General features: G+C 42.8%; 2 protein-coding genes and 1 long non-coding RNA gene across 3 annotated transcripts; 1 reads left to right on the top strand and 2 right to left on the bottom strand.

Annotated features, from left to right (window-relative positions):
• Positions 1–155571: 155571 nt before the first annotated feature.
• Positions 155572–177188, bottom strand: LOC308596187. The gene is made up of 4 exons (XR_014012395.1): positions 177086–177188; positions 162683–162778; positions 161965–162090; positions 155572–155682 (listed from the first exon to the last, which is right to left on the bottom strand). It is a non-coding gene; the product is annotated as an uncharacterized lncRNA (long non-coding RNA).
• Positions 170039–515989, top strand: LARGE1 (LARGE xylosyl- and glucuronyltransferase 1). The gene is made up of 15 exons (XM_081210986.1): positions 170039–170360; positions 267297–267480; positions 332361–332662; positions 342849–342931; positions 357618–357741; positions 372338–372509; positions 434021–434125; positions 453441–453553; positions 456299–456424; positions 468693–468848; positions 484888–485051; positions 492333–492611; positions 501929–502075; positions 506661–506856; positions 514295–515989. Exons 2-15 carry the CDS (start codon positions 267375–267377, stop codon positions 514490–514492), a joined length of 2271 nt encoding a protein of 756 aa, XP_081067112.1. The 5' UTR covers positions 170039–170360; positions 267297–267374; the 3' UTR covers positions 514493–515989.
• Positions 515990–549235: 33246 nt separating this feature from the next.
• LOC308596175 (protein HP-25 homolog 2-like) lies at positions 549236–553941 on the bottom strand. Its single transcript, XM_081211037.1, has 3 exons — positions 553773–553941; positions 552607–552828; positions 549236–549743 (listed from the first exon to the last, which is right to left on the bottom strand). Exons 1-3 carry the CDS (start codon positions 553813–553815, stop codon positions 549292–549294), a joined length of 717 nt encoding a protein of 238 aa, XP_081067163.1. The 5' UTR covers positions 553816–553941; the 3' UTR covers positions 549236–549291.
• Between the last annotated feature and the right edge of the window lie 22775 nt (positions 553942–576716).

Here is a 576716-nt window from a genome sequence, read left to right as displayed (position 1 = left end):
TACTAGAGATAAATGCAACTTACATTGTCCTCACCTGCTGACCAGCGGGAGCAAAGGCAACCCTATGTTTCTTGCATAGACTTTATTTCCTTGAGCCCTCCTCCCAAGTAAGAATCTTTGTGAATTACTATATAAAATGGAATTGTGTGTGGATCAGAACTTAGTTACCCCACTGGATTCACAACTCAGTTTTCAACAGTTAAAATATATCAAAACACACAGATTGTCCTTTTTAAAATAATAGTGCAACAAAAATCAGAAATAGTTTTTCAAAAAGACAATTTCGACTCTCTGAACTCATCTTCCCTTTAATAATTGAGGCCTAGTTTTGATGGCTACAGCAAAAAAACACATCACTATCTTTTCCAGGGTGGTAGAGTGGTTAAGAGTGGTAGACTCGTAATCTGGTGAACTGGGTTCACGTCTCCGCTCCTCCACATGCAGCTGCTGGGTGACTTGGGCTAGTCACACTTCTTTGAAGTCTCTCAGCCTCACTCACCTCACAGATACAGGTAGGTAGCCGTGTTGGTCTGCCATAGTCAAAATAAAAAAATTCCTTCCAGTAGCACCTTAAAGACCAACTAAGTTAGTTCTTGGTATGAGCTTTTGTGTGCATGCACACTTCTTCAGATACACTGAAACAGAAGTTGCCAGATCCTTCTATATAGTGAGAAGGTGGGGAGGGGTATTACTCAGAAGGGTGGTGGGAATGGGAGATTGGCAGATAGCTGAGATGAGCCTGTTGACGACTCTTAACGACTGCAATAGGTCTTCCAGGAAAAGCCTCAGCTATCTGCCAATCTCCCATTCCCACCACCCTTCTGAGTAATACCCCTCCCCACCTTCTCACTATATAGAAGGATCTGGCAACTTCTGTTTCAGTGTATCTGAAGAAGTGTGCATGCACACGAAAGCTCATACCAAGAACTAACTTAGTTGGTCTTTAAGGTGCTACTGGAAGGATTTTTTTTTTATTTTCACCTCACAGAGTGTTTGTTGTGGGGGGAGGAAGGGAAAGGAGAATGTTAGCCGCTTTGAGACTCCTTCGGGTAGTGATATCAAATCCAAACTCCTCCTCCTCCTCTTCTTCCTCCTCCTCTTCTTCTTCATTCTGTAATCTTAGGGCTGGAGTCTACCATTAAAACTGAAATATAATTTACCGGGTTCCCCAAATGCAGAAGAAGTACTTGGGAAATAAACTGGGATCTTATCTATCATTATTATTATTATTATTATTATTATTATTATTATTATTATTAAAGAAACCCTACATTATAGAAGAACATGGGCTGCTTAACATTCAAGTAGGTGAGGTATTTTGAAATGGATGCAGTGGAGACCAGTCAATTTTGGTGACAGGGGCACTGCCCCACCTGCCTCAATCTGCCCCCCAGTCAGCCTCCACCTGCCTGTCTTCCTGCTTACAATCAGTCCAATGTGACAGATTAGAGAACTGGGCCAAAACAAACAAGATGAACTTTAACAGGGAGAAATGTAAAGTATTGCACTTGGGCAAAAAAAAAAATGAGAGGCACAAATACAAGATGGGTAACACCTGGCTTGAGAGCAGTACATGTGAAAAGGATCTAGGAGTCTTGGTTGACCACAAACTTGACATGAGCGTGTGATGCGGCAGCTAAAAAAGCCAATGCAATTCTGGGCTGCATCAATAGGAGTATAGCATCTAGATCAAGGGAAGTAATAGTGCCACTGTATTCTGCTCTGGTCAGACCTCACCTGGAGTACTGTGTCCAGTTCTGGGCACCACAGTTCAAGAAGGACACTGACAAACTGGAACGTGTCCAGAGGAGGGCAACCAAAATGGTCAAAGGCCTGGAAACGATGCCTTATGAGGAATGGTTAAGGGAGCTGGGCATGTTTAGCCTGGAGAAGAGGAGGTTAAGGGGTGATATGATAGCCATGTTCAAATATATAAAAGGATGTCATATAGAGGAGGGAGAAAGGTTGTTTTCTGCTGCTCCAGAGAAGCGGACACGGAGCAATGGATCCAAACTACAAGAAAGAAGATTCCACCTAAACATTAGGAAGAACTTCCTGACAGTAAGAGCTGTTCGACAGTGGAATTTGCTGCCAAGGAGTGTGGTGGAGTCTCCTTCTTTGGAGGTCTTTAAGCAGAGGCTTGACAACCATATGTCAGGAGTGCTCTGATGGTGTTTCCTGCTTGGTGGGGGGTTGGACTCGATGGCCCTTGTGGTCTATTACAACTCTATGATTCTATGATTCACTGCTTCTCTGCTCCCTCCTCAGCACTGAGGCTTTCAGAACTCAGCAGGGAAGAGAATGGAGTCAGAAAATGAATGACTTGCCTTTGCCCGCCATTGACTCTGGGTCCGCCTGCTGTCGGTCTCCCTGCCTTCTGACCTCCCACTCTCAATGAGCTACCAGCCCAAAGAATGAATGAAATGTTGATTTTAACAAGTTGGGTTGTGCTATATATTTCCGGTGTTACTTAACTGTGTGTCTTGGATTACGCTGTAAAGCCTACAGCCCACCCTGTGAATTTGTGATGAAGGGTGGGCGTCAGTGCTAAAATAAAAAAATAAAAACACATCTCCTGATCAGGCCCATTTTTTCCTGAAGCATGCAAAACAATTTAGCATTTGAATAAGCAGCCACTTACTGAAGGAGAGGAGGGGACAGGAGGGCGGGGCGGGGGGGGGGAGCAGGCTAACCGTGGCATTTCAGTTCTCTCTCCGGCTCATTTGTTGTAACATTATTGGCCTTTTAATGTTTTGAATATTGATCTGAAATGTGATACAATGCAGTTATGGGTAATGATGACTCATGCGTTGTTTCCATTGTATGGATACAGCAGGCTGACAGCAACAACAAATCCTTTGCTAAATGTCAATTTGCCTCATTAGCATTGCCCTGGCTGGTGTCCCACTTAGCTGCGGCAGACTTGGCAGCACTTTAAAAGGAAAGTAAACTTCAAAAAGGTTTCTGGACACTACAAGGAGAAAACACAGCGGGCATTGTGCGCTCAAAAGCAGTTTCTATACAACCTGGGGGCTTGGAATCTACTTACTTAACAGTGGTCAGCACTATGAAGAAAACACCATAACCCATCGAAAAAGTGCTTACTGACTGAATCGTAGTACAGATATTGCTTAAAAGTGAAAAAAGGCCATTAGATGGCTTGCCACAGAGTTACACAGCTGTGATTGCACAGAAAAAGTGTAGGGATTTAGCTTCCACCAGAGGCTCGGGTTTCTCCATCAGATACTCAAGAATCCCAGCTTTCTTTTTTTAAAGGTTCCAGTTTCTTATAGCTCTCGCCATTGTAAAAGATGGGCTTTTAATTTTAAAAGGCTTTAGATGACAAAATATTGGAGCTCCAGTGTGCATGGTGCACATATGGAGCTATGGAATTGTAGGAGCAAGCTGGTTATCTTTTGTGGTTAGGTGTGCATTGACACCTCCACTGCAGCTCGGTCTGCTGTCCTGAAAATTAAGAGCCACCAGTGAATGCACAAAGCATTCCCCAACTCAGTTGGCCTGTGGGGCTTATGACCCCACTGGAGTCCCCATGGAGCTTAGAGTCATGCGCAATGACTGCTTATATGTTTGAGGTCAGAAGAGCCTCAGGGGGCACCAAATGGCCTTTGAGGAGGAGTCTTTGTACCTTGCCTTCCAGATGCACCATAGTCCCTACAAAGCTGATCCTCTCTTCACCTTGAGTCCTCTTTATCCTTCAAAAGCTCTTCTGTATTGAACAGAATGCTCCTTTAGCAGAGGAAGGACTGCTTCAGATAAACTACTTCTTTTGGATGGGATCGCATCAAATAACATGGAGAACTTTTGCAGTTGTATTTGGAATCGAGCATAATTATACAGCTAGACATTTCCAGAGACACAGGTGGCCCAACGCTCAGCACCAACACCTTGGTCATCCTCAGCACAGGTGTAGAAAAATCCCTGAATCTCTGGATTACTTCAAACATTGTTTTTCTGTCTACAAAATTATGATAAATAATAAGCTTAACAATGAAGCCATACAGAAGTCAACTCTGCACTATGTGATTTCTATGTAGGCAAGAGTTTGTGTGTATAACAGGAAGTAGTTAGTCATTAATTTAGCAAGTGTAGGTCACAGCCTGTTCACCTGCTAGAATCCAGTTGAAGGCTGTCACAATGGGAAGGCAAGGGCAGTCAGCAAGGTACCCTCCAGGCACAGTGCCATTTTTCTAGAAAAAAGAGGTTTCGGAACTCACCATGAATGCCTCCCTTATTCTCTTAGAATGGCAATGGTGCCCACCTGAGAGGTGCTGGAGCTTAGTTCTTGTGAGTTCCCCCTGAAAAAAGGCCCGTAAACATTGGATTACAGCTCAGATCATATCATTGGGCACACTAGCTGGTGGGAGCTGTAGTCCAATACCATCTGTAAGCCCACACATTCCCGCCCCTACCCTAGACCTTCCAATGGTCTTTCAGGTGTTGTTGAACTACCATGATCCATGCTTGCTGGGGCTGATAGTCCAACACCCTTTGTTCTGTGGTGGCTCTTCCACTACAAAGCCAATCATCTCCAGACAGCACGGCTAATGGTCAGGAATGATGGAAGTTGTAATAATAATAATAATAATAAATTTTATTTATATCCCGCCCTCCCCAGCCGAAGCCGGGCTCAGGGCGGCTAACAACAATAAAAAATAAATAAAATAGTACAACATTCTAAAATCATTCATTATAAAATTAATTCAGATCAAATTGATGGCAACCATTGGGCTAGAGATTCTGTGTAGATTGCCAAAGGAGGGAGTCAGGCTGTGCCCTGACCAAAGGCCTAGTGGAACAGCTCTGTCTTGCAGGCCCTGCGGAAAGATGTCAAGCCCTGCAGGGCCCTAGTCTCTTGTGACAGAGCGTTCCACCAGATCGGAGCCACAGCCGAAAAAGCCCTGACTCTAGTTGAGGAGTTGAGGCCAGCCTAACCTCTCTGTGGCCTGGGACCTTCAAGATGTTTTTATTTGAAGACCGTAAGTTCCTCTGTGGGACATACCAGGAGAGGTGGTCCCGTAGGTAGTTGTAGTCCAGCAAAAGCATTTGGAGGACCACACATTGACAGTCCCATACTCTAGAGGTAAATGATCATGAAAACAGGCCTGAATAGGCTACATCATTGGTTAACAGTAATAATTTCTACTATTTCCCCCCTCCAACATCACCATTTACCTCTTCACTGGCTTGCCACCTAGTCATTTAGATCAATGTTCTGCTTTATCTATTTCTGCTTCTTCCCATTCAGCTAGCTGGCACTTGCACCTGGTTCTGCATGTCCCAAACACATAGTTATACCAGTTGAAAAGAAAGAACAAATTTGCCTTTAACATCATTCTAAAAGTTGAAACCTCAGACTGCTTAGTTATCCCTGTCAGCCTCCCTCGGAGTTACAAATTACACCTTCTGCCAAGCCCGTCAATCCAGAGCCGTCCAACACACGGAATGGGGCTTCCACAGGCAGACAAGCATTTTCAAGGTTGGGGAAAGGGAGGAACCTGACCAGCCTTATAATCAATCTCAGACAGTTCCACCTGACAAGAAAATCACCAATGCAAGACGCTGTGCTGCCAAAGGCAGTGGGTTACTAGACGACAGCCCAGATACAGCGCTGGCAGATAAATTCTACTCTGAGCAATTTTCAATGCACCATTTGTGTTATTCAGATAATCCAGCATCAGAATAAAGCAAGATAAATGCTGAGTTTTGCTTGCTGGAAACTGTTTTATGTTGTTAGCAAGGCCTAGGTAACTGATCTATGTGCATTCCGAATGGAACCCATATTGCTCAAGCCAGAAAAGGGGGACTTGGTGCCAAAGGAACATGAAACTAAAAAAAGGAGAGGTGAAACCTCAAAAAATTGCTGGATTTGAGCACTAGGAAAGCTTAAAGGAAATTGCAGCCGCATTTGAGAGAGGGGAGTAAGCTTTTGTTTGGAGTCCATAAAAGTGTGAGTTAGTAGGAGAAATGTGCAAAAATGTGTTTAACAGGCAAATGTAAACAAACAGAGATGCATCTATGTAGTTGTGTAATGGGGAGTTCATTGACTATGAACTTCATTGACTATGCTTCATTGACTATGCAAAAGCCTTTGACTGTGTCGACCACACAAGCTATGGCAAGTTCTTAAAGAAATGGGAGTGCCTGATCACCTCATCTGTCTCCTGAGAAATCTCTATGTGGGACAGGAAGCTACAGTTAGAATTGGATATGGAACAACTGATTGGTTCAAATTGGGAAAGGAGTATGACAAGGCTGTATATTGTCTCCCTGCTTATTTAACTTATATGCAGAATTCATCATGCGAAAGGCTGGGCTGGATGAAGCCCTAGCCGGAATTAAGACTGCTGGAAGAAATATCAACAACCTCAGATATGCAGATGACACAACCTTGATGGCAGAAAGTGAGGAGGAATTAAAGAACCTTTTATTGAGGGTGAAAGAGGAGAGCGCAAAATATGGTCTGAAACTCAACATCAAAAAAGCGAAGATCATGGCCACTGGTCTCATCACCTCCTGGGAAATAGAAGGGGAAGAAATGGAGGCAGTGAGAGATTTTACTTTCTTGGGCTCCATGATCACTGCAGATGGTGACAGCAGCCACGAAATTAAAAGACGCCTGCTTCTTGGGAGAAAAGCAATGACAAACCTAGACAGCATCTTAAAAAGTAGAGACATCACCTTGCCAACAAAGGTCCGTATAGTAAAAGCTATGGTTTTCCCAGTAGCGATGTATGAAAGTGAAAGCTGGACCATAAAGAAGGCTGATCGCTGAAGAATTGATGCTTTTGAATTATGGTGCTGGAGGAGACTCTTGAGAGTCCCATGGACTGCAAGAAGATCAAACCTATCCATTCTGAAGGAAATCAGCCCTGAGTGCTCACTGGAAGGACAGATCATGAAGCTGAGGCTCCAATACTTTGGCCACCTCATGAGAAGAGAAGACTCCTTGGAAAAGACCCTGGTGCTGGGAAAGATGGAGGGCACAAGAAGAAGGGAATGACAGAGGACGAGATGGTTGGATAGTGTTCTTGAAGCTACCAGCATGAGTTTGACCAAACTGCGGGAGGCAGTGGAAGACAGAAGTGCTTGGCGTGCTTTGGTCCATGGGGTCACGAAGAGTCGGACACGACTAAACGACAACAATGGGGACTTCTGAAATACTGATGATGTTATATTTAGCCATATCTCCCAGGCTTTTGGGTAGACTGATGGGAGATATTTTGTTGACTGTACCTGCTGTTGTAATGTTGCTGAAGAAGGTTTTGGTATTTGGTGCTGCTGTATTTTGCTGGAATAGGCTTTTATAACTGTTGTTGGCCACTGTTTCATATTACGCCTTATTATTGCTCTAATTTTGCACTAAATATTCACCACTTTTGATTTTCAGTTATGTTACTACAGTGGTGCCTCGCAAGACGAAATTAATTCGTTCCGCAAATCTCTTCGTCTTGCGGTTTTTTCGTCTTGCGATGCACGGTTTCCCATAGGAATGCATTGAAAATCAATTAATGCGTTCCTAGGGAAACCGCCTTCAGACCAGGTCCGGGGACAGTCTGTCCCCGGACCTCTTCTGAAGGCTGGGGGGGGGACAAGGGCTTTTCTTCCCACCCCCAGCATTTTAAAAAACCGCGGGACAGCGGAGGACTTCTCCGCTGTCCGGGCGATCTTAAAATGCTGGAGGGCGGCATTTTAAAATCGCCCCGGACAGCGGAGGACTTCTCCGCTGTCCGGGGCGATTTAAAAGCCCCTGGGAAGGCAGGCAGGGGGGACAAAGACTTTTGCCCCCCGCCAGCCTTCAGAAGAGGTCCTGGACCTCTTCTGAAGGCGGGCGGGGGGCGAAAGTCTTTGCTCCCCCCCGCCTGCCTTCAAAAGGTGTGCCCGCGGCGGCGGGAGGTGTCCCCTGCCCCCCGCCCGGCTTCGGAGCACCGGGAGAAGCGATCTCCCCGCAGCCCCTTGCTGCAAAAGACGTCCGGGGGAAGCGGGGAAGAAGCGCTTCGCTTCCCGCTGCCCCCGGACGTCTTTTGCAGCAAGGGGCTGCAGGGAGATCGCTATCTCCCCCCAGCCCCTTGCTTCAGAAGAGGTTCGGGGGCAGCGGGAAGCGAAGCGCTTCGCTTCCCCGCTTCCCCCGGACGTCTTTTGCAGCAAGGGGCTGCAGGGAGATCGCTATCTCCCCCCAGCCCTTGCTTCAGAAGAGGTTCGGGGGCAGCGGGAAGCGAAGCGCTTCGCTTCCCGCTTCCCCCGGACGTCTTTTGCAGCAAGGGGCTGCAGGGAGATCGCTATCTCCCCCCAGCCCCTTGCTTCAAAAGAGAAGACCCGCTGTCCCCGGGGCAAGCTTCGTTTTGCGAAGCAAGCCCATAGGGAAATTCGTCTTGCGAGGCAACTCGAAAACGAAAAAACCTTTCGTTTTGCGAGTTTTTCGTCTCGCGAGGCGTTCGTCTTGCGGGGTACCACTGTACTTCTCCTGGGGGCACATGGAATGCTTAATTATATTCAGTCCTAAGTGGTGCCACATTTCCTAGTGCTACGGCTAATGCTGTTTCTGTGCTATTCCCCACATAAACACCTATGCCTCCTGCCTCTTCTTTCTGAACTCATAATGTGAAATCAGACTTTGTGCAGTGAGAAAAATGGCCGATGTACAGCCAATGGGATCTGGCTTCATCATTTTCTCAGTGAGGGTCAGTGGGTCTTTTTTAATTTTTTTCATACATAACAGAATCAACAACTATGTCCAAAGTTTTAAAAGTAATAATATAGTGTTGGAAACTAACAACATCCAGATGCTCACAGATTCCCCATCCCCCAATGGGACTTGTCTATGAGCCATGAATTAGAGCCAACTACATATTCAAGGGTTAAACCACAGAGCCTAGGACTTGCCGATCAGAAGGTTGGTGGTTCAAATCCCCGCGACGGGGTGAGCTCCCGTTGCTTGGTTCCTGCTCCTGCCAACCTAGCAGTTCAAAAGCACGTCAAAGTGCAAGTAGATAAATAGTATCGTTCTGGCAGGAAGGTAAACGGCGTTTCCGTGCGCTGCTCTGGTTTGCCAGAAGCGGCTTAGTCATGCTGGCCACATGACCCAGAAGCTGTACGCCGGTTCCCTCGGCCAATAAAGTGAGATGAGCACCGCAACCCCAGAGTCGGTCACGACTGGACCTAATGGTCAGGGGTCCCTTTACCTTTACCTTACATATTCAAGAGAGATTATATTTTTTGCCACATGTTTTAGAACACTATATTGGGGGAGGAGCAGTCAAAAGAAGCTATAGTTATATCTATCTATATGTATATCTATATCTATAAATTTTTATTGTTTTTTTGCATGAAAAACTTAATAACATCATAACAAATATTTGGCTATCACAGCCTAAGACTTCCCTCAATCCCCTTCTAATGGTTTTCTAAATTCCTCTCTATTTTTGCATTTTATTACTATACTTATTGCTTTAAATCCACTTTTACATCATCTAGTTTTAATCCTTTCCACAATAATTTATAAAGTCCTCCTTACAAAACTTCTTGTAACCCTACAAGCAATGTTAAATAATTACAATTGTCTTTTAAATACCGTACAACATAAATTTCTTCCAGTCCTTTAGGAAAATCTGGTCCTGCTGGTTTCAGATTTTCTCTGTTAGTCTCACCAGCTCAGCATAGTCCATCAGTTTTGTTTGCCACTCTTCTTTTGTTGATATTTCATCTTGTTTCCAACGTTGGGCTAATAATATTCTTGCTGCAGTGGTCACATATAAAAACATGTTTTTATCATTGTTATGGATTTCTGAACATACCATACCAAGTAAAAGAGCTTCTGGTTTTTTTTGAAAAGTATATTTCAACATTTTTTAAATTTCATTCTAAATCATTTCCAGGAAGTCTTTTACTTTCTTACATTCCCACCACATATGGTAAAACGTGCCTTCTTTTTATTTACATTTCCAACATTTATTATTTGTTTTATACATTTTGGCTAGTTTTACTGGTGTTATATACCATCTATACATCATTTTCATTATATTTTCTTTTAGTGCACTGCAGGCAGTAAAGTTTATTCCCTCTTTCCATAATCTCCCCCAGTCGTCTATTGGTATATTGTGGCCTATGTCTGTAGCCCAATGTATCATAACTGATTTAACTTCATCTTTTAAATGTCATTCCAATAGTAATCTATACATTTTGGATAGTATTTTAAATTTATTATTTAGCAATTCCAATTCAAATCTCGAATTGCTATGTACAAATCCATTTTTATTTTTGTTTTCTTTAAACATTTCATTGACATGACGATAATGCAAGCTATATGTCAGGGAACTGACATCAGAGCGAAAGGAGAAGGAGAGGCTCCCCGATTCTGCAGGAGAAGGTACCAGCACCAGGGGGAGACACAGCTTGGTAGAGGGGGAAGGAAATCGGCGTAACACCAAGGATCCAGGAGGGGATATGGGGGGAGCGGGGGGAGAGCTCTGGGATTCTTCCCTGGACATCAGTGAGGAGAGCACTGGTCCTCCACTACCCACGCCCTCCCTGCGCAGAAGACTCCCGCGCAGTGAGAGGCGGAGACGACTGGGAGTCAAACAGCTTTTATGCTGGAAAAGGTTTAAGAAACGCCCACAGACAGATTCTGCTAGCGACTGAGGCAGCCACGCTGAGATGGGCTGTGCAGTCAGGACGGTTTAACCCAGGCAATTAAGCTCCCTAACGGGGACAGTTTACGCACGAGTAACTCAAACCCACTACACTATAGTTATATCTTGCTGGATGGGAGCCTTGTTTCAAGCCCTTGTCCCCCGAAAAAGGAACAAGGCCTTTCCTATCTCACAACAAGCCATAGAGCTTGAGATGGTGTAGCTGTTTCCCATCATGTATCTGTGTAAGACACATGCAAAAGGCAAAACAAATTTCCAACAAGATATTCTGTGCATTAATTATTTCTTAACCCACTGCAAATATGTATGGAAGAGGGAGTACTGGTTCAGTTCATATTAGGAATTTTGCATTCGTTAGAACTCAGACGTTTCTTTGCATTTCCTTCGGTGCCTTTTCTGAAATTAATATATGCAAGCAGAGATGGGTTCTGCCAGTGGAGCTCCTATAGAGCATAACTGTCATTCATCAGCGGACGGGTGGCCCTGAGAGTAAACCATCATTACGGTTTCATAACATGCAGTTTCTTACCTCTGACTTTAAGATCCTTTGTGTGATTCTGCACCAGTTACTGTGCCTTAAGAGTTATATTTTTTTCTTTTTAGAAAAGAATATATGAAAATAATTAATTTCATAGGGCTGCTCTGAAGCTAAATTTATTAATATTTCTTTTAAAAAAATATTTCACTGATGATGTGATGGACGGTGGTAAAAAAGTGTATAGTAACGTAATGGGTTTTTGGATTATGCTGAAGGCACTGCTTTTCCCCTCTCATTTTCTCTCTCTTGGACTGGTGGGGTAGATCAGGTTGATTAAATAGCTATCAAGAGAAAACAAACAGAAATGTTTGATAACCTGATCTGGAAAAACAGACAACATGCATTTGCTGGAAAACATCTGAATGCAGGGACGCGGACTTAGAAAAAATATTGGGGGGGCCCGGGAAAGCTCATGAATAATAAATAAGCTCATGAATATGCAAATAAAGTGGCTCCGGCCCTAAATAGGGCAAGCCACGCCCCCCCAGCCAGCCGATTGGCTGGCTGGGAGGTGTGGCCAGTCGGGATTCCCCTGTTCTCGCGGGATTTCCGGCAGTGCCTCCGATTAGGGCGCGCGGCTGGCTGGCTGGCGAAGGAGCAGGTGAGGAGGAGGCGGGGGACGGCGGCGGCGCTCTGCTGAAAGGGCGCCCGCCCGAGATTATTGGGGGGGCTGAGCCCCCCCCAAAAATTTTTTGAGGGGGCTCGAGCCCCCTCAAGCCCCATGGAGTCGGCGCCTATGTCTGAATGGCTAGTGGAAAGCATTTTTACTTGGCTCTTGCAGGGTTTGTGTGAGCCCATGCAACAAAGAAAGCAGCAAAGACCTCTGCCTATATTTACACAGTGGTACCTCGGGTTACATACGCTTCAGGTTACATACGCTTCAGGTTACAGACTCCGCTAACCCAGAAATAGTACCTCGGCTTAAGAACTTTGCTTCAGGATGAGAATAGAAATCGTGCTCCGGCGGCGCAGCAGCAGCAGGAGGCCCCATTAGCTAAAGTGGTGCTTCAGGTTAAGAACAGTTTCAGGCTAAGAATGGACCTCCAGAATGAATTAAGTACTTAACCTGAGGTACCACTGTATTCCATGTGGACCATCGATTATTTGCAATGAAACTTGGAGTGGGGAGTGTAAATTGGTTGATTTGTTTATGTGCAGTTATGGATCTGGTTGAAAACAGAACAGGTTGAGTACCAAAGAAAGCAGATCAGGACCTGATGGCAAGAGGCAGGTGGCCTCAGAATAATCTCCATACATAAACTCATTCTTACTCTCTAAAAAAAACGAGGCATAAGCAATATAAGCTGCTTATTTTGCTCTGGCTAAACCTAGGGCTTGACCTGCTGTGGCTTTAGAACTAGTATTTTCCCTGCTTCAAACTATAGACTCAGATGTTTAGAACTGGAAAAGTTTATTTGGAGGTTATTTAATCCAATTTCCTGCTAAGTGCATGATCTACGATGAAGGGTACAGGTTAGTCAGATGGCTGTCAAGTCTCTGTGTAAATACCTTCAGCAGGTGAGCCCATCATTATCCAAGGCAAGGTATTACCGTATCAAACAGCAAGTTTCTCCTAATTGTTACCTGAAATATGCTTCCCTTTGATTTCCACCCATTAGTTTAAGCTCTGTCTTCTGCCTTCTCTTGTAGCTACAGTTCTTTCATATTTATTTTTTATTTTTTGCCTAGGCTGATAAAGTAAATAAGCAGGGTTGTGTGTCTCTGCGTGTGTTGTTATGAAGACACATTATATCTTCACAGTGCTCTCCCCCACAGAAAATGGACCCTGTAAATACTGCCTTGAACTTTTCACCACTCAGTGTAGAATGAGTGAAGCAGGTTTATTCTTCAGCTCCATTAGGAGTTTAAGAAGACTGGAGTCTGTTGCTGGCACAGCAATCTAAGATTGCTTCACAGATCTTAAAGTTGCTCAGGTTGGTATGACTGACTTGAAAAATCCAGCTTTGATTTTATTAAAAGCAGAAGCCCAGGTTTTTAAGCCACAGGGACATGGGAATATGATTGCAGATTACAAAAAAGGCTCAGAAATTGACATTTCCTAGATGAGCACTTGTAGGGTTGCCAAATGCCAAGTATTTCACCTGCCCAATCAGCAATTTGTACTGCCTTGGGCAGTATCAGGTATTTTCTTGAAGAAACTAGATACTTTGAAGCAGAACCTGGTACAGTGTTACCTCAGGTTACATACACTTCAGGTTACAGACACTTCAGGTTACAGACTCCGCTAACCCAGAAATATTATCTCGTGTTAAGAACTTTGCTTCAGGATGAGAACAGAAATCGTGCTCCGGCGGCACAGCGGCAGCAGGAGGCCCCATTAGCTAAAGTGGTGCTTCAGGTTAAGAACAGTTTCAGGTTAAGAACGGACCTCTAGAACAAATTAAGTACTTAACCCGAGGTACCACTGTAATAGATTTGGAGTGGAGAATGTGGGGCCCTCCAGTGTTGGACTACAACTCCCAAAATCCCTGATGACAGGCCAGGGGTGAAGAACAGGATCTTGCCAACAGGCCAGACTGTTATCTCTGCTCCTCTACCTGCTGCAGTCCAAGTTTGACAGATGGGCAGGGATGCCCAGTTGTCCATCACAGATGACATCACAATGACATGAGATGATGCTTTTTTACTGTCATGCTTTGATATCAAACTATGCAGGCGAAAGAACAGCCTGCAAAGCACCAACCATCAGCTAAGGATTGGGTCTTGCAGAATCCCTTACAAAGTGCTCCATAAAAACCAATAATTAGCTGATGGTCGGGTCTTGTGAAACCCCTTGCAAAGTACTTCGGAAGAGTTTTGCAGAGCACTTTGCAAGGGTGATAATCAGGTGATTGTCGGATCTTGCAAAGCTCTGTGCACGGTTCATTTTGCAGGGCATTCCAGGCATCGCTGAACAGCTGATAGGTGGTGTCTTCACACACCTCTTTGACTGAACCTTTATAGGCAGGTGGATTTGGCTTGGACAAAATGGTTATATGGACCAAACTAGGAGGTCTTACGGGCCTAATTCTGCCCATGGGCTGCAAGTTCCCCACCCCTCCATTGAGCCATTGTGACTGGGACTGATGGAAATTGGAGTTCACAAACATCTGGAGGGCCATAGGTTCCCCACCGCTGGAGTAAAAGTTAATTTCTTTTCTATTGATTCTGCATCTCTGCTCCCAACATAGCAAAATCCACCAGGACATTCCAGCTTCCAACGCCTTGCCCACCAAACTCACCAAACATTCCAGGCTCCAACGCCTTGCCCCCCAAACTCCATCCAGTGATCAGAACAGTGACTAAAATTTTGAAAACCACTTCTTTGGAAACCTAGTATTTTCCCATTTGTTTATTCAGTACATTGTGCTGATGGTAGCCTTGAAATCATGGGTTCTGTTCCTGGGCACTTATGAATGTGTCCACTAGTACAACAATGTAGCAGGAAACCAACTTACCTTGTTACCCACTTCATTTTAAATTTTAAAATAAACTTTAATCCTTAAAATGTAAATGAAAGCCATTGCCGAAGAAATCCCAGGAAAAGGAAACGCTAAAGAATATTTATCTTGGATTCTTTCAGTTTCTTCCTTTTAAAAGCATACTGGAATCCATTTGAGGGGAACGATATTTTCTTCCTCTTTCTTCCTTGTTGATGGCAAAATATAAGTTACATATTATGGAGTGCCATCTACTGGCAGTTTCTCTAACTAGTGACTCTATGCCTATGCTACTAACCTCTTTTATCCAAGTTGCCTTGAGGGCATCGAAGGCAATCAGACACTGGGGAAAAATGAGAGATTCTGACACACAGAATTTCCTCTAACATGAAGGACAAGGAAAGGAGCAACCATAAATTTCGGATAATTGTTTGACAGTTGTGTAATGAGGATTCATCTCTGAATACGTACTGCTTATACCTTTAAACCCAGTTCCATGCACAGCATAAATAAATCCAGAGTAGCCATTGAATCCTTTCTCCAGAAAGAAATACACAAGTTTGAAGCAGGCGGTTCATAACGCATTAGGATTTAAGATAGGATAGCAATGAATGGCTAGAATCAGAGTCACTCTGTTCCTGTAACACAGGCATAGGCAACCTTCAGCCCTCCAGATGTTTTGGCCTACAACTCCCATGATCCCTAGCTAACAGGACCAGTTGTCAGGGATGATGGGAATTGTAGTCCAAAACATCTGGAGGGCTAAAGATTGCCTATGCCTGCTGTAATACTTTGAGAACATGGGAGCCTTGATACATATATGGAATTCCTACGCAATCAAGCACTTCCTCATTCATTTCAATGGAAGGGACACGTGACTCTTTTGCACATGTACAACCTCCCCCAATATTGAAGTGAATGGGGTAGCCTACTCACACGACAGCTCCATGCATGATGTGGCACACCTCTGGAGTCCTGATCTAGAGGCCCTGGGTTGCCCTGTCTTTTCAAGCAAGGATTCGAGCATGTGGTTGTGCTTATAGTAACCAAATTCTCTACTAGTAATGGGGGAGAAATGAGATTCTGTTTGCGTTTAAAGGGAAACCTACCCAATTCACACTTTCTGGAACCATACCAAAACATGGCCATTCTCTGAAATGTTCACTTCTCTGAATTTTGCTGTGCACTTCTCAAGGCAAATATGTAATGTGTGCAAAAATGCATATACAATGGTAGAGTGTGCATAAAAATAGTGAAAATAAACATTCTTTGGAAATTGAGTATATTGCTTTGGAAATTGTGTACATTAAGCAAGATTGCATTTAAAAGTATGCACATTTTTTACGCAATCTTGCTTAATATACACAAAAACGCTGATGGGTTTTTTATGGTGACTTTTTTATTTTAGAAAAGCAAACGGATAGGGATCTGTGGAGAACTGAATTTAAGATTGGAAAAATGAGAAAGCAAAATTGATAGATTTGCCTTTCCTTACTCTTCACCGAAACCCAAAAAGCTGAATGCTGTAATATTTTCATACGTAATGCAGATACAGTCCAAATGTTCAGTTTGGTTTAGTTTGGTTTGCTTTAGTAATACAAGATGATTTTTAAAATAAAAGGCACACATACAGCTTTTAAGCAGACAAGACTCAATCCTCGCTATAGAATCCTTAGGGCAGATGTCACATGAGGACAACACCCCAACACCATGTGACATGCAAGTCAAAACTCTGAATTGGTATCGCTCCAACCACCGAACCATGCTAGAGTGGTTGCAGATGAGATTGGTTCCCTACCTCTGTTCATTTCTTCTCTCCTGCTCTTCTCTCTCATTTGTACTGAATCCTGCACTGAGACAGTAGGAATCTTTAATCTTCTCTTTGAATTCATTTGAGATGTGATAGATCTCGTTTGCATTTAAGAAAGTGTCAGTGGGACCATGATAATACATCTCAAATGGTGAAAGTTTGCATCTTAATTGATTACCCGTGATGCTCTCTGGCCAAGTCCTCAGCTACTAATAAAGCATCAAGGGGTGTAAATGCAAAGGGAAGGGGGAAGGGAAGGCACTGAAGAGTTTAAAAGGGATTTGTGATAATTCCTCCAAGACGTCCCTGTGTGATGCTTCCCGGTCAATAGGAGATTAGATCGAAGAGTGGATTTAAACAAAGTGTTGGCTCATCACAGACATTTTTAATCCCCTTCTATCCATTCCCACAATAGGTATTAATGGAGAAACAACACACACACACACACAGCCCTGCAGAGGTCTTTTCATTTTCCTCTTCTCTTCCTCTTTCTTTTTTAATTCACCAGCATATCTAGTTGAGCAGCAAAGAACTGAGCTCTCATGATCCCTTTGTTCCCAAGAAGGTAGCTATCAAGATGAAATCTGAAATGTTGATACACGATTTCAGAACTGACAAGTTCCCCACTGTAATCTGAAACCTTCTGGATTTTAGTCTGACTTTGTAAAGAAAGAAGACAACTTCCACGCTCTGGAGAAAAGGTGGGATGGAACTGTTGGCTCTAGAGCACATATTTTTCATGAATAAGGTCTAGAATCATAGACCTCCAGTCTAGAAGCCTGAAACTGTATAGTTGGAAGGGATCATGAGGGTCATCTAATCCAACCCCCTGCAATGCAGAATTCTGTTTTGCCCAACATGGGGCTTGAACCTGCAACCCTGTGATTAAGTGTCTCTTGCCCTACAGACACAGCTACCTGCTGGGTAGCAACTGCTTGGTAACACTTGGTGGGAAAGATCTCTGCTTGGTTTCCTGGAGAGCTACTCTAGTCAATGTATACCAGGGCTAGCCGTCGTGGTGACCTCCAGGTGTTAGACTACATCTCCCACCATTCCTGAGACTAATGGGAGTTGAAGTCCAACAACCTCTGGAGGCCACTATGTTGGCTACCTTTGCCATTTAGAATGACCTGGCCATACTTTGGGAGGGTACCTCCAGGTATGTCCAACATAAAGATATGTCTAATATATAATGTAGGGATAGCCTGCTTCCAAAAGCTAAAGTCTACATACAAAGAGGTCTACCAGTAGACTCCCCATATTATGGAGATAGGGCACACCTACTCCTCTCTCAGAGCTGCAATTCCCAGAGTTCCCTGTGAAGCAGAATTGACTGTTAAACCACTCAGGGGGTTTAGAGAGGAACAAAAGCTCCTAACAACCATCAGCTTCCTTCAGAAACTGCAGCTTCCAGAATTCTTTGGGGGAAGTCATGGCTGTTTAAAGTGATAACAGTGCTTCAAATATATGGTGTGAATGTGGCTCAACACTTTGCTGTTTACAACCATAAATTTTAAACATTGCAGATCTGATGAGAAAAGTTAATGGCATTATAAGTAACATTCTCTACGCTAGAATTCAGTCTTTCCTGATTGCAAATATTCTTCTCCCTGATAGAATTGAGGCTTGCTTCACTGTACTAATTTTCAGGAGACTCAAATTAATTTCATGTCCAGATGGTACATTGTGCCAGCTAAAATATACAGAATTATGAAACATGTTCCTCTAAAGCATAACACTGGGAAAAGCTGTGTTCAAGTACAGGAATTTTGGGAAAGAACAAAATTTTTGTGAAGGAACAAAAGATCTTGTCGCACTGTATATAAAGAAAGCCGATAACACTTTCTCTCATTATAGGATTTGTCCCTCATCTCTCCAGCCTTGATGCGAAATTATATGGGCACCTAAGTGAAAAAGCATAGAGCTTCCATCCTAAAGAGTATTCCTGGCCTATAGACTGCCTGGAAGCTCTGCCCCTTAATACCTGATGGGGGAAAACACTCTGCAAGCATGTGCTCAAAAGACTGTTTATTAAGGGTCAGAGCAGGCCCCAAGATTATCATTGTGGCCATTAAAAAAATAAATCCAATATCACTCTGAGTTGCTCTGTGCTATCTTCACAGCAGTCTGTGTTTTGAGTTCTGAGCTGCTCTGTTCAAAACCCTCTGCACTGCCAATCACTATAGACAATACTAAACTAGATGGATCTCTAGTCTGAACCAGCATAAGGCAATTTCCTGTGCTTCCGTGTTTCCCCATTTGCTATATTGGGTAATCAAAAAATGGTTATAATTCCCCCTCCTTTAGCCAAAGTGGATGAAATTTGCAGGCACCGGAGCCCTTCTACAGCAGATTAAAGGGTAAAGGGACCCCTGACAATTAAGTCCAGTCGCGAATGACTCTGGGGTTGCGGCGCTCATCTTGCTTTACAGGCCGAGGGAGCCGGCGTTTGTCTGCTTCCACAGACAGTTTTCCTCAGTCATGTGGCCAACATGACTTAAGTCGCTTCTGGCGAAGATTAGGCCTGCCAAATTGCAGACAATATGTCCAGGTGCTTTTTGTGGGGGAGGAGGAGAAGAAGGAGAGTATAAGTGGTTCTATATTTCCCCTTTATTTGTTTATATCTACAAGAAACGTATAACAGAAACAAACCAAGCCAAATAAGCATTATGTCACTGATCCACAACTGTGCTCTTATTAATGTCTGCAGCCATCAACTCACAAGCCTGCATGTTATTGCATATGTATGTTGGTTAGAATGTGAGATTAGGAAACTGGACATCCATATTCAAATCACTACACAGCCATGAAACTCACTCTGTTCTCTCAACCCAACCTGTGAGGTATCACAGGGTTGTGAGAATACAATGGGGAATGGGTGAGCAATACCCATTGAGTTCCTGGAAGAAAAGGTGAGATAAATGTACCACAGAAAATTAATTGGGGTTTATATAATGTGCCATTGTCACTCCATCTCCATCAGGAGGTAGGACTGTCATTCTTTTCACAAAATGAAGCTTTTGAGAAGTCCTCAAGGGTGATCCTTGCTAGAGTTTCCTTCCACAGTCTTGCCAGGAGGCATGAATGGTAACTGTACTGTGAAAAAAAGGGTATAGAAATCCCAAAAGAAGCAGTATTGGATAAAAGTAAGGGCATGGCTGAACAAAATTCCATGAGCTGATCAAATATATATATAACCTCAGAATCCCTTCAATGTTGAGAAATCCAAGTACAATATGAGGTAAAGGTAAAAGCTAAAGAATCCCTGGATAACTCCAGTCAAAGGCAACTATGGGATTGCAGTGCTCAAATTGCTTTTAGGTTGAGGGAGCCGCAGTTTGTCCACAGACAGCTTTCCGGGTCACGTGGCCAGCATGACTAAACCACTTCTGGTGCAATGGAGCACCGTGACAAAAACCAGAGCGCACGGAAATGCTGTTTACCTTCCTGCCACAGCAGTACCTATTTATCTACTCTCACTGGCATGGTTTAGTAAACCAAGTACAATATGAGCCTCCAAATGTCTCTAGGCTTTGTTTTGTGGCAGTGACTACTGAAAAATGCTTTTACCGACCTTTGTGAGTGCAGAGATTAGGTACATACATGCTGTGGTAAAACAAACAAAAAAAGTGTTATCTTTTTAGTAGCTAAGGCCCCTATTGTTTCAATTCCAGCTAAGTAGCCTTCACCTGGTGGCACCTAGCTCAAAGCTATGACTTCCAGGGTCAAAAGCAGCTGGAATCAGAATGAAAGGCAGACACATTTATAGGCTGAGCAATGAAACTGCATGATGTGCTTGGCTCTGTGTATCTATATACTCTGTGTCTGGATGCACTGAGCAGGTCTTAACTCTTCCTTTCATGCATTCACTAAGATCTGCAAACTACCACTTTTGTGGGTAGCAAGTGATTGCCACAGTTAAGATGCATTTCGGTTTTAGCTGCAAAGAATCCACTAAAACTCAAGGGTCATATCTATTGCTAATTATACTCAGATTAGACCCACTGAAATTAATGTACAAGAACAAATCCACACCATGCATTTAAAGCATTCAATGCACATTTAAAGTATATGACTTCCCACAGAGAACCCTCAGAATTCTAGCTCCCACTCTCAGAAGTACACTTCCAAGTACTCTTAACAAACTACAGTTCCCAGGATTCTTGGGGGGAAGTTATGTCCATTAAATGTGCATTGAATGTGCTTTGTTGTGTGGTTCTGCCCCTAGGTTCCTTAATTTCAATGCTTCTTTGTTGAGTATGACCCCAAGTCATGCTTTTCTGTCCATTCATACAAACATATTGTCTCTTCACCAGAAGTGCTCATTAGAGCAATGCAATCCCATGCACATCCACTAATGCCTTGAGTTCATTACTCCCTGTGTAGGTGTGTATTGCAGTCTTAATCAGCTTTCTTGTATCCAGACAGGTAAGGAATGACCGAATCTAGTGATCTCCTTTTCTCCCCCGTGCCTCCATTTCTCTCAGCAGTGATTCACCACAGATCCCAAGAGACCGGTTTACATGGCAGTTTAATTTCAAGGAAAGCGAACACATATGTTTTTCTGACAGTGGAGCAATTAGCATAGTTTTTCAGCAGTCAAGCCACAGTACACAGCACCTATGGAGAGAAATAACCTCAGAAAGAGCAGATAGTTCTTTAACAAGCAGATGACAGCTTTCTCTACATCGTCACCCTATGGCAATCTTTCTCAAGAGCTGCTTCAATGAGCTTCAAGCAGCTTAAGAACATCGGAAGACCTCTGCTGCATCTGACCCAGCTTTCATCTACTGCAGGGTCTAGCTTCCAGCAGTGGATAGCCAGATGCTTCTTAGAAGAGCAAATGGAGGGTATGTGAAGTTTCCCAACAAACAACATAGGTTTACTATCATGGCACTTACAGGACCCTGGACAGCTCCTTTGGTTAGAGCTTTATGCTGACAATGCCAAGGTTGTGGGAGGCTGGACCAGATTATCCTCAGTATCCCTTCCAACTCTACAATTCTATGATTCTATGACCGCCTGACAGCTGAGTAGCTGCTGCTTACTGCGAGGGAGGCAGATGAGCTGGCAGAGAGGTTGGTGTGGGGCAAATGCACTGAAGGAGCCAATCCAGCACTTTTGCCAGTGTGTTTGCCCTATGCCAACTTCCACTAACTCACCATCCCAGTAAGCAGCAAAGACTTAGCTGCTGGGAGATCAGGTACATGCTGCCGCCCCACAATGCTATCTGCTATAGCTTTAGAATACTTAAACCCAACACAATCTCAATTATGTCTGCTCAGAGGTACATGTCCTATTGTGTTCCATGGAGCTTACTCCCATGTAAGTGGAAATAAGTTTGCAGTCCAAGTTTCTTAGGCAACTCTTTGAAAAAGAGTGCAGGCCAGGAAAATAAATGAATCTCGACTTGGGAGCTTTGAATCCTGAAATTATTTTTGTGTGTGTGAGATAAGTAAATATTGCTACTTTGTGTTTTCCATCTTGAAAAGCGAGCTCTATTTCGACTGAGTTCACATGCAAATCTTTTCTACAAAGCCCTCAAATGCTTCATCAAACAGCTACAGCTTAAACATTCTGGATAAGGTTTAAATAGTTTTCAATTCTGCAAACTAAACAAGAGAATTAAAAACGGAAGAAAGGAAGGGCCTTGCAGTTCTGCACTCTGTCTAATCCACTTTCTGGTACTTGGTGTATATTACAAGGAAAGATAGCTCCATTCATCCCCCAGGGGAGGTGCAGCATGTAAAACAATACACAGAACTTGATTGTGAAGTGCTCATTTAACAAGACTCCAATCTAAATGTCAGTTTTTATTTCCCCACAGGCATCCATCCCTTTCAGGCCAATGTTGCTGGGCCTGATGCTCCAGTCATCAAAGGGATTCATGGCCATCATTTTTTTGCTGTCATTTTACTGGAATTACAGAACAGTGTTTAAATTTTGGTATCATAAATATTATTATCAGCATCAGCATCATTACATTTATTAGTTGCCTCACATAAAAGAGTCTCAAAGTAATTTAACAAGATAAAATAGAGATAGAATAAAATCAGTTATGAAAACTAGAGCATATAAAACCATGTACAATACACAATCCTTAAAATGTCAGTCCCTACCCCACTAAAAGATGAACACCATAGAAGAGGCCAGCTCAGCTACCAAAGGCCGGAATAAATTTCTCCCAAGTCTAATACTTTTGTTTCTTACACTATGATAACTACAAGGAGAAGACACAACCTACAAGGATAACAGCCCCTATGTTGGATGCATTTACTGTTTACACATTTCTTTTCTTTCTTTTTGCATCGCAGTAAATAAAGAATCTGTGTGAAAGTAAATTATCTGAAGAAGTCTAAGGGTGAAATGAGCATCGGTGAAAGTGCAAGAGAATTCAATATGTAGGGAAGAAATATAGTGTTTATTTTTCTTACCCTTGACGCTGGCCCATTCAAAACAACTCAAGTGCGGAAAAACAAAGGATGTTACTAGCTTTATTAACCTACAGTTTTGCCTATCCTTTTCCAAGATCTAATAACTATATTTCTGCGACAAAGCTAGATCCCAAAGAGTCTTAAATCTATTCTTCAGCTTTAATATATGGATATAGAGAAATGCACATTGTTCCAATTAGTTGTGATCTGCAACTATTGAAATCAGTGGGAGATTTCTCTTTAACTTCAATGAGATAAGGCTGTGCACATGCAATACATTTAAATCACATCCCACCCCCCAAGCATCCTGGGAAATGTAGTCATTGGCAGAGCTGCATGCTCCAGCACCAGGGGGGTGGGGCGGAGAGCAGGTGGGGGAGGGGCACGCATTCTGGGGGCAGGGCGGCCAGTGTGGGTGGGGGGCAGCCACGATAGCACACTGGGGATCGCGCTGCTGGGAGTGGTGCGCTCCTCCCACACTCCTCTTCCTCCGCCAGTGAATGTAGTTGACCTCTCACAGAGCTAAAGCTCTCAGCACTCTTAACAAACTACAATTCCCAGGATTCCTTGTGGGGTTTTTTAATGTATAGTGTGTACACAGCTGTGAGCTGCAGTCAACGGGTTGGATCCAGACTCAGTTGCAGCACAATCCTATATGTGTCTACTCACAAATAAGGCCCACTGAATTCTGCCATACTTACTCCCAGGTAAATATGGATAGAATTGCTGTGTATTTGCACTTCATTCACATTGATTTCAAAGGGAGTTAAACTTAACTAATTTACAGAGCAGCTGTATGGACATTACTCAGGAGCAAGCCCCACTGAGTTCAATGGCACTTACTCCTGGGTAAGCATGCATAGGACTGCAGCCTCAGTTTGGCTCTAAAGGTATGCTTTTACATTCAGAAGTACGCACATTTTCAGCATAGGTCAAGAGTTGAGGATATCTTGATGTTAAATTTGATGCCAGGGATGTGAACTCTAAATCAGAGTAAAGAGGTTTACTCTTTAGGGTTGTTAAATGATCCCAAGTATGGTATGTGGAGGTGATCAAACGGCTCTATTACTTACAGTGACAGGCTAATAATGCCACACCACCTGAGGTTTTGCCTGATGAAGCACTGGGTTTGTCCTTTAAGGGGCTCAGGGAAATAAAGCGGAAATTTCAGTTAACTGGAGAAGGCACTAAGCATGGTTTGCTGTTGCTGCCTGTGCCCTGCTTAGGCACCTCTCATGTAAGGGTTGGCCGTGGCAGTGAAAGCGATATTACATTGTTCAGCTGCCCAAATAAATGTGTTGCCAGGCAGTCTTTACTCAAAGGTGGTCATTCTAGTGCTCTAATTTCGACAGATCTTTCACCTATGAGCTGCTGTCACACAAGGGCTAATAGACTGAGTTACGAAGCAGGAAGTCTCTAATTCAGATCTTGCCTCTACTATGAACTCACGACATGGCCACTCATTCTTTGTCTCAGGCACCCCCAATTGACAATATAATGCTACAATTCCAGACCCTCCAAGTGTTCCTATTTCCCAGGGACAGTCCCAGATTTGCAGAAGCTGTCCAGATTTCTGATTTGATTCTGGAATGTCCCACTTTTCTTTAGGACATCCATATTATCATTGGAGAAGTGTTGGAGGGTATGAAGTTATGCAGCCCCCCCCCCAAAAACCAAGGAGATAAGTAACTATACAACCTTTAGAAGACATCTGAAGGCAGCCCTGTATAGGGAAGTTTATTAATGTTTAATGTTTTATTATGTTTTTATATATGTTGGAAGCTGCTCAGAGTGGCTGGGGCAACCCAGTCAGATGGGCGGGGTATAAATATTATCACTACTACTACTACTACTACTACTACTACTATTGAATTGGGTGTCCCTATTTTCATCAGATAAATGTTAGAGGCAGTGGCGTAGCGTGGGGGGTGCAGGGGGGGCCGGCCGCAACATCTGGGGGTTAGGGTTAGGGGGCGCAAATCCATGGGTTAGGGGGCGCAAATTACTTGCCTTGCCCTGGGTGCTGACAACCCACGCTACGCCACTGGTTAGAGGGTATGCAATTCCCTGAGTGGTTTAACAATGGTAATTACCAGGGAATGGTAACTCTTTAGAGGAAATAGGGGCCTCCTATCAACACTCAGCACCCTTAAAAAACTGCAGTTCCCAGAATGCTTTGGCATTGACTGTTTTGCTATGACTGTTTAAAGTGACATCATGGGCCTTTAAATGTATCGTATGAGTGCAGCCTTGGAGAATGCTGTTCCATGAGTACTAAAATAATATTCAGTTGCCCATCGGATTAGCTTCCATGCATGGAATGGCAGAGGGGACAGGATCGTCTTGTCCTTCACCTCAGACAGCAAAGTAACTTGGGCCACACCTGGGGTATCTGTCCCTCCACCCTGTTTCAACTCATAAAACAATTCACTTGGGGGTGCAACATCTGCCAATGGCACGTGACCCACAACTGTGTACTGGGAGAGGGGAGGAGCATTCCTGGATCTCTGCATCCTGGAGGAAGCATCCTGAGGCCAAAAGCAAGCAGCTTTCGCTTTGACGCCAAATGAGAGCCTTTCGCCCTGCTCCCCTGCTGTCTCCCCCGCACCATGTTCCTTCCGCCGAGCTCTTTTTTACGGCAGTTTGCACAGCGCAAAGAAGTTGCCAGCTGCTGGGCTCATTTCCATTTCAAACCAGGCACCCTGTTTTGTTTCAAACAAGAGAAACACCTCATCCTCTCTTCAAACCTTTCCATTAAAATGCCGCAGATTGGCAAAAACAGGGAAGCTGTGCGAGACGCATTCTGTGCAGGAACGCCTAGATTGATGGCTACACAGCCATAGGAGTGCATCATAGATAATGCTGAATGAACACACACAGGCATGCATAAGGAGCTACTAACATTTCTATTTAGCTTTTCCCTCTTTTGTGGATGTGCCTCTTAGCTTGTCACCTGCCACATTTTGATGAAAGCAGATGTGCATGTTGGCGCCGAACTGAAGCTTGTTTGCAATATGCTAAAGGCATCCTTCTGGTTTAAAATATATAGCTATGGATAGATCATTCCTCTCCAGTATGACGGATTTCTCTTCTTTTACATTTGACTTGCTACTAGTTAATTAAAGGACTGGTCCTGGAAAACTGTTCTAGAAAACACTAGACAGAAAAGAGGGTTTTCCCACCTCTTTCCGTTAAGCATAGCAATTGCTTTGTCTTTAAAGCTGGGAGCCATGCCAGCTACATGCATACAAGATTTATGTGTTGTGGCAAATTGATCAGTAAATCAACCTTGAGAGACGTTGTCCATTTTGAATTGTATAGAAAATGCATATATTACGAGAGATGTACACTGAAATGCTTAAAACCCTGCAAACTGATGCAAAAATGGGGTAAACTGAATTTAAGTTTGGAGAAATGAGAAACTCAGAGAAACCAAAACTGAGTGATTTGTCCATCCCTGCTCTACCAATGTCATGTGCTCCAGACAGGTGATTAGTTTATCTACAGTAGCCATATGTGATGTGGTCAGCTGACCTGTATTGTGTGAATTGGCAATGACACACCACTGGAAGAGCCCACTTGGTTTCACTAATGCATCTGCACAGCGCTGACATTGCCACTATTCTGACGCACCCAGCTAAGCTGCAATGGTGATGCCGTCAGGAGTGTAGCTCTGTTCCACCACCGATGTTCAAATACTCTGCAATTTCACAAAAAGAAGTGATTTTCCAAGGGGGAAAAAATTCTATTTGCCCATAATCCTTCAATCACCATCCAAAAATAAAAATAAAAATGGGGGGATAGCTTACAAAATGTGTGTCTCAGCAACTTGTCAGTACCACTTGCCCTGATCCATGTCTTCTTTGTGGTATCAGCGCTGAGCCATCTTGAAAGGAGGGCCCTACAAGAAGAAAGCTTATAAATCTACTTTCCTGTATGCTGCTGTTGAAACGAATGCCACTTCTAGGAATGCTGTGTACAAGGCAAATGCTCAGAGAGCAATTTTATTAAGTACCACTCAAAAATATCTCATCTGGTAGGAAAATACTGCCTTGAAAGCAATGGGGAAAACCAGAAAGACAGATTTTGTGTTCCAGAAGTGCATGGAAATTACGCAAACACAGGTGTAAAATATAAATAACTGTGCTGTATTCTAAGGTAGGGGAGGGCAGACTTCAAGTTTGTGGGTTCTACATGGGTTTTTAAAAACAATTAAGTGCACAAGTTGGAGTCTGGTGCAAAGGCATCCATTTAGAATTAAAGAATTCCAAACATGAGAATTTTCCCTGAGTACCAAAACTATACTGAGCTCACAGTCCTTCCACACACAAATCCCCAGTTACCTCCCCCAAGACGTCTTTATTTCAACAATATAATGGGGAGGTCATGTTCTTGTTACCATTGTTATACAACTTCAGGGTCCACAGAAATCTAGGAGACAGAGCTCCCTAAACAGTTATCAGCAGTGGACGGTGAAGGCTGCAGCAGCAGACATTCCAAAGATCCAAAATTACTGCACTCTTCTTTTTTAAGAGGTTAACTCATAATGCAGTGACAGTAAAGAAAAGATGATACAGAAAGATGTGGACAGTCTGAGAAAGAGCATCATACCGTGATGTGACAGCCAATTGGCGGAGTCACTGGATGTGTGCTATTCATCTGTGCAAAAGTCAATCAAGTTCATCCACAAAACGTGTCGATGAGATTTTGCCAACAAGAGGAGAATGACATCTCGATATGTGCAGGGAGGTTGCTATGCAAGTTAAAACAAACCACTAAAAAGATTTAGCTCTGCACTTGACTGAAAGCAGCCTTTCCTTTTCTGTGCCAATATTGAACTTGATGCTTTCTAGTCCATTAGAGCTGTGCGCTTCCCTATCCAGTTCTAGGTCCAGTTCAGTGTGTCAGCTGGAGGCCTTGCATGGCCCTAATTGTTTAATTGTGGGTTTAGTCCCTAATTAAACATGTAGTCATGAGGGGAGTCATGAAGGAGACACAGACATATGGATATTCATGCAGCAGGTCAGTGCAGTTTTTAAAAAATGGATTAAATTTGAGGTATTCATGTGTTTGCCAAGATATCACTTGGTTTCCCTCAAATCCGTCTGTCTAAGCTTTTTGGCTTGTGAAATGGGAACTCCTTGGGTCCTCCCTGCATCATCCACCCAGGCCACATAGACTTGGCAGGTGGTGACTCTGACAGACCTTCTTCAGTACATCTTGAACATGGAGGCTATGGGGAACCAGGAGCAGAATTCGCTCATGAGGTCACCTGATAAGGAAGGTGGTGTTGGTTTCACGGCCTCACATTCAATAAGGTGGAGTTGGGGAACCTGTGGACCTTCAGATGTCATTGAACTCATCAGCCCAAGCCAGCATAGGCTGTAGCTATGGAAGCTCAGCAAGATCTGGAGAGCAAGAGTTCCCCAGCCCTCCTGTTAGGATTAGATATGTGCATTCAAAGGTTGGGGTTGGGTGTGGTTTTTTGTTTTGTTTTGTAAAAATAAGAGTGCTTCCTGGTGAACTGTTTTTGTATCATTCATCCTGATTTGATTGAGGGGAGGCTAGATGTCACTGTATATGTAATCCCACACTTCCCTTACCACTTTCCTTATGGAAGAAAGCCTGCTCTTTTGGAGAAGTGGGTTTGTTGTGCAAGACCTCCCAATCCACTATATAAGATCTACATTGGCCAGCATGTGTTTCATTCCCACTCAAAAATAGTGGCGGCTTGCTGCTGATCACTATACTAATGAATAAGTGTGTAGCCCTTCATATATGACACTTTCTGGAAACTTAGTTCTCTTTCTCTTTCTTTCTCCATGCACAATTGCATGCTATCTCAAGGGTCTGATACATGACCCATCTGATCTGTCCACACAGGGTGTTAGCTATGATGAAGAAGAACTAGAACCTGCAATATAATTGTATATGAAGATGCATAATATTAATATATCTACAAAAATCCTTCATATCTACCACAGTCTGAGTGCACTGCTGTTCTGGCTTCTTATTCTCACAGCAGAAAGAAATGGAAGCACTGCCAATGACCTCAAATATGAATTTACATATGAACCAGCTGCTCTGTTTAAAGACTCTTACATGTGAAACTCGATGAGGTGAATTTGGTCACTGAATTACAAAGTGATTAATTACGTGGACTTCCAGCAGTGTGTGAAATCTGTCTTATATGAAGCTTGACTTCACCAGGGTTGCTGGTTAGCAGCATATTTCCACATGCTGTACCCAAAACATCACCATTGTGTTTGTTAGATATTGCAAAGAGACGTCTGTTGAAGATCACAAGCACCAGTGAAGATCCTGCAAGCTCATGTGAGCTGATGTGAAGTTAACTGAAGCAAAATATCAATGGGGTGTCCGTGCCGTGCAGACATCTGCCTGTGCCATAAGCACAGCTTAGAATTTTTAAGTGATTTTATGAAAGCATTTGAAATAAAGTATTATTGATGAAGTTGAAAAGATATTCTGGATGTTTCTGAAATGAAGAACATCTAGCCACCTTAGAGTTTGGGCTCCGATTAAAGGTAAAGGTGAAGGGACCCCTGACCATTAGGTCCGGTTGTGACCGACTCTGGGGTTGCGGCGCTCATCTCACTTTATTGGCCGAGGGAGCCGGCGTACAGCTTCTGGGTCATGTGGCCAGCATGACTAAGCTGCTTCTGGTGAACCAGAGCAGCACACGGAAACGCCGTTTTCCTTTCCCGCCAGAGCGGTACCTATTTATCTACTTGCACTTTGACATGCTTTCGAACTGCTAGGTTGGCAGGAGCAGGGACCGAGCAAGGGGAGCTCACCCCATCGCGGGGATTCGAACTGCCGACCTTCTGATCGGCAAGTCCTAGGCTCTGTGGTTTAACCCACAGCGCCGCCCACTGGGCTCTGATTACTCACCAGCAAACATGCTCAAAACAGGCATACAAGTATATATCTTATTGAACTTAACTGATGTTAAAGTTTTGCAGAACTTGGATGCACATAGATATAACCAATTATGCATTTACCTAAAGAATCCAACCCAGTGATTTAAAAATGATTCGGATGGTCATTTGAGCCACTCTAAGGCAAATAATCAATCTTTTCTCACACCATTATAAACTCAGTGTGGCTTATATGGCATGCAGCAATGGTGATGGATGGCACCTGATGCGTTCTGGTAGCTTTTACTAATGGTTACCATGTGCTGAAAAGGTCATGGGGGGAAATAGGCCTTTTGGCTAAAATTCTAAGCACAACTGTTAGGGGAAATGTCCCATCGAACTTGATATGACTTCTAGTAAACATACTGATGATTGGAGTTCAATTCTGGAACTTTCAGTCATTGTCAAGTCTAAGATTGACACTTCACTTACGGTGGGGGAGAGGTATTGCTCATTTACATACCTGTAATAATTTCATTATATGCACATCTAAAAGCCATTTAAAATTGCCTTTCAATGAAGCCTGAGACTGCTACCTTTCTCTGAGGGCATGGAGGGAGGGGGCCCTGCCACTGTATATGTCACTGCATTTCAGTGTATGCAAATTTCAAATTGCCTATTCATCAGCTTTAAAGCCAAAGTAAGAAAGGGGATACAAAAAGTGAGGAAAAGATTCAGCTGAAAGCAGTCTTGCTAAAGAGTCAGTCCAATAGCCAAACGGTATGACCCTCATGGAAATTTAGCAGGGCATCATTATCATGCATATCCATCAGCTTAGAACAATACTATCAGGTTTATGTTCTCAGTGGTAAATCATGGGCAGGATATTTCTTGAAGAAGATCCTGGGACTTGGCGTTTGCTAAGAGTGACAGACAATCACCCTGGCATTGTTTAACAATGAGTGGCAAGGATGTATTTCCATTTCACAATATGAAAACTAATATTGGGTTTGCAAAAACTGCTTTTTAATGATCTTTTGCAGCCCTCCAGAAAAATCTCATTAGCACTAGCAGAATCACTGGAGGCTTTGTAGAACAAGCCCTGCATGCACTGAAGCCAGGGACCATTAGCTACTGCTTCCCTCTCTAATTAAAGAGGCCTGTGTGTCACCTGGGGGACAGCAGAGGTTTGGGGGGAAAGGGCACCTAAAGGGAGAGCAGAGATCTGCACAAAGGCATCTCTGGGGCTGCCAGACATTGAAAACAAAAGGCAAATGTCACATGAGGCTCCTTTCAACTTTTCCAGCTGAGCCTTCAGCTTCAGCCCAATGTGGGAGAAAAGATCCATGTGGGTTATTATGGAAGATGATGGTCTCTGCTAAGTGATATATGAGCACTGAGAATAATCTGTGGGACAGTTCCCTGACAAAATAATTATGACTCCATTGAAAGAGCAGCGCCAAAATGTCCCCAAATGAAATACCGTATACTAAATAATTAGATCGTCAACAGTTTAGTCCAGGTAATCAGAGGTTAGTCAAGCCTAGAACTGGTCAGTGTTGAGGTGTGGACCCAGAAGATGGGACATAGTAACAAAAAGGGTGTCTCTTATCACGATCAGATAATTATGGAAGCTACCTTCTTAAACCCATTTACTAGGGAGAAAGTTCTGTAGAGGATGCATGGGACTTTGCTGCTGGAATCAACAAGAGGAGAACTTCTGTGGTGGGGAGCATTCTCTAAGTTTTGGCCCATGGAAATTTTTGAATCCTGTGGGTACCACTACTATGGTCATTTTTCTCAGCCCTCCACCCCATGAGAGAGACAAATGGATAACAATGTTATCTAAGTATGGATATGCTTAAAACTTCAATCTTAAGCATAGGAGTAGGTAAACTCACAGAGAAACACTTCCAAGATTGTGCTGTGTGAGCATATTATGATCCCATATGTTGCTCTCGATAGTGCACGTTTTCATTGGAGTTAAAGTGAATTTATGTGCCTAACTCAAGTTTGGGTCTAGACTGAACAAGTTTTTATAAGTCAGAACTGAACACCTGACCTCCAGACTGCAAAAAAAATCAAAGCAATATTGTTTCAGCCAACTTTTCTAAGGCTCCATGCTGTGACTTGAAACTATGTCAGTGTAAGGTCAAATACACATAACGTCTAAGCTTTTCATTATAAAAGCTATTTTGATGGGTCATGATAAGTTCTTAAAACCTGGAAGCACATCAAGAACCTAGAAGTTTGGAAGCCTTATAACTGATCAATAAAAGCAACATCAGACTTTCAGTCACTGGAGAACTAGACACATATTGGCCAACCAACTGTTTCTGGAAGTTGGAGAAAAAAACAAAACTCAAATGTTGAGTTTCATCAACAGGAGACTTCTTTACAAGTGAACATAGGCGCCGACTCCATGGGGCCTGAGGGGGCTCGAGCCCCCTCAAAAAATTTTTTGGGGGGGCTCAGCCCCCCCAATAATCTCGGGCGCCCTTCCAGCAGAGCGCCGCCGCCGTCCCCCGCCTCCTCCCCACCTGCTCCTTCGCCAGCCAGCCAGCCGCGCGCCCTAATCGGAGAGCCCCGGCCGTCCCCCGCGAGATTAGGGAATCCCCGGGGGCGGGGGCTCCTGCCTCGCTGCTTCGCAGCACCACCGCCACTGCCAAGGCACTGCCGGAAATCCCACGAGAACAGGGGAATCCCAACTGGCCACACCTCCCAGCCAGCCAATCGGCTGGCTGGGGGGGCGTGGCTTGCCCTATTTAGGGCCAGAGCCACTTTATTTGCATATTCATGAGCTTATTTATTATTCATGAGCTTTCCCGGGCCCCCCCAATATTTTTTATAAGTCCGCGTCCCTGCAAGTGAAACAAGGTAGTGGTTAGGTCACTGTTGGGATCTTGTAGAATCTTGCATCTGCATGGATCACTGCTTCTTAAGTTGTACTTATGTCAACTGAACACAGAGTTACAAAAATAACACAGGATTTGACATGCATGAAGAACGTCTGAAGAAACTTGCTACAGAAGCTAAAGATGGAAGGAACTCTCCCTTTTTTATCCCAATAAATTAAGCTGCTCTGATGGTGTTTCCTGCTTGGCAGGGGCTTGGACTCGATGGCCCTTGCGGTCTCTTCCAACTCTATGATTCTATGATTCTATGGTGCTTAATTATGTACTAGTGGCATCTTCCAAGGCATGTCTACTTAGAACTAAGGTCCATTGAGTTCAATAGAACTTATTCCCAGATAAGTGTATATAGGATTGCAACTTTATCTTATCCGATACTTGCATAGTGTGCATTTTCAGCAGCTTGTCCTCCCCTCCCCTGTTGATTTCAGTATGTCCTGTGGATCAAAAAGGAGAACGATGGTTTGCTTATGTGCCCCTCACCTTCAGCCCAAGAAGCCACCCAGTTCTACCCAGCTTGCCAGAGGCCAGGGAGTCCCAAGAAGAGAAAACCAGTGCATTAATACTCCCCTGTCCAAGGTCACAGTGTACATAACAAACATCCCGTGTCGGCCGGCCTTCATGGCAAGGCTTCACACACCAAAGACAATTGAGTGCAGAAGGCCAGCTCTCCTGGGTTTGGGGAATCCTGCCACTGGATATATTTTATTAGGTCAACCTGGTACCCTCCAGATACTTCAGACTCCAGATCTCACCAGCACCAAAACATCTAGAGTTGTAGTCCAAAAAATCTGGAGGGCATCAAGATGCCAAAGGCTGGACAATATTGAATGCCTGTACCAGCATTTTCTAGAAGATGGTCTCCTGTCCTTTTCCAGTTCTTTATGCACATAAGAGGATAAATTCAGAAGAGAAAGGCCACAGCTCAACAGCAAAGCACACATTTTGCATGCCAAGGGCCTTGGATTCAATAGCTTGAATGTTGAAGTAAAGACTGGGAAAGGATCCTATCTGAAACCCTGGAGAGTCACTGCCAATCACTAGCAATGCTGACGGAGCTAGGTGTATCAGTGGTCTGAGTTGGTCTAAGGCAGCTTCAGTTCTTCCCAGAATCCATTTACCTATAAATATTTATTAGTGGGCTTTGCAATCTCTTTCCTATGCTTTTTTTTGGAGGGGGGGGGATGCATCTGAAGCAAAGTTTGGGCTGCATTGTTATGGCAAACTATCTAAGGAATTTTTAGGAAAGCAAAAATAAGTTTTGCAAAGGCTCACTAAAATAAATAAATACATAAATTGGAGCATCAAGGTTTCTTTGCACATGGCACCAAATTTCTCCAATGAATTACAAGGCAAATGTCTGGATGGAACTTCTGAGGAATTTTGAGGGGAGTAAAAATAATAACAATAATAATATTTTTAATAAAAAGAAAGAAATTTCTCATGGGCGTTTTTCACATTCCCAAAGAATGAGTGACAGCTTGTAGTTCTGGAATTGACAGACCTTTGATGTATTCCCAAGTGATGCCACACATAGCTGGTAGCTCTGAGCTGTCACTATCAGTGTTCCTGCATAGCTGCCTGGATAAGGTGCTGCCTTAAGCTGCAAAAACAATTTTTTTTCTTCCCTCTTTCTTAGTTGTCTTAAATGAGGAACAGCCTTCCAGGCCATGTTGTAAAAGGCATATTAGTTAACAGCTTTTCGGGATTGACTGGTAAACTGGACAGAACAGATCTCAAAGCATATATATTGCTAAGGCATTTCTAATCATACCAGCAGCCTGATTAGTGGCACCTGATGATGCCCAGAATAGTGTTCATTTATAATATCAGCATCTTTCATGGATTCACCTGCTAAGAGTGTATTTTAATGCAGGATAGTTATCCTTTGGTGCACTGCTTCTCTCATTTGGGATGTGATTCACACTTATCCTGCTGATAGAATTGCATGGGTGGAGAGCAATCTTGGCTCTGTAAGGTCGTCAGTTAATTCCAATAAAAAAAACCCCAAGTCTGATGTGGCTGTCTCATAATGAGCATATGACGCTGTGTAGTCTGTTCCAAATGAAAGCCTCTAGTGTGGGAATTCTGGCCCAAGTTTCTGTGGTGGGGGTGTGTCTTGCCCAAGGCATGGTGGTTCTTTTAAAATGAGATTCAGAAGTAATGCAAAATACACGAGTGAGAAGATTAAAGATTCTGTTCCAAGACAGCAAGCAACGTATACAAAGCAAGCAAGCACTTCAATCTGCCACTTGGAAGCCCTAAAGAAGAGGCAAAGAGACTCCCCCAGGTAGCCTCAGTTTGCACGGCCCTGCAGCCAATCAGTCCATGCACAAGCTTCAAAGAAACTCTGCCCAAACCGTCCAATTTTATAGATAGCCTGTGTGGCTTCCAAGACTGGTTACGTCCATTAGCCACCGCCTTCCAAGACCTCACTTTCTCAAAACATGCCCAGCATCAAAGAAGGTACCCAACATTATCCTCCACAACTGATTAAGGTTCACCTCCTCCCGAAGTTCTCAGGACATTAAAGACTATTCTCACACCATCAAAAAACTTAAGAAGAGAGAGGGAGGGGGAAGGAACAGAAGCAGGAAGGGTAACAGTGTCAGACCACTAACTTCTCAATACATTTTTGTCTTCCAGATGCATTTCCCATACAGGGTGGGGGTCCACTAAGGGAACATGAAGGACCAACAGCATAACAAGCTCTCCACAGAGATCCCCCGCTCCCTGTCTGGTGACTCTGAATGCCCAGCCCTAAATACTTGCAAGAACAGCAGAAGGTGGAATCAGGTTTTTCTAGCTGGCGGAAGGATGAATGGCACAGGGACAAGCATTTGCACAGCCCCGTGTGGAACTCAGGCTGGTTACTTCCTAAGGGTAGAGCTTTATTTATCGATTTACATTTTTTGGGGGGGGAGGGAATGTCAGTCCTGCCCTTCTAGTTCCCATGCATCAGACAGAGCAGATCTGAAAGGTTTGCAATCACACTACAGTGCAAATATACTAAAATGCAAAATGCAGTAAAGTAACAATAAAAATACATAAAAGGCAAATAAAGTGCACAACATTTTAAAACAATGACAAATAAACACGTCCTGAGCAAGCAAAGGCTTGCCGAAGTAAAAAAAAACAACAATAAAAAATGTTGCTGCCAACCGATAAAAGACAGCCAGAGTGTGCCCCACCCATGCTTCATGTGGCAAGTTATTCTACAATATTGGTGCAACCACAGAAAAGGCCCTATCTCTTGTTGTTATCAACTGTGCCTCCATCTTGGGTAGAACATAGAATGGGACTTCTGATTTTAGGGAGTGAATAGAATGAGAATGAGGTATTCCCTGGGCCAAGCCTTTCAGGATTTTAAAGGTGATCACCAACACTCAGAATTGTGCCCAGAAGCAAATCAGCCACTAGTTCAGACACCGCAGTATACTTGTAACATAATCCCACACCCACTAACATCTTTCCTGTTCCATTCTGGACCAACAGAAGCTTCTAAATACTCCTCAAAAGTAACCAAATGTAGAGGACACTGCAGTAAAGAAGTCTTGATCTCACTAAGCTATGTGTTACCATAGCCAGGTTTCATTTCCCCAGGAACAGCTGCAGCTGGCACATCAACCTAAGGCAATCCTGGCCACTTCTGCCACCACACCCTTCAGACATAAAACTGTATCTTGGAGCACAGTTTTTGGAACCTGATTTTTCAAGGAGAGTACAACCCCAACCAAAGCAGGTTAAATCCTATTCCAGAGTAGGGATGGGTGTGGAATCTATGGAACCTGAATCTGATGTGGACTCACCTGGTGGGTCATAATGCAGATCAGATCATGGATCCAGCTCAGAATCTGCAGGATCCCTTTAGGAGGCAGTCAGAGGATGGCAACATTGTTCTAGTGAGTGGCATGCAGTCAGTGGACATGGGGGACTAGGCTGGTCCCATAAATGTTCTCAGTAAAGTAGAGTATTAAAGTATTAAATCCTGGTGCCTCCTCCCCAAAGAGTGGGAAGCTTTTGCCTGGCTTAAGGAGGGAGGCGGGATTCTCTGACAGTGTTCAAGAGCCCTCCAGGATTCAAAGCTCTTCAAGGATTTGGGAAGGAGAAAAAGGACTGGGGCTTCCTTCCCAAAGCCTGGGAAGCTTCTGCCCAGCTGAGGGAGGGAGGGAGGCACAACGCTCACACATACAACATCGGGCTGTTGCGACATCATGCGCATAACATTGTCCGCCCCGCCCCCCATCACCCTTAGAAGCTGGTGCCTCTGGCCCTAACTGTTCTCCTATGAAAAATTTCACTGCACGCCACTGGTTCTAGTAAATGCGTCTTCTTGCTGTGTAAATCCAAAAACAGGTCACCCAGCCACATATCCAGTTCATTGCTGCAACATTTTGAATTCAGTACTGCAAAATTCCTAGGAGCAGCAAGGTTTTCTTGACATTCTGTTGCTCTCAGGGGATCTGTACACACACAAAAAAAGGCAACCCATGGTTGCCCCCAGTTTTTACATAGGGGACAATTCTCCCTGGGAGTGAAGGAACACATTTTTCAAGTCCTGTTGCTCCCAGGAGACTCCTAGCGTTCAAAGCAAGTGGTGCCCTGCCTGCCCCACACCAGTTTCTCCAGCCTGTGGGCAGCTGGATAACCTGACTATGAACTTTTTAAAAGGCAAAAAAGAGCTTTTTCTGAAACAGAAGCAGCACTGCAAACCACCTTGTAAGTGCTTTCCTATTTTTACTTAAAACTATTGTGTATCCAGGTGGATTTTTAAGGATTTTCCCTTTAAAAGCAGCACAAAAACAGGACAAGCACAATGAATCTATCCACTCTTTTTCTTCCTCCTGATCAGGAGCACATCTGTATGGTCTGGACTGATATTCGGATTATTGGCCCTCATTGGCAGCTCATTGCCACCAACCATCCCAACAACTTCACTGGCATTTGATGAAAAATAGAAATAGGCTGTGTCATCCCCATATTAATGACAGCACATTCCAAAACCTTGGATGACCTCTTCTAGTGGCTTCATGAATAACTCGGGGGACAGAGTCAATCCCCGAAGGACCCCGTCACCAAGAAGAGTCCCCCATCATCTTCTTGGATCATTTCCCACTGCAAAGGAAGTGTTCCTCAGTCCTATTCTTGCCGGCTTGAACATTTATGAATCCTTTTTCTTTCTTTCTACAGAAGAAATCCAAAGAAAGAAGCTATTGAGGTGTAGTTCTTCTTCAAGACAGAAGAAACATCCTCTCTCTCTCTCTCTCTTTTCTCCATGTGGTGGTTTGAACCTGGTCAAGATCAGGAGCACTGGCATTATTAATTTTAGTCCAGCCACATGCTTATAGGAAAGTCTTAGGAATCACTTTTGGCCATTGCCTCTTCAGTGTGCATCCTGGACTGTGTACAAACCTCATTTTCCATAGTCCACACTCTACGGATTAAGCACCCAGCCTTGGAAAATTTGCCTCCAGTGCAGAAGAAGACACACATTGGTCATCCTTTCTTTTTTCTATTGTGAAGATCCCCCCCCCAACACACACACCAGTTACTCTGGGTCAGTAATGCCTGTGTGCTGCTGACAGCAGCTGAGGATATAGCTCACTCCTTGGCACATTCTTTGTGGAGCTATATTCTTAACCTGGGGAGAAAAAGAAGCTTTTCATTTTTATTCTAATACAGTGTGGATTGCATGTGTGGCAGCCTCAAGTCCCTGACGGCTCAGCCAGCTGTGCAATGCAATTTTACTCTTTTCAATGGAGGGTATAAAATAAATTAGGCTTTTTGCTGCCACCAAATTACCCCTGATTTTAAGGGCTTGGGTTTGCTACAGCTAGAGGTCGTCTCCTTATCCCTCTCCTATAATATTCTGTGGTGTGCACTGATGGTAGGCATTTTATGTTTCCAAGTTTTGAAACACATATGTGTGTGTGATTTATATCCACCCTAGCTATTAGCAGAACCAATGCACAATACATACCAGCTACAGAGTTGACCCAGAAGGCAGAAATCTGCTGTGTGTCCCCCACACCTTTTTGTATTATTATTATCTGGAAGAATAGAAGAGAAGGGAACAGGAGGACATGTTAGGAGCAGTGGAATGGCAATTTGAACAAGAGAGTCAAGGTGTTACAAAAGGTCTTGCATTGCCGAAAATTATACCATGATGCCTAGTGTGAAAGCTACCTGGAAAATAAGTACGAAGAGATCAGCAGAAGGTGCAGGGTGAATGGACGCATAAAAAAATGCCAAGGTTGGGTCTACTTGCATTTGTAGAAATCAGGCAGGAAAGTGAACAGCTCTGTATTGGCAGATTTCCTAATATGTGTGTTTTGTGTAGTCTACACCATTGTGTGATATTGCATGGACCTCTTCTCTGCCAGAGAAATAGAAAATCCAAGGCAGTCTTTGAAGGGTCCATTTTTACAGGCGAGGGCTAGAGGCTTATGGATCCTTTCTGATATTCTGTGTTTGCCAATGTGTGTTTTGACTGGGCAACGTGTAGACACAGAAAGAAACTGAGGGTCTGGTGGACTCCCGCTCCCACATGTTTTTCAGGAAACAATCAGCTGTTTCCTGAACAGTTTCACTGACTTGCAATAGGGGAAGACAGGGATCCACATGCAAAACAAGCAAATCACTCTGTTTGGAGAGCCCTGGAAAGATAATCCACCATGAATAAATGGTAGACCTGCACCTCTGAATGAAAGTGAAATATGCTGTACCTCTGTCCCCTCCTGTCTTGAGCTCTGGGCATTTCCCCACTCATCTTGGTTTCATTTCTCAGGGATTAAAAATGGTCACGCACTTTTTGGGCACCTGAAGACACAGAGCAACTCAAAAACATAAGGAGGCCCTGGTACACCTCAAGATGTCTTGTTAACAATGCAAACCAACTCAGAAATGTGAGGAGAACCTTCCCCCAATCACCACTATTTGCCTTGTGGTTTGGGGTACAGACAGAGCCGATGCAAACCCCTTATATGCATACATGCAAGGATATCAGCAGGGAAATGTGCAAGGCTCTTCCTGAAAACATGCAAAGTTGATTGAAAGATTTGAAAACTGCAGTTAAAAACTACATAGAAGGAAGTTGTATTTGAAGTGACAAAACAGCTTAACTCCTTTAACTCCATTCCCATTTTCTCGTGTTCCTCTCCTGAGTGGAAACAGCAGGTTGTTTCCTGATGAATTTCCTTTTAGTATTGTTAACACAATGTAGAATGTTACAGAGCCTCCACAGAGAGACACTTATGATTATTCCTCTTTTTTGTATGTGCTTTAAATGGTTCTGGAAAAAGAAGGAAAGAGAATGCAGAAAGAACCCCAGAAGTGGTAAGCCTGTGGAAAACATCCTGATTTTTCTAAGCCATGATTTCCTGAAGAGAAGCAAACCTTTAAAACAAGAGAAGCAAATCTTTCAAGTTTTCTCCAAGCCCTTGTCAATTAACCAACTAATGCTTCAGTTGATGGCAGAAGCAGCTCACCTGTTGGAGTGGAGACACAGCACTGGGATCTCTGCAGCAGCATCGCTGCTACTTATTGGGAGGGAGAGAAGCGAGGTGATGGGGAATTTGGCAAGGTGCAGGAGCATGGATGAGTGCTGAATTGACTCCAGTGGTGTGCCCACACTGCACTGACCTCCCTGCTACCTTATGCCTCCCGCTGCCCCCTGCCACTCTCCCTCTTGGTACGTGGGAGCATGCCACCGCTGTGAGGTTAGTGCTGCAGCGGTGCCCCACCTGAAGAGTCACTTCTGGTTGGTGGGTGATCTGCTGATGAAAGTTTTCAGCTTTAATGAAAATGCAACAAGGATGAGAATTACAGATATCTATTCTGTACAAACTTAGCTACTGGGTGAGAGGCAGTAAATTGACCGGTACTGTCCTCTAGCCATATTCTCTGCCATTTACTGCTATTGCAGGTGGCATTTTGCAATATTAAATATAGCTCCAAGAGGCTGGGAAAAGAAATGAAGAGGTGGTTTTGAATTTGTTCTGTACAGGTGTAAATGACTGAGAGGACAGGGAGCCTCCTGGGGCAGGAAACTGTTTTTCCAAGAGGGAGCAAAAGCTAAAAATGGAAATGGCTGTGATCATTTCATTTTTGCAACTGCGCACAACCAAAGAGTGGGGGCATCACTTTATAAAAACTTGTAGGGGAGAAAAAAGCCATATTTAAAGTACCTAAAATAACTACTGATAGGAGTTAGCTAGTTGCATGTAACCTACTGAGCTTTGCCATTGTCATGACAAATATGAGCAGGAACTATATCCCAGGAACAAAAAGCAAGATAAGCAGCTAAAGACACAAGAAATTGCAGAGAGAGACAAAAAGAACAGCAGGTGGCTTTTATAGAAGTGCTCTGGTAAATACTACATATTTCTCCAAGGCTTAGTTCTCTTTTAACTGTGCTGTTACATTCGGGAGAAATGGTAATACTTGTTATTTACCATTAATACATGCAGTGAACTTCCCATACATTATACCAAAAATCCTTACAACAGGCAACATCTGGGGGCAGCAGTGGGTATGATCAGGTAGCAACATTCCCCACATCCATAGCTGTGGGCTAAAAAATTGGTTTGGCCGCATGGCTATTGTTTCGCCGCACAGCCAGATTATACTTGCATTCTACACACCAGTAAGACTTTCGGTCTTGTGAATTAGCTCAAAGTGACTAAAAATATGTCCCGTGAAGGCAGTCCTTCCATCTTCCAGAGCTTTCCCCAAACATTTATTGGCCCTCTAATGGAAAGGTCTATTTTCTATATATCAGGGTTGGGGGACCTGTGGCCTTCCAAATGTTGCTGGACTACATCATTGGCCAAATTCTGGCTGGTGCTGATGACAGTTGGAGTCAAGAAGATCCAGAAAGCCCCACTCCCAGCTGTATAATAATAGCAAACTCATTATCCAAGTGTTCATCATTATGTAGACAAATTGGAACCATCTATGCCCAAGGGGGAGATGTTGACAAGCCTGGGGATACCCCAAGTTTTGCCAAAGGACAAAAAAAGTCTTTTGAGAAAAAGCCATAAGGGGATGGGTACCCATCACAGTGCAATGAGCACAGTGGGTATGGAAGCCTGCCTAACTGTTGAGGGTGGAAGAGGAATTTGGAGGAAGGGGAATGGAATAGAATAAGGTACCTTGGGAGAGGACATGGCTGGCTGCTGGCTAGAACCCTGAAGTGGAGCTTGCTCCATTTTTCAATGATTGTTGAACAGATCTGATGCTTGGGGTGAACAGTGTGAGAGGGTTATTCCTTTCCCATCCTGCCCATTGGAAAGACAATGCTAGACTAGATGGAGCTTTGGTCGTCGCATCTAGTTTGCTTCCAGATCTATTATTGCAAGATTTTCCACTTTGGTTTTGAAGTTATGACAGGGACACTTAGAGAACTGCATGTGCTGGGCAGACACCTCTTTCCTGCTTGTATGTTCAGTGCTGATGGTAACTTTCCTTGCTGGAGCAGTAAATGAGAGTTCATGATCCCCAAATCTTTTCCGGGGTTGCTGTTCTGCAAACAACAGTCCCCTACCTTGTAATTGTGACCTAAACCCTTTATTCTTACCTATATGACCTTGACTGATTTGACATCCTATTATAAAGGCACTTCAAAGAAATAACTACTCATAATTTAGTTGCAATTTTCCTTAGAACAATCCATTAGAAACTATTTTATCATATTTATTATATTTTGTGGTTTTCCTTGAAGGACTATCGAAATCTTTTCAAACATAGCTGCACATTAGATTATACACAGTAAGACGCTTCACACAGGAAGAGAGAGAAATAAATTTTAAAAGACTCCAGCTGATTAACGTAATCTGCCTGAGTTTAAACTCAGTAGAACTCGCTTGCACACGACTGAAGGCAATGCAACAATTTGATCACAGGCCTAAACTATTAGAAAGACTGTGGTGGTCCTAAACATGCTCAAATGAATCAGTGGCATAATAATAAATTTTCATATTATTATTGTGCACACCCCAATCTTCAAGCAGTGAGAGACTCCAGGGGTTGGTTTCCATGGAATGAAGGTCAATGGTGACTGTGGTGTTCTTAGGATATGTACCTTACACACATACAGAACCTGAGCATAGGCTGGAAGGGCTCACAGTATTAACACTCCAAAGTCCATGTAGACACAAAGTCAGAAAAGCTAAAGCACAGAATGAACTCAGGCTTGCTAGAGAGGTTAAAAGCAACAAAAAAGGCTTTTATGGGTATGTCCGTAGCAAAAGGAAGAACAAAGAAACAGTGGGGTCACTCAGAGGAGAAGATGGTGAAATGCAAACAGGGGACACAGAAAGGGCTGAACTCCTCAATGCCTTCTTTGCCTCATTCTTCTCCGATAAAGAAAACAATGCCCGACCTGAAGAATTTGGAGCAAATGATTCAGCAGAGGAAACACAGCCCAGAATAACTAAGGAGATAGTACAAGAATACTTGGCTAGTTTAGATGTATTCAAGTCTCCAGGGCCAGATGAACTGCATCCAAGAGTATTAAAAGAACTGGCAGATGTGATCTCAGAACCACTGGCAGTCATGTTTGAGAATTCCTGGAGAACAGGTGAAGTCCTGGCAGACTGGAGGAGGGCAAATGTTGTCCCTATTTTCAAAAAGGGGAAAAGAGAGGACCCAAATAATTACCGCCCAGTCAGTCTGACATCAATACCAGGGAAGATTCTGGAGCAGATCATTAAGCAAACAGTCTGTGAGCACCTAGAAAGGAATGCTGTGATCACCAATAGTCAGCATGGATTTCTGAAAAATAAGTCATGTCAGACTAACCTGATCTCGTTTTTTGACAGAATTACAAGCCTGGTAGATGAAGGGAACACAGTGGATGTAGCCTACCTTGATTTCAGCAAGGCATTTGACAAGGTGCCCCATGATATTCTTGTAAAGAATCTGGTAAAATGCGGTCTTGACTATGCTACCACTCAGTGGATTTGTAACTGGCTGACTGACTGAACCCAAAGGGTGCTCATCAATGGTTCCTCTTCATCCTGGAGAAGAGTGACTAGTGGGGTGCCACAGGGTTCTGTCTTGGGCCCGGTCTTATTCAACATCTTTATCAACGACTTGGATGATGGACTCAAGAGCATCCTGATCAAATTTGCAGATGACACCAAACTGGGATGGGTGGCTAACACCCCAGAGGACAGGATCACACTTCAAAACGACCTTGACAGATTAGAGATCTGGGCAAAAATAAACAAGGTGAACTTTAACAGGGAGAAATGTAAAGTATTGCACTTGGGCAAAAAAAATGAGAGGCACAAATACAAGATGGGTGACACCTGGCTTGAGAGCAGTACATGTGAAAAGGATCTAAGAGTCTTGGTTGACCACAAACTTGACATGAGCCAACAGTGTGACGCGGCAGCTAAAAAAGCCAATGCAATTCTGGGCTGCATCAATAGGAGTATAGCATCTAGATCAAGGGAAGTAATAGTGCCACTGTATTCTGCTCTGGTCAGACCTCACCTGGAGTACTGTGTCCAGTTCTGGGCACCACAGTTCAAGAAGGACACTGACAAACTGGAACGTGTCCAGAGGAGGGCAACCAAAATGGTCAAAGGCCTGGAAACGATGCCTTATGAGGAACGGCTAAGGGAGCTGGGCATGTTTAGCCTGGAGAAGAGGAGGTTAAGGGGTGATATGATAGCCATGTTCAAATATATAAAAGGATGTCATACAGAGGAGGGAGAAAGGTTGTTTTCTGCTGCTCCAGAGCAGCGGACATGGAGCAATGGATCCAAACTACAAGAAAGAAGATTCCACCTAAACATTAGGAAGAACTTCCTGACAGTAAGAGCTGTTCGACAGTGGAATTTGCTGCCAAGGAGTGTGGTGGAGTCTCCTTCTTTGGAGGTCTTTAAGCAGAGGCTTGACAACCATATGTCAGGAGTGCTCTGATGGTGTTTCCTGCTTGGCAGGGGGTTGGACTCGATGGCCCTTGTGGTCCGTTCCAACTCTATGATTCTATAATTTCCAGGGAAGCCTCCCCACCACAAGACATAGCTTTGGATTCTGCCTGCAGAGGCAAGCCTCTCTGTGTCTCCTTTCAGCTCTCAGCATCAACTAAAATGCAAGCAAAGACTAGAACCCACTGGCCTACTGTTCTCCTTCCTAGCATATCATGCCATCCATCCAGGTGAAGTGGGAAAACACCCATCCTTGTCCTCCTGGAAGCATCTCCAGTTGTCACTATAGCAACATGGCCAGCCCTTTAGTTATGGAGATGGGGGTACTTAACTGGCCATCAACTTGACAAAGAAACGGTTCTGACCAGTTCAGCAGTTCCTTCTATTATTCTTATTCTTATTCTTATTTCTATACCACCTTTCGTCCAAATTTCACAGGTTTACAACATAAAAAGAAAAAAATACATGTCACGGTATCTCAGACTTCAGGTTTAAGACCTCCAACAACCCCATCTAGATAACTGGCTCCGTTGTCAAACTGCTCTTACTATCAAGAAGTTTCTGCTACTCTTCGACTATAATATACTTTCCTCCAACTAGTTCTAAGACCTTGCCTGCTTCCCTGTCTGGAGGTGATGCCATCAAGGTGTGGGTCTCCAAGTAGAAAAGAATAGTCAGACTGGTAACTTGGATCTGGGAAGACAGAGGAGCCTGATTCTGTGAGAATCAAGTGTTATTTGGAAGTCCTCTAGAAACCTAATGTTGGACTGATATCTGTGAGTCTTTCCATCTTCTGCTCAGCCTGTGTATAGGTAAAAAAACTGGGAGGGTGGGACACATGCATCACATAGAGACCACAGTTTCCAGTGACCTTCCTTCTAAGGAAGCCCAACCTCAGGTATACTCTGACAACCCTGAAATACCTCACCCCTTTGCAACTGGGGTGTGTGTAGCAGTATCAAATACAAGGGAAGTGCCAGTCCTTTGCAGGCTAACCTTCATATCAGCTAAGATTTCCTTTAAGAGGCCACAGATGGTCTCTTGAAATGTATCTTTCAGCCTTGACATTCTAAAGGCTGCTATTCCATGAGGACAAGACAGGCGTAAGGCTTGCTAGGATCTCTAGAAGACCCAACCAAATGAGATAATTAGGCAATGTGATAGCAGATTAAATTTCACTGTGAACAAGCGCAAGGTAATACACATTGGAAGGAACAATTTAAACTCCTTGTACGCACTGATGGATTTTGAATTAGCTGTAACTTCTCAGGGAAAAGAAAACATCTTGGCAGCATTACCTTGAATTGAATGAAGACACCTGTTCTATGAGCAATAAGCAGGGGCTAAAGCAGAAAGAATAGTGGAGGCACCAGGTAGATGCCACTAATAGCATGAACAAGGTTTATATAGGACTATGGACCTTATAGGGACACAGATGGCGCTGTGGGTTAAACCACAGAGCCTAGGACTTGCCAATCAGAAGGTCGGCGGTTCGAATCCCCACAACGGGGTGAGCTCCCATTGCTCGGTCCCGTCGCTCGAAAGCACATCACAGTGCAAGTAGATAAATAGTTACCGCTCCGGCGGGAAGGTAAACAGCGTTTCCGTGCGCTGCTCTGGTTCGCCAGAAGCAGCTTAGTCATGCTGGCCACATGACCCGGAAGCTGTACGCCGGCTCCCTTGGCCAATAAAGCGAGATGAGCGCCGCAACCCCAGAGTCGGTCACGACTGGACCTAATGGTCAGGGGTCCCTTTACCCATTACCTTGTGGATCTTATAGCTTCACAGCCTCTCTCTCTCTCTCTCTCTCTCTCTCTCTCTCTCAACAAATAAATAAAATGCTGCATGACACTCAGCAACTCTTTCGGCTTACAGAGCTAAGCACCACTCAGATGCCATTGCCTGAAATACTGTTTCCATATGTGCTGCCCTTCCTCAACCTGAATAGCTTGTTGTGAGAGTTAGCAAAGGGAGGATGAGAGTGGTTTATAAAATCATGAACAGACAGTTTCCTCCCTCTCGCGTAATACTCAAACCTGGGGTCTGAACCCTGTGATCTGAACTGTAGATGAATCCAAGAAGAAGCAAGTTTCCTATAGGCATCTGGTGGGCCTGATCCATCAGGACTCTTCTTCTTTTGTTATGGACTTCTTCACGCAGCCAGAGTGCATTCTTAAACTATGGAATTTGATACCACCAGAAGTAGTGATGGCCCCCAGCTTGGATGGCTTTAAAAGGGGATTAGAAAAATTACAGTGGTACCTCGGGTTACATACGCTTCAGGTTACATACGCTTCAGGTTACAGACTCTGTTAACCCAGAAATAGTACCTTGGGTTAAGAACTTTGCTTCAGGATGAGAACAGAAATCATGCTCCGGTGGCATTGCGGCAGCAGGAGGCCCCATTAGCTAAAGTGGTGCTTCAGGTTAAGAACAGTTTCAGGTTAAGAACAGACCTCTGGAACAAATTAAGTACTTAACCTGAGGTACCACTGTATTGAGGGAAAGGCTATCAATGGCTACAAGTCATGATGACTGATTGCTATTTTCAGGATCAGGGACACCATGCCTCTGAACACCAGGAACTATTGCATCCAGACACTGATTGTGAGCTTCCCAGAGGCTCAATACACACTGCCCAGGCTTGCACCCTAGGGAGGTCACTTCAGTGCTGCTAATGCAATGGTTTGGCTTCACCCCCAGAGGCGCACTCCATTGTCTCTCGAGACACACAGATGCCAACCGCAAAAGTCATATAATGGGAAACGGAATATAACTTGCAGCTTCCCTACATGTCTATCATTAAAAGATGCATTAGGTTACACATCTTAATAAGGAGCGGAAGAAATAACTATGCTAGGAGTCTTAAAGAGAGGATTAAAAGAATATACAGAAACTGTTTTCAAATCCTTTTGTCTCCAAAGCGAGTTGTCTTGGCAACACACATCCAAGTTTTTTGCCAACAGAAACGAGGAAACCACAACCAGTAAGTTCTTAAAAGATGTAAATTATCTAATACGGCATTTAGCGTTGGTTTTAAGAGGAGATCATCTTGATGCCTGCAAAGCGTAGACACAATGTGCTGTGATCTCATTAAATTCTGGGGGTTTTCGGATCTACTTTAATAGACTGAGATATCTTGCACTCTTTCAATTAGTTAGTAATGTCCATTAATTTCAGTGGGTCTACTCTGAGGAGAATTAATGTTAGATACTACACCATGTCTCCACCAGACCAGCTTGTTCAGCAACCAATATCAAAAGGGCCATGCAATAGCCATGAATGAAGCTGCAGTTCTCTACAATGTAAAGAATATCTGAAAAAAAACTGTGGAGCAAAATATTCTGAAGCAAATTCTCTGTTCACAAAAAGAGAATAAACTCAGTACAGTGGTACCTCGGGTTACATACGCTTCAGGTTACAGACTCCGCTAACCCAGAAATAGTGCTTCAGGTTAAGAATTTTGCTTCAGGATAAGAACAGAAATTGTGCTCCGGTGGCGCGGCAGCAGCAGGAGGCCCCATTAGCTAAAGTGGTGCTTCAGGTTAAGAACAGTTTCAGGTTAAGTACGGACCTCCGGAATGAATTAAGTACTTAACCCGAGGTACCACTGTATTTAAAACAGCTGAAACAAATTAAAGTCACAGGACATCTTGGGCAGTGGCGGAGGAAGGGCGGTGCGGGGGGTGCGGCCCACCCCAGGTGTCATCACTGAGGGGGGTGACAAAATGAGGTTTTTTTAAAAAAACAAAATGGACTCACAAAACTTTTTAGGAGTGACGTGGCTTAGGTGCCTGCAGGTTCCGTGCTGCCTGAAACAGCAGTGTGGGACTTGTGTCTGCCTACTGCCTCTCCCTCAGCCACCCTACAGCTGAGGGGGAGGCGGCAGAGAGGCGCCAAGCTTCGGAGAGGCTTGCCCCGCCCCCATGGGTGGTTCACCCCGCCCCCACCTGAGGACACACCCCTGCACCATGCACCCAAGCGGCTAGCTACTCTGCTGATCTCGGGTGCCAAAGGCCAGCATAAAGAAATGCATCTTCAAAATTCACAGAAAGCTGTACAGTGAAGGTGCCAGCTGTATCTCTGTGAGGAGGAAACTGACGAAGCTAATACAACGCATGAGCTCTTTCCAGGAAATATCTCAAGCAGGGAAGTGGGGGAAGTAGCTAGTCCTCATTATTACCACTATTATGCTTGCAATGTGCTAAAGGCTCAAAATATTATAATTTATAAAGTAGGGAAATGTGATTTCTAACATCTTTTAATGGTGCTAACAGTGTAGCAGTAGTAGACTTCTTCCAGTGTTCCAGTTCTGGCCGAGTGGAAAGGATAATGTTACTCTGATTTAAATACTTATTATATTTTATTTTTCTCTGTGTTAGGCTTTGGGGGAAATGAATATTATAAATAGGGTCTAATTAGCAACTAGCTTTGAGCCTTTCTCTCTCTTGCAGGTTTGGTCACTGTCACTGTCTTAATCTCGGGAGATTACTCTTCAGTTGTCTGGAGAGACTTCAGTCGTTTTTGCAATCTTTTTGATTCCAGCTCATTTAAATACCATGGCTAATTTCCAGGCTTAAAATGTCGAATAAGTTTAAGATTATGGCTTTTTAATAAGGGTTAAGAGGATCTTTCATTTCTACCAGATTACAAAATTCCTCAATGATTTCCATCTTTACAGACGGTTTACCCTCATTCAAGTTTACAACTCTGAAAGAGGGGAAGTTATTTATACATATGATGATGGGGCGGGTGGGGGGGACACTTCCTAGAATTAGAAAAAGAAGATGGCTCAGTTGTGTGCATCCAAGACAAATTTTGCTTTTGAAGTTTCTGATTAATGATACTGTTTAGCATTTATAAAGCACTTCATAATATTCAGAGAGTTTCACAGTACATTATCTCTGTAATTCTTACAACAATCCTATAAGGTAGTTCAGTGTTATCCCAACACTGCAGGGTTGAGACTAAGAGACAGCAACTCACTTAAAGATGCCTGAGGTTTTAATATAGAATTTCCTTGTTTACAGCTCAGTCCATTAACCACTAACTCCGTAATAGAATTTATGAATCGAAATCAGGATATTTGCTGCTGTCTTAATCTTGTCAGTGATGGCTTTGGTTTTCACTCAACCTGGTAATAATCTGCAGAGTGTGTCATTTTTCTGATTCAGTTCTGAAAACGTACATTTGAAAAGGAAAACATATTAACTTGGTTGTAAGCCTATCATAATTTTGCATGGTGGCTGAGATCTGAAGTTCATTTTGGCATTACTTCTGGGATTTGATATTCAAGATTTATCACTGGACATGGCACTGGAGTATTTACTTGGCATCAAGGTAGTGTTTTCCAAATCTACAGTTCTATGATTCTATGATGTTATGAATACTATTCCTGGCAAAAATAAATAAATGATATGAGTAAGCTAAACTCAAGTCCTGGTTGCTATTCTTTCTTTTTTTTAGTTAGTTGGTTAGTGTCAGGGACCATGATGAAGAGGGCTGCACTGAGGAAGAATGGTGGGAGCCAACCCCTCTCCCTGATCCTGAATCTTCCCAGGAGCAGGTAGGCGGTTTAGATTTGGAACAGTGGTTTGTAGAGGGACATAGTTCAGAAGGCAAAAGCTGGGAAATACTGGATGGGGAACAGTTAGGAGAAGAAGCACTGGAACAGCGAGGGTTAGCAGATTCACAGTCTCTGCACATCATTCCTCCGCTCTCCCCAAGGCTACGAAGAGCTCTGAAAGTCTCAGAACAGAAAGCACCGAGGGTACAAACTCAGATTACAAGACATAGGTAGGAGTGGCGTAGATTAATAGGGATGGAAGGGGGTGTGATCCTTAATTGGGAGCACCGCCATTTCTAGGAGATGTGTTCTTTGTGCTCTCACTGTGATTATTAAAGTTTCTAACTGGTAAGACATTCCTTTCTTTCGTCTTCTTATCCACTGCCACGGGAGAGAGAAGCCAATTCCCTGAAGCCTGACTGTTAGTTTGTCTGGTGGTGACCTGTATTGTGGGCTGAGTGGTTGTGACATCCAGTGAAGGGGTAGCTCAGGAACGGTTCTGCTGCACTATTGAGCATCCAGGAGTTAATTCCTGGTAGGATCACACCATTAAGCGCTCAATGCCCCCCCCCAAAAAAATGATACCTAGAAAGCAAGCAAGTAATCGTTATATGTTCCAATTCAAGCTAATCCATCAAGCCTGTGAATGGGAATTGCTATTGAGGTCTTCCACTGGCTGGTGCCCACATAGCCTCTGACATGGCACCCCCATTTCCCCCTTTGGTTATGAGATGGTGAGGGGGGGTTACCCTTATCCATAGAGACAAAGCAGGCAGTTGAAAGGCGGTTCTTTCCCACTTCCTTTTTCTCAGCTCTTTGTGCTTTACAAGGCTCAGATGAAGTCTCCTGGGTCCAAGTATTATACAGATCCTTTGGGAAAGAGAAGTGTGCAGGAGTGCACAAACTTTCTCTATTTCTGGTTCTTGGAGGAGCAGGGAAACTGATCTGGGAGAGAGAAGTGACCATGGGGATAATCTTCTTGGTACTTGTTCAAAAATCCAAATGTATCCATGGATGCATTCCTGTGGAATGCCCTCCCACCAGATGTCAAGGAAATAAAGAATTGCACAACTTTTAGGAGACATCTGAAGGCAGCCCTGTATCAGGAAGTTTTTAATGTTTGATATTTTACTATGTTTTTATATGTACTGTAAGCAGACCAGAGTGGCTGGGGGAACCCAGCCAGATGGGCAGTGTGAAAATAATAAAATTATTATTATTATTATTATTATTATTATTATTATTATTATTATTATTATTATTAGTTTGAGGACCCCTGGCATGAACCGTATACATGCATTCCTCTTGTACTGAATTAGCCCTGGGAGCAACTGGCCTGATCAGTTGATAAAGCCTGAGAGGGACTGATCTACTAATCAGTTTTCAATATAGGTAACATTCATTTTCTTCTTTTGAGATGTTTACTTATAGACCTCTTATCTGAGTAACGACACTTTCACAGAAGCTTGCTTAATGAAGATTAAAAACAAATACAAAGTACAATAGCAGAATGAAAACTAGTATAATCCCCTCACAATTAATATGCCAGCAGTAAAAAAAAAAATGAAAATGAAAAACACAGAGCCCATAATATAAGACGTAATTTCCACAGGACCAAATTTCAAGGGGGGGAGGGGAATCCAAGCAAGAAAGATACTGCTCATGAGACAAATGTGCAGAACTTTAAAGAACTTCATCAGCCTCCATATGAAACGTTCAAAGTGGATTCTCATTCACTTTTTCCTAACTGTAACAGTTTCTCTGCTGCTTGGAACCATCCGTCGTGATCATCAGATTATGATTCTCTGTCAAAACGATTGCCTCTTAAGTGACCGTCAGCCTCACATAAACACGTTTCTCTGTTGTTAAAACCAGGAACAAATATAGGTATCCACGATCAGTGAAGAGGTTTCAGATAAACAGTGTCTGGCTTTTTTATGTTGCTTATGTCACAGAATGGATGGTGGCTACTGGGTTTGTCTTTTAGAGGAAAGCACCCAGACTAAACTCAGATAATTACTTACAACAACAGAAGCAAAATGGAACTTTGTGAGATTATAGCTGTACATAGATGTGGGAGTCTGGATTGCGCCCTTCCCTGTGATAACTTCAGTGACAGCCAGAGATAATATATTCAGGATTGTATCCCCCCCCCCCCAATTTCCTATTTTGCATTAATTTGTAAGATCCTGCTCAGGCAAAACATCTGCAGGAATTTCAAAGGGAGTTAAAAGGACTTCAATAGGATTAGTAAAGAAAATTCCCAGAGGAAGGGCTCCACACATCTCTACAGTGAAATATATAACTATATATCAAACACTAAACGCCAGAACATCTTAAACATCAGGTCCTTTTAAAAGTACACCTGAAGAGCAAATGCATTCAGCACTTGCAAAGTATTGCTAAGGTCAGTTTAAGGTGACTTTTGGTAGAGAGCCGATTCCGGAGGGCCCTTGTTTTCCAATTTACAAACAGAAGAGGCCGGTTCATGTATTTTCAGGCATTATTGCTTCATGAAGGGGTTTTCTCCTCTTTCAGATCACACAATCTGCTGACCCAAAATCCAGCTTTATTTGGATTTTGGCTTGCATGCAAAAGCACACACCAAGATTTTTTACTGCAATTCACAATCACTACATACACACCATACATTTAAAACACATGGCTTTCTCAAAGAATCCTGGGAACTGTAGTTTATCCCTTACAGAGTTCCTTCTTTTAGTAACTATTTGCTGGTAAAGTAGATCACTTCCTTTCAAGCTTTGCTTCCTTCCTGCTTCCTTCCTTCTAAGTCCAGTCAATATCAGTATGATGTAAGATGTGCTAACAGCTCCATTTGGGTGACATATAAAGCCTGCAATCAGAATGGTTTTGTTAACACTTATATTCTCATTATCCTTTCAACCAGCCATCTTACCAGACTTCTTTCTGCACACATTTGCAATATATGAATTTTATATACACATATATGTGTGTGTATCTGTATGGGAAATATTTTAAACTGGTTCTTATATATAGAAATGTTTTTAATTGTTTTTATCCTTTTAGAACTGTAACTTTTTTATTTGGTTTTATAATTGTATATTTAATTGTTGTAACCAGTCCTGGGCCCTTCTGATAAAAGGTGTGTAGATATGTGTGTGAGTGTGTATTCATTTAGTCACTCCTAAAAATAAATTTCCTCCACCAAGGTGAAGTCCTGACCTACCTTACACTTTGGCCACACTGGGGATCTGACTCTGCCACTGTGAGATTTGCAAGGCCACCCACCCTGGTGTATTGAGCAAAGGCCGCCAGCAAACAGTCATCAGTTTGAGATCAAGTGCATTATTAGCCCAGTAGGACTGGGCAAGGTTGGGTTTTCAACATCGAGGTGTATCACCAGCCAGACGTCGCGGTTTGGCGATATACCGTGATGTTGGAAAAAACTGCATTGGCCCCAGCTGGCGAGATCCCAGGTGAAACTACCACAGTTCTCATTGTGGGAGCTGAGGCACATTCACCCAAGAGCCTTGCGGGCTATGGCCATTGCAGCTGGCCCCAGCCTGCTGCTCAGCCGCAGGGTGGAAAAACTCCTGCCCCCAGCTGAGCGAGGCCCCAGGCCCATTGGCCAGGCTCCTCTGGGGGCGGGAGAGCTCCTGCCCCCAGCGAAGACAGGCCCAAGTACCCTGCTGCGTGTGCTGGAGCCGCAAGGAACTTGGGGCTCCTTGGCCAAATTCCTTCTGCCTTCGCTGGCATAGGGGGCAGGCGAGCTTCCTCGCCTGCTTGCCCCCCCACTCCCCAAAGACAGACCAAGTGGCAGTAGCCAAGCACACAAAACCTGTTAGACTCTGTGTTTGATTGCCTTAGCCCGTGCGGGTGTGCTATCTCTTTCCTCTGGTGGGGGGTCATTCACCCCAGAAGGAATGACACAGCATAACCCTCCCAGGTGAAGTCCACAAGGTGTGGGGTGCAAAGCCACCCTATCTGCGCCTTGTGGAGAGGGGCTGCTGGTGAGCACTGGGCCCGCCAGCAGCATCAAAGTGTCCCTACACTTCCTGGCTGGCTTCTACCTGGAGGGTGGGTTCTGTCTTTCTGGGAGGAAAGGTGCAGCCCGGCAGGGTTGGGGCTCTCTCAGCTGGGAAGGGCAAGCTTCACATTCCCCAGCTGAGCAGCCCTGATCTCGCTCCTACGTGCATGCAAGCTGCTTTGACAGATGTGTTTCCTCAAGCAAATGCAATCCAGAGATTGTCAAGAAGCTGTGCACTTGGTTAGTTGACTGATGATGAGGCAAGAACAGTTTTAGAAAAGCAAAGGCGACAGGACAGTGCTACTGGTCAGCACATCAGGAGACAACTGACACCCGGCAGTGCAGGTCTGGTGGATTTAGTTACTACTGCCCCAAGCTCTGTCTTCCTCTTCCTGACATCCTGACTCCACTACTCTTCTAAATCTGCTTTCCAGAAGCTCAGGGCTACCATTTCCCCTTTTCTGTTGGTGGTCGGTTTTCTTGCCACTTGGAAGCCCCAGCAGGCATTGCACTCGAACCATGCCAGGATGATTGACAGGCACTCGCATATGGCTGGTTGGAGCATAGAAGCAGTGTCATCTCAAGTGGGGAGATGGGGTTTGCAGGAATGTGTTATTGAAAAAGGTGAGTAATTCTAGCCGGATGAGCAGCAGGCAGAGACAAACTTGCAAAGCAGATAAGGCATGTGCGTATCTCGTTTCAGGGTATTAGGCAACAAATGAGAACAGCAGCAAAGATTTTGAGACAATGAATCAGCTGCAAAAATGAGCCAAAAATGGAAAGGGGTGAGCAAAAATATCCAAGAATATGCACATTTATTTGCCTGCAAGCATCTCCTTTTTCTACTGTGGCACAAGGTACCTAATGACTATTAGGGTGGAAATAGAGCAGAATTTCTTATCTCACTCCATATGTTTATTGTGTAATGTCATCAGCATATAAACTACACTTCATTGAGCCTCTTCAGTCCTCTCCTGTGGAATGGTCTTCCTATAGCCTTCTGCACTATCTTTCAAATGTTTGCTGAAAGCATTTCTTTGCTACCAGGCTTATGCACACAATGAAGAAAATAACATTTTCTGCAAGAGCTGGAGAGCTTGTAATTTTTGTGTGTTTTTTATTGTATTGTATTCATTTTCTTTATGAAATTGTGGCATACAGTTTTTTAAAATAAATAAATAGGCTAGAATTCAAATCCTGATTTATAGCAAGAGCATTTGTATGAGGTACTGTAGTAAAATAGAGAAGAAACCATGGTTCAGTTGCTTTCCAGTTGGTACGAAATCTAGTGGGTTCAAGAGCGCTCAATGGGAGGTAATCCACCAGACCATTGACAGCTGGAACTAAATGAGAAGTGCATCTGAATTTCAACCCTGTAGACTTCTGAATTACTTGGGGCACTTGCAGGATGTTGATATATGCAATGCAAGTTTATTTGCAACAATGTTTATCTGCAACAAACCCACTTCCACCCAAATGTGAGGCTGTTTGAGATATGGAAAGTAAAAGGAAAATGCATTAGAACGTGTGGGATAACACAAACTTGATGCAACCTTGTCTAACTCCCTACAAACAAATCAGGGTGAATGCAAAAAACAACAACAACTGGTCATCAGGTATTTATTTTTGTGCTTTTATATTGTAAACTGCCTTGTGATATTTGAATGAAGGTCATTATAGACATTTAATAAATAATCATAATCATAATCTGGAAACAACTCAGAATGCAGCTGCCCAGTAGGTCCCTCTGTTTTTCAGTTTCACCTTCTTCCTCCCCATACCTGCCTCTCCTTCTTGATTGATGTCCTGTCCCCCAACAGCACGGGACTGCTCTGAGCTACCCAGTTCAATCTGTGGTGATCCAGGGATATCTCATCCTGACTCAACCAATACCTGGATCCCTCCAAATAGACCCAATTTGGCTCAGGCCTCCCTCGACTGAATCTGGTGCACAACCCTACTCTTGGCCATACTGATTGGAGCTGAACTCCAAAAACATCCCAAGGACACCATGTTGACAACCTCTGTTCTATTTTTTTTAAATAATATTTATTACTTTTCCAACCATTTAAACACTACAAAAAGAAAAAGAACAATACAATACAATACAATACAATACAATACAATACAATACAATACAGAAACACTACAAACACTAACACATTAAACTAACAAAACAGAACAAAAACAAACAAAAACAGTTTAAAACACCTCAAACATTTTCAATATCTTATCTTTCATTCACTTATTTCCACGACCTCCTCACACCTCCCTTTTTGTATTCCACTTCTGTTAATTGTTTCAGCAATTCCTTTCAATCTTCCTCTGTTTTCTATCCTAAAATTATCTTAACACATTCTAGCCTTATTTTTCCTTTAGTATTCTATTGATCTATTTATACTTAATTCCTTATAACATTTCTACTAGAGCCATATAACTTCATTCCAACATTCTTCTAACATTCATTAATTTTACAGTATTTCTGTAAATAATCTTTAAACTTTTTCCAGTCTTCTTCCACCGACTCTTCTCCCTGGTCTCGGATTCTGCCAGTCATTTCCGCCAATTCCATATAGTCCATCACCTTCATCTGCCATTATCCAACACTTCAGTGTTTTCAAGAGGCAGCCATTCTCTCAGTCAGCAAAAAGCAGCTGATTCACAACAAAGTTTATGGTCTGGCAGGGCAAATCCACCTCCTTCTTTGGCATCAGTCAATATCTTAAATTTTACTCGAGGCTTCTTGCCCCGCCAAACAAATCTGGAACAAATCCCTCTGCCACCTCCTGAAACAATCCATCCCATCCAAAACTTGCAATGTTTGAAACAAAAACAACATCCCCGGCAACACAGCAACACTCAACCCCACCACAGCAACTTGGCCCAACAATGACAACTTCAAATTTGTCCATATTTCCAAATCCCCCTTCACTTCAATCCAACGTCCTTCACAATTATCCTTAAATAGATTCACATTTTTGGCAGTCACGCTAACCCCCAGATACCTCAATTTCTCAACCAATGTTAGTCCTGTCTCCTCCTGAAACTCTGTCAAGCTTTCCTTCTCCAATTCAGGTAGGGCTCTGATCCTCAGATTCGTCTGTTTTTCTTTAAATTCTATCATAGCAAGCGTCAACTTATGTTCATCAAGTTGCCTCTGTAGGGCTGGGACTCTCTCCCTCTCCAGTTGTATTACATTACATTCAGCAGCAACGGCTTTCTCCCTGGCTTCATCCGCAGTTTGCCGTATCAAAGTAGATTCCTGTATCAATTTCTGGATGGTTTCTGTATTAATATTCACCTTTTGTCCCGGATTATTTGTACTTTCTGTATTTGAGTCGACCTTAATAGTTGCAGCATCCATTTTCACATTTATGACATCTATTTTCTTGTGAAGCTGTTCCAGTGAATCATTTATCTTAATTAATGCAACCGCTAAGGCCTCTTCTGTCGACATTCCTCTTGGTTTTGAGTATGCTGGTACAGAAACAGCACTGAAAAGGATATATCAAGAACTCTGGCCAAAAGTTTCAATATAAGGAATAATTCCTACTCAAGAGTTGAAATGAAAAACATGTATATTCTGCTAAGAATAACAGTTTGAAGCTAGTAGTGAATTTAAACACAACGTGTAAGAACAATAGTTTTAAAGTAATGGTAAGTTTGGATACAACGTTTAAGTACAGAAATAATGTAGTTTCAAATATACAGTGATATAGTACAAAGGTATATGAAATACCAGTGCACGACAATTATTTTATACAAGTCTCAATAGCGATCAAAAAGAGTCCACATTATATAAAATCAGAATAAAGAATAAAGAATAAAGGATCAATTGGGGCCAAAAAGGAGTATCCGGAGTGTGAATCAGATGTACGACTCAGTAGTGGTGACCAGGACAGGGCCCTGTTTCGGAGTACACGCTTTCTTCAGCTGGTGATATCAAAAAATATGTCAAGATAGATCAAGGTGCTTCAAACCATAGATCATAAATATAATAAATTATATACATTCTAAAGTATGTTAACACATATCATGATATTTGGTTCCATACCTCGGTTTTTTGACGACTATAAATCTGTTGGAAGTCTGTATCATTTGATTCTTTTATGTTTCTTTTTCGACATGCGTCTAGAGATAAGGATTTCCAAGAGTTATTATTTCCAGTCAAATTATTTGTGAAAAACGGACATCAGTTCAGTGTTTTCTTACCTTAGATAATAGCATCTAAGTTTTCTTGCGTTTCTCAACAGAAACAGCAGCAGAAGAGGCAGGGAGGCCTGATGTTGAACCTCTTCTGGGTTGTTGCCAAGTCCTCCCAGACCTTAATGTTTTTTCAACAGTTGACTGGTCTGTTTTTTCCTTTCCATTTGCCATAACATTTAAAAGATTCAAGGTCAATCCCAGAGTCTCACAGTTTTTTATCTTGCAGCTGGAAATTCCCCTAGCCCAGCTCTTGTAAAGCAACCAGTTTCAAAGGCATCCACTAGGGGGAAACAGTTTCTATTTGTATTAGTCAGTAATGTCCTCTTTTAAACACAGTTCAGATAATCCAAAGTTGGTTTCAGTTTTTAGTTACTTTTACTCCTTTTTAAAAGCAGCCGGAGACAGTAGAAACAGTGTAGTCTCTTATTTGGCTAGCTGTCAATGAATGTTCTAAACGCTGTCAATGAACATTCCAAAAGACATCAATCCTGCTAGCAGCCCGTTTCCAGGGTCAGAGCGGCGGTATTTTAGCTCTCTTCACTCTCTCCTACAGGCATACTCAGTCCACCACTTCCCCCCCCCCTTCTCCTGTCTCCAAGGGGGGGTTTAATGTTCTTTGCCGATGGAAATTTAGTCTTTTACAAAAGGCTTTCCAAGACTTCAGCTTGCAACCTCATTGCTTCAGTCTATTTACAAAAGGGGGAGGCGGACTTCCTGTATTAAACCTCCCCGTTTCGATGCCAAATTAAACGTTTAAAATCCAATTCTCCCACTTCAGCTCTACTCACGGGTAATTACTTTGAAGTCAAATTGTCCACAGGAAAAAGTCAGTGCTCTCCGGCAACAGCTATGCAGCTTCGCTCCGTGGAAGAAGCAGACGATTCGAAGCACCGCGCCGCTCACCCCACGTCGCTCCGGACCCCTGAAACCGGGTTTCCCCGAGAGTAGGGGAGGCGCAAAGGGTGCCCGCCGAATCCCACGCTCACAGGCTTCTCCCGCCTGTGATTTTTAACGGGTCTCCACCTTCGCCGTGGCAGCCAGACCCAGATTCCCACAGGGCAAATTCCTCCCGATCAGAGGAATTCCGCCATTACCAGAGGCACCAACCTGGAAGTCCCTCGACAACCTCTGTTCTAGGCTCTAAAGGTAAAAACCAGAATTTTGAAATGAACCCAGAAATGGATCACCAGCTAGTGCAGCTAGAAACACAGGGGGGTTACATGACCCAGTGGACTGGTTCCAGTTAAGACATAAGTTTCTGCAAGTCTAACCCCATACGAAGCGTGTTCTAGTAGTCCCAAAGAGAGGTAACTAAGACACCCATCTCCCTGACCAGACCTGTTTTTTTTCTATGAATGGGTGCAGATAGTGCACTAGCCTAAGCAAAAGAGTCATTGCTGTAAGACATTTCCTACCTCACAGCTTCAAGAGTTCCACCTGCAGCAGTAAAAGACTCTGAACTGTTCCATTAGGAGCATAGGGCCTTATGCTATGTCATCTCATTGGTCCATCTAGCTCAGCATTTTCTACACCCAGAGGCAGTAGCTCTGCAGAGTTTCAGGCAATGAGTCTTACGCAAGCCCTACCTGGAGGGCTCTGAAAAAATTGTCTCTGGAAATTTTTACACATCACTTGGGAAGACAGGTGAACTAATGCTGTGTACTGGAAGAAGCAAAGACCACCAGTGTGGAAGCAGTGATTCTTCAGTATCAACTTCCTTGGACTGCTCATGTTGTGTGGATGCCTGATTATCGTCTTCCAAAGCTGCTGCTCTATTCCGAACTTAAAAATTGAAAGCATAAGGCTGGTGGTCAACAAAGGAGGTTTAAAGACTCTCTCAAGGCAAATATAAAAAAATGTAGTATAAACACCGACAACTAAGAAACAGTGGCCTGTGAGCGCTCCAATTGGAGAACAGCCTTTACCAAAGGTGTCATGGGCTTTGAAGATGCTTGAGCTCAGGACGAAAGGGAGAAACGTGCTAAGAGGAGGGCACACTTGGCAAACCCTCACCATGATCAACTCCCACAGGGAAACCTTTGTCCCCACTGTGGAAGGGTGTGTGGATCCAGAATTGGCCTCCACAGTCACTTACAGACTCACTGTTAAAACCATGTTCATGGAAGACAAACTTACTCAGCTACAAGTGATCACCAAAGAAGAAGAAGACCTGGAGATGCTGGGGATTGAACCTGGGAGATTCTGTATGCAGAGCCCATGCTCTCCCACTGGACCAGCCTGATAACTGATAGCAGCAATGCCATATTTCAGGCTTTGCAACCTCCACTGCCCATCTTTTCCGCTTATCACCATGCATATCAGACTTCCTCTTCTACATCTCCTCTCCCAGCTGATAGATGCAGGAGCAATGGATCTCAGTTCACTACGAGCATCTAGCGCCTCCTTCGGTCTTTTAACAGGCCACGCAAATGTGACAGCTGCCCCTGAATTAGGTAAAGTGGATTTTAATGATAGTTTTCTCTCTGGCCTGGAATGTCCCTAGGAGGGCAGGCACACTCTTTTACAACGTGCCTGTAAAAATGTCTCACTGATTATAATGTTAAGCTAATGCATATGTTTATTGTTATTAGTCCCAATCAGCTATTATTTATAATAGTGGTTGTATTATTAGCATTACAGCTGCCATCAGTTCATTGGGTAAATATTCAAAGCAGACTAGTCAGAAAGAACCAAAACTATAAACATCACAGGCTTAGTGCAAAGGAGGCTGTGATTATAGTTTCCAATAAAATCAAGTTTATTTATTCTTAACTTAAAAGGCTGCTGCTATTTGGATTCCTGTTTCCTTACAGCATCTTTTCAAATTCTTTACAATCCATTTACCCACATTTCTTCTTAGAAAAAATAATAACCACTGAAGGGTGGCCATGTCTCCTAGTGCAGTGGTTGCCAGTTAGTGAATGGCCCGTGGCCAACAAAAACTACCATCAAGATACCAAAATTTTAAAAAGTAGGAGGTTCATGGCTTGGCTTTTGAAAAACAAGGGGTCCACAGTACTTAGCTAATTGGGAGCCACTGTCCTAGTACATTTGAAAGCCTGTCCAGTCCATGTCTGGTTTAAAGATACAGAGCAGGGGCCATGAAGATGTCCATCAAATTGAGCATAGGTCACTTGGTTGCAGTCTTCCCCACTATGGTGATATGTAATTTATTCCTATTTCATTTATAGTAAAAATATAAATAAAAAATTGCACCAGTGAATGTAAGTTAGCATATTAATTTTTAATGCACATCTGTGTCCTCTTTTTGGCATAAGCGCCCCCTCCCCACCTTTGATATTTTGTCAGTTTCATTTACCGACTCTGCTTTAGGTCAGAAGCTTCTTTCCTCCAAAGCACACTTGTTTGTTCCCAAAAGACTCACAATTTGATTGGTGGTACAGCTAGGCTTAGTTTAGACCCTGGGCTTAATGATCTTAAAGGTGGGCAGGGAGGGCTTTAGACAACCATGTGAAATACTTCACTTGTGAAACACATATTTCTCTTCTCACGCTCGCCCACCACCACCATTCCATGCTTCTATAACTTCTGTGCTCCCTACTTTACCACTGACATGTTATAGCAAAATCCAACAGCCCTGGTTGTTATTTAAAAAATAATAATGAAAGATTTTAAGTGTGTGCAGATTTGTATTAAAACTCACTTAAATCATAGTGCCATCACAATTAAATTAATAAAATGGAGTTTGCTTTTGCTAGTCTGCACTAGATACATTTATTTGGGAATAAAACCCATCTTCTTGTAGAAAATGATAATAAATATTATGAGGATCTGCAACCAAGTGTGTGCCTGGTCAGCCAGCCCCAAGCAATGCATAAAAGGAAATAATGGTACTGTGATGAGCCCCAGCAACAATGGGCTCTGGCATGTCCATGCGGGCTTTCATATTGATACAGAGCTGGTTTGCAGCTGTTCCTATCATTGACTACTGGGTGTCATTTGGGTAGTGAGCAGGTTGCAGAATCCTGGAGTTCAACCCTGAGGTCCAGCCTTAACTACACTGAATTTTAACTAGTTATACGACTTGGGAGTACAGAGTACACCAGCAAGTTCCTTTAGCAACTAAAGATGTGACCTCATTGAAGGTAGGTAGGTGTTTCTTCATCAACTCCTTATGAGTCTTGAGTTGCAATCCTGACCCCCTCACCAGTTGGTAGTGGTAGGGTACCAACCCTGTTTCTGTGGGGTTGTACGCAGTTCCCCCTTTTGGAAAAGATAGAGGCAAAGTAGGAGCCATGCTGTGAAACAAATAACCTTAGCACTTAACTGGCATTTCAGTCTGAAACACATTTATTTTAAGTCCCATTGAAATCAACAAGGGAGGGTGAGAAATTCTGCTTAGCGTGCATTTTAGTGCAAACCTACCTAATTCTCACTTCTCAAAAACAACATGCAGACATATATCCTTTGAAGTTCACACTTCTCTGAATTTTGTAATACAGGAGTTTAAAAGAAAACAACCGCCGAATTAATGCAGAAGTGTGGAGAGCTGAATTTAACATTGGAAAAACATGAGACAGAGAGGAAAATGTAATTGACCAATTTGGCCATCTCTACTGAATTCCAGTAACTATCCATTTCCAAGCTCCATCTATTTCAGCCCCGCCTGCCCCCACTGAATTATCCCCTTCTTTCTGTGTCTCTTCTCTCCTTCTGGGCTCTCCTCACCTGCACAACCCTGGGGAAGGGCCATCGCTCAGTGATAGAACATCTACTTTGCAAGCAGAAGGTCTTTAATCTCTAGTAGGATTTGGAGAGACTCCCAATCTGAGACCCTGGAGAGCTGCGGCCAGTCAGCATGGACACTGGCTAGACCATTGATCTGCCTCAGTATACGGCAGCTTCCTACATTTCACATGTAGGATGCATTCACCCCATCCTCCACTGTGCCATATTGGTCTTAGGGACATTCACACAATAAGAAAGTAGCACTCTCTTAAAAGACTTTTTACTCCTAATGTTGGTTTACCATTTTTTAAATACTAACCTCACATCCTGTTGTCTCCCTCCCCCTCTGCACTCTCCCCAATATCTGTGTCCTATTTTGTTGGCCCAGTGCTAGGGAGACGCTTGTCTTCTTCCTCCCTCGTTTTGTTTAAAATTGGGTCAGTAGATCTTTTTATCCTGGTGTGACACCATTGGAATAATGTGATAGATTAAACTCAGGCTGTCAATTAATTCCTAAACAGGCTTAATTTAATTTTCCTTCTCAAATAAACCCAATTTACCTCCATGGAGGTGTGACACGTCTGATTAGACACAGAGAGGCTGGGAGGAAGAAAACCAGGGGGGGAGGGGAGGTGTACCTGTAACACTATGTGATAAGAGATCAAAGCGAACAGATCTCCTCAATACTTCTATTAGTCATTCAAAAGGGACCTTATTTCAAAGTTCCCTCTCTAACTCTTTAATTAGAAAGATAATTACTCCGGATTCTGATGGAAAAGAATGTTTAAAGGTCAGCCCTTATTTTAAAAAGTAGATTTAGGGAAATTAGAAAAATCAGATAAAGATAAATAAGTCTTGTGTTGGCTGCATTCCTCAGCAAGGAAATGCTTAGCACGCAGGTCTACAGGCAGAAGAGCAAGGATGGGGTAATTGTCACCTTTTGGTTTCCCTCAGTTCAAATCATAAGTTCAGTTCTCCACAAGTCAACATCAGTTTGAATTTTTTTCAAAGGCGCCTTGAAAATTCACCAGCATTTTTTTGCAAATTTCTCCTAATGTACACATTTTTGTGTGCAACTTGCGTAATAGACAATTTTTTGCAAAACCATGTTCTCTAATAAAATGCATCTATATGTGTGTTATTTTGCCTTATGTATGTGTTTTTATGTTCACTTTACCTTAGTACATGCATTTCTACACACATTACTTGGCTGGAGAACTGCCCTGCAAAATTTGGAGACATGCAAATTTCAAAGGATGACTTCGTTTTGGTTCATGTATTGATTTGGTACATCTCGTTTTGGGTGTGAACTGTGCACAGAGTGACTTTGCCTGGCAACAGAAGGCCCAGAAAGGGATACAGGAGTCAGAGTTGTGTCACCCCTGGCAGCTTCTTGTGTGATATCATGGAATACTATCATCATGATTTTGGTACTGCTTTATTGCTTTTGTTCATTTGTTTTTTACTATTAATGTTGTGAGACTGACTGGTCAGGGGTGGCCAGTTCTCAAGGGGACAGGGCTCCTGCAAGTTTAACTATTGGGGAGAAGATTGGGATTGATGGGAGTTGTAATCCAACAACATCTGGAGGACCATAAATTCCCTCTCCCCGTTTTAGCTTTACTTGGAAGGAAGTGCCATTATACTTAATGGGATTTACTTCCCATGTGAGTTTTAATGAAATGCCAGCCTGAATCTACTGTTACTTCAACTAAACCCTTTCCTTTTCAACCAAAATGAATTGTAGAATAGTAGAACTGTAGAGTTTGAAGGGACCCTGAGGGTGCTCTCAATTCAACCCCCTACAATGCAGGACTATGCAGTTGCCCCATACAATTGGGGCAGTTGCCCCATACAATTGGGGCACAATCTGCAATCATGCAGATTGAACCTGCAACCTTGGCATTAGCAGTACAACGTTCTAACCAAATGAGCTATCCAGGCTTAAGCTTGTAAGTATCTTTGTACACCTGCTCACTCCCATTCTTGTTGCCCTTGCCTTGCCTATTCCTCTTCTCTCTGTGTTGCTTGTTATCCTTGCCTCTCCTTTCCCTTATCTCCCATTTTTGTCTCCCTTGTATTATCTGTTTGACTAATGAGTTCAGACTACGTACAGGTGCTAGTAACTAAAGTGATTTATTCACAAGGTTATATACCACGTCCTGGACAGTCTGATGCCATCCTGCATCTGGCCAAGGGAACAGATGGAATGGGTAGTCTGGATTATTTATGCTTTAAGGTCCAGTGCATAGTTAATCCACTATGTCTAAATGCAACAAAGCCCACACCGTTGAACTTTAGATGGTAAGGTTCTCAAGGCAGAGACCTGGATTTTTGCACTTTGCTTAAAAAAAGTTTTTTAGTAATATTTTTGCACCAAGTACAAACTTACTTAGTCTGCAAAGAGTACTCTACATCATCTCATCATCTTGCTTACAAAGTGCAGTATTAATCATATGTTCTCTAAAATCCTACCGCAGGCATGTCCAAAGTCCGTTTTGGGGGCCTAATCCGGTCCACAGGTCGATTTAATCTAGTCCCCATTGCAGTATATGCCGTGGGGTGAAATCCTTTAAAAAGCTCAACAATTTTGGGAGGAAATTGTTTAAAAAGCTCAACAATTTCAATGTATGTTATTTTCCCTTTCCTAAGATCCTAAAAAAAAAAAAAGCTGAAAATTTTGGGGGTAAACATCAATCCTAAAAAAACTTATGCCCTCATGTATGTTCACTTCATCAAATCTTGCCCTCTTTGAAAAAAGTTTGGGCACCCCTGAGGTCCTACACACACATTTTGTTGTTAATCTTGAGCCTAGGAAAAGTTCTGTGAATAGGCATGTTGCTCTCCATCTACCCTATTAATAAAGGTTTTATGATACTGTTCAATGGAAATATCCCCAAAAGACACTTTACTTTCCATGGAAGTCACAGGCAAAATCCCTATAACACACTTGGCTCTTTTTGGGGTGCACTGCAGGTGCCACATACTACCTGTTTTGCATTTGTAAGAATTTGATCGCTTCTTGTTGTAGTGCCCACACTTTGGAATTCCCTGCCTATTGAGACCAAGCAGGTGGCTTCACAATACACTTTTTGGCACCAGCTAGGCAAGCCTACCCAGATGCTTAGAAATGGGATAATTTGAATCTGTTTTAGTATTTTAACTTTTGTATTCTTTAAAGTATTGCTGTGTTTTTTCTTGATTTTACTGGCTTATCTTTGGTAAACCACTCTGAGGTTTTTTTTACAATCAAGCAGTGTAGAAATCTGATGAAATAGATAAATAAAATAAGAATAAAGAACAGAAGCAGCTACATGTTTGGGTGTAGGTCTGTCTACTTCTCAGTGATCATTAGGAGGCCTGGAATTGAAAAGCTGAAGAATGGCAAAAATGAACAGAACTTTTCAGGGGGGGGGGCAAAATGCTATCTAGAGTGGTGGCTTGAAAGTTGTACAGGGCTTTCATGATTAGCGGGACTGCAAGATCAACGTGGCTGTTCCTGCTGCTTGAAATTTTCCTTTGTGCATTTGTAGTATGTTGAAATGTATGCCCATTTTCTCCAGGGCACCCCTTGTTAAATCTTTTCAGTATGCTTGAGCCAAATATTTTGTACAATCTGTAAATGTAAAAATGATAGTTGAGGTCAGAAAGCTTTTGTACAAGTGAAGTCAACATCTATCATTCTGATGACATGGTAGGCATATGAAGCAGAATTGTAAGAAAGCAAAAAGGTACGGCATTTTATCCAACAAAGTTCTTCTCAGAGTAGCTGGTCTACTCAGAGTATGGCTAAGATTAGATACAGCCCTTGGCATGACCCAAAATGCCAAGTGACTCTTCAATACCACAGAGGATATTTTGAAAACCTGAAACTGAAGGCATTTATCACTCCAGTTGCCCCAAAGTGCTACAGTCATTCTGAACTGGTTTTTTTTCTGAAAGGTGAGACCTCATAGTTTTTGGAAAGCAGTATTTTTCACTAGAAATAAGAAGTTGGGCAGACATTCAATAGGGTTGACATATTTCAAGATATGAGCTTTGGGGGGGGGAGCTCCCAACAGAATATTAAAAACATGATAAAACATCAAACATTAAAAACTTCCCTAAACAGGGCTGCCTTCAGATGTCTTCTAAAAGTTAGATAGTTGTTTATTTCCTTGACATCTGATGGGAGGGCATTCCACAGGGTGGGTGCTACTACCGAAAAGGCCCTCTGCCTGATTCCCTGTAACCTCACTTTTCACAGTGAGGGAACCACCAGAAGGCCTTCGGCGCTGGACCTCAGCATCTGGGCTGAACGATGGGGGTGGAGATGCTCCTTTAGGTATACTGGGCTGAGGCTGTTTAAAGGTCATCACCAACACTTTGAATTGTGCTCGGAAACATACTGGGAGTCAGTGTAGGTCTTTCAAGACCGGTGTTGTGTGGTCTCGGCAGCCGCTCCCAGTCACCAGTCTAGGTGCCGCATTCTGGATTAGTTGTAGTTTCCGGGTCACCTTCAAAGGTAGTCTCATGTAGAGCGCATTGCAGTAGTCCCAGCCACAAAAATGCAACATAATGCAGGAAAATGAGGGCAACACCACATTCCTGAATTGTCTCCACCTTAAGTGGATTGTGGGGTCCCCATAGGCATCTGGTGGGCCACAGCAGGAACAGGGGGCTGGGCTAGATGGGCCTTTGGCTTGATCCAGCAGTAATCTTCCTACGTTCATACTCTCCTCCCAGATTATCACTCACATGAATTGACCAAGTGATACCATTGGATTAACTCAACCATTTGCCCCTTGAAATCAAAGGGTCTTAAAAACAACTTTTGCTGGATCAGGGCACAGGGTAAAGTCTTGCACTTTTCCTTCTCTATGGCAGCCTCTACAGCATAAAGTTCCTTTGGAGGAGCGAGAGCACTAGAGACATATGGTGTGCTTTTCTAATTGTGTTTGTCTCTAAATATATGCACTGAAGAGTTATTTTGTTTGTTTGTTTGTTTGTTTGCACATATTTATAGCCTGTTCTTTTGTCCTAAATACTTTCAGAGTTGCTTACTCAAGGGAGACATCCATCAGCAAAAGCCTCCTACAGATACTTGGAATAGCCAACAGCTTATTAGTAACCATAACTTATTCCCCACATCAATAGCCTGTCCATTTTCAAACCAAAAGAAAGCCGAATAGGATGTCCCTATTTTCATCAGTGAAATGTTGGAGGGTATGCCTTTGCAGTGTACAAAGAACAGTATATATTCTTTTCTCCATTTCAAATATCATTCTTCATAGTCTGTGGGGTGGGGGTAGGATGGATACATGGGCATATGAAGATCCATGCATATAATAATAATAATAACAATAACAATAATAATAATATAGCATATGCTATTTTTCTAATAAATAAGGTTATAAATATAGATATAGATGATATAGATATAGATATAGATATAGATATAGATATAGATATAGATATAGATATAGATATAGATATAGATATAGATATAGATATAGATATAGATATAGATATAGATATAGATATAGATTAGATATATAGATATATAGATATATAGATATATAGATATAGATATATAGATATATAGATATATAGATATATATCTTCCCCCGCCCCCAGCCTTTGTGATGCTTGAAGCTGATGTGAGTTCACAGACTCACAGATCACTGCTTGGAATCACTGAGCTACAGGAATGTCCCCAAGTACAGCTGTTTCCCCTGCTTCTAATGCAGTTTCTATGTGCAAGAGTCAGCATCCAGAGCCTAAATCAAGGCAGCAGAGTGAGACTAACTCTTACTTCAGGAGCAAGAGTGGATTCTTTTCTGTTTTCTTTACAGTTTTTCAATCAATTATCTTTAAATTTTAGAGATAGCTATATCGATTCTCAGATCTCTCCATGCTCCTAGCCATCAATGGGAGTTCAAGGTTGTCGGAGTTAGCGTTTATCTTATTGATTTTACTCCTTCTCCCCTTGCAATGGACATGGCTGAGACCAATTTTATTAATAATACAGCCAGGCTTCCCTCCAATACTTTTGAGGAAAGCTGCAGAGGTTAAACTAGCATATGCTATAGTGTGCTTTTCATGAAAACCACACATTTCCATCCTCTGAGGATAGGAACCTTGGTGGCTGAATGATGCCGGAGTTGTGTCGTACATGCCCCAAAGTGTAAAATAGGGATGATGAGCATTTAGCAGTCATCTTGGGAGTCCCTCTGCTTCTCTACTCAGCACCAGATCTCTTAAGTGTACTGGCCAATTTTTGTAGTGCTCAACAGAGGTGATGTGTCTTTTTAAATGGGGGGGGGGGGCTGGCTTTGTGTGACTTTTGAAGGCAGGCAGTCTGGCCTTGCTTGAGTTCCTCAAGACCAGGATAGAAAATGCATGACAGAAGCTTAACACAGGAAGCTGCCTTACACAGAGTCGGACCACGGGTCTATCTATCGCAGTATTGTCTATACTGACAGCAGCTCTCTGGGATTTCAGACTAGGGCCTCTCCCAGGCTGACCGGGAGATCCCAGGGACAGAACCTATGTCCTTCTGCACGCAAAGCAGATGCTCTGTCAATGAACTAGACTGCTTGCATCTCAGAATAACTAGGTTTAAGCCCCAGTGCCCAGAGGGAGTCAGACAGAAGCTTGCCCCTATTGGCTTTGAGAGCAATGAGGCTCACTTGGACCCAGAGTGCCAGGAACTTGCCTCACAATATCTGTAGCCCCAGCATAGATGACAGAAGCACAACCCAAATCAGTTCTGGGTTGGAGACATGAGAGTGGCACGTATTTCCCTGTGAGGCACAATCAGGTAAATGTCAGGGCGCACACTGCTAGGGAGTACACCACATTTTTGTGACAGAGAGCATGGGTTTTTATTTTACCCATAATGCACCAGAACTTTCAGTGGGTTGCATCCTGGGGCAATAGATATGGTAGGTGCTGCAACATGGTTGCCACCTAACGCCCAAGTAAGATGGAGCCCAGGATGGCACCCTGCCAAGGGCTCCCAAACCTTGAAGCCAGCCCTGTTCCCCTGAGGGGCAGCACCTCAGAAATTACACCACTGTAGATCAGTCACGGAAATCCACACACACAAAAGGCAACTAGTCTCTGGTATGACGGTTCTCTCAAATCTGCGCCCTGCCATGCATTCCGGCATGTATACTACTTTCATTGAATCTGCTAATACTTCCATGAAATAATACTAGGCATTTTCATGATAGTAGCAGTCATATGATTTCTGAAGAAGGCCCTCAAGCATTTTTAAAGAAAGCCATCGCAAATGTTTTTAAACAGGTTAACGGGATTGAAGAAACACAACAGCGTCTCATTTCTGTGGTTCTCAAAGCAGTGTTTTGTGCTCCCCCTGCTGGCTGTGGAGCAACAGTTTCATTCAAGATGAGTATCCAGTAGCCCCAATATTTGCACAAATTGTTTAGGGCTAATCTCCAAAGAGGCTAGAGATTGTAGCTCAGTGGACAGCGCCTGCTAGCTGTGGGTGCTGCATAATGTATAGAACGGATCAAACCTTTCTGATAGCAGGTTCCATTGTATGGTTTGTTTCCTATCCTTCCTCAAGTTGATCAGGGCAGCATATTTGCCCCTCCCATTCTGTCTACACACAACAGGTTGGGCTGGCAGACTAGATCATAGATCAGACCAGGGTGACAGATAGTGAGTAGTCCAGCCTCATCCAATGGGTGCAGTGGCTGAGCAATGATGTGAACCCAAACCTCCCCCTTTCAAATCCAGCACTCCAACCACTACTTGGTACCTCGGCTCGTTGCTATGAAAAGCGTTTCAAGCATAAACATAGCCACATTTGCCTAATTGGGATTGCTGTCATCTTCCAAAGTAACAGACCACATGGGGTGCAAAGTATTCAATTAGGCATTTTAGATACCGTTGTGCACCGTGCTGTTGGATTACCTTGAATGGGTCTGTTGCTATGATTTGCTGAAAGTGTCTCTGGATGGGAGCCTGAGATTTGAAAGAAAGGAATCTTTATGCTCTTTAAGGGTTCTAGATGTCCCCTCAAATGGCCAATTCACCTGCAGGCGTAGCGGGTGTGAGATGAATGCTTGGCAGGCTGTGTGTGAGGAACAGCAGTGTGCAGTTCTGAAGCTGGAACAAGAAGAGATGAGAGCATTCCGGCCAGAGTTAGCCCAAAGTGGGCGTGTAGCCAGGGCCAGCCCTCCCATTAGGCAAAGTGAGGTGGTTGCCTCAGGTGGCAGTTGTATTTATTTTAATAGGCTTTTAGATTGCTTTTTTTAGGCAAAATTGTTTCCCAAAGTGAATTGAAGCCATGTACAAATACATAGCCACAAAAGACAGAGAAAAACATTTAAAATAAGGAAATATATTTTTTCATTTGTAAACAAGGGATGGAGGTTCTTGTGTATCATTTTGTGCTTGTTAAGATTGTGAGGATTTTAGCATATACACACTGACAAAGCTCTTTGCAGTATTCGGAGACAGGACTCTGATTGCATATAGTTGTTAAATATTTTTTTATGAAATATTTAACACACCATACAGAGAAATGACCCACCTAACTCTTGAGAACAGCATTCTATATCCTAGATGTTGCTAAGCACAGAGTGGACAGTGCTGTATTTGCCTCATGACCTGCCTTACTGCCTCTTGGGGGAAGTAAAGGAGGAAGTCCCATCACCAGTGTTGAATTCATCTGCCAGGCTGATCAGCTTCTGTACATGAAATGAAGGGAATCATAGAATCATAGAATAGAATCATAGCATGGAGTTGGAAGAGACCACAAGGGCCATCGAGTCCAACCCCCTGCCAAGCAGGAAACCCCATCAGAGCACTCCTGACATATGGTTGTCAAGCCTCTGCTTAAAGACCTCCAAAGAAGGAGACTCCACCACACTCCTTGGCAGCAAATTCCACTCTCGAACAGCTCTTACTGGGAGGTCACCATCTTGTTCTTTGCCTTGAGCAGCAAAACATCTTGGGCCAGTCATGGACGTATCCATGTGCTACTGTTCACGTTGCCCTCTGGTGGTCTTCTGTCTGCAGTTGGAGTGTCTGGAGTGTGTGCTTACATCAGAGGAGCCCTGCTGGATGAGACCAGGGGCCCATCTAGTCCAGCATCCTGTTCTCACAGTGGCCAAGCAGATGCTTCTGGGAAAGACTCGTACAGGACCTGAGCATAGAGCCCTCTCTCCCCACCCTGCGGTCCCCAGCAGCTGGTTTTCAGAAGCATTGCTGCCTCCGACTATGAAGGCAGAGCATAGCCATCAAGGCTAGTGAACATTGACTGCCTTATCCTCCATGAATTTGTTAGTTCTCTTTTAAAGCCATCTAAGTTGGTGGCCATTACTGCTTCCTGTGAGAACAAACTCCATCATTTAACCATGAGCTGCAAAAAGGAGCACATTCTTATATCTGTCCTGAATATTCCAGCTTCATTGCATGTCCACAAGTTCCACAGCTATGAGGGAGGGAAAACAGTTTTTCTCTTTCCATTTTCTGCATACAATATATAATAATAATAATAATAATAATAATAATAATAATAATAATAATAATAATAATAATAATAATAATTTATTTATACCCCACCCATCTGGCTGGGCTTCCCCAGCCACTCTGGGCTGCTTCCAACAAAATATTAAAATACAGTAATGCATCAAACATTAAAAGCTTCCCTAAACAGGGCTGCCTTCAGATGTCTTCTAAAAGTCTGGTAGTTGTTTATCTCTTTGACATCTGGTGGGAGGGCGTTCCACAGGGCAGGCGCCACTACTGAGAAGGCCCTCTGCCTGGTTCCCTGTAACTTGGCTTCTCACAGTGAAGGAACTGCCAGAAGGCCCTCGGCACTGGACCTCAGTGTCCGGGTAGAACGATGGGGGTGGAGATGCTCCTTCAGGTATGCTGGACCAAGGCCGTTTAGGGCTTTAAAGGTCAGCACCAACACTTTGAATTTGATAGTTTTATAAACTTCTATATCTCACCTCCGACTTGCCTTTTCTCTGAATTAAAATGTGTCAAGCACTGCAACCTTTCCTCATAGCAGAGTTCCTTCACCCCCTTGACCATTTTGGCTGCGCTTTTCTGAACTTTTTTTCCAACTCTAGAATTTTCATTTTGAGGTGTGGTGACCAGAACCGTACACAGTATTACAAATGTGATTATACATAATGGCATCCTTTTCCGTTTTTTCTGGTATATATTTAAAACAATTGTATGTTGCCACAATGCCTCAGCCTTTCATGTTCTTTCATCCAAAGGTAACTAAATTCAGTAATGCTGCCCATTGAAGCTTTCACATTCATCTAGCTGTTCTTCTGTATAGCCAAAGTCATGGTCAGTCAGCCAGGATGGTGGATTTATCCAAAGCAGATTCTCTGGCAAAACAGCAACCTTCATGTCAGGTTGTGTGCCAGTGCAAAGAAGGCCCATTGGCTGCAGGGGGCACAAGGCCTGCCAATCCTTTTCCACATGCAGTCATATGGCCAAATCTGAAGAACAAGAACTCAGTATGTCTATTACAGTATGTCAGGGCCAGATGAAACTGCACTTGGTGGCTTGGCTTCTCTTTGCTGAAGGAGAAGAGTCAGTTAGTCAAGATAGCAAGTTGCACAGACCACAGAGAGTGCTGCACTGGAGTCCTGACACTAACTCCAAGTTCAGCCACCCTGCAAGAAACCCCTGAAACAGATGCCCCCATGCTGGAACTCTGTTAATCCCCAAACTAGATATCACAGAGGACATTCCCCAAGGACTTCACACCCCATCAAGCGCATTTGCAATTGCAAGCAGTGCACCTGGCGAGAGAGAGCAGAGAAATGTGGCAGGACCAGACACGAAGCCATAGGGCTGCCCTTTCAAGGCTCTTGATTCCTCAGAAATGGTATGAAGCGTGGGAGGTGTAGAATATCTCAGTTAATACCAGGCTTTCATGGGGGGGGGGGGAATCTGGTCACGGTTCTGAAGGAGCTGCCTTTTACCACCCTGACAGGTCCAATATTTTGGTGCAAGATAGCCTAGTTGCACTATCAACTTTAATCTGCCTTCCTGATCACCCTTGCTTCCTGATTCTAAACTCTCGACTTTTTAGTAGATGTGCAGTGCCATCTTTAGTAGATATACGGAGTGGCCTAAGAGATAAACTTGGTCCTGGGTGATCTGCTGGTGACAAGCTAGCACTGAACCAGAACTTTCAACAAGACTTACTTCTCACTGCAGCTTGCTTTTTGCCTGTCCTCCATCTACAGCAAGAATCTGTGGACCTCCAGCTGTTGGTGGACTACAACTCCCATCATCCCTGACCCACAGATCTTGTTGGCTGAGGCTGATGGGAGTTGGAGTCCACCATCATCAGGTTCTCCCTTCCTGTTTATGGGTTGCTCCAGTGGGTGCCAACCTTTTTTAGATATGTAAAATATTCAGGATTGGTCACTATTCATATTGACCCACAACCCTTTGCTGTATCAACAACTTCATGTAGCTCTTCTTCATTCAGATAAGCTTCCAGGAGCAAATGAATCTGCTTCCCTACTTTTGCCTCTTACATTCTGTAGGGCCAACAAATCAACCAGACTCTAATATTGGCACCCCACGTTGCAGCAGCTGCCGACATCATCATCATTAAATCAAAAGGACCCACTTGAATCTCTAAGAAAATGGAGCCATGAAAAATTAACTACATAGATTTATGAGGAACAAATCATATGCCATTAACCTGATCACTCCAGAATCAAATTGCAAGGTTGATGAGATAAGGGTGGCATGGCCTTTTATTCATATTGGCAAAGACACAAGTATTGCCATTTGAACTTTCAGTAAACAAATAATAATAAAGGTCAATGTATTGGGGGAGAGGTGTCCAATGGAGCATCCTAGAGATCCATGTTCAGCTCTGTTTTATTGAACACTTATATTAATGATCTGGAACAAGAGTTAAAGATCAAGCTAATGAAATTCACAGATGATGCTACATCAGGAAATATTGCAAATCCCAGTAAGGACAGATTAATGATGCAAATTCTGTTCTGTTCCGTGCACAGCCTTATGTCAAATCCTTTAATGAGATATCTTTGCACTTCAGAGGTGCAAAACCACAATTATATAAACTGGATATAGAATATGAATTGAAAAACATATATTTGTAAAGGGGGGGGGGCTCACATATAAACAATTAAAATAAAATGCAGGTTATAAATGGCTATATTAGGCATTAGCCTGCTGTGAAATGCAGTGGGAGATGTTGAGAGAGTGAGGGATGTCTTAAGCTTAGAGCTGATCAACATATTATTCTTATTTATTTATTTATTTCATACATGTCTAAGCCAGTGTTTCCCAACTTTTTTGGGCAAAGGCACACTTGTTTGATGAAAAAAATATCGAGGCACACCACCATTACAGCCCCGTGACGTCAGCGCGCAGCGTCACGCCGGGAGGGACGCACGAAAGTGTAAGTTTCAATTTTTTTCCCTCCCCCTTGCCGGGGAACCTCCAAGCTTTGGGGTGGGGGGGAGGAGGCAGCAAAGCGAGGCAGGAAGGAGAGCGCGGCTTGGCTGGGTGAGCTTTGGCAGGGGCAGGGAGTGAGAGCCGCGAGGCGGGCGCTGCGGACGGAGGCGCTGCCCGCCGAGCTCGCAGGCAGCCAGGCAGGCAGACGGCGAGAGCCCCGCGCTGGGCGGCCTCTCCTCGCCGTCGCTGCCCCGCCTCTCGCCGCCCGACTCGCCCGCCTCCCTCCAGGCAACATCTCGCGGCACACCAGGCAACATCTCGCGGCACACTAGTGTGCCGCGGAACAGTGGTTGGGAAACACTGGTCTAAGCTACCTTTCATTAACAACAGATGGAACAAATATACAATTTGATCAGCAAATATTAATACACACACATCAATTTACAGTAAAATCATTCAAAATAAACCCAGTACAATGGTACCTCGGTTTTCAAACGTAATCCATTCTGGAAGACTGTTTGGATTCCAAAATGTTTGAAAACTGAGGTGCAAAGGGTGGTCTGCAATTTCAATAGAAAAAATTGAGGGGAGAAACCTCAGTGGAAGCCATTCAACTTCCGAAGCAAGTTCAAAAAAGGAAGCAATTACTTCTGGGTTTTCGTCATTCGAAAACCAAAACGTTCAGTTTCCAAGACACTCAAAAACCAAGGTACTACCACTGTACAAAAATCAGCCCCCTTCCATTATCAACCAGGCCCACATAATACAAAGACCCATTCAGACGTTATGGAAGAGAAACCCCAGCCCAAACTGGGGATAGTGAACACACAAAACAGAACTGAATGTCTCAAAGTTAACTGAAGTTACATAGGTTCATAGCCTCCCGAGTCCTCATATGTTCCCACTGCCACACCTGTGTTCATGGAGGGGCTTATGTGCCCCTGGGGAAGAATTGTGCTCTTTTATACAAGGGCCCGAGCCCAGTCTCCTCTTTCATTCTTTTGAATTGGTAGGAGAACCAATTAGAGCAGTTGTGCTTTTCTCTAATTTGTGGAAGGCTAAAACTGTTGGGCTTAAGGGGAGATGATCACATTCCAGTTTCTGCACTAAGGCAGACACCTCAGTACTCTAATGCTCCAAACAGATTATCCATATTATGTAGATTATCCTGTCTGTGCCACAAGCAAGATGGAGCAAGGTACGCCTTGCCAGAAATGCCTGCTGGGCATGGAATGGATTTAGTCAAAAAGAATCCAGATGGCTCAGACAAGTAATAACTGCTGGTTGTTGCAGAGATCAAAATGACACCCCTCACATTAGGTTTTTTATTTTCAAGTTATGCCCACATTTAAGCATGCAGGTCCCTTTTAAGTACAGCACATTAGAATTCATTGCAAAGGCATTGCATTTGCTGTTTTCTGCCAGCATCCCCTTATGGCTGATGAGAGAAATCATAGGACACATTTTCATCCAACCTCAGAATTCTATCCTATTCACAGCCATACCAGAGGGGCTGCTGAGACAGGACATTTTGGGGCATCCCTCAGCTGACTACCTTTTTTGAGTTTGCCCCCGGGAAACACCCCTCCAGTCACCAAAATTATTTTGATTTCTTTTGCAGTTGCAATATACGTTTGTTGAGAGTGGGTCCCTCTAGATTTGCCTGAGATTCTGATTGAGATTATGGTAGAGTGCATGGAACAATACTAGAAAACAGAGTTCATCATTGTACAAAGGGACTTCTGCCTTCCAGACACAGTATGGGAAGAAGAACCTATTGTTGTTTGTGTTTTTGACAGGATGGCTCTAGGCCACGGTTGTGCTGTAAAATAAAACACTAAGTTTCATCAGCACAGGCATAGCCAGCATGATGCGCTCCTGATGTTGCAGGACACCAACTCCCATCAGCCCCAATCAGGAAGGTCAATGGTCAGTGATTGCCATCATATTGACAACTCCTACATTAAGTAAGTAGCAATGTCTGTTCTTACTGACAGCCTGAGGGAACATTTTACAATTACGTCAGATATGAAATTCATTAGCATATCTCACCTGAGATAGCAACCTTTCCTAGCCCTTTTTTCAGAAATTCAGATTTCACACGGAAACAGCAGGTCTCCCAGTTGCTTGGAGTTTATGTGCCTGAAAGGGTATGTATATAGGCTCTGTTCTTGCAAAGACAGGAGACAGGAAGCTGCCATATACAGTAGCACCTCAGCTTACATTACCCTCACTTAATGTAGAGTTTGGGTTGTGGAGGTGGCAAACCGGAAAGTGTTTCGCCATGCACGCATGCACAGAAGCAGTCTGCCGTCACACGTGCATGCACAAAAGCAGTCCCTCTGGTTGCAAAAAACTCAGAATCCAACTGGAGCTCCGGAACAGAACTTGTCTGCAACCGGCGGTACCACTGTACTGAATCAGACAACTGGCTCCATCTAGCTCAGTATTGTCTGCATTGACTGGCAGTAGTTTCAGTCAGAGGTCTCTCCCAGCCCTACCTGCAGTGGCAAACTTACATTTTTTGAACCCTGAAGCTTGAACTGTTATAGGGGCCCCTTCGCAACCAGCAACAAGGTCTGGGTAACTACTGTTATCTTCTTCAGTGGGGTTGTTTACAACAACCTTTACAATGTCTGTGTTACTGACCCTCAAACTTTGGGATTGTTGTAATATATGAAGTGAGAAAGTTGAGTTGTGTGACTCAAACTGGGACTACAAGACCCATTTTTAATGCACTGTGGACTAAAGTCACTTATGGGGCCCCTCTGGGATTAGGGGCCCTGGAGTTTAAGGCTAAGCTTCCTTAGTTTCATAGTAGATCCACCCCTGCCTACCTGGAGATGCCAGGGATTGAACCATGGACCTCCTACATCCAAAGCAGGTGGTATGCCATCAAACTAAGATCAGCACATGAAGGTCTGAAGCAGAGGCAAGAGATACAAACCTGCTGTTCACCACAACCATCACCCCCAAAATGCATTGATTCCATTCAGAATGTAAAGGTTTGAAACTCTTCTCCTCTCCATAAGTGGAAAATCAGTAGATAAGAAAAGAAATGGAGGGGAGGGGGTTATACAGCTCATCCATCTATGTACCCATTTCTCTCCTGGGTGAAATCCTAGAGATGTGACTGTGACATAGTTATAACAATATTTGCCCACTACACAAAGGTATGATGTCGCAACTATTTGTAAAAGGCTATGAGAAAACCCTTGATGTCAGCATGAATTATTACCGTGCATTAGCTGAACAGATGAGCGTGGCCTCCAAGTCTCCCTCAGATGTTCCATGCCAAAGTAGAACAGCACAGAATTATATCCTAATTATTCCTCTTGCTAAAACCCATGATAGCTTTCTCAATTCTCAGTCAATACTTGAACATCCTTCTGTTATAGAGAACAGTTTCATCAATATTTTATTTTATTTTTTAAATAATTTATGTTTTATTACAGAAGCAGATGGAGACCTACAGCACACTTCTCCCCCCAGAGACCAGAGCAGTGAATGGAAGACAAGTGAGTTGAAGAGGCTAATAATTTCCATTTCCCCATCTATCTGCATAGCTGGATTCCTGAACAAGCCTGGAACAGTGCTGCTAGGAATCCAAAAGGGATGTAGTAGCTTGGTTACCTTAGGCAAGCAACAGATGGGAGGAGAAATCACAAACAAAGCAGATGGAGCCCTGACACCTGGCAGTTGTGCCCGATGAGCTCCTACATTCTGTTAGTACACTTGGCTGCCAGTCAGTGCTGGGTTATAGGTAGCAGTGTGATCTAGGAATGGGGGGTAATTATGACTCGGTTTGTCAATCTACCCAATTTGCACATTGCAACTCCACTGCGACAACCCTGCATGTACCTCCTTAAAGACACACACATACACACACATTGCAATGTTTTTGATGGAAAGAGTGATTGAGAACTATGAGAAGTGTAGTTGTGTGAGGGAACAGGGGTCTCCTAAAAACTCTCAATGCCATTATGGTTCCCGTGATTCTTTAGGGGAAGCCAAACCAAATCAAGAAGACCAAAGGACAAACTGGGATGGAAGGTTGAGAAGTAAACTAGGACCAAAGAAGACAAGCCAGGAGGCAGGACCACCATTTGGGGAAGATCATGGAGGAAGGCTGTTAATGGTTACTAGCTGGATAGATGTGTTCTTTCTACATGTTTGGGGCAGCAATTCCAGTTGCTGAAAACCACAGGAGGGGAGAGTACTCGTGTGCTTAGGGTTTACCATGGTGGTTGGCCACTGTGAGAACAGCAGGGCTCTTCTTATGACCAAAGAACAAGCCAAGACCAAAGAACAACCAAGGATACAGGAGCACCCCAGAGCTCAGGAACCCCATGCTGCTCAAGCTAGATTTACCTAAACCTGGAAGATCTTTATATTTCTTTCTGCTGAGAAGGATCCAATAAGCAGAGTCAGTCCAGGGCTAGAAGGTTATCCACTGAGAAGGCTGAAACCTACAGTTCAGTGGTCCACCACATAGGGCAGCTGCACACAGATTCAGCTACTCATATCACCCCTATCTTTGATACCAACAGCCTTAACACATCTGGGATTCATTACAAAGTACAATACGTACTTTTTTTAGGGCAAACTGATATGGAAATAAACTTATGATTGGGAAAATGAGAAAATGAGAAAATGAAATTGTGAGATGCATCCATCTTTAGAAGCATGTTTCAGACATTTATTTGATTGCGCATAATGTCAGGAACAGAGCCTGATGCCTACCCACTTTGCCTTTCTCCTTAAATGTGCAGAGAATGAGAACTGTTCCCTGAATGGGGCTTAAAATGAAGGGCATGGGCACAGAGATTTCACAGAAGTTCACTCACGGGGATTGGCTGTGGTTCCCAGTTGAGTATAGACTGACTTCCAAACACTTCGAAATAAAGAAGCATCTTAATCTTTCTCTGTTTCAAAAAGTTGAGGAGGTGCTCAAGCTAGAATGAGATTCCCCTACCATTTACTGAAGAGTTTATTAACACTCAGTAATTGAAGTCAGTGTTCAATTCAGACTTAATAATACAGCCATTCCTCAATTCTCATGAGATCCGCCATACTCCAGGCTGACAATAGCAATGGTTTTTCAGAGAACTGAAGGAGACTTCCTAGCAAATCCCCACACCACTCATATTTATCCATTGTTTACTATCAGCAAAATCAATTTTTCAGTTTCAGATGGGGAGAAATGTTGCTGCAACAACTGTGTTTTGGTTCACTGCCATGGGATAGACCTTAGGGGAGGGATGGGGAATCTGTGGCTCTCGATATGATGTTGGACCTCCATCATCCCAAACCAGGAAAGCCAATAGTCATGTCCTACAACATCTGGAGAACTACAGGTTCCCCAATGTGAACATTAGGGTTAACATTGCCTAGTGGAATGCTAGTGGAATTCCTAGGCTGATGTCTCACACTTGATTAGATCATTTAGCTCCCTCTGATTTCAGTTCAAGAGAAGGGCAGTAGCTCCATGGAAGGGCACATGCTTTGGGTACAAAATTGTGCTTCTAAGCTCAGTCCTTGGCATCTCCAGAGATACCCCTGCTTGAAACTCTGGAGAGCTGCTGCCAATCAGTGTCAAACAGTGGTTCCCAGTTGGGGATCTGCAGAACCCACCCAGGGGGGGATCTATGACACATTCTTGTCAACTGTCTGAGACATCCCATTTTGGGGGGTGTCCCATGGGAGAGCACAGTGCCCCAAAACATGTGGGGTCATGGCACCCAAAAATGCATGTTTTGGGGTGCCATGTTCTTGCACAGGTCATGTCACTCATGCAGGAGCATGGCCCAGAAAACACAAATGCTGATTTTGTTCTGGGATGTGTTGGAGGGTATGGTGGCACCATTCACATAACAAAAACTACTGCAGAGATTTTCAAAAGTAGGGGGTCCATGGCTTGGCTTTTGAAAAGCAGGGGGTTCACAGTACTTAGCTAATTGGGGGCCAGTGGTGTAGACAATTCCAAACAAGTTGAACTAAAGGTTGGATTCAGTATAATACTCCTTTCTATGTTTCTGTAGGCTTTATGCAAATGATCTGAGCACAGGATTGCAGTCCTAGTCAATAAACACCATCTATTTATATTGGTGTGGTTTATGACCATGTAAGTTTTCCAAATACTAAAGCATTCTCTGCCCCAAGGAGCATGCAATCTAATACAAGCTTAACCTTCTGCATTAAGCTGGAAGGGGGGGCAGAATTTCCAAGGCAACAGAAATCCTAAGCTTAAAGAACACAGTGATTGAGTGTTGCTGGAATCTATTTATAGAGATGTGTATAGGAAAAACAATTAAGGAGACAGACAGTAGATTAATAGGGAACAGCTTAGTTGTGCAGTTTCTGAAATCCAGCAGCGGAGAACATGGCATGATGAGGAAAGAGAGGTGCATGGTACCCAAGTCTGTGCCACAAATGGAAATCCATTTGACTTTTCCATTCTCTCAATCAGAAACATTCCCCCTGAAATGTTATAATTTCCATTCAAATTTCTGTTGATTTCATGTATGCACCTGTACCAAGGAGACAATGTTCACCCAGCCCTCTCTACATAACTGAGAGAAGGTGCTGAAGAAGTGCAAAAGTCTTCTCCATTTCAACTGCCTAACCTCAGAGATGAACACCAGGAAAATCACATACATGTAGTATCATTTCATATTGTCCTATACTTTCTCATATAATTCAAAGAGGGCTTTGAAAGGACCTGGAGAGCAATGTGGTTTTGAAAACACCAGAAGAAAATTTACATAGAATTGTATCTAATGGGGTCCCCTCTACAAATGAAAGGTTCATTAATCCAACAGAGGCTTCTATCAGCAGAATAACATGGTAGATACTGTTTACTGATTTTCCTTACCTCCCTGGAGCTCCCAACATCCTCCTCCAAGCTGCCCAAAAACATTGAGAAGGCCACAGGGTCCCCAGCCCCTGTAAGAGCTCACCAACACGTGGAATAACTTCTAGGTCTGGAGTGTGCTTTGGGAAGATCTGAGCCGACACATTGCTCCTTTTTCAGACATTAAGCACTGGGAAAGGGCATGTTTGAAATAAGATGGCTCCACTTGTGACTGACCACACCAAATGCAGTCCGTTGGTGGCCCTACAAGAGATGGCATTGGCTTCTTATGTTAAGAACCTGCCTGGAGCTGCAAAACTAGAGAAGTTGTTAAGCACATGGATGACAGACTACATGGCTAATGGGCTTTGTTTGGCTTGGTGGGTCACAAGTTCCATTCTGGAAAGTAATAACATGCTTAGCTGTTTGAAAAAATAAATCAGCAGGAGACATTATCTACTGGATGCCAAGGCAGGGGTGCTTCTGCGAAAATGTCAAGGGCAGAATTTTAAATGTGCCATCCCCCCACCCCACCCCCCACTCCCTGTTTCCTAATTTATAACCCATTTTCATCTCAGTGCTATCTGTAGAGGCTCTGGCACTCATCTCCCTGAGACTTCCCTCCATACTATCCCGTCTGACAGTGTAATTTACTGTACTTGCCTCACAGATATCTACAGAGCCTGAGAAAAGGCAGATAAGTGAGCCTGAATGGGTATGAAACAACTTGGGGAAGGTGGCAGCGATGCGGGTAACTCTAGTCCTTTTTTTTTGGGGGGGGGATGTTCCTGAGGTAAAAGTTAAAGCAAGCTATCTTGCTTCTAACCTACGCGTTACTCCAGATTTATTATATGAACCAACACTCTTTTTAGTGATCCTGTGGATTTAAAAGCAGGCAGCTGAGAGTGAAATGGATTAGAGATATTCTCGAATTGGAGAGGATCATGTGCAGAAAAGCCAGTTTTCTCCCTTGAATGTACATCTTGGCTGTGAATCCTGGAAGACCTGCTCCCTGCCCTACAGAGCTTTTTCCCACTTGGCCTGGGAGGGCAGGGCCCTGACTGACTCCAGCTACAAATGCTGAGGTTGCTGCACAGACTCTTGGGCTGAGGTATTGTTTAGAGGGGGTTGTTGTTAATGATATTATTATTTTTTGTATTTTTTAAGATCATATTATAATTTGTGTGGAAATTGTTTAATTGGGTTGTGAACTTTTGATGTTTTATTTATTGTTTAGGACTACTTTTATTAGGTTTGCAATTATGTAATTTTCTTTCAAGTTGTAAGCCACCGGGAGCATGTTTTGATCGATGGAAAAGCAGCATGCAAATAAAATTATGTGCATAGAGCTGAAGGAGGAAGAGTGACACTCTTTCCTACTTCCTCTTTCATCTCCATGACGATTTCAATTCTGTTAGATTTGACATTTGCCCACATCCCTTGTGCATGCTTACCTTCTGATTCACTGTGAGGGAGCCAACCTGGGGCATGGGGAGAAAACTGACCAGAGGAGTTGGAGCCAACAGCACTTACTCAGAAATCGAAATGTGGCCACAGAACTCAAAAAGTTCAGTGGCTCCTACACCAAAAGGTACTGGCAAATTGCTGCTCTGCTTTATTCTGTAGAACCAAATGGCTGGCATGTGAGGAGCTTTGTGTTCTGTGGCACCATTATTTGCAGTCACCAAATCAGGAGTATAATGGACACAGATCCTCCAGTGGCAATGGACTAACAAATGTGGCTTTAGTAAAATTCCCAGATCCCTATGGAGAAAATGCTATATACAGTGCTTACAGTAGTACCTCAGGTTAAGAACTTAATTCGTTCTGGAGGTCCATTCTTAACCTGAAACTGAGGTACCACTTTAGCTAATGGGGCCTCCCGTGCCACTGCCATGCGATTTCTGTTCTCATCCTGAAGCAAAATTCTTAACCCGAGGTACCATTTCTGGGTTAGCGGAGTCTGTAACCTGAAGTGTCTGTAACCTGAAGTGTCTGTAACCCGAGGTACCACTGTACCAGCTGTCATACTGTTTATTCTCTTTCCCGCCATATCTGGGACTGCATTGGAGGAAGCAGGCAGTGGGGTGCCAGAGTGCTCACACCAGGAAAAGCCCAAACTGTATTTGGACTTAAGAGATAGGAAACACATTCTACCATACATGCCTATGCTCATCCAAATCTCAGCATTAGAGATGGAATATATTTATTGTCCTCTGGTCTTTCTTCCAGCACATTGCTGTCAGATTATATAAAATGATACCATCTTAATGAGCTGGAATAGAAAATATAGATTTATTTGGAAGTAATCACTCCATGCAGATTTTATGGGCTTTCCTTTTTTTACAGATGTCATCTGCAATGGTCAGGTGAGGGGTGTGTCATTTAGCTGATAAGAGATGACAGCAGGTATTAATTGGAAGCTGTCTGGGAATATACGAAGACCATAAGGACCCTATTCCTTGGCTTGGCTAAATTCACCGATACTTCAGGGTGGATTATTGCTTTTGTACAGAACTTTTTTCCCCCTGTCAACAGAGAAGCATATTGCATTATTGAGGAGAATATCCACCTTTTGCATAGTTCATGTGGCTGTTGATGATAGGCCTTCAAAGGGGCAGCAGTTTTAGTTACCAGCAGAATTGATTATCAGTATTAATTGTCTACAAAAAAATTAATCACCAACTTCTGATCAATTGGGGGAGAAATCAGCATAGCTGAAGATAAAGTGGGAGATTCTTATTAGAACACCTGAACATGGCTCCAGTTGCAAGGAAAAGTTGTGGAATCTCCCTCATTAAAGGTTATAAAGGGCTATTTCTGACATTATGTGGCAGTTAACCTTTGCTGCAGAACAGAAATTCAACAGGGAGCTGTGGGCAATCCTATCTCTCCAATTATTGTACCTGCATGATACGTATGTTTGCAAATATTGCTGCATTTGCACATTGCATTTTTAGGTGTGCTTTTTTTAAAAAAAAATAGTGCATACTCAAAAATATGTTTCAAGAAGAAACTCCAAAATGCATTGTTGTGTAAATAAAGCATATCATTTCTTGCCCCGGATTAGATATAGTCTCCTTGATCCTTCCAAGTGCACTACTATTATTTTAGGATTTAGCATGCTAGGGAGATGTAGCAGCTGAGTTCCAGTGTAATGGATACACAAAGAAAACCATATGAAACAAATTGGAAGAAAGTGTCTCTTTATTAGTAATCCTATCACAGCAAAGATCTTTGATCTTAATACTAATACCAAGAAGGACTTAACATTTCACTGTGCTTTTTTACTTCAGCTGAGTGCCTCAAGCATTGTTTCTCTGCTATCTTGCTGTGTCCATTTGCCTCATCATGTAAATTTGGGGTTTTTCTTCTTCTTGTGTACTCAACATTGTATATTCAGTATCTTTATTATCCATGCATCAAATGAAGTCGGTGATTGTGGCAATGTGAGACTTCTCCCTCAAAGGCACACTCCTCCATTGTCTGAGACAGACACAGTTAGGAGTCTTAAGGTTCCATGCAACCCTTTGTACTATTTCTGGCTACATAGTGATTCTATTAGAATCTGCTACCATTGCTGTAATATGAGGGTATTTTTGTCTCCATTGGTACTGGCATTCTGTTCTTGAAGACACACCTGTTTATTAATAAGTAATTATAAGCACTCCTAACAGTCAACCTTGCTGGTGTGTGCCAACAATATTAGAGCCAAAACAGGATCGCCGAGAAGGAAAGGAAAGGTATTAGCATGACTGGGAGAACTGGCAGAAGTTCAAAAATGCTTTTTTTAAGTTGGGGAGAACAACCCCCAAATCACCCTGTCAGAACTGAGAATGCTCAATAGCCTTGGAATATTGTTTAACAGCTGGAAAAGAAAAATGGAAGACCTGGGGTTGGAATGGAGTTTCCTGGAGGAGGCACAGCTGGCTGGCACCCTAAACAGGAACATTCCTTCTAGGAGATGAAAATACATGGCAGCATTTTGTTATAGGTCCTGCCTGTATAATTCAGAAGCCCAAAGTCTACCATTGGCCTTTTGATTTACCTGGAGATGAAGAAAGCAACAATGAGCACCCACTAAATTGACAAATAAACAGACCAGCTTCTCAAGTTCAGGTGTAAAGTTCTGGTCAGTCTAGCCTAAGAAGAGGATGGTAGCAGGTCTGCTTAAACAAACCTAATAAACTAATTCACAGACCTACATGCTGGTGTCAACATGGTGTTTTGAACCAATATTTTCAGCACTTGTCCACTTTGTGACTACACAAAAGGCCTCTTCAGACATTATTCACAGATGGGGAGAGTAAGGAGGATGAACATGCTAAGACCTGATTCCCACCTTGGTCACTCTCTTAGAGAATAAGCTACTTCTGGTCCAGGTAGTGCTTCCTGCAGGATTTAGTACTCCATTTTATGACAGTAGAGTTTAGAGGACTCATCCCTGTTCTCACTGCTCACACGAGCAGAATGTGTGAAGGGGGCTTAGAAGTCAGCTCATGCTGATATACAAAAATGACTGCATAAATTGCCCATCAGTGTTGTTACAGTGCTCGTTTATGCTAAGATTTCTTCGCAGACCTTAAAAGAACTGGCAGTGCAAAGGAACTTCAAAACATGGGCAAATCATTGCTGCCCTCATTTTAAGATTGCTTTATGTAGCTAGTGCAATGTAAAGGAGGCCTTATTATGAAGATATATGAGCATATTCCATACAGCATAAAAGGAGAAATGAAACATATTTGGGTGCATCCTTCACAAGACCCTCCTCTGCAGATTTTGTGGCTTAGATCATCTATATGTTCCAGTCCTACCTAGACAGTGAGGCTGTTGCCTGAAGCAGTAGATGATGATCCATGCCATTAAAGAATAACAACTTGCCCAGTCTTCTAAAATGTATAGGGAATCTTCTCAAGTACAAGAGACTCCAGAAAGTTGTTCTCCAACTTGGAGAGTGAGATAAGAACAAGTGGGGCAGAGCTAGCACTCTTGTCCCTGAAGGGCCCATGTCTGTTTACTTAACACTGAATGTGAACACCCGATTATTTTAATTGTTTAATAGGGATATTCCATAGCAGTAACTTTTAAGTCTATATTTGATGTTAATATTTAAAATAAACACTGGATTTAAATATTGGTGCTAAGATTCCCATTAATTCTTTGTAATGTCTAGAGGATGCTTACTTTTGCCAGAGTCTGACTGGAATTATTTATTGAGATTGTAAACTCACTTCAGGCTCTAACTAGTTGAAGGTCAACAATGGATCTTTTAAACAACTATTCTTGACTACAAACTTTATCCAAGGAAGTTGTTTGTGATGAGAACAGGAGGAAGGGGTGGGGTGGGGAATGGAAATGAGAGAATTCTGTCCTGCTAGCACCAGCACAACAGGACTTCCTTTAAAGCTGCTGTTCTATTCTCTCTGGTTGCCCCATGGAGCTAGCATGCTGAATATATTTTTTCCACTTAAAATGTATAGTTCACTGGGGAAAGAATTGCAACCTGTTTTAAAAGCATGCATTTAGAATTCTTCACAAACCTATTTTATCATAGAATTGTATAGTTGGAAGGGACACCAAAGAATATCTAGTCCAAACACCTGCAATGCAGAAATCACAGCTAAAGAATCCCTGGCAGATGGCCTTCCAACATTTGCATAGAAACCTCAAATGAAGGATAGTCCACCATCTTCCAAGGTAGTCCATTCTACTTTTGAAAAGCTTACTGTCAGAAAGCTCTTCCTAATGTTTAGCCCGAAGCTCCTTGTCATTTGAATCCATTGATTCAGGTCCTACCCTCTGAAACAGCAGAAAACAAGCTTGCTCCATCTTCTGTGTGACAGCCCTTTAGATATGTGAAACATAAATTAATAGCAAAATGTGCAAAACTTAGTACATATGATCACAAAGGATAGATGGAAGCCAAACTGGAGTTTGAAACCAGAACATATAAATCTCATTCCAGAAATTAGCAAATGAAATAAGGTCAAGGTCAAGGACCCTGGATGGTTAAGTCCGGTCAAAGGCAACTGTGGGGTGCAGCACTCATCTCGCTTTCAGGCCGAGGGGGCCAGTGTTTGTCCACAGACAGCTTTCCAGGTCATGTGGCCAGCATGACTAAACTGTTTCTGGCGCAACGGGACACCATGATGGAAACCAGAGTGCATGGAAATGCCGTTTACCTTCCCACCGCAACAGCACCTATTTATCTACTTGCACTGGTGTGCTTTTGAACTGCTAGGCTGATAGAAGCTGGGACAGAGAAGTGGGAGCTCACCCTGTTGTGCAGATTTGAACCGCAGACCATCCGATCAGCAAGCCCAAAAGGCTAAGTGGTTTAGACCACCACACCACCCACTCCCTGCTTAGCAAATGAAATGCTCAACTCTGTGATGGGGAAAGATTTCAGAGGAGTTATTTTCTGGTTGAATGAATATACTGGATATGGAGTACTGTGAGAACGTTACTTTTAATATTTTGAAGGTCATGCCCTTCCCAATAATCACAATGGTAAATAGAGACAGTACTGTTTTGCCTTTCGTTATGTAGTTCTGTCAGTGTTACACAGCCCTCTGTCACCAGAGCAGAACTCACCGCATTAAACAATGGGCACCAATCCCTGCAAAATCCCCAGAAGATGTTTCAGTTTCAAAATAGGATGAAAGAATAGTAACCAAACACACACACACACACACACACACACACTGCTTAAATATAGCATTTCTCCTAACAGTGAACTCAGCTGCTGACTGCCAGCAGGACTGTTGCCAAATCAAGGCTTCTGAGAAAATATATGAGGTGTCAGCACGCTGAAGGAACATTTGCATGCCTGAGGTTTGTAGAAGTCAGGGCCAGCCCGCTCATGAGGCAGACTGAGGCAGCCACCTTGGTTGGCTGAATCCTGCAGGGCAGCACTACCACAGGAGCCACCCACTGCTGCCAGAAGCCGCCACGTGACCCTAGTAAGCAAGGCTGGAGAGCAGCACTTTCTTGTTTTTCCTCAGGCAGCAAAATGGGATAGGCCATTCCTAGCAGAAGTACATTAAAAACAACAACAACAACAACTGGAGCAAGAAAATTGTGGGAATGTTCAGGGATGCAGGAGAGGATATATTGTCTGATTTATATCCTTCTCCAACTTGTGTTAACAAGTTCCACAATTTCAGCAGAGTAACATTCCCCTTATTTTAAGTTTGCAGCGGCTGCGTTTGCTCAGGCTCGCTAAAGCCTGTATAACTATTCTGGTAATTTCCCCTTATTCCCTCATAAAATACAAGAGATGACACAGTCTTTTACAAAAATATAAAAAGAGTTTATTCACATTCTGTTCACAATCAGATCCCAGAAGGCAGACTTAGCTTAATGAAGTAACATACACTTGGAATCTATCTCTTAAGGAGACAGTCCCTTTGTCCTCTCTTGGCTGGAAGCCAACAGGGCATCTTTGGCTCAGTAGATGTTGTTTATTTGATGCATGTGGTGAAAGAGAGAGATGGCTGCCCTGCCCTGTGCTTTTGTCGTTACCTGCACAGGTGAGGCCACACCCACCTCTAGTCACATGCAGAGGAAGTCTGTCCCAGCCCAGAAGGAAACAGGAAGTTTACCTGCTGGCTGGACAAACATGTGTAAACATGTTCACTCTAGGAATGTTGTACTTGACTGCTCTTGTGTTTCACAGCCTACAAAAATAACCCAATGATGACCGAGCATGCTCAAAAGCCACATAATGCTTACTGTCATTTGGAAATGAAAACTGGAAAACTGGGAGCGAAGGAGCTAGAATAGCCTTCTAAAGCTGGCTATGGTTAGCCAACTTCAACCTATATTTCTATTAGGGTGTGAGAAAACCCTGCAACATTTTGTCGCAGGTTCCATGTGTGTCTAAAAACCAGGAAACAATTTTTCCATAGTTCTTTTCCTCCTTATAAGGGGATTCTAGTACAGTGGTGCCCCGCAAGACGAATGCCTCGCAAGACGAAAAACTCGCTAGACGAAAGGGTTTTGCGGTTTTTGAGCTGCTTCGCAAGACGAATTTCCCTATGGGCTTGCTTCACAAGACGAAAACGTCTTGCGTTTTTTGCAAGTTTGTTTCCTTTTTCTTAACACCCTTAATACAGTTGCGATTTGACTTCGAGGAGCAACTCATAGAACGCGGTGTGGTAGCCTTTTTTGAGGTTTTTGGCGATTTTTGAAGCTTTTCCAAAACTTTTCCAACACCGTGCATCGCAAGACAAAAAATTCGCTAGACAAAAAAACTCGCGGAATGAATTAATTTCGTCTTGCGAGGCACCACTGTACTGCAGAGGTTCGGGGAAAGTTTGTATATAGTTTGCATGTTTACATTTTAGCGTTTGATGATATGACTTTGTTGGTCTTTACGCAGTTTCTGGGCACTGATAGTTTTGTTGGCTGGCCTCGGCCAACAAAGCAGAAAGAAAGGCAGGATGACTGTATATGTTAAATAATTATAAATACTCTTTCCTCACATGGTGGGACCTGAATATTGAGAAGCTTAAGGTGTCTGAGCTCTTTTTTTGGTTTCGCTTATACTCAGCTTCCAACCACCGTGGTGTGGGATGTGTGTGGAGAGCTGGTTACTGATTATTAAATAAATAAATAGTAGCTTTTGAATAATAGCTGCGTAACTCCATGTCCTACATTATTGCTCTTGTAACTACACAAATCACTCTGGGCTGACATCCGTGATTTAAGACATCACCAAAATAATTCCCTGGAATGAGAGCCCCATCAGTCACTGCCACTTTTTGTTTATTCAGTATGAAATGGAGGTGGTGATTAGATAGCAAAGCCATCTCTGTTTAAGCTTGATCTTCATATCATGGGGAAGCAGGAGGTTCTGGGTTCAAATCACAAAATGTATACACACACACACACCTCTGTAAGTAATGTGAGAAAGTTCCCAATTTGAACCCCCTTGGAACTTCTGCTTGAGCTGTTGAGAACACCCAGATCTGTCAATGATAGCTCATGTCCAATGAGGCCATTCTAGAGCTTCTATATCAAGAAGAATACAGCCGTTTTGGAAGAAAATTCAGTTTACACTTGCCCGATAACACTCTTTGTATGAAGAGGACAATATTTAGGACTTGTTCTTCCATGAATTGCTCCATGAAGTAAGGTAGGTCTTTTCTCTTATAGGAGGAGATTACTGAGGCTCCAGCTATTGAGATGCTGAGAGCTGAGTCACTGCAGAAGCATAGTCTGACACGAGCATAAAGCAATACCCTTCCATTACAGTGAAGGGGGGAGGCTGGTAATTGCACCATGGGGACATCGCTGGGCTTAAGCCATTTGCAGTTAATCAGAATTATTAATGTGTTTGGTTAACTTTTTTCCCTCCCTGACAAGAAGAAAAATTGATGAGGTTGCAGTCAACAGATACAGTAAATGCACTGGCATGGATGGCAGGCCTTCTCTTGGGGATGCAAATGAGAGAGCTAGCAGAAGAGTCGTTTAGCAAGCTTGTTTTCAAATGGAAATGCTGAGTGCAGGAAGTCTGCTGCTGCTCTTAACGTTAAAGACTGGTCAATTTTTTTATTTAAAAAAAGTGCATGCTATATTCCCTAAATGTATCCAGCTTTAATAGGCTTGGCCTCCACTGCAAATGACTTAATGTTCTCTCTGACGGATGACGTCTCACCAGAAGGACAGCAGCTTCTGCTAGGACAGCATCTTCTCATTGTAGAACAGTTATGTCAGCAGCACAAAAGATGAGCTCCAGCTTAAGTTGTCTGCCTCAAATCACCTACAAAACCTGCTTTGGAAGGATTTATGAAAAGCAAGGAGGTATACACGCACACACAGAGGTGGTGGTTGTGAGGAAGGGGTAAAAAGAAGCAGTTCTGGCACAGCTCCTTTTCTCTTGACCTCTGGGCAGCTAAAAACCACTCCATCTTGGGGCTGATCACGGGGGGGGGGGAATGCTGTTTGCCAGTCTCAATAACTTCAGGAGAAATCCTAAGGTCACAGGGCACATTAACACAGAGGGGAAAGGCTGCACCAGTTCAGCTCCCGGTGTTCAACAGAGTTTACTTATTATTTGTATTTATGGATCACCCTTCATCCTGTAGGATCCCAGCATGGTGAACACAAAATGAAACAGCAAAACAATGGGTTTAAAATGTAAACAAATCATCACATTAAACCAGGGCTGTCCCAAGACATTTTGTAGTCTGAGGTGGAGCCGCAAATGTTGCCCTCTTCCCATCAAGTCAAGATAAATAATACCCAAAGCCAGCCAAGTTGTTTTGGCATCTGAGGGAGAAAATCCCACAAGCAACTCTTCCCCCTCCCTGATGCCGACAACAACAACATTATGTATGACTCAGCTAAACCACTATCCTCACAGTGACCAAACCGATGCCTATAGTAAGCCTGATAGTGGAACCTGAGTGCAAGAGCACTCTTCCCTGTTGCAGCTTCTGGCAGCTGCTCTTCAGGAGCCTTATTGCGCCTGGCTGTGGAGGCACAGCATAACTATCCTAGCCATCAGTATCTGAAGAAGTGTGAATGCACATGAAAGCTTATACCAAGAACAAACTTAGTTGATCTCTAAGGTGCTACTGGACAATTTTTTAAATTTTTGTAATATATTTTGACCATCAGACCAATACGGCTACCTACCTGAATCTCATCCTAGCTAGTAACCATTGATAGTCTTGTCCTCCATGAATTTATATAATCTTCTTTTAAATCTATCCAGGTTAGTGGTCGGAACTTCCTCCTATGGGAGTAAATTCCATAGTGTACCTGTCAGGGGCTGGACTGAGGAGGAAAGGTGGGGGCCACCTCCCCTTCTCCTGAACCTTCCCAAGAACAGGAAGACAGTATAGATTTAAAACAGTGGTTTGCAGAAGGGCATAGTTCAGAGGCTACAGAGGGCAGAAGCTGGGAAATATTGGAAGAGGAACAACAGGAAGAAGAAGCACCGGGGGGAGACAGCTGACAGACTCAGTGTCCTTGGACAGCATCCCTGCCCCACCTCGCAGGACCAGGCAGGCATTGCAGGTAGTAGAACTGAGAGCTCTGTGATGGCCTCAGACTCAGAGCCGGAGGAGTCTTGGTCCGCACCGGATCCTCTGCCTCAGGCGGCATCTGAACCAAGTCTGAGGCCTGGTTCTGAAGAGCCCCAGTCTGCACAGGTTCCCCTGCAACAAGCACCAGCTGGACCGAGTCAGGGGTCTGAGCCTGCCCTGGCTCCAGATGCGGGGATTACCTCGTTGCCCTCTGCTGGGCAATCACGTACAGCTGCTCCACTACCAGTTGGGTCAGGAGAGGCTGAGGCGGCCTCTGGGCATAGTAGCCCACCGACATCTCCCGAGCTGCAGAGACTCAGGTCTGAGAGAAGGAGAGACCTGAGTACTCGCAGGAGGAGTGCTCGCCTTCGGGCGAGACAAAGAGGTGAGTCACTGGGGGATCAGGACTGAACGTTACCCCGACAAAGAGAAAAGGCTGTCGGACCCTGCTCCAGGTTGTGGAAGCAACATTGCTGCTACCTGCCTGAGACCTTGTGCCTGACCTAGCCCGGTTTCCTGCCTTGGCCCTGTTGGACTGACTCCTCACGGAATCCTTGGATTTGGGACCGGACCTGGACTGTATGGCTTGGGTTAACCCCCAGGCCCAGCACAAGCTCAGAGGCAGAAAGCTCTGATTAGCTGATGCAGGAGTGACATAGAATAAGGGGTGCAAAGTGGGGGGGGGGGATTTTACTTGAAGCAACGCCATTTCTAGAGAGAGACCGCATTTCTTATTCTCTCGCTGTGATTACTGAATAAACTACAGTGGTGCCTCGCAAGACGAAATTAATTCGTTCCGTGAGTTTTTTCGTCTAGCGAATTTTTCGTCTTGCGAATCACGAATTCCCATAGGAATGAATTGAAAATCAATTAATGCGTTCCTATGGTCAAAAAAAGTCCAAACAAAGCCAAATTCGGTACAACAAGAGTTTATTAAGTGCTCTTTAAAGTCACACACACTGTAAAGAGCATTTCAAAAATTGAAGGAACAATAATTTAAGTTTCTAAACATGACAGAAAAACATTTAAAAATCAACAAAGTGTACAGTACATTTTCTAAGACTCTGGGGGACAACTCGAAGAAGGTTCCTCTTCCACTCTTTGCTTCTTGCTGAAGAACCTGTCCATGGTCTGCTGCTTCATCCGCCTTTTCAGCACCTCCCTGAAAGGCGACATGACCCTCGTATCAAAAGTGTTCACAAGGTCATGTGCCATGTGCTTGTCAGGGTGGTGCCGCTGTGCAAAAGCCTGCACATCCTTCCACTTCAGGCAAATGTCCCTCAGTTCTTTGGAGGACAGCCGTTCCTCAGTTGCTTCCTCCTCTTCCAGCGAGGCCTGCTCCTGTGCAGCCTCTGCCCAGGGGCGCGGACTTATAAAAAATATTGGGGGGGGGCCGGGAAAGCTCATGAATAATAAATAAGCTCATGAATATGCAGATAAAGTGGCGCCGCCTCCTCGTGAGCGAATAGGGGAGAGCGTGCTGCGCCTATTAATCAGCTCCGAAGGAAATTGGGTGGAGCTTTTGCTCGGGAGGGAGGGCAGGAGGCATGCAGCCCGACCCTGTGCATTTTGGGCTGGGGGAGGGGCGGCGGTGGCGCTCTGCTGGAGGGGCGCCCGAGATTATTGGGGGGCAGAGCCCCCCCAAACGAATTTTTGAGGGGGCTCAGGCCCCCTCAGGCCCCATGGAGTCGGCGCCTATGCCTCTGCCTGCAGTTCGACCAGCTCCTGGGTGGTCAGCTCGTGGTCGTGCTCCTCCACCAGCTCGCTGATGTCCTCCTCTGTGACCTCCAGGCCCATGGTCCTCCCCAAGGCAACAATGTCCTGCACCACTGTTGACTCTGGTGCATCAGAGTCACTTGGTGCCACACAGTCCGGCCACAGGCTGCGCCAAGCGCAATTCAAATTTCTCTGGCTGATCCCGTTCCAGGCCATGGTGATCATCTTCAAGCAGGTGACGATGTCGAAGTGGTCCTTCCAGAATTCCCACAGGGTGATGGTGGTGCAATCAGCCACCTCGAAGCATCGCCTGAAAAGCTCCTTGGTGTAGAGTTTTTTGAAATTGGCGATGAGCTGCTGATCCATCGGCTGGAGCAGTGGCGTGGTGTTAGGCGGCAGGAACATGATGCTGATGAAGCTGAAATCCTCCAACAAGTCCTCCTCAAGGCCTTTAGGATGAGCAGGAGCATTGTCCATCAGAAGCAAAGCCTTCAGCAGCAGGTCGTTGTCCAGCAGGTACTGTTTGACAGCAGGGCCAAAAGCATGATTGACCCAGTCCACAAACAGCACACGTGTGACCCAAGCCTTACTGTTGGATCGCCACATGACACTCAGCCGCTCCTTGTTGACCTTGTGTTTCTTGAAGGCCTGTGGGTTCTCCAAGTGGTACACCAGCAGGGGCTTGATCTTCAGGTCGCCGCTTGCATTGGCACAGAAGAGCAGGGTCAGACGGTCCTTCATGGGCTTGTGGCCAGGCAACTTGGCCTCCTCCTGTGTGATGAAAGTCCTTTTGGGCATCCTCTTCCAAAACAGCCCGGTCTCGTCGCAGTTGAAGACCTACTGTGGAACGTAGCCCTCCGTCTTCACAACCTCCAGGAACTCCGCTGCAAAGTCTTCAGCCACAGAAACATCAGAACTGGCAGCCTCTCCATGACAGAAAAAAACACACAAGCTTCCAGATTCTTGCAAACCCCTCCCCAACTGTTCCCCCAGCCACCCAGCACACAGAAATTCAAATCCAGATTTTTTTAAAAAAAAAACAGCAGAGTTGCCCAATGGTCACAGAAAAACATAAAAATGCAGAAAAAAACACACAAGCTTCCAGATTCTTGCAAATCCCTCCCCAACTGTTCCCCCAGCCACCCACCACACAGAAATTCAAACCCAGAATATTTTTTAAAAAAAAACAGCAGAGTGCCCCAATGGTCACAAAAAATCATAAAAATGCAGAAAAAAACACACAAGCTTCCAGATTCTTGCAAACCCCTCCCCAACACAAAGTCCTTGAATTCCAAACACCCCAACCCAAAATCCAACCCCCCCCAAAAAAAAAAGTTTTAAAAGCTTAACTTACCAAATGGCTGCAAAAGAAGTTTTGGAAAAAGCTTCAAAAATCACCAAAGTCTTTAAAAACCTCAAAAAAGGCTACTATGTACACTGCGTTCTATGAGTTGCTCCTCAAAGTCAAGTCGCAACTGTATTAACAGTGTTAAGAAAAAGGAAACAAACTTGCAAGACGTTTTCGTCTTGCGAAGCAAGCCCATAGGGAAATTCGTCTTGCGAAGCAACTCAAAAACAGAAAACCCTTTCGTCTAGCGAGTTTTTTGTCTTGCGAGGCATTCGTCTTGCGGGGCACCACTGTAATTGGTAAGAACTCTTCTACTTTTTTATTTGCTTCTTTGCTGCCAAAGTGGGAGGGATCTGATTCCCTGAAGCCTGACAGTAGCTATGCACTGTGCGAAGAAGTACTTTCTTTTGTCTGTCCTAAATCTCCCAACATTCAGCTTCAATGGATGTTCACGAGCGTTGAGCTATTGTAAAACTACAATGACGATACATTTTGTAACATTTTTCACGCTGCCCTTTCATGACACTCAGAAACTGCTTCCTGAGCCACAGGCACTTCACTCTGCTTTGCATTGAACCAGGCTCATTGAATAACAGGCTCAACAACAAACATCATAATCGGCATGACCCTCCTCCAATGTCTGTGTGAAGAGATGTGTTTTAAGCTGCTGTCTAAAAAACTTCACTATGGCGGCAGCCTTGAGGTGGAAGGAGTTCCACAAAGAGGGGCATCTAGTGAAGGCACAACCCCCAACCACCTTATCAATAGGCTATGTCTGCTGACAGGACCACGAGATGGGGAAAGGGTCCTAAGCCATTTAAGGTTTTATGCATTATAGTCAACACCTTGAATTGGGCACCTTGAATAGGCAGCCTATTATTTAGTCCAGCATTCTGTTGTCACAGTGGCTGAACAGATGTCTGTGGGAAACCAGCAAACACAAGAGCCATTGCAATTTTCATCTATTTGTCTCCTCCCACCTACAACTTTTGGAGCCACATTCAGTATCCCCAAACTATGCACCTGCTTCAAAGAGGGAGTGCTACGAAAACCATGCACGAACAGTGAACTTTAATTCCAAAATTTATACAGTGTGTGTGCACAGCTTGGAGCTCCTCCACCATGATTAGCCCACTCTTACCCCTTGTGGTGAGATGATCTACTGGGCAATGTGTGTAAAATAGATACAATTATGAAAGGTAGGAGGAAATGCTGTTTGCCACCAGGTTAGGTTGTTTTGCTCCAACACACACACACCCATCAACAATAAACTTATCTGTTCTACTCTCTGCTTGAAGACCTAAAACCAATCCTTTGCATCCTAAATGAAGTGAGTAAGACTTGGAGGTAAAAGAGTGGAACTGGAGTAGACTGCAAGGAGTCTGGAGAATACACTGGAGAATTTTTTCCCACCTTCAAGCCATTAATTCCTATGGCAACCAACCACCTACTGGGCCAACTCCTTAGTTATACTAAAGAGAGATACTGAACAGATTTTGCTAGGACCATTTGCTTCATAAAGGAAGTGTTTTACCAGTCCCCCTCCTTTTGCATACCTTCCATTATTTGTACATCATCGAACTTAAGTGGTCATATAAAACAAGGAATTCTATGCATTCACTCCACAGAGAGTTTTGTGTTAATTATGAAACACCACATGCACAACCTGTGGGTTTGTGCATATATGTATGCATTATTTATGTGTGTGTGTTTTATTTTTTTAATGCATACAATTTCTGGGCTTTCTCCCACTGCTAAATGAGTGGCTCAAATTGGAGTGTGTGCTTGATTCAAGAGGCAAGACAACACCAAAGAGCACTGAACCTCAGAAATGCTCATCAAGGTTCATACCTAACCCATCCATATCCAGGGCACAACCCAAAGGAAACACACACACACCCTTCCTTAGGGAAGTTTACCTTCCAACCCTCTGTCCTTCCACTTCCTGTCTGCTCCTTCATTCTACCTCCCTCCTGTGCTGACTGAGTAGTGATATCCTTGGCTTTCTCTGCTACTCCAACTCTAAGATTATGTTGGGCATATTTATAATGAAGGGGTTTCTAGTGAGGAAGCAGCCAGTCAGTTGGACCAGAGTGCAAAGGAGTGTTGAAAATGGGCTCTGTGCAGTTGGTTTGTAAAAAAGGTAAAGGTAAAGGGACCCCTGACAATTAAGTCCAGTCGCAAACGACTCTGGGGTTGCGGTGCTCATCTCGCTTTACAGGCTGAGGGAGCTGGTGTTTGTCCACTTCCACAGATAGCTTTTCTGGGTCATGTGGCCAGCATGACTAAGCCGCTTCTGGCTAAACCAAAGCAGTGCACGGAAACACCGTTTACCTACCGACTTGCACTGTGTGCTTTCAAACTGCTAGGTTGGCAGGAGCTGGGACCGAACAATGGGAGCTCACCCCGTTGCGGGGATTCGAACCACCCACCTTCTGATCGGTAAGCCCAAGTGCACAGTGGTTTAACCCACAGCGCCACCCGCTGTGGTTTGTAATTGTCACCAAAAGGATTCTCGTCATATGCTTTGAGGCTTCCATGTAAACGGCCCACAGATTTGTAAAACTTCACATGCCTGTTAACGAAAGGTTGACTTTCCCTGTTTTGGTGCTCCATCCTCCTTCTGTCTGTGGTTGTCTGCCCTCCTTCCCTCTGTGAAGATAGGTCCAAGACATGCTTGCTTGTTTGAATTCTTGTGAGCCAACTATGCATAAAATATGGTGTAATATATTATGGGCTCCAATAGCTTAAACAAAATCAAGGTGTGGGGGGATTTTAGGAAGGCCTTGTCTGTACACACAGCTGTTGCCTAGAGGTGGCTTTGCTACCTTTGGTCGGGCAAAATACAGGACAGGTCAGGCAAAACAAAGAACATGTCAGGGTAGGGACATGTCTCGCATTGAGTCTAGAATGATGGATGCTGGAAGTGAACAAATGAGTGCAATAAACTATTAGTGACATATGCTTCTTTCAAGGATTTCTAACTTGCCCTTCAACAATTTCTCAGGGTGGCTTACAAGGAATTAAAATTACAGCGAAAACAAAATTAAAACAAAGGCATCAGAACAATCCAGTTTAAAAACGCAGATGAAAATAAAGCCGGACGAAATAAAACAAAGGCAAAGCAGCATAAAAGCAATCAGCAGAGGTAAAAAGAGGTCAGATTTAAAAGCTTGGGGGAATAAATAAAGTCTTTGCCTGGTGCTGAAGCTGCCAAGTGAGCCTCCCTGGAAACACCATTCCACAAACAGGGTGGTGCTACCAAGAAGACCCTTTCTCCACTAGCCACATGCCACACCTCCAATGGTGGAAGTACCTGAAGAAGGATCTCAGTTGAAAATCCCATTATCCAGGTGGGCACAAGTGGAGATAAGCAATAATAATAATAATAATTTTTGTACCCCGCCCTCCCCGGCAGGAGCCGGGCTCAGGGTGGTTAACATAATAAAACTAACACAGTATACAAAGAGCATAAGAACATAAAAACAGGCAATCAATTAATTAAAATACATCTTAAAATTAGTTCATAGCAAATTAAAATCTGGACAGATGGCAGTCCACAGGTAAAATTGAGAGTAGTTAATATTCTTCAGGGCCAGCTGTTACCACTGGTCTTATAAAGTCCCATAGTCCCAAGCAGCAACAGGATTTAAGGTGTGTATCTGAAGAAGTGTGCATGCACACGAAGGCTCATACCAAGAACTAACTTAGTTGGTCTTTAAGGTGCTACTGGAAGGAATTTTTTTATTTTGACTATGGCAGACCAACACGGCTACCTATCTGTAACAGGATTTAAGGTGTTGACTTGAGCCTGGAAAGCACAGGTACTCATAGTGCTCAGTCCAAGTTAACAGACTTACAACTGCGTTCTGGACTAATAGCAGTATCAGAACCGTATTCACAGCCAGCCCTGTGTATAATACATTACAGTATACAAATCTCTAGCCATTGAAGCTGGTTGGACTGCACGGACCTTTTCATAAAACCCAGTAGGATCATTCTAATTACATGCTGTTGGCGATTATTCATAGACTAAAAGTCAAATAGCCATGTAGAATCAATTCCTAGCGTACGGATGTTAGCCTCTTAGATCTTGCCATGGGCTGCAGGTAAGAATCAAATGCATCTTGAAATTGTATGTGATGTAGATGATTCATGGAGTACTTACAAAAAGGAGGAAATAGCGCAGATTGAGATAATCGAGAATCCATTTATTGCCCATTTGAAAGGATTGCTGTGTACTGTGTCTGAAAGGAAAAAGAATGAAAGGAGACTTGATTAAGGTATGCAAAATAAAGAAAATGAAAACTAATCAGTTCCTCCTTTATAGTTTGTCACAAAATGCAAGAGGATGCTTAAAATGCTAATTAATAAGTGTTATGTGAAGCTTGCAAATATATTTAGTGAGTCATGTTGCTATGTCAGTTATAAATATCCCCACATCTAGAGAAATGTCAGATAAAAATTAGCCTGTAAGAATAATTAATTCTCCGATATTTATGTACTTATCCTTTATGAAGCTTAGGGAGATTGTGGACTCCTAGGTTTTAAAAGCTGTACATTTAGAAGAGACAAAAGTGTTGGTGTTGTGTCTTGTCATGCACAGGGATTTGGTCCCATATAAGGTTATGCTCTATATGTACAAATAAACCCTTGATAACCACTTGAAAAGATGGGAAAATAATAAAGGTAACCGAGTCTCATATGACCACAGCACCTGGAGAAAATCATAATAATAATTTATTATTTGTACCCCACCCATCTGGCTGGGTTTCCCCAGCCACTCTGGGTGGCTTCCAACAAAGATTAAAAAGTGAGGGAACTGCCAGAAGGCCCTCAGAGCTGGACCTCAGTGTCTGGGCAGAATGATGGGGGTGGAGACGCTCCTTCAGGTATACTGGGCTGAGGCCGTTTAGGGCTTTAAAGGTCAGCACCAACATTTGTGCTCGGAAAAGTACTGGGAGCCAATGTAGGTCTTTCAGGATCAGTGTTATATAGTCTGGAATGACTGCTGGGAGGAGAGCAGAAAGAAGGTATGCCATGGTACACCTGCATCAGCACAACATAGTACAACAGCATCAGCTGCAATGAAACATGCCTCTCCCGTATGGGTCTCTATAGCCACAGCAGGTGCTGTAACTCTCCCAATGGTTTGACTTCACCTTCAAATGTGCACTCTTTCATTGTCTCCCAAGGCAGATGGATGACAATCACTTCAGAGGATGAATGACTGCCTTTTCAGGTTAAGTAGATTTAGGGAGCTATTCTGCACGGAGTGAGATTTCAAACTAAAATTATTTAATTTGGCTACATTTGACCTAGACAAAAATCACCCCCATCCCTTTTTAGTTGTGGTTCTATCTCTTTCCAAGATTCAGAAGTAAGTAACCTCTTAGCTTATGTAGCCAAAACAATACCATCTGTGCACGAGAGGAAGGCATCCCAAGAATCAGGAAAGTTCCATAGTATGGAGAAGTACTTCCATCTAGATGGTATCTGAGTTTGGCCCTTTGCACCTTCCAAAATAATTCAAAGATCAGATTGCTTCTCATTATCAGGAAAGGAGTGGTTCTAGTCTTTGTGAAAATTTAATTGGCAATGGGTGTTGAGCTTTCCTCAAGGAAAGTCAGCATAGCCAAAGGTCAGGAATGATGGAAGCTGTATTCCTGCACCATCTGGAAGGCCACAGGTGATTGAGTGGACTGTATCACTTCAGACAGTAGTAATGGGTGTGTGGATGTTTGAATGCTTCCACACGTAAAAAGAAATCTCTCTACAATTACAAAATATGTGCAGCAGAGAGAAAGGTGCTAGCCTGACCCATTCCCTGTAATGCTACCCGCCCCCTGTAAAAAGAGTGCTGGGGTTGCAATGGTTTCTTTTTTAGATACCAATTTTTTGAAAACAAAAAGTGCTTTCAAACCTAGAATCTGAAGTGGCATGGTCCATTCTAACACCGTAATCCCACTTCCTTCTGTTGCATGTATAAAGCAGGCTTGGGTCTTCTTGGCAAAGTTGTAGTCAAATCAGCTCAAGGACACGAATCAAAATAATAATATGTATATTGCATAGCCTGTGCTGTATGACTTCTTATGCTCCTCCTCTTTTTGTGACAATTTTGCAAAGAATATCATGCATGGCAGCTGTTAAAGCTACTAGTCTGCAGGAAAACAAGCTGGTGAGACCTGTAGAAGTTACTAAGGAGCTGGGCCAGAGACAGCAGCTTTAAAGGACTGAAAGAAACTCTATTGGTTCTTTGTTGGTTGCTGAATTGTGAACTGCAATGCCATCCTCTGGCCAGCTACCTCAGGGCTGGGCTGTGGTCTGGAGAGAGTCAGAATCCATACACTAGGAGGCTGGGGCAGAGAACATGTCAGGAATGAAAAGCAATCAAGATGAGAGGACCAAGTGAGAGTCAGAACCAAAGAAGTGAGACCAGAAATACAAAAGCATACTACAACTCAGGTAGAATTAATTGAGCAAGCAAAACTCAGTTGGAATAGGAAGTTCTTTATACTACTTCTTTCCAGGTAAAGCCAATGGTCAGCCTGAGTGGGTGGAGCTGGGAAAGATCTGAAAGGTTCTTCCTTGAGAGGCTGCAGTTATGCAGCTCACCACAGGGGACAACATGTAGCAATTATAGCACAGATGATCAGCAGAGAGCCTTCTAGGCCAGTGTTCCCCAACCTTGGGCCTCCAGCTGTTTTTGGACTACAACTCCCATCATCCCTCGCTAGCAAGACCAGTGGTCAAGGATGATGGGAATTGTAGTCCAAAAACAGCTGGAGGCCCAAGGTTGGGGAACACTGTTCTAGGCTACCAAGAGGGAGCTGTCCAGGTTCTACCTGCTAGAGACCCATGTTTGAGATCCCCATCATCTTACACAATGGCCTTAGCATATAGAAAAACACCTGTCTGAAGTGTTCTTCTGTCAGCATGTTGAAAGAGAACAAGCATGTCCTGTCATTTTCAGGCAGAAGCAGCTCTTAGGTGCATTTGCCCTAATTAATGTCATATTCTCCAGCAGTCCTAATCTGAATTCATTCTGTGTATACCATTTAGCACTTCAATTTATTTGAAATTATTTGGCTGTCCCTCTCCAGGCCATTTAGATAAATGAGGTTTAGCTAGATTTCTTCATGGGTCATCTAGGGTCTCCAGGTTGCTTCCTCCACAGTCCCCACCCCCTGGTACAACTTGATCCCTGAAGAAAGATGGTTTCTCTCTTTCTGTCTCTTTCTGTGCACTTTCAAGAATAGCACATTGTGAGTCCAACTACTAAAGCCGTATTCTAGCATGCAACAACTGCTGCAGTCTGAAAAATCAGAAGGTTTTGGTATTGGCCTGGGGACCAAATCTCTATATGGCTCTCAGGGCTCCCCCAAGTCACCACCTTTTCCCAGCCTACACCTCTCACCAGACCTGCTCCCTGCCTTCATCAAGGGTTTAGCTGTGACAGTGCCTCTTGCTAACCTGGATGATGGTGTCTGGGTGTAGAAACATCTGATTTAGGTGTGGGTGGAAGGTAGTTTACTGTACAAAGGCACAAGGCACATCTATCATTCTTTCCACTTTTCATTCTGAACCTACCCACCCCTATCATGTGACACACACACACACCCTGCAAGGTTGCTCACAAGGAAATGTGGTCCTCAGACTGAAATAGATTCCCCATCCCTGACTTGCACACACAAATGGGAACCTTCTTTATATCATCTAGTTCTGGATTGCCTCCAGCCATGAGTGTGGCCATGTGGCCACTCCTCTCTTTGAAGAGATGCCCAATGCAAATACAACTGAAAAATAGAGAACCAGAAGGAGGGGGAGCAAGGATCTTGAAGTTGCCAATAACACCTGGGCAACAGGCTGAGCACTAGGGTGGCCATGTGTCCACAGAGGTAGTCTAAAGAGGAAGAACCCAAGGAGGGAGAACAGGTGGGCCTTGTAGTTGTCCATCAATACAGTTTCACTTGATGTGCCTCCCTCGCTATGGTGAGCTATTATAGTAATTATTTTAAAATGTGTATTTATACATAAAATTAGCATATGCAAATTTTATGCAAATGTGTGCCCTTTTATGATGTGTAAGTAGAGATCCTGCTGAGCAGGCAAAGGTAATCTAATTTAATTTTGGTCGAGTCCTGTGAGGCAACAATGCTCACCTGGCCAGCTGTATTTTCTCCACATTCAGTGCATAGGTTTTTCAGCAGTCCTTCTGCTGTATGCCCAACGGAAATGTGGTGTGCCATTATTTATTCTGTCCCGTTTCCACTCTCCAGTGATCCTGCTCTGCCTATATTTACTAAACCAACATTGGGCTCTCATTCATATTCCACTTTTTAAGACCCATGTTTGCCAGGACACTTTCAAGAAGCAAGCCAATCTGCTGACAATTTCATTTTATGAATAATTGATTATATAAAATTCAAATGCTAGTAGAAAAAAAGTAGAACAATGCAACTCTGCAGCAGAATTGCACATGCTGGGCAATTACATGTCTTGTGTCTCTTCCCCTGGATACCATCCCAGTTCAGAAGTTCCCCTTTGCTGTGCATCTGGTTTTGTGTACCTTAATCATAATTCTGAGGCACCTTGCTCCAACACTAGCCCTGTTCAAAGGTCTACTATGAGAAAACACTCCTTCTGCAGACCATGGGCAGGATAGTGGTTCTTAGGTTCCTAAGACATAGGAGGAATGGAGATTTAGCCCTGTGCTCCCAATGTACATTGCAGCTCTCCTGCAGTGGTCACTTGCCCCAGAAGCGCTTTAGTGCAGGAGCTGAGACAATGGTCTGTAGGCTCAATTATGCCAGGGACAGGTGATATTTGGCCTGTGAGGTCTTTTCCCACGAAGCATGCACACCTGACATTGTATGAGATGTTAGGAGAGGGGGAGCTGTGACTTCCAATGAGCATTTGGGAGCCTTAAAGTTGCACCCAATTGTGCGTTGACAAGTAAGACTTCTTGTTGCTGCCAATCAGATGAGCAAAGCAGCTGGGATTGGCAGTACGACACGGGGAACCGGGTAGCACAGCCAATCCCAAGAGAAAGTAGGACTTGAAGTCAGCCACTAAGCTTAGTGCCAATGACCACCCCATTGTCATGTTCCAGCCAGTGCTTGAGTCCCACTCCCAAGAGGGATAAACCTCCCATCAAATCCTTACAAACACAACCAGAGTTTCTGATACTGCACAGTCCAGATGAGTCATTGTCAACCACAGCTAGTCACTACATATCCAAACAGGATCCAGAATTGAGGTCAGGAAATGGTCCAATGTCAATTTCACAGAGTATTCCACAAGTACAACACAGCAAGGGGGCAATGCTAGAGCCAGGTGCAAGCATGCAGGGAAGCAGACAGCAGAGATCAAGAGAGAGACTTTACATATGCTGGATTCCTGGCCCATGCCCTGACCACAGCTGCTGGTACTAAATGAGTTTCAGGGATTGCTTACACCTGAGTAGACCACTGATTCATGAGTAGCATGACAAATCTGGGCCCACAGACCTCACTTTTCAGCAAGGACCCAATCCATTTGCTGTTGGCATTCTTTAGAACCAGAGGGTGGTTCCACCTTCTCCTCTAGAAGTTCCAGAGGTTCTCCAGCAGGTTCCAACCCAGAGGGCCCCTCAAGGGGATTCTCAGCAGAAGTTTCAGGGGGCCCTTCCTGCTGCTTAAAGCCAGGTTGGTGGGGAAGTGTGTGATACATCCTCAAAGGACTCTATGTCTGGTACCAAGTCAGGGCAAGCTATGACCCCCATAACATAGGGGAAACAGTGACAGACTTGAAGCCTGAACCTGTACATCTTTCAGGAAAGCTGTAAGATATTAGGGAGGGGATATCTGGCTTTTTAGTGTCAGGGATTAAATTCATGTGAGGAGATTACATTGCACCTCATCTCAATTATCTGTTTTATTGATTTTTTAAAAACTCATGTCTGTGGAAGGAAGTCCTGCGTGACTGTTGTGAGTAGCTTGGTAGGCACTATGTAGGCCACGCAGGAAATATTCCTTTCCACACCTCTTATTAATGCAACAGTTGGCTGTTTGGTTTAATTAGGGTGCAACATATTTAAGTGGAATAAAGGAGAGATTGTTTACTCAGTGCAAAAGTTAACTATGATTTTCCCTGCTCTTGCATAATATTGAGACAGATGGCATTTTTGGTTTCAGAAATGTATGATAATGAGAATAACATCCACAGGGGCACTAACTAAAATAGAATTACCAAGGATATCAAATCTGCGAACACTAGGGCATGGTGACCTACTAGAATCAGAAAGAAGCCTCCCCAAAGTATAATCATTCACAGGTAGTAGCTAAAGGTCGAGGGAAAAGAAAATGTGCTAATGGCCATGTTAGCAAGACCTGGAATGTGCATCAGAGGTCTTGGCTTCTTTAATGCAAACACTGCAGTTTGGCCAAGCTCTCCTATATGGGGCTCATTTTTTCCAAAAAAAAAAAGATGTTTAAAGAAGTTCCCTTGAACAATCCTAAGATGCAAACACCGACCTGATTCAAACAAATTCATGGTTTGTTGGAATGGGAATGAGTTGAAGCACTGATTTGTCTTCTCCCCTCTGCCCCAGCATCAGAGGAAACTTCCTGATTGGTTGCATCACAGTTTCCTGTGACGTCTGAAATAGGAAACGATGGTTTCAGCCTGGTTTGCAGACCCAAGATTTTAGGCAGCGCTTAAAGCATCCTCGATTGTGTGCTATGGGAAACAGTGGTTTGTCAAAACAGGGAGTCTTTCAAGCCTATGCGGAAGAGGAAGAGCTAAGTGGAAGGAGGGAGCACTAGGGCTTGCCCCTCAACTATTTTGTTTTTGAATAACTTTTTGTTGCATTTTATAAACAAGGATCATAATAAGTGATGCAAATAAACATACAAATGACATGAGAAGACTGGGTCTATCACAAAAATAACATAATAAATTTGCAGTAATGTCTACAACACATGGTTCATTATAGTGGTCAGTGTATAAATTCTTGGTTCATGAATTAATTTAAACAAAAACAAAGGGGGAATAGGACAGAATAGAGTTAACAGATAACATTCAACGTTGAATAGCTAAATGCCTAATCAGGAACCATTGCAATTGTGCGTGGTTACTTATGAGTAATAGTCATTTTTCCGCTTATGTTACCAATGAAACAACATAAAATGTTGGTATATTGATGAATGTGGGAGCAGGGTTCAAAGTAAAGATAATAATTTATGTTTAAATTTACATTTATATCAACTAGAGCCAAATGCTGATGGAGGAGGGTTGCTCATTTTCTGGAATACTGGCATATGTTATGTAATTAAACCACACTGTGGTAAAGCCATATTTCTTAATCCATCCACGTGTCAACCATAGTTTCTTTGTTAATCTCTCAAGGACGGCTGTTTCCCAAACTGTTTTGTACTGATAGTTTATCATTGTGCCAGAAAGGTCTTTCCAGTGTCTGGCTATGTTGTATCTCACCGCTTGTAATAAATAGCTTATCAAGTCTTTATTAGGGAAATCCACTTTGTTGTCTTAAGATATATTTTAAAAAGCTAATTCTGGTTTGTCTTCTGATTGTTGCTTTGCTATTTTATTAATCTCTTGGTATACCATATTCTAGAAAGGCTGGATTTTTGTACAATTCCACCACATGTGGAGATATGTACAGAATGTAGGGCAGCCCCTCCAGTAACATGATAAGGCATCAGGGCGGATCATTGCCAGTTTCCTACGGTAAGGTAACATCTATATATGAGTTTTCAGGTTAATTCTCTGTTGCTTGGCCAAATAGACTTAATGGAGAGGGTTGGTCCAAAGTCTATTCAATTGACCTGGGACAGGTTCATAGTCAAAAACACATTCCCACTGAAGTTTAATAGGGTCAAGTGAACCCACCAATGTACTGAGTAGAATTTTATAGACTGCAGATGTTATACCTTGTCCTCCTGTGGATATTACAAGTCTTTCAAATGGGGCTAGTGGTCTTGTGATTGCCTTACTGATAACTGGGTTAGCCACAAAAAGTGTGGATTTGGTGGAGTAGCAGCCAAGGGGTTCCTAAGTTTCCTAGTTTAGTCTATATTTATTGGTCTGATAGTGGTGCATTTTTGTTATAAAAGTTACATAACTGGTATAGACCTTTTGCCCTCCCTCCAGCCACATCAAATTGTTGTATGGTGTAGTGGTTAAGAGCAGTAGTCTCGTAATCTGGGGAACCGGGTTCGAGGCTCCGCTCCTCCACATGCAACTGCTGGGTGACCTTGGGCCAGTCACACTTCTCTGAAGTCTCTCAGCCCCACTCACCTCATGGAGTGTTTGTTGTGGGGGAGGAAGGGAAAGGAGAATGTTAGCCACTTTGAGACTCCTTAAAGGGAGTGAAAGGCAGGATATCAAGTCCCAACTCTTCTTCTTCTTCTTCTTATTGTGAAGTGTTGTGGAATAGTGAGTAGAAGGGGGGGGGGACAGGGAGAGCAGTGCTTGAGTCAAGGGTCCTGTCGTCTCTTTCCATGCTTTAAGCATGGTTTGTGTGAATCTGTTTTGAACATTTAGGCCAGTTATATTTTTTCCCCTTAAGAAGAGGTATACTAAGGTTGGAATCCCCTCAATTAGTTCTGCTTCCAATTGGACCCATTGTTTGGAGATACCTTCTAAAATAAAACATGTCTTACATGTCTTACTTGGTGTCAGGGCTGCCTCAGGTCTCAGCTCACAAAAGACCAACGCCAGGTTCTTCTTATATACAAGGATGTTTATTGCAGTTCATTATTGCTTTCACAACCGAGGCGCGCAGCCCCGCGTCTCTTAGCCTAGACGTTTTAAGTCCCCTCTGAATCGGTCCCGCCCCTACACCAGCTTAAGAGGCTTGTGCTAGTCCACCTCTTCCTGTCTTTCCTTTTCCGCAGGGTCTTTCTGCCCCCCTGGGTCCCTTCTCTCCTGCTCTCTCCTGAAGCGGATTCCTCAGATGCCTGTTCCCCCCTCCTTCGTGCTTTGGGGCCAGGCTCCTCCTCCGGGCTCTCTCCATTTCCGCGCGCCTCCACATTTGAACTTGGCGCGCGTTCGCTACCCCTGACCTTCCTCTTGACACTTACACTACTCCCTGTACTACTCTCCCCCTCTTCCGGCAGGACGTCCTGCCCCGATCTCCTTCCCCTGTCTCCTTCCTGCTCTGCTCCGTGTGTCACACTGGGAACTCCACTCTCTTCACTTCGTTCCTGCTGGGAAGCCGGCCCCGATCTCCCACTCCCACTCGGGGTTTCCCTGCTGCTTCCCTGCCCCTGGCATGTCCCCCCTGTGAACCCCCTTGGCCTGACTAGGGGCGCCCCCTTCTGGGAATCCTCCGATTCACTTGAGAGACTCATGGAAGACCTCAAGTCATTGTCCTCCTCTTCCTCACAGTCCTGGGATTCTTCCCCATCGCTCTCCGTCTCCCCCCTCACCTGTGCCTCTGTCCCTGAACCCCTGACACTTGGTAACAGTAAAATATAGATCCATGTTTGGGATGCCCCAGGCTCCTTCACCTATGGAAAGGTAGAGGAATTTGGCATTTATTCTGGGTGTTTTGCAGGAAAAAAATTAACGAATTTGACTTCTTCTACCACTTTCATATCTGGTTGAGTAGGATCCAAATTGGGAATTATTGGAATAGAAACAGCAGTTTTGGTAGGATCATCATTTTTACAATCACTAATGTATCTGGGAGAGTAAAATGGGTTTTTGAAGATTTGTCCACCATACAGGGGATAGTTTTGTGAACAGACACTGCTAAGGTTTCTGGTTATAATTGTTTGTAAATATCTAAGCTTTGTGTAACAGAGTCCAATTGTCCGTTCTGTGAATTTCTTTTGGCTCTTGGGGGGTACATTGAAGCACTATTGAGCTACTGCACTATTAGCATGTCAGTGACATGTTGCAGAATACACCAGCCAAAATTACCCACCAGTCTTGAGAGACCCTTTGTAAGATCAGCTGCTTGCTAGGTGAGAGAAGTTGACAGAGATCATTTAAGAGAAGAAATTGTCAGAACACTTATTGTAAGGCCTCTAGATTTTGTGTTGTGGAAAGGTCAGAAAGAAAAGGCTAAATGGGGAAATAAGAGAGTATGAAATGCAAGAGCAATTCACAGCTTTATGGTATAACTGGCAAAGGCTTCTACTTAATGCAACTCATAGCTGTTAGAGTACAGACTTAATTAGGTGTTCTTTTTGTCCTACCCTGGAAATAATTTGTATTTAGCTAGAATATTTTGCTGAATACTCTGGGTTTGCAGTTATTGTTCTGGTCTCCAGCAGGTGAGAGGCTCCTCTACATTCTAATTCCAGTAAATCCCCTGAAGGAATCTTTCCCAAAACAATGGGGAGGAACCCACAAATTAGCTTAAGGTGTGGCAGGCAGAAATTCAACAAGTTAAGCCCTTTCTAATATGGGAATACAATTACGGGGAACATTCCACCTATTATATTACTTATGTTTGGTCCTTGGTTTATTTTGGGGCCCTCCTCTCCATCTACAAAAAGGGCATAAATTGGTGTATGATGGAAAGTATGTGCAAATTTGTGCCCTCTTTTGTGAAAGGGGCAGAGGGTCCAATGCACATACAATGAACTGAGCCCAGAAAATCCTATTGCACCCCTCCCATTGTAAATCATAGTCTGAGCAGATATGGGTCATACATTAAAAGCACTATGATACCACTTTAAACACTCATGTATTCCCTCAAAGAATTCTTGAGACTACAGTTTGTTGCTGAATTGTTAGGAGACCTGTACAACCCTCACAGAGTTGCAATGCTCAGTGTCCACTGTGAAGAGAAATTGACTGTTAAAGCACTGTGAGAATAGGGTTGTCCTAACAACTTTCAGCACCCTTGGCAAACAACAGCTCTCATAATTCTTTGAGAGAAGCCAGGAGTGTTTAAAGTGGTATCATACTGCTTTAAATGTATAAAGTGGTACCTCAGGTTAAGTACTTAATTCATTCCAGAGCTCCGTACTTAACCTGAAACTGTTCTTAACTTGAAGCACCACTTTAGCTAATGGGGCCTCCTGCTGCTGCCGCACTGCCGGAGCCCAATTTCTGTTCTTATCTTGAAGCAAAGTTCTTAACCTGAAGCAGTATTTCTGGATTAGTGGAGTGTGGAACCTGTAGCGTATGTATCCTGAAGCGTATGTAACTCAAGGTACCACTGTAGTGTGAATGTGATCATAGAGTCCTGTACTTTTCAGTGTATCTAATTAGTTTGATGCACAGGGAAACATTGTTGGAAGTCTCCAACCCATGCCCATGAAGTACAAAATGGAAGGCACACAGACTAACAATACATTCAACGGCACCCAGAAAATTTCAGCGGTTTTTACCCGGCGAGGATTTTGCCCCAAAATGTGATGTTAAATAGGTTTCCATGTGTCTTTATCTAGTGTGAAGAAAACACTCACTTTGCCATTCAGATATTGCTTGCCTACACCAACAAAGAGAACAATCTTATATTGCCGTATTTTTCGCTCTATAAGACGCACCAGACCATAAGATGCACCCAGTTTTTGGAGGAGGAAAACAAGAAAAAAAATATTCTGAATCTCAGACGCCAGAACAACAAGAGGGATCACTGCACAGTGATCCCTCTTGCTGTTCTGGCATCTGGGATAGATGCACAGCCTGCATTCGCTCCATAAGACTCACACACATTTCCCCTTACTTTTTAGGAGGAGAAAAGTGAGTCTTATAGAGCAAAAATATGGTAATTTACAACATTGTTCTAGGATATCTTAAGGACCAGTTGATCCCTATATCTCTACCTGATCGCTGAGATCTTCGGGCAGTCTCTGTTGGTGGTGCCCCATAGCTCAAATGCATGGCTCATAAGTACTAGAAGACATGCATTCAGTGCAGTGGACCCAAGCCTGAGGACCTCTCTCCCAACTGAAATTAGACAGGCACCCTCCTTGCTGAATTTCAGGTGTGTGTGTGGCAAGGACTTTATTATTCCAGCAGGCATTTTAAGGTGGTGTGTCTGCTGCATGATAACTTTTAATTGCCCATTTTCTGTGGGTTATTTGTGTGCACACTGCTTAGAAATGGGAACAATGAAGCGATATATAAATGTCTTAAATAAAATAAAATACATCTCCATTTTGGAAAATGTCTTACTTCTGAAGTATCATGGCTCCAGTGAGCACCAAGCAAATGTGTCCCCTAGAGCCCCTACATGACCTTTAAAACTTATAAATGGGAATAGACTTGCCAAGTTTCATGCTGGTACCAATCAAAGTGTATGAAGCAAAATCATCTCTGTTCCCTCAATAAGGCTTAACTACCTCTCTGTTGCCTTGTTTAGCAACCATTTGCACCTCCCTTTATGAGAAGCAAAGAGCTGGGGACACATTTAGGCCCATAGCGCATATTTTACTAGAAACTTGCAACACAGCAATGCCTAGTTCTCTGAGGAGTTAATGTTCAAACATGAGTAAAAATATTTATCTCCCAGTGTGGGACAAATTGAATTTGAAATGGCTACGGAGAGTCGCCATTCTTCAAACGGACCTACCACAGGCCTTCAATAAAGAGAGGCATATCTTGTGCCAAACAGATTCATCTGGAGGGGTTGTTTATTATTATTAGAAAACGGAGGGCGTTTTAAAATGCAGGAATGTAATTTATCATGACTGGATTTTGTAAGCTTAGAGTTTAGACAGTTTCTCTCACTGCAGCCTAATAAGTCACTTTATCAGTGCATTTTATTTCCTCAGCTGTGACATGTCAGCAACCCTCTTCTCATTTCGGTACCACATGCCTTGAAAACAACTGACAAATAAGTAGAAATCATTGATTGTGAACTTACTGAAATTACATATTCTGACCGGAAGGCTTGGATAATGCAATCTAGCAATAAAGCCATGCCCATTAAATGAACATAAGGTGAGGTTTCTCAGCGTCTCATTGAGGGGGGAGATTATCATTGTGCAGATTCGTTTGCTTCTACTTAGTGACGAGCCAACACTGAAATTGTCTTGCCAAAATAATATTCTTTAAAAACAGCCCTAAGCTTGAAACATTTTGCTTGAGATAGTTCAATGGACACCATTGATTTCAGATTTTAATTTGGGGAAAATCAAAACTATTTATAATGGGCTTCATCTCTTCGACCAGCTCTCTGTTGGTATTGTAGAATTTTTCCATCATTCTTGGAAAATGTTCATTGAGCCCCTGAAATAAGAACAAGCTTTCTCCTGAGAGTCACATCCACACCATATATTTAAGCACTCATTTAAAGCACCTGCCCCAAAGAATCCTGGTAACTGTGGCTAGAGACTCCATCACTCCAAACAAACTAAAGTTTTCAGGATCCTGGGGGGGGGAGAGAGAGAGAGATGGCATGGATGTGACCTTGGTGAATTCTCTCTGTTCTTTACAAAAGGGATGGAGAATATGTATTCCTCCAGATATTGTTGGACTCCAACTCCCATCAGTCTCAGACCCTTCCTAAGCTCTGCTATCTTTCTGTATGTTTGGCACTGCCTCCTGGTTTGTTTTGGTTCTGACTTGCTACTTTGGTTCTGTCTTCTGGGTTGACCTTCAACCCTTACTGACTTGGTACTACTGACTGCTGCCTTGTCCTATGGCTCCTGCTGGCTTTTGGCTTACCCTAGACTGCTGTGCACAACCCAGCACTGACAAGTTGCTTTCAGGCTGGATGTGCGCTTGATCTGTAGGTCATAGATCAGTGGACTCAGAAATGAGAGGAGCGAAAGCTATACAGGTGCTACCAGGTATAACGTTTGCAAGGGATACACATCCCAGTGTGCCGCAGTACCACTGGAAGGCTTCCAACTGAAGTTGTGGCCTTCTCAGCCAGTGATTTTGGGTGGTTCATGATTCAACTTTGAAGAGCAGGTATGGAAAACTTGGGTCATTGACTATGCCTGCTGGTGTTGGTGGGAGTTGTAGTTGTAGTTCAGCAACATATGATGGGTCGAAAGTCCCAGCCTCTGTTGAAGAGCATCCAGACTCATTTCTTGAAAGGTCTCAAGCAATCATCATCAACTGACAACTCTCCCCAAAGAGGTTTTCAGGAGGTTTCTCTTTGGAATCTACTTCAGGCAAGCTTCTTCATGCAGAAGAGGGCTATTGATGGCTACTGGCCATGATGACTATACTCTGCCTCCGCAGCTGGAGGCAGCAATGCTTCTGAATACCAGAGTGCTTCTGTCCTCAAATCCTGCTTGCAGGTCCCTCACGGTCATCTGGTTGGCCGATGTGAGAATAGGATGCTAGACTAGATGGGCCATTAGCCTGATTCAGCTAGCTCTTCTCACGTTCTTAAGGTTTGAACCTCCTTCATACGCTAAATCACACAGAGGGGACTTTGTGTAATCCATGGTCAATGGTTGTAGGCTTTCTCCCTGCAGATGTCCACACCTAATGCATAGATATCAGAGGTGGAGCCAGTGAGTGTGTATGTCCAGAAGGATGGTCCTCCTGCTCCTTGTTTGTGGGATGTCATGGGATTTCTGAGTTAGGTACCTGTAGCTTAAGGGGTGATTCTGAAATCAAGGCATGACAAGTCCTGGCTGTTTATCTCTTTCAAAGCTACCTCACTCTCAAGTACCAGCTGAACTGGAAATCAAGCTGTGTGGTGCCTTTCCAAACTGCCTGAATAATGGTTAGACAGTTGGTTTCATGTCACCGCGAAAATACAGTCCATCATAGGCCCATTCATCTGTCATCTGTTGCCTTCTTGTCTCTTTTCCTTGGTGTGCAACTACATGAAATATATCCCTCTTGTTGCTTGTCTGGAACCCCTTTTTTAATGTTTTATTTTTATTGCTGTTTATTATGCAGTCACAGTGAAATATTCGCATACAGCAACATTGCAAGCAATAACCATGAATTGAAAGTGGGCCAACTTAAGGAATAAACAGCTTCTTTCCATTTTTCTTCCTCTGGTTACAAAACTGAAATGAGCGCATTATTAATTACACTTCTGTCTCTCTTGTCTGCTCAGTTTGCTCAGTTTCCTTTTTATTAGCTTTCAGAAGAAACTGTGCAGTTAGAAGGTATGTAGCATTCTCACAGGTTCATTGCTACATAGCATCAGAAACTGCGAACAAAGCTAATAACAGGGTGATGAGACTGGAGAAAATTATCTGCATTATGTTGTCACATGCAGTTCAGACCTAGTCAATTATATTGCAACACTGTGGGGATTATTTAAGATAGGGAGGCTTCTAACATTTGATTTTCTGTGCGTTGTTACAAACTGATCTGATCCACTCCTCTTGGACTAATGTGTGGATTGGGTCATAATGATCTGTCAGATTTTGCAATGCAGTTCTTGGCTCAGAAATGTGTTTAAAAATAAAGTGGTTCAAAATGCATATTTTGTGAGGAAGTATGGATTTAAATGGGAATTTTTCATTCATTCATTCATTTTTTTTAAAGTGGATTGATGCAAAAACAGAACAGAATGGATTTAAGATATAGTTGAACATGTACAACAGGGACAGGCTAGAAAGACTGATCTGTCCATCTCTAATGATAAAAGGAGGATGAAGAGAATATTCATATGCATATATGCCCAAGCATGTATTTAAGACTTATCATTATGGATGAGTTCTTCCTGAGCAAAATCCCAAAAAGTTTAAGAGATATAAATTGGCCCATCAGACAGCTATTGAAGATGCGCTTTTTTCAACAGCATTCCCTTGATCTCTCAACCTCAGCAGTCTTCAGTTTTAATTTGTACTGTTTTAAAAGAACTGTTTTATTTTTTTAATTGTGCATGTTTACATTTCAGTGTTTGTGCAACCAAGTTTAATGCTTCAAAACTGTTTGGATGTCTATATTGGCATTAAGTGGTAAATTAATTAATGATAAATTGCCAACCTGAACCTCCTTGGTAGCTTAACTTGTGTTAATGGATGAGCATAGATCCAGTCTTATGATGAATTTCCCAGGATTGTCTCTTAACCCTTCTAAGCACTAGGCAGCTGATTCAAGAAATCTAAATTCGCTGATTAAATGATTATATTTGCATATGAATAAACAAATGTTTTGAAGCAAAACAAAAACCCACAAACCACCCCTGTGCACATACTTCCTTTGTTTTTTAATTTTACTTATTTAGTAAGTAAATTCATATACCACCCTTCAACTGAAGACCTCAGGGCAGTTTACGACATAAAATTACAATATAAAAAAGACAAAACACATAATAAAAATAAGAACGAAAACAAACCAATAATCCCACAACACATTTAAAAGGGCATTGGATGTCAATCAACCAAAAGCCTGGTTGCAAAGGAATGTTTTTGTCTAAAGGTTTTTATTGAAGGCACCAGTTGAACCTCCCTGGGTAGAGGATTCCACAAATGAGGAGCCACTGCAGAAAAAGTCCTGTTCTCGTGTTGCCACCCTCCAGACCTCTCATGGAGGAAGCACACCAAGAAGGGTCTCAGTTGATGATTGCAGGGTGGGCAGGATAATGGTGCCCAGAAGATTATGGGCCTTAGCTATAACCATGACCATTGTGGATCAGAGTTGCTTGGGAAATGACTGCACCTTGTCTAACCAACTGTAAATTGGTACTCACTTATGCTCATGCATCTAACTGAATAGAAAGACCAGGGAAAAAACCCACAAGCCTTTCTTTTTCTTTTTGCTGAAGTCAACCCAAGTTGGTTTTTCAATGGGTATGTATGAGTTATAATAGATTTGGGGATAATTTAGTGTGTGTCATTTGTCTCATGTACTATATTGAAAAGTGAGGCAAGTCACCATTTCAATACAAGATCAATTTAACTTGAGCACCTCCACTGAAACAGTGAAGTTTTGTAGCAATTATAAATAAATTATTATTATTATTATTATTATTATTATTATTATTATTATTATTATTATTATTATTATTATCATCATGCTTTGAAACTGTTTAAATGTCTATATTGACATTAAGTGGTAGATTAATTAATGATAAGTTGCCAACCTGAGCCTCCTTGGTAGCTTAACTTGTGCTAATGGATGAGCATAGATCTAGTCTTATGATAAATTGTCCCAGGATTGTCTCTTAACCCTTCTTAACCTTCTTAACCTTCTTAACTCTTGGGGGAAGAAGAATAAAACAGGAAAGGCCCTTTGCCTGGAAAACTGCCAATGTTTCAGTGGAACGGTACATCACAGAAACTTGGTCTACTCATCTCATGGTAGCTAGGGACCCAACAGGGTTCACTGCTGCTGATGCATGGGTTAGCCATGTAAGACTTTATTGTTCAAAGCCAACACTTACTGGGCCCAGAAACTAAATGGCAGCTAATACAGTTGGGCCAGGATGGGTGTAAGAGGCTCAAACTGTCTTGCCCCAGTGAGCAACTTGACATATTTATGTGTTGTCTTTCTATTCCAAGTGTGAGAAGGAAGGCGTATTGCTTCTTTTTTAGATGATGTTTACAGCCTTCTGTTCTTATTAAGACTTCCATTAAAAACCATATGTAAAATCCATCTGTGCCCATCCACAAGTGAAATGGACACCATTAACCAAACAAATTCCCCCTCCCTCTTGCCATCTACTTTGCACCTCCCAAAATGATATCTAGACAATTTGTGGGACACTGGAGCATATTTGTGGATTGCAGGGGGGAAGAGGAACGTTGGCTGTCACCCCAACATTTTTGTTAGTTAAAAGTTTTTTTAACTAATCTGTTGAGCATGCAATCCTATACACGTACCAGGGAATAAGTTCCATCCAATTCCATGAGGTTTAGTTCTGGATAGACGTATAGAACTGCGCTGTACATGTTGCAACCATTTTGTCTGCTTTTATAGTATTCTTGTTTTTCAGACAGAGCCAGTGTCTAATTCAAGGCCAACATCAGAGGGTGATGAGATGAAACATTTATTGCAAAGCGGCCAAGTGCAAAGGCAGATAGTTCTCCTGCCCCCTTTAACAGCTTAAAAGAGGGAATTTCAACATGTGTAGCTTACATGATAAACAAGCATTGCTGAAATTCCCTCTTCAGCACAGCTATTAATGGGACAGGAAGCCTGTCCCATTTTTTACTGGCTTACCCCAGTTTGCTTTGCATTAATCACTCAAAAATGTTAGAGGAAGCAGAGGGTTCTTAGTTTGAACCCAATCTCTCCTGAGTTAAGCGGTGGGGGCATTCCACAAGGGCCCCCCAAAATAACGGAGGCAATACTCATACGGCTATATTGGGGATGTGAAACATGTGCACTGCCTCCATCTGCAATAAGTATTTAAACCACTTTACCACTTTAAGCAGTCATAACTTTTGCCAAGGAATCCTGGGAACTGTAGCTTGTAATGGATGTTGATAACTGTTTAGGAGGCCCCTATTCCCTCCACATTCATGACTGTTTCAAGTGATGTGGTACTCCTTTAAATGTATAGTGCAGATGCGATGACTGCTGGACTCCATCTCCCAACAGCCCAAGCCAGCATGGCCGATGATCAGGAATGATGGGAGTTGTAGTCCACAAACCCTCCAACATTTCTCCAATGAAAATAGGGACATGCTGTTCCTTAATTAAAATTTTTACTATTTATACCCCACACATCTTACTGGGGTGCCCCAGCCACTCTGGGCAGCTTCCAAAATATATAAAAACATAATTAAACATTTTAAAAAACCACTTCCCTATACCGGATTGCTTTCAGATGGCTCAGGGGTCAGATAACTCCATACCCCCCCCCAACATTTCTCCAATGAAAATAGGGACATCCTAAGGAAAAGTGGGAGATTCTGGGATCAAATCAGAAACCAGGACAGCTTCTCTAAATCAGGGACGTCCCTGGAAAAAAGGGACAGTTGGAGGGTCTGAGTCCAGCAACAGCTACAGGGTCACAGTTTCCTCACCCCTGAGCTCCATATATATTTTATTTTATTAAATGGTTTTCTGTTCTGCCCTTCCTACATGAGGCAGCTTACAGCAGTAGTAAATAAAACAAAAGGACGTTATTTTTAATGCAGTGAACAGCTGTGATAATAACTATCTGTAGAACTGCGCCCCAGGAATAGTTTCCTCAAGGTCTTTTCCTTTCAAATTTCTCACAATCCAAGACAGTCTTGAATTTCTCAGCTGCTTTTGATGCCAGCTTCAGAGCAGCTTTAGCCAAGTCTCTGTATTCTGGGGAACTAGCCCCTTTAAAGAGCACTCAGTAAATATTTCAGATAGCCCATTGATCCTGAACACATTATCTAAACCCTGCTGTTTCAACCCCAGAAAACTGGTGGTCATTAAAAAACACACGCACAAAAAAAACACACCTGCTTTCCTGTTTTATGATCTCTAAGGAGCCATTTGCTGATTTGCCTGGAATACTCAAATATTTCCAGGGTACAGAAAAGGGTAAAAACAAAAATATGAGTTTGTAAAATTTGACTTCATGTCCTTTCATGTGTTGCCAGAAAACTCCAAGTGCTATTCAACTAAGTTTTTCTCAGAGCAATCCCACTGAAATTAGTGTGACAATGTTAGGGCCATTAATTTCATGGGTCTACTGCGACTAAAACTTAGTTGAATACCACCGTGTGTCTGCTAAACAAGGTTGTGCATCTTCAAATCATGGGATTTATAAGTAAACAAAGCCTAGGCTGCCTTCACATCATAAAGCACTATGATACCACTTTAAACAGTCATGGCTTTCTCCCAAAGGTTTCTGGGAGCTGTAGTATGTTAAAGACACTAAGAGTAGCTAGGGGCCAACTATTCTCCTCTCAGAGCTGCAATTTTCATCATTTCCAGGAAGAGAGATTAATTGTTAAACCGTTCTGAGAATTTTCACTCTGCAAAGGGAAATAAGGTTGTCTAACAGCACTCAGCATCCTTAACAAACTACACTTCCCATACTTCTTTGGGAGGGGCATAACTGTTTAAAGTAGTATCACAGTGTTTTTGATGTATGGTGTGAAAACGGCTCAGTTGCTAATGCACTTTGTGATCCCAGCACAACCCCTGTGACAATGAAGATGCATGTGCACATTGCCTTCCATCCCTTAATAGCTTTACCCAAAAATATGTGATGTGTCAAGTTTGTCTTGAAAGCTGCAAGCTTTCCTCTGAGTACTGGTTAGAGGCAATTCACCGGAGGTGAATTTAACAAGAGATTAACTACAGTTTACATCTAGCAGAACCTGGGGAGGATTTGCAACTTTCCCTGAGTTTGCAAAAAAGGTACCATGTGTATTCAAGCCTCGAGTGTTTTCTCTGAGAGCGAGATATGGAAAAAATAAGTTTAAAAACTTCTTATAGGAATGGACACAATACAGCATAATTGAAGCAGATTGGAAGATGACTTCATTAAATAATAAAAAGATAAATCTACAACTTGGAATAAATAACTACATAATGTTTGGAATGTCCAATTAAGACTGCAGAAGACCCAGATTAAAATCCTGCTATAAAGGCTGCTAGGTGACCTTAGGCCAATCAGAAGAAGATAAGAAGGTGCTGTATATAGACCATGAGTTGGCAAACTAAGGCCTGGGGGCTGGATCTGGCCCAATCGCCTTCTAAATCCGGCCCGCAGACCAGTGTGTTTTTACATGAGTAGAATGTGTCATTTTGTTTAAAATGCATTTGCAGACAGGGGTCTGACTCACTGGAGATGCCAAGGACTGAGCCGAAGACCTTTTGTTCGAAATGCATGAGTTCTACTATCGTCTTCCCAATATTTTCTGCCTGACCACCTCACAGGGTTGTTGTGAAGATAACCTTAGAGAGGAGAGACAAGATACACCACAATGAACTCCTTAGAGGAGAGGAGGGGTGCAAGTATAATATAGAAATATAGTAAACAGAAAAGCTGTAACATGAGGAATGAGGAGGATGCATATCTAGTGAATCCTTTTTCTAGAGCATTCCTCACCCCTACCCTGCCTGGATTAAATCAATAAAGTAAAAATGAGTTCTGCAGAAGGAGTTGTGTTCATTATAAGTGTTAGTTCATTAGAGGTGAGGTGGCAATATTTCTGAGGCAAGCTGTTAACCAGCACCTCTGTGGTTATAAGGCAATTGCTCACTCACATGTCTCTTCTGCACTGATGAACCAGATATTCTGACATTCAAAGCTGCCCAGCCGATCTTGCCACACATCACAGCTTCAGTCTTCCCATTTTGATTTTCACCATAAAATTACTGATTTGAACATTTCCTTCTCTTGTCTTTCCATACTTTCTTTGACTCTCATCTTTGCCGGTTGATAGCAACATCTACTGTACCAGGCACCCTCTGCCACAACGCCAGCCCTAAGATTATGCAGAGTGAGGCAGTTGCCTCAAGTGATGGATGCTGAGGCACAGGGAGTGGACAGCGTTGTGAGTGCCATGTGACCTGCCCTGTACCCCCCTACAGTAGCCTGCTGCCCTCAAGTGTAGTGGAAGACACTGCTGATTCACCAATAAACTGCCAGTTTAACTGGTTTCTGTGTGTGCCTTGGGAGAAGGCTCAATCTTGCCCTTTGCCTCAGGCAGCAAAGTGTGTTGAGCTAGCCCGGCTCTGCCAGACACTGTGAAAAGGTTAAAGTTCCCATCAGACCTTTTCCGTATAAATATTGTTATGAGTTTGTGAGGGCCCGGTCTGGATGATAAACTGTGCCCCTTTGTGTGGTTGAATGTATTAAGAACAAGCTTGTCAAACCAGTTCCTTCATCAAAGGATGAAGCTTTGTATGGCTAGTTACATACCACAATTTACAAGTCCAAAAAGGCTGCCAAAGAAACAAATGGTTGGGCTTTCCCACCCCAGTCACCTGCCTAATAAGTAGAACAATAACCAGAGTTCCTGAGCTGGAAAATACGCTGGAAGCTACAGACACAGATATATGTTTTGCTCTGTGCAGGACTTTGGGGCTGCTCTGGAAACCTAGTGGTAAGCAAGATCTGCTGGGGTGTTAATGCTGCGAGTCCCCCCATCCTATGCTGAGGTTTTATATAGTTGTATATAAAACCATATATCCAAAAGACACTGCCGTTTTCATTCTAAAGAAACTAAACCCAGGAAAAGCACTTGGGAGTCCTGGATTCTCTCACAGCTTGGAGACTCTGGTGGCACGTAGCTACATATTAGCAAGAATAAAGAAGTAATGCAGGCGTCAGCAACCTAAGGCCCATGGGCCAGATGTGTCCCACAGAGGTCATTTGACCAGCCCACGACCTGCCCCCAAACCAAGCCGCCCGCTCATGCGCCCACGAAGGGGTCTCCACAAGACCGATCCAGCCGAGGCAAGATAAACCTTGCTGACCCCTGAAGTAATACAATAAGATGACAGGCTTTCTTACAGGAAGTATTGGAAACCTGCAGCCTTCCAGATGTTGTTGGACTCCAACTTACGGTACATCAACCCCAGCTAACACAGCCATTGGTCAGGGATGATGGGTGTTGTAGTCCAATAATGTATGGAGGGTTACAGGTTCCCCAACCATGACATATGGACTGGCAACTGTCTGAAGAACAATAAATCAGTTTCCGTCTGGCTTGTGCATTCAATTTAGCTCTACCATAAGCTCTTCCTTCTGGATGCAGGACCTCAAGCAGTTCCTGAGGACCATGGGTAGGAGAGTGCTCTTATGCTCATGACCTGCTTGTGGGCCTTGGCTGCTATAGGAACAGAATGCTTGGTCTGACAGGCCACTGGCCTGATCCACCAGGACTCTTCTTTTACCCTTCCATCCTTTGAAATTCACACTTCTTTTAATTTTGTAGTGCAGTTCTCCAATCAAAAAAAGATGTGCAGAAATGCTTACCATTAGGGTAAAAATTCATATATTTGTGACAGTAACATAAAACATACCATCCAACATTTCTCAGATGAAACTAGGGACATCCTATTCCATAATAGGGACGCGGGTGGCGCTATGGGTTAAACCACAGAGCCTAGGACTTGCCGATCAGAAGGTCGGCAGTTCAAATCCCCACAACGGGGTGAGCTCCCGTTGCTCGGTCCCAGCTCCTGCCAACCTAGCAGTTTGAAAGCACGTCAAAGTGCAAGTAGATAAATAGGTACCGCTCTGGCAGGAAGGTAAACGGCATTTCCGTGCGCTGCTCTGGTTCGCCAGAAGCGGCTTAGTCATGCTGGCCACATGACCCGGAAGCTGTACGCCGGCTCCCTCAGCCAATAAAGCGAGATGAGCGCTGCAACCCCAGAGTCGGTCATGACTGTAACTAATGGTCAGGGGTCCCTTTACCTTTACCTTATTCCATAATAATAACAATAATAATAATAATAATAATTTCATTATTTATACCCTGCCCATCTGACTGGGTTGCCCCAGCCACTCTGGGCAACTTCCAACAGATATAAAAACATAATAAAACACAAAACATTTAAAAACTTCCCTGGACGGAGCTGCTTTCAGATGTCTTCTAAAGGTTGTATATTTCCTTATCTCCTTGGCTTGGGGGGTCAATAACTCCATACCTGCCAACATTTCTCCAATGAAAATGGTGACGACCAAAGAAAGGCAGGACATTCCGGGGTCAAATCAGAAATTGGGGCAGCTTCTGTAAATCTGGGACTATCCCTGGAAAATAGGGAAACTTGGAAGGTGTGATGAAATACAACATTAGGGAAAACTGCTTGCAAAAATGAGTATATCTGGAGGGGAAGTATACAAAAAATGTGCACATTAGGAGAAATGTGCTTGGAAATATGTGTCACTTTTTGTGCAAATTTTAAACCAAGGAGGGTGAATTGAGTTTAAAATTAGGGAGATGAGAAACTGAAACTGACATATTTGGCCGTCCCTGCTATGAGCCATTGGGGGGGGGGCCTCCCTGGCACTTGTCATCAGCTCTTCATGCTTGCCTCTTTAAAAGGCAGTGCAGAAAATCATCCCTTCCTTTACCTGCAGCAGGAAAAGGTAATTAATCTCTGTCTTCCCCATGTTCTTATCAAAACACCTTCTCCATTCTAAATCTCCCAATCTATAAATTTAACTCTCATCATCGGGAAATCTTCTACATTTGAATAAAAGACCAACCACAGAGACTTCTCAAGGAAGAGGTTCCTTCTATAATAATCTCTTGCTGTTACTGAACTTCTGAATTTTGCTCACTAACATGTGGACTAATGTCAGGTTGCTGAGCACTAGACAGAAGCTCTCTGCAGCAGTGTTGGTCTTTCACAGGAGTGACAAGGTCAGTGCCAGTTATGGATTTCTTTTTAATTTGGGGTTGGCTAAGCAGTAGGCAAAAAAAAAGGGAGGGCTGTTCATAGTTCAGCTGTATTCTTTGTCTTTCAGAAACCTGGAAAAGTGGCACAAAACCATTGTTCTCTGGGAGAGTTCTGCACTAACTGGATGCTTTAGTTAGTGAGATTTGACATCTTCCTTTCCCATTATTTCCAGACTGCAACAAATGTGCATTCTTTCAAATAGAATAGCTTTGCTCAAACATCTGGATGGCAGGGTGTCAATGTTTGTGCTGTAATCATGAGATCAGTGCCAAAAAGTAAAGGGAGAGCTGTACAAGTGGCAAACCACTAAACAGACCTTTGGTTGAAGTGGGAAATGCGGACAGAGAAAGTGCCATAAAGCAAAATATGCCATTTCCCCATGCAAGTCGTCGTTATTTTTAAATAAATGTTTCTAAGTAGTTGAGCAATTACAGTACTTTGTATTTATGTTACATGGAATTAAAACACGAGGGTGCCTGTTACCTGCAAGGGATCATAAATATTAGTGCTGATAGGTAAAAGGGGCAGGTAATGTTTAACCTCAGTTGAAACAGGGCTGGCTGTTGCATAGTATGGTAGAATGTTAACATAAGGAAAGGTTTGGGGAGGGATAGGCAACTATGTTTTTCTTAGAGTAGACACATTTAAATTAATGGAACTGATGTAATTAATTTATGTGGGTTGATTCTGAGTAAAACACAGTTGAGTACTGCCTTGGTGTACACTGTGCAGTGGCTGACAGACCAAAACTCTGAGCATAAATTTGTAAGTGAAATCTACCGTATTTTTCGTCCTATAGGGCGCACCGGCCCATAGGACGCACCTCGTTTTTGGGGGGGGAAATGAATTTTAAAAAATTATTTTCCCCCCTTCGCCCTGGCTGCCGCCCCAAGACTTGCGCTCACCTGCCCGAAGCACGGGGCACCCTCCGGAGGGCTCCCTGTGCTTCGGGCGACAGGCTGCCGCCCCAAGCCTCGCGCACCCGGCGGGACCTCCTGCCGGGCGTGCGAGGCTTGCAGACACTCGCCCGAAGCACAGGGAGCCCTCCGGAGGGCTCCCTGTGCTTCGGGTGACAGGCTGCCGCCCCAAGCCTCGCGCGCTTGGCGGGACCTCCTGCCGGGCGCGCAAGGCTTGCAGACACTCGCCCGAAGCACAGGGAGCCCTCCGGAGGGCTCCCCGTGCTTCGGGCGACAGGCTGCCGCCCCAAGCCTCGCGCGCTCGGCGGGACCTCCTGCTGGGCGCACAAGGCTTGCGGACACTCGCGGGGGCTGCAGGCTGCTGCCCGCAAGCCTTGTGAGCCCGTGGGAACTCCCACCGGGCTCGCAAGGCTTGCGGATAGCTTCCTGAAGCCTGGAGAGCGAGAGGGGTCGGTGCGCACCGATGCCTCTCGCTCTCCAGGCTTCAGCGAAAGCCTGCATTCGCCCCATAGGACGCACACCCATTTCCCCTTCATTTTTGGAGGGGGAAAAGTGCGTCCTATGGGGCGAAAAATACGGTAAGCAGCAACTTATCAGGCACAATGTATATATTTTGCATGGCCTTACCTACATTTATGGCATGAAGTTTCCATTAATTGCACTAGAGTTGCCACTTGCATATTCCCCCCCAAACAAAACATCATTATTATTATTATTATTATTATTATTATTATTATTATTATTATTATTATTATTGACTTATACCCTGCCCATCTGGCCGGGCCTCCCCAGCCACCCTAAACAGGGCTGCCTTCAGATGTCTTCTAAAAGTCAGTTGTTTATTTCCTTGACATCTGATGGGAGGGAGTTCCACAAGGTGGGCACCACTACCAAGAAGGTCCTCTGCCTAGTTCCCTGTAACCTCACTTCTCGCAGTGAGGGAACTGCCAGAAGGCCCTCGGCGCTGAACCTCAGCATCTGGGCTGAACGATGGGGGTGGAGATGCTTCTTCAGGTATACTGGACCGAGGCCGTTTAGGGCTTTAAATGTCAGCACCAACACTTTGAATTGGGCTTGGAAATGTACTGGGTGCTCGGAAACAAATCAGCATCATCAAAGGACAAAAGTGAATGCAGAGTTGCATGAAATTTGCATATGCTAATTTATACCTATAGCTGCAAATTTAGAAACAATGATTAAATTTTAAATAGATATTTGTAAAAAATCACATCATGGAGGGAAGAGACTGTGACCATATGACCTGCCTACCTGCTGTCCAGGCAACAACGGTTGATCTTTAAACTAGACTTGGACCAGACAGCAGTTAGAGGGACATCTTTGAACAGAAGACTGGCATCTGAAAATTAGGACATGTGGCCACCTTAAATGATGCCAATGCAATGGGTGTATCTCTGTCAGTCTTCTGGATCCAAATTGGGCAAAATGATGGAGGTTTTAGCCCCCAAACTGTAAACCCAAAGGCTGCAGATACTATTTTGTTGCTTGTCCCGACAAAAAGAAGACTGGGGATCTTTCAGGCCAAGGTCAGTGTAGCTGCGCAAACCCACAAAGAGAAAGCAGCTCTCAGCTGGCGGGATGAAACAACACATTAATGGGTCTCAATGGTCACGTACCCTTGACTTTCCAGACAATCACCGATGCTAATAAAGTCTCGATCTGCTTAAAGCACACCAGCCATTCTTCAGGGGGGAAATGTTGCTAAAAGAAATAAGCTGGAGCTCAGAGAATTCTCTCTCCCTTCTCTACAAGTGAAAGGCATAAACTTGCCTTGGAAAATGAAGCCCTTCTGGGTTTTCACAATCATTCCCTCAGTAGGGACTTTGCACCACATAATTACAATGATGGCATGAGACCCTGCCAGAAGGTCATAATTAACAGGTGCAAATGGCAAGGAGCAGATTTCCATTAACAGAGCCATGTGCATTCTCACATGTTGTTTCCAGCAAAAACTCTGGGCAGCCACGGACATGATTTCCACAATAGGATTGGTGGTGGCTTCATCACAAGTTGCCCACAAAGAGAAGGAATTAATAGATTGCTGGGCAGCTTGAGGGAAGCAATAAGCAGGCTTCCCACAGGGGTCGATCCTGCATCCAATATTGTTCAGGAATTACTGGAATGAAGGAGTGAAACCTATCAAGCCCATACTATGAGAAGTCTGTACTACTGGAAATAGGATTTGGCTTGATAACACTGAAGGATCATGCTGCTAACGAAAACAATGTTAGGTTGGGCGATTATTGTTTTCTAAAGACAAGTACAAAGGATTGCACAAGGGAAACCAATTCTAAATCAACATTTGTAGGAACTGGAAGCAGAAAATGACTAAGCTCTAGCACGGCACTTGAAGGCGAGGTTTCTTTGAGAATTCCTGGAGAACAGGCGAAGTCCCGGCAGACTGGAGGAGGGCAAATGTTGTCCCTATTTTCAAAAAGGGGAAAAGAGAGGACCCAAATAATTACCGCCCAGTCAGTCTGACATCAATACCAGGGAAGATTCTGGAGCAGATCATTAAGAAAACAGTCTGCGAACACCTAGAAAGGAATGCTGTGATCACCAATAGTCAGCATGGATTTCTGAAAAATAAGTCATGTCAGACTAACCTGATCTCATTTTTTGACAGAATTACAAGCCTGGTAGATGAAGGGAACTCAGTGGATATAGCCTACCTTGATTTCAGTAAGGCATTTGACAAGGTGCCCCATGATATTCTTGTAAAGAAGCTGGTAAAATGCGGTCTTGACTATGCTACCACTCAGTGGATTTGTAACTGGCTGACTGACCGAACCCAAAGGGTGCTCATCAATGGTTCCTCTTCATCCTGGAGAAGAGTGACTAGTGGGGTGCCACAGGGTTCTGTCTTGGGCCCGGTCTTATTCAACATCTTTATCAACGACTTGGATGATGGACTCAAGGGCATCCTGATCAAATTTGCAGATGACACCAAACTGGGAGGGGTGGCTAACACCCCAGAGGACAGGATCACACTTCAAAATGACCTTGACAGATTAGAAAACTGGGCCAAAACAAACAAGATGAATTTTAACAGGGAGAAATGTAAAGTATTGCACTTGGGCAAAAAAAAATGAGAGGCACAAATACAAGATGGGTGACACCTGGCTTGAGAGCAGTACATGTGAAAAGGATCTAGGAGTCTTGGTTGACCACAAACTGGACATGAGCCAACAGTGTGACGCGGCAGCTAAAAAAGCCAATGCAATTCTGGGCCTCATCAATAGGAGTATAGCATCTAGATCAAGGAAAGTAATAGTGCCACTGTATTCTGCTCTGGTCAGACCTCACCTGGAGTACTGTGTCCAGTTCTGGGCACCACAATTCAAGAAGGACACTGACAAACTGGAACGTGTCCAGAAGAGGGCAACCAAAATGGTCAAAGGCCTGGAAACGATGCCTTATGAGGAACGGCTAAGGGAGCTGGGCATGTTTAGCCTGGAGAAGAGAAGGTTAAGGGGTGATATGATAGCCATGTTCAAATATATAAAAGGATGTCACATAGAGGAGGGAGAAAGGTTGTTTTCTGCTGCTCCAGAGAAGCGGACACGGAGCAATGGATCCAAACTACAAGAAAGAAGATTCCACCTAAACATTAGGAAGAACTTCCTGACAGTAAGAGCTGTTCGACAGTGGAATTTGCTGCCAAGGAGTGTGGTGGAGTCTCCTACTTTGGAGGTCTTTAAGCAGAGGCTTGACAACCATATGTCAGGAGTGCTCTGATGGTGTTTCCTGCTTGGCAGGGGGTTGGACTCGATGGCCCTTGTGGTCTCTTCCAACTCTATGATTCTATGATTCTATGATTCTATGATTCTATGATTCTATGATTCTTGGAGATCCATTTTGCAAATGGAGTCAGGATGGTGTCTCCTATTCCACAAAGTAACATTCTGACAAGTTTTGTTGCCACAAATATAGTTCTTCCCAGGGTCAGCTCCATGATTAAGGGATCCCTTGGCACAGTACCATTGGGTGGATCCCCTCCTAGGCTGGTGTCCATCCCACTCCTTCCCCTGTGAGAACAGTAGGCAATTGGGAAGGTGGCATTTTAAATTTCCTACAAAGCCTCAGGCTACCCAGTGTAACACTGATCTAGAGCACTGGAGGGCCCCATTGCGGACTGCTATATTAATTTCTCTTCAGTATCTTAGAGTCATGCTGTGTCAAGCACTCTGGGACATTGTGGGAAATTTAAAATGGTTGCAGAAGAGGCGTCAGCAGCAGTGGTCCCTGTTGGGTTCCTGGCTACCATGAGATGAGTAGACCAAGTTTCTGTGATCTACTGTTCCTTTGAAACATTGGCAGCTTTCCAGGCAAAGGGCCTTTCCTGTTTTATTCTTCTTCCCCGAAAAAGGCAACATACAGCTGAATATTGCTACAAAGCTTCACTGTTTCAGGGGAGGTGCTCAAGTTAAATTGAACTTGTATTGAAATGTTGACTTGCCTCACTTTTCAATATAGTGCATGATACAAATGACACACACTGAATTATCCCCAAATCTATTATAACTCATACATACCCATTGAAAAACCAACTTGGGTTGACTTCAGCAAAAAGAAAAAGAAAGGTTTGTGGGTTTGTTCCCTAGTCTTTCTTTTCAGTTAGATGCATGAGCATAAGTGAGTACCAATTCACAGTTGGTTAGACAAGGTGCAGTCATTTCCCGTGCAACTCTGATCCACAATGGTCATGGTTATAGCTAAGGCCCATAATCTCCTGGGCACCATTATCCATGCATCATCAGCACGGTTTATAAAGCTTGCAGCTATTCGTCTGAGTCCCTTTAAAGCGCTTTTAAATAGCTGGAGGTAATACAATCTCCCTGGCTTAGAGCCCGGTCATTTTTCTCTGCAACCTGTGCTTTGTATAATGTTGCACGCAGTTTATGATGGTCTGCAGCGGGTTTGGACATGCACCATCACCTTACGGCATCTGTCGTTTAACTCTGCTCAAAGGGGGCTTCCCGGCAGTTAGTTCCATTTGTGCAGGTCACTGTAGGCACAGCATGGGAAGAATGGGTGCAAACTGGAGCAAGGTAGCTGGAGTGGTAGTCAGCTGTGCTGTTTTAGAACTGTGCATACCTCTGCTTCCGTAGTTACTGCCTTTGATCTAAACTGCAGTGTATGTGCAGTCTGAAACTCTCAGTGCTGTGAAACCACTGGAAGAAGGAGCTTCCTATTTCACTCAACTTCTACCTTCACAGAAGTATTAAAAAAAGAAGAAGAAGCTCTTATTAAAATGGAATCAAACTTTACCTGGAGCATGAGCCATGGTTGCCATCAATTCTGAAATTCAAAGGCTAGGCTGACTTTCAAACGATCTGCCCTACATTCACCTTGCTTTCAAGTTGCTCCATGCTAATTTCAGGGAAAGCTGCCCCTCAAGGATGTAATCTCCTAATATTTCATATTAAGACTTCATTTTGAGCATCCTTAGCATACTGCATAGCAGTTTCATACCACTGGAAGCCGAACATAATAATACTGGTAAGATGATTTTGCCTCCTGGGACAAATGGAGAGTGATCGCTTGCCCTCCAGAGATTTTCTACTAAGGATGTTTGCTTTGTATGTGTGGAATACAATACTATGACATTGACTTGGAACCAAGCTGACTCCAGCAAACCTTTTTAAAATAATAATAATAATAATTTTATTCATAAAGCTTTCCTCCTCACTTTGCCTCCAAAGCATATGTCATGTTTTAAAGGTGCATCGGTCTTCTATTTTGTTCCTTTGTTTGTACTTGGCAAAGTGGCACTTTCTCTTATATGAAATTCCTCATTCCCTTAGATCAGTGTCTTGCAACCAGGGGACATATGGTCCACTGGGGGGGCAGGATATTCCAAGGGGGCCACAGGTAAAAATGTGGAAATAGGGGGCCATAGCAAGATGTTAGGGGGCTATAGAAGGAAGTGAGAAGTGAGGAAGGAAAAAGTACAGTAGTACCTCGGGTTAAGTACTTAATTCATTCCAGAGGTCTATTCTTTACCTGAAACTGTTCTTAACCTGAAGCACCACTTTAGCTAATGGGGTCTCCTGCTGCCGCTGCGCCGCTGGAGCACGATTTCTGTTCTCATCCTGAAGCAAAGTTCTTAACCTGAGGTATTATTTCTGGGTTAGCGGAGTCTGTAACCTGAAGAGTATGTAACCTGAAGCGTATGTAACCCGAGGTACCACTGTATTATTATTATTTTCTTTTAAAATCCTGAATCGCTAGCTATTTGCTTGGCCAATCACAAGCGGGTAAGGGGGCAGCCCACCAGGGCCTAATGCTCCTTTTTGCCACGTCCATTTTCTTGGAGCAGTCCTGGTTTGTTTCTAGCAGGTGGGGGCGATCACTGAGGCTCTGGCTTTGACCAGCAGAGCCTGCGATCCAGAACCCCCAGGTCAGGTAAGTGCAGTGGTAGGCAAGCAATGGGTAGGGCTGGGTGAGCCAGAGCTGTTTATTGCTGCCACCAGTGCTGGGCCTAGTGGCAGTCTGAGCCTGGCTCTGCAAGGCGCAGGGTGAAATCCACCCCAGCTAGGGTTGCCATACGTCTGATTTTTCCTGGACATGTCAAATGACAAAAATAGCCTCTGGGGGGGGGAGTTTTTTAAAAAGGCTGACTTGCATCTATTAAATTGCTGTCTACTCAGAAGAAAGCAGCACTGAGTTCAGTGGGCTTACTCCCAGGTCAGGGTGTATGGGACTATAGAGTTTTACCGAGGCAGCCAGAGCTCCTCCAGATGACAATATCTTTTTGCACCTGCTCAGTGAGGATCACTGGCTTTTTAAAATTCTCTTATATATACAAAACTCCCTATGCGCCTTTTGGACTGTAGCTAACGGTTTCCCTCTCTTTGTCAAATAACTGGGGTCAAATATGTGTTGCTTGCTTTTTATAATACATGGAAGATGGATCTCCCTTGGAAGATTCAGGACTCTCCTTCCTTGGAGGTTTCTAAGCAGAGGTTGGGTGGCCATCTGTCATGGGGATTGCACTAGAAAGATGATCCTTGGGCTCTTCCAGCTCTATGATTCTTTGTTTTTCCTGCTTCAACAATATTTCATCATGTTCCTATCATTTTATGCAATTGTATTTTGTACAAAAGTTATAAATAAAACATGTTCTATTTACAAACAAAACATTTAAATAGCTACCTACCTACCGGAATGATGGGGGGGGAGTGGCATGGACACAGCCAGGATTTTTGTTAGGGGGCAGACATTTGTTAGAGGGGGAGAACTTCAGATTTGTATTGATTTATATTGATTTTTACTTATTTGGGGGGAACTGCCCCCTGCCCCTCCCTTGGCTATGTCAGGGAAACAAGGTCAGAAGGGAGCCACAGTCAGGAAAAGGTTGGGAAACGTTGCCTTACATCACAAACAAGTGGCTCATCCAGACTTCTTTTTGTGCCACATTTCTAGGCACAAGTCCGTGTTTTGAAAGCACCATCTCTCATACTTTTCTTTTTTCTTTTTGCCCCATGAAAACCCACTCTTTACTGCTAAATCAGAGCAAACGGCAATCTGCAAGGAGCACAAATTGCCATTTGTTCCAATTCTGCATTAAAGAGCAGATTTTCCTGGGGAAAGCGGAGGGGCAAACAAAGAAAAAGTGTTTGGACACAGAGCTTGAAAGGGCAGACCTGCACCTAGAAAGTGTGGGCCAAAAGGTAAATGTGGATGGGTCCTGAGAGCCTTCTCTGCATTTTTCATATTGCTACTATTGGCAATATATCATGGGACCTTTAACAAGTGGAGTACAGTCATACCTTGGATCCCAAACTCCTTGCAGTCGAACGTTTTGGCTCCCAAACACCGCAAACCCACAAGTGAGTATTCTGGTTTGCGAACGTTCTTTGGAACCCGAATGTCTGGCACGGCTTCTGCAGCTTCCGATTCACTGCAGGAGCTTCCTGCAGCCAATCGGAAGCCGCGCCTTGGTTTCCAAACATTTTGGAAGTTGAATGGACTTCCGGAATGGATTCCATTCAACTTCCGAGGTACCACTGTACTGCAAAATAAGTTTCCTAAGAAATTATATCAAATATTTTATTAAGAAAGTGGTTTTTTTAGATGGCCCAAAGTACTTCACATGTATTTCCCTTAATAATCATGACAAGTTCCCTGTAAATTAGGGCAGTATTATCTCCCTGCATTAGATCAAAGATGGACGGGGGGGTGGAGGTTGGTTGAGAAATAGGGGGTTGATTAAGATGAGTTCACATCTGAGGTGACATTTGAACTGGATCTTTTCCACTCCATCACTCCATTCTATAACGCTATGCTGCTCTCAGTGCATGATTTTATGATCATTTAATTTTAATTCACTAGCAGTACTTACTGGCAATAGTATTCATGTTAGCAATGAACATTACACTTGCAAATGATGTGTACAAAAATATGTACATACCTTTTGGGGGCCTCACAGCATCACACAACATACAGGTGAAGATGGTAGGTTTTTATTTTTATGGGATTCTTGAATGAAGTGCCAGGACTTGACTGGAGCCTCAAATGACCTCCTTGTCCATTTTACCTTCTCCAGTCCCTGTGGATCTATTCACCAAGACAACTGTGTTGCAAAGTAACAAATTTCGTTGAATGCACTCACACAAACAAATAAAAGACAATGCAAAATAAAAGTGTCAGACATTTCCAGAGATGTGGTGTTTTGCTGGTAGAGGTGTTACCCATCAGTTTCTCCAACAAGATTCCAAATCAAGGAGTCACCCTGAGCTTAATCCTCCACCCATCTACATATATGTTCCATACATCATTACCATGTACAGTGGTACCTCAGGTTAAGTACTTAATTCGTTCCAGAGGTCCGTTCTTAACCTGAAACTGTTCTTAACCTGAAGCACCACTTTAGCTAATGGGGCCTCCCGCTGCTGCCGCGCTGCCAGAGCACAATTTCTGTTCTTATCCTGAAGCACAAGTTCTTAACCTGAAGCACTATTTCTGGGTTAGTGGAGTGTGTAACCTGAAGCATATGTAACCTGAAGCATATGTAACCTTGTGGTACCACTGTATATTCCATACATGGTAATGATGGACTTGCCAGTACCTAACTACTACTCCAAATCTCCCCCTTTTCGTATCACATTGTATGTGTGCCGTGCACAGAGTACCCAGTCAATTGAATCCTAATTCTCACTTCCCTTGTTCTGCTTGTCCCAGACAACAACATATTATCTGATATTGAGCTGCAGCACAGTACACATCAAATTCCCATTTGGTTCTGGCTCTCTGGCTCTACCCTAGACATCCTTCAACAAATCCTGAGCCAAACACATTTCCACCTGAAAGCCTGTGTTCATCAACTTTCTATTTAGGAATCATGCCCAAGGATTGTCCTGCGTGTTGGGACAAGAGTTAACTTCTGCTTTTCTGTGAGCGTCTAGCTATTTATGTCTGTTTCAGTCTTTGTGATCTCTGTGTCCATCCTTTTTCTTCCTATAGCTAATCACGGTAAGATTGTTGCATACATATCTGTGTACATGTATGTGTGTGCTATTTTAGTCCCACAACAGGTAGAGGCTGCATATTTTTTAAAGGGCAGGAGTGAAATCTTAGCTCCCATTCATGAGCAATTACTCATATATCTGCTCTTGCTGACAACTTCCCAACAACTTCTGCATGGAATGAGGTTTCCGACATTTTCATTCCGTTATTGAAGCTCCTTCAATACCTGCTTTTTATAATATTCCCTCTCATCTAGGGTTTTATACCTGAGTCCACGGAGGTTCAGAACTTTTTTCTGACATCTCCTGTTTAACACCCAAGAAGCCAGAGCACTCAGGAGACCATGCTTTCATGCTCTGTAGTCACATTGAGATCAAGTGAATTTTTACCTTTATGTTCCATCAGTGTTACATATTCTAACCTGATTCAGGGCAGGAGGAGGAAATGTAATCCATTAATTCAGACTCATGAACAGGCGCTCAGCTCTTCCTTTCCAGCCTATTCTATATCTGGCAGTGTGACTACCTTTCAGACTGATAAGAGCACTTTGATTCAAGTAGGCTTGGCTTGGTATCTCAGGGCCAGGCAGAGGCCATGGGTAGCTTTATTAGGAATCAAACCTTTAGCAGGGGTGGGCAGAAGGCAGACTGAGATCTGTTAGTAGATCTCACTTGTTTCGCAAAGAGTTTGTGACCCCCTATTAATAGCAACAATTAGAATATGCTTCCCCACCCCCAGACCCTCTACCCCCAGACCCTCCAAGTGTCATTTTCCAGGGATGTCCCTGATTTAGAGAAGCCATCTCAGTTTCTGACTTGATCCCAGAATGTCCTTGTAATAGGTATGAGTTACTCGTGCGTAATCTGGTGCCTTTCTCGGTTAATTTGCCTTGTTAAACCTTTCTGACTGCACAGCCCCTTCTCATCGTGGCTGCCTCAGTCACTGGCAGAATCCGTCAGTGGGCGTTTCTTGAACCTCTTCCAACATAAAAGTTGTTTGACACCCAGTCTCCTCCTCCTCTCACTGCGCGGGAGTCTTCTGCGCAGGGAAGGCGTGGGTAGCGGAGGACCTGGGCTCTCCTCACTGATGTCCAGTGAAGAGTCCTGGAGCCCTCTCTCCAATTCCCCCGTCTGCCCCCCTTTATCCCTGGTGTTGCGCTGATTGGCTTCCCCCTCTACTGAGCTGTTTCTCCCCCTGCTGCTGGGTCCTTCGCCAGCATCATCTGGGAGCCTCCCCTTCGCCTCTTGCTCTGATGTCAGTTCCCTGACAGTCCTGCTTTCCCCTAGGATGTCCCCATTTTCATTGGAGAAATGTTGAACAGTATGGAGTTATCCGACCCCCAAGCCATCTGAAGGCAATCCTGTATAGGGAAGGGTTTTTTTAATGTTTAATGGTTTGTTATGTTTATATACTGTATATGTTGGAAGCCACCTAGAGTGCTGGGGCAACCCAATAAGATGTGTGAGGTATAAATAGTAAAATTATCATTATGCAATGGGACGTCCCTATTTTCATCGGAGAAATGTTGGAGGGTATGCTCCCCCACACTTAAATTAGGCTCATGAAAATAATTAGGCCCCATGAAAATGGGAAGTGTATTTTTGCGCATGTAAAATGACTTTTCTGGTACTGATCACAAATTTCTGGGCTGACATGTGCCCAGAGATACCGTTTTCCTTAATTCCTCCCCAGCTGAGCCACTGTTTTGCAACTGATTCTAGGGATCAAAAGAAGTGGACCCTGCTCACATCTGGCACAGAGTGTGTGCAACCCCCAGCCCCCAGTGTCCTTTGCTGGAGACTGGAGTGTAATAGAATAAAGGAGTCTGTTCTGTTGGTCAGGTGAGGGCAGAAGGCCAGGCTCCTCGTTAAGGATGTAAAAAGGCATCATTTTCTGCTCCACCACACATTCATCACATGCAGCACTGTTTCCATTTCACTGCAACTCATGTTCTTCTAAAAACTATGCTTATGTGACCCAAAATTACATCACTTACATAAGTTACATAAATCATTTACTTTGTCATTACATTATCTCTCTCCATTCATTTCAATGTAATGGCAATGTGATGCAAATCGAGAGGAAAAAATGTAATCGATTGCATATGAAAGAAGCAACAACAGTGAATACCAATCATATCCACAAATTGATTTCCATTCCAGACATGGGATGAATAAGTGAACATTGGCAATTTCCACTCCAGTTTCCATTGAAGTTTCCCAGCACCCCTTCTCCTAGTACTATTTATAGAAGCACTGGCTAATCCAGAGGTTTCATATCACCTGCCCATCACAGGGAGCGGATGTCATCTTCTTTTCTGTGCCTTAGAGCCCACAGCCCTGGATAAATTACTAGGCTACGTTCCAGATTATGAGGTTCCCTTTTCAACAAGTCCCAGGTCTCCTGGCAAACAGCTTAATCTGCAATATGATCGTATTGATTTGCAAACTAGAAAGCTGTGTGCTTACATAAAAATTTGATTTCCCCTGGAAGTGTTAAGAACAACTCTGGCATACAGTAGACGGCTTAGGAAGCTGTGGAATCACCTACCTAAAGCTTTGGTAAAGGAGAACAACTGTGTACCTGCCATGGATACCCCCAGTTTCCCTTTTTTTTTAATTTCAGTGCTATAAAGGACTTTCTGGAGGGCAGAAGTATTTTTTTTAAAAAAGCCTCTTTAAAAAAGTCTTGTTTGCTATAATTAGGTTGTATCAAACTAAGTTCTGCTTAGAGCGTCTGCTCTGAAGATTATGAATCTAAGTTAGTCATGCCCACTAATTTCAGTGGGTCTACTTTGAGTATGCTAGCATTAGATATCAGCCATTGTTTTCCCTATCTGCTGCTGTTTGATACCAGTATTTTTTTGTTAGGGTTTCTTTCACCTTTGTAGAGTGATATCAACCTCTCAGAGATTACATAGTGAACTAATGTCATCAAGGCACTACACAGTCAGATTGGGCTATATGATGGCATCACTAGGTTGTATGGAGTGTTAGGGAAGAAGCAGTATCTCTGGCAGGGGACATGTCATGCTCCTTCTGGGGTTCAAGGAACTAGACCAGGCTGTCAGGAGGGTCCCAGCCTGCAAACACATGTTCCTGCTGGGAGATGTCAATGTCAGCATTGGGGATGAATTCCAAAGAAAGATGTGCTCTCTCATTCTCAGCATGCTTGTACCTGTGTCTCAGTGACGTCTATGCAGGCTTGGCCATGCCCACAGAATGGAAGATAGCAAGATCCCCAAGTATGTGCTCTACAGAGAGCTGGCTTAAGGCACCAGGCCATTGGCAGGCAAACTCTGCATTACAAATATGTCAGCAAACATGACATGAAGTCTGGCAACATTAACCTCGCCATATGGGAATCCCTTGCAAATGGCCTCAGTGCCTGGAGGCAATCAGTCAAGTAATGTATCCCCAGCATTGACCAGAGGAGGAATGACTACAGGGAGGATGGCAGAAAGAAAGGCAGGCCTGCATCAGCACAACCAGACACCTTCATCTGCCCCAGCTGCAACAAAACATGTCTCTCCTGTATCGGCTTCTACAGCCACAGCAGGCACTGTAACTCTGCAATGGTTTGACTTCACTCCCCAAAGGTAAACTCTTCCCGAGACCATTTCCCAAGACAGAAGGGTGCCAACTGAGGACAAACAAAGCCAACTGAGAATGTAGGCAATTCTTCTTGTATCAGCAACATGGGTGATCCCAGTCAACTGAATCAATGATTCCCCTCACTCTGCATGGATGAGCACCTTTTTCCTCTTTCAATGCAACTTCCCCAAAATAATCCATGAAAATGTTCGTGAAAAGCAGTCCCCCCTCTGGCTCTTCCCTAGCACACTATGCTGTCCAGGAAGGATTTTTAGTGAATCCTGCCATAGTGCAGGAGACCAGACGTGGGAGACTCTGGACAATAAATCAATAATGCTTTCTTTGCTGCAGGAACAGAGTTCATTATTGATGGGAAAGAAAGGGGAAAGTAATATGCACTTCATTTTTTAAAAGGAAACAAAACTAAAGGTTTGTAAAACAATTGCCCTTGGGATTTCAGTTATTTTAGCCCGCATTCTAGTACAGCTTGGGGGCAACCTGTCAGTTTTGCACAAGTATATTTCATCTAAAACAAATGCTATGACAGTCACAGAGGCCACAAAGAAAACCCCTGGACTACCAAAGTGTAAATGAGCAATCTCCATTATGAAAAGGGCAGCGGAGATCTGGGGAATGCTTTCGTTGACCTATTTTGATGGGAACTTTGCTGATAAATGCACACAATACAGGTTAGAGAGGAATCCAATTATAAAGCGATTAAGAAAGCACAGCCTGTCAACTTCCTTGATTGGCTGAATGTGTGTAACCTTCTCTTATTAACAGGAGGTGTCATGCATACAATGCACCTGGCACAAAGAAGAATGCGGGATCCATATGGATGCACCATTTGCATACAAAGCTTCAACAGTCCATTTTGAATATGCCTCACTTTACCTTCGTCAAAGCTGTACAAGGGTCATGTCTAAGGCTCCAAGTTCGGTAGATGATAGAATTTAGCCAGTTAGGAAAACACTAATAAAAGAAACAGAAGAGCCATTTTGTAAATATTGGATGAAAGGTTTCTGCTAATGGTCTTTATAACCCTTCATTTTATCAAAAGTTGTGTCCATCCCTATGCCAAATTAATCTGGAACAGCATTTTAGTTGAATAAAAGTTTGCTACGTATTTATTGTTCTGACCAATGAAGTCAATTAAATATGTGGCAAAATATTGCGGTTCCTTAAAGGCTGACATACATACATGCTGCAACGTATTATTAATATTAGCTTTATACAGTGGTACCTTGGGTTAAGAACTTAATTTGTTCTGGAGGTCCATTCTTAACCTGAAACTGTTCTTAACCTGAGGTACCACTTTAGCTAATGGGGCCTCCCGCTGCCACTGCGCTGCCACCACACGATTTCTGTTCTCATCCTGAAGCAAAGTTCTTAACCCAAGGTACTATTTCTGGGTTAGCGGAGTCTGTAACCTGAAGCGTCTGTAATCCGAGGCACCACTGTATTCCACCTTTCCTCTAAGGAGTTCAAGGTTCTTCCTCTCCCCATTTTAACCTCACAACAACTCTGTGAGGCAGCTTAGGCTGAGAGATAGTGACAGGCCCACGGACACACAGTGAGCATCATGTCTGAGGGAGCTTTTTAACCCTGTTATCTCACATCCTAGTCCAACACTCTAAGCCAGTGGTTCTCTAGCTTTTTTCTCTGAACCACACTTTCAAAATAATAATTTGCTTGCACCAATTTTTTGATTGATAAGAAATATATTGGAAAACAAAAGGAAACAACTCCTAGCAGTTGTATAGTTGTAGATTTGTATATTAGGGAACAGGTCCATAAAAGTGAATATAGCAGAGGAAAATAACAGACAATAATGCATTAAGGGAAATTGCTTGGGGGGGAATGTGTACATTAGGCAAAATGACATACAAACATGGGTTTATTAGGAGAATATCACACTATACTGCTGATGCATATTCATGAGGACTTAAAAAATACTATGAACAGTTATGGAAATGTGGCAAACTGAACACAAGACTGGAAAACTGAGAAACTGAGAGGTACCAAAATAAGCAAATTTGCCCATCCCTATTGTACCATAGACTCTGTTCTTATTGTTCCCAAAGGTCACATTATTCCATGAGGTCACATGGAAAGTTCTCCAGCAGCAGTAGGAGGGCCGTTCACCTCCTACACAGTTAGGAGGCCTCTACCTTCAGAATAAATCATCTTCTATTCTGGGTTCCCTAGTTAGAAATGTCCAGATGCAAACATTGATGCTTCTGCTTCATTTTGCATCTATTTTTAAAGATATCATTAGTTATTGTGCAGAGATGGGAATTTCCATATTTGGGATGCTTGTGGTTTAATTAGACACCCTTCATCCTGGTGGTGGGTGTTCATTAAAAGTTTGTCCTACGCGGTATGATCTTGGCCCGTAATGAAACCCTGAGCTGCCATCCTTGCCAAATTAGCAGAGAATCAAAACAAACAGGCCATCTCCACGGCCCTTTTACTGCATATAAAAATGTGCAAAAACATTTTTAAATCTCCTGGAACAATCTGTTTGGATAAGATGTTAATGCATTTATTGAAGATGTTGACATTTAAGAGAGAAATTTATGGTTCATAAAGAGAGACACAGCGATTCCCACGTTGGACTGTAAAAATCAGGGAAGTGACACATGTTGATTGCAAGTCAACACTTAAAAGTAACAAATGAGTCTCTAAATTATATTTATAAACTTTATGTACTAGTTGCTACTTAAATACTAACCTTATAGGAATTATTCAGGAAGCCAGGGCATGGACATTTTAGTCTGTGTGTGTGTGTGTGTGTGTGTGTGTGTGTTTAATGATCAAATGGTTTGAAGGAAAATGTAAAGTTGGTTATTTTTTCTATATTTCTGTATATATCTGAAAGCTGCTTTGCCATACTAATGAGTGTCAGAATATGAAGAAGTTGCTTATCACTGATCCTGGACTCATGAACCTTGACCTTTCCTCCTGCACAAGGCTCATTCCTGCCAAGCCTTCATCTGGTGAGAGCTCTAGTACTGGATTAGATCCTTTCCTGTTGATGAGTCTGTATCATTGCTCTACCTTAATAAATACTACTTCTTTACAAGTAAGAGCATCTGTTACTGTTTTGTGGGGTGGGAGTCAGGACGCTCAGTTCATGTTGGTGCATCCATTCAAACACCTCCATCACAGCATTTCTCCCCTTTTCCAAGCACACATGAGCTTTATATGATGGGGTGGCAAGCAAACAGCATTACCAAAATAAATAACAAATGCAAATGTTTCCCTATTTCAAGGTCTTCACTGGATAGAAAGTTCTCTAATCATTGGTTGGGCAGGAAGGACTGTAACCAATCAAGCTTAGGACTGAAAAAGTGACCCAAAGTGCAGGAGAAGGCTAAGCCACAGGTCATTTAAGGGCATGACCTTACCTGGGAATTTGACCTGTTCACAAGTTACCCAGTGGAAGGACACAATGCCTCTCAAACGCTCCAGAACTGTATCACTTGACTAAAAGTAACAATGGAGAAAGAAGCAGAAGATGCTGCTTTCATGTGTGCACTTCTACAAGGAATACTTCTTTTTAATCATGAAAACTTGCATTTAAATATCAGTTGAAGTACATATCGCAACACATTTCCTCTCAAAATACACATGTTATGTGTGTGGGGGGGTTGGTTTATTATTATTTTTAGCTGAGAATTAGGTTGGAACATTTGGAAAATGTGACTACATCCTGGTCACCACAGGAGTGAAGGAGGTACAGATCAGGTCACTTCCTATTAGAATTTTTAAAAAAGACTGGATTTTTCAGGCATCTCTACTTATAATGTGCAGGTTACACACATCCTGGACTGTTTACAGTATATTTGTGTGACTGTACTTTATTGCACCTTGCCTGCTTTGCAAAACTCTCTCTCTGCATGTTTGTATGCTAGTTTATAGATTTGTGTAGCGCTTATCACCGCGGTAGTTATTATGATGGAATGTTTTGATCAATGTTGTAAGCAGTTTCCTACTCATAAAATCATTCGATATTTACATTCTGTAAATTATACTCTCTGTGCGTGGTTCCTGAAAGAAGCTGAAAAGGAGGTATGTTACAGTCTCACTCTTATTAGGGTACCTTCATTCCAGAGTCATAGGAGAAGCCTTCTTATTCTCATGCACCTAATCCATGCCTGATGGCATCAATAACAATACTTTGTCAGTTCAGATATGTGGTTTTCCATTTATGTGAAAGCTGTTAAATGGAAGAATGCCCACGTACTCACTTTCGTATTGTCATGATGGCTGGTCTACATCTGATGAATTTCAGTTTTAGCTGCAAATAATCCAATATAACCCAAGACTCCTGTCCAATACTAATTGTACTCATTTTAGTAGGCCCTTTGAAATTAATGGACAAAACTAATGTAGGGCAGATCCATGCTTAAAGCACAGCCGCTGCACATTTAAAGCCCATTACTTCCCCCAAAGAATACTGAGAAATGTAGTTTCCACCTCACAGGGCTACAATTCCCAACACCTTTAACAAACTACAGTTCCTAGGATTCTTTAGGGGAAAGCCATGTGTTTTAAAACGTCTGTTCAGTGTGCTTCAAATGCATGTTATGGATCTGGGCTATGTTAAGAGCACTATAGGAAACATTTCTGAACCAAAGTGGTATGTGGTGGATGTAAATAAAGGTAAGAATATAAGAAAAGCAGTGCTAGGTCAGACTAAATGTGCATCTTGTCCAGCATTCTGCTTTCCACAGTGTCCAGCCAGATGCTTCTGGGGAGCATAAAGGCCTGGAGGAATAGCAATCATAAATCTCTGCCCCAGTGATCATACAAGTCTTGTGGTTGTTGCAGGGCAGTGGAGGGAACACAGCAGGAAAGAGGCAGAGATGACATAGCAAGCAGATGAAAAATTATTTCTGTTTATTCTAAAATATTTAAACATCACCTTCCTGCTCAAATCAAAATAGAACCTAGTTAACAAGGTTTAAAAGCAGAGAGAGAGAGAGAGAGAGAGAGCAACCAAATGAAATCATAAAAATAGACCAAAACAATAGAAAGAACAAGGCGGGGTAGTGCAGGAAAAGAACACAGCAAAGGAACATTAACTCTCAACCCCAAAAGCCATCAAAAACAAAGTCTAGATGGTAAGCAAATGTGGATATGTGTCCTTAAGTTGCCCCCCCCCAAAAAAAGGGAGTAACAGCACAATCTTGTGCAGAAGTATTCTCCACTGAGTTCAAGAAGGATTAACTAAGTGTTTATAAGCTGCATTGCATTATGGTCTAAAAGCGGGGGTAGGGACAAAATTTCAGCCCAAGGGCCACATTCTGTTCTAGACAACCTTCTGAGGGCCACTGCTAGGTGAAGCCAGAGGTAAAAGTGGGTGGATGTAGTGTACTGTATGTATCTTCATAGTGCCGGGCAGTTTCTCCACACCTTCACACACCCCTCTGTATTCTCCGCCCAGACACGCAAGGGTCATTATCAGAGTTCAAGGACACATTCCATTCAGGCAAAAACACACAAGGAGGGTGTGGCACAAGCAAAGTGATGGCCTGGGAAGAGGTCCAAGGGCCAGGTGGAGAGAACTGGGGTGAGGGTCATGAGGCTTCCCACCACTGTGCTAAGTAGTTAAACAAATACACTTGGCCAGGTGCAAAATGCCAATACAGTGGTACCTCGGGTTAAGTACTTAATTCGTTCTGGAGGTCTGTTCTTAACCTGAAACTGTTCTTGACCTGAAGCACGACTTTAGCTAATGGGGCCTCCCACTGCTGCACGATTTCTGTTCTCATCCTGAAGCAAAGTACTTAACTCGAGGTACTATTTCTGGGTTAGCGGAGTCTGTAACCTGAAGCATATGTAACCTGAAGCGTATGTAACCCAAGGTACCACTGTATTTCTATGAAAGGGCTTCCCGTGGTTTTGGGGAGACTGGGGAGGGAGAGAGAAATCCTATTGTAAAGCTAGAATGGAGGGTATGCATTGAATGTAGATCAGAAAGGAAATATGCATCCAGCGAGTTCATGCCCTGTCCTTCAGTAGAACTTCCAAAGTCTCCGCAGGTGTACCCAAAATGTGCTGCTTCCTAAAATAGACCATTCATTCTATTTCAGTATCTCCTTTTTTACCTCTCTCTCTCTCTCTCTCTCATCTTTATTCTAGATGCTAATGCCTAGCTACTAGTCATATGTCACATCTCTCCCACGGCACATCATTCTGAAAGCTCAGGCAATCATTTTCAATACTTCCTAAGGAACTGATACACCACTGAATTCTGCAGACGGACAGTGTCTAACAAGAAGAAGCCAACAAAAGGGAGGCAGCAGCAGCAACCTGCTGCATTCTGGAGGTGTCAAAGCTGAATTAAAACATGGAACCAGATACATGAGAATAATCATTTTGGAAAGGGGGGGATTGCATCAGTCAAAATGTTATTTTATTTTTATTCATGAGGACAGGGAGTAATTCTCTTGAAGCTTTACCTCCTGTAATTTATTATCTTTCATCTTATTTGTACAGCAGCAAGGATAGAAGAGGATAAAAGCATTATTCCATTGCCTCTGTTTCGCTCCCTCTCTTCCTCCAGATAGAAGAGGCATAGTGTAAGCAGAGCCACTTGTGACACCAAAATACAGTATTTTTGGAACAATGAAGGTTGCATAAACATGTACAGTTTGAAAGAAACCATCAGAGGGAGAGTGAAACAAAGCAAAACATGCTGATTTACCTATAGTGGCCTTTCCCAGACCTGGTACCTCCCAGATGGTTTTGGACTACAATTCCCAACACCCCGACCACTGGCAATGCTGGCTGGGGCCAGTGGGAGTTGAGTCCAGTGGGATTTGGGGGCACCAGGGTGGGGAAGAATGCTCTATATATTCTCAATGGGTAGAATTCACATTTAGTGCTCTGCCAACTTTTGCCTATGGTCCCATCCACCTCTGTCATGTAGCCTTTGGAAGGTTATCCAGAAGATACATACCCATCAGGTTGAAAAAGTTCTCCCACCCTTGTGCTGGTATATAGTACAACAATCCCCCTTAACAGTTATATGAGCAACCATGAGCAGCAGAACTGAACTTCCCATTCAGTCTTCCTGGCATTAACACAAAGGTAATTTTTCACTGCTCTGTAGGAGAGAAGCCTCCAACCGCTTTCATGTTCCCATGCAGGGACAATCTATCCACCAGTTATCATACGTTTTCAGGCTAACTTAATGTAGTTGCAAGATTTTATACAAAGTTAAGAAAGTATAGCCCTACCACTGAATAATTTGCTGGTCTTATCACAGCTCTTTTGTATTCACAGGAAATTCCTCAGATGTTTTGCCTGAGGAGAGACACCTCCCCCCCCCATATATATATATATATATATATATATATATATTTGCTTTCGTAGATTTTCACGGGTACAGGAATGTAGGTTTTGGTGTCTTCGGGTGTCTTCCCGTGTAAGAGTTGGGGTGTCTAGGCGACGTTTCGACGAGGTCTCACTCGTCATCTTCAGGCTGGTGCTTTCGGCTTCTTGTTACTGGAACAGAGCAGGATCTCAGTGTTTGAGTTCCTATAAATACTGTTGAGGGGGTGTGGTGCAGAGAAGAAGTTCCCAGGTTATTGTGCCTTTTCTTCTTTTGTTCCTTAATTACTTGGGGGATATCTTGAGTGATATCTTGAGTGATATTCTGAGTACCACTTAGGTGGGTCATTAAGTGTGGATTAGTTGCTATAGCTTTCGTGTCTTGACCTTTTGAGCTTGTGAAGAGATTTTTCTGAGAAGATGGCTGTACTGCACTGAGTTGTGCTCTGGCTTGGCTTCGTGTATAGGGGCGAGCTGTGGTTTTGTGCCCTGTGCCAGCCAGATCTGTGTAGGGATTGCAGGGGGGTGCAGCATCCGGAGGTGCCACTATGGTTTGGCTACCGGATGGAGTCTGTAATTTATCTGTGGAGAGGGTCTGGGTTTGGGTCTGGTGTGGTTGATAGGTGATGGCGTTCTGTGTGCCTCTGGTCCTGGTGTCGGTTTTTGTGGGGAGGGCTAATTTCCAGATGTCTGGCAGGCGGGACGTGTCGTCACGCTTGTTCATGTTGTGAGGGTGTTTCTCTATCTCGATGGCTTCCATGATTATTCTCTTGTGGTGATGTTCCATGTTAAAGAGCAATTTGGAATCTGCAAAATTAATTTCGTGTCCTGTTTCTTTCATGTGTTGGAAAAGAGAGGAGGTTTTTTCTTCTTTTTTGACGGCATTCTTGTGTTCTGCGATACGTGCATTTATTCGTCTGTTTGTTTGTCCAATGTACGTGGCTGGGCAGACTTTGCAGGGTATTTCATAGACCCCTTGGTTTTCCAACTGGATTTTATCTTTGGGGTTTCTGAGGATATTGGCTATTTTTTGGTTGGTGCAAAAGGCTGTTTTGATATTGTGTTTATGGAGGATTTTGCTGATTTTGTCTGTAGTGCCCTTGATATAAGGAAGGAGGGCCATGCCATTGTTTTCTTCTGTGTCTTGGTTTTTGGGGGGTGTTTCTTTTTGGATTAGCTTCGTAACCCTGTTTTGCTGGTATCCATTGGCGATTAACACATTTGAGAGATTCTGTAACTCAGTTGTCAAGTGGTCTTTGTCAGCCAGGCGTTTGGTTCTGGAGATGAGAGTCTTGGCTACGGAGTTTATTTGTGCAGGGTGGTGGTGTGATTGTGCATGTAAGTAGCGGTTGGTGTGTGTTTTTTTCTGGTAGATAGTGTGTCCTAGGGAGCCATCAGGTTTTTTGTAGATTAGGACGTCAAGGAAGGGAAGTTGGTTGTTGGCTTCTATTTCCATAGTAAATTGTATTTTGGGGTGTAGGCTGTTGAGATGTGTGAGGAAGCTGTCTAGTTTTTCTTTCCCGTGTGGCCAAATTACAAAGGTGTCGTCAACATATCTGAGCCAAAGTTTGGGTTTGTGTTCTGACTTGTCTAAAGCATTGGTTTCAAAGTGTTCCATGTACAAATTTGCGATGACCGGTGAGAGGGGTGATCCCATAGGCGCTCCTTCTATCTGTTTGTATCTTTGTCCATTGTGGATGAAGTACGTGTTGGTTAGGCAGTGGTTGGTCAGGTCCAGGATGTATTTGGGGGGATTGTATTTGTTTTGAATGGCTGTCAAGGCTTCATTAATGGGCACTTGAGTGAAGAGAGATACAACATCGAAGCTCACAAGTAGGTCATCGGGATGTAGGTTTTGCTTCTTTATTGTTTCTATGAACTGGAAGGAGTTAGTAACGTGTGAAGCGATGGATTCTGCATAGGGCTGAAGTTGCTTAGCGAGAAATTTAGCGAGATTTTGTAGAGGTGAGCCTATGGAGCTGACTATTGGTCTGAGTGGTGTTCCTTCTTTGTGTATCTTGGGGAGACCGTAGAGTTTGGGGCATCTGGATGATTTTTCTCTGGGGATGATTCTTAGCTGGATTTCTTCACTGATAGGAGAGGCTTTTATTTTGGATTTGGTGGTTTTTTCCAGATAGGTGGTGGGATCTGTTTTTATAGGTTGGTAGGTAGGGTCTTGGAGTAGATTTGATAGTTTTGCTTGGTAGTCCGATGTGTTCATCACAACAGTGGCATTACCTTTGTCTGCTGGGAGAATGATTATGTTGTTGTCTTTCTTCAGGTTGGTGAGTGCTTTCTGTTCTTCTTTGTGTAAATTGCTTCTGGGTGGTTTGCTGGAGCAGAGGATGTTGGTGACTTCAAGTCTGATTTTATTGGCTTCATCTGGGTCGATTTTGGTTAGGCTAGCTTCGACTCCGCATATGATGTTTTCCGTGGGGATGCGTCTCGGGGCGACTGCAAAGTTGAAACCTTTGGAGAGTACTTTGGTTTCAGTTGGGGTGAGGATCCTGTCTGATATGTTATGTACTGTTTGTTTCATGGGTTGTTGTGGAGGGTGGCTGGGCTTCTGGCGTTTCTCTAGTTTGTGGAGTTTGTTGGTGTGTCTGTCTGTCTTATGTGAGGTCTCAGTTTCAGCTCTCCAGACGGCTAGTTGTTTGCATTTGTCCCAGAGTGCAGGGTGGATTTTGTTACAGAGTTTGAGGTGAAGAGTGAGCAGATCTTTGTTGGTTTGGTTTAGTAGGTATCTTTTCTTATGTATTTCGTTTCTGATTAGGGATAGTTCAGTTCGTTTCAGGATCCTTTCGGTAGCTGGGGTTTTAGAGTGGAATTTAAGTTGGAAGCATGTGGGAATTAAGTTGTTGTCCCGGCAGTTGCGTAGGAACAAGAGATCACATAAGATGGTGGCTCTTCGGATTTCTAGTTTCTCGTAGGTTCTTGTCAGCTGGAAGGTTTCCTCCCCGTAGAGGTGAGATATTTGCTTTCGTAGATTTTCACGGGTACAGGAATGTAGGTTTTGGTGTCTTCGGGTGTCTTCCCGTGTAAGAGTTGGGGTGTCTAGGCGACGTTTCGACGAGGTCTCACTCGTCATCTTCAGGCTGGTGCTTTCGGCTTCTTGTTACTGGAACAGAGCAGGATCTCAGTGTTTGAGTTCCTATAAATACTGTTGAGGGGGTGTGGTGCAGAGAAGAAGTTCCCAGGTTATTGTGCCTTTTCTTCTTTTGTTCCTTAATTACTTGGGGGATATCTTGAGTGATATCTTGAGTGATATTCTGAGTACCACTTAGGTGGGTCATTAAGTGTGGATTAGTTGCTATAGCTTTCGTGTCTTGACCTTTTGAGCTTGTGAAGCCATCGAGATAGAGAAACACCCTCACAACATGAACAAGCGTGACGACACGTCCCGCCTGCCAGACATCTGGAAATTAGCCCTCCCCACAAAAACCGACACCAGGACCAGAGGCACACAGAACGCCATCACCTATCAACCACACCAGACCCAAACCCAGACCCTCTCCACAGATAAATTACAGACTCCATCCGGTAGCCAAACCATAGTGGCACCTCCGGATGCTGCACCCCCCTGCAATCCCTACACAGATCTGGCTGGCACAGGGCACAAAACCACAGCTCGCCCCTATACACGAAGCCAAGCCAGAGCACAACTCAGTGCAGTACAGCCATCTTCTCAGAAAAATCTCTTCACAAGCTCAAAAGGTCAAGACACGAAAGCTATAGCAACTAATCCACACTTAATGACCCACCTAAGTGGTACTCAGAATATCACTCAAGATATCACTCAAGATATCCCCCAAGTAATTAAGGAACAAAAGAAGAAAAGGCACAATAACCTGGGAACTTCTTCTCTGCACCACACCCCCTCAACAGTATTTATAGGAACTCAAACACTGAGATCCTGCTCTGTTCCAGTAACAAGAAGCCGAAAGCACCAGCCTGAAGATGACGAGTGAGACCTCGTCGAAACGTCGCCTAGACACCCCAACTCTTACACGGGAAGACACCCGAAGACACCAAAACCTATATATATATATATATATATATACACACATACACACACACACACACACACACACACACACACTGCTTTAAATTATGCTTTAGGCAATTTTTTTGGTGTCTACTAGCAACTGGGTGCTTTGTTCATCATAACAAACCTTGAAGAGATGGAGATCTGTTTTGTTGGCCACATCAAATGGGGTGGTCTTTCTTGGCCAAATATCCAGAACAAGTACAAAACCTCCCATGGCTGCAATGGTAGAAATCCCAGTACTTAAACTTTCCTTAAGTCTATGTGGAGTCTAGGCCTCAAGGGTTCTGTGCTCCTTCTGACTCACCAAGATTAGAAAGTATGATGTTTATAGCTTCCGAAAGGAGAAATTCTTTGCTTTCCAAAGGGTCATAGCACTTGCCTGTAGCCCTAGATTTTCCTGAGCTATCATAACAATATTATTATGTAGCAAGGAGTTTATCTGAGGTCATTGTGGTATTAGTAATACTTTTCTTCTAACTTTTGTCTGGTTGGACCAGAATCACACAGCATGCGCACAATTTCTTGCTCATTTTCATTTCTGCAGACGCTACTTTTGACGAGAGCGTGCCAATTAGTACCCTATGTGATTTTCTCATTAGCATCCGTAATCAGCCAGAGGAATGCTAGTAGCCACATTTCCACCAGTCAGCTCCCATTAGCCCTGAACGATTCAGTAGGGCCCAGGTTACGTGACCCATTTTATGTAATTATGTGACAGAACTTCTCAAACTCAGTTTCCATCACGGCCGCTTCTCAGCCCATTTTGTTCTTCAGGCTTATCTCGACATAAACTGAACTTTCTTTTTCTCATACTGTCCTCCGGTTTGAAATGTTCTGGGCACTGGCCTTGCTGAAGCTGTCAGAAGAAAACCACAGCCTTTTGACTGATGAGAAAGAGACATTTGAAGTCAATGGAATTACAACATCGATTTGCACCAGCAGCAGACGGCTTATTCTATATAGAGAGAAAAGCAGATGAGTGTTTGGTTTTTCAGGGAATATGTCCATGGTACATATACCACTGTCATTTAGAGACATAGGAATTAACATAGGGAGGCATGGCAGATCCAATTGCTATATCTATCTTTGTTCAGCCTACAGCAACAGCCTACAGCCTACAGTTTCTTAAAACAGGATCTGTGCTATTAACAGCTGCATGAGAACTAGAAAAGCAACGAAGCTTTTGACATTTCTATGCTACAGCAAGCATCACCACTTGATTTTATGCAGCTATCAAAGTCACAAAGCCTTTACCCATAAAAGATAGCAACCTTAGAGTACCTGCAAAAATGGATATTTCTGCATGCTGTTGGGAAGAAACCATACTACCATTGTGAATAAATCCACTCAGTCCCAGCTTCTTAGCATTGTTTATCTATGAGGAGACCCTGAGCTTGAAGCTGAAGCCTGTTCTGTCCTGCTCATTGTTAGTGGTGCTTCTGTCTTCCATGAATTTCTGTAAAGATTTAAGACTTCATGCATCACAAGGAATATCATATACACAGAGCTATTTTTCATTCATATGTCCATGAAAGAAACCCTAGACCCTGCAGTCAACATAATTTCTACAACCCAGGAGAATGCCCTCATTTATACTTAATGCTAAACCATGGTGAACATTAACCATAATTACTAAACCATAGTTAAAGCTGTGGCATCTGGAAAATAACTTAAACATTGATTTATTATTATTTATTATCCACCCTTCACCCTAAGGTTCCAGGATATGCCACAGAATAGTTAAAAGCACCCGAGGGAACAGCTGAGCCTTGAAAGTATTTTAATTTTTTCACTGCTTTTCATTTGTGGATCTGTTGTTTGGGGCAGTGGCAGCTCCTTACAGACAATTTCACCTAGGACTTTCACCAACAATCCGCAATCCTCCTAAGATTTGAAAGTCTAGTTACCCTTTAAGAGGTGAGTTCACCAATAGCAGGTGGCGTCTAGGAGAGATGGCTTGGAGCAGGCTTCCTCAACCTCGGCCCTCCAGATGTTTTGAACTACAATTCCCATCATCCCTGACCACTGGTCCTGCTAGCTAGGGATCATGGGAGTTGTAGGCCAAAAACATCTGGAGGGCTGAGGTTGAGGAAGCCTGGCTTGGAGGCAGAGGCTTAAAGGTAAAGGGACCCCTGACCATTAGGTCCAGTCGTGACCGACTCTGGGGTTGCGGCACTCATCTCGCTTTATTGGCCAAGGGAGCCGGCGTACAGCTTCCGGGTCATGTGGCCAGCATGACTAAGCTGCTTCTGGTGAACCAGAGCAGCACACGGAAACGCCGTTTACCTTCCCGCCAGAGCGGTACCTATTTATCTACTTGCACTTTGACGTGCTTTCTAACTGCTAGGTTGGCAGGAGCAGGGACCGAGCAACGGGAGCTCACCCCATCGCGGGGATTCGAACTGCTGACCTTCTGATCGGCAAGTCCTAGGCTCTGTGGTTTAACTCACAGTGCCATCATGGGAGTTGTAGGCCAAAAACATCTGGAGGGCTGAGGTTGAGGAAGCCTGGCTTGGAGGCAGAGGCTTAGGAGGCTTCATTTAATTTCCAGTCCTTGCTGGAGCAAGTAGCTCACTCAGAGCTCTCCGTGGTACTGTAATAACACCATTTGCCGTTTGAGCAAGGCAATCTCAAAATTCCAAATGAATTACATTGTTGTTTTGGATACTGGCCCTGGTATCAGAGACTTCACTTTCAAAGATGGTTTGTAGTGTTACAAAGTGGTTTCCTTGCTTATTGCATCATAAAGCAGTCTCTATACTGAACATTGTCTGCTGACTCCCAGTGAGTTGCCAATTCAATTGTGCATCATTAAACTATAGATCTTGCACCATCCTTTGGAGGCTGGTCCAAGTGAGTTTAACTAAGATGGCAAAACCAGCGTCCTGCAGGGGCTCATTGGTTTCCACTTGGGCAATAATTTGTATTTTAAAAGCTGCACAAGAAAAAAAATTGGAAAAGTTCCTGGACATGCAACTATTACTCAAGCTCTGCCAGATGCAACCCAGTTTGAATCCTGAGCCTTCCTGCTTTAAGCACTAAACTGCAATATTCATACTGTGGTGTAGTAGCATTATTTTAATGGCTTCAAGGAAAGCCAGCCAGGTAACACTGAAAACTGTAGAACTGAATATCTAGCTTCAGTTTCTGCCTTAGGAAGGGAAATTCTTTCTGATATTGCTCACCATACAGATTGGAATCTACACTTAGAATAGCAGATTTGGGAATATAAAGTGTTTATATAGGGACTTGGATTTAGTTTCCCAGTCTCCTCCTTTCTGTGAAGAGCTTGTGGTTCCTCGTATTATATTATTATTATTATTTATTATTATTATTATTATTATTATTATTATTATTATTATACCAGGCAGAGAGCCTTCTCGGTAGTGGCACCCACCCTATGGAACACCCTCCCATCAGATGTCAAGGAGATGAGTAACTATAAGCTTTAGAAGACATCTGAAGGCAGCCCTGAAGCTTTTTAATGTGTAATGTTTTACTATTTTTTTATATAAGTTGGAAGTCACCTAGAGTGTGGGTTACAAATGATAAAATTAGTAGTAGTAGTAGTAGTAGTAGTAGTAGTAGTAGACTGGGGCTGTGCACATGCAGCTCTGGCTATTGTACAAATGTAGAGTAGGATCCGAGCCTATGTATTAAAACAGGTATAAGAAGCCTATAGCTTCCCAGATGTTGTTGGACTGCAGCTCCCATCAACCTCAGGCAGCTTGGCCAATGGTTATGGATAATGGAAACTGTAGTCCAGCAACACCAGGAAGGCCATAGGTTTCATACCCCAGACTGAAACACAATTTCTTTGAGTTCGGCAACACTGGTGTTTGTTTTACTGATCAAAACAGCAGTTGGCTTTTCAGGGCGGGAGAGGGAGCTTGCACAATCCCATGTAATTTTTAAATTGAAGTGCTATCACACACTTTTCTCATAGATACTCAAACGTTCTGACAAGTTGCATTGACTGTGACTACTTTACTTGTTATGTCTTGAAGATTCCACTCCTGGCAATTGTGTGCCTGCCTCTCCCTCTTGGTGCTGTTCCCTCACTTTTCTCAATACAGAATGACAGTGGAACCATAAATCAATAAGTGATGGGAAACTGAGCCATTAAAAAAGTGTACCATGACTTCAGAAAGATCTATTGATCATCTAGCCATGACCTTGAGCTCTTGGTTTCACAACGAGGACAAAAATTCAGTGCAGACTGTAAGTCCATTCAAACTCAGTAGCGCTGGCAATTTGCAATTTTCACATGTGGGTTAGTTTGTAAAACTTGCTTTTTAGGGAAAGTGTGCTTTCAGCTGAACACTTTCTTTTCACAATTCAAAACAGTTTCTTAGCATATGGTATTTTCTAGCATAGTTTAGGGAGGTCCTGACTATATTTTATGAGTACAGAAAATATTTTGCTTTGTGTTTCAAAGAAGTACCACCCAGTCTAGCCTTGCTAAGGGCTTCAACTGTTGCTTGGTTAATATGGCAAAGGAAACAAGTTGTCACACTGGCATCCCTTCTATCATTATTGGTTTGTTCCCCCAGTTATTTCCATCACCTATACAAAATAGGACTACCTCATTCATTTCTCACAATGCGTTACACTATTTGCTATGAGGATGGAGGAGGGAAGGAAATACCGTATTGTTTGTCCCATAGGACGCTCCGTCCCATAGGACGCACCTAGTTTTTTGGGGGGGAAATAAAGGGGGGAAAATTCCTTTATTTCCCCCCGAAAACCAGGTCGGGGAAGCCGAACCAGGTCGAGGAACAGTGGGATGGCGGCGCTGCGCCTCCCTGCTGTCCCCCAAGCTTGTGGGGCTGGCTGATGTCTGCCCGGCACGCGGGGCGCTCTGCTTCAGGCGGCAGGCTGCTATCCGCAGTGTGGGTAGACCTGCGGGGAACTCCTGCAGGGCTCCCCACGCTGCGGATGTCTGTCCGGCACGAGGGTTGCTCTGCTTCAGGGTGCCCTTTGCGCTGGGTGGCAGGCTGCTATCCGCAGCGTGGGGAGCCCTGCAGGGAACTCCTCCAGGGCTCCCCACGCTGCGGATGTCTGCCTGGCACGAGGGGCGCTCTGCTTCAGGGCTCCCCTCGCGCCGGGTGGCAGGCTGCTATCCGCAGCCTAGACAGCCCTGCGGGACCTCCCGCAAGGCTGCCTAGGCTGCGGATGTATTCCCGAAGCGCCGGGCGCTCTGCTTTCAGCACACCCGGCGCTCCGGGAAGCAGGCTGCTATCCGCAGCCTAGACAGCCCTGCGGGACCTCCCTCAGGGCTGCCTAGGCTGCGGATGTCTTCCTGAAGCCTGGAGAGCAAGAGGGGTCGGTGCGCACCGACCCCTCTCGCTCTCCAAGCTTCAGCAAAAGCCTGCATTCACCCCATAGGATGCACCCAGATTTCCCCTTCATTTTTGGAGGGGAAAATGTGTGTCCTATAGGGCGAAAAATACGGTATATATGTTATATATGCTATCTTGAGCCCCATTAGAAGATTTACATCATTAATGACTACGACACACCCTTGGGGAGGGATGCCATCTTGTCCTTCACTTATCGCAGCAATATGCCTTGCGTCAGCTTTGAAAGCTCATCCATTGGTATAGCCAAGTTCATCAACTCAGACCCCAGTAATTCATGTCCTTTCAAGATCCACAGAATATAATAAAGTGGCGAAGGCAGAGAGAAAATCATAGGGTCTAGCAATGTTTGGAATCATAAAATGCCGGCAAATTGTTAAACACAAAAGCAGAGCTGTTTGAGACTGACAGGCTAATTGCCATTGGCTTTGCTGCTATCATGTTGCTTGACCTAAGCACCAGCTTTTCCCAGCAACCGCTGATGAGGATGAAGAAGATTATCCCTTGGCACTGACAGTTTCACTGCTGAAAAGAGGTGACCTTTTCTTTCTCAGTGCTGTCAGGGATATCCCCAGCTCTGCATCCATACCTACTCAAAAGCTGACAAGACTATATAACAATTTATCTGGGGGGAAAGACTAGGCTCATCTCAAAGCTGGAAAAGGAAATGGATGGGCATCTCTAATTTACAGGTGTCTGTAAATAAGTTCATAACCTTCAGCATGAGACTCTTAATATCAGGGCTGTGGGTGTGAGCCCCGTGTTGGGCAAAAAGATTCCTGCATTGCAGGGGGTTGGACTAGATGACCCTCATGGTGCCTTGCAACTCTACAATTCTATGATTCGCAATTAATATGATGCCTCTTACAGTATATCTGCTTCCTCTCCTTCAAATATTTGTAAGAAGATCTGCATTTTACATTTACAGTACAATGATATCACTATAACAGTCATTGCTTTCACCAGAGAATCCTGGCAACTGAGGACTCTTAGGAGAACCCTTATAGTACTATAGTTCCCAGCACACTTAACAAACTACAGCTCCCAGCATACTTTGGGGAAAACTATGGCTGTCAGAGTGGTATAAGAGTGCTTTAAATGTGTGGTGTAAATGTGGCCATCTACATTACAGACTATCTTGGCACCATACATGTAAAGCACTATGGTGCCATTCAAATAGTCGTGGCTTGCTCAAAAGAATCCTGGGAGATGTTAAGGGTGCTGATAGTTAGGAGACCTTGATTTCTCTCACAGAGCTTCAACTTGCAGAGTGGTTTAACAACCGATCCCTCTTCCCTGGGCACTCTGTATGGTTGTTTCTTTATGAGTAGGCTAAGGAAGGACCATGATATACCGGTAGTGAAGAACCAAAGTGGTAATGAGCGTCCAGTGCACCGTTTGACACAGAACCTCTGACACATTAATCCAGCCCATCAGGAAATGGCACATGAACACATTCAATTAGAGTGGGCGGAACTGCCACAGCATGCAAGCATAACTTGGGCAATTGAATATTTTCCTCTTGGCAGAATAGTCCTATTCAGCACACTGAGGAGGAGAGACAAGCTGTCTGTTCCAAGTGTTTTAAGGCAAGAATTGGACCTGATGGTGTTTTGTTTTGTTTTGTTTCAATCCACAATGCTTCTTTAGCTGTACATACAATTAGTTTCACCTTCACTCTTCTGTTTTCACACACATCCTCCAGGATCTTATTCTACCCATGTCTTCAGATCTTTTCTCAAGGCCCTGTTCCAACTACACTACCCTTTTTAAGAGAGGTGCACTGTGCTTCAGCAAAGAACATGATATTTTCTGCAGTAGAGCCCCAACTTTGAAATGCAGACACCTCTCCAGTGCCAACATTACAAGCTTTGCAACATCTGGTGAAGACCTCCCTATTTGCTCAAGCAAAGATGGGGAAACTGTGGCCCTCCAGATGTTGTACGTTTATGCCCTCCCATCATTCCTGACCATTGGCTGTGATGTCTGGAATGGATGGGAGTTAGAATCCAACAATGTATGGAGGGTCACAGGTTCCCTATCCTTGGGTTAAGTGGTTTGGGGAACTTTTCTCTATTCTGTTCCCCCCACCCCACCCCCAGATTTTCAGTCACTTCTTTTCGCTTTATTTATCTGTTGGTTTGAACTAGTATAGGCTAGCACTACCACCTTAAAGAGGCAGCAGGTACAGAATCTGCTTCCAGGACCAGTTATATATACTTGTGTTGATCTGCCCTACTCACCAACCTAGCAGCTGCATTCTGCCCTGACTGCAGCTTCCAGACCAGGAGGGTTAAGATATATTTCAAATGAAAATGGGCTTCACCCAATTCAGTCCACTCCTCTATGGGCTTTGATGCAGCTATTAAATGTTGGCAGTGAATCCTCATTTTGGGTATCATAAATGCACTGGTTAGGTGCAGAAGGAGCCTGTGGCCAGGAGACTATTCATGATTAATTTGGTTGGGTGGCATTGGGCTTGACAGATTGCTTAACAATATTTGTTATTTAAATGCCAGAGTAGCTTATTTTAGTATCTTAGTTTAGTGTGCTTGGCTCTGGGACTGATGCATTTGTTATAGGTATTCTCTGAATTTATATACCTGGCAGTAATTTCTACTGTCTGGCAGCCACTCTCTGTCAATGACTGAATGAGCCTTCTCTCAAAGAAGACACAATTCTTCCCTCAGACTAAAGCCAGTTCCTTTCTAATTAGCATCATGGTTCTGGGGTCTGTAATGGTAAACCTTTCTGAAGTTAATGAGGCAATTCTGGGAACAATTAAGCCTTCCATGTATAAAAGACACACAATTTTAATGGAAATGAAGTGTTCCATTTTGAGCAGGAGTAAAATCTTCATTCCTGCCTCAGCTATAGAAATGTCTGTAAATCTGGTTTTAAGATACAATATTAAACTATGAGTTAAATATAGATACATCCTCTTCTTTCTAGTATAGACAGGAAAGGAAGCGAATGTTAATTACAAATAGATGTGAACTAGTTCATGTTTTCCTCAGTGTCATTACTTGCTCACATTACATTACGGAGCAATAATTGGAGAATCCATTTATTTATCCTGAGCATCATGCAGCAAATGATATTATCATGCAGGATAAAACTTGTCCATGGTGCGGCCATGATGGAGGCTCATGGGAAGGATGTGGTGCTGAGTAAAACCACGCGGTAAGTCAGATATTGGTTGGTAAGAGATGGCTGGGTATGGTTGGTGAGAATGTCTGAGAGTGCGGTTTCTGTATGAAGGATTGCTAAGAATGTGTTTGGGAGCTGCTCCTGGGCTGCAGAAATGTGGGTGAAGCTTCTATAAATGTGCCTTGTATATGTGGATTTTTTAATTGCAGTATAGTATTTTATTTTAATTTGCAATTATTTTTTTAATGCTTAAAGGAATATATTGTTTTCCTGTTAATTATGTTGCCCTAAATGTGGATCTTGTATTCGATTGTCATTTGTAATGCTTTATTTTTACATTTTGTAAAGTTTTATCTGATATTTTAAGATAGGTTGTAAACTGCTTGAACATTTTCTTTGGAGGGAGGAATGCAACACAGAGATTATATAAATAAAATGAATAAAAGTGTGTCAATTAGAAAGCAACAGAAATTGCAGTAAGGTATTAGCATTTTGTTCATGCACAAACTAACAGCTCTTAAGGAGAGCTGGTCCTAAAGCAGGATCCGTCCATTTTTTCCTAGTCTCTCTGGTCAAATCCACACCATACATTTAAAGCACATGGCTTCCTCAAAAGAATCTTGGGAACGGCAGTTAACCCCTCACAAAACTACAATTCCAGAATCTACAGTTTCCATTATTCTTTGAGGGACAAACAATGTGCTTTAAATGTATGGCATGCATGTGACCTCTATCTACCTTGTTCCATTGTACTTAAAGATAATCCTGTAAATATCATTTTCCACAAAGCTAAAACTAGTTGTGATGGGCTTCTGCTGCTGGCTCTGCTCCTTAGCAATGGGCCTAAAGGACAATTTCCCTGTGCGCCCTAACAATTTGAGAACATGAGAAGAGCCCCACTGATCTATCAAGTCCAGCACTCACAAAGACAACTCAAAAGGAAAACCTGAGCACAACAGCACTTTCTCTACTTGTGATTCCTAGCAACTGGGATTCAGAGGTCTACTGCTTCCGACAGGGAAGACAGAGCTTAGCCACAGTGGCTACTAGCTGTTGATAGCATCAGCTTCCACAAATTGAATTTTTGTGATAAGAGCCTAATTTATCAGATGGAATGGAAATTCCAGTGTGGTTGTCCACTTGCTTGTTCCTCCTGTTTCCCACCTGCTTGTCTTGCTGCTCCTTCTTATCTGCTTCTTTTTACATTACTTCCCAGCCAACTTGTGGTGATATCCTTAGTGCATGACACCTAATATAATTACCGGTAGGCAGCTTCCAGGTTCAGCTAGCTACTGTACTGAAACTCAGACCACTATTTTAACTATCAAGTTCAATGGCATTGCATCCTTTTCCCAAATGCAAACAGTCAGGAAATTTGGGGGGGGGGGTGGATTTCTGAGCTTTTCAGTGGTACTCTTTGCAATATCACTGATAAAAATGTTTCATGGCTGCCTGTCTATTTCTTTCTGTTGCTCTCTCTCATACACCAGTTAAGCTTAGCCTCACACAACTGGAATACAAGGTACAATGGTCTCCCTCTGCAAGACTTTTGAGACGTGTTATAGTATCAGAGGGCAATATACCATACTGGTTAATAGGATTGTGCCAGCATAAGTGAATGAATCATTCCCGTTCCCAAACACTCCTCTCCAGTCTTTGTTTAACAACATTTGCACTTTCCTGGGTCTTTGTTGCCATCGTGCAATAGACCTATTTACTTTATGATGTGGGGCTTGGGTTTGCTTTCTGGAAGGATTACATTTGGTCTATTTTCTGTTGCAAAGCTTTCAGCTGTACTCTGATGGAAAGCTGTCCTGCTGATCCAAGTTAGGTAAGCCCTGCATGCCCCTGCTGTAAATGTAATTGTGTTCAGTGCAGTGGCAAAGTGGGAACTGGATGTTTAGTGCTTAGCACATTTCCTATGAAACACCTCACCACCACCTCCTGCATGCTCCCTCAGCCTTCTTCACATTTCAGAGGGAAGAATCCAGCACTGCTTAGGACCTCTGCACAGGGCCTATTACCGCAAACAATACTCTTCTTGAATCATCGTATCACCAGAGACTTGGGTAGTTAAAATCAATGGTCCAATTCATAAGTTGTGAGGCTATGTGGTAAGCCACATCCCCGCGTTGGACTCTTGCACTGCCCCTGTAGTATACAAAAGATCCCAGCACAAGGAATTGCCTTGATCATGTTGCATTATTGATCTGCTGTGTGGAAAAGATATAAATGTAGCTGCAAAGACTGCACATGTCCCATTATGTTAAAGGGAGAGTGTTGTGTCCTGCTAGGGAGATTAATAATTTTATTGGTTCATGTTCCCTCACCCTAATGTTTTATATCAGGTTATATGGTAAAAATGGCAGAAATGTGAAAGTCAAAATAGGAATAATAATTTCCATATAGAGAATGATATAGTTCACTAGGAAAATTCAGAATTGTAAGGCTCTCTCTCTCTCTCTCTCTCTCTCTCTCTCTGTGTGTGTGTGTGTACATACACACACACACACACACACACACACACATATATATATAATTTGAATTCAACCTGTGTCCATTATTATTTAAGTTCCTTTTTGTAATTTTTATTCAGATGTGTTTTCCCTTTGTTAAACTTTTGTTTTGCAATGGCCTGGTGATCAATTACCGATAAATGAATTTGAAATATGATTCCTTCAACTCTGGAGGTAAAGGAATTTCAAGCAGGGCCTCAGATGATGACCGGAGTGTGTGTGAAGGAACCTACAGAGGAAGGCAGTTACTAATTTGTGGAAGAATTTTCTCTCTCTTTGTTCAGTTCTTGTTTTGTTTTAGAAGATACACCCACAATACTGGACAGGAGAGAGAAATTTGCAGCCAACTGCCTGTTTAATTAGTGCCAGGGTGGCCATGTGTCCTACTTTACAGAGGACATTAGTGAAGTACAGCCAGGGGACAGTCCTCTGCTTAAAGTGCTGACTGGTCTAAGTTTGGTTTCAAAATAAATAACTATAAGCAGGATGAGCAGGGGCCTTGAAGTAGTCCATCAATAGCTGGCACCTGGGCAGCAGACTAAGCAGGTACGTACACAGACCACCTGGTCCCAGTCTTCCACACCATGGTGAATTGTATTGTGTTACTATTTAATTTAGTCATTTCTAAATTTGCATTTATGCATATAAATTAACAGATGCATTTCCCCCCCAGACTTGAGTTCTCTATTGTCCTCTTTTGGGGAAAGGTTTTTCTCTTGCTTGGCAATAAATAAATGGCCACTCTAATTAGCAGACATGTAAGCATTGCATGGCAGGAGGTTGAACTAGATGGCCCTCAGGGTCCCTTCAAACTCTACAATTCTATGATTTAATGATTGGAAAATACATGTGCATATGTTCTCAAACCAAATTATAGGGAATCATAGTAATAGCTTACCAACCATGTAGCAAACCGCTGGATAATTCAGAAGTTGTTGGCTGCACAGGCAGATACAGATGATCAGAGCCATTTCCAATTGACACTTTCTTTTGCCCTCTCATTTGCCAGCCACTCTAATTCACTCTATTTATTTAGAAAATTAATACAACATCTTCAGTCAAACATGGGTTCTAAAGGGCAGCATATATAAACGTTCCAAGTATCAATACAATATTAAAACAATCAATAGCAAATCAAGCAATGTCATAAAAATGGAGAGCTAATAAACCAAAACCATTCAGACAGCTAAAACCATATAGTAAAATTTAAAAGCCTGTGCAAAAAGCCTTGGTGTCTTAACCAGGTGCCAAAAGGAATACTCTGTCAGTGCCAGTCTTTATCCCTAATGTTAGAGGCAGTGTGCCTCTGAATGCCAGTAGCTGTGAATCACAAGTGAAGAAATTACTGCCCCCAATGGTTCCTTTGCAGCCATGAGTTTATCTGCCCCACATCCAACACCACATGTGCCAAATAAAAATTGCACCTGGACTTAATTTAATCTGATATATATTATCTGCAAGCAATGCTCTTCTGCATTCCACATAAGACCAAATAAACCCCCAGTCTCTATAGAAAAGAGTAAATGGATAAGAGTCTGATATCAGAGAGAGACATACCGTAGTCAAAGAAACCAGTGGGGGGACATTTCAACCTCTCAGGACATTGTGTTACTCACCTTTAGGGGACTATTCTTGAAGACGAAACTTCAGATAGAGTTTCCAGTATAAAACCACTGAATTACAACTTCTCAAGAAGTTCTATCACCTGGGCCCTGAAACGAGATAATGGGTTTTTATCACTGCAGGTGTTCATTGGCTTATCAATGCCAGGATACTTGTAACATCATCCACACTGCTTTGTAAATGGTCACCATGATGATTTACATAAAACACATTTAATATAACCGTAATAGTTTGGACTTTTTGCATTTCATTTCTCTGTTACCTAACAGTTCCTCTCTCCACCAACCACCTACCCACCAGTTTATATACCTGATTAAGCAGATTGTAGTCTGAAAGCTTGGACCATAATACATTTGTTATGGTTTAAGGTGCTACAAGACTTTGTTGATTTTCCCGTAATATACTTACATTGCTACCCCTCTGAAAATTGTTTTGTGGTTGTTGGTTTTAAATTGATTTCTTGTTCAGTTATGTCTGTAATGCTTTCTCATTTATGTGTGGGAAGGGTTAACAATGTTTTGATCCCTATCTCCAACCATCTGCAGAGAGTAGGAGATTTAATTTCAACACCTTTTGAAAGTAAAATGAATTCAGCCAGCCATGTTTTATAGGTGCTAGCTACACAACTTTTTTTCCCCTGCCTAAAAAAAATAATTAAAAGATTACAGCTGAAATGGTACATATCATAGGGTTCTGGTAATAGAAAGCTCATTTCATAATTTGACTCTAATTGTATTGACAAGATAGTTTGGAGGAGGCAAAGAAATATGCTTCCCTCCACTCAAAATACAGGGAAAGAGCCATGGATCATAAGAGCTCAGCACTAGAATCTGTTTTCAGTGCTACTAGATTAGTATAGGGATGAGTTACTAATACAGGAGCTGCCTCTGCGCATGTGCAAAGCAAAGTACAAGTGTGTCACAAGCAAAAAAAGGGGGGCGAAGTTACCATGCAACATCTGAGTAAATTGCATGGACATGATCTGGCTGCACAAGTAATTTCTCTTGGGTAAATGCAACAAAGCGTTGGAAGCGGGGTTAAGCATGCATAAGCCTATAGGGTAGATTATGACATATTTTTGCATATGGTGCTGCCTTCCTTTTTTTGCTATGGTGGGGAAGCATATATTTAGTCCAGAAGGAAGAGAAGGATCATAGCAGTGTGGAATATATTTCCTTTATCTCCTGACAGAACCCCATTAACATAGCCAACTATCGTGCATTATTATCTTGAGAACCAGCAGGGCAAAATCCTGCCACCTACCTCTTCATGCTCCCTGCTACATTGAGAAACCTTGATGAAACGGGTTGAATTTGGAAGCTCCCTTAATATTTACACTGCAGAATAATTTGCTTGCATTTTAACTAGCCTGAAGGATTATGCATGGCGAGAGGAACCACATTAAACTAGTTGTGCGATTCAGATGGGGCCCCAACTGGAATGAAGATCCCAAGACCAGATTGTGGCCATATTCACATAATCTATTTACAACACTATGATACAACTTTAAACAGCCATGAATTCCTACAAAGATTTTTTGGAAAGTGTGTTTGTTTATGGGTGCTGAAAGTTGTTAGAGGCCCTCTAGTCCTCTCAGCCACAATTTTTGGAGTGCTTTAACAATTGATCCCTCTTCCCGGGGAACTCTGGAAACTGTAGCTCTATGAGAACAGGGGTCTGCTGACAAATCTCAGCACCCTTAGCAAACTACGGTTCCCAGGATTCTGTTTAAAGTGTTTAAAATGGTATAATGCTTTAAATGTATGGTGTGACTATGGCCTGTGTTGGTAATCAGTACCTGATCCTCTGCCCCATTGCCCCAGTCCCCAAATCGGTGTCCAAGTCACAACCTCTTCAGATCTCTTCAGATGGTTGCTTATTGACCCATTGCTAAGTGCCAGCTGATACAAACCCAATGAAAGTAATCAGTCCCCAGGAGTAAAAGTGTGGCCTATGAAGTTGACAAGAGTAGTTCTTTTATTTCATATGCAAGTCACACAATTTGTATATTATCATGTAAGATTGTTTGCTTTATTGTCTAAGTAAATGCCAATTAAGTGAGAAGCAGTTTTTCCCCCTTTTTGCTTTTATTGCACGCATTTGGTAGCTTTTATGGTGACTCACAATTCAATAAATAGAGCAGCAAATCATTACTTTCTGCCTTAGTCTGATGATTGATTTGCTTTTCCTGGGGAAAGCTTCTTTATGGCGCTTGTTGCCTAGACTAATGGAGGAACTTCAATCTTTTAAGCCAAATTCATTTGTGGTTAAATACCAGTGGTTAACCATCTACTCTTCAGTTCCTTTGGCACATCCTAGACTACTTCAAACATTATGTAAATGTGAGGGATTTTCAATGGTTAAAATATACATACTCGTGAAGCAATTCTGCCACTTCCCATATCTTGAATTGATTCTCCCAGGCACAGTTAGAAACAAGATAAGAAAATACCTTAACTTCCACAAAAGTCAGTCCATTTGGTTCAGCAGCAGTTCTCCAGGGTTTTAGACCTTTGTCTTTTCCAGCACCACCTGGAGTTACCAGGTAGGACTTGCTTCATGCTTGACAGGAAAATTGGCTTCCAGGTGGAAAAATCAAAACTAGAAACAGAATTGTTAGAACCCAATACTAAGAATATGTCAATAATGTATAACTTGTTGCTGAAATGGAATACACAAGATGAAACAGTTAAATCAGCTATGATTAAGTGGGCACAGGACATTGGTCATAACATTATGTTTGCTGACTGGGAACAGTTGTGGACCACCGGTATAAAATTTACGGCATGTAATGCCTTAAAGGAAAATATTATGAAATGATCTATATGTGGTACATGACCCCAGTCAAGCTAGCAAAAATCTACCATTTGCCTGATAATAAGTGTTGGAAATGTAAAGAAACTGAAGGTACTTTTTACCACCTTTGGTGGACGTGCCCGAAGATTAAGGCTTTCTGGGAAATGATATATAATGAAATGAAAAAGGTACTTAAATGTACTTTCCCTAAGAAACCAGAGGCCTTTCTCTTGGGCATTGTCGGCCAATTGGTGTCAAAGAAAGATAGAACTTTTTTTATGTATGCTACAACAGCAGCAAGAATACTCATTGCAAAGTACTGGAAGACACAGGATCTACCCACTCTGGAAGAATGGCAGATGAAGGTGATAGACTACATGGGATTGGCTGAAATGACTGGCAGAATCCGTGACCAGGGGAAAGAGACGGCGGATGAAGACTGGAAGAAATTAAAGTAAAATTAAGGAATGCTAAAATGTTGAGGTTTTGGAAAATAGGGGATTACAGCTGTAAAAGATTAAGTAAAAGAAAAGAATAAGGGAAAATTTGATAAAATCAAGGGGTAGGATTTGCTGAAACAAATTTGGAAATTGGGCTGCAGAAAGGGGAGGTATGGGGAAGTCAGTGAAGTAAGGTTTAAGAAAAAAGGATTCAAAATTATACATGTTTGTTTATGTGTTTGCTTGTTTGTTTGTTTGCATTGTGTAATGTTTGTGTTCATAAAAACTGTGAAAAACCAATAAAAATTTTATAATAAAAAAAGGACTTGCTTCATGCAAAGCACCCCTTGAAACACAGTCTTTTCCCACATGGTACAACTTACAGCTATAACATTTCCCTTTTCAAGAGGCTTGGTTGTTGTTCATACTTTGGTGTCTAGCTGACTATACTATTTGGAGATGGAAAGTGAGGACACTTGCCCCAGTGATCCTGTTTTTTTTTGTTTTGCTTCATGTAATGCATTAAAGTGGCTAAAGTATTTTAGATCTCCTGAAACTCATTCAGATACACCCATCTATGCCTTCTCCTTTGGCCTATGATTTCATTCTAGACAATAGGAATGTGCTATGTTAAAAGCCAAGACTGCTTAAGTGCCAGCCTTGTTCCTTAGTACAGAATAATTATCTAGGGTAGGGTGCTTGCAGTTGTCCTCCTTGCTTGAGAAAAGAACTGCCAGCATATCATACAGTGTTTCTCCAAATCATCATTTCTTGTTGGAACTCAGCAGCTATTGTAGATTTGCCAAGATATTTTTCATATGGTTTTCCGGGGTGTCATTGCATGTCAACCGTCCCAGTCCATAACAGTTAAATGATATCACTGCCATGTTGAGCTTTATGGTATACTTCAGTTCATCTGATATAACTCTGACTGTAAAGCATTCAGCAGTGGGCACTGCTGGAGGCAGGATATTAGACTTGATGGACGAATGCATTGATGTGGTATGGCAAATGCTATCTTCCCTTAAGTAAACAGTTCTGAAGTTCAAGATATTTTGGTAGACTTTGCTGCAAAATATTATTTTTAAAGCTCCTAGATTTCTTTAAACCTTCAATAAAACACTCCCCACTCCTAAGCAAGCCATCCTATTTAAGTGGCTGTTGCGAGGAAACAACTTAATATTTGAAGTATCTGTGGTAGTCTAAAGCTTTCCAAAGATGTCATTCCTCCCCATAATTTTCTGTTACTGCTCTGGAAAGTTGTTGTTTTTTTAAAGCAGCAGTGAATGTTTAGTTGTATCATTCTCTCCCATGAATATTTACATTATTATTCATGGCATATATGCTCACACCTCCACCCCCCCCCCATGTGAAAAGGGTGGGTGGGCTAAATGGAAACAACTCAGAGGGTTTAAAAAAATTAACTGTTATTTGTTAAGTGCTTCTCTCAGTGGCTTAAAATGTTTTGTTCTCTTTATGCTTAACTCCTTGGGCTATTCTCAAACAAAGGCTCTTTCTTAATAGGTTGATTTATGGCAATAATCCACTTTGCATCCCCCTAATGGAGGGGAAGAAATGAGTTAGAAGAACGCTGTACTTTGCAGACAGGTGCCCCTGGTCCACACATGTCAAAAAATAAGGTGTCACAAGAACAAACTCTGCTACATTTTTATTCATTTTTTTATTTTTATTTTTGAAGAAATGAGTTCAAGGAAGTGGCATTAAAATCTGACATGTTAATGGGACCAGGACATTAAATATTATTTTAATATGTGGAATATTGACATTTTGATGGCAGCATAATTATTAGATGTTATTTTGTTGCGCTGAAACATCATGCACCTGTGAGCCATATGGGATTAACCCATTACAGTACATCTTTTATGAGGAAAGGGAGGGATGGAAAGAAGTCCAACTCTACAGCTGTGAGTAACAAACATTGAAAAGGAAGGGATCTCGATTTGAAACCAAGGTCAGACTGGTTCAGGGCATAGCTGTCAACTTTTCCCTTTTCTTGCGAGGAATCCTATTCGGAATAAGGGAATATCCCTTTACAAAAGGGAAACGTTGACAGCTATGGTTCAGGGACAATTTTAGCAGTCCACTCCTAAGACACCTATATTTACTTTGCTGGAAAAGAGAGTCCAGTGGGAGGATGGCTAGGTTCAATCTCTGGTATCTCCAGGTTAAAGGATCAGGTGATGGGAAACCCGCTGCGAGAGACAAGAGTAGCTGGAAGTCCAGCAGAATAAGGAGCCGCCAACGCGCTGCCCTGCCTGCTGCTGCTGGGACTCCCCGGGGCTAATGGGAGTTGTAGTCCACAACATCTGGAGGGCTCCTCATTGACTTTGTCCTCCGCCTTTGTCCCTGGAAGCGCACAGAGCGATGGCAACACTTAGCCAGGACTAGACACAGGGCGCCTTAGCGCCGCGCGAGTCTGCACAACAGGCTCGGGCTCGCAAAGCTCCTGAGGGGCTGAGGGCGCTAACTTCGCCGCGTTGTCCCCATGGAAACTGCGGAAGACCGCAGCGAGCTCGGAGACGCTAAAACTGCGCCCCCGCTTTCAAAGCCCTTTGTGCCGGGCTCCCTCTTGGCCCCAGAACTTGCACAGGGCCTCCCCCCGCTCTGGAACACGCGAAGGCATCGTCGTGTGAACGGCTCCGGGGAGGGTTTTCCAACCTCGCCCCCCCCCCCCGTGTAACTCCGGCCGGCCCAGCGGAGCGCAAGAGGCGGAGGAGGGCAAGACAGGACCCGGCGCTTCTGTCGAAAGGAAGCCCAGACGGGCTCCTGAGTCGCCGCAGCCCGCCCGAGGGAGAAGGAGCCACCGCCAGTTCCCTGCCTAGAGACACACGCACATGGCTAGAAGCTGGCGGCCGTTTTTCACTCGGATTATTACAGCAGCCTCTACTGCTCCTTCTAGGCTCCCATAAGAAGCAGGAGGCGGGCGCGCGAGGAGCCGGAGAGCGTGTCCGCGCTGGTGCCCGCCGTCAACACTTCGCGGGGTTTCTCCGGACTTTTTCCTCAGCGAGGCACCGCCTCCGCCGGGAGGTGCGAGAAGCGGGACAGAGAAGAAGCGGAAGAGCGGGGAAGAGGTTCGCCCTCCGGCTCTTTCTCCTCAGTCTAGCCACCGCGGTGAGGGGAAATACCCTCTCCGCTAACTACCGAGCTCCGCTCCCTTCCCCTCTCTCTGCCTCTCTCCTCAGTGAGGCGACAAGCGAGGGGAGGACGGCTGGAAGGGGGAGGGCTCTGCAGCAGGGGGCCGCTCCTGGTTGGGCCCTGGCTCGCCGCCTGTCACAGGGCGGCGTGTGTGTGTCGGCGGGCTGGCCCCGCCTCGGCTCCTCGCCGCCCATCCCCTCCGCTGCACAGACAGACATGACACAGATCCTCAGTGGCTGCAGCTGCCGCTGAGCGAGCGGCCACTTCCTCGGGCTGGGGCGGGCGCGAGGGCGCGCAGCCTGCTGGCAACGGGAGCTGAGGCGGAGCAGCGGCGGCGCCTTAGTCGGCTCCCCCCTCAGCGAGCAAGACAGAGAGCGAAGCTGCCTGCCTGCCAGTAGCCACACTAGGGGCCAGCCTCGCTTAGCGCCGCCCGGAGCCCGCCTTCCTGCCTGCCTGCTATCCCTCCGGGCGGGGGGCAGCCCGGCTCTCCCGGGAGCGCCGAAGCCGGCTGCCGAAGTGGTGGCACTTGGAGAGCCGGCGGGGCGGCGCGGCGCGGCGCTGCTGGGAAGGAGAGCGAGGGACTGAAGCGCCGCCGCCAAGGCAGCCCGAGCGGCACCCAGCGGCCGCGCAGACCGGGCTGCCTCGCCGCCGCCTCTTCGTTGTCCGCGACCTTCTTGAGGGGCTTCCCCACACCAGCCTCTCCGAGCCCTGTCCGGGCCTGGGTTTCCCCCGGCCGGCGTGCTTGCAGGCCCCGGGGAGGCCGCATCGGAGCTAACGGGACGTGCCCCTCCCCGGGCCAACCCCGCGGGCCGCGCGAGGGGGCCTGGGCTCAGCGCGAGGCGCCCGGCGGGCGACGGGGGTTGCCTCCCCCCCAGGACAGCATGGGGGAAGGAGGAGCCGGCAGGCCCTGAGCAGGCGACCGGGGAGGGGGGCTCCCGGTTCTCCCTCCTCCTCCTCCTGCTTTTCTCTCCCCCCCCCCTTCCTCCTCTGCTCGCACGCAGATCGGACCAGCTGAGCTGCCTTATAGTCTGGGACCGACGGAGAGATCCTCCGAAAGCGCTGGATCGGCGCCTGCTTTTCTCGCGCAGCCTGACCAGCGCCCCCCCCCCCCCGCGAGCAAATTAGATTGGTAGAAAGAAGGGGATCTGCGTCTGTTCCGGGTGCCTTTGGTTCCCAGAAGGAGCCCAACAGCTGCCCGGCTTAGAAGCGGCCAGCCTCGCAGGGGATCCCCCCTCCCTTGGCAAAGCACCTCTCCGCAGCCGCGGCAGCAACAGAGAAGGTAAGAGGCTGTTTTGGGCTTGGGCGGTGATGCTGAGCCGGGTATTGCTCTGCGAGAAAGAAGAGGGGGAGCATCTTCCGTCTCTTCTTTCTTTCTCCTCCGTAAACCCCTTTAAATAAGCGTGCGGCCCGATCCGACGCCCATTTTACGTGAAAGAAAGTCCCGTTTTGTTCACTGGAGTTCATCCCCAAGTAGGCGTGGATGGAATTCCAGCCTCACTTCTGCTGCTGCTGCTGCCTCGTTTTGTGTGTTCTTCTTCCTGACGAATTGGGCTTCTTTTCGAGATACACAATCGCAGCCATCTCTCAAGAGCTGCGCTCCTTTCTGTGCAGCCCATTGTTGTTTGCACGGTTACTCCGAAGCAAGCCTCCCAGAGTTCCGTGAATGTTGGTAGGATCGCAGTCGTCTTGAGCCGGTCGAAGGAACGCACCACCGCCAGTTATCTCCATTGGCGGTGGCTAAAAGGAGACCGGGTTTGATTTGGAAGGCAAGTCATTTGTCTAGGACTGGATTCATTCGCATACACTTTGCTCAAAAAATAGTTATGATGCTTATTGCCCGTCCAAGACATACAAAAGTCAGGAAGATGGCAGTTGCCACCTGCATTCACTTCCCTGATGTGCAAAGGATTTATTTAAAGTCACAGAGACCTCTGTAAGCAAAGAAGTGGGCTATTGACTTTATTTACTTTTAAGTGGTACTTGCTGTTCAGAAAGGGTGTCATTTGGGTGTTGGTACTCAAAAACAGACCATCTTCAAAGCAAAGCTTTAAGACCCCCATGAATTCCAAAGTAAATAGCAAAATGTTTGATGGAACTGAATCCTCTCAACATCACTGTTGAGTTGTGTGTAACTTGTGAAAAGTATCCAGGGTGGAATGGACAGAAGAACCTGTTCAGAGTTTATGGATAAACTGTTGTCTGTTGGGGTCTCAGTATGTGTGTGTGTATCTTAGCCACCAAGTAGAGGAGCAGATTTTGAGATTGGGGAGAAAAAGGAGGCAGATAGGCTCTCTTTGAACCTTACCATGTATGCTCAGGAGTCAATTACAACTTGCTTCAATTCTTGAACCATTCTACTAGCATAGGTCATTAGGATTGCAGCCTTAGGGATTTTGTTTTGTTTAATGTGTGGAGAGATGAGAATCTTGGAAAGCAAAACCATCAAAGCTAGCCCTGGGCAGGAGATATTGATGAAGAACTGTGCTTAAATGTGCAGCCCTGTGTATCTTGAAAACTTGCCTATTCCGCAGGCTAAAAGGTCTTCGTTGTATACCTTGTATAATAGATTTTTTTAAAAAGCGTTTCTGCTGTATCAACAAATAATTGCTGTGTATCTGCATGGGGGGCATGAGGAAGGAGGGAGGGAGAGTTAATGAGCATGCTTGAAAGGTCACTTCAACATTTCAAGAAGCAAGCTTTCTGGCTGGTTTGACTTAAGCGATTAGGTTCAATAAGGAGTTGTCACATTATCAGCTGTGTCCACTTCTTCTCCAGGATGAATGGGCTGTAAACATTATTTCAGTCCTCTCTGAATTTATTAAAGTCAATACCCTCTTAATAGACAATCTGGTTAAATGGGACACTTTCAAGGAACAGATTGCTTTCAGCTAGATGGCTGTTTAATTGGGGCGGATTCTTCCCTTGTACTGCTTTAGGTTTGGTGTCTTGAACAGATTTCTGCTGTTATCAGCCTGTGTGAATTGTGTCATTTAGTTCATTTAGCTGATCTCCTTGGGGAACAAATAAACAACTTAGTGACTCTGTAGAGATAATATGAAGTTTGGCAGTGCTTCATGTAAGTGCTGTTGGATAGGTTCCTGGTTCATATTATGTATTCCAGAGCCCATCTGATATGCTTCTCTTCTGAGCATTACCTCAAATTGGGGTGGGGTGGGGGCTTTCCTTTTTCTGTCTTACATTCATTAAAAAAAGAAGAAGAAACAACTACTGGGCAGGTGTGCTGTTGCCAGCTAGCAACCAAAGGCTTTCTTCCTGGTTGACTGATGTTAGAGGCATATGTGAAAATGGATTAATTAAACTGCAGCAGAATTTTGAGTAGTTGGCACTGTGTGCAAGGATGCACCTTTCACTTTGTCATGTATAGAATTTGGTTAGTATGGGACCTGTGAGAACTTGGCAGAGGGGCGTCTAATGCAAGGTGTAAAAAAATGCATTTCGCATATTAAAAAGTTCTACATAAATTGGGCACAGCTTCAGTGTAGCTGGGATTGGGTATATCAAACTTTGCATGGGCTGCACATTGTTTGGTCTTTGGACAGAACAGCTCAGGAAATGCTGCCTCTTTTAGTCTGTTCCTAAGCATGTTTATTTGGAAATACGTTCAACTGAAATAATTGGGAGTTACTACCAAGTAAATGTGTGTTAAGATTATGGATATTAGACTTACTGCATTAGCTAACAAACGCTTGGAATGGGGCATGCCATCCACTATGCCAGAGCTCATTACAAATCATGATGTTATGCCAGTGTTGCAGGCAAATGTGCCAATGCAGATGTTTTGAGTTGGGGAGTCATTATTCAGTCTCTCCCCCCCCCCAATCCAAATTACTACTTGAAAGTGGAATGGAGAGGAATTTGGCAAGGGCACAAAATCTAAACCCAGAGTCCTAGAACATCATTTGGAAAATGCCAATTGATCAATGTTTCCTGCCTAATGGAATCTTTCACAGATGCTTTTTCTTTCTCAAACTGAGTTGGAGAGAACTGAAATGGCCATTGGATTGGACCTCAGTTGAGTCTGGATCTTAATTCTGGACTAGGTTCTTAGGCAAGTCACACAATGTTTATTGTCCTAGCCTTAACACACCTTTAACCATCCTCTAATATTTACTTACTTTTCAATATTACTTGGTGTTGTTTTTTTTAAGAAAACCATTCTTTCAAGCATACATATGCAGTGGAGAGTCTAAATTATGCACCTTACTAACTGTGTGTACCTGAGAGTAACAACTAAATCAGAGTAAGTGTTTGATATATACATGTGTACCTTCTTGAAACTTGGTTCCCTGTCTGTTGGTGGTGACTCCCACAGGAAAGGGGACTTGTACATGTGAATGAGTTAAACTTAAAATATCATATAAATTGCTATTTATTGAGAGTTTTGCACCTAAGATGTACAGGAACTTTGATAAATTAACCTAAGGTTGCTTACACTTTCGAGAAGTGCTCTGCTGGAAATGGCAATATTTTAACTTAACACAGAAATAGTGCTGAGTGTGTTGCTATTTGTATTCTTCAGCCTCTTACTTCAGCAATATGCTAGAGGGACTAGTATTGCTACTTCCTCAGCCCCCTGCCCGCCCGCCCCAGTGTTGGAAACCTAGATACTGTCACAATAAGCCGCTATAATAAGCCAGAGTACCAAGCCCTTATTGCCAAGAGGTCTTGTGCTTAAGAGAAATTGGTATCTGTAAACACTCTTGCAGCAGAGGGAAATATCTTAACTAAACCTAAGCAGATCGGAATGCTGAGGTGTGATACAGTTGAGCATGAAGTACCAAATGGTAACTTGCAAAGCATTTAGATGCAGTCTCTCAGGGTGTGTGTTTTTATAAGGACTCAGAACTGACTGCGGGACAGGCCTTGTCAACTACAAATCTATAATAACACAAACAGATCTGAAGTTTAAACTTTCCAGGTCTTGGATTGTCCTGCTGTTTTGGTTGTCTGTGGTGGTTTACAAATCCTGTGGTCAGCAGGGCTTAGTGGCCATGTAAAATCCACAATGAACTTACTGCAGAGTCATTGATGGGCTAGTAGTTTTTTTTTGGGGGGGGTGAGAACCCATAAGTTAGTTAATGGATATTAAGGCTGGATCCCCCCATTGCCTTTGTTGCTTTCATGTATCCTGTCTGGAATGTGTGCTGTGGCTGAACAACTCCATTGATGTAACCCATTAGCAAATACTCTTCCTCTAATATACTTTGGAAATGCGTAGGGAAGACTATACTAGTGATAGAGGGCTTAAACAAATCGGCAAGGGTCTGGCTGCTCTCCTCTGTTTTCACATAAGATATGATGGATTTTGGGTTGCATTATACAGAAGGATAATAATCCTTTCAGATGTTGGAGTATGTGTGAAAGAGAGCTAGGAATAGCACTGAATATTAAAAAGCCAGATACCGTCTGCAAGCTATTGAACTTTTCTGGAATTCTAAAGAGTGTCCTCTCAATAAACTGCAGCGCAGAAGAAGGTAGAATTTATACTCCGTGAGCTTGTAACAAAATATTTGTGTCCTTTTCTGGCACAGAATGATAATTGTAAGTACATTTTCACCTAGGTAAGGTCATTCTCTTGACAGATAAATTGTGTTGGTGCACAGAACATCTCTCCTGTGAGTTTTCTTGAGCATATGTTGCTTTGTACGTCTCTTGTGGAAATGAAGCGTTCTTATAAATGCTGTACCAAGATGCAGTGCATTACGAAGCCTGCCTAACCTGCACAGGGATATTCTTGTTCATTTTGACAGGAGTAATTGCATGTTGCTCTTCAGAATCCAGTCCTTTTTAATGAATATTTTTCCTTTCTTGTAACCCAGATTTCGGTGCAAACTGGCTTCCGAAAGTGAGTAGCTTTTTGCTTGGTGATTCAATAGCTGATGGCTGCTGGTGGTAGGAATTCATCACCTACTATAAAAATTGTTCAAAGCGGCTTATGAAAGGAAAACAGCAATGCATCGCAAAATCAACAATCACAAAAACAATTTTGTAGCAGGAATAAAAAAAAGTAGGAACATAATAGCAAATGTAACAACATATAAAGAAAACATTTCGATACTATGAATGTAACAGCATTACATTGGCAACATTACAATTCCTGAAAGTAGCAAAAATTCCTGAAAGTAGCAAAAATAATAACAAGTTGCACCTTCTTTATAGAAACATCCCTCCTATGATGTTACCTATAAACAATGTTAGAAACTCAGATATATAAGCTAGGCGCCCAATGGCTCCTTAAACTAGGGTTACAGTCACCAAAACTGAATGCATAGTTTCCATTTTGGGGGCAAGATGGCTCTAAAGTCATATTTTTCAATATGACTTTTTGGTTCCCGAAATTCATTCTGCTTGTGCAGATAAAACATAACAGATTCTACAGGATTTGTCACTAGTCAAGATCCAAGGATCCTCAGGCACGCACCTCCACATGGCGTAGACGTCAGGCACCATCCTGGCGCCCAAACATCTTCATTTGGTCTCAAGTGGCCACAAGCCAGGTGCAAAATGCACCTGGTGAATTTCAAACGCTGCTCACAGTCCCTCCCCTACAGCAACATATTACAAGGAAAAGTGATAGTCTGGAAGAGGGGAGATTATTGGGGGTTTTTGTTCTTATTTTCATTATGTATTTTGTGTTTGTTATACTGTAATTTTATGTTGTGAACCACCCTGAAATCTATGGATGAAGGGTGATGTACACATTTAATAAATAATAATCACTACTATTTCCTTTTGGTGGTTGCTGCTTGAAATGTACTATCCTGTGCCCATTGATGTTTACAGTGGGACCTACTTGTGAATAAGCATGCATAGGATTAAGCTGCATGTCAACTGTCCTCATATAATGATGGACATATAATTATATGCATCCAATAGTTGTGCCAGTCCCTTAGAAGAAGCCAATAGCCAGTATATGGTTACAATACATTTAATAGGACCACCCAGAATGGCAAAGTCATGTCTGTGTTGTTGTTTTTTGAAAAATGTAGCTGGTTTTTTTTAATTAAAAAAGTCATTTCATGCATTACTTTCAGGGAGGAAGGGGGCAGCTTTGGGGGGAATTGCCCCAGGGGCTTCATTTGTGGCTTCATTTCCATTTTGGACCTAATTGCCTTAGTTTGGCCTTGGGGAAGCATTAAGTGTGTAAAGAATATAGAAGTGCAGTGTTCTTCAATGAATGGTTTGAACTTGTGTGTGGAATCCTTTCTCTTTGTGGTGAACCACTAAATCTATGGAAGCTAGATGCTCACCTTAATGGTAGGGCAAATCCTAGTCAATGTGAATGTATTGTGCATTAATTGCATTTCCTGCTCCTCTGGCTTCATTTCCATTTTGGACCTAATTCGGTTTTTTGGCTGCTCCTTATTTATACCATTTGCACGGGTGGCGCTGTGGGTTAAACCACAGAGCCTAGGACTAGCCGATCAGAAGGTCAGCAGTTTGAATCCCCGCAACGGGGTGAGCTCCCGTTGCTCAGTCCCCTGCTCCTGCCAACCTAGCAGTTCGAAAGCACGTCAAAATGCAAGCAGATAAATAGGTACCGCTCTGGCGGGTAGGTAAATGGCGTTTCCGTGAGCTGCTCTGGTTCACCAGAAGTGGCTTAGTCATGCTGGCCACATGACCCGGAAGCTGTACGCCGGCTCCCTCGGCCAATAAAGCGAGATGAGCACTGCAACCCCAGAGTCAGCCACGATTGGACCTAATGGTCAGGGGTCCCTTTACCTTTACCTATTTATACCATTAAGACGAATCCAAATTTTGTTAAACTCCCCAAGAGGCTTTGCCCAATCTTCCATGGGGTTTAGAGCAGGTCTGTTGCTGGAAATCTCTAGTATAATTTCCTAGAGCTCGGGCTTCTTGGTCAGCCTCATCAGGAATGTTGATAACCACTCATTGTTAGTCAATTGTGGTTGTGCTGAGTGTTTGCCCACATATTCTGGAGTGAGAAGGGGGTTTTTAAGTTTCAACAAACACTTTGCTTACATTACATGTTGATAGTTGCTGCATCCCACAATCTGCAGCTGATGTTTTTGTTTTTTAAGTGGCTTCCTCCTGAGAATATTCTTGCCAATCAAGGGTCATGTAGGCCCTGTGATGACATGGTGCAGCCAATCAGATTTGACAATATGACGATGTCACAAAGCCAAGTCAGAGAGAGGGCAGGAAGCATTGTCAGGAGTGTTTTTCAACCAGAATGCTGTTGGGTATTCTAAGTTTAGAAAAGTAAACCAAGGGGGACATATGAGATTTATAAATTCAGGAATAGTATGGAGAAAGTGCACTGCATACAATGAAATTTGTTGATAGGAGATTCAGGACAGACAAAAAAAAGGACCTGTGGAATTCACTAACATATGATGTGATGATGTTTTAATCAAAGGTTATAAAAACTCATAGGTAGATACTTTTATTAATGGTTTATTAGCAATGGTGTCTAAATGTGATTTCCATGTTCAGAAGCACTGTATCTGAAAATAACAGATGCTGAGATGCACACAATGAGGAACTTCTAATGCCTCCATGCCCTGCTCATTCCCAAAAACATTTGGCTTTCTTTCTGATAAGATGACAGTCTTTAAAAAACAAAACAAAAACTTTGGTACATTTTAATTAATCTTTGTGAAGTGTCTTGGAGATTAAAAGTATTGTGTAAAATGCTGTGTTTTCATTTTAAGCAAATTATTTTTGATTCAAGAGGCTTGAAACTAGTCTTGATGTTTATTAAGAGCTTTGGTTTATTCCTGGTAGCGTTTGTTGCAATTGCGGACTTTGGAATACGATTTTAAGGTGTATAAAAGACCTGGTTCTGAAGGCAGAACTCAAAGAAACCGCTACAGCCATATTTGTGATTTCTGTTTGCCTGACTGATGTCCACCTTCTCCTCAGCCGCTTCGCTGATATGACTCATGCTGATAAGCTCTCCAAGGTCCACCAGCTGCTTCAGCTCCTTCATAGCTCATACATGGGCACAGAAGGATAGAAGGCAGTGATTTGTCTCTGTTCACTTAAAGCATTGCCTCCAGTTTCCCAGAGATGGCTTTTTCATACATAACTCCAGTGCTCGAAAGCTTGCACTGGTAAATTGATCATACAGGCTGGCCCAAAACTTCTTGGGGGGAGACTCTTTAAGTCAATGAGAGAAACTACTTTTTAAAGTAATTCACAGATGGCACTACACACCTGCACAATGCCACAGATTAAACTCTTATTCTTTATTGCTTTTATCTCATGCCCTTCAAGTGACTTAGGGTGGCATACACAGCCCTTTCTCTTATTTTACATTCCCAACAACCTTGTGATGTAGGGTAGGCTGAGACAGTGCGCTCTCAGCTCATCAAATGAGTTTTGTGGCTGAAGGCAGATCTGAACCCAGATTTCACTGGATCTAGTCAGTATTCTAATCACTGCACTGCACTGCACTGCACTGCAAAGCTGAATATATGGAGATTGAAGACAGACAAAATAAAGCACTTCTTCACACAGTGCATACTTAAACTCTCACCAGCGGCAGTGATAGCCACCAACCCTGGATGGTTTTAAAAGAGGATTAGACAGATTCATGGAGGAGAAGGATACCAGTGGCTCCTAGCCATGCTAGACATGTTCTTCCTCTGCTGTCGGAAACAGTATGCTTCTGAATACTAGTTCCTGGAAACTGCAGGATGTTTTGCTTGGCCGTATGGTTGGCCACTGTGAGAACAGGATGCTGGTATAGATGGGACACAGGCCTGATCCAGCTTGGTCTTACATTCTTATGCCCTTCATTTGCTTTCTCATCACCTCTCTTTCCTATCACTGATTCCCTGTTACTTTTAGTAAACATCTTACTTGATTTGGATGGTATCCCACATGGAGTCAACATGATCCCAGCATTCTCCAGGCCCTGGAGTTTAGGTGGGGTCTGCCCACTAGCCTTGATAAATTCTCTCAATGGCTTCACAGCCTGTAGAATAGTGGCTTGACTGTAGCCACTGTGACAATGACTGTCCTCAGGCATCCTCCCAGCGCAAGGTCAGGTGTGTGACTATGACTTTCTTGTACCAGCAGGCATTATTAAAGTAGTGTTTGGTTTTATGGTACATTTTTCTTGTTTTCTTGCTCCGTTTTCTATATATTGTTTTTACGTGCACTGCTTAGAAATGTCTTATAGAAATAAGTGGCTTTGGTTCACAAGGGGCCTGAAGCAAAAGTAAGTGGAAGGGAGATAGCCAGAATCAGGTAACGAAAGTACAGCCTGGGCTTTGTGTTCTTTATGCTTAAAAAAAATCTGTATTGAGAGAATGCAGATGCTGCACCATTAGAAAATCAGTTTTGCAACCTGAATAAATCTTTCCTTCTAACTCCTAGAAATCTAGTTCCCCAACTCTGGCTTCTGATATTTCAGTAGATGACATTTCACATTTTTAACCTGATCTCTGCAATCACAATGGCTTAGGATCTTTAAAAGAAAAAAAAGGAAAAAAACCTAATAAGCAAAGTTAAAAATCCCAGGAAGCTGAATTCTATGCACAATGCCATATTCTACAGATTTCCTCTGCTCTAGCAGCATCTGTGCAACCCTGAATATAGCCCATTCCTGAAGATTATATGATAGCAGTGGTACTCTGAAGAAATATTTCTGCTTAGTTGCCATTGTGTCTGCAAAGTGCCATCCCGCAGAGTACTTCTGGTGGTGAATAGGCAGGCGAATCTGCATTGTCTCCACTGAAACATTGTCAACCTGCTGTGATGAACCTGCCACCTGCTTTGAGGACAAAATCATTTAAATTCAGTTGGGCTTTGGAATCTCACCTTTCATAAAACAGTGCCAGAATGTGATGTGTTGGAGGCTCAGTCTTGCCCTATTAGTTTTGATGACTGTTAGTCTGGCTTGTCTACTGGCTTGCGCTTGTCGATAATGAGGACAATCACTTAAGAGTAGGAACTATGTGCATAATAATATTAAAAGGTGTTTACAGTAGATGGCCCTCAGCTGTATAATTTCCTTCTCTTGGAGAAAGTTCATATCTGTGTGTTGTGTGACAGGCCAGAGTAAGTCAAACACATTTCACTACCTAAAGGCTCAGATTTTTTCCCCCTCTCCCCCTGATAGGAGAGCTCAAATTGAGAACATAGAGGAAGCTAGAGAAAGATAGGAATCTTTTCAATGTCTGTTCAGGAGCAAGGGATAGTATAGGATAGAAGGTGTAACAATTTACGCTTTGCTGGTTTTAGAGGCAAGATGGCTATAAATAAAGTTTAATACACAGTACAGCCTGTAGGTCAATTTGACACTGAGCATCTCATGGAAGTGGTGAAAGACATTCTCATTCTGATTGCTTTTGGGTGCAGATAGGGTTATATTTCTAACAGTGTGCTATATGTGCAGTACCAGGTTTGGAATAATCAAGGTGAATTTGAGTAGACAACTTCATTGAATTAGAACCACTTCAGATCCTGTTTTGTTTGAGTGGTAGTGGAACACACAACTTTTATTAGTTTGGCTATATAAGGTGGATCTGTGGTGGATGTTTGGTCTTTATGTTGGTGCATTTGAATGGGGAATCAGATCTGGAGGCGTTGATTCTCCACTGTGTTCTTGAAAGGAAATAATGAATGAAAGCATCCTTTCCTTCCTCCCCTCATGACTGTGTGGTAAATTAAAATGTTTTTCTCTTTTTAGCCATAACCTTGTAATGCAAAAACACACTTGTTCTAGGGCTAATGCTTTTTTTGGGGGGGGGGGGCAGTTGGCTCCCCTGCTGTGACTTCAATCATGCATTATTTCATAGCTTCAGAGGATTTACTATGTTTCTGGTGACTTCTATGTGTTGCACTTAGATGATAAGCAAAATCACTGTAATAGGCTAGATGCAAACACCCTCCGTCTTCACCCAACAACTTCTAACAGCTTCACTTCTCTCATTTTCCTTACTCTTGCATGTTCCTCTGTTCTTCCTTCTTAGGATCTATTTGTGTCCATGCCCATTGATCAATATTTTATGAATGCAAGTCCTTGGATAAAGACACATTCTTTCTGGTGAATAAAATAGGCAGCACTACTTTAGCTAGCTAACTAAGTATTTGGCTGGTGAGATCATATATGTAAGAGAGATCTAGGCCACGGGCCACCAACCTTTTTTGGGACAGCGGGCACATTTTGAATTTTGAGAAAATGCCATGGACACCAGTCACAAAATAGCTGTAGAGGGGGCATACTGCAAAATAGTTGCCAAGGGGTGCATGGCATAGCACAAAATTAAAGAGACAACCAGCCCCAACAACTTAGGCTTACCATGGAAATAACCATGTCTTGCTAATCCTAATTGTGGAGATCACACAACACATACACAAAATGATGCTGTTGCTGTATAATAGCAGGGAGCATTCTTCAGTACTAGGAAAAATATACAAGGTGGCCACACACACCACACACTCTCTCCTTTCACAGAAATTGCTTAGAAGGTGCTTGCCCATTGCAGAAACAGTGGCTTGCTGCTGACTTTGTTTTCTTGTCTAGGCTTTCAGATTATAAACAACTTTGTATTTTTACTGCTACTGATTGGTGGTGATGTTGATCATTGTTTTATTTTTATATTTGTTTGTTTATGGTGAGCTGCCGTCTACTTCTGCCTGGGAAAAGAATGGGAGGTAGCAATGACAGACAGACAAAGAAATAAGTTGTAAGTGTTGTGAAGTCTGCTTTATTCTCTGGAGCCTTTAATGCAGGCATGGTCAGACTCGGGCCTCTAGATGTTTTGGGACCACAATTCATATCATCCCTGACCACTGGTCCTGTTAGCTAGGGATGATGGGAGTTGTAGTTCCAAAACATCTGGAGGGTTGAGTTTGCCCATGCCTGCTTTAAAGAATGGTGGCTTTATTGCTCTTCTGTTGTGGTTGCTCCCTCTCTCCCTACCCATTGGATTCTGGATTTACACCTATGGGCTTCATACACTGACTATGTATTCATTTGACTTTTATTATTTGTAAACCACGTTGTACAATGAAAGTGGAAAGGCAGGTATGATAACCAGCTTTTTCCCTCTTAAAAAAACCCACAAAACATTTCAAAGGCCATAATTATGTTGTGATTGCTAGAAACAGCCTTCACAGGTTGACTGTTGCTCCACCTGTTGGTCATAACTTATTGAATGGTATGTGACATGGAGACTGCCTTCATTGCACAGTCTTTCTGTTGCTTCCAGGTGTCTCGGAAATATTGAGATGTGTGAGGAGATTGCTTATTCTGTCTGTACACTTCACCAAGCCATTTGGCTCATGTGTCACAAGTGTAAACTGGGATACGTGCTATGCCCTCAGCATCTTAAATTGTATTCCCATAGCCAAGCTGTCTGCACAGCACTTTTCCAAGTATGTTTCTAATGCCTGTGCTAATTATAATATCTGTGTGCAATTGCAGCTTGGTCTCCTGTGTGTGTCTTACCTACTATCACCCATAAAATGATTTTGTTTTCTTGCACATGCCTTTGGCATGCTGAATTTTGGCATCCCTTGCTTTCTCTTCTGGGTCATCTTAATGATTTGAATCTCCTGCCTTGGGCAGAGAATTTGGCTTAAACTTGTGGTTTCCTTCTGTAGCTCTTTCTGAAGCTTGGCTTTACACATCTACATGGGCTTGGTCATGTCCACAGAATGGAAGATGGCAGGATCCCCAGAGACATACTTTACAGGGAGCTGGCTTCAGGCACTAGGCCTGTTGGCAGAACAAACTCTGCAGACATGACATGAAGGCTTGCAACGTCAACCCCGCCATGTGGGAATCCTTTACAGATGACTGCAGTGGCTGGAGACAGTCAGGCCATTCATATATAGCAATGGCCAGAGGAGGAATGACTGCTGGGAGGAGCGCAGAGAAAAGAAACAACATGGTGCATCTGCAGCAGAACAACCAGACGCCTTCATTTGCTCCAGCTGCATCAAAACATGCCTCTTCCGTATCAGTCTCTACAGCCATAGCAGGCGCTGCAACCTTTCAACTGTTTGACTTCACCCCAAAGGTGCATTCCTAAAACAGATACCAACAACAGCAGTCAGGAAATGGAATCAATCCATGTGGTGAATCCTTCCACATGATAAACTTCATGCAGCAGCCTGCCACATGCCCTGGGCATCCCTTCGCTTTAAAGCATTCATTCTGGATGTTTTGCTGTGGCATTGTGAACCTTGTCCAGTCTTTGGTGAAATGCTATACATAAATGGTTCCCTGTGTGGTAAAAGCTGCCATATGAAGGAGACTCCTTGACATTTCTCTAGGAAGAGATGAGGCTTTGCTTTGTGTTCGGTTGCTCAGAGGAATTTGGTGCAGTGCCTTCTTTGTTGTGGTGGCACAAAGAAGGCTGCCTTTCTTTTTCACTGTTAGCTGTGAGGAACCTTTGGCTCTCCAGATGTTGCTGAACTACAACTCCCATAATCCTTGGCCACTGGCCATGCTTGCTGTGGCATATGTAAATTGTAGTATGTATAAGGTGCATATTTCCGGAACCCACCCTATTTTTGTGAGTACATTTTTTCTTGTAATTGTAAGTTTCGAAATTGTTGTTAATGTTGTATTTGAAATTGGTGTAACCCACCCTGGGACCTTAGGGTGAAGGGCAAGTAATAAATTGAAGCACCAAGAGCACCTGTTGTTCACACCTAAGTTTGTGTAGTTCAATCCAATGCATGCTACTCAGAATAAGGTTCTATTCAGTTCGGTAGGAGTTATAATGTTGGAGCCTTAATCTACTGTTTCAGAGTTTCTACGTAATTCATATTTGTTTACTTTAAAAATGTATGTGCTGTACATCGTGTCTACCTCTTCATTGTAGACTGGCACTGGCTTCATATTGATTATATATATAACTTATATCCTTTCTGTCTTCTAGCATGGAACCCAGGTGTGGCATAGATGTGGTTCCCAGACACCATCCATGCAGCCACCAGACTTGCTTAGTGGCCTCATGTGCTTTCAGACCCCACATAAATTGTGCTAATTGATCCAAATTAACCTATCAGGTAAACCTGTGAGACTCAGATCCACCCCCATCCCAGCTAGCCAACAATTTTTTAATCACCCAAGAACTCCACACTTCATCCGTTTCTTTTGACACTCCAAGCAACATGGTTATTTGGGAAACTTTTAACTAGCTTTCTGCATTTGCTAAAAATTAAGGAAATGAATGCATTTTTATTTTTGAGCAGCAGGCTGCAGAATCACCATCTTTCCTTGTCCATATAATCGCAAACCCATTATGAGTCTGGATTCAAACCAGGTGAGGAGCCCAAGGGAGTGGTTATGAATGGACTCTTAGTGAGGCCTGTTAGTTACTCTGTGTGAGTGGAATTAGCACTTCAAGGATATTCAACTGAACAGAGCAGTACTACATTGCAGTCTAGCTGTCTTTGAATCCTAGCTCTTTCCTCCTTCATATGGCATTTGTTAAGCTGTAAAACACCTTGATATCAGCAAGAGGTGTTATAGAAATTCAATAACTCTGAAATAACTAAAAATATCAGTAACAATGAAAAACCATTCTGTTGTAGAAGACAGCGGGTACCTGGCAGAACTCTCTGCAGTAAATATACTTGGTTTTCTGAAATAAGTATCATTTCTCTGCCACAGAATCCTCCTTTAATAACTGTTTTATGAAGGCAGTGAAGAGGCATCATATTCCTAAAGGTGAAGAGAGAACTGGGCAGTGAGGAGGGTTACACAACCACCAGAAGAGAGTGTGGACCTGAGGAGAGGCTGTGGACCTGATTTTTTTTTTTAAAGGGTTCTGTGGGGCAGACTGGAGCTGGTCTGAAGATGAGCCTTGCCCCCAGATGATGGTAGACAACATCTGGTCCCCATATTAGAGGACTTGAATTTCTAATTGCTTGTTCATGTGGAATCTAGTCTAACTTGATTTAGATTGAAGTTCAAGAGGTGCTATAGAATAGTCACCAAAAATGCCTGAGCACTGAGCCACAATGTTCTCTCAGTTCAGATCTCACAGCCAGGAACTCACTAGGCAGTCTTGGAAAGCCATCATTCTGTCAGCTTCAACACCTCCTCCTTTTGCATGAAAATAATAATAGCCTACTTCACTAGACCATTTGTAAGAGTTCACTGAAATTATGTGTGCAAAATAGTTTGAACACACTTTGAAGTACCACTTCAAATGCCACTACTACTGTTGTTGTTTGTTGGAAACGGCAGGTGCAAATTTGGGCAGGATTTGAACATGTACATTGAATTTTATTGCCTCCTAATAAGTGTGTGGATGTATACACACACAGGTACACACGAGTGTGTGTGCGTGTGCACACAGAAATTGGATAAAAGGCAGCTCCTTACTGGAATACAGGGTGCAGTTTTTGCCCAGATACAAAATCCTATTAAATAAATAAGAGAGGTACTAGTCCCTGCTATGTCTACCTACTGGAAACTCAGGCATTCATTTAGATGCAAGTGGGATGGATGTGTCTAAAATGAGGGGTTGAGGTCAGGGGAAAAATCGGTCCCATCTAAGCCCAGGTGATCTTTGATTAAGCACCATGCCTTCTTCCAACTCCCCGTGTGTTTGGAGCAAAGGTGACCTAAAAAGTTTGACTTGCTTAGAACATTGCCTTGACCATACATGTGAACATGATTTCTGGCTCTTTCACATACTGGTCTATCCAATGTTATCAGTAACAAATGGAGTGCAGTCTCATCCCCCAGACTTTGCATGGCATTTGGATTGCTGCAGGGATTCAGATACAGGTTTCCTTCTTCTCTCTTACTCCTAAACCTTGCAGAGGGTTTCCTTTTTTCCGTCTTCTTTTTTTGCACCTCTTACACCACTGATAGGCAATATGCCATGCAGACCTATCCACCCTTACTTTAGAGTGAGTAGCACTGGAATTGGTGGTAGCCATTCCTGAATAAGCATGCATAGGATTGCACTTTATATTTTCATAGGCGACTTTTGACTATATTTTCATAGACAATTTGGTTATACGTTTTCATGCAGCGAAGGGTCAGTATCAGCCAGGAACATTAAGAAACAGTGATTTAGGTGTGCAGGGCACATGTATGCTTGAATCCAAGCTTGATTTCTGATGATGTCCTAATTTCTCATTTATTTCTTGCAGTCGTAGGATAGTATCTACAGTCTGTCCTTAGAGTACTTGGTTTTCTGGATGTGTGTAGACTGTTCAAGTGTGAGTTGTACAATATCATGTTTTCCCTCCAGAGGCAATTGCAAAGAGTATCTGGAAAATGACAAATGCAGGGAGTAGCATCTGGAATGCAACACTTGCCATATGGACTCTGTGTCAAATGTTCTAAAGTACTTTGTTTCTTTCCTCCCATCTCTCTTTCTGTTGTCTGTATAATAAATTGGCAAAGTGCTGAAGGCTTTGCAAGTATTTAAAAATATAATTAGTATTTTCTTTTACATCAATTTCAACTACTTTTTAAAGTTGGAAAGCAGTTTCGATCATAATTCCTGATACTTTGCATTGTTTATAGTTTAGCCTGTTCTGTAGGCTCTAAGTACTTAACTGCAATTTGAATAATTTTAGTTCTAACAACAATAAAGCCAATAATTTGTAATGGACTCTTCATTGTTAAGAGAAGAACACTGAAGCTATTCTTTTCAGCGATGGATACATCTCTATGTTCATTTAAACTTGACTGAGTGGTATTGGGGTGAGATGAAGGGGTTCCAACATGAAGCCAAATCATGGTTTGGTCCTATGTAAATGAGCCTGGCTGAACCATCAGAGTAACACACTTCCCTTGCATGTGGCAGTTTAACCCTCATTTTCCAGTTTGAGGTAAGCCATTTGGATGAAAATCAAGGTTGGAAACCATTGTTTGAGTCCAGTTTTTTTCCAGGTAAGCACAAACCATAGCTTGCAGGATTGAACAAAATGACAAATGACTCTACTGCAGTCTAGATTTTTCTCTAAGCTTGTGGTATGTTGTTTGGTTGATTATGAGTTTTAAGTTTTTGGAAGATGGCATCCACCAACATTAACATTGTAAATTTGATTATGGTAGTATTGGCTTCCAAACAAAACAACATCTTTCCTATAGCTCAATACAGTATGATTGTACATAATAGCGTATCTGCCAGTTGTAAATCTTCAGTGGTAACATTGCCCAACAGCTAGTTGAAAGCAAGGTAACAGAATGCATGCATCAGAAGAAAGCTTACTCTGAGAGAATTGGAATGCAACTTCTTGAGAATTCATATTTAGATTTAATGGTACATCCTGCACTTTGATTCCAGATCTGGCTGAAAAGGCAGCCAAATGCATTCTCTCAGGGACAAAAATGTGTTTGTTGATCAAGATAATTTGTAAAGGTGTCGGCGGGGTGGGGTGGGGAGCTGTCAGTTCACTGCTTGGCACGCAAAGATTCCTCCTTGAGGTGAGAATTCACGTGTCTGTGCTAAGCTAGTAAGCACTATATCAGGAAATATGCAGATACGATTCCCTGCAAGGCTATCCCATTTCTTCCTTCAACCCGATACCTCTTAAAACAGAATGGAAGTCGGTAATTAACAGCTTGCTGTAATGGATAACCAGACTCCAGTCAGTGTAACTTTCTTAATGCTTGCATTAAAAAAGAATTCATAATATTTTGCCTACTTTGAACTGTTCGGCTACATTTTTTTCAACCGAGCATAAATATGACGCCTCCATGAAACAGCAATTTAGATACTTGTTAAAGAATTTTCCTTGTGCTGTTTTCCCAGGACAATGGACTTCTAATTCATTTGAAGCTTCATTGGTGGTTAACTTAGTAGTAGCAGATAATTTATAATGTGTGAAGTGTTTAGCCTTTTGTTTGTCTTTGTAATAATGATATAGAATCATATGTCACTATTTCCTCTTTACAAATGAAGAACTGAGGCTAGAAAGGAGTGTGAGGCTTGGTACCACATTGAGTTTATGACTTAAACTCAGCTCCTTCTTGTATGTTGTTGTTGTTGTTTAGTCGTGTCTGACTCTTCGTGACCCCAAGGACCAGAGCACGCCAGGCACTTCTGTCTTCCACTGCCTCCCGCAGTTTGGTCAAACTCATGCTGGTAGCTTCGAGGACACTATCCAACCATCTCGTCCTCTGTCGTCCCCTTCTCCTTGTGCCCTCCATCTTTCCCAACATCAGGGTCTTTTCCAGGTAGTCTTCTCTTCTCATGAGGTGGCCAAAGTATTGGAGCCTCAGCTTCACGATCTGTCCTTCCAGTGAGCACTCAGGGCTGATTTCTAGTATACTTGACACTTATTGAATACATGAATGCATGAGCAGAAGCCCCCAGAGATATATCTGCTGAAGGGCTGTACCATATGATATATCAGGTAGTGCATAGAATTTCTAAATGTTTCCCTGCATTAGATATTCTCTACACTCTTAGACTTACCTGCCAGGGAAAAGGTCCTAGGCTACCCTTTCCCCCAATATGCTTCTGTATTATGAAAGGTGGCTTGAAAATATTTAGCTTTTGAAATTTTCATGCAGAACTGCAAACTACAAATCTGTTACTCGGGATTTAGTTGACAGGAAAAACTGTTTCTCAAGTAGACACACAGAATTATATTACTGGTGTTTTTGAAGCCCATAATTGGTGTATGAATTTGTCCAGCTCGTAGTGTGCTTGGCTGTATTATAAATAGAACATTGTTTCCTACAGAAGCCTTTCCTCTAACTTAGAATGTATATCAGACCAACTTTTAGCAGCACAGATGCCCAAAGTGTGGTCTTCTGTGTAGGTGTAAGCTCCGAAGTTACTTAATATTAACTCCTCTCAGTGAAACTGTGGGTGATTGCTGTGTTTAACTTTCAAAGCAGCTCTTCACCATAGCTAATGGAGTCTGGTGTTGGGTTCAGAGAAGATGAAACCAAAATGTTGTTTGCAGGGGCTGGTACAATATGCGTGCACATATTCTGAGCTGGGAGAGAATTCTTGGTGAGGGGGCGTGAATACAAGCTTTTAAAAATTCTTCAGAGAGTTCCACCCCAACCCACAATATACCCACCCAATTTTGATTCTTTCTGAGGGGAACCTGCTTATTGCTAATTTTATGTGATTTTTTTTTAAAGAAAGAAGATTCAAAACCACTGATTTGGACAAGGTTCTGAATCCAACAGTGTTATAGGCTAATATTGCTGCATTATTATCTTCAGCCAGAATGCTCCCTCTGCCAAGATTTTTCTGTTGCACTATTAATTGGAGCTGTCAGTGTGAATACTGAAGTAATAACATTTGTTTTGCATGCAGAAGCAGCATAGAGATCAGCAATTAGTTACAGGTTTGAAAGCACCATCCCCTAGTGGGTTACAAGAGGTTAGTGTATGTAACACTGTCTTCACTTTCCACACTCTGCTTCCATTTTATCTTAATTTGACTTTAAGCTGTGTTCACACTTCCACTTACTGTACACTCGCTGCATTTCTAGCAGTGGGTTTTTAATCTGTGTTCACACGACATTACCCCAAATGCGTAGGTATCCCATACTTTGTTATAAAATTCTACTCTTTGATGTGTTGTTTCTCACATCAGATTCACACCGATTCGAGTCCTTAAACTGTTTCCAATTCATTTCTAGCCAACACCTTTCCACAGGGTAAAGATGTTCAATGTCCCACCCAGTCAATGCCCTGGCGTGCAGAATTCATTTCAGAGACAAAAATGAATCTGACATTAATAAAGCTGTCTGATGTGAATAGCCAGGGGTGAAAGAACTGTGAAATACACCAGGGGTGGGGAGAGGGGGCAATTTCACTGCATTCTGAAGTGGTAATGTGAACACACCCTTAGTTCTCACATTCATTTGAAAAAGGAAGCCTACAACAATATGTTTGTTTAGAGCAAATAAAATGACAAGCGAACCTTCTTTTCCTCCAAAGAGGAGGCTGTCCATTGCTTTCTCTGTATGAGTCATTTCTCTAGCATGTCTCCTTCCAATAAGAAGGCATTCATCCAAAATCAAAGGTGCAATCCTTAGAGTAGATACTTTTTACGCTTGGAAATGAAAAGGATTTTCCCCCCCTGGGGAAAAGATGTGCATTTCAAGGATCAAGACTAGGGGAAAATGCTGATTGAAATGGAGTTGCAGTAGGTTTTGATTGGACAGCCACAGATTAACCAAATTCTAGTACATATATATGGGATTAGTTATGCTACGAATTAGATTGCACAATGTAAATGAACTGTAGCAGAGTACAATGTACATAATTAGTTCAGAGAAGAGCTGGTGTTCTAACATAGTGACAGTACATGGTACTGTATGTGATTAATGCCAGTAGGCGTTAAAAAAAGAAATAACTCACAACCAAGCCAAAGACTTTGGGTACTGTGGAAATAATAAACCCAAATGGGAACTCAAGTCATCCATAATGAGTGGGAGCTTTTTGTTCTGTTTTACCTTTTATTATTATGGCTGTATATTGTCCTGTTTGAATCGACAGGTGTGTGCCCTATAATATTGTGTGTTGCAAACATACCATGGGAAATGAAATGCTTTTATTATAAACTGGAGGTGAGTCTTAGCATACCTCTATTTTGGTTGTCATAGGAGCTGGATATGGCACTGCAGTTTATTAGTTGATTACTGATTCCTTTGTTCTTTTGTCTGAAACGAGATAATCCCACCACTACAGAAAATTAGATGGCCAGCCAAGTTCACAAGCCAGAAAGCTCCAGAGTTTAGGATTTAAGCGGAAGACTGGTTACCTCCATTGTAAATGTATGTACTGGGTTATCTGCCCAGGTATATTGACATGGTCTGTGGTGATGGATTGGAATTGCACTCACTACTCCTTTCCCTAAGCGTTCATTTGCTTGTGCTGTAAATCTTAGGGTTTGGCCAATAGTCTTGTTCAACTCAATGATGCTTAAGGCTATATGCATTCTGAGTGCATTGACTCAGAACCAGGTTCCATTAAATCAATGGGACTTGCTTCCACATTAAGTTTAGAATTGGGGATGTGAATTGGATTAAATGCAAATAGTGCAGCTTCACTTTTGTTTTGTGCACTAGATGTTATAGCTTAGAATCTGAACTCATAAGGTGTTTATATCCATGGTGGGGTGAAATTTTATTAACCAATTCTGCACAATAACAGATTAAAGAAAGTTAACGTATTTGTGTATCCTCTGTGCAATAGGCAGATAATTATGTTTCCAAAGTCTTAGGTTGCAATCCCAAACACTTCCAATGCAGGCTTAATAGCATTAAGGCCTGGATTGGAAATTTCAAGAAAAATATTATTCGGATATTGATTTCTTTGGCCAATACCAAATTTTACACTGTGATTCCAGAGTAACAATAGACACACACACACCTAAGTAGCAGTACTGGTATTGGTACTGGGAACTAAAAAGCTTATTCAAGTGTGCCCAAGGGTTATTGCATACCTAGTGGAATTATTCACTTTAAACAGTGGTCTACCATGCATTATCAAGATTGATGGAAACCCCCCACAATTCTCTCGCTTTTGGAAGCATTTGCCCTGTGGGATCAGAGCTGCTGTTTAAGGAAAAGAAGACGAAAGTCACCTTGATTAGACAGAATAGGCAATGTTTAGCAAACCTAATTCTAAGCATTTTTCATGCTGGATGATGTACATTTTAAGACTAGGTTTCTACAACCATGAGTTGCTATCTGTAACTTACAGGTAGAGGTGGCAGCTGAAGTCCAACAAATTCGGATCAAACAGTGGAAGTGCTAAGATTTAGCAGCTAAATTGATATCTGGCTGTGAGGATGGACTAGAGAGCCAGTAAACTGAAGCTTAATCTCAGTAAGATGGTGGCATTGTGGTTGAGTGGTTCATCTGCCCAGCGGTGTTGTATTTATCCTGTACAAGATGGGGTTGTGCTGCCCCTTAAGCAACAAACGTGCAGTTTGATGTGCTCCTTGGTCCTTTCTTTGTGCCTGGAGGTAAAGGAAGCTTCCATGGCCCAGAGTGCCTTTTGCCAGCTTGGGTGGTGTTCCAGCTACCCTACCCTGGATAGAGAGCCTAGCCTCTGGGTCAAACTGAAGTTCAGCTTAATGCATACCATACAACTTCTTAAAGAAGTGGAAATTAGGTTGTTTTTGGGATCACAGCATGAGGGGAATGTTAGTGCTTTCCTCCCTAGCCATGATGCCCCACTGGCAAAAGGCTACAAAACTGTATAAAAAGAAAATTCATCGTGCCGAGAATATTGGATTTTTAGGTGGAACAATTTTCATAAGCGATAACAGGCCCTTCATAGAAGGAAGCTTCCTTCTTTCTATGTTTTAGGCCAGGCATGGCCAAACTTGGCCCTCCAGATGTTTTGGGACTACAGTTCCCATCATCCCTGACCACCAGTCCTGTTAGCTAGGGATGATGGGAGTTGTAGTCAAAGTGGAGAAGTATTAGGCCATATTGGTCATTCACTCTTATCTCCAGACCTGTGAACAACAGCCTGCTCCTAATCCAGGCCTTGCTCCTGTGGACAGGAATTTCCCTGCTAGCCCAAATTCCTGCTTTCCTGTGGTTTGTTGTGTTAGGATTCTCCTACTAGTGCACTCACCATTACTATTGTACTGCAGATGTTTACCACAGGTCTGACAGTATTCAAACCACAAGCAGTAAACTGTCTTGATTTTATACCCCCTCCTTTGTTCAGACTGAGAAGAGTGAAAACCCATGTGTGAGGGGGAAAAACCCTTTTTACTTATCACCATTTATAAATTCCCATGTTTACCAATTTGGCCTATTAATAGCACAGATACAGGCATTTGTTGCAGCAGACTATTAAATTAATAGTGTCCTTAACCAGAGGAAAAGAGAGGTGGTTGGCAAACGCCCAAGGAAAGAATCGACATTATTGCTTGGTGAATTCTAATCGCTTAAGTGCTTCTGCCTACAGGGTAGGTGATAGAAATTCACTTTGCAGTGGCGTATACTATTTAAAACACACACATTCTCTCTCTCTCTCTCTCTCTCTCTCTCTCTCTCTCTGTGTATACATGCACACCCATTTTTAATCCTAGGGTGTGATATTAAAATGATTGTCCCAATAAGTGTCCCTTACTAGTTTGCAGTCATCAGACATATCCTCGTTTCAGAGGTATCAAATATCTTTATAATGTAGAAGGCAAAAAGAAAGCTACATACTTTTTTTTTACAGCTATTCATTTGAGAATAATTCATAATTTCAAATTGGGGACAGGATGGAATCTGGTTTCAAGGCTACACTGGAATCTTGCATTGCATTTCATTGCACTGTACTGTAATTTATATATTTAGAATTGCCTTGCTGCATCAGTCAGAAGGTCCAGTCAGTCCACCACCCTATTCTCACAGTGGCCAACCTGATGACTACGGGGAAGCCTGTAAGCAAGCCATGAGTACCAAAGCCCTTCTAAAATACCAACAACTAGTATTCAGGGACTCTGATACAGGAGGTAATATGGCCACCATGACTGGGTGATCATTGATAGACTAGCCATTGATCCACCATTAATTTGTCGGATCCTTTTCTAAAGTTCTCCAAGTTGGTAGCCATCACTACAACTTATAGCAGATAATGTCATATTTTAATGATGTACTTTCTCTTCTCCTACCATTCAACTTAACTTAAGGTCACAGAGCCATAGCACTATATGAGAAGAAAAACAAATCTCTCCACTTTTTCTACATCATGCATAATTTTACACCCTTCTGCCATGTCACCTTTACCAACCCCACCCCAATGAGCTCCCTATTCCAACACTGAGTCTCCACTAGCAGCTAGACTCTGGAAAGCGCACAAAGGTGATGGCCATCTTTGGCTGTTTGTTCCAGAGATCTGATGTTCAGCATGGAATGCTTCAATAAATCGAGGCTTTAAGTTGGTATGTAGACTAGGGGTAGCCAACAATGAGCCATCCAGATGTTGTTGAGTATGCATTCCTTCATTCCTGACCGTGATAGCTGGGCTGATGGGAGTTGGAGTCCAGTAACATTTGGAGCACATGACATAATGTCTCCTGATATCTTTAGGTGTAGCACCCTGCTTGTGGTTAACGCTTAGCTGGAATGAAATATTCAACGCAGCAATAGAGAAATTAAAATAATTATTTATTTGTCAGACAAATAAATGAGAGGCACAGTGGTATATGGTTACCAAGCTCTGGCCTGGCTCCTGCCATTATGGCCAGCCCTTATATTCCCTTAATCCAGCCCCCTTTGCTCCTCCTGTGGCTGCCTCTGTCCAATCAGCCTAGTTGGATTTCCTATTGGCTGATTGCTATATCCAATCCTAAAAGATACACCCACATCCTCCTGTCCTTATATGGAACACAAACAGCTATATATTGTTACATCTATAAATGACAAATAAGTAGTAATATATCTTACATGTGTCTCAACAAGGAATCTTAATTACCAGCTCACCTCTTGCCCTCCCTGCCCTATTGCCTTCTAAAACAAATGGTTAATCTTAAATTTTTATCTTAAACATATGTCAAGGATCTTGAGTTTCACATCAACATTGAAAGATATCCTTCATTTGAAGGTTTCTAAACAAATGTCTGACAGCTAATATATCAGGACAGCATTTGATGGCGTCTTCCTGTCTGGCAGGGGGGCTAAACTGCTGGCTGACTTAATTCCAGGATAAATACAACTCTTCTAGCATTTGTTAAATCCTTTGCATAATTACATTTAAGCCAATATATTTAAGCTAATATATTTCATACATTATCATAGGTAACCTTTTAAAAGAATAAAGCTTCTCAAAGTAGAAAGGAAGGAACTCAGTAAAAAAAACAGTTTTTAAAGAAGGCTCTTTAGTTTACACCTCCCCCTTTCACCCTCCTTTCCAGCCTCAAAATAAAATAGGAAGAAGCTTCTTTTTCCCCAGCCAAGCCAGTTGCCTTTTCTCTCAGTTTAAGAAAGAAACAGTTTTAAAAAGACTTCCCAAAAAAACCTCTCTTTCTCTGTCAGCTAGATGCTTCTCCCCATTTGCCTCTGGCCTTAGAAAATACAGCTCAAGGTTTAAGAGAGGCCCATGGTATCATTTTACTATTTGCCCATTCCTAATTATATTTATCTCTGCCTTTGTTATCTTCTGTAACATGTAGGGTCAGTGTCATTACTCAGTCTGTAATTTCAGCTTTTATGACTTTGAGAATTGCTTTCTGCTATCAATCAAAAGGGGCCCCTTGTCTAAGAGGAGGAAAACACTGTTTTCTTAAGCAGCTAGCCTTCTTGCCTGGCATGAAACATTTGAAAATCTAAGCCCTCTTTAATATACAAGTCCTGATCAAACATTAATAAAATGCAGGCTTATGCCTGATGCCTCATTCCCCCCTTTCAAGCTCAAGGACCTTCATCCCAAGTGTCCTTGATAGCTTGACCTTCATCATATTCCTGAGGTAAAGCTCTGTATAGGGCCATGATATGAGGTAGAGTTTCATTTGAAACCATCTTGCTAATTGTACTTCTAAAACATGAAATGATACATGGCATCATACATAAAACCATTACCACTACCGTTAAGAAAAACAAGCAAGACAATAGTATCCCTTTGAGTCCTGTGACATTAGGTAACCAATTGGTGAGCCATCCCATATCCCATCCTTCCCATGTTTGTACTGGGACATGTGCTATATTCTCCATCTTTGTGGCCAACACACGGATTGCCTCACCATTATCTGAAATGTTAAAGCAACAGGCATTCCCTGTCAAGTTCAAGACTCCACATAGGCCTCCCTGCTTGGCAAGTACATAATCCATTCCCATTTTCAGCTGCAAAATGGCGGCTCTACTTTCATCCAACTGTTGTGCAATAAGTCTCAAACTCCGGGCCGTTGCATTGGTTACAAGTTCCACTACTGCTTGCAATCGAATTATTCTGTTTAGATTATAAATAGGATCCCGTGCCCCTTGTATGAGCTCACCAGGATTCCAGGAGGCAGGATCATAATAGGCTATAATGCGCTCTGGTGGCCAATCATCAGTACCGCTCCAACTTTGGGTACTTCCTCCTGCTATATGAGAAATATCAGCGTTTCTTCGTGTACGCTTGGCCAAATTAGTGGGCATAATCCACATTGGTGGTAATACCCATCCCAGGAAACAAGTCCCACTCCATTTGGAGGGGAGTTTCTTGTATGCCCATTCTCCACATATCCACCACAACCATCGTGTCTGAGGTCTTTGGTACGTGGAGTACAGAAGGCGAAATAGCAAAAGAGGTAGAGAGTTCACAGTGCAGTATGTTAGATTGCCTTTTTCTGTCACAGTTATGTTCCATATCACTTTCCATGCATGAATAAAAGGAGGTGCACAGGGCAAGGCATCCCGAGTTCGATAGGTAGTATCGTGTGCCCAGGTATTCTTAATATTATCCCAAGTATAGTGACAATGAGAAGAGCCTATCATGGTAGAATCAGCTGCACTTGATGATTTATGTACACAGAATTCCCCTTGTACAGGTATAACTCGTAATGGTTTAGTTGAGTTCCATCCGGGGAAATTCTGTACTTCTGTTTGGTGTGGTATTTCGCTTACCATACCAATGGCATCTAATGGTATCGGTAATAAGGGCATACCTCCCTCTGAATCATCTGGCCCGAGAGAGCAAACAAGGCAATTGGTCCTATTTGCAACATTGGCTACCATTTCAGCTAAACCTACCCACATATTGTGGTCATGGCGGAATCCATATTTAGTCAATTTGGTCAGATTCAAGGACCCTTCCCCTTCCCAAGGGATCAGGATTAATAGAATCATGTTGATGTCTAGCATATGCATTCCTCCCACAAAAGATTACCTTATTGTGATAGCAAATAAATATTAGTCCCAATATAATTCCCCCAGTGACAGAAATGGGGAACCACCAAGACCAAAACATATATCCCGAGGATCCCCAATGAGTAATATCTGATAATTGTTCCACAAGGGGGTGGGCAGTCAATTAATTGTATAAGAGAATCTGTCCTTTCACAATCGCTGGTTCAGATGCTCCTCAAGCTTCAGGCGTGCGCAGGTCAGCCAGCTTCCAGGTTGTGGCTGCAGCAGGCCGGTCGTCTAATGTTGCCCGTGACCTAGCCCGTTCCCGGTAGGGCTAGATACAGGGGTTTTTGGAGAGAGTCAGTTTAAGAGGATTAGAGGGGTCACCTTTGCACGTCCAACTGCCTTCGGACTTCTTCAAACGGGAGTGATGAATCCAGGGGGTCACCTCAGCTACCTTCACCGCTGTTGGAGTAGAGAGCAAGACGGTGTAAGGTCCACGCCACTTAGGTGCAAGTGGATCACGTTTCCACTCTTTCACCCATACGCTATCGCCAGCCTGGAACTGATGAATCGGCTCGGCAATGCTGCACGGCGTACGCTCGAGGGCCCACCTGTTAAGAGAAACAAAAACACGGGAGAGAGATTGCACTTGTCCCTGTGTCACATGGTCTCCTATTTGTTTAAGATCAGCTGAAATATCCTGAACAAAGGAGGGCGGTCTCCCATACAGGAGCTCAAAAGGTGACAACTTAAGTCTTTTTGTGGGTGCACACCGAACACGAAACAGTGTTATGGGTAACACATCTACCCATCCCAATCCCGTTTCCTGGGTTAATTTTGCCAATTGGGTTTTCAGAGTCCGATTCATTCTTTCAGTTTTCCCTGAACTCTGAGGCCTATAGGCTGCATGCAGTCTCCATTTCACTTGTAGGACTCGACATACTTCTTGTACTACTTGATCAATGAACGCTGGCCCATTATCACTTCCAATGCATCTAGGTAACCCAAACCTCGGGATCAATTCAGTCAGGAGTCTCTTAGTTACCTCTCGTGCCTTTTCAGTTCGGGTGGGAAAAGCTTCAACCCATCCGGTAAGAGTATCTACAAACACAAGGAGATACTTGAATCCCTTAGAAGGGACCAGCTCTGTGAAGTCCACAATTAGGCTTTCCATGGGGACATATCCCACATGTTGGATTCCAGGAGGTTGTACCGGTCCCTGCCTGGGATTGTTTTTAGCACAAAGAACACATTTCTGTGAAATGCAAGTTGCTAATTGTGATAGGTTAATAATATACAACTTCCGACTGAGACTCTCTCTGGTTGCAGTACCGCCAAGGTGAGTAGATTCATGATAATTTCTTACAATTGTGCCTGCTAGATGATGAGGTACATAAATCCTATTGTCTGGCAGGATCATCCAACCGTCCTTCACAACTGCTCCTTCCTGTTCAGCCCACTTCCTCTCTTCTGGGGTATAGTGAGGTTTAACTTCTTCTGGAACTACCTCTGGTATGAGGGCTGCTATAAATCCTCCCACAGGCTTTTGGGCTGCCTCTCGGGCTGCTTTGTCAGCAGCATGATTTCCTCTGGTTATTGGATCCCTTCCTCGTCCATGACCTTTGCAGTGCATTACAGCAATCTGTTCTGGAGCCCATACTGCTTCTAACAGGATTTCTACTTCAGGTCCATATTTCAAGGCCTTCCCGTGGGCTCCTATTAGACCTCTTTCTTTCCATAGAGCACCATGTGCATGCAGGGTTAAGAAGGCATATTTAGAATCAGTATAGATGTTTGCCTTACATCCGGCTGCCAATTGCAGAGCTCTAGTTAAACCTATAAGTTCAGCTTTTTGTGCCGAAGTGCCAGCAGGCAAAGCTTCAGCTTCCACAACTTCCTCATTGGTGACCACAGCATATCCTGCTCGTCTGGCACCTTCATGCAGGTAACTGCTACCATCAGTATAATATACAACATCTGGATTTTTCAATGGTTCATCTTTCAGATCGGGTCTACTGGAATAAACTTCATCCATTATTTGGAGACAATCATGTGATTCTTCATCATCTACCTCTGGTAGGGGCAGCAAAGTCGCTGGATTGAGCATATTCACTACTCGTAGATGAATCCTGGGATTTTCACACAATAGGCCTTGGTACCTAGCCATCCTTGGGTTCGTTAGCCAATAACTACCCTTATATTCCATGAGTGTCAGAACAGCATGAGGTACATTCACATACATCGTCTGGCCGAAGGTAAATTTATCAGCTTCTTTGACAAGGCTTGCAGTGGCCGCTACTGCCCTTAGGCATGGAGGCCATCCTTTTGCTACTGAGTCCAATTGTTTTGACAAATAAGCTACTGGACGGTTCCAACTTCCTAATCTCTGGGTCAGGACTGCCGCTGCAATCCCATTCTGTTCATGTACATACAGCTGAAAGGGTTTTTCCGAATTAGGCAGTCCAAGGGCTGGGGCCTCCATAAGTCGTTGTTTGATAACTAAAAAGGCTTGTTGCTGCTCAGGTCCCCATACGAATGGGTCCTTTTCTGCACCTCGAGTGCTTTCATGTAAGGGTTTGGCCAGACTGCTGAAATCAGGTATCCATAGTCTACAAAACCCTGCTGTTCCCAGGAATCCTCTGAGTTGTTTCCTTGTGGTAGGTTCCTTGATAAGGCAAATAGCTTCTTTCCTCTCTGGCCTCAATGCTCGTTGTTGGTGTGAGATGTCAAAGCCCAAATATTTGACCTTTTCTAAACATAACTGTGCCTTTTTCTGGGAAACTCGGTAGCCAGCTTCCCAGAGCAAGTGGAGCAGTTCCTCTGTACCTTCTTTACAGGTATCAAAATCCTTTGCTGCTAGTATAAGGTCATCTACATATTGCAGAACCACCTTTTCTCCAGGTATTGAGGGGTAACTTGTTAGATCCTTCGCCAAGGCAGTGCCAAATAAAGTTGGGGAATTTTTGAATCCCTGGGGCAATCTCGTCCAGGTTAGCTGGCCTTTTGTTCCTGTTAAAGGGTCTTCCCACTGGAAGGCAAATATAGGTTGGCTCTGTGGTGCCAGCCGGCAACAGAAGAATGCATCTTTCAAGTCCAATACAGTAAAAAATGTTGCTTCTGGTGGGATCAAACTCAGCAGGGTGTATGGGTTTGGTACATTTGGGTGCAAGGTCTCGATAGCCTGGTTTACGAGCCTCAAGTCCTGCACTGGCCTGTATTCATCTGTCCCAGGTTTTCGAACAGGCAAAAGGGGTGTGTTCCATTCTGATTGGCAGGGCTTAAGCAGACCATATTTTAATAGGCGGTCCAAATGTTTCTGGATGCCCTCTGCTGCTCGCCGGGGTAAAGGATATTGCTTTACAGATACAGGGGTAGCCATAGGTTTTAAGGTTACTACAATTGGAGCTATATTCTTGGCCATTCCTGGTGGGCTATTTTCGGCCCATACTCCTGGTGGCACCTGTAGAGTTCGGAGGAGCTTGTTTAACTCTGTATCCAATGTGGGTTGGACTTGCAGGGCTGACATTAGGCGCCATGATTGTTCCTTAGGTACTGAGAGGGAAATTATTCCTGCTGCCTTTGATGGCAGTTTCATTTCTGGACCTCGAGGAGTGAAGGTGATTTGGGCCTGCAATTTGGACAGCATATCTCTACCTAAGAGAGGTATTGGACACTCAGGTATATACAAAAACTGATGGGTTAAACGATGTCCCCCAATCTGGCATTCCAAAGGTTGGAGGAAAGACCTCTTAGCTGACTGACCAGTGGCACTTTTAATGACTACACTTTTGGATGCCTTTTTCTGCAATAGTTCTGGGAGTACTGAGTATTCAGCCCCAGTATCAATCATAAAGTCTATTAAATGGCTTCCTAATTGGATCGTGACCGTGGGCTCCTGGAAGCCTAACTTTATGGAGTCCGGTCTTTCCTAGTCTTGGGTAAAATCCTCCTCTGCCAGTCCAATGACATTGTCCCTACTCCGTCCTTGTCCAGGTCTCTGATATCTTCCATCTCGGATCATTCCCCGTCCCCGTCCCTGGTTTCTTGGGCCGGAGCCTGGGCCTGGGCCTGGGCCTGGGCGTACTTCTTCCAACCTCAGGGGTTCAGGACATTCCCGCTTCCAATGACCCTCCTTCTTGCAATTCGCACATTGATTCCTTCCCAGTGGTGGATTCCTTCCCCGCCCTCTTCCTCCATTTAAGGGGCGGTAGTCTTGCTTCACTGCTGTGGCTAGCATTACCATCTTTTCCTTCTGCCACTTCTTCTTCTCTTGTTTCTCAGCCTCATCCCTATTCCGATAAACTCGGCGTGCAATGGCCATAATTTGGCTCATCAGCATCCCTTCCCATCCTTCTGATTTCTGAATTTTCTTACGAATGTCAGAAGCGCACTGGGCCACAAATGTAGCAGTAATCATTCTGCTGTTTTCAGGGGCTTCAGGGTCAAAAGGAGTCCATATACGATAGGCTTCTTGCAGCCTCTCTAAAAAGTCTCCTGGACTCTCATTTGGTTTCTGTTCTACTTCTGAGACTTTAGACATATTAGTGGGCTTCTGGCATGCCCTGCGGATACCTTGCACAAGCGTCTGGCGATAGGTGGTAAGTCTGGCCAGGTGAATTACATTGTTTGGATCCCAATTAGGATCTTCCAAGGGAAAGTTGTCTTGGAGATGACGGTCAATATTATAAATATTTCCCACTCTGGCCTGCTCACGCAAATATATCTGTGCCTTTTCAATTATGTCTCTCCTTTCCTCAGTGGTGAACAGAGTATTCAGGAGCTGGCGGCAATCTGTCCAAGTAGGACTATGAGTATTTATTATTGAAGTCACCAAGTCCATCATAGCCTGAGGTTTTTCTGCAAAAGATGGGGTGTGTGTTTTCCAATTCATCAGATCTGTAGTCGTGAATGGAATATATTGCAGGGTCGAAGTTCGAGGTGGCCGTGGTCCGAGTTGCCCGTTAACCAGCACAGGCTCCTCAAGTGCATCAAATACTCTTCTGAGAGGGGCTACTACGTGATCTTTCTCTTCGCTTTGCTCTAGGGGCCTCAAATCATAGGGGATGGTATTTGTCCCAAGGCGTTCTTTTAGCAGCTTTATACGCCTGGCTGTATTGCTTGCTGACCGATTAAGGTCTCCCTGTAACTTCTGTAATAATTCTCTAGGACTTGGATGTACAGGGGTTTGGGGTAGGCAATCAGTTGTTTCACTAAAAGAGACTGTAGATGGAGTTCTACTGGGACTCACAGATGGAATAACCACTTCTGCTTGGGCTTTATTATAGGCCTCCAATGCCTCCTGAAGATATTTATCATAATCTATCAAGGAATCAAGTTCTGTGACTCCAGCCCCATTATTCATTCCACTTTCTTGCCTTGGGGTTACAACTGGTGGAGTGTTTGGATTAGGCTCCCTTCGATGTGGAGCATAGGGTGGAGGTGGAAGCAGCTCTTCCTCTGGTCCCTCAAAAATGGGTTTGAGTTTATTTGGCAAGATTCCTTTCCTAGCTTCGGCTTTTACAGCCAATAATTTGCATCGTTGGACTTTGCATTCCCTTATCCATGGAGGATTTTTATTTAATGTGCTCAGCCAAGAATCTATATATGAAAATTGTTCTGGGCACCCTCCAATTTCTTTGGCGATGTTAGACCAAAGTTTGCTTACTAAATTTATATCAAAGGTTCCTTGAGATGGCCATTCAGTATTTTGCTTTGGCCACTCTAATTCACATAACGTTCTCAGGCGCTCTGGCGTCATTTTGACTCCATACGCCCCTGAGAAGGCTTTCTTAAAATTATTTAACATACATTCAAGAGGTGTATTTTCCCCTTTTGAACCCCCAACTCCCATTGTATGGCCCTGTGAAGTATCCACTCAGTCACTCACACACACGCTTCGTGGGTTTCCTTGCCCAGATGGAGTCGCCTCACTGGGAACCGAAGTACTACCCACTCCACACTCAGATCAGCTACAGATTGCTCTGTACTTTCTCACACATACAATGCGTTAGATACTTCACCACACACTACCTCCCATTCTTCCCTTTTCCCCCACCAGATCACCATCTGATGTATCCAACCACCTAGCGTACTCAGTTCCCACTTACTGAGACGCAGAAGTTTGATCAAGACTTCTCTTCCTCCCAATTAATTGGAGGGCCAAAAATCCCTTTGTGCACTTACCCTTGGTTGGTTCCGTTTCCCCCCCGGTCCGTCGCCGCCAGTGAGCAGGGTATCAGACAGACGAGACTTCTGCGTTCCCCCTGGAAAAATTTACCAGTGCGCGCTTGGGTAAGCAGTTTAGAGATCCTCTCTCTTGTACCCTGCTCAGTAGAGCGAAGGGGCTGCGTTCCAGCAGACCACTTATCCGAGTCACAGGGGCACCATAAAATGTAGCACCCTGCTTGTGGTTAACGCTTAGCTGGAATGAAATATTCAACGCAGCAATAGAGAAATTAAAATAATTATTTATTTGTCAGACAAATAAATGAGAGGCACAGTGGTATATGGTTACCAAGCTCTGGCCTGGCTCCTGCCATTATGGCCAGCCCTTATATTCCCTTAATCCAGCCCCCTTTGCTCCTCCTGTGGCTGCCTCTGTCCAATCAGCCTAGTTGGATTTCCTATTGGCTGATTGCTATATCCAATCCTAAAAGATACACCCACATCCTCCTGTCCTTATATGGAACACAAACAGCTATATATTGTTACATCTATAAATGACAAATAAGTAGTAATATATCTTACATGTGTCTCAACAAGGAATCTTAATTACCAGCTCACCTCTTGCCCTCCCTGCCCTATTGCCTTCTAAAACAAATGGTTAATCTTAAATTTTTATCTTAAACATATGTCAAGGATCTTGAGTTTCACATCAACATTGAAAGATATCCTTCATTTGAAGGTTTCTAAACAAATGTCTGACAGCTAATATATCAGGACAGCATTTGATGGCGTCTTCCTGTCTGGCAGGGGGGCTAAACTGCTGGCTGACTTAATTCCAGGATAAATACAACTCTTCTAGCATTTGTTAAATCCTTTGCATAATTACATTTAAGCCAATATATTTAAGCTAATATATTTCATACATTATCATAGGTAACCTTTTAAAAGAATAAAGCTTCTCAAAGTAGAAAGGAAGGAACTCAGTAAAAAAAACAGTTTTTAAAGAAGGCTCTTTAGTTTACACCTCCCCCTTTCACCCTCCTTTCCAGCCTCAAAATAAAATAGGAAGAAGCTTCTTTTTCCCCAACCAAGCCAGTTGCCTTTTCTCTCAGTTTAAGAAAGAAACAGTTTTAAAAAGACTTCCCAAAAAAACCTCTCTTTCTCTGTCAGCTAGATGCTTCTCCCCATTTGCCTCTGGCCTTAGAAAATACAGCTCAAGGTTTAAGAGAGGCCCATGGTATCATTTTACTATTTGCCCATTCCTAATTATATTTATCTCTGCCTTTGTTATCTTCTGTAACATGTAGGGTCAGTGTCATTACTCAGTCTGTAATTTCAGCTTTTATGACTTTGAGAATTGCTTTCTGCTATCAATCAAAAGGGGCCCCTTGTCTAAGAGGAGGAAAACACTGTTTTCTTAAGCAGCTAGCCTTCTTGCCTGGCATGAAACATTTGAAAATCTAAGCCCTCTTTAATATACAAGTCCTGATCAAACATTAATAAAATGCAGGCTTATGCCTGATGCCTCATAGGTGCCAGGCAAAAACTTTCCTATATAACCAGGCCTTTGGCCTTTAACTATCTGTGGCCTTTTAAAAATGGGTGGGATGGTTTTAGTGTACTTCTTTTCCTCATTGGTTTTAATGTTACTATGTGGGTGTGTTTGTTTGCAAGTCACTTTGAGTTGCCCTGGGCAAGATAAAGCAGCTAACAAATTTAAGAAAAGATGATGCTGATGATATCATCTACCCTAGCCTAGCCTTTAATAAAGCCATCTAAGCCTAGTGCTTATTGCGCGAGTTCTGTGATTTAATGATATGTCATGTGAAACTGTGCTTTCTTCTGTGTGTCCTGGGTCTACTGCTGATCAGCTATGAATTCTAATGACCCCAAGCTCTTCTATGTTTAAATAAGAGAAATAGTTTTCTTCTATCCACTTTTGGGAAGGTGCCACCTTATGGTGGAACCTGAGAAATAAGTTCATCTTTTTTTCTTTTTTCTTTTTTAAAAAAGAATCCATTACCTTAGTGGCTGTGAGAAATTACAGCTTGGAAATACCAAATTCAAAAAAGAATTTCAAGATCAAAAGGTACAAAATATATCCATTCAGACTTTCAGAACCTTTTGCCAGTTTCCTTTCCCCATTTCTGACTTTTCTCATCATTTCTTTTAGAACCATTCTACCCTTGAGCACCTATTTTTTTTTGTCCCTCTTTCTACAATAAATCTGTCCTTGTTGCTTCTATTTCAGATTCAGCAAGGATGGTATTCTGTTTTTCTTCCATTCATTTTCTCTCCCTCCCCCTCCTTTATAACGATTTCTATCTTTCTAAAAGAAGCTGATCCTGTACTGCAGTATGCTCAGTCTCTTGGCTTTCTTGTTACTTACATAGATTTGTAGACCAGATTTTTGCAGTGCTTGGGGGCAGATTATGTGGTCTTTCACCAAGGAAAAATTCTGATCCATGCTCTGAAAATGCTTGATGAACTTATGATACAGTCTCTTTTTCTCCAGTAAGACTGGCCCAGGTCCAGGTTCAAATCCCCACTCATACATGAAACTTCCTGGGTGACCTTGAATCATTTATATGCACCCTGAGACCACTGTACCTCTTTAGATTTTAGTGAGGATAAAATAAGGAGGTGCCATGTATGCTACCTTCAGCTTACTGGAGGAAAGGTGGGATATAAAATGTAATTAAAGAAAATAATATTGGTGTCATCAGTTGTGCGTAGCACAAGATAATAGGTCTGTGCTCTGAAGAGTGTACAGTCTAAAATTTGGCACAGGGGAAACAAGGGAGCAATACATTAGCTATCAATAATTTAATAGATTTTATGTTGAATTGTTTGGATTTTTTTTTTTTACTTGACCTTAGCCCCAAGGACAGCAGGGCAGAATGAAGAGTTAATGTAATGAGGAATTTAAAGCTAGCAAAACTCTGTGAGTATGTCCCTGCCTAATAGAGTTATAGAACAACAACCTGGCATAGCTCTCCACCCCCCCCCTTTTGTCAATATTTGCACCAGCATGTTATCTAGGCAGGGCAATAAGTATGCTATATCTTGGCACTTAAGTTGTTGTGAGTGTGTTTGGCTTCAAGGAGATTGGGAATTTCTACACTGTGCTTTGAAGTTTTCTTGTCTCAACAAATCACACTTAAGTTTTGCCACAGTTAAAGCTTCAGACGACATGCTAAACCTAAAATGCAAGTAGAAGCTTCCAATTTCTGCCTGGCAACCATTACTGGGAAGGGGAGAACATGTAATCATGGGAATCAACAGTAGCTCATTCTTATAATGCTAAACTATAGTTTAGCATTGCCTCCAAAGGAGGTCATTGCACTATAGAGAGAATTCAGTTGCAGCAAAATCCCCCCACCCCGAGAAACAGTTTACATTATTTTTAAAGGATTTTTGCATATTTTACATTGTGTCTGAATGTAACACATGCTACTGTACATTCTGCATATATACACATAGCACGTGATTCCTTTCACAAGCATTTTCTCTATTTATATCCACATCATTGCTCCAACCTTGCAACAGATGTCATCTTTTTTAAAGCCACCTCCATGTTCTTCCTGCTCATAAACACCTTATAAAGTTGTTATGTAGCCAGCACTGAGGCTAAAGTCACACTTTAACTGAATAATGTTTTTGACATATGTATTTTTATGCATCTCTTGCAGGGAACATTTAAGACATGAAGTGTGTGGAAACACGGAGTGTGAGAGACATGATTCAGAGAGTTATGATTCAAGGGCCTCCTTGAATCCAGAAATGTCCCTTCCCTTCATACACTGTGGGGTTCGCTGAATGAGCTTTCCACAATAGCAAATACATCAGTTTGCTTAAAATACATAAATCTGCCCCTGCTGAATAGGAATGTCTTAGCATACTATCTTATAGTAACTTTGGCACTGTTACATTACCACAAGTGTCAAGAGGGTGGCAGCAACAGTGTGAGCTGGTGCAAAAATGGATATGCTGCACATGAAATTGCCACAAGCCACATATGGTCTTTGAGCTCCATAATAAATGGTTAGTGTGGAATGTCCAGAGAAGTGGAGGTATTCATTTGGGGAAGGTAAGTGGGGACAATAGGATCAAGGGAACATTTGGCTCCCCAGATATTGCTGAAGTATAGCGTGAGTCCTTTAAAAGAGGCCCCGTGGATACAGAGAACACATGTTCCATGGGGCCTCTTTTAAAAGACTCACCCTGTACAACTACCATCAGCCCCAGCAAGCATGGTTAGTACAGTGGATGCTCAGGTTGCGAACGTCATCCGTGTGGGAGGCACATTTGCAACCCGCAGCGTTCACAACCTGCGCGTCTGCACACGCGCAAGTCGCGATTCAGCACTTTTGTGCATGCACAAAGCGCAATTTAGTGCTTCTGCGTATGCGCAAGCACCGAAACCCGAAAGTAACCGTTCTGGTATTTCTGGGTACGGCGCGGTGCACAACCCGAAATTGTGCAACCTGAAGCGTCCGTAACCCGAGGTATGACTATAACTGTAGGGCCAAATCTGATGTACACCAGATGATATAAAATATGTGATGCTGGAGGCTTAGCAACCCTAGTGGGGTAGGTGAAAGTTTGGAGAAACAGATGTGGCTGGCAAGTCATTACTGAAGCATGAACAGAACTGAAATCTCCTTTCTTGCAGTACCATCAATCTGTAACTCTTTTCCTTTGCTGTTTTTATGAGCACTAAAACCTGTCCATATTTTCCTCCATAAGAGATGAAACAAAAGTATTCCAGTGTTTCATTTGCTAGACAAAGACATTTCAAGAACTTATTTTAAAGATGTCGTCTCAGGATATGCATAATTGGAGTAAGAAAGTCGGGAACTTTTCCTTCTCTTCTGCCTTCCCTACTAGTATTTTATGATTTCCCTGGTGAAACCTTTTGCATGAATTGCATGACAAATGAGTCTCCTTTCTTTTGGTTGGCATTGAAAGGGAGTTATTTGGGTAAATGGAGCCTTGCTAAGTTTATCACAGGAAGCACAATAGGAAAAGAGATCAATTTTAAGTAATGTGTGGTACATGAATAGGATTTAATGGGAGACAGGTGGTCCAGGTTACTGATAATGGAAGGAAGCATCTTGTCAAAGAAATGCCTCTACTTGAACCACTTCTTTTAAACAAAAGCCATGCAAAAATGGTGTGTGGTTTTTATTTGTGCATTGCTGGTACACCTGCAAATGCCACTGTGGCAAGTCTGAACACAAAATTCTCAAATAGTGGATTGAAAGGCAACAGATAATTGTGGGAGCCTTTCTTGTCAGGTTACTGTAAGGCGTTGTTTATTTCTAATACAGTGGTACCTCGGGTTATATATGTTTCAGGTTACATACACTTCAGGTTACAGACTCTGCTAACCCAGAAATAATACCTTGGGTTAAGAACTTTGCTTCAGGATGAGAACAGAAATCGTGCTCCGGCGGTGCAGCAGCAGCAGGAGGCCCCATTAGCTAAAGTGGTGCTTCAGGTTAAGAACAGTTTCAGTTTAAGAACGGACCTCCGGAATGAATTAAGTACTTAACCTGAGGTACAACTGTACATTTTTCAAGATAGCACTGGAAGGTGAACTCCACCTGTAATGCATGTAAATGACCACTAGGTAAACCGAGGCTAGATTTCCATCATTTGGGATGCTGTAGAAACAATTTTCTGGCATCAGCAGGGGTTGGCCTGATAATCTTTAGGGCTCTCTTCCAACTCTATGATCCTTTGAAGTGTTCCATAGTAAGGACATTTATACTTCTCCCCCCCCCCATACCAGACTTTAGAAATAGATAAAAGACTGCAGAAGGCAGGGTGAAGGGAACAAGCATTTCTTCTTCACACACACCCCTTTTAAATGTATTAGCATTATTTTCTTATGGATATTCACAAAATTCTCCCCATCTGAATTTCTCCCCAAATTTTGAGATTCCATTTCCCCCCAGTTATTCTTTATGGAATGGCTCTTGAGTTATCAGTCTTCCATTTTTAAAGCTGCTTCAGGCAGCTATGCATGCACATTGATATAACATTGGAAATATGAACCTGATGCAATAATCTGACCACAGAGACTTTCCTTTCTTGCACTTTGTTTTAACCTGATATGTGCATGCCCATTAGTTGCTGCAAGAAAGACAGCTGCTGCAAAATGTGCATGTGTGAATTCTGAAATGTAATTTTAGAAATTCTCCAAGTCAAAACAGAAGGCAGGTGGAATGCAGGGATCAATAATAACCCAAGGAACAATAGCATAATTAAGACTTCCATTCATCTCTATAGAATTTCTAATGCTGATTGCGAGCTGAGAATGTCTGTAAACCAAAACATGCTATTTCTGAAATATGGAAAAGAACTTACTCTTCCTTTGCTAGCTGCCATTCTGATGATAGTGTAAATCTTGGGAGATAAGGCTTAAGCATGGCCACCTTTTTATGGTGACTAATTGTAATATGCCAATCCTGTACAAAGATGAATCTCTGCTGTTGTTTTCCCTATTATTAAACTGTTTGAGAATCATTGCTGTAGGACTGAACTCCTACTCCAATAAATTTGGAAGCATAAATATGCAACCTATGGTTATGAAGTAAGCCTGTGCTGGATTCAATTTGCTCTTCAGCCACATGCCATCTGTAAGATTCTGGCCAAATATTTATGGCCCCGTCCCCAAAATGTACTATGCCAGCAAGGAAGTTCTTAGGACAGTGTGCTCTAAACCCCAAGCCAATGTAGCATTGCAGTGACTCATGTCACAACATAATGCCAGTATTGCAGGACAGATATACTACTATGAGTATTAAAATAGCAGAGTGCCGGATAATGGTCTGTGAGCAAAGGGTGGCACAAGAAGAGGGCTGAGTGCATAATATACTATGACTCATACAGATCTTGGGTAATTGCGGGGTAGAGAAGGAGAGAAAATGAATATGGCTCATTTTGCTAAGACAACTTTGTTCATCCAGCTCCAATATTAACTGGGATCTTAAATCCCATCACTCATGTAGTACAAATTCACTTTTTGTTCTTGACCGTGGTTTGTAGTAATCATTCTTTGGCAAATACCTTAGCAATTATTCCTGCTTTGGCAGAGCATGCACTTAGGGGACTCACCAATCAGTACACTTTTAATTCATCGCTTCTGCCCCCAACCCCCGTGTTTTGAAAAGAGAAGGGGATGAAAGTTCCTGGACAACTTTGGAAGTGAAACAGGTTCACTCCCTGGCATCTCCAGGTAGGGTCGAGAAAGACCTTTGTCTGAAATCCTGGCACGTCAGTCAGCATAGACAATACTTAGCTAGATGGACCAATGAGCTGACATGGTGTATTCAGCTTCCTATGTCCCTATGAGCTTCAGCTCATGTTGGCCAACTTCATTGGTGCTGCATTCTTTTTGCAAAGGACTGCCTAAGCATGGTGGCTTCTTATATTTTGCAGCCATGGGCAGATGCGTCTCATTCCTTGACAGACAAAGTTTTGGGAAGTTTTCAATTGCACAGGTCTGCCGCAGATTGAGGGACATGTATTACTCATTCACACAAGCTCTTTGGCTATGTATGCAGATATAGAAGTAACACCCTTTCAGCAGCAGTTCTGTTTCCAAAATGGCATCATTTTTAGCTTTTGAGTGTTGTTTGAAAGTGATTTGCTTTTTGCAGAACATGTAGAAACCCAGAGCAGAACATGTAGAAACAACTGAGCTTCTGGTATTCGGTGTGTAAGACCACATGGGTGGCTGTGTCAGTTCCCAGGCTGAAATAGCTTAGCAGGATCAGCAAGAGTAGCAGATGCATTGCCCAGCCAACTTTTGTGCTAGCAAGTACCACTTCACTGGCAAATTTTCTGTGTTCTGCTGCAGGAGCTGACATCTGGAAGCATACATATGTGTCCTTTTACTGCCTCATGGGTTTTGTGTTCCTAAGCTGCTCTCTCCCAGTCCACATCTTCTTTCCCATCCCCCAAATCTTAAATCAAAATCAAACTTCTTAAATCCCCACCCTGGCTCCACTGCCATCAACATAATGCAGATGTCTGTTCTTTTTCTTTCCACCTCTCTTTCAAAAAATTCTTGCTGACCACCAATTATGACAGGGCACCCCTAAGCACATGTCACTGGGTTCAGTGAGATTTGGTTCCTAGTGAGTGTGCTTAGGTTTGCAGCCTGGAATTCTCCATTTCAGAACTTTGCTAGACCATGGGTAAACCAGATTGGCCAAATTGGAATATGTCAACCAGAAGAGACAACCTGAGTTTTTTTCATTTTAAGAACATTGTGCAGTAGATATTTAGATGGATGCCCAACCTTAGATGAACTTTTCTGTATATTAAATAAATAGACAATTGAAATACTAACCCAACCCAGGCTAGGAGATGGACACTGGAATTGCATGTTTTTCTTAGAATGACCATTCAGTAAGATGATGTACTTAGCAATACTCCTCTCTATCATTTCACTAGTAAGATTTGGATTCTATTGGTACAGCCTATCAAGGGACAGAAAGTTTACAGGTCATATTCCAGAATGAGCTTATTAATGATTAAGCCTCACTGGAAAAAATAAATTGAACTCACACTTGTGCATCTATGCACTGGATTTCAGTTATGTGATAGCTGCTTGATTTCCATCTGTAGAGACCTATGTACAAGTTATTTTGTGTTAACACTTGTCAAGTTTTTATATGTGCTCTTTATCAGCATAACTTCTTTTACAAGGAACTTGGGAGAGTTTTCATGGGGTTATGTACAGATAAAAAGTTTTGACAACTGTATATTAAACTATCACAGCTAGAGTTTCAGTTTTGAAGGAAGGAACATCTTAAATGAATGAGATAATACATGGTCCAGACATAGTGGATCTTATGAAATAGCTGTGATTCAAAAGCTTGGTGGGAGAGTGCACTGCAGCCTGCCAGTTAATTTCAAGTTTGTTCCTTTCTCATGGTGGGGAAAAACAGCCAATAGGAGGGCGGCTTTGATTAGTACATAACAAATGTTGCAGTGCAACTGAGACAGATCACACATCTTTGGAAGAGGAGGTCTAGGAAGAGAGGGGAAATTGTTGGAAAAAATAGCTGAAGTTATAATACCATGCTGCAACTTTTGCTAGTGAGTTCTTAAAAGAAAAAAACCCTTCTTGGATTTTATTTTATTTTTTCAATTTCCCCCCTGCATAGGTTTGTTAAAATTAGTTATAACGGCTTTTTCTTTTCTCTAAGGCAGGAGTGGAGAGCCTGAGTATTTGAATGTGGCTCTCCAGGCACTTTCATCAGGCCTCCATAATTATTTCCAGGTCACACCCCTCACCAGCCCTGCTTTGCACCCCAAGTGTGTTTACCAGTCTGGAAAGTGCCCTTAAACTCTGATAATGTCTCTTGCATGTATGGATAGATGATATAGAGAGGTGTGGGAGTGTGCATGGAAACTAGCCTACAATACAAAAGGGGAATTGTACATTGATTGCTCCACCTACTTCTACCTCTGGCCACACCTACCCCAGCATCATGTGACCCTTGGAAGCTTGTCCCCATCTCAGCTCTTAGGGCTCATGCACTTACGTGATTGATGTCACTTCACTTGGGAACGAGATCTCAGGGTCTGATGTAATGCATCTGTGCATACACCACAAGAAACATTACAATAGCCAAAATGCACAGGATCCTTATCTGTGCTTTAGCTTCCTTTTATGTACCACAACTCTATAGCTTTCCTTCCATTAAGGTAACTAGAGGTTCTTAAGATTCCTTTGTTGTTTTTTTGTATTGGCTTGCAGTATACAGGCTCCTTGAGGAAGAAGTGTGTTATAAAGTTAATAAATAATCACATACAGTGGTACCTCGGGTTAAGTACTTAATTCATTCCGGAGGTCCGTTCTTAACCTGAAACTGTTCTTAACCTGAAGCACCACTTTAGCTAATGGGGCCTGCTGCTGCTGCAGAGCATGATTTCTATTCTCATCCTGAAGCAAAGTTCTTAACCCGAGGTACTATTTCTGGGTTAGCAGAGTCTGTAACCTGAAGCGTATGTAACCAGAGGTACCACTGTACTGACTGCAGAACGGGCCCAGGAATGCAGGAGGTTCTGTGCTGGCCCAGCCCCTTTCCCAGTCATGAAACACCCATTGTGAGAATTGCCTTCTGCCCACCTTTCTGGCAGGCACACTGGAGCACTCCTCAATAGAAGAGCTTCCACAATAGCAGAGGCCAGTGGAGTTGAGCAGATCTTTGCACCATTCAGACCCCCTCAGGCATGGCAGATGGGGGAAGCGTTGGATTGTTCTGCTGAGCGGTAGTTGCCTGTCCCGCCCCCTAACTGAAAGGTGACCTGTAACTCCTAGTGCTCTCTTTGTTCAGGAGTTAGAATGAATTGAGTGTGGGGGATGGGGAACCTATAGCCCTCCAGATGTTGTTAAGGCTCAGCTCCTATTGGCCCCAGCCAGCCTCTGGAAGGCCACAAATTTCCCATCCATGGTCTAGGCCAGTGTTTTCCGTCTCCAGTTGTTTTTTGGACTACAGCTCCCATAATTCCTGACCATGGTGCTGCTGCTAGCTAAGGATGATGGGAGTTGCAGTCCAAAAACAGCTGGAAACCCAAGTTTGGGAAACACTGGTCTAGGCCAAAGACTCCAAAGCAGGAACAGGTTTGCTCAGGAGAGCCAGTGTGGTGTAGTGGTTAAGAGCGGTAGTCTCGTAATCTGGGGAACCGGGTTCGCGTCTCCGCTCCTCCACATGCAGCTGCTGGGTGACCTTGGGCCAGTCACACTTCTTTGAAGTCTCTCAGCCCCACTCACCTCACAGAGTGTTTGTTGTGGGGGAGGAAGGGAAAGGAGAATGTTAGCCGCTTTGAGACTCCTTCGGGTAGTGATAAAGCGGGATATCAAATCCAAACTCTTCTTCTTCTTCTTCAGGAACCAGAACAGTAGCAGCTAGAGAAGGAGAGAAAGCACTATACAGTATCAGCCAGAAGCAGGGGTCAGACTTTTCTATCTTTTTAGCAATTTAAATTTTAATCTAATGACAACTTCCTGATGCAACAACACCTCTCTTTCACACGGACTGCGTGTCTCTCCGTCGCATGCATTGCCTGCTCCTACTCGCAGACATTATCCTAATAGAAATGAGTTACTTTAATTCCTTGCAGCTGTTGATTTTTCTCTTTTGACACGATGCACTGCTGAGAATACTAAGTTTTGCTCCTGTGCTCACTGACCTTTCTTTATCAGCTTATGGGATAAAAAAAAGGGTACTGAGACTAAATAGATTGTTGGTGGGGGGAATGAAAGCTAACTCCTTAAATGTCCTCTGACTTAATGCAGGCATATAGCTTAAAAATAAACACCACGTACACTAAGAGTGCGTGTCTGAGGTGCAAAGAGAAATTCAACATTACATAAACGCATTTAGAGGGCTGATTCAGAGTTTCCCCATAACTGTATTATTCTGAATCCAAAGAAATGTGAGAGTGAGTTCTGTTTTCAGTGGTGCAATAGAGTTAAGTAGTTGGCATTTCTAGGGCTTGACCTCAGTAGTACGGTATATTGTTTTAAAACTAGAAAGCGTGTCAGTACAGGCTTACCACTGGTAAAGGCATTTAAAAAAAATATTATTTTTTTGCAGATCATCTATCTGAGTTGCTTACCCATTCAGAATTGTTATAGGAGTTGGATCTCCAGATTGGCTTTGTTTTGTTTGCACTTCATTTATTTATTTGCTTCTCAACCTAAATGCTGAGCAAGTTGAGTTTTAAAAATGCAAAATAATATTCCACATTTCTAGTGATTCACTGGTCCTGGCTCATTTGATATGCAAAGTGTATCTGAGAGTGGTGGCTCAAGGGAGTGAGTGGAAGGACACATGCTTTGCATGCAGAAGGTCCCAGGGTCAATCTGTAGGCAGCAGTGATGAGGAAAACTTCTCTCTGAGAAAATCCCAGGAGCTGCTGTAAGTCAGAGTACGCATTTCTGAACTGGGTGAACAAATACTCCCAAGTTCAGAAGCTTCTTACAAAATGTACAAGTAAAAATAGGTGAAAGGTGGCGATTCTCAAATATCTTTACAGTACATTGATGTCTCATGGACTTACTTTAGTCATCTGTAGGAACCATTGCAAGAGGCTCCCTGCTTGATTCTGTGCTCTTCTTGTGCCCTGTTGGTTTGGATTATATGAATTTAATGCACGGATGTTAGGAGCAGGGGGACATGGATGAGTGTGAAGGCTTTCTAGGCATGACTTGGTTTTTGTGTTGGTCATTTGCTTTAAAGCTTATCCACGTGGCTACCAAGTTACAGACTACAATGCTTTAAAAAGACAAAACCTGTCATTTAATGCAATTAAAACATCCTGGTTTTGTGTCCAGTTTATTGTTCTGCCTTTAGGTTGTTGCACATCTTCTTGTACTTCAAGGTGCACTTGATTTCAATTTGGCATTCCCACCCCTTCTGCCCACTGCATTCTCTTAAGCTTTTGCTCAAGACTGATCTTAACATGACACATGATGTTTCTGTTTACTTCCTTTTATTTTTACATGATAATCACTGACTGATCTCTGCTAAGATCTGGGAATAGTTTGTTAGCTGCAGCTGCAGAGGAAGCAAAAAACATTTTGTGTTTGTTTTTTTTGTATGGGTCCGATGTAAACTGGGCTTTGAAAAATGCTATTTCTCAGCATCTGGTGGAACAGTACAGCATTTATTTTCAAAAGGCTAGTTGGGAAGAACATTGCTTCTATAAACCATCTGCATGGTATATGTTTAACCATCATGAGGTTATCAAACCCCAGGTAACAAACAATGTCTAGGAGGTTTTTGCAGCATCTGTACTCAAACAAAGGCTATATTTTATGCCTGTAAATGCAGCCTTGTACTCACTGCCTCCACACCACATAACACGGACCCCTTGTGCTTAAGATCACAATCATGAAATTGGAGTCAGGGCTATTTGTGTGACTCCCACACATTGACCTTATCCATTTGGCCAAGCATATGCCTAAATGAATGACTTCAAGATACATAACAAATTATTTGCTTTGAAAACAGCTTTACTAATTAAGATCAGTCTCCAGAGCTATAAATAATAATAATAATAATAATAATAATAATAATAATAATAATAATAATAATAATTATTATTTAGTTTCCCCAGCCACTCTGGGCGGCTCACAATCGAGTGTAAAAACAATACAGTATTAAATATTAAAAACGTCCCTAAAGAGGGCTGCCTTCAGATGTCTTTTAAAGATAAGATAGCTGCTTATTTCCTTCGCATCTGAAGGGAGGGCGTTCCACTAACTTTGAAAGATGTAATAACAGTGGCAGGACAGAACAGAGCCTTTTCAAGGGGTGCTCCAAGCCTCTTTTCTCAAGCAGCGGCTTATTTTCACATTGTTGTTATTATTACTTAATATTGCTTTGATTTATGACACACCTTTTACCATAAGATTCCCTAGGTGGGTCACCACAATTAAAAATGCAATATTAAAAGAAGAAGAAGAAGAAGAAGAAGAAGAAGAAGAAGAAGAAGAAGAAGAAGAAGAAGAAGGGGAGTTTTGGTTTGATATCCCGCTTTATCACTACCCAAAGGAGTCTCAAAGCAGCTAACATTCTCCTTTCCCTTCCTCCCCCACAACAAACACTCTGTGAGGTGAGTGAGGCTGAGAGACTTCAGATAAGTGTGACTAGCCCAAGGTCACCCAGCAGATGCATGTGGAGGAGTGGAGACGCGAACCCAGTTCACCAGATTACGAGTCCACCGCTCTTAACCACTACATCACACTGTTTAGAACACATAGGCACAAGAATAGGGTTGGCCCATACTCAAGCACGAGACCCTGGTTAAGAGGTGTACAGTGGTGCCCCGCAAGACGAATGCCTCGCAAGACAGAAAACTCGCTAGACGAAAGAGTTTTCCGTTTTGGAGGTGCTTCGCAAAACGAATTTCCTATGGGCTTGCTTCGCAAGACGACAATGTCTTGTGAGTTCCTGCTGGTTTTTTTCCCTTTCCCCCCCTTTTTCTAAGCCGCTAAGCCGCTTATCAGCTGATCCGATCAGCAGATAAGCCACTAAAAGCCGCTAATAGCGCTAATCCGCTAATCCGTCAATGGGCTTGCTTCGCAAGACGAAAAAACCGCTAGACGAAGAGAATCACAGAACGGATTCTTTTCGTCTTCCGAGGCACCACTGTATGTTGTTGTTGTTTAGTCGTTTAGTCGAGTCCGACTCTTCGTGATCCCCTGGACCAGAGCACGCCAGGCACTCCTGTCTTCCACTGCCTCCCGTAGTTTGGTCAGACTCATGTTTGTCGCTTCGAGAACACTGTCCAACCATCTCATCCTCTGTCGTCCCCTTCTCCTTGTGCCCTCCATCTTACCCAGCATCAGGGTCTTTTCCAGGGAGTCTTCTCTTCTCAAGAGGTGTATATTTTTATTATATAATAAAATATATTATATCCTGCCTTTCCTCCAAGGAGCTCTAGGTGTATGCATGGTTCTCCTCCAACCCATTTTATTCTCATAACAACCCTGTGAGGTCACTGGGCTGAGAGGCAATGACTGTTCACCCAATAAGCTTCATGGCTGGGTGCGCATTTGAACCTGGGTCTCCCAGTTCCTTGTCCAGCATTTTAATCACTCTACTATACCAGCTGTGCATACTATTTCTGACAGTCTTTTGAAAGGTGGAGACATGGTGTGGACTCTCCCTCTCTCTATATATCTATATATATCTCCTGCTGTATCCAATTGCAGACTTGCTTTAACTTTTGGTCTGATGCCTTAGTTGTTTTAGGGTCTGGTATTTTGCTTCGAGATTTGTGGTGGAGTGGAATATTAAAGATAAAGTTAAAAAAACAAGGTTGGTTTTATAGCTGATGCTGCATGAATAGCAGTCTGCTTTCTTGAAAAAGCATTTTGAAGCCATCCTCACTGCTGAATGATCTCCTGACTCTCAAGATTGGCTAGAACTGCTGTTTGCCATGTTAAATAAACTACAAGCCGGGTGGAGGAATGAGCTATCTGTTTTGCCCTGTAATTAGATGTAATTATAATATACTCTAAATGGTGATGTAGCTTCACATGAGTTAAAGTGCCCTTTCAAAGGTTAGTATTACTGTTGGAAAAATTAAAACGGGCAATCGTGTTTTATGTTTTGTTTTTAATTAAAAGGTTGAATCATCAGTGATATTAGGCAGTGATTTTCAAGTGTGAAGAGTTATAAAAAAAAGCTGCAGCTTCAGTGAGGCTTCCTCAAGAGAGGGACGCCTTGTTTTTGTTTTTGTTTAAAATATTTAGGTCTAGCTACAGTTGGTGCTGATCACTCTTTATTTTTAGATCAGCTGGACTAAAAATAGGGAAGACAGAGGGGAAACAAAGCACCATGAATCTTACTGTGTGTGTGCTTTAGCTAGCAAAATTCTGTGTATAGTCTCCAGAATGTGGGATGGGTATTGATTTAGATCTGTCCTGTTCATTGAAAATAGCTGTCTTAATAAAAATGGATATCTTGTTCAATTGTGGTCCAATCTGGAATTGAGAAGGAATTCCTGCTGCCTTCCTGTGATCTTGGGTTCCTCCCCTCCCCTTCATTTGGGGAAGAAGAAATTAATGGACTTGCATCATCATAAATGCTTCCCTTGGGATCAGCCACAGTTGGATTTCACGCATCTGCAGAGAATTTCCCAGTGTTCTGCAGTTTGTTTATAAATCCACTCTAGTCTCTGAACCTCTTGGGTTGTATCAAATAGTGTTACATGACTCATTCCATCAGTGCAAGGATTTATGCTTGTGCAGTGGAACTACCCCCCCCCCTCACTAAATTTGTTCCATGGGGTTCCCAAACCCTCTGGACCAGGTTTGGAAAAGATGTGAGCATGTGCAGGGGGATGAGGAGGAATGAGTGCATTGGATACTGCCCCTGAGGTTTCATATTTCCTCGTTTTCGAGAGTGAGGTGGATGGATAGCTAATCTATTTCATTTATTATACCTACCATTCACCATCAGATCCCAGAGCCAGTCACAACAACTTTAAAATACAGTGGGTTGTATGCAGCTAGCTTTTACTCAGAGTAGATGCGTTAAAATTATTGACCACGACTAACTTAGGCCCATTATTTTCAATGGCTTTACTTTGAGTAAAAGTTGAATACAACCCAACATTAAAAGCAGTTTTAAACAAATTGCAATCACATTTATAGGATCCTAATTTATATGTATATAGGGACGCGGGTGGCACTGTGGGTAAAACCACAGTGTCTAGGACTTGCCGATCACATGGTCGGTGGTTCGAATCCCCGCGACGGGGTGAGCTCCTGTCCTTCGGTCCCAGCTCCTGCCCACCTAGCAGTTCGAAAGCACCCTTAAAAGTGCAAGTAGATAAATAGGTACCACTTTATAGCAGGAAGGTAAACGGCGTTCCGTGTGCTGCGCTGGTGCCGGCTCGCCAGAGCAGCTTCGTCACGCTGGCCACGTGACCCGGAAGTGTCTGCAGATGGCGCCAGCTCCCGGCCTCTAGAGTGAGATGAGCGCACACCCCTGGAGTCTGACAAGACTGGCCCGTACGGGCAGGGGTACCTTTACCTTTACCTTTTACCTTTAATTTATATCTATATCTAACTATAATAGGGTTGCCATATTTCAAAAAGTGTTGAGCTTTTTTTTTTTGTAAAGTTTTTCAGCTATTTTTAATGACATTTGGCAAATCTACAAATTCAACATGGGTTGTCCAGAACTACTAGCTCATTGACACTTCTGTCCTGTGACTTCTAGGCACTAATTTTCTTCAGCAAATTTATCCCTGCCCCTCGAGTTTATTTTGTAATCTTTGTCAAAATTGTTAAACTCTGAATTGCAGCTGTTGATAAAGCAATCATGCAAAAAATACAAACATTCGTATGGTGTCTCCAACCCCGAGACTACAAGTAAAATCCCCCAGATACTGAATTCAATCCAGCATGCTTTCTAGTAAGTATGTTTGAGACTTACAGATCTTAATTTTAATGCTTTGAGGTAATATTTGTGACATGATGCGATCAGGCTGAAGAATCCTCATCTCTCCACTCAAGGATCCTTTCCAGGCTGCAAGGCACCATTACACAAACTCAAATGTCCTCGAAGTTATCCCTTTTCCATAAAGCTCTTGAACACACATTTGGGGAGAGTGATTTGAGCAATTAAACATGTGTGGTTTAAGTTAAGTGTATACACTAACACTTTATTGGCTAAAACTCCAATCCTGCTTTGCTTTTTGAGTTGTCAGTATCTCTGAATTTAAAAATGAAAGAGAGGAGAGGGGGGTCACACTTGGGCTGAATGATAATGCAGCTTGGGAATGGCAATTTGTGTGTATCTCCTTTCATTTTGAGAGGATTTGCAGCCCGTGCAGCATCTTCTGGCATATTCCCTCCCAAGCACCTTTCATTACAGCAAACAGATGTGTTGTGCTTCTTATATGAGTCATCGGAGGATATGAGAGTACCAAATATAACTTGAGGGACTGAGGTGTGTCCCATGAAAGTGTTAACTTGTGACTTCAAGGAGGGTGAAGCTGATAAGGTACAAAGATGGGGCTAGCATCCTCCTTTTGGCATGGTTTGTTTCACTACCACAGTCCAGATGCTTACCAAACTGCAAAGGTGTAAGGTAAAAGCAATTGGAACTCAAATCAAACTTGTGAGAGACAAACCATTCAGCTCTCTATACTGGACAAACAGGCCAAACCCTACGCCAAAGGATAAATGGACATAAATCTGACATCAGGAATCACAAGATAGAAAAGCCAGTAGGAGAACACTTCAGTCTCCCAGGACATTCAATACAGGATCTCAAAGCAGCTGTCTTATTACAATTTCAGAAATAGACTTGAAAGAAAAGTTGCTGAATTACAACTTATCACTAAACTGAAAACTATGGAGAGACCTGGTCTGAATAGAGATACTGGGTTCTTGTCTCGTTACATATGCTAAAACTATTTTTTTGTCATCTGCATACTATCCCTTGCTTTTTCCTGTAGGACTAATTGCAGTTGTTAACAGGTTTACCATACCCATTGAGTCAATCACCCATCTCCTACTATCCTTCTGAGAAAACCCCATCCCACCCTTCCACTATATACAGTGGAACCTCTACTCACATACGGAATCCATTCTGGAAGTCCGTCCATGAGTCAATCCAGGTCGCTGGGAGATGCATTCGGCGGCAGCGCCATTCTGCGCATGTGCAGATGGCGGCAGCCACTTCTGCACATGTGCAGTCTGCAGAAGCCGCTTCCGCGTGTGCGCAAATCGCAACAAACCCAGTATTTACTTCTGGGTTTGCTACGGTCGCGAGTCGGATTGTTCGCGAGTAGGGGCGGTGGTAAGTTGAGGTTCTACTGTATAAGGGTCTGGTGACTTCTGTTTCATTGTATCTGAAGAAGTGTGCATGCACACGGAAGCTTATACTCAGAACAAATTTAGTTGGTCTCTAAGATGCTATTGGACAATTTTTTTAAAAAAAATAATTGTTTATTTCGTCTGCATCAGACCAACACGGCTACCTACCTGAATCTAAAACCATTGTTTGGTCATCATGGCTAACTCACTGTTTGTTAAACATGGCTTAGTATTATGTGCGAACTAAGCTATTGTGACAGATACAATAATCTGTGAAGAAACTTACAGAGCAATAAAATACTGCTAACATGAACTTGTATATTATTTTATGCACAGAGATAATCTGTCAAGTTTTTGTTTCCTTGTTTGTATATCTTTAAAATCATCAAACCCAGTAAGTCTTTGCTTACAATCTAAATCTACAGCAAAGAGAGCCTGAGTTAGTAGAGCCTGTGACTCTGAATCTCAGGGTTGTGGGTTCAAGCCCTATGTTGGGGAAAAGATTCCTGCATTGCAGGGGGTTGGACTAGATGACCCTTGTGGTCCCTTCCAACTTTACAGTTCTATGATTCTATGACACAAAAGGAGAATGGACTGGGAGGGAGGTGGAATTAGGTAAACTTGGGTACCAATTCTTAGCTACAAGTTGTATCTCTTCACCCAACTGTTCAATAACATTTATTTTAGTGGATTATTAAACTTGGGTTTAAAAACTATTCCTGTAAGTGGAATTAAAATTGATGCAAATTAGTAATTGCAAAAAAAGTTTTCTTTTGCATTCTAAAATTAATTATTAAACACCACTAATTGGTTCTTGGAATATGTTGTTTTCTAGAATACAGAGGCAACAGTTTTTACCTTTTTCTGAAGGCTTAATAATCAATCACATGCAAAACCAAGAGCCACATCACTTATAGAATCAGGTAGGCATATATTTATTGCTCTGGCCTTTGACATAATTCATCAGGGGAGTACAGAATAAAATTACTGTACCTAAAACTGATCTATGCAAATTTCAATTTTTATTAGATGTGTGAGGGAGGGGAAAGACATCTATCAAATGCAAACTAATAAAATAGGTGGTGGGGGTGAAAGCAGAATGCATTTCAGCCTTGTCAATTGAAAGTTGGAAGAGCACAACTATTATACAGTTGATTCATAAATCACCTATAAAACAGTCATTGTTAGGAGTAAGCTGACTGAAGTTAATGAATACTAGAGATGTTCATCAGGGTGATTTGAGGTAGGTTCTCATGTTTCAGAACTGGATCATCCCTAAGCTGCCAAGTGAGTCTGTGGCCTCTGCTCTCTCTGTGTGTGTGTTTAAAACATCTCTGTAGAAAAATCTAGAGCTATGAGCATTAAGGTGCCCAGTATTGTAGAAGAATTGGAATCTAGGGAAAAAATGCTATTCAAAGGTTGTTGTTTGTGCTGGCTGCTTTTATTCAGCTCTTGCCTCTTTTACAATGGGTGCCCCAGTTTGAAGAAATCATAATTACAAACACACGACAGTTGGTAAGCGTAAATATTTAAGAGCAAGTGGAGCTGCATTTTACAGACATATTGCTGCAAATGGCGCAAGCATTTTCTGTCAGAGATAGGAGGTGGTTCTTTCTGGCTCAATTCGCTTTGGGTTACTTGGTGGAAAGATTACCATTTTGGTTTGTGTAAAGTAACTTTATGGAATCTGAAAAGCTAACAGGTGGGGAATCTCTGACCTAGGGCCCAATGTTTCTATGTGGCCCTTGGGAGTCTCATCCAGCCACACCCCCTCCCAAGTTGCAACCTTTTCAAGAGATTTTGCCTGTCTGTTATGTGTCTCTGATAATGCCTCTTGATTTCCTGGCTGGAGTTTGTGTTGCTGTGTGCCTGGGTGGAGTTTGTGTAATTGTGTACAAGTTTGTGTAGACACTCGCCTACTGTACAATGGCATATACAGTGGCACCTCAGGTTAAGAACTTAATTCGTTCCGGAGGTCTGTTCTTAACCTGTAACTGTTCTTAACCTGAGGTACCACTTTAGCTAATGGGGTCTCCCGCTGCCGCCGCACAATTTCTGTTCTCATCCTGAAGCAAAGTTCTTAACCCAAGGTACTATTTCTGGGTTAGCGGAGGCTGTAACCTGAAGCGTATGTAACCTGAAGCATCTGTAACCTGAGGTACCACTGTATATATAGTCCCTTCCATGACTTATCATGTGGCTCCCATAAGGTTCCTAGAAGAGAATGCTGGAAAAGATTCCCCACCCCCAAGCTACATCGTGTGCGCTCTCTCTCCCAATCTCTCTCTCTCTCTGTATATGGCTTCAGTGGCGGAGCTTCATGCTCCGGCACCGGGGGGGGGAGGGGCGGAGAGCAGGCGGGGGCAGGGCTGGTGTGCATCCCGGGGTGGGGCACTCTGCCTGCAGAGGCATGGTCCGTGTCCTGGGGTGTGGCACCCAGCGCGGGTGGGGGGGCAGCCGTGATGGCACCCCACCGGGATCACGCTGCCAGGGACGGTGCACTCCCCCACACTCCTCTTCCTCTGCCAGTGTATGGTTTTAGTGCGAGAGGGGAGAAAAAGAATAGCTTTTCTGTATTTCCATGCATTTTTGTTGTTGCTGCAAATCCTTTATGAATATTATCAGGTTCCCTCCCAGCCCTTTGGGCTGTGGGGTTTTTTTTATTGTTGATGGTAATACCTTCATGGTCCATCTGCCAGTTCCCCTACATATTTTATCCCCAGGTGTTCTTTGCCTTGCAGATCAAACTTCACTGTCACTTCTGCCCTCCCTTTTTACTGTATTTTATTCCTTCACGGACATGCTTTATTCAGCAGCAAGCCACTCTCACCTCATGAAGCCTTAATCTCTTTCTTTTCCACTACCTTCATCTCAGGAGATGCTTTCTGGCTAGCTGACTTGGCGTCTTATATTCCAGAGAAGTGTTTTCCTTTCCCCATCCCACACATGTCGTCCCTGCTATCCTGCCATTGAAGGAGTTAAACAGCAGCTGCAGGTGGATCTCCTGTGAGCTTGTCCTGAGGAATGAATGTTATTTTAATCTTCATTATCTGCATGACAATGCTGTCTGCACTCAGGTGGGTCCCTGACTAGCCAGATGGCAGTCTGATTCCTCTGCTCCTCATAATCAGTTTCATTTTATTTATTTTGTGGTGGTGAAAGGGAAGAGTTTTGCTTTAACAAAAAATCCACTTCTCTCAGCCATCCTGTTTGTAAAATTTGCAGTGAATGCATTTTACCTCCTCCCCCCAATTAGTGGGGCTTTTCATTAAAGGTGCGTATCTGCCAGAAGAGAGAACCAGTTCAGTTCAGTCCTGAGGATTTTCCTTCCCACCAAAGGCTGTCAGGGAGGAAGTCAAGCTGCTCCAGGTTTTTTAGGAGCTTCAAATAGTAAGTTTTGCAAAGAATACCCTCTGTATATGCTCCCTCTTATCAGAATAATAATGAGAGTAAATAATAAATAGCTAAGTGGAGGGAATGCAAGGAAATCAGTATTGAAAGATTCCTCCCACCCCTTGTTGGGAACAGAAACTGATATGAGGCAACACAGAGAGGCTAATCAAGGTGGAGTTTTTTTCCTTATACCCAAGATCACAAGGAAGCAATAAAACCAGCTGACCCAGCAAAGAAGGCCATGTTGAGTTTAAAGGCACAGGAGCCCTGAAAAACCTTCATAGTCATTTTGGATCATTTAGGAATTTTAATTTTGTACGAGTTTGGTATTTTCTGATGATGATTTAACGTATTTTGTAGATCTATTGTTATTGTAAGGTGATTTGAGTATTGGGGAAGCAGATGATAAGCTTTTTTTAAAAAAAAAAAATGTCCACACTAAGAAAGTTGGACCCACAGTGGAATTTTACTACATAATTTTTCCCTATCTAGACGCTCTTACATTTCCCTAAGCAATTTTAGCACCTTGGTGTGTTTGTGTGCACACACCTGTGAGTGTTAAATTTTCATTTGCACTAGTGTGTGTGTGTCTTGGGTTACAAACATTTCAGGTTACAAACTCCGCTAACCTGGAAGTAGTACCTCGGATTGAGAACTTTACCTCAGGATGAGAACGGAAATCATGCGGTGGTGGCCGGAGGCCCCGTTAGCTAAAGTGGTACCTCAGGTTAAAAATAGTTTCAGGTTAAGAACGGACCTCTGGAACAAATTAAGTTCTTAACCCGAGGTACCAATTGTGTGTGTGTATTCAACATTTGCATAACTTCAGTGAAATTGAAATTGAATTCTATAGAAAAAAGAATGAGTATATTATGTCCCAATCTGATGAGGAAAAGATGAATGATGGTGTTCTTTTCTTCTGACAGTATGCTGTATCTTTTGTTTTTTTTAAAATAGCAAATTACACCACACTTACTTCCTCCAGCATCCTAAAAAAGCAACTATATCAAGATCTTTTATATGTGCATTTATCTAAATTTTATCTAAATCTAAATTTATCTAAATTTTACTAAATGCTGTATAATAATAAAGAAAAATCTTTAATCAGAAGACAGTCCTTGTTATATGTACCTGTGTATTTAATTTTAAAAATGTTGAGAAAGAACTCAATAATGCAATGTTCAAAGCCAAAGGCTATTACGAGCTAAATAAGTTCAGTGGTCCCTTCTAATTCCCTGTTGGACATCTGCCTGCAATGTCAGAATGCTATGCAGTTTGACAGCTTATTCACAAAAGCGAACTGATTTGGAGAGCTGAGATTACAGATTAACCATGAAGTATATTGGCAAATCTCTGTAGGAGAAATTTGTTCAGTGCTTGCTAGCAGTATGCATAGCTCTTTTGCCAACAATGTAGTGCCTTCATTTTCATTAGCAGAAGAATAAATCTGCAAGCACATTTTTTAATGGCCTTGGCATTATTTTTAGATCTAGTGACCGGTATGTTAGGAATGAATAAAAAAAATTTCCCCATGCATTCTTGCCTGAATAGAAAAAAACCAGCTTTGCCTTATTTGTTACTGTACTGTAGAACTTCCTTCTATTCACACTTTTAAAAAAGCCAAACCAAATACATTTTAAAATGTAATGTAAAAGGTAAAGGGACCTCTGACCATTAGGTCCAGTTGTGGCTGATTCTGGGGTTGCGGCGCTCATCTCGCTTTATTGGCCGAGGGAGCCAGCGTACAGCTTCCAGGTCATGTGGCCAGCATGACTAAGCCGCTTCTGGCGAACCAGAGCAGCGCACGGAAACGCTGTTTACCTTCCCGCTGGAGCGGTGCCTATTTATCTACAGTACTTGTACTTTGACGTGCTTTCGAACTGCTAGGTTGGCAGGAGCTGGGACTGAGCAACAGGAGCTCACCCCGTCACAGGGATTCGAACCGCCAACCTTCTGATTGGCAAGTCCTAGGTTCTGTGGTTTAACCCACAGCGCCACCCGCATCCCTTAAAATGTAATGTAGCAATTGATAATTAAAGCAAGTGGTGATGGGTAAAGTAAACTTTCCTAAAAAGGGAAATATTCTGGCTTTGCACATGAATGATCCTCACATGCATTAAAAGGGAACCACAAATTTTGTACTTCACTCAAGGGAGCAACAGTCATAGATCTGAAGAATTCCTGTATTGATTTCATTATAGATACCTAAGGACTACTGCTGACATATCTATCCAATTTCCATCATCCCAGACCATTGGCCATACTGTCTAGGGCTGCATGGAACAACGTCTTGAGGGCACCATGTTGGCCACCCCCTGGCCTAGAATGTACACAGTTGTTTGTTTGCTCTTTGTGTATGAAGTGTTAAGGGGAGGGTAGTACCTCTGGTGGGTGACACATTGTGCTTCTTCTGGGATAGTTTGGTCCCCACCCTGCACTCAGCTCTCACCTGTGGCTCCCAGAAGCTGTCAGCATGCAACAGCGGTCACACCTGGGAATGGCTTTGACTAGCTGGCTAAACCAGGTGAGGGTAGCCAACGGGTCTCAAACCCTTGGTAAGTTAGTGACTTCCCTTCATGTGAAGACAGGCTCTATCATGTTGAATGGACAAGACCAATAGTGGGTCCAATGGTCAAGAAGGCAGTTTCTTCTGGGATAGTTTGGTCCCCACCCTGCACTCAGCTCTCACCTGTGGCTCCCAGAAGCTGTCAGCATGCAACAGCGGTCACACCTGGGAATGGCTTTGACTAGCTGGCTAAACCAGGTGAGGGTAGCCAATAGGTCTCAAAGACCAATAGTGGTCCAATGGTCAAGAAGGCAGTTTCTGCATGAGCTGTTGAGGGAAGTGAGGGGTAGATGGGGCTTGTCAACCTGGGAAGTTCCAGCAACTCCTGCAGCCATGTTGGTGCCAAACATACTGTTCTGTTTTCCTTTGGACCACATCAGGAAGGCCCGGGGGGAGGGGGAGGGAGGTATTGTTGTCAGGGCAGCCCAGGACCTCTATGCACACTGCCCAGGCTTGTGCCCCGGTGAGGTCACTTTAGTGCTGCAAGACAGACAGATGCCAACAACAACAGCTTGAATTTCCCAGTTAGTATGCCATAAATCACACACCCCACCCTGATGCTTAAGTTTCTGTATCTCTGACTTTTTATTTGACAGCTCTCACATGATAAAGATGCTTATATGTGGCTGTCCCTTCTTTACAGAATGTGAGCACAGAAGGCACACATCAATAGCAGTCTTTTGTATTTGAATTGAAAAGAAACTAAGTATGTGGGGGCGTCTTTGCCAATTTAAAAACTCTTTATCTCTCAAATAATTAAATCCTCTGGCACAATTATCCTAATAGAGCACAGTGGGAAGGTTTCACACCTCCAATTTAACCAGCTGTTCAAACTAAAAGAAATATTATTTAGTGGGAAGCAGTTATGTAATGTCTCTCAAACTAATCCTTCACAAATAATGTCTATGGAACTGTGAGGTAAGCATATTCAGACCATACTCAAACACTATATTATAGCATTCTCTCCTTTATCATCTAACAGCTGCACTTTGTTTAGGTACTTTTTATACTTGTGTATATGAATTTAAAACTATTTACTCTTTCATAGTGAAGAACCATATGTCTTCATGTGCACATGAAAGTTGGTACTGACTTGCTTGAAATTTGCACATTCTTACACAAAATGACCTACTGTGCAGCTCTTGGGACGTGCAGATCAGAACTTGGCTGTCTACCAGATTTTGCACTTCTTTGAATGTTGTGCTACAGTTCTCATCAGTTTAAACACACTGAAATTTGCATTTTAATAAGTACTCTTAGAGAAAATATGCATTTAAACACACATTTTGAGGACTTAAAATAAAAAACCTTTCAGATTATTGTGAAAAATATGAATATAACAGAACTATGCATAAAAACATGTGAAAGTGACAAACTGGAAATACAGTTTTTCTGTCCTTAGCGTAGATATTTGGGTGTCAGTGCTAAGTATTTCATCAGCTTTATTAGTATTGCATCAGCCCAATAACTGAGTTTCCCTCTTGGAGAACACTGGTCTATCTTAAAAGATTATTTGTAAGGGTTACTGAGAGAATTTACAAAAATTTACAAAAAGATCACTCATTCAATGTAGCAAATACTCCTGCCCCTGTCATTGTGCTTGCCAGTTTGCCCCTTCCCCTGTCATTCATGTGTTCAGTTGTACAGTGGTACCTCTAGTTGCAGACTTGATCCATTCCGGGGTGCCGTTTGCACACCAAAAAGTCCACAACTAGATCACAGCTTCTGCGCGCGCACACGGTGCGATAGAGTGCTTCTGCGCATGCACTTGTGGTGAACGCGGAAGTAAACACTTCCGGGTTTGCCACATGCGTAACCCAAAAAGACACAACATGAAGCAATTGCAACACAAGGTATGATTGTATGCACAAAGTCACATTTTCTGTAGACATTCATGCTATATGTATCAATGTCAGAAAAGGGGCAAGCCCATGCACTTGGTGTCAAGGGTAGAGCTAGTCAGCATGTCTACATTCTGGGGATGCCAGTGGCACTTTGATCTAAATCATGGAGCCTCTTGAGCTCGCTGACTGTAAGGTTAGCAGTTCGAATCCACAGGACTGGGTGAGATCCTGTCACTTTGTCCCAGCTCCTGCCAACCTAGCAGTTCGAAAGCACACCAGCGTGAGTAGATAAATAGGTACCACTGCGGTGGGAAGGTAAACGGCATTTCCATGCACTCTGGCACTCGTCACGGTGTCCCTTTGCACCAGAAGCGGTTTAGTCATGCTGGCCACATGACCTGGAAAGCTGTCTGCAGACAAACGCTGTCTCCCTTGGCCTGAAAGCAGAGATGAGCGCCACACCTCATAGTCAAATTTGACTGGACTTAACTATCCCGGGGTCCTTTACTTTTACCATTTTTACCTTTGTTTGAACATCTATAGCCTTGGCCCAATATTCTTATTGTGGTTGGATATTTGAATACTGGAAATTTATATAAACAGAGTGGGGAGAAGAGCCCTGAATGACATGATTATGTCCAGGAACTCATGTGTTGCATTATTTACTTCAACAGACACAAAGTGTCTTCAGTGCTAAAGGGAATCTGGAATTACATCCTGACAGAATTTGTTTCCTTTTCTCTGGCAGCAAACTAAATTACAGCTTATCACTTAGGAGATAAAGGAAGAGGGAAGCCAAAACCAATAGGAATAGCAGAGATGCATTGCTAGACAGCCTGATAATAGATGAACACTGATAGTTTGAGATTCTCTGAAAATAGGTAAGTGCTTACTGGCTAAGTGCTACAAAAATGAGAGCTTCTGATTTCTTGTTTTCTACCTCGCTCTGCATAAAAGCTATACTTTGGCTTTTTGGTCTCAAAGCTTTAGTAACAGAGGGAGGAAGTACTCTTCCCCAGAGACAACCAGGTGGAAGACTCTGAAACAGTGCAAAGGATAATCTTCTTAACTCTTTGAAGATATGATGATCATACAGACATTGAATTCTATGTCCTTCTAGTTAATAGTTTGATGTGATTCCCATAAGTTCTTAACAGATAAGATATAATAAATGTTTCTTGAACAGGAATAGAGCATAAACAGCTGGAATTCAGAAGGCAAAACATAGCCTTATCCTCCATGACTTTGTCCAGTTCTCTTTTTAACCAACCAAGTTGCTTGCCATCACTCCTTTCTGGGGCAGCGAGTTCCATAACTCTCCATTGCCTGAAGATCTGTCCTGATCTTCCAACATTCAGCTTCATTGGATGCCCATGAGTTCTAGTGCTATGATAGACTTAATCCATGCCACACATAGTTTTATATGCTTCTATCACGTCACCTCTTGCTTACCTTTTCACTAAACTAAAATGTCCCAAATGCTCAACCTTTCCTAATGTGGGAGTTGTTCCAACCCCTTGATCATTCTGGTTGCTCGTTTCTTTTCTTTTCTAACTCTAAAACACACGTTTTGAGGTGTGGTGATCAGAACTGTACCCAGTACTCCAAACACTTGTGCCCACCTGCCTGGCCTACCAAGGACAAAGGCACCCTCCTGGCACTCGAGTTAACCAGCCTCATGGGGTGCTTGGTGCTCCTGTGTGCTGCTTCCTGGGGCCTCAACCTGCTCGATTCCAGTGCCATTGTTCTACTTCCCAGCTGCTGTGTCCCCATTTCTACATATGAGCTTCAGAGATCCTTGAGCATACAATGTTGTTATGATATTAGATGACTAACAGATGGCTTGTCCCACACAATGGTCAAAGTTGGCCCATGAGGTGGGGGGAGATAAAAGATTCCCCACTTCTGTAGTAAAACATTCTGTGCTCTTGGTAGGTACGAGGTGGTCTTCTAGTTCACCCAGATATAGGGGAAGGTGAAAAAATGCAATCTCTCAGAGATGAGATCTGAGGGTAAATTGCATGCTGACTCAAAATGTGGAGAGGTTAGATTCTAAGAGTCTAGCTTGGCTACACAGAGTTGAGCATGGCTATAGGGAGCAGAAGGGAGAGGTGGTTTTTTTCTTATTGGCCCATCTGGAAATTTAACTGTCATCTAATGTGCCTTTTTCTTTTTTAATCCTCCTTGTTTTTTTGAGGTAATCTTGCTTGGGTGTGTATAGGCTTCAGAGGTTAGATTGGTGATAGCAAGGCCTTTCCACTAATGGAGCCTTGTTTGTGTAACACCATCCTTAGGGAGGCCTGCCAAGTATAGTGGCAAATTTTCTGGAAACCCATTTTTGGGGGGTTGAATCTTTGCTGCAATTAGATATGTGTTTTTCTTAGCAATGAGGTGAAAACTTGAAGCAGGGCCAGTGAAATATGTGAACACCCCTGCTTAAGTGACTGCATGCAAAAAAGGAGTACATAGTTCACCTTAAGCAAGGCACCCTGCCCCTCTTCTGTTCACACCTCAACTGTGACATTATCTGCCCCCTTCCCCTAAGGCTGTATGGGCTAGCTGCCTTTTGCAGCCTGAGATTGTGAATGTTTTCAGTGCTATGATCTCAGACCGAAACTCTAAAAATAGCTGGGATGGAACAAAACAAAACAAAACAACCTACTGCTGGAGACTCTCACAGCCCAAAGGTCTTCAGCAGTGGGTTGTTTTCTGCCCTGCTTCCATTCCATTGTTGTTAATTTTGGCTATTTACATCGATTGGGACATGAAGACACAAACTGTCCTTCACCTCTTGAACAGGCAGAATTAGACCTTGCAGTTCTAAAAGAGGCTGGGGAAACATGGTATGAAAGCAGTGTTAGAAACTGAGATATGAAAGCTGGGAGCTAAATGGCAACTTAAACCTAGGTTATGGGTGCAACGACGGAGAGTCTCGGCACCCTTTTTTATAAGAAGAATACAAAGCTAAAATCTTATGTTCATTTTTCACTTGGTCATGTCCTCAACTGAAGACTGCAAAAAAGCAAATCCATGCTTCCCCTGCCTGCCCCCCTAATATTCTTAAGAGGGTCTCTTTTCCAGTTTTAAGAGAGTGGCTGAAAGTGGGGAGGCAGAAAAAGGTCCTCCTTTCAATACAATAATCTTTATTGTCATTGTCCCATACAGAACAATGAAATTGAAAAAAATATACATCAGACATTCAAAACCCAGACATTTCCTTCCACTGTGCAGTTTTAATCTGAAATCATAGGTGCAATACTGCGCCCAGAGCTCTGAAATTGCTCCCACTAATGAAATTCCCTGTTGCAAAATGTGCCTAGAACAATGGGAGTTTCGAATGCTGTATGAAAGCACTAGGTTTTTGAAAGCCCCCATCTTCCCTGCCCCAGTGCTTGCAACAGCTCACAAACTTGGTGGAAAACATGAGTGCCTAGTAGAAATCTTCCCAGAAAGCCAAACTTTTGATGCAAACATGTGCATTCATCCCCTAGCTATTGCATCTGTTTCATATATCTTTGTATTTGAAATGTTGACCTGGTGTTTGTCACAGGTGAGTTGACATTTGAGCTGCTTTTAAGTTGCCTTGAAAATCTTATATGGATGGGGCCTATGGCAGGATTTAAGTGACCAAGAGTGCCCCATTTTTAATGTAGCAATACCGGGCACACCAAAGGAAAATGGTTCAGGTCTTTAGGTATGTGGGTTTAATGTGAGAGTCATGACAAAGGCACTTAGAGCAAATGAAATGCAGCACAAATGAGTGTGCTGCACCGGAATAATTCTGCTTAGTCTTGTACTCTTCTTTGGTGACATTCTATAGGACTAAAGTGAGTTGCTCTAGTTTTGCATTTGCATTCAATGAGGATGGAGCTGGGCTGCCTGAGCTAGAAACAGTGAGCCAACCATTTCTTAATTTTTTTTAGCTAGTTTAATGAGAAAATTGAACAAAAGAAGACAGATTTTCAGATAATTGGGCTCAGGAGGCTTCCTACTTTTTTCTTCTTTCCCCCCAAGTAGATAAGCTGTTCGGATCTTCATAAAAAGTGCTTATGATATATAGAATTTTTAATAGCTCTGGCAGTGGTTTCTTGCTTCTCAAATTTATGCACCATATTCTGTAGGTAGTATCAGAGATCAGGAAGGAAGCATGTTAAAATGAGATTGCAAGGGGGATTGACTTAGCTCAATGTACCTTTCAGGGGGGAAGGTAGATTCAGTAACAGTTGTTTTAAATAAAAAATTCTCCGTTCAGAATATCTATTGATGGATCAATCTTTCTCCTGGTGATTGTGTATGCTATCTTGTTTCTATAAAAATTAAAATATACATAATTGTTACTTAATAAAGCCTTTATACTGGGGGTGGCTAAGGTGTGACCCTCCCACCAACACGGTCAGGGAGGATGGATTATTTAGTCCAGCAGCACCTGGAGACTACAGGTCAGCCCCTCCCTCCACACATTGTTCAATATTTTGCCCTTAAATAATATGTTCTATATAATAGTAGACATTACAAGGAAAACGCAGGATTCCCAACCCACATTTACCATGTAATGGCAATGTATGGGCTCAGACGCATTGTTGGATGAAGGAATCTTTTTTGCCCATCTTCCTCATTTTCTTTTACCCTGCACATGCACCCCAGGTAGTTATTGATTCATTATTGCAAGCTAGCTTCACTTCTGACTTTTGGGACTTGAAAGGGGAGGAGAATTTTAAGAACACTGAGCAGGGGGAGGGACATCTGCAGGGTATAATCATTGGGTCATGATGGTGTTCAGGGCACCTTCCATCACTGACTTTCCCCTATAAGTGATCGATTGGGACAAAGTTGGGACTTACATTTCCCAACATAAAGTCACCTTGGCCCTAATTTGAAATTAACCTATGTTCTCTGCTACTTTGATCTTCATAGAATCATAGGCTTGTTTGTAGAGTTGGAAGGGACCCTGAAGATCATCTAGAGTCCAACCTGTGCATTGCAGGAATCTCAACACATGGTTCCCCATCCAATATAGAAACCATACTGGACCTTGCTTAACTTTTTCAAATGTGCCAGCAGTTTTATTGCTGCACCACTAGGAGGACTCACTAAGACAAACCCCAGTGATCCCTGGCCTAATGACTAAGAGCCCTGAAGTTTCTGCCTCTGACAAAGGTAGATTTCAGGAGGGAAGTAGTGGGCACACATAAGCTCAGTCCAATCTGATGGTGATTGAATCATTAATCCCTCTTGCTTCAGTTTAAGGCAAAACATTAAATACTTAATTATATTAATTCTAATTTCAAACCAGAATATTTTAAAAACACAATATAGCTCGTACTAGAAATATTAAACAAATGAAGTTAAAAATAAATTTGAAACTTTTTATCCACTTACAGCTTTGAAAATGTAACTGAGTGTGCTTTAAATCTAAATATTACTATTTATTTGACATACTGGATAATGGATTTTGTTGAGCGAGCTTCTTTGAAAAATAATGCTGAGTATAAAGAAGGAATACTTTGCCACAAACACTAACAATGTTATTTAGTTTTGCACCTCGTTGCAAATGACATCATGGTAGGTCTACAACAGCTTTTAAGCCCACAGAAAGGCAAATAAAATCTCACCTTATTGATTCCAGAACTGGCAAGAAATAAGAAAACAAGCCATGCAAGAAGGCAAAATAAAACAATGTTAAGTGCAGAGAATAAAAATATAATACGGAGGGAGAAAATCTAGTTTGCATTAAGATAAAATGCTATCAGTTCCCTTTTCTTTTCTGAAAAATGAAAGAGGATTTCCCTACCCTTTTTGTTCATGCAAGATGTCAGAAATTTATTTGTATGTTCTTGTATTGATACCCTGCATCTCCTCCAAGGAGCTTAAGTTGGTGGACATGGTTTTCCCCTTCAGAGAGACAGGTTAGGGTGTGAGAGAGAAAGCAGTTGTGTTAACTTGTAACACTAAACCATGGTTTAGTGCTAGGAGGATGAGGCTTCATAAGGTAAAGATCAGGTTTTATTAAATGAAGCTCCAGGTTCATATCCTCCCCTTCCTCTCTTTTCCTATGCAGCCAAGAGAATGCCTGCCAGCTTTAATTCCACTTTTAAGGAATCTTGGAGTTATGTATGAACCAGGAATCTTGTTTAAAAGAAACACAGATCAGGTTTTAAACTACCAACCAGTTGCATTAGAGAGAAGGACCATCCGAGACAACTGCAGAGCAGGTAAAAACCTTTGTGAACTTCCTGCTCTGCTTTTCCTGCTGCTCCCCGTGAAAGGAGAGAAGAGATGCCTGACCATTCTTGAAGGACCTAGCCACCCAGCAGTGATTTACAGCAGCTGGCCTTGATGCCAAACTTCTTGGTTTGGGTGCAGATATTTTAAAAAACAAATAAACCAACAGGTTAATGTGCATGATTTTTTGGCTAGGGAACAAGGGGTCAGTGTTGAAGTTTTTTTAAAATTTGCTAGTTTGTGGGTGGGGTTGTTGTTTTCTCTATTGCATAGTGCTCTATTGCATCATTGCTGTTATACAGGGCAGATGGATTCCTCCACAATGTGTTTTATGGAATATTCATGTGATATATGTTCCCCCTCTTTTGAATGGTATAACATATTTATGCATTTCCCCCTCCAACTTAAGTCACTTAGAAACATTGGGTTACAAGTGGCTAGTAAGTGTAATAATAAATAATTGAATAAATCATGGCTGGTTAAGTTGGATTGTTTAAAACCACAATATCTGGTTGATACATAGCCAAATTATTTGACTGCAAAGCTAAACTTGGCTGAAGACCACCCACCTGACTACAGAAAAATGAGGAAGCCTGAGCAAAGCATTTACATAGCACTAAGTATGAGTGTTACATATGAACTGCAACAGTGATTGCTTCAATGCCCCACAGAGAACTTCATGGTTTAAGAAGGTTTTGAACCCAGATTTCCCAAGGCCTAGCTGAACACTATTTACATGCTCCAGTGGGAGATGGAAATAGTTTATGTTGCTGAATGGAGGGGGGGCACACCTGGCTGCAGATGGAGGTGGAGAAAAGCTGCTCCTATGTAAAACACCACTTGTTTCCTAGGCAGCTGGGTGAGCAGAGTTCAACTCATGGCTCCTTGAGGGCTGTGACTTGCATTTCCCTAGCAGCAGCAACTGGGGAGGAGGCCATTGGAACAAATGCAGTAAGTAAGCCAGGTGCTGATTCTTGGCTGAGCTGTGAATATGCCCAAGGCAAAGAATGAGGCACTGAGCTGTTCCCTGGGATAGGCTGCAGACTATTCCAGCAGCCTGCTGCTGTTTTGACTTCTCTAGCCATGGAAACATCAAATAGGGGTGGCAAAACTGGAGTGATGCAACATGGACAAAACCAGGAGTTTGTTCTATTGCAATTTAAAACTGCTATCTCCATCATGCCTTGCCTGGCTCTGAAGAAACATTGCAAATATATTTCATTGCTGCTGCTTCAGATATCTTTGAGAAGAGGAAACTGCCGGGCCAGCTGTGGCTGGTAGGCAATGCATGTTTGGGGCTGGTTTGCCATTGCTACTAGCCTAGCTATTTGAGCTAACAGGCAAGGTGTCTTGTGACAGGCTTACAAGCTTAAAACTTGGCCTCTTGAGCCCAGGCCTGTGAAGTAGCCTTCTCCCATGTGGTTAACCAAAAAGGTACAGTTATTTTGGAGCAAGGGTGGCAGCATTTAGAAATATGTAGGAATCTGCTGTACTCAGTTTGTTCAATGTACTCTCTTCCAGGCAGCTACTTTGTGGGCTCTGGTTGGCAGTGATCCCTCTGGTAGTGTGTGGGCCCCCAAAAAACTTATGCCAAATCATGTTCATAGCTAAAAACTGGCACTTAGGCTTGTGTTTAAAGTTCTATAATTGGTGAATTCAATATTTCTATGCTGCAACAAAGAAAAGAAACCTTTCCTCTATTTCTCTGGCCCTCTGTTTAATTCAAAGGGTGAAGAGACTGGCCAAGACATAATTCCTTTTTAGGGAAATAAAGTCATAAAGAGGCAGGGCTGTACTCTTTGTATAATGACACTCGTAGAATAAGGAGAGACTGGTGTAGAGCCGCAAATGATCCAAGAGTTAAGCTTCAGCATCCTCTGTAACATTACAAGGGATTCTAGGGTTCAACTCTTGGATTTCATGCTGCTTCAATTTGAGGCACTAAAAATACAACCACCCTTGGCAATTACTTGTGCTGCTTTGTGCATTATCTGACCCTTGCCTTTCAGACTATCATGATTTTTTAGTTATGAGCCCATTCTGAATTAATGGCTCTGCTGGTCAGTTTAGACTTGCATGGTGTTACAACACAAATACATGCAATAGAAAAACATACTAGTTGCAGGATAGGGGTGAGACTTTGAGCAATGTTGAAAGGGTGTTTTAAAATGGTCATGCAGGAGGCAGCATATTTAAATACAAAAAAACCTAATACGTGCTAATGTTTAACCCCCTCACACACCCACATACCATCTCTTTTGCATGGCTGGTTGGGAGTTGGACAAGAGGCAGGGAGAATAAATCAGATAGGCATTTGGAAGAGGGAAGATAGTGAAGCATATTTGATTAATTTCTGTGTTCATTACAAAGAATAGGAGGACTTGTTCTGAAACAGAGCATCTGTGGAATAGCCGCTATTGAAAGTGAAATAATATGTTCAGAATACATTATGGGGTGCGTAAAGGGGGAGTATTTGCAGCATACTGGGCACTGTGTCACCAAGAGCTTTTGCTGACTGGTTATATGCATTTTATCCCTCTCATATTGAAATGAATGAAAGTTTCTCTTGCCACATACAGTCAATTTGTTGCAGAATTATCACCACTGTGGTTTAACATGTATTGGGTAGTATTCCAGGGTACTGTGCAGAATGCAATGTGTGAGTTGCATGATTTTTGCCCAGAGGGGTCACTTTAGTTTAGACAGAATGATAAACCCCTTGTAATGCTCTTTCTCAAGCAAAGCCATCTGGCAGTAACTTTAATTCTCCAGTACCAGGTTAAACTTCTTTCTTTTTTTTGATGGAATGTGATGAGTTGATATGTAGTCCATGTATTGGTGATGTTTTAATCCTGTTGCTGCTCTGTATCCTTGATGAGTTTGGGCTTGTTTTTAATGTTAACTACTGATAGTGCTTTTTATTTACAATTTTGTGTGGTTTTATTCTGCTGTAAGTTGCCTAGAGACTTTTTTGCATAAGACAACTGAGCTATAAATAACACTAATAAGGATAGGCAGAGTGAAAGCAACAGCAGAAATAAGGCTTGAAAGGTGGGGAATGTATGTAATGAACATTGAAGATTTTGAAGAAATGGGGGAGAGGCACTATTCAGCATATAGGGTCCATTGTCTACAATGTGGTATTGAGGGAGGATAGCTGTACATCTAACATACATGCAAGATCGGCAGTTCAAGCACCCCAAAATAGTACCGTGCCATGTTAGCTAGGATCTCTGCTGACCGTGGGCAGGTCTGTGCCTTCCACAGGGGCGTAAGAAGGCATTATATTCTGGTTTCATCCTGATTTCATTGCATTCAGCACTTTCCATTCTGCTGCATTTTGTTTTCCATCAAAACTGACATTTTTTATCTTGGTGTCCACTGTAACTTACAATCTCATTATGTTATTCCACCCCTTTGAGTTCAGTGGAAAGGAAACTCAGTGCAAATTAGGAACAATGTAATTGATTATGTATCATTTGTAGACTGAAAGCAACAAGCAGCAGCAAATACGTACCTTCTCCAGATTTATCTCCTTTGAGACATGGGATGAATAAGTGAACACTGCAATTTCTGCTTCTGTTTCTCCCTTCATTGGAATTCTCCAGCATCCTTAGTCTACCAACATAATGCTGTCCTATTTCAGCAGCATTTCTTATGATATAGTTCAGTAAAATGTTGCTGGGTGGAGCTACCCCTCTGGTCTGGCCACCATACCATGCTCTCAGGTCTATTTCTATCTCTGATTTCCCACAACATACTGAATTGTGAACTTTTGAGTGCTAGTGAAAGTTATGAGAAGATCTAAAATTCTTGCATAGAAGAGCAGTTTTAAAAACCATATATATATATATATATATATATATATATATATATATATATATATATGTAGGTTTTGGTGTCTTCGGGTGTCTTCCCGTGTAAGAGTTGGGGTGTCTAGGCGACGTTTCGACGAGGTCTCACTCGTCATCTTCAGGCTGGTGCTTTCGGCTTCTTGTTACTAGAACAGAGCAGGATCTCAGTGTTTGAGTTCCTATAAATACTGTTGAGGGGGTGTGGTGTATAGCCTCCAACGTTCTGGGCAGAGAGGAAGTTATATATGCTGCACACTGCAATCTCTTCAGAGTGAAAGTACCTTGCAAATATGCTGAATTTATCACTAGGACATGAGTGTGACTTAGAAAAACATCATTTTTATCAATGAGATAATGGCAAAACTGAAGAACTACTGGTAGAAGGACAGACAGGACGAGACACAAATTTCACAATATTTATTTATTGTAATGGCAAGCTTATTTCTTTTGTATTTAACATCAAGGTAGGGAGTTGCATAGCAATAGTTGCACACCCTTATTCTCTTTATGGATTTCAAGCAGTTAGTTACTAGGAAGCATTCTGGCGCAGCATGGCAGAATGCTTTGGTTTAGATTTACTAAAGAGATAATGCTCTGTTGCATCTTCCCTGCCCTGTCTCTCTATATAAGGTGAAAGAGGAAGGGCTGTAGTTCATTGGTAGAGCAGCCACCGCCTGGAGAAGTTCGCAGGTTCACTCACCGGCATCTCCAGGTAGGACTGGGAAATATTCTCTATCTGAAAGCCTGGCAAGGCTCTGTCAATCAGTGTACAGTGGTACCTCGGGTTAAGTACTTAATTCGTTCTGGAGGTCCAGATGTCTGTTCTGAAACTGCTCTTAACCTGAAGCACCACTTTAGCTAATGGGGCCTCCTGCTGCTACTGCGCCGCCAGAGCACGATTTCTGTTCTCATCCTGAAGCAAAGTTCTTAACCTGAGGTACTATTTCTGGGTTAGCGGAGGCTGTAACCTGAAGCGTATGTAACCCGAGGCACCACTGTAGTAGATGGTAGTGAGCGAGAAATACCATTGTTCTGACTCGGTATAAGGCAGTTTCCTATCTTCCTGTGACAAAAACAGATATGGCCCAGTGTAACAAAATTTCCTACCCAGCATGTGTATTACTGGATATTTGAAGTACTGTATGTACTGCAATACTGCTAGTATACGAAGTTGCTTTCAAACTTCAGACTATTCAGTGATATATTGTTAAAACGGCTATAAACGACTCATTTTAACACAGGAAATGTTCACACTTCTGTTGTTTTGAGCGCTGGAAGTGGATTGGGCATGAATGTCAGGCACATATTTGAAGGTGGGAGGACAAAACAAGAGCAGAGCTTGAGCTGAGGTTTTGTGGGAATTCCAGATTTTGGCGTTAGTAGTCATTCAGGCAGTTTACGCATCTCATTTTCCATGTAGAGCTTGCTTGTGTGCCCACAGCAGAGAGGTACAATTTTGCCCCTTGCAAAGAAACTGAAGGAGCATGCACAAGTTGCTTGTTCTCCTGTTTTGGGCCAGGCCACCCTAAAAGTGTGTCCTGCTACCATGGACTGCAAGGCTTGCTATATTCATGTGACAGAAAGGAAAGAAATAATTGGGTGGGTTGAACATTCCTCTGCTAATTTATTTTTAGGAACCCATTACATTATAATAGAAAGGGAAGCTCATTTTGCTGTGGTTGTTCTTGAAATAATTTGTTTATGCAATGTTGCATTAGCGACCTGTGTGCCCTCATTACAATTCTGCACCTATCATCTTAAACAACTTTGTTCTTCTGATCTCTGAAGAGTGCTTTTCCTTGCCTGGAAATTTGCTGTAGCTCCAAAGCTGTGCAGTGCAGTTACGCTTCATAGAAATGCCAAGCAGTGCTGCTGTGGGGGTGGGCAGGACACTGTATGCCCCCCAAAAGTAATACGTGTAAGCAGACGGGACTGAGTGCAACATGATATGTAGTTTCATGGTTACGCTGCTAAGCTTTCCAACTCATCAGAGTTTGTAGGGCAGCAGTTGAAGAAGGAGCAAAAAGGGTTTTCTTGTGTGTGTGTGTTTCTTGTGGCTGATTAGCTGTTTTCCCTGTGTAAAGGTCAGAGGGGGCAGGGTTTCTGTTGAGGCAGGGGATTAGCTGTGGGAGGAGCTTATCAGAGTTTGTAGGGCAGCAGTTGAAGAAGGAGCAAAAAGGGTTTTCTTGTGTGTGTGTGTTTCTTGTGGCTGATTAGCTGTTTTCCCTGTGTAAAGGTCAGAGGGGGCAGGGTTTCTGTTGAGGCAGGGGATTAGCTGTGGGAGGAGCTTATCAGAGTTAGTAGGGCAGCAGTTGAAGAAGGAGCAAAAAGGGTTTTCTTGTGTGTGTGTGTTTCTTGTGGCTGATTAGCTGTTTTCCCTGTGTAAAGGTCAGAGGGGGCAGGGTTTCTGTTGAGGCAGGGGATTAGCTGTGGGAGGAGCTTATCAGAGTTTGTAGGGCAGCAGTTGAAGAAGGAGCAAAAAGGGTTTTCTTGTGTGTGTGTGTTTCTTGTGGCTGATTAGCTGTTTTCCCTGTGTAAAGGTCAGAGGGGGCAGGGTTTCTGTTGAGGCAGGGGATTAGCTGTGGGAGGAGCTTATCAGAGTTTGTAGGGCAGCAGTTGAAGAAGGAGCAAAAAGGGTTTTCTTGTGTGTGTGTGTTTCTTGTGGCTGATTAGCTGTTTTCCCTGTGTAAAGGTCAGAGGGGGCAGGGTTTCTGTTGAGGCAGGGGATTAGCTGTGGGAGGAGCTTATCAGAGTTTGTAGGGCAGCGGCGCGCGCCTAGCGGCGCGCGCAGTTATATCCATCTTTTAGATTTAGGGGAGCTAGTCTCAAACGTTTGTTGGGGGAGACCTAGGTTTTGTTTTTTTTTGTGGGCGAAGTTATTTGTCCTGTCTTCAAGCTTTTTATGATGGAGGACCTCTGTAGCCACCCCCAACAACACGATCTCAAGATGGAATGGGAGGGAACAGCTGCAGTCGCCTGCGATTCCTGCGCAATGTTTGCCATCTTGCCAAAGGTTGCAGGCAGCTTCACCTGCAGCAATTGCATGTTGATTGCCCTTTTAAAAGACAAAGTCCAGCAACTGGAGGAACGTGTAGCTACGCTCCAAAGAATTAGAGAGCTGGAGCTCTTCTTGGAAGCAACAGAGCACACCGTCCCCACCAAGGAGGAGACAGGGGACTCCCCTGAGAAGGAGGCTAGTTCATCAACACAGGAGCCAGATATATGGAGAAACGTGACTCAAAGAAGTAGGAGGCCCAGGGTTCACTCTGATTGTTTAGAAATACACAATCGCTTTGAGGTCCTCTCCCCTAGCATGGAAGACGAAGAGCAGACTCCATTTGAGGATCTCTCCCTCATTACAGTCGATCAGGTATATGAAGACGAGCAGCAAAGTCAGTCCTCAGGGAATGTGCAGGCGACCTTGGAACGGACAGCTCACGGAAGAACCCCGACCAAACCTAAGAGGAGGCGTGTAGTGGTGATAGGGGATTCCCTACTGAGGGGAACAGAAGCAATGATCTGTGGGCCTGACAAGATGTCTCGGGAAGTGTGCTGTCTCCCCGGGGCTAAGATCCAAGATGTAACTGAACGACTGCAAGGAATCATAAAACCCACTGACAAATACCCCTTCCTCTTGGTTCATGTGGGAACCAATGACACTGCAAGCAATAGCCTCCAGAAGATCAAAAGAGACTACGAGGCTCTCGGCAGGAAATTGAAGCAACTAAATGCACAAATTGTCATCTCGTCTGTCCTCCCAGTTGAACGACGTGGCCCAGGGAGAGAGGGGAAAATAGTGGAAGTGAACAGCTGGCTTCGCAAATGGTGTAAACAGGAACGGTTTGGATTCTTAGATCACGGACTGCAGTTTCTTGAAGATGGACTTCTGGCAAGTGATGGGCTGCACCTCACAACGGTTGGGAGGAATGTTTTTGCCAAAAATCTCAGAAACCTCATCAGGAGGGCTTTAAACTGACTAATGTGGGGGAGGGAGACAGTGCTCCTGAAGGTAGGAGTCTATCAATTAATGAAGATGATCATCCAAATGTCATAGACCAAATGGAGCAAACAGCACGCGGACCTAGTGGTGGGAGGAAAAAATCCTTAAATAAGAGACACGGGGGAATGATTAATGGACTTCAATGTCTGTACACTAATGCGCAAAGCATGGGAAATAAACAAGATGAGCTTGAGCTCTTGGTACAGCAAACTAAATATGACATAATAGGCATCACTGAAACCTGGTGGGATAAGTCCCACGATTGGAATGTAATAATGGGGGGATACAATCTATTTCAGAGAAACAGACCAGACAAGAAAGGAGGAGGAGTGGCGTTATATGTCAGGGATGTGTATACCTGTGAAGAGATCCAAGATTTAGAACCTCAAAGCCAATGTGAGAGCATTTGGGTCAAAATTAAGGGAGAGAAGAATAACAGAGACCTCATTGTGGGAGTTTACTATAGATCCCCAAGCCAAACGGAGGACATAGATGATGCCTTCCTGGAACAGATGGCCAAGCATGCAAAAGGAAGGGAGATAGTAGTAATGGGGGACTTCAATTACCCGGATATTTGTTGGACGTCAAACTCAGCCAAGAGCATAAGGTCAAACAGATTCCTCACTGGCCTTGCAGACAACTTCATTGTCCAGAAAGTGGGAGAAGCAACAAGAGGAACAGCCATTTTAGATCTGGTCCTAACCAATGTTGATGACCTGGTTAGTGGGGTAGAAGTGGAAGGATCATTAGGCGCGAGTGATCATGCTCTTCTGAAGTTTACTATACAGCGGAAAGGAGCAGCCAAGCATACTAGGACTCAATTTCTTGACTTTAAGAAAGCCGACTTCATAAAACTTAGGGAAGTGCTGGGTGAGATCCCATGGACAGCAATACTAAAAGGAAAGGGAGTTCATGATGGCTGGGAGTTTGTTAAGAGGGAGATAGTAAAAGCACAACGTCAGGCAATACCAATGAGACGGAAACATGGAAGGTGCCTAAAGAAGCCAGGGTGGCTATCTAAAGAACTTTTAACTGAATTAAGATTAAAAAAGGATGTGTACAAAAAATGGAAAAGGGGGGAAACCACCAAAGAGGAATTCAAACAAATAGCCAGCACGTGTAGACACAAAGTCAGAAAAGCTAAAGCACAGAATGAACTCAGGCTTGCTAGAGAGGTTAAAAGCAACAAAAAAGGCTTTTATGGGTATGTTCGTAGCAAAAGGAAGAACAAAGAAACAGTGGGGTCACTCAGAGGAGAAGATGGTGAAATGCAAACAGGGGACACAGAAAGGGCTGAACTCCTCAATGCCTTCTTTGCCTCAGTCTTCTCCGATAAAGAAAATAATGCCCGACCTGAAGAATTTGGAGCAAATGATTCAGCAAAGGAAACACAGCCCAGAATAACTAAGGAGACAGTACAAGAATATTTGGCTAGTTTAGATGTATTCAAGTCTCCAGGGCCAGATGAACTGCATCCAAGAGTATTAAAAGAACTGGCAGATGTGATCTCAGAACCACTGGCAGTCATCTTCGAGAAATCCTGGAGAACAGGCGAAGTCCCGGCAGACTGGAGGAGGGCAAATGTTGTCCCTATTTTCAAAAAGGGGAAAAGAGAGGACCCAAATAATTACCGCCCAGTCAGTCTGACATCAATAGCAGGGAAGATTCTGGAGCAGATCATTAAGCAAACAGTCTGTGAGCACCTAGAAAGGAATGCTGTGATCACCAATAGTCAGCATGGATTTCTGAAAAATAAGTCATGTCAGACTAACCTGATCTCATTTTTTGACAGAATTACAAGCCTGGTAGATGAAGGGAACTCAGTGGATATAGCCTACCTTGATTTCAGTAAGGCATTTGACAAGGTGCCCCATGATATTCTTGTAAAGAAGCTGGTAAAATGCGGTCTTGACTCTGCTACCACTCAGTGGATTTGTAACTGGCTGACTGACCGAACCCAAAGGGTGCTCATCAATGGTTCCTCTTCATCCTGGAGAAGAGTGACTAGTGGGGTGCCACAGGGTTCTGTCTTGGGCCCGGTCTTATTTAACATCTTTATCAACGACTTGGATGATGGACTCAAGGGCATCCTGATCAAATTTGCAGATGACACCAAACTGGGAGGGGTGGCTAACACCCCAGAGGACAGGATCACACTTCAAAACGACCTTGACAGATTAGAGAACTGGGCAAAAACAAACAAAATGAATTTTAACAGGGAGAAATGTAAAGTATTGCACTTGGGCAAAAAAAATGAGAGGCACAAATACAAGATGGGGGACACCTGGCTTGAGAGCAGTACATGTGAAAAGGATCTAGGAGTCTTGGTTGACCACAAACTTGACATGAGCCAACAGTGTGACGCGGCAGCTAAAAAAGCCAATGCAATTCTGGGCTGCATCAATAGGAGTATAGCATCTAGATCAAGGGAAGTAATAGTGCCACTGTATTCTGCTCTGGTCAGACCTCACCTGGAGTACTGTGTCCAGTTCTGGGCACCACAATTCAAGAAGGACACTGACAAACTGGAACGTGTCCAGAGGAGGGCAACCAAAATGGTCAAAGGCCTGGAAACGATGCCTTATGAGGAACGGCTAAGGGAGCTGGGCATGTTTAGCCTGGAGAAGAGGAGGTTAAGGGGTGATATGATAGCCATGTTCAAATATATAAAAGGATGCCACATAGAGGAGGGAGAAAGGTTGTTTTCTGCTGCTCCAGAGAAGCGGACACGGAGCAATGGATCCAAACTACAAGAAAGAAGATTCCACCTAAACATTAGGAAGAACTTCCTGACAGTAAGAGCTGTTCGACAGTGGAATTTGCTGCCAAGGAGTGTGGTGGAGTCTCCTACTTTGGAGGTCTTTAAGCAGAGGCTTGACAACCATATGTCAGGAGTGCTCTGATGGTGTTTCCTGCTTGGCAGGGGGTTGGACTCGATGGCCCTTGTGGTCTCTTCCAACTCTATGATTCTATGATTCTATGATTCTAGTAGTAGGAAATGCTAATGATGCTCACATAAATATTTGTTGGTTCAATTTCCATATCTTCACTTTTCTGTTTAGGAGTATTTAAATTCTAAATCCAAAGAGCCAGTACAACTAAAGAACTTTTAACTTTTAACTTCTAAAGAACTTTTAACTGAGTTAAGATTTAAAAAGGATGTGTACAAAAAATGGAAAAGGGGGGAAACCACCAAAGAGGAATTCAAACAAATAGCCAGCACGTGTAGACACAAAGTCAGAAAAGCTAAAGCACAGAATGAACTAGGGCTTGCTAGAGAGGTTAAAAGCAACAAAAAAGGCTTTTATGGGTATGTTCGTAGCAAAAGGAAGACCAAAGAAACAGTGGGGTCACTCAGAGGAGAAGATGGTGAAATGCAAACAGGGGACACAGAAAGGGCTGAACTCCTCAATGCCTTCTTTGCCTCAGTCTTCTCCGATAAAGAAAACAATGCCCGACCTGAAGAATTTGGAGCAAATGATTCAGCAAAGGAAACACAGCCCAGAATAACTAAGGAGATAGTACAAGAATACTTGGCTAGATGAACTGCATCCAAGAGTATTAAAAGAACTGGCAGATGTGATCTCAGAACCACTGGCAGTCATCTTTGAGAATTCCTGGAGAACAGGCAAAGTCCCGGCAGACTGGAGGAGGGCAAATGTTGTCCCTATTTTCAAAAAGGGGAAAAGAGAGGACCCAAATAATTACTGCCCAGTCAGTCTGACATCAATACCAGGGAAGATTCTGGAGCAGATCATTAAGCAAACAGTCTGTGAGCACCTAGAAAGGAATGCTGTGATCACCAATAGTCAGCATGGATTTCTGAAAAATAAGTCATGTCAGACTAACCTGATCTCGTTTTTTGACAGAATTACAAGCCTGGTAGATGAAGGGAACACAGTGGATGTAGCCTACCTTGATTTCAGCAAGGCATTTGACAAGGTGCCCCATGATATTCTTGTAAAGAAGCTGGTAAAATGCGGTCTTGACTATGCTACCACTCAGTGGATTTGTAACTGGCTGACTGACCGAACCCAAAGGGTGTTCATCAATGGTTCCTCTTCATCCTGGAGAAGAGTGACTAGTGGGGTGCCATAGGGTTCTGTCTTGGGCCCGGTCTTATTCAACATCTTTATCAACGACTTGGATGATGGACTCAAGGGCATCCTGATCAAATTTGCAGATGACACCAAACTGGGAGGGGTGGCTAACACCCCAGAGGACAGGATCACACTTCAAAACGACCTTGACAGATTAGAGAACTGGGCCAAAACAAACAAGATGAATTTTAACAGGGAGAAATGTAAAGTATTGCACCTGGGCAAAAAAAAATGAGAGGTACAAATACAAGATGGGGGACACCTGGCTTGAGAGCAGTACATGTGAAAAGGATCTAGGAGTCTTGGTTGACCACAAACTTGACATGAGCCAACAGTGTGACACGGCATCTAAAAAAGCCAATGCAATTCTGGGCTGCATCAATAGGAGTATAGCATCTAGATCAAGGGAAGTAATAGTGCCACTGTATTCTGCTCTGGTCAGACCTCACCTGGAGTACTGTGTCCAGTTCTGGGCACCACAATTCAAGAAGGACACTGACAAACTGGAACGTGTCCAGAGGAGGGCAACCAAAATGGTCAAAGGCCTGGAAACGATGCCTTATGAGGAACGGCTAAGGGAGCTGGGCATGTTTAGCCTGGAGAAGAGGAGGTTAAGGGGTGATATGATAGCCATGTTCAAATATATAAAAGGATGTCACATAGAGGAGGGAGAAAGGTTGTTTTCTGCTGCTCCAGAGAAGCGGACACGGAGCAATGGATCCAAACTACAAGAAAGAAGATTCCACCTAAACATTAGGAAGAACTTCCTGACAGTAAGAGCTGTTCGACAGTGGAATTTGCTGCCAAGGAGTGTGGTGGAGTCTCCTTCTTTGGAGGTCTTTAAGCAGAGGCTTGACAACCATATGTCAGGAGTGCTCTGATAGTGTTTCCTTCTTGGCAGGGGGTTGGACTCGATGGCCCTTGCGGTCTCTTCCAACTCTATGATTCTGTGATTCTATGATTCTATGATTCTAACTCTTGACAAAACCCAGAGCTTTGGGTAAATTTGGTTTCATCATTCCTCCCCCCCACAGTTATTTTGTTTTGTCCTTTGTCCGTTGAATTATCCATTCAGGCCCTGCACCATAGCCAGTGAATTGTGACAAGACTGGGTTCAGTGTGAAAAGGGTAGGTAGAAATGTGTGTACTGTTGTCCTCTGAAATGGATGTAGACATCTAACCTTTGTTCTGCTCAAGGGAAGCCCTGAAGATCTAGCCACATACCAGTTGGCACCAAAGGTTCTGAAGTTTCTCAAGAGGGAAACCTTGTGACCATGGTTTATCTGACCCTTGTATCAGATAATCTGGATGTACGTAGAGGCAGAGCTGTGTACTTTCTTGGTACACAGAATATTGAATATTGAATCTGCTAGGAAAGTACAGAATACAGTATTGAATCTGCTGTAGAGATTGCAGCTCTCTGTCACTCTTATATTATTGTTAGAGGGTACAGCTATACTAGGGTGCCTTGGCTGTAGTGGGACCAACGTTTAATTAAAAACAAAATCAGAAGCTAGAACTGGGTTGAACAGAGCTTGAATTTTGGAACCATTGTGCAGAAGTGCATTCAATAACATCCCCATTCAATAACAATGTGAAGTGAATGCATGAAGTACCTTCTTCAAAACCATTGTGTTTGAGGCTACAAGTATTTGTGTTTTTTAATCTAACCCTCCATTTTCCTGAAGGTTTTATGCACCTGTAAAATACTTTTTCTGCCTCTTATACAGGACACTTTAGAAATTCTTTATATTCCATGGTGGGTGCAGGATTGAGCTTGCTTTAGCATTGCAAGGTGGCTGTGCATCATATGTGTGTTGTTCCTTTTAGCAAACATTTCCCCAATACTCTGCAGCCTCCTCAGATTCTTATGCTTTGTGGTCTCAAAAAGCCTTATGAGAAGAGTTGACTCATGACTCTGGGTCAGACTCTGGGAAGGGTGACTACTGAACACCTGAGAATTGTTTGCATTTGCTTATAGTTTAAGGGGAATCCTTCTTTTTACCTTTTTTTTCCTGAACTGATTGCTTTAAAAATAAAAAATAAAAGACTTCACTATTAAAAAGACAGCTTTTCAGCCTTTGACACTTACAGGAAAGCCCAGATGAGGACATCATAGAGTTTTGGTTGCAGATCACCAGAGGGATGATTTGTAGAATTCTTTTTTAAAAAATCTAGCCTGGGTTTCTTTTCCGTCAGCTCCTGAACAGATAGTATTGTTGAACTTACTGAGTTGTTAAATGTTTGTTCAAATTCCTTAAAATGGTAAGTGGCAGAAAGGCAGCATGACAGTGTTCAGTTCCCTTTTGGATGAAAGCAATGGGGATTTATGGTACGCTATTTTCTTTCTCACTTTCTCTAAATTCAAACTGGGTAACATAATGAAATAAGTTACAGATAGGTAGCCGTGTTGGTCTGCCATAGTAAAAAAAAAAAAAAACCTAAAAAAAACCTGGAAGGATTTTTTTTATTTTGATAATGAAATAAGTCATATTGTGATTTCATTGTGAGAATAATTTGGGTATCTGTGAAGTGTTTGGTGATGTGTTAAAGGAATTGCCTCATTGGGGGGGGGGATTGCAATCTTATGTGTAGTCACATGGAAGTAAGTCACACTGAACATGTAGGATTAACTGCCAGGAAAACATACATGGAATTGCACTGTCTCAATGACTTCCTAGAGAAAGTTGCATTCACTGAAGATTGCTGTGCATTGGCCATTGCCCCACACTGTCTTACAGTGCCTAGAGTTTGTTTGGGTCATCCAGTGTACAGTTCTAGGAACACAAAGAGACAGCAGATCTTGCAGTGCAGTGGCTTCGGCTTCTTGACTAGTCATGAACAGAGACTGGTCTAGTCATGATCAGAGACTGGTGTTCTCTATGCTGTGATAGGGCATATTTGAAACGCTGCCCTGTGTGCCTAGCTAAATGAGGATAGACAGTTCTGTCCCTATGCATGCATGACCTCTGTTTTAGGATATCATGTTTCTAAGAGACATTTTGACACCCTTTCAATATGATGCTGTCAGAGACTATTATTGTTTGAGCATTTCAGTAACACTGTGTGTGCATTACAGAAAACATGCATGCATTAAAGAGAAGTAGGCACAGTATTTTTGGGAAGTGGCTTCCATTTCTTTTTTCTTTATAATTAAATACAATTAAATACAATATAAACATTATGACAGTTGCTAGAGCAGGCACCATTAATGGTATTACTTTTTACATGAATTTTTGTTCTCATGCCCTCCTATCAAACTTCAGGAACTTCCTTTGAACAACTATTACACGTCACTGTGTACCAAATTCCATTGGTGGGCTTGTTTGGTTATCTAGAATTCATGGTTGAAAAGGAGGAGTTAGCAGCAGCATAATGGCAATTACCAAGGATTGGAGGAGGGCCAGCCCACCCACATTAATGCAATATTTGTGTAGAAATTGGGAAATTGCTGTCACGCTGAAGGAATCAATTCTAGCACTTGTTCAGGAAGGAAGACAAACTGATGGAGTTTTTTGAAATGTTGAAGATCTTCATTGTGTCTGACAAACTTCAAGACAACACTGAACCCTGTATTTTGTTGATACTTTTGTTTGTTATCAGCTACTGTGTTTTTTTTCTTAAATAAAATGTCAGTATCATAATGATCCACGTACAATAAATAATAAAATATAGGACAGAGGCAGGGTAGAATCAGCTTGCAAAAAATTGTGTTTCAGGAAGTACATCCCATCTAAAACATAAAATCACCAATATCTTCCCAAAATATGCTGCCCAATATGGCAGTACATGTGGTTTGGGTAAAATATTAAGTCTGCTCACTATGCTGATTTAAATGCCACTGTGCTCTAGCTCAGTGTTTCCCAAACGTTTTTGGGCAACGGCACACCTGTTTACTGAAAAAAAATCTCGCGGCACACCACCATTAAAGCCCCGCCCCGTGACGTCAGCGCGCAGCGTCACGCCGGGAGGGACGCACAAAAGTGAAAGTTTTTCCCCTCCCCCTTGCCGGGGAACCTCCAAGCTTTGGGCAGGCAGGCAGGCAGAGCTGGGAAGGGGGTTTCCAGGGGACACGGCAGCTCCTCGAAAGGCTTCTCTCAGCTGCGCTCAATCCTCCTCGGAGAGGATTTCCCCTCCAGTCCCATGCCTTCGTTTGGGGCATCGCTCCGGCTGCTCCCTCTCCCGCCGCGCAGGAGCGATGCCTCTCTCTGGCTCTCCCTCCGCGCAGGCTGAGGGAGGGAGGGAGGTGCGCGTGTGACCCGTCTCTGCTGGGAGACCAGCAGAGGCAGAGGCAGCGAGGCAGAGTCGCACGGAGGCGCCCAGGCAGCGCTGCCGGCTGCGAGGAGGAGCGCCAGGCAGCAGCAGGAAGCGCGGCCTCTCCTCGCCGCCGCCGCTCCGCCTCTCGCCGCCCGACTCGCCCGCCTCCCTCCAGGCATCTCGCGGCACACCAGCCGATGTCTCACGGCACACTCGTGTGCCGCGGAACACCGGTTGGGAAACACTGCTCTAGCTGACACATGCTTGATTCACATTGCTTGAGAATCACCTAAGCACCCAGCTCTTCTACATTAATCCAAAAATACAGTATTGGAATAAGTGGGTGGTATCCAGCGAAACAGACCTAGTAGCAGAAAGAAGTCTGCTTGTGCAACAGAACCCCCCCCTTCTCTTGCCACACATCCCCTGCACCCTCCCCAAATCTGTTCTGGAGGTTGGGAGAGACCTCAGAACGGATTTAGGGGACACACAGGGGAAAGACTGGGAGGATAAGTTCCATTGCACAACTAAAAGTCATTGTGTTATAGGATCTACTTCATTGGATACCACCTAGGGTATTCAGAATTAGAAGTCTGAATGGGTAAACTTATTATTTTTCTTCATGGGTATGCCTAGACTTAGAATGTTGTTCCGTTGTTTGTTTACCTCCCACCAGAACCAACACTGTGCTTTTCCAATTGTGTGTGCTTTCATGTGTTAAATTTCCCAGCTAGGGGTGATGCAAAATTTTCTCAACTTTCAAGTCCCAAGGCAAATTCAGCTGTCTTCCTGCATTTACCTTTGGATTTCAGGCCAAGTGCATCCCTTTCTAAGGTTCCTCATTGCTGCTGAAGGGGGAAAAGAATATTCTGGATTGAACTGCAGGAGCCCATTTGGTTTTCTTTAGAGAGCTTTTATAAATGCATCATTTAAAAAATAATAATACCCTTTTCCAATTCTGTGGCAGCTTGAGGTTTGCAGTGGCAGAACACAGTATCTGGTGGAAGAAGGTCAAAGTAGATCAAAGCAGTAAGCAGACAAGAACATGATCTTGGAGAGCTCCAAAGGAGCCCTACTGGCTACCTATTAAGGCAACTACAGGAAGTTATTTCTGCAGGGCAATAGAGCCAGACTTAGCCTTGTGTAGGCTGACTAAATCAGGAGTGAAATAGGTTCTGCCTCCCTAGAGCTGGCTGAGTGATTTAAAGGACACACACCTTATTCTATAGTCCTTGGCATCCACAGAGCTGGAGATAAAGGTGTACTGCAAAATACAGTGGCAGGTCTGTTTTCTTGGAGAGCCCAGAATTAAGGTACTGATATTGGAGTCCTCCATGCACACTACAAGATCATTGGCCTTGACAAGGTTATTGGTCTTGACAACCCCGCTCTAGTGCTATTGCCAGATTAGTGATTTTAAGCAGAGCTCACGTTTCCCCTTCCTGTACAAAGTGGGAGCATGGAATGGTAGACCTTGTTAAACCAGGCTGTTTTAATTCTGCTTACCATCTTGGACATGATAAGTTCTCATGAAGCACATCCTCATGAAGCACATAGTCACTGCTCTTGCAGTGGGAATAACTGTTTCAAATGTTACCAGAGCAATTTGGGATGATGTAACCCAGTCCCTCAGTCTCAGTGAGAGTCCTAGAATTGCTATGTTAGATCACTGTTGCAAGCATAAGCAATTACATTATATCGATCTTAATATTATGAACATCATGGCACATGCTGAGCCAAAGTGCTGTACAAGTAATTTAGTGGGATAACTATTTGGAGAACTTATAATAAAATTAGCACAAGAGCATTTACATAACAATAAATGCCTGTGTTTCTCTGTGCTGTTACCTCCCTCCAAGGTGAGATTACACATCTTCCTCTGAATGCAGGAGTCTATGAATGTTATGGAACTGTGTAAATGTATCTTTGGGTCCTCATAGAGAGTGTTAACACTAGCATAATTTCCATGCTTGTTGCTATTCTCGAAATTAAGGCTTGATAGAATACCATACCAACAGTGGGAAGAAAAACCAAGGTAAAGTTATGGGCCCATTCTATTTTGCATCAGGCAAAGGAATACTTTACATAGAGATGCTATCTCAAAACCCCCAAAGTATACAGCAAATCTGTCAAAACTTAGCTCATAGTGGTAAAGTAGGATGTAGACATTGGGGTACTTTGCACCTATTTGGGGTTGTTTTTTTTAATTGAGAATTTCTTTTTGTCATTGATCAGGAGATAGCAGTTCTTAAGTGAGCCACCCTTTTTGTTTGAACTGGGAAACAAGAGGCTCAGAACATATTTAAAAGCTCTAACAAAAGCTACAGATTTAAACTAGCTTACACAAGACACACTGGTAGGGTATTTCAAAACACCAATGCCAGCACTTTATTCTTGGCTACAGAAAGACCTCATTTGCTTGTATGCTAAGAGAAGACTGGAGGGTGTACCATGTAGTTAAAACCATGCAAATTAAATGCACCTAGGATAGGCATGCTGCAATGGAAAAAATAGTCCTACATTCCCATGACAGCAATGTGATGAAAATGCTCAAAAAGATATGTGAAGAGTGTTGTTCAATATAAACACATGTAAATGATGCACATTATGGCAGAAAAATCACTGTTTTGTAGCATGCTTGCATGTTTTGTAGCATGTTTCCATGATGTGCTTCATTTACATGTACTCTATAGCATTTGACTCTTCCCACCCGCCACTCCATTTCAAATATTTAAGACTATTCTGTCCTTCCTTCTGATTTTGTACGTGAGGAGGTAAAAAGAGAGGCTGGCTTGGCATCAAAGCTAGAATGCTACATCACTCTAGAGCATTGAGTGCGTATTGGAAATGGAGAAAGCGCTTTCAGATTCTGTCAATAAGTATTGGCATTTTAATTAAAATCTTATTAAGAACAATGAAAACAGTTTATTTCTATTTACTAATAACAAGAGGGTGCTTATTCCCAGATTACTATTTTTAAATGTGTTAAGCATGACTGGGTTTATGTGCCACAGCAAAATATAAGCTATTGCTCATGGTATGAGCCAAATGATCTACTTTACTGGCTGGGGAGACCTACTACTACTTCTTCTTCTACTACTACTGGAAGAAACAAACCACAATACCTGGATTAGCATGGTTTGTTGTACTCCAAACAAATCACATTGATAAACCAAGATTTGTTCTTGGCTTACCGTTGGTGATTTTTCTTGAGCAAAATGTACTGCAATCCATGGTTAAATTACAATGGTTCATTTCCTCCTTAAGCTAACGGGGCTCAGTTACATGGCTCAGTTACACAAATCTTATGTTAAATCACAGAAGTATTCAGAGATGTGGTCAAAATGCTTGAGAATTGCTTTGAAGATATCTGAAAGTATCTCATTTTAGAGTGTGTGTATTCTTTTGTTTTTACCATGTAGATTCTCTGAAATATGCAACAACTTATCACCAGCTAAATTGACTAGATGAAATCTTTTTCTGTTGTTGACATTGTGTTATTTTGACACCACGCAACAGGAATAGCTTTGTTACTCATATCCATCTTTCTCTATGTCTTTGTACGTTAAGAAAAGAGCTTGGAATAATCCATTATTCCTTAAAGCAGTGCATAAGCCCCAAGGAATTGGTGGAAGTCTAAAAGATAATATTTGATGAATTAGACATCCTGGTACTAGTAATACATATATTTATGATTTGAAAAGAGAGTAGTCCTAATCAGGTGTGACATAACTTGGAAGGAATGTCAACCTGCCCAGCATTTCAGGGCCTGTCATGTAACCCAAAGAGGCATTAATGTGGTTCCCACCCAAGCACCAACCAGACCTGAACTATGCTTAGCTTTATCAGTGTGGAAGCCTGATGTGCCTTCAGGCCAATGCTTAAGGAACCAATGCTCTAGGCTGCAAGATATAATGCATATACAGTTTCAGCAGCATGGGTGGCTGGTCAAAAGGTGGTGTGTGATTTTCCACCACACTGCACCCCTACACTTTCTGCCTTCTTCGTGTCCATATGAAATACCTTCTCTCATTTTGTAGGATATTGCAGATTTACTACAACTGACCACATTGTAGTGCAACTTTTTGTACTTAAAATGTATTTGGTGTAGATGAGACTCATGAGAATTGACTTTTAACTAATGGAGGATGGTGTATACGAAAGCAGTGCATGTAAAGCTGAATGTTCTGTACAGCAGCCTGTTTTCTTTTTTTAAGATACATTCAAAACTCTTGAAGTGACAGTAGCAATCCCCATTCCCGGATGATATCTTCTCTCTTGAGAGTGGTAACATCAGTTTCCTATATTATGACTTTGGTGTTTTCTTCTCACCTGCTTCTTTTTCTTCTTCTTCTTCTTCTTCTTCACTTTAGATTGAGTTGGCTAGTCATCTTCCTCCTGACCCCACCCTATCCAAGAAATGTTGTAAAAATGAAAATTTAAAATGAACATAATTGCTGTTTTGATTAAAAAATGAAGAAAGCAATTTAAAGTAATGATCCTTTTCATTGAGTGTTTTGTTATTGGCTGTTGTTGGAGGGGAGCAGGAGATTTATTTTCCAATTTAAATGTCTTACATGTTTTATCAGATTCACTCACTTCCCCCCCCCCCCAGATCCTTTGTTCTAGTAGAATGTTCTGAATACTACTTTTAACATTTGTTGAGAGTTAAGAACATTAAGGTTTACTGCCTTTAACCTTGAGAGAAAGTTGCAGCTACCCACTAAGTCAAAGTATTGAGCTTTCCTTTCTGTTACTTTTTTAACTGTTTGGAAGCTAAGCTAGAATTACACTGGAGATGGCAAGTATTGGCTTGGATCCAGAGAATCTTGAGTGGAGCAAGAAAATATCATTACAGTGGACCTTCTGGATACAAACTTAATTCATCTCGAGGGTCTGTACTTACCCCGAAAAGTCCGCATCCAGAGGTGCCACTTCTATGCACGCGCATGCACGGCGCAATAGACCGCTTCTGTGCATGAGCATGCAGCAAAACCCGGAAATATATACGTTCGCAACCCGAAATTACACTACCCAAAGGTAACATAACCCGAGGTACCACTGTACTGTTCCATAAACACTTATGCAAGCTAAATAAGTTTTCTTGCAGCACCACAATGTATCAGGAGTTGGGATACAGTATGAGACACCAGTAAGCAAGGAAGACACAGGCTGTAACATGTAAACTGAATTAACTATCTCAAGAAGGAGCTTGTGCAAATGGAAGAACTCTGGATCTGGGCCATTTTTCTCACACAGCACTCTTCTGCTAATTCTGAAACTACATTTTCATGTCTTTTGGGTCCAAGCCACATCATGCAGGCTTGTTCTCACTTTTTAATGCATTCAGATCTGATTAAGTCCTACAAGTTTCACTTCTGCCCCCACCCCTGCAGTCTGAGAGGGGGAAATAACTTGTTTCACGGTTTCTTTTATACATTGCAGATTTCCGTTTATTTGCAAGTGTACATAATGTTAGAAATAGTTTCCTTGGATGTGTGAAACTGTGCTACGCCTTATAGGAAGGGTGCCTGATGGAGAACTGGGAGTGCAGTTCCGTGGATTAAATCATCCTTCTCTGAGCAGGTGCCCCTAGATGATAGACTACAACTCCCATCATCCATGACCATTAATTAGTTATCATCTGTAAAATATTGCATCTATTATATTTAATAATAGAATCATCATAGAATCTTAGTATTGTAGAACTGGAAAGAACCCTGAGGGTCATGTAGTCCAACTCTCTGCAATTCAGGAATCTCAGCTAAAGCATCCATGGCAGACTGTCATCTAACCTCTGCTTAAAAACCTCCAAGGAAGGAGTGTCCACAACCTTCCAATGGAGTCTGTTCCATTGTCGAACAGCTCTTACTGATGTTTAGTCGGAACCTCCTTTCTTACAACCTGAATTCATTGGTTCAGGTCCTACCCTCTAGAGCAGGAGAAAACAAGCTTACTGCATCTTCCATGTGACAGCCCTTTAGATATTTGAAATTAGCTATTGTAACTCTTCTTAGTCTCTTCTTTTCTGGGCTAAACATACCCAGATCCTTCAACCATTCCTCATAAGGTTGGTTTTCAGACCTTTGATCATGTTGGTTGCCTCTTTGTAGCATTATTTTTTAGTGAAGGAGTTGCAGATTCATATGTTAAAATTCAATGAGAAAAATAGTAATTGGCAAATACACAGGGTTTTAGCCAATGCTAATCCAAATCAGAGTAAGTAATGGACACGATGAACTTTGGTTCATTAATCTCATCATGTCTACTTAAGTATAATTTAGTGATATACAATATACCATTCATGTACTGTGGCAAGGTGAGTTAATGTAGAAACCAGGTAAGCCACAATGCTTATCAGTTTAGTTTTCATAGTAGCTTAAATCCAGGTATTGCCGCTGGTTCAGGTTCTGGATCAAGCAGGTTTTAGTGTAATCCTGAAGCAGTCATTTTTAAAACAATATTTGGTCTCAAGATAATACTGAATTAAATCCTTTCCTTGTCATTTAAATTTGGGGATGCAGCTAGTACTTCCTTGCAGTCTCTTCCTTTAAGAAAAGAAAAATCTTCTACTAACTTTAAAATCATTCCCCCCCCCCCCGGCCATAATAAAGCTTCCTATTATTTAATATCAACTGTGGGAGGAGAAAAATAAGAAGGCTGGCTTTATATCCCTCAGATGGTTTCACAAATGGTTTTGTACAAATTGGGTTAGACAGTAGTGCCAATCATAGAATGCATATTCCTTCATCTTATCCATTATTGTTTGTTCTGCTGCATTCATAATTCAAATACTTACTGTTTCTTCAAAGCAAGGACGATGAACTGGTTCCTTGAGGGCAGTATTAGACTCTGAGTTTTTGTCAAGATTCTTCAACGGAATCAGAGCATTTGTGGGAAGCATGTAGAGTTCCGGTGTGCTTCAGTGGACACTTTGATGAACTTGTGTATGGGATTCAGGGTTTAGATTTCTGTTCTTGTCCTGGGAAAGTCACCCTCTTCTGAGTTTACTGCTTTTAGCTTTAATGTCATCATGGAATTGACCTATGGTCCTGGATCACTGTGAGGGTGAATGAGATATGCATTTCATGAAATCATAATAAATGTTACATTTAAGATTTAAGGTTCATGATGTGCGGTTTTATTGGCATGCAGTGACAAAATGTGATTGATTTCATGAAGCATTTGAATAATTGTTGATGGTTACATTTAATAAAAAAATCAGAATAAGGCAGATCTTCAGCCCTTACATCTTTCTTTTTAAATAATAATAATAATAATGCCATGGAATTTTATTCTGATATAAAGTTAAAATTAAAGACTGCAGTAAGAAACAGGACACACAAAAGCACAACAGGATTGCTAATTAAGAGAGAAAGGAAACATTGATTACAATTTTTAGTATATCATGGGAAAGCTTGCAGGACAATTTGAGAAACAGCCTAAAGAAAAGCTCATTACCTATTGAGAGAGTCGTGATGTAAGTTATGAAGCTGAATTGCCCTGGTTCCCACCCTCTGACATGCTACTCAGTCTCTTGGCTTAAAGGAACCCAAAAGCTTCATTTAAGAAATCAGTATGCATTCTCAGCATCAGTTCAAGGATACCCAAATCAATAAACAGTAAGTAAATCTCTAGGATACATGGCTAGGTGTAGCTAAGGTGATGTCCCAACACTTGGCATGCCCCTCCCTCCCAACTCATTCACCTGGTTCTCATTTCTGCAGGGGAGGGGAGTCTATGCTGGTGCAAATGGTTGTTCATCCTTGGCAATGGGACCTGAGTCCAACCCTCTGAATCTCCTTCAGCCTCCAACCAGACTGGTTGCTTCCTCAGCTACCATGGGAACTTTGTTCTTAGGAGGTGGAGTAAAGACTGAGTCAAACAACTCCCCTTCCTTTCTGTGATGTCCAGCAACAAAGGGGCAGGACAAAATGTGCCACTGCTTGAGTTCCTCCCCACCTCCAAACTGTGAATCATTCTTCCCTTCCTCTTCTGGCAGATCCTGTCAACTGTATCCCAACCTGAGTGGCACCAAGGATCCATGACATGAATAATAGTTGGGGAGGGGGAATGTGCAACTGAACTTTATGCGAATTTGATCAGAAACTTGAAGGTTTTTAAAGTAAGTGATAAAAGGGAAACCATGGCACCATAAAAACATTTTTAAATTGAGATTTATTGCCTGTTCTTGTTGAGTAAGCTTGCACATCATCATAGTCTTCCAAATGTTATTGATCCATTGTTTAGAAGGTTGCTTGGGAATCTTCCAATGATGTGCTGTACATAGATTTGTTGCTTTATATACAATTGCTTAAGAAGGCCTTTATGCAGGAATCCAGTGTCCTTAGGTTCAAATTTATGCAAAAGCATTACATTGTTCAATTCAGTGTGGATATGTTGGTTCAAAGTATGAAGCAGTCTGTCCGCACCCCTTCCCACAGTAGAGTAATGTACCACCTATTGAAAACTAGATATTCATCTTCCTTTACATTTGTGTTGGTTGGTTGATAAGGTTGTGACACAACACCAATATTAATTTCCCAGAGTTTCACTTCCATCATTCTCCCTTGCCCAGACACTATCATCTCAAAATGGCATTTAGAGGATATTATAAATAGATGGTATCAAACTTTAACCGAACATCTATGAAGGATTCAAAATGTATTTTATAAATAAAAAAGTAGGAATTGGTCTTTGTGTTCAATGAGAGTATGCGTAAGAAAGTGATATAGTTGCAAATATCAATACAAATACAGTGAGACTGGTTCAATTTTTTTCAAGACTTTTGCATAGGAGAGAGGCTCTCCTTTATCCATCAAATCAACCAATGTATAATACTGTTATTTTCAAACAGGAAAGCCTATGGCATTGTTGTATGCTGTAGTTTCTAGAAGGTGCAGCACTGAAATCAGTGGAAGCAGACCAGGAACCAGTTATATTTTTCATTTTACCATTATTCCCATGTAAGTGTGATGTCTTCAGTCACAGAGCATTACAAGGATACACCTAGGTCTGTCACCATGGCTAGCCCATGTTAAGGTATCTGGAGGGTTGTTGTTGTTGCTGCTGCTGCTGTTGTATTTATATCCCAACCTTTTCCTGAGAGGGACATAAGACAGCTTACAGCCAAACTAGAAAAAAGCTAGGAACATTGGGGGAACAGCATAGTTTTCACTGTCTTATATATGTGTGTGCATTGATAGACTGGGAAGCAATGATCAGTTCCAGAAGAAATCTCGGTTGCTCAGTGGCATAGTACGGTACTCAAAGTGGGACTGCTGGAAGACATTTTGACTGGGGACTGCTGCAAGTATCTCTTTTGAACTTTGGCTTCCACCTTGATCACATAAAAGCTAACAATAACTTGGTTATTGGTCAAGGTAGGAGTTTGTATATGAGTTGTTGTTGGCATCCAGCTGTCTCAAGAGACAATGGAGTGCACCTCCAGGAGTGAAGTTAAATCGTTGCATTAGCAGCATCGAAGCAACCTTGCCTGGGCAGTATGTATTGACGTCCTAGGCTGCCCAGGAGACAAAACTCCATTCTTGGCCTCACTGCTGTGGTCCAAAGGAAAGCAGAGCAATATGTTTGGCTTCAGCTTGACTGCAGGAGTTGCCAGAAGTTGCATACAAGGTGCCATCCATTCCGGATTTGTATAGGGTTTACTCCTTAGCCTTTTCTTCTCCCCAAAATATCCCACAAGGCAGTGGAGGATTAGGATCAGAGTTTTCCTTCTTCTAGATGTGCTACCTTTCCTGGTTGATCCTTACCTGGTTTAGCTGGCTAGTCAAAGCTGTTCTTGGGATGTGGCCTCTGTGAGCTCTCACTTGTGGCTCCTAGAAGTTTGTTGTATGAAGATTGCTTGGAATAAGAGGAGTCCTGACAAGATATTAATCCATATTTTGGCTGTCTGTGATAACCTATTCTCATAGGTGCCAACTATGTGGGTCCATGGGTATTCAGGAACCCACAAATATTAAATGAAGGGGCTAGGTACCCCAAGAATGTCTTTGGTAGTGCGTGTGTGCCCTGCAGCATGCACACATGACATCAGCATGCTGTGGTGCATGCACATCACCACATCACCAAGCCCCTGAGATGTGCACGTCACATCAGCACACCCCCGGACATGTGTGCACCATGTCATCACACCCCTGCGACATGCAGACATGATGTCAGCACACCCTGGGCACCCACTGTTGCAGGGGCAAGGTGGCACACCTGCCTATTCTAACTTTATTTATTTAGTTTCTGAGGACTTGGAGTTCACATTTGAAGGTACCAAATTGAAGCTGGATATAGTGAAGTTGCAAGTATTACACCTACTCTGTATTTCTTAGGTGTCCCAAGGGCAATGAATTGATCTGACTTGTAGATTTCCTGCAGCATCAAAATATCAGGATGTTACTTAGCAAGGGGGTTGAGCAACCCTCTTGCATCTGACAGGTTTGCAAAACCTTTTACATTGCAGGATACCACTTATGATCTAAAAAAAGAAAGAAAGCAATTTTGAATCTTCGCATCACATGAACATTAACATGTTCTCTCTCCTTTTAAGATGCAAACAATTTTCTTACCGCTTATGAATATTACAAGTTTGAGTCACCAAAATGAGTCTTCATTTTGTGATTAATTTCTAATTTTGGAAATATTTCTTATTTGATTCTGGACAAAGTGTTTAATAAAGAACTTATTTTGTTTGCTTTTTTACTTAAGGGGAGTTTGAGAGGAGCCTCTTTCTATGCTGTTTCAGAGTAAAGATGAATGAATAATCTCACACTGGGTTTTGAATCTGAACACACAGCTTACTGCTTAAACTCTGAATACCTTTAAAACTTCAAGGACAAATTTACACTACAAACATTTATCTGTTTTAACTGTCATAGCATTTCCCCATAAAATCCTTATAATTGTAGCCTGGTATAATATCAGACCTCTTGTTAGAGATTCGTAGTGCCACTGCCCCACTTCAAACTACATGTCCAACTTTCTTAAAGAGGGAATGCCAGTTCCAACAGAATATGTCTGTGTTGTGGATACATCCAGACTTCAGTGATGTAATTTATTAACTTGTTCCAGTTAACTAGAGTAGTGGCATTCTGCATTCATCTGTGGATTACCGGTAATTTTCTTCAAAATCATAAAATTTAGATGTAATTTTTTTTAAGATGCTCTTTTGATAGAAAGGCTTTTGTGTATCATTAAAAAAAGAAATAAAACGAGATGTGCATATTGCATCTACTATATAAGCCAGGAATAAACAATATATATATCTTCGAGATGTTGTGATCTGCAACACCCATCGTCCCTAGTCAGGCTGACCAATGGTCAGGGATGTTGAAAGTTGTAGTCTAGTACACATATGCAGGACATCATGTTGTCTACTCCTGAATTAAGCAAGCTGTGGCTTCCTAAACCAAGCTAGATTGGTGAGATTACATTCGCTGTATGGATGTTCTGCCTTCCACAGCACACTGTTGTGGATCATAAACAAACAGTTTATTCCATCCTCCTTGGAAGCAGGGACTACGTGGTTCTTTCATATCTTCTCAACATTTGACAAAGGTAAATAGTCAACATATGTATGATTAAGTGTTCAAGGTATTTGAACAAGCAAGCCACAACAGTATGAACTAATGGCATTTTCCCTCAAGATTTTCTTTGAAAAAAGTTTTAGGATTGAATTCGGTGCAGTTTTGACAACTTGGTATGCATAGTTTTAAAAACTTTTTGTTCCTATTTAAAATAGATATAGTTTGAAGACTATAAGGCACCTTTTTCTAATGTGTGAGATTTCTGCTACCCTCTTAACAGCAGTATAGTCTGCTAAATAATATGACTCTTAACAGCTAAGTTTTAGCACTGCGATTTTTCCTTTGTCCTTTCAATTTGATATATAACTTGAAATATACTGTATTTAAATGTGATGAGGAGTGATACATAGAATTTCTTCCACCCTTCTCATATTCTGAGGGGTGCGGGGATAGATCAAAATATATATACAGGGTTAGACAAGTAATTAACCTTATCTATATTGCCTGGTGTATACCCCCAAGCTTGGAACATACCCTCATTACAGAGGACAGCTTTGCATACTGCATCCAATATATAAGCCAACCATGTATGCCTTGACCAAGTTGTGCTGGTATGGTTGTGCTGGTATATTGGAAACTGCTGAAATACTGTGAATGGTTTGGGGAGAATGCAAGCTGAACTTTTGATGCAAGAAGAGCTTTTCCTATTACAGCTATTGACATTCACTGCTGGTAGGCCTTGTAATGAACTTAGCAGTCCTGAATACAGCCGTGTGAAACTTGGATTGTGCGTGTGTGTTTTGCTACCCTTCTTGTTTTGACTCTGTGTGTCACTGTGTGTTTGTGTGTTTTGCCTGACTCAGAGCTGAAATAATGCAGAAACATAGAGTATCTCCTACCCACCCCAACTCTTCTGCAGCTTCCACCTGAAAGCACAAATCCCTGTCTGGCAACCATGGGGAAGAAAAGATTAATCCTGGAGGCTGAGCTTGATTTCACCCAAAGAAAGCTGGGCTAAAGTCAAAGCCGAGCTAAATTCAAAGTACATACCTTGTCTGATTCAAGGTTCATCTTGAAAGCACCACTGAGTTTAGCATGCAAGGAAGCCAAACTCTTACAGCTATGATCCAGAAATGGTTTTAAAGACCATATGAGAGACAATCCAATAGAAAATGCATAGATAAGGAAAGCTTACAAATAGTAAATTGAGTTGATCAATACTTGTTAGTGGTGCATATCCCACTTTTGGAAGGGTATCTGTCTTGTGGAAAGACTGTTGAAAGGAAAATAGAAATAATAGCAAAGCTAAGGTATTTTTAAAGCAGCTAATGCCTTAGGTGTACATCTGCAAAAAGGACAGAGTGTATCTATGTTAAAAAAGGCATAAAATAAAATGACATTTCAAGTTTCTGTGAGGGCTGCTTGACCTGTTGCTGTGAAAACTGGGTACCCACAGTACAGTCTTGCCTGCTTGCAAATACCCATGCTACATTCAAGAGTTCGTTTTATAACAAATGAAATACAGAAAACATTTTTACTTAACAGAGTTACTTACTTTTTAAATCAATTGACTCTCATATTGCTAGGAACCTCCAAGACTGTTGTTATTCTCTTAAATAACATCGGTAAATATACGAAGAGTGAAATGTAATCATTCACCACTCTAGCCAGTGAAATCATGGGGAAATTGATAGGCTTTAAAGTATACTTGAAAGGTATATCAGTTAAGAAGTAAAGTAAATAACTGGGTTTTAATACAAAGTGGATGAATGTATAACAAATTCGACTCAATACAGTGTGTCACACATGAATGAAATTCCTGATTCCATTTTAGAAAATATTACAATGCTTTCTGTAGCATTTTAATGCACAAATTAATGTACAGTGGTACCTCGGTTTAAGAACAGCCCTGTTTACGAACTATTCAGTTTAAGAACTCCACAAAACCGGAAGTAGTGTCCCGGTTTGCGAACTTTACCTCTGTCTAAAAACGGAATCCGAATGGTGGAAGGGCACCGGCATGGGAGGCCTCATTAGGGAAAGCGGATTAAGTTCGTAAACCGAGGTACCACTGTATTACATTAACAGCTATTGCAGAATGTGTTGCGGTAGCTCTCATCAACTTTTGATACCATCAATGATGGTATCCTTCTGGACTATCTGCTGGAGATGGGTATTGCGGGGGGGGGGCTGTTCTTTGGTAGTTCCATCTTACCTCCAGGGCTGGTAGAATTGGATGGGTGCTTCTTGGTCTCCTGGCTTTTTAGCTATAGGGTGTCACAAGGCATTGTATTGTCTCTGATGCCGTTTAACATCCACATGGAGCAGTCTTTAGGAGTTTGGGAGGAATATGCTGATGATACCCAACTCCATTTCTCTTTCATGTCTGAATTGGGAATGACTGAGAAGGCCCTGGATGAGGCCAAAGAAACTGAGTCTAAATACTGGTAAGATGGAGGCACTGTGGAGGAATAGTTCTCAGCTCCAGGAAGTTGGTATGTTACCTCCCCTGGAATGGGGCTGCTCCTGAATCCAGCTCTGTTACTGGAGATGCTGGTATTCTCAGTGTCTAGGGATGCCTTTTACCAACTTGGGTTAATACGACAACTACAACTGTTCCTAGATCAGGATAGCTTGACAACAGTTGTCCATTCACTGATAACCTCACGGTTCAATTAGTCCAATGCACCCTATGATTAGAAGGCTGAATCTGGTGCAGAACAGGGCTCCTAGGTTGCTTGTGCAGGCAAGCTGCCACCATCATATAACACCCTGCTTTCAGGATTTGCACTAGGTGCCAATCTGCTACTGGGCTGAGTTCAACATTCTGGCACTAGCAGAGAAGTCTCAAGACCAAGTTCCTTGAGAGAGCACCTTATGCCTTACAGCCAGTAGATCACTGCTGTCTGTGGGAAAGTCTCTTCTGCAAGTTTCAAAGATCTCAGAAACCTATTTCACAATAACTCAGAGCAGGGCTTGTAATATAGTTGCCCCATTCTGTGGAATGGCAGTCCTGTCAAGGTACAACAGGTGCCCACTATATGCACTTTTCTGAAGCAATTGAAGACATTTGTGTTCTGACAGGCTTTTCTAGCTGGATAAATGGGTCTTTACCCCAAGTATCTATTTTGTATGGTTTTAGTCTTGATTTAAATATATTTGTTGTGGTTTTCATGTCTCATTTTTAATTATCTTTAGTGTAAATAGCCTTGAGACTTTTTTTTAAGAAGGCAGTTAATAAATAATTGATAATAATGATGATGATGATGATAGTAGTGGTACTTACTATATTTTTATAGCAGCCACAGCCCACAAGGTGGGTTTAAATGTTTTAAATAGACTGCATGTGTGAAAATAATTTTGTGGTGGGATTACTTGTATTCATACAAGAGCTATGCCCAAGCTGTTGATTCTGGATGAGTGCAAGTGCCACAGCAGTGCTAAGGAGCAAACCGAAATGGTGAAGTGTAAAGGGCCCTAAAAGGCTACCTTACACTTCAGTTTTACATTTCACAGTAACTGATCTGAAATCAGAACGGAACACAAGACTTAACAAGAAATTGCTTTTTGTTGCAGATTCCTGGCACGTGAACCTGAATGGCTTACATGTTTGTAAATGATTGCCACATTCACATGTTTTCATTGAATACCCGAAGCATGTTAAGTGCACACCTAGAAAGCATTGTGTATGAAGCAACTCTGAGAGAACATTGTTGCTTACTACTACTGATTGCTACTGCTTCTGACTCTTCCGCTTTCAGGCTGCTGCTGGTGTACCTGCTGCTCTTTGGAAGCAGAGGCGGCAGAACAGGTGGCTCTGTTTTATCTACCCAGGAATACCACCTGTGCAGAGACATCAAGGAGAATGGAGGTTTCTTTATTTTCAAAGGGCAGCATAAAATGGTTGTTTTTTTATAAAATGTATGTCGCGTGTAACTGATATGATAAGATACGCTATTGATTTATGCTCTTTCATGATGCTTCTAAGGAACACATTTATTGTTTTTGACATTTTACAGAATACTGAAATTGGGACTGTGTTTTTGCAGTGTGTGTGGCCTATTTTTGCCCGTGTTTTTGCAGGGACTGTTGGAGGAGTCTAACTTTGCTCATGAGAATGGCAGGGTGCTAATGTGCACTGGTAATGTATTGCTTCCTTTTCTTTCTTTCAGGGAATATGTGGGAGACTGTGGACTTCATGCTTCCGACATAGGAACAGAACCAGATTAGGAATCTCCACTTCTGAGAGAATGCTGGGAATCTGCAGAGGGCGACGGAAATTCCTGGCTGCCTCTCTGACTCTCCTTTTCGTTCCTGCTGTAACCTGGATTTACCTGTTTGCTGGGAGCTTTGAAGGTAAGAGGAAAAAGCCTGTCTAATATTGATGGGTTTTGGGAGCTGATGAGTTTGGGGACTTTTGTTGCTGTCACTTTAGATCTAGCAGTATTTGGACAGATGGAATGAAGTTGTCATCTGTTGCCTCCCCCATTTCCCCACCCACTATAAAAGGGGGGGGGAGGCGATGCTGTCTCTTCACCCTGACATTTTCAATATCTATTTTACAGACCTCCTAGTTAGCTAACTTCTGTGGTTGTGCCTATTTTGAGGTTTGTAGCATAAACTGATTTATTAGAACCATAGACTGATTTTATATATATCACCTTCCTTCAGCAACAGTATTTGTTTATCTGTTTATTTGTGCAGACTGCCAGTTGAACCCCAGTACAATACAAGCTGTTTGCCTTCAACTAGGAGTAAAAGACCAGTTTTTGCTTCCCATCTTCACACAGTTAACTATTTATGATCTGAGCAGTGTTTAAAACAGAGCAACATTTTTAGAGTGAATTTTTCCCTCTTCATAAATGCATGTCCCCTGCAACTGGCAGTTCAGAGCTGGTGGCAGCATTGCTGGAAGCAATCGGAGTACATTTCATGATTCAAACTCTGTGCTTGGAAAAATGAAGAAAAATAAATCTACGTTTTAGTGGAGGTCTGATAAAAGGATTGCCTAATATAAATTGATTTTTTTCTTACAACTTGTTGGGGGAAAGGGAGATTCTGCACTTCACAAAGAACATCAAAACAAAATCTATTTATTTTTATACCACCATTTGCACAAGTCACAGTGTGGTTTACAGTAAAAATAACAAGTAAATAAGAATGCATTAAACCCATAAGAAATGCAATCTATTAACAACAACAACAACAACAACAACAACAACAACAACAACAACAACAACAACAACAGCTTATTTTTTTCTACACTGCCCATCTGACTGGGTTGCCCCAGATATTCTGGTTAGGTTCCTACATAATATACAGGTAAAAAAGGTAAATGACCCCTGGACGGTTAAGTCCAGTCAAAAGCAACTATGGGGTGTGGCAGTCATCTCACTTCAGGTCAAGGGAGCCAGCATTTGTCCACAGACAGCTTTCCAGGTCATGTCGCCAGCATTACTAAACTGCTTCTGGCACAACGGAACACCGTGATAGAAGCTAGTGTGCATGGAAATGCTGTTTACTTTCCCGCTGCAGTGGTATATATTTATTTACATGCACTGATGTGCTTTCAAACTGCTAGGTTGGCAGAAGCTGGGACAGAGCAACAGAAGCTCGACCCGTCATGCAGATTCAAGCTACTGACCTTAAAACTGGCACACCCAAGAGGCTCCGTGGTTTAGACCACAGTGCCACCCGCGTCCCCTACATAATATACAAAAACACAGCAACAAAACAACAGAACATCACACATTAAAAGTGTTCCAAAACAGGGCTGTCTTCAGATGTCTATGGAAGGTTGTTTCAATACAGGGCTGTCTTCAGATGTCTATGGAAGATTGTATAAATATTTACCCCTTTGACATCTGATGGGAAAGTGTTTCATAGGGTGGGTGTCACAATCGAGAAGGCCCTCTGCCTGATTCCCTATAACCACTTCTCACAATGAGGGAATCACTGGAAGGCCCTTGGAGCTAGACCTCAGTGCCCGGGCTAAATCATGGGTGTGGAGACCTCCTTCAGGTATACAGCACTGAAGCCATTAAGGGCTTTAAAGGTCTACATATACACAAACACTTAAAACACACACAACAACAAATTACTGAATGCTATTGCTATTAGTAGTTGTCAATTAAGTCCTTTCCTCCTCCATATACCCTCTGAAAAAGATGTGTCTTGACCAACTACCTGAAGTTATAAAGAAGTTGTAGGCTCACAGGATGAAACAACCCTGGTTCATGCTTCTCTTACTGAGGTTAACACTGTACAGCGGGTGTGTGTGGGTGTGTGGCTAACCTGTGGCCGTCCAGTGGTCAGCAATGATGGGAGATGTAGGTAAGCAACTTCTGGAGTACTATAGATTCCAGCCAATGGAATGTCACACTCTCTGCTGATGTTGTCATTGCAGATGTCGACATATGCTTACATAGGCAAGTATTTAGTTAATTACAACTTGGCTGTCCCATAGTCATTGCATAAGTGCTTTCTAGAATAAAACATTAATGGAAGAGTGAGAAATTGGCTACTTGAAATCAGAATGGCTTTTGCATGCTGAAGAGGTTTGATTTCTCCCCTGCCCCTCCTTGCTCTATAATTCAAAGCTCTCCTTTAAAAAAAAAAAGGTGACTTACATTCCAAATTATTACTTCCTATTTTCTGTCTTACAGTCCAGCTGTAGATAATCCCATCTCCCAGTTGCTTAGAGGCATTTACGAATCTGGAGTGTGTCATGCAACAGGTGTCTGGCTCTTTCCTCCCACCCCACCCCACCCCCAAAGTAAATGCGAGAGCAGCAGGCAATCAAACAGCTTGAGGACAGCAGCTTAGATAGGAAGATAGTTTGTCCAGGTTTGTGTCTCCTAAGCATTCAAAAGATGAGTATAGTGGGTTTGAAAGACCCAGCTCAGTAGTAAAAGTACGTTTTGAATTCCAGAGGTCCTATGCTCAGTCTCTCACACCTGCAGGAAGGGTTGGAAAAGGCTCTTGTTTGAAACCCTGGAGAGCTGATGCCATTGTGTAGACAATGCAGAGGTAGATGGGCCAGTGGTTGGCATCTGTAAAGAAGCTTCCTGTCTGTCTCTCCCTTCCCCATACATTGTGCTGTCTTACTTGGTATAAGGAAGCTTCTCCCCTGCACCCACACCATAGAATCTTAGAATCATAGATATGGAAGGGACCCTGAGGGTCATCCATTCCAACCCCCTACAATGCAGGAATATGCAGCTGTTCCTTACAGGGATCAAACTTGCAGTCTTGGTATTATCAGCACCACATGTGTGTTGTTGCATTTGTGGTGTCTAAGAAGATATCCCATTATTTAGAAAATGATTTGTAGGGAGGTTTTTTGAGTTTTAAAAAACCTTCTGCAATATCGAATGTTACAACAATACAAAATTGTTCTAATTACAAAGAAAGGGGGAGGTATTCACCAATAAATTGCACTGCTTACAAAATAAACATAAAATAGCTCTTTTGGTTTTAACATTGTACTCCAGGCTTCATTATCATTTCAGCAAGCAACGTAAACAACAACATAGCAAATGCAAAATACATGTAAAGAGTTTCTCAACAAAATAGAAAAATAATAACAAATAATTTTTAAAAAGAAAGGAAAAAGAGAACTAATTAGCTCTTGAGCCATTATTTGCCAAACAAATGAATCCAATAACTATCTTAATATATATATATCTGGATATATAGACAGTGAACTTGAAAGAGATCTAATTACCCTAATAAAACCAACCAGTGATTAAGAAACACAAATAATACCTGGATGGCATTTTAACAGTTTTTTCAACACTGAGATAGTGTTCTCATTTTAAACCTTTCCCATGCATTGTTCAGCTTTCCTTTGGACAACATCAGTGAGGCTGAGAAGGTGGGGGGGGGTGTCTTGTCTTTTGGGCAGCCCAGGACCTCCATACGCACTGCCCAGGCTTGCACCCCAGAAAGGTCACTTCAGTGCTCCCAACGCAGCAGAAACATTGTGGGAGGCAACAGTTACAAGTTAATGGTCTCTGCAGCCACAGCAGGCGCTGTGATTCTCCAGCAGTTTGATTTCACCCTCAGAGGCGCACTAATGGTCTGTCAAGCCAGATGGATGCCTACAACAAACAACTCCATCAGCCACATCCAGCATGGCTAATGATCAGTTGTGTTGGGAGTTAAAATCACACAATATCTGGAGGGTCACAGGCTGCCCATCCTTGCAGTAATCACTGCCTCTTCCAGTGCATACCAGTAACATAAGTTTTGTGGCCATAGTCAGTAACTAGTTTTTTTCTAGAGGGACACTTCAAATGCAGAGTGAGAGTACATGGGTCAGCAAAGTGATCTTCTACCATGTTCTGTTATGACAATTATATTTTTTCCTATCTCCTACCTTTAGTTGGGCAACTAGGAAACTGGCTTTGGCTTTGACAGAGGACACCAGCTTCTGAACAGTAGTTTTAGGAATTAATTGTCCATTTGCTTTAGTTCAGCTTACCCCAGTTTTCAAGCCTTCCTTACATTGGCAGACTCCGAATAGACAATCTCAGCTTCCCTACCCCCTTCCTTTCTTTTCCTTTTTTTCTTGCAGCAGTGGCTGTTTCCTTTATAGGCTGGGGGATTTAAATTTTCCGATCTTACAATTCAGCACCTCAAAACCCAAAGGAGATGAAGGACTCTCATCTGTTTAGCTAACATCTTGAAAGACAAAGCTAATACTGAAGCATGAAAAAGAGAATGAGGTTTATTCCCCGGTGCATACATAAGCAATATTTGAATGAGCAGTGATTCAAAAGTAACTTTAGTTTCTGTCAGATTGAGAGAGGAACTGAGATGTCTTGCCAAGACTAAAGCACTGATCTCATATAACCTTATTCCCCCTCCACCTGGGAATTGCCTGTGGTCACTGTTCTTGCAACAGAACAGGCTTGCACAGCTTCTGTGACTCCCCTGGATGAATGCAACCCAACAGCCATGTGATAGTCTGCAAGGAACTAGATAACCCCAACCCCAATTTTGTAATTCTAGGCAGGTAGCAAAACCATAAATTTAATTGCCACTAATTCCCAACCTGAGAGATGACACTATTTTAACTGATGGGCTGCATTTGACTTGGTAAGTCACACATTGTGCTGGTCTGCTTTAGAAGAAGGAAAACTGCGTGATCCTTAGTTTGAAGTAATGAATACATGAGGCTGCTTCACATCAAATGAGACCTTTGGCCCATTCAGTATCATCTACTATGCCTTGCAGTGGCTGTCCAAGGTCGTGGAAACTCTCAACACCTGCCCTGATCCTTTGTAACTGGAGGTACTAGGGACTCAACCTAGCACCTTCTCTATGCAGAGCATGTGCTCTGTCACTGAGCCAAGGTCTCTTACCACAATCTGAGTGTTCAGCAGAGGCAGAGTTAGGGCAGCTGACCGTTTCCCCCTCACTGAGCTCTGAGCAGAGAAGGTGCCCTGTTATGGGAAGGAGGCATGTAGGCTCCAGCAGGGTCCTAGAGCCCTCCATTCTCCTTCCCAAAGCCTAGTTAGTACTTGCCAAGATTTGGGGAGAAGGTGAAAGGCTCTAGGACCCTCCTGGAATCCTCAAACCTCCTTCCCAAAGCCCAGCACTGTGTGGGTGCTGGGGGAGGATTTTTGCCTAGCTTAGGGCACCATAGTACCAAAGTCTGCCCATTTATTCAGATGTTTAAAAAGAAAATAAATCCAGGGATGTTAAACTGAATGGGGTATTCATGTTTTCCAGTTAATTCTTACCCAAAGCAGAATCAAGTTATTCTAACCTGCAGTTTTTACCATTGAAGACTTTGAAAGGGAGAAAGTGGATTTATAATTGATGTTTCCCACCACTCCTTAGATCATTATCACACTCATTCCAACTATTCTAGCAAACCTTTGGATTGTGGTATCTGGGTTTAAAGAACATGGGAATGGATTCCCAGCATTGAGAGGTTCGGTCCAATTTATTTGTTTATTTGTTGGTTTGTGGGATTAATCAGCTTCTACTTCAAATTAAATCTACTCATGGTGCTTACAACATTTAAAATACAATCCTACGAAATGATAATAGCAATGGTAAAAGTATTATGAATATTTCTGTATAATCACATCCACGTTCAGTGGAAGTCCTTTTCATCTGCCCACTGAAAACAGCATTCAAACATACTAAGTGGGCATTGCGCAGTGAGTTCCCCATCCCATTCACACACTCCTGCCAACCCAGCACATCTTGTGGTTTGACCAGTTTGACTACAGCAGTTTAGTTTTATTTGCTGCTCTAAGTTGTACAGCTTCCATGAGCAAAAATGATTTGGAAAAATCACAGGCAACGACTGATTAATGCATGTCCAAAAGATGTCACTAAAAGGGTGGGATGGAATGAGGCGAGGCAGGGCATGCAGAAGCCAGGAACAGAACCCCCGCAGTAAATGTCAGGTACTACCAATTTTGGTCAGCAGGGGTGAGACTTCAGCCAAAGTGGGATTTGGTTGACCGCTTCAAATCCATATAGGGTAAGACAGAGTTGGCAGTCTGAATTCAGCTAATTGATCTGTGAATGCTTCCCTAGGGAATTATTTTCTGGAGAATACTATTCTTCTTGATTACATCGACAACCTTTAATCCCCCTCCTTTCACTAAACCAGAGCAGCAAATTTCATTGTTGTTGTTTTTAATATATTCATTTTCAGCCTTGTCCATTTTGGTAGAAAAGCAACTTCTCTGGCCTAATAACTATTGTGAAATCTAAAAATAATTCCACAAAGAGGATCAAACTGAATAGTTTTAAATAGCTGTTTAACATGTCAAATAACTATTCATGCAAATAAGGATTTAATTTCATCACTTAATAGCATCTGTATATTAGGTTCACCAAATAAAACTTGCAATTAATGTATAATGAAATGATGTTTACTAGTAATCTTTTATGCATTAAGAATGGAAGGTGTTTACTCTTTAGAAATGTTTACATCATGAGTACACTAATGCAAAAAACTATTTTAATAATTTAAAGAGTGTAAAATACCAGTTTGCCATGGAGAGACTTGAAACTTATTCAAGTAACCTTGCAAATAGTTGTGAATCAGTTATTACTTACTGCATTTTAACTCCCTATTTTCCAATGAGCTCAGGGTTATATCTATGTTTCTCTCCACCACCACCCCAATTAATCACAACAACCCTGTGAGGTAGGTTAGACTAAGAGATCATGAATGGCCAAGGCTGCTCAGTGTTTTTCATGGCTCCCTGGTCCTAGTTTATTATTCATTCATTCATAACCTGCCTTTTCCCCTGATGGGGACTCAAGACAGCTTAAAGGAAAAAATAATAACTGCTTAAAACATAGGGGGGAAATCTTATTTAGATTAGGTTTTTTATCTTGTATTATGAAAAAGCTTGAATAAAATTTCATGTGGAGAAAACCAATCATGAAAAACAATTGAACATTTGTAGAACTAAAACTATAAATGTATATAAAATATGTTAAAACCGTATCAATAATTACAATTAAAACAGCACAGCACCAGCCTTTTCATTCCCCATAACCTATTGAAACAAAAAAGTCTTCACTTGCTGCCAGAAGGACATCAAGGAGGGTGCCAGTCTAGCTTTTCCTGGCAGGGAGTTCCAAAGTCTGGGAGCAGCCACTGAGAAGGCCCTTTCCTTGTGTCCTCATCAAGTGTGCCTGTGGGTAGCAGGACCAAAGTAAGGGGCTGCCATGAATATTTCAAAACCTGGGCAGGATCATATGAGGGAATACGATCTTTCAGATAGATTAACTCTAACTCTAAGATAACTCAGGAGCTAGAAGGTACCACTTTCTCTGTTCTTTCCAGAGTAACTCTCCATTCTATTCCATTCCTTTGCCTGTTTTTTTGTGACTATCCTTAGACTCCCTCCATCTGTCTCTTTCTTTCCCATACCACTTTCCCACCACAACACTCACTTTGAAGAGGAAACCACAGGGCAGAAGTATCAGTTGTCTCCAGTGTGTGAAAGGGTATTGCATCAACTAAGAGGTTGGGATTACATACTCTTACACTGAATAATAGGCCATCAACCATCTAATTGCACATGTGCACAAACATACTGAGTTTCAACCCAGACTTAGTCATGCTTAGAGGAGAGCAATTTTGTTTTTTAAAAAAGGAACTTAAATTAGAAATTCCATTGATTTTAGTGGGTCTGCTCGAAGCATGACTGAGGTTGGATCCAACCCCATGGTGTGTGTTTGTTGTATTAAATTTAAATAAGGCCTTGGTATTACAAGGATGGGTATGGTTCTCATAAAAAACCTTCTCAAATCATTTTCATTGAGTTGACCTGTTTAATCTCTGAACTGAATACTAGGGCAATATTCTTTCCCAGAAGTATTAAATATAACAACTTCCTAGTCTGTTTTTTAATATAAAAAAGGTAACTGTCTCAAAGGAAAGATCATAGAATATTTTATATGAGCTGGAGTACAAATTTCTTGTCTGTGCGTACATAATTATTGCTCTCCAGCAGCTTTAACAAATGTTCTCTGAACTTTTGCCAATAAATTGTGAAGTGAGTAAATCTAAAAGTTCACTTGAATTTACAGTGTGGGGTGAGGTCATTTATACATCTAAAGTGAGACAGAAATGTTCTTTTTCACTGAAAGTATATAGCGTGCACTGTCCTAATGTTTGGAAGTCTAATGGGACTTAAAGGGGCCACTTCAAATAAGATGGGCTATTTCATGGAGGCCCCTTAGATATCCTTCTCTGTGTCATGTACCTCATGCAGCAAGCCATTTTGTAGCCCACCTACCGTTGTAGGAGTGGCTTGTGGAAACCTGGCGACAATCCACGTGTTAAGGGTTACACATTAGACCAAAGACAGGGGACCTTTTTGACTTGGGATCTAGATCATAATCTGTCACACCTCCATGGGCCAGCTTTGACAGGTGAGACAGTGGTCCACCTGCCAATCACCTGATGCCATAATGATGCCAGATGGTTGAGAGGTAGGTTATCCTGCCCATCTGTCCCTAGCAGGTGGCCATGATTTGTGGGGAATCACCTTGCAGACCAAACTTGGGCTCCTGCCAAGCCAATGTTGTTTGCTCCTAGGTTGGAGATTCTCCCCCTGCATGCACTCACACACACATTAGATCTAGGGATGCTGGGATGAGGAAACACACATGGACTGATTTAGCAGTTTGCATGTCCCTCACCAGAGGTACTAGTAAAGGTAAAGGGACCCCTGACCGTTAGGTCCAGTCGTGGGCGACTCTGGGGTTGTGGCGCTCATCTCGCTTTATTGGCAGAGGGAGCCGGCGTACAGCTTCCGGGTCATGTGGCCAGCATGACTAAGCCGCTTCTGGCGAACCAGAGCAGCGCACGGAAACGCCGTTTACCTTCCCACCGGAGCGGTACCTATTTATCTACTTGCACTTTGAGATGCTTTTGAACTGCTAGGTTGGCATGAGCAGGGACCGAGCAACGGGAGCTCACCCTGTCGCGGAGATTCGAACCGCCGACCTTCCGACCGGCAAGTCCTGGGCTCTGTGGTTTAACCCACAGTGCCACCCGCATCCCACCAGCGGTACTACACATCCCCTAAAACCCAATACATGCCAGCTTTACCTAGTGGTTGGAGAGAATATACTTTCAGAGAATAAAAAAATACCTATTTTTTATAGGTCACTGCTACCCTTTGACATGTCCCCCACCCACAAAAAAACTTTTTTTCTATGTGCACCTCAGCAAATTTAATATTAGCAGTCCAGATTAAACACATTCAGTTCATCAGAGAAGATATTAATCTTGTTCAGGTCCAATGGGGAATTTAATTTTCCATATTCTATTTCCCTACCTCATGAAGCTCTGGCGGCTGTCACTTGCACCGACATCTGTGGGACTTTTAATAATCTGGCTCCACAAACTCATCCTGGTGGTTTCATTCCTTTTTATTTCTTCCTTCACTCTTGCTGAATTTCATCACTGCAGGTTGTAATTGAAGACCACTGTCAAGAAACAGAGGGGAAAATGTCTTTCCTTTGTGCAAAGCTGTCTCTGCAGCTGATGGTTTTTGCTAGAGCTGGATAAATTAAATCAGGACATGGTCACATCTGGGAGTTTCTTGCAGAATTCCTTCTAGCTTTCTAAGCATCCCTCCATGCTCCATTGAGCATCTGTATGGCTAGACTTTTTCGGTGATTGGAAGAGGAGACTCATCATGAACTCTTCGCCGTTTAGAATTGTAGTGCTCATCAAAGTATGAAGGTGGAGCATAAGATTTGACTTACATTGCCTGCTTGTTAATACAGTGAGCATTCTTTAAAAATAGTTATTAAGTCATTTATTAAGTTCCATTAAAGTTATCAAAAATATTTCAGAGTGGCGTGTGGATCATAGCCTTTGGCAAGCTTGCATACATATTAATCTTCATGGCAGATCTGCTTGCTAATTGCAGAAGGCAAACCTATCCATGGGATTGCTGCAGACTTGCATTTTTATAAGCACAGATAAGAAGTTGCTTCAGCTGTGTAAATGTCAAGAGCAGTTCAAAGGAACTGGTCATCTGTGATGGCCGCATATCTTAAATTGATTGGTAGATTTCTAGAAGGAAATCTGCTTTAAACCACCACGTTAGCTGAGACTGCAGTGAGTCTTATTGATCAAATCTAAAAATCCAGCTTTAACCTGAATACCTTTTAGATAATCCTTATCAAAATATGACAATCACTGGCTTTTTTTGAATCTAAATGCCTTTTAATTTTTAACATAAGGTTTGCACTCAAGAACTAAAGAATATGATTCCCTTTTTACACAGGACTTTGTCCTAGAACAGGGGTCAGCAAACTTTTTCAGCAGGGGGCCGGTCCATCCACTGTCCCTCGGACCTTGTGGGGAGCCAAACTATATTTTGAAAAAAGATATGAATGAATTCCTATGCCCCACAAATAACCCAGAGAAGCATTTTAAATAAAAGGGCACATTCTACTCATGTAAAAACACACTGGTTCCTGGATTTAGAAGGCGATTGGGCCAGATCCGGCCCCCAGGCCTTAGTTTGCCTTCCCATGTCTTAGAATATATATAACGCAGGCACTCTGTAAACTGTGGTTATCAAACTAGAAGAGAACTTTAAAAATGCTGACTCCCACCCTTCCTTCCCTCTTCAGTGTGAATTTGAGAAGAGCGCTGCTGGATCAGACTAAAACCACATCTAGTCCAGTGTCCTGTTTTCACAGTGGCCAGTCAGAAGCTCACAAGCAGGACATGAGCACAGCAGCAGTTTTCTATCTGCATTCCCCAGGAGCTCTTATTCAGAGTCATGATGCCTCCAGTGCTGAACCAATGCATGACTCTGAATAAGAGCTCCTGGGGAATGCAGATAGGAAACTGCTGGCTATATGCTTCCCTGCTTATGTCAGCTTTAATCATGAATTAGTATTGCATATTCCCCAATGCTAACCATGGGGAGAGTGGTTGGCATTGACCATCTTCATCCCTGGTTTCAAATCCTGGTTAAGACAGCTTGCTAACCATGGTTAAGAGGGAAATTTATTACTGTACTTTTAATAATGTTTAGCATTTGGTGCAGCTGCCAGTTTAACCATGGTTTACCATTGTAAGAGGATGTGGGGGAATTTGTGCTAGAGGAGGAACAGTGTGTGTATCAATGTTTTCTTGAAGCGGGTTCCTGACCTACCAACCATGGTTTGCAGAGATCCACTCTTGTGTCTGCACTATACCTTTGACAAAGACCTTCACAGGTCCTTTCTCCCTCCACTAATATAAGAACATGTCAAGTCAAATAGGTTTCTTTTGGCTGTATCTTTGAATGGCACTGTGATACAAGTTTCTTTCATTATTTTTCATTATTTTTATCACAGCCAAAGAAGAGCCTAATTGCCATTAATAATGACGTAAGGGAGCAGTGATACACCTTGGTAGTAAAATGGGACAAAATGACATTAGTTTCAGAACAAAATACTTTTACAACCTGAAAAGTGTTTGCTGTAAAGGGGGGAAAAAACTAATTCAAAAGCATCAGGAACATTTTCCCTTTAATTGGCATCATTGTTTTATTTGCAGGTTTGCACAAGGGATCTGTGTATACAGTATTATTCAGTGCTGGTCTGTGGCAAGAAATAATGGAGTTTCGTAGAGAAAATTTTAGAGAATGTTGGGCAATCATAAAAACATGAGATCCCATGCACAAGGGAGGGGAAATGTGCACTTCTGTACATCATCTTTGCAAGCAGCTTGGGCTTGCAAACATTTGCTTATTTAAACAAACAGCCTTATTGTTAATTATTAAAGAAGTTGTTTGCCTCATATATCCCCTAGTAAATAAAAAGGAATATAAATATATTGGCATTATGCAGAAGGCTAAAAACGTTGCAGTGATTTTGTGTTGTCTGACTGTAGAGCAATTTCTGCAGAGTCAGAGCAATGTGTGATTGGTCTTCATAAAGGAGAGAAAAGTAAGGGCTAGGTTTTCTTGTGTGCACTTCCCATTTAGAAACCTAGCAAAAGAACCTTTCAATTTTAGGAGGGGGCAGGGCTGCAGCTGTGGCAAGATGTGTGCTCACCTGCCTGACTGGGAGGAAGATTGCTTTTGTGCTGTGCCCTTCTACCTTTGGAACATTGGAAGCCTCATTTGCTTTGTTGCTTTGACAGTGCTCCACTCCTGCTACCTCTGCATTTGTTGGGCTTATCTTGAGCCATTATCCTTTGTTGGTCCTGCTGTTTCTAACTTGTAGTTAGGAGCCCATAACTCATTTTGGGGACATTATTTTCAACAGTGCCTCTGTGGCAAATGTATCATCTGCTATGAATCACCTTTAGTGATGGTTCATCAGGCAGCAGGTATCTGCCATTGTTGGATCTACTTCAGCAGTGAAGCTTTACCTTCTTCTTGCTTTCCCAAATGCAGTCCTGCTCTGAGAACCAGAAGGACTGAGTGGTTGTTTTGATAATTTCCTTTGGAGGAGAAATGAGCCAAAAACTTAAATGCTGCAGATGTAGTATATCTTGATTTGAACAATGCTTTTGACAAAGTCCCCATAATATTCTTGTGGAGAAGCTGCTAAAATGTGGGCTGGACAAGGCAACTGTTAGGTGGATTTATAGCTAGTTGACTGACTGAACCCAAAGAGTGCTCACTAATGGTTCCTCATCATCCTGGAAAAAAGTGACAAGTGGGATGCCACAAGGTTATCTCTTGGGCCTGTTGTTGTTCAACATCTTTCCACATGACTTAGACAAAGGAACTGAGGGTCTGCTCATGCAATTTTCAGATGATACCAAACTTGAAGGGGTAGCTGATGCCGCAGAAGAAAGAACTGGCATTCAAGATGACCTTAACAGGTTGGAGAATTGGGCCCAAACTAACAGAATGAATTTCAATAGGAACAAATGTAAGGTTCTACACTTAGGCAGGAAGAACCAGCTGCAGTAATTTAAGATGGGGGGACATCTGGCTTGCCAATAGTACATGTGGAAAGGATCAAGGGGTCTTAGTAGGCTACAAGCTTAACATGAGTCAACAGTGTGATGCAGCAGCAAAAAAAGCTACTGCTTGGTTGCACAGAATATAGTATCCTTATCGAGGGAAGTAATGGCACCACTCTATTCTGCCTTGGTCAAACTATACCTGGAACACTGTATCCAGTTCTTGGTGCCACAATTTAAGATGGATATTGGCTGGAATGTGGGCAGAGGAGGGCATCCAAGATGATCAAGGGTCTAGTCTAGCTTCATGAGGAATGGTTGAGGGAGTTGGGTGTGTTTAGCCTGGAAAAGAGGAGACTGAGAGGAGTTACGACAGCCATCTTCAAATATCTGAAGCAAGCTTGTTTTCTCCTGCACCCACAGCAAGAGGTGTAGAGCAAGTGAAATGATACTGGCATTTCATTCTGATATTACAAAGACCTTCTTCCGCATTTCCTAGCATGTATCTTAAAATGCAAGAAGGGGAAATGGCCTGGGATGACAATTGTTGAATGGTAAGTGTATTTCATTCATTGGATTTGACTGAACAGAAGTAACTACAAAAATAGCCACATCTGAAAGTAGCGGGTAACTTTTATAAAATGTCATCCAGGCTTCCAAAGCAACAGAAAAGGAAAGGATTTCTGCTTGTCTCAAGCAGATAATGTGCTGCTTCAGATGCTTCTGAGCACAGTGTGCCACTCAAGTGGAAGAGTAGAATGCTGATGGTAAAAAGGTGAGATGTTTTGGGTACCATCGCTGTCACTGAGAGCAATGATTTAGCACTTTTGTTTCATGCTTTCTGGTTTATCAGCTTCCCTCAGGAGCTGTGTCTATGCATTTTTACCATCCTTGACCCCATTTCCAAATGCTAAGAGATTAGTAGGTGATTCTTGTAACCCAAAGGGGGGTGAGGGGGGAAATCGGAAAAAACAGAATTAGAAGCATTTAGACCTGGGATGTAAGTAACCCTTTACAGAGATTTAAAGTAGATGGATTCATTGCTAGATGAAACAAATAAGTTGACATTTCATATATTAAGCTCATTTAATTAACAATTAATTAATCATGGAAGATTCATTCACACCAGAACTACAAAATATTTCCTGTGTAGAAAGTGCTTTTTCTTTCTATGTTTGCATTATGTAAACCTGCTGGGGGGGGGGGAGATGTACTATATACAGGAGTCAAAATGTCCTTATGAAGTCTTAAATGTGAAATTCCTCTATGACAATTTTGAAATGGGAGAGATCAGTTTTCATATTGCTGAGAATGGTAGGGTTTCCCCACAGTTGCTCTCAGAAGAGATAAGAAAGGAAGGCTTGTGAAGATATTACTTGGGAGGGGGTGGACAACGCTGAGATGGAAGGGGCTACAAGGTAACCAAACTGAAATGCATGGGGTTGAGTTAAATTTCTGCAGTGAAGTATACCCTGATTTATTTCTTTAATTTTTATTTTTATTGATGTTCGTTAAACACATGCAAGATGAATTGCATACAAAAGTAGAATCAACTGCTGAAACAAACAAAAACAAACAAACAAGGACGGGAGATTAAAGTTAGCATGAGAGTTTTTGAACCTCGGCCTGATTGTGAGTCCAAACCGGACAGGAGCCCACCACCTTCCAAGTCCCTCTACTAAGTGCTCTGATTCTTCCAGCTTAAGTTTACTTTCTGACAGATTGTGAATTTAAAACATAAGCACTAAATGCATCATAGAAATCCATTTCACTGGTTTCCTTATCTGTGCTGTCTCTGGCTGTATCACTGCCTGTCAGTTTGCCACACTCTGTTGCTCACTGGTGCATTGATTTCTACTCTTGCTTAGTCTTCCATGCTTACGATCAGTGCCTTTTCCTTTCGCTGCTGATCAAGGTGTTGGTGGCAGGATACTTCCCATAGCAGTTTTTCAGGTTTCTGTTTTGCATTTTACACTTCAATTCATTTCAAGTGTCACCGATGCATGCTGATTTTTATTTTGTTTTTAAGAATTTAACTCCTTAGAGCACATCTGCATTGTGGCCAATGGGGAACTGGAGTTGCTTAGACAGAATCTGAACTACTTATATATCAAATGGAAAAGACAGGATTGCCACATTTTTATAGTTTAGCCATTGAATTGCACTCCAGATGTTGTTGGACCCCATTTCCCATTAGCCCCAAAGACCAAGGATTATGGGAATTATAGTCCAGCAACGTATGATGGGCTTCCCCCTACTTTGGAGTCTTTCACACTGAGCCATATATTCCCTCCTTACAGAAGATATTGAAAGAGAAACTACAGGTGGAACTGAAAGAAGAAATCAGATATTAATTATTTCTTATAGACTTGCATATCTGACAATGTCACAAAATCACAAAACTAGTGTTCAATTTACACATTAACATTACATACGAGAGCTTGCAGGGGGGAGGGAACTGGTAAGGTATATACAACATGCTGTTGGAGGAACTGGACATGGGGTGAAGGGGTTGATTTCTTTCGTGGGCACAAATCACCCTATGTATGAGATAAGCCACCAGGTGCTAGGTCAGTCAAGCCAGTTGCTATGGCAACAGTGCAGTGCCATCTATATAAGTGATTAAGGTGCATCAATTAATTAGACAGTCACTTTATTTGTCTGTGAGCCAGACTCTGTGTTACATCTTGAAGCTGGAGCAACAAATATGCTTTGTTCTTGTATATATTTCTGTATCTGCACAGCCTACAAGCTTTGTGTATATATCAGCGTCTAGAACCGTATTACTGAAACCTACAGCAGTAATTATTTTGGACCTTAAGCTGCCTCTGTGCAGTGACTGGAACAGGCGGAAACTTCCACTATGTGGGTATCACGCCTCAGATTCCCAACAAATGCTCTGTCAGTATTTGGATACCTACAGGTGAGGCAACCTTTGAACTTAACTTGAGCATCATTTCTTTGGGCTCTTTTTAATACCTAATTCAGAAAACAACTTGAGCCATGTTCATGCACCCAAAGTTATTTTTGCTCACAAATATGCTTTCTTATTTCACAACAGCCGTGTTCAGGCATTTGTCTGAACACATAAAGGATTAAATTGGGAGGTGAGACAGCTCCACTCCCAATGCCTCTCGGTATGCCAGCTGCTCTTTAATTCTTAGTGGAATTAGTGTAAATGTCTGAAAGGCTTTTAAAGGTACATTAAACTGAACCATTCCATGAGCAAGAATCATGCTTGTTGTAGTTCCTGATTGCAAGGACAGTTTCTAAGACTGCTCCATTGTTTAATTAGCGAAGATCAAAGGAGTAACGGGTGTTCCTGAGGACATTGGGGAGGAGCTCACATGTGTCCCCGTCTCATTTCTGGTTTAGCCCATCATGCGTTTAAGCAACTGCCTAAACATTTGACTGAATGGGGTTTTTTTCACAGTGATAACTTCTACAAAAGAAATATATGTAGGAAATGTAGTTGTAGTAAATGTTGATTATGCAGACGTTGCATTCTTGACAAACTCTAAATTACAATCCTGTATTCCCATCCACTCCTTAGTTTGTGTTAGCTTTTAGTTCAGGTTCCGTACTAGCAACCACAGGCTTTCAGTATATTAAAAAAATGAAGATAGAATATTTATTAATTTCATATTTATTATTGGATTATTTTAACTTCATTATAAAGTCTTGAAAAATTAAGAGAGAGATTTAGCTCCACACTGCAAAACAACTAGTACATCTTATTGAAATTAATAATAAAATAATTTAATAATCGCCAATTGGATGCTGATATTGCTGCATGTTTGCATGCTGTATTCCAGCCTTTTTATTTGTAATTTTCATTTACAAAATTATACTACCATTATATTCTAGAGATTTTTTTTTTTTAAAAAAATGTGTCATTCTTGGCAACAGTTATTGGAAATGGAATTTAAGAGTATCTTTATCTCCTCGTTGGCAGGGTCATGAAATCAACTGGCATTATCTAACTCACTTTCAATTGTTTTCTAACTTGTTATAGTTCTCACACCTGAGTGACTAATCCTACCTAACGTTTTAAATAAATAACAAGATATTGGCTTCTTTCATTGCCCTTTATAGTCCTTTTCATACTTTAAACATCATTTGCATGACTAAATCCATAACACCCACTCACTGCGCCTGATCTTTACATTTATTCTGAATTGTGGTTCTCTCTTAGCCTGGCTAGACTTTCTGCATTCTTCTTCTTTTTCTTGTCTGAAAGGTCTGAACATTGAGTTTATTACTTGCTTCCCCTAATCACTAGTACAGATCACATGCAGGATTCCCACAGCACAAAATTGAACATAATTTATTGTGCTGTTTTGGTGGCCAAGATTAATGGGTAAAAGTCAGTGCACTTGTTCAATAACTTTACAAATCTTTGCCTCCCCTATTTCTGACAAATATTTAGAATTTATTGCCATAGGCTGATGTCTCCCAGAAGGGCTAATGATACTTCAGGGCTTGTGGCTGCCTCTGTGTGGTGATGAAATGCCTCTAATAAATACCTCAGTATAATTGATGTTATTAGAAAACATCAGCAGATATTGACTAGGAATTTGTCACAGCAAGGAAGATCTTTCCCCCCTGTGCAAATGCAATATTTTGAAATTTCAGTCTTTATACATCATATTCCCAGAATCATTAAGGAGAAGATAAAGGAATGAGAGCTTGCAAGCAGGGCACATACGGCCAAGTTTGATGAGGAAGATAGCTGTTCTAGCATAACTATATTTTATCTATAGGAATTATTTGGAGGGGAAATGAAGAAGGCAATTGGAGGGGTTGTTTTTATTTGTTATGTATTTTTGTATTTTTTGTATTGTAAAGTGCCCTGTGATCCTCAGATGAAGGGTGGTATAGCAATTTAAATTTTTTCTAAAAAAAAAAAATTAGTTGTAGAGCTATGTCTGTCTCACTGCATTGTGAGATGTATAAGTGAAAATAAGGGGAGGAAAGGGGAAGAACCTACATTTGAATGACAAATGCAGTTTATGAAGGTGTCTGCAAATTAAGTTGTTTTCTTCCCTTTTGTTGCTTTCTAAAGTGACAACCTGTTCTGTTCATTAGAGTGATCAGAACTAGAAGGTACTCACTTAGCAATTTAGCCCTTTTCCTTCTGTCAGGGGGAGTGGAGGAAATGTGATATTCCTTATTTGTTTACCGCATCACTTTTCAAGTTTTGAACCCAAAGGATGAGACTTTATTTTCTGAGCGTACATAATCTCCATAGGCTGGAGAGCATGGGGAGATTGGTAACATTCTGCACTATTAACGTAAACAATAAACTCATACCAGACACAAATTTGTCCCAGCTTTTTTGACCTCTAGAGGTTCCCAGTTTATATTCCAATTTTTTCTAGCAGGGCTTATTCTCATACCTTCGTGTACCAGTAAGGAATATCTGCTCTAGCTGAATCCGGCTGTAGCCACAGTTAACGTGGATAATCAACTCCTCACTCTGTAACAGATTTAGCTTTTATATTTTTCAAGAAGTGGGAATCGGACATCCTAGCAGCCCTAGGAATAACCATCTCCAGCACATAGAAAATACCTAATCTAACATGTTTTTTCAAGACCTAGCTTTATAGCTTTAGCTCCAAGTCAGCTTTTTCCTTCTCCACCTGCTTTTCTTAACACCCAGTCTGATGAACAGTTGCTTGCTCACCGTTATGTGGCATTTTGGTCACCCTAGTAAATGCATTTCCCTACTACAGATTTGCAGCTACGTAATATGTATCAAAATGCATATACCAGGGTAAAGTATGCATAACCCATATAGAAGAGAATGCATAACCCTACAGATTATATACAAAGGAAGAAATATGCAGGTGGTGAAAATTCTATATATATTTTTAAGTAGACCTAATTTTTCAAACTAATTCCATTCCGTTCTTTAAATTGAGCAGTTAATGTGCATAACAACCAGCCATTGTGCACATTCACCAGGCCTCTTCATGTTAGGATTATTCTCCATGCGGCCTGTTAAATGCGCACAATGGCTGGTTGTTATGCACATTAACAGCTCAGCTTACGTTCACCTTAACATGTGTGTGCTCTTAACCACTACACCACAAATATCCAAATGAAATTCAAATGAAATGAAGTTCTGTACCTATATCCTCCAACGGTATCACACAAAATAGAAGAAAAGTCAAAAGGTGAATGATTCCATACCAATTTTTTAAAAAGAAAATATCCAGTGAATAACATGTATGGCAATTACATTAGTGATTAACTTTATTATGCCTGGAATTGTTAGGTATATGGAAGAACAAAACTTGCTGAGGAAGAAACAGTATGGCTTTTGCATTATCCCATGTTGCAAATCATACACAGATCTTGGAGGGTGTCAAAAAGCACACAGAACTAATGGAAGTTGTATAATCATTTCTCATCTTCTGCCACCATTGTGTGCATAGCATAACAATCTTCTGACTCTTTCAGAGTATGTATTTGTTTCTTTTGCCAGCTGTTGACAGTGATTTATAATTGCTTCACTTAAAAAATAATTCCCCTGTGTCTTGAACCTTTAAATGCATGAATGGGGCCTGAGAGTGTGTTAATGTGCTTTCCAACCCGTTGTTCAATTGTGCTACTGAAGAGTTACTTGAATACCGGATCCCAAGTTATTTTGACATAAAGCATGTACTCCCCTTGATATTTAAGCTCTACATCTAAAGCTCTTTTGGTCTTGGCTCCTTTTACACTTTTGAGTTGAGTTTTGCCTTCCCTTTGGCTTTTAGCTAATCAGCCACACACACACACACACACACACACACACACACACACACACACACACACTCCACCCCTGGTTCCAGGTTCCTTCTAGGCCAGCTCCATTTGCACATCTTTATGTTGCCTTTGAGGTTACCGTCTAATATTTTTGTTTGTTAGGATTATAGCATTAGTTTGACTTTTAAATAAAATGAAACGGGCAGTTTCTCATTAACATTTATATTGCTTTTCTACCCTCCTTGTTTAGTTGTGGCCAAAAAGTTTTAAAGTACTGGATATCTATAGTTTAGGGAATTTCTCAGATGAAGAATAACCCCTTTAGAGCTGAGAGGTGGCACATAAAGCTTAATGCAGGGTTCAACTCCTACAAAGGCTGCAAAGCAAAATGAATAGGGTAGAATTGTATTGGTATTTAAGGGAAAAAATCATTTAGCTGTTGGAGCAAAACATTTTGCTTTGCAGAAGGGTGGGTAGGAATAAGGATTGGGCTTCTATTGATCTGGTAGCATAGGTACATACATCAGAGGGAAACCAGATTAATGCATACTATAGAGATGATCAACTAAATACATTTGCAAATACAGTGGTACCTCGGGTTACAGATGCTTCAGGTTACAGATGCTTCAGGTTACAGACGCTTCAGGTTACAGACTCCGCTAACCCAGAAATAGGACCTTGGGTTAAGAACTTTGCTTCAGGATGAGAACAGAAACTGTGTGGCGGCGACACGGCGGTAGCGGGAGGCCCCATTAGCTAATGTGGTACCTGAGGTTAAGAACGGACCTCCAGAACGAATTAAGTTCTTAACCCAAGGTACCACTGTATGTCCCAGTTATTGGGGGTTGCAAACTGGAAGGTGTCCAAGCAGAAGGCAATTCCAATTATGGAGCAGGGTGGGTGTGTTACTCTGATTTCTGCCAATTTCTGTCCAGCAGTTGCAGCCCACTGCTCACCATGGAATGCTATCCTGCCGTTTCCCCTGGTTCTCAGGAGTAGCTTTAGGGATCACCGAGGACTGCAGTAGGAAGAGGCAGGAAAGCCTTGTTTTATAAGTGGAATGTGATTAGGTGCAAAAGACCCCTCTCCTTAATACAGGTTCATCATAGCTGAAATACAGTGGTGCCTCGCAAGACGAAAAGAATCCGTTCTGTGATTCTCTTCGTCTAGCGGTTTTTTCATCTTGCGAAGCAAGCCCATTGACGGATTAGCGCTATTAGTGGCTTTTAGCAGCTTATCTGCTGATCGGATCAGCTGATAAGCGGTTTAGCAGCTTAGAAAAGGGGGGGGGACCCAGCAGGAACTCGCAAGACATTGTCGTCTTGCGAAGCAAGCCCATAGGAAATTCGTTTTGTGAAGCACCTCCAAAACGGAAAACTCTTTCGTCTAGCGAGTTTTCCGTCTTGCGAGGCATTCGTCTTGCGGGGCACCACTGTACACAATCTGGTTTTGATTAATGTAGTTTAAGAAATATGTGCAAATAATAATAATAAGTGATTCGTTGGGCAAGTACATGCCCTGTTATTTAGAGGCCAGACCTTTTCACTCCATTCTCTGCCAAGAATCAGAGGGGAAAATTTTATATCAGCAGCAGCTTCTAAAAATTCTTCCCAGTGACAGCATTCTGAGCTTTTAGCAAAGCAGGGGTTTTATAGTTGCTAGGTCCAGGCTCTAGGTATCATGTCCCCTCTATCTAGGTACAAATCTTTCTCCAGTGGGTATTTAGGTCACCCCTCTTGGCGATGCAAGGGAATGAGTCATTGACATTCCATTCTACACCATCTAGGTCTGAGGATGTGGCTCTCCCATTATTCTCAGACACGGGTAATGATTCCTCTGTAGCTTCTCCTGTTCCACAGCCATGCAGTAGCATGTGATTACACAGTCAGCTACAGTTCCTTTAATGATTGCAGGCAATTCTTCTGGAAAGCACAGGAAGACCTCCCCCTCCTCCAAGGGAAGGCACTTCCAGCCTCCTCAACCTTCACATGATGCTGCTTCTTCTTTTTCTTTGGTGATCACTTGTAGCCGGGTAAGATTGTTTTCCATGAACACAGTCTTAACAGTGATTCTCTAAGTGACTATGGAGGCCAGTTCTGGATCCACACGTTCTTCCACAGTAGGGACATAGGTTTCTGGGTGAGAGTTGATCACAGTGAGTGTTTGCCAAGTGTGCATTCCTTTTAGCTTGTTTCTCCTTTTTACCCTGAGTTCATGGTCAGTTTGGGGATGGATTTTTGGAAGACTCCAGCATATGAAATGTGTAGAGATCAGTGCACGCTGACCAATACATAGTCTTCGCAGTAAGGCTCTATTCCGATGGCATTAGTATCACGATGACCAATAGATTCTTATCTGCTGCAGCCTTTAGGGAAGCTTTTAATGTTTGATGTATCATAGTATTTTAATATTCTTTTGGAAGAGTGGCTGGGGAAACCCAGCCAGATGGGTGGGGTATAAATAAATTATTATTATTATTATTATTATTATTATTATTATTATTATTATTATTATTATAGAATAGAATAGAATAGAATCCTAGAGTTGGAAGAGACCACAAGGGCCATCGAGTCCAACCCCCTGCCAAGCAGGAAACACCATCAGAGCACTCCTGACATATGGTTGTCAAGCCTCTGCTTAAAGACCTCCAAAGTAGGAGACTCCACCACACTCCTTGGCAGCAAATTCCACTGTCGAACAGCTCTTACTGTCAGGAAGTTCTTCCTAATGTTTAGGTGGAATCTTCTTTCTTGTAGTTTGGATCCATTGCTCCGTGTCCGCTTCTCTGGCGCAGCAGAAAACAACCTTTCTCCCTCCTCTATGTGACATCCTTTTATATATTTGAACATGGCTATCATATCACCCCTTAACCTCCTCTTCTCCAGGCTAAACATGCCCAGCTCCCTTAGCCGTTCCTCATAAGGCATCGTTTCCAGGCCTTTGACCATTTTGGTTGCCCTCCTCTGGACACGTTCCAGTTTGTCAGTGTCCTTCTTGAACTGTGGTGCCCAGAACTGGACACAGTACTCCAGGTGAGGTCTGACCAGAGCAGAATACAGTGGCACTATTACTTCCCTTGATCTAGATGCTATACTCCTATTGATGCAGCCCAGAATTGCATTGGCTTTTTTAGCTGCCGCGTCACACTGCTGGCTCATGTCAAGTTTGTGGTCAACCAAGACTCCTAGATCCTTTTCACATGTACTGCTCTCAAGCCAGGTGTCCCCCATCTTGTATTTGTGCCTCTCATTTTTTTTGCCCAAGTGCAATACTTTACATTTCTCCCTGTTAAAATTCATCTTGTTTGTTTTTGCCCAGTTCTCTAATCTGTCAAGGTCGTTTTGAAGTGTGATCCTGTCCTCTGGGGTGTTAGCCACCCCTCCCAGTTTGGTGTCATCTGCAAATTTGATCAGGATGCCCTTGAGTCCATCATCCAAGTCGTTGATAAAGATGTTGAATAAGACCGGGCCCAAGACAGAACCCTGTGGCACCCCACTAGTCACTCTTCTCCAGGATGAAGAGGAACCATTGATGAGCACTCTTTGGGTTCGGTCAGTCATCCAGTTACAAATCCACTGAGTGGTATTCATCCACTTTCACAGCCATTGTAACATACCACTTGTTATCTTCTGCCTGTTCTGCCTTTGAGGACTTCTTGGATCATTCTTTGTTTAGCTCCTCCCCTTTGACCTTACTGCCTTGGGTGACCCTACTGGGAGTATGAGACTCCTGACGACTTCACTCACAAGGACCACAGGAATGTGCAAGCCCATTCACCACAACATGGTAATGATCCAGTGAGTGAGACATGATGTTTATCCTTTGCTAAGAAAAGATCTCCAGAAGCTTAGCCAACAGGATCTTCTGGGAGCTGCCCAAGGTCCTGATCTGCTTTCCTTTGTATCTGCCTGCTGTGCCTTAGAATTATAGAATCATAGAGTTGGAATAGACCACAAGGGCCATCGAGTCCAACCCCCTGCCAAGCAGGAAACACCATCAGAGCACTCCTGACATATGGTTGTCAAGCCTCTGCTTAAAGACCTCCAAAGTAGGAGACTCCACCACACTCCTTGGCAGCAAATTCCACTGTCGAACAGCTCTTACTGTCAGGAAGTTCTTCCTAATGTTTAGGTGGAATCTTCTTTCTTGTAGTTTGGATCCATTGCTCCGTGTCCGCTTCTCTGGAGCAGCAGAAAACAACCTTTCTCCCTCCTCTATGTGACATCCTTTTATATATTTGAACATGGCTATCATATCACCCCTTAACCTCCTCTTCTCCAGGCTAAACATGCCCAGCTCCCTTAGCCGTTCCTCATAAGGCATCGTTTCCAAGCCTTTGACCATTTTGGTTGCCCTCCTCTGGACACGTTCCAGTTTGTCACTGTCCTTCTTGAACTGTTGTGCCCAGAACTGGACACAGTACTCCAGGTGAGGTCGGACCAGAGCAGAATACAGTGGCACTATTACTTCCCTTGATCTAGATGCTATACTCCTATTGATGCAGCCCATAATTGCATTGGCTTTTTTAGCTGCCGCGTCACACTGTTGGCTCATGTCAAGTTTGTGGTCAACCAAGACTCCTAGATCCTTTTCACATGTACTGCTCTCAAGCCAGGTGTCCCCCATCTTGTATTTGTGCCTCTCATTTTTTTTGCCCAAGTGCAATACTTTACATTTCTCCCTGTTAAAGTTCATCTTGTTTGTTTTGGCCCAGTTCTCTAATGTGTCAAGGTCGTTTTGAAGTGTGATCCTGTCCTCTGGGGTGTTAGCCACCCCTCCCAGTTTGGTGTCATCTGCAAATTTGATCAGAATGCCCTTGAGTCCATCATCCAAGTCGTTGATAAAGATGTTGAATAAGACCGGGCCCAAGACAGAACCCTGTGGCACCCCACTAGTCACTCTTCTCCAGGATGAAGAGGAACCATTGATGAGCACCCTTTGGGTTCGGTCAGCCAGCCAGTTACAAATCCACTGAGTGGTAGCATAGTCAAGACCGCATTTTAACAGCTTCTTTACAAGAATATCATGGGGCACCTTGTCGAATGCCTTGCTGAAATCAAGGTAGGCTACATCCACTGCGTTCCCTTCATCTACCAGGCTTGTAATTCTGTCAAAAAACGAGATCAGGTTAGTCTGACATGGCTTATTTTTCAGAAATCCATGCTGACTATTGGTGATCACAGCATTCCTTTCTAGGTGCTCACAGACTGTTTGCTTAATGATCTGCTCCAGAATCTTCCCTGGTATTGATGTCAGATTGACTGGGCGGTAATTATTTGGGTCCTCTCTTTTCCCCTTTCTGAAAATAGGGACAACATTTGCCCTCCTCCAGTCTGCCAGGACTTCGCCTGTTCTCCAGGAATTCTCAAAGATGACTGCCAGTGGTTCTGAGATCACATCTGCCAGTTCTTTTAATACTCTTGGATGCAGTTCATCTAGCCAAGTATTCTTGTACTATCTCCTTAGTTATTCTGGGCTGTGTTTCCTCTGCTGAATCATTTGCTCCAAATTCTTCAGGTCGGGCATTGTTTTCTTTATCGGAGAAGACTGAGGCAAAGAAGGCATTGAGGATTTCAGCCCTTTCTGTGTCCCCTGTTTGCATTTCACCTTCTTCTCCTCTGAGTGACCCCACTGTTTCTTTGTTCTTCCTTTTGCTACGGACATACCCATAAAAGCCTTTTTTGTTGCTTTTAACCTCTCTAGCAAGCCTGAGTTCATTCTGTGCTTTAGCTTTTCTGACTTTGTGTCTACATGTGCTGGCTATTTGTTTGAATTCCTCTTTGGTGGTTTCCCCCCTTTTCCATTTTTTGTACACATCCTTTTTTAATCTTAACTCAGTTAAAAGTTCTTTAGATAGCCACCCTGGCTTCTTTAGGCACCTTCCATGTTTCCGTCTCATTGGTATTGCCTGAAGTTGTGCTTTTACTATCTCCCTCTTAACAAACTCCCAGCCATCATGAACTCCCTTTCCTTTTAGTATTACTGCCCATGGGATCTCACCCAGCACTTCCCTAAGTTTTATGAAGTCGGCTTTCTTAAAGTCAAGAAATTGAGTTCTAGTATGCTTGGCTGCTCCCTTCCGCTGTATAGTAAACTTCAGAAGAGCATGATCACTCGCGCCTAATGATCCTTCCACTTCTACCCCACTAACCAGGTCATCAACACTGGTTAGGACCAGATCTAAAATGGCTGTTCCTCTTGTTGCTTCTCCCACTTTCTGGACAATGAAGTTGTCTGCAAGGCCAGTGAGGAATCTGTTTGACCTTATGCTCTTGGCTGAGTTTGACATCCAACAAATATCCGGGTAATTGAAGTCCCCCATTACTACTATCTCCCTTCCTTTTGCATGCTTGGCCATCTGTTCCAGGAAGGCATCATCTATGTCCTCCGTTTGGCTTGGGGATCTATAGTAAACTCCCACAATGAGGTCACTGTTATTCTTCTCTCCCTTAATTTTGACCCAGATACTCTCACATTGGCTTTGAGGTTCTAAATCTTGGATCTCTTCACAGGTATACATATCCCTGACATATAACATCACTCCTCCTCCTTTCTTGTCTGGTCTGTTTCTCTGAAATAGATTGTATACCTCCATTATTACATTCCAATCGTGGGACTTATCCCACCAGGTTTCAGTGATGCCTATTATGTCATATTTAGTTTGCTGTACCAAGAGCTCAAGCTCATCTTGTTTATTTCCCATGCTTTGCGCATTAGTGTACAGACATTAATCATTCCCCCGTGTCTCTTATTTAAGGATTTTTTCCTCCCACCACTAGGTCTGCGTTCTGTTTGCTCCATTTGGTCTATGACATTTGGATGATCATCTTCATCAATTGATAGACTCCTACCTTCAGGAGCACTGTCTCCCTCCCCCACATTAGTCAGTTTAAAGCCCGACTGATGAGGTTTCTGAGATTTTTGGCAAAAACGTTCCTCCCAACCGTTGTGAGGTGCAGCCCATCGCTTGGCAGAAGTCCATCTTCAAGAAACTGCAGTCCGTAATCTAAGAATCCAAACCGTTCCTGTTTACACCATTTGCGAAGCCAACTGTTCACTTCCACTATTTTTCCCTCTCTCCCTGGGCCACGTCGTTCAACTGGGAGGACAGATGAGATGACAATTTCTGCATTTAATTGCTTCAATTTCCTGCCCAGAGCCTCGTAGTCTCTTTTGATCTTCTGGAGGCTGTTGCTTGCAGTGTCATTGGTTCCCACATGAACCAAGAGGAAGGGGTATTTGTCAGTGGGTTTTATGATTCCTTGCAGTCGTTCAGTTACATCTTGGATCTTAGCCCCGGGGAGACAGCACACTTCCCGAGACATCTTGTCAGGCCCACAGATCACTGCTTCTGTTCACCTCAGTAGGGAATCCCCTATCACCACTACACACCTCCTCTTAGGTTTGGTCGGGGTTCTTCCGTGAGCTGTCCGTTCCAACGTCGCCTGCACATTCCCTGAGGACTGACTTTGCTGCTCGTCTTCATATACCTGATCGACTGTAATGAGGGAGAGGTCCTCAAATGGAGTCTGTTCTTCGTCTTCCATGCTAGGGGAGAGGACTTCAAAGCGATTGTGTATTTCTAAACAATCAGAGCGAACCCTGGGCCTCCTACTTCTTTGAGTCACGTTTCTCCATATATCTGGCAGCTGTGTTGGTAAACTAGCCTCCTTCTCAGGGGTGTCCCCTGTCTCCTCCTTGGTGGAGACGGTGTTCTCTGTTGCTTCCAAGAAGAGCTCCAGCTCTCTAATTCTTTGGAGCGTAGCTACACGTTCCTCCAGTTGCTGGACTTTGTCTTCTAAGAGGGCAATCAACATACAATTGCTGCAGGTAAAGCTGCCTGCAACCTTTGACAAGATGGCAAACATTGCACAGGAACCGCAGGCGACTGCAGCTGTTCCCTCACCCTCCATCTTGAAAACGTGTGGTTGGGGGTGGCTACAGTGGTCCTCCATCATAAAAAGCGTGAAGACAGGACAAATAACCCCCCAAAAAAAACCTAGGTCTCCCCCAACAAACGTTTGAGATTAGCTCCCCTAAATCTAAAAGATGGATCAAACCGCTGCCCTGCAAGCTCAGGCCTTGCAAGCTCACAGCCTTGCCTGTATTTCGGCTATCACTTTCCATGCTAGCTCCAGCAGAACAGTGTTCTAGTGATTTGTTGGACTTCTGCTAGGAAATGATTCTAGTCTCATTGAAACTCTTCCATTTTTCCTCAAAATACCTTTGATGTTTTGCATTTTCTGCAAAACCTTGCTTTGGTGAAATTTTAATTGCAGCTCCTCATTTCATACCATTTTGTCTGAGTTTACCGCTAAATAAGATTGAAATCTGATCAGACACGGTTGACACTGTGCTGTGAAAAAGTCATGTGGGGCTTGCAATGGTAATTGCCATGTACTCCCTGGAAATCAAGATAATAATCATTGTATCCTAAATGGTGTAAAGGGACTAAGGCAGGGTCACTTTGAAAAAATATCTGGTGATGTAACCAAATACTTCTCTTTATCTTGAGTTGAACCCAAATCAAACATCACACACTGCCTTTTTTTTTGTACACTTAGAAAACTAAGGAATAAAATTTAGGAAGTTTTAAAGGATAACAATAGTTCTGTGTCCATTCCCAAATCGTGAACTCATCTCTATTGCAACGATTACGGTAACCCACTTTATGCTAGTGCAGAATGCAACAGCCAGACTACTCACAGGAGCAGGCTACTGGCAGTATGTTACTCCTCTGCACTGGCTGTCAGTTTGCTACTGGGTCAAGTTCAAGGTTCTTTTCTTAATTTAGAAGCCCTTGAGCCCAAAGTATTTTAAGGGTTGTCTGATCCCTTATAGAATCATAGAATTGGAAGGGACCTGAAGGCCATGTAGTCCAATGCCCAGCAATGCAGGAATCTCAACACTCAGTCCCCCATCCAATTTGAAACCATACTGGACCCGGCTTAGCTTTTCAAATGTACTAGCAGGTGTATTGCTACACCACTAGGAGGCACCTTATATGATAATTAAATGGATGTTTTTATTTTTCTTATTGTAATTTTATATGCTGTAATTTTCTTTACGGGTGGTCTATAAATATTTCAATCAGTACATAAATCTGTGTCTGCTGAATGGCTTTCATGTGGAAGTGAATTCAGGAGTCTGTGTTATTCTGAATCAGACCATTCCTAGTAGTGTCTGTCTTGGCTTCACAGCAGCCTTCAAAGTCCAGTTGGAGTTTTTTTGCAGCTCTGTTTCCTTAGATCCTTTTAACAGAGATGCTAAGGATTGAACCAGATATTTTTGTTCACTGACTATGTTCAACTGAGCTATGGCCGTTCCACATTGTGTATGCTTTAGGTTTCTCAGTGCTGAGTACAGAAGTCACTGCAATCAATCACAAATGCACACTTTTTTCCTAGTATAAACTGCAACCTCTATAAAGAATGTATTGTACTGAGGATGTATTAGATCATATATTGTCATGGCAGTTGGTATGCATAACTAACATGCTTGCATACCTGAATATTACAGAATATGAAGATAAACTATATGCTTTCTATTACCTTTTCAACATCAACTACAGCACTGAGCTATTACAGTGTGATATTTTGCATCTTTTATGCATATTTGCTTTAAACAACACATTAAAATTCAGTGCAAAAATGCTTCCATGCAGCCTTATGCACAAAAGCTGAGAACTTCCCATTTACAGCTGTGGTGGGAAACATAACTTGGTAATGTGCTACCTATGCTTCAGGGAACAGGTTTACCAACATAAACAGCAACAAAAATGTGCTATTGATGTACAGGGGGTGGAAATTTTGTGCTTTATGGGAGCCATATTTATATTTTTGAGCTTCCTGCCTTTCCAATATTAAGTTATGAGTTTATTTCCCACACTGCATCTGTACATAATGTACACGGCAGCTTTCCACCTAACCAACCTGCCTTCTTGATTGACACTCTATATTTGCTGATGATCACCATCCATCCTGTGGGCAAAGTATGAAGCATTGCTTTATATTGGCTTCTCTCCTTTGCTCCCTGGCTTTTGTTTGTCACCAAATAAAGTTGCTCTGATCCCTATACAGTAATACAAAAAATACTTTTCCATGTATAAGACAAGGATTTTTTCGTTAAAGTAATGTTTTAAAAAATAGGGTCGTCTTATACATGGGTAGTTCAGAGGGGGGATGGGGGATTGGTTGCTGCTGTGAGTAGGAGATTATCAGCGGCGGTAGTGCACGTGATTGGTGACTGCGGCAAGCGCTTTTTTTAATTGGCTGTTGCAATAGTAATTGGGCAGGCGATAGGCAGCTGCTGGCTGAGAGCAGTCAGACATTTGCTCAACAACTCTGTGCAATTTCCCCCCATTTTCTTAATTTTGAGTCCCCCAAAATATGGGGCATCTTATACATTGGGGCATGTTATACATGGAAAATTACGGTAATCTCTCTTTTTGCTCATCCATCTGATGCCCGTCCTCAGTGTGCTACACTGGCTTTCTGTTCCATTTCCTATGTGGCACAAACCGCTTGCCCATACATTTTTAGCATTTCCCCATATTGTTGCTTCTTGGTTTCCTGCAAATTCCTGGCAATGACCTATTTCTCCTCCACCTTTAACATCATCAGTCTCTTCTTTAAACCAGAAATATATTATGTAGACTAGGGGTGTGGCTTTGGAATAACCCAGGGGGCAAAATAAGAGAGCCTTTGGGGGCACATATGAAAATGTTTATAATTCTAAAATTTCCAAAACCCTTTTCTTCAAATTGGCTACGTTTTTATCCCCACCCCTACATTTTCTTAGAATCTGCAGAAAGTGTTGCTTTCCTTTTCCTTTTTCCAGAAACAATAAACTTTCTCCTTTTGCATTTGTGCAGAAATTTGGGATTCAAAGGACTTTCTTGATCAAGCTGAGAGGCATGGAATTCTGGGCTAGACCAGCTTTGCAGAGCTGATATGATTCTGACATCTCTAGCTGCCAGTCAAAAGTTGTTTGTGTTACCCTGATCTCATGCTAAGCATCTTTCCACCTCCTCTCCTCTCCTACTTGCTTGACGGTTCAAGAACTTCAAAATTATTTTTGAATGGCACTTGAACAACAGGAAAAGTTTGCAGAATGCTTTTTGGCTCTTGATGTGATTGATATTTACACTTTCTCTCTATGCATGAGATAACTTACTGATATCTTTCAACCTTGTTTCTGTCTGGTTGTTGGCTGCTGTCTCATCTCAGAACTGTTTACACAGTCTATTTCCATCTTCCTGCTCCAGGGTCTTTTCAGCTGTGTATGTGGTTTGTACTTTGTCATTCCAAGGTGAATAAGGATGATGCTCTCCAAGGGGACTCCCATATTCACCCTGTTTCCTATAAGATTCTTTAAAAAGAAATAGAACTGGAAATAATTCTAGTAATACTAAAACCTGCATTGCATTGGTTGCTCAAGTCTGTGAAACAATACTGTCTTAAAACAATAAGATGTTTCATATTTCTCAATAAAATGATATAAAGGGATAAAGCCACAATAAAACAATATTAATAATTAAGCTGCACTGAAGAGCAGCAGCTATGCAACAGCTTTTGAACTGAAAATGAAAGCTCTGTTTGTAGTTGAGGAGGAGTAAACTAGCAATGTTCCGCAAAGGTCTGTATAACATTTTCAATAATTTCAGGTCACCATGTTGGTCCATTGCGGGGGGGGGGGTGAGGGGGAATCCATAAATAACAGCAGGGCAGTGACTTTACTAGGAGGACTAAGAGCTGGGATGGGAAAACTCCAGATGTTTGATTTCAACTCTCATCCTCCACAACCAGCATGGACAGTGGTCAGGAATGATGGGAGTTGTAGTCTGGGAGGCCACAGTTTCTCTCTCTCCCTGAATGTAATGAGCGTCAAAAAATGAGTGTGCTTTGAGTTCATAAAAAGGAAGACCCCCCCCCCCCAGTGACTGTTAGTTTTTACCAAATAACTACAGTGGTACCTTGGGTTAAGTACTTAATTCGTTTCGGAGGTCTGTACTTAACCTGAAACTGTTCTTAACCTGAAGCACCACTTTAGCTAATGGGGCCTGCTGCTGCTGCCGTGCTGCTGGAGCACGATTTCTGTTCTCATCCTGAAGCAAAGTTCTTAACCTGAAGCACTATTTCTGGGTTAGTGGAGTCTGTAACCTGAAGCGTTTGTAACCCGAGGTACCATTGTACTAGCTTTCCAAAGTGGGAGCAGTCATGCCCCCGTAACCAGATACCTTTTTGTGTGTGCCATACATAATTGAAGTTCAAGTCCTCTCCACAGTCCATTAAATTCACTAGGGCTTACTTATGAGTAAACATTTAGCTGTTTGATCTGTATATGTACTTTAACATTGCCCCCCCAATTCAGTCTTGTAATGGTCATCCTGCAGACTAAGGTTCTCCCCTTTCCAACCACTTTACGCAGCACATCTATTTTTAAGCCCCCTGGGGGTTTTTGGGAGGTGGGGAGCCGTTTGCTTTTTAGCTTGCTGAAGGCTTTTTCCTGCTGAACTCAATATGCCTCTCTTCTTTGCTACATACAGGTATTAGCCAGCAGTTACTCTTGCATTTTATATTAATGACCAAATTAGACCATCGTGTAATGTGATGGTTTCACCTTTGAAGCACCTGTGGTTTCACCACCACTTTCTAAGTGCATTTTGCTGCAGTAAATACCACTCAGCACAGCATGCACCTTCTTTTTATTTATAGCATTTTAGAGAACAGAAGAACAGTGGGAGAGATAACAGGGGAAAGGGGTGGGGAGAAGAACTGAAGTAAAAATGGGGGGACACACATGGCCCTGTGTTACAAATTGGACTTAAATTGGAGTTGAAGGAAGAATCCTTGGGCTGAAAAGGTAGTTACCTATGAGGTTAACCTCACTGCCATTTTCAGTACAGTGGTACCTCGGGTTAAGAATTTAATTCGCTCTGGAGGTCCGTTCTTAACCTGAAACTGTTCTTAACCTGAGGTACCACTTTAGCTAATGGGGCCTCCCACTGCCGTTGTGCCACCACGGTGTAATTTCTGTTCTCATCCTGACGCAAAGTTCTTAACCCAAGGTACTATTTCTGGGTTAGTAGAGTCTGTAACCTGAAGCGTCTGTAACCCGAGGTACCACTGTATCTACTTAATTCACCTTCCCAGTCAAGGTGCTTAACTTAAAGTTTAGGGAACCAGAATGACATCAACTTTAACTGATTCACTAAGAGTGATTCTTACCAATTATGCAAAAAAGGCATGAGAACTGTAGAAAATGCAAGTGCCTTCCACTCTGGGTCCTATTGTTGTTGTTTTTATAATAAAATATTTCTATACCACCCTTCATCACTATTGTTCCAGGGCAGTCCAGAAAAATAAAACAAATACATTAGGAAAAGGTATAGTTACAATAACATTCCATCCATTTCCACCTACAGTAGCTGGGTCAAATTTTCACCTTAAGCTCTGTATTAATAACTAGAAATTGAACCATCTAGGACTGGGTAAAGGTAAAGGAAAGGGACCCCTGACCATTAGGTCCAGTCGTGACCGACTCTGGGGTTGTGGTAGTCAACCTTTTATACCTGCCCCCACCAATGCATCTTTCTTGATGGTAAAATTTCCTTAGCACCCACCAGTGCTCAATGGAAGGAGGCTTCAGCTTGTGCCATAGAACCCCCTACCGCCCACCTAGAATCCTGAAATGCCCACTGGTGGGCAGTAGGGACCAGGTTGACAACCTCTGATCTAAGATGTGTCCATTAATTGGCCTACTTAAAGCCTCAATAAAGCAAGTTTGCATGAACTGGGAACACATTATAGGTACTCACCCATTAGCATCAATCAACATTAGGAACCTCCTTCCAAATTATGACCCCCCAAACCCTTATGTCATGTTCTAGGGGGTGTCCTTAGGGGTAGTGTCTCAGTCCAAGGATGTAAAAGCCTATTACCAAACCATTTACCCAAGAGAGTGGGCTCCAGTTGTAGCATGATTTTGCATCAAGAATCAGTTTGGGTCCAAAATATGATCCAGAAGCAATGTCAGGAAACAGTCCAAGGTCAATATCACAGAGAGATCAGACAGAAGTAGAACTTTAATCAGGATCCAGAGACCTGTGTTTTCTCCATTAACTGGAAGGATCAAGAGGGAAGCCTTATATACTGTGGCCACCTAGATCTCATCCTAACCACAGCTTCTGAGAGCAAAGAAGTTCCAGGGATGGCTTGCTCACTCGTAAGCCAAAACCCATGAGCTGCGTGATGACTCTAGGTCTGTAAGGACATGCTGTGCTGTTGCTCTTCAGCCTGGGCTCAGGTTTCTGATGCTCAAGAAGACTGAGGGGTAGTTCCAACTCCTCCTTGTGACAGCTCCAAGTTTCTTCAGCATGTCTCTCACAAGAAGGCCTGTCCAGGGGATCCTCAGCACTGTTTCCAGGAAGTCCTACCTGCTCCTCTCCTTGACCTGTGGAGTGTCTGGTTCAACATTTGTTGATTCAGTGTCACCAGGTCAGGGCTTGATATGGCAGGACAACTTAAAATGAAAAGACCTTGCTTCTTTCCCCTTCGTTTATTATTTTGTTTGTATTCTCTTATGGTCAGGGTTCCAAGGGAATGTGTGGCCTCATGGTTCCCCTCCAAGTCTTTACCCTAAAAACAGTAGGCTAAAGCAGGGGTGGAGAACCTATGGCCCTCCAAATGTTGATTGACTACAGTTCCCATCATCCCTGGTCATTGGCCATATTGGCTGGAGCTGATGGGACTTGGAATCCAACAACATCTAGTGGGCCACAGGTCCCCACTCCTGAGCTAAATGGACCTCTCTGCCCCCACCAGAAGACTGTCTTTTCTCCTTCCACTTGGAAAAGGTAAAATCTGTATCCTAGTATTTTTCCCTCTTTAATTTCTGTCTTCTGTCTTCCCTTTGCAGATTACCCAAACTGTCTCTCAGTTTTTAATCTCCTAACTTTTCTGTTCTATCACCCTCCCATCTCCTTATTTGACACCAGCCTTTTGCATCCTCCTTCTATAGCAAAAACTCCTTGTTTCTATTTGTCCTCGGTAGAATTAGCCCCACAATTCCCTGACCAATATGCATGCTGCATCTGTAAATAATCTTTTGTTTCTGTAATATTGTAATAAATTACTCATTTGATTACTCTGTTACTGGCTCTTCTGTCTTGCTCCAAATTCTTTCCCCCATACCAGTGGGAGCCAGTTGTCCCTATAACACACCATGATTCTTGGCTTAAGACCCAAACACATGTTCCTTCTGCAAGCAAGGACACATGGTAACAAGTTTGAAGACTGCTGACTTAGATTATGGAGTAGAAAGTCTTTTATAGTACTTTCAGAAAGCAGTAAAGCATAGGAAGTACAAGCGTTGCTCAAGGTTGAATTTAAATTCAAAATGAAATTGTAAGGTGTAATTTTCTTCTTCCTTTTTAAAGCTCTAGAGTATTGTTTTTACAATATTTTAACAGATTGGGGAGGTAAGATGGTAACAGAAATGAGTCCCACTTCACACAATTCCTTTTCTAATTACACCCATGTTCATCCCATGACATTGTCAATAAAGTAACAATATATAGACAAAGTCTTAATATTATAGTGTCAATAGACATACCATTTGGTCAGGAGTAATACTTCTGGTTTGAATTTTAAAGGCAGATGTCTCTCTGCTGGCCCCTTTTATTCTACTCCTGATGAGAAAATTGGACAGTGGAATAAAATGTTTCACCAAGTTGTGGAAGGAGGGGTGGATAGCCACCTGCCCAGGCAATTGGCTGTGGTTATTGTGAGCTTATATTAAATGTATTATTCCAGCTGTTTGTATACTAGGTCAAACAAAAGTCTCAAGATAATCTGCATGGAAGACTTGGGATTCTACCTTTAAATCCTGCCTTCTCACTAATTGTGATCCTGATCGAGAGACAGGCCTTTTAATATTCTTCATATAAAAGTCCATCAGAGACTAGTCCTTTAGTGACTAGTTTCCCCACCCTTGATTTCTAGAGGGAAATAATATCTGCAATGGCACTTGGAGATGCTAGAGCAAATGGGGAAAGATTTTCATTTTAATTAAAGAGATTCCACCCAATGGGAGGTAAATGAACCATTCATACAACATTCCTGTTAATAGTATTCTGAATTAGGCAAGATGTTCTATTTATGTGCTGCTCTGGAGCCTACAGGGGCTACTATTCCAAAGTGTTTTACTGCTACTGTCACTTTGGGACTACCTGCATGTTTGAATCAGAGAGGACCTGCAATTACAAGGGTTGACCTCAAATTTATTGACACCAGAAGGCTTTGTCTATGTCTGATGCTGTTTTGGCACTGTCCTTGGATGAATAATAATAGGAGAATGTTCTTCTTCAAAGGGGAATTATGTGAAGTGCAAGATGTAGTGCTCGTAATGTTCATGACAAAGTGCAAATACAGATGCTACCATTACATCCACAACCACACCTTGCCTAAAGCACAAGACTTGTTGCTCCATTGTATATCTAGATTGAAACTCACCCACAGAATACTCTTGTGTTCTGGTGCTGGAAATTGCCCATCAGTTTGTTCTACTGCTTGCCCATAAGCTTTTGAAATTGCATTCAATTTGGAACTTTCTCAGCTAGAGCAAATGGGGAAAGGTTTGCACCAAGGTACCAGTGGTGTGTAAAATGGAATAGAACCTCACAGTCAGGGTTGAGTTGAATTGGGGTTCAATACAACTAGGCAAATTTCCCACTCATCCAGCCCTTTCTGAATCCTTGCATGTTTCTAGGACCCATGTAGAGATGGCCATGCAGAATCTTCCCACTCTCTCCTACTGGTTTTGATCCCTTTGATCCCATCCGTTGCTCCAATTGACGGCTTCACTCCGGTAGTAAAAACACATGGTGTTTGGGGGACCTCCTCTGAAGATTGTCTGTTTGCCTTTTAGAAGACTGGCCTTGATTGCTTTGTCGTGGGAAAATTAAACTCTCCCAGGACCTCATGTTTTCTGTTTGTAAATGGTGTGTGTGTGTGTGTGTGTGTGTGTGTGTGAGAGAGAGAGAGAGAGAGAGAGAGAGAGAGAGAGAGAGGATAGGTGTACTTCACTTCTCAGGAAGTATTGTGGAGATAAATATATTTGCCATGCAGCAACACACTCTGGTAATGGAAGCCAATAAAAAAAACACACCCTAGGATTTGATAGAAAACCCTCTTCAATGCCAGATTGTTCCAGCACTTTGCACAGAAATTACCATTTGACATGGTCAAATGCATTGGTGCCAGCCATGGTCGTATAATGTACATTCCAGGTTTCTGCTTTTTAGTTTCTAATCTTTTCTTTGTACTTTCTTTCTCTTTCTTGAGACTTGTGTGTTGCAATAAATCCTGCCTGACTTTGCAGTTGGGTATGGAGGAAAATGGATCCAGGTGTATGCTTTATCCCTTTGCCACTGCCCTGATATGAAGTCTGATTAATGATCAGCTGCCTAAACTTGAGAGTGCAGTAGGCTTTGGGTTTCATTAAATGAGACTGGCAATATTTTTCCTTCTGTGTGCATCTATACATATATATTATCAGTTATTAAGCAAATTCATATTAGGGTTCTGTGAATCAGTCCTCATTTTGCTGCTGTTGCTGAATATATCTATTGTAATGGCTATTAAGGCTTGTTTGTATTGCAAACAAATTGGCTCCTTTTGTCTGGGTGTTGGATACTAACAGATGAATTCTACATGGGTTGTTTGACACCTGTTTCTGTCCACAATTGGGATGACCCTTGGGCTTGGTGTCTGGTCCTCCCACTGAAGTTTTTAAAAAATCTGACAATGGTATGGTCATGTATCTGATTTATTCCTTAAGGGAGGCTTCCTCAACCTCAGCCCTCCAGATGTTTTTGGCCTACAACTCCCATGATCCCTAGCTAGCAGGGCCAGTGGTCAGGAATGATGGGAATTGTAGTCTCAAAACATCTGGAGGGCCGAGGTTGAGGAAGCCTGCCTTAAGGGGGGAAGATATATTGTTCTATATGAACAACTGCATGTTTTGGGACCAACTGATGTTTTTGAGTATGAAATTTCAGTCCTTCTCCTCAGCAGCCCTCTAGGTTGTGAAACTCCCTCTCCACAGAGGTGCATCTGGTACCTTCATAATATAGTTTTCAGAAATGTTGAAGACATGCCTCTTTATCCCTACCTGGCACCTATTTTTAGGAACCACCTTCTTTCTGTGATTTTAAGTAAAAAAACAAAAACAAAAAACCACCTGATTTTAATACCATGTTTCAATTGTTGTAATTTGGAAGAAGGGTGGGTTAATAATAATTCTGCTTACTCACATATCACAATCTGTCTTGCAAATTCTGCATGGTCAAAACAAAAGCAGAAGTTTCTTCATTTTATTTCTTAAAGGAAATAACTTTTTGGCGTGCCATTACTTTGTAAGCTATCATTTCTCTTCTTTAATCAGACAATAGAAACCATGTGCATTAATGAAAGATGGCATAAGTACATATCCCTTCCCAACTCTTATTACCTTGAATGCTTGATGGTTCTAAATTATAGATCTCCTTTTAGTAGAGAAAATGAGCGGACAGAAGGGACAGAGTTAATAAATTATCCTAATCTGCTTTGCCTTTTATCCATAGATGTATGAAACTTTGCCAAGAGAGATCTTGAATAGAAATCCATTATACCTAATAAAGTTTTTTAAAGGGTGAATTTTTTTCTCCTTTAAGGGGTCTCCATTTTATAATTTTCAAAGTTTTTGTTCTTTCAAGCACATTTTGTTCTCCAAGCACATTTTGAAACTTTGACTCAAACTACTATAGCATATTGTAGCCAATGGTGGCCCTCTGCAGGGCATTTTTGGGGCAGGTGGGTAAAGCCACTGATTTGCTAATCACCTGATGCCATATGATGTCTGCTGGTTCGTAGGTCAAGTTGTGAGAGTAGGCAATGGACCATCTCCAAAGTTAGGGCTGTACTCCCAGAGCACCAAGACTGGAGATAAGCCTCTGTTGTAACCCCTTATTTCTGAGGAGGAAGCAGAGGCTTATCTCTGATTTTAGTACTGTGGGATCATAGCACTAAGGTCAGAGATAAAAGAGAGTTTACTATCAAAGAGCAGGCAGAGGATTGCCTCTGATCTTGGTACTAAGATCAAATGTAACCTTGGCTCTTGTTCTTGCACTGTTGTGCTTAGTACTAAGATCTGCACCATATGCTCTCAGGTGACTTGACAGGTGTGTGGGCCAAATTTAGAGTCCTGGTGGTCAGAGACTTCCTTTCATCATTGTGGAATATGATAAATTCATACCAAGCACTCTACATTCATGTCACTTAAAAAAAGAAAGCAAAAAAGTAAGACCAGGAGAGCATGGCTTTACCCATTTCAGTTCTTCATTGGCCTGGGTTCTACATAACTTAGGAAATGTAATTACCCCACATAAGCCTCTGGTTCACTTCAGTAAGAGGAAAAGATGCCTTCTACTGAGAGATGGGAATGTGGCAGATTTTTCTTGATGCTGGTGCTCATGTTCCAGAATGCCTTCCCTATGTAGGGCCACAATTTCTCTATCAAAACACTCTACATTCTGTTTTTCTTTTCAGGCTTTTGCACTGTCCCCCACCCCCCCCCTTTTTTTTTTGGCTGACAGAAATTATTGGGAAGGAGTGATAATGTTTTGTAAATTGCATATTTATCACTTAATGTTTTTGCACATAGCTTGGTTGCTAGTATTGCACAAAGAGCAGCTAATAAGATTTACACATGATGACTTAGATCCTAGGATCTGTAAGGAGAGAGAATTTCACCAAATTATTTCCACACCAACCCTGCAACCACTTGAGCCTCTTCCCAGAGAGTTGTGAGAACAATGATAACAGAGATCATTGTGACACCTCAAAGCAGGGGTTGTTATAGACCAACTCCCATCAGCCCCAACCAACATGGTCAATGGTAAATATAAATTTGTTACTTTGTGAAGGGTCATGGGACTCTTTATTGGCTTTGCTGCAAGAGCTTTTTACTGCTGAACAATGTCATCCAAACACTGAGCCTTTAAAGTTTCTGTGCATAAATGCCTACATCTCAGATTGAAAGGCATTGTGGCATTTTTGTATATATTTAATGCCAGCATTGAAACTGGGCTGGTTTTTCATATGTCTGCTTCTGCATTGTTAAGATCGAACCTCCTTTGTATTTAATGTCTTGCATCTTTCATCCACATGCTTAATTTGCCTTCATCTATCCATGATTAAGTATAGAGTGGCATAATTTAGACATCCATCTGGTTCAGGAACATGCATTGTATAACAGGGACCTCAACAAATGCATTGTTGATTCTAAGCAATACAACAGCAACTTACTCCGCTATAACTCATAACCAGACTTCTGTGTTTTGCCTACTAAATGCTATTGTCAATACTGTATGTTGCCTATAGTAATGTGCCGGGTTCATCCCAGCTCTCTTTTCTTTAATTTCCTTGTGAAGCAAGTAATTATGATTTTAATTTTATACATGGGGGGAAATGAGACTGAAGCTGTACATTGTTTTGCCTTAGCCAGCAGAAGTCTGTGTTCATAGTGCATGCTCCAGTGCCTAACAACCATTGCTGAGTGGCATTGCATTTTCCAGCTGACACCTCTACACAGGGACTTGGGATAGGGAGGAGCGCTGGGGAGGTGCTTTCATACTGCACCTGCACAGAATCCATAAGACCTTATGCAAGCTGACTGTTCATGTCCGTGCAGACCTTCGGAGCAAGTTTAGCCTGGTAGTACAGTACCTATATCCAGGGTCCTATAAATTATGATGGCGCTCAGTAACTGTGTTTCTACTACTTGTAACAATCTCACAAGGAATTTCACCATTTAAACTGCTACTCTGAAACAGCAAGTCCAATAAAGAAACAAAGAAGCCAGCTTGTGGTTGAATCATTTCCTCTTGCTCCCCAATCTCTTATTTCTGTTTTATTTTGGGTATTCTAGTCTCTTGCAGTTCAGGTTAATAGTTTGAAATGTTAAAACTGAGTGATTGCAAAAGCTTGCAAGAGGACAATTCAGGAAAACTTTAAAGCTTGCCACTCTTTTACTATATTTTTGTTGATCCTAATTAAAGTACTGACCAGCTATGGAATTTAGAGTTGTTGGTTTGTTTTTTTTTACCTTTTGTTGTGCCAGCACAACTGTCTTTTGCTTTTTGTGCTAAAAGGTTGCAAACCAAAATAATTTAAGGTAGGCTACACACCCACCAAACATTTAAAATACTCTTAGGCCACTTTAATAGTTATGGATTCCTTCCACCCCAACAAAAACCAAAAACTGAAAATGGTAGTTTAAGGGTGATAAGCTCACAGAGTTACAGTTCCTAGCACCTTTAACAAATGACAGTTCCCAGAATCCTTTGGGGGAAGCCATGACTGTTGAAGTGACAGAAGAGTGCTTTAAATGCACAGCAGGGATGTGACCATAATCTTCACCAATGCTTGTTAACTGGGCTAGTATCCAGAAAAGCATATGCTTTTTAACTGAAGTTTAAAGGTAATCCACACCTTATATGAGGGTTCAGTTCCAAGGGTGACGCATATAATATATGAAAACATTGCGTATAGCCAAAATTTTGTTACCCTGGGAGCTGCCCCATAGTTAGTGCCCTGTGGTTGGTGAGTAATGGCATTCCTTTTGCTCCCTGAGTCAGGCTTGCCCAGAAAGCAAGGCTAAAAGCTTAAATGCTTTAAAAGAAAACTTAAAAGCTCTTGAGCTGGGTAACCCCAAGCAGATCTGGCATGAAAAGAGTTTTTAAGCTCTCAATCTTGCTTCACAGGCAAAGCCTACTTGGTGTGCTGGGTCCAGGAGTGTTAGGGATGCTTCCCCAATATATTGTGGGACAAACCAACTTCCTGTGAGATGTCATGAAAGCATCCCCAACTTTCTCTTGCATGGTTGAGATCGCTCAAGTTAAATGTGCATAAGATGTGGGTTACTTGTATTTGATTCAAATGTTTTCTGGCTACTTTTAAAATAGCTTTTTAAAGAAAACAAATTTTCCAACAATGCTATAAGGTCAATGAACAGCCTCTTAAATCATTTATTTGAAGTACGCTATCTAACATTCTGCTATCCTCTGTTTTCAATAATAAGCTGTTAATACTTTATATCACTGCTATTGATCCAACTGTTTTCTGAAGACTCCAAATAGCAGCCAATAAAGGGTTTAAATTATTGAAAAGAATTGATCATCCAACTGGATACTTGGATTTCATTATATAGAATGTGTCTGATGAAGCACATTTTCATTAAAGCAGCAAACTGAAAGCTTGGTTATTAAGAGAGAAGGCCAGGCTTATAAAGTTGTGAAGAGCTACAAATAAAACATTCATCTTAATAATGATAATAAAAAGGATGGCTGTTTAAATGGCCAAGTTAAATGAGGAACATTTATAGCTCTTAAATGGCTCCTTTTTCTTGTGAATGTCAGTCTTGCATTCAGGAATTCTGAAGCATGCAAAGGTTTAAGATAGTTGCCACTGTAACAGTTTGCACCAGAAAGAAAGAAAAAAGAATGTTTCTGGAAATAATGTAGGCCCATGCATATGTAATGGGAAACTACGGTTTTCCTCTGTAGTGAGTTTTGGGCTCATATGCTCCCCACTTCATTTTTTATGACTGCAAAGAGGAGGATGGAAGTTTCCGCTTCCAATGTTAAACAAACCGCAGTTGACTGTTACATAAATATTTAATGAGCTGTGGTTTTGCATCCCTCCCCCCCCCCCTTCATGGTGTAATTCTGTGGGTATTTTAATATGAATTTTTAAATTTTATATAATGTGGTGGCATTGACCCCAGGTGCTTGTTTTTATTGCCCAGGTTGAGTCGGAAAGCTTGTTTCTCACATGGTGTAATGCTAGCTAGAAGCTAAAATGATTTGCAGTGATTAAGACTAAGAAGCTCACATCTGCAAACATTCTCTTCATGCCAAAGAAGAGGGGAGTTAGTGTGCATCTACAGTGTCTGCTTGCCCAACAATTGAGTGGATGAAGAAGGCTATGAGAGGGTTTGTGTTATTTGGACATGCAGTATTTCTGATAAAAAGTCATGTTTCAAGTATCATAGAATTGGAATAGCTATCCATATTTTTAAAAAAGTTGCATTCCTTTAAATATCACTGGTATAAGATGAGCTCCATGTTGGATACTCATCATTCTTTTGTTGGTGGTATTTATTTATCTCAGTTTTTTGTTTTTACTTATTTTCAGATATGCTAAATCAGTTGTTGCTAGGCTTTTTAGCCTTTGCAGCCATGTTTTACTGCTAAAATTAAATCTGAACAGAACATTCTCAAATAGTGTTCTCTGTTTTTTCCCTGTATTGGACTGTGCGTCCTCTGTTCATCAAAAGTTATGAATGTGAAGGAGTGGAAAATTTAGAAATAGGGAGAAACAATATCTTCTGGCTGTGCTTTATTTTAATGTGACCTTTTAAAAGCATTAACATGGGTGGGTATAGGAAGTTTTCAGAATGACTAGGTTGTCATTTGTCATTTTTATTTTTTTTGGACACATGAATTGTTTTATCAATCCTCTCCCTTGTCTTTTAAAAATAAGGCTGAGTTTTATCTAAGAGCACATTGTGGAGAAAATGGTAATAGAAAATGATGCAAATGTAATGAAATGATAGAAATAGATGCTGAGGAAGAGCTTATGACAGCAAAGCCCCTTGAACTTTCAACCCACTGGATGGTTCTCTATTGAAGGCATTAAAACTAAAAAAGCTTGTTATCCTATGGATATTACATTAAGAGTGTGGATCAGTTGTCAGCTCACGTTAAAACATACTTAATGTGGTTACAAATAATTTTTTTTAAAAAATAATAATAATGAAAATACATTATGAAATAAACATAAAAATAAAATAAGATTTAAAAATAAGGCTAAAAATAAGCAGTGTGTATTAGTGCAGATTACTCAAATGTTCTCACTTTGCTCCTGCTGTTGCTATGCTAGGGAGGAGACAAGGTGGAGGCTGGCTTAATTTTATATACAGAACCACACTCATGGTTTGTTCAAAAGAAACTACATTCCAGAAACATCCTATCCTCTCATGCCATGCTCATTTCTTAGTGAAATTCATCAGTACTTTTTTGTTTCCCTGTCTTTTGAATGCAAACAACAGTTGCTATCTTTTAGAAGCTTTTAAATAATGTGGTGCTTTCACATTTAAATGTTCTTGGATCACTTTTCCTACATGTATTTTAAGAATCCTAGATAATGTGAAAAATATTCAATGTGATGAGCCATACCTCAGTTGGTAGAGCATGGGGTTGTTGTTTTTTATATGGAGACAGCCCAGATTCAATCCCTGGCATCTGCAAATAGGCTTTATAAAATCATAGAATCATAGAATTGGAGAGTTGGAAGGGACCCCAAGGGCCATCTAATCCAAGCCCCACAATGCAGGAAACTCAATTAAAGCATCCATGACAGATGGCCATCCAAACTCTCTTTAAAAACCTTCCCACCCACCACCTTCCGAAAGAGTCTTTTCTACTGTAGAATGGTTCTTACCATCAGAAAATTATTCCTTATGTTTAGTTGAAATATCATTTCTTGTAAATTGAAGCCACTGGTTTGGGTCCTACTCTCTGAAGCAGGAGCTTCATATTCTGTGTGACAGCCCTTTATATATTTGAAGATAGTTCTATATTGTCTCAGTCTCCTCTTTTCCAGGCTTAACATATCCAACTTCCTCAAGAGTTCCTCATAAGGCTTAGTTTCCAGGCCCTTAATCATCTTGGCTGCCCTCTGCACACGTTCCAGCTTGTCATCATTCTTAAATTGTGGTGCCCAGAATTGGATACAGTATTCTGGTTGTGGTCTCACCAGGACAGAACAGAGAGGCACTATTACCTCCCTTGATCTGGACACTGTGCTTCTGTTGATACAGCCTACATCAGCATTAGGGGTTTTTTTTGTTGTTGTTGTTTTTGCTTCTGCATCACACTCTTGACTCATATTAAGTTTATGGTCTACTAAGACCACTAGATTCTTTTCACATGTATTATTGACAAGCCAGATGTCCCCAATCTTATATTGGTACAGCTGGTTCATTTGTTCCTATTGAAATTCATTTTGTTAGCTTGGGCCCAGTTCTCCAATCTGTTATGGTCATCTTGAATGCCAATTCTTTCTTCTGCGGCATTAGCTACCCCGCCCAGCTTGCATGAGCAGCCCCTTTATTCCTTCATCCAAGTTGTTTATAAAGACATTGAACAACAACAGGCCCAGGACAGAACCTTATGGCACCCCATTTGTCACTTTCCCCCCAGAATAATGAGGAACCATTAGTGAGCACTCTTTGGGTTCAGTCAGTCAGCCAGCTACAAATCCATCTAAGAGTTACCTCATCCATCTCACATTTTACCAGCTTTCCCACAAGAATATCCTGGGGGAATTTCTCAAAAGTCTTACTGAAATCAAGACACACTATGTCCACAGCATCCCCCTGATTCACCAAGCTTGTAACTCTCTCTCTATATATAAAGAGATTCATCTGATATGACTTGTTTTTGATAAACCTGTGCTGAGTCTTAGTAATCACAGCATCCTTTTCTAAGAGCTCATAGACTGACCATTTACTTATATATTCTAGGACCTTTTCTGGTATCAATGTCAAGCTGACTGGTCAGTAGTTACCTGAGTCTTCTCTGAAACCCTGGAGCACCAGTGCCCTTCAGTGTAGATAATCTTGATAATCAGTGGTCAGATTCTGTATAAAGGCAACTCCCCATGTTCCTAACACTTGTATATGTGGAGTATAAAGGAACATTCTGGCAAGGTTCCTTGTGTCTCTGTGTTTAAGAAAGCACATTATTATTTCCTTTGTTGAACCACATACTCCTTACTCGTGAGTCCTGGTTCCCTTTGCCTGGCCATGTCTATAATATATGAGAACACTGTGAAAGGGAGAGTTTTTCCTTTTGTTTGCTGTGCAAGAAACACCGCTGGTTTGTGATGTAGCACCAGGGAGCCGACCACATGCTGACCTACTGCTGCACAGTGTCGTGTTACATTTATGGTGCTACATAAAAATGATTTAGAACACCATGCTCTACGCATGTAAAATTTGGGAAAGATGAGGCTCATTGCTGATTCCATAGAAGTCAATGAATTCTGCCAAAGCCTTCAGCAAGAGTAAGATTAGGCTCAGAATATGCCATATTTCCTTTGTAAGAAAAAGAGTGAGATCAATAGCTTGCCTGTATTTTGACTACAGTCATTCATCACCAAAGTTAAGGATGAATGTGCAGATCCTTATATATGTTATTCTGCCTTTGCAGAAGCAGCAAGGTGGAGGAAGAGATGGCCTGAAATGAAAATCAAAGAATTAAGCTGCCATATATGTAATACAGCCTTGGTTCTTGCTACTCTTACCATGAAGTCCTTATTTTCATAAAATTCCCATATGGATATATTTAAGTGGAATATAATGATCCTGGGTAGTGAGGAGAACAAATTTCCATAATTCTGCTTTTTCATCAGAACAAGTTTAATCTCTATTACCTTCTATTCCTTTCTTCTTCTTTTACCCTCAAAAGAAATTGAGTTTTAATAAAATTACCATAATTGATTAAATGTTGTAGATTGGTAACTGTGTTAGCCTGTTACAGCAAAAGAGGTGGGGGGAAGAGTCTCTCATTGGGACCTTAAAGACTTAACAAATTTATTATGGCAAAAGCTTGAAGAGGAATCTGGTCCACAAAAGCTTTTGCCATAATTCAAATTCAAATTTATTAATAAGGCAGCCAAAGAAAGGTTATAGCCAAAGAGAAACAATCGAACTGGGAGGTTATGACCAGGACTTGGAAACAAGGGAGTATGCTAGGGATTGGTGGAGGAGACTGAAGAGACTGAGCTTGTGTCTTTTGGATTAAGGCTGGTTGCTTATATGAGCTGTTTGGAGGCCTGATTGTGAGTTTGTTTGTGGGTGTGGCTGTGTGCTGTGCTAGAGCACAGGTTCTGAAGGGGGTGGGCTACTGCTGAGAGGAGATCAGGCTAAACAATAAAATGAGTTGGGGGAGGAGTTAGCAGCCAGCAACCATTATATTTAGCTGATTGCAGTCTCTGGGAGCTTGTGGATTTGCAAAGAGTTGGTGTTTGCAGGGGTGTTTAGTGATGGCATTTGAGGGGGAGGCCTGGACTGTTGTCTCACCGTGTACATTGGACCAAGAGATCGATAGTGAGGGAGCTGCTGCAGTGACTTGTAGCACCTGTGCTGTGTTTGTCTTCCTGCCTGAGAATGTGCAAGCTACACCTGCAGCAAGTGCAAGCTGGTTGCCTTGCTGGAAGAAAAGGTGCAGTAACTGGAGGCCCGCCTATCCATACTTCAAGCTATTGGCCAAGATTAGGAATTTCTCACTAGAGCAGAGTGAACTGTCGTGGAACAGCATTGAAGGGTGCGTGCCCCTAGAGAGGAAGAAGATCATCCTTTCCAGGAGATGTGCTCCTGGAGGTACATGACACACAGAAGCAGGACTGTAAGGAGCCATGCTGTGTCACTGGAGCTGCAAAATCAGTTCCATGCCCTCACCTTAGATACCAATTCTGCACCAGAGGAGCAAGGACAGCAGCTGCAGATCTCAGAGCACACTGAGGTGGCTGTGGAAGGTTCAGTGTACAGAATGATTCCTGCCACTTCCCAAAGAAGGAACAGACATGTGGTGGAGGTAGGTGACTCCCTGCTGAGGAGGACAAGGGTAGCAAGTACAGAGATAACAGGATTTCCCTAGATGTGTCCTAACTTCAGGAGCAAAGATTCACAATGTGAAAGAAAAATTGCCTAATGTCCAATGACCACCACCCTGTCCTTCTGATTCATGTGGTTACAAACGATACTGCCAGACACAGCCTTTGACATATAGCAAGCAATTGGGTATGTTTAGACTGGAAAAGAGAAGACAGAGAGGAGCTACGAAAGCCATCTTCAAATATCTAAAGGGTTGTTACATGGAAGATGGAGCAAGCTTGTTTTCTGCTCCGGAGGGCAGGCCTTGAACCAATGGCTTCAAGTTGCAGGAAAGAAGATTCCAACTAAACACCAGGAAGAACTTTCTGACAGTAAGAGCGGTTCAACAGTGGAACGGTCTCCCTCAGGAGGTGGTGGACTCTCCTTCATTGGAGGTATTTAAGCAGAAGTTGACTTGCCATCTGTTCTGGATGGTTTAGTTGAGTTTTCTGCATTGCAGGGGGCTGGACTAGAGACCTTTGGGGTCCCTTCTGCCTCTACAATTCTATGAGTCTATGATACGTAAGATATATACATAAAAATAAAAAGTTGACCTATACAGTAAATAAAACAGAATAAAAAAAACAGAATCTTAAATATTGAAGGTGGCCATATGACCTTGTCTAAGCTGAGCAGCCTTCATTGCAAATTTACCTGAATTAAACATTACAGGCCTGTCTGAACCAGACAACAGATATATAATCTTATTCAAGTTACTACTGTATTAATGTTCTTCCCAGCACCCTCCAGCTGCTTATGGTAGCAGGAATATTTTATGGAAACAATTTATTGGGTTCAACCATTTCCCCCCTCATTAAACAAAAATTAGATCTGCCTTGTTCATTTTTATTTTTATTTTGTGAGAAATAGCCTGTACTGAGGAAGGTTGTGATAACAGAAGTTATTAACATATTCACACACAGACATGAGAAGAACCCTGCTGGATCAGATCAAAGGTTTATCTAGTCTGTCATTCTGTTCTCACAGTGGCCAACTCGATTCCCCTGGCAAGTCCGCTAGCAGGATGAATTCATTAGAACTTTCCCATTCAAGTTCCCCAGCAACTGATATTCAGAGGTATCCTGCCTCCGAAGCTGGAGGTTATATATATATATATAATTATTATGACTAGCAGCCATTAATAGTCTTATTTTCCTTGAATTGGTCTAATCCTGTTTTAAAGCAATCCAAGCAGGTGACCATTACTGCCACTTGCTGGACTGGATTCCATAGTGCTGTGTGAAGAAGCTCTTCCTTCTACCTGTCTTGAATCTCCCAACATTTAGCTTTATTGGTTCTAGTCTTATGAAAGTAGGAGACAGGCTTCTCTCTGTCCAGTTTCTCTGCATCATGCACAGTCTTAGGCACCTCTATCTGTGATGTTCTGCCTGACTTATTTTTTCCCCAAATGAAACTTAAAATCCCCAAATATATCCTTCCTACATTAGCATTTTGGAGGTGCAGTGACCAGAAATTGTATACAGTGGTACCTCGGGTTACAAACGCTTCAGGTTACAGACTCCGCTAACCCGGAAGTAGTACCTCGGGTTAAGAACTTTACTTTAGGATGAGAACAGAAATCGCATGGCGGCAGTGGGAGGCCTCATTAGCTAAAGTGGTACCTCAGGTTAAGAACAGTTTCAGGTTAAGAACGGACCTCCAGAACGAATTAAGTTCTTAACCTGAGGTTACCAGTATACAGTGTTCAAATTGTAGTTGCACCCTATATTTTTGTATGAGGAAATTAATCCAGTTAATTTTAAGATAGCCCATGCTGCCATTAATTTTTCCTTAAGTCTTTAAAAAATAGCCTTTCAATCGTTTGCTTCGGAATTGGGAAAAGACCGAGCAAACAAGGTCTGCTTGCGTCACAGCAGCAAAATGATTTTCACTTTCTCCTTCTGAGGCTCTTTGCTGCATTTGCTAGAAGAGGATTTGTTAGGACTTCTTCTTTTTTTCCACCTCCTGAAAAAGAGATGGAGAGAGGGAGGGAGAGAGGAGCTAATTCATGAGTCGCTTGTCTCTCCTCACAAGTGAAAATAAGTGTCATAACAGAGATCAGTCATCATGTATTCTGAATATGCCATTATTTTGCATTTTTCCTTTCCCTGCTTTGTAGGACTGAAGTGACTTTAATAGCAGGTGCACTGAATCAAATATTCTGGGAAAGCAAGGGGAGAATAGAAAGCTCCAAGCACTAGGAATCTATTAATATCTCATTTACTGCTGTTTCATCACTGGAATATCACAGGTGTTTGTTTAATAAACCAACTTGACAATAGCCAGTGTGCATCATGCATATGTAATATATTAAAAGGGGAAAGATGATGTTGTACGAGGCATCCAAGAGCATTTCAGAGGTCCAGTGTGGATGCTGTATTGTTAGTAGAAATCACAGGCGAGAGAGTAACTGATGCTTCTGTTCAACTGCTGATAATGTACATCCACATCAGTGGTGCCCAGATCTTTCTTTAGCCCGATTTTTGTGTTCCAGAGATCCAAATGACAGTGATTTGGATATAATATACTACTAACAGATGAGCTGAAGCAGAGGTTTCACATCTGTCATCCCTCCTAAAAGCCAGGACCGTGTCAGAATATTTTTCTTTTCTATAGAATTTCCTTTTTTGTTGTTGTTGAAAGCAAGTTTCTAGGTGCTTATAGGTGCTGGCTGCAAATAGATGGAATTTATTTCATCTGTGCAGAGGGCACAGAGGTGCCAATGTAAGATTTCCAGTGTTAAAAGGGATGGCGGTAAAGTCAGTGTTTTACCTATACCTCGTGACCAAAAAACAACAACAAAGTGACAAAAAGTGCAGAGGAAACTATGCAAAGTAAGAGGAATCATGTAAGCTTTCCTATTTTGCTTAATGTATACGGGTTGCAGAAGTATTCTTTTTGTTGGGTGGGTTTGGTTTTTTAAATTGTTTGGGTGCGGAAACATAATGTTTGGGGTTTGAAGTACACACAATCCTACCCAGAGTGCAGAGATGAGACCCTTGCCTTGTTCTTATCCAAAATGCATGTACAATCTTTGCATGTGTGTACATTTATTGACTCTTCCTCAGTTTGGCCATCTCTGATATTTCTTCTCTTTTAGGGGCCTTAGAGCCAAGAATCTCGACACATTCTTCTTCTCTTCTCTTGGCTTTAAATGCCTCTATCACCCTTGCAGCTTAACACATTGTTTAGGTCAACTCTGCCTAGGCTTGCACATTTCTGGAGTGACTGGATAAAATCAAGCAGCTAATTCTGGGTGCTAGAGCTATATGTTTCAAAGATGTTCCTGCTGCTTCTTGGTTATCTCTCAGTGTTGCTGCCTTGTGAACTGCAACAGAAGTACAACCATATGTTGGTTTCCAGGTGCTAGCCAACAGTAGCTTCATTTCATAGGCTAGCTACAAAATATAGGTGAATTGATATGTAAAAATATCCGGTATTTATTTACCTGAAAATTGAGACAGGTACTGGGGGGAAATAGAATTCTCTTTCTATGGGGGCTGCTAGAGTTTTATAAGCAGCAGCTGCACCCAAGTCTGACAGCAGATGTATTGATGCCTAGGGAGAAATACCCCAGTGCTGCTATGGCACTGTCAGCCTAGTTTTAGGGCCTGGCGATTCCTCTTCATCAATCCCACCAGGCTTTATGAATTATTGCCTCTCCAGAGCATCCCATTTATTCATATGCTGATGCACACCTGTACAAGCATTCACAGAAATTCCATAACTGCGTCAGAAATCCATCCTTGGTTGTAGCCTTTATTGCACCTCTTGGAGAATATGTGTTCCTGGGAACTTAGTTTGTGTTGTTCGTGTTGCATGCACACAATCACATCTGCAGCTAGACCTGCAGGCGTGATGGGAATTTGCAAACAAACAAGTTACTATATTTTACATGCAGTGCCGCTTCCTTTGGATGTGTTGTTGTTGTTCTAATTGCGCACAGTACAATTTAATAATTAACTCATTCTAGTACCTCATCAGATTTAGATTATTTGCTTGCAGCCTCTGTGTAGTAGTTTACTCTCCATGCTCCTCCTAAGTCTTATTAAACGAAAAGCACAGGCAACATTATCATAGCCACATTCTCACCAAAAGGCTGCTATAATCTCTGCTTCTAACAGATTGTGCTCCCCTCCCCCCTTTTTTGTTTCTCATTGTGGCTCACCTAATGAACATGTGCCACTGCTAGGAATGTCAGAGAATTCTGACAAATGGGACCAGAAATTGCCAAAGTTTGTTTATTCGTCCAGTGTCTGGAAGAGACATCAGCGAAATATGAGTCAGAACAGAAATCCATGCCTTTTTACATCCCTGCAGAACTATAATGAAGTATGAATGAAAATCTTCTAAAAAAGAGAGCGAGTAGAAAATATGGGGCAGGGGGAATGGATAACAACATATTAACTCTTCCACATCCCTGCTCTACGTCATATTCTGCAGTTGGCAATACATGGACCAGCCTTTCTTAACCTGGTGCTTCCCAGAGATGTTGGACTACAACTCCCATTTTTTTTCCAGCCAATACAGTTGTGCCCTCCAGATGCATTGGCTTGGTTGTTCTGGCAGCCTGGTGCTGATGGAATTTGTATAGTCCAGTGCATCTGAAGGGCACCAGGTTGGAAAAGTTAATGTAGACAATGGCAGGTAAGCACATGCTTCTTACAGGTGTCCCAGTTGAACAGTGACTCATTGTAAACAACAAATGCAGAAGCCCCTTAAACATCCAAGTCATGAAAAGTAAAAGTTCATTCTGCACTAATCAGACTTCATCTGGAGTACTGTGTCTATTTCTAGGTACCATACTTTAAAAACAACGCATGCAAACTGGGGCATATTTTGAGGAGGGTAATGAAGAAGGAAAGAGTTGTGGAACTGGATGTGTTTAGCCTGAAAAAGAGAAGACTGGTAGACTGGCAAGACATTCTACTACTTTTAAAAATATATTGAGGGTTGTCACACAGAAGAGGGCAAGGGTTTGGTCTTTGTTACTACAGAAGGCAGGACTAGATATGTTGGACTTAAGGTTTTGGTTGGTTGAACATTAGAAGAAACATTTTGATCAGTTTACTCCAGCACGGTGCCCTCCAGTTGTTAGTGGAACCAACCAGTTACCTAAGAGGTGGTGGTTTTCTCTTGCCGGAGATCTTCAAGCAGAGACTGGACTGGATAGCCATCTGTTTGGAGCACACTTGCTCTGGATTACCTGCATATTTCCTAGATTTGGGCATCTAGATGGACTAGCCTACAATCCCTCCTGCACCCCTCTGATTCTATATAGTACAACAGTTGGGAGGATAGGGTGATGAAGGTAAAACTCCATTCATGTGGACGTATTATTTCAGCTTTGAAAATGCTTCCAGAGAACATATCCACCTAACACTTACTGTGTGTGTGATTTCTTAGAAGAATGATTTCAATAAAATACATGGTACAAGCAGATTCCAAGGTACAAGCAGATGAGTTTTTACATCTGCTTATGTGTATGTATGTCTGAGAAATAATAGCTGTATTTGTTGAATTGTTAACATCCCTTCATTCATTGTACTGAAAGAGAAACGCAAAGCTCACCATGCCACCTTTGTCCCTGAAAAATCAGTGCTGCACAATCGGAACACAAATTCCAGTCTCCATAGTTGCGTCAGCAGGGGAAAGAATCCTTTTACATAGGCAAATACTGCTCAAAAGTTTAACTCAATAATTAGCAGCTGGAGTCTTCTGCTGATGAGCAGCTGAGACTATTCAGCAAGAGAATCTGAATTAACCACATCTGGGTGCTGAGTTAGCCTTTTTTCACCCACTGATATTTACTGCATCATGATTTTAACATATCTGAGGCATGCATTTGTGAATTTACCAAATTTCCTTTTACTCTTCTGGCAATGGTCTGTCTTGTTTCTCAGCCAGACATGACAGCAGTAGGGAGTGCCCCCAACTCCAAGGTTAAAAAGAGTCTGTTGTTGTACCACAAATTCATGTTAGCAAGTGCTTGCTTGGGGCATTTAAGAAAGAGATGAATAGAAACTGAAGCTATTATCCATGTTTAAGAGTGTAGAGCACGGATTGAAAATTAAACTTCTCAGGGTTTTCAGGAAAGATTTGCATGAAATAAGAGAGGTAGTATCATGCAGGTGTTCTAAGATGACGTTCCAAAGATATGGGGCAGCAAGGAGAAAGTGAGGTATCTTTTGAGGGTACCAGATATCTTTGGGTACAGGAAAAGCTAGAGGAGCAAAGGTAACGGGGATCTAACAGGGTATAAGAGCTGGAAAATCTCATTTTATCTGGAGAAGATATTCCCATCTTTGTTCCCCACAATCCCCATCCCACTAAGTGTTATCTGAGGCCTAAAGTGCTGGGAGCAGGGAATGTTTTTGCAGTAGCTGGAGTTTGAGAAAATAATTCATCAAGAGCACAGATGGTTGATTTAGAACCTAATAGGTATTAACACACTATTTCCCCCAAGCTTCGCTCCTGATATTGATAATGTGTTATCTTTGCCAAGCCTCCCCTCTTGATAGCATGTTATCTTTGTCAAGCCAAGCCTCCGATAAAATCTTATTTTTCACTCACTGCTTAGCCTGATAAAATGTTGTTTTCTTTCGACTCCACTCTCTGCAAAAAGGGCAATGGAGGAGGAAAATGTTTCTTTTAAAGACTTCTCTTTTCGGCAGAGTTGTACATTTCCCAGGGTCATATAAAGTGGGTTGCAGGAGAAAGATTGGGGACGAAAGTAAAAAGGCAGTAGCTTCATGGAAGGCTGAGAAAATAACAGTGCAAATCATTTGTAGCTCCATATTCCATTTAGCTGAGAGGAACTTTGTGTGACAGTTTTAAGTAGGCATGCAGAAGACTGCCCTGTTAACTAGCTGGCCACTTCTCCTTACTTGGTTTTCATTTATAGACAAGCAGGTAGATTTAGCATCTACTGTAAGGAAATGTGGCATTTACCTCCTATTTTGGGCAAAGCACACCTATTTGACACCACAGTGGTGCCTCGCAAGACGAAATTAATTCGTTCCGCAAGTCTCTTCGTCTTGCGAGTTTTTCGTCTTGCGATGCACGGTTTCCCATAGGAATGCATTGAAAATCAATTAATGCGTTCCTAGGGAAACCGCCTTCAGACCAGGTCCGGGGACAGTCTGTCCCCGGACCTCTTCTGAAGGCTGGGGGGGGGACAAGGGCTTTTCTTCCCACCCCCAGCATTTTAAAAAACCCCGGGACAGCGGAGGACTTCTCCGCTGTCCGGGCGATCTTAAAATGCTGGCGGGCGGCATTTTAAAATCGCCCCGGGACAGCGGAGGACTTCTCCGCTGTCCGGGGCGATTTAAAAGCCCCTGGGAAGGCAGGCAGGGGGGACAAAGACTTTCGCCCCCCGCCAGCCTTCAGAAGAGGTCCTGGACCTCTTCTGAAGGCGGGCGGGGGGCGAAAGTCTTTGCTCCCCCCGCCTGCCTTCAAAAGCCCTCCGGGACAGGCAGGCAGGGGGGAGCAAAGACTTTCGCCCCCCGCCCGCCTTCAGAAGGTGTTCCCTCCCCGCCGCCCGGCTTCGGAACGATGCTCCGAAGCCGGGCGGCGGGGGCAGGTGTTCCCGCCCCGCCGCCCGGCTTCGGAGCACCGTTCCCAAGCCGGGCGGCGGGGGCAGGTGTTCCCTCCCCACCGCCCGGCTTCGGAGCACCGTTCCCAAGCCGGGCGGCGGGGGCAGGTGTTCCCTCCCCGCCGCCCGGCTTCGGAGCACCGTTCCCAAGCCGGGCGGCGTGGGCAGGTGTTCCCGCCCCGCCGCCCAGCTTCGGAGCACCGTTCCGAAGCCGGGCGGCGGGGGCAGGTGTTCCCTCCCCGCCGCCCGGCTTCGGAGCACCGTTCCGAAGCCGGGCGGTGGGGGCAGGTGTTCCCTCCCCGCCGCCTGGCTTCGGAGCATCGTTCCGAAGCCCGGCGGTGGCGGGAGGAGGCATTCCCGCCCCACCGCCCGGCTTTGGAGGAGGTCCGAGGACAGTGGGGAAGACGCGCTGCGCTTCCCCGCTGTCCCGGATATTTCCCTATGGGCTGTCATCTTGCGAAGCAAGCCCATAGGGAAATTCGTCTTGCGAAGCGCCTCCAAAACGGAAAACCCTTTCGTCTTGCGGGTTTTCCGTCTTGCGAGGCGTTCGTCTTGCGAGGTACCACTGCATATGACATCAGGCTTGGAGATGTCTCATCTCCAGTCTTGGTGCTAAGTACCACATCACTAAGATGGGAGATAAATCTCTGCTTATATACTTAGAATATGTAGACAAAATGGCAATAGTGCCGTATCTGTATATGTAGATTCTGACTCTAGCAGAAGTCTCTTAATGTGTTTTCTAATATGTCAAATGGCAGCTTCTAATGTGGCAACGCTACACTGTAGAGAGTAAGCCCATTAAATGCAATGGGAAGTAGTTCTGAGGAAGCATGTACAGGAATTCACTTCAAGTAATGTTATGCATTAAAAGCTATAATTTTATATATTGCAGATGGGATTCAGTCTTGTATTAACAAAATGAGGCTGCACAGCTAACAAAGATTTGGCACTCTTGTGCAACAAATCCAATTCAGGGGGAAATTGGACTTTCAGAGGCTGATGGTCCCTGATAGATTCCGTCAAGCCTTGCGGGACCTTGCTCCCCCTGGCGACTCACTGACTGAGCTTGTTGAGGGCTGGAATATCCAGCTCCTGGCAGCCATCGATGAGATTGCACCTAAGCGCCCTCTGCGATCCCGCAGAAACCGGGCTCCCTGGTTTACCGAGGAGCTTCGGAAAATGAAGCGGGACCTCAGATGGCTAGAGCGAGTATGGCGGGGTGCCCGTGACGGAGCCTCAAGAACATCTTATAGGGTTTTTATGAAAACCTATGAGATGGCAGTGAAGGCCACTAAGAAGTCTTACTTCTCGGCCTCCATTGCATCCGCTAGCTCTCGCCCGGCGCAGTTATTTAGTATAATTAGGTCTTTAACGTCCCTTGAAGGACAGCCAAATTGAAATAACAATCTGACACACAGCTCTGATGCTTTTGCGAGCTTTTTTGCGAAGAAGGTCCTGTTGCTCCGCCATGATCTCCCTGCCAATTTGGATACAATAAAGGAACTGGAGGCCCTCTCGACTGTCCTCGGGTCCAGTATTGGACCACTTTGACCAGATATCTCCAGCCGATGTGGACAGACTCCTCCGAGCTGGAAAGCCCACCTGTCCTCTTGACCCGTGCCCATCATGGCTGATTAGAGTGTGTCCAGATGAGGTGCGGCCCCCCCTGGGGGATATCATCAATTTGTCCCTTGGCACCGGGATATTCCCAGGGGAACTGAAGGAGGCAGTGGTGCGCCCACTCTTAAAGAAAACATCATTAGATCCCTTAGATCTATCCAATTACCGCCCGGTTTCGAATCTTCCATTCCTGGGTAAGGTGATTGACAGAGCGGTTGCTGAACAGCTTGGTAGGTTTCTGGATGAAACATCGGCTCTGGATCCATTCCAGTCTGGCTTCCGTGCTGGTCATGGGACCGAGATGGCTCTGGTTGCCCTAACAGATGATCTCCGCAGGCAGCTGGATCGAGGCGGGTCGGGGCTGCTGATTCTTCTAGATCTGTCAGCAGCCTTTGACATGGTCAATCACGAACTCCTGGACCACCGCCTTGCCAACGTGGGGATCCAGGGCACAGTCCTTCAATGGCTGCACTCGTTTCTCTCTGGTCGGGAACAGAGGGTGGCGCTTGGGGGGGAATTGTCATCGCGCCACTCCTTGGTGTGTGGAGTGCCTCAGGGTGCGATACTCTCCCCAATGCTTTTTAACATCTTTATGCGCCCCCTCGCCCAGCTTGTTCAGAGTTTTGGGCTGGGTTGCCATCAGTATGCCAATGACACCCAACTCTATCTGTTGATGGATGGCCATCCTGACTCGGCCCCAGACACACTGACCAGATGTCTGGAAGCTGTGGCTGGATGGTTACGTGGGAGCTGGTTGAAGTTAAATCCTTCGAAGACAGAGGTCCTCTGGCTGGGACGGGACGATATGGGATAGGGGGGGCAACTCCTATCTCTTGCAGGGGTGCAGTTAGTGCCAGCACCATCCATTAAGAGTTTGGGTGTAATCTTCGATACCTCCCTCTCTATGGAGGCGCAGATTAAAGCTATAACAAAGGCAGCATTTTTTCATCTCCGCCAAGCTAAGCAGTTTGCCCCTTATCTCTCTCGCCCTGACGTAGCCACTGTGATCCACGCGACAGTCACCTGCAGACTGGATTATTGTAACTCGCTCTACGTGGGGCTGCCCATGAGAAACTCCAGTGAGTGCAGAATGCTGCGGCGAGACTCCTTATGGGGTCTTATGGGGTCTTCGCTGCGAGATCACATTCATCCGGTACTATACCAGCTGCACTGGCTCCCAGTGGAGTACAGGATCAGGTTTAAGGTGCTGGTTTTAACCTTTAAAGCCCTATACGGCCTAGGACCCTCGTACCTACGGGACCGCTTCTCCTGGTATGCCCCACAGAGAAACCTACGGTCTGCAAATAAAAATATCCTGAAGGTCCCAGGCCACAGAGAGGTTAGGCTGGCCTCAACTAGAGCCAGGGCTTTCTCGGCTGCGGCTCCAATCTGGTGGAACGCTCTGTCAGAAGAGACTAGGGCCCTGCGGGACCTGACATCTTTCCGCAGGGCCTGCAAGACAGAGTTGTTCCACCAGGCCTTTGGTTAGGGCGCAGCCTGACTCCCTCCTCTGGCAACCTGCACAGAATTTTGCTTAACGGTTGCCATCAATTTGATTTTAATTAATTTTTATAATGAAATATTTTTAGAATGTTGGATTATTTGATTGTTTGATTATTTGATTGTTGTTAGCTGCCCTGAGCCCCGCTTCGCCTGGGGAGGGTGGGATATAAATAAAATTTATTATTATTATTATTATTATTATTATTATTATTATTATTATTATTATTATTATTATTACAGTAAGGAAAGTGATGAGGAAACACACGGGAAAGTGTAGGATAACAGTTGCTTGACATGATACTGTGTAAGTTCCCTGCAAACAAATCCAAATGACTGTTCAATAAACAGTGAATATTATATCATCTGCCTGCAAACTTTGTGCAAACAAGTCAGGGTGAATCCTCAATAAACAGGACATTTGGAAGTGACATCTCCATTCATTCATTCCAAACAGCAGCAGCAGCAACAACAACAACAACAACAACAACAACAACAACAAACCTTGGATTGTTAAATTAAAACCATTGTAGAAATTTATTTTCCTCCTTTTTTAATCATTATTGTAATTTTTAAATTTGCATCTATACTTATAAATCACTAGGTACAAAGTTCATGCAAATCAATATCTCCTCTTTTTATTATAAATTTCCTCTTTTTTGGTGATGCATAAATGGATACCTAAGTAGGCTGAAGTAAGATGGTTCACAAATTAAGAGAGCAATTCAATAACTTTTCACTTATAAAAAAGCTTCCCCAGAATTTGTTACAGTTTTTCAAACCGGATCATTTCCTTCAACTCTTTGCTGAATTGGAACTTGACTTTGCAGCAGCCAAAAATAGTCACCTGTTTGTTGCTGCGATCCATGCTGAAAAAAATTGCTGTTAGTCCAATTTATAGTGACAGCAAAGTACCTTCATGCTACCTTACACTTCACTGTTGCTGTCACTGGTTTCATCAAGGCAAGGAGACTTGAACCGGTACATGTGGCAGTTGCTCACTGTGTTCAAAATGTTCTTGAGGTACCATTTTTCCAGATTCATTATACTATTCTCTTAAAACTTCCTTCATTTTGTAAGCATTTTCAGAGGTTTCACTCATTTCAGAATTAGAAGATGCCTTGTTTACAGTGCAGACATCTGGAGAAAATTGCTCAGCTTCATTCAGCAGTCCTATCGGCTGCTGTCAAAACAGCTCATCAGGCAGCATTCTCTAATTCCAGCTGATGCTACCTCGGAGCAACTTAAAAACTTACAGTAGGACACGTCGGTATAAAAATTCTCAGTGGGTGTGGGAATGAGTTTCTTAGCATGCACTGCGATTGCTGTGTGGAGATGCAGGCATTGAAGCACCAAATGGTTAGCAAAAACAGCCTCATCCCAGCAGCTGACATCCATCTGAGCAGTTTGTAAAGCCAGGTGTCTATAGACAGCCAAAGCAGCAGCCAACAAATTCAGAATTGGAAAAAAAAATTATACTGAGCATTTTTCCTGCAGCTCAACACATTCTGTTCTATTCTTGCTTTATTTTTAAGCTCGTGTTCTGTACTTATGAAATGTGTTTTGTGTTAATATTCTTGTATTACTAGTGTGTGTGTGCATCATAACACATAGCACATTTTATTAGGAAAAATACCTCTTCCCTTTTGTTTCATGTTGGGTTTTTTCTTCCAAATTTTTCCCACCCCCAGTGGGTGTGAAACATATTAGACTGAATACAGATGTGCAGGTATTATCTTGCCTTTTTGAGCATCCACTATTTGCTTACCCTGTTTTTTTAGGGACTCTTTTATTTATATTAAATTTTTACCACATATTTCTACCAAGCAGTTGGTTTAGGATTAATAAAAAGTTCTGGACATATCTGTTTGCCTTGGAATTTGAGTTTCTTTTTGGCCCAAATGTTCAAGCAGAGTGTGGTGAAATTAGTTGGTTCCTTTGAATCCGCCAGCATGTCTGTTTAGAAGTTACTGTAATTCATATATCTTTGTATAGATAGAAAGATGTATATACACATGCCACACAAACTTAGTTTAATTTTCTTATCTGATTGTAAATTCTGGGTTGACTGTCCCTCTAAGACAGTGTTTCCCAACCACTGTTCCGCGGCACACTAGTGTGCCGCGAGATGTTGCCTGGTGTGCCGCGAGATGTTGCCTGGAGGGAGGCGGGCGAGTCGGGCGGCGAGAGGCGGGGCGGCGAGGAGAGGCCGCCCAGCGCGGGGCTCTCGCCGTCTGCCTGCCTGGCTGCCTGCGAGCTCGGCGGGCAGCGCCTCCGTCCGCAGCGCCCGCCTCGCGGCTCTCATTCCCTGCCCCTGCCAAAGCTCACCCAGCCAAGCCGCGCTCTCCTTCCTGCCTCGCTTTGCTGCCTCCTCCCCCCCCCCACCCCCAAAGCTTGGAGGTTCCCCGGCAAGGGGGAGGGAAAAATTTGAAACTTACACTTTCGTGCGTCCCTCCCGGCGTGACACTGCGCGCTGACGTCACGGGGCTGTAATGGTGGTGTGCCTCGAGATTTTTTTCATCAAACAAGTGTGCCTTTGCCCAAAAATGGTTGGGAAACACTGCTCTAAGACCAGGGATGGAGAATATTTTGGGGACTTTTGTCCACATTTCTTTAGGGTAAATGTGGTTGGGGGCTTCATACTGTCAGTGTGTGGGGCCAACACACACACCAGGGTGGCATCCCTTTTCTCTTTTCTAATCATAGTAATAGTCAGTTTGTTTATTTCACACATTTTCCACAAATACATTGGTGTTCAATGTAAACAGTCTAAATGTAGTAGTACTGTACATTATCTGTAAACAGGAGAAATCATAATATCACTGCAACACAATATTAACAATTAACAGTTTGTTTAAAATATCTCAGAAATGGAGGTGAGCATAAAGTTTACCAACAGGTAAGCCTTCTCTCCCTCTTTCTCTCCCTTTCTCCTTCATTCCTCCCTTCCCCTCCCCCGACTCAAGAGCACTCACTCACTGTGGCATCCTCTCCCCCCAAAAAAAGAAATCTGCTAGCCTGCCTCCACCAGTTATCTGCCTTCAGTAAAGCAGCAATTGATTCCCAGTACACAGAACTGTCCAGAAGTGGTCTGGATGCTAAACCACAGAAGATGGGTCCTAGAGTGGCATTCTGAAGGACTCCTCTATATGAGGTTAGGGAACCATACTATTTTGAAGGACCATCCTAGCTCTGTGCTTGGCCAACGTGCACATGAATGCCTTTCTGACAGACAGACATTTCTTCTTCTTTGGTGGCTTGGGGGCCACCGTGAAAAAAGTGGAGGGCCATAGGTTGTCTACCTCTGCTTCATGTTCTGTTACAAAGTGAAGCGTAACTTCACTTTGCTTCACTTTCCTGGCACCTGTACCCTTATGACCGAAGAGGGTCAGCCCCAGAGTGAAAGAACTTGAATGTACTGTCCAAAGAAAGGACCACCTTACTTGTATAACATGTAGTCCATACACTCCCAGAAGAAATATTTGGATTTGAGTTGCTAAACATATTCATGTAGGGTCATGAGAATTTTGGCTGTCCTAAAGCAACACATAATTTGCATTCCATAGCAGCCTGGGACTGAATTATGTTTGTTTGGAAAAGGTGGGTGCGAAACTGCCATTCCAGTTGGGTATGTGGCATTTATTTATTTTGTTTTATCTTTATTCTTGAATTCTTAAAAGAGTCAGCTACTCAGACATTATAAATTGGTTTTAGAAATCATGTGAGGGGTAGGTGGGTAGGCAGGCGTAGATGAAAACAGAGATGGGGATATGAAGCATAAGGCATTCTTTCCTTTAAATGAAAAAAAGAGGGGGGAAACTGGGGTTTCATGCGGCCTGTGGGTTACTTGTTTCTACTCCTGTCACAAATAAAGCCAAACATAAAATAGAAAGTCTGTTTCTCTGCCCTGCGTAACTATGGAAAAAAGAGGGTGGCTTGGAACCCTCTGGAAAATGATACTTGTGTACTTCAAACAGCACCACTGTTTTGTGTTTTTCCCCCTTCATTGGATATGGATGTGCTTTCTGGGAGTAAAGTTGGGTATTTATAACTTCATGTGAACCACTGCAGTAAGATTACCACTAGCGATAATAATAAATGTTCGCTGTAAATAGTCTTCCTTAATAACTGTGGTAATATAGCATTAATAGTACTCAGTTGTTTATCTAGAACAGTTCCATCACCACCAGTTGTTTTGCATGCCCACACACATCACTGTGGTTTTAGCAGCTGTTCATAACTACTAAAATACTTGGTAATGGCTACATATCTGATAGAGCCTAACACGTTGGTGTTACACAACTGCTTTCTGGCAGTAGATGTATCAGAGCCATTAATAATAGAATAGCTCACCGATAATATCAGAAATAAAGATTATGGGGGGGAACAGTGCTTTTTTTCTAGAAAAAGAAATGCTGCCTTAAAAAGCACTGAAAATGCATGCTGCACCAACTCCCAGTCCATCCATCCGGGGTATACCAGAACTCTCAGAGGAGGTGCTGAAACTAAGTTCTGGAGTGTTCCGGCTGAAAAAAAAGCCCTGTGGAAAATATAGGAGAGAACTTGGGGATTGGAAACATGTGCAAAGTTATTCTATTCTCCTATTTTCTATAATTGTCTACACAGTCGCATCAGTAGTGTATTACAAGAGTCTCCCACCCCAAGCTCCATATTGTAATACCCAGACACCAAAACTTGGTACTGGATGTGGACAAAATGTTTTTCCTGGTTTTTGTATAGTGTTTTGCTTAAACCTCCTGACCACTTTCATTGCTGAGAGGCTCCTTGTTGTTAAACTCTACAATGCTGTTAAGTTTGGAGGAGAGGTCATAGGTCACTGGAAGAGCACATCCTTTGGATGCGGAAAGTTCAATATCTGGATTCAATCCCTGGCATCTTCAGGTAGGGCTGGGACAGACTCTTCTAGTAAAGCTTCCAAGAGCTGCTGCCAAGCAGTAGTGTCAATACTGTGAGCTAGTGGACCAATCTTCTGATTGAGTACAAAGCAGCATCCTACGTTTTCTGCATTTGCAACACTAGTGTGTGTTGTTACATGACCTAACTTCTTTTGTTGGCACCCGTCTGTCTTGGAAGACAATGGAGGAGTGCACCTTTGGGGGTGAGGCCAAGCTGTTGGACGGTTGCAGTACTTCCTGTGGCTGTAGAGATTGGTGTGGGAGAGACAAGTTTCATTGCAGCTGGGACAGATGAAGGCATCCAGTTGTGCTGCTGCAGATGCACCATGGTGTTTCTTATCTCTGTCTCCTCCCAGCGGTCATTTCTCCTCTGGTTGCTGCTAAAAATGCACAACTTGACTGCCTGTCTCCAGGCACTGCAAGGGATTATAACCTTCATGTCACATTTGCAGGCACCGAGTTGGTCTGCCAATTGGCCTGGTGCCTGAACCCAACTCCCTGTGGAGCAGGTCCTTGGGGACCCTGCTATCTTCCATTCTGTGGACATGACCAAGCCAGGGTAGACGTTGTTGAGACAGGAGTGTGAACATGCTGTGGGCTTGGGAGAGCACATCTTTGTTTCTATGCAACAGATATCTCTCAACTTACAAACCTTCCTACGTTTCAGACAAGCTGCTTGATTGAAATCCATGATGCAGAGAGAGATTGCAATGATTGTAACCAGGCCTCACAACAAATCTATCGTGTTGGAGCTAGAGAGAAGTGGGTTTGCCATGACCAGTCACTTCCAAAGAAAGTGACATGGATTCTGTGTGCAACTCATCTAAATTTGCAGAATAACTAGCTGCTGAACAAAACAGAAGGTGCCACTCTGACCTGATTCCCGAGTTACAGGATTGGTGTGACTGTTGTTCTGTTGCAAGTCTCTTCCACATCACATTGGTAATGCAACAACAATAGCAAAGCATATGGCAGGCACAGGATCAGATGACAAGAACGACAGTAATGCTCTGGTGGTGATGCCACCTAAGTTTGATGCCAGAGTGCGGTTTCTCATGTGTTTCTGGTCTTCCTACATAGGTTGTATCCAATGTTAGTTGTACTCAGAGGAGACCTATTGAAAATTGTGGACAGGACCAACTTGGGTCCATTAATCTTAATTAATCTACTCTGAGTAGAACTTGGTTGCCTATTATGGTTTCTATAGTCTTACATTATCAGAAGGTCTTGAGACAGAATCAAACAAGCATCAACTACATCACATATATAACAAGAAAGATAGGACATACCTGATGCAGAGCTGGAGCTAGCTGCTCTGGCACCTGGAACAGCGCACATGCTGTGCACCCGGAACAGGGCTAGTCACCCACGGGAGCGTGCTTAGCCACCCACAGGGGTGCCACCCACAGTGAGCATCCCAGGGGGGCAGGGCAGCGATGCCACCCCCACTCAGGGATGACACTCGGGGCAGACTGCACCCCCTTCTTCCGCCAGTGACCTAATGATAATTGATATATTGGATTAATCATCGGCATAGTTGTATTGTTGTTGTTTTTTTAGCAATTTAGGACTTATTACAGAAAAGGGTTCTCTCTGTTCCTTTTTGAAACCTAAATTTTAAGTGTCCTTTGTATCAATGCCTCTTTTTCCCCTCCTTTCATCCTAGATGGAAAGCCAGTGTCATTGTCTCCAATTGAATCTCAGCCCCACAGCCCTCATTACACAGCCACAAGTCAACGTGAAAGAGAGAGCCTGGAGGTACGCATGCGAGAAGTGGAAGAGGAAAACCGGGCACTTCGCAAGCAGCTCAGTCTTGTGCAGAGCCGGGGCCTGTCCCATCGCCGAGGCAACCACTCAAAAACTTACTCCATGGAGGAAGGGACTGGGGACAGTGAGAGTCTACGGGCTGGCATCGTGGCAGGGAACAGCTCAGAGTGCGGACAACAGCCAGCAGTGGAGAAGTGTGAGGTAGGTAGATTGTTCTTCCATCTCAGGCCATGCTTCCCAATGTTTGGCTGGCCAACTTTTCCATGAATGCATGTGTGAGAAACCATGCTCTGCAGCTTCTTTGAGTGCTTTTGTCTGGCTTGAATGGGTCCTTGAACTGCTTACCAGGGTGGGGAGATGGATGTGGTGCGGTGGTATAGAAACCTCTGACCCCTAACTGGGTTGCTGGAATGCACCTATTGTACAAAGGTAAGAGTCACATCTGTCTACCTAAGCTTTCTGTGCCCTGAGAAGTTTCTGGCTTGCATGCCAACATGAAACTGATTATATAGTAGCACATTCCTGCTGTCTAAACTGCATAGGGATTAAAATGTATTTTGTAATTGCCCATTTTTTTTGCGTCTGGCTCTACCAGCTTCTGGCATGCAGCCACCAAGATGTTGCCAGTGAAGGAATGAAGATTGTGGGTTGCAAACAGGTTCCTTCCCCCTGCTCTGTTGAGAACTGGTTGGCTTTATTGGGGCCTTGGCCTGCTTTCAGTGCTATACCCATGACATGGGCCATTGGCAAATAATTTTTAGATTCCATATATATTTTCTCCTTTTGTGGAAGCAAGCAAGTCATGTCAGTGGTGATGCTGTGTGCTTGTTGATATGTAATTTAGTAATATATAATTTAGCAAAGTTGGAAGCAGTGCACAAAAATATGAGAAAGACTGGAAATAAAAGTGATATTAAAGAGAAAAGACATTTGCTTATATTGCATAAAATAATTTTGTAGTTAGAGTTGGTAGAGTACCATCATGTCCAAGGACAGCAACTCAGTAAAATGGTGGCAAGTTGACAAGTTCCATAGGACAACATTGATGTTTGTATCAATTATATTGTCTAATTTAATGGCTGTTGCACCACAATTTTCAAAGTCCAGTAGGAAGTTTGTTAAACTTGGTCCACTGATTGCTTTAAGATCACAATGTAAAATCTACCAAGGGTGCTTGGTGCAATAGGCAGGTTTTGATCTGTCATTTTCACTTATCCTCAATTTACCTTTAAATGTGACTGTCTCTAGTTTTACAAGGTTGTAGAAATTATTTGAATGTACCTTGTTATGTACAAATTATGAACACCCTATAAGTAATGATTACATTGACCCCAAATCAGGAAAGATAATCTATTATAATTCCCCGCAGTTTCCATGGGTATCCTAACTCGTCTATCTAATTTCCATATCTTCAATTTCTTGCACATATTCACAAGCATGGTTCCTCTCCTCATACTGTTGAAGAGGGATGCTAGCAAAATCCCCTCAAGTCGGGCTCAGAGGGCTTGCAAAATCCTACCTTAAATGAGAGGCAGGTTTTGAAAGCCCCTAAATCAGGCATAGGCAAACTCAGCCCTCCAGATGTTTTGGGACTACATTCCCATCATCCCTGACCACTGGTCCTGTTAGCTAGGGATGATGGGAGTTGTAGTCCCAAAACATCTGGAGGGCCGAATTTGCCTATGCCTGCACTAAATTCTTCTCTGGTTTAGAATAACCTGCCAAGCAGAGAATAATCCCTGGTTTCCCTTCTTGGTCCCCAAACACCCTTCCTGCCAACACTACAGTCTTCTAAACATCGCCCCCCCCCCCCGCCTTCCCCTTTAGAAACGCTTCCCCAACATGGCACCCTCTGGCTATTTTGCACTGCAACTCCAATCAACCCCAGTCAGCATGGTCAATGGTTGGAGATACTGGGTGCTGGAATTAAAGCAAGAGGTAAGGGAGGAGGATGTTTTTGGGGGGCTAGCAAGGAGGGACTCTTGGGGATCAGGGAGGCAGGTTATTTCCCCAAGCTTTTGTGTGTGTTTTCCCCAGATTTTGTTTAGTTTTCTTCAAAGTCAGTTGGAAACACATGGGTGCAAGCTCACTCCTCTATCAGACTCCACAGACTTTCTAAGACCCTCTGAATACAGCAGACATGTCAGCTTCATTTAGACCTTGAAAATGTGTCAGTTTCCCCAAAGATGCGCAGCGGTAAATATGACAATGGTTTTCATGGTTGTTACACAGCATCACTGACTCCATTGTGTTCTTTCTTCGAAGATGTATTTGTGATTGTCACTCACTCTCATTTTGCAAACTATATCCATTCAATTTCAAAAGGAGCTGGGAGGAGGTGATACCTCACTTGAGTAGAAGAAAGACAAGTTTTTTGAGGGCACTTAACAGAATACACCAAGGAGAAATCAATAAACAATGGTATCGGCAAGTTCTGAAAATAGCTGCAAGCAGCTATTGAGAAGCTGTAGATGGGAACAGCTGGCCAGAATATCTATCTCTCTCTCTCTCACACACACACACACAATTCCAACCAATCAACAAACCTTAACAACTGAAAGGAAATATCTTGGTAGTTCTAGATCTGCCTTCTGTGCCCACTTCACAAAGAACAAATCTCACTGAATGTGGTGGAACTTGCTTACCAGTAAGCATGCATAGGGTTATATGGTAACTGTCTTCTGAGTCATATTTGTCAAGGGAATTTTTACACCACCACAATATTTCCCAAATGGTAGGTGGTCTATAGATTCTTTACATAAATCAATAAAAGAATACAGGATGATGATGATGATGATTTGCCATTGTAGTATCCAGACTACTCTTTTTATTTTCTACTTTTTATGAGTTTGATCTGAAACTGTAGCAATCAAAGAGGGAGAAATCCTATGCTCACCTAGGTGAGACTGTGGGAGAAAGGTAGTCAAATCTAACAATGCATATTCTTGCTGGTTAGCATGTGAAGGGGTTAAGGACTTAGCACTGTATTGCTGATAGGCAGACTCAGACGATAGAGATGTAACTGGCAGAGAAGGCTCTGTGTGATGTCATTTCCCCTCCTCTCCTGGGAAGGAAAAAGCAAAAGAAGTATTTCCTGTTCCTTCTCTCCCCACCCCCCTCTTCAGCCAGCTATGGAGGAAGACATACCTCTGATTGCTCCAGCATGCCTGCAGCTGGTTTTGCTGTAAACACAAGTACAGTGGTGCCTCGCAAGACGAAATTAATTCGTTCCGCAAGTTTTTTCTTCTTGCGAGTTTTTCGTCTTGCGAAGCACGGTTTCCCATAGGAATGCATTGAAAATCAATTAATGTGTTCCTATGGAAACCGCTTGCCAGGCTGGCGGTGCGGAGAAGGGCTTTTCTCCCCACCGCAAGCCTTCAGGACAGGTACGGGAACAGAGGGGAAGGGGCGCAGCGCTTCTCCTCTGTTCCCGGGGCTTGCGGTGGGAGGAGGGTTTTTCCTCCCCACCGCCAACATTCAGAACAGCATTCTGAATGTTGGCGGTGGGAAGGAAAACCCTCCTCCCACCGCAAGTCTTCAGGACAGCCATCCGAAGGCTGGCGTGGGGAGAAGGGCTTTCCGCCCCACCGCCAGCCTTCGGAGGAGCCTTCCGAAGGCTGGCGCGGGGAGAAGGGCTTTCCGCCCCACCGCCAGCCTTCGGAGGAGCCTTCCAAAGGCTGGCGCGGGGAGAAGGGCTTTCCGCCCCACCGCCAGCCTTCGGAGGAGCCTTCCAAAGGCTGGCGCGGGGAGAAGGGCTTTCCGCCCCACCGCCAGCCTTTGGAGGAGCCTTCCAAAGGCTGGCGCGGGGAGAAGGGCTTTCCGCCCCACCGCCAGCCTTCGGAGGAGGTCCGAGGACAGTGGGGAAGAAGCGCTGCGCTTCCCCGCTGTCCCGGAGATTTCCCTATGGGCTTTCGTCTTGCGAAGGAAGCCCATAGGGAAATTCGTTTTGCGAAGCGCCTCCAAAACGGAACACCCTTTCGTCTAGCGGGTTTTCCGTCTTGCGAGGCGTTCGTCTTGCGGGGCACCACTGTATTTTACCTGCATTTACTTTTAATGCTGTTGCTGCTAGGGACAAATGCTTGCCTGCGATTAAAATATACGCTTTAAACCTGCTTTTCAGTCTGTAGCCTGTTCCTTTAACTAACAAGGTAACAAAGTGGGAAATCAGCCTAGCAGCTAATTCCTTTGCTTCCAATTAAACTGCTTAAGATGAGATTTAAACTCTGCTCATTCCCGCGCTTTTAACTGCCAGTAGTAATTCTTTTGTCTGATTCTTTTGTCTGTTAACCAACACACATAGGTTTGTAGGGTGATAAAATGTAGCTAATTATATTCCCTCACCTACCTAATAAAACCCATCAGATACAAGGGATTCTAAGAAGTCATCATTTCCTTGGCAAGGACATCAGTTGCCTGGGTTAACATTAATGAATTCAATTAACATCCCCCCACTCCCCAGGAATCAGGAGACCAGACAATAAGTAGAAAATGAAAGAACACATATCCTCATTTTAGCACACCTACAATCATCACTAGGTGTTGCAGGATATTTGTTTGTCGCCCAAATCAACAGTCCCATTTCTTTCCCTTGATTCACTTTTTCTAATAATTGAATAACAGAGAATGCATGATGTGACATCATCACTTGGAGAGATTATCTGTCTTCTGCAAGCAGAACCCAGTGAAAAGGAACAGGGATTTGGTAATTTCCAGAGAGGTGGCTGTGTTCTGTTGCAGCAGAAGGATACAAAATGCAGAAAATTACAGACTATGATCATTGTGTTATTAAAAGCGGCTGGTCACAAAAACCAAACAGTAGTTGATGACACAGGCATCCTGGCTTTGGTAAGCCACCTAACACATGTAATGTGGTGGAAAATCCATTGCTTCTATTCTGTCCACACTGAACCTCTTGATGAATTGTAATTCAGGGTTTTCAAATTGTAGTCTACCTTTGATGTTTCCTGGTTCTAGTATAGGCATCTTAAAGCCAATCCTGAGTATCCTGAAGTTAAAATGTCCAGCTGTTTTTTGGTAATTGCTATTTCTGATGTTATATTTATGCCCATCAATTGCTTTGCCATTTGTCCTACACAGAACAAAGAAGGGTATTGTTGGCAGATGATTTGCAATATGATGATGATGCATCATTACTAGATATGGTAGGCAGAGGGTGGATGAAACATGAAGCTGTTGTTGTTGACAGCTATGGAAAAAAGTCTGTGAAAGCTAAAAATCTGTGAAATCCAGAAATCTGTTGTGGTATATAATATGTCCAGCGCATTCGACATGCAGTCATATTCAGTGGCAAGAAAACCTTCCACTATCTTCTTCCACTGTCATGTTAAAGTAATTCACTTAGGGCATATTTTCCTCAGCAGCAGTTTGATAATGATATTCCCATGCTTTTGAAATCTTGCAGATCATTTTTAAGTAATGGGGGTGGGTTTTGCAGGGGTGGGATTAGGAAAAGCACATATTTGCTTTACTAGGAAATGCACATGAAGCAGTTTTTCCAACCCAGTGCCCTCCAAATGCGTTGGACTACAATGGCCGTCAGCCCCATCTGCTGATGGGAGCTGCATGCAGTCCAAAACACCTAGAAGGCACTGAGTTGTTGAAGGATGATTTCAGCTCTCTCCCATCTTTCTTGTGCTCCTGCAGAAATTTGGATGGCTGAATCTCTTAAGGCCTAGAGGTATATGTGCTGCAGCCAATTTTGGACAAGGGAATAGCGGCTAAAAGGGGTGACTAGATTAGATGGCCTTCCAGATTATAATGACTTTTACCAGTAAATTTACTTGCTCAGCAGGGGATTGGTGTTATGCCCCAGGCAATGGTTATGTAAAACATGAAACTTCGCCGCTCTCACCATGCACCTATCTGAACCACACAGTATTTTGATAATGGAATAGCTTTAACTTTTTCCTCTTAAAAGGTTCACACAGTAATTCAGCGACAGAATGTAAGCCTAATTTAAACATCCTTATTATCAGATTTGCCTTCTGGGTTCTCATCATTTATCCTATTACTGGAAATGCCAGTTATGTGTTTACAAGAGAGGTCCAATTTCACTCCACACCACCACCACCCCATCCATAGTAAGACATTATTTTAGCTTCCTTTCCCTCAAGGTAGGGGAGAATTAAGGCCAGAAAAGGGAGGTTAAGGGGAGGATTGTGTGATATAGCAGAAAACAGAGAGATAAATCAACACTAGCCCTCCTCTTATTGCATTGTTTGGGAGGACCAGGAGTAATCTGATAGGGGCAACCCCCCCTCCAAAAAAAAGCAAGTGCCTCTGTTCAGCTTGTCAGAAATAGATATGATTTATAAGCATAGCTTCCAGCTGAAATGTTACCACCACCATCACCACCCACAGACCCACCACACTGGCATGGGAAGGAAGACAGTGTTCAAGCACCTCAGTGGAGTGCCCTTTGCTGCCAAGGGAGCTAGGAATCCAAGTCAGTGTCCCAAGTAGGAATGTGATGTTGCTACATCAGTTTCTGACAAAGGGTCTCCATCAGTGGAGAGTCACATTCCCAGCAGAGACCTGGAGTCTCAGCTCACCTCCTCTCTCCTTGGTAGGAAATTGAGTGCTGACACAGAGCTGAAGCACTCGTGCCTCCCTTTTCCTCTACTCTAGATAAACTTGGTGGACTCTTGGGAGGGAGGTGGCAGAGTTGGCTTTGCGACATTTCTGCTTAGAAGCATACACAAGGGATTGAGACCCTCTGGGGTTTGAAAAGGGATGCCTCTGCCCTCTTCATCATAATAAAAATTAAAATTCTTTAAGATTCTGAGGATCATATTTTGAGAAATGCTATAGGTAATGGCTTACAGAGCATCTGACTATAGAATCCCTATTCCCTTTTGTTACTATATGTTGCAGCTCAAGTCCAGCTTCCCATTCCTGCATGTGGTGTTGGATTTTACATGTCTCCTTGTTATATTCCTTCTTTTTATATTTAAATTGCCCTGCCCCTATCCTATTGAGTTATATGATCTGTTCAAGTAAAAATTCAATAAATTTAACAACATTAGCAATTTTGTTCCAAAAACAATTTTTGATTCATATGTCTGGTTTTACAACAACAATAAAATACTATTATTCCCATTTGGAGTATTGAGTTTACTGGAGGACAAAATTGCTAAAGATGTGAAAAAAATTAATATATTTTTTTTAAATTGGAGTAGCTAATCACCTGGACAGGTAGCAGGACCTTTCAGACGACAGTAGCATTAAAGGAGAACTGAAAAAGAGAGGAGTTAAATGAAGTATTTGAATAGGCCTTCACTATGGAAGTTCTTCTGGTTTCATGATGGAGAGCTCACTTAAAAATATCAACTCAGTGGGCAGCAGCACTGAAAAGGGCAAATTTAATATGGGGAATTATTAGGAATGGGCGTGTCTTCTGTGGAGTGTCTTCATCTTGAAACCTTGTATAGTTCCAGCTCTATCCTAGGGTATCCTAGTACTTGGTACAGAAAAGAGCTCCTGAAATTTCAGAGAGTTTTCTTAGATGCTTCTTTGTTTAAGAAAAAATATAACTAGGGGAGGGCATTAGAGTTCATAAAATTACACAATTTGTTACAAATGAAATAGTTGGGTGGTAGGTTCAGGCAAAAGGAATCATTTCTCTTATGGAATTGATTGCCCCAAGAAGTGATTATAGCCACTATCTTAGATAGTTTATAAAAAGAGTAGAGAAATTGATGGGAGATAGAATGTAATCACTTTGTTGCAAAGGAAGTATAGCGTTGCTGGGGGATATACAATGGGGGGAGTTGCTGTCTTCAAGCCCTAGTTGAGACTTCCCACAGGCATCTGGCTAGCCACTGCTGGGAACAGGATGATGAACAAAATGGACCTTTAGTCTCGTTTCAGCGGGACTTCGTGTTCTCAAGGCCACCCGGTGAGATTTGAACCAGCTGTCTCTGCTGTTTACACGAGTTTCAGCAAAAAAAGACAATAATGTCAAAGTAATTAAAATGAAGAGTAACAGGGATGTTTCTTCTGTTTTCTTTTTCGGGCCTTAGAGGACATACCTTGATGTGATTATTTGCTTCTTTGTGTATGTGAGAGTCAGTGTGTTGTATAAGAAATTGTTAAGGAAAGCTAAAACAATTATTAAGGAGGAGAGTGCATTCAATATTGAATCTGACTAATCCATGAAATATCACTGAGTTTGGGGACAGAGATCTCCACCAGTGGCCTCTGTTGTTTATATGGGTTTTGGTGAAGAAGAAAAAAGACAATACTGCCACAATTCAAATTGTGGTTAAAAACAAAAGTCATTTAGAAATTCACTCAAAAAGAAGCAGACTTAACCACATAAGCACACAGCTGGAATGCCACATGGGAAAATCAGCTTGGAGTATGGCTGGCTGGAGTACTTCTCTGTTAAAAATGGCAGCCTCTCAAATCTTCTTAACAACAACAACAACAACAACAACAACAACAACAACAACAACAACAAGACTAGGGGCATGCTTAGAATTAAACCACAGATCTATGATTCTCAATGGGATCAGATATTGAGAGGTATCTTCCCTGTGGTTAGTTTATTTGTTCCTTGGTTGAGATAAACTGGGTGGCAATTTTTGCTGGGTTCTTTGTGTGAGCAGCAGCATGATGGGATACTTCTTGCCTTGATTCTGCTCACAAGAATCAACCCTATTGCAACCCTATTTCAAATTCATGGGGGCTGGAGGGCCGCTGCTAAAGGAAACACGAGCTTTTCTTACCTTCCCCATCCCCTCCAGCAGGATGGCACTTCCCCATGTCCATGATTCTTGGAGCCATAGAATTCCTGCAGTGCAGGAATCAAAGCTAAAGAACCGCAGACAGATGTGTTCTGTGCACAAATTTTACTGACATGTACCTTCATTAGGAAGAATGCAAACCAGGCCAAGCATCCCAAGGCTAGAAACTGCACTTGGCATTTCATGTTTTGTAAAACGCATTGATACATAACTTCAGTATAGTTGTAAGAACATAAGAAAAGCCCTGTTGGATCAGGTCAAAGGTTCATTCGGCGTCTTCTTCTCACAGTGGCCAGCCAGATACCTATGGGAAGCCCACAAGCAGGATCTGAATGCAGCAACGCTCTCACCACTTGTGATCCCCAGCAACTGGTATCCCAGAGGCATTTTGCCTCCAACAGTGGAGATAGAACATAGCCCATTGTGAACAGTATCCATTTAACCCGTCTTTTGTAGACCTGCTATCACAGAGGCATGGGACGCAGGTGGCACTGTGGGTTAAACCACAGAGCCTAGGACTTGCCAATCAGAAGGTTGGCAGTTCGAATCCCTGCAACGGGGTGAGCTCCCATTGCTCGGTCCCTGCTCCTGCCAACCTAGCAGTTCGAAAGCATGTCAAAGTGCAAGTAGATAAATAGGTACCGCTCTGGTGGGAAGGTAAACAGCGTTTCTGTGCGCTGCTCTGGTTCGCCAGAAGCGGCTTAGTCATGCTGGCCACATGACCCAGAAGCTGTACACTGGCTCCCTCGGCCAATAAAGTGAGATGAGCGCCGCAACCCCAGAGTCGGTCACGACTGGACCTAATGGTTTACCTTTACTTATCACAGAGGCACACACTTCTTAGCTTCTCTCAGCAGAGCATATAAATGCAGCTGAGTACTTACTTGTGTCAGGAGATTGTCTATGGACTCCAAATACTTTCTCATTTTATTCCTAGGATTTTTTCTTCTTCTTATCTAGGGTCTTCTCTTCTAGGAGATCTCAAATCTAGCCTCCATTATCAATGATAGTGATGTTATTGGATGACTAACTAGAACAGGCATAGGCAAACTTGGCCCTCCAGATGTTTTGGGACTACAATTCCCATCATCCCTGACCACCAATCCTGTTAGCTAGGAATTATGGGAGTTGTAGTCCCAAAACATCTAGAGGGCCGAGTTTGCCTATGCCTGACCCAGAACATGTGAACACTCCCTGGAAAGGGTTTTCGTTTAGTCATAAACTTGGGAAGTCTCAACTTATTTGTGAACTTTTGAAGGCTAGCTATCATGAATTTTACCATCTCCTTTTCCTGCATAATATTCTATACCTATCTATCTATATCTATTTATATCTATCTATCTCTCTATCTCCCTATCTATCATCTATCTAATCTATCTATCATCAGTCTACATAATAAAACTTCAGGTGCCTTGAAGCAATGATTTCAAATGTATATGGTGTTACAAATATTTAACATACTTGCTGTTTAACATACAAGTGTCAGATGAGCATTAAGAACAACAAATGGCATTATTCGATAGTGGGACTGTTTTCCTGTTTAATGAATAATAAAAGTGAAAAATTTAATTGCTCTTATTCTCCTTGCTTTCATTGTCTCTTTCTTTCTTTCTACTTAGACAATCCATGTCGCCATTGTCTGTGCTGGATACAATGCCAGTCGGGATGTTGTCACACTCGTCAAATCAGTCTTGTTTCACAGGTAACACCTTTATCTTGTTGCATGTTTCTTTGTAAACATAATCAAATATGGTTTTGCTCCTTCTCAGTACAGTCTTTGGGTAATGCCATGATCCTAGCCCATGCAAATAATACTTTCCAGTCCAATCTAAATGTCCTCTGTGAAGAATGTGTATTAGGTACTATATGTACTTTCAGGGGCGCCGACTTATAAAAAATATTGGGGGGGGCCCATACTGGGGTCCTGGGGGAGGGAGAACGCGAGAAGCAGCGCGAGCCTCTGAGAGAACGCGAGACCCCGCGCAGCTGCTGCTCCTGCCTCAAGGCAGCGGGTTGGCTGGGTAGGCGTCGGTTCCTTGCTTGAGCAGGACCCCCGTGCCTGCCCGCCTCCCTCCAGGTAGACCGGGTAGGAACCTGGCCCTTTGTATAGAAGCGACAGGCGGGCGGGCGGCAGGCAGGCAGGCAGGCAGCATGGCCGTCCCCTGCCTGCCTGCCTGCCTGCCTGCCTGCCTGCTTCCAGGTAGACCGGGTAAGAACCTGTACCTTCGTATAGAAGCGCCAGGCGGCCGCAGGCAAGCAGGAAGGCAGCAGGCCAGGGTGCGTGGACATCCCATGCCTGCCTGCCTTCTTCCAGGTAGACCGGGTAAGAACCTGGACCTTGGTATAGAAGGCAGGCAGGCAGGCAGGCAGGCAGGCGGCTGCTGCTGCTGTTCGGTCAGCGGCTCCTTTGCTTTGCTTGCCCAGGCCCCGGGAGCCACAGAGCCAGCGCCGCCTGAGGAGGAATATCCAGCCCATTCAGAGACGCTGCTGCTTCTCTCTCTCTCTCTTGTTGTTGTTCCGTTCGGATTCCCCCTCCCACCCGGCGGCTCCTCTGGCGCGTCCTGGCAGCAGCAGCGGCGGCGGCGGCAGCAGCTCCTCCTGCAAAACACTTTTCCCTCTCCCTCGGTGTGTTTGTATTTGCGTGTGCGTGCGCGCGGCGAGCGAGTGCACCTCCTGCCTCTCTCTCCCTCTCTCTCTCCCCTGCCGTGCAATCTCCTCGGGACTCTCCAGTCCTTTTGATGTCGCCGCGGCCACAGCGCTGGCCCGCCAGACTTTACACGAAGGTTCGCGCACTAATAATTTTCTTAAATTATTGGGGGGCTCCGCCCCCCCAATCGAATTTTTGAGGGGGCTCGGGCCCCCTCAGGCCCCATGGAGTCGGCGCCTATGTGTACTTTGCCATACATTAGAAATTTGGCAGCAATTCTGTATGGGTACTACCACTGGGTGTGTCTGGCTGCTTCTCCTGTTTGCGTGCTTCTATAGCTATTATCTGATAAATGTTAGCATCACCACCTCAGCAAGTTTTTCTAATAACAACTGGGCACATTCTCTCTCAATAGTTGGGTTTATTATGGAAACAGGCAAAAACTGACCTCTTAGATCTCTTCCACCTAAGCAGTAAAGGGCTTTAGATCAACACCAGATTTTTTTTTAAAGTTGTGTTCAAAGGCTAGTAGGGAATCCAATAATGATAGAGAAGTGCTATAATATCCTTTGAGGAACCCATTGACAGTAGGCTACCCTATTCTGCACAAACTGAAGCTTCCAAATTATTCATACGTACAGTTATACATGAAGCATATTACATTAGCCAAGCAAAATAATAGTAACTATATTTGCATCTTACAAGGCAAAAATTGAAAATGCAATCAAGCTGAATTATAGATAGTTTGTAAAAAAATACATTCCTTACAAAATGATGTGGCTTTGCACTGGTCACTATTGCTTTGTCTTGCAATGGTCAGCCTAGCTTTTTGTTGTTGCTGCTTTCATCTTACATGGACTTCAACAAATCATAAGCAAGTTTACAGACATTACAGAAGCATTAAACCTGCAGTCTCCTCATTGCATAACTTCTTCAGACAGAACATGTGGCATCCATGTTTTTTTCTAGCTGATATTATTTTTCATTTTACTAAAAAAAAAAAGAAATAGTGAAAATTCACATGGTATCTGTCTGATTTTGAGTGGGCATGCCTTGATTTGACAACTGCTCATGTTTTTCCTTGGAAAGTTTTTACATATGACATGTAGTTGTAAAGGTGGATCTGTATTGGAACAGATGCAAAAAATCACTTTAGTTCAGTATTCAGCTATGCAAGCTAAGCTCCCAGCTTTCCAGCATTGAGCTAAAACTGTTCTTACCAAGAACTACACCAGGGAGCAGCTAAATCTGGAAATTGGGCCACTTTTCCTAGTCAAGATAAAAACCAAATCCATTCTATTTACTTAGAATTTATTCTGCTCAAACAAAGCTCAGTTGTTGGGGGTTTTTTGTGGTATAATTGGTGTGTGTACTCATCTGGAAAGCTCACAAAGCACCCCCCCTCCCCGATAAAGCTAGTGGTCTGATCTCTAGTCTCTACAGATCAGTGTTATCCATACAGGGCCTCTGAAAGGAATTTTATCAGGGGGTGCAAACTTTCTCTGGGGCCACTTAATATCTCCTTTAGTTGTTCTGTTTTTATCCATCATGCCATGAACTATAGCCTGTAAGGTCAAAAAGGGTATGGAAGATGAGAAAGGAGTGGAGTGAAGCGATCTGTTCATTTTCTGCATTTAAATCTTATACTCCCTCCATGATAAATATAAATAAATATACATAAAACAAGAGGATCAGAGATAAGAAAGCACATTTGATTTGAACATCTTTGTTTATTTGAACATCTTTGTTTATGCTACAATACTGATAAGGAGAAAGAATTCTCTTTGAAACTACCTTTTATATTGCAATGCAGATCAGATCAGAAGACATTAATATTAGTAAAAAAAAGTAGATAAACTTACTATTCACTTTTTAGAAAGAGCTTTTCTGTCCTTTTTTGTGAAAAATTTCGAATCACAGCATGAGCATTAATTGTTCTGGCAACGTTTGATTCAATACTTAGCCTGGCTAAATCTGCAAGATGTTCCTGAGACATTGTAGGCCTTAAATAATTCTTAATTATTTGCTAAATGACCTCTCTCCAAAAGCTACTGTTGCTGTGAATATTAATAGTATTCTTAAGCTAACATAAACATAATGGGAACAGGTCACCGAGTTTGTACTCTGTCAACAAGTTCAACAGATCTAATGGCTTTAACTGTGCATTTATAAAATTTGTTTTATGTACTGAGGGTAAATGTTGCATTTCTTTTCCAAAATCACCCCCATTAAGGTCAGCAGGACATTGCTCTGCTAAAGTTAAAGCTTTTCTCTCCACATCATTTTTGGACATAGTAAGATATTTCCACAAGAAGTCAGCACTGAAGTGAACAGTTAATCCTGCTATAACACTGTCTACCAAAACATAAAACACACACTTTGTGAAGTAGGCCTCTTCTGGAGTATCACCTCTGCCATTCACTTATTCCAAGTTAGCATCAGGTGTGCTGTCGTCATGCAACCTTGCCCTCTTGTGCCTAACTCCATCACATATACAGGAGAGTTTTATTTCTATATTTATGTTTGATGCAAAAGATGCCGCATATAATAAAACTCCATGGACTTCATATGTTGTTTTGGCCATCACATTTAGTCCTAGGAGGTCTTCTAGTCGTAATTTAATGGCAGGCAAGTGGGCTGCAAAAGGCTTTACACATTCAGCATGATCTGACCGCCTTGTTTCAGACATACCATGAAGAGCACAACCAATACATTTTTGTAGTAATTCCCACCACTTAGAACTGGTACTGAACAAAGTGGTACACAGTTTGAATTGTTCTGAAAAAGGCTATTGCTTCAGATATGCATTCCGCAGCATAATTTCCACATAAGATGAGTGTATGGCAACCACAAGGTAAAAAAAATTGCTGTTGAAAATTGTTCCTGTATTTTTGCTTGTGTGCCATTGTATTTTGTGGCCATATTTGCCCCATTATGGTAGGCTTGAGCTCTACAATCACTGAGAGAAATAGCACGTTCCTTCAATCTATGCATTAGCAACTGAGCCATTTCTTCCCCTCTTTTGTTGCTACAATCTGCAAACTTGAGAAATCTTTCTTGAATCTCCTACCCTGTTTGTCTTAAAAGTATGTATCTCAGAAGAAATGTTGTTTGTTCAAAATGGGAAGAATCTAGTGTGGAATCTACTATTACAGCAAACTACTTTGCAGATTGCCTCTCAAGCAAAATGTCTTGTTTCACAAGATTCGAGCATTCTGCAATAAATTCATTTTGTGAGTCTGTGGACAGACAATGAACTTGAAGCCTCTTACTCCTTTTCTGTGACTCCTCTACACTTAGCATGTGTTCTTGGAGGATGGTGTTCCACCTGGAGAACAGTTCAATGATTCCTAAAAAAGTTTCCATTCTTGGAATCACCATTTTGATGGGTGAACCATTAAATGGTAGACCATGCTCTCCCAAGAAGAGTACAGCACTGATGAAATGCTTTAAAAGGTTATACCATAGCTGTCAACTTTTCCCTTTTCTTGCGAGGAATCCTATTCGGAATAAGGGAATTTCCCTTAAAAAGGGGGGAAAGTTGACAGCTATGGGTTGTACCATTTCACAGCTTCAGTTTTGATTGATGCTTCTAAGATGATGTCAACTCCTCTCTCAGACAGCAGGGCACCTTTCTAGTTCTCACCAAGCTAGGTAACATTCTCTGTGACTGTTGCTCTTTTAATGTTTTGGGATCCTGTAGGAAAGTTTATGCCACTTCCCATTAGAATCACAGCCTTCAGCAAATACCAGTGCAGACTTAGGCACAGAAGTGGTAATATTGACTGTCTTGTGCCAAAATAATTGACATGGAAAGCTACATAAAGTTTGTTTCTCTTGACTCCAGGCAAGCCACATGTAGTTCTCCATTAGTACTTTGGAGTCTCAGTATGCTTTCTGTCATGCTCTAAGGGGATGTATTTGTAGTGATGCTCTTGGGAAGGGACTATTTAAAGCTGCTCCTTTTCTCTGTACAGTCATACCTTGGTTCTCGAACGGCATAGTTGACGAACAAATCAGCTCCTGCTGAAAACCCGGAAGTAAGTGTTCCAGGTTTTGAACGTTTTTCGAAAGCTGGACATCCGGCAACTCTTCCGATTGAGTGCAGGAAGCTCTTGCAGCCAATTGGAAGCCGCACCTTGGTTTTCGAATGGTTTAGGAGTCGAATAGACTTCCGGAATGGGTTAAGTTTGAGAACCAAGGTTCCACTGTAGTAAAATACTGAATGCTATAACTGATCTCCCTCTGTTCAACTTTAAAAATGTTCTCCTGGCTTCACCACTCTTTCTGTCAGTTTCGGCTTTATTCATAAGCAATATTATAAATATAAGTAAAAGGTACAGCTGTGCTTGCTTGATCAAAACAACAACAAAGTAGCAAGAGCTCACCTGCAAACTTTGCAGCTCGTTGCAGATTGGCCAAAAGAACTTGAGTTGTAAAAAGACTTTACAATTCCTTGTTAATTATATCTGAGCAACTTTGTTTCTCAGGTTAAGCAATAATTCCAAATTAACAGCACCTTTTGTCAGCAAAAGCCCAAATTAAAATACACAGAGATGAATAATCATCTAATCCTCTATTCATAGTATTAATAAATCAAAGCACAATTAAATATCTTAGGTAGGGGTTTTTAAAGGGACTTTTTGTTGTTGCTTTTATTATACCTTTACAAATATTAACTACCTCCTGGTTTTTATTAGAGTTATTTGGAAAATATAGTTTTACCGGTTGTATACAGTTCTTCATCAGTTCGTGATGATAGTGGTGGAAATGAGCTGTTTTGCCCTTCACTGCTTGAAGATAGACTGCTGTCAGTGACATCACCCACTGCCCTTCACCGGCAAACGGCAGTCCCCTCTGTAGGTGGAGCTTGTCACCTGCAGGAGAACCAAGTCAAGCCTGTCTTCTTGCTTCGCCCACTCATGTTATCTTTCGCTGGGACTTCAGTGCCACCTCTCTGGATATCTTAGGAGAAGTAGGTGGCAGCATGTTGGCAGAAGACAAAGTGGCCGGGGGAAGAAATATTCTGGTGTTTTATGTAAGCTTACACAAAATGTAAATGTTAGTTTTCACACAATATATGCATATGTTTTCTGAGGTCCCAGGGAATTCCTGGCTCTCTCCTTTGGTTCCCAGGCCCCCCTTTTTGACCCCAGATAGGGGTATTATGTGCCCTCTGCACTCCACATGTATCAGTGCATGCAACTGATTGCATAACCAAATGCCTTCCCTGCAAGTGGAACAATATTTTTCTTGAAAATTGTAATCAAGGTGACAGGAAGCAAAGGACTTTTCAATTAGCAAGAACCATCCTGCTGCCAAGCCAGAACCAAACACTCGTGTGGATCTTCCTGATGCAGCCTTGAACTGCACTTGAAAATGATTGGCTCAGAGGTTGAATATGTTATCATTTTAGTTGTGATTTTAAAGGGAAGATTGCTTTAGAGAGGTCTCATCCTCCACTTGACTAGGGCACATCATACAGCAGCCATGTAATTCAGTATAATTAGTAGGCTTTGGGATTGGTAGGCAGCAGGATGCTAAATAGCTGGTGTGTTTAGATAGCTGGGATGATGGTGAAAAGTGAAGCTGTGTGAATGAGAGACAGGGGTAGTGCAGGGTTATGCAAGCTTGCCCATTCTACATTCTTTAACTTTTGAGATGCTCTTAGTTCTTGGCTTTCATGGTAGCCATATTAATTCCCATGTGTACAACATATATATCAGGAGAAATGCAATGTCAGAAGTATTACAGTCAAACCTCAGTTGTCGAACGTAATCCATTCCGGAAGACCGTTCAACTTCCGAAATGTTCGACAACTGAGGCATGGCTTGTGATTGGTTGCAAGAGCTTTTTGCACTCAAGCTGCATTGGCATTCAAGTTCTGAGGAACGTTTGAAAACCGGAGCATTTACTTCTGGGGTTTTGGCGTTCAGGAACCAAAACGTTCAAAAACGGAGCCATTTGAGAACTGAGATTTGATTGTACCAGCATATATATATATATATATATATATATATATATATATATTCCAAAATGGCTCTTCTGATTATGAATTCTAGGTCTGATAAGCAGGCCCAACATTAGCAACGAAGACATATTGAAAAAACCACACAACAACTAGAAAAATAAATCACAAACCTTATCTGGTACTCTTTTCCCTGTACCACCTGTTGGGGTTGCTTTTATGAGTCTTCCAGGTTCTCCTTAACTTGCAGCTGGGTCTCTTCTCACTTTTGAAGGGAATGGCATTGTGGGATCTGCCAGGGCTGAGGTGAACTCCAACAGAGTCTTACAAGGAGTGTACCACACAAGTGACTGCACAAGTAGTAGCCGGTATCCACTGTCATACAGTAAAATTCCATGGGCTGCAATCTCTACAACCACACATATTCTAGAAACATAGTTTATATAATTCAGAACCTCTCTCAGTATTTGAATTATGTTCCTCCTCCCACTTTTATTTATTTATCATTCCAAAAGCTGCAGTAGATAACGTCTGCATCTTTGTTTTGCTTTGCCCCAGCAAAATGTTTCAAAATCGCACTTGAGGTTTCAGATGAAAAAAAGAAGTTTAGTATCTCTAGATGTGCAAACGTATGTGCCCACTCTGTAGAAATCCTTAGCACTTTTAAGTCAGTTTGACACAACTGAGCAGGAGAAATAGAATAGCTCTCGAGTGCTTGCAAGCTGCAATAAATATTCATTGGTACTGCTGCATAGATGGAAGCTTGAACAACCCCTCATCAATCTCCGGTCTCTGAAGTGATGCAGATATTTCCCCAATACAAACTAGGCTAGCATTTGTAAGTGTGCCACCAGGACTGGACCTCGTGTAGCACAGAACAGCACTAACTCATCCTCTGTTCTTTCTTTGTTTTTATCTTTCCAGTGAATTATCCGTAGGGCTAGCCTATCCTCTCTGTGTATATCTGTGCTATATCCAGTTTTAATGTGTATATCCTCTCCTCATCCACAGATTTCTTTGCAGCTTCTCTTCCAAGAATAAGAATCCTGGTGTGCTCTGAGATGTAGGTTTGGCATTGTCCTCCTCCTCCCACTGCAGAAAATACTGTTTCAGACTGTGATGCATCATTTTCTGTAAGGGGTGGATTTGTAGTCCTTTCAGTTTTATCTCTGCAGAGATCTGCCTATACCATCTCCCAGCCCACCTGATGCAAACTCTTTTCTAACTGAGGTATCTGTTTCCCAGTTGTCTTTCTGCACACCTTGCCTAGTACCTTTAGCATGTCATTGTGATCCCCCTGATTCACTCATGCCCATAAGTCACACAATATGTCCTTACTTAGTGAGGCTACTGGATTTTTCTTATCTAAATGTATATGTTGCTTTCTTGGAAGCTTAGCAAGGAGTTCTGTGTACCTGTGATATTGAGCCTGCGATAGCTGTTGCAGTCATTGGGAAAGGAAAAATGCACATGTGAACTTACCATAGTCATTGTCAGACATGGGCCTGATTTGAATAGAATAGTAAACCATAGTTCTAACCCCTTACACGAATAAGCTGCAGTGAACCACGCCATGCACTCCACCCACAGTACTAAATGCACAGCTTCTGGTGGTTATGAACCATGCATCTTAGTCACAGGGAACCACTAGGGAAGATTTCAGTGATTGGCCATAGATACAAGGAACCAGGAAGTTCTTAAGATATCCGGGACTCAAGTTATTACAATTTATTAATTGTAAATTAATACTGTACAAGAACCTTGAACATGACCCTGGTAGCATCTCGCAACCATTGGAAGCTCCTAAACACCATCAACCATCTTAACAGCAGAACTCTGCACCAGCTGAAGCCTCCAGACTAGGCCTCAATAGCAGCCCCACATTGAGGTTACCAATGCATGAATAAACGTGGCCAGGCTATCCCAATTCAATGGCACCTGTAGTTGGTGTGCTAGCAGTAAGTGGTCAAAGGCACTCCTAGCCACAGAGGCTGCCTGAGGCTCAAATGACAAAGAATTATTTAGGGGTGTCCCCCAAACTTTGAACCTGTTCTTTCAAGAAGGAATGCACCTATGTCCAAAGCACACAACTGGCTAATCTCCTGGACATGGAAACCTCTATGAACTTCAAGAGGTCACAAGACTATCTTCAAACTGAGTATTATAATGATTTATAATGAAAAGCCCATTGCACATTACAATTATTATGTAAATTGCAAATAATTAGCACAGACTAATGGAATAGATTTGCTTCAAAAGGCTTACACAGTTTATGGCTCAAGAGAGAAAGGCTACCTACCTGTTTCTGTAGGTTGTTTTGGTTGCTAACCATGATTCTTACTGCTGGTGATTTAGCAGCGCCTTTAGCTGATAAGGAGAACAATAGCATCACTGTGATATGAAAGGAATTTAGAGTTCAAACCATTCATTCTGCCAGTAGGTGGTGGTTTATAATAGATCCTCTCTAAATCCATTTTGCAAATGCTCCTGGGACATCCGTAGCCTTTAAGTGTTACAACTGTTGCAACCTATTCCGTATGTTTTCTTCATTTAAAATTAATGGTGCAAATGCATTAGAGTTCTCACCTTTTCCACTGTTAGGCAAATATTTCTGATTTCCCTGTCCCTTAATTCAAAAGTGAACGTATAAAGTTCTCTCATGCTGTGTGGTACAGGATCAGGACTTGGCAGGGGGCAGTTCAGTGTCATAGGGCTCAATATTCATCCCCTAGGTTCCCAGAAAAGATACAACAACATGGGTGTGTCTCAAGAACTTGCAGTTTATTCTAATCTAGAAATGCAGGCAAATATTTTTAAGGGTAAAGTGTTAGCCTGAAAGCCATTGTTTTAAAATTGCATGGCACTCTAGATTGTGATTTATGAAGATATTGTAGTTGATAATTTCAGAGCTATTGCTCATCCAGCTTGGAAGACCCGACTTCTCACGCTGTCCAACATGATGACCATTACAATTCTTGTGTATATTTGTATTAAGAATAAGGAAAGGAAATGGGATGTTATGGCATTTTGTGCCAATTAGGTTTGCTCACCCATGACAGCTAAACATTTGGAACACATATGTAATACATTTAGTAGTACTCCTCACTGACTTGTATGGATTGAATTTATAATTGTTCATATCTGTGGCTCTATCTTGCCCTATTTCAAAGTTTACTCAATTTGCACCATTATCAAAAACCTTGAAAGTGGTGCTTGTGCAGAAATACAATTATTTATTTATATCCTTGTAGGAAACTCATCCACAGACCGCCATTTACATTCCATCTGTTCAGGGACTAAGAAATCAGCCAGAAACATCAATAACATCTTTATTTCCCAATTTGCTTTCCATTTTATGTGGCTAATTTCATTTGTTAATATTTAGCATACTTGATACTTAACTCCCCGATGGTTTTTAGGTGATGGGAGTCTTTTGTTGTTCTTATCTTAACATTTCATTTTTCCCCCTGATAAGAATTATATGAATAAATTATCTTGAAAGGCCTAGAAAACAAGTACAACTGCATGATCTCCCACAACATTTTATCTGGAGAGTTTCTATTTCTGTTTGGTACCTTTAGGATTTCAATCTTCCAAAAGAGGGAGAGAGAAAGCGAGAGAGGCAGGTGGGGAGAAGTCACCTTGAAATATGTTCTTGCTAATGCAGTATCCAAACAAAACAAAACAAAACAAAGCATTCCAAAGGCACAATTTTATGTTGCTCTTTTTAAAAGTTTAAATTCTGATTAGGGGCGATGGACTAGTGAATCTGTTGAGATTGTTTGACTACAGCTTCCAGTGCTTCTGACCATTGGCTTTGCCAGCTAGATCTGATGGGAATTGAAGTCCAGCAACATCAGCAAAGCACCTTGTTGCTTACCTGTGCTTTAAGATATGTCAGAGTAGCATCATGTGCAAAACTATCCTCCACCAGGAGAAGGGATTTTTCAGTAATTGCTTGATGCTGTGCAATTCTTGCCTCCCAGAAAGCTTGCCTGACAACAACACTTGTTTCCTTTTAGGAGAGCTGAAAACATCATTGTTATGTAAAGCCTTTTTGACAGGTTTTTCCTGTTGTCACCCAGTTTTAAACCAGGTTCAAACTGGTTTTAAACTGGTTTTAAACCAGTTTTAAGCCAGTTTAACATTGTGTTTTTAATTGTCTTTCTGAGTTTTGAAGACAATCACTAAAAGGTGAAATGTAAATTTAATAAATGAGTGAATGAATGACATTTACAATTCAATGGGGCTTACTCTCAGTTTAAGGGAGTATAAGGTTGCAGTGTAATTGTTTGATAACCAAAGAACCATTTCTTATTTACCAACAAGTTGTCGCAAAACTTCCCCCAGGAAACCTCCAGAATATATGAAGTGGTTGCTAATCTGGGCTAATTTTAAAGCATCTGCAGGGTAGCAAATATATATATGGTGCAAAAATAATGTTCCTGCTTTTTGCTTACCTGCTGTGTAGGTAGAAATCCTTTTTAAAACAAATACCTCAAGTGTTTTGATCAGGCTTTTTGTTAGTGTTCTTGAGTCTGATCTTTAAGTTTTAATTGGTTTAGATGAATATAGAGTTGCACATAATTATTCAAGGGATTCAGAGACAAGGTCACATTCGGAGAGAGCTGTGCAGACATGCTTCTGCCAATGGCAGACAACTGCCAATAACAATATTGTGTTCCAGATTTTTGGAAGCAAAAATACCACATATTTGTGGTGTGCTCTACTTTTAGAACTCCATAATATCAACTCCTCAATTGGAACAAATCAATACAACTTCACTGACTGACACCAGCAAAAGATCTGGGTTTTCCCCCCTTCCTCTTCTATTTTTGACAGTGTTTGTTGTGCAGCCATATTCCCAAGAGGTTACACATAATCCTTAGCTGTTTTCCCTCTTTGAAGGAAGGAATTGAGGGCCTTGCACTCTAATACTTGTGTTTTCCAATTCACTGATTTTTGTACTTTGTTTCTCCTGACCTTTTGTCTTCAAGTGAAATGTTTTTTTTCTAATCTCTCCTATGAGAGTATGTAACATTTCCAACTTAATGACATTCTCTTTTCTGCAGTCTTGGTGAAATGCCTGAATTCTCTTTAATGACATGGCACTCAATTCATACCTGTTGGTCAGCAAAAGCTGCCATTCCCTGAGGTTACCCATAGAGGGACATTGGGCTGCTGGCTTGGTCTGTTCCATCTAGTTATCGCTCTTATTTATTTCACTTATGAATTGCTTCCTATGAAGCATCTCAAAGTAATTTCACAATAGAAGAAAGCATCTGTAAAACAATTGCAAATATAAAAACTGTTAAAACGATTGCATGTATAAAAACAGCTTGAAATCCATTCTCGATGCTTGACTGAGATAAAAGCCTCCACTTCAAAGACTTGCTGAAAGGGGAAGGTCTTCTGCAGGCACTGAAAAGGCAATAGAGATGGTCCCTGTCTGATCTGTGATGATCTAATCCACACTAAAGGCCTGATTCAGACATTATGCAGAACAGCCCCCCTGAGAAGATGGTGTCTGCAAAATGTTCTCTTGCAGCTCACAGTGATTGGCTGGGTATATAAAAGATTTGATCTATTAGGTATCCTGGTCCCAAGCTGTATAGGACTTCACCAGTACCAGCCCCTTGAATTTAGCCCAGTACCTAGTTGACAGCCAGTGTAATTCTTTCAGCAGCAGCATAATATGTGCCCAGTGAGCAGCCAAGCTACCAGATTTTACATTAGTTGCAGCTTCTGGGTCAACCTCATAGAGCATGCTGCAGTAATGCAATCTGGAGGTTACCAGCACATGGACAACAGTGGTTGGACTATAGAGGTTTTTGAAACACTCAGCCAAATCTAAATACTTTGTCATATGCATCATAGTAATAATGTGGTTTGCACTGAGATCTCTCCACACACACACCCTTTCGTGTGGAAGGAAGGAGGAAGGAGGAAGGTTCGAATTGTGGGTTTTTCTTGTGTCTCTTTGACTTTATTACTGTGTTTTCTGTGTCTGTATCCAACACTTTGGTCAAAGCACTTGAATTTGGTAGAACCTTTAGGGTCACGCAAAACAACTATTGGAATTGGCTGTTGTTGCAAAATTAGAGCTTGCAACAAAAATAACCCTCTTGGCTCTCTTACAATGGCTATATGAACACATGTAGGGTTGCAGTGCATATGCAGAGCTCTGTGGCCCCAAGGAACTGCCTTGTTCATTTCAGCTTCAAAAAAGTGCTTTCAATGTGCATTGATATCAGTGAGGAAGCATCTTTTTGCTTGTAGTTCACATGCTCACTGAAGATCTGTGAACCTTTGCTTATGTTCTTTACATCCTGAATACTGAAGATATGCACTCCTGATGGTGAATACTGTCATAATGGTTCTCTGTTTTCCTTGCCCCCATTTGTTTCTAGTTGACTTTATTCATTGTTTGCTTTTAAATGTCTATAGAACACTTAAGGAGGAACCAAAAAGGACCAGACAGACATTTCTAAATTACTATATTGAGTTAGACATTAGGAAAGAGAGCAATACTTTGGGTCAACCAAATTAAAGTGTACTAGGATTACGCAATCATGCCAAACACACACTTATTGCAGCACCTTATAAAGCATCCCATCATGGATGAAGAATGGCACTCGACAGATACAACTATTTAACTTTATAAATTCCAAGTAAATGAGGGCACATTGTGCCATTCAGAAGACTGGAAAAGGTTTGAGAAGGATGCTAAAGGCTAATTGGACCATCTGCTGTTTTAGTGGCTTTTTCTTTCTGTTCTTCCATGCTTAGTAGGAAGTTGCACAATGGTAGATAATTTGCATTATTCGTCCTACCATGCAACTTAATCACACAGATTGACTAAGGTCTAGTTCTCGAAGAGCAGAGAGGAACCAAATCTGCATGCTTAAAACTAGTATCAGGAGGTTTTTAATGGTTGATGTATTATTATGTTTTTATATTTTTCTGGAAGCTGCCCAGAGTGGCTGGGGAAACCCAGCCAGATGAGCAGGGTATAAATAATAATAGTAGTAGTAGTAGTAGTAGTAGTAATATGTCAGGAAGAACAATAGGCTAGAACTGTGCAAGGCGGTGGTGGTTGTTTTCAGGGTGTAAGTAGTATTCAGTCATCTGAGCCCTTGCCTGCAGTGGTGCATTTCAGACACAGGTTTATCTCTTCCCATCTGTTCCTTTTGAGATTGGCTGTGGAATGTTCTGCTTCTCCTGAAAAGGGAAGCATACAAGGGAGTGCAAACCTGATGTTTATAATTCCATCATATCCCAAGGGACATAAGGGTCACATAAGAGATCTCCATGCTACTCTAGAAGTAAGTTTGTCACTAAGTGCATAGACGTGACAGTGTTGGTTATTGACCAAAAAAATAATAATCTTTATCCTCTATTCTTCTATTTTTTCGGGAGGTGGGGGAGAGACATTCTTATTACACCAAGTCGGCACAAGGTAATTCAGAAACTTCAAAGCAAATCAGACTAGCACTTTCAGTACACAAAAGAAAGAGAGAGAGAATTAATAGCCTTTGAAGGAGCAAATGCATGAGAGAGCTTTAGACCACAACCGAACTAAAATGGAATACACACACACACACACATACATATATATATATATATATATATATATATATATAATCCCAGCTCATTATACAGCTGCACACACCTATTATAAAAGAGTATGGGTTGTAAATGGGGAGAGCTCCTTTTATAAACAGAGCTCGAAGCTCTTACCAGTGTTATTTCCTTCTCTTTTGTTTCCATCAGACGGAACCCTCTTCACTTCCACCTCATTGCAGATGCCATTGCAAAACAGATCCTGGCAACTCTCTTCCAGACCTGGATGGTGCCTGCAGTGCGCATAGACTTCTATGATGCAGATGAGCTGAAGGTAAAGTAAAACAAAATGCCATCATAATCCAAAGGCTGTTTTGTTGTCTGTTCACCCTGTTCATAATTGTATATAATTGAAGAATCAACAACTAGAGCGGGCATAGGCAAACTCGGCCCTCCAGATGTTTTGGGACTACAACTCCCACCATCCCTAGCTAACAGGACCAGTGGTCAGGGATGATGGGAGTTGTAGTCCCAAAACATTTGGAGGGCAGAGTTTGCCTATGCCTGAACTAGAGGCTTGGGGACCAATTATGGTCTTAAGAGGTGCCACATGACTCACCCATCCCAGTTACAAGGTTTGAGTGACAAAAGCCACACCCAAGTAGTCATACTCTGGACAGGGAAATGATTTGAAGCAGCCGGGGGGGGGGGATTTCCAGTTTGTATGAAAATGTTTAGAAACTTGGCATCTGAAGACAGAGGCATCTGAAGGTTGTGGCAGTAATTTGTATGCCATATCAAATCAGTTCCATGCTAAACTTGATTAAAATCCCGTAAAAAGGTAGAAACAAAATTTAGCAAATTGCTCTGCTAATTAAGGAAATTTCAAACCACTCCATGTGTTAGGAGGAAGTGAAAACAGATTATAATTAGAAGAAATGGCAAAGGGGAAGGATCATATGTCAGAAAATACTCTCACTTAAAAAAATTGAAAGAGATGACTTCAGGATGTTTCACATATTAAGCAGCAGACAAATATTGACCTAGATGAATCTTCCTGCTGAGGACTGCATTTTGAGGGAAATTGAGGCTTCATTATTATTTAAAACACAGAATCCATACACAATAGATTATTTAATTAATTAAAACTGCAATCTTTTCCTTCAGAGTTGCTTCCTTTCTCTTCATTTCACAACTTCAAGAGAGAATTTCTTCCATTGTTTGAGGTGGCTTTACTAGTATTTTGCTCATGATGGCTTCTGCCACTCATCCTAGCCAATGTGGTGCCTTCCAGATATTTTGGCCTACAACTCTCATCCACCCCAGCCAGCCTACCCAGTGATCAGGGATGAGGAGACTTGTAGTCTGAAAAATCTGGAGAGTACCATGCTTTTAAGAAGCTTAAGTTCTTTCCAGGTTGATTTTCTATCCAGATGGCAGTCAATTTGCTCACAAACTTCATATAGTCAAATGGTTGGACAAATTGCTTCCATGCAGGACACTGTAGAGCAGATAAACAGAGCAGATGCTTATGATTTGCTGTTCAGCAGAAAACCAAATTTGGGAAAGTGAATTAGCTTTTTTATCAAGTGCTCTTGAACCTTTCAAGAATCCTTTGTATGCTCTGGGACATCTTCTCTGTATATGGATGCTCACCCCTGAGCTACTGCTGATGAAGGATACATCTGTTCCTGTTTTATTTCTGGAAGTTCAATGAGAAAGCTACCCTCAGAATCTGACAATGTGACTTTGTTTCAAGGGCCCAAGGAGGGAACGTGACACCAGTAAATTTTGAGTTCTGATTTGTTGCAGTAGCACATCTTCATGTCCTGTCACCTTGAGCAAAGAAAGGCAGATCTGCAACACTTCAATACCATTTTTTTCCACCGACTGCAGCATTGTCCTATACATGTCTGTCATGTCTGACCTCTAACAATCCCTTACGCACCTCTTTGTGGCCTGTTAAGCCACTTCTACTCAACCATTTTACTTTAGCTTGAAGGTTCCTACCCTGTGTGAGAGACTTGGTATAGAGTAAGGCCTTACGTGAGTGGGAGACAGGGAGGGAGTGTTTATGTTGCAGTTTCCTTGATACTATACTGCCCTTAATGCTCTGGTTGCAAATTATGGTTAATGCATTCAGTGATTTTTGTGGCAAATGGTTGGCTAGGCATTAGCTGTGTTGTGTGGGTACGGATGGAGGGGATGTTTCAGATTGAGGTTTGTACATTTGCTTGTTTATTATAAAAAATATTTGTGCACCACTAGTCATAAAACTAGTTCACAATCAACATACATATGGTATGTTGAAGATTGCGAAGGTTGTGTTTGAGAGGTGTTGAGAGTAGCGTGGTTGCAGCTTCTATCTCAGTTAATGTATCTTGTGGAAGCAAAGGTACAGCACATAGCACAGCATGTTGTATACTGAACAAGAAAAAATGTGTGGTTTTTTTCCAAAGTTGTTTTAATCAGTTTGGGCAGAAGTTCTCAGTAGTAGTTGTATTTTTAATTCTAGTCTTGCACCGTTTTTCATGGTTAATGCAATAAGGTCAAGTGTTCAGCTTTCCATGAAACAACATCTCCTGCCAAATTACTGTATTTTTCGCCCTATAGGACGCACTTTTTCCCCTCCAAAAATGAAGGGGAAATGTGTGTGCGTCCTATGAGGCGAATGCAGGCTTTGTGCAGCTCTCCGCAAAGCTCAGGAGCCCGGCGCTGGGCTCCCGCGGCTTGCGGAGAGTTGCCTGCATGCTGAAGCCTGGCGCGCTGAGCTCAGCGCACCCAGACTTCGCGCAGTTCTCCGCAAGGTGCGGGAGCCCGGCGCTGGGCTCCTGCGGCTTGCGGAGAGTTGCCTGTTCTGGGGGCTGGGGTCGGGGGAAGCTCAGGCTTCCCCCGCCCCAGCCCCGCACCTGGGGGGGGGGGAAAATAATTTTTTTTTCTTTTATTTCCCCCCAAAAAAACTAGGTGCGCCTTATGGGACAGTGCATCCTATAGGGCGAAAAATACGGTATGTTATTCTATGGGTTACAAAAATAATATTGTGTAAAGTCCATCAGCTCCTTTCTTGGGGTGGTTTGTTTTCTCCTTGTATAGAGTCAGTGTCACGGTCCAGTTTATGGGTGGTTGAAGTCCCGTCTGAGGACGTCGGGACCTGGGGCAAGACGGCAGGGTGGGAGCAGAAATGGGAGTCTGGAAGCCAGGAGTCAGGAAGCCAAGGGTCCAAGGGTCATGAAACCAGGAGTCAAGAAGCCAAACGCAGCAAGTCAGGATGTGTGTTGCTGTGGCAAACAGCCAAAGGGAAATGCTGACCTTATATCCCTTCCCGGCTCTTGCCACCAGGTGCTGTGAGTTACCAATTGGCCTCACCTGTGCGGCTGCGCCTTGCCTCTTCAGAACAAACTTAGCAAAGCACCAATCCTGCGAAGCCCTACTGGTCACAGGGCCTGGCTCCTGCATGCACTCCTGACAGTCAGAATGTATTGTACATAAGTTCCACATTTATGCCTGATACCTGGCTTCCTTGACAACCATTGATATAAATAGTTATAGGCATAGTAAAACTATTACTAGTAGATCTAGGAATCAGATAGAGGTAACTGTAGAACCTTGTTTTCAGTAACAAAATATGGAAGCTTTATTGTGAAAGGATTTCCTACTGTCCAGCCAATACCCTGAGAGCTCTAGAACATCCCTAATTATATATCATTTTGAGGAAGCATTCAGGTTAATGTGTCTCTTTTTTACTTTTGACCAAGAATCTATGGTCAGTATGTGAAACAGAAATTTAGGTGTACCACTGCTTATTGTCTTACAATGTCTTATAGCTTATCCACTAAAAAGTTTTTTTGCTAAACATGGTGGTTTCTACCGAAGCTGTCACTTCCTCCCCTTCTCAACAGAGACTGCTCCTTGGTGTTGAGCTTTCTAGAAATGTCATTAACTCATATATTGGAATTGCTTCTGCACCGAAATAGCTGGAATGAATCATATTGAAAGGTCGTCCTAAAGGGTCACCCTAAAGTTGGGAGCATTAGCCTACAACTCATTTATATTGTACTACTAGCATACTGTAGGTGCTTTATAAATATTAAATGATTGTGAGCAACTGGCCACATTCTTAACAATCTGAAAATATTCACAAAATGGAGCTGTCTGCTGATATCTAGCAAGCAGAAGAGGTCCCTCTGCAATTCCATAATATTCCAGTATTCATTGAAGGGTGAACTGGATTTTTGCAGTCTTATTCACTTTCTCCAGTGCAATTTTGGAGAAAAATCACAGGTAGCCTGGAAAGAGCTCCACGAGGGCCCACCACGTTCAGTTGGTGGTGCCTTGTGCATACCTTTCTTTTTTCCATTTAGCTTCTGTAAAGACATCAGTAATCTGCATCAAATGATGTCATCAGCTTTTATCATAATTAAAAGAATCTTCATACTTGCTGCTGGGGAGCTGCAAATATATTGCTGTGAGTTAGACATACACATCATGATGGCTGGGGGTGGAAGTGTGTGGAGCTGTGGCCCTCCAGATGTTGTTGGACTCCCCATCCATCAGCCCCAGTCAGCATCACCAATGGTCAGAGATGATGAGAGGAGTTGTTGTTGTTAGAAGAAGAAGAGTTTGGATTTGATATCCCGCCTTTCACTCCCTTTAAGGAGTCTCAAAGCGGCTAACATTCTCCTTTCCCTTCCTCCCCCACAACAAACACTCTGTGAGGTGAGTGGGGCTGAGAGACTTCAGAGAAGTGTGACTGGCCCAAGGTCACCCAGCAGCAGCATGTGGAGGAGCGGAGACGCGAACCCGGATCCCCAGATTACGAGACTACCGCTCTTAACCACTACACCACACTGGCTCTCAATGTTACAACAAATAAATTATTTAATCACCTTCAAAGCCACCAATTCAAGGTGATTTACACATAAAATAATTAAAAATGCAAAAAAACCCAACAGCAAATACATTTAAACCAAAACTAAAACCCTAACAAATTGACATTCATGGTAAAGACCCATTTATGCAGCTGTGAAAGTCTGTTCTCTGCAGCATTATGGGCCTGCATATGTAGCAGTGGGCTACAGCTCGTGAGCCAATAAGGTATATAGAAAGCACCTCAGATTTCACACACGATAACAAAAATTGGTTGTACAATATCCTTGGTATGAAAATTGGTTGTATAATATCTTAGGTTGTGAGAAAATGTGGGAATCAGCTAAGGTTGTCTGGGCAGAGGAATAGAATTCTAGCCCCTAACTTCATCTGGCTAGCAGGTGGAAAGACTAAATGCCACGCTTAAGGACTTGCTTGAGTACACTTTCCCTGAAACTGAAGATCAGGACAGGTTGAAGGTTTCGCTTGCTGAATCTGCAACTCTTATTCCCAAGACAGGCATTGTAGAAAGAAAAATCTGACAGGAACATGATTAGCATGTACAGTTGACTCTGGCATTCCTCTGTGTTTGTCAGTAGCACTTCTCTCAGTAATTGTGTTACTGCTTGTTCTTTCAAGCTTAGTTTGAGGTCTTTTTATTATTTCTTATTTATTTTCCGTATAGCCTAGTTTCTGTAAATGCAGTTATACTGGGAGTGAAGGGATGAAGTTACATGATATCAAATTTGAAATAGACTAGTGGTGGCCTAGGGAGCCCTTATTATGCAGTTCTGAATCCTTAAACTCCTTGCTTATTAACTCTTGGAAATATTAGGATAGAGCCCCAAGAAAAAGGAATATTTGATGCTCATACGTATTAATGTGCACTGAATCATGTCCCCACCGTATCCTTTCATCTGTCATTGTTCTTTTTGTGCACTGTTTTATCTGTTTTGGACTTCCAACTTCCATCAACTTCACTCAGCATGGTGATCAGGGGCAATGGAAGTTGTGGTTCATCAACATTTGAACAGTCACAGTTTAGCCACACCTGTTTTATTGTCTGCCGTGCCATCTTTTGAACCATAGGAAACATCTTAATAAAAGGCCTAGAAAGTAAACACAGACATGTGATGTAACAATCACACATCCAGCAATGGAGGAGTGAAATGCTAACAGGGAGACCATCACTCTCTGAAATTTTCAGCACCTCTAAATTATGGAGCCCTTTGAACTGCAGCTGCCTAGCTCAGCTGTCTGTATGTGAACCTTGTCTGTATGTGAAAATCACAACAGTAGATTTTGGATTTGATATCCCGCTTTATCAGTACCCAAAGGAGTCTCAAAGTGGCTAACATTCTCCTTTCCCTACCTCCCCCACAACAAACACCTCTGTGAGGTGAGTGGGGCTGAGAGACTTCAAAGAAGTGTGACTAGCCCAAGGTCACCCAGCAGCTGCATGTGGAGGAGCGGAGACGCAAACCCGGTTCCCCAGATTATGAGTCTATCGCTCTAAACCACTACAGCACACTAGCTCTCAAGTAAAACAGTAGAATAATATAAACACAGCATCAGTAAAAGCAGAATAAAAAAGGCACAGATATAAAAAGTATGAAAATATAAAAAGAGAGCTTCAGTTGGCAGCAAAAAGAGTATAAAGATGGTGCCAGATGAGCCTCAATGGGGAGAACACATTCCACAATTGGGGTGCCACCACTGAAAAGATACTTGGCAGAGGTAGTTGGAGAAGGGAAATCTGCTAAAGAGTGACCTCAGGGGTGATATATGTGGGAAGAGGCTTTTGACCTCAAAGGTCAAAAAGAGTACTCTCTACCCATGAGTTTCACTTGTGGTGCAGGAAGCAAGTTGGCTAGGTCCTTCTGCTAAATCCCCCAGATCAAACCCTCCGGCACCTTACACAAACTGGGACAAAATTGTGACGAATTGTTTGATTCCCATTTGTGTCATTAAAAAGAATTAGAATTGACACAGCTTTGTAGTTAACGGCTGGCTTAGATTGCAGAGATGAATTCGGCATTATGAACATGTTCCCAAGGGGCCATTTGGCCTAGAGAACTTCCATAATAAGTTCAAGGTTAACCTCAGAAAAAAAGTGTCTGGTTTCACAACAGTGATTGACATACCTAAAAGAACAATCAGAAGTGACTCTCAGCCATGCATTGACATATTGCCATGGGTAATAGCCTGAGAGCAAAGGAATTAGTAGCTGTTTGAAGGTGACTCTTCTAATTCAGGGCAGGTATCATTTTTGCAGCTTTCTCTGCTTTGTGCATGAATCTTCCACTGCAGGTGGTATTGTCACGCAATATTGTCTTTCCATTTAATAGGCTGGGGAATGCTATCTAAAATTAATAAGCGAAATGTAGTCCTAAAGTGTATTCATACACAGACACAATCTTCAAATGATTTTTTCCACAAGCATGATCTTAAAATACAAAAATGCATAAAGATATTGAACCCATGTAATATGCAAGAACAATATATAGAGTGTGTGTGTGATTATAAACTTAAACTTAACGACTTCCGGGTTGGCGCCATCGCCGAATGGCGGACTCCCTCCGAGCTCCGGAGGGAGTCTGCTCGGCAGGGGCTGGGTCCTACCGCGCCGGCGACGCGGGGACCCTCAAAAACCACAGGCACGGAGCCCGTGGACATGGGGACTCGGCTGGTACCGTCAGCGCCCTCCCGACTCGTGAAGGAGCCTTTTTAAAGGCTACGGATCGGGTGCCAGGGAGCGGCGTGGTACTGTGAGTCTATCGCTTCCCCTGCCGAGCGCAGCCGCATGCCATTCGTCGGAGAGCGCTGGCTTCTTCCATTGGAAATTCGGACATTTAACAACAACCCGTGAGTAATTGGGTAACCGGGTATAAAAGGAGAAAAAAAGGAATTTTTTTCGGATTCGGCACGAGCGGGGGGGATCTAAAAAGGAAGTCAGTCCCCTCCCTGATTGTAAACATGCTAAAACAAGGACTGAGAAACCAAGATCGATTCAGAAGTTTATTGCTGGCAAAAATATCAATTCCACGATGGGATACTACAAGAATTGTGCTGGAGGAGAAAAGTCGAGGGCGAGAGGGAAAAGGCAACCCCCCCCCCTGGGAACCGGGGCGATTCGGAGAACCTGGTGGAGAGAGATGGAGAGTTTGACAGCTGTCAAAGTAGCTGTCAAATCTTGAGAATACAAAGAGGACTTTGTTACAAGTATTTTGCTGGTTAATTTTGTTACAACTGGACATAAATATGGATACAAAATGTCGGGGGGGGAAGAAACAACAACTTGACTTTTTGGATTAGAGGACACAAAGTTACTGCAACCCCCCTAGAGGGGCTTTGGGACATTACAAGTGGCGTACGTGGAAAACTACTCCGGGATGTGTACTGGTTTTAGCTCCTGGGAAAGTAGCAAAACTGAAATATTGTTTTGTCTACAGAGGTGACAACACAATAGAATCTTTCTATTGAAGCAAGGTAGGAACTGGACGTAAGTTTTTGTTCCTGAATAACAAACCTCTGTAGAGATACTAGATTTCGGAATAAGAATGGTTCTGCAGCTGAACAAGACAGAAACCTGAGAAAGTAAGAAACAAAAGAGCAAAGGACCAACTACGCCACGGAAAGAACAATGGGAGGAGCAACAATGACCAAGGGAAATTAAAGGCCTCTATTAGACTGGATTTTTGAAGTTAAACATTATCAAAACAAGCAAATTCAAAGAAAACCGGCAAGATGGATTGAGGAAAATTTGGCTGTGGACTTGAGACCTCCAGGCCGACAACATACAGACTGATGGACATGGGGAATCCAAACCGGGGAAGGGAGGGGGAATTCTAGAATCCAAAGGCTATGTAACCAACTTTTGGAATCTTCTTCTATCTTCTATCTTTTATCTTTCTATATAACTTTGGTATTTTGATTTAACATGTTTTGGAAAAAAAAGGGGGAATTCGTGGAAGGAAACGGGGCAGATCTTGGGGGGAAAATCTCTGCTTTATTTTGTTAAAGATGAGGAGTGATGTTAGGATTGTAATTTAAATTGGCCAATAGGTACAACATATTAGGTTTAAATTAGGAATGAGAACTTGTGGAACCAACGTAGGGAAAGGGGAATACAGTCGGGAGGGGAAGGAGGGAGTCCCAGAAAGAAGGTTATGAAAATAAGGGTTTAAAATTGGTCTTTCTTTTTCTTTCTTTTCTTTATCTTTTCTATTTTTTCTATTCTGTTATTATTGGAAATTTTAATAAATATGATTATAAAAAAAATAAACTTAAACTTAACACATTGTATAACTAGCAACCTTGTATCCCACTTTGCTTGGGATTTCTAGGAAATTAAAGAATTGGTTTTGAAACCAGTAGTTAAAATCAGTGCAGTTTTGAAAGTTTCAGCCCACCATCCAGTCATATACAGTGGTACCTCGGGTTAAGTACTTAATTCGTTCCGGAGGTCCCTACTTAACCTGAAACTGTTCTTAATCTGAAGCACCACTTTAGCTAATGGGGCCTCCTGCTGCTGCCGTGCCGCCGGAGTACAATTTCTGTTCTCATCCTGAAGCAAAGTTCTTAACCTGAAGCACTATTTCTGGGTTAGCAGAGTGTGTAACCTGAAGCGTATGTAACCTGAAGCATATGTAACCCGAGGTACCACTGTACAAACGTCAGTGAAAACCTTCTCCTTGACATCAGGAACCATCATGCAAAATTGGTTATGCTAACTTAAGAGGTGTCCAAATGCATAGTAGACATACAAGCAACTTTCCTGCCTGAACCAATATCATTTGTCAATCTGGTTCTAAAATCAAATTTGGGTCCTTAACATCCTTCCTGACTCCATCCAAATGACTCTTACTTGTGAAAAAGAAAATACTCCCTCTGTTTTAAGAAATACTTCAACTTGGAATTCTTTCACATAAAAAACATATAAAGCCCCAGTGAAACAGCAATTATTACAATGACTTATCAGCCTTTATTTCAGTGAGTTAAATTTCTCAGAGAGTTAATGTACCCTGGGTGGTGAGTGCCTGGAACCCCTGGAATCTTTCACTGCTCTGTGCTTGTAGTGGTGCGCAACAATATGATTGCTTGGTTTCAGGATCAAGATGTCTATAGGTTCATGTAATGTTTAGCATGAATAAATATTTTTTTTAAAAAAGGCTTGCAAGAGAAGCATTTAATGCCTGAGCCCTGGGTGTCCTGAAACTGGAGGCACTTTTATTTATTTTCTTATAGGTTTTGCCAAATACAATACTTGTTTTCTTGATTGCATACATGGGTACAATTTATTATCCAATATTAAATTGCATTTCTTTTGTTCTCATTTCTATTCAGAGAAAGTAATGATAACCAGGAACCTCTGAGAGCTACCCCCAAATTTATTTCAAAGTAGCCAAATAATACATCTGTGATAAAGAGACAGGGAAGGATAAATTAAAGTGAGCTTCAAGGACACTTCATTTAAAAATGCATTTGTGTATGTGCTCATTAATAGTCTGCTATTATCACTTCTGCTGGAGTAGCTGATGCTGACAATATTCAGTGCCTTGCACTTTTCTTAGTTTCCCCAAGATCTTCTCTTGCCACTTTTACACAATTATTCATTGGCAAATGACAGTATTTATCTCTCTGCTGTATTTGTACCAGTCCACTGTCACACTGGTGGTGACAGACAGCACATGTTCCAGGATGAAGGAAGCATCACAGGTAGGCAGGCAGTGGGGCAAGCAAGCTGAACTTGCAGTAGTGAGACAAGCAAGTGGGGGGGGGGCAGAGGGGACAGAGCAGGCAAGCAATGGGGGGAGGGACCTCCAGCAAGAGGTTGGAGCAAGAATGTGCTGGACCTGCAATGGTGAAAGTGCTGAGAGTGAGGGCATTGCAGTGGCATGGGTGAGCAAGTAGGAAGCAAAGCAGGTGTGTGAGTTGGGTTTGCAGTAGTGGGGCAGGTCAAGCAAGAAGGGGTTGTGTAGCATAAAGTAGGAAAGTGAGCTGGGGTTTGCTGCAGGCAAATAGAATGAGAGGGTCACTATGGGCAAACTCCAAAGGACCCAACAACATCAAACATGCCATCTCAGGCCTATTTAATTGCTCATCTTCTGACATTGTGTATGCCATCAAATGCCAGCAGTGCCCTTCAGCTCTCTATATTGGACAAACAGGCAAAACCCTACGCCCTACCTTCATAAATGGACATAAGTCTGACATCAGGAATCACAAGACAGAGAAGCCAGTAGGAGAACACTTCAGTCTCCCAGGACATTCAATACAGGATCTCAAAGCAGCTGTCTTATTACAAAAGAATTTCAGAAACAGATGTGAAAGAGAAGTTGCTGAATTACAACTTATCACTAAACTGAAAACTATGGAGAGACCTGGTCTTAACAGAGATACAGTGGTACCTCGGGTTAAGAACTTAATTCATTCTGGAGGTCCATTCTTAACCTGAAACTGTTCTTAATCTGAAGCACCACTTTAGCTAATGGGGCCTCCTGCTGCCGCTATGCCGCCACTGCACGATTTCTGTTCTCATCCTGAAGCAAAGTTCTTAACCTGAGGTACTATTTCTTGGTTAGCGGAGTCTGTAACCTGAAGCGTATGTAACCTGAAGCATATGTAACCCGAGGTACCACTGTATTGGATTCCTGTCTTATTACATATGCTAATCATCTGCATACTATCCCTTGCTTTTTCTTGTAGGACTAATTGCAGTCATTAACAGTTGTCAACAGGCTTACCATACCCATTGAGTCAATCACCCATCTCCTACTACCCTCCTGGGGGGGAAACCCCACCCCACCCTCCCACTGTATATAAGAACAGCCATTCTTGGTGACACCCAGGATTTAAGTAGCCAAGCATCCTGTTTCCAGTAATGGTCAGCCATGTGCTTTCAGGAAGCCTCCAAGCAGGGCATTAAGCCAACACCTCTCTTGCTCTTTGCCACCCCCATCCAATGGTATTCAGAAGCTGACTTTGCTGAAACAGGAGTGCATGTAATTCCTGCTGTAACTATTAAACATGTCTCCTTGTGGTAATTTCTTCAAATATATAGACCTTATACTGCTGCAGCATATGAAATGGAGCTGATTGTGCATACAAATCCTTTCGCAAACGGTATAATTGAATCTTACGCACATTTTACTTGTGCAAATTCAGTTCTACCCGCTCAACTCTGACGGTAGCCACAGCATTCCGGGCAACAGTTGCAAAGATGAGTTGCATGCTGCAGCAGAGGGAGATGGAGGAAGAAGATATCCTGGCTCCCATCCTTCTCTGGAGGAAGAAGAAACCCCAGCTGCGGAAGGGAGGAGAGAGGCTGATAGAGAGAGATGCAAGCAGAAGAAAAAAAGCCAGAATGGAGCTTTTTTGCTCCTCCCTTCCATAGTCAATGGAACTAGGTTTCTCCTTTCTTCATCTGCCTCTGCTGCTTCCCCACTAATTTTGTAGCCCGGAGAGCTGGATGTCTTGTTCCTCTGGCAGTGGAGATGCAGAGAGGTTGTCCATGTGGGAGTGCCCCTTCCCTTCCAGCAGGCAACATTTGGCTATGAGTGAATTTGCATATCTGTGCTGCCTCTGGTTTGGAGCCCTTTTGTGAACTGCAATCACACTGTATGTGTGTATACAGACCATTTTTCACTTTCTTTTTACAAAGCTCACATTTCTTTCATTTTAGAAAGTCCTCCTTTTAAACAAAACAACAACTGTATGGTTCTGTGCTCTGCTTTGGTCCCTAAAGCTGTAATGAAGAGGTCTGCCACTTATATTGTTCTTAGTGGACAACATGTTCATGGTGCAATAAAGTTCTATGCTTGGAGCTAAAATAGAGTACAAGATAAAAGGCAGGCCTTGTTAAAGAGTACATAGTGAAATCCCTACAGTCAGGGACTCTTAGCCTTTTCCTGACCCTTTCGTCTAAATAAACTCTGGACACCAGTGGTAGCTTTTAATGAGAGAAAGTGGAGACGTTGAGGGGAAAATGAGGGTTAGAAGGTTGAGGAAGATGCTTGGAACTATACTAGATGGATGGGGATAGATAGATGTGAAGCAAATATGTCAACTCTGCATCTGCTTAGCAAATGCTGCAATTAAGAATTACTGATTTTCTCAGTTACATTCTCCAAAGTATGAATACACAAGGTAGTTCCTCAAAACTACCTTGTTGGAAGTGTCAAAACTGAAGTCTGACAGTGGAACATTGTGTCAGTAAAATTAGGCTTTGGGTGTTATAACATTGACATAATCTATAATGTACTTATAAGCAGTAAACATTTGCTGATATAGGTTAGTGCCTGGTCCCAAAATATAACCATTCTTATCCCGTTGAGATAAGGTCTGTACTGAAAAGGTGACCCTGCTTGTCTTTTCCTTAAAGAATTAACCTTTCCCTTTTCATTTTTAAATGTAGGGCCAGCATCCTCCCCTAATTTAAAGCCCTTTGGTTTTCAGTTAGCATCCAAAAAGCATTGCAATGCAAATGATTTATTCTGTGTCCTCAGAATAAATGTTTAAACCTCGTTGTTTTCCTCTAGTTCAAATTCCAGGGCAGACTATAGTGGATATATGACTTTGGCATAATGGTGTATTTAATTTCCAGTGGTCTACAAGCACAATGCTTTCGTGATGATAATTCAGCACACTACAGGGCTACAAAGTCAGTTTACATCTTGCAAGGGTAGACAGAGTGATTCAGTTACAAGAAATTATTCTTGCTTTTAGGGATTCAGCTGTGTTTCAGACCATAAAATCGGCATGAATTTCAGATAACTATTTGGGTTCAGGGGTGGGACCAGGACCCAATCTGCAAGCACAATCATACCACTTGAAATAGTCATGGCTTCCCCTAAAGAATCCTGGGAGCTGTAGTTTGTTAGGGGTTCTGAAAGTTTTCAGGTGGCTCATAGTCACTTGATAGAGCCACAGTCCCTAGAACTGTTTCACAATCAGTCCATGTTCCCAAGAACTCACGACTGATTAAAGTAGCATCATGCTGCTTCAAAAGTATAACGCAGATGGGACCTCTGGCTTTTGCATGTTTGACAGATGGAACCCAAAAGAAGCTTCAGGGATGGGGGAGCCAGTGGTAAGGAGAGTTTACACCTTCTGGGGAATGTTCATTAACCCCTTTCCCCTTGCAATTCTACATTTTGTGCACTGACATTCAGCCAGCTATTCTTATTACCCCCTTGAGTTCATCCTGCTGCCACTGAGACCTACGAAGGAGGTGACAAGAGGCTTGCGGTGGTTGCTGCCTCTACTGGCATATAGCTTTGTGGACCAATCCATAAAATATGAGATTACTCCTTATTTTACTGAAACACTCATTGCTGGATCACTTCAAGATGGGCTATGGAATCTTCTTCTGAAACTCATGTCCTCTCACATTCCATGTGGATCTTTTAACCCACTTTTAGATGTTGTCACTGTAGTGAAACCTGCAAAGCTCAGGCATACAAATCTGGGCTAACCTATATGAGAAGCTGATACTGATGTCACCAGAGGTCGGTGGAACTCAAAGAGTCAGCAGCCGCCACCACATTATGGGGGTAGCTTTTGAATTTGGACTTCAATATCCAAACTTTATTTATTCCCCCCCCAAAGTGTGTTTGAGTAGTGAAGGCACAGAATGTTGCATTTGGCTGATTGATTGATTGATTTTATTAAATTTCTATACTGTCCTTCACCCGAGGATCACAGGGCATATTACAACATAAAACATAAAACACAAAAATACACAACATAATAACAAACAAAAACAATACCCCAGCCCTTATCCTGGCAGCTTTGGCTCAGATCATGTCAATGTGACAGTTTGTGGTTCTGCTTATGTGCAACTCTGGCTATTTTTGAGACCTTTGGAGTGTGCACAGAGCCCTTGTTCCTCCAAACAATTATCTGTATTAATCAAGGGTGACTGAGCAGCACTTTTTTAGATTTCAAGGGCAAGCATTAGGAAGAATGCTGAGAAACCTGTTTTTTATAAGAACTACTACCTCTAATAAAGCTTGTCTTTTCCTTTCCTTCCTTCTCTCTTCCTTGTCCTTTCTGTCTATTAGTCTGAAGTGTCCTGGATACCCAACAAACACTATTCTGGGATATATGGGCTGATGAAGCTGGTTCTGACAAAGACTCTGCCTGCCAACCTCGAACGAGTCATTGTACTTGATACAGATATTACCTTTGCTACAGACATTGCTGAGCTCTGGGCTGTCTTTCACAAGTTCAAAGGTATTGTAATGCCTTACGTTTTCATACTTTTTGTTAACCATCCAGGACGTATAGAGAACTCTGTTGTTTGAGATGACTATTCTCTGCCTGCTGTTACTTTCCTTTCATAGTCTGCTGCCTATTCATTTACTGCCAATGGTAAATTAGAGTACCATTTGGGGGGTGGTTCTGCACACAATATATTGTAGAACAGGATAAGTGGTAAGGTGTGAATGTGTGGTGGGGGTTGCATTGCTGTTGGTGTACATTGGAGACTAGGTCAGTGGAACTTTACAAAGAGAGAATTAATTGCTGATGCAGGAGGAAGAGGCTATAGTGGAATACAGGGCTACCAACTAAGGCACAGCCAAGAAATCCCATAGCAAAATCAGAATGGCAACATGTATTCAAAATGCAGTGAGTGCATCAGTGTTAGGAGGGCGGCAGTTTCTTAAAAGAAGCTTAATGTTGTTTCCTATTGTGGCCTTGCAAAACAAATCAGTAGAGTTTTTCAAAGTAACTTTCAGAGTATGTTGACAGCAATAATGTGTATTGAAAACACAGTTCAAAAATAACCAGAGTTATCACGTGGCAATTTTTTTAAGAGTTCAATTTTATTTGTGTTGGAAAAGCTAGGCTGGATCTCTTACGTATATATTCCTTCATGCATTTGTACAGAGTAGATTAGACTGAGAACCTGGCTTAGCTAACATAAGTTATGAATGCAGCTTTGATTGAGACAGATCCAGTCATTTAGCATGTACTGCTTCTGTTAACTTAATGGTGAAGGCATCTGCAGGTAATAATGTTCATGTTCAAGCAAGTTTCCTATCATTTTCCCAATTTAGCTGCTTACCGACCGCATATTTTAACTACAACAGGAGTCTGCATGGAGTTGCTGGAACTCATATTAACATTGTGAAACATATCTCTCATTGTTTCTGTTTTTGTAGTACTAGGCTGTTCATCGCATCCTCCTCTCAGCTATTTTAATATTCACACTTTGCTTGCTTTGATTTTTTCCTTCTTCTTATTACAATGTCTGGCACTCTCATTACATTTGATTCCATAATACAGATATGAATTCTGTCCATCGCTGGATCATCACATGAAAAAAATCTATCTTTTAGTGATTATTTTTTGTTTCTTTAGTCCTTCCTCTGCTTTCCTATTATAACATCTCATAGCAAGTTTAAAATAACCTCTCTGGGACAAAATGCTTCATGAAAAGTACTTAACACAAGGGTAATAATACTGTCCTTAGAAGAGAGCTCCTCCTGACTCCATATTCTGCTCCATCCTTCAGGGTAGTTTTGAAATCATTGACTTTCTTACTAGAATTGTTCAGGCACCCAATCGCTGGCTAGAATTGTCTTGTACAAAACCCTTGTCAGATTTGATATTGTTTGAGCAGATAAAATAATTTTAACAGCAGGTAGTGCAAGGAGGAATAGACTGTCTTCTGAGATGCTAAGAAGAAGCAATTTTTGCTCAGCCTGTTCAGATTTACATGAAAGACTCATGCTCTTTGGCATTTGAATGCTTGCAAATCATCCTAAATAATCCAACTGCAAATTATGATTTGGGATGGGAATAACTTGCGTTTTGCTTGAGTGTGTCGATGATGGAGCTAATGTTAGCCGGAACTAACAGCTACCATTCCCCTCTCGGCAGTGGCAAGCTCCCTTATAGTTAATATTAGGCATGCTTAAGAAATTTGTACTTTGCAGATTCCTATATGAAAAATCCTGATACACACTTCTTGAACTAATGCAATGACCAGAATTTAGTAATCCACTGGATTTTGCCCAACCTCAAATATTCAAACACATAAAGGGAGTCCTGTTGCACCAGGCTAAAGGCCCCTCTAGTCTTAACATCTTGTTCTTACATTGGCCAATCAGATGCCTTTGGAACCTAGCACAACACTCTTGTCACTTGGGTCTCCCAACATTGGATTTTTGGAGGCATATTGCTTCCAGCAGTGGTGGCAGAACCTATCCATCATGACTAGTAGTCATTGATAGCCTTACCCTCTATAAATTTGTCTAATCTTCTTTTAAAGCTAGCCAAATTGGTGGCCACCACTACCTTTCTTTAAAACACTTTTAACCCACCTTTCAGCCAGTAGAGCTGCAAGGCATCTTACAAACGTCAGAAATAAGCAAACCTTAAGGCTTACAATCTGAAAAGGGATTGGAAGGGTGGATGGAAAGCAAACACAGGCACTAACTATTGTTTATGAAGCTGTTTGTCTGTTTTAGAGATTTATAGCCTCCCTTTCAACAAGGTCATAGACTGGTTTATAAAAACATCAAGATTTAAAGGGGGATTTTTTTTATTCCAATTTTAAAAGAGCAGCCAAAAAAAAAATAATAATAATACTCTTCAGATTAAAAAGACTGTATGTTTGTGTGGAGACTTCTCTTGACATCAAAAGGGCATAAATAAAGTTGATGCCAAGCGAGCCTCTCATGGGAGAGCATTCTGTGGGCACCACTGCTGAAAAGGCCATGTTCCCTTCACACTTTCCTGTTACTTAAGATCATGTTGAAATTGTTTTTCAATCCACTAAAGTGAGGATGGCAAACCAAGTGTCCTTCAGATGTTGCTGGACTACAACTCCAGTCATCCCTGATCATTGGCTTTGTTAGGCGGGGTTGATGGGAGTTGGTATCCAACAACATATGGAGGGCATCAGGTTGGCTGTCTCTAAAATATTTCAGGATTTATTGAAGAAATAAGGCAGGATAAGTCCATGATGGTGGTTCACTTTCTTAGATGTTTGTGCAGAGAAGATTTGGGATCTTTTCTTAAGATGGTATAAGAAGCAGAAATCTTCTCTTTGTTTATTTGTGTATGCATGCATGCATATGTACGTTTAATAATTTAGTTTTGGTGATCTTGTGATAATGAATGAGATCACCTAATGCACATGTGTTGCATAATTTGTGTGGACCGAATTCCTCTAAGTTGCAACTCCATCAAGTGGTAGAAAGGTGTATACCTGACTGTCTAGTAGCTGCTCACTTCTGCATACGCACAGTATTTTTTAATGTTTGCTTCCAAACCTGTTAAGCATGTCACCCTGGGCCCATTCCTTGTGCGAAGGGTTGGTTTTTAGCTGTGGCTATAGGTCTGAGTAAGAGAATAGGTTGGTGTCTAGTACTATAATGTAGATATCGATACTGAATTGGCATAAGGCAAAGAAATTCATCAAGCTCTGATCATGCACACCTGCGCTAATTTCTGCAGTGCTTTATGGGAGAACAGAAGTTTTCTCCAAATATTTTACTGTACAATTTGTTTTTGAGGAGCAGGTAGTGTTTCTACTGTCATTGAGAAGGTCATTGCACAGTAGGATCCACTGTGTACTTTACAGGAGCTGCAGTTGTAGATGGATAAAATCCTCCGGCAGATACTGAGGTTCTAAGCCACAAAACTAATGGATCTGTGGGTTTTCTTTGTGCTGGTGTGATTTGCATGGGCAACCCATATTTCTGTTCCTCTGAGCCTCATATAGAAGTCTGTTTAATCACTCCCAGTTGTCTAGTGGCAGCTGACATATGTTACCCTTGCTCCAGTTTGCCAGCTGACAGAGACTGACAGGATTACAGCCATTTTTATATGAGAGCAGCATTCCAGAAACACATGAGAGAAAGGAACTATTATAGATGGCAAGTGCGGAAGAGCCAGCTTTAGTCTACACGCTGTAATATTAAATAGAGAGGTGGAGAAATATTACACCCATGCTATTCAGGAAACCTACGGCCATATAGCCTAAATAACCATAGTTCTTGAGTTGTGGGGGGCAGGGTATAATGTTTTGAAATCGGTTGCTTTTTGCAGATGATGCTACAGCATATATAAAATGTGAAGGTTGAACCTTCAAATTCGTAATGTGTAAGTGTAATTGCATAAACACTAGTAGGTTTCAAAATTAATCCTAAGTAGCTCTATACACCCCTAGTAATTTTGAATCTTGGCTACAAAATTAGCTTTCACCAACCTAGAATCCCTCCTGGTACCCCTGGCTGGGGCTGCTAATGGGAGCCGAAGTCCAAAACATCTGGAAGTGTACCAGGTTGGTGAATTTCTGTTGCAAAAAAGGAATGCTTTTTGGTTTTTCAAGAAGATAACTATGAATCTGGTGAGTTTAAAATAGAGAGGAAGTTCAAGAGCAACTGTGAATATCTGTCTACACCCTCATCAAACTTGCAGCATGGATATGATTTATTGTTAAGGTGACACTATATGCCATTCTTGGCCAATGTGTCAGGACAAAAACAGCTTTTATTTTGAATTGGGGGGTTTTAAGGCAAAGGGCTGCACTGCCCTGGCCCAGTTCTGTAGCTTCCCTGCTGTAAATATTGCTATGTTTTTCATCTGTATGTTACTTGCATATTTTAGGTGGTTTTATCCTACTTCTTAATATTCTTAATGTTCATTATTTTGTAAATCACTCTTGAGTTTGTGAAAAAAGGCACTAATAAACATAACAAGCAACAATAATTAATTTTTTTGTGAAATAGACCAGAAGAACAGAGAGAAAAGGCAGCATTGAAAATAAATAAATAAATAAACCCATATGCATGGCAATGGGCATTACAGTGGTACCTCGGGTTACATACGCTTCAGGTTACAGACTCCGCTAACCCAGAAATAGTGCTTCAGGTTAAGAACTTTGCTTCAGGATAAGAACAGAAATCGTGCTCTGGCAGCGTGGCAGCAGCAGGAGGCCCCATTAGCTAAAGTGGTGCTTCTGATTAAGAACAGTTTCAGGTTAAGTACGGACCTCCGGAACGAATTAAGTACTTAACCTGAGGTATCACTGTACTCAGCAACATGGCACCAAGTGAACATTCAAGGGAGTCCCAGACAATCCAGGCTCTCCATTTTAATAGTAGACTCAAGGCTATTTAAATACCCTTCCAAAGCTTTTATACATAAATTTCTATTTAACTCCTATGTATTGAAAACCTTCCCCCACACCCACTTAAAAAAAGAATTAGATTTAAGGTCATCTACACAGCTGGTGATGCAGGTTGGTGTTGTTGTTGTCTTAAAGACAAAAGTACTGACATCCCAGTGCTTCTATCTTCCCTGGATAAACACAGGCTACGGAACCTGTTTGCTTTGCGCAGCAGCTCAAACAGTAATAAAAATTTGTACTGACATCATAAATACCAGAAAAGGTCACCAGCGATTTGGGTGCAGGCACAAGTGCCCAAAGCTGAGGAAGGATTGGCACATAGTCAGTCTGGAACTTTAAATCCTTAAGCTCCCAGCATGTGGGTGCATTGGTATATTGCTCTTCAGAGTGCCTAAGGTAACAATCTCACTATGTGAAGTTTTTGCAGCTCTTTTGGAAGGAATAAAGCACATTTTTAAAGCCTGCTTGATGGTATTCTTACAGGGAGCGTTACTGGCATGAAAGTTGCTGTGAAACAGCCTTTGTAGGCCTGCAAAATAAATTCATCTCTACAAAGAAGGTCATACATTTGCCCCTGGGAATTTGACACCAATTGTGTTAATGGCCGACTTGTCCAATTGGATCTGCCTAGAGAAAAGTTCCAGAAGGATCAGATCTATCAGACAGCAAGCAGTAAGCCGCGCTGTGTCGGGTCTGGCTCTAGGTAGACAGACAGGGAAGAACTAAGAACAGGGCCCACGGGAGCTTGTTGGGCACACAGAATGGTTCAGACACCTGGAATGAAGAACAAAACCATGATCCATGTATCATGTGGCTGTGATTCTGCAAGTATTTCATTTAACTATATAAAGTCTAAGTCCATTGGTCAATGAAATTTACAATTGGCCTGGCAATGTGCAATTTATCCTGTCCCTGGGCGTGAGGCCAAGTGCCCTCATTGGTCAGTTGGCCCCTCTCCGAGGTGAACACCCAAGATTTGCCGCCACCATAGGCCAATATGTGGCAGGCAGATGATCCAGCCAGCCATTCATTGGTTCACTGGAGTGGCTCGGAGCCCATCTGCAAAACCGCCTGCCTAGGAGGGCAAACAGACTTCCCACAAACACATTCGAAAAACCATTGAATGTTAATCAGCCAAATCCCTGGTTGAAGAGAAGCTTTTTTCCCCCTGTTGCCTAAAGATAGGTAATGAAGGTGCCAGGTGAGCCTCCTTGGCTCTACTCTGCTTCTGAGTAGACATGAATAAGATTTCACTCTAGGCTAGAGGTATCAATGCTATATTTTTTCAGCAATAAGAAACTCCTTAGGAGGTGTTTTCTTCAATGATGGGATATGCAGAATTTGCAAGTTTTAAAAATTACTGTAAATATGTTAGCACGCTAGCAGGTTTGGAGTAAGTTCAGCAGTACAAGTTATTTTGAGAATAAAGCTGAGAGAAAAAAGAAGGTATAGATTACTTATAATATGCAGCAGCAGAAGATAATCATGAGAAAACTACAGAAGGGTGGGAGGGAAGTTGACTTTTTACGTGAATGCTTGATCAATTGTATTTTATTTGTGAAAAATTATAAACCTTATAAAAGGAGGTGTTTTCTTCAGAGTGAGATTAATGGAACAGTTCCTTCATTGCTCTTTGAACTGACATAGAGAGATTGTTTATTGAAAATATTTGTCTCCTTTCTGTACAGTAATAAGCACACCACCCAAGGTAGCTCAACAATAAAACTAGCCAATAATAGCAATAAAAAAGAAAAGATAAAATATGGCTTTTTAATGTTATGAGCTGTGTGTGCGCGCGCACGCACACACACACAAAAAAAACTTCAATCAGGAAGTAGTTCCAAAACCTTCAAGCTACTACTGAAAAGGTCCTCCTCCCATGTCCCAGCAAGACACAACTTGGGTAGTGGTGGCATGTGAAGCAGAGCATCTCTGGCATATTGCAATAATTGAACAGGCTTATATGAGGTAAGGCGGTCCATTAAGTATCTTGGTCATAGACTCCTGGAACAGCTCTTGACTGTAGTTAGGGCTTTTACCATTCAGGGCCCTAAGTACACTGGTACATCTTTGTACCACCAACACTCCTGCCTCTGAAAGGTGCAACTGTACAGATCAGCATAATAAGTAGCCCCATTAAGGAAATTAGTAGCACTTCACATTTGAGAAAATCTTCATATAATACATCCCTTCGATCTTGCTCTTGCATGACTGAAGTTAATTATAAGATAGTTTCAATTCAGCCAAAGTGCCATTCAGGTAAATAACTAGCAATTCTTCCCCTTTTAAAGTAATTTCAGTGTGTTTACTATAATCTCATACAAATAATTTTTCAACAACCTTATAATGCGACTTCTGTGCCTGTGAACTGAACTTCAGTTTCCATCTAAGATCACATATAAATAAATGGACTGAAATTTAGTAATTTAGTATATAAATAGTTTCTAACCAGAGCAATCAGTTTGTGTATTAAATTCTATTACTGGGGAAAATATGAGCAATAATAGCTTACCTATCCTCCTGTAATACAAATTCAGTCAGAAATAGGTTGCTTTCAGTTGTAAATAATTCATTGTGCATGTTTAAAGGCTCTAACCTTCAGCAAGAATGCAATCTTTCTTTAGGAAAATTGCTAAGAAGCACAGATGGATACCATCAAGGATTTTAATTGGTTATTTAAATCACAGTTAAAACTGGCGATTTAAATACAATCCGCCATAGTTTTGACAAGATAAAATTCATTTTCTTCAAGGAGCTCTGCTAAGTACTTTCAGATGTTCAGAACTTGGCTCCAGGTCCACATGGGAGCTTCCAGGGCTGATTTGTTTTGAAGCAGTCTTCACAGGGCAGTGTGCCTTTAGGATTTGGGGCAAGGTTTGTTGTGAGAGGCTACATAAGGTGGCCAAAATGAAATGGAATTGACTATGCCTGTGTACTTTACAATTCACTAATGGATTGTCATTTTTGCTTTAATTTAAATATTGTATGCTTTGCAGTGCCTTTCTGAACACTGAACAGAATTCCATGTAGAGATTCAAAAAATTTTGCATTTAACTGGCAAGAAAAGAGAGAAAAGTAATATAAGACATCTTCTGTAGCAGACAAACTGTAACTGAATCATTTTGACCAGCGAGGCCTGGGTGTACAATAACAGAATTCACCTTATGCCACTTCACATCTGCTTAGAGAATTCCATGACTGAGGAATATTTAAGTTTCAAAACTCCTGGAAGACTAGCAAAGAAAAAAAATGCAATGCCATGTGTTTGATGTTTCGCATGCTGATAACCAACCTGCTGCCTTCCAGATGTGGAGGACTACAGTTCCTATCATCCCTCACCATTGCCCATGCTGGCTGGGGCTGATGGGAGTTGTAGTCCAAAAATATATAGGGGAGGCATCACAAGTAGGCACCTTCACCATATTCCCTGCTAAAAACATTCTTGTTTAGACAAGCCTCCCCAAACGCTTAGAACGCTAGTGTAAACTTTAATCTGTTTTCAGTATTGTAACTCATCCTACCCTAACCTGGTGCCCTCCAGCTACAGATGGGAACTACAATCCAAGACACCTGGACAGTATTGGGCAAGGGAAGTCTGCTGGTAGCAATGCATCTTTCAGTTGCCACCTGCCCATAATTGTTACGGGTTGTTCAGGAGCACTTGCTATGGATAAATTGTCCATCTATTTGAGAACAGGGAATTGTGTGTCCTGATCAGCTTTTATCTTCCTCCTCCTCCTCCTCCTCCTCCTCCTCCTCCTCCTCCTCCTCTTCTTCTTCTTCTTCTTCTTCTTCTTCTTCTTCTTCTTCTTCTCCTTCTTCTTGGGGTTTAATTAAAAAGGATTCTGAGAGGCAGCAAAATGCAATAGCAGATACAGTTGTTACTTAAAAACCTTGACATAGGAAAGCAGTTTTATAGAAAGCATAGTGTTTCATATGATCTCTGATATCCATTCTAAGATCCGAATTTAATATGTTAAATAATGTGTCTAGGCAAGCAAAATAAAGAACTTTGACAGTGCACAGATATTGTTGTTATTAATTTACTACAGGAACTAATATTCCAGGGCTGGTCACAACAATTTAAGACACAACATCAAAAGCAGTTTAAAACAAGTTACAAGAATAGGGTGGGTCCTAAAAAATAAACATTTCAAGCGTCAAAGACTAGGCAAACTCATTGTCACAATATGTGTTGGTAGACATACCTTAGAATTCCAAAGCAGATTGGACACATTCATGGAGGATAGGTCTATCAGTGGCTATTAGCTATGGTGCTTATATAGGACCTTCAGATTCAGGTGCAGAAACACTGGTAGGTGGAAAGCAACAGCACATGCCCTATGTGGTCTTCCTTGGGCATCTGTTTGGCCACCGTGGGAAACAGGATGGTAGACTGGGCAAACTTTTGGTCCAATGTGACAGGGCTCTTGCTCTGGTTTTTTAGGATACCACAGATTGCTAATTCTGTGGTATGCAATGAAGGACCAGACTATCCACAGTTTATCAGGCTGAAAGATGGAACCCTCATGCCCTTCAAAGAAAAAAAGTATTTTTCTCTCTCCCCCAACTGGAGTGATATTAAGCAGCAACCCCATCCGTGATACACGCAGCTTCTGGGTTTGTGCTGCGTACCTGAATTATTTGTGCTTGCCTAGAGCATTCTAACTCAAGGCCTGTACAAGCAGAAGCATCTCTTTTCAAATCCTGCAGTGATCATTCTCATTAATTTAGCAGGCTACATAATGGGTTTTCATGTTCCTGCTAATTAAGACACAGCATCAGTGACTCTCATCTTTGTTATGTGTGAAAATCCGTAATATGGGCTAGCCAGTTTAAGGAGGAAATGGGACCACAGAGTGCATTAATAAAATTGTCAGGCAGCTATTAAAATAGTTTTAAAGTGTCTGAATTTTTATAGATATGTTGAAAGGTTGAATAACACTTGTCTTCACTCTATAAAAAGAACATCTGCTCCTTTCTGCTGGACCTGTATAAATGTCTAATAGTTGGGCTACAAAATGCTCAAATGCAAAATTGTGCTACACTTTGACTTAAAGGTTCCTTTGAGGACTCTGCTTATTTAAGCTTTCAGGCGCCTGAAAACTGCATTGCAAATGTGTTCCCTTTTACTATTTTCAAAAATACCACCTACCAGTTATTGCATTTGATTTATTTCACTGATAATGCTCAGCATGTGAAAAACATCTGTGGCCTTTTACATGTTGCCATCTAACACATTGAGTCTTGTAGCATGGGGGTCTTACAGCATAGCATCCTTGTGTGTCTTTTTCCAATAAAAAGGAAGCCATGGTGTATTGGAGTGAGTTAATTAAAGATATTGCAAAGTATTCTTCAGCATGTGTTATGTGGCAGTCATTGCTTGTTATTCAGAGATTGATTATTTCTGTGGTCCAGTGTTTAGGGTTGTACAAATGTTAGTCTGTGCAAGTCATGATTTGTGCTTGCCACTGACTCCTTTCACCCACCTTGTGTCTGTATACTCAGTATGCTACAGGATCCAGGGGACTGTCTCACAACATGCTGGACTTTAGAGCAGGTAAGAGACAGCACATGTCTCTCAAAGTGTACTCCAAGGTCCAGGATGACATGAGTTTAAGTGGGGAGCCCTCACTTCTTGTACTTAGGACCAACCTGGATAAAATGAAATTAACAGAGAAACTCAACTTCCTAACCAATGTGACTAGGATATGTGAATTTCATGGCACTGAAAAATTATTTCAAGTGGATTTTTTTTAGTAGTTAATTTTTAATTGCTTTTAAGAGTTCAAATTCTGCATTCATGTATGTAGTTATCTGCTAAAAGCAACTGTAAATATTCTCCTGTTGGTGGGTCAGTGATTCTCCTGGTGTGTTAGAGGAACAGCCAAACACCTTTCCCTGTTGCACTCATAGGCCATGTTTGCATGTTATGCCACTCTGGACTATGGTTTATGACTATGCAAACGCACTGGATTCGGGAAAGAGATTGCAGCTACTTTTTCCATCCCCAACCTTTTTAGCTTGCCACAGCATGGCAGATAAACCAAGGTTGGGCTTTGCATATTGTACAAACCAGGTATTGTGGTTATGCTCTCTACTCCTTTTGCACAATATGATTTGTCCAGTGATGGCTACAGTTCATGTTTTAAGTAGAGAAGACGCTAACCATGATCCTGAGTTTAGGTGACATGATAAACCAAACGCTGGTTTCGCTGCCATCTTGCACTAAGCTAAAAAGCCCAGGGAAAAGCAAAGTTGATGTGAGCTTCTTCCTTGGAGTCAGCATGTTCATGGTTTACCATGATGTGCAAACCAAGTAATAGAATATAACATACGGCAGGTGCTATGTACAGAGTGTAAGTAGAGTCTTAATCTGGACAATTCATCCTCATTAAAACTAAATAAAAATGGGGGACAAATCGATCTTGCCACATGAAATATTTTCATTACACATTAAGCTGTGAGTGTAGCAGGGGAACATTTACCTAGTCTTTGACCTTGAAAAGAGGATCACTGGCCTGGCAAATGCATTAATCTGGCCAAAATGGGAGAGGTGGAGCATAAAAGTGTTAAATGCATCAATAAGTAAACTAGATTGCAGCCAGTCCCTTATACATAGGTTTTGTTTTTCAACCGTACCCTTTTATTACATTTCACCATTAAAAAAAGAAATCTATGAAAGATTTTGCTTGCAAAGCTTACAAACTTTGCAGTACTTCTTATATTTGGCTTGGAAACTTTTGCACAGGGAAAACTATGGATACAAAAACTTCAAATATATATGTTTAGATGGCAGTTCTCAAAGAAATATGATAGTAAACATTTTAGAAGTATATTGAAGAACAGGTGAAAGTTAAGATGACCAAAATTGGGGTTTTTTTCCTCAAGATAATATTTCTACCTTTGAGCACAGTACATTGCCTTAAAATACCTGATACTATAGCACAGGTCCAGACCCAGGGAAGCTGTGGGCAGGAAATGGGAGCATGGTCCAAAGCAGTGGATGTAGCCTACCTTGATTTCAGCAAGGCATTTGACAAGGTGCCCCATGATATTCTTGTAAAGAAGCTGGTAAAATGCGGTCTTGACTCTGCTACCACTCAGTGGATTTGTAACTGGCTGACTGACCGAACCCAAAGGGTGCTCATCAATGGTTCCTCTTCATCCTGGAGAAGAGTGAGTAGTGGGGTGCCACAGGGTTCTGTCTTGGGCCCGGTCTTATTCAACATCTTTATCAACGACTTGGATGATGGACTCAAGGGCATCCTGATCAAATTTGCAGATGACGCCAAACTGGGAGGGGTGGCTAACACCCCAGAGGACAGGATCACACTTCAAAACGGCCTTGACAAATTAGAGAACTGGGCCAAAACAAACAAGATGAATTTTAACAGGGAGAAATGTAAAGTATTGCACTTGGGCAAAAAAAATGAGAGGCACAAATACAAGATGGGTGACACCTGGCTTGAGAGCAGTACATGTGAAAAGGATCTAGGAGTCTTGGTTGACCACAAACTTGACATGAGCCAACAGTGTGACGCGGCAGCTAAAAAAGCCAATGCAATTCTGGGCTGCATCAATAGGAGTATAGCATCTAGATCAAGGGAAGTAATAGTGCCACTGTATTCTGCTCTGGTCAGACCTCACCTGGAGTACTGTGTCCAGTTCTGGGCACCACAATTCAAGAAGGGCACTGACAAACTGGAACATGTCCAGAGGAGGGCAACCAAAATGGTCAAAGGCCTGGAAACGATGCCTTATGAGGAACGGCTAAGGGAGCTGGGCATGTTTAGCCTGGAGAAGAGGAGGTTAAGGGGTGATATGATAGCCATGTTCAAATATATAAAAGGATGTCACATAGAGGAGGGAGAAAGGTTGTTTTCTGCTGCTCCAGAGAAGCGGACACGGAGCAATGGATCCAAACTACAAGAAAGAAGTTTCCACCTAAACATTAGGAAGAACTTCCTGACAGTAAGAGCTGTTCGACAGTGGAATTTGCTGCGAAGGAGTGTGGTGGAGTCTCCTACTTTGGAGGTCTTTAAGCAGAGGCTTGACAACCATATGTCAGGAGTGCTCTGATGGTGTTTCCTGCTTGGCAGGGGGTCGGACTCGATGGCCCTTGTGGTCTCTTCCAACTCTATGATTCTATGATTCTAGGTACAGTCAACTTTAGAGAACATAGACCAGAGTCCAGTGGCATGGGTTTCCTCATAGCCAGTTAGAAGGTCTAACTTCCCAAAAGGCAGTTCAGGATCAGAGGAGCCACAGACAGGAATGAGACAGGGGACAAGAGCAATAGTAGTAGCAACGGAGGCACTGAAGGGCAGAAAGTGAGTATCAGATTGCATCCTGCACGAGTCATGAGCGAAGACAGCAGAAGAGCAAGCAGAATATGCCCATATAGCTCAAGATAAGCTGCTCAGACAGGAGCCTGAATGATTAAGGGTTGCCCTCTGAGGTCAACTGGTAGTGTTCAGAGAGGCTGTGATTAACCAGCCAAATTTGCCAAGAAGTCAAAATGCAAAGGAGTAGCTGGCTATCTGGACGATATGGTTTGAGACGTACACTCACTTCCTCTGGTGCCCAACACAAATGAGGAGGTGATTTTATGCATTACCCAAAAATAGAGAGACCAACACCAGGGACAAAAGAGGACACTGTTTTGCATATCTTGATTTATCTGTATAGATGCAAATGCAAAAAGAATGTTTGCAATTTAAATAGAAATGCAATACTTATCAACATAGTTGGGAAGATTGTGTGGCCTGTGTGCCTGACTCTGCTGCTGTCAAGGTGCTGACTGTTTGATGGGCAACTTCAAGGCCCCTGCACTTGTTTTTTATGGATCTTTTTATTTAAACTGGATTGGATGACAAAGTAAGTATTCCTTCATATAGAGGAATGCCCTCTGTAAAATAGGACACATGGTCGTGCTATAGACTAAGCTGGTGTAAACTTTATTAGTTCTTCATTAGATGGGAAAGCACTTGGAGTGCTGTTTAAGAGTGGAGTACAAATACAATATTTTTTAAAAAATAATATATACAACCTTCCATCACCACCCTTTTTTAAAGCTCTGTTAGGGCAGTTTGCTCATTAGCTCACATGTGCTAATAGCTCAAAATTAGTTAATTGATAGTAAACAGAGTAGATGAATAAACAAATGGTGTATGTGGACAGAGGAGCCACCAGCCCATCATTGCAGCAATGTTTAAGTTTACATCTGTAATGATGATCTGGCTCAGAATACACAGAAATGACCCTAAGGAATGGGACTCCAGGGTCCGTTATGTCACTAAGGAAGTTTACTCTTAGGTTTGATGGTTGCATAAAGGAAGGGAGGGAGTTTATAAACTCAAACCTAAGACTTCATTGCCTAAGGCCCTTGTACTATTCACATGCAATCTATCAAACACATTGGCTTTTCATGGTAATCGCTTGATATCCTACCCTCTCAGAACATGCCTGGCTCACTGTCGACAGCACCTGGGCCATGATAGTAACAACCCTACTTCTAAGGACCTAAGGCCCCATTTCCAATTACAAAGCTCTCGTCTGAGGTTTTACCTTGGAGGTTGATGCTACAAATCATGTCTGCAATGCTGTGCTTGGCAGCAGACCAATTTGCACAAGGTACACAATGGCATAGGGGCATATCTGCCTTGCAGTTGCAGACCCAGGACTAAAGGTGAGATGCGCTGCACAGGGTTCAGTGACCTGACTGTCCCCAATTATGAGGTGGTGAATACGCTGTTGTTAATCTGAGAAAGGGGAGAAATACCCTTGCTTTTGAAATGCAGTGTGTCCCTGAGAAGTATGTTTCCTTGAGCTCCACATCCATGCATCCCATGAAAGAAGAGAAATGCATGGTGATGGAATTAGCACCAATCCCTCATTATTTCTCTTGTAGTTTGTATTCACGGAGGCCTCACACATTCCTACCATGTTCCCTTTATAGTGATCTTGAGCATATGCCCATATAGCTCAGTTAAATAGAGGATCTTTTATTTTCCAATTTTATGTTTTAAAATTTGTTTTAGATTTTTACTTTTCTGTACCAATAGATTTTTTTAAAGTACTGGTCACTTCAAATACTGCAACTAAAGGCTGTTCATAAAATTCACAACAGGAGACTTGTGGCATAATCTTTAAAACTGACAGCTGGTGAGCAAGATTATCTGCAAGGTTCTGCTGTCAAAGCACTTTCTGCAATAGCAGCAGCCTTGGAATACAGTGATACCTCAGTTTTCAAACAGCTTAGTTCTCAAACTACTTGGAACCTGGACACTTCAAACCCAGAAATGAGTGTTCCAGTTTTGGAACTTTTTTTGGAAGCCGATCATTCTCTGTTCTAAGTATAACTTTCATTTTGAGTGCCAGACTTCTGTTTTCCTAGTGAGGGAAAGCGGGCCAGGCAGCAAGTGAGCAGGCAAGGAATGTTGGCACCACCCCCACCCTGCTCCTGCTTGCAGGCAAGTAGAAGTGGAATTGGGTAGGCAGCATTGCAGCTTTAATGGGAACAGGAGCTGGATCAGGGGCTGCTCAGCTGGGGAGGTGCAGGCTCCGTCACACTTTCCATTGAGGGGTTCGCAGCTGCACTCCCCTCAAAGGAGAAGTTTAAAGGAGCCCCTACCTCCGCATCAGATCCCCTGCAACCCCATGAAGGCAGCCAAGCTGAATAGTTGCTGGGGTTAGGGAAGGTGGAGGCAGCCCAGAAGCTGCATCTGAGAGCCCCTGCACCACCTGAAGGCAGCCAGGAGCTCCTCAGCTGAGCTACCCCATCCCGCTCCTACTTGCGTGCAAGCAGGAGTGGAGGCAGGGATCTCTCAGCATGAAGCCTCCACTCCACTTCTGAGAGATCCCAGCTTCCACTCCTGCTTGCACGTAAGCCCTCCCGCCCCACCCCCAGCATGGAAGCTACGGCCCTGCTGGGATGACGGAGCACATGCTTTCAGAGAGGGCTCTGAGTGCCCTCTCTGGCACATGTGCCATAGGTTTGCCACCACTGTTCTAGACTGTTGCTATTTTCATATCGGAGTCATTCATATACCAGCAAATTCAGTTTCCACAGTGAAAGCTGATTTGGTGCTCTTGCACCATAAACCTCCTTCCCCCTAAAATTGGACTTTTTGCAATAAGGAAAGTGGTGGGCAAAACACACTGGAAAGTGTGGGATAATGATTATTTCATGTAACATTGTATAACCTTTCCTGCAAACTTGGGGCAAACGAACCAAGAGAAATGTTTAATAAATGGGTCATCTGGAAATGGCCTGTGTTGCTAAGCACTCTTAGTTTGAGAACCAGATGAGATGTGAGTATTGCCATATAGTTGAATTAAAAAACAAACAAAAGAAATAGCTATCACTGTGGGGCAGGGAGCAAATTGGGAATGTAGTTGGATAACGTCCTTCATTGTCCTACTTAAAATTACTGCCATGCAGTAACAGGAGAAATGACTGTTTACCTACTGGCGCTAAGGAGAGCTTTCCCGCCCCTGCAGCTGGCAGGTATGGGGCATTATTCCAGTTGGAACCCAGGTAGCAGTAAAGAGTTAAAGACCCCTCCCACAGTCCCAGTCCAGCAAGAGTTTATTTTTTCATTTAAAAAATAAACTAAGCAAGGCCAACCTACATGACAAACATCATGTCTAGTTTGCCCCTGAGTGTATATATAGTAATTTATTATAGGAAAGAGCCACTACTTGATCATTTTTTCTCCTTTATTCTCCCTTAAGGAAGCTTTTTTGTGAAAGTATCCTGACATGGTGAAATTTATGGTTAGTCACCACCTGAGGAATGATCAAAAACTGACCTTCGGATTGTAGAGTGTTCATTCATAAGAAGGGTGCACCACCGCTGAATGTAAGGAGTGGGTTGCCATAATAACTTTTGCAACATAACATGCTGCTGCTTTACCAGCTAGGACTGAGCCTCTTTTTTCCTTCACAGAGGCAAGGAGAAGAGAGAGAGAGAGAGAGAGAGAGAGAGAGAGAGAGAGAGAGAGAACTACCTCCTCTAAACCACCTATTTATTGAGCAGTCATCCAAATTAGTTTGCACAAAGCTTATTAGGAGGTTAGGCTGTATTATTCAGCATTACCACTACTCAGCAATGATTCTCAGAGCTAGCAGGAAAGCAGTGGAAGAAGGAGCAAAAAGGGTTTTCTCTTGTGTGTTTGTGTTTCTTTGTGGCTGATTAGCTGTTCTCCCTGTGCAAAGGTCAGAGGGGGCAGGGTTTCTGTTGAGGAAGGTGATTAGCTGTGGGAGGAGCTTATCAGAGCTAGCAGGAAAGCAGTGGAAGAAGGAGCAAAAAGGGTTTTCTCTTGTGTGTTTGTGTTTCTTTGTGGCTGATTAGCTGTTCTCCCTGTGCAAAGGTCAGAGGGGGCAGGGTTTCTGTTGAGGAAGGTGATTAGCTGTGGGAGGAGCTTATCAGAGCTAGCAGGAAAGCAGTGGAAGAAGGAGCAAAAAGGGTTTTCTCTTGTGTGTTTGTGTTTCTTTGTGGCTGATTAGCTGTTCTCCCTGTGCAAAGGTCAGAGGGGGCAGGGTTTCTGTTGAGGAAGGTGATTAGCTGTGGGAGGAGCTTATCAGAGCTAGCAGGAAAGCAGTGGAAGAAGGAGCAAAAAGGGTTTTCTCTTGTGTGTTTGTGTTTCTTTGTGGCTGATTAGCTGTTCTCCCTGTGCAAAGGTCAGAGGGGGCAGGGTTTCTGTTGAGGAAGGTGATTAGCTGTGGGAGGAGCTTATCAGAGCTAGCAGGAAAGCAGTTGAAGAAGGAGCAAAAAGGGTTTTCTCTTGTGTGTTTGTGTTTCTTTGTGGCTGATTAGCTGTTCTCCCTGTGCAAAGGTCAGAGGGGGCAGGGTTTCTGTTGAGGAAGGTGATTAGCTGTGGGAGGAGCTTATCAGAGCTAGCAGGGCAGCGGCGCGCGCCTAGCGGCGCGCGCAGTTTGATCCATCTTTTAGATTTAGGGGAGCTAGTTTCAAACGTTTGTTGGGGGAGACCTAGGTTTTTTTGGGGGGGGTTATTTGTCCTGTCTTCACGCTTTTTATGATGGAGGACCACTGTAGCCACCCCCAACCACACGTTTTCAAGATGGAGGGTGAGGGAACAGCTGCAGTCGCCTGCGGTTCCTGTGCAATGTTTGCCATCTTGTCAAAGGTTGCAGGCAGCTTTACCTGCAGCAATTGTATGTTGATTGCCCTCTTAGAAGACAAAGTCCAGCAACTGGAGGAATGTGTAGCTACGCTCCAAAGAATTAGAGAGCTGGAGCTCTTCTTGGAAGCAACAGAGAACACCGTCTCCACCAAGGAGGAGACAGGGGACACCCCTGAGAAGGAGGCTAGTTCACCAACACAGCTGCCAGATATATGGAGAAACGTGACTCAAAGAAGTAGGAGGCCCAGGGTTCGCTCTGATTGTTTAGAAATACACAATCGCTTCGAGGTCCTCTCCCCTAGCCTGGAAGACGAAGAGCAGACTCCATTTGAGGATGTCTCCCTCATTTCGGTCGATCAGGTAAATGAAGACGAGCAGCAAAGTCAGTCCTCAGGGAATGCGCAGGCGACCTTGGAACGGACAGCTCATGGAAGAACCCCGACCAAACCTAAGAGGAGGCGTGTAGTGGTGATAGGGGATTCCCTACTGAGGGGAACAGAAGCAGTGATTTGTGGGCCTGACAAGATGTCTCGGGAAGTGTGCTGTCTCCCCGGGGCTAAGATCCAAGATGTAACTGAACGTCTGCAAGGAATCATAAAACCCACTGACAAATACCCCTTCCTCTTGGTTCATGTGGGAACCAATGACACTGCAAGCAATAGCCTCCAGAAGATCAAAAGAGACTACGAGGCTCTGGGCAGGAAATTGAAGCAATTAAATGCACAAATTGTCATCTCATCTGTCCTCCCAGTTGAACGACGTGGCCCAGGGAGAGAAGGAAAAATAGTGGAAGTGAACAGCTGGCTTCGCAAATGGTGTAAACAGGAACGGTTTGGATTCTTAGATCACGGACTGCAGTTTCTTGAAGATGGACTTCTGGCAAGCGATGGGCTGCACCTCACAACGGTTGGGAGGAACGTTTTTGCCAAAAATCTCAGAAACCTCATCAGGAGGGCTTTAAACTGACTAATGTGGGGGAGGGAGACAGTGCTCCTGAAGGTAGGAGTCTATCAACTGATGAAGATGATCATCCAAATGTCATAGACCAAATGGAGCAAACAGCACACAGACCTAGTGGTGGGAGGAAAAAATCCTTAAATAAGAGACACGGGGGAATGATTAATGGACTTCAATGTCTGTACACTAATGCGCAAAGCATGGGAAATAAACAAGATGAGCTTGAGCTCTTGGTACAGCAAACTAAATATGACATAATAGGCATCACTGAAACCTGGTGGGATAAGTCCCACGATTGGAATGTAATAATGGGGGGATACAATCTATTTCAGAGAAACAGACCAGACAAGAAAGGAGGAGGAGTGGCATTATATGTCAGGGATGTGTATACCTGTGAAGAGATCCAAGATTTAGAACCTCAAAGCCAAAGTGAGAGCATTTGGGTCAAAATTAAGGGAGAGAAGAATAACAGAGACCTCATTGTGGGAGTTTACTATAGATCCCCAAGCCAAACGGAGGACATAGATGATGCCTTCCTGGAACAGATGGCCAAGTATGCAAAAGGAAGGGAGATAGTAGTAATGGGGGACTTCAATTACCCGGACATTTGTTGGATGTCACACTCAGCCAAGAGCATAAGGTCAAACAGATTCCTCACTGGCCTTGCAGACAACTTCATTGTTCAGAAAGTGGGAGAAGCAACAAGAGGAACAGCCATTTTAGATCTGGTCCTAACCAATGTTGATGACCTGATTAGTGGGGTAGAAGTGGAAGGATCATTAGGCGCGAGTGATCATGCTCTTCTGAAGTTTACTATACAGCGGAAAGGAGCAGCCAAGCATACTAGGACTCAATTTCTTGACTTTAAGAAAGCCGACTTCATAAAATTTAGGGAAGTGCTGGGTGAGATCCCATGGACAGTAATACTAAAAGGAAAGGGAGTTCATGATGGCTGGGAGTTTGTTAAGAGGGAGATAGTAAAAGCACAACTTCAGGCAATACCAATGAGACGGAAACATGGAAGGTGCCTAAAGAAGCCAGGGTGGCTATCTAAAGAACTTTTAACTGAGTTAAGATTAAAAAAGGATGTGTACAAAAAATGGAAAAGGGGGGAAACCACCAAAGAGGAATTCAAACAAATAGCCAGCACATGTAGACACAAAGTCAGAAGAGCTAAAGCACAGAATGAACTCAGGCTTGCTAGAGAGGTTAAAAGCAACAAAAAAGGCTTCTATGGGTATGTTTGTAGCAAAAGGAAGAACAAAGAAACAGTGGGGTCACTCAGAGGAGAAGATGGTGAAATGCAAACAGGGGACACAGAAAGGGCTGAAATCCTCAATGCCTTCTTTGCCTCAGTCTTCTCCGATAAGGAAAACAATGCCCGACCTGAAGAATTTGGAGCAAATGATTCAGCAGAGGAAACACAGCCCAGAATAACTAAGGAGATAGTACAAGAATACTTGGCCAGTTTAGATGTATTCAAGTCTCCAGGGCCAGATGAACTGCATCCAAGAGTATTAAAAGAACTGGCAGATGTGATCTCAGAACCACTGGCAGTCATCTTTGAGAATTCCTGGAGAACAGGCGAAGTCCCGGCAGACTGGAGGAGGGCAAATGTTGTCCCTATTTTCAAAAAGGGGGAAAGAGAGGACCCAAATAATTACCGCCCAGTCAGTCTGACATCAATACCAGGGAAGATTCTGGAGCAGATCATTAAGCAAACAGTCTGTGCGCACCTAGAAAGGAATGCTGTGATCACCAATAGTCAGCATGGATTTCTGAAAAATAAGTCATGTCAGACTAACCTGATCTCGTTTTTTGACAGAATTACAAGCCTGGTAGATGAAGGGAACGCAGTGGATGTAGCCTACCTTGATTTCAGCAAGGCATTTGACAAGGTGCCCCATGATATTCTTGTAAAGAAACTGGTAAAATGCGGTCTTGACTATGCTACGACTCAGTGGATTTGTAACTGGCTGACTGACCGAACCCAAAGAGTGCTCATCAATGGTTCCTCTTCATCCTGGAGAAGAGTGACTAGTGGGGTGCCACAGGGTTCTGTCTTGGGCCCGGTCTTATTCAACATCTTTATCAACGACTTGGATGATGGACTCAAGGGCATCCTGATCAAATTTGCAGATGACACCAAACTGGGAGGGGTGGCTAACACCCCAGAGGACAGGATCACACTTCAAAACGACCTTGACAGATTAGAGAACTGGGCCAAAACAAACAAGATGAATTTTAACAGGGAGAAATGTAAAATATTGCACTTGGGCAAAAAAAATGAGAGGCACAAATACAAGATGGGTGACACCTGGCTTGAGAGCAGTACATGTGAAAAGGATCTAGGAGTCTTGGTTGACCACAAACTTGACATGAGCCAACAGTGTGACGCGGCAGCTAAAAAAGCCAATGCAATTCTGGGCTGCATCAATAGGAGTATAGCATCTAGATCAAGGGAAGTAATAGTGCCACTGTATTCTGCTCTGGTCAGACCTCACCTGGAGTACTGTGTCCAGTTCTGGGCACCACAGTTCAAGAAGGACACTGACAAACTGGAACGTGTCCAGAGGAGGGCAACCAAAATGGTCAAAGGCCTGGAAACGATGCCTTATGAGGAACGGCTAAGGGAGCTGGGCATGTTTAGCCTGGAGAAGAGGAGGTTAAGGGGTGATATGATAGCCATGTTCAAATATATAAAAGGATGTCACATAGAGGAGGGAGAAAGGTTGTTTTCTGCTGCTCCAGAGAAGCGGACACGGAGCAATGGATCCAAACTACAAGAAAGAAGATTCCACCTAAACATTAGGAAGAACTTCCTGACAGTAAGAGCTGTTCGGCAGTGGAATTTGCTGCCAAGGAGTGTGGTGGAGTCTCCTTCTTTGGAGGTCTTTAAGCAGAGGCTTGACAACCATATGTCAGGAGTGCTCTGATGGTGTTTCCTGCTTGGCAGGGGGTTGGACTCGATGGCCCTTGTGGTCTCTTCCAACTCTATGATTCTATGATTCTATGATTCTCATTGGTTTGCGAGAAAGATATACAGCAGTGGTCATTCATCCTGCATATCCACTCTGATTTGCTTGCATGGCGATTACATGTCATCCCATTGATCATTCACCCCACACTTTTCAACATGTTTCCTCATCACTTTCCTAACTGCAAAGTGGATTTGTTGCACTAGCGCTTGCATACACACCATACATTTAAAATACAATTTCCCCTCCAAATAATTGTGGGAACTGTAGTTTGTTAAGGGTGCTGGGAATTGCAGTAGTGTGAAGCTACAGTTCCCAGGATCCTTTGGGGTAAGCCATATGCTTTGAATGTATGGTGTAGGCACGGCCAGAGCACTTTAATCCACTTTAATCATAGAAAGCTAAAGTTCCAGTATGTGCTTGAATTCCTCATGCAAAATACCGACAGTCTGGAGGTGACCAAAATACCAGTCAGCTAAGTGAATTGTCGTCATCACCACCACTCTTCTAAATTGGCAATTTAAAGACCATATGCACTTTTTACTGTTTTAGCCACTTTTTATTATTTTTCCTGATCTTACATAAGCTGCTCTGGGAGCTTTGTCGGCTGAAAAGTGGAGTAAACATGCTTAAAATAAATACATCATAAATAATTTAAATTCACCTGCAGAAAAGCTCAGAAGAAAAAGGATCTAGGAACGTTTCCTATCATCTGTTGCCAGGGAGCCAAGTTCAAAACTATGAGGACTGAACCCAGACGTTTTTGACAAGTGACTGTAATAACCTTACCCTGACTTTGATCCTTCTTTATGAGTTTTTTTTGGGGGGGCAGTAAAAATACAGACAACTGGTAAAGTGGTCCTGGAATGACCTTTGGGTATACCAGACACAACAGGGACATTTTTCAACATGCAGGAACATCTAAGACAGTCAAAATGTAAAGGTGGTGCAGTGTGACTAAAGCAATCAACTTTTCATCACATTGTCTCTCTTCCTTCCCAGATAGCTGGTTTAAGTAAAAGAAATATGATGAGCATAGCTTAGACATAGCAGGTTTTGTACAATTGGCTCCAGAAATCCACGGCTCCAGAAATCGATGGGTCAGGGGCTGCAGAGGCTGACTGGCAACACCACCACATTTTCCTCATTTCTCACTGTAGTTTATGTCACAGCTAAATAAAAGTGTTTGTTTACTCAGAGATTAAAAAAATATCTCTTTTTTCTATTTTCAGTAATACAGTATTAAATAATTCATTCAGACATACAAAACAGGATGTCAAAATTAAAAAAAGAACTGCAGAGAGAAATGTACGATAACAATGGATGTCCTCTATCTCCCAAATTTTCTTTCCTTTTACGTGTTCTAGGAAGCCTTTTTTAAAAAGATCTTACTATTGGTTTTGTTTGGATTTAAAGGTGATGTACAAAATGGTATGCCTTTTACATTCCTTCATATAAACAAGATCATTCCATCAAGATCTGGAACCCAATCCTATGGCCCAACAATGCTGGCAGCTGCTGCCCCATGAATATACTAGTATAAGGCTGATGCATTTGTGTTGTGATCGTATTGCACTCCCAGCCACAACATGAAAAACTCAAGAATAACAGTGTATATGCCTGTCATTTTGCCCATCCCTCTTCACCCCATCCTGCCACATCTCCCCACATTCATTGCCTGTGCCTGCTGGTTATTGTCCCAGTAGGGCTTGCCTCATTAATGCCTGTCATCCACTGCTTGGTCTGTTATCACACAAAATCAGTAAACTAGGAATCAAGAAGACAGTGAGCTGTTGGGGCTCGCCTGTCACCTTACCTGTTGCTCTAAAGGCTCAGGGCAAGTTGTAGACTTTCACACCTGGTGGGGGGGGCAGTGGAGGTTCCAAGCCTATGCACTATGCAGAAGACAACTGAAGTCACAATTGGGGAGAGGAATCTGCTAATTATGATGAAAACAGCTGACACAATTCCAGCTTTTTCCGAATCACATAAATGGCAGAGTGAGCTGGAGAGCCTCACAACAGAATGGAGTTGCCATCCTTTCTACTTATGCATGAACTTTGATTCACTAAAATGGCAAGATGGCAAAAGAACAGCAAATAGAACATAACCCATATTGTTGAGTACCACTGCAGACTTCTCCACACATACCTTTCCTCCGCTCTTTCCATGCACAGTCTCTGCTTTAAAGCTCTGTGTTCGAGTGCCCCCAGCCCCATTTTTTCTTTTGTTCCAGAGCTTCCCCCTTGAAACCTGCTCTTTAAAGCTCAATCAGAGCAAATGCCAATCTGTGTGAAAACCCCAACTGATGTTTCTTCAGATTGACCACTGAAAGACAGGTTTTTGAGGGGAAAGCTCCAGGGCAAAATAAATAAATAAATCAGAGATTTTAAGAGCAGACCTGGGCCTGAAAAAAGCACGGCTAAAGGTGAGTGTGGATAAGCCCTGAATCTGTGCATTGCCATCTGTCATGTATTCTTCAGAAGCACAAGAGCCCAGGAGCACAAAAAATTCAGCAAGTCCACATGGAAGCAGGTGGTTTTCTAATGGTCCCTTCTGTTGCTAGAAGACCTGTTTGTGGTTTGAACGTTTGGAGGATGGCGCTGCCCCTGCACCTTTTGAAGGGCTTCCCTGGAGATAGATAAAAGATGGTTGCAAGAAATGGTTACTAACTTCAGTGGGAATGTTTTGATTCTGGTCACCTATTTTTCAGGCATAACTTTGCACTCCTGCAGAAAGCTGAGACTTGCTCTGAGCAAGAATAGGATTCTACCTAAGTCCTACCTAAAGAATATTGTTATACTAATATGAATTCATTTTTCACGCAGTGCTGTGCACCGTCAGGTTGCAGCGTTAGAAGTTACGTTGATAGTCAAGCATATGGATTCACCCACTTTGCACATTATGGTCATATACCCCATAATTTAACCAAATATGTGTTATGGCTTAGCTGGAACAAAGAATTAGATTTGTTGCATAACTTGGAATCACTCAGAATAGTGATGTCTGGGCTCTTTCCTTTTGAGTTTATATGATTGCTTTTTAAAGGACTAGTTTCCATAACAACAGGAAACATTCTTTTATATTACCATAGGAACAGGCTGCTATCATGGGTGTCCCCTCCCCACTTTTCAGTTTTATTTCTTTTTTGGCTTTGTGACAGCGCATTACTTGTTTTTATATAACGACCTTTTTTTGCAAATGTACCACATCACTGTAGATGTTTCATAAGATTTTGGTCATATATAACAGAAGAGGAAAAAATCAGGTTATTGATATAGTCATGAAAAAGAAAACTTGGCTTGTGAGTAGAAAAAAATCTTAATTAAGACTGTACAAATGCAGACTCATTTTGATTTTGTGTTGAAAATGCTGCTTTCTAGGACAGAATTTCTTGAGACTTTCATCATGACAATATTCACCTTTCCCCAATCCTGTTCACTGCCTTTGTTTTCTATTCTCTGCTGCTGCTTTGATACCATCCTCCTAATTATTTCTACTCCTTCTTTCTAGATTAGTCATATGGGTGATTACAAGCAGTCAGGGCTCACAGAGTCAACAGGATACTGCCACAATTCTGTATTGATTAGATTTAGCTATCCAATGTCACTGGAGGCCAATGAAATAAATTTAGAGCAGTTTTTAAACTTTTCTCTCCATGAACCACTTGAAAATTGTTGATGGTCTTGGTGGAGCACTTAAATATTAGTTCTGCTTCTTGCAGCAATTATAATGCAATATGCTGGATTCTGTATGTTTTTAAATTGTATTTTTTCACTGCTTTTATTTCTTTTAAATAGGTTGTATAGAATTGAATTTGTAATATGATAAAATAAAATAAAAAGAAGTAAGAAAATACAACACAAAAGAAGATTATTTAATGCAGACATGCCATGTACCACCTGAATGAAGCTCATGGACCACAAAGCACTCCTGATTTAGAGGGTGGACAACCCTTCCTGATTTAGTCAAATGCTTGCTAAGGCAGCTTCCCACAACCAGGGGTATTGCCAGGAATTTTAGAGTCTAACTGGAGAGCACTTTAAGCAGGCACCAAAAAGGAGGTTTGCTCTGTGAGTTTAAGTGTAGCTTTCAGCTCAGCCCTACATATAAACATCTATATAAATAAGAAGTCAATAATAGAAATCAAGCAGCCATTTCAGGTTATTTTTTAATTGTCTAAATATTTATACCCCATCTTTCCTTGTTCAAGGAGTTTAATGTTATCCCATTTTTTTCTTCCTAGTGCTTCCAAGGTAGCTCACATAATGTGACAGTGCAGTTCTATGCTATGCATATTGACTCAGAGAAGTAGTTGAGGTCAATGGGACTAATACTGCAGCCTAAAACAATGTTTAATAACCCTGCCACATGTCCACTTTATTGTCCTTATTGATGCCAGGCAAATCCCTTTGTATTCTTCAAGACCTTTTAAACATTTTTCAATGTTAGGTCATAGTTATTTCATATTAGCCTCTGCAACGTTGGTGGCAATTAGTTGGTTTAAGTTGTTTGTAGTGTTTTAACTCTTTTATATGATCAAATGATTTTTGCTGGTTCTGATACTTACTTATTTTTATGCGTGAACAGAGCCAACCCAAGACATTTGCTCTCTAAGGCAAAGAACAAGATGTCCCCCATTCTATGTGCAGAAGCCAACTGGCCTAGCAGTTGAGTCTTACTGTAAAACTGGGAGTAGATAGGTAGCCGTGTTGGTCTGCCATAGTCAAAATAAAAAAAATCCTTCCAGTAGCACCTTAAAGACCAACTAAGTTAGTTCTTGGTATGAGCTTTCATACCAAGAACTAACTTAGTTGGTATGAGCTTTCATACCAAGAACTAACTTAGTTGGTCTTTAAGGTGCTACTGGAAGGAATTTTTTTATTTTGTAAAACTGGGGCTGAGTGAATACTTTGCTGCACCTGAGGGTAACAGTCTAGCTTAAGGGACACACAGCTGGCTGTGCAACACAGTTTTGTCCTCCAACAGAAAGGAACAACTATGTGACTCAGAAAGAATAGGAGGGGATTACTGTTGTTGCCTCTTCTGCCACATCTGTCACCTGGAGCAGTTGCTTCACTGTTCCTAATGGTAGGGACATTTGAGCATATGAATTGTTTTGTATTTTGATTTGTCTTCTTTTTTGAATTTCTGTTTTACGTTAAGATTTGCATGTCACCTACTCTGTGAGGTGACTGTTAAATACAGAATAGCAAATCAGTATAACAAATCAGTAATGAAACAATTAAACATAGGATTTCAAAACTCTGGTGCATGAGACAACCTCCTAATATTATGAACATGGGCTTCAGCCACAAATAATGCCAATAGGATGTCTCATGTTGTTGTTTTTTTATTATTCATCCAGAGCACAGCATCAAGAAGCTGTTCCCTGTTTACTGATGAGCCACAGCAATGTTTAAAAATGTATGAGTGCCAAGACAATTTCAGTCCTTAGCAGTGATGGGCAGTACGACCATTTGTCCAACAACTCTGATGTCTACAAGCTTATTTTTTAAAAAATAAAAAGTGTAATAACTCTGCTCAAAGGAGTTTTGATGTCATATGTGCTCTCCCATCAGATTGTGGTTTATTTAGAGCAAGACATAAGCCTGGATTCACACATAACACTTAACCAAACCATAGCTTAGTTCCAAGTAACATAATGGTAGCAGGACCATGGAGAGGAGCGAAATGGCCATGCTTCTTGTTTTTACGCTTGCTGGTTCACACTTGGCATTATGTGCAAACCAGGTCACTGAATGTGTATTATCAACAGACCATTGTGTGCATGCTAAAGGTGAAAACCCATTTGTGTTGTATATTTGGTGTGATACTCTTTATCCTTGATAATATTGCTATATAATTCAATCCTATGCAGGTTTACTTTGAAGTAGGCCCCACTGTGGTTTACCCCCAGGCAAATGTACATAGGATTTCAGCCTAAAGACAGAAAGAAGCCACACTAGTCAAGAGAATTGTGTTTTTTCTTGACTATATCTAAGAAGGTGGCCTTTAACCTTGCTGGAAATGGTTCCTTCCACCAAAACAAAAAACAGAAATCACATTCCATTTTGCTCCCATCTTCCATCTGAACCAGTGTCCCTGGCTATAACACTGCCTAGGATAGAAGTTAATACTAATTATTATTGATGCAGTGTTTCTCAGTTCCCTTCATAGTTGGCAGCATTCTGACTTCACACTGGGTGAACTCTGAAGCATGAAGTAGCCTCATCCTAATTTCAGACAAAGAGAAAGGAGTTTTTTTATTTAAAAAAATATCATCACCTTGAAATTAGTTTCTATTACCCTTAAATTATTGAAGATTGACCACCGTGCAATGTGATTTCTGCCCTCATTAATCTTACTAACTGGCTGCATTCAATACAAATCCTTTCCCAGTGTTGTCCTCCCACCTATAATTTGGAACTGCCTGTGTCAGCCCATTCTTGCATTCTATTAGCAATCGCCTTCCTTACACTTTAATTTGTTATAAGTGACTGGTGTTTTCTCGCTGGCAGCCATAGATCTTTATTTAGTGGACAGTTAGGCACAAATCCTGATAGTTATTTTCCACTCTTCCCATCCATATAATCATATCGGAATAGACGTTGATGGGCATGCTGTGGGATGCACGCATCTGTGGAGAGATTGTTGAAATGCCACCTTCAGTTGTAATATAAAAACCAAGGTGAGAGCAATTTGGAGACTGAGCAGTGGAAAATGATTGGCTTATTTTATTCAGCATTTATTTGGTGCAGCTGTGGCCTTCTGTGGAGCTATTGGATTAGACATCCCATTTGTTAAGTCCAAGTCACTGTGTGAATTTTCTTCCTGAATCAAAAGCACTCCGGTACAAAAGCCGAGGTTGTACCAGGCAGTAACGCTCAAGGAATTTCATATCTGTGAGTTTACAATTGTGAACTGACCTTACCTGAATCTCCAGGAGTAATGTGTGGGTCAGAGCATAAGGTGTTGCTTTTTTCTTCTTCTTTCAAATAATGTAGTTCTGGGATCAAAAGCCTTGAAATGCTTTAAAAATGCATATTTGAGAGGGGGAAATATGTTCAAAGGTAAGTATTTCAATGCATATTGAAATGTACATTTTTGTACATATATCTCTTTAAAGTTTGTGCAATTTAATGCAAAAATGGGATTGAATGGACTTATTACTGAACACATTTGAAAGTGACACAAACCAGAAATAGTTCGGTATATTCAGCACTAACTGGGTGTGTGCCAAAACTGTTTTGTCATAATTATACACCGCCAAGGGCTTGGAGATCTGATTAACTTAGGGAATAACAACTTCAGAATTTGACCTCATTATCTGGAGCAGGAAATCAGCCAGCAAGGCCAGTGAGCAGGAATGATGGGAGCTGTAGTTAATGATACCCAGAAGGTACCACATTGGGTAACTCCTGCTCTAGAGAATGCATGGTGCATGCTGCCAGGTTATCCAATAAAAAATCATCTCCTTATCTGGATGCTTCCCAGGTTCATTGTGACCATGGGGAGGGTGGGGGAATTATTCAGCTGTCCAATGATCTTTTCTCCATTGTTCAAACTCCTGTGTGCTCTTCTCATGGACTGGGAACCCATGTGCCTATCAAGCTGTCCTGATGATAGAGCTGCTTTTATTTTAGAACCAGCAAATATTAATTTTCTTTGTCACAAGACTGAATTAATTACTATTCCAAATAAGCTGTGAAGTGGGCCTCAGATAAACCATGGAAATCTAACATGAGAATTCAAATGAATTTCATATCCTGTGTCCTAATAGATTTCTGGGTATAGAATGACAATGACAGGGTTTTTGTTGCCTTTTGTTTTGGATTTGGATTGCTAGCTGGATTATTATTTTTTCCTTTGAGGGAAAGGGAACTGATATGTAAAAAAGGCAGCATCACTTTTTTCCCCTCAGAGGAGACATAATTTCTCTAAGCAGGATTCAGAAACACCGTCCTTTTCTCCCCTTGCTCAGGAATGCTTCTCTAAAACCATATAAGGTCCTGCATGCTTTGGCACAAGCAGGGAGTCTAAATTAAAAGCAATTAGTAGTTCAATAACTGTCAGTTACTGTTCAGTGTCTTAATGAAGATGTAATTAGCACTAATGATGACTTTATGAAGGAAAATAGCAGTGGATTAAACATGCACTCGCAGCTCCTTTTCCTTCCAAACACAAAGCACACACTTTCTGAAGTAAACCTTTATGATTTGAAAAGAAAGAGTTAAATCTGTATGCACCGTGCCATTCTTTGCTGTGTGTATCATGTCAGTGAAAAAACATGTTGCAGTTGCCTAGATATTTCAGTGAAAGTGTATTATCTTGCATAGCCCCCTCCCCAATGGTCTGGCATCAGTGACTGGTGGGCCATGCCGAGGGTCCAGCCTTTGCTCAAGGATGTTGGCACCAGCCCTGTATATTCCTTGGAAGGAAGTTTGTCTGAACCTCAAGTCTCAATGCCTCAACCTCAGAGTTAATTTGGAAGTGAACTCTATAGCTGCTGAGGACCATATTCATAACTGCTATGACCGCTAGATTTAGGTTAGGGACCCAATAGTGAGTTGCTTCCCACTAACAATTAGAAGAGAGTAAGATGTGTGAGGCCACTGTGTGGATTCTCCAGGCTTCCCCTATTTAGATGTTCAATTCCAAAAGATGGTCTTAAAGGCTTTGAGATGTCAGTGCTAAAGCATGATCCCCACTTCAGATGCAATGGCAAGTCCCATTTTAATGGAAACGGAAAGTGAAAGTTGTCCTGGCCACATGGGAGGAGAGGACAGGGGTGGTATGCAAGCCTGGAACCTCCTGCAACATGCAAACACTGCCTCTGTTCAGCGTCAGTTATCAATTATCTGCATTGGTGGGACTGAAGCTTCTTTTGCAGCTAAGCCCAACAATTCAGAGCTGCCCACAAAAAGTATTCACACTGCAGTTGCCAACAGCTCTAAGACAGAGAAAATTCTAATTTCTGTTACTGAAAGCGCAATTTTGCAAAGCTAGGCTGGAGTGAATATCAAACCACACCTGGACACTTCAGTCATTTTCAAGAGCCCTTTCTAGGAAGAGTAGCTTGCCTTTTTAAATCTCCCTTCCCCATAAAAAAGGAGGGAGAAGAAAAAGTGTACATGAAACATGGGAAATCTGGGAAAAGGAGGTGTTTGCAAAGGGTTCTGTTGACCTTAATGTATATCTTCTTGCAGTTACCCCAATAGTGAATAACCTAGTCCAGGGGTCAACAACCTTTTTCACAGGCCGGTCCACCGTCCCTCAGACCATTTTGTGGGCTGTATTTTTTTGGGGGGGAGAATGAACAAATTCCTATGCCCCACAAATAACCCAGTGATGCATTTTAAATAAAAGCACACATTCTACTCATATAAAAACACCAGGCAGGCCCCACAAATAACCCAGAGGTGCATTTTAAATAAAAGGACACATTCTACTCATGTAAAAACACGCTGATTCCTGGACCATCCATGGACCGGATTTAGAAGGCGATTGGGCCGCATCTGGCCTGTGGGCCTTAGGTTGCCTACCCCTGACCTAGTCTAACAAGGTTGCTTTTCTTACCTCTGTACTAAGGAGAAGACAAGCTCATCTCTCTGCTTGATCCTGATACAATGCTTCTCAAATTAATAATAAAATAAGTTGTGCAGTTGTATAAGCACTATTTCTCCAGGGAGCCAGTGGCACTTCAGGGATATTAATGAATTAATTAGCACAAGCCCGGGACGTATTATTGCTCACATTTTGTTGGCAGTGAAAGAGGCAGGATAAACTTGTCCAGGGTCAGGCAAAAATTCCACAGCACAGCAAGATAGAGTGGTGAAGCGGGGGAGAATCCTTATTCCCCATGCATCACCTAAAATCCGATCCTGCTACATAAACATTTTCCACCCTAGAGATACTTAAAGCCCTCTTGTCTCATTCTATAAGGCCAATGCTATGCTTATCCATGCAAGAGGATGTACTGGCTTTTTTGTTTTTATATCCCATTGCAAATTCATGGCTAATTTGCCCTCCGCTATCAAATAATACTGTACTTAGCACTTATCTTTGCAATACTTTACAGGCCTCTGCCATTTACATCGGTATCGTAATCCTCCTTCCACCCAGCAGTACTTGCTGAAACGAAATGAAAGCGAAGAGGATATGATTTGCTTGGGGACTGGGGCTCACAATGGATCAGATTCTGATACCTATGAATATGCAGAATTGCACCTGACTCCATTCTTACCTTCTAAAAATTCATTTACTTTCAAGTAAAGCGTACCTTCAGGACTGGCCCAGTGGGATTAAATGAAGAGTTATTGTATTTCCCTTGGCCTTGAGAAAATGCTGGTGGAATATTCATGACTAGCTCTTATTGAAGTGGCCCTTTCTGATCACACTAATTGGTGAGCCACGTGCACTCGGCTCCACCGAGCGCCAGAACCTTTTCAAATCCATGTATGTGGGGTGGAGAGTAGACAACTAAAAGGCAAAGGGAGCAAGTAGAAATGTAATTGCAATAGACCTTGCTTTATATAGAGATGAGGAACAGGGTACCCAGGTCAGAATGATCTGATCTGAAAACTTTTATAGTTCTCATTCTGTATCACTTATTGATACGTTTGAAAGCAACGCCCTGTTTGGTTTATAGGGTAAGGTATGTGGAGGCCAATGGTGGCTTTGTTTTCACTGTCTTTCAGATTAATAGCCACCGCTAATTCCTAAGGGAGGGGTTTCTGCCACACACTCCTGAGTCCTTCCAGGCCACAGGATGTTTATTTGCCAGAATTCTCCAGTTCAGAAGACTCATTCCTAGGGCAGCTCTTGCTAGTCCCATGCCATAGTAACAAATGGTTGCAGATTAAGTCAGTAGCCTATATCAGGGCACAGACTGCTCCTCAGAGCAGACAAAGTCTACAACAGGACTAATCCGGCCAATTTCCCAAAGGCCTTATTGCAGAAGCAACAGTTTCGCTCAGTAGATGAGAGCACTCCAGTCAGCTTTCTCATAGTGCTCTGTCCAAGGTCCTGACAGTGACAGTACCTGGCCTTCTCTAAGTCAGACCTGGCTGATTTTGCTATACAGTGGTACCTCGGGTAAAGTACTTAATTCGTTCCGGAGGTCCGTTCTTAACCTGAAACTGTTCTTAACCTGAAGCACCACTTTAGCTAATGGGGCCTCCTGCTGCCGCCGCGCAGCTGGAGCACGATTTCTGTTTTCATCCTGAAGCAAAGTTCTTAACCTGAAACACTATTTAGCAGAGTGTGTAACCTGAAGCGTATGTAACCTGAAGCGTATGTAACCTGAGGTACCACTGTAGTTTTCCCTTAACTGATGTGAATCTGCTATAGCTGCTATATCTCACCTTACCACACCTGGCTCTGCCCTTCCTTCCAACCATAGCCTGACCTTACCAGGTGTGACTCTGCCTTATCTGCTGTTATTCTGCCCTGCTAGCAGGCTCTACTATTCAATATGCTTCCCTTCTGATCGCGGAGCCTGGCCAGAACAGGACAGTGTGATCCTGCTCCTCACACCTCCACAAGATCACAGTAATGTAAAAAGTTAAAAATTATCCTGCAAATTCCAGCTTTTATATCATTGCCCCCACTTCTGGTAGTTTAACTATTCTGGAATCTAGAACTGGAATGCATTCACTGAAATAATCCAGAAAGAAAAATACTAGCCTTCCATTTTTGGAGTAATATTGAGTTTAATGGTTGAGAAAGGCACTGAAGTTAGCAACTAAGGCTGTAATCCTAACTCCACTTACCAGGGAGCAAGAACCATTGAATTCAGTATGACTCAGCTCTGAGTTTGCATGGTTAGGATTCCAGTGTTAAACTTAAGAAACACACTGGCATTTCTAGATAAGAAGTAGTAGCAGCTAATGGTCTTAATCCATGCAGGGAGAGTGTGAAACACTGGACAAAGCATTTGGTATGAACATCAGAAACTTGTGTTCAACTTTCCACTTAGACATGGAGTTCTCTTTGGAGACCTAGAGCCAAATCATCCTCCCTCTGTCAGCGAACCCTGCATCAAAGAATTATTCGACATTCAGGTATTAGGTGAGTTCAAGTGCAGCCAGATATCTACAGTGGTACCTCGGGTAAAGTACTTAATTCGTTCCGGAGGTCCGTTCTTAACCTGAAACTGTTCTTAACCTGAATCACCACTTTAGCTAATGGGGCCTCCTCCTGCTGCCGCGCCACCAGAGCACGATTTCTGTTCTCATCCTGAAGCACAGTTCTTAACCTGAAGCACTATTTCTGGGTTAGGGGAGTCTGTAACCTGAAGCGTATGTAACTTGAAGGATATGTAACCCGAGGTACCACTGTATTGTTAATGTATTCTTCTTCTACCTTTTAAATGGGTAGGAGCTCAAATGAACAGCTCTTTTCTATCTATTTAATCATAGCATAACTCCCAACACAACAACCAGAGCCTTGTTTTGCCCCAAGCTTGCCAGTCTGTTTTCAGGAATGTTATGTCCTTATAAAGTGGATGATGAATTTCAGCCAGTTTGCAGCCATCACTCTTACATAAGAGTGTCAGCTACCCTGAACGGCTAGGAGCAGACGGCAGAGAGCTCTGAATGAGAAATTTATTTGCCGTTCAGGATAATAACAATGGCTTTTATTGGCCCTATAGAGAGCATAAATGGGTTTTTCAAATTACCAGTGCTTTGTTTTTCATAGACCAGGCCTCCACAACTTCTGACCCACCTAATGAGGCGCAGCAAACTAGCAGGGTATTATGGGTTACTAGGTCTCCCTGCTTTCGTAGCCGCAACAGGCTGAAATCCTACACATGCCTACTTGGAGGTAAATATTATGGATTTAAGTAGGACTTCAATTTGTATAGACAGACATGCATAGACTAGCTCTCTAAATATCTCATTTGCAGAGGCTGCCATATTGTCAAAAGTAGTTTGTATTCTGTCAAGAGAAAAACATTTTCAGGGGGACTCCTTGTGTGCTAGATACCAGATTTTGCCATGTGGTGGTACCTTGAAAAGAAATACTAACCACATTGATGTGGAAGAATATTTTGATCAATATTTTGATCATAAGAACTGGACTTTACACAAAATAGAAAATTTTGTTAAATAGTTAATAAATGATGCCTAATCAATTTCAAGTAAAGAATGGATAGTTCCAGTTCAGATATTGATAATGGCTTAATTGTGTGAGATGTTGCACTGATAGAAAAATGCATAGGAATTAGTGATAAGGTCCTGTTCTGTCATTGTTAAAGTCACAACTTAGAATCATAGAATTGTAGAGTTGGAAAGGGACCCCAAGTGTCATTTAGTTCAACCCCCTGGACTATAAGAATCTCAACACATGGTCTCCCAGCCATGTGACATTTTACTAGGGCTGCAACATGCTTTGTGCTACTATGTCATCAATGGCTATCAAACAAAATGTATGCAACATAAGAATAGTAGGTGTGATGAGAATAGAGATTGTGCACTAATACCAAAGGCCTTTGGTCTGCCATGGCAAAGTCCCAAAATAGTGCCTTAATCACCTTTTGCATTGTAACAAGCTAGAAGTTTATAATAGAAGTGAAACTGCCAGGCAGCTGCCCTGAGTTTACTTGATTTCCATAGGACATCATTATAGCTTGGTCAACAGATATCATTATTCATTATGTTACAGATCTGTGAGATCCGTAAGACAAAGGGTGATGTGAACACACACACACAGGCTGTGGGCTTTCTTCTATATCTACTGCATTGACTTGTGTTAAGTGGTCCGCACAGATGAAGCACACTGAAGTCATCTTAAAACAATTTCATTCTTCCAATTCTAAAGTGCATTTTCAACCTTTGCCACAAGACACAGCATGCTCATGAAATTGTATGCTGAGGTCAGAGTTCTCTGCACATTATTGGGCATAACTATAGCAGGAAATCTTTTGTTTCTATGAAACTAGTTCCTTTTCTTAGCTAGATCTGAGCAAGAGTTGGAGGTGTTGGAACAAGACATGCATTAAATAGCAAGGCTCCCTAAGTGAATGTATTATTTCTATTTCCCCATAAGTTACAGGAACCTGGGGAGCTCTAAGTTAGGAAATGATTTTTTTGACCTCTAGCTTGGCATGTCAGCAAAGCCAAATTTTGCAGATTTTTGTGACCTTGGGTGCAGAGACAAGAATTCTACAGATTCACACTAGAGACACACAACTGTGATCAGAATTGGATGGGAACACATTTGAGGGCTCTTTGCCTCACTTCAAATTTGAAGTCACATTTGGGCTGTAGAAATGTAGCTAATTCCCCATTCTAGATGCAAGTAGCAATGCACAAACTATTCCCATGGCGGGTGCCACCCTGCAGTTGGCGTTTGTTTTGGAATTTAGGCTTGGCTGTTTTTAACCTCAAATTCTTACCCTCAGCATGGAAGACCCTCAGTCTTGCTAAAGGACAATGCTGAGTAAAATGATAACTAGTTGGGATATGGCCAGACTAATACCTTCCTCCAAGTTTATTTTGCTTCCTGTCACAATCTCAAGATCCTTTTCATCAGTGCCACTAAATTGAAAGTTAATCCTCCTTTTGTACTTATGCTGTGCTTATGGCCGACACTCACTTCCTTGAATTCTGTTTTAATTTAAAGCCTCTTGTGACCAGGCTGCCTGCAATGCATTAAGTTGAGCTGTGATATTTTCAAGTAGATTTAAATGCTGGGTATCCAGGAGCTACTTTGGCAGTGCGGCTGCATGCCCAGCTGTGTTTAGGAAAAGAATCAAGTTGAAAGTGTGCCTCCCCACTTTGTTTCCTAGAAAGAAAACATGCCATCTGTGTATCAGCTGCAGAGAGGCATGCTGGGTCAGCAGGGGTTAAACAGATATGTTTGGCATGTAACTACCTTAACCTGCCAATTACTCAGCAGGAAGGAAAGGGCTTGCTGGCTCTCCTTGGTTATGGGCTGGGAAGCAGCTGATAAATACTAAAGCCCAACAATTCATTAAAAAGGATAATGTAGGGAAAGGGAGATGCTATTTACTTTTAGCTTCTTATTAAGAATTTTCCATGCTTCAGCTGATCTATTGGTGGAAAAATCCCATGGTGCATCTTAGCCAATTCTTGATGGGAGCAGACTACTGCTATGAGGGTCAATCCCAACTCCCCTCCTGAAAACTTACACAGGATCAGATCAATAAAGGAGCATATCGGGCCACCTTCTTGATGTTCCTGCCATCTTACGGCTCCCACATTTGGTTTTCACGATGAGCACCATGTCCACACCCTCAGGCTGCAACAATGGAAAAGCTGTGGCAATTGAAATAATCCCATAGAATAGGAGTAGAGAGTGCTCTAGGGACCTTAACTGGCCTGCACACTTAGTGACAATCCAATTCAAGTCAAATGAAAGCAATATTTTCCTCTATATACTTAGTAACCATATTACAGCTTACTTCCAAACATCCCTACTCACCAAAATAAGGGCCAGTTTAGAGCAGTCCCAGCCAGTACTTACCCCCTTGGAAGGTATTGCTGGACATCTCACCCAAGCTGTAATGGTAGTGATGAAGTGTTGCTTCTTTGCTACCCTGACTGCCACAGAGTAGAATAAGTTAGGGCTCTCATGTATTTAGTCAGAGTCACATTTTGTCACTAGTACTGTAATCACCTCCCAGTCTGTTTCATCACCCCCAGCTCGCTCTGATCATCCATGGAACTGAGCAAGTTCTCAAGGTAGGAGAGGGCATGTAGGAGTGATCGTATCCAGTGCTGGAGCTCCGTAAATTGGAAATACTGGCACCCTCACCCATATGTACCTCCAAAAGCAGCTTATGTAGGGCAATGGTGGCTGAAGAAATGCAGCTGCCCTCACCAGTGTCCCCAAAGGTAGGCTCATGCTCTGTCTTGCTTCTCCTGCACTCTCACACACTTACATTTAAAGAGACTGAAACATTGAAACTAGAGCTGTGAGCAAATGGCCACTGGAAATTTGTCACCATATTTCTGGGCAGAAAAAAAATGGGGGGACCATTTATCCAATGGGAGGAGTAACTATCCAACACTTTCTTAGGGGTGAAGTTAAACATTTTTCTTTTCTTGTCTCCTAAGTAGATGTGGATGGTGGTTGCTGCTGCCACGGCAAGCGACAATTGTTTCAGCACCTTGGTCACCATTTTGCATCCTGCACAGTGTATTGCTGAGGATGGTAGCCACCACAAAACAAGGATGGAGAATGTTTGGGAGGAAATCTGCAAAGTGGCTTTACATACAAAGATAAATATATAGGCTTAAAGGGACAAAATAAACTGGGGGATAAGTGTGGAATTGTGTGTTTGTTATTCCGTGAGAGTTGAACAGTTAGAGCTTGTGATATCTGATATTTTCCTTATAGCTTGGTTCCCCGTTTAGAACACCCTTGAACCTGGTAAACCAAGAATGCATTGTGCGACTCTCTAGTAATTCAGTACACAGAATGCAGGTGCTCAGAGGCCTGTCTAGTTCTCTTGAACAGATAAGGAAAATAACCCCATGGTGCTGCCCAAAAATTCTTCATTCAGTGATAACTGTTGAAGATAAGCACACAGCTACCATTATAAACCTCCTAGGCCTTGGAAGGTGTGGGTTCAGATCTAGATTGTGGTGTGATTAATGGAATGTGTTTAGTAGCCTTATCTGAGTCTTTAATGGACTGTTTTCCACATTAAACCTCTGCTGTATGATTGATGGGCTTGTTCAGGCTTCTGAAACAGCGGGGGAGGACTAGTGTTAGTTGTTCAAGCTGTGGAGAGGAATAAAGGAAACCTTCTTAGCTAATACTCTGGTAACTGCTGTGTCTGTGTCTTTCCCTTTTCTTACCCGTCTTGCTTTCTGGCTGAATATATACCAATTTCCACAAACTGTGCGCCAAGAAACAATCTAATATATTTTGGAGGTTTTGTAGAATCCTTGAATCATAGGGGTAAAGAACATTTAGTCCAACCACCGTGCACAGAGCTTACTATCCCAGCACTCATAATACATTAGTCTGTAACCATATAATAGTGGGCCAAAAGAAGGGAACAGCAGAGAGCATAATGCCATAAACATAGGAAAGGGGATAAATTTTCTAAAAGTGTATACTTAGCAACATTCAAGCAGGTCAAAGCAAATACTGTCTCTTGTTTCAGAAATTCCAATGCTTGGCAGCGATTACCGACACTCATTCTCAAAGGGCAACAACCATCAGGACTTCATTGCCCTTTAAGAACTCACGTTATCAGTTGCTGTCAGGTTGTGCCCAAATTGCATGATGGTTTCTGTCTTCTTAGACCTTAATCCTTTCACTTTTACTTGGGTGAAAAATAAAGCGAACAAAAAGAGTCCTTCGGAATTTAAGACTAAAAGACTCCATATAACAGGACAGAGAGTTTTAATGAGTCAATCTGAGACGCATGGGAAATGAAATGCCTGCAACATGAACGTAGAATTGTAACTCCCACAGAGGAAACAAATAATGCCTCAGCGTTTTCTCGGGCTAATTGGGGATTGGGTTAGAATGGTGGACTATATCCATATCCCTAACAATTACAATTGGTGAAGCCAATTCTTAGTTCACCAAGTCTCCAGCTATATAGGGATTCGCAGATTAAAAATACAGTGGTACCTTGGGTTAAGTACTTAATTCGTTCCGGAGGTCCGTTCTTAACCTGAAACTGTTCTTAACCTGAAGCACCACTTTAGCTAATGGGGCCTCCTGCTGCCACTGCACCGCCACCGCACAATTTCTGTTCTCATCCTGAAGCAAAGTTCTTACCCGAGGTACTATTTCTGGGTTAGCGGAGTCTGTAACCTGAAGCGTATGTAATCTGAAGTGTATGTAACCTGAGGTACCACTGTAGTTGGTTCATTTTCACACAGCAACTACATGGAAGTAAATACAAGACACACATGTAAGATATCTTACTATCTGTCTTGAGTATCTAAGCAGTGGTGTTTTAACATGCTAGCTTCTAGATAGCCTCCCATGGTACCTGCAGATCAAGTAGCTATATACTGTGCTGGAGGTTTGGAACACATACTGTTTCAGTTGCAGGACAGAGATCTCAGGACAGTCAGTAAGATCTAGAGGCTCATATTGGGTACCTTCATATTTTAATGGCAAAAAACCTGCATATTTCAAGGATATAAAAATGCTGTTAACCAGAAGGTTGGTGGTTCGAGCCCATCCAGGGACAGCTGTGGGCAGGATTCCAGCATTGTAGGGGTTTGGACTAGATGACCCTCAGGGTCCCTTCCAACTCTACAATTCTATGAGATATATATTAAACACACACACACAAACACAAACACACACACACAATAACTCTAGTGATATAATCAATGATGCAGGGAAACAGGAATCCCCTTTTTCAAACCAAAGCGTTTTGTTCCTTTCAATATAACATAAAACACAACACAACACAACACAACACAACACAACACTATAATAATATAATATAATATAATATAATAATGTAATAATGTAATAATGTAATATAATGTAATATAATAATACTTAGTGATATAACAGGTAAAATTAATTATTTCTAAAAACAGTCACTCTGTGCAAAAGTAATGAATTGGCCAGAAACATGAGTGTTCAATCTAAAATTAGATGTCAGAGATCACAACTGACAGCACCCGCCCCTCATTTTCCCTACACAGGGACAAAATAAAGGTCAGTTGTACAAGGGCTGCATCTGACATAAACTTTATTAGACATAATTTCTGACCTCCTGTGTCTATGGGATTCTCAATTCCTCAACAGAAAGTGAAAGGAGGCCTGTATACATGAATTCCTCTGCCATTACCATAATATTGCTATTGCTGACTCGTAGCAGCAGAGAGAGGACAAAGGAAGTCAGCAGAATTTCATGGCTGATCATGATGATGGTGAACTGCAATTCTCCATTGGCAATGGAAGCTTTTCTGAGGCCACACGGAGCCCTGTATGGAAATAATTTTTTTGCCTTGCTGCTTATAACTCCTTATACTTTTACAACATGAGACCAGATTTATTGAACTAAATGTATTGCTCCCTGCTAAACTAAACACATGCTGCCATACACCACACTGCCCTGTAGGTAGTCCATCTGATCATCTCCCTGTTTTACACTGTTTTGTGTTTTCCCTCTTCTATAAGTAATTTGTCTTCTCTGTTACTTTCCATTCATCTCTCCTCATATTTTTTACCTTGACTACTCATTCGTTTGCCTGCTGTTTGTGTTTCCCCACCCACCCGACATAATATTTTACAAGGTATTTGGGCATTCTTGCCCATCCATCCCGTTCATTCTGTGGGTCATTACACCCTTGCCTTCCAGCTGCATTTCTGTCTACCTAATTGTGCTCTTTCTTGTCCCTAATCTCATTTCTTTTATTTTCTCATTATGTTGGTGAGTAATAGCCTTGTATTATTAGGGATCTTGTGAAGGAACCGTATTGATTGGATCTTTTTTATTTGCTAAGTTAATAAAACCAACTAAATAAATAATCATGTCCCACTACTATAGCCTAAATGCTTTTGCATCCTGCAAAGGCACAGGGGAGTTCCAGCCTGCTTGCTCTTTAATTAAAAGTAAGTTTTCAGCCGCCTCTTTCATCATCAGAATTTTCTATCACCTTGAAATGAAGGCTCTGATGTTGTCTTCTAAAATTATTGAGTGCTAGCCAGCTGGGGGAGTTGAGTTTAGAGTATACATTAATCTTCTTAACTACCTTCATCAAGATGACTGTCCAGGCTGCCACAGATCCAGTGCTTTTGTTCTCTGTATCTCTCATTTTTTTTGTCCACAGTTTGCCTCTGTATATGGTCCATGAATATAAACCTTGTGTTATGTGCTTGTTAATTAATAGGACCAGGGAATTATAGATCCAGGTCCTTGAGGTTTTTTTCCAAGGTGGTAGCTGAGGTCAATAAGCTAATATGCAGCATTAGTGCTTGGTTTGTCTTTTAATAGACATGATGGCTGTATAATATATCATACCATATCAGAGGCAATATGCCTCTGATTACCACTTGCCAGGGAACAGCGAGGTAGTGCATACTTGTGGGTTTCCCATAAGCATCTCGTTGGCCCCTGTGGGAACAGAATGGTGGTGCAAATGGGTCTTTGGCCTGACCTAGCAGGACTCTTCTCAATTTCTTACATTTTTTGTAGAATTCCAAGTTAAAAGTCGAATTGCTGTAGCAGTCATTTTTGCCTTTCCAGAAAATAGTGTGTGAATTTCTTCTCAACTGTTTAGTTTTATAGTCTGCTTGAGAGTGAGAAAACATACATGTGAAAATGTCCTAGTGCACATGGAACACTGGCAATATACTCTTCTCTCCCCTTTTGTCCTCCGGAACAGATTCCCATCATTAACTGTGGTTTTGCATTGCACCTACACAACCCATAGTTCTTTCATGAACCAGAGACAGAAACCATGTTTTAAGTATGTTGCAAACCAAAGTAAAATAAAAATAAAAATCAGACCTGTGTTTTGTTCTAACCATAGTTTATAACAGTGCACATGAAACTGTGGCTAGTGCTGAGATGAGGGAAATTGCTACAGGGAGTGGAAAGGGAACACATGTTTTTCACTTGGACTGGCTCCCAAAATGCAAACTATGGTTTGGAGGAAGCCAGTGCTACTCCCTTCATGAGATCAATGAAAGTTTACTCAAATCATGCTGAATTTGTCATATAAAAATGATTTAGGAACTAGACTTTGAAGTAAGACTTTTCTTACTTCAGGGATGCACTGGTTGTTTTCTGAAAATTATGCAATCCTAGAAATCATATAATCATAGAAATGTATAGTTGGAAAGGACCTTGAGGGTCTTCTGTATCTACTTAGAAGTAAATCTGGTGGTGTTCAATGGGGCTTAATCCTAGGTAAGTAGGCATAAGATTGCAACCTGACTATCTCGCTTTCATGTAAATCTCAAGACAAGTTATAATTTATAGAAAGCTGGGATATTAAAATATATCCAAAAAGGGTTTCTCTGTCTTAGTAAGCAAAGAGAGATTTATGCTCACTTGACTTTTTGTTCTTATACATTTTGATTAAAAAATACATCAAGATATGAGATGGCTAGAACATCCATAAAAATGGTTTTACTGCACTATAAAGGGGAATTCTGCTTCCATTGCATGCATTAGTAGAGAAAGAGAGGATTAATTGATAAAGTAGCTCTCTCCTATTAAGATTTTTTTTATTTGCAAAAACTGTATCCAGGTTCCAGAATTTTGAAAGAAGGGAAATGTGCAGTTGACGTTGTTAGACTTGTAGTCAAAATATGTACCTTGTCCCTAAATTGGCCTCTATCAGAAGAATGGGAAGTAGTCAACACAACACTATTTTTTTTAATAAAAAAAATATCCTGGATAGGTCCAGGAAATTCTGGGCAGATTAGATAAATATTAGCTCTGGATAAACTGTGATATTAAGAATATCAGCATGGCCTGTGCAATGTTAAGTCATGTTTCACCAAACTTTTTGAAGTTTGAGAATTCAACAAGAATGTGAATAAGACTGGATGAAAGTATATGCTGGAATTTCTCAAACACTTTTGATAAAGATTCCCGAGTAAATCTGAAATAAGAGGGCAGGTCTTCTTGTGGATTAATAACTGGTTACATGGCAAGAAACAGAGGGAAAGACAAATGAGAGGAGCAAGAATTGGGCTCCTCAAGGTTCTGTACTGGGACTGGTACTACTTCACATCTTCATCAATGATCTGTTGTTAAGCTGAACAGTGAGCAGTGAGGAGCCCAAGTTTACAATCTCCCAAAATTATTCAAGTCAGACTGCAAAGAATAAATGTGTAACAAAATGGCAAATAAGGTTCAATATGTGGGAAATGATGCATGTTGGAGCTAAAATTCCTAACTTCACATCTGAAGCAGTGATAACTAGCCAGGAAAGAAATCTTGGGGTTGGGTGTATAGTTCAATGAAAATGTCAACTCTGCATGTGGTAGCTGTGAAAAAAGGCAAATTTTATGCTAGATATAATTAGAAAGGAACTGTAGATACAATTTGCAGTATTGTAATGGCTTTGTGCAAATTGGCATTGTGACTACATTTGGTTCTAGCTAGCGCAACTCCAAAAAAATTGTTGAGTTGGAAAAAGTGTCAAAAAGTACAACCAAATTTATCAGAGGGTTGAAGAACACACCACTGTCCATACCAATTCTAAGGTGGTTTACAACCTTAAAAGATAATTCAGTGACCTCAAACCAATTTAAAACATCAAAATAAATACAAATTAGTTCAGTAACTAGAACAGTGATCAAACCCAGTTATCTGTAATTCCCAGAGGCCTGGATTAATAAATGTTTTTAAGAAGGCACCAAAAACTCAGCAAGGTTGGTGCCTGCCATATTCCTTGGGGGGAAGAGATTGCTCCATAAACTAGGCACCGTGGCAGAGAAATGTCTCTCCCTGATTGATTCAAGGTGTATTTCCTCAGCCAAGAGGGCCTCATCCTGAGATCTGAGTAGGAGCAATATAGTATATATAGTAGTAACAATATAGGTGGAGGCATTCATGGAGGACATGGCTGTCAGTAGCTGTCTTCATGATAGCTACATTCAAAGATAGTATGTCACTGAATACTAACTGTGCACTGAGGAGCACAGTAGGGCAGGGATGTTGCCTCCATGCCCCACTTCTGGTCTTCCTTAGAGGCATCTGGTTGGCTCCTGTGAAATCAGGGTGCTCAACTAGATCAATACTCAGCCTGCTCCAGCAGCGCTTCCTTGATGTGCTTAGTTAACATGCTAATCACATTGCTATCTAATTCAGAAATCTCTCTTCTTCCTCATAGTGGTGCATTAGCTATATGGCTTTTTAATAAACTTCTCAAGTGGAATGTTGTCTTTGTTGGGGAGGGGCATGTCAGTTTAAACTTCTGAATGCTGATTGCAACCCATTTTTCCCTTTGTGCCGCATCCTTCCAACACTCACGGCTGCAAGACTGATGAGTTCCTCATTGTGGAATATGGATGACTCACCACTCCCCTAGATAGGGTACTAGCAACACCATATACTCTATTCAGACAGCAGTTGCTTTAAGTTGTGCATGTTTCTCACCTTGGCACTCTCCCTCCTGAAGGCATAGGATAAACCCATGTCATTGGCCCCATCCATACATTTGAAATTGTTTTCACAAGCATACCACACACCACACATGTACCAGCAATGTGGGATAACACCCATGTCACTAGGTTTGTAGAGAGCCTTATTCAGTCTGGAAAGCATTACACCACATGCAGAAAACAGGTGCAGAAAATGTGCCACTGAAATTTTTCTCTTGCAATCTTTTCAATTATAATTTGAGGACCCATACTAAGAGGGACATTTGCAGTAGGTCTCTGAAGGAGGGCAGGGAAGGAGAAGGAGCTCTTCATCTGCTGGGAAGTGAACCGCAGAGGCTCTGTCGATGTCAAGGCATGTAGACTTTTTGCACCCTGTTGCCTTCTGCCCATATAATACCAACATTATCCAGTGTTCAAACTCCAAGTAATGAAGTCTGAGTCTCTCCCCCATCTGTCTCACTAAATGCCACTTGGAACAAGCGCCTTTTCATTTGACAATAAAATCAATGAATGAAATATTATAGAACTGAAGGAGATGGTGCACAGAATTCATAATGGGGGCTGTTTGTGTTCTGGCAGAGTCTTGTCTCCTCTCCATCCTTCTTTCCATTATCACCCAACTTAGATTTACTTAATGAAAACCTCCTGCTAATCTCCTACCTAGTTGCTTTTCAACCTCAGCCTTTTTGCACCCCTTCAGAATGCCTCTGGCTCATGTCAATGATTTTGGAACCCTCTGAACTAGTTAGATATTTGTCATAATTAAAGCACATATAGTGTTAACTGAGTGAATGAGTGAGAGGCCAAAGAGATGAACATAGCATTTAATGGCTCCCTCTACACTTTCCTCTGAACTGTCTGTTATGCCCTCCCTTTCCTTGCAATAATATTCTTCAAGATGAGGGGAAATCCTCAACCATAAGTACCGGTAAATAAATGGTGAGGAATGAAAAATGCCTGCAATAGAATGGACTTCTGTTAATCCCCTTAAAAAAACATTTCTTATCAGCAAAGGTTGGAAAAATGCTTTCTTATTGTTTTTATCAGCAAATAAGTTTCATTCTCTTTGGGGAATATTTTTTCTAATAGTGTTTTCTCAGACCTGGTATTTTCTCTTGGGGGGTGGCTTATAAAGAATCATAGAATTGAAGAACTGGCAGAAATGTGAAGGTCATCAATATAAACCCTTATGCCATGGCTGCAATATACTTCTGCTGCTGTTTTATCACATTTATATAACACTTCTCATCTGCAAAGTGCTTTGCAATGTTTCCTTTTTCTTGCCCTCCTAAGAACCCTGGGAAGTAGGTCAGGTAGCATTCTGAGGCTAAAGAATAGGAAAAGGCAATGACCTGGTTCACACATCACATTAAACCATAGTCAAAATAAACTATGGTTTAATGTGATTGAACAGCGGGTTGGTACATGCTGCTCAAAAGTTACCAATTTCTTCTTTCTCAGCTCATGCTACCCTGGTGAGCAAGTAATCCATTGTGTTGATGCTGTGTTTGAACCCAGGATCATAGGCAGAACCGTGAGCAGAAGCCAGTGTTTGTTTTTGTCCTATCATTCATGGTTTGTCTCAGAAATCAAACCAAAAGCCTGGATGTGAACATAATGACATAATGTTTCCTGCCCAGTGCATACAGTATCTACTCCCTAGCCACTTCATTGTGGGTGACTTATAACACTGTTTTACAAAAACCCTGATTCCTCTGTAAGACACGGAGTATTTCCTTATCCAAGCTGGATGTCCTGTTGGGATTCAGGGTTATTCAAGGTAAACAACTGGCTGAATTCTACTCAAAACATGAAGATTTGTCATCGTTCCTACGTGCTACGTGACTAGCTCATTGTCTGAGCCTTATTAATGAACCGTCATTTACACCTTCGGAATTGTTAGTACCTTCTACTCCCAGCTTTTAAATCTTTCTCTGTAAGAACGATTTGGATCTATAACTTGTCTGGAAGCCTAACGTTGACAATGTGAATTGGCTTCTGCATAAAAACAAATCAATCGCCCCTGTAAGAAGCAATAGGTATATATGTTTACAAACAGCAGTCTGAGTCTGCTGGAAGCAGGAGTATTTTATGTTTTCATCTCGGCAGGTTCATTACTACCCCTAGAGAAATAGGCCCTTCACATTTTATTTTGCATCTCCAAAGAAGGACGGAAACATCAAATCAGTTAACAATATGTCTGAAGCCAGCCAGTTGCCACACATTTTGTACTTACAAGTGTTGCAAATAGGCTGTGCAGTCTTCACGCAGCCTGATCTCCAACCTCAACTAGGAATCTATTATTATTACTATTATTATTATTATTATTATTATTATTATTATTATTATTATTATTATTATTTGCATATACAGTGGTACCTCAGGTTAAGTACTTAATTCATTCCGGAGGTCCGTACTTAACCTGAAACTGTTCTTAACCTGAAGCACCACTTTAGCTAATGGGGCCTCCTGCTGCCGCTACGCCGCTGGAGCCCGATTTCTGTTCTCATCCTGAAGCAAAGTTCTTAACCCAAGGTACCACTGTATAGCCCACCTTTTCCTCCAAATTGCTTAAGATGGTGTACATACTTCTCCTTTTTCCCAGTCACATTAGACTAAGAGATAAGTACTGGCCCAAGGTCACCTGGTGAACTTTATGGCTGAGTGGGGATTTGAATCCTGGTCTCCCACTATACCACACTGGCTGTCAGCCATTCAATCCACCAAGACTGGGTGGGTGGTGGCAAGGAGCTGGGTGAGTGTACTGGTAGCCATTCCTGAGCAATGGCTAAGGTGGCACATTCTAGCCACATTGCTCCTGTGCTGAGACCTCCAATAGCTTGTGTAAGCTGATGGCATTAGTGGAGGCTTTCATGCATGCATAACCACGCACCTGCACTAGAATGGTCAGGTGATTTCCCACAATTAAATTGGCTGCTTCCTGCCAGTAATAACCAGAACAATTTTGGGACCTCTCTCTTCTTTGGGAGCCATAGCTGTGTATCTCACTGGTTGCTGTACAAACTTTCTGAATTCAGTGCTCTCTCTCTCCCCTTCTCCCCGAAGCTGCTTTCCTGCCTCTCATGCTCCACCTTTTGCAGGGTTGTGCTCAGTGGTGTAGTAAGAGCAGGGATGGTCAGGGACCAAGCGCAGCCTCTTATTTCACAGCAGGGATGACATCATCTCCTGCGTCGTGATTTGCCAATCCTCTTCATGCCAGATAAATAAGCTTTTCTCAGGGAGAGAAGTCCACCAAAATAAGCAAAGCAGCAAAGCAGAGGAAGAGGTGGGTTGCATTAGCATGCATGACTAAGGCTAAATTGCCACTTTTATCTTGAAAAATTCCAGAAATTTGGGGTTTTTTCAAGTGTCTTGCAACTGAAACCAAAATATCTGTATTGGTCAAAAATTCATTTTTGTGGCAGTGTCTTAGAAGTGGCACAGCCTTGCAGGTTGTCACAAAGAACACCTGCACTTCAGAATTGATTGCTACACCCCTGGAAGAAATAGGGTTGAGCTTATGGAGCCCAGCCCTGGTAAATCTATCACAGTCCAGCCACTAGCTGATTTTACTATTCTCCATTACATGGATGCACTCTTCTGACAGGACTCGTGCTAAGTACCTGCCTTATCACAGAGCTTTATCCCCTTGAATAATAAAATAATGCATCTGTGAAAGACACGGTCATGGTGCATGAGCAATTACTTTCATGCATTCAGCACATTCCTTCAAGATCATTTCACTACGTTATCACTTAGAGGCATGAAGGGAAAAAAGAACCTTTATCCCATAAGTGCATTTCTTCATGGTACTGATTCATACTGTCCCCACAATACACTGCGAGTTACTCCTACGCAGCCTTCATTCACTGCAAAGGGCTTAACGCAGGGGTCCTGATGAAATCCTTTGAAATGGATAGTAGTCACGCATTTGCTGCGCCAGGTAAATTGTTCCCTGTGCTTTTTAATGGACTTGTGCTCCTAAACCTGGTACACATCGAAAATTCAGCTTTCCTTGCATTATTTTATATCCGGTTTGCACTGCACATATGCTGGGCAATGTGCAGGACATGGAAGGATGGTCTCTGCCCCAAAGTCGTACAAGCTGAATGCTGCAGACAGACCAAACAGTGAGGATAAAGCCTGTTTGAAGAGAAAGCAAGATGGGAAGGGATGGGGATCACTGTGGGTTGTATTGTTTAATATGCTATTTACAGTGGTGCCTCGAAAGACGAAAAGAATCCGTTCTGTGATTCTCTTCGTCTAGCGGGTTTTTTCGTCTTGCGAAGCAAGCCCATTGAAGGATTAGTGGATTAGCGCTATTAGCGGCTTTTAGAGCCTTTTAGCGGCTTATCTGCTGATCGGATCAGCTGATAAGCGGCTTAGCGATATTAGCGGCTTTTAGTGGCTTATCTGCTGATCGGATCAGCTGATAAGCGGCTTAGCGCTATTAGCGGCTTTTAGCTGCTTTTAGCGGCTTATCTGCTGATCGGATCAGCTGATAAGCGGCTTAGCGGCTTAGAAAAAGGGGGGGAGGGGGAAAAACCCAGCAGGAACTCGCAAGATATTGTCGTCTTGCGAAGCAAGCCCATAGGAGATTCGTTTTGCGAAGCACCTCCAAAACGGAAAACTCTTTCGTCTAGCGAGTTTTCCGTCTTGTGAGGAATTCGTCTTGCGGGGCACCACTGTATGCATGTTTAAAGATGCTTTCTAAGGACTGGATCCTATGACACAGGGCAAGCCCAACTGAAGTCCACGTGCACAATGAGGAAAACAAGCTATCTTCTGAATCGCTTCTTCATATTAATGACCTATCCGGGAAATAATTGTGAGCTAGAAGGAAAGACAATTGCTTGTTACTTTGGGATGCAATTGTTACAGCATAAAGTATTGGGATAAAGATAGTGAATCTGTGGTGTTTGTGGGTGGTTTGTTATTACCGCTAGAAACCTTCACATTTCAGTTCTTGTTCTTAAGGCTGGGAAGTAGATTTGAATTATAATTCATCATGGAGAACTGCATTTGGTAATAAAACTGAATCTCACTGCTGTGGAAATGGATTTTCAACTTTATTGGCAGAAAGGTCACCAAGCATTCTCCTTTTGGACTGGAAGTAGCAACAGTTCTAAATGACATCACACTTGGCTGGCTGATGCCTGGAACTTAGGTGGTACAAGAAAGTGAGGCTTTTCTGTCCTATGAGGCAACATCTGTTTTGGGGGGTAATTTGAGTAGTGTGCAGAAACTGTATTAAGGGCAGCCAAGTTCAAGGTGAATTACACTGCAAGGATGAAGGCTTGAATGAAAACCAAGGGATTTATGGCCACTTGACCCTCACACCATCAAAGTTGGTGAACACACCTTCTAATGACACTTTCTGCCTTGTTTAAGAGTACAGGTTGCTGCCCCACAGTTTCTATCTAACAAGTGAGCTGTCTCACCAATTGAGCAGGTCTGAAGAGGCCTCTCAAAGCGTCTCTTCTAGCTCCTTCCAGTGAGGTTATAGCTGTAACTCAGTGGAAGAAAATCTGCTTTGCATGCAGGAGGTCCCAGTTTCAATCCCCACCATCTACACTGAGATAGGGAATGCCCTCTGTCTGAATCCCTGCCTGAGCTAGATGGACTGTTGGTTTGATTAAGGATAAGGCAGCTTCCTCTGTTCCTGAGACTGTGAAGCTGGCCCCACTTTTCTCTTATTGTTGGCATGGCACTGAGTGGAGAAGTGCCAAGCTGGGCAGCTGCAGTGGCCACCATATGGTTCCAACCATCAATATTTTGCCAAAGGATGCTGCTTTGAGGCAGAGGGAAAACTCTAAGGATGTATTTGGGGTGAAGAGATAGCAGCCACTGCAACCCAGCACTTCCCTCAGTGCCACGTCCTTTAAAATTGTAATAACAATAACAATAACAACAGCAACAACAACAACGATGATGATGATGATGATGATGAAGTGGTGCAAGTATGAGCTCTCTGGGGCACCCAGTACTTACCCAACTATGGCATGTTTTAAAGCTGGGCCTACAACTGAGACAATTTGCAGGCAAAATAAAAATTGCACCTTGCTCACGGGCTCATGTTTACAATCCTTCTAGCATTTCCTGAATTTCAAAATCCCAAATATTTAAGCGGGGTGGCAAATACGGCATCTCATTGTGCTTACTCTGTCGTAGGGCAATGCATATTTTGAAGTTAATGTTTATGTGTTCCACATCTTACCCATTTGAGTTGGTTATGACTATACCAGGAACTTGCTCTCACATTTTATTGAAACAAGAATGTTGCTCCTTATGTAGTACAGCAACGCACAGGATACGTCTTATGTTAGGAAGAGAAAAGACCGAAGACTTACATTTCTTGTAATTTTGTGTGTGTGTTTGTGTGTGTGTGCATGTGGATGGGTTTTCAAAGATAACAGCCTGCAAATCATAGGGTGCAGGAACAAGCACACAAAGTGGCATTACTAGCTGCAAAATAATATTAGCTTGAAAATCCAAAGGCATCTTCTTACATCCAAATCCAGCTTGTCTCTTGTCAGTTTACCTTGTGTCTGCACTCTCAGAGTCAGATGAGGAAAACATATTATAGCCTCCTTCTACCCTCTGGAACAGGTGGGTGTTAACTTGGAGCATATTCCAATGATCTTAACTCCAAAAATGGCAAGAAAGGGCCCTATGAGCTGCAAAAGGCTGAAAAATATAGCAAACTAGAGACTTGTTTCTTACATCCAAAGCTAGTGTTTTAGCTACTGCACCACATTGGCATAATTTTCCTGAGACCTAGTCCAATAACTTTATTCTTATGAAACACTAACACATGTCTTGTGTGTAAGGTCAGCATAGCTTTGCTATGCTGTTTCTCCATTGTATCCTCTAGTCCTAACTACAGTAGAGCTTACATTCTGAGCAGTTCATAACTAGAGATATTAGAAGGCTGCTCTTTGCAAAATCCAGAGGGTTCCCCAATCTGTTTTACGACCGAAGCCTCTTTCAGGGTGCTACAGTGTTTGGAATAATCCTGTTCTAATTCTGCCCAACTTGATAAATTTTCTCTGTGGTCATGGCCGGCGTCACAACCTTGGTGTTTGTGGGTTCTCTCCCCCGCCCCCCGCCCCCGTTGTCTGGCTATTAATGATGATGTATGTATAAGTAAAGCAGACATCTTCATTTTCATAAGCTAAACTTGTGCCTGGAGTAGCAAGGAGTGAGTGGAGTGCACTTAATCATAACTGTGGGTCTAGAGCAGAAAACAATGACAAAGCTTTTGCTGTTAGTCACGGTGTTTTACTATAATAACTCTTAAGAAGGAGAGATAGGCAGAGCAGAGTACAGAGCAATTGAAATGCATTGTGGTCACTGCTATGTTCTCATCTAGCAAAGAATCGTGATGTTTGCTCTGTCTTTCAAAAAAGGGATCCATTCCCTTTTCCAGGGGCGCAAAAGATTAGAGGAGCTAATTCTTCACCTCAGGAGATCTAGGTTTGAAATGCCAGCACACAGTGAGAAGTGAAATGAGTTGGTAAAGTGCCCAGTTGGAGGATTGATCATAATAGAACAGAGCTCCCAGAGGGCTTGGCACTGTGATTTCTTCTCTGGAGAGACCCAAAGGTAGATGCTGCTTTTGGAAGAACTATGTGTCAGTGACTGAGGCTGGAAGTCCATACAGTGGCGGAGCTCCAGCAGCGGGGGGTGGAGAGCAGGCGGGGGCGGGGTTTGCGTGCATCCTGGGGGCATGGCTTCCAGTGTGGGCGGGGGGCAGCCGCGATGGCACCCCACTAGGATCACGCTGCCAGGGGCGGTGCGCTCCCCCCGCACTCCTCTTTCTCTGCCAGTGAGTCCATACAATCTTGACAGAAAACTAGTTAGATCCCAGGGCACAGCCAGAAGAAGCATCAGGCCACCAGCTTGCTGAAGCTGAACAGGACTGGGTCTGGTCACTGCCTTGATGGGTGGTCACTTGAGAATCACATGTACATGACCTTGGGTTTCATGAGGGAAGAAACAGATAGCTTGACTTTTCAGGAAACTACCAATGGCGGCAGTAATTGATTGTTACAAAGCCTTCTTAACACTGATCGAGCATTCGTTATGTGGCAGCACATGAGAGGGTGTTGTTGTTATAATAGTGCCCCTAGTTATGGAATACCCACTCCTCTCAAGTTTGACCAATGACAATCATGCTGGGTTTTAAGTAACAACTCAAACAGTATTAGGCCTTTGGTTATTAGCATTCATTGGTGGAGATGGGAAATACCTGCCCTAATTGGATCCATGTGTCGTGTTGATGATGATGATGATGATAACGATAATGATGTTTTATTGATTTTACATTATGTTTGAGCTGTGTCACAAGATCCTGCTCCATTCACTTTGAGCTTCAGAAAGATGCAGTCGCAAAGTGGTGTTAACCTGGTGGCAGAATGCAGCACTGGCACAGATTTAACCAGAAGTGGGTGGGTACCATTAGGTGCATAGCACATACACAGAAGCGTCTGCCCTCGTGGCATGGTTCTATCAAACAACATAAAACAGTACTGCAATGAGGTCTATGTGGTACAAGTTTAGCTTTATTATTTGATAGAAATGACAATAGGTGCTTCACCACTACCACTGCAGAAAAGAAGGGATAATCTCAATGGTGTCATACCAAAACAACAACAACACAACCACACAGAATAACAGTCCCTTACTTAAGGAGGGAAGTCTTTTTAATGAAAAGTAGCCAGTGTAATTTGAGCTGAAAACAGGGCTCTTCATTCATCAGGGCATTCAAATTGTGTTTTCTAGAAGACTGTTTTTTATTTCTTATAAAGGGGTAATTTGTTCCCCACTGTTCAAACTAACAACTCTGCCTGAGAGCTGGTTGCTGAGAAGGAAACCAAATCTAAATAAAAGTCTGTAAAGGTATAGTTCCATTTCAACCATCCCTTCTGTTTCTAAAATTCAGTCACTTAGTGATGTTGCTTATATAGCTAAAATGGCACCACCCACATGCAAGAGTAGAGGTATCAGCAGACTTGGGAGATGCCAACATTTGCAGAAGTACAAATTATTTGGCGGGGAGGAAGCAGCACAATGTGAACTACGTATATTCAGTGGCCACAAATTCTGGCTGATTATTGAGTGAGGTTCCTCAAACTGAGTTGAAAGGAGAATGAAATGGAGTGTCATGGAAGAGCACAGGACTGACTGACTGGATCAGTGAACAGGAGCACTTCATCCTGCAACATTTTGTCACAGGTTCTGCCTGTCTGTCTGTTTTGTTACCATTTTTAATGGATGGCAAAACGGGCTCAAATCAGCACTGGCGGAGGAAGGGGGTGCGGTGGGTGCGGGACGCCCTGGGTGTCATCCCTGAGGGGGGGTGACATCACTGCCCCGCCCCCCTGTGAGGCTCGCCCCACCCCCGGGTACACAGCATTTGCGCCACTCTGGGTGCCAGAGCAGCTAGCTCCGCCTCTGCAAATTGGGTAATACGGGTGTTTAAAAAACAAACAAACCTGGATACGGCTTCCAAGTGAGAGAAGAAATCCATTAGCAACCAACAAGGTTTGTCCATTATCAATTATGAGTCAGTCTGAGGAATGACCTGTGTGCCTTGAGTTTGAGAGAGTAAAATGAAAGCAGATTCGTAGTCTACAGAGAGGGAGTCCAATATTGACTTCTTGCAGATAGGATTTTCACATTTTTCTTTTAATGCAGTTTGTAACTACTTGAGAAGACTCTCTGGACCGCTGAGTTATGAAATCCCTTGCTGGACATTAGACAAGGTCAGCTTGTTCTTCTCACCAGTAATATTTGGTTCCACCTGAGCCAAGTTCTAGGATTGCTAAATTGCACCAATTAGGACTTGATTCTGTCTTTATTCTTTTTATTACATTCTCACCCAACTTTTTCCTAAAATGCCCAGGATGGCTACCCACAATAAAAACTACAGTAGAAAGTTGCCATTCCATATAATGCAATAAGCAATAGCCCAATAAAAGCATATTGGGCATATGTGAGAAAATAAAAGTAAAAAAGAAATGTTAGTTAAAAACACATTAAATACTGACCAAACACAAACTAGCAGAGAAGAACAAATCTGCTAAGTAGGACAAGCATGTACTTAAATGAAAAGGTTTTCACCTGCAGCCAAAAGGGCATCAATGAGGGGACTAAACGTGCTTCCCTTGGCAGGGAGTTCCAAAGTCTGTGTGCAGTGACTGCAAATGGCTTTCTTTTGGGTTCCTACCAAACACTTCAGAAGCTGACAGAACAGAGAGACAGGGCCTCCTTGCTCAGGCAAGTTTACACGGCGGGCAGCCCTTCAGGTAGCTTTATAGATAATAACCAGTGCATGGAATTCTGCTTGGAGCTGGGCATGCAGCAAGTGCAGCTGTAACTGTTTTAACCCTGGAGCCACTTGCTCCCATAGCCTGGCTGTAGTATTCTGAACCAGTTGCACTTCCCAAACATTCTTCAAATGCAGTGCCAGTTGAACTCCTATTCTCTGATTTGCCTTTCTACCAGCCAGGAACACCTCTGTCTTAGGTGGATTAAGTCCCAATTAGCCCAGCCTCAACTAGTCCAGAAATTGTATCAGAACATCAGCAGTTTTCTTTGTGACAGTGAGACAGAATTGGATGTTGTCTGAATACAGATGACACCAAAGACCTGGACAGCCTCGACCAGCAGTTCCATGTAGATGCTAAACAGCACACACAGTGGATAGAACAGAACCCACCCTTTGGGACACCATAGGCTAATGGCCACCCCAGCTCCATCTTCTGAAACGACTCCTCCATGAAGGACTGGAACCACTTCAACAGTCTCATCGCAGCAGCCAGTCCAGAGTGATCTCACGGTTGATGGTATCAGAAGCCACTGAGAGGTCCTGAAGTGTGAACAGGGTGCACTTCCCTTGTCCAGTCCCCAACAAAGTGTCAGTTTGCATTTTTTGGTGCAAAATGTATTGGTCTAAAGTGTAGAGATCTTTCCTATTCTGATTAATTCAAGAGGGTTCTGGAAGCTTTCTGTGTGATACAAGCTGGAAGTTTCTAGCTAACAAGCAAGCTTCTATTCTGCCTAGAAACAGGCAGAAGGCTCCTAATGTTTTGGTTATTCTTTCAGAGAAGCTGAACAGCTGGTTGAAACTGGTTCTGTTATCTCTTTCTGTCAAGAAGCCTGAGTTTCACTTTCTGTCTCTCTTTCCCTCTGGTGTGGTGTTCTGTATATAGTATGCTTAGCGTTAAGGTTTCAGTCCTATTACAAGTTAAGTCTGCTGCAACTGGATTTCTTATGAACTGTGCCAATCCTGAAGATGTATGGATTTGTGACCGATAAGCTCATTTGTCTTCAATAAACTCTGTTGGATAAAGCTAATTTGCCTCTGGTCTATTTTGGGGGAATCTTACAACGTGTTTTAAGTTTTGACTCTGCTAACTGCACATTGGAGTCTGCTCTGGATCAATATGAGCAGAATTCATGACACAAAGGTCATCAACTACAAAGGCAACCAAATCATTGTCCGGCCTATAACCTAGTATGGTGAATGGTTTTCAACCCAAGGGCGACATTCCTTTATGGAAAATTGTCTGTGGGTCTGCATGCCAGTCATAGTACTGCGCTGCTTTTATTTTGTTTATTTATTTTTTAAAATGTTTTTATATTGCTGTGCACTGCCTTCGTATTTTGTGAGGGAGCAATATATAAAAATTTAAATATAAAGCAAATAGGAGAGACCAGAGGCAAAAGTGCAAAGATGAAAGGGTATACACCTTACCTTTACCCAGTAGTCCACAAACAGAGAGAGAATGGGATGAAAGTTACAGGCATGGAATATTTTTCAGAGGGGCTGAAGCCTTCCAGATTTCAGACAAATATGCAAGGAGTTTCTGTAGAGAATCTTTAAGAGTAGTGTATGTGTGTTTCAGAAAAGGATGCCCTAACATGCAGAGCAGCAAGAAGTAATCCCTAGGTAAGTTTCCTTCCTTGCAAAATTACAGAAGGATAAGTGAAGGCTCTGCACACTGTAGGTTTTAATGAGTTTTGATGAACAGTTTGAGTCTTCTATGTTTTCTGCACAATTGACAGTCACACACTGAAGACGCACAGCACAAAACACAGAGACAGAGTCAGACAGCTACTATATTATGTTCACAGACAATCAGTCAAACGCAGACTTACAAATAACACTGAAATGAAATTAAATGCTGCTAGAGAAGGGAAATGATTTACCTAGTAATAATAACAGCAAGGCAGACAAACAACAGCGAGTGTGATCTTACAAAAAAAAAAAAAAGAAAGGCTACAAGAGATGGGATTGGTATGGAAAGGAATAAAAGGTTAGGTCACACACACAAAAATACAACCAGTGATAACTCAACAAAGTTGTTAGATGTTGCTTCTTTTCAGAGAGTCAGCTTGCAAAGAACAGTGAGAAATAATGAACAGTTTATGATGTTACTTCAATGCTGCTCCCAAAGGAGCTACAATAGGAGAACCCTAGTCAAGTCATAGAAGGCTAATCACCGAAGAATTGATGCTTTTGAATTATGGTGCTGGAGGAGACTCTTGAGAGTCCCATGGACTGCAAGAAGATCAAACCTATCCATTCTGAAGGAAATCAGCCCTGAGTGCTCACTGGAGGGACAGATCCTGAAGCTGAGGCTCCAATACTTTGGCCACCTCATGAGAAGAGAAGACTCCCTGGAAAAGACCCTGATGTTGGGAAAGACTGAGGGCACAAGGAGAAGGGGACGACAGAGGACAAGATGGTTGGACAGTGTTCTCGAAGCTACCAGCATGAATTTGACGAAACTGCGGGAGGCAGTGGAAGACAGAAGTGCCTGGCGTGCTCTGGTCCATGGGGTCACGAAGCATCAGACATGACTAAACAACAGTCAAGTCATTCTCCATTTAAAGCTGGAAGTGACAAAAGTATACCCCCTTCCTCTCCTTCTCTGTGCCTGGTGATAAATATCTTAGCTTTTTTGTGGGACGTTCAAAATAATTTTACTTTTTGGCTTACCAAATTGTAACTGAAAACCGTGCACTGAAGCTGGTCTGAAGCTTTGGGATCAGCCCACTTTATCTTGGAGGTGATCCAGATGCATCCAGAGTGTGTGGGCTTCATCAAAAGGTGATATACACCCTTGATATTGACCATTCCATTGTGATAGTAAACCTGCATTCATGAGCTTTTCTCATATAGCTTTAAGAAATAATACATGGTGGACTCAGTTACATTCGTCAAAATAATACATTTTGAATGTGTTATAAACATCCAACACCAGATGGCACCAGAGAGCAAAAATAGTTTCTATGGATTTTTACATAGGCTTTTCCCCCCTTTTGTTGTAACAAATTAACTTCTGACTTATTTATAGCACTTTTAACCTATTTCTAGATCCACCCAGTGTTTTCACTAACTAATTATATCGTATATTTTAAACAGGCTGTTTATATTCCTATGGTGACGTTGTTGTTGTTGTTGTTGTTGTTGTTGTTGTTGTTGTTGTTGTTGTTATTTATGTGCCCTTAACCCTAAGATCCCAGGGCAGATTGCAACATTAAAGCACAATATTAAAAATAGTTTAAAACAATTTACAATCACAGAAATAAGCAAAATGGTTCGTGGTGGTTGAACTAATCTAAGCATCTAGAGGTAATTACAATCTTACAGGTCTTATGTTCTTCCAGATTTGTTTTTTCCTTTTTTAAAAAAGCGAAAGAAAGCAAAATAATCTTGTTTAAAATCAACATGGATTAGACCAAGAATTTGTCGCCAAACACACACTCTTTATTCTGCACTCCTCTTTCGAAAAGCTCAAAAAGAAAATAGCTTACATACAGTTCCTTGGTGATATCCTATCTAGGCATCTTATATTGCCAAACCTTCTTTACCCTGAGCAGTTCAACAGTGTTTTGTGCCTTCCGTCCAAATACAAATCACAGTTGGTAGCATGAACACATTTATTTGACCTTGAAGTTCAAAAGTGTTCCATAGTTTAGAACAATGTTAAAACAAACTTCTCATTCAGCATATCATGTTGGCAAACATGAAAAGAAAGAAACAAGTTCAATTAAAGATAAAATATTAATCCCACACTTATTAAGAGTCTGGGATGCTTATAGAAATAAATTAAGTCCAGGCGTTTCACCACTGTTGCCAATTATTTACCATGCTGAGTTTAAGACAGCAAAATCAATGGGAGGCTTCTTTCAGAGAACAACATAACCTAACATAACTGTGTGACGTTATAATAAGCAGCCATATGATTCCTCTCTCTGAAATAAAATAGAAAGCTGTGAGGAAACCTTCTAAATGTCAATATTTTCAAGTTAAATCCTTTGTAATAAACGTTTAAATGGCGAAGGGGGGATTAGGGCATTAGCCAGTGGCAGTTTTCAGGGACCAATAAGGGGTAACTATCCAGCATTGATAAATTACTTCAAGGCTTGGAAGATACAAAGGGCAAAGTAAAAATAATGTAGGGGTGGGATTTGGAAGGAATCTGTTTTTTGCATGTTTTAAAAAGTGTTACTCACCCGGTTTTCTTTTTCTCATTCCCCCACCACCACAAAGCCCCTGCTTTTGTGTAACATCTTGCCTGATGAAAAATTGTAGAGAACTTGAAAACTTAGCATAATCCTGTGGCATTTCAGTTCGTCTTCATAAAGGCACTGCTGCCTTTGCTGTTTTTTCATCTTACCATGTTTGCCTTGGGGGATATTTTCTAATGAAAATCATTGATACCATAGGCCAGCCAGACATAAGTCTAAGGCTTTTTGTTTGTCTCATTTCTGTTCTGCTCTTATTTCATGGAGCTCATGACCGTGGATATGAACTTCGGGGCTGGCCCCTACTATTAGGCAAAGTGAGACAACCGCCTCAGGCAACAGTTTGTTGTGGGAAGGCAGTAGAACAACAGTGGCAGCTACCAGGTTGTTCCTCCTAATTCCCTTGGTCATTCTGCTCTCTTGGAAGATAGGTGCCTCCAGTACAGTGGAGGATGCCACCCCATCAGCATAGTTTATGTAGGATTCAATTGCCAGTCTGATTTCTTTTGTACATATAGAATGCGATAGGCACCATATTTGCCTCAGAAAATGATATGCCTTGGACCTTTCCCCATGAGTGTATCCTACTTTATCCATACAAGAACCCTGTGAGGTAGTTTGGACTAAGAGATAATAATGCCTCCAAGGCAAAATGAGACAGTTAATACTGACTTTTTCTCCACACACACATGGGAGAATTACGTATATGTGTCTAGATACAGCTATGAATGATCCTACTAGGGAAATGTTTGAGAGATGATGAATGAACACTTTTAGATGCTATCGGACTGAGAGATTTTACAGGTTTGGTTAAAATCAAAGTATTAACTTTTAGTCTGGTTGGAGGGCAAATGTGTAAAACTTACTTTTATTTTATGGGTTCATTTGAAGAGTTTATATATCCCAGCTTTTGAACCTTTTCCAGGGCAGCTTGCAGTAAGTTCCTTATTGATTAGTACTGTATCTTATTAAGCACTTCATCTTTTTAATATGTTTGCTATGCATTTCATTCTGTTGAATATGTGTCATATAAACATAAGTAAATAAAACTTGAAACAAAAACAGTGCCTTATTTAAGTGTCTCATGATAGACCTGCTCAGGCATTCAATACCCAATTGGCTACCTTCACCCCCAGATGCCAACTCATGCACTGGTTGCACTCCTGGTTGATCAGGATTCATGTCCCTGAGGAGGGAGCCCTATATACATACAGCCTATAAGGGATTGGAATGGAAATTCCACCAAGTTTGGTTCTGATGTTGATTCACTAGAACATGATGTTGGCATTGAGGAAATGGGTGTGGGCAAGGTGCCAGGGCATCCAAGCCCCAGCAGCTGCTATAAGAGGTAGGAGAGACCAGCAAGAGGGTGGCAAAGGGTGTGAGTCTGTGATGTGAGGAATAATGGGGACCAAGGTAAGCTTTGTTATCTATGGATTCGGAAGGAGGTTATGGAGCTAGAAAAGCAGGCTTATTGGGCAGGGGAGTAAATATAATGAAAGCTTTGGGTTCTGCGATGATTAAGCCCTTCCTAAGCCAAGGTCTAGGCTATAGGATATTTAGCTCTCTCTGTCAGGGATTGCAGAGGCATTAAATAGGCTCCGAGTGGTCTTATGAAACAGGGTTTTTTCCGTACATCTGTATGCCCATAGGGTCCTCTCCATCTGGGGGATGTGGCCAGCATTTGCATTAGTGTCTAGGGGGCAGGACTAGCTAGGTGCATTCAGAGAAGCCTCTGAACAGGGCTGATTTGGTTTCTAAACAGGAGAATTAGCTTGTGTAGGGTACAATGGCATGCAACATGTTTTCATTCTATGTGCATTATGTCCCTCTGGCATTTGTGTGCTTGCCTGTCTTTCCTAAGAGTTTGTCCTTGTTTTTTTTGTTTTCCAGGCCAGCAGGTTCTTGGTTTAGTGGAGAACCAGAGTGACTGGTACCTTGGGAACCTCTGGAAGAACCATCGTCCCTGGCCAGCTCTTGGGAGAGGTTACAATACAGGTAGGCCAAATTGCAACATGGAACTAACTGAATAACTCTGATTAGTGAAATGAAATGAGGGAAGGGCTATGAATCCCTGCCATCAGGGGCATGTTGGACCATGTTGAGAGAACAGGATGCCTCTTTCCCACAGTTCCTGCCAATGCCTCTTATCAGGTGATTTAGAGGGAGAGACCCTCTGCCCTCAAGTTAACATTGACTCGTAACATTGACTCTTCCAATTTATGAGCAGTCTCTGAAAAACAGGAGAATGTATCCCACCTGAAGACCATCATAGCCAGACTAGAAGCTAGAAAGTATTTGACGGAGAGGGCTGCCCAAATCCTCTCTTGCATTTCTACCTAAACCTGTACTTAATGGCATTATAACTTGTCCAAACTAAATGCTAGTTCATTTCACAGCACTTTGGTTGGGATTTTTCCCTGCCTCCTGCACTCAGTTGCTGGAGAGGGGGTTGGGGTTTTTCCCTGCCTCCTGCACTCAGTTGCTGGAGAGGGGGATTCACTTGGTGAAATATAAGTATCTGCATTCCTAGATTTGAAAGTTCCAGCTGAGATTTAAAAATTATGAATACTCAAAAACTACCATTTATATTTTCTCTGTCATTTCCTTCCCCATCTCAATATCACTTTTTAAAAAAATCACTCTTTCAATTTTAACAGCTGTTCCCCTCTTGATTGTTTGCCACATGTTTCTACATCCAAATTGACATTCATATTTTTAATATTTTACTTCTGGTCTACATTAATTTGTTCAGATTGTTTCCATGCCCCTTCATAATTTGCAACATGAAATGAGGGTGCCCTTTAGTTTTATACCACCTTAGTTGTTAGTCGATACTGCAAGGATATCTAGAAAAGTGTTCTGTGAGCTCTCTCTCAACTCTGGAGCCAACCATTCCTTAGAGCTTGGTTATATTCAGAACCACTGTAAGGTTGCTATTCTTGTTTGGACTTCGATAGTCTGGGCTAAGCTAGTAAAGCAATGATGTGTGGGAGAGCATCTTGTTAACAGGACTGCTCGTGTTTATGTTTACACATGTGCCTGAATACATATGTTACACACGAGTTCAAGGAAGCAAAACCTTTGAGGATCTTTAATCTGAAGATGAATTCATGCCACGGTGGTTATGGCACCATGTGCCATTACCAATTTATAAATGTCAATTACATTTACTAGAGGGGATTAGCAAAGAATAACACATGTCAAGATGAATTCAGGCAAAATATTTATTTACACAAAATTGTGGGCAGTGAGTAAAAGGGCTTTGTGACTTGAAGCTCCAATTCAGTCATTTAAAATAACAAGATGGTTAGTTGTTACACAAGCTACCCAAACCCACATTTGCCTGGGCCAATAGCTTAAAACTGTTTCTATGAGAGCAGTAGGAAAAGATGGAGTTGCAATATATAGAGCAGGATGGCTACAAGGGAATGCTCAAACGCAGGTGGCTGGGGTTTGGATAACGCAAAGACAGAAAGATATAAAGATTTGGAAACTAAGAAAGGTAAAGATTAGAGGAAAAGATGAACACCAATAGTTACCTGCCCCAAGGAAGGGAGAGTAAGGAGCTATTGTTTCCTGAGTTTCAACGTGACCTGCTTATTTGATATTGTTGCGGCATACGGATTCCTTACAGCAGTTCAGTTGACTGGGCGCCCTGTCCTTCCAGTACTCAGCATATCAGCTTCCTGCTTCCTGAACAGACACCAAAGGCTCAGGCAAAAAAGGGGGGTCTCAAGTCAAAGTTTGACTACCACCCTGGGTTCCTGAGAAGTCTCCTAATGTAATTTTAAAAACAAACAAACCAGAAGCAATTTCCATGAAGGGATATTACTAGCTTTTGTTTCCTACTTTTTTAAAAATAGAAGTATAGTGGTTGGAGTGTTGGACTAGGACCTGGGAGACCAGGGTTCAAATCCTCTTTCAGACATGAAGCTCACTGGGTGATCTTGGGCCAGTTCACTGCCTCTCAGCCCCAACCTACCTCACAGGTTTGTTGTAGGGATTAACTGAGGACGGGGAAAACCATGTGCACTACTTTGAGCTACTTGGAAGAAAAGATGGGATGATGATGATGATGATGATGATACAAGAGTCCTGATGAACCTGAAGAAAATAGCAAACACATCTGAGAGGCAAGGAGGCAGGGGGACAGTATCAAGCTAAGTGAAAGGCAGCTGTGCTCCCGTAGCCATCCACAGGCAAAGCAGGCTTGGAGAAGGAATGTAGAGCAGCTCTCTGGAGTATCCAGATGGCTGGATAGTTTGGGGATGTGTGGGAAACACAGTTATAGGAGAGAAGCTTTCTGATGGACATTAGCTCTAACACAAAGGATGATTACCTTAATGATAGTACTGGAAAGAGGGTTCATTAAATGTTAATTAATTCAAATACTGAGTCATTACCAGACGTATCAATATAATTTCACTACTGCAGAATGGCAGAGTGGTCATTACCAAGCCAATCAGAATTCACATCCAGATGACTGAGGTGCTCCTCATGGGGAAAGTCAGTGGTACTTTCCCAGGAAGAGTAAATTTAGACTAAGCATGATTACCAGTGGAATATCCTTGCTGGAGGAAGTCTGTAGGGCCAAACAAGGGCATATGTTTGCATTAGATAATTAATTAACTAAACTTTTTTTTCTGTGCATGGCTTCTGAATTTACTGTTCAATCCCATGCCCATGCAAGTCAGCCCACTCAAGCCAAGGTTTGCTTCCTCTGTTGCTTTGCAATAGCACCACACTCATTGCACAGATGTGGTGGCACTGTGGGTTAAACCACAAGAGCCTAGGACTTGCTGATCAGAAGGTTGGCAGTTCGAATCCCCACGACAGGATGAGCTCCCGTTGCTCAGTCCCTGCTCCTGCCAACCTTGCAGTTTGAAAGCATGTCAAAGTGCAAGTAGATAAATAGGTACCGCTCTGGTCTCTGGTGGGAAGGTGAACAGCGTTTCCATGCGCTGCTCTGGTTCACCAGAAGCGGCTTAGTCATGCTGGCCACATGACCCGGAAGCTGTATGCCGGCTCCCTCGGCCTATAAAGCGAGATGAGCGCCGCAGCCCCAGAGTCGGTCATGGCTGGACCTAATGGTCAGGGGTCCCTTTACCTTTACCTTTACATTGCACAGAGCAAAGAGAAAGTAGCACCTACTTCTTGAGCATATTAAACTGATCTTCTCAATCACAGTGATCTTCCTAGTAGCAGGCTAGAGTGCGGGTCTTAATATAGGGAGAGCCAGATTCAAATCCATGATCTGGAGTGGTTGTGGGAGACTTGTAGACCTAGAACATGCTTCACTAACCTGGCCGCCTCCAGATGTTTTAGACATCACCCCCAGCCAACATTGCTAACTGCCGGGGTGATGGAAATGGTGGCCTAGAACATCTGGAGGGCACCTGGTCAGGGAAGTGTAATCTAGAAGTTGCCAGCAACAGGTGGGGACAGAGAAGTCTGACGCAAGAAGCAAATTTGCTGAACATCATTTACTTTCTGATGTTATGATAAGGATTGTATAGGCAGCATTGGGTGATGGGTGGTGTGCTACATTTGGACAAGGTAATTGAACTAGAACAACTTTGCTTTCTTCCAGTTCTGTAGCTGGTATTCTGAACAACGGTAAAATATATAAAAATAAGATTATGACAGGGTGATGGACTCATGTCCCTTCATTGCTGGGCCCATTCATATAGAAGAGAAGAAGAGTTTGGATTTGATACCCGCTTTATCACTACCCGAAGGAGTCTCAAAGTGGCTACATTCTCCTTTCCCTTCCTCCCCCACAACAAACACTCTGTGAGGTGAGTGAGGCTGAGAGACTTCAGAGAAATGTGACTGGCCCAAGGTCACCCAGCAGCTGCATGTGGAGGAGCGGAGACGCGAACCCGGTTCACCAGATTATGAGTCTACCTCTCTTAACCACTACACCACACTGGCTCCCATAGCTGGTCAACAGTATTTTTCCCATGGTAGAGGAACTGGCATGCACCATTGCACATAGGGTAAAGTGTAGCCATATTACATTTGTGTAATATCTCATTTAAGGAAAAGAAGAAGATTCAAGCAAATTGGACCTTTGTGTCTAAGTACTTTTGTGTGCAGCATCTTCACTGCATGTTAGAATAGTTGATGTGCACTTTGAATAGTGGTTCTTCTGTGTTTGCAAATTTACATACCCACGCATTATCATTCTTATAGATCTTAGTCTACTCATACTTCTACTTTTTCAGTTGTATCTGACAGATCTATTAAACCTCACCCTTTTTCAGCTTGCATGATTAGGAGAATCTAAAAAGTGGGTGGAGAGGTGAATGGAAAGCCGGTGAAAGGAAAGAAGATTGGATAGGAGGTTGCCGTAAATGGAACAACATTTTTCAAAAATGTGGAACAAGAGGTCATTGAGTGAGACACTCAACCTCTTGAAGACAGCGAAGGATGGATTATTGACAGAGTCAGCATACCCTGCCATAAAGAAATCCAGTAAAAATTGAAATGTATTATTTGACTCAATGCTCCCGGAGGAGAACAAAGACATAAATCTCTTGAGGAAGGTAAAGAAATAGTGGAGGAAACTCAAGTCTTATCAGATACCGGCTCAGTAAATTAGAGCAGCTGTCAAATAACACAACTGGTGGCAGGAGGGGGGGGGCAGAAATCTCTAGAAAATGGCAGAGGAAAGATGAAAGCCACAAGCAAATCAATCATGGTGCCATAATGGAGAAGCAAATGGACCAAGCTCTGGAACTATTTAGACTAGAATGGAAAAGTAAGCTTTAAAGAAACTGTCAACCCTAATGGTTACTGGAGAAATAGAGAAGGAAGGAAGGCAGCACTATTTGCCTCTTCAATAAAGCATGAGTGAAGTCATATTCAGATCAGCACAATTAAATGAATTTAACAGTTTACAAAACGTCCCCAAGGAAAACTGTCCCTACTTTTGCTCTCATTAATGCTTTGCCTCAGGGCCTCAGCAAAACTATAATATTAGTCCCAGGGCAGGCTACACATTCATAGATTCACTGCCAGCCATCGTTTTTCTCTGTATATAGTTAGATGGTGTTCTGGTGGGTTTGAAGGCTTGCATGCTATTTTGTGACACAGGTATTGCCTTAATAATGAATTTTGGAATTTAAATTGATGAAGTATGTAATTTAGATCCAGTTGTGTAGGCTAGAACTTACCCAATGCAGACTCATGGATTCGCCACCTACCAAACCTTTTTCTCCACCCCATTCTCTCCAGCCATGTTTAATGTCTAGCATGACAGAGAGTTCTGGAGAGCTCAAAAGCTAGATTCTTGTCTGGAATTAAAATTTCACAGGATGGCACACATCATTAGCTGTCTTTTATCTCAAAAAAAACCCCAGGTCGAAGTCAAAATCCACTGACAGCCGCTCTTTACTTGTAGTATTTGAGCCAATATTCCACTAAGACGCAGTGTGCTGCTTCATCAAAAGGCAGTTTGATCTTCTATGGACTCCTCTGCCCTAGGCCCTATTGATGCCATTGAGGTTTCCACTAGTGGAATAGATCAGGTTATAGGTCTATAGGCAGGCAAGAGCAACTGTGGAAGTGGCAGTGATAGCTGAAGATCCCTATTACAGTAATTAAACAATACACATCTTTGTTTAATGAATCCATTCTAGTGGCCTTTCTGAAACCTCTTTTCATTTGCATACCATGGCATGTATGCATGCATATTGCTGACACATATGCTTGTACACAAAACTTAATTGATTTTGATTTGTTTTTAAATGCTGGTGAATATATGGAACTTACTAGAGGTCTGAGTGCATCAGGACAATGTGATGATCAACTTTGCTTTGAGAAGAAAGCTTTATGCATTTTGACAGCAGTGGAACACTAATGAAGCAGTTGAGCTTTTTAATGTCTGCTTCTTCTCATACTGTTTGTCATGAGCCACTGACAACATTTGCATATTAGATGTCCCAAAACTGGCTTTAACTCAGCAAGCGAACTTCAGGTCCCCCCCCCCACATCCTCCCCACATCTCATTTTCAGCTTATATTAGTTTATGCACTTTAGGGATGGCAGTCCAGGAGGAATTAATTTAATTCTTGCATTGCAGGAGGTTGGACTAGATGACCCTCGGTGTCCCTTCCAACTCCACAATTCTATGATTGTATGACCATTAAATATGGAATAGCCATTGCCTACTCTGAAAAAAAATAGACCTAAATTGGCATTGCAGTGGATAAATTAGTCCTCTCTTTCTAACATTCTCATATGTATTGCAGCCATCTCTAACCTGGTACTCTCCAGATGTTTTGAACTACAACTCCCATCAGCCCCAGCCAGCATGGCCAATGGTCAGAAATGATGGGAGCTGTAGTCCATGACGTTTGGAGGTTTCCAGTTTGGGGAAAGCTGACATGGCAACCGTTGTTTTTTTAGCAGTTAATGTAATTACTCGTGTAGCTAAATTATTTACAAGAGAGGTGGCCAGCTAGGCAGCCATAGGCCAGATTGTGTCCCCCTAAGGAACTTTTCCAGCTAAATCAATGAGACATAAAAAACCTTTCCTACTGTTTCATTAAGGAAAATATATAATGACTCCAGGTTGTAAGAAAGGGAGACATGGCCACTTATGAGAATGCCAGTTTGTTTAATAAAGTACAGTGGTATCTTGGGTTACAAACACTTCAGGTTACAAACACTTCCAATTACAAACTCCGCTAACCCAGAAGTAATACCTCGGGTTGAGAACTTTGCCCCAGGATGAGAATAGATATCGCGCTGCGGTAGCGGGAGGCCCCATTAGTGAAAGCGTGCCTCAGGTTAAGAATAGTTTCGGGTTAAGAACGGACCTCTGGAATGAATTAAGTTTGTAACCTGAGGTACCACTGTACAGTGGTACCTCGGGTTACATACGCTTCAGGTTACATACGCTTCAGGTTACAGAAATAGTACCTCAGGTTAAGAACTTTGCTTAAGGATGAGAACAGAAATCGGGCGGCGGCGGTGCAGCAGCAGCAGCGGGAGGCCCCATTAGCTAAAGTGGTCTTCAGGTTAAGAACAGTTTCAGGTTAAGAACAGACCTCCGGAACGAATAAAGTACGTAACCAGTGTACACTTCTGTACCACTGTACACTTCTGGCTCCCAGGCCATTGTCTGGAGCATAGAGCAACACCCAAGAAAACAAAGTTCACCATCCCTGATCTAGAACACAATAATGCCTCGTTTATTTGAAGCAATAAGCACTGGGGCCCTTTTACCTTAAGCTTTGTTAATAACTGGTTTGTTGCTCTGGTTCACTTCTTGGCATTCCTTGTTTTTTCTGAAGAATATAAAGTAATCCCATTAAAGAGGAGGACACGTCTCAATTCCCGCTTTTAAATGAGGAAATAATGCCACTGTAGTTTGATTTAAGACCCCATTATCAGAGCATAAATGTATGGAGATGTGTATGTTGCACTCTAAATTGCTTGTACAAAAGAATTCCTGTTTCTCTCCATCCTGCTGTGGACGCTGAAGGAAGCATACGTTTTGAAGTAAGAACCAAAGAATATAACTAATTATGCTGCTCCAATCTCAGGAGTGTTCTTCCCTTTCTAGTGATGGGAGGCCTCTCATCAGTAATTTTAGCCCAGACAGAAGAATTGCACATCAAAGCCAAGCGTTGCTGTCCTGGTGACTAAACTGAACAAAAGCCCTATAATAGGTAATGGGGATTCCATGAAACTACATAGTAGTAGCGGTACTAGTGGCGATGATTCTCACTTACTGAATGCTTTCATCCCCTTTACCCATGTTGCTTCCCTACATTGATTAAATAATAATATCCCTACATAATAGATGGGGGCAGAGATGAGAGCTAGAGAGAGCCTAAGTGAAAGCATAAGAAGTATTCTGCTGGATCAGACTAAAGACCTAGCTAGTCCAGCATTGTATTTCATACAGTCACCAGCCAGATGCCTATGTAAAGCCCACAAGCAGGGCATGAAGGCAGCAGCCTGCCGTCACTGAGATCAATCGATCCATTACAGTCAACAGACCAGCAATAAAACAAAAGCATACAGTAGATTCTAGATTTTTTATTCATTGACTCATTGAATCTACTTAGTTCTTCAGCTGCAGCAACATCCACTAGGGGCTGAATCCCCAAAAGGTATAATTCATTTACAGGGGTAAACATTTACAACTACTTGGTAAGTTTGTAACACAAACAACTGTCCTTTGGGTCTGTTATAGCTTCTTTTGAGAACTTTGGATTGGGGCACAAATTCAGTTTTGATTTGCAGTGATAAAGAAGCCCATTCAGTTGTCCTCTAGGTCGAAAATGTAGGCACAGTCTGTGATACAAAAAGCAAAATAATCTATTTTATTTTGTTAAGGGTTGGGTTGATATCTGAGGATGGGCAAGACCTTTTCCTGCCTTTCACACTGGTGAGATTAATACTAATGTAGTTCCTAAAATAGGCTGGGAGAGTGAGCCAAGAAACAGGTTTTTTTAAAAGCAGAGTGTCTCTAAGTAACTACATTTCCTTTTTTTTTTTTTTTATAAAATTTTTATTGGTTTTTCAGAATTTTTAAAGACAAACAAACACAGAAAGAACAAACATACAAGTATAAATTCATAACATATTTTCATAAACCTCTTTTCTGGGACTTCCCCATACCTCCCCTTTCTGCATCCCAATGTCCAAAGTTTTGTAGCAACTCCCAATTGTTACTTTTCAACCTCTGTCATCTTAGTCCTCTCTATGTTCTGATCTTATATCACTGTATCCCTTTGTTTCTAAAAACCACAGCACATTAACATTCATTAAGTTTATAGTAGTCCTTAAGGTAACTTTTAAATTTTCTCCATTCTTCTTCCACCGTCTCTTTTCGTTGGTCACGGATTCTGCCTGTCATCTCAGCCAATGTCATATAGTCCATCACATTCATCTGCCATTCTTCCAGAGTGGGTAAATCTTGTGTCTTCCAATACTTTGCGATGAGGATTCTTGCTGCTGTTGTAGCATACATAAAGAAAGTTCGGTCCTTCTTCGACACCAATTGGCCGACAATGCCCAGGAGAAAGGCCTCTGGCTTTTTAGGAAAAGTACATTTAAGTACCTTTTTCATTTCATTATAGATCTTTTCCCAAAAAGCCTTAATCTTCGGGCATGTCCACCAAAGGTGGTAGAAGGTACCTTCAGTCTCTTTACATTTCCAACATTTGTTATCGGGCAAATGATAAATTTTTGCCAGCTTGACTGGGGTCATGTACCACCTGTACACCATTTTCATAATGTTTTCCTTTAAGGCATTACATGCCGTAAATTTAATACCGGTGTTCCATAACCATTCCCAGTCATCTGACATAATGTTATGACCAACATCCTGTGCCCATTTAATCATGGCTGATTTGACTGTTTCCTCCTGTGTATTCCATTTCAGCAACAAATTATACATTCTGGATAAATTCTTAGTATTAGGTTCTAGCAGTTCAGTTTCTAATTTTGATTTTTCCATCTGGAAACCAATTTTCCTGTCCTGTTTGAAAAATTCCACTATTTGATGATACTGAAACCAATTTTGTACCTTATGCTTCAATTTCTCATAGCTTTGCAATCTCAACTTATCTCCATCTTGTTCCAAAATTTCCCAATACTTCGGCCATCCGACCTCCATATTGAGTTTCTTCACTGCTTTGGCCTCCACTGGTGAGACCCATCTAGGGGTTTTGTTTTCCAAAAGGTCTTTGTATCTTCTCCAAACATTAAACAATGCTTTTCTAACAATGTGATTCTTGAAAATACTGTTAACTTTATCATACCATAAATATGCGTGCCAACCAAAAGAGTTGTTGAAACCTTCCAGATCTAAGATGTCTGTATTTTCGAGGAGCATCCATTCTTTCAGCCAGCAAAATGCTGCTGCCTCATAGTACAATTTCAAGTCCGGCAGGGCAAATCCCCCTCTTTCCTTCGCATCTGTCAGTATTTTAAATTTAATTCTGGGCTTTTTGCCCTGCCAGACAAATTTTGAAATATCTTTCTGCCACCTCTTAAAACATTCCATCTTATCCAGGATCTGCAAGGTCTGAAACAAAAATAACATTCTAGGCAATACATTCATTTTAATCACAGCGATTCGGCCTAGCATTGACAGTTTCAAATTTGACCAAATTTCTAGGTCTTTTTTAATTTCCGACCAACATTTTTCATAGTTATCTTTATACAAATTCACATTTTTTGATGTCAAATAGACCCCTAGATATTTCACCTTCTTGACCAGTGTCAACCCTGTCTCCTCTTGGAACTTCTCCTTTTCTGCATCTGTTAGATTTTTGCCTAAGACTTTGGTTTTTTGTTTATTCAGCTTGAATCCAGCTACCTGGCCAAACTGTTGTATTATTTCTAACACCTTTTTCGTACTAGCGTTTGGCTCTTGCAAAGTCAATACTAGGTCATCTGCAAACGCTCTTAACTTGTAATGTTTAGCTCCGACCTGGACACCCTTGACCTGCTGGTCTTCCCTTATCATATTCAGCAACACCTCCAGGACTGAAATAAAAAGTAATGGGGAGATTGGACACCCTTGTCGTGTTCCTTTCTCTATCTTAAGTTCCTCCGTCACTACATTATTTACAATCAATTTAGCTTTTTGTTCAGAATATATTGCAGCCATACCATTCTCAAAACCTTTACCTACCCCCATCCCCTGAAGATTCTTTAACATAAAGCTCCAGGAAATATTATCAAAGGCTTTCTCCGCGTCCACAAAGATCAATACTGCTTTGGTGTTTATATTCACCTCTAGCTTTTCCAAAATGTCTATCACATTTCTAACATTGTCTGCCAGGTGTCTTTTAGGGAGAAAGCCTGCCTGGTCCCTATGAATCTTCTCCATCAACACTCTTTTAAGTCTTTTTGCCAAAATGTCTGCAAAAATTTTGTAATCCACATTGAGTAAAGATATTGGGCGGTAGTTCTTCAATTGAGTCTTTTCAGTCTCTGTCTTTGGTATGAGTGAAATATATGCTTCTTTCCACGATTCAGGTGCCCTTTTTCCCTCAAGGATCTCATTACAGACTTCTTTCAGTGGTTGAATCAACCATTCCTTCAGTGATTTGTAGTATCTTGAAGTCAGCCCATCTGGTCCTGGAGATTTGCCTAGTTGCATATTCTGAATGGCAGCCTCTATCTCTTGCTCTGATATTCTCTGGTTCAAATCAATCTTGTTTTGATGAGAGATTTTTTGTAATCCAAATTTTCCAAGGAATTTGTCTATATCTTCTTCATTTTGCGGGCCTTGGGTATAAAGCTTTTTAAAATAGCCTAAGAAACAGTTTCTAATCTCATTAGGTTTAGATATGTTCTTTCCATCCACTTCTAGACTTGTGACTGTATTTAATTTCTGCCTTTTCTTCAATTGCCATGCCAGAAGTTTACCACATTTGTTTGCCGATTCGAATGTCTTTTGCTTCATCTGTTTTATCTTCCATTCAATCTCTAGGTTCATCAATTCCATATATTGTGACTGATATAGCTTAATCTCTCTTAAAATCTCCTGGGACTTTGGCTTTGCTCTTAGTTTTTTCTCTCCTTCCTTTATCTTTTCCAAAATCTTTTCTTTTTTCTCATTCTGTTTTTTCTTCTTTATTGAGTTTTGTTGAATCAAGAAGCCTCGCATCACGGCTTTACTTGCGTCCCAGATCACTCTTTTCTCAACGTCAGCCCTCAAATTTATTTCAAAATAGTCTTTTAAAGTTTTTTGGGCCTTCGTAAGAATTTCCTTGTCTCGAAAGAGGGTGTCATTCATTCTCCATCTAAATTGACCAGTTGATGTTAGTTTCATTTCCATCTTCACGGCGTTATGGTCGGAGCAAGTTTTTGGGCAGATTTCTACCTTCTTAATCTTTGGAGCCATACCACTAGTAATCCAGATTTGATCGATTCTGGTCCAGGTCAGCATTGCTTGGGAGAAAAAGGTTCCCTCTCTCTCCAGAGGGTTCCTTACTCTCCATATATCTATCAAGTCCATGTTTTCAGTCATTTCAAAGAAAGTCTTAGGCAGTCTCCCTTCCTTAGTGATTGTTAGTCTTTGTGACTTATCCATATTCGTAGAGACCACGCCATTCATGTCTCCCATCATTATCATATTATAGTCCAGATAGTCCGTAAGGGTTTCATGAAGTCTCTTAAAGAAGTCAGATTTGCCTTCGTTTGGTGCATAAATTCCAACAACTAACAGTTTTTCTCCTTGTACTTGTATCTCCACTGCCAAATATCTCCCTTGTTCATCTTTAAAAATCATTTTTGGGGCCCATTTTTCTTTCACATATATTACAACTCCTCTTTTCTTAACTTTATCTGATGAAACAAATTCTTGTCCTAGCCTTTTGTTTGTAAGTAGTCTCCTATGGGCTCTGGTTATGTGTGTTTCTTGTAGGCATATCAAATCCAATTGTTCTCTGTTCAAAATGTGAAATACTTGTCTTCTCTTCAAAGGCCCATTCAGTCCATTACAATTCCAGCTAAGGAATTGTAGAGCCATCTTATTGTTTTCTTATAGCTCCTCCAACAGCTCCAAGTTGTTGCTCTTCTTCTGATGGTAATGGTTTCTGTCCAATCGAAAGGTTGAGAATGTCTAGTGCTCTCCTCTGTTCTGCCAGTACGTCCACAGTCCCCTTCTGGAGGTCCTCCTGGTGTCTTGCCAGAAATTTATCTTTATCTTGGATTGTCTTTATTTTCACCTTTTTTAATTTATAGTCAAATGACAGTCCTTGTGGGAATTCCCACCTAAAACGGATGTTGTTTTTCTTTAGCAAGAGGGCCAGATCCTTGTAGAAGTTTCTTAAGTCCAGGATGTATTTTGGGATGTCTTTAAAGATCTGTACAGTTGAGTTACCAATTTGAAGGGCCTTTTGAAAGTGTAATCCTAGGATTTTGTCTCTTTCTTCCTTGGATCTGAGTGTGATCAAGCAGTCTCTCGGGGTCTTTCTGTCCTGTTTTTTGCCCAGTCTAAAAGCTGTTGTGATTTTAAATTCATCTTCCTCCAAATCCCAACAGCCCACAAACTCCCGTGTCAGGTATTCCGCGAGATTGTCTCTCTCATTCTCTGGAACCAACCTTAGTTTTAAGTTTCTCTCTTTTCTCTGTAAGTCCCATAAGGCCAAAGTTGCGTCGTGCTCATAGACCTTCTTGGCAATCGGTTCTAGTCTCTCCTGCGTCTCTCCAGCAGCAGCTTTCGCATCCTCGGCAATTTGGCGTGTGGTTGCGTTTTCCTCTACCAGTTTGTTGATGGATTCTGTATTCTGATTTAATCTTGCTGATATCTCTGTTAATTTTTGCGTATTTTCTGAAGTTTGTTTTGTCAAAGACTCCAGAGTTTGATTTATCTTAAGCAAGGCATCTGTCACCGCTTCCATAGAGGCAGCTGCTGCTTTTTCCTGTTCTGTTATTCCTGCTGGTCCTGGAGCTGCAGCTGAAATTGAGCCTCTTTTCTTTGACGACTGCTGTTGCAGCTGTTGTTGTTGTTGTCTTATTTTAGCTCTTGTGACAATCTCTTCCTGTGTACCACTCATGTCAAGGTCACTTCCCACGGGAGCTGTTCTGCTGGGAAATTCCACTGTCCTGGGCCGTGTCAAACATTCATTACCCTCTAGGGGGAGCAAATCAAAATGGCCATAAAGTAAAAAGTTCAAATACAAGAACAAAGGAGAATGTCCAAAGGTGTAAAAAAGAAGGATTTTACAGTCAGAGTCAATATTGCTATAAACTTGTAGCTGCAAATTGCCACAGTTTCACAGTTTCACAGTTTCACAGTCTATGTTGTTTCCCCTTGTATTACACTGTGGCCAATCACTGTATAAACTTTGTATCACAGTATCATAGTATTACTTTGTGGGCAAAGTCGGTTCAATGAGCTATTGCTCTGAGAAGGCAGACCGTTTCGTGCTTTTAGAGCGAGACAGCAGAGGATTTTGCTTGAAATAGATCTTGCAGATTTACAGTCTCATTCGTCTCCCCTCTGCCCTGCTAGCTAGAGGGGAGATCCAAAATCCCCGTGCCCGGTTCAGTTACTTAGAAAGCAAGTTTCATCGGATGCAAGTTTAAAGTTCCGCTGCTTTAAATTTCATGCAGTCGGGGGGAGGCAGACTTCCTTGATTTAACCCCCCGCTTTCAGCTCAATTTCTAAAGTTTCCCAATTGTTTTTCAGTTCCTACTCACGGGAATTCAGTCCAAATTTCTTTTCAGGAAGGAATCGGCGCTCTCCGCTAATGGCGACGCGGCTTCACTTCGCAGGCTGGGTAGCGACTCTCAGCACCGCGCTCACTCCCGATGTCGATCCGTAGCCTTTAAAAAGGCTCTTTCACGGTACCGGGGGGCGCAAATGGTGCCCACCGAGTCTCCTTGTTCTCAGGCTTCAGCGCCTGGGATTTTAGGGGTCCCCCGCTCGCCGTAGCGGGTAAGACCCGAACTTGCGAAGCAGTCCTTCTCCGGAGCTCGGAGGTAGGACCGCCATTAAGCGCTGGCACCGACCGGAAGTCCTAAGTAACTACATTTCCATAGCCCCAAGCAACAGACCTGAACATGAATTACAGGAGACCTCCATGCCTTTATAACATTGCTCCTTATTTGTTAGATGAGTCTTGTCTGACTAGTTGTCACCCTGCTAATTCAAGAAGATCTGCTTGTATCTGCCTTTCACTCTTTTGTGCTTATGTGCTGGCAAACTTTCCCCCTTTTCCTTCTGGGTGGGAGAATAAGGGAAAATATGCTGCTACGCTGTCATTGGAAGATGAAAGGATCGCAGCTGGAGCCAGATGTCCAAGGAAGGGAAAAATCCTTTGATTTCCCCTGTTCTCCCACCTCCCATCTCTCTCTCCCCCAGCACAAACAGATGAGGACAAATCCCTTTCTGCCCTGCATTCTGCTGTTTGTCATCTTGAATCTAGCCTGAATTGCACTCAGCATGACTCTGGGGGAAGGAAGGACTTTGTGAGGCAACTCTCTTGTCACATACCCTCCCACAGCTGAATGCAGTTCTTAACGAATGTGAGGGTCATGAATCTTGGAGAGAATACCAGTTTGAGCCCTGGCTTCTAGAAAGCAAAAACTCCTTTATTGCCTACTTCAGTTTTGGGGGCTTTTTTGATGCTGCTAATATGAAATGAATAGAATAAATTCATTCCCGTGGCATACACTCCTTCATCTTGCTAACACTGATAGAAATTGTGCCCTTTTTAGAAGTAAACATTGCAAACTGCAACAGGCTGAGCTGCCCTTTACTGCATCTCTGTCTTTTTTGGTGTTCAAACCCTGGATGGTTCAGCAATATTTTCAAAAGTATCCTTTCTATGTATTAAGAGTGGGAATCATTTACACATCCATTCCAGGATGATTTTAAATGAATGTCCATGCCACTGTATATTAATAGTAATAGTAATAATGATTCTGAAATTGTTTTAGATGCTCTTGAGTCAAATATCTTATAGTGTTGCATTTTTCAGCCTTTGTGTTTGGTCTCCTTCCAGTCTTTGCCTCTCAGCTGCCACCGTTGATAACCCCTTAATCTCTTTAGTTGTGACACCATAATCTGCCAGCCTGGGAGAAGAATGCGGAAACAGAGGGGGGAAATAACAATAAATGCCACCCCCACAGCACTCTCTTAAATAAGTATTTATTAGATCATATTTCCTGTTTTTCAAATGTAAATGTAAAACCAGTTTTACACATCCTAAGGGTCTGAGTGAGGGATGGTTTATTTTATTCCTCTCTCTATACCTTATTCTTATAACCAAAGTCCTTGCTGTCTGGAGGTAATCCACAGCAGGGAGGGGAGTTGTTACTTTACTGTCTAATCTATCTATCATCTATCTATCTATCTATCTATCTATCTATCTATCTATCTATCATCATCATCATCATCTATCTATCTATCTATCTATCTATCTATGATGGGAAGATTCCACTTTACAATGACCTTCAGCCTCAGCCAATCATTCCTTGGTGGTATTCGTGGCCACAAATGCTTTTTCTCACTCTCAGTCACACATGCAAACCCCTGACAGGATTAAAGCTCTTTTTTCCAGGCAAATGTTTCAGGGGATTAAAAAGGGGAAAAAGAAAGTCAGTTGTGCCAGTTAGAAAAGAGGTTGGCTAGCATTTCATCAGGACAGATTTTGGGCATGGTGATGACCTTTTCCTCCTCTGATGACTTCTTGCAGCAGGAAAGCAAAGAGGATATAATGGAATGCTTCAATACCAGATGGATCATTGTGAAAAATGTCATTCAAATGCACTTGGGGAGGTGACTTAAATGCACTTTTTTATTGTACAAATTCTTCTGTTGGCAATAGATTCTGGTTGAGTAGTAGTGCGCCAGGTTAAATCCATAACCTTTCTCCCCCAATTTTGGGAACATTTTTCTCTCCTGGACAAAAAAACTCTGCCGTACTAGATGTCAATCTTTATATTAAAAAAACAAGCGAACAACAACACCTTAACTTTTAGCAATAGGATGAGTCAATAAGGCTGCAATCCTGTGCACACTTATGGAGGAGTAAGTCACACTGAACTGAATAGGGTATACCTCCGAGTATACATGTCTAGGATTGCTCTTTAAAAACCACCTGTGGTTCACCCAGCCAGTGGATTGGCTGGTTCAGAATACATATTTCTTAATCAATGTAGTTTGAGACAGGACATGAAATGGAGGTGGCAATAAGTTCCTGTGAATATAATTTTACAACCTACCTAGGAAGCCTTTTTGATTGTCTTAAGTCACACTTACCCTTTCTGGGTGTCTTCTGCCCTTTTTGGTAGGAGTTGTTTATTTAGCATTCCCCTTTGGTTTCTGCTTTTGTTCTTCCCCCCTACCCTTGGTATTTCACCTATTGCAGGTGATTGCAGCTTATAGCCCCTGTCTTGCTCCTTGGTTATTATCCTGATGTGTTAATTTTACAGCATCTCCAAGTTTAACTATATTCTGTTTCTTATCGCTCCTTTGTTGCCGTAATGAGGATGTTAAGCGAGAGAGGGCCTATCGCTGATCCCTCTAGACGGTTCCTGCTTGCATTAGAGGCTGCCATTATCAGGACCATTTTTTGTTTAGCAACTTACAAGCAGTTCCCCAAAATGAGGTTCTTATCTATGTCCACTGGTATTTCTTATTGAGGCAGTCCCCTGAGACTCTATCTTAAAGGTTTCACTGAAAGCAGATACAGGGTTTGTACTACATCACCTTCATCCACTGCTTTTTGAAGTTTGGTTTTCAGCTATGTACGGAACAGCTGGGAGGGAGGAGACCCAATGGAGTATAATGAATAGACTGCAGCCTGTTTTGCATGCTGATTTCTGTGTTAACCCTGTCATCACTGCAACAGTCCACCATAATAGATTTTAACTACTTTAGTCCTCTCAGTTTGTCCTCATGTGTACCTCATATTGCGGTTTTTATGTTGATCTTTTCTGTGAACCACCCTGAGGCCTCTGGGTACAGGGTGGCATATAAATCCAATAAATAATAATAAGAAATAATGATAATGCAATGGGAAGGTGCTTCATTCTCGAAAGCCTTTGCAATGGGGGTGATAAGTGGAGAGGGAGAGGAAGTCGGTTGCTTAGTGACAGCTTCATTTTGGAGGCAAGTTGGAGCTTTGAATTTGGGGGTTTTCACTGGGACCATGGTGTGGGGGGGTCAGCCCTACCATTGGGCCAAACTGCTGCCAATTGTCATGAAATAACAGCAAATTGTAACTTGTTTAATTTATCATTATTGCAGTCATGTTGTCAGGGGGGAAGGCATTTGTGGGATTTCCTGCTTCAGCTGCCAAAACAACCCCTCTCTGGCCTTGGCACCTAGATTTGAGTGGCAGGGGGCAGGAATGTCATTAAGTGCTCTGTCTCAAGCAGGAAAATGTTTTGGGATCAGTCCTGTGCAGGGGGAAATGGTTAATGTCAGGAGCCGGAGTCATGTATATGTCAGCTTCAAAAAACAACAACACAACAACAACAACCACCCATGGTGCCAATGGAATTAACTCTTTATTCAAGGAAACAAACCACAGCTCCAGCCTAGTGGTCTCAGCAACTCTTTCTAGGAGGTCTTACCCCAATGAAGCAGTTGTGAGGACTGAAGGTCCCAACCTTCCCAGTGCCCACTAGGTGTCCTCCTCTCCAGGGTCCTTCCCACACAGTCTCAGGCAGTGCCTGCACACAACCCCCCTCTGCTCTGCCCGTTTCATTTCTCTGTGTGTTCTAGGACACCAGTGAGGAGGGGAGCAGAGCTGGTCTCAGCCGGAAGGGGAGACTCCCCGGCTTCTTCAGCAGCCTGTCTCTCTCTCTCCAGTCCCCACTTTTGCCTCAGAATCTGAACTTCTCTCTGCCACAGCCTGTTACCTCTTCTGTCAGCATCTCCTCCTCCCAGTCTGTTCCTTCTTCTCTCTCTAACCCCTGATCATCATCCCACCACCAACTCCTGGCTCTGAGCCTTCTTCCCCTGGGGGTTCCCCCAATGGTGCTTCCCACCACTTTTCTGCATCCAGCCAGTCCATGGCAGTTAGTAGCTCCTACCCCTCTCCTGCTTCTTTTAAAAGGAAACGCATACATTGGCAAACAGTGTCTTTAACTTAACAAGTTTGGTCCAAAGTTTCACAATTATTAAGCTACTTCTTTATTTTTTAAAAACAAAACAACAGCAATAAAACTGGTTGTGTTCTGATCAGGATAGTTTCTTTCTCTTCCTCTGTTAATTGTTTTCTGTAAAATGATGGGCTGGTTCCCATTTTTAAAGAAAGTGCTTGCTTTTAACACAGTTCAAAGTGTTGGTGTCGACCTTTAAAGCTCTAAATGGCCTTGGCCCAGCATACCCGAAGGAGCGTCTCCACCCCCATCGTTCTGCCCGGACGCTGAGGTCCAGTGCCGAGGACTTTCTGGCAGTTCCCTCACTGCGAGAAGCAAAGCTACAGGGAACCAGGCAGAGGGCCTTCTCAGTAGTGGCACCCGCCTTGTGGAACGCCCTCCCATCAGATGTCAAAGAGATAAACAACTACTAACATTCAGAAGAGATCTGAAGGCAGCCTGTTCAGATAGTTCAGATAGTTCAGGGAAGTTTTTAATGTGTGACATATTAGTGAATTTTTGGTCTTTGTTGGAAGCTGCCCAGAGTGGCTGGGGAAACCCAGCCAGATGTGTGGGGTACAAATAATAATAATAATAATAATAATAATAATAATAATAATAATAATAATAATAATAATTACCCCAGTGCAGCACTGAAACATGAAAGCCTTTGCTTTCCCTGTTTTCATTTTCTTTTCTTTGCATTTATTGTTGTTGCTGTTGTTGATTCCAGGGGTCATTCTGCTACTTCTGGATAAATTGCGCAAGATGAAGTGGGAGCAGATGTGGAGGCTCACCGCTGAAAGAGAGCTAATGAGCATGCTCTCCACCTCATTGGCTGACCAGGTGAGTGTGCAGTTCAAGGTTGCTCCTGAAAGTAAGTAAGGGGTGGGGAGAGAGAAAATTGACACAACTTTCCTAGCCAATGATGATTGCTGCAAAGATTCCCCTGGAAACATGTTGGGAATTACCGTATTTTTCGCCCTATAGGACGCACTTTTCCCCCTCCAAAAATGAAGGGGAAATCTGTGTGTGTCCTATGGGGCAAATACAGGCTTTCGCTGAAGCTTGGAGAGCGAGAGGGGTCGGTGCGCACTGACCCCTCTTGCTCTCCAGGCTTCAGGAAGCTATCAGCAAGCCTGGGGAGCCCGTGTGAGTTCCCACAGGGCTCCCCAGGCTGCGGATAGCAGCCTGCCGCCTGGCGCATGGTGCGCCCTGAAGCAGAGCGCCCCGTGCACCGGGCAGACATCTGCAGCCTGGGGATAGCAGCCTGCTGCCCGGCGCACGGGGCGCCCTGAAGCAGAGCGCCCCACGCGCTGGGCAGACATCCGCAGCCTGGGGAGCCCTGCTGTTCCCCGACCTGGTTTGGTTTCCCCGACCTGGTTTGGGGGGGGAATAAAGGGGGGGATTTCCTTTATTCCCCCCCCAAAAAAACTAGGTGCGTCCTATGGAACGGAGCGTCCTATGGGACGGTAGGTGCACAAAAGCATGGAAAAGGTACAACAACTTTCCAGGATGGTGGGGTTGCTTGTAAACATCAAATAAATGAATAAGTACCCTTCATTGGATCAACATAGTTATAAAAATAAATAAATGCTAGAAGTGAGCTTTCAAGAATCATATCCTTGGTCAGGCTGCAGGTGTTCAGAGTGAGAACTTTCAAAATGAGTATTGTACATGTGGAGGCTCTGTGGTTTATTTACCTACTTATGTGCCATATTTTCAGCCGTTCACTTGAATCTTGAAACAGCTTACAAATGAAATAGAAGTTTGCAGATCAATGGCACCTCTACAATGAAAAACACTGGATTTTAAAAACCTGTAATTGGAAGCCATGCATTGTGTTAAAAACAAGACAAGGCCAATCAGCCTGCACAGAAAACATTCTGAAGAAGCCAAAACCAGTCAGCAGCAAACTGAACCTTGCCATGGAGAGCTTTCCATGCAGAATGAATGTCATTATGGAAAAAGCCAAACCCTAACCCTTACCATCCTCAACCCTGTAGGACAATCATGGAGCACAGATCAAAGGGGCTGGGGAGTTACATACGAGAGGAGGCCCTACCAGAAGTTAGCAACTTCTGGGCCATTTACATCTTGTGGTAGCCAGATGTCTCTTGTGCACTTAGACCCATGCAGCTCTAACCCATCAAGCCCAATGCAGCCTGCTAGTCATGTAGGGCAGCTTTTCATAAATCTCATGGTTTTGCTGCCTGCTAAGATAGTGCTGAGCTGAGCTGAAAGTCTTTGGTTGCTAATTTTTGGTTCACAATGGGAGATGAGAGGAATGAAATCTAGGGGCACTGGCAGTGGTTGCTTCTTAATTTCCTTTTGTGGGGTATAAATGTGTTTTTTCAGAGCTCAGAGAAGACATCTGAAGACAACCCTGTTTAGGGAAGCTTTTAATGTTTGACAGACTATTGTATTTTAATATTTTGTTGGAAGCCGCCCAGTGGCTGGGGAAACCCAGCCGGATGGGTGGGGTATAAATAATATCTTCTTCTTCTTCTTCTTCTTCTTCTTCTTCTTCTTCTTCTTCTTCTTCTTCTTCTTCTTCTTCCTCCTCCTCCTCCTCCTCCTCCTCCTCCTCCTCCTCCTCCACCTCCACAGAATGGCCCAGAACTACATGGAAAGGAATGGAGAGGAATGATGGTTTGCACCGGCAGCCCCAGTGTTGTCTATTTTACCCAGTTCAACTAAAACAGAAAAGATGGTTTAAAAAAATGGAGAACTAGCTCTTGAGCATTTGAGGAATGCTGTTGGTGGTTGTTTATCCTGTGATTTCAGAAAACTTAACATTTTCGCCACTACTGCACATGCAGATTTTTCTTTTTAAAGAGATGCGTGTCATTTTCTTCCTTTGAAACAAAAGGCTACAGGCTTCTAAGAAGCCTGGAAATACTATTTCCTTCTCTACTGGTTTTGTCATTCTCAGTTCAGCAAACAGTCATTATGATTTCATCTGACTCCAGCAATTGCAACCACCTCCCTCTCTTCCATCCCTTGCCATACAATCTGAGCACCTCACAGACATTAAGGATATTATCCTCGCAGCACAGCTGGGAGTTAGAGAAGACTCATTACCCCCCATTTTGCAGAAGGGATGCAGAGATGTGGAGCGATTAATGTTCTGATTCAAAACCTATCAAAGTCCATTTTAAAACTCCTGCCAAGTTTGGCTGCCATTCTGAAGCCAATTTTCTTAAGAACAGTATGCTGAAAACCACTGGGACTACTCCAGAGTGCATATTGTTTCGGGTCTACAGCTTTAGATTGAGTTTAGATTGAAATTCTTTGACCAAAAGAGACACTATTCAACCTAGGACTTCAAAGGCAAGGTTGTCTGCATTCCATCCTTCCTTTTTGTTGAATGCTATTGGGACTGAACTGCCACCTGGCATCTTATAATGCATGAAATGTTAAGTCTGAAGTGTGATTATGTGGGCTTTTGTGGAATCATCATAGTATCCATTAGTCTTTACAACGACAACAACAACAAAGATGTCAGCACTTTTACTTGTTTTCCAAAGGCTGAAAACTTTGTGTGTGTGTTTTACAAAGTGGCAATTTTTTTCTTCTTTTGTCTGGCAGGACATCTTCAATGCAGTCATCAAACAGAACCCCTTTCTTGTGTACCAGCTTCCTTGTTTCTGGAATGTGCAGCTGTCAGACCACACCCGCTCTGAACAGTGCTACCGGGATGTGTCTGATCTAAAGGTAATGTTGAACAAAACCGCTTAATTATGACTAACTAATCCTGCATGGTGTTAGAGAGAACGAAATGGATGTTTTCCCACAATGCAACTTAAGGGATGCCCTTTTAAGCAACTGCGCAATGTTATAAACAATGCATATAACAGCAGATACAGACAACTCACTCCACATGTTGAAAGAAAGCAGGAAACCCCATTCCCCACCCCTTGCGGTTGTGCACCACAGCTAATGTCCACACATTCAAAATATGCAGGATGAAGCGCTACATGTGTCCTGATGTACATGTGCAAAGATCTCCATAGGTCACTCCTTGCATAGAGGGGCTTTATAAACATGCATCTATACACTCATAAAGCACCTTCCTGTGCATTCAGAATGAGAAGGCATCTGATGCCACAGTGCCCAGACTGCCCTCGACATATTCATGGTATTAAGCACCCAAGATGTATCCTACAATAAATGCCACTGGGAGTGGAGGGAGAAAATGTTCATTTTAATGATTGCCAGCTACTTTGTAGTTTCGTTTGCTGAGGAAATTGCAAATATGCTGTAAATGCCAACACTTGGACTTTGGACACATTAATGCACAATTTTATGCACCTTTACTCAGAATTTGTCGGTCAGTGGGGTTCACTTCCCTGTAAGCATGCACAGGGTCACAGCCTCAGTCACTTAAAAGTGGCTACATGTAGAGATGAAACAGAACTATCTTGAACCTGTTATCACCTTCAGCCTTTTCAGGTGAATGGAGCCAGCCTGTTGCACTTCTGCCTTCTGGAAGTGGGTAGAAAGGATTAAATAAAATGTACTGTATTTAGCATAAAAGCACAGTTGTTTTATGCAGGGAACTTTCCCAAGCAGCAATAGGGTGCCATCTGCAGTAGGGCTTCCCAAATGAAGAAAAGAAACCCACTGGCGCTTGCATGGATAAAATACATCCTTCATCCTTCCATCATTTTATTCTTATGCTGCCTTTCCATAGTTAAAACCATGCTCAAGGCAGCTTACAACATGAAAAAAAAATCACATAACTGCAAACATAACAAAAGTAGTCACAAACAATAAACAAGTGCACAACCAAATTGAAACAATTTCCACACAAATCATAATAAGATCTAAAATAAAGATACAAAAAATAATAATATCAATAACAACAACAACAAACCCTAAACAATAGTCCAGCCCAAGAGTCTGTTCAGCAGCCTCAGCTTTTGTAGCTGGAGTCAGTCCAGTCCCAGCCTTCCCAGGCCAGGTAGAAAAGGGCCTACAAGGCAGGGAGCAGGTCTTCCAGGACTCACAGCGAAATGGTCTCTAAAACAAATACAGCCTCTTTCTAAGTGAAGCCTCTAACAGCTAACATAATTCCTGCCCTTCCTGTATTCTGTTGGTGTGGGGGGAAGCGGAATGCCTTCTTCCTTGTTTGTACTATGAACCAAAGGTGCAGCTAGGCAAGCAGCTCTTTGTCGGCATCATAGAATCATAGAATCATAGAGTTGGAATAGACCACAAGGGCCATCGAGTCCAACCCCCTGCCAAGCAGGAAACACCATCAGAGCACTCCTGACATATGGTTGTCAAGCCTCTGCTTAAAGACCTCCAAAGAAGGAGACTCCACCACACTCCTTGGCATCATAGTGACAGTTTAGTGAATGGTAGGCTAACATATAAGCAGTCCCGCAGTTTGTGCCTACAAAATCTGGGTCCTTGATTTAAAAAACAAAAACAAACAGGTCATAGAGTATTTCCAAAATAGATAGCTACAGTCTAAAATTCTTAATGCTTAAGGAATGATTCCTGTTGACTACTTTAAGTTGGACTGATCGTTCCATTCGAGACAGATCTCACTCTTTGATTGCCCTACTTCTAATTTGCGATGCAAATTCTACCTGTCACTACCTGGCTTCAGGGCCAATGTCAGGATCAGAATCGGCATGGTCAGGCATCTGCCAAGGGCCAACAGCCCAGCAGAGGACCCATTAAGAAAAGCCATCTCAACCTGTATCTCCTCTTCGTCACTGCAGCCTGGTTGTTCTTATTCTGGCTCAGTCAGTGGTGGAGCAGTGGATGAAGGAAGATCAGTAGATGCCACTGCCTGCTTGATCGTTGGCTCACTGCCTAACAGTAAGCAAGTGGCAGCAATAATCAAGATGAGAAGGAGCAGGACTCACTGTGGGAGTGGGTCCTATGGACCCTCCAAAATCTGGAGCCGAGGCAGTGGCTGATTCCCACATAAGGTTGATGGTTTAGTGCTTTGTGGACATACCTAGACAAGCCAGAATGAAGCATCAGATACATGTGCTTTCCCCATCCTTTCTGCTCATCCTGCATAGCCAAGAGGAAGACTTTGGCAGAATTTAGTCTAATTTGTAAAGAATCCTGGCTTAGCATTTTATTCATATCAGGGTTTTACTTTAAAGCAAACTTGGCTATGTTTTTTTTTTGTTTTTTAACAAGCCATTGTCAAACGATGGTTTATGAAACTAGAGTTTGTTTTAAGCCAGGATCCCTGGTTCAAACACATATTAGCAGCCTTTGGGAGGGAGAAAATGTGGCTGACATATTTAGCACAGGGTGGATTCTAAAAAAACAACAACCTGGAAATTAGGAAGTTCCTGTGACATTTAAAATAAATGGCACAATACAGTATATTTGGCACATTATGTATTTTATACTGAATAGGACTGGAGTGAAGAAAAATGTAGCAGAAGCCTCCAGTGGGTGGAAAAGAAAAAGATGAATTGTATACATTGGTGTTAGAGGATTAAGAAGAATGGTGTGGGAAGAAGGAAACACAGAAGGAGTTTTTAAATTCCAAACTAAGCTGGACCTGGCCTTTGCATTCCTCAAATCAGATGGAACCAAATTATTCCTATCAAACTGAAAAGGCATCCATTTAATTCCATTTGACCTGGAAGTCACTGAGGTTTGGGGATTTGTCATCATTGCACTGACCCAACTTTATGTTTCAGACTTCGGGTGTCCTCATCAATGGCTGTTGCTCTGCTATGGGTGCACTTCTCTGCTGCTCTGTTCACAATCTTGAGTGATAGACCTATGTAGCTGCTAAGTAGTGAAGTGGACTCCATGTTTTAACAGGTCTCTCCTGTTGCCCCCAGTGGTGGTAGAAGAAAATAGCCTTGTGTGTGTGCAATAGGAGTATCACAGCTGTTGTGTACCCAGCAGGAGTTATGAAACTGGAGGCTCCCCATATATGAGTAGAGAAATTTTCAATTCAGATGAGTCAAGCTTATCTTGAACATCTTATTTAAAATGCTCCACTTGAATGGGAGTGAGTGGGTTGTTGCATGCGGAAAATATTTATTAGATCACAGCAAACAGGAGATAAGGAGATATGGATAATTAAGACAATCTGTTAATTTGTAGTGATCAACCAACCAAGTAAATTAAAATATTACCCCCTCTTTTTTGTCATCTGTCTTCAGATTTATAGTCGCCATACCTTGGAAACAATTTCCTCTGTGCTCCCAACTCAAGATCTAAGATGGCTTAAAGCTAATTGATACATTGTCCTAATGATGAAGCAGCAAGTAGACTTCTTTCTCCAGCAGTCAGTTCTGCTGACCAGCATCTGGAGAATGCCACCAAGGACACAGGCACAAACTACCCACCCCCTGCTCACCTTGCCCAGCACTCCTGGCAAAGGGAGCTTCCTGGTCTTTACTGCCATTGTTGACACACTATGTACTTTTGCATTTACTCTGACAACAGCTGTCTTCTTTTGAATGAAGAGACACACTTTCCCCCTGCAGTTTCTCAGAGCAGGACTAGACACTGTATTCAATATGGGGCTGCCACCCAGTGCAGGTGATGGGAGCTATAGTTATTTGGAGGAAGTTGCTGAAGGCTGGCCTAGACATAGCTTCTAGTACGGTGGTACCTCTAGGTACGAATGGAATCCGTTCCGGAGCCCCGTTCGCATCTAGAAGCAAACGTAACTAGCGATGGCACGTCTGCGCGCATCACTTTTCGTCACTTCTGTGCATGCGCGTGATGTCATTTTGAGAGTCTGCGCATGCGCAAGCTGCGAAACCCAGAAGTAATGCGCTCTGTTACTTCCGGGTTGCCGCGGAGCGCAACTCAAATGCGCTCAACTCGAAGCGTATTTAACCCGAGGTATGACTGTATTTCACATCTTAGGGAATGGTGAGATAGCATAATAGCTGGCAGGAGGTGTTGAGATAATTTTTATTTTAGTTTAGTCATTTAACAACATTTGCATACCGCTTGACTGTAATAAAACCTCTAAGTAGTTTACAAAAGAAAACGAAAACGTTAAAATTATCTACCGTATTGGCCCAAATATAAGCCACACCCACAAATAAGCTGCACCTTTAAAATTTGGCGGCTTGGGGGAGGCTTAGGAGTGGCGGACAGGACGTGCGCCATTGCCCCGTGCTCCTGGGCTGCTTTCTAGGGGGGAGCCGCACCGCTTTGCCAGCGGCGTAAGGTCGTCAATATAAGCCACACTTTAACTTTTCACGATCGGAATTTGGAAAAAAAGTGTGGCTTATATTCAGTCCAATTCGGTACATGAAACTCATACTATGTACATTGATAGAGGGCAGGATTAGCCAATGTGATGCCCTGCAGATATTGCTGAACTCCAGCAACGCTAACCAGCATGACCAATGACCGTGGATGATGGGAGTTGTAGTCTAGCAACATAGGGAGAGCACCAACTTGGCTACCCCTGCTGTAGGGTATACAGTAGGATACAGCAGGTCCTATTTAATTCTCAGTCAACAGCACTTTTGGATAGAGACTACATTCAGATTAGATTCTTTACATTTCAAGCAATAATGTGATTTTCTCTGTGCAATGAATTTTCAGTTGCAGCATTTTGACAAAGACCACCCAGCAGTGAAATCCTATACAACAAGTTAATGAATTGTGATTTTCCCCAACAATGAGTTGTGACCTCACTGAGTGAGTCAGGCAAGAGAATTTGCTGGTTGTCAAGGATACAACATAGATATTCTGGACATTCAAAATCATGAGAGAAGACATAGTTTTCTTTTGTGGGGGTAAGAAGAATGGATAGTTCAACAGAAATTCATTTAACTTCTTATTTTTCTAAAAACAAAAAGAAATTGCCCCAGAAATACATTGCCTGGCATTTGCAATCAGTTTGAATGTAATCTATGTTGAACCAACAGATGCTTGGATTGTGATCCTAATCAAATCTCTCCATATGAAAAATGAACTAGCTGGATGTGAGTCACCCTGTCTTCCTCGGCCATGTTTTCCAAACTGGAACAACCTGGTGAAACTTGTCTGCTAATATTTGCATTTTTCAGAGGCCTTAACCCAAAACAGTCATTTCAGATTCACCTCAAACATTTTTCACCTGCTGAACCTCTTGCAAGTCCAACTGCAACTCAGGACCCAGCTGACTCATTGCAATGGTGTCCTGGAAACTCTCTAGCTTAGCAAAACAATTGTGGCAGCTGAAAAATGTTAATGGAGCCCTTCTGTCCAAAACTGGGCTCCTCATGTCTTTGATCCATGCACCGTGATAAGCTCACTTCCTCAGTGAAGGACTGCTCTCTTCATACAAGGTACAGTATATTTTCAATTGACAGCATTTCCATGGCCAGACTGTTTGGGGAGGCCACCAGCAAATTAACAGCTGAGCTGAAATATGAACTTAAAACTCTGCACTCATTCTCTTGACTGCTACACTATGCCGGTTTCATAGTTACCAAAACATAACTACCACCGCTGTACTATACAATTTATCAGTGGTAGACCGTGTACTATATTTATGTCAGTCTGTGGGAAATTCATATTCAACTTACAATGCAACTGTAATTCACCTTACATATCTATTTGGAAGTAAGCCTCATTGAATAACTCCCAAGCAAGTGGGTATAGGATTGCAGCCTTAACATTTCAAAAAAGAAGTAGACAAACTAAAAGAATAACTGCATATTCTCTGATAAAACCTAAGCGAGGGGGAAACAATAGCATTGAAAAGGCCATCTTATTTTCTCAAATTAAGTAGCATGTGACCTTTAAGAAGTATTTGCCCTTTAAGGCAGTTAACATGAAAAATACAAATAGAAATTAGCCATGTTTTTTTGAATTTCTCAGAAGGTAAGGCTAGCTGAGTTGGGGTTTTATAAGTGAAAAATAACACATTACAGTTTTGGTCCTATATGTAGCTGTAGATAGGTGGTGTTTGATATTTAATGTCATATTATATATGAGAGAGCCAGCACGGCACAGCATGGGAGACCAGGGTTCAAATCCTTGCTCAGGCAGGAAGCTCACTGGGTGACCTTGGGCCAGTCACTGCCTCCCACCCTAACCTACCTCTCAGGGTTGTTGTGAGAATTAAATGAGAAGGAAGAGAACCAAGTGTGCCACTTTGAGCTCATTGGTGGAAAAGGTGGGATATAAATGCAGTAAATAAATAAAAATAAAGTAGACAGTGTTAGTTCAGAAATGTGCACAAGCCTGCCATGATCTGGGAAGTGAGTATTCCCAATCTCTATTTGAGCATTTAGTAGTAAAGGGCTTATGATTCTGTGGATTTAAGATGGAAATGCTGCGTTAAAATTCAGTGTCCTCCAGTACTGAGAGTTCTTGAATTTGAAATGTGTAACTGTAGTATTGACTTCAGCCGAATTAGGATTTAATTATGTATATTGGTTTCAAATAGGCTGCAGTTCTACAGCACGTTCATTTGTAAATAAATGCATTTGAGTTCTGTGCAGTTACTCATGAACAGCTCTTAATTTGCATTTGGATCTAGCCCAATAACCTGTGCAGTGGGGTGCTTAATGAATTTACAAAAAGTGTAAATTTCCAGTTGCTCAGAGAAGTTTACAAGGATATACACGGGACTATAGGCCAGAATGCAAAGAACCACACACAGCTAGTCCCTCATACTGAATATGTGTTTCTCCAATAGTTATCTGCATGATAACTAACCTTTTTTCATCAAGCCCAACACAAATACAAGAGCAGAGTACATACAAAATAGTCCTATATTGGACTCGCAAGTACATATTTATTTATTTATTTTATTTATTACATTTCTATATCGCCCTTCATCCATAAATCTCAGGGTGGTCCACTACATAAAAATACAAGATAAGAAACACATAATACACAGTAAAACAAGAACAGAACAGAACAATACCCCCCTCCCTGCAACTGTTATAGTAGGTTATACAAAATTAGGCTGAAAAATATAACTCAAGTGGTTGTTACGACAAAACATACAGTAATCCTGAACAATGGAGTACCAGTAATGAGCCATTTCCATGCAATCTTTCTTTCTTTTTCCCAAATCCATGCATCATTGATTTCTAATTCTGGGAAATATTTTTCTGATGGATCGGAAACTGGAATCTGATTGGAATGATTTAGGACCACTTCGTGCTTTGTTGTAATATCCACACAACTTGCAGATATAGCAAGACTTGTCCAGTGTTAAAGGTTAAGGGTGTGTTGGTTGTTGGACTATAACTCCCATCCATCTCAGGCAGTATAACCAATGGTCAGGAATGTTGGGAGCTGGAATCCAACAATATCCAAAGGGCCACAGTTTCCCATCCCTGTAGTCTAGCCTGCCAGTCTTTCTCCATACAAAAGAATGAACTGCACTTTCTCAGCTATCTTTCCAGCTAGATGATTTTGCAGCAGTTATTGTATCTTGATTTTTGTCATTGTTCATCCTGTAATTTCATTGCTAGATAACACACCTACTGTGTTTGCAGAAATTAATAGAGGGGTTTTAATTACAAAACAACAACAACAACACCTGCACTACTAAAAATTTGGTTGTTTTCTCCTGTCCTTTAACCATGTTAACACCTGCCTATCCTTCAAAGAAAATAATTCTGGACACTATTCAATTCCATTCAACTTTCATTCAACCCAGTCCAGGCTCTCTTGGACATCTGTTCACATACAGATTCCTGACACACATTTCAGCTCCGATTAAATCATGAATATCAAGTTCTTGATACCCACTAGCTTTTGGAAATGCGAAAACTTTTCAATTTACAGCTGCCTGGAGAGTTGAGGCTGACAAATACAAATATCTAGACTGGTCATAGTGCACCCACAAATCTAAAAGGTGCCAACCGTTCAGGGCTTACAGTATCTCTAACTCAATTTGGGCTTCATGCTTCCAGAGACCATTTTGGTCCTCAGAGGTATGCACTACCGAATGGATTTCCAGACCCCAAATAAATACAATCTGTTTAGAGCTGAGTTGAGGGAAAATTCTGTCTCTCTTTTTCTTTTTCTCACTCCCCTGCAATTTCTCTTTCCCCCCCCCCCTGCCCACAGTGCCCTAGCATAATGCTACACCAACAGTATTAATGCCTCTTCTAATGGTGAGGCCCAACCCCTAGAAACTATTGTATGAGTTCTACTCCCTTGGGGAACCTCAGTGAAATGTTCTCCACAATTCCTCTGCCTGCGAAGATGGCGGTGAGTTTTTGGAAGGCCATGTGTGCAGAGCTCTGATTGTAGCTGCCTGCAAGGTCAGAAAAATGGGTTCTAGATCTACTCTACCAAAGCAAGAAGAGTGGAGTGGATGGATCCAACTGAACGAAAACCTTTATTTTTCTATCATTCTCCTCTTCTTGTCGGATGGCTGGTTTTCCTGTAGAGCTTGGCAGATCCGCTCCAGCAACATTCAAAGTCCTGAACAAATAAACTGCCCGAATTTATTTTGCAGGGTTGAAACCCAGTTTGCTCCAATAACAGGAAATTGCTCTTTAAAAGACTGGTTTTAGGAATGGCTGTTTTGATCATAATTAGTAATAGCTACGTACTGGCTCAGTTCTGAATCCCAGGTTGAAAATTTGTGGCAGTCAGTCAGGCTCTACTGAGAACACTGGAAAAGGAAATTATCTTCTAGTTTTGAAGACTATAGCTTGAAATGATAGCAATGTTCTTATTTTTCCCTTCCTCGTTTTCTCCTTTGTGCTCTTAAAATAGTCTTCCTCCCCACCTTTTAGGTGATCAATAATTCCCATCCTTTGCCATTTGGGCAAAATCACTTACTTGCATCCTTCTAAAGCTGTTTAGCTGCAGCTTAAGCATTCTTTGCTTGCATTCACTTACCGTATTTTTCGCCCTATAGGACGCACCGGCCCATAGGACGCACCAAGTTTTTTGGGGGGGAAATCAAGGGGAAAAAAATTATTTCCCCCCCAGGTTTGCGCAGCCATCCCCAAGCTAGAAGAGAGAGACAGAGCGCTCCATCTCCCTCTTCTGCCTTCAGGGACAGCATCTCTAGCCTCCGTGGGGCAGCGGCTTGCCCCGCTGTCCCCCAGCTTATGGGGCTGGCGATAGGGAGAAGCAAGCTTGCTTCCCCCCCCCCCCAGCCTTCAGATCAGGTCAGGGAATAGCGGGGTGGCGGCGCTGCGCCTCCCTGCTATCCCCCGAGCTTATGGGCTGCAGGCTGCTGCCTGCAAGCCTTGCGACCCCGCAGGACCTCGCGCCGGGATCCGGGGGGTGGCACGGAGCTGCAGGAAGCCCTGGAGCGCAGGCAGCTCCGCGCCACCCTCCGGAGCTCCGCGCAGCTTCGCGCCGGGATCGGGAGGGTGGCGCGGAGCTGTAAGAAGCCCTGGAGCACAGGCAGCTCCGCGCCACCCTCCGGAGCCCCGCGCAGCTTCGCGCCGGGATCGGGAGGGTGGCGCGGAGGTGCCTGTGCTCCAGGGCTTCTTGCAGCTCCGCGCCACCCTCTGGAGCCCCGCGCAGCTCCGCGCTGGGATCGGGAGGGTGGCGCGGAGCTGCAAGAAGCCCTAGAGCGCAGGCAGCTCCGCGCCGCCCTCCGGAGCTCCGCGCAGCTTCGCGCCGGGATCGGGAGGGTGGCGCGGAGCTGCAAGAAGCCCTGGAGCGCAGGCAGCTCCGCGCCACCCTCCAGAGCCCTGCGCAGCTTCGCGCCGGGATCGGGAGGGTGGCGCGGAGCTGCAAGAAGCCCTGGAGCGCAGGCAGCTCCGCGCCGCCCTCCGGAGCCCCGCGCAGCTTCGCGCTGGGATCGGGAGGGTGACGCGGAGCTGCAAGAAGCCCTGGAGCGCAGGCAGCTCCGCGCCACCCTCCAGAGCCCTGCGCAGCTTCGCGCCGGGATCGGGAGGGTGGCGCGGAGCTGCAAGAAGCCCTGGAGCGCAGGCAGCTCCCCGCCACCCTCCGGAGCTCCGCGCAGCTTCGCGCCGGGATCGGGAGGGTGGCGCGGAGCTGCAAGAAGCCCTGGAGCACAGGCAGCTCCCCGCCACCCTCCGGAGCTCCGCGCAGCTTCGCGCCGGGATCGGGAGGGTGGCGCGGAGCTGCAAGAAGCCCTGGAGCACAGGCAGCTCCCCGCCACCCTCCGGAGCTCCGCACAGCTTCGCGCCGGGATCGGGAGGGTGGCGGGGAGCTGCAAGAAGCCCTGGAGCGCAGGCAGCTCCGCGCCACCCTCCGGAGCTCCGCGCAGCTTTGCGCCGGTATCCGGAGGGTGGCGCGGAGCTGCAAGAAGCCCGGGAAAGCCTGCATTCGCCCCATAGGACGCACACACATTTCCCCTTCATTTTTGGAGGGGGAAAAGTGCGTCCTATAGGGCGAAAAATACGGTATTTTTCTGCTTCCACCAAGGAAGGCAACTTCATTTCAGTAATGCTTTAACACACTCTGCTTTTTAGGTTTTATGCAATGGGCTAAAAAAGAAGGTGAGCCTATTTCTCCAGGGGTGGAGAAAGGGTGGAAAGATTTGAATGTAGTGCAGACCAGCAAACAATTTCGCTGTGCCTTATTACATGACCATCCCACTGCACCACTCAGAGGCTTGGTCTTTTGGAGCTAAAACTAGACACTCCACATAAGCAGCAAAAAACATCCCTTTTTACAAGCAGACAAAGTTTTAGCCAGCATCACATACTGAATGAGGATTGGAGTGGGGAGGCACCATTTAGGGTCTTCCACAGTTAAACCCTTTCTTCAAGGAAACTGGAGAACATGAAGTAGCGTATGATCCTAAGTGATTTGAGATGGCTTCATTTCTTTTTGTTTTTGTTTATATAGCTTGTTTTATCCCTCAGCAGTTGGTTTTGGCCTTGCTGCATAGTCGGCACTCTGAAATTCCAAATAGGTTTGGTCTCATTGCCTAAGGAAGATGCTTTCAGATTACTAATAAGAAGTGCCACGAGGAAGTTAAATAAAGCTGTGATACAGCACTGCAGCCACTGCTTACTCAGCTCTTGGCAATTTTTTTGCTGCTTAGAGTGCTGCCGCCCCTACATGTAATTTCTCTAATGGATGTACAAAGCCTTCAGGAGCCCCAGTTTGGAAGAGTTCCCAACAAAATCCTCTCTCTCTCCCTTCCTCCATGCATACACACATCTTGGCCTCTTTGGAATTCATAGAAGCTAATGCTTGAAACAAAGAATCCATTTTATGCCTAAAATGTAATCTCCATAAAATGAATTTGTTCCAATCTGTCACTTCTTGATCCCCACTGGAGGTTTTTCTTCAGGGCCTTTAATTCTCACCCTATTATCATCTCCCCATTACGTTGCCAAACCAGAATGAATGGTGGCTTGTTGATTGGGCTGGGGGTAGGGAATGGTGGGGTGACACCTTTTAAATGGGCTGCCTGGCCTCTATTGAAGACATAGTAGGTGAGCTGTTGAAGCTGGCAGGACACGGTATTCATGCACAATACAGCACAAGACTTCAGCGGTGTGGAGAAGAAAATTTCCCAGTGCTTAATTTTTTTTCTGCAGAAGGTTTTTCCAATTCATAAGTTCATTAGTAGCAGTGGATGGGTGCCAACTGCAACTAAACATTAGGCAAGCTTGACAGTTTCAAAAGTTTTTGTTTTGTTTACTCAATACAAGTAAAATAAGCATGCTAAGTTATATCACTCAGAAAAAAAAATTCCAGTGCAAACTAATCTTGAATTTTCAAATTCAAACTTTTCCAGAAAATTCACATCACAGCAAGCCTTCAAGTTATGCACCACTGTTTGTAAGGATGCAGGAGTATGAGATAGAGTCCTATTGTATGTCCTTGTTTGATAGGGATGTTTTCCCACTGCTTCATGTTCTCCAGCTTCCTTGAAGAAAAGGTAACTGTGGAAGACCCTAAATAGTGCCCCCCCACTCCAATCCTCATTCAGATTCCAACACTGAGAAAGGACGAAGTAAAATGATTGTAACAATAATGAGAAAAATATTCCTTAAAGGCAACAGGCAAATGTGGCTGCGTTTTCATGACGGAATGCCTGCTTTGTTGTTGTTTTTTCTCCTAGGTGATCCATTGGAACTCACCCAAAAAGCTGAGAGTAAAGAACAAGCACGTTGAATTTTTCCGCAACCTCTACCTGACTTTTCTAGAGTATGACGGGAATTTATTGAGGCGGGAACTCTTTGGATGCCCCAGTGAGGCTGACGTCAACAGCGAAAATGTAAGTTGGAAGCATGTGGCTTAAAGATGGGGGTGGGTTTTTGTTTTGCATGGACCTTTGCAACTTGGAGAGAGGAGGGCTTGTATCCCAGGTGAAAGAGTACAGGTTTGTTGTAGAGTCCGTTGCCTTTCCCTCTCTCTCTCTCTCTCTCTCTCTCTCTCTCTCTCTCTCTCTCTCAACTTTCAGAATATAGCTTTCCCAGATACCTACAATCTGGTTCATAACAGTCATTCAGACTTGACCCCCACAGATTATTTTACAAATTTATCAAGAAAAGGGGTAGAACCTCCAGTATCCTTAAGCAGGTGTGGGGAACCCTTTTCTGCCATGGGCCTTGTGTCTTCATGGGTAATTTGTTGGTGACTGCCAAGCCAAAAGTAGGTGAGGCATCCTCTTTTCTCTGTCTCTCACTTTCTACCACCCTCCTTTCCCTCTGACTGGCACAAGCCATTCAAGGACTTTTCCAGCCCTAATACCTGAAATTCTTCTAATGGGGGAGGCTGGGAATTAAACCAGGGACCTTCTGCACACAGAGCATGTGATCTGTCATTAAGTTATGATTCTTTCCCTGCCCACTCCCAAGTAGAAATGCAATGGAAAAAAGACTGGATTCACAAAACGTCCCCCAGTCTCAATTGTCTACATTGTTGAAATGATGAAGAGATGAAAGTAGCTAGACCTATACTTTTGAAAAGTTATGTGTCTTCGTATTTCTGCATATATATTGCAAGCTGTATAATGGGAAAGCGTTTGAAGGTGCAATTATTGTGGGAAATTGTTTGAAATTACAGCTAGTTTCCTTCCGTAATAGCTATATGCTGAGTTCTTCCTCCTTCCATGTACCTATGAAGCACAATAGCAGTGTTCAGGACAAGTAGAACAAAACTTGCAATTCAAATCCCTCAGGCAAAATGGTCCTTTTTAAGTTAAATGCAGGGATATTTATATATAAAGGTGTGTTCTTTTGTGTATGCAGTATCAATTTGTTTAAAATGTTAGAGGCAGGATTTAGTGCATGATGCATTTAAATCAGACTTTTGCAAAGCCACCTACAAGAGAATTCACTAGCAGAAACAAGGTAGGCAGATAATTTTAGGTGCCCCTATAAGAAAAGGAGTTTGGGCACCCCAAAATTCCTCAATACCTAAATTCTGCAATTTAATATGCACGATAATTTATAACTGATGTTTGTGTTATGCTCACAACCACCCTGTGAGGAAGAGGGCTTTGCTGATGGCAGAGGAATACATACTGAACAATTACTTTTAGGCTTCCTCTATGTATATAGCTGGTCACACTTCAAACAAATGGTGAATAAATGCAAGGCTGAATTAGGGTGGTTGGGGGTCCTGGTGCAGTTCCCAAAATAGGACACACACACCCACCCAATGAAATTAGGTGCCACAAATTAAGTCCTGTAGGATCTTAAAAGTTAACAAAAAAATTTGGCACAACCTTTTGTGGACTACGAGTACTACTCTGAGCATGTGGAGTTTCACAACTCTCAGCAAAATGAAAAGGAAAATGTTTTTACCAACCATAGAGTGAAGATCTAGTACTCTGTGCAGGACCAGGACAAAGTGAGGTGGATGCCTCCAGCAGCAGCAGATGCTGGCAATTGGGAAGCAGTAGCCAGACAGAACTATGTGTGCTCTGTTGTTTGCCCTGCATTCCCCAAGCTAGCTTTCTGCCCTCAGGTGCAGTGGAAGAGGCTGCCCTGTCACCAGTGTAAGATTCAGATCCCAGTCTGGCCAGGCATCTGCACTTGCAATTGGAGGGAGCACTGTTGATCCCCCCCCACACCTTTGGAGTTATTTTCCTTCTTTTCTTGACTTCTTAAAGAGACAGTCGTGTTGCTTTAGAACTCACGAAGCTAACTATTGTGCATAATTTCATATCTGAAAATCAAGGGTAATTACATAGATATACTCCCCCAGTTCAAGCATCACACCACACACACAACTTTAACTTATGAGATAGAACTACAGTTTCTCACTTCATTTAAAAAAACAAAGAAACTAAACCCTCAAACACACTGGCCCAGTTTAGACGTAAAATACGGTATACAAGCCTGGAGCTCGTATGCTCCCTTCTCCTATGTCAATGTGACCATGAGAACAAGATTATAAACTTTTCTTTCCAGTTTCAGTTAACTACTGTTTATCTTAATGTCTCTGAACCATAAATTGCAGTTGATTTTAGCTATGGTTTATGGAAGTAAGCCAGCTTCACATACCATGGTTTGAAGCTGGCTTATTCCTCACTCCATGAAGACTAACCATGATCTGGCTAGGTTTGGACACAATCCTCCATTGCTGTGGTTGGTTAAAATTGGAAGCAAAATCTCATTTTTATCGCAATACATTCCAATGAGGCCTCTGTAGTTCATCATTATTTTTATTCTAAGTTTATTTTCGCTCACTAGTTCCTTTCAGTTTCTGCTCAGTGCATTCCAACAATAAATGTACTCCTTTCTTAGTTGCAATAAAGTGAGGAGGAGTTTTATTTATATCTTAAAAGGTGTTCCTAACAACACAGAAAAGAAATTAAGTAGATATTTCAAAATACCTTACAAAACCTGCAATTTAAAAAAAATATCATTCCAACTACGTGAACAACATTTAGAATACAAGTCTGAAAACTTAACATCTGAAAACCACGGAGAGAAGGGGGGGGGCTGTTCCTTTAAACGGCAATTCTAGTTGTGAGCCTATAGTCTCCACTGTGTCACTTGCCATAAATTGTCAACACAGACTATCAGTTTACCAAGTAGGGAAGCCTTGCAATGTATTTATTTTTATTTCATTTATTTTAAAACATATACAGATAGCCCTCTCATATAAAATATCAACAAAATAGGCAAGTACAAGATAAAAATGACTAGCTCACCTTGAGAAACTTAGCACAGCTGGATAGGCTTGAAGAGAAGTCTGAAAATTAGCAGCAAGGATGCTGGCCAAATCTTTGCTGGAAGAGTATTCCTCAGCATGGGACCAGTGACACAGAATGCTCTACTTCTAGGTGAAGTCAGTTGTCCCCATGTTTTAAAAGCCTGGCTAACAGCACTCTTATGTAGCATACCTTAGCACAGAGGTAACTTTATGGAATGGAATGGAATACAAATGTCATTCATTCATTCATTCATTGTAATATTTCCCTTTTCCAAAAAGCAAATGAACAAGTTGAGTTGGGGGAGGTAAGACAATAAAGAATACGCTCAGAGATAGATGGCAGCAGCACATATGGAGGCTGCTCCTTACAAGAGAAGGGCTGTCATTCAGTTTTGCTTTGCCTGCAAAAAGTCCCTGGCATCTCCAGGGATGGGTGAGGAATATCTCCTGTTTAACACCCTGGTTTGCTCCTGCCAGTCAGTGTAGACAATACTGAGCTTGATAGACCAATGTCCTGTCATGAGTCTTGAGGCATCACCAGGCTCGGGAATGGCAGACTGAGATGGACAAGGAGGAAAAACAGAAGGATGACATGGGGGGGGGCTGAGACCTGGGTACAAGAGCCTTGCAAGTGGGCGCCCTTGGCCCACCTTTAAAAGCTTGGCAGGTGGGCATTGCACCCCATTGGGACAACTCCATTTTTCCTGTGCAGTTCTGGCCTCCTTTCCCTGATTTTTGACTCCTTGGACTTGACCTGTTGCTTCTAGCCTGGCTAACCTTTCATTTCCTGGAAGCTAACCTGAGCGTAGCTGCTATTGTGATCACTAAATTTTGCTGAGCTTGTATATCTTATTTGTCTCAATGAAGATCTCTTCCTTACTCTCAAGTAAGAGCCTTTCTCATCATGATCTGGGTGGGAACCAGGATAATAAGGCAGCTTCCTATGTTCCCGCTGGGAATGTTAGTGCCAATTCGCCAAAATGTTCTGCTTGGCATTCCTTGTAGTTCTGGTGCTGGGAGGGGTGGAAATTACATTTGCCCAGTGGGCAGGCTAGCCCCACACAAGAGAAAATACTAGTACAGGATTTAAAACAGCTCTGCCTCAGATAATTTGAGGGTTGGTTGAATGGTAGCTTTCATTGTTTACAAGATCAATGGCTTATGCCTGTCACTTGCAATCTGGCTGTGTCAGAATTTACCCTCAAGGGGTCATTTCAATATGTAAGCTATTACAACTTAGCTACTTCATGTTATTAGAGGTATTGCATTTAGAATTTAATTTGTAATTAAGAGAGCTTGTTTGGAATGCAAATATCTGTTAAATACCTAATGGAGTTCAATAGGTTTTATACTGCCCTCAGTTATGCTTTGGCCTCATTACAGCACACTAGTGTTAAGAAGAGGCATTACAGAGAGCATAAATTAGATTTATAGTTTTTTTCCTTATGCTCCTTGTTTTTTGCCTGTATGCAAAGTAGCTCATTTCTCCTGTATATTATGCATTCTGCTGCATGCTGGTGGTTTCTTCTTTTTGTGATTTCCCTCCCTAGTTTGAGTTTTTGTACTGAGGGTTGTGGTGAAGGAGATCATTCACAGAGGCTAAAATGATTTTGTTGTTGCTCCAGGGATAGAACACCATTTTCACGTAATGGTTTGACATCAAAAGCATTTGAAACAGGATGGGCTGGAAGTTTAAGTAAATATTTAAACAAGAACAACAACAGGGGAAACCAGGGGCCTAATTTCTGAAACCAAGTCTTTTGCTTACCATTGAAATATGTTTCTTGATTTTGGTGGGCAGAGCAAAGTCTCACGCTGTCTTCAACATTATTATTATGTATTACATTTGTACATTCTTCCTGTCAGTAAAATTTGAGATCTAAAATAGGATGGGGACCCTCTGGCCCTCCAGGTACTGTTGGGATGCAGCTTCCATCAGCCCCAGCAGCATCACAGGTAGTCAGAACTGGTGAGAGTGGTTTTCCAGCAACATCTGGAGGGCCACCAATTCCCCCTTCCTGTTCTGAAACATTCTTCCTTACAAGAAATAGGCATTTAGCGTATTTTTTGCACCATAACACTCACTTTTTTCCTCCTAGAAAGTAAGGGGAAATGTCTGTGCATGTTATGGAGCGAATGCCTACGGGTGGCGGGGGGGGGGAATCTGCTGCAGTCGTGAGCAGAGGATCCATGGTTCCCCTTCCTTCCCTCCTCCGTGGCTCGCTTTGAAACAGCAAAGCGGGAGAAGAGCCACTGAGTGGAGAGGAGAGAGGGACAGAGAGCCTGCTTGCTTTAAAGGAGCAAAGCGGGAAAGGAGAGGAGCTACTTACACATCCTTGTCCCTTGAGTGCTTTCCCTTCCCTCCGCACTTAAAACGTGGTTACAAAGCACGGATCCACATGGATCCTCAGGATTTTTGCATTGGGCTACTCCAAACTCACTGTCAGATCACATGTCTGTGGCCACAGCATGAACCACAAAAATCATACATCCACTGTTTCGTTTAGAATATTTTTTTTCTTGTTTTCCTCCTCTAAAAACTACGTGCGTGTTATGGTCTGGTGCGTGTTATAGAGCGAAAAATACGGTAATTGCACAGCTTCTGGCAAATGCTGAAGAGACACCTCTTTATCCTGGCTTTTGATACTTGGTGTGGAAATTTTTAATACCCATGTTGTTTTTGTGACTGTAAGTTGTTTTACACTGTTTTTGATACTGTGTTTTAATGTTGTAACCCACCCTGAGACCTCATAGTGAAGGGCTGGTCAACAACAACAACAGTTTCCTATATGTCAAAACAGTTCTTCCCCCTGTTTAACATTTTTAAAACCAAGCTTTCTTTGGGAAAACCCAATTCAGCATCCCCCTGTGTGAAGTTGCCAGTACCTGATCATAGCAACACGTAAGGAGAGATTGAGACGTGGGAGTTAATGTGATGGAATGTCCTGAAAAGCTTACTGGAAGAATTCATTTTAGTTATAACAAGCACACAGATGGCAGAGATTATCAAGGGGAAAAGCCCAAGAACATGACATACTCGACTTCAGAGCAGAGATGCTGGAAATGTTTGTCAATGGTAGCTTATTGTAGCATGTGACTGTTATCGGGCTTCGTAAACTTTTCTTTCCTTCCTCATGTTTACAGTTTGGTTATTCTGCTGCTTCTTAGCTTTCTATAGAGGAGGGATATGAGTATCCTGACATTCAATATATATTTTTAATCTCTGTTGTGGCAACTGAACTTGCGTGCTTGGGTTTGGACAGATGGAGGGAAGGGGAGAGATCTGATACCATTAGTTCAAATGCAACAGGGGAGCACATTTGGTACAAAAAGGGAAATTATGGTAACTAAAAGAAGTGTTTTGTGCTAAGTGCAGGGCCTGTAAAATGGAAACTATTGAAGGGTTTTTTATGCTGCCTAATATATGTGATGCACCACCCGTGTCATCTGGTGACTTTGCTTTCACAGTTGCTAAATGAGCCACCAGATTTAACAAGGGTTCTGCACTAATTTGCTCCATATCTCATGCATGGCATGAAACGTGGAAGGGGGAATTTACAGCCCTTGAAGTAAGTGGAAAGGACCTCAGCAGGATTAGTGGCCTTTAGATCAAGCATTGTTGCCTGTCTCATCCTCCTCTTCCCCGCCTCTTCTTATTTTAATGCTGAAAGTAAGTTTCCAATGAAAGTCATAAAAGCAATGCACACTATAATATCTTATTTATGAGCTTTCCATAGGCCTTTAATGTTTATGTCCAGCATTCCATTACCAGAGGACCTACTTGTAAAGCGCAGGGTTGTTCTGTAGTATGTTTAGTATACCCAGTTGTGACTTCACAGCAAAAGCTGTAAGGCAAGATATAATTTCTCTAGTAAAGGCCTCATATTCATTCCGTATTCACTTTTTTTCTTTTTGCAGCGACTTCTGTCAGGGGCATTCATATGATGAAGCACCAAAACTACTGAGAGCAGTGGCAGTGATAAAAGCTGTGGTGCAGGGTAGAGCAGTTTTGTGACTGAAAGAACTTGCATGTTACCAGTTTTAAGGGAATTACCCTGCCAGTAACAAAGAATGCTTAATTACCTCCAGAAAGAGCTGTGCTAGGGGGGAAAATCCCAGCCACTTGATTGCCCAGCCACTGTGGGATCCGATTTTTATACATGGAGTTTTGAGGATTTATTCAGTTCTGTTGAAGTCTAGTGCAAACATGTTGGATGGTAGCTTTTTTGGGGGGGGAACAATTGCCAAAATGTAGGCATTTGAGGAACTTTCCTGTCCTGAGTAAGGAATAGCTTATGGGGAAATACTGATTGATTATGTAAGCCTTCTTGTGAGGGCTGTGTCCTACTAAACAACCTGTAAATAAGGATGTAATATAATCATATAATAATTGGTTGAAGTCGCTGTTCACGTCACTTTTTCTGTCCCCAAAGTCTTGTGTGGTAGAATAGTAGCTAGTGGGCAGGGGTCAAAAACAGGATCCACATATACTCATGTTGCGGTCACCATGGCAACCACCCTTCCTGATTAGCATCACTTCTCATAACACATACTTCAAAATATGTTCCAGAGGCAGAACCACCAAAGCACAACATGAAGTTAGGCCGGGAAATGGCACACAAAATGGGGGTCCGCTCACGGTTCCTTTTCCGTGTCTCCAAAGAGCAGCCTGGAAAATGTGGATGAGGCAGGGTAAATCCTTTAGCTTTAGAATGTACTGTAGGGATACTCAGAGCAGAGACTGAACTGAAAGCACAGCAGCTGAGGGCAGGAAACAGCAGGAAAATTAAAAGCTGCTGAAACCACTCCGATTATAAATTCAGACCAGCTAACTGCTGTGCCTGGGAGCACATGATCAACAAGACGAAAAATACTGTTGCAATTAGTCTCTGCACACCAGTGGAATAGCATTGCCTATCTAGAGCCTGTTTTGGAATGCAGAACATTTTAACAGCTCCTTCATAGAAGTTCCTGGACAATTCCTTCGGAATAATGCAGCCCAAATGGAGACTTGCTTTTAAAGCTAAGGTTGTATATGCACTTCTAAATTGCTCGGCTTGATTCAAAGGTTTGTTTGCTTTCAGCAAGCTGAAGTTTTTTTAAAAATAAAAAACACACCATAGAACCACATAAGTTAAATTAAACTGATATAAGCAGACAACCGACACAACTATTTGTATATAGGCACACATACAAAAAAGTCCCCTTTCCCCTAAATGGAGAGCCACAGAAGAGCCACAGCAGGTATGTGTTTTGGCTAGCCATAGAAAAAAACAACAACCAGTGAAAGCTGTAAAGGCAAAGCACAGCATGCTTGCTGTGTGTGAGAGAAAGTTTATAACCATGCAGAACATGGAACACAGAGTTCTGTGACTATCAGAGCAATCCAAGCCCTGTTGTTTGAGGTGGGGGGTTGGATTGGACAGAGGTGTTCCCCTACACAGCTGTGCTAGCTAATCCTGCTTCACTCCAGTCACTGCCAACAGAGTGGCCCAAGGGACACGCCATCAGTACAGCACTTCCCTTTCCAGTGGGCAAAAAATGCCACCAGCCAGATCTTCACTGGAAGTGGAAGAGCTTGGAACAGGCGATTATGAGCTTGGAACAGGCCATTAGGGGGATGTTGAGTGGGAGGGACAAAAACGGCCTGGATCCCAATCCAGTTTCACTGATGTGACAAGATGCCACCAGGCCTGATATGAGCCCAATCACTGCACCACTTCTAGGCTGGTGCAGCCATCTTTATGCCACCCATTTCTACCACAACAGCTGTAGTGGTAGAGTACCTGCCTTGCATGCAGAATGTCCTGAGTTCAATCATCAGCTTCTCCGTGTAGGGTAGGAGAGACTCTTGTTTGAAACCCTGGAGAGCCACTGCCAATCCGTGTTGACAATACTGACCTAGATGGACCAGTGGTCTGACACAGTATTGGGCAGCTTCCCCGTGTTCTTCAGCCTTCATAGCAGGGCTGTAGATGCACTAGTTTGAACTGTGCTGGAAGTTGGGAAGGAGACAAAAGTGTTGACTAGAGAGCAGCCTTCCCGTGCTTGTAAAATGTTGGGAAGAGATAATTTTGGATGATGCACTTGTCCTGCCTCAGTGTTTTGGGGGAGAGAAATACCAGACCTGTCAACAGCCCCTCTTCTGTGCAGTTACTGAAGATTCAGAAAGGTTCAGAAACCTCGTCCTCTCTGGTATTTCACCATAAGCTGTAAAACTATGACCGCCTACTGGCATTAATAATAATCCTCCTTTCAAAAGAGGGAGCCATGTTAATTAGAGCAGTAAGAGCAGCTCGGCAAGTGCAAGACCTTAAACTGGTTTAGAAGGAGATTTGTGCTCATTGCTGTTATGAGCTGTTGGGGGAGAGTTTTAAGCTTTTCTTCCCCTAATTAAAAAAATCCATTTGCAAAAGAAGTTGGAAGTTACTGTGCACTGAAAGATAACTGTATCCATCAAGGACAGCCTTTAATCTCACAATTAGGTCCATGAGGACAAGCAGGCCAGCTCAAGACATTTTGCTGCCTGAGGCAGAGCAGCAGATAGCTCTTTCCTCCCGTGTCAGGGTGCACAGTTCCCAAGGCTGGTCAAGTTATTTTGGCACCTGAGGCACAAAATCCCACAAGCACCTTTCTCCCTTCCCAGCAGTACAAATGCAGAAAAGTGATAAGTTAAATAACCATCAGTTTGCTGCCCTTTCATGTCACCTAATGCAATTTGTCACATCAGCTTTCAGTTGATTTCATGTACAGCAAACCAGCCCTCATGTAGTAGAATTTGTTTCACGGACTATCATGTTTTCTTGTTTAAGGTTTTTTGTGATAGACAGCAAGGAGCAGCTAATCAACTGTCTAGGTAGATGGATTACAGTATGTCTGTCTAAGCTAAGGATAGGGAGTCACCCTCCACCACTGATGAGTTAGGTTACAATTTCTAATGTCTCTGTTCATTGACCAAGCTGGCTGGGATTCACAAGAGTGGAGTCCAACAACACCTGGAAGTCCACAAATTCCCCATCCCTAGTCTAGGTCCACCTCAAAAGCAGTTTTCTCTGATCTGAAGTAGAGACGCATGCCACAGTTCACTGTCCAAATAACTGTTAGAAAATATCCTTTATCTCCTCTTATTTTCTTTTTGAGCTGGTAGAAATCTGTTATCTCTTTGGTAGTTTTTTGTTTTGTATTTCTTACACATTCTACATTATTTTATTCAAAATCTAATGAAAGTAGTTGCCACCTGTATCTGTGGAACCATTCTTGGGGGGGGGGGATTATTGAAGGAGGATTGCAAGGGCTTTAAAAATTATTCCAGCTTAATACATACAATCAGTAAGAAACTGCCCACTTGGACAGCTGCACAGTCCCCTTTATCTAAAGCTTGTTCTTATACAGTGGTACCTCGGGTTACATACGCTTCAGGTTACAGACTCCGCTAACCTAGAAATAGTACCTCGGGTTAAGAACTTTGCTTCAGGATCAGAACAGAAATTGTGCTCTGGTGGTGCAGCAGCAGTGGGATGCCCCATTAGCTAAAGTGGTGCTTCAGGTTAAGAACAGTTTCAGATTAAGAACGGACCTCCGGAACTAATTAAGTGCCGTATTTTTCGCCCCATAAGACGCACCGGCCCATAAGACGCACCTAGATTTTAGGGGGGGAAATGAAGGAAAAAATTTTTATTTCCCCCCCAGGTGCGCTGCGCTACACCAGGAGCTTGGGGCGTGCGGAGCTCAGCGCGCCCCAAGCTTCTGCGTGCCGGCAAGGTCTCCGCTAGCGTAGGAGAGCCGGCGCCTCTCCCAGGGCTAGCGGACCCCTGCGCTAATCGGTGCGCACCGACCCCTCTCGCTCTCCAGGCTTCAGGAAGATATCCGCCGCCCAGGCAGCCCTGTGGGAGGTCCCACAGGGTTGCCTAGGCTGCGGATAGCAGCCTGCTTCTCGGAGCGTCGGGCGCCCTGAAGGCAGAGCGCCCGACGCTTCGGGAACCATTCCGCCGCCCAGGCAGCCCTGTGGGAGGTCCCGCAGGGTTGCCTAGGCTGCGGATAGCAGCCTGCTTCTCGGAGCGTCGGGCGCCCTGAAGGCAGAGCGCCCGACGCTTCGGGAACAATTCCGCCGCCCAGGCAGCCCTGTGGGAGGTCCCGCAGGGTTGCCTAGGCTGCGGATAGCAGCCTGCTTCTCGGAGCGTCGAGCGCCCTGAAGGCAGAGCGCCCGACGCTTCGGGAACCATTCCGCAGCCCAGGCAGCCCTGTGGGAGGTCCCACAGGGCTGCCTAGGCTGCGGATAGCAGCCTGCTTCTCGGAGCGTCGGGCGCCCTGAAGGCAGAGCGCCCGACGCTTCGGGAACCATTCCGCAGCCCAGGCAGCCCTGTGGGAGGTCCCACAGGGCTGCCTAGGCTGCGGATAGCAGCCTGCTTCTCGCAGCGTCGAGCGCCCTGAAGGCAGAGCGCCCGACGCTTCGGGAACCATTCCGCAGCCCAGGCAGCCCTGTGGGAGGTCCCACAGGGCTGCCTAGGCTGCGGATAGCAGCCTGCTTCTCGGAGCGTCGGGCGCCCTGAAGGCAGGGTGCGCAAGGCTTGGGGCGGCAGCGGACTGCTTGCGCGCACCTAGAAGCTTGGGGCGTGCTGAGGTCAGCGCGCCCCAAGCTTCTGCATGCCGGCAAGCAGTCCGCTGCCGCCCCAAGCCTCCCGCACCCGGCAGGAGGTCCCGCCGGGTGCGCAAGGCTTGGGGCGGCAGCGGACTGCTTGCCGGCATGCAGAAGCTTGGGGCGCGCTGACCTCAGCACGCCCCAAGCTTCTAGGTGCGCGCAAGCAGTCCGCTGCCGCCCCAAGCCTTGCGCACCCTGCCTTCAGGGCGCCCGACGCTCCGAGAAGCAGGCTGCTATCCGCAGCCTAGGCAGCCCTGTGGGACCTCCCACAGGGCTGCCTGGGCTGCGGAATGGTTCCCGAAGCGTCGGGCGCTCTGCCTTCAGGGCGCTCGACGCTGCGAGAAGCAGGCTGCTATCCGCAGCCTAGGCAGCCCTGTGGGACCTCCCACAGGGCTGCCTGGGCTGCGGAATGGTTCCCGAAGCGTCGGGCGCTCTGCCTTCAGGGCGCCCGACGCTCCGAGAAGCAGGCTGCTATCCGCAGCCTAGGCAGCCCTGTGGGACCTCCCACAGGGCTGCCTGGGCTGCGGAATGGTTCCCGAAGCGTCGGGCGCTCTGCCTTCAGGGCGCTCGACGCTCCGAGAAGCAGGCTGCTATCCGCAGCCTAGGCAACCCTGCGGGACCTCCCACAGGGCTGCCTGGGCGGCGGAATTGTTCCCGAAGCGTCGGGCGCTCTGCCTTCAGGGCGCCCGACGCTCCGAGAAGCAGGCTGCTATCCGCAGCCTAGGCAACCCTGCGGGACCTCCCACAGGGCTGCCTGGGCGGCGGAATGGTTCCCGAAGCGTCGGGCGCTCTGCCTTCAGGGCGCCCGACGCTCCGAGAAGCAGGCTGCTATCCGCAGCCTAGGCAACCCTGTGGGACCTCCCACAGGGCTGCCTGGGCGGCGGATATCTTCCTGAAGCCTGGAGAGCGAGAGGGGTCGGTGCGCACCGACCCCTCTCGCTCTTCAAGCTTCAGCGAAAGCCTGCATTCGCCCCATAAGACGCACCCAGATTTTTCCTTCATTTTTGGAGGGGAAAAAGTGCGTCTTATGGGGCGAAAAATACGGTACTTAACCCGAGGTACCACTGTAAATGGAAATCTTCTTACACTTCTTTATATCATGAACAGAAGTTACGAAGATGTTTGCCTAAACACAGCATTTAAAGGGCAAGTCAAATGCATAGGTTGGAACCTGCATTTCATTATAAATTTGGGTATATAACTAATATGTGTATAATTCAGCAAATTTGTTCGTGTCCTGCCAGTTTTCTGGTCATGCATTGTAATTTAATAACACTGTAGACACATTGAGGATACAGACTAATTGCATGCATCTTTCACATAGATTAGGCTATAATTATTCAAAATATGAGTTGCATTATTACTTGCTCTTTGGCATAATTTAAAGAGAATACAAGGATCCTCTTCAGCAGAGTGAGCAGAAGCAGCATCTGAGGCCTTAGGTCTTGAGTCGAAAAAGTTGCTGAGGTATTTGGAAGTTAAATGCGCTGAAGCCTAAGATACCAAGGAGGCACACAACTTTTATCAAACTTTATGATTTCTTGCTTATCTCTAGATCATCGAGAAACTGAGTAGCGTAACACTCTGGTCAAAATGTATTGGCTTGTCACAAATTGTGTTCAGGAAACTTTAATGTGAAGCATGACAATTAAAACTTTTGCAGACTTGGGTAGTATGCGGCTGGCTGGCAAGAGAGACAATGCAGGCAGCTAAAAAAGCCAATGCAATTCTGGGCTGCATCAATAGGAGTATAGCATCTAGATCAAGGGAAGTAATAGTGCCACTGTATTCTGCTCTGGTCAGACCTCACCTAGAGTACTGTGTCCAGTTCTGGGCACCACAATTCAAGAAGGACACTGACAAACTGGAACGTGTCCAGAGGAGGGCAACCAAAATGGTCAAAGGCCTGGAAATGATGCCTTATGAGGAACGGCTAAGGGAGCTGGGCATGTTTAGCCTGGAGAAGAGGAGGTTAAGGGGTGATATGATAGCCATGTTCAAATATATAAAAGGATGTCACATAGAGGAGGGAGAAAGGTTGTTTTCTGCTGCTCCAGAGAAGCGGACACGGAGCAATGGATCCAAACTACAAGAAAGAAGATTCCACCTAAACATTAGGAAGAACTTCCTGACAGTAAGAGCTGTTCGACAGTGGAATTTGCTGCCAAGGAGTGTGGTGGAGTCTCCTACTTTGGAGGTCTTTAAGCAGAGGCTTGACAACCATATGTCAGGAGTGCTCTGATGGTGTTTCCTGCTTGGCAGGGGGTTGGACTCGATGGCCCTTGTGGTCTCTTCCAACTCTATGATTCTATGATTCTAGGGCCAGCAGATGCAGCGACAACACACACGCTTTCACTACATGTTGTTCATTACATTCTCCTGGATTTCATATGTGATGCCCTGATAATATTTGAGCATATGTGCTCCTTAAATGAGAAGTTCTCATTGAAAGACAGCACAAACTTTATGGTCAAGCTTGAACACTAATGAAGGGTTTCTGTTGGACAAAAATACATTTCTGGGCCACCATCTGCAGATCAAAGGGGGGGCATATATACAGAATCTGGCTAGCTCTGTATTGGAATTGTCCCTAAGAGACAATTCCCCCCTCTTTTTTGCATCCTGAGCTCCTTCAAGAGGAAGGGCAGGATAAAAATTTAATTAATTAATTAATATAACGTAACATTTCCACTGTGGAAAGATGTTACATAAATATTAAACTTGCATTTGGTCCCCTTCTGGCTCCATCCCACCCCCGATTAAAATAATAGGGCATGAAATGTGATCTTTCTTTATTCCATTCCTCTGCAGTAGTCAGAGACATAATTTAGTCCATAGTGCTATTCCATAGCTCATAATTAAGTTGTTATATCCTTTTATCTTAGAAGCCTGAAGTAATCTGATAATCACTCAGTGACTACCTAGATAATGGCTACTTTGCAATTACCAACTTATAGCTTGGCTATTTGTGAAATTAAAAAAAGAAGAAGATACTATGATATCTCGAAGGAGTGGTATGGTACAGCTCTTCTAACCATTTCTACTTAGGCTGATGAATAGAACTGATAAGGGGAGAATGCTAATGTCTTTCCATGGAAGGAAATTAAGATGTTTCACCTAGTCATTTCTGGCTTTATTTAAAATGTTATTTGTGCTTAGGGGAATGAAATGAACGAGGGTGTTATGAACTGAGGTTTTCAGTGGTGAATGAAATGTAAGATGATGGAGAATTTGTGCCCACAGTGGTGACTAGAGTAGGACAGAGAAAGAAAGAGAGGAAGAAACACATGGAGACAAGGATTGGAGAAAATCAGCCATCACTTTATAGACTACAGCTTTCATAATATCTGGGCATGGCCAATGGTGTAGTGGGCAGGGATGTGTGTGCAACTCAAAGACTTTTTTTTAAGGAAGATGAGGATACATCTCTGGCCATCAGTTGATCATTTGATGACTGGAGAGAGGACAATAATTCCCCTGCTCGGCTGATCCAAGGCTGAGAATGGGAAGAGCGGGTCTGTGCGGAATGTGTCTGCTGGTGGATATGTCCTCTGTTCGTGCATGTGAAGGTGTGAGGTGACCACACCCACCACTGGCATGGGGCCCTTGGAAGGTTGGCCAAGAGCAAATGCAACCTCCAAACTATAATCAATTCTTCTGCTGTTTTGTTTGGTGAGCCATTTAGTCATGCACAAATTTTGAGGATGGCTCTTTGAAAGAAAACATACCTGCAGCCGTAGGAACCATTGATGTGTTTTTTCCAGAATGCCAATGGCATAGCTTTCAAGTATCCCTGCCAGAAACTAGAGTATTTGGTGCACTGCCTAAAAGTAAGTCTTGCTATATCACTGCTGCAACAAGGCTGGATCCAGAACAGCATATACAGAGGCAGAATTTTGCCAGCCCATATGTCTTCAGAAAGTTCATAGGAGGATATGATGGTGATGATATACATGTATTCCCCTCCCAGTGGTTAATCTTTAGCTTCTCTCAAAAACCTTAGATGAGTTGTTGTTTTTTTGCTATCCTGGCTAGTTTCCACTGACATACCTAGTGCTGCTGGAAGGGCTTTACTTTGCATGCAGATGGTTCCAGGTTCAATCCCTGACATCTCCAGGTAGGGCTGGGAATGTTTCCTTTTTGAAAACGTGGAGAGTCACTACCCATGTGAACTACTGAATTAGCTGGACCAATGATCTGATTCAGTATAAGGCAACTTCCCGTGTTCCTTTTAAAAAGTTTATTTGTTCTGATGGCCACTATAAAAATATGCTTGGTTAATGAGTTCTGTAAGTTAATTATGCATTGTACAAAGTAGCCCTTCTGTTTCTTTTAGGATCTGTAAGTGAGATGACTTTGGGGTCTGCGAGAAAGTTCATACATGCAATGAATGAAAGTGACAAGATGCTAGTGAGGCACCTAATCTGAACAAACGACTACCCTTCACTAAAAGAGATTTAGTAATATATATACTTGTGGTTTCCCCTCCACTACCCTACCCCCACTACAGCTCCAGAAACAGCTGTCTGAGTTGGATGAAGATGACCTGTGTTATGAGTTTAGACGGGAGCGTTTCACTGTCCATCGCACTCACTTGTATTTTTTACACTACGAGTATGAGTCTGCTCCAGACAACACTGATGTAACGCTGGTGGCTCAACTCTCAATGGACAGGTAAGAAATGCCATTTTATTATCCCACCAAGAACTCTGGAAAATGCAATTAGCACCAGCTAATGAGTTCAAGAAAATTTCACAAGGTCTTATGTCGGTGGGGAAAAGAACATTTGGGATTCACTGACAGTAAATGAGTGCCATTTTCTTTCCTTCTTGTGGAAAGCACCAACAGTTGTCTTGAACAGAAACAGGGACATGATGAGTCAGAGACTTCAGTGCTCAGGTGCAGAGTAGGAAGTTACGACCCCGGAAATGGCCTGATCCACCCTAGCTGGTAGTTAGCATCAGTTCCCCAAAATACACCATGTTCAAAGTGTTATGCAGGATAGGCAACATAAGCACAGCAATTCATACTTATGGTACATGACAATGCTGTATAACAATGTCAATCCAGTCATTTGAGTTCATTTAAAATGCATCAAAAGTGTAAATGAGTGTAAAAAAACATGTGGTGAGTCAGGAAAGGAAAGAACCTAGATAACATTGATTGGTGACTCAAGCAGAGGGTTTTTGTTAGTTCTCCCTTACCTTCTGTACCACTTGCTTTGCTGGGGATTTTACAAAATAGGTTCTTTGTTCTACAGCATATGTGGACCTCTCCATTTGGTCCATAAGGGTGGGCAAGCCATGCCCACCCTGGTGCCATATATGATGTTAGGAGTGGGATAGTCAAAGGTGGGTCTTGGATTAAAGAGGTTTTGATGCTTGCAAAGCCCCTTGAGTCGTGCTTCTCAGGGGAGTAGTGCTTCTCAAGGAAAGATGCACACTTGTACTGCAGGGTGGAGGTGGAAATCAAGTTCTGGCCCACTAGCTAGATCCTCTTCCATGCTCCTGTCCTAGAGCTACCTCTGTCCTTGATAGCCCATGCTTTTTCTGTCTTGCTTTTGCTTTGGGCACACTCGTAATTTTCTTTGAGCAGAAGCTGTATTGAGCCGGCAATTTTTATCCTGTCAAATTTGGTTTTTAAGCGGCTGCATCCCGAGAGCCTGGATAAACCCGGGATGTGCATTCACAGAGATTTTGAGCAGCCTGTAAAATGTGCATCACTTCTGTTCCGAAACCAAGAGCATCTCATCTGAAATGCAGCATCAGAATCCCCCCATCCCAATACCTGAGGCCCTCCTTCCTCCCTGCTGTTGGTAGAGTTAGTTCTAGGAAGGAAGAGGCCCGTCTTCAAAAGAAGCAAGCAGTCAGCATTGCATTAGGCAGAGCACATACCTAGCAGAACATGAGGCATGTGCAACACCTCTGTCCCTCTAGTTGACTACACAGAAAGGTCAGTGTTCCTCCACAGGGAGACCCTAGGAACTTAGGCTGACTAAATGCATACTGATTTTGCTGTAGAAATGAGCATAAGCCCACAAAACCACTACACTGTTTGGCTGCTAGCTTATGCATCTAGCACATTCAGTCATCATTCGCCACGTTCACCAGCGCCTGTTCTATTGATTTTTAATTTGGAAAACATTTCTTGGGGTGGTGGGGTTTGGGGCTTTCGTGCATGCCTTTTGAGTTAAACAAAGACGAAGAGAAGAATCTCACACAAATCCTGTGTGAATGCCACAATGAATTAGAGAAGGAAATGAGGCTGTGTATGTTTTCCCTCCAGGATTTTAATTCAAAGGAGCGAACTGCAGCTCAGCACTGTTTTGCTGGCAACAATGCAGCAGCTGAGCATCTGTTTCGCTTTTTTGGATCCATTCAGGGAACACGCTGTATTGATAGACAGGGATGCCCATCTTTATTCAGAAAGGAGAAAGCAATTGGCCTGACATGAGAAAAAATAATCTTTCCACGCACTGTTAGTAAGTTGTTGTTATTCATTGATTCGGGTTGGAGATTCTCTCTTTCAGCTAAAATCAATAAATAATATCCCTACCAAAGAAGCTTTTAGCCATTTTATTTCCTCTTGCACCTTTCAGTTGTTTTTCACTATCTTTTTTAAACTGTTTTTCTTTATTACATTCCTCCCACAACACTTGTATTGTGTGTTATTGTCATTGGCAAGGAGAGGTGCAAATACCAGTAATAGATGAGGCTAGAGCATTTGTTCTTTCAGTGAATGCTGTGAAGAGAGTGGGCTGGATGCTTTGAAATGTCTCTCCTCACCACCATCTGTAGCAGAGCTATTTTGCAGTGCTCGTGCAGCACAATCGCTGGGAGTGTTGCTGCTCCCTGGTCAGTTGATGTCACTGTGCTGGCCTCATCTAGAGGGCAAATCAGCAACATGCTAGGCCTATGGGGGCAATGCTTTGGGGTGCAGACCTGAGAGAAGACTTTCTCATTTTTCTAATCCTAAATTCAGTTTTCCACACTTCTGCAACAATTTGTGATTTAAAAAAAACAACCTCATGTAAATTCATCAGGATTTTAGTGTGATTTTTTTCCTAAAATACATGCCTGTATGCAGTTTTATGAAGTAATGCTTCTTAATATAATGGATTTTTGTATCTTATTTTCAGCTATATATACATTTTCATGCACATTTTACTCTAGTATATGCACTTCTGTACACATTGCTTGACTGGAGGACTGCATTGAAACATTTGGGAAGGTGTGAGCTTTGAAGGATGGACTGTGCTGTGGTTCCCAGATGGTTTCAAAAAATGCAGATTTGGTAGATTCACCTATAAAGGCATGTTTAACCTACCCATTCCCGCGAGACACCATTGCTGCAAAATACCATCCCTAGAAGCAGCAGTACTGTACCGCTGATCAGCTGTTGTGGAGGAGACAGAGTGTCAATTTGAATTCTTGCAGTCTGCAACAAATCACGCCAACTCTATGGCCCTCTCCACAAACCCAGAGATGGTGGTTGCTGAATGATAGCATTTGGAGGACCAACAATCTGCCTAGGCATTGAATCGCCAATCAGGCCAATAAAATACTAGCCAGGTAGTAATCCTATATTCTTCCACTCCCACAGGTAAACTTTTGCAGTATGTCAGACACCCTGAAAGGGCCCAGGGACCCTGCTAGACTTTTCCATGACCACACTGAAGCAATTGGGAGCTTTATCTGAAATCAGTTCCATCCATCTATGCTGATTGTCTGCTTTTTGTTGCATAAAATCCACTGTGCTTTTTACTGTATATTTTTTAACAGCATCATATGTTTTATTTATGATTCCTATCACGGGCTAGCTAAAGCTTTGCACATACCTTTGGGGGTGTTTTTGTTTGTATCGATCCCTATTTCTAATTTAAGTGTGTGTCACACCCAGTAATAACCATCATTTCAATAATAGATTAAAAAAAGGACAAAATAATGATTCAGGTATAGACTAGCAAACGTAATCTCTGGTATCTAGGGAAGCAAAGCTTCTTGGATGTCATCAGGATCATTCAGAACTGCAGGGAAAAGCTATTAATGTTGAAATCAGAATTTATATTTGCCGGTTTGAACATGTTGTTTCTTTCTGCTGCACAGCTTAGGAAAGATGGCGGGAGAAGGAAACAATTATTATTATTTTTGATTACTGTGATGAAGAAAAAAAGATTCTTGTGCCTCATATAAACATTAATAGGGAGGTTATAGTAGTAGGGATTTGGGAGATGCAGAAGAAAATCTAACTGCCATGTCTTGATATTTTAGGGGGATTGGGGTTAATTTTTTGCTGGTTTTTCTGCTTTCTCTTTAGATTAATGAAATAAGAGGTTTGGTTTAGCAAACACTTGTTCACATCCTTATGGCTGCTATAGTTATTCTTGCTACAGAGGATGGGGACTGTGACTAGGCAAGATTTAATTCAGCGATATACATGGAAAATGTTATGTTGTAGATTTAGGGGGGACCCCCCCAAAACAAACCACCCTGAAATTTTCATTATTTGAAGGGAAGATTGCAAGCTAAGCTTCCTATCCAAGCCAGGGCCTTACTTGGGATAGAGGCATTAACATGACAAAAGGTGTTGATGGCCCATCAAAGGGAATTATTGGACCCGGACAGGGGTTGCCATGGTGATGGGGTGTGTGTTTGAGGTGTCAGGAAAAGAGAGTCTTTAGAGCAAGGTGTGCTGGGAAGGAGGGAGAGAAAAGACTGGGATCCATCTTGGACAGGCTGATTGAAGGCTGGCTAGGAGAGATGACTTTGACTCCAGGACTGCACTGCTGCAAGTCCCTCTTGAAATGACCATGCTAAAAGATCTGGAATCTCTCCATGCAGATTGAAGGTGTAAATAGGTGAATAAATCATATTTTTTAAAGCTATAGCAGTCTCTACCGTGTCCCAATTCTCCAAAGGATCACAGACCCTGGGTGAATGCCTAGAACCCTCTGGTATCTTGCTACAGAGGTAAGGGTGGCACCCAACTTCTGTCACAGTTATTGGCTTTACATTTGTTTTTCATTTTAATCTAAAACACCATTCAGCTACACATACAGAAGAACTTCCTTATGTGATAGAAGACTTCTGCATCCCACCACACTCTGCCCCTTGGAGTGTGTTTACTGAGGATTCACACATGTAATCAGTGGCTAGCTTTCCTGAATATTTACCAAAGAGGGAAAAAATAGCGGAGCCTCAAGTCACCCTTGAGAGCAGCCTGCCAGCAAGTTCAGTTGCCACAAATGCCATCACCCCCCCCCCAACTTTTCACCTTCAGCTTGGCAACTGGAAGACCACAGGGATTTCCAGAGCTGAGATTAGGTTCACTGGTGGCCACTTACTGACCCCTGGGTAAAGAATAATTAATTTGCCTCAATCCATTCCAATGTTCACTTGCACTTTTGTCTGGTATTTTCCATTCTGCTGCAATAGTTTTAATTTTGCACAAGTGGTTCTTCTGTTTTGTCATCAGCTGATGCATAAATATCCTTTTATTATACATATGTCATACAGTACAGTATGATAGACACACATATCTACAGATCAGTTATCTTATGTGTCTTCCATTTCAAACTGGTCTTGTGGCACCTTAAAAACAAAGTGGGTCTACGACTGCAATCCTAACCATGCAATCCTAACCATGTCTACTCAAAAGCAATCCCCATTGAATTCAATGAGGCTTACTCCAAGGCAAATGGAGTAGCATTGCAGCCTGTCTCCCTATCTTGATTCCATAGTTCAATATAAACTTGTCACCCTGCACTGTTTTCCTCACTCAGACATCCGGGAGAGACAATTTAGCACCCTGTTGATATTTTGCTCTTTCTGTTCTAGATTGTATGGATTCCTTTTGACGTATTAAACGTTTTACAGGCACTCATCTTCACTCGGTGCAATGCCACTTAATTACACATAGATAATTTAATTGCAACATTTTATTTCATAAATACATATTTTATACAGAAAATGGTTGCATGCATTTGTCTGCTAAAACATAAAACTCAAGTCAATTTATGTTTTAAATGTTTATACTAAACATGATTTTGTGTTTGACAGCTTGAAATCTGTTTTTGTGCCATGTAGAAAAGAACAATAATGATGATGTGTTCCTTTGGTTTTTAAATTCACAGTACAAAGAGGATTGAATAGGTCTGTATAGGCTGCCACTAGCAAATAACTAGAAGTTATAAGTCAACAACTTCAGTGGGGGGATGAAATTTGTCTGGGGTTGGAGCAAGGACACTTAATATTTTAAAACAAAGATTTAGGGGACAGATGGAGGGTGAAAATGAGCAGTAAAATCCAGTTGGCTCCCCCCTACTTTGACAAAGAGACTTTAATTAAGGAACACAGTTGAAGTGTACAGAAAGCAAAAGAGATCATGTCTTCCCATATTAAAAGAGCCATAATGCATTCAATTTTTAAAAAATTCACAGTAAGAAGCGGATTTTTGTCCATGTTGACTGTCTCTAGCAACAAACAACTTATATGCAGTCAAAAAACAACACTTCTAAAAAAGAAAAAAAGAAAATTGCTGAGGCACCTGTCAGGACAGCAGCAATTATACATCAATGAATATGTAAATAGTGTATATTGCAAAGCAATTTATGCATCTATTTAGGTATAATAGGAATATGTTAAAAAGAACTGAGGCAAGCATCATTCATAGCAAGAATCTGTGCCATGATGGGGGTCAAATGGGCAGGTGGAAAGAAATCCACTTGAAAGTCTAGTCTTGATTTCAAAAGATTCTTCCTACATCTCTACCCCAGCACATGCACATGATTTCAAAAAACAGAAAGGCTTAATCTGCATTAACATCAGCAGCTAAGTACCGGTACTTCAATTCTATGCAGGCACATCAGTATGGTTCTAGTTGCTATTGAACAATGCTGGGTTAAAAAAACACAGTTGTTTTAAGGTTATCTAGGATTTTTAAAATTTTGTTTTTATTGTATGTTGTCTACAGTTGGAAAGGTAGTTCACAATTCTAGAATATCATTATTATTATTACTGCAACTACTTTGTAAACTCCACAGAGAAGCAAGAGCATCAAGGGGTGTTATTTGGAAAGAGCACTCTACCACTTTTTATCAAAGAGGGCAGAAGTTGTTACACTCTACCACAATCCCAAAGCATTTTCAAAGCATTAAAGAGCAACCAAGCCATCTGCGTTCAACAGGAAAGTATGGCTAGCCAAATAAAAACTCAGCAACACTATGGACACATCCAACTGTAGTTCACGGAGCTAAATAAGTGATAAACTGCCGGAATGAATGTTGAAACAGAAATTCAATATAAATTCAACTCCTTGTGAATTTACCACTTAATAACAACCAATAAATGTCCTAAGTAAATATTAGTAACCTAACTAGGGCTCCCTGAAGTACTGCAGCTTATATATATAAAAAAGCAGCATAGCTAAACATTTCTTTCCTTAGCAGAAAATACAACAGCAATGAATGAAGCAATACAGTGTAGTGGTAGGCACTTACTCTTGAGTATACCATTGCCTTCCCCAACCTGGATTGTTGAGGATTACAACTTCTGTCAGCTACTCAGCATAGTACCAGGTTGGGAAAGACGTAACAAACCATTGCCTATTTTATTACTTAAATGGTTTCATTCTTTCAAAATATTGAAGGTGATTTTTGCCTCTCCAATGATTCCATCTGCTGCATTCCCCCCCCCCTTCCTTGTTCTCTGTGATGGGACAAAATCTTTAAAATTAATGTTTCTTTCATTCTAGAGAAGATGTAAAATGTACCAGTTTTTAGTTGGTCTTTGAAGCTCCCATTTTGGAGATGGATCTCCAAGTGATCTTTTGACTTCAAAGTATCAACATATGTGGTAATATTTGCATGGAGGTTACCCAGTACAAGAGTTTAAACAGAAAAGGGGGACATCCTGTGGTAAAAAATTCTCTGTTCTAACCCTTCCTTTCTTCTCTTAGACTCCAGATGCTTGAAGCTATCTGCAAACACTGGGAAGGACCAATCAGCTTGGCACTCTACCTTTCTGATGCAGAGGCACAGCAGTTTCTGCGCTACGCTCAAGGCTCTGAGGTCCTCATGAGCCGTCACAACGTTGGATACCACATAGTGTACAAGGAGGGCCAATTTTATCCGGTGAACCTCCTACGGAATGTGGCAATGAAACATATCAGCACGCCATACATGTTCCTGTCAGACATTGACTTCTTGCCTATGTATGGACTCTACGAGTACCTCAGGTAAGCACATGAATTGTTCTGACAGGGTCAAAGGGGCAAGCCATTGGTCCATCTAACTCAGTATTTTCTACAGTGACTCTCCAGGCTTTCAGACAGCGAGTCTCTCTCTGCCCTACATACCATTTCATTTATTACTTATTTTTATTAAATCTGCTGCTCTTCATGTGTAGATTTCAGGACAGTTCACAACATAAAATTACAACATTAAAAACACACAAAATACATAAGAAAAATAAGAAAAAAACAATCCAAACCAATAATCTCCCCCTTCCGCAACACAATCAGCTAAAGGCCTAGTTAAAGAGGAACATCTTTGTCTGGCGATTAAAGATGTATAATGAAGGTGCCAGCTGAATCTCCCTGAGGAGAGCATTCCACAAATGGGGAGCTACTGCAGTAAAGGTCCTTTCTCATGTCAATACTTTCCACAGAGGCAGAGCTAGTTGCTCCGGCACCCAGAGCGGCACACATGCTGTGCGTCCGGGGGTGGGGCCATGGGGGCAGGGTGAGCATCTCTGGGAGTGAGACACCCATGGGGTGCAGAGCAAGCTGCCCATGGGGGGTGGAGGGAACCACCCATGGTGGGCTGCTTCCTGGGCGAGGGGGGAGAAGGAGTCGAGCCGCTTTGCCAGCAGCCTTCCTCCCTTCCTTCTTCCTTTTGACAGCTCGGGAGAGGCTTCCCCCCCCCCCCAAGCAGCCTGGGAGTGGGGGGGCAATGGCATGTCGCCCGCCCACAACTCCCAAGCCTCCCCCGAGCTGTGGAAACGAAGGGGGAAGGGGGGAAGGTCGCTGGCAAGGTGGCGCAGCTCCGCCCCTTCATCCGACGGCTCAGGGTAGGCTTGGGAGTCGCGGGCAGGCAGTGTGCCGCCGAATGTCACCCCCCCCCTCAGTGATGACACCTGGGGTGGACCGTCCCCCCTACCTCCGACTCTCCAAACATCTCATAGAAGAGGCACACAAAGAAGGGCCTCAGAGAATGCTCTCAGGGTAGGTTCATATGGAGAGAGGTGGTCCTTGAGGTGTTGCGGTCCTGAGCTGTTTAAGGCTTTATAGGTCAAAAACAGCATTTAGAATTAGAGCCGGAAACTAATTGGCAGCCAGTGCAGTCAGACCAGGATCAGTGTAATATGCTCAAACTGTCTTAAGCAATCTGCTCACCAAATTCTATACTAGCTGAAGTTTCTTAACCTTCAGAGGCATCCCTATGTGTAACACATTGCAGTCATCAAACCTAGAGGTTACCAGAGCATAGACAACATAAGTTAGTCTATCCCTGTCCAGATAGGGGTGCAGCGGGGCCACCAGCCAAAGCTGATGGAAGGCAATCTGTGCTACTGAGGATTGATTGATTGATTGATTGATTGATTGATTGATTGATTGATTCATAATGGACACTTTCATAAAATATGTAGAAGTGGCTTGCAGCATACAAAATATAATAAAATCAGTTGATAAATTTCCATAAAGCATAATTAAATTACCTTGTGTCCCACCCATCCTGCAGCCACCAGGAAACAAGAATATTATAGAATACTCAATGCTCCATCACACAGAACAGTTCGTGATAGTAGAAATGGTGAAACTTAAATATTACAAAACATGAAATTGTGTTCAAAATTTTGAATCTAGATAATATACTCCAAAGGGAGATTGTGAAAGTCTCTGCTATGAGGCACTTTTAAACATAAAAATGCTCAAAAGCTATACTAAATGTACAATCACATCCTGAAATGGCATGGAAATGGACCGAGTGCCCCACAGGTCTCTCCCATCTCTGATATCTTTTCTTCTAGGATGTCTTTAACAAGAGGGGATGTGAAAAATGTTATTGAAGTTGTTATCTCCCTGACATACTGTTAACCCAGCACTGTACCTTGAAAATGGAGCTGTGATCCAAGCAGGTTAGATAAGTGATTGAAAGATAAGATCTTGTCAAAGCAGAATAATTACTACACTGAACTTTGGAGGTGGGGGGAGTGACTTCAGTGTGTATGATCGTATAGCAATAAATATGAACAGTTTGGGTTTCGTGGTCTTCAGACCTCTGCTCTATTTACATGGCTTCTCTTAATGAAGATTCCCCCCACCCTTTACCTTCTTCCAATACATGGAACAAGGAGGACACCATGTGGTCAGAAAAAGGATCCAATATCCTTGATTTTCATGAGCTGCTTCTTTTAGAGAGGGATGTTGTTGTTTTTACCCAACTTTCACCAAACCCATTTTTACTCCTATCACATCTTCTTTTTCTGCCCATATCCATTTTAATACATGTGATAGATTATTCTGATAGATACTTTTTATTCCTTATCTGCTGTCTGCAGTTCAGCTGAAAGTTTTATGAACCACTTCACTTTCTCCAGTTTAGGATTCCATGTTCCAGACCACCTTGGCCGAGGTCAATGTGTACATTCTAAAACTCAGCTGAGCAGAATCTACAGTCCTTCCAACAGGCCCTGCTCAGGAACTGTTGCAAATGCTTAGAGCCAGCAATTTCTGCATATTTGTGTGCAAGCACACACGTGTTTATGTTGGCTCTGGAAAATGAGAGGTGAGCTGTGTTTTGTGCCTTGGAGAGTCTTAGAAAAGTCTTCCAGTTCAAGGTGTTGAACAGGCAAACCAACTTATTGATTAGAAAATAGACACTTAATAGAAAAACCATCTAATTTTAGGAGTCCACGCTCCACTTTGGTCCTTTTCTGTTGCTTCTTGAAATGTAGTTATTACATTTGTGACATAGCCCTCTCTTTTGCTCCATTGCTTATGCCCTAACATAGAAGAATTCCCTTCCCCTGATAGATGACATACTACTGGTGAAACAGTTCTGAGGGAGTAATATAAAATATATATTTGATAGGTTATTCTTGAACAATTAAGTTACACTTTGTCCACTGCAGGTGTGAGGAGGAAATTGGAAGCTTCATTTTTAACTAACAGTTAAACATTTACAGTTTAACATTTACAGTTCAGCATTGTATACAGTTTGTTAGTTATGTCCACAATTTATATACTGCTGAACTATGATTGCCTCTAAGTGGTTTACAAGGACACAGTACAAAAATATGCAAATCAACATACACAAAATAGCATAACAAATACTGTGTTCAAAATACCATCAAGGTAAAGGTAAAGGGACCCCTGACCATTAGGTCCAGTCGTGACCGACTCTGGGGTTGCGGCGCTCATCTCACTTTATTGGCCGAGGGAGCCGGCGTACAGCTTTCGGGTCATGTGGCCAGCATGACTAAGCCGCTTCTGGCGAACCAGAGCAGCACACGGAAACGCCATTTACCTTCCTGCCTATTTATCTACTTGCACTTTGACGTACTTTCGAACTGCTAGGTTGGCAGGAGCAGGGACCGAGCAATGGGAGTTCACCCCGTCACAGGGATTCGAACCGCCGGCCTTCTGATCGGCAAGTCCTAGGCTCTGTGGTTTAACCCACAGCGCCACCTGCATCCCTCAAAATACCATAGTGGATCCTAATACCACGAAATGAAATCCCTATTTGTCCTAGCCTAGCCTGATAGAAAAGTAAGGAACAATTCCACCTAAAAATAAACTCTATTATAATTATATTATAATTATAATTCAGTGATCTTTTACAATCTGGTTTGACTACATGGACTTACAAAGTTGTCTTCTACTAAGTCAGATTACTTTTCCATCCAGCCCAACAGGCAGCAGCTCTCTGAGGTCTCAGGCAGAGACCTTTTCCAGCTTCAGTCTTTTGCACTCTAGATCAGAGATGCAGAACTCTTCACGTGGTCCTCTGTATGCTGTTGCACTCCAGTTCCCATCAGTACATCTGGCAAACCAGAGCAGCTCACGGAAACGCCGTTTACCTTCCCGCTGGAGCAGTACCTATTTATCTACTTGCACTTTGACATGCTTTCGAACTGCTGGGTTGGCAGGAGCAGGGACCGAGCAACAGGAGCTCACCCCGTCGTGGGGATTCGAACCGCCGACCTTCTGATTGGCAAGTCCTAGGCTCTGTGGTTTAACCCACAGCGCCACATCAGTACCAACCAGCAATTCCAGTGGTCAGGGACCTGTAGTCCAAAGGGACCTGTAGTCCAAAGACAAGTGGAGAACCTCAGGTTCCCATCCAGTGATGCAAATGCTGGAGGCTGAGTCACCACTTTACTGAGTCATTGCATAGTCATTATTATTGCTTATTGCTTCATCATTTAGCTCATGATCTGCAGTCTGGTCAATACGTAGCTCTTTGTTGAAGGATTGTTACAAGCATGCCTTGGGATTGCAGGGGGCGTGTTGTTGTTTTGAAAAATCATAAATATGATTTTCCACATGCTCTTTCTTTGTCTTTAGAATGTGGGTGAGAAGTAGGTGCTGGAAAGCAGCTATTTATGTGTGAAACCTGAACCAATCTGTTCAGGCATTGTATAGAAATAAATACGTAGCCTGCACAAATCTTTCTACTTCAAACACCCCGGCACATAATATAAATATATTAGAAGTACTGAGTCACACTTGAGTCAGCTTACAGAAGCACTACATTTAATGCAAGTGTGATCGACCGAAACTGTCCTTAATTGAGCAAACTGGAAAGAAATGTCCACTTAATGAGTTTATATAGATCCTCAGCATGAAGCCTCAAATTCAGATATAATATCCTGAGTCTTAACATAGATCCTTTCCCATTATGAAGCTCATATACTGTTGACATTCCAGTACTGCCTAGTAATGGAACCAGGCAGCTCTTCGGCCCAAGGAATAACAAAGTTCACATACTGCTCACTTCCCATTTCTGGGTGAGGCTTATCTTCCTTAGCTTACACCTCTCATTTTGGCACTTTGGACATAGAATCATAGAATTGTAGAGTTGGAAGGGAGCCTGATTATCATCTGGTCCAACCCCCTGCAATGCAGGAATGTGCAGCTGGATCGAACCTGCAACCTTGGCATAATCAGCACTATGCTGTAACCAACCAAGCTACCCAGTGAGTTGACATATCTGCATTGCAAAATTAGTTAGTCATTTACCACTTGCAACTGTCATGGCCTTGCCCTAAGAAGCCTGAGAATTATAGTTGGGTGAGGGGCTAAGGATTCTCTTAGAGATTCCTGTCCCACTCTAGAGATGAGAGAACTTTTGGCTCAACTTGGGGGAAGACAAAACTAAGTATCTACCCTGTTTTGTTTATTGAAGGGTGGGACTGGGGTGGAGTTTGTGGGTGGCTCGTTAATAGCAACAGAGTAACTCATTCTTTCTGAACTTTAGGGGGCGTTTCCTGATAGCTGCAGGAAATCACTTTTTTGTATGGTACCCATCATTTCCCACATTAACACACAATGTCCTCAGATGATGCAACATCTGAGGGCTCTGACAGGATCCTAGAGTCCTCCTTCCCAAAGCCTAGCTAGCGCTTGCCAAACATTGGGAAGGAGGAGGGAGGTCTCCAGGCCCCTGCAAGAGCCTCACCCCTCCATCCCAAAGCCCAGCACCTCCCTTATCCAGCTTTGGGACGGCACCACAAGGGCTGGGGTGGGTGTCAAATCTTGGCCTTGCATATTACCAAGGTCTGCTCCTGATCTGGGACACTGTGGCCAAAGCAAAATGGCAGGTGGGCTCTTGCCACAGGGTCTCTGTTGTTACTATTACGAGGAGCAGCAGGAAAAGGAAGGAAGGAAGGAAGGAAGGAAGGAAGGAAGGAAGGAAGGAAGGAAGGAAGGAAGAAGTCAATGTCCCACTGCTGCCAGTTGTGCTCACTGACAGATTCACCCACCCCAAGTTTGTTTAGCTCATCTAGATTATCACAATTTGTAGAACTTTAGGAGAGGAATAGTAGGGACTATATGGGAGAGTGGTCTATGGAGAACTTGGTCATGGCAGCAGCTGAAGTGGTTACCAGGAGCACATGACCAACCTGCTCACCATTGGAAACAAAGCTCAGGCTTCCACTGGTGCCAGTGCTGCACACCATGTGCATTTTTAAAGCTGTTCTCCACAGCTGTGTGGCTTATAGATGAGACACGTGCTTAGAGTAGCAATCTGGAGATCCAGCATTGCTGCAGTCTTTCTGGAGCAGGGCAGAAATCAGAGCTGTTGAATAATGCTGTGACCATAATCATCATCCATATGTTTCATGTACCAAGCATATTAAGAGCATCCTAGTCATATACCTGTAGCCATTTGACTGCCACTCTAGTGGTACTTTGTCTCCCATTTCTTCTTAACCATTGGTTGCATCTTCCTTTTTACAAAGGACAAGAAAGGAGCAGGGCAGGGTCTTTTTATGCTGCTAATGCAACAAAGGACTTAACCTTTTCAAAGTATTCCCACAATTCCAAAAACAACATCAAACACAAGATGCTATTTCCAAAATACTACTTACGCTGCCTTCAGATGCCTTGGATTAATGCTAAATTGGAGGAGAGGGGTGCAGAAATAGTACTGCTAGGTAGAAGTACCGGCTCTTGTGATACGTGTGCTACAGTTGTTTTGGCCATGTACGCAGACAGATCTTGCAGTGCCCTGATTTGCCATTTGGACCAACATCAGTCATCACACAGTGATCAATGTACAGTTGCAGTGTAGCTTCTGGGTGTCAGCTGGATCACCTGGAAAACTGATTCCCTGGAAATGTCCTGCAAAACCTATCTGTACTTGTAGGAATCCAGTTCTGTCTCCTGTTTGCACAATAAAGCTGAGGGAAGCCTACAGTAATAGCAGAGAAAGTCAAGATAATGATCTACAGATTAGGCCAATATGAAAGCATTTTAACTAGTTTAGCCCCACTGCATTTAATGAGATGCAAATGGCTTCAGTGCACCTTCTTCCTGCTTCAGTACTTTGTGGGTCTTGCCAAGTTCTGTGCCAAATCTACAGAAGAAGGCACAAGTTAAAGCAGTGGGTGGAATCATTAAGAGTGTCACGAACGCTGAATAATTCTGGCAGCTGGAGGAGGCTGGTTGTAAAAGAACTTTCTATTTAGAAGCAGTTGCCTGGGTCAATTAGAATTGATGGAAGGTAGGGGGAGAAGAAATAGAGAAAAAGTACCCAAAACTTATAATGGGAAGCTGATAAAATTCAATAACCTTTGCACACTGACAAGGAAATTTGATGCAGACTCTTCAAACAACTTTCAGAAAAGTTTCCCAAGAGTTACCTCATTTTATGGAACATCCACACAGAGAGGCCTGAGGGGAAATCTTTGATTGGTAACTATTATGCAATCCCCCAAACTTAAAGTTTACTCAGACAATTTACTTCCCAACCCCACAGCAGATGTGACAGCAAATCCTAGGATGTGGCTCACTTTCATTTGTAATAATCAGAATCTTGAACTTGGAGCTCTTGAGTTTGCTAATATTTCCCTTGGAGGCTCACAGCAGTATCATAAACATCATTACAGTTAATCCTGTTAAGGGGAGCCAAATTTGACATAAGTGGAGAATGAGACTTTATTAAGGAAATGTTTTTTTTAAAAAAAAAATTGATGCTGCACTGTTTCTTGTGACAACAGCAGTCAGACCCATGCAGATGTTCTGTCAGCCACCTGTGTGAGCAGAATATGTGTCTATAATGTAATATATGTGGTGTACTGGTTAAAGTGTTGGACTAAGATTGGGGTGACCTGGTTTCAAATCTCCACTCAGCCATGAAGCTCAGTAGGTGATCTTGGGCCTGTCACACTCCTTTTCTCTCAACTTAACCTACCTCCAGGGCTGCACACTCACGAGGCAGAGTGAGGTAGCTACTTTGGGTGGTGGGAACCCAAGAGGCAGTTCCCCTGCAGACACCTAGCCACTGCTGGCAGCAGGGAGAGCTCACTGAAATCTTGCAAGATATCGCAACACACACAAGATCTCATGAGAATTCAGCAAGATCTTGCAACATTTCAGTGAGATCTCACCGGAAGCTGCCACTGCTGCCACCACCACTTCATGGGTGATGCTGCAGAACCCAGGTAAGGGAGGTGGTGCTGTAACACATTCCCATTTTGCCTCAGGTGGCAAAATGGGACACATTACCCCTGCCTACCTCACAGGGTTGCTGTGAACATACAATGAGGAGAGAAAGAACCATATGTGCCATCCTGAAGGAAAGGTAGAATATAAACATAATGAATAAAATAAAATATCCCAATCTGCAGGAGACATTTGAATGGCCATTCAAGAAGAAATAACTCAGTTGTTGAGCATGTGTTTTATAACAAGCATTTTTTATTCCTACTCCACCCATCTTCCAACATAATAAACAGCAAAATGTCAAACATTTAAAACTTCTTGATACAGAGCTGCCTTCAGATGTCTTCGGAAAGTTGTGTAGTTGTTTATCTGTTTGACTTCTTGTCTCCAGTACCCTGAAGAAGACCATGAGATGTTCAAAAGTATACAAGAAAGTGATAGGCAACCCATGCTGTCTGCCCCCACAATCGACCTCCCTGAGTGAAGGTTTCTTTTCCAGCTGTTACAATTAATATCCCACTAGCAGGCCTGTCTTCTTTGAAGAATCTGAAGAGAAACAGGACAAAAGTCTTCAAGCAGGAATGAAGAATCTGTGACCTTCCGGACATTGTTGGACTACAGCTTCCATCATTCCTGACCATTGGCCATGGTGGCTGGGGCTGATGGAAGAGTCCAGCAACATCTGGAGAGTCACAGGTTTAAAGATATCCAGACTATGGGGTTTGAGCTCACACTCAAAGCAGTGGAGAATCATCTCACAATGTATGACCTCAGGCATGAAATAACAGCTCAGTGAGCTCCAGTTTTATTAATGTACAAAATAAAGTTTGATTGGTAATCTCCACCCCCTCTCTGACTGGGAAAGAAAACTGTACAAAATAAGTCTTGCAGAAATAACTCAGGAATTGTTAGAGTATAGAAATGTTGAACACTAATGCTTGTTTGTTTCTAATGTGACTTCCGCAAACCTCAGCAACTGACAAATTGTGTACTGTTAAAAATCCCAATGGCAAAATTATTAGTCTTCCTAACATTTCCTCTTTGAGCAGTGATTTTGCTAGTGCATATGAGCTGTGTGGCAGAGCAGAAGCTGTGCACCTCTTCACAAGGGAAATATGGAAACCACGTTTTGGCCATAACAGGGAAGCATGGAGAATTGGAAGTACATGCCTCCGGTGATGCCTTTTTTCCACCACTTATCCACAAAAGCTCCAACTGCAAATGAGAACTTGCAGTTTAGACAATGGGTGACTATAACAAATGCAATGTACTCACTGGGAGCTAATACCTCTCAACTGTATTTGTTCAGGTAAGTCTTTAAAAAGCTAATTAAAAATTTTGCTAATTGGTTTTGGTTTTTTCTTTTCATTTTTCTCCTCCAGGAAATCTGTTGTCCAACTGGACTTAGCCAATACGAAAAAGGCTCTCATTGTACCTGCTTTTGAGACCCTTCGCTATCGCCTCTCTTTTCCCAAGTCAAAAGCAGAGCTGTTGTCTATGTTGGACATGGGGACCCTCTTCACATTCAGGTATTGCATGCATCTTTTTAAAAACAACACCCACCTACTCACCCACGGTCAGGGAATACTAAGGTTTTGTTAAAAACATATAAAAGTTTGTGAAAACTCACTCCCATGCTTTATTGCAGGGGTGGGGAGCCTGTGACCCTCCCTAGCTGGACTACAAGGCCTATCCTTTATTGTCATTGGCTATGCTGACTGGAGGCTATAGCTTCCCCACCCTTTTTATTGCTTCATCTCAACCACCAAAACTCATCCCTTTTTCTGCAATATAGGAGGTTCTCCAGACGAGGGAGTCCATAACAATTGCACAATGACCCCTGGGAATGCCTTTGTGTTTTTCTTGTTCAAACTTTGTAAGACTGTGAAGATCACTCAGCCTTAGTGATTTCAGTGGAGTATATACAGAATGAGATGTACACAAGCATGAAAGGTCCAAGCCAAATGGAGCTGCATAAATTGTACTGCATATGGAGCTTTAGCATTTGCCAGCACTGTTCTTTGCCAGTTAGGTTGATACAAAATCTCATACTTCCATCATTTAAAAATGAATGAGGGGGTTTGCCTGGTTTGCATTACTGGGACCAGGCAATGGGATGAGTTAGTCTCTCCCAGTTGTGCCTGCCTGGGAATTTAGGACAACAGCAACAGAGGCTGGAGTATCAGGGAGGGGAGATTGCTGTCATCCTTGGGAATTCTGTATCCCTCTCCAGGCCTCCAGCCAGGTGGGTACTGATTTGGAGTGTGTGTATCTTATGTTTGTCACTTGGGGCAAATCTGGAATGCTATCACCAATTTGTGTACCACCCACCCCACTATCCTGAAGTCTCCCATCCAGAGTTTTTGCAGGTGGCCTTGGCCTTAGTGTTGAGGACTCCCAAGTTGATCACTCAGGGAGACTTCAACAGCTGCTTGGGACTGCTCAGGACTCGGGGCTTTAAATTCTTTAAAACATAAATTCTTTAAATAGTTCCTCTGGCAAAGGCACAATAATTAAGTGTCCTCTTTTGATAGTTCCTGTTGAGTCCTACATAAAAGACCTAGAATATTCTTGACCCCTTATTAGGAGGGTGTGCGTTTTCTAACCCATTTTTGATGATGGGGCCTTTTCAAGCCTTGCCGACATACACGCCGGCTTCCTGGTCTTAGTGTTCAGTGGAGTGCTCCCATTTCACATAGTTTCGTCTTCAAGCACTTAACAATTCCAAACTGAACAATTGATGAATGTGAGGAGTAAGATTGTGTGTTGATACAAAATAACATAAAAGGTAATGGGACCCCTGACCATTAGGTCCAGTCGTGGCCGACTCTGGGGTTGCGGCACTCATCTCGCTTTATTGGCTGAGGGAGCCGGCGTACAGCTTCCAGGTCATGTGGCCAGCATGACTAAGCCGCTTCTGGCGAACCAGAGCAGCGGAAATGCCGTTTACCTTCCCGCCGGAGTGGTACCTATTTATCTACTTGCACTTTGACATGCTTTCGAACTGCTAGGTTGTCAGGAGCAGGGACCGAGCAACGGAAGTTCACCCGGTTTTGGGGATTCAAACCACCGACCTTCTGATCAGCAAGTCCTAGGCTCTGTGGTTTAACCCACAGTGCCACCCATGTCCCACAAAAGAACATAGTGCATGCCAAAAATATTCTTGCCTCTTCTGTTTCCTAAATTGTGTAATAATTTAACAGATTTTTTTTTGTAATTAGGAAAATAACTGAATCTTTTCTAGCTAAAAAGAAATCTACTGGGAAATAAAACCTCTAAGTGTTGACCTCACTTTTATGATCCCTCATCAATCAAATTTTCCGCTTGCATAGCATTTATTTTCCCATTAGGGGCTTGCCTCTTTTTTCTAATTAACAACAGAGAACAAAGGTGGGCTGGGCTTCTGTGCTATTACCATCATTGCATAGTTAGTTCTCCTACTTTTATTGGCTTGTCTAATTCTTCCAAGTTCTATTCACCCACACCCACCCTGCCCGAAAAGCAGCTGACAATTTCCACCTCTATTTTCAGGTTGGCTTAATAAGTCATTAGTAGCCATTGAGGCCAAGTTGATGAGGGAGGGCTTCCATGACAATGATTGCTGATCATGCCTGCAGCATCCCAAACCCTCTCACCAAGTGCTAGATTGCAATCTTTCCCTCAGTGAAATTGCTTTTGTCACCTCTTTCCCAAATTCATGACCTTTCCTGCCTTTGGGCAGCAGAGAAATATAAAGTACTTCTCCCTTGTAAATTCTTCCCCACCCTTTCAGTCCACTTCTCAGCAAATTCTGTGGTTGCCTGGCTATTCTAAGAATTTCATAACTGGAGATTAATGTATGACTCCATTCTGCCTTTTGTACCAAGCCATTCATATTAAAAGTGACCAGCTCCCTTGCGGCAGGAAGAGTCAAGCTATTAAGCTTTGGCCTGCTAAAGGGGACATCCAGGTGGTTAGGCTCTTCAGCACAATGAAAGTCCAACCAAGTGTGTTGCTGCTGCTCCTAGGTCCACATACTAAGTTGCTACCAAACTACATGCATCACATTCATGCTGGGGTGGCACATTCTCCCTTTTCCATGGTTACAAGTACATCAGTGCTGTTTATGCTGTTGAAGGAGTTGTAACTATGCTGTCTGGGGCTAAGACACCTGGAGTGACACTGTAGAGTGTTTTCTTATTATTCAACACACTCCCTCATCCCAGGGAGCTTATGTACTAAGTAGAGTCTTTTGTTCTGATTCTCATGTATAGCAACAATGGCCTGTCCATGGACTCAGCTATACAACTGCTAATAAAGCATTTTAAGTGTGTTGTAAAGTGCATTATACAAATGTGACACTAGATGGCAATTGTGAGCTATGGCAAATTCAATATATAAATATATATATATATATTTAAAACTTTTTAAAAGCATTTTCACTTTTTTTATATGTGTGTAGATTCTACCCATGTCTGTTAGGCTTACATGAGCAGGAGTATGTCAAAAGGCCCTGGTTGAGGCCCCCTTTCTTTGCATAGCTCCAACCACTGGATTATTCAGTTCACAGCAGTTTATTAGGGACAGGGTGCGACATCATACTCTGTTTCCACACTGAATACAATCTGGCAAATTGGGGCACTGGTGAAGTGTGACTTGTCAGCCCCTCAAGCTTCTTCCTACTTTGGCTCAGCTGCAATTCCAGTCTGGAATTCTCTGCCCCTTCCCTTCCTCCTCAGTTATAAGGTACTTTGAAGGCCCACTGTCAACAGCTGTGTCTCTCCCTAGCTGTTCCTTATCTGCTTTATAAAGTCACACTGCACAGGGGAGAATTGGATGTCTTGTCTGGCTGCAGGCTTGCATCCTAGCCTTCTCCACCAGTAAGCCCTGTTGAAGAGGGCCATGATCCTGCATCCTTTCAGGGAGGAAAAGCAGAGGGCCGTGGGTCAGTCCCTGCTGGTCCTCCACAATGTCCAAAGCTTCATGTGTGACCACTCAATATAGATGAAAATTGTAGTCCCAGAAAACAAGAAAGCAATTTTTCCTGTCATATTTTTCCAATATTTCACACCCAGAAAAAAGCATCTCCATGAACCATCTCCATGAAAAGGCAAGGACAATTATTTTTAGTGCACAGATTCTGGATATCTTCTGGAAAATGTCTAGATGGTTTGGTATCTATACAACTAGGAGTTTGCTTTGTTGAAATTTGTTTTTGCTGTTTCTTCAGATCCTAGCAAAACTCATCTGTGCTTACTCACTAGCTAGTTCTGTGGAACATGCAAAATATCCCAAGGATTCCCAGGTTAAGCCGAACCTCCATGTCAAGCCCAACACTTTCAGAGAGTTTGTGGGTGAACTGAGATGTCTGACAGGAACATGTCAAGTTGACTTGACTGCACTGGTTCTTATGATAAACATTTGAGCGCACTGTAATACATGCTGCCTGTGATGTAATTATTTCTTAGTTTAATCAATAATCATGTGGCGAGGGCCCATGTCAGTGATTTCAGGAAAGGCACAAGTGCAAGAGAAAATTATTGATCGTTGTCTTAATAGGGTGAGCTCAAGCTGTGCTTGAATAGGCCTTGCTGTGACGTGAATAAGATTAAGAAAATATAAAAGGATGCCTTCCTGTAAATTGAATTGATTGTCTTAGATGGAATTGTGTAGATGGCACATAGCAACAAAATGAGAACTGTGATGGCACTGAAAGTATTTATCAAGGCTTTGTTTAATGTGTTTATCGATCTGAATTTCTGTCATGATATCAAAGAAGTGCCACTTCAGAATTCCGCATGCCTTGGAAACAAGCTGCAGAATGAAAAACAAGCCCTTATCATCACTAGGAACAATATGTTAGCTCATTTTCAGTTGCTTTATCTCAAAGTCAACATCTCATAGCTATGTTCCAGGACTGGAATTACTTTAAAATACGGAAGTGAAGTGTCATAGTTCAAGAATGCTCCCCTAGTCAGTCATGGTTTGCCTTTTGCTCATTAGAACCATGTGCTCGATGCTATAGCCCTAATGTCCATGTTTCCAGCTATTCCATGAGCAGTCAAGGTAAGGTAGTTTCCAGCGTTTGCCCCATTTCAGTGAATTGTCTGACCAATGATTTTGCATCTGTTCAAGGTATCATGTCTGGACAAAAGGGCATGCACCAACCAATTTTGCCAAGTGGCGAACAGCCACCACACCATATCGAGTTGAATGGGAAGCAGATTTTGAGCCATATGTCGTGGTAAGGCAGGACTGTCCAGAGTATGACAGAAGATTTGTCGGATTTGGCTGGAACAAAGTTGCCCACATCATGGAATTGGATGCACAGGTGAGGAGGAAATCTTTGTTCCAATGTGGCATGTATGTGCAGACAGTTTAAAAGAGGCCTGCTCCTCTCCAGGTTGTAGTACAAACTGTTGATCAGGGCTGGGGAACCTGTGGCCCTCCAGATGTTGTTGAATTCCAACTCTCATTGGCTCCAGCCAGCATTGCTAATGCTCATGGATGTTGGGAGTTGCAGTCCAAGAATATTCGTGGGGCCACAAGTTTCCCATTGCTGTTACTGAAGGAACATTCTTGCTTGGAATTCACTGGAAATAAGAGATGTGAGCTTTACATAAGCTGTCACAGCTAAAAGGTAACTAATCATCATTGTTGACAGGAGACACATTACAATCTCTCCTTATCGCTTGTTCCTGTTGGTTGCTAGTCCTAATGCAACTGTGCTCAGAGATGTTGTGTGGAGATACACCACCTCAGTTGCTTTAAGACTACCTATCAGATCGCTTCTGAACTCTTGGTTTACTGCAAGTCTGAATTTGTTCTCCTTGTTCTGTTCTGCCATTAGGATGTGTGAGGAGCTCTTCTGTTAGGGGGAAACATTCAGACCCCATGAAGTCATGCCGTCCAGCAACAAATACACCATGTCCATCTGCTGACCATGTAGCATAGCTCTTTGCCATTAAGAATAATGCTGCACTAAATTTTCGTCTTAATTCTCTTTACAGTGTAAAAGTTGTTGTTTGGGGAGAGGAATTAACCTCCCGCCAAAATAAAAAAAGAAAGAGGCACTCTCCATACAAACAAAAATTGCTTTTTGTGTCAAGCAATGCATAGTGCAGACAGTCACTCCCCGCCTCCCACTTGCCCAAAAAAAGGGGGGGTAAACCATAGTCACCTTGTTTAAATTTGCACCTAGCATTTTAAAGCTGGAGTTCAGATCCACAAGCAACATCCATGTTTCTCTCATGGCAAAGCAGTTTGCCAAGACAGGTCAGGGAATACTGATAGTTTTCTGGATTGCTTCTCTTTTTACTGCTATTTGCTTTTTACTGCTTAAGCTCCCAAAGCTATTGAAGAGGGAGACTGGGAAATCCCACATGGGAATTTCTTAAGTTGCAATGTAAAGAATGGTGGGTTCCGAGAAGCCAGCCTGGTTCTCCACCAAACACTGCAAAGTGACACATGTTTACTTTTGCTAATGCTGCCCTTGGTTATCAGGTATTGAAATCAGCCTGGCCCCTATAAACCCCAGACCTGGTTTTATGATTTATTTTACTTCCCTTCCCACTTGCTATTCCTCAGCAGTTTCAGATCTCTGCCAGCCTGGGTGATTGTTATCAGAGAAGGTCAATTTTGATCTTGCCTGTAAATATGTCATCTTGTTCCATAATCTGTCAATCTATAAGGCCCTGTGCTTTGCTAACTGACCTATTATTAAATACAGGAGAACGTCCTTTACCTAAGCATCCTTCTTGTCAAAATTTACCCTCCTAATGTTAACATGTAACAGCCTTGTTCAAGGAGTCTTTGTCTTGGATGGCAATTTGGTCTTTTAGTCAGTGAGGGCACATCTTCTGTTTAATCACAGCATATTTGAAAGTTTGTTTCTGGAGTCACATGGCAACCTTGGAGCTCCCGCTCTACATTCTATGCCCATACCTGGGAAAAGTAGCAGGAGCACAGAAAGATGTATTCTACTAAGTCAGGCCCCACTAGTCCATCTAGTTTAGTACTGTCTATACGAGTTGACCGTGGCTTTCTAGGAGTCATTAACAATGTGGGAATTTTGCATGTACCTTTTCTGCTCTACCACTGAACTATGGTTCAGGAAGCTTTTTGGAGAAAACTACTGCTCTAGGACAACAGAGAAATTGAAAACCTTCCACATGGGGTTAACCATCTCCTTTTTGCAGCTACCTGGATTTGCCAAACTCTGTCCACTCACTCAACTCTGACAGTGTTGTTCTTAGCCTACTTACTGCATTCCTGATTTTCTCTGTTGTATTGCTTTCCTCCAGACCTGCTTTATGCAATTTCCCCACAACTGCATATTCAGCCTGTTCAGTGTAGCCTAGCATCACATTACTGGATATATATTTATCAAGACTACTGTGCCTTTAATTAGAAACTTCCTCTTTGTGGCTTCTGTCTATAATTGTTTCCAGTTCAGTGTGGTGCATTACTGTTGATGAAATCCCTTTTCATTGTCCTTTAATTAGTGATTTCTAGTTCCTGCTGAGGCAGCGAATTACTGATCTGCCCTCACTGTCACCTTTCTTATCATTATTATGAAAGGAGGCTATTTTGCTTTTTTAAAAAGGAAAGAAAAATGAGATAAAACCTATACTTAAAGTCCCCCATTGGAGTTCAAGAACCAATTAAAGGTCTGGTTACAGACAATTCATCCCTAATGCCATGTCTCTTGAACAGAAAGGAATTAGATTAGGAATAGGGAACCTGTGGTCTTCCAGATGCTGCTGGACTCTCAACTCCATTTGTCCCTGCCAGTATTGCCAATGGTCAGAGATATTGGGAGCTGTAGTCCAACAATATCTGGAGAACCACAAGCTCCCCATCCGTGAATTAAAGGCAGAAGTTGCAAGAACAAAGCTTCTAACTGAAGTTGTGAGGAACTTTTGCTGATTGGCATATGCATTACAAAAAGGCCTTGGCCATGGAAATGGACAACGCCAGGTAATATAACACTGTATTAAATGCTTTGAAGATGCACTTATAATTTTTCTTCTGGTGGATTGTAGGAAAGCAACACTTCAGCAGCTCTAAGAGACTCTTGTGTAGAAGTATCCATAGTCTAAATCGGCCAAGAACAGGCAGATTCTTTGCCTTTGAATAGGCTCCAAAATTGTCAATGGGTTTAAGCTTGAGATTCCTAAGATATAAGGTGTGTGGGGGGGTTATCGTGGAATAGCTTTCTTCTTGCCATAAGATATATAAGCAATGGAGAGAAATAACTGCTCCTAGAGAGGATGGGGTTGATGAGGTGTAACAGCAACACTGCTGAATAAAGAGGATGGATGAAAGGGCAGCCGAGGAGGATGTTGATGACAGTTAAAGCCCATAGCCCTCATGCAGGAGGAGACATTAATCTTCATAAAGGCTGCAAAATTCTCCAGCGGAGCTGGGAATAAGTAGATCTGACTGTAAACTAACATATATGTGTATAATAAATTCCTCATTAAAAGAAAACGAACATTGATTAAGCATATGGATTCACTTTTGCCATGTGCAATGTATCCAGACCAAATACTACAAAGACATTACTGCTCATTTTTAACACCAGAACAAATAGTACAGGGTGGGGAAGCTGTGGCCCTCCAGAAATTGCTGGACTACAACTCCCATCATCCCTGGACATTGGCCATACTGGCTGCGATTGATGGTAGCTGAAGTCCAACTACAGCTGGAAGGATACAGGCTCCCTCTCTTCAGTCTACCGTGATGTATCAATAATGTTTGGATGCACATTTTAAGGAAGGATTTACATGTCATTTTGTGGTGATCAACATTAATCCTGAGGTTGCAGGAGCAGAACAAGTGTGATGGGGAAAGGGGTTATGCCTTTTTCTGAATTTCTGTGATAAGTGAGGATGAACCCCGCCCCTAAGAATTCTATAATGTTATGCTAGCACTGTTTCATTAGGAGGCTGGCACATTTGATGTAGACACAGATTTCAGACCCTTTCAGATGCCAGTCCTTCCACCCAGACCCTGCAATAAATGCAGAGCAATTAATTTGGAGGTTCAGTTCTCTGTGGAGAGGAGGCTTTTGTGAGCAGCTCAGGTGGCCCTGGGTTGCAAAGCTATAATTCTTTGAAACAGCAGCCCTGAGTGACTTGAGCAGCATTTCAGCTGTCATTCTTTAGTGATGGCAAAATCCCGAGATTTAATGCCCCATGTCTTTGGATGCGGCTCAGAAATGTGCTGCCTCCTACTTCAGTACCAAAAACAGAGAAGAAATGGGCAGAACTTAACAGTTTTATTCTGGCATTCTCTAAGAGTTCAAAACTGGAATTCCCACATATGCTTCCGTTTGCAGTTTTATGCAGTCACAATGCTAGCTTTTTGAAAACCATAGTTTGCAAATCAGGTACCAGGCTTGTGAAAGTGCATTTCCTCCTTCCTCTCTTTCAACCCTTCCTTTGTCAGGCTTCACCTTAGTTTTACATCAGCATACATAGTGTAACTACACATCTTCATCTGCATGTGTAAACAGGTGTGCACTTGTATCCAATCCACCATGGTTTTTGAGGTTATTAACTGAGAGTCATGGTGTGGATTGGGGCAAATTATACTTATCCAAAAGGGGTTTAGCAACCAGACAACAGACAAGAGCTACACGGGGGAAATATGCAAGTATATTATAAAAAAAAATAAATTCAAAAAACAACATCTAGTGTTAGACCAGCAGTTATTTAGTTAAATCTGAGGGGCTATTATTATTATTATTATTATTATTATTATTATTATTATTATTATTATTAAGCATAATAAAAACATAATAAAAAGCATACTGACAGAACAGCCTAATATGAGTTGCAGAATTTCATGCAGTTGTGGTATGAACTTGTTTTTATTGCAGAATATGCGCAGGCCGGCATATCATAACTAGTTTATAGAGTCTTGATTAAGATGGGAATCCTGATCAGTCAATCCGCATGCTTAAATTGGGAGCAGATATAATGCTAAACCAGGGGTACTCAACCTTTTTATACCTACTGCCCACTAATGCATCTTTCTTGATGGTAAAATTTCCTTACCGCCCACCAGTGCTCGGTGGTAGGAGGATTCAGCTTGTGCCATAGAACCCCCTACCGCCCACCTCGAATCCTGAAATGCCCACTAGTGGGTGGTAGCGACCAGGCTGACAACCCCTGTGCTAAACTAAAGTAAAACCAGTGTTGCATCTGTATCAGCTCCCCTCTATAATTATTGCATAACAATGTAATAAAACAGCCTGCTGAATCGGGAGGTTTCATTTTTCACGGTGGCCAACCAGGTGCCTATAGGAAGCCCACAAGCAGGAACTCTCCCCTCCTGGTATCCATACTGCCTCCAACAGTGGAGGAAGAGTCTAGCCATCATTGTTATTAACCATGGATAGCCTTCTCCTCTATGAATCTTCATACATACATATATATATATATATATATATATATATATATATATACACACACACACACACACACACACACACACACACACCCCGTATTTTTTGCACCATAACACTCATTTTTTCCTCCTAGAAAGTAAGGGGAAATGTCTGTGCGTGTTATGGAGGGAATGCCCACGGGTGGCATGCCTACGGATTTTCCTCCTCTAAAAACTACGTGCGTGTTATGGTCAGGTGTGTGTTATAGAGCGAAAAATACGCTATATAGTTTTTTTAACTTATCATTTTCAACAGTAACTAAACATACTTTTACATCTTATTCAAATTTTTGACTTCTATCAATCCTATCTGAAAATTTTCCAATCTAATCTCTCAGCATGCATTTCTTATCTTCCCTATTACATTTCAAACTCATACCCAATATCTCTATCTTTTTCTACTTTGTAACACTTCGTATATTTCTCCTTACAAAATGTCTTGTAGTCCTACTAGCATAATTTGTTGATTACAGTTGCTCTTCAAATATTTCATATACTTCTTCCAATCTTCTGTAAATCTCTGGTCCAGCAGGTTTCGAATCCTTCCTGTCATTTTGTCCAATTCTGCATAGTCCATTAATTTCGTCTGCCATTCTTCTTTCATTGGAATTTCTTCTTGTTTCCATTTCTGGGCTAACAATACTCTTGCCGCAGTAGTTGCATATAAAAACAATTTAACATCTTGCCTATTAATGTCCTGACCTATAATACCAAGTAAAAATGCTTCTGGGTTTTTTTAAAAAATGTATATTTCAACATCTTTTTCATCTCATTATATATCATTTCCCAGAAGTTCTTTACTTTTTTACATTCCCACCACATATGATAAAATGTTCCTTCTTTTTCTTTACATCTTCTCCTCTATGAATCTAAGTTTCTTTTAAAGCCATCCAAGTTGGTGACCACCACTGTGTCTTTTGGGAGTGGATTCCATAATTTAATCATATGCTGTGTGAAGAAGTGCTTCGTTTTGTCTGTCCTGAATCTTCCAACGTTCAGCTTCAGGGCAGCTGCGCTACTGAAGACCCTGGTTTGTTTGTTTGTTTGTTTTTGTGTGTGTGTGTGTTTATGTGTCAGGATAAAAAGCGAGGAACGAAGAGGGTTATTTCAGAGACCTTGGCTACGATGCTCACTCTTAATCCATGCGACGGTCATCTCCAGTCTTGATTATTGTAACTCGCTCTACGCAGGGCTGCCCTTGAAGCTGACCCAGAAACTCCAGTGGATGCAGAATGCCGCGGTGAGGATCCTTACGGGGTCCTTGCTGTGGTATCACATTCATCCAGTGCTTTACCAACTACACTGGCTCCCAGTGGAGTACAGGGTCAGGTTTAAGGTGCTGGTTTTGACCTTTAAAGCCCTATGCGGCCTAGGACCCACGTACCTACGAGACCGCCTCTCCTGGTATGCCCCACGGAGAACCTTAAGGTCCACAAATGACAACATTTTGGAGGTCCCAGGTCGCAAGGTGGTTAGATTGGTCTCAACTAGGGCCAGAGCCTTTTCAGTACTGGCCCCAAGTTGGTGGAATGCTCTATCACAAGAGACTAGAGCCCTGCGGGACTTTTTATATATATATATATAAAATTTTTATTGGTTTTTCACAGTTTTTATAAACACAAACAGTACACACTACAAGACAAACAAGTACACAAACAAATATGTATAATTTCATATCCCTTTTTCTTAAGCCTTACTTCGCCGACTTCCCCATACCTCCCCTTTCTACATCCCAATTTCCAAACTTATTTCAGCAAATCCTATCTTTTAGTTTTATCAAATTTTTCCCATATTATTTTCTTTTACTTAATCTTTTACAGCTGTAAACCCCTTTATTCCTAAAACCTCGACATTTTAGCTTTCATTAATATTACAATGTTTCTTTAGATAGATTTTAAATTTCTTCCAATCTTCTTCCGCCGTCTCTTTCCCCTGGTCACGGATTCTGCCAGTCATTTCAGCCAGTCCCATATAGTCTATCAGAGCCCTGCGGGACTTGACATCTTTCCACAGGGCCTGCAAGACAGAGCTGTTCCGCCTGGCCTTTGGTTTGGACTCAGTCTGACCCTTATGTTTCCCTACCCTTATGGTTTAGATCTATGAGCTACTTTTAAAATGAGGCTGCATTTTAAATTGCATTTTAACCTGTATTTTAAATTGGGGTTTATTCCCCCTATTATGTTTTTACTGTAATTTTACTGGTGTTAGCCGCCCTGAGCCTGGCTCTGGCCAGGGAGGGTGGGGTATAAATAAAAATTATTATTATTATTATTATTATTATTATTATTATTATTATTATTATTATGTCTTCTCAGGAGTATGAATTCACAGTGCTGCCCAACGCCTACATGATCCACATGCCGCATGCTCCCAGCTTTGACATCACCAAATTCCGCTCAAACAAGCAATACCGTATCTGTCTCAAGACCCTCAAGGAAGAGTTCCAGCAGGATATGTCACGTCGCTATGGCTTTGCAGCGCTGAAATATCTCACGGCAGAGAACAACAGCTAGCACCACTTGGACTGCTGTGGAAAACAGAGACTGAAAGGAGGAGCCATTGAATGTGTGCGGCCCAGTCTTTTAGCCTGGAACTGAGAGACACCTTTGTTTTGGGGATTTGTTTTTTTTAAAAAAAGGAAAAACGCATCAAGCAGTTCTAACCGTAGAGATTTGGAACAAGATCTCTCCAGACTGTGCTCATGAGCTGCCACCCACCTGCCTCTCTAAGGCCTTTAGTGGGTAAATGTGCAGAGAACAGCAGTGCCTGCATCTATGGGCAGCACCCAGGGTGGCAGGAACAGTGGAGGGAGTGGGCATTTGTTCCTAAAATCGCACAGCAAAAAAACAAAAACGATATTCTTTGAAATATAGGCTTTCATGTTGCTATTTAATAATTCCACATTTTTAAAAAATATGTAAAGGAAGATCTTCAGGTCACTGTCCGGTGAATTAAAACAAAACGGGGGGGAAAGTCCCTTCTAGAAACTGAATTTGCATCTGTAAAACAGCTGTTGTCTACCCACAGAAGAATGCTATAGAGCAGGATGAACCAAATTCTGCCTGTCAGATGAAGGGGAGCTATATCTAACATAACAGGATTTGTGGTTTATTATATATTGAATATACGCAGTATTACTGTGTAAGCATTTCTGTGGCATCACAGAGACATTTTTCTCTAATGCTGCAACGATGGACTCTCCTCCAGCTCCTCACCACTGCCACCTACTCTGGCCATGTACCTTCCTTTCAATCCAAATTGCACCCTTTTGCACTCCATGTTCATCTCCAGCTCTGGCCATTCATGCCAGAAGGTCTGTGCTTTTACCGCAGTGTTTAAGCTCTGCTTCCACTTGAGAGCTTTTTCATGCACCTTTCATGAAACAAGTGGCCAAAGTGGATTTCTGACTACCGTTGGTGGGGTGGGGTTATTTTTCAAAAAAGAAGAAGTTTTAAGTATTAGTGTTGGCACACATACAGGTCATTTTATTATTATTATTATTAGGGAAAATCACAGACCATTGGCTCTTCCACAGCACACCTGCTTGCAAAAAAGACTCTGTACCTTTGGCTGTAAGTGGACGTTGTCACGGAACAAGCAAGTTTAGCTTCAGTAGCCATGGGGCGCTACAGACTCTTGAGAGATTGCTTCAGTAAAGGAGTTTATTAGGAGCTAAAAGGAAATAACTCCCCATTTGAGGTAGGGAGAAGCAGGAGATATTGACGGCTTTTGTTTGGATGGAAACTGATTCAATTCACAGCCACTATTACATATAGGAATACTTGGTGAGGGTAGGCAAGGAGTGCGAACAAGCAACACATAGAAACACACACAAAACCAGACACTGGACATTTTGTTATTATTATTATTTTCGTTATTTCTTTGGAATTAATGTTGTGTTTACATGGATGGAGGAGATGAGGATTAATGCACTACCCTTACTTGGGGCTACTTGTATTTGGTTGCAATGTTATTGAGAGAGCAGAATTTGAATAAATGAGAAACATGTCTTTCTTCCTTCCCCTGACAATGCAAAAGGTCTTGCTACCACTCACCCACCCTATACAAGTCACTGTGTTTTGGTGGTTTGCTTTATGGGCCAGTCGTTTGGCTGCTGCCAGGTATGCCCTCCTGGCTTCTTCATTGCCCTATGTGAGTTCTCCCATCTGCTGTTTTAAGTTACTTGAGTGTGTGGTGGTTTTCTATGTCCCATGCTTCAGAGGCTAATGAGTGACAGCTACATCATCCCCCCCCCCCGAAAGCAAACCAAATTGCAGCTCCTGATCAAGAAACTGGAAGAGTTCCCTGTTTGCAAGAGACAAATACAGTTGTGTCCTATTCCTGTTTTCTTCTGATGTAACGTGTATTTGGGACTTCTCCCCGCCAGCAAAATCCATGAGACACAGGAGCTATCTGGAGATCACAGATTAAATTGCTAGCCCAGATGCATCCATCTCCACTAATGGGTGACATGTCAATTGGCTCCTAAGAGATGACTTGACTCATTCTGGGAGTAAGAGAGGTGGCTTTGGGTTAACAAACTGCATGAAAAGTCTGAGAAGCTCTAGAGGAGCTGCTGGATGAAACCACATATGGTGCACTGGTCAGCTTCCAACATAGGCACTGCCTTACACCAAGATCTGAAGAGGCAGCCACATGTGTGTACCCTTTTGCCAACTCCAGGGATAGTTTACCAAATGTACTGTGCATGGTGGATGTATCACAAGTCATTGGGAGACCTTTAACCCCTGAATACTCACTCCTTTGTACATGTCAGGGGAAAATGACAAAAAAGAGGGCTAACTGCAGCTGAACTGAAACACAAGTTGTCCATCACTATTTATCTTCCCCTGTGACATGCAGCTGCAAGAGAGAGTTAGCTATGTTGTAGGTTGCACAAATGGGCCTTGCATAAACCAAGTGTGCCTTAGAGCATTTTCCAGAATCCTCTGCAATGCACAGTAATGCTGCGACAGAAAGCTGGGGTTCCCTGGAGGAAGTTCGGCTGCCATTAGGATCATCGCATTAGAGGGAGACTTGCATGCCATCTGGACCAACTCACTGCTCAATAGAGGGAATTTGGAGCTACAGCATCCCTAACAGATGGCTATCCAGCCTCTGGTTGAAGACCTCCAGTAAGTAAGAGAACATACACACAGGAAATCGGCTCCACTGTCAAACTAGTCTTACAATTTGAAGGTTTTCCCAATGTTCAACCAAAATCTACCCTCCTATAACTTAAGCGCTCTGGTTCCCACCCAAAATATACATGCAAGAGGCTCTTACTTGTGGCTTTAGTGAAATAGCAGTACAAGCTCAACAGTTGAGTCATAATTCAGCAGTTCAGGAGCAGGGCAAGAAATTCAGAACTGGACAGAAGTGACAAAAGATGGCCCAACAAGCTTTTCCTGCCAAGCTTTTAAAGATGAAGCATGGGACGCTCACTCACAAGGCTCCTGCCTTACGGGAATATTGAGTTTGCAAGTGTGTACTCCATGGGGGGGGGGAGGTCCTGCGAAGGCAGCATCCATATCTAGGCAACAAAACTGCACCCTTCTTTTCAGACACCACCATTTCCTGTTCAGACTCCCCCGTCAGCTAATCAAAGCCCGCCCCAGCCTCATCTATGGCTCCTCAATTGCAGGCAGGTCAGATAGGAGAGACAGCAGCCCTGCTTCCCCCTCTAATGTAGCTGAAGTCAGGGCAAAAAGGAAAGATCACCTCACCCAGGTTCCCACAATTCCAGACTCCTTCCTTCCCTCTGTTTCTTCCTACTGTCTGATCCTACCAATCCAAGCTTGATCCTGACCATGCTTTGAGGTTCTTAACACCAAGGCCATTAGATCTATGTTCCCCTGTCAGGGGAGACAACATGGTCATGAAAGTGGTTTTCCCAAGGTGAAGCTCATCCATTGCTCTCCAGATGTACTGACAGCTATAAGATTCCCAAATACAGAAAACATAACCAACTTGAGGCACAAGAGAACAGGTATCTCTGTCCAACTGTGTTACAGCCCCTCAGGTATCTGAAGAATGCTATATTGCCCCAGCAACAGTCTCTTCCAGGCTTAACATAGTTCCTTCAACCTATAATGATATAACTTGTTTTGTTTTCCATATCCCCTGGCCATTTCCATTGCTGTCGTCTGAACCCATTCCAGTTTGTCTGTATCTGCATGCTATTTTCCAGATGAAGCCTCAATAGTACAGAATAAAGTGGAACTATTATTTCTTGTGACTTGGAAACAATAGTTCTAATAAAACAGCAAAAAAAAAAAAGCATTAGCAATTGTTTTGCAGCCATGTCACACTGCTGACGCATGTTCAGCTTGTGGCCAGCTGCAATTCTGAGATTCTTTTCATGTGTACTACTGCCATTATTTATTTTCTCATTAAGAAATCCCTGGTAAATGTCTAAGGAATGTTTAGAATGTACCTAGAAATACAGTGGTACCTCGCAAGACAAATGCCTCGCAAGACGAAAAACGCGCAAGACGAAAGAGTTTTCCGTTTTTTGAGTCGTTCCGCAAGACGAATTTCCCTATGGGCTTGATTCGCAAGACAAAACGTCTTGCGAGTTCTTGCGAGTTTGTTTCCTTTTTCTTAAAGCCGCTAAGCCGTTAATAGCCGCTAAGCCGTTAATAGCCGCTAAGCTGCTAATAGCCGTGCTTCGCAAGACGAAAAAACCGCAAGACGAAGAGACTCGCGGAATGGATTAATTTTGTCTTGCGAGGCACCACTGTATAAAATTCACATTTAGGTATTATGGATCCCTATTGTTCTATTGGGTAATGTACTAGAAAGTTAAGAGAAGGAATTACAGGGGAATCATACAGTTCTGGGCTGATTCTACATTTCTAATCTAATTTGTCAGCCAGTGAGAGTCTGTGTGAGAGATCCATCACACTCCGGTTTAAATTATTTTAAACTATACAAAACTCTGTTTGCTTTTGCTCAAGGAAGTCTTGGTCTGTACAACTTCAGAAACAAAAACAATTCAATTACTACAGATTAAGACACAAAAGAGGCCTGTATCTCTGCATCTCAGGTAGAATGGATCTAGATATTAATTTGCCGTCGGATGAATGGGATCCATTTGTTCAGAGAATCATTAGCATCTTGAGCAAGTAGCTGCCTGGAGATGTGGTTAAGACACTGGTTTTGGCTACCATACATCTTGATATGACTCTTCAGTGACTATGCTAGAGTGGCCTTATTCAGATGTAATGCTAAATTAAGGTTAAACATTAAGATAAATGAGCCTTGGGCTTGTGAGATCCCTTCTCCTCTAGCACAGCCACAAGACAATTGAAACTGTTGCTTCTACTTTTAATTAACCACAATTTATTGTCATGTCTAAATCCAGACAAACTGTGGCGTGTCTTAACAACGATTTAGAGAAACAAGCCAACTTCTAACTGCAATTGGCTTCTTTCTCTAAACTACCCTTTCCCAACCTGGTGCCATTCAGATGTTTTGAACTACATCTCCCATAATCTCTGACACTCTGCCATACTGTCTTGGACCGAAACATGTAGATGAGGACTGCAAAGCAGAATTAAGGTGAACCACAGTTCTGGGGTCAGACATAATGCAGATGCTCCACCCGCTGCTCAATCTGAAGTCTTACTTGTTTTACATAGGGAAATTCAGCAGAGGGCTTGTAGTCACATTCACTTGAAGGTGAGTTGGATTCTCTGTAAGATTGGAGATCCTGTTAAAGCAAAGTCCCCCAGCTCCATTCAAGCAAACATGAGACAGAGCCTCCTGCAGATCTTCACCATGCAACATCGAGAAGGTTGGGCATGGAGGCAGAGCTTGCGTACACACCCCTTTCCCTGTGCACACTTTCAATAATTGTACATTCAGGTGAATATCTGAATATGCCTATTAACCATGATGAACTGAAAGCAGAAGTGAATACTTCCAATCTTGCAGCCATGTTGGAGAAGGAGAGGGTAGGAGCATAGTTCAGTGTTGCATCCAAACCTGATCGCTGAACTGCTGGCTACTTTTAGATGTGCCACTTCATAACTGGGACAAACTGGGTTTTTAACATGCATACGGCTACAACCAAAGCAAGCATCTCCTACCTGGTTCCCCCAGAGCCATCAGGATACAGGTAGGTTGTAAACAAGGAGAGGGAAGTAATTATGTAGTTGGTAGTTTTTGCACCTGCAACACGTGACATAGCTTTGACCGTTTGGTTCTAAACATTAGCCTAAAATGGTGAGGAACCTCAGGCTCAGGGGCCAAATGTGCCCCCCAGTCCTCTCTGTCTGGCCCTTGGGACTCTCCCCATGGCATCTCCTTGGCCCTAGCAACAACCCTCCCTGGCCCTGCTTCACATCCTGTTTGAATGTGTCTTTGAATTCTGATTATGCCTCTTGCTGGCATGGATGAGGGGTGTGTGAGTGTACAAAGCAGCCTATCTTACAAAGGGGCAAGTTCCATTCATTGCTCTCCCCACTTTTCCCTCTCATCCCACTCAGCATTGGCATATGACCCCAGGAAAGTTTCCCGGAAGGGAATTCGGCCCTTGGGTAGAAAGCTTTCCCACCCCTGGCCTAAATCAAGTTAGTGCATAGCTTCTCTAACACTTATTTAATGTGGCTCCTGGCCACCCCCCAGCCAGTATATAAAATAAGTCAAAACTAAGGTTCACTCTTACGTAGCTTTCTAATGGAAGTGTTGAATCATACTGCCTAATGAGAAGTTTTTATAAGATCATAGATCTTTGTGCATTAATATCAAGAAGGAAAGGTCACCATCACAAGTCAACTTCAGATAACATTTCTTGCTAATTGTGCATTCCACAAAACTCTGCAGTCAGCAATGTCAAACTGCAACAGACTCAAAGAAATGTACCCCCGAAATAGCCAGGGCCATAGTTTTAGCTCCTGTCAGTCTCATATCAGCTATTTGATCAAGTGATTGCATACAACAGGATAACAATCAGAATCTGGCTGAAATCAGGCCCTGAATATAACCAGAGCCCTGTGTCATTAGGATAAGAAGCTTAAATTGGTTAATCAGAGGGATTATGAGTATTGTACCGGTTAATTGGGAAAACCACTAGCCTGGTGGAACACATAATTTAATAATGATATTCTGTTGCGCAAATGCCCTTACTTGAAGGAAGAACTATGGAGACAAAGGAAAGAGAGCTATCTATCTCATCCATATCAGTGCAAAGTGAAGGGGTTTCAAACTGCTGATATGGAGGGGAAGCTTGTTCACATCTCTACACTCTCATTGATATTAACAAGCTAGTGCCCTTTAAATAATGGTTGAAAAATACTAATTGAGTGGGAGGACAAAAGCAGAGTGCCCTTCACTTCAGCTCTTAATCAGCAATTCAACTCACAAACCTCAGAGTGTGTTGCCTGCTTCACAAATAATGAAAGAAGATCCATTGTAGGGCTCAGCCACACTTCTGCTTGTCGCCGCTTCCCCCTGAGAAAACTCACACTTTACCACCGAATTGGGGCAAACGTCAATCAAGTTTTCTGCAAAATGTTTGCTCCAATTCAGCAGGATTTCCTGGGTAAGCCACTCGGACCCATGCGCCAACTCCAGAGGGGGTCGCCCACAAAACCTTTGCTGTGGGTGCCTGGCCTCTGCCCCTACCACTGCCGCCCGCCCCTGCCACATGCGGTAGAACAGGGTTCACACACACACACAAGCATCCCTGCCCCAACATGGGGACAGTGGGGCTGGATGGCACATCCAGCAGAGCAAGGCCAGCAGACACCCTGCTCTCTGCCTCTGAGGGAGAGCACCCAGACAAGGCTACTGTTACGTAAATATATGTTTCTCCCACTAAAAGCAATCACATTTGAAAGTGAATAACTTTGGCTGTAATTTGGACACAGTCAATTTATTGCATCTCCAGCAGGTCTTGCCAACATAGTATCCTCCAGAAGTTGCCATAGTACAACTCCCTTTATCTCTGACCAATTACTTCGCTGGCTGGAGTTGAGTTATACCCCACAACATCTCGAGGACACCACATTTTCTACCCCTGGCCTAAGGTGTGGGGTGGCCCGGGCTCCAACACCTTTCATAGTTGTGCAGAAGATGGGATTTCAGCTGGTGTAGCTTGTCATGCAAGCCATGTCTGCTGAATTTTCCCTCTTCTGCACTACTTGTCTTCCCCAACCTGATGCCCTCCAGATGTTTTAGCTAACAATATCCATCAGCCTCAGCCAGCCTAACCAATGGTAAATTGTAATCAAAAATATCTAGAGGGTACCAGGATGGGGAAGGATGGCCTAAGGCTACAATCCTGTGTACACTTACCCTGACAATAAGCTCCACTGACACAATGAGATTTCTTCTTCTTCTGAGTAAACATGCATAGAATTGCACTGCTCATGTTTTATGAGTTTTCTTACCTTCATCTACAAACCCAATGAGATACCTTTGTTCAATTTTTCCCCAATGGGTTCACAGACATGCACCAAGTCTGCCCACCTGAATAGCTTTGTACCACTCCATCCAGATGCTGGCACCTGAATGGCTATCCCCTGCTTTGCCTGATAATTAATAGATGCATCCAGCAGCACTGGACCCCAGCACACATGCTTCAGGCCAAGTTGAAAATTGACTCTGCCAACTTTTAGCTAGTGTTTAATAAACCATGACAGTAATTTACTCCTCCATCCTTTGAATAATTAGTTTCCTTTCCATGTAGATGTCCCTGCAAGGAAGCTAGTCAAATCCTTTTTGAAAGCCACTGCATGGCACTTTCAGTGTTCATCCTTACTGTAGATGGCATCTGTATATCACAGGCCAAAAAAGGGAACAAGTCCCATCTGCGGCAATTCACAAGACCAAGGGGGGTTGTTTTGTTTTTCCAAAGTCCTGTCCATTCAGCGTTAAAATGCAGCATGCGTTCAGTTATACAGCCTTCGCTAGCCTGGTGCTTTCCTGAAGTTATGGATCAGAACTCCCTTCAGTCCCAGACACCACAGCTGCATTTCTAAACGCACTGGTTTTTCTAAGTGTGTGTGGGCTTGTGGTTAGAATGTCAGACTAGGGCCTGGGAGACCAGGGTTCAAATGTTCTCAGATATTCTGGAAGTATCAGGACGAGCCAAACTCTCAGCTTATCTATGAAAGATAATCAGAAGTGAGTTTCAACCTTTGATCCTCCCAGTCAGTGTATAGTTTCTTGTACTTTATCAGCCATGTGACATCATGTTTTGCACTTGGAATCCATTTGAATGAACAGCTAAATCAAACAGAAAGAACTTCAACGTTTGCCCAGGTGGCCAGTGTTTCCCACCACAGACGTCCTTTGAGGCTGTCTTGGAGGTTGCTTCTAAAGTTTGCCGTTTGGCTTTGCAGGGGCCAAAGATAGCATAGGAGGTCTACTGAAGGGTGTGGAGTCTGTGGCCTTCCAGGTGTTATTGGTCTTCTATCGGCCCTAGCCAACACGGCCAATGATAGAAGTTGGCATCCACTAGCATTTGGAAGGTCACCGATTCCACACCCTTGACACTGCTGCATGCTTTCCATGAAGCTTCTTGGATCGACTCCCATTATTTTTAGCATCAGAATATTGCTTAAAATGGCATTCCGTGCATCCTGTGATGTGCGATTTACCGTTATCCTGCAGGACCCTCATAACCGGAGCACGTTCGCAACTGGTATTTATCACAAAGCTTTTCAAGAGGCAAATGTTGTATTCCGTGAGATATATTTTGCACTCAGCATCCATTTATTTAACCTCTCTGGAGGTTAAATGTGTCAGCAAATTTAAATTGAGGGTTGCATCGAAGTAATTTAAGAGCTTACAAGATTTGAGCTGACTAATGTATTAATATTTTAAGCAGCATCTTAGAAAGTGAAGGAGAAACTTATGGATAAACATTAGTAGGCGTTTAAAGAGTAAAATTAACAAAAAGAAAAAAAGAAATGTGAGGTCCAGTCTAATATATCTTCAATTGTGTGCCTGATGTGGATTAACAGGAATGACTATTTGCCTGAAATTCATAGATGGAAGCCTAAATAACATAAATATATACAGTATCTGGCAATCCATCATTTGTCTCTGATATGCTTAAGATTGCATCACCTATTAGAGATCACTCATGACCCATGCTTAGGCAGATGAGAAATGGATGCCTGTGCAGTCACAAGCTCTGAGGAATCAATCTCCTGCCATCCTGAACACAGTCAGCAAGAGCCTCCAAATAACCCATTTCGAAGAGAATCAGGTAGCAAGTGATAGGGGGAAATTCTGCCTGAGACCTTGGAGAACTGCTGCTAGTCTAAGCAGAGAACATAGCATTGGTCACAATGGACCTCTGGTCTGATTCAATACACGGCATCTGTCTGCACTCCAAAATACTCAGATCCAAGCATTGCTGGCTAATCAAGCCTAATCAAGCAGAGTGAACTGAATAGGGAAGCCCAAGTTTGAACAGTGAACTCTGGGCATACACTGGACTGACAAGTGGGTTCACTATTTGACTCAACATTCCCCCCCCCCACATGAATTTCTGTATATTGAGCACTTAAAAAAAAAGTCTGGTTACTTATCTGAACTTCATAGTCCTCTCATGACCCCCCCTCCCAATTTCCTTTGGAGTGAAATGATTTGCAACATCTGATACGGTATATTTGCTAAGAGGATTATTTATGAAGTTTCTGAGTTGAATCTTCCATGTGCCATGAATTCACTCGGTGGCCTTGTGCAAACTCCGCTATTCTCTCAGCCTCAGCTCTATCCTCTTCTTACAGCAGTGGTTGTGCAGATCACATCAAGGTGATGTATGTGGAGTGGTTAAATACGTAAACAGATTATATACAAATGTTTTAAATGATAAACGAGCAGCCTCGTGCCTGGTGTTGCATACGAATTCTAAGAAACAAAAAAATTGCCACCGTTTGAAAAGTTCCGTTCACCATCTTGATTCAAAATGGCATCCAGATGTATCTAAACATAAAAGAAAACCCACTCCTAGATCTCAGGAAGAATCATGCAAAATGTGGTTATAAGTGGTGCAGTTTTGAAAGGGTCAGTCCATCATATTGATCCAAAATGACAGCCAACTGTATCCAAACAGACAAAAACCTGCTCCATGAACTCAGGGACCACCATGCAAGTTGTGGACATCTTAACAGATGTCCAAATGCAAAGTCAACAAACACATTTTCAAAATATATAGTAGATATGAATTAGCCTTGGCAGCATCAACATTGGCTTTAGCAATCCTGCAACTAATATTTCTGGACTGTCAGACATTTCAGATGAGAGAGAGAGAGAGATCAGTGGAACTCATAGGGCTAGTTCACAAAGCCATTGCCTGCCCAGTTCACAGAACACATGTCACACATCATTTTGCATGCAAGGCAAGTATCCTGCAGCTTTCTTTGGATCTATATAGTTTTTACACTGAATTTACAGGTTTTGCAGTTAATAATTATGTGAACCAAACCCAAGAAAGGAAATTTCAAAGCTGGGTAATGGAAGTGACATTAATAAGATGAGTTTTATAAAGCTCCGTACGTATTCTTGACCAATTGACTTTAACAAGCTCATTATAGGCGGATAAACAGACTGATCTGGTTTTATCTGCTAAATAAATGTTTGTTCCTTTATTTCTAATAGCACATGCATTATTTCTTCAGCTGACCATAACAACACTACTTGGTTGAGCAAGCACAAATATTAAGGCAATTATTGAGCCCAAAATGTTTTTGCACTCTTATCAAACATAACAGCTGCCTTTGTACTCACAATAAACCATGGTTTCTGACTTATCTCAGTTTGCTGTAACTGAGCAGCATTTGGTCTCCAATACTATTTCATTCCTAGTATGGCACAAATGGAAGTGACAGTTAACTTTGACTTCCTATTACAGTTGTGCCCAGGATCATGGGTTTACAATGGTACTTCAGTTTTCGAACGTCTTGGAAGTCGAACGTTTCAGCTTTTGAATGCCAAAAACCTGGAAGAACTGTTTTTCGGAAGCCGGATGTGCCATGTGGCTTCTGTATTGACTTTTCCAAACGTAAATGCTTCCAGAAATGCATGCTTCAGTTTTCAAATATTTCGGTCTTCTGGAATGGATTACGTTCGAAAACCGAGGTACCACTGTATATCCAACTAAGTGATGCACAGGGTAAACCCCTTGAAAAGCATGAAATTTAGTAATGTCCTTTAACATCAATGTTTAGTGTAAATAAGCCAAAAACCAAACTACAAGTTATGAAGCTGGCTTATTTTCACTAATCATAGTTAAGATTAACTAATATTTAGAATTCAGGCACACCATTAAAACAAGGATGACTAACGTATGGCTCTCCAGATGTTATTAGACTAGCCATCAACATCTGGAAGGCCACAGATGAGCCACCCCTACACTACCCTACACTAAACTGTGGCTAATCTAAAATAGAATTTCTTCCTCATAATATTAAAGCATGGTAAGCCACACAGTCACTTCCTTTAGAAGTGAATGTTATTTCAATGCCTGCCCTTGGAAAGAACTGGAAAAAAGCTTGGGGGAATCCGAGTCTCTAAAAGCAAGTGTTATCAGTGTACAATAATAAGAGCCTTTCCCAAAGCTGTAATGATCAACTTTCAGACTCGTTACTTTAAATACATAATGACCTTTTCAAAGCCTTCACAATTTAAATGTTTATGACATTGGGAATCAATGGGACTTAAAGGTGCTTAACTGTGTTTGTAAAAGCAGAGCTTTACCCGACACTGAAATGACTGGAGAAACCATTGTTTGCACAGAGCTCTATCTGCACATCATGTTCTGATCTGCAGGGCTGCCGCCTTCTGGCAAGTGCTCAAGTTCCTCCAACAAAGAGAAGCGGCCTAAGGTCTCCAATCCACTCTTCCCAAGCTCTGCTGACATGGGGCATATGGATCTTAAAGTGTTGATTCCCCAGCCTAAAGGTGATGATTACTTTGCCTTTCAGTGCCTTCCTGCCTTGTGTTAGCAGACATGCTAATGCGAGCCAGGAAGTCAGGCTCAGGGGAAAAACATCTGTGAGGGCCCAGACTCGAACACCAGGCTCGGACCATCAGGAGCCTCATCCAGGTACCACAGTATGGGAAGTATGGGAGACACTTGACTCTTCTACCAGGTCTGGCTCAGAAGAAGCTCACTGAGGGTTCTGACTCAGGATCTGCAACCTCCCATCCACTGGCCTCAGAACTTTATTCAGTTCTCCAGACAGTGGCACAGCAGCCCCAGGCTTGGCTGGCCCTCTTCCTCCAACTCTGAGCTTCATTTGGGACCATGCCATGTTGAAGTCCCCATGATGGGTGGGCACCATGGGTGGTAGCTACTGCAAATTATTGCAAGTATTGTGGAGCTAGCACCACAATGACCAGCAGTACATCTCATGGACTCTAGACATCGTAGGCATGTGCTAGGATGCAGTGGTTGCTTGCAGTGAAAATGGAGGTGCTGATTTTATCACCTTGGATTGGTGTTAGCAATCCAATACCTTCTTGAATGTGCCCAGACCTTCCTTCTATACCCCAACTACCCATCCTCCTTTCAACTACCAAAATGTTGCCACTGTAGTTGCTGCTAGGTAAATTTTAAATGTCTCTTCACTGAGCCAAAGACACTTTCCATGGTTACCCAGCAGATAACATCATTCCTTGTTCCCAGCAGGAACAGACTAGGAAAAGCTGGGGAGAAGCCTGAATGGTGCCATATCCCTATTCTTTCCTTGCTTGGCTTGGGACAAGGAGCCATGTCTACTGCTGAGTGACAATTGGAGAGTCCTTGCTCTTGGCTGGGAGCCCTTCTCTACATCAGAGATGGGGAAGCTGTGACCCTCCAGATGTTGTTGGATTCCAATTCCTAGAGGTGTGAGATTGCACAGCCAATTGTCAGGGGAAAAGAAAGCCATGGTCAAGCAAGATTTGAAGGGCCACAGCATTCCCACACCTGCTCTACAATATGCAGAAATGGGTGACAGAACTCTGAATTAAAATGCTCTAGACCAGGGGTCAGCAATTTTTTTCAGCAGGGGGCCGGTCCACTGTCCCTCAGACCTTGTGGGGGGCCAGACTATATTTGGGGTGAGGAATGAATGAATTCCTATGCCCCACAAATAACCCAGAGATGCATTTTAAATAAAAGCACACATTCTGCTCATGTAAAAACACGCTGATTCCTGGATCAGCTGGCCGGATTTAGAAGATGATTGGGCTGGATCCGGCCCCCGGGTCTTAGTTTGCCTACCCATGCTCTAGACTGCAAATATGGGTCACGGGGGTTCATCATGGGCTACATACACCCATATTCCCTGCCCTTTACCCCAGAGTTTGGCTCAATCCCCAATCAGCCAGGAGAAAACCCTACTTAATTACCTAGTCATAGTGGAACGAAGAGATAGGGAAAGCTCCCACTGTGCACCTGGTCAATGGGAAGAGGCAAGCAGATGGATAGTCAATTATCCCTGGGAAGTCTTTTACAAATTGTTATCAGACACACTGTCAAGGAAGTAAGGTAAATCTATATGCCAGTGACAGTTGCTAAATGTAGCTTTACTGCGGTGTAAGAAATCATAACTGGTCCTCTAAATAACTGCTCTGTTCTGACTTTTATGATTAATATAGGCATGAAGTTGGGGTTTCAGTGCAGTATATTTTTTTTGAAGTTTTCGTGAAATAATATCTACATTTTGACCACAACTGTCTTTTCCTTATCAGAGCTGTCCCCTGAAACCTAGAACTGCATATTAATCCTGCTGCTGCCAATATTGCAAAATGTGGCTCTTGGGCTCACTAAACATGAGGAGCTGCCTTAGCCTTAAATGGAAAGCAAGAGAGAAGGGATGACGTTGTGGCCAGACATGGCATGACCTGCATACATGATCACAGCACTTCTTACTTCTATTTTTTGGGAAGTCTTAAATGCAGCTGGAACAGGTTAATAGTGTACAACTAACTGGTTTTTGCAGTAAAAAGGTAAAGGTACCCATGCCCGTACGGGCCAGGCGTGACCGACTCTAGGGTTTGCGCGCTCATCTCGCTCTAGAGGCCGGGAGCTGGCACTGTCCGGAGACACTTCCGGTTCACGTGGCCAGCGTGACTAAGCTGCACTGGAGAACCAGCACCAGCGCCGCACACGAAACGCCGTTTACCTTCCCGCTAGGTAAGTGGTACCTATTTATCTACTTGCACTTAGGGGTGCTTTCGAAATGCTAGGTGGGCAAGAGCTGGGACCGAACGATGGGAGCTCACCCCGCCGCGGGGATTCGAACCGCTGACAGGGACGCGGACTTAGAAAAAATATTGGGGGGGCCCGGGAAAGCTCATGAATAATAAATAAGCTCATGAATATGCAAATAAAGTGGCTCCGGCCCTAAATAGGGCAAGCCACGCCCCCCCCCAGCCAGCCGATTGGCTGGCTGGGAGGTGTGGCCAGTCGGGATTCCCCTGTTCTCGCGGGATTTCCAGCCGGGGCTCTCCGATTAGGGCGCGCGGCTGGCTGGCTGGCGAAGGAGCAGGTGAGGAGGAGGCAGGGGACGGCGGCGGCGCTCTGCTGGAAGGGCGCCCGCCCGAGATTATTGGGGGGGCTGAGCCCCCCCAAAAATTTTTTTGAGGGGGCTCGAGCCCCCTCAAGCCCCATGGAGTCGGCGCCTATGACCGCTGACCTTACGATCAGCAAGTCCTAGGCACTGAGGTTTTACCCGCAGCGCCACCCGCATCCCTGCAGTAGGCTGGAGTAATTTTTTCTAGCTTCCTGCAGACTTCTCCCATCCACAATTCCCCGGCTTAAAAAAGGACTCAGAATGAGCCAATAAAAAGACATAAGTATATATAAAAAAGGCAAGAGTATGAATAGAGGTCCTTTCCTTCGTTTGGGGAAGGAATGTGCAACTACTTTGTATGCAGAAGGTCCAAGGTTCAACCCCAGATGGGGCTGTGAACTCCCAAGGAGCCTCTGTTAGTCACCGTATAGACAACACTTGCGCTAGATACTTGGGAAAGCATTGTGGGAAATGATGCACAGCATGCCTTTGCCACCTGGACTCTGAAGAAGGTGAAGAAGGCACCATGTACAATACAGCACAATAATATTTCAGGGTTAAAAGCATTACCAACAAACGAATGAACCCATGTTGCATTTTCGTTTTAGCCTGGTTTGCTCCGGAATTGCACTCTGTTTAGTCGTGACACATGCGGTGTTTACATTCTTTAGGGGAAGAACCTACAGTTTCATGAGCCTTTTGGTGAACGGTGCATGAAATTATGTTTGTCATTTACTTGCGAGTTACATCTCACCGAGGAATTTAAATTTTAAAATTATGCGGCAGCCTAGTGGCCTGAACTATCGGTGAACCTTGTTCTCACTCACCCGCTGTGGATGAACCTGGAGACTACGCTTTGGGAAGGGAGGGTGAGAAGGAACTCGCACGCTTGCTTTGTTTTACAAGCACCTTTCTGAGAGAAACTCATCTCCAGAGTGCAGCTTTCTTCACTGCCACCTTCCTGAGCACCTCCTGAGAGGAGCCAAGTCTACTGGGCGGCCATGGCTCAGGGGCAAAACAAACCCTCTGCCCCAGGCACCACCAGTTTTTCTTTAAAAATAATTTTGATTATGTAAAGTTGGGGTGGGGTACCTCAGGCCTAGGGGCCAAATCAGGTCCTCCAGGCTATGCCACCCTCCCCTGGCCACCCTCCCTTATTGGTCCTGCTCTGCACCCTCTTGAAGTGCTTTTGTCTACCTGGAACATGTCCTTGAAAGTGGTATTTCCTCTTGCTTGCAGAATGGAGAGCTCGGTGTATGCATGCAGAAACCTCTGACTTTTTGCATGCTTTAGTCTGCAAAAGTCAGAGTCATGTCCGTTACGTAGCTCATTTTGGCCTCAGTGCTGCTAGGTGGCCACTAGAAGGTTGTCCACCAAGCAATGTGTCCCTTGGGCTGTAAAAGGTGAAGTAAAGGTAAAGGGACCCCTGACCATGAGGTCCAGTTGTGACCGACTCTGGGGTTGCGGCGCTCATCTCGCTTTATTGGCCGAGGGAGCCGGCATACAGCTTCCGGGTCATGTGGCCAGCATGACTAAGCCACTTCTGGCGAACCAGAGCAGCGCACGGAAACGCCGTTTACCTTCCCGCTGAAGCGGTACCTATTTATCTACTTGCACTTTGACGTGCTTTCGAACTGCTAGGTTGGCAGGAGCAGGGACCGAGCAGCGGGAGCTCACCCCGCCGCAGGGATTCGAACCGCCGACCTTCTGATCAGCAAGTCCTAGGCTCTGTGGTTTAACCCACAGCACCACCTGCGTCCCTAAAAGGTGAAGTAGGTGATGTGAAAAGACTTGAGACCCTGGAAAACCACTGCCAGTCAGAGATGACAATGATTCCACCACCACCGCATATAAATTCACTTTTTTCATATGTAATTATGGGGAGGGGCCAAACCTGAGTGGTACAGAGTACTTCCTTTATGTGCAGAAGGGATGGCTTTTGCAATGGTTGCAGTTAACTAGTTTTCCAATGGGCTTGAGTAAGTTCCTCTCGCTTCCTGTAGATGCCTCCCATCCACAGTTCCCTAGTTTTTTGGGTTTTTTTAAAAAAAGAATTGGAATGATCCACTTCAAAGACAGAAGTATCAAGCGGCAAAAGTATGGATTGTAATTATTTTCATCATTTGCAGACAGTGATGAAGCATGTGCCTTGCATGCAGAAGGTCCCAGATGCAATCCCTGGCATCTTCAGATAGGTCTGGGTGAGACCCTAGTCTGAAACCCCAGAGATCATGGCCAGTCAGGGTAAGCAATACTAAGCTGAATGGACCAATGGGCTGGCAGTTTCCTGCATTCCTGCCACTCAACTGTTGGTCTTCAACTTGTAACTCTTGATCTTTCTGTGTGGTTAAGCTCACCAACATGAAACCGTGGCTGTTTTAAGCAAAGTTGTTTTCCTTGGCACACACAAAACAGCATACTCTACATTTACACACTATATACATGTTACACCAATGCTTTTCTCCCTCTGGTCCCAGAGGGGTTTCTGTACTTCAATGTCCTTGCTGAACAAAGTCCACACACAAGTTCTAAGTCAATTTTCACAGTCCTGCAACAGCTGAGTCCTGAGGCAATTCTCAAAGTCGTCTTCTCAGACAAGCTCAAAGTGTTCAGATAACTCCACAGTTCCACAACAATCCACTCCATCCTGACTACAACCCATGACCAACAACCAACAACCCACTGCTGTAATCTAAGCCCCTATATACACAAAGTTATATGCCTAATCTGCCCAGTAACACTGCTAATGAAGTCACCAGATTCAGACAGGTACATCTCAGGAATGAGTCAGCTCTTTCCTCACTAATGAAATTAACCCATTAGTGGCATCCCTTAACAAGGACTTGATCCATTTATACCGTATTTTTCGCTCTATAACACGCACCTGACCATAACACGCACATCGTTTTTAGAGGAGGAAAACAAGGGAAAAAATATTCTGAATGAAACAGTGGACGTATCATTTTTGTGCTTCATGCTGTGGCCACAGACATGTGATCTGATGGTGAATTTGGGGTGACCCAATGCAAAAATCCTGAGAATCCCTGTGGATCCATGCTTTGTAACCACGTTTTTGCACCATTGCAGCCCCAGGCAACAATGGGTGTGTGATTTTGGGGGGGCAGGCTGTAGCCATGGACATGCTGTGTGCTCTGATGGTGAATTTGGGGTGACCCAATGCAAAGATCCTGAGGATCCATGTGGATCCATGCTTTGTAACCACATTTTAAGTGGGGAGGGAAGGAAAAACACAGAAGGCTAAGAATGCAGGAGAGGGCTATAACGTGAGGAAAGGAAGGCAAAAGTTTCCCCCCACCCACCCACACAAGCCAGCCAGCGTGCTCTCTCTCTCTCTCTCTCTCTCTCTCTCTCTCTCCCTCTCCCTCTCCCTCTCCCTCTCCCTCTCCCTCTCCCTCCCACCAGCATGACAGAAGAAAGCATTTTAACTGCATTAAGAACTATTTAGCAGCGAAACCTAAGCTTTGCCATCCCTTAAGAGGTACAGACACTGTAATCTTCCAGATCGCATGAATTTACAGGCAAAACACTGTTTAAGGATTTCATCCTTTTAAATGGAAGAAAGCATATTTGAATGCTGTGTGTCTCCAAAAACAAAAAGCAGGAAGTCAAATCAGAATTTTAAGCCGAACCTGTAATCTCTCTTCCCTTCACAAACATTGTTCCCTCCGGAGCAGGGAGAGGATAGAAGGAAGGACGCTCCTTTCCTTTCCTCTCTTCTTGCCTGGAGGGGAGGGGCTTTCCCTGCTCTTTGTTCCGTTTGAGCAAACACAGTAACGAAACAGAGAGGGTGGGCAGTAAGACCCTGAGGCAGAATGCAGGAAAGCAACAGCTTCCTCTCTCACGGAGCTCCCTTCTCCCTGAAGCGCAGTTTGATTTTTGCCTCATTTTTCGGCTCCAGGGACCACACATTCGCTGCATAACACGCACAGACATTTCCCCTTCCTTTTTAGGAGAAAAAATCTGCGTGTTATAGAGCGAAAAATACGGTAGGTGTGTGCAGCATCACAAGTGCGCTTTGTCTCCAGTAAAGATGGCATGGGGTGACCATGTGCCTTAATGAACTAAGGGCAGCTTTGAAAGGCTGTCAGAAAACAGTGTTCTGTTTTACAAGGTGTCCTCTATTTGAAAGCTGTCCAGTCCAAGGCTGGTTTAGAGACAAGGAACCATAAAAAGAGAGAGCAGGAGCCATGAAATTGCCCATCTACACTGAGCAACACCTGGTCAGCCAACAGGGCAGGCGCATGTCAGTCACCTGGTGTCTTGCCTGCCACAATAAGATGTGTCACATATCTATTTCAGTTATAATAATTTCTCATTAATGTGTGTCTATATCTATGAATTGTCATGTGCTGAGCTTTATGCAAATCGTTGCTCTCTTTTGTCCCATCCCTCTTTTTGGGTGAGGTGAATCCTCATTTTTGGCAACATATGTGACAAACCCGCAGGACGACGGGGAGGAGGAAATGAACTATATGTTGGGGGGGGATGAACAAATTCCTATGCCCTACAAATAACCCAGAGAGCTTAAATAAAATCACACATTCTACTCATGTAAAAACACCAGGCAGGCCCCACAAATAACCCAGAGATGACTTTTAAATAAAAGGACACATTCTACTCATGTAAAAACACACTGATTCCCAGACTGTCTGCGGGCCGGATTGAGAAGGGGATTGGGCCGGATCCCGCCCCCGGGCCTTAGTTTGCCTACCCATGCTCTAGGAAGCTGAGGCAGGCAAGGGCCCAGCTCCCTTGCTGGCCAGGTGAGACTCATTAGCTCTGGGAGGAGGTGTGTGATTCCTTAGCTGGCTTAGGCTTGGAACAGGTGAGGGTCACAGGCCTCGTCAAGCCCAGATGCTGCAATCAGCAGGCAAAAGGGGAGCAGAGTTGAGGTGCTGTGTTTGCTCAGCTGCCCACGTTGAAGGACCTCAGCTTGGATGCTCCAGGAGCTCTGTGGGATTGTGATTCAGTTTGGACTTTGGACACACGGATTGACCCTGGACCGGGGGGCTTGACATATTGACTTGCTGCCAGGTAGGCCAGGGGTTTGGGACAACATATAGCAGGCCCTCATAATGAATTCAGGCACCAACTTCACCATGACGAGCCAGTTTGCAATTTATAAAAGAGAGCTTTCCCTCCTCTGGTTTTCATGAAGGTGTTTGATCACTATCTGAAAGGAATACAATGTACTTGCGCATTCTGTGGCTGACTGACTTCAGAAAGAACTGTCTGAGACCTGTCAGTGTGATATTATTTTCATTATTTTGATGTGCAACCACATCAAATCCTACTAGCAGCTTGATGCTTTCATCTGTATAATGCGGCTACATTTTATGTGAAGTAAACCCTCACTGGCTTCTGCGCAGCGATATAACAACATGAGTAGCCATTGTAGTGCCCTCTAGATGTGGAGTCTAATAACATCTAGGGGGCACCACTTTGCCTACTCCTATATTACACACTTATCTAGAAATTATTATTATTATTTTATTTAAATGTATTCTTCATTATTATTTTTTGCCCATGCAACTTACAACCCTAAAACCAAACAAACATCCTCACATATATCCATTAAAACCGGGGGGGGGGGGGAGAGAAATGCATTATGTTCACATTCTCCCCTTATAATAATGATGATAATAAATTTTTATTTATATCCCGCCCTCCCCAGCCGAAGCCGGGCTCAGGGCGGCTAACAACAACAACAATAACATAATACAACATTCTAAAATATTATCACAAGATTGTCAAGGCCTCTTATCTCTGTATGCACTACAGCAGTGTTCCCCAACCTTGGGCCTCCAGCTGTTTTTGGACTACAACTCCCATCATCCCTCGCTAGCAAGACCAGTGGTCAAGGATGATGGGAATTGTAGTCCAAAAACAGCTGGAGGCCCAAGGTTGGGGAACACTGCACTACAGTACTAGCTGTATCTCCCATGAGTCTCTGATTGTAACTATTTTCCTTGACCTGGAAGCCAAATTCACATTTTAAGCCCTTTCTCTGAACCCTTGCTATGCCCCTTACTTCTACACCCTCACCCACAAACATTCCTGAATGTCTCTGAAAGCAAAAGCTGCAAAAGTGTACCTGCCACAGTTCGGAATCTAAAGCTATCCTTCTCTTTCCTAAGATATTTATAACATTAGAGAATCTGGTGGAGGTGGCATCCATCTGTTTCGAGAGACAATGGAGTGCGCCTCTGAGGGTGAAGCCAAATCGTTCCCTAGCTTAGCATTGTGTTAAGCTTGGCCCTGACTCTGTGCCACACAGTGGCATAGAGTGCCTGATCTGCTTCATATGCCTATCCATGTGACAGGATGCTGAGGCTGAAACAACTAATTTTTTATTTTTTATTTTTAAGCCTTCTCACACAGACATTACTGAGACTTTAAAACAGAGGGTGTTCTACAGACAGTTGTATCATGTACCATTGCTGCCCTCTACTGTTAGATTGATAGATATTTTGGTAACTTATTTGTGCAGGCAAAATGCGGGACCTCAGGGTCATCCCATTGTTTCCTGCTGACCTTCCTGCTGGTAGTTTCCCAATTGGTTCCCAGTTGGTTTTTGGTGGTGCTAGAACACAGGGTGGTGTGAGAAGGTAGGTCAAGGGTTGGGCTTGTGCAGCTGATTTTGGGGGCACAGGGTCTCAAATCCCTTGGCACTTTTGTCAGAGGCTGGCAAAATGTATGAATATAACCAAGCCATTGCGACAGGATTCACTTCTGCAGCAAAAATGATATGTGGCTTCTGAAGAAATTAATAAGATTTGCAAAAGCAGTAGTGGCATCTGAGAGACCACTTCCTTCCCTGCAAACCCTCTAGGGTGTTAGGATCAGTGGAGGGGGCCTTTTCGGTAGTGTAGCACCCTCAGAAGCGGGTGTGTGTGGCCCGAGAGAGACCATTTTCTATGGTAGCCCCTACAGAGCTGCGTCTGACAATTTCACTATACACTTTTCGGTGAATGGCTCTTTACCCTGGCCTTTGTCACCTGATAGGTATAATTTTAGGAACCACCCTATTGTTGTGGTTGTGAAATGTTTTAAACGGCTTTAATGTTGTTTTAAAAATTGTTGTAACCTGCCTCGGGGCCTTAGGGTGAAGGGTGGGCAATAAATCTGACAACAATGTAATGTCACATTTGTACCTTGGAGTTCCTTAGAGCAGTGTTTTTCAACCACTGTTCCGCGGCACACTAGTGTGCCGCAAGATGTTGCCTGGTGTGCTGCGAGATGTTGCCTGGAGGGAGGCGGGCGAGTCGGGCGGTGAGAGGCAGGGCGGCGGCGGCGAGGAGAGGCCGCCCAGCGCGGGGCTCTCGCCGTCTGCCTGCCTGGCTGCCTGCGAGCTCGGCGGTCAGCGCCTCCGTCCACAGCGCCCACCTCACGGCTCTCATTCCCTGCCCCTGCCAAAGCTCACCCAGCCAAGCCGCGCTCTCCTTCCTGCCTCGCTTTGCTGCCTCCTCCCCCCCCACCCCCAAAGCTTGGAGGTTCCCCGGCAAGGGGGAGGGGAAAAAATTGAAACTTACACTTTCGTGCGTCCCTCCCGGCGTGACGCTGCGCGCTGACGTCACGGGGCTGTAATGGTGGTGTGCCTCGAGATTTTTTTCATCAAACAAGTGTGCCTTTGCCCAAAAAAGGTTGGGAAACACTGCCTTAGAGAGATGGTTACAAAAGGAGAGCCACGAAAAATTTCCAGACCCCTTAAATTCCCAGCCGCTATTTTTTCCTGGTTGTAAATATTGCTTCCTCTTTTAAGATGTTTCCTCCAGTTTTTGTCAGCTCCCTACACACCCAGCATGCTGCTTTTGGAGTTGTTCACTCTGGATACTGTTTTGTATGAGTGAGGAGGTTGGATGGAGTCGATGGAGAACTTGGGACCACTGAGCAGTCTGTGACCTGCATTGGGTGGCCTGAGGTTGGGCCCTTTCTGCATCGCCCCTTGCCATTCTGAAGTTTCTGTAAAGCGGGGATGGGGAACCTAGGCCCTCCAGATGTTGTTGGACTCCAACTTCCATCAGCTTCAGCCAGTATGAACAATGCCAATGGAGACTGTTCCATTAGAGCAGGGGTCTGTAACCCGCGGCTCCGGAGCCGCATGTGGCTCTTTTACACCTTTGCCGTGGCTCCGGGGCGGATACTAGCGAGGGGAGGAGGCGCATTGTGCGCCCCGACACTCCCCACTGTGGCTGGCACTGTACTGGCTGTGACGTCGCATGGCGGCGGTGCGTGCATTAGTCACGCACCGTCCCGACGTCACCTTCCCGGTTTTGCGGCTCCCAGTTTTTTTTTCTTCGGAAACGGGTCCAAGTGGCTCTTTTTGTCTTAAAGGTTGCAGACCCCTGCAGTAGAGGCACTGAATTGTTTTAACGTGCTTGATTTATTGCATATCTTAATCATGGATATTATAATGGGCTTTGTCAGGGAACTGCCATCGGAGGAACGGGAGGTGGAAGGGCTCACAGAGGCTGGGAGGGAGTCAGCAGCGAAAGCAGGGACCAGCAGGGGGAGAGAGGGGTCTCTGGAGGAAGGTCTCATGAATGCGGAGAGAGACGCAGCAGCTAAAGCAGGAACTAGCAGGGAAGAGGGAGGGATCAGGGACACGTCCAGCGAGAACAGCGGGGAGGTGTCAGAAGCTCCCATAGGGAGACCCATTCTTCGCCGGAAGCTGCCACGTCGTGAGTCCAGAAGACGCGTTTCCGTTAAGGAGCTTCTATGCTGGAAGCGCTTCCGCAGACAACCACTGTCGGAATCTACAAGTGACTAGGGCAGACATGTTTGAGGAGCTCTGTCACACACAGAGGTTTGTGGAGTTGCACAAACTCTGAGGGACCACGATTTTACGCACAAGCAGCTAATCATCCCATCACAGCATTCCGACAGTCTTTGTAAGCTGCCTGTGCAGGAGAAGGCATCATGAGCGACCCAGCCGGAGCCGGAGAGGCAGGAGTTGGAGCGGGTCCAAGCTTGGAAGATAGGTACCGAGCGTTGGAAATCCAATTGGCGCTGCAGACGGCTAGGCTTGAGGAGAGAAGGGCTCAGGATGCAGACAAGAAGGGGAGAGCCACCCAGTTCAACAGAAAGGTACCAGGATTGGTGCAGAAATTTGGGGGGGACCCCAAGGACTATCATGCCTTTAGAACAGAGATGCAATATGCCCTCAATGTGCAGTTTGATGAATTCCCTGACGAGGAATCGCGAGTGGCTTTCGTGATTGGGCATCTTGAGAGGGGGGCGAGAGACTGGGTTAGGCCCCTGATGGCAACGCACAATGACGTCCTAAAGGACACCATGAAGTTCTTTCGTGCAATGGATCTCATGTTTTCTAGCGATATTGAGGAGGGAGTGGTGCGCAGACAGCTAATGGCTTGCAAGCAGGGAAGCTGATCTGTCCGTGAGTACTGGACTGAGTTCACTATGCTGGTTCACAGATTGGGGTGGGACTTATCGGCGGCACCCATTCAAATGCTATTTGAAGAAGGCCTGGCTTCGGCCGTGAAAGACGAACTGTCCCGGGGTCCTAGGGCGGATTCCATGGATCAGCTGACTAAATCTGCGCTAACCATAGGTGCGCGCCAGGAGGCTAGAGCTTTGGAGAGGTGGGAAGGGAAAGGGGAACGCTGGAAGGAGTTCCGCATTCCTGAGATTCCAGAGACAACTTTCCCGCCGGCAGAGCCGATGGAAATCGGAACAGCGCGCGCGCGCGCAGTTTCAAAGCCCAGTGAGGGGGCTAAGAAGGAAGGAAAAGGCGCCCGGAAATGCTATCTCTGCCAACAGCCAGGCCACTTTGCCAGAGTCTGCCCCCAGAGGAAGGAATGGCAAGGGATGGTGGGAGCTGTTGAGGGAAGAGAGCAGGGAGAACCGGAGCAGGTAAAAGCCAACGCCTGGTTGCCACAGTCGGGGCACAGCAGCCAGGCCAAAGAGCAGTGAAAGTGCCCATGCCAGAAGCTCCTCAACCTGCTCTAGTGATTGAAGTGTCGCTAGAGCTGCAAAATGGACACCCCCTAAAGATAAAGGCGCTGTTGGACTCAGGCAGCTCCTGCAATTTTATGAGCAAAGAGTTTGCTGCTGAACACCAGATACAGACGATCCCTTTAAGCAACCCCCTGCAGGTGACCACGATCGATGGCAGGGAGTTGTTGGGAGGAGGAGTCAGCTTGCAGACCGTCCCAATGATAATGAGGGTGGCAAGGCACACAGAACTGATAGCGTTTAATGTGGCCACCTTGGGAGGCGCTCCCATTATTTTGGGAATGAGCTGGCTAGCGCTACATGATCCGCTGGTGGGCTGGCATCAGAGAGTGGTTTCTTTTGGTTCAGCACATTGCTTAGAACACTGCAAAGGGGAAAAGGGTTCAGCAGGGGCCCAAGCCACCCTAGCAGGGACAGAAGTAATGGAGAAGGTGAAGGTACCACCACAATACGCAGATCTCAGCGACGTGTTCAGCGAGAAGGAAGCTGACCAACTACCCCCGCATAGGCCCTTTGACTGTCAGATCAATTTACTCCCTGGAGCACAGCTTCCTGTAGGCAAGTTGTATGCCATGTCAGACAGAGAAATGCAGGAGCTGCGAGAGTTCATTGACAAGAACCTGAAAAGAGGCTTCATCAGAGAGTCCAAAGCAGCGGGGGGTAGCCCAGTGTTTTTTGTGGATAAGAAGAACACGGACAAGCCGAGACTTGTGTGTGACTTCAGGGGGTTAAATGCAGTGACAGAACCAGTGGCTTTCCCTATGCCCAGGATTGATGACATTTTGACCAGGGTGCGGAAGGGAAAGATTTTTACAAAGCTGGATCTAAGGGGGGCGTACAACCTGATACGTATAAGGAAAGGGGATGAATGGAAAACCACCATGTTCACCCCTTTGGGGGCATTTGAATATCTCGTTATGCCATTTGGATTACAAGCAGGCTCAGCGTGCTTCCAATCGTTTATGAACCACGTACTGGGGCCTTTGCTTTACAAGAATTGCGTGGCCTTCCTAGATGACGTGTTGGTGTATTCGGAGAATGAGGAGCAGCATGTGAGAGACGTCAGAGAAGTGTTGAGCAGGCTGCAAGCCAACAGGCTGTGGGTGAAACTGGAGAAGTGTCAGTTTCATACCAAGGAGGTGGAATTCCTGGGGTACCGCCTGTCAGACAAGGGATTGGCCATGGATCCCGGCAAGGTCCAGGCAGTGCTGGAATGGAAAACACCCAAAACCAAGAAGGATGTGCAGAGGTTCCTAGGGTTTGGAAACTTTTATCGTAAGTTCATCCGAAACTTTGCACACCTGACGGCGCCCATTACGGACTGTCTCAGCAGTAAGAAGAAATTTGTTTGGACTGCGGAGGCGGAGCGAGCGTTTGAGGAACTGAAAAGGGCCTTCGCCTCTGAAGGACAACTTCTGCATGTGGATTTACAAAAAAAGCTGAGGGTCGAAACAGACGCATCTGACAGAGCCATAGGGGCGGTGCTGCTTCTTCTGCAGCCAGGGAAGGAGGAGTCAGAGTGGCGACCGTGTGCCTTCTTTTCGCGAAAGCTGAACAAATCCGAGAGGAACTACACGGTGTACGACCGGGAACTTCTTGCTATTCATGAGGCTTTCCGGAGATGGAGGCACCTGCTAATTGGTGCACAACATAAGGTGCAAGTGTGCACGGACCATAAGAACCTAGAGTATTGGAGAACTGCGCGAGTGCTCAACCAACGGCAGTTGAGATGGGCACAGGAGTTCTCCAAATTTAACTTTGAGATTTGTTACGTGCCAGGCCCAGAGAACGTTAGGGCGGACGCTCTCTCACGCAAACCTGAATATTTGGAGGGGGAGGGAGCACCCGAAGAAACCCATGTCATTCCAGAGGACCGCTGGGTGTGTGGGGCGGCATTGGTGGGGCAAAGGGAACTGGTAGAGGGAACGGTGCATGATGAATACGCCCAGGACAAACTCAGGGGTCTCAGGAGGGAGGGAGACAAACCCGGGGGTTTTGAGGAGAGAAACGGGGCGTTGTATTACAAGGGAGCGTTATATATACCTGAAGGTGAATTGAGGGAGAAGGTACTCAAGCAACTGCACGATAGCCCCACAGCAGGGCATTTTGGGCAACACAAAACCATGTGGCTGGTTACCAGGGAATTTTGGTGGCCCAAGGTCAGGGAAGATGTGCGGGAGTATGTGAGAGGGTGTGACCAATGCCAACGAGCCAAGGGGGAGAGGCGGGCACCGGCAGGGTTATTAGAACCACTACCCACACCTGAAAGACCATGGGAAACAGTGGCAATAGATTTCATGACTGATCTGCCAAGGTCCAGAGGGAAAACAGCCATCATGGTTGTGGTAGACCTGTTAACCAAAATGGCCCACTTTATAGCCTGCTCACATGCGGTCACGGCAGAAGAAACCGCTAAATTGTTTGTAGAAAATGTGTTTAGGTTGCATGGCGCCCCCTTGAGGGTGGTTTCAGACCGAGGGAAACAATTTACTTCCAGGTTCTGGAGGAAGCTCATGAGCTTACTGCATGTAGAGGTTAATTTCTCAACTGCCCGGCATCCTGAAACCAACGGGCAGGCGGAAAGAGCTAATGGCGTCCTCCAGCAATATTTGAGGTGTTATGTGAATGACAGAGAGAATGATTGGGTGGAGAAGCTGGCGTTGGCAGAATTTGCCTACAACAATGCAGAGAACGTGTCCACGGGGATGAGCCCCTTTTTGGCTAATTACGGGTGCCATCCCCGAGCCTTCCCAGGGGGGGAGGGGGAGAACTGGAGCGTTCCAGCTGCAGAACAGTTCGTAGAAGAAATGGAAGCGATCCATCGCCAGCTCCAACTTAACTTAAACAGGGCCAAGGAGGAATATAAGAGGCAGGCAGACAAAAACAGAAGAGAAGGTGAAACCATTAGGGTGGGGGACCAGGTGTGGCTGTCAACCCAAGGGTTACCATTCAAAGGGGGTTGTAAGAAGTTAAGACCCAAAAGACTGGGTCCATTTGAAGTCACGCAGCGGGTCAACCCAGTGGCTTTCAGACTCCGGTTACCGAACCACATGAAGCTGCACCCAGTTTTCCACAGGTCGTTGCTGTCACCGTATAAAGGGGACAGAGAAGGGAGGGTCACTAGGGGACCAGCAATGGAGGAGAAGGAACACAGCTACCATGTAGCGGAGATTCTCGATTCCAGGTGGAAGGGAGATCAAGTAGAGTATTTGGTAATGTGGGAAGGGGAACCGGAGTCGGAAAACACCTGGGTCATGGCAGAGGATGTAGATGATGAGGTTTTAATAGAAACTTTTCATCAGAGGTTCCCACGTAAACCTCAGCCAGTGGCGAGGTTCCGGAGGGAATACTTTGCCACCACCGACGAAGAAGAAGAGTTGGAGGGGTTCCCTGATTCCGAGGAGGAGGAGGATTCAGCGAGCCGGAACGAAGACCGATGGAGGGAAATGTTCGAGACGTCTGAAGATGAAGAGGATTCTTTTCGGGGTTTTATCTCCTCACCGCCCAGAGGAGAGGGAACGGGAGGGGGTGACGGGGGCCCTGGAGGGGAGGTGGATGTCAGGGAACTGCCATCGGAGGAACGGGAGGTGGAAGGGCTCACAGAGGCTGGGAGGGAGTCAGCAGCGAAAGCAGGGACCAGCAGGGGGAGAGAGGGGTCTCTGGAGGAAGGTCTCATGAATGCGGAGAGAGACGCAGCAGCTAAAGCAGGAACTAGCAGGGAAGAGGGAGGGATCAGGGACACGTCCAGCGAGAACAGCGGGGAGGTGTCAGAAGCTCCCATAGGGAGACCCATTCTTCGCCGGAAGCTGCCACGTCGTGAGTCCAGAAGACGCGTTTCCGTTAAGGAGCTTCTATGCTGGAAGCGCTTCCGCAGACAACCACTGTCGGAATCTACAAGTGACTAGGGCAGACATGTTTGAGGAGCTCTGTCACACACAGAGGTTTGTGGAGTTGCACAAACTCTGAGGGACCACGATTTTACGCACAAGCAGCTAATCATCCCATCACAGGCTTATTGTGTGTTTTAATCATGGCTGTATATATATTTAATGTTTGTGTCGCAGGTTTTTACACCTTGTAAACTGCTTAAAAGTCTATTTTGGCAGTAAGCGGCATATTAATAAATAAGTAATAAAAGCACTGATGAGATGATGATGAGACTAATCAGGAAAAGGGCCTTTGAGGACATAATATCCAAGGGACTCCCAAACCTGGAACCACTGGCAATTAAACTGTGTGCTAAAAAGACTACCTTAAAAGAAAACACCTCATATATTCCTTTTAAGAAAGTTGTACTGGCGTCTATGGTTAATGATTGTTCTGGACGTTAGCAGAGAAGGTCTGCCAGGCTAGAAATCATGAGATGCTAAACTGCAGGGCCAAGAGAGCTGTTGTCCAAACAAAATAATAAATAAGATAAAATAATAGCTGCAATGATTTTTTGCCTTACTTCCTGTTTGGTTCCCCCACCCCCGTGCTGCCACTCTCAGGCATACTCAGCAACAATACTATAAAACCTTCAAAGTTCTCCGCGTTTTTATGAATGTTATTATGTACTGTGTTGTGAAAATAAAGAGAACGCGGTGTGATTACATCTGTCTTGGTACTGCAGTGCCAGGGTGGAGGTCACCATTCTGAGTAGACACTTTGCAAGCTGTGAATAACGTAAGGTGGTTGGTGGCAAAAATGTGTAGTAAAAACACCCTGGAATGATGTGAGCTTGTTTGGACATAAAAATTAGTATTGCTTTAGAGATGGGACAGAGGAACCATAGAATCACAGAGTTGTAGATCTGGAAGGGACCCCAAGAGCCATCAAGTCCAAACCACCCCCCACCCCCGCAATGCACGAATCTCAGCTAAAGCATCCATGACAGATGGCCATCCAACATCTGCTTAAAAACCTCCGAGGAAGGAGAGTCTACCACCTCCCAAGGGAACCTGTGCCTCCCACCCTCCTGATGTTCCTGGACCCCAAATCCCATCATCTCATCATCTCTGACCATTGGCTATGGTGACTGGGGCTTTTGGGTGTTAGAGTCCAACAACATCTGGTGAGCCACAGGTCAGCAACCTCTGAATTAGGATAACAGAACTATGGGTTCTTGGGGTAAACGCCACAATACACAGTGCATGTCGTAGTGTCCCAATGTGTAGTAGTATTGAGAAGAGGTGTTTTCGCATGGAGAAGTAGTGATTTGGAGGGAATGCTTAACCCTTCTCCTGCCTACTTTTATTCTGCTGAAACTAGGGATGTGAGAGAAACTTGATAGCTGGTTTTGAACGTGAACCTACCAAATCAGTACTTCCCAAAACAAGATGCAAACCAAACACAGAAATCCTTCAAAATTCACAATTCTTCTCCAAATTTTGCAGTGCAGTTCTCAAGCCAAGTAACGTGTACAAAAACCACACATATTCATGGAAATAACATACCAAAACGCATTATATTAGGAAAAGTTGTTTTTTTAAAAGTGTATTAGGCAAAAGCGCACACAAAAATGTGCATATTGCAAGAAATTCTCAGTAAAATGCTTGCGCATGTTCATGAGGGGGAGGCGGGAATCACAAACAGGTGTGGAAATATGAAGAACTGAACCTAAGACTGGAAGCATGAGAAACTGTTAAACCCAAACGGACAGATCCACCCACCCCCTGGCCAAGCTGCTTTCCACCCTGTAGGATCCCAACATGTAACTGGAATCCTAAAACACTCACACCAGGTGCAATGAGAACAAAATACCGTATTTTTCCGTGTATAAGATTAGGGTTTTCCCCCTTAGAAATAATATCAAAAATGTGGGGGTGTCTTAAACACGGAGGCCATCTCCCCCATTTTCTTAAATCGGAGTCCCCAAAAATAGGGGGCGTCTTATAGACGGAAAAATATGGCAATTGGGGAAAGGATTGTGCACCACTTCACCCTGTCAGTTTTCCACACAACACGCCCTCCCCCCCCCTCCAAAAGCTGCTTTTCTCAATGAAACATTCCGTTGGAGCTTTGTGACACCTGTTTGGGTGTAATGTGTACTTTCACCCTCACCTTCCAAAGCAAAGCTGGGCCAAAGTGACACATAACTGGTGGCTTTCTCTGGCATTTTCCCCACATTTCCTTGCTCTCTCCCACAGTGAAATCACAACATGATGTTGGTCTGTTGCCATGGAAGCAGATTCTTGTCAGAGAGCCACTGCAATAAGATTGGGAAGTATTCTGTTGAGAGTAGGGTAAGGATGGGAGAGCAACAATTATAGGGGAGGCTGCTGGTGGTGGGGCCAAGGAAAGGGGGAGGGCAAAACCTGAAGATTTGCTATTGGGGTACAAAAGTAGATTGACAGGTTTCATTCAAAGGAAGCAGAAACTTTCCCAGCACTCTGTTTTTTTGTTTATAACACTTGTGGATGGGAGGATTGTCAAATCCACAAAGCACTTAAGGCTTCCTTCCTTTTATTTGTATGAAGAGCAGAGCTATGCTGGAATCCTAGCTTCTCAGTGGCTGCTTGCACATTGATGCCAGAAGCGACTTACCAAGTGACACGGAGTCACTTCGCAAGTCTTGCTCATGAGGGCTATGTGGTCCTCCAGCCTGGTTTAGGCAAGCTGCCCCTTCTTCCCACACTGTGGTTTAGTAAATGATTTGCCGCTTTGGTTTGTAAACAGCCAAAGAAATGCATTGAAAAGCACTGCTTTTTCGGGGACATTTTATTCCCTCTCACCCCTGTTTCACAGAACCCATTCACGCATGTGCTGTAAAGAGTTTGCAGACCCTAGTTTTACACCATTCTCATAACCCTGTTCTTGCACACACAGAAAACCTGATCGGGTTCACACATTACCACTCAGGACATGTCAAGGAGTTGAAAAGCAGGAGGCTTTTGCACTTCATATATTTATGTGTTTGGCCACAGACGCCTGTCTCTCGTTCATACTACTGTTGGGGATCTCATGAATCAGGCTATCTGATTGGCCGTTAATGTAAAACAGCCTTTGCTGAAATAAGGAGCAGAATAAGGCATAAAACAGAGAGGATGGAGCATATTTTTCTAAGTGCTCTCTGTGAATTTCCCTCACTGATAGATGAATGATAAGAACAGGGGAAGAGAGGCGGGGGGCAGAGTCTTGCTTTCCATAGGGGGATGAAGTTGCTGGTGGTAGCAGGGAGATAGTGTTTAGCGTGCAGTAAATTTCTCATATTTCTAAGTCATTTGAGTGCACGTTTGCCAAGACTTTAAGATGTATGGAACCATACATCAAGTCCCGTGTAAAACTGGTGCCATTATTCTCTCATTTTTCACCGAAGCTTGTAAGCAGGTCTCATATATCTTTAGCTCCCGCTGCAACGCAGGTTTCTTCTGCCTGTTCTCCTGCACCTTCCTGCCAATTAGATTCCAGCAGGGACATGATTTATGTAAACACTTCATCAAAGTAATCACCCCAGGAACCTGAGAAAATGGCAAGCCAGTGTCAAGCATGGGACACACATCAAAAGATGCAAAATCCACATTTTCCCCCCAGTACGATTTAGCACTAGGGGAACAGATCCATCCTAACTTTGCATCAAAGCCACTTTTTACTTTAGTTCATGTCATTTTATTTTTCTCGGAAATGAAACCAAGGACATTCTTTTAGGTCACGGGAAATGTCACCAGCTTGTTTGGGGGATCAGTTCTGACAGTTCTGGTTTGTGTTGCTTTGTGTGCGTTTTCCCAGATCTTCTGTCTGATGAGATCGCTACCTTTCTGGAAATGTTTTGCCTGTCACCAAGTGGAAGGTACTAAAAAGCCCTCAAAGAAGGTTTCAAGGTGCATATTTGTGCAGTGAAATTTACACACACACACAAAAATGTGCACTGACTTTTTGAAACGGGGCATGCGGAATGATAAATAACTCCCTCCAGTTCTTTGAGGCCTTTTCCAAAACTGACGCCTGGTTCCACCACAATGTTTGCAGTGACTTTCAGAGTGTTTCTCTTTGTTCTGTTTTTATATCCATGGGTTGCATGTAGTTTTAGTGTGTTTTTGCTTTAACTCTTGTTACTTCCAGTGGTGGAAATGAAAGTGAGACAGTCTAAAACTACACATGTGGATGTATGGAGCAGAGCTGTAATAAGGCAACCTTTTCGTTCCACTCTGTGTTTGTTGCACACAGCACTGGTTCCATTCTGCTGAAGTTTGCCTTCCACCAAAATTACACTATTCATCTTGCTGTCCTCTGTGGTGAATTTACATAACTTAGAGGTGCTTGATTTTGCCAGGAGCTGGCAGGCCACTTGGAGTGGCTTGGCAGGCTGCATCCAGCCAGTGGGCCATGGGTTCAGCATCCCTGTGTATTGCTAGACCAGATATGGCCAGTAGTTTCAATGCAGCTTTATTATATATAACTTATAATGAGCTTTTCCTGGTTTCAATGCAGCTTTATTATATATAACTTATAATGAGCAGTTATAATGAGCCAGATGCAGCCATAAAGATGTCAATATAATCCAAGCTATATATATATACCTGTCAGTATGATTAACACCTTGCATCTGTCAAAATAATTAAGACTTAGTGGGCACGTCTATCTTGGCCCAGCCATGGAACTGTAATGGACAGTGTTTGGTGCTTGTGTTTGATTTAGAAGCAGGAGAGAGTGCTTGCTTGGGATACAGTGGTGCCCCGCAAGACGAATGCCTCGCAAGACGGAAAACCCGCTAGGGTTTTCCGTTTTTGAGCTGCTTCGCAAGACAATTTTCCCTATGGGCTTGCTTTGCAAGACGAAAACGTCTTGCAAGTGTCCCAATTTTTTTTTCACTTCCCCCCTTTTTCTAAGCCATTAAGCTGCTAATAGCCTTTTAGCCGCTAATCCGCTAAGCCTTTAATAGCCGCTAAGCCTTTACTAGCCGCTAAACCACTAATAGCGCTAATCCGCTAAGCTGCTAATAGGGTTGCTTCGCAAGACGAAAAAACCGCTAGACGAAGAGACTCGCGGAACGGATTAATTTTGTCTTGCGCGGCACCACTGTACTGAATAATCAGGTTAGGAGGAGGAGGATTTCAAGGTAGCATGGGATGACTGTTGAGAGGTGCAAATTTTGTGAGCTGATAGCTGGAAGAAGGGCAGTAGAAGTTCAGTAAATAGTGAAGTTACAGGAGTGTGTTTAGGATATTAATGCTTTTAATCCCATTCAGCCCTGACTTTGGTTTACTGTGGATTTGTATTCATTATTCTTCAGATAAATCCTCTGTCTGTTGATGACGCTGGGTACTTATCCATGAATCCATAAAGTCATCTCTACACTTCCACTTGCACCTCCACTGTGCTGTTAGCATGGAAAGGCTGTGATTGTGCCCAATATTTATACAGTGTCCAGATAAACACATTTATTCCCATCCCTGCCCATCTGCTCCACCATTCCTCTATCCCTGACTGTCTTTTTTGTTTATATTTTTTTAAAAAACACCAAAACCTACTTAAAGCACTTTGTTTCCCCATATAAATATTCCGTAGCATTCAGTTGTTTTATGACATAACCTTTAATTTTAAACAAATGATTACATGCATGCACTTATGCAGATGTGGAAACAATGTGAAGCACATCCTTTTGATTCGTAAATATAGAAGCAGTAGCCTTCTAATAAACTTCATGGAAATCAATGCACACTTCATGTTCTGCTTTCATATTTCTATGAAAATTGTAAAACAATACTTCTGAGCCATTGGTGTGCCATAACACAACTGCATCCTAGACATGTTTACTCAAATGTTTGCAGGGCAAATTATGACACGAGCCATTTGGATCCAGAGTACTGCATAATCTAAGAGTCATATATGAGATAGCACAAAAAATAGCTTCCTTCTGTTATCCCATCATGAGCCTTTTTTGCATCCAGCCACACCCTATCTCCTTTCTCTAATTTAAGGATTGCACTTTGCGGCAGGTTTTCATAAGCATCCGAGCTAATCTGATCAGATGCTTTCACCTCTGTACCATTCCTTGCCAGGATCATATGTGAATTCTGGTGTCCCTCCAGGTTGTAGGTGCAATAATAGACTCCTGGGATTTGGCAGGTGAATATGCCAGATGACTCATCAAAGACTTGCTGCTCGTTGTATAGAACATTTTGAAATCCTATGGGCTGATTAGGTGCTGGATAGCTTTTGCCCACTTTTGCAGAAAATGCAGATTTTGGTGGTGCTCTTAGGCCTGCTTGACCATCAGCTGCTGGCAATCCATGAGGGCATATCAATTCTGGAGTCCCTGGCAAACCTTTTTAAAAATTGAAGAGAGAGGGGGGAAACAGTTTAGCAGAAAAAGCAGTGACAAATGTCTGTCTCAAATCAAAATAGCCTGCAGCTGTTTGGGTACAGACTCTTCCAACCACTCATAGGGCCCAGGCACAAAAGCAGTGTTTGAATGACAGAGTCTTCACAGGTACTCAGCTTTGGCTGTTAAAAAAGAAGTTAACAGTGCATTGAAGTTGTCATCCAAATACTGTAGAAATAATTTCTTTCTCAGAATCTCTAGATGAGATGGGATTCCTGCTTCCCCCCAAATGTTGGATCCCCAATTGCTATCAGCCCCAGCCAGCTTGTTCAGTAGTCAGGAATGATGGAGCTGTACTTCATCAACATCTGGTCTAAACCACCTTGGCTTTAAGTCCTGGAAGACCTGCTGTCTGCCTTCCAGGCCTTTTTCCACCTGGCCTGGGAGGGCAGGACCCTGTCTGACTCCAGCTAGAAAAAGCGGAGACTGCTGACCAGACACTTGACGTATTGTTTAAGGAGGGCATTGTTGTTGCTGTCATTGGTGTGGGGTTTTTTTGTTGGGGTTTTTTTTGGTATCTTTATCTGTGTTATAATGACTTATGTGGAAATATTTTGATTCCATTGTGTGCTTTTTGATGTGTTTTATTTATTGTTTATGACTACTTTTGCTATGTTTGTAATGGCTTATAATGAGAATGGCTTTAAATGTGGGAAGATGGCATACAGATAAAATGATGTATATAGGATTAAACGGCATTAGGTATTGCAACACTCATGCCTGATTTTTCCTCGACCAATGCACTGGAGTGAGGGGTGATTTTACAGAGGAAAAGTAGTGGGAGAATAGAGAAGGGAGAAGAAGTTGTTTGGATATTCACGTTTATCCATCTCCTGCTGTTGTGGCACTAAGATGTTGCCAAAGGTTTTGATTTCCTGGTTTGGAATTCAAATTTGTTCATTTTGCAATGCTTAGTTGTATTATGAATCGAGCAACATTCCCCCACAAAGGTCTTGGCCAGCTGGGAAGGCAAAACAGGGTTCTGCACCTGCATGGCCTTAGCAACAGAGCAGGTACCCCAAACCAGCTGCTCTGTAGGCTCATGCACAGAATACCTTCAGTGTCAACCACACTTACTCTCCCTGAAATTCCCAATGCAAAATGTTAATGCCGTAAGCTGTTTTGAGCATTATTGATGAAGCGGGACAGCAATAACTACCAATTAATACACTAATTACAGTAATTTTTGGACTTTGATGGACTTATGGAGGATGTGATGAGGATGGTGTACTGTAAAAAATAATAATTCTCAAGCTACATGTTATAGAATTGTTAATTGTTAGTGTAATGTTTAGGATATTAACCCTGTGCAAAATGTGACCTGCATAACAAAATATGGCCCACCAGTCTATCAGTAAACCACTTGATTTTTAGCTACTTTCCTTGAATAGCAAAAAAAGGGATGTTTCAGACGTTTGGTAGACCTCATAATTGCTGGTAGCTTGCCATCTGTGTGGTCAGTTATATGAAATGCATTTCAGCAGGTTGAAAAATAGTTCATATTAGTGGCTGAATCAGAACTGAACTGGAGTTTAGACATTCAGGTGTTCAGAAACCTGAACAGAACTCGGCTCCCTTACTATACTTTTTTTAAAAAAAACAGCAACAACACAATATTGCAGTTTCTAAAATTTGTAGCTGTTTCTTACCATGTTTTGACATTCTTTGGTTTTATATAATCATAAAAATTATACCATTTGATATAGTGAAATCTCTCCAAGTGGTGTAGTAAAAAACAATTTTAAAAATACAACAATGTTCCGCAAAATTTCCTAAAAAGAATATGAAAACAAATAGCAACTGTATATTGCAAGTAAAAATTAAAACGGGATGGGAAAGGGGTGGGGTTCCAGGAAAAACGACTTTGGTAGTGGCATGCACCATTAAACCCAATGGGCTCCCCCCCCCTACTGCTAAAAGCTCTGCTTCCCCACTTGTCTCCCAGAACCAGAAGAGGCATGAAAAGGGAAGAGGAGAGACTGACAACATGCAAGCACAGTCTCTGATTGCTTTGGGGGGGGGAATCCTGGAGAGGAGGGGACTTAGGTAGCTGTGGATAGGCAGAGACTTTCAGTCTCAGCAACAGCTTCATGGGGAAGGACCTACTGGGGATGGGTTGTGGTGCTCATTAGGTCTAACATTCCGCCAAGTCTGTGCAGATTTGTGCTTTTGCTAATACTTAACTCTAACTTGAACAGTGTGATTTACTGCTGGCTCACTCCTGACACTGACTCTCCTCCCAGTCCCTCTCCCTAAAACAGGTGACCAACAGGGTGGCCCAAGCTGTTTCTATCTGCAATCCAGGATTAAACCCAGCACCTGCTTTGTTTATTTGGTTAACATAACCAAGAACTTGATTTCTGTTGCTTGGTTTCTGAAGTGTTCTGTCTTCCATGCAAAGTGTAGTATCATGGGCTGTCCCTTGAGCCCGCTAGATGACATCGCAAAGGATCGTTGCCTTAGGAGAGCGAGAAAAATGCTCAGGGACGATTCACACCCCAGTCAGCACCTCTTTAATCTTCTACCCTTGAGCAGGAGATATAGAAGTATAATCAGTCGTATCAACAGGCTAAAAAACAGTTTCTGTCCGTGGGCTGTTAGGCTGCTGAATGGAAAATAATATAGTGCAACTGACTTTTGGGGTTGGTGTGTTGTGCGACAAGCACACAGAGTGCAATGAGATTGAGTGTTTGTGGGGAGGGAGGCTCGGTTAATTTCATTGTACACAGGTTGTACATTGACAATAAAGGTATTAGTAGTAGTACTAGTAGTAAAAAATTGCTGAGAATTAAGCTAGAGATCATACCTGGTGCCCCCTGTGGTCCGGGAGCACCTATAGGACCAGGTGGACCAGGAGGACCACTGAAACCAGGAAGACCAGGAAGACCAGGTGGACCACTGAAACCAGGAGGACCAGGAAGACCAGGAAGACCACGAGGACCAGGAGGACCAGGTGGACCGGGAATACCAGAAGAATCTGCTTGAACTCCTCCAGCTCTGGCCAAAACTATGGTCAAAATCCAGAGACCTGAAGCAAAAGATAAATGAAATAAACTACCTTAGCATTTTGATAGTGTAGATAGCTAAAGAGATACCAAAATAGGCAGTCACATTTGGACTACATGAGTTTAATTTCTACTTGATTACATCACTCATGAAAGTGGGCAGAAAGACTGATAAAATCTTTAGAGTCAATTCTACTATAGCAAAGGTGAATAAATGGCTAGGTGACTGTTTAGTATGTCTGAACTCTGTAGCTCTCAGAGATAGAATATTACAAACTAATTTTAAAAGAAGGCTTTGCATTGAGGAGAAAAATATAATTATCTTGAGAGAGGTCCCAGGGAGACAGAATTATAAATTTCTCCCTATTGGGGGAGGGCTGTGAAGGAGGTCTCCAAGGAGCATGCAGCAGCAGACGATGCATTCCTCAGAGGACAGATTGGCTGCCCCTGTAGATCCTGACACTTGAAGCAGTCACCTCATCCAGCAGCAAACACCCATCTCAATAGTCAAGCCTTAACAATAATGCTCAGGAGGCTCAGAAAACAAAAGTGAGCTTAGCTGCCTCTTCTGCAAAGGATCGTGCATGAGGAGAATGGGACAACCTGTAGCGCATTTCAGAACCTGGAAGCATTTTAAGTGGGGCATCCTTAGATGATCTTAAAATTGGTTGGGCCAAGGTTGCGAGCCTCTTGCCCTCCAGATATTACTGGTCTACAGCTTTCATGAGGTGACTGGCCAGGCTGGCTGAGAGCTGACAGAGATGGAGTTCCACATCTGGGATGTCTGGATGTTAGAGCAAACAAGCCACAAGACCATTCTTAGTGTGCCCTGGCCCCAAGCTTTGTGTATTCCCAGTATTGCTCTTACAAGCCCTGGATGAAATGCCAGCTAATCAGCACCACTTTGCATGCTTGTCCTGATTTTGGGAAGAAAATTAAACCTATTATCAGAAATGAAAAAACAAACCTGGACAAAGGAAGCTGCAGGGTCTTGATGTTCCCAGCATCATCTTGATGTTTTTTTGGGGTTTTAAACTGATCTCAGTTCTTCTCTCAATTCCTCCTTAGCACTCTCTGAGGTTTCAGTGTGTTTGAACAGCTTTGTCACATTTATAGCTCTTTAATGGGTGGCTGCAGTTTTTGTATCCAGGAAGGAATTTCCCAACATTTCTACTTCTCTAATATTTACTCTTCGTGTAAAAGACCTGAACTCCATTCTCCTCTGCTCCCAAAAGAGCAGGGGCTGGGGTGGGGACGATCACCTCAGCCTATTTCAACATCAGTTTCCTGCAAATGACACTTCAGATAGTGGAGCAGATGAGGCCCTTGAGTTATTGAAAGTTGAACTTTTACATAGTAAACAAATACAGCATGTTTATTTAATTTCTTCTGTGGAAAAATCTTCCATATGGTCATGTCAGAGTGTCAGAATAAAGTTGAAGGTCAGGGAGGAAAGTAAGTCTTGCCAAGTCCAAGCAAGTTCCCTTCTCTTTACCCACTATATGCAAACATTACATTTCAACACAGAGGTGGACTTGGTAGCCTTTGTGATTACATTTCTCTATCTTTTTTCAAACAACAGGAAATTCAAAATAAATTATCCTTTGGATTTTCCCCCCGTTACATTACAGCAGAACATAGACAGCTGTCAGGTAATGTAGAACCGTAGGAACATAGGAAGTTGTCTTCTACTGAATATGGATAGGAATAACATGTAAAACTTATTATTATTTGTATTATTCATTTTTGCCAGACTTTCTGGCACCAGGTACCACCTATGATGCATTTTCATATAGTTCTCTCTTATTAGGTAACATAAATTTATATTTTTTTATCCATAGTCTTTCCCATTCATTATATTCAACTGAATGGCCCAGATCTTGTTCCCATTTTTTAATAGCGTCACCTTTCCCCTCCTTTTCTATTTTCCCATTTTGTAACAATTTATATATTTTTGAGAGAGTCTGTTGGTTGTTATATAAGATTTCCTTCTTCCATACCGATATTTTTTAATCAAACCCCTTAAGTTTATTATCCTTCTCAAATATTGTTTTTAATTGGAAATATTCTAACCAATTCACCCCCCTCTCTTTTAATTCTTCAAACTTCTTTACTGTCGGGCAATCCTTTATCTCTTTTACAAGTTCCCTATATGTTAGCCAACTGTCTTTCATATTATTCTATGCATGGCTGATGACTCTATAGGCAATAGCCACCAGGGAGTTTTGGCTGTTACTATTGTTTTATTTCTTTCCCAAACTTCGAATAGGGCCTTTCTCACCAAATGATTAGTAAAGCCTCTGTGTGCTTTTATTTTATCATGAGCCAGGTAGCCATGCCACCCGAAAACTTTGTCCTAGCCCTCCAGGTCTAGGATTTCCGTATCTGTCAGTAACATCCAATCTTTCAGCCACGTCATGCATGCAGCCTCAAAATACAGCCTGTGGTCCGGGACTGTGAACCTGCCCCTTTCTCTGGGCTCCATCAATACTTTGAACCTTACTCTTGGCTTCTTACCCTACAAGATAAAGTTAGAAAGATCCCTTTGCCAGCCTTTAAAACATTTTGTCCCAATAATTATTAGGATCGTCTGGAAAAGAGAAAGCATTTTTGGGAGAATTGACATTTTTATCAAGGATATCCTACCCCTTAAAGACAAGCTCAATTTATTTCATTTATTTAAATATCCTTTTATTTCCTTCCACTTCTTCACATAATTATCCTTGTACAAATTGGTATTTTTATTTGTAATGCAGATCCCCAAATAGCTTTCATGGTGATTTTAAGGCCTGTTACCTTCCAATTCTTCCTCTTCCTGTTCCTTTATTCCCATATTTTTCGTTAATAATTTAGATTTTTCTTTATTTAACTCAAAGCCCGATACTCCGCCGTACTCAGTCAATTTCTTTAAGGCTTCTTGTACACTTTCTTCTGGATTTTCTGTAATAATTCCAGTAATAATTACATCGTCCGCAAATGCTTTAACTTTATATTGTCTATTACCTAGACTAATCCCCTTAATTTTTGGGTCTTTTCCTATTGCTATTAGGAGTGTTTCCAGCGGCACAATGAACAAAAGTGGGGATAGAGGACATCCTTGTCTGGTGCCCCTTTCAAAGAGCAGGGGCTGGGGTGGGGACGATCACCTCAGCCTATTTCAACATCAGTTTCCTGCGAATGACACTTCAGATAGTGGAGCAGATGAGGACGTTGAGTTATTGAAAGTTGAACTTTTACATAATAAATAAATATGGCATGTTTATTTAATTTCTTCTGTGGAAAAATCTTCCAGATGGTCATGCCAGAGTGTCAGAATAAAGTTGAAGGTCAGGGAGGAAAGTAAGCAAGTCTTGCACTGGTTTTGAACTATCATGTCACTTCTATCGAATTTAATTCTATAGAATTAAACCCATTCTCAGAAAGAAAAACTAACCTGGATGAAAGAAGCTGTGAGACTGGCATGTTCCCAGCATCATCTCATGTGCGGCCACAGAGTTAGCCTGCGGTAAATCACACAGATCAAAGTTGGAATTAACCCTTTATTGGCAAAAAACCCACTATCTTCGCAGACTTGGCAGAGTTCCAGGCCTAATGAAGCACAGAAGCTCACTCCCTGTAGGTCTTAGTCCATGAAATCACTTGCGGAGACTAAAGGTCCCTGTCTCCTCACAGCCATCTATGTCAGCTCCTCTTCATGGCTTTTTCTAAACAATCGGAGACTGCACCTGTGTACCTCTCTTTGCTCCTCCAGTTTCATACTTCTTTTGACTCTGGGTTTCAGTAGGGAGGGGAGCTTTTTGCAGTTGGAAGGGGAGACACCCAGGACTCTCACCAGCCTGACTCATCTCTGCCTCTTGGCCTCCCTCTTGTTTCAGCTTCTGCCTCTGATTCTGGACTTCTCTCTGCCACAGACTCTCCCAGCTCACTAAGTCCTGTTACCTCATCAACTTCTGACACCTCCTCTTCCCCGTCTTTTCCTTCTCCCTGTGATCACTCATTGTCATCCCACCACCAATTCCGGGGCTTTGAGCCTTCTTCCCTTGGGGGTTCCCCAGCTGGTTCCTCCCACCGTTCCTCTGCTTCCAACCAGTTCATGACATGTGCTTGGAAGTGATCTATCTCTGGAATCTGTGTTCTTCCCTCAACTCCTCTGAATAGGGTCAAGTGTGGTCAACTGGCTTTGTCACTTAAATGCTTCCATATATCCCTTTGCCTACATTTAAAAAATCAGTAATCATATTATCCACAAATCAAATACACAAAATTCCCAGCATTTCTTGTCTCTAATATTTATTTCAAGCTGCCCAAAAGTACATGGATTCCAACCCCCATTGCCAAAAGACAAATCAACATTGTCCCAGAAACTAAACTTGACTTATCCTAGGTCTGAACTTTGTACATCTCAATTTATTGCAATTAGAACATTTTCATAAGGGGCAAATGCAACATGTTTGCTTGATTGACACTGAAAAGTAGGGGAGATGGTCATAGCAGGCTGTGAGAATACTAAAGTTGATCTTGGAAGAAAAACAAATTAGAGCTTGCCTGGTTAAATAAGCCCTTCCAACTCCACTTTACATATTATATGTAAACATCACATTTCAGACATGGACGTCACCAGTCTAACTTCCCCAGCATGAACATCTGCAGAAGAAGCCCTGTCCGTTGTTCCACCAATAACTAGAGTTAGTAGCACAGTGAGATGGAGCAGGACCTTCTCTGTTGTGGCACCCCATATGTGGAATTCCCTCCCCAGAGATTCAGTTGTCATCTGAGTTGATTAATTCTAGGCATTAGCTCGCAACATACCTGTTCTCTCAGACCTTAGGGTACTGGTTGAAAGGGTTTTTGGACTTGCTGGTGGACTGTAATTTTTAACTCTTGCTGTGTGGATGTTTCCATCCTTTATCTGGTTTATATTGTGGTTGTATAGCTTTTGCATGGATTTATGCATGTTATATTCTGTCATGTACTGCCCTGGGAACTTTTGGGCTGAAAGGCAGCAGAATATCAGTCCAATAAATAACGATGAAGAATAACTTCATGGCTGCAAATCTATATCCCCACTTTATTGGAAGCAAACTCCTTTATTTATTGTATTGCACTTGCAGACTGCCTTTCTGCCAAGGCACAGACAGTGGTTTACAATTTTGAAAAGAAAAGAAAATGCTATAAAGTTGATCCTGCAGGTGGAAGGAGGACAGACGGACTAGAGCAAGCCCTGATTTTGTTGCTTGCTGGCTTGCCTGCCTCTCTCCTTCTCACCAGTGGAGGATGGTGCTCATTAGAACTAGTAGGGAGGAAGGAAAGGAGGGAGGCCAACAGTTAGGTTGAGCCGAGCAAATGGCTGGTAGAGCTAGGAGTGCTGCTGTTTAGGAGGAAATGTCATGCTCCCTTAAATTTTACCTTCCACTTCAACATTCTGCCCCACACAACCTCCACAATCCTTGCCCCAGCAGTAGAATTAAACCCATTGTTCAGTTATTAATAATAATTCTGAAAATAGAAAACCTAACCCAGCCAAAAGAACTTGTGAGATATTTTGCATTGTGATCTGCCTCTTGAAATCTCTCTCTTTCCCCAGCGTACACACTGAAGCTGCTGTATGATTGAATGACTTGTTTCCTTTAAACTTTTAGATGCTTACATTATTGGTGGTCAAAGATTTCCTATCAGGCATGCTCAGTTTTTACTAAGGGTGCTGCCAGCACCATGCAGGGCAGGGTGGGGTGGTAAACTTGCCCCAGGCCTCGGAGGGCTAAGTTGGCTGGAGGGAAGCACCAGGGTCTTCCCAGCCAACCAGGGATTTAATGGGCCTACCCCAACCTCAGACAAGCTCTGCACAGGCCTGGGTGCTGCTCTAAAATACCTGTGCTCCCTCTCCCCACAACCCTGATTTAAAAACTATTGGTAGTGGACCAATAGTTTAACCTTGTATAGTAACTCCTTAAACTTTGAATAGTGAGCAAATGCAATGTATTCATTTAATTAAGCCAGAAAAGTCAGGCAGGAGAGCATGGGGAAATGTAACAGTATAGCTGCTTTGCAGAAACAAACACGTTAGACTAGCCACAGTTTCCGGGCAATTTAAACACCTCTTTACACTTGATATATAATAATCATATTTCAACAGACAAGCCGTACTGGTGGCCTGACTATTTGCAGTTCTCTTCAGTTTCTTTTAAGCAGGAGATCTATCCGCATATGAAATCCTTTCTGTTTTGGTGCTGCAGGATGGTGTGGTGTAGAAATCCTGAACAATTATTAATTCAATTATGTGCAATAGGTACAGAATCTGCATTCCTCTGAATGGCAGCTGCTGAAGGCCATGGGCCACAGGGTCATTAGCCCCATAATTTTTGCTGCCTGAGCCAGAGCAACAAACAGTTCCTCCCCCCAAGCATACATAAAATTGGCTTCAAAGAAACATTTTAGATGAGGGCAGCCAGTAAAACAAACACAAGCCACATTATGATGCCTGTTCTTCCCATAGGGCTGAATATATGCCCTTCTACCACCACCAAATTCCAAAGAACTTGGGTGGAACCAGTTTTTTTTTTTTGCTGTAAGCGACAGCATGTCCTCTGGACATGCAAATACTTTGTTTGCAAAGCTCAAGTCAATTCGGGTTTAAAAGCAGCTCTGTCAAATTCACTTTCTGAAACCATATGAGAGCCAAAACACAGCCCCCCTTCCAAACTCATACTCACCCCAATTTTTGTGATGCAGTTCTCTAGGCAAACAATGTTTACAAAAAATCATATATTAAGTGAAAGTGTGCATAAAATGAATTTATTGATGGAAAAAACATTAAAATGTGCTATATTAGGAGAATGGGACGCGGGTGGTGCTGTGGGTTAAACCACTGTGTTGCTTGGGCTTGCCGATCAAAAGGTCAGTGGTTCAAATCCCTGCGACGGGGTGAGCTCCCGTTGTTCAGTCCCAGCTGCTGCCAACCTAGCAGTTTGAAAGCATGCCATTGCAAGTAGATAAATAGGTACCGCTCCAGTGGGAAGGTAAATGGCATTTCCATGCACTGCTCTGGTTTTGCCAGAAGCGGCTTAGTCATGCTGACCACATGACCCAGAAAAACTGTCTGCGGAAGTGTACAAATGCTGGCTCCCTTGGCCTGTAAAGCAAGATGAGCGCTGCAACCCCAGAGTCTTTGTGACTCGACTTAATTGTCAGGGGTCCATTTCCCTTTTATATTAGGAGAAAATGCTTACAAAAACGTGCATATTAGTCAAAGCTGCATTCAAAAATATTGTTGCACGCCACCCCAAACTCTGAACAGTGAAGGTTTCCAGGGGTTCTAGGCACTTACCCAGGGTTCATGCTGGCACAGTGAAGACTGTGGTGTCTTTGGGATATATGGTTTATTTACACACATATATACAACCTGAGCCTATAATGAAGGGGTTCACAGCAGTAGCACTTCAAGAGGGTCCTGCTTCACCCATAGACACAGCCTTGGATGTGAGCAGAAATCAAGCATCTCTCACTCTGGCTTCCCAGCCTGCTTCTTTGTTCCTAGCTCAGATCACTCAACTCTTAACTCTGGCCTTTCTCTTACTAAAATGCTGAAGAATTTTCATGTGAGTTAAAAAATAAATAAATCAGAAATTGCTGCAGAAATTTGGGGAACTGAATTTAAGGTGAGAAACTGACAGATCCTTCAATCTCTAGTTGTTCCCTTAAACTGCCACTAGATGTCAGCCCAGGATATGCTAAAATCGAGACAGATTCCTCCCCCCCCCCCCCAAGAATTGAAGGTGGTATGTAAAATATAGACAGGTAGAATGATACATGAGGTGTTCACAAGTTACATGCAATGAATGTACAATCTGTGTACCTGTGCACACAAATAGCTGAACTGCATACTAATATGTGTAATGTTCAATTAGTGTATAGTTCATATGGATACAACATACCACAGCTGAGCCAAGCATATTTATTTATTTTATTCACACTTGATTGTAATAAAACCTCAAAGCAATTTACAAAAAGAAAAAGAACCATAAAATTATCAGCAAAGAAACAGTTTGAAAACAACTTTTAAAAACTTTTAAAACACATGTCAACATTCTACATGCTGGGCTTGCAGGCGCCGAAAAGAGCACAATGAAGGGACCTACCTGATGTCAATAGACCTCAAGTGTATCAGCAGGACTACTTGGGAAGTGTCCTTACTGTGTTATGTTCAATTGTATATTTCCTCTTGTAATCAACCTTGTAGAGCAGATAATTGGTGAAAGGTTCTAGAGCTTCATTGCATGGCATCTGGTAAACATGCCCATCTGAAAAACTTTGGAGTTCTGTTGCCAGACAGCAGCACAGACAACATTGAGCTAGATGAACCAATGCACATAGGAAGCAGACCTATACAGAGTCAGACCATAGGTCTATCTATGTTGTTATAGTCTTACAGGTGGTGGCTCATCAGAATGTCAAGGTTCTAACCCAGCCCGACCTGAAGATGCCAGGAATTGAACCTGGTATCTTCTGCATGCAAAGCAGTTGCCTTACCACTAAGCCACAGCTCTTTCCCCACTTGATTTAAGGTAGCTTCCTATTGAGACAAACTTGTCTCAATATGTCTAAACTTTTGGTGCAGAAAATGAAAGAAGCCACCAAGCACAATGCACTGAAACACTGGCACATTCATGAAAATGGCTGCTTGACCCAGGAGAATATTGCAGATTGCATAGATTGAAGCAATATAGTATGAATAAAAACTAACTCCTCTTGGAATAAAAATTGTCCAGACCCAAAATATGGTTTTAAAGCTATACTAACAAAACGTTCTTCAACAGACACAAAATAATAAATGATATATCAAGACAGTTGCAAAACGTCATATGCTTGTCCAAGCATAGGCTCAGCTTCTTACAAATATGACATACAGTGGTACCTCGCAAGACGAATGCCTCGCAAGACAAAAAACTCGCTAGACGAAAGGTTTTTCCGTTTTCGATTTGCCTCGCAAGACGAATTTCCCTATGGGCTTGCTTCGCAAGACGAAAACGTCTCGCGACTTTGTTTCCTTTGTCTAAAAACAAAGACATGTTTTGTTTATAAAGTTAATTTATTTTCCCTTCAACTTTTGAACTGCTCTTTACAGTATGTGTGACTTTAAAGAGCAGTTAATAAACTGTTGTTGTACCAAATTTGGCTTTGTTTGGACTTTTTTTGACCATAGGAACGCATTAATTGATTTTCAATGCATTCCTATGGGATTTCGTGATTCGCAAGACGAAAAATTCACTAGACGACAAAACTTGCGGAACGAATTAATTTCGTCTTGCGGGGCACCACTGTAACTCTAAACAGACCTGAAATCAAAGATCTCTCTCTCCACACAGATTCCATTAGCCTTCATTCCAGCCCAAGACTGTTCCTCCTAGAGAGAATCATTAGCACACCTTTCTTTGGTGGCTTGAGAGAACAAAACAAAAAAAAAAAGAAACCCTCAAAATGGTGATTTGCAACTGAATACCTCTCATATGATCTAAAGTTAAACACCACATCAGAGCTAGCAGAGAGACACATCAACAGTTAATTATCAACCCACCAGGTACTCAGAGAGCTCTTCCTAGCTTTAATGGAATTTCCTCAGTGTTATCTTTCGCATTACACATTGAGAGTCATTTTCCATTTAAATGTACAATTAAACAAGCATGCTTACCAAAGAATATTCAAAATCCATTACAGGCTTGGAGGCAGTACCCTCTCCCCCTTATATATTTTTCTGCCAATAGAGGGCAGCCTATGGTACGCTATGATAAATAAAACTATGTAAATCATGGGTAGGCAAACTAAGGTCCGGGGACCGGATCCAACCCAATCGCCTTCTAAATCTGGCCTGCAGATGGTCAGGGAATCAGCGTGTTTTTACATGATTAGAATGTGTATATTTATTTAAAATGCATGTATGGGTTATTTGTGGGGCATAGGAATTCGTTCATTTCCTCCCAACATATAGTCTGGCCCCCCACAAGGTCTGAGGAACAGTGGACTGGCCCCCTGCTGAAAAAGTTTGCTGACCCCTGATGTAGCTCTTCGGGAAGCTGCCTTCTATGAATAAGACCACTGACAGGCAGTGCCTCTCCACAATTCAATAGAGGTTCCCCTTTCCAACCCTACCTGGAGCTTGGGTCACTATGTGTGCTGTACATGCCTGTAGTCCTTCAAAGCCCCCATGCAAATGCATTTGTGATGTCATGAGCATTGGGAGCAAGCAAGAAGTGCTTAATCACTTGTGGAAATGCCATCTTGTTATTTGGAAGGGAATAGCTGTTCTGAGTTAAACAATTGGCCACCTCCCTGGTGGGGTCAAATTGCACACCAGTGAGGATGAATCACTATACCCAAAGGCAATGATAACACGTTTCTAGACAAGTTCTCGCATTTTGTGCTAAATAAATAGAAACAGTGATATGGCCCAAGAGGGAAGTCATGTTTTATTATCTCAAGCAGTGGTGTTTTTACAAATGAATGCAATGCTTTCTATTGCTCCTGTAAGATTGTTGTCTAAAGCAGAACCTGCAAGGTGGATCGTCAGTGTAAAGAGACAGGATTTCCCACTTGGGCGATCTGCACAATTTCAAGCTAAATTCAGATTGCTGGATCTTGGATCCAGATCACTGAAGATGCTTAGATAGGCCTAATCCTTGCTGCCTTCCTTGGGCCCCAAGAGGGGAACACCATCTGCACCTTATCACTGCTGTTTTACAAACTCTGTTTGCACAGGATGTTAAAAATATCCTCTAAATGGAAGCAAACACAGCTGTATCCTTTAAGACAGTGTTTCCCAAACGTTTTTGGGCAACGGCACACCTGTGTACTAAAAAAAAATCTCGCGGCACACCACCATTAAAGCCCCGCCCCGTGACGTCAGCGCGCAGCGTCACGCCGGGAGGGACGCACAAAAGTGAACGTTTTTTCCCTCGGCAGCTCCTCTCAGCTGCGCTCAATCCGCCTCCGCGCAGGCTGAGGGAGGGAGGGAGGGGCGCGTGTGACCCGTCTCTGCTGGGAGACCAAACCCAGCGAGACAGAGTCGCGCGGAGGCGCCCAGGCAGCGCTGCCGGCTGCGAGGAGGAGCGCCAGGCAGCAGCAGGAGGCGCGGCCTCTCCTCGCCGCCCCCGCCCCGCCTCTCGCCGCCCGACTCGCCCGCCTCCCTCCAGGCATCTCGCGGCACACCAGCCGGTGTCTCACGGCACACTCGTGTGCCGGGGAACACCGGTTGGGAAACACTGCTTTAAGACAGGGATGGGGAACCAGTGGTCCGCCATATATTGTTAGACTATAGCTCCCATCAGCCCCAACCAGCCTAACCAGTGGTCAGAGATGGTGGGAGTTGTAGTTCACCAACATCAAAAAGGCCGAAAGTTCCCCATCCTAAGGGAAGTAGTGTCAGACCCAGCTCCCACTCTGACTCCCTCTCCCAAGTTTGAACCTATCCTGTTTGCAAGCATACTGACACACACACATACACCTCCCAGATTTGGGAGAACTTACTTATCCAGACATGTGGGCTTGGTCATCTGATGGGTTTTAGAGAATAAAGAGGAAGGCTGAGCTGGCTGAATTGCAAATAATCTGGTCATGGCCAGAAAAAGGGATTGGAGTTAAACACATCGCCTTCCAGGGAGATACTAATGGGGACCTACCTTGTTGTAAACCTGGAAAAGGGATTTTTAAGAGGCAACAGCCATCTTCAAATAGTTGCAAAGCTGCCATATAGCTGATGGAGCAACTTTGGTTTCTGTTGCCCCAAACCTGAACCAATTACAAGAATTGTGATTATCTGGCCAGCCTGGCCTCAGTTGACCATGCTCCAGTGACCTCCTGTCTGGACTACTGTCCAGAAGCTGCAGATGATGCTGAATGTGGCTGCTAGGTTTGTTAAGTGGGGGAGCCCTGAAAGCACTGCACTGGCTGCCAGTGAGTTACCAGGCCAAATTCAAGATACAGAGTCATAAATGGCTTAGGGCCCAAGGTGGGATTTAGACACAAATAAAAAACGTTGTGAAAATGCTTTTTTTAAAAAAAAAGTTTTGAAAAATATTGCATTTGCCATAGCTCTCAATCGCCATCTGGTGTCACATTTGTATAATGCACTTTGCAGCACACTAAAAATGTTTTATTTGCAGCTATAAAGCTGAGTCTCAAGTTTCTAAAAGAGTGCCTTCCCCAATATCAATCATCTCAGGTGAGGCCTTGATAGGGACTTTTCAATGGTGGCTCTCTGTTTCTGGAATACTGTCCATAGTGAGGTGTGTCTGTCTCCCTCATTATTGTTCCTGGCAAGCCAGAAATCAGTTGGTGAGAATGTTTTAACTTCTTTTAACAGATATATAATTGCTGTGTCTGCCACCCTGGGTTCCATTGGAAGGAAGGAAGGAAGGAAGGAAGGAAGGAAGGAAGGAAGGAAGGGATGCATATATTGTATTAGGAATAACTCCCCCCAAAAACAAGCTACTAGGTTGTGAGGCAGACTGTCTTGGAAGGTGGTGAATGCTCCTTTGTTCCAGGTTTTTAAGAAGAACCCTTCAAGGATGCTGTAGCAGTGGGGTTCTTTAACTGGCAGGGATTTACATTACAGGACAATCCAATCCCAAACAGGGCAGCATCTGGGGTGAAAGCCAAGCGGGCAAGCAAATTGCTGTGCCAGCCTGAAGCCATGTTTCATTACATTTGATGGGTAGAACAGGGAGCTCTGTGGTAGTGGAGATTCTGGCATCACTTTGCCTTCAGAGGCCAGCAGGAGTGCTGGACTGCAGCCTTAGATAACTTCTAACGTAACTGCTAACTCTATGATTCTGTGACCAAAACAATGCATGCAAAGGGCTGCCTTAAATGCTATGTATTATTACGGACTTGCACGCCTAAGTAGGATGAACAATTGGGAAGGCAACATGGCCATACATGCCTGTCCTGCAGCGTTTGCTAGCTTTGGCATGGGGTGGAACCACAAGAGCTCATCCTGCCTCCATTCAATAAACAGCCAGTCTCAACTCCGGCGGCAGCAGCAAGCCCTTTACAGGTCCCATTCATCCATTTGCGGAAATCTCCTGCTGCGTCTCCACTGGCTGGATCGTATGAATAATAGAGGAGAAATGCTCGGCTGAAGCTGGGCGCATTGGCAGTTTAAGCCGAGCATGAATAATTCAGCGCATTTCCTTTCCAGGAACAAAAGCAGCTGCCATTGGAGCTGTTGATCCCATTCAGCTCCTCATGCTTCTCTCTTAAGCATCTCCGTTTAGCCTTGCCTTGTACAACAGTATCAGCTTCCTTGCGTGTGATCATCCCTTAGCCCTCGGTTTGGACAGTTAGGGCATGCCACTTAACTTCTGATTTTAATTATGGCTGTGCGCTTGAGGGACTGGACACAGCCAGTTCTTTAGTCAGCTAGTTGGATGACTAAAGAAAAAGATTAAGTAACGTCCAGTTCACAATCCGTATGCCACTAGCTCTGGCATAAATTAAATACAATGCATTGCACCCAAAATACTGAAAATAAGGCTGAACTGTAAGCATACTTACCAGTGCATAAATCTCATCAAACTCAGGCTTCCTGAGGCCTTACAGCACAACTCCATTATTTATTATTGTTATTGTATTTATTTATATCCCACCTTTTTCCCCCAGACCAGGAACAACAACACAGATAAAATATAGAAAGCTGAAAACATATAAGAGATAATAGTTTAAAAGTAATTAAACTAAAATAGAATTAAAACCATAGGAGCCAATTCCTAGGGGCTGAGGGAGTTCTGGGCATCCAATAGAATATTTGAAGGGGCCAGGGGCCCCTCAAGTTAATGTGCATTGCCATTCAAATGGTGTGCCTGCATCATGTCATGTGACTGATTATGCAGGCTGCCCCCCCAATTTTTTATTTAAGTTGGCACCCCTGATTAAAACAATTCTATTAAAATACCAATAATAAAAACAGAACAGCCCTATACATTAAAAGCAACAGCGTGCCACTGATGTTAGGGGAGTGATATTTCTCTCACAGAGCTACAGTTCCCTGAGTGGTTTAACAGTCAGTCGCTCTTCTCATGGAATTCTGAGCATTGTCACTCTCTGAGAGGAATAGAAGACTCCTTCCAGCCCCCAGCACCCATAATAAACTACAGTTCCCATGATTCTTTGAGGGACACTGTTTAAAGTGATTTGATACTGCTTTAAATATGTAGTGCAGATAACACCTTGCTAGTTCTTTGATGTCCTTTCTCTCTCTGTTATAGTCTTCTGTTATGAGTCAGTCACTTCAGACTTCATGGGGAGGGGAATCTCCCTGGAAATCCTTTACATGCTAATCAAAGGTTAATTTGATCTGAAATAAAAGCATATAGAACTAAGAGCCTTGGTCCAAGTCACACAAAAATATTATATCCAGAAATGGTTACTGATGACGATGAGCTGATCAGAAAATGGAAGGTTCTGAGTCATTGTCCCCTTTGTTCCCAGCGTATGCTGCGTCCAAGAAGAACTGTGCAGTTGTAGCTTCACTGTTGACAAGACAGTAATTCAATCAAGCAGTTGTAAGAGATACCAGAGAAAAAGCTGTGGGCAGGTCAGAAGTTCAGCAGAGCCCAATGAAATACATTAGAGCGCCAGGAAGTAAAGGCTTTTCTGCATCCCTGAATGCTTCATTAATAGATTTTCTAAAGCAAAGAAAAAGAAGTCTGGACCTGCACATTTCAGTTTTTGCAGGAATCTACTATGCACAAAAGAAATATCACTGAACAGCCTGATCCTGTGCCTCAGAAGTAACTCCCACAGAATTCAGTGGGATTTACTACCAGGTAACTGTGCAAAGCATTGCTGCCTACTGTCGTCCAGAGGAGAAAAAACTTAAACACATTGCAGAGTTCCCCAGAAATAGACCAGAAGCAATTGCACTTCATCCAGCAGAGCTTTACTGCTACTGAAGGCAACTGAGCATAATGGTCGCAAATCCAATACATTCAGAATTGGCACAGTCAAACCTTCAAGCTTTGGTATAATCTAGATCAGAATTGTCTCCTTCGGCATCAGTGCTCCAGGATTTTGGACATGGAGCATTTCCAGCCCTAGCTGAAGGTGCTGGGAATTGAAACGGGGACCTTTTGTCCCAGGCAAATACTCTACCACCAAGCTATGCCCCATCTCCATGCAAGGAGAAAGAGCAATACTGAGCCTGGATCAAAAGGCAGAAAAGTAAGGGGCAGAAGCTGGTTGGTCTGCAGCAAGGGACACCACGGGCCCTTTCAAGTATACTTTTTATTCTGCAGTCTTGATTCTTTGTGTTCATGACGGCATGGGGCCACTTCTATACCCTTGCAATACTGTTTGTGCCTGCAGAAGATTCATGGCAAACATACTGCTTCATTTCCAATCAGCCCCATAGGTTTCTGCTGAAATCCTGCAGCAGCAGCTTCGTCTTCTTCGTCTTCTTCTTCTTCTTCTTCTTCTTCTTCTTCTTCTTCTTCTTCTTCTTTATTGCAGGCCCAGTCACAGAGCCATCTTACTGGCCAGGAGGTAACACCCCCACAGTTGCGATGGCCAAGGGGAACCCCTCCCCCTTGGCCAACATCCATGCAGGTCCAGCCAACTGGGAAGGAGATGAACAAAGGTCCGCAACCGACACCCACTGGGGAAGAGGTGAGCTTCTATTATTAATTAAATAATTAAATAATTAAATAATTAAATAATTAAATAATTAAATAATTAAATAATTAAATAATTAAATAATTAAATAATTAAATAATTGAATTAAATTAAATTAAATTAAATTAATTAAATTTGTATACCACCCTTCATCACAAAAAACTAATAAAGCAGAGTGATATGTGTACAGTTCAGAATAAATCCCCCACTTAATAAACTATTATTGCTTTGACAAGTTGCAGAATATGCACACAAAACAACAACACGCCAGTCTGGAGGGCCCCAGGATACCCTGCAACCTTGTGAAAAAGAATCTCAGAATCAGAGTGAAGATTGCTTGGGAGGTAAGTCAAAGGATCTATCTTGTTCCAAGGTGGAATATGAATTGTTCCTGATGAGTTCCATGGAGGGAAATGAACCAAAAGGAGCAAACTGTGCCATTACCCCTCTGATATATCCATCATTTGCTGAGAGGCTAAATAGTTCCTTCTTCCACCCTCTTCTGCTCTTGCTACATATTGCTGTCATCTGTGCAATGCTTTGTAGGAAACAGGAGAGAGAAAATACCTAAGTATGCATCCTTCTGGCTGTAATAGGATTTTGATCTATAGGTTTGAACTTTGTACCTGAAGGGTGGAACTAGACAATACGAGAAAGGTATAGGCTGTGAAGCAAGAGCTCCAGGCCCCTGTCTACACAATGTGCTGTTACCACTTACCCCATTTTGTGACACTGGGGCATTTGCTCAGCCTACCTTATTCTACCAGCAATGATGAGCAGCAGAGACTGCGAAATGCACAATGTCAAGATGTTAGAACATGCAGTAAGTTGGGTGTGGCCATAAGGTAGATTGGGATGAGCTAAAAGATCTTTGGATGATTTGCCTATATTGGCCATGGTCTCTGACTTTCACCTGTTCAACAAGAACAGTTAAAATGTTTCTCTCCCCTCAAATTATGGTGCTGAAATAAAGAAAGCTTGGAAGCAAACCAGGGGCGGATTTTTATATGAAAGGACTATGGGCTCAGTTCTGGTACTGAAAACAAATTCCTGATCTGAGCGTGCACTCCAAGTCTTCCTGTTTCTTAAGACCAAGTGAAATGTGATTTGCTTGTTAAAGGAAATGACACTTCCTGCATTATTTTATTCAATCATACATAAGATAGCTGTAACAAGTGGTGATAACCTGAAGTGCCATACAGAACACAGAACTGAAATGGCAACCTTTCAAATGCAGTTGCTTCCTGGTCAACAGCAATCAGAGATCACGCAGAATTCTACCATATGAAAGTGGTTTGCAATTAAGTACATTGAATTAGGTAATATTCCAAACTGGCTAGGCTGTTTGGCTGTGCAGCTCAGTTGGTTTGCATGGAAAGATTAAAATTTTAATAACATCACAAACAATCTGTTGTACTAAGTGAATAGACATGAATTGCCCATTGCCCTCCTTTTAAAATTTGTGGACCAAATAGTGACTTGGACCCACACATCAGCTTGAATCCCAACATCCTCCTATTTGTACAGAAAGTGTCCATCAACATTTGCCCTGGTTGTAGCTCTTTATTCTGTCCCAGTCCAGAGAGTCAAATGACCTTCCAAAGTGGCATGCATACAATGGGAGCAAGGGACTGCAACCAAGAGAGAACTGGCAGTCCACCATCTGCCATGCATGTGGATATGCTCTCCGTTCATGCATGGGGATAATGGGATCTAAGCCATTGCTTATGAAGGTGAAAGCGGTGGATGCAACAGGGCACTAAGCCCATGCCAGCTGGTGTTTAGTAAACATTCCAGCTATTCCCTCTAATGAAGAAAGCATCTGGTCTTCGGGAAGTGTTGAGCTAGGAAGACTGTGTCAGAAATGAAGGCTGCTTGGAACGTTGCTGTATTAGTCGTTGGGGAAATCAGCAACTGTTCTGCTCAACTGACATAAATAGCTCAGCCTATCTGCATTCTCAGTGGCTCTAAAGCAGAGCTACTCTGGAATTGGCCAGATTCTGTGTCACAAACACATGGCAGGGCAGGAGGGACCAGCGCCGCGATTGTCATGCCATATGCCATTTCTGACATCATAAAGAGACGGCTTAGTGATTGATCTCAACCTAACATGGTGCAGTTGGCATGCTAAGGAACAGGGATATGTTGTGTTAGACTAGTATTAAGTTCTAGGCACTAAAAGCCTTTATGGATGAAAGGATGGCTTCAGCTGTTTCTTTCTAAATCTAACAATGAGAACCACAGTCAGTAAGATCAGACTTGAGTCAAAGAGAAAGAGATAATTTTTGTATATTTTAATACAGAATCAAACAGGTAATGCTTCAGCAGCACATTCATATATCAACTGAGTCTAGGAAAATGCAGATTTGAATTTCCAGTCTGACCAATGTGCTGAAATGTGCATGCTTTGTCTGAGGCTATCGGCAAGCCAGATTGATTGTAACCAGTGGCTGAATTATTAGCTATTAACTTTTGAGGGGCTAAAGGGGGGCAAAGTTTGGAATGCAAAGGGTTACACACACACACACAAGCATGTTATTCTGCTTCAAGGCCATTTTTCAGCTAATGTTCTTGCCTTCTGCTGCTCCTCCCTCACTACACAATTGGGGATTACATAATAAATGTGATATCACATCACTATGTAGCCACTCAAAGCTGGCTAATAGTGTGAAAAGAGGAAACACCATCATTGTTGCCTAGGGAATGAAGGGTATTCTCTCTCTTTATGGACAAAATTTTCCCCTGCTTGCAGCCCCCTCCCCTTCAGCTTTACCTCTGCTTCTTGTGCCCTGATCCTGACCCCTGTGTCATTATTTATATTTCAAGCAGCGTGTGTGAAGGAATCATACCAAATTTAAAAAGAGGGAGTTTAAATGTGTGTGTAGGTTTGCCCACACACTCCTGGAGTATGATGCATGCTTTTTTTAAAAAAAGGGGGGGCTATCCAACATTATTCCACCATTTAAAGACTCTTGTGCTCACAGCTTGGTTTGCAAGCATGCTGTTAAATTCTTAATCCTCATCATTAGTACTGACTGAGACAGATGTATGTTCTCCAAGTGCCAAAACAGATCAATTCACATGTCTTATGTGCAGTAACTTGCCTGCAATGACAACAAATAATAATTTTAGAGTTGGGGGGGTTTTATTCTAAACCCTCTGCTCAGGGTGGCCATTAATAATACTTAACATTTGTCTAGTGCTTTCAAACATTCACTGCACTCCACATGCATCTATTGGTAATCCTTCCAGCAACCCTGAAAGGTCAGTCAGTGTCCTGAGCCCCTGGCCTACCAGGTGGCAAGTCAGTATGTCAAGTCCCCAGTGCAGGGTCAATCCGCATGTCCAAAGTCCTGCAGTGATCCTAGGCTTCCAAACTGAGGTCCCTCAGCATGGGCTGTTGAGCAGACACAGCACCTCAGCTCTGCTTCCCTTTTGTACTTTGCCTGCTCATTGCCGTATCTGGGCTTGATGAGACACGTGACCCTCACCTGCTCCAAGCCTACTCCAGCTGAGGAATCACACACGTCCTCCCAGAGCTAGTGAGTCCCACCTGGCCAACTAGAGAGCTGGGCTGTGGCCCTTGCCTGCCTCCGCCTCCTGGAGCACCCCACCCACTACTTCCTACATCTGAGAGCCCACCATGTTTGTGGAGGCAGAGGCCCCTCTGGACAGAATTAAGATTCACTGCAGACTTCTTGATTCACAGCCCAGACTCCTAGTAGGAACTCTGTTACACATCTCTCTGGAAACTCAAATGTATGCACATTTAACATGTGGACATTAAGTACAATTCGGTACGGTATATAAAACATAAATCCACTAGTGCTTCTTGTCTAATAACCTACTGCATTCAGAACCCTAAAGTGGAGAAGGGAGAGAGTTCTAGGCTAGAAAGAGCAGAAGAAAAAAGATGGGACCGGAGCGTGTCAATTTGGCATGGGATTCTGGAAGACAAGGAAGGGGTGAACAGCTTACTTATCCAGGGCTTAGATGAACTGCTGCAGCTGTAGATGGATGTGTGTATCTGTATGTCGATGCCAGCACTAAGTGCCCAGGCCAAAGATCCTATGCCTCAGGTTCTTGCATTATTTCAGCTCAGAATCACGAGCCCTGACATTTAGTTGTTCTGAGTAAGGTCTCAGTGAGAGGGAGAGGCAAGCAACAGAATACCCAAAGCTCAGAGCTTCCCAGTTCGGTGTCCTGCGCCAAGATGCTCCTTGCAGAGAGTGTGTGTTGTATGTGTGAGAAGAATCTGCCTTCCTGTGCCAGAGTCTGCCCCCCGTTTGCTTCCTTGCAAGCTAATACCACTAGTAGCAAGTTACTACTGTGGGGTATTTGGGTTGGCAGTCTGGGGGGGGGCAGACCTGCTCCCCACATCTGGCCTTAACAGTGATGCTACTTAGAAATGTCAACAAGGGTGGGGAAGAGTTGATTGAACATGCATCACAAGTAAATGAAACAAGCCACTTTTATAAATAATTTGTAGTGATCTCAGCAAATGCATTTTATTCAGTCATAGGAACACAAAATGAGCAAAGGGAAATACAGACGCGGCAAGTGGTTCTAGGCCATGCTGACAACTAAACAGTAGCACTTTAAATATGTTCATTTGACTAGCTGAGCAGAAGGTAGGCAGGAGAAGACTGTACTGGATCTCTAAGGCTTCCCATTTTCTTCTGTCCTTGGCGTTCTCTTCCCATATTGCTTCTGCAAGAGTTAACCTACCCATGCAAAATGGCACACGTGCATATGCTGGCATGCAAAGAGTGTCTAAGAGAACCCAACCCTCGAACCATCTGCTCTTCCATATAAATAAGTAGAAGGCTGAACAATCTCAGCACAGAGACACCTGCCAGAGAGGGAGATGGGATGGGAGGGAGAAGCAACGCTGCAAATAATAGCAGAGAATGTTTGTCTGCAAGCAACCAAGGCACAGGCAGAGGCCATTTGTTCTATTCGTGAAAGTGCTATCGGGTTTGGTGACAGAGGGATGGAAAGAGTACCTGCAGACTTTTTAACCACAGACCATGGTTAAAGTCCAGCTTCATCAGGCAGCCTGGGAAGGAAAAGCAGATAAAATGGGATTGGGCAGTAGGACTGGGAGACAGTTCAGTGTTTTGTGCCTCTTGTTTGCTCTTCCTGACTATGGAATGAATGGTTTAAGTTGTGGGGGTGAGATGATGATGCCCTGCTCATCCTATCTTAGGGGCTGTAGCTATGCAGGTGCACAATATCTTCTGGTTTGATCCTTGCTGGACAATGCATGGTGCTAGTCCATCTTTAAATGCAGGCACCTAAAAACACAAACTACATTGGGCAGGGTCCAGCCAAAGCTAAACACTTTGAGCTCCATTTATTTCAATGGGAGAATTAGGCAGGTGCTTAAATCTCTCATCTTTATAACAATGTGACATGCAAATAATTAACTTTGGCTGGATTGTACTTTATCTTTGTGTATTCCCCCCACCTCAACAACCTGTGATGTATTTTCATCCATCAGCCAAAGATAAATGATGTTCTTATCTCTCTGTCATCATTGCCTACCACAGTCATTTTTCACTGACTTTTTATTCAGTTGAAGCAGAAAAAAATGGCACAGCAGAGTGGGAGATTCATTTGTCATAAATTCTACACCAACTTTTAAAAAAGCCCTTTTCCAACTCAGTTTCATTTAAGTGTAACAAAGTTTGTTATATGCAAAGGTGTTAACTGAAACTCTATGGGCACGCGCTCCTCCGCCCTCTGGCCCACCACGCGATCGGCACTGGAGACACCGGCTCGAGGCATAGTAAGTTTGCTGACCCCTGGTCTAATTAGTGAACAAAAGGGTTAAAACGATAGAGTAAGCTTTCCTGCCAGGCTTAGCCTATGTTGTCATTTCCTCATTTAACAAGCCTTTTTTATTCTCACTCTACATGTGGACTTCAGTATGTAATGAGTTCTGAGATGATTGCTCCAGCTAGCCACATGACTTTAAGTAGTCTCTTTTGTTTCAGACTAGAATGAAGCCTGAAACTAGGGTTTTGCTTTTGCAACAGATTAGAAAATTTTGTAACTGCCTGTGCACCTTTTCTAACTGTTGTATGAAAAAGCACATGAATCTGATCTTTGAAGAGATTTGTAAGTAAACCAGGAATGTGGGATAGTATGGAAGGAGCTTTTAAAAGGTGACATTTTGGGGCACCTTTTAAAAGTTTTACAGCCTATATTTCCATACTTTTCTTTCCTGCAAGTTAAATCTCTGGTGGGGTTCTCTAATCAAAGAGTATTTGCCCCGATCCCATTTGGGCCTTCACTTCCAGGATTCCAAAAAAGTTTGCCAATGGTTTCAGAAATAAGGAAAACAAGGCTATCTGCAAATGTTGCACCAAGGTGAGTAAGAGAGAAATATTGCTGTCTCTTTCACTTGGATTTTGTAGATTATGGCCTGACTGTGTCTGGGGGCATGTTCTCTAAAACTGTGAAGCCCTCACAACTAGGTGGTGGGGAATTTATTGTGGCAGCCAGGCCATTTGTGAGCCATTTAGACTGTACAGCAAAATGCACTACTGGTGTTTGGAGACTTGAGTTGGCCCCTCAAGATTGGAGATACTGACCACCCCCAGTTTATGGCAATGTTTAATATGAGTAAATCTTCTTTTATTTTTCTGTTCATTCCCCCATCCCCCTCCATTATTGTCTAGAAGGCCAGGGTAAAATGCTGATTGACTTATTCCTTCTGGAGAAAGCTCCAAGATCCTAATTATAACCTGATAAATGGCCTGCATCCTCTTGAGAATTGAGTTCCTCCCAGTCATTAACAGCCTTTACCTTGGAAAAATCACTTAGCCTAGAGCCTGGCTTGATGCTTACAGATGACAAGTGGGACTTTCATCCTCTTTCCAGCCCCTAAGCTTGTAACAGGAGCTTTGTGGAGCTGTCCAGTCTTTCTGCAGGGAATAAAGTTTACTAAATTAAGCTCAGGGTCAACTTCCATCAACATTCCTTACTTCCTGAAAGCTCACAGGTTCTTGTCAGTTTGGGATTATTATTGGGGTGTGTGTGTGTGTTAATTTATAATTTAAAAAACCAAAACTTTGATTTACAAGCATGTACTTCTGCGGATATAGGAAGTTCCCTGATCTATAATTTTTGAAGGGCCCTGTTTTGCTTCTAAACAGATTGGTGCTCCATCATATTAAATACAGCAGTGCCCAGTGCAAAGGGCTCCAGTTTTTTTCTGGGGCCTCACACATTTCAAAGCTAATATTCCCCATCGCTAATACTCAACAGACACATTTAGCAAAACATATGGAGGTGGATTCCATCCCTCCTACCGTAAACGGTGGAATCCGCTTCACAAGAAAACACACGGCTGAGCGTGGCATATTGCCCCTAGCAGAAGCATGATTCATATGGTCACTGGTAGCTGGACTCTGCCCCTGGCCTATTTGATTATGAACATAATTATAAAGAAGTGCATGTGTATAAAAAGGAGCATAATTATAAAGAAGTGCATGCGTATAAAAAGGAGCAATAAAAAGGAAGAGATTGTAAATTGTACCTTGGTTGAAAACAAAATGAGTAATTCTGGAACCAAATTCTCCTATCCCTTAATTATGCATGAACTTTGCAAACTCTGTTTAATTAGAGGTTCTACACACACTGGGATTGCTTCCTATTGTTCGCAGCCTTCCTGAGCTCAAAGCTAAGACATGACTCTTTTCTACTGGCTCTCCTGCTGCTAGGTTGCATCCATCAATCTGAACGGAGTGACAGGTGCCTGGTGCAGCAGCAACACTAAGTATTCAGTTCAGACTAGAATATCCAGAAATGTGTTAGTGTCTGATGAGCAGGAAAGGTGAATGCATATTACAAAAAGGGAAGAGAAAGATGTATATGTATCCTTACACACACTTTTTTCTGCACAGTCCTATAATTCTGCAATCTCTGGGAACCCATTAAGGGTTGTTCCTTGACTGAAAGCACATAGCTCATTATTATTATTATTATTATTATTATTATTATTATTATTATTATTGCTTTGGTCATAAAAATCACTCAAGAGTGACTTGCAAAAAAAATACTAAAACCAATTACAGCAAACACAATACAGTGGTACCTTGGTTTATGAACTTAATCCGTTCCGGAAGTCCGTTCTTAAACCAAAGCCATTCTTAAGGCCTCCCGCTGCCGGTGCCCTTCCACTGTTCGGCTTCTGTTTGTAGACCGAGGTAAAGTTCGCTAGCTACTTCCAGTTTTGCAGAGT

The sequence above is a fragment of the Podarcis bocagei genome (genome assembly GCF_964188305.1).
Source record: "Podarcis bocagei genome assembly, chromosome: 10".
In the NCBI taxonomy this organism is placed as follows: Eukaryota; Metazoa; Chordata; class Lepidosauria; order Squamata; family Lacertidae; genus Podarcis; species Podarcis bocagei.
This window is presented reverse-complemented; position numbering and strand designations above follow the sequence as displayed.

Coding starts and splice junctions, on each gene's coding strand:
- LOC308596175 (XM_081211037.1), bottom strand. CDS start 553,815: ATGATGCTGGGAACATCAAGACCCTGCAGCTTCCTTTGTCCAG. Junction 552,829..553,772: donor CTGCAGCTTCCTTTGTCCAG/GTTTGTTTTTTC, acceptor CTTTTGCTTCAG/GTCTCTGGATTTTGACCATA. Junction 549,744..552,606: donor CGGACCACAGGGGGCACCAG/GTATGATCTCTA, acceptor ATTTTTAAAAAG/GTTTGCCAGGGACTCCAGAA.
- LARGE1 (XM_081210986.1), top strand. CDS start 267,375: ATGCTGGGAATCTGCAGAGGGCGACGGAAATTCCTGGCTGCCTCTCTG. Junction 434,126..453,440: donor TGGGAGAGGTTACAATACAG/GTAGGCCAAATT, acceptor TGTTGATTCCAG/GGGTCATTCTGCTACTTCTG. Junction 506,857..514,294: donor TCATGGAATTGGATGCACAG/GTGAGGAGGAAA, acceptor ATGTCTTCTCAG/GAGTATGAATTCACAGTGCT.